At 46.4% G+C, this 444115-nt stretch overlaps 4 protein-coding genes, 1 long non-coding RNA gene and 1 other non-coding gene across 12 annotated transcripts; 5 read left to right on the top strand and 1 right to left on the bottom strand.

Annotated features, from left to right (window-relative positions):
- Positions 1-25712: 25712 nt before the first annotated feature.
- Positions 25713-29484, top strand: LOC135383995 (beta-1,3-galactosyltransferase 5-like). 2 transcript variants are annotated; one of them, XM_064613265.1, is made up of 3 exons: positions 25713-25776; positions 25844-26042; positions 27893-29484. In XM_064613265.1, exon 3 carries the CDS (start codon positions 27902-27904, stop codon positions 28976-28978), a length of 1077 nt encoding a protein of 358 aa, XP_064469335.1. In that variant the 5' UTR covers positions 25713-25776; positions 25844-26042; positions 27893-27901; the 3' UTR covers positions 28979-29484. The 2 variants fall into 2 exon arrangements, with proteins under 2 accessions (XP_064469335.1, XP_064469334.1); XM_064613264.1 differs by lacking the exon at positions 25713-25776 and having other exon boundaries at positions 25785-26042.
- A 98374-nt stretch (positions 29485-127858) lies between these two features.
- On the bottom strand, positions 127859-429433 carry LOC135386012 (protein timeless homolog). 2 transcript variants are annotated; one of them, XM_064615702.1, is made up of 28 exons: positions 429207-429431; positions 427923-428076; positions 427648-427828; positions 427411-427553; positions 425271-425385; positions 425150-425214; positions 423606-423674; positions 420429-420693; positions 419059-419276; positions 418785-418888; positions 417115-417193; positions 416838-416980; positions 415518-415659; positions 415214-415294; positions 414825-414922; positions 317190-317310; positions 174110-174332; positions 171968-172110; positions 168608-168696; positions 168354-168480; positions 153289-153362; positions 153006-153221; positions 148659-148793; positions 148470-148538; positions 148277-148395; positions 147939-148186; positions 130698-131251; positions 127859-128169 (listed from the first exon to the last, which is right to left on the bottom strand). In XM_064615702.1, exons 1-28 carry the CDS (start codon positions 429310-429312, stop codon positions 128084-128086), a joined length of 4167 nt encoding a protein of 1388 aa, XP_064471772.1. In that variant the 5' UTR covers positions 429313-429431; the 3' UTR covers positions 127859-128083. The 2 variants fall into 2 exon arrangements, with proteins under 2 accessions (XP_064471772.1, XP_064471773.1); XM_064615703.1 differs by lacking the exons at positions 147939-148186; positions 148277-148395; positions 148470-148538; positions 148659-148793 and having other exon boundaries at positions 128081-128169; positions 429207-429433.
- Positions 249646-252817, top strand: LOC135383996 (uncharacterized). Its single transcript, XR_010420195.1, has 2 exons — positions 249646-250228; positions 252677-252817. It is a non-coding gene; the product is annotated as an uncharacterized LOC135383996 (long non-coding RNA).
- Positions 260323-406738, top strand: LOC135386013 (insulin-like growth factor-binding protein complex acid labile subunit). Of its 5 annotated transcripts, none has more exons than XM_064615705.1 (5): positions 260323-260645; positions 319055-319079; positions 364778-364825; positions 400902-401824; positions 403740-406738. In XM_064615705.1, the coding sequence occupies exons 4-5, from the start codon at positions 401345-401347 to the stop codon at positions 406050-406052; spliced, it is 2793 nt and encodes a 930-aa protein (XP_064471775.1). In that variant the 5' UTR covers positions 260323-260645; positions 319055-319079; positions 364778-364825; positions 400902-401344; the 3' UTR covers positions 406053-406738. The 5 variants fall into 5 exon arrangements, 4 of the variants coding, with proteins under 4 accessions (XP_064471775.1, XP_064471777.1, XP_064471774.1 ...); XR_010420559.1 differs by lacking the exons at positions 260323-260645; positions 400902-401824; positions 403740-406738 and adding exons at positions 269365-269567; positions 365806-365917; positions 365980-366389; XM_064615704.1 differs by lacking the exon at positions 260323-260645 and adding an exon at positions 269365-269567.
- Positions 421824-421896, top strand: Trnaa-ggc (transfer RNA alanine (anticodon GGC)). Its single transcript has one exon. It is a non-coding gene; the product is annotated as a tRNA-Ala (tRNA).
- A 6091-nt stretch (positions 429434-435524) lies between the features above and the next one.
- LOC135385004 (uncharacterized) lies at positions 435525-441745 on the top strand. Its single transcript, XM_064614181.1, has 12 exons — positions 435525-435542; positions 439394-439472; positions 440821-440856; positions 440915-440938; positions 440991-441020; positions 441077-441109; positions 441163-441189; positions 441263-441286; positions 441337-441360; positions 441431-441454; positions 441509-441527; positions 441584-441745. Exons 1-12 carry the CDS (start codon positions 435525-435527, stop codon positions 441588-441590), a joined length of 345 nt encoding a protein of 114 aa, XP_064470251.1. The 3' UTR covers positions 441591-441745.
- The last annotated feature ends 2370 nt before the right edge of the window (positions 441746-444115 follow it).

Consider the following 444115-nt stretch of genomic DNA (forward strand, 5'->3'; position numbering starts at 1 on the left):
TTAAAAAGAGTTCAAAAAGCCAAGAAATAAAAAAATCTTCTACTGGAGAGTGTTTTGAAGCAGAATATGGTACATTTGTTTTATGAAAAAAAAATTAGATAATAGTTCGGTTTCGTTAGAAAGTATACCCATATAGTTCTTAATTTATTTAACATATTGTTCGTCGACTACAAGAAATACATAAATTCCCGAGTCTGAATTATTTCCATAAAGCTAAAGCAACAATCAAAAGCAAGACCATATTACTTTTAAACTTGTAATGTAACAGTTCCAGCCCGAACACTTTCAGTCCAGAGCAATGTTAACAAAGAAACAACAAAACACCCGTCGGTCAATGAGGCTTTCAGCGGACTCCGGAGGCGCTAATTTGAAAAAGAAACGAGCAAACATGGTCGGTGGATTCGAAAGATTCGATTCGCCGTTGTGGGCACTGGGATTCGGATTCCCGAATCTCGAATCCCTGTCTGGGATTCGTGGATTCGAGGATTCGCGAATTCGGTTGGCACATCCCTAAATTTTTCTCACATAAAACATCGCTCATACTGGTGAACATGTAAATCGAAAAAAGATCTGCCTTACAAGAAGGAACACTAGACATCCTCGCCTATTATCTACGCATGAAACAGCATAAGGAGCATAAGGAGGGTAGTACCCCCCCCCCCCCCTTGTCCCCAACTTCCGACGCCCCTGGCCACGTCCGGTAGGTTGTTACTATACGATGCTACAGAAATGCACCGTTCAGTGCTGGGCACAAGTTTACGGAACACGCTCCGGCGCATCCCTTCCCCAGAGTAACACGCTAGCAGCGAGTGGGATCGTACGGACTTGCAAACAGGTGACCGGCTTACCCAGGCACAGGTGTGTCAGTCCCATTTGCTCATAGCGTGTCACTCTGTGGAAAGAATGCGCCGGAGAGTGTTCTGTAATGTTTAGTCCAGCATTGTACGACCGGATAACTAAAGGTTGACGATGACGCTATGTAAGGAGGTCAGCTGTCTGCGCAGCTCCTCAGTTTCCCTCTCTCCCCTATTGCCTATTTGGTTGGAACATTACTGGTTCCTGTACCAGATTCGGGAGTAATATCTCAAGGTTGAGGCGCACGTAGTTTCTTATGTGGACCCATCCATAAGGGGGTGGTGAATATCCCTTTATTGCTGCCCTGTGAGTAGACAGACACTTCGTCACGTGGTTTCACCAAACTTAACGCGCTCTACTGCGCAGAGACAGGCTGTCATAGCATATAATAGCCGCTGAATGAACAACTGGAATGTTGCTTGACGCTTCTCAAATAAGATTATTCTTTTGCAAGGACTTTATAAATCAGTTTTCCTGTCTTCTTATGGGACGTGTACTCCAAACACGAAGAAGAAATGCTGTATAGCCCTCCTCCTGAAGGTAATAATGCTATACGCTCTTCGAACTAACTCAGCCATCACATCAGTACACCATGATGGTGTATGCCCACTTTTGGAGCTACAAATTTTACTTCCTTTCTTTTCGCAGCATTTTCGCAAAATTGGATTGGGTATTCTAAAGGAACTTTTTGGATCTGTTCGACTATTACGGGACACATCCGATACACTCTTCTACATCTTGTACATTAGTGAAGAAAATGCTGTTAGAACAATAGTTCAGAAGGACATGTATGCGACATAAGTATTACTTATACTTACAAAGCAGCGTGGCACAACAACGATAGAAACCAGACCTGTAAAGAAAGGTTTTGACATAATTATTATGGTGAACTGCTACGCTCATACGAAGGCAATGCCCTGGATATATTACAAAGAACACATTTATTGCAACCGTATCTTGCGCTCCGCACTCCAAAAATAAAAAAAATAAAAATAAAAAAGCCAACAATCGCCCATAGAAATCATGAGGAGAGAGGCTAGAAGAAAAGCTGGGAGAGAGAGTGAAGGGGGAGAGCAAGGGAGTTGTACGGAGGAAAGACCCTCTCCCAAGTCCGGGGGCCGCCATGATCGATATTCTGGATTCGGCCGGATTCTGCCACAGCCTTTCCACGTGTGAAGACCAGGTGCGTTCGGCGCAATGGTATCCAATTCAATGCAAGTCGCTTCCGCTTCCGTTTTGCTCCGTGTGCCATGCCGTGTGCGAAGTGTGTTTGTTTTGTCTGGAATCACCTGTGCGCTTGGATTCCTTAGAGAACGAGTATCGTACGGTTTAAACCTTGTGCTGCGATATGAAACACCGGCGCATGGAACTCGTACGAGACACTGTTCGTAACGCGCTAGGCATACCGTATCGATCATGGCGGCACACGTGTTGGGATGCCCCCCTTCGATGGCTTCGTTTCTAGTTATTATGGGAGTTCTATGCAATCCCCATGCAAAACTTCCTTTTCTTCCGCTCTCCGAGCGCCACCGCTCCTGTGATTGTTTAGTTTCAACATACCCCCCCCCTCCTCGCGTTCCCCAAAAAGGAGCTTTACTCATATCGTTCGACAGGTCTAAATGGTAAAATACTCTACTGGTCGTCGTTGTGTCGTCTCGTACGGTGGCAACACGTTGCAAGCTTTGACGTTTTGGTCTCTTACATGAATTCATCTTTCTATTCTATACAACTTCTAAAGCTGCCGTGACTGGCCTTCCGGTTTGAGCTGCGTGTATTTCACGGCCTTCGATGCATGATTTGACGGAAGCTCCGCTAAGCACTCCTTGCGTCACAGTTTCCAGGAGTAGGCGAAGTTCTTTTGGCGACTGGTTCAGAGCTCGTGCAATGAACATCGAGTTGGTGTAACCTAGTGGGCAATAGAGTAAGGCGCGTACCAACGACAAAGTTCTATGGAGACAAAGGATTTTCCTGCTTGCTGACGTTGTAGAGGAACGTTTGTACAGGAAAGCTTCTACTTTAGTTATTACCGTGTGCATTTCGTCTTTGTCCAGAAGCCTCCTTCCCAACACCTTTCTTAGTGAAGTCTACACAGTCCTTACCAATCGTTCGTAAAACCCGCAACAGCGCCCGTTCTACAATGAACTTCCACGCAATCTTGTAACTGGAGAAACGATTCTTTACTTCGGTATCCCCGAGTATGTGCCACAGTTCCTTCAATTCAGTTCTACTTCTCTTATACCCCTGTCACCCGGCAAACTGAATGACATTCCCAGCGAATGACACTCGCACCGAATCTCATAATTCATCGCACCGTTTGCATTGCATCGAGCTACACGAAGAAACAGAATGTCATTCACAAATGATACCACTGTCAATAATTAATACACCAGGGTTGAACCTACGAAGCATTATACGGTGCGTTAGTTAATTTTTATTTCTTTTTCTCAAAAATAGCGAAGCATTATATCATTTTACACAGTCGTTGAGTTTTCGACGACGCTTAGTTGGCTAGGTATCACAAATAAAGACAATTAAGAAGCCTATCTGCACCACAGTTGGCAACATGGCAACTGGGAACGAGGGTAGTTCTCGAAAAAACAGTGTTAAGCATTCCTTCGTCCGTGTCATAAGTTATTAAATTCGTGATAAGATATTGGATTACAACTTTTAATTCGTGTTTGATTTCTGCAAACGGTTTATCGTTGTTCCTTTTGCTACCTCTCAACTGCGAGGGTACGCAATCGGTGCGTGAGGGAAAAGCGAATGAGTTCCCCGAACTCATTCACTGGGCGAATGCCATTCGCATTTATTGCCATTTGGTTTCACCGTGTGACCCGGAATGAATGCCATTCGCATATATTGCCATTTGGGTTCACCGTGTGACACGGAACCAATGCCATTCGCATATATTGCAATTTGGTTTCACCGTGTGACACGCACCGAATGTCATTCGCATATATTGCCATTTGGTTTTACCGTGTAACACGGAACGAATGTCAGTCAGTGCGAATGTCATTCACATATATTGCCATTTCGTTTCACCGTGTGCCACGGAACGAATGGAATTCGCATGTATTCCCATTTTGTTTCACCGTGTGACACGGAAAATGCCATTCGGATGTATTGCCATTTGGTTTCGCCGTGTGACACGGAACGAATGCCATTCACGAATTTGGTCTCACCGTGTGACACTGAACGAATGCCATTCGAATATATATTGCAATTTGGTTTCACCGTGTGAGACGGAACCAATGCCATTCGCATATATTGCAATTTGGTTTCACCGTGTGACACGCACCGAATGCCATTCGCATATATTGCCATTTGGTTTGACCGTGTAACACGGAACGAATGTCAGTCAGTGCGAATGTCATTCGCATATATTGCCATTTGGTTTCACCGTGTGACACGGAACGAATGCCATTCGCATGTATTCCCATTTGGTTTCACCGTGTGACACGGAAAATGCCATTCAGATGTATTGCCATTTGGTTTCACCGTGTGACACGGAACGAATGCCATTCGCATGTATTCCCATTTGGTTTCACCGTGTGACACGGAAAATGCCATTCGGATGTATTGCCATTTGGTTTCGCCGTGTGACACGGAACGAATGCCATTGACGAATTTGGTCTCACCGTGTGACACTGAACGAATGCCATTCGCATATATTGCAATTTGGTTTCACCGTGTGAGACGGAAGCAATGCCATTCGCATATATTGCAATTTGGTTTCACCGTGTGACACGCACCGAATGCCATTCGCATATATTGCCATTTGGTTTGACCGTGTAACACGGAACGAATGTCAGTCAGTGCGAATGTCATTCGCATATATTGCCATTTGGTTTCACCGTGTGACACGGAACGAATGCCATTCGCATGTATTGCCATTTGGTTTCACCGTGTGACACGGAACGAATGCCATTCGCATATATTGCCATTTGGTTTCACCGTGTGACACGGAACGAATGCCATTCGCATATATTGCCATTTGGTTTCACCGTGTGACACGGAACGAATGTCATTCGCATATATCGCCATTTGGTTTCACCGTGTGACACGGAACGAATGTCAGTCAGTGTGAATGTCATTCGTATATACTGCCATTTAGTTTCACCGTGTGACACGGAACGAATGCCATTCGCATGTGTTGCCATTTGGTTTCACCGTGTGACACGGAACGAATGTCAGTCAGTGTGAATGTCATTCGTATATACTGCCATTTAGTTTCACCGTGTGACACGGAACGAATGCCATTCGCATGTGTTGCCATTTGGTTTCACCGTGTGACACGGAACGAATGCCATTCGCATATATCGCCATTTGGTTTTACCGTATGACACGGAACGAATGTCAGTCAGTGCGAATGTCATTCGCTGGCAATGACATTCAATTTGCCGTGTCACAGGGGTATTAACTGTATGGAAATTGTCTGAATAGACGACACCGCACAGTGCTCTTCGGGAGGCGTATCTTCGCAAAGTCTTAAGAAGCTCTTTGTAGTTGGATCATTCGCCAATCCTAGATGTACCGCCCTCGTGAACGCACATATCAGCACCACCACCACCACCGCACGTACAAACAGGACTGTGTTGCCCTTTTTAGTACTTCCGGCAGACTTCACCCTCAGAAGACCCACAAAATCAATCCCCACCACTTCAAACGGTTGGCATTCCGATACTCGGTCCATCGGACCGAAGCGGGGCAGCCGTTTCGGTCGCAGCTCTAGTGTTCACCATTTTACCTATGATTTAGTCGGTGACGACATCCTTTACCACTTGAAGTGCCCCTACAATCCGAAATATCACGTAGTTGCATGAGTGCTGGGTGTTGTTTCCAATGCAGCCCCCAATACACGGATTATCTCCGATGAATAGAAGGATTAGCCATTGTGTAGGGTACACCACTAGAGGGCGCTACGAGCGACGCCTCACCACTAGGGGCCGCTGCTGTCGCATTCCGCGGATGACGTCATTGCTCCTTCGGGGAGCATGGTGAGAGATAGCGGGAGGCATTGGATGGCGATGCGAAATAGAGCGCCCCCTTGTGCAAGGCTGTGGTGGCGCTGCGGGCGACATGACAGACGCTCTCGGTGGCGGCTCTCCACGGCGGTGTCATGGTCTCGTGACCGCGATACGCGGCGTCGGCGGCAAAAGGGTTTTGGGTCCAGCGTTGTGTACGAGTCTTTGAGCGAGTTTATATTAATCTCACTCCGTTTATTGTTCAACTGATGGTTGTTGTTTGAGAGCTCAATTGCTATGCTGTGAGATTGGGGTGTACGGCACGCATACGGCATACGACAATATAAATAAATAAATATAAACAAAAGGACGTGCACGATAAATTACGCCACATTATTATGGCTTCCCGTGTTGCTACACTTTGCATTATAAAGGCGCTTTCGCTAACCAGTCCGTTCACAAACAGCCGTGTGCATCCCTGGGTGTATTTATTAGACTTGGATACTTTCCTTTTAATTGCCTAATAACGCTTTTGTGACTCGAGCGCGTATATTAGAAGGCTCCAGACTCGCGCAATATTATTTTGGTGATGGCGCATATGTTCAGACAAGAGCGGAGGAAAGTTGTTCCCCCCCATTTGCTTTATGTATTTATTCACCTCAGTATGTCATTCTCACATACTAGTTTAAATTTAATTAGCGATTAGTAATACTGCAGTATATGCAATTTAGCACACTACAGTGCTGTAAGATATATTGTACAAGCGCCTTGGCTGCAGAATCACTGGGTGGATATCTGTAAAATTTTAGTGCCTTCTTTTCTGTGGTGGTCACTGTCACTAGTAGGGATTCAGTTAAGTGTTGTGGCAATTCCAATGTAAACAGTCATCTGCTATATTGGAAAGTGAGTGATTATGGTCAAACAAGTCAATTAACATGATACCTTCTACAATACCATCTGTGATTCCTAAATGTCAGTATACAACAAGTCAGTATATGACAAGGTATGAAGAAATGTTAACGTAGTGCATGCTATTCAAAGCAAGTTCTTCCACCCCACCCCCCCATCTACAAACACCCAGAAAACAAAAACAAAAAAACTGGTCTTGGGTTTGCCTCTGGAAACATAATTTAACTACACAAATGCAGATATGTGCAGCCAAACACATTTGCCATAAGGAAAGCGTGAAGATTATTGCAGTTGCAACGGTCATGTCAGTAGGTCATGTACATCTTGGTATTTTCGAAATTTCCCAAACATTTCCATGTCTTTTATATTCAACATGCTGGACATCTAGTGTGCAACACCTGATATCGAATCAAAATCTGAGCCAGTATTCTCTATTGGGTCATGAACACACCGGTGTAACATGAGCAACAAAAAGGCAGACCACATGTCAACAAGTTGCAAACCGTTGTTTCATCTTGCACATTTGTCATGCTCATCTAGGTATTTTTGAAATTTCTCAAACATTTCCATATCTTTTATATTCAACGTGCTGGACATCTAGTGTGCAACACCTGATATCGAATCAAAATCTGAGCCAGTATGGGGTCATGAACACACCGGTGTATCCTGAGCAACAATAAGGTAGACGGCATGTCAACAAGTTGCAAACTGCTGTTCCATGTTGCACATTTGTCATGCTCATCTAGGTATAAAAGATACGGAAATGTTTGAGAAATTTTAAAAATACCTAGATGAGCATGACAAATGTGCAACATGGAACATCGGTTTGCAACTTGTTGACATGCCGTCTACCTTATTGTTGCTCAGGATACACCGGTGTGTTCATGACCCCATACTGGCTCAGATTTTGATTCGATATCAGGTGTAGCACACTAGATGTCCAGCACGTTGAATATAAAAGATATGGAAATGTTTGAGAAATTTTAAAAATACCTAGATGAGCATGACAAATGTGCAAGATGAAACAACGGTTTGCAACTTGTTGACATGTGGTCTGCCTTTTTGTTGCTCATGTTACACCGGTGTGTTCATGACCCAATACTGGCTCAGATTTTGATTCGATATCAGGTGTTGCACACTAGATGTCCAGCACGTTGAATATAAAAGATATGGAAATGTTTGAGAAATTTCAAAAATACCTAGATGAGCATGACAAATGTGCAAGATGAAACAACGGTTTGCAACTTGTTGACATGTGGTCTGCCTTTTTGTTGCTCATGTTACACCGGTGTGTTCATGACCCAATAGAGAATACTGGCTCAGATTTTGATTCGATATCAGGTGTTGCACACTAGATGTCCAGCATGTTGAATATAAAAGACATGGAAATGTTTGGGAAATTTCGAAAATACCAAGATGTACATGACCTACTGACATGACCGTTGCAACTGCAATAATCTTCACGCTTTCCTTATGGCAAATGTGTTTGGCTGCACATATCTGCATTTGTGTAGTTAAATTATGTTTCCAGAGGCAAACCCAAGACCAGTTTTTTTGTTTTTGTTTTCTGGGTGTTTGTAGATGGGGGGGGGTGGAATAACTTGCTTTGAATAGCATGCACTACGTTAACATTTCTTCATACCTTGTCATATACTGACTTGTTGTATACTGACATTTAGGAATCACAGATGGTATTGTAGAAGGTATCATGTTAATTGACTTGTTTGACCATAATCACTCACTTTCCAATATAGCAGATGACTGTTTACATTGGAATTGCCACAACACTTAACTGAATCCCTACTAGTGACAGTGACCACCACAGAAAAGAAGGCACTAAAATTTTACAGATATCCACCCAGTGATTCTGCAGCCAAGGCGCTTGTACAATATATCTTACAGCACTGTAGTGTGCTAAATTGCATATACTGCAGTATTACTAATCGCTAATTAATTTTAAACTAGTATGTGAGAATGACATACTGAGGTGAATAAATACATAAAGCAAATGGGGGGGAACAACTTTCCTCCGCTCTTGTCTGAACATATGCGCCATCACCAAAATAATATTGCGCGAGTCTGGAGCCTTCTAATATACGCGCTCGAGTCACAAAAGCGTTATTAGGCAATTAAAAGGAAAGTATCCAAGTCTAATAAATACACCAAGGGATGCACACGGCTGTTTGTGAACGGACTGGTTAGCGAAAGCGCCTTTATAATGCAAAGTGTAGCAACACGGGAAGCCATAATAATGTGGCGTAATTTATCGTGCACGTCCTTTTGTTTATATTTATTTATTTATATTGTCGTATGCCGTATGCGTGCCGTACACCCCAATCTCACAGCATAGCAATTGAGCTCTCAAACAACAACCATCAGTTGAACAATAAACGGAGTGAGATTAATATAAACTCGCTCAAAGACTCGTACACAACGCTGGACCCAAAACCCTTTTGCCGCCGACGCCGCGTATCGCGGTCACGAGACCATGACACCGCCGTGGAGAGCCGCCACCGAGAGCGTCTGTCATGTCGCCCGCAGCGCCACCACAGCCTTGCACAAGGGGGCGCTCTATTTCGCATCGCCATCCAATGCCTCCCGCTATCTCTCACCATGCTCCCCGAAGGAGCAATGACGTCATCCGCGGAATGCGACAGCAGCGGCCCCTAGTGGTGAGGCGTCGCTCGTAGCGCCCTCTAGTGGTGTACCCTACACAATGGCTAATCCTTCTATTCATCGGAGATAATCCGTCTATTGGGGGCTGCATTGGAAACAACACCCGAATGGGGGTGTAAAGTACATCAGTGGTGAACCCTTTGGCAGTTTGGAATACTTTCAGGTGTGACTAAATTCCCGCTGAAAACTGCTAAACCTTTCCAGAAGGTAGACCTCTGCGTCCTCAATCTCTGCCTTGGAGAGGGGATCCCTCCTCTTCTCGGACATTTTAGTTTGTATGTTTGTTCGTTTGTAAGGAAAAAAAAAGAGAGAGGAGAAATTGAACTCGTGTGTTCATCCCACAGCTCTGAACAAATTTCATGAACGTATATGCTGTATAGTCCTATATGAAGTCTTCATGTCGTGCTGTACTTGCCTATTTCGAGAAGAGCATTTACGGCGGCTGCAGTTCTAGTTGTGCTCAACACTTCGATTTTCGTTTCTTCAAGCTCCGCAAGTGGAAACAGTGTCGCTGGCTTGTCCCGTGACCAGAAGCTCTGTTTGGTTGCCAGCCAGCTTGGTGTATTCCACTACAGGTGACTACCTCAAAGTCTATGTGCTGCTACTCCCCATGTCATAAGGTCTGCAGGGTTTTGCTTGTTCGAACTGTAGATTGAAGGGCGGGAATCCGTGTATTTCGGCTCCCCGTTTCTGTACTAACAGTTTCCACCTTTCCGCGTTGCTCCATAATCCAATGCAGGGTAATCATGCTCTCACTCCAGAAGTGTTCTCCGTCAATCTCTAACTTGAGATAACTCTTGACATACTTGAATAGTCGTCATGCTACGAACCTTGCCATTAGCTCGAGCCAGGGCAGTGTGGTCTTTTTCACGAGAGCAATCCGTGGCTTTGCCCAGAACAACGTGCTGTCGACTTTCCCGGTCGCACCCCTCACACGCACATATGCCACTGCGCCATATACGCTGTTGTGCTAGCATCAGCGAAAATGTGCAGTGTTCTGTTAACAGTGATGTCGTCTGCGCCATGTTCATAAAAGAACCGTCGGTGTGTATGTGCTGCCAGCAGTGAAATGTAGACTAGGTAGCGTCATTGTCATATTACCAGAGTCCTTCATTCGTTACCATCCTCGAAGCGTAGCTGGGGTCACACATTAAGGATGTCGCCCGTAGATTCCTTGCAACGTAAGTTGCTCTTACGTGCACGTGGACTCGTGATTTAGCCAGGTGCGCCGGTAGTACCTTCCACCTTGAACGTAGTATCTTTCTTCTCCGCTAACCAAATATCAGAGTCACAGTACTGGCTTCGGTGGCCTTTCGGTGAACAGAAAACGCAGCATGCTTTCCTCGACATATGCTACAATGCCGCTACTGCAGCTGTGGCCTGCCTTATAGATTTCCGGTTGCTTGTTATCCCGGACTGTACCCGGTCATCGACTTTCTGCACAGTTGCTACCCGTTCCCTGCTCTCAACTTCGACTCTAAGCATTTGCAGGAGGTCAGAAACTTTCTTCTGGAATTTCTTTACCACAGTGTCAGGAATTCTTCAAGGTTGCATGTTATCCCCAGCATCGGCGTTGGGCGAATTATTCGTCCCTCTATGCGTATCCCAAAACGCACATTTCCGGTTGTACTGTAGCTCAGGGTAGAGCACTGCACGGGCCGACTTTTCCGGGCCCGACCCGGCCCGGGCGAATCGAAAAATGGCCCGGCCCGACCCGGGCCCGGACCTTCATATTTTTATGCGGCCCGGCCCGGCCCGGCCCGGTGACCCAGTGACTAGAGCCCGGCCCGGCCCGGCCCGGCGTCTAAGCAAATAGAGCCCGGCCCGGCCCGGCCCGGTGACCCGGCGAGTAGATCCCGGCCTAGTATTTCCAGCCGCGAGGTACGCGTTTCTGGCGATTATCAAACAAATTTATAAGTAAATTTATAAGGAGAGAAGACAAGCATACAAGTGATGGCGCTTTAACACCGTAACCGCACGAGACCAAATTAAATCCAGAACGCACGGGGCGTTATCGTTACACTGTCAAGATTTTGCGGAGATAGAGCATGCTGTCGACAAACTGCTTCTCCCAGTCCCTATCCCTCTCACCAAGCTTTGCCAAAGTGATTGTGAAATATGTGAGGAGCAATGTAAAGTGGCTTGGAGAATGTTCTAGAGGGTCGAATCATATGCATAATGCAGTACCCTTTGCTTGTCTTTGCAAAATATGCACAGGAATGACGCAAGCGCATGAAGATATGAACTAATGCATCTCCAATGTGTGGAATTAGCTGCGTGGCCCGGCCGGGCCTGACTCTCGGGAACATATTTGTCGGCCCGGGCCCGGCCCGGCCCGCGGTGCTGGCGTATTTTGTCGGCCCGGGCTCGGCCCGGCCCGGAGCACACAGCCAATAACAAGCCCGGCCCGGCCCGCGGGCCGGGTCGGGGGCCCGTGCCCGTGCAGTGCTCTAGCTCAGGGTCTCTCGGCAATGAGCGTAGCAACACGGGATGGGGAAGCGAACAGTACGAATCTTCACTCACTTGCAGGTCATTCAGTCTACATGTATGCGCTTGAAGACGGTCGTAAAGCCGACGTGGAAACACAAGTGATGCTGATTAAAACAAAGGGGTGAAGTAGGTGACCAGCACAACTAAATACACCGGCTGACTCTCACCAAATTTTGTGGCATTATACTTTTGAAGTAAGTAGTATGCTGCGGTGCACTATTCATGCAAAGGCTCTTTTCTCTTTCGTCCCCTGTAACCTAAAACTATTTGGTCTTCAGTATCACCAGCCTTAGTTGCCGAGCATGCCGTTATTTACGTTGAGTGCTGTTGTTTCGTATTTCTTTCTGGTTGCAAACAAGGCCGGGCTTCCCCATTTTGGTAAGATTCTTGCAGCATCGACAGAGCATTTGTGGACCAGGAGAATACGTAATCTTTGTTCTGCTACGAAGTGCGCCGTACAAGGCAGAGGAGAGCCTAAACCATTCCAACGGGGTTACTAGGTTTGTGACAAATAATACCCTCTGTCACTGGCGAATTTGGGGATATGGTTGCTTTTATGAGAGTTGTGCAGTTTTGAGTACATGCACTAATAAAAAGAATGAAGGGATAGATAAGTGCTGCCAGGTTGAACATGTTGGAGAACACAGCACAGTGTCAAGTTTCTTATTCTGGCAATAATGTTTAGATATTCTTATCTGCTTATCTGCATGACAAATTTCCCCGGTTCAAGAAGTGAGAAATGTGGCACTACCCTCTATTACATCTGCGGCCCAGCAAACAATGTGAAGGTACTATGCCTGACGACGCAAAAGCAGTATCTGGTAGAACCCTATGCATTTATTTGCGAAACCATTGTGAATGGAATATTGCTTGTGTGGGTTGAGACATGCGAGACATGCAAAAACAACATATAAGGGCTCTCCATTACTCTCCATCAACAGAGCACGACACACTCTACAAGATAAGCACTTGTGGGGAGCAACTCCAAATATCACTTTCATGAATAGACAATGCTCTCCGAATGCTGGTGGTGGTACGATGGATCAAAGGAAGAGGAGTGAGGTCACGATACATGCGTACGCCGTTGATTGTGGGCGCGCTATGATGCTGCAGAATATATACACGCTATGTCGTGTAACAAGTCTGCAATCGCAAGCTTTGCACACGGACACAAAGTACGTCTTCTTTCTCTACGGTCGTGTGCTCACACGACCACCATTGCTCAATCGCTCCCACACTTGCAACTTATAGCAAATTCAACAAACGGGTTGACGGGAATGCCAGTTGAAGTGCGAACTTCTCGAGCACATAATCACAATTTCGCGTGTTTCATCGTACAATACCTCTGTGGGTTACCTAGATCGGACGGAACCTCATAGCCGACCGCCATAACTGGATTTTCTCGCAAACGGGAGAAGCCGCCAGGAAAGTCGGAGAAAGCCTCAGCTTTCATCCAATCAGAAGCACGATACCCCATCTAGGTAGATGGGGCAGGTTTTCCACATCTGCGTCACAAAAATGGCTCCCTTTGTTTTTTATTAATTAATTTTAATTTTAATAATCTTAATTTTCGTAATAGGAAGACAAAATTGAGAAACGAAGGTGCCTTTTGGGGGCAGTTGGATGTGCTCGCTACGAATATCACAACCGTTTCAACACATCGGGAAATCGGCGTAGCTGACCTTTAAACTGTTCCCACAGTGCCTGCCAGATCAGGTGCTTCCCATTGAAGCATAGCAGCTGCAGTTTAGGAAGACAGCCCGTGTCATTCGATGTGACACGTAGCCTTCTTCTGGCCATTCAACTTTGCGGTGCAGGATATAGCCTGGTCGTTGTATTCACAGGTACGCGCGAAGAAGCTCTCCTCTTGCTCTACTATACGTCTTGGATTTGAGCATCCACTTCGTTGATTTGCTTACGGAACATCTGAAGGCGTTCGAGCGATACTTCAGCAGCATCAGTTGCGATCTCATCTGCCTCGCACAGTAAAGTACTGGCTTTGGTAATGATACTGAAATCGGAGTGCTTGCCGTTATTTCAAGAGGTGAGACATGGTGACCTTGTTTTTCGATGCAGTTCGGCGTGAAGTTCGTTTCGTCGTATCCATTAGTCGGAGTCGTCGATTTCCTCCAAATGCTTCTGACCACGCTTCGCTTAAGAAGACAAGGCCCTCGATATATTACAAAGAACGCGTTTATTTAAACCGTGTCTCGCTCTCCGCATTCCAAAAAGCCCCTCCCCCCCCCCAAAAAAAAAGGAAAGAAACACAGACACACACACACACATTGGATGATGATGAGGTGGGCGATTCACCGCCGCTGAGGTGGTACACTGCCCTATTGCACATTGGGAACGGATGAGGGGATGATGATGGGGAAGCACTTTCAGAGATCCGTCACCAGACCGGTGGAGCGCAAGTACTCCGCAAGAAGACGAAGGCCTTGCATCTACTGGGCAGCGTTCAGCCACGGTTCGAGCATCTTCGCGAGATTGGACGGTCGTTTGTCAATACGTTGCATAGAAACTTCCATCAGTGCACGCTCGTGGTGATATTTCCCACAAGCCAGGATCGCGTGGCAAGGGTCGCCGTGCACTCCACAAGTGGGGCAGGCGGAAGATGAGGTGGAGTCGAGACGGTGTTTAAAGGCAGGTATAAAAGCAACGTTGAGCGTTATGCGATGGAATAGTGCGGTAAAGGTGCGCGGGAGTCGCGGAGGAATTTCGAGAGAAAGCGTGGGGTCTACATCCGAGAGAAGGGAGTGGGCTATGTCGTGTTGTCATTGAGCCTACATCTTGGGGCCGGTGAGTATCGAAAGGAGGTGTCTTCGATCGCCCGGAGACATCATTATCGGGGGAAAAGTTGCGTGCTGATGGGTGCTCAAGGCGGCTCTGTCTGCTACTGCATTACCGCTGATGCCGACATGTCCGGGGATCCACTGCAATGCAAACCAATACAAACCAAATTCCCAACGATCCGTGTGCAAAACTCCTCCTCACAACACAGATAACCACCGCTCCTGTCCAGTGCCGGATCTAGGGGAGGGCAGACGGGGCACTTGCCCCGGGGCCCCCACCACAAAGGGGCCCCCACCAGTAAAGGTCTTGTCCAAGGGAAATCTGTTTTGCATGCCTGAAACGCGTCTTCGAAACGGAAACTTGGTAAGAATATGTCCTGCGTCCACGCATATCGACCCCGAATATCACATTGGATAGACGTAGCATACACGAGGGAGCCCCCACAGCACAGTGCCCCGGGGCCCCCACCACTGTAAATCCGGCACTGCTCCTGTCATTGTTCAACAAGGACAACTGTTAGGCTCGTGTTGTGTTTGTCTGTTAATATCTCCCAGGCTCAGAACAATTACTTCCCATCAATTATACTGGGTCGTAAACATGAATATGCACGACTTTTCCAAAAAGACGACAATGATTCTGACACGTTTCAAAGGTATGTACATGCTTAGACGTTACACGAAAAATGAGAAACATGCAGCGACACTGCTAGTAGCGTAGTCCTCCTATCGAAAAGCAGCCATGACCACCGTCTCTATCTTCAATCTTCGGCAGCTTTCTGAGTGTAAGAGGAAAAAAGGAACCACCGCCTAAGGCGACGAGATTCCGGCTTTCCGACCATTACATGTTAAGTGTCGAGCAAGCAACCGTAAGAAAAACGGAAACTTTTGTTTTTATCTCCCTGTCGATCAATACCGCTCCCCTCCGCGTACACCTGCAAAGTAGCGCAAATACTCAACAGGGCACGAAAGCGAAGACCGAAGAATAATTTGAAAAGGTTGAGATTTCCGGCCCGTAGCCGACAAGCCCGCGGGGCTGACGAACGGGCAACTTCGTTTGTAGTGAAGTCAGAATGGCTTTTTGTGTAGTATGTCCGACTCTGTAGAGCAGAATTGGATTCGAGAACGTTTTGTTCCTCCAACATTTCTCTCCAGCTCCAAACGAATTTCCCCTTTACGGTAGTCAGAGTGGATAGAAGAGGAGCAAAATGCATCTCCAGCAACGGATGAGTGAACGAGATTCGTGGGCACTCCGTAGAATACCAGGACGGAGCATAAAGAGCATATAACAGCAGGAAAATTGGGAGAGGCTCGAACAACTTGCGCATGTGATGGAACGGGTTTCGAAGTACGGGTTTTCAGGGCTCAGGCCGTGCTCACGCACCTACAGGTTTCAATAGAAAGACTATAAAACATCAGATGTATGCTGTTCTCATACTTCGACCTGCTTGTTTGTTTGAAGATGAGTTCGTTAACTATGGCATGGTACCTTGTGCGCCGAAATCACGGTATTATTTGTTTTCTCATATTCTATAACGAATAAAGTGCATGATTATACATCGAAATCTTTGGGAAAACGTTCATACGGCGGTGCATGGCCGCCACATTAAAGTTTATGATGGTACTAATATTTTATTCATTTCGAAATTGAAGTATGTACATGAAATATATTGTGAAATGACGTTTTCAGTCCTTCCATCAACGAACGGAAGGAGTAGCAATGTTCTCGAGATTATAACAAAACCATGTGCAATACATGAATATTTGTGTGGAGAGATGTTAGAAAGAAAAGCACTTACTCCACTATGTATATAGTGCTGCGGAGTATTGTCTGATCAATGTAGAAAGAGTACACGCTTGTAGAAAACACGATTAAAGAGGAAGCAAGCGGAACATTTCATTGTGTAAGACGTCTTCTCTGTTTAACTGTGGGACACGTGCATATATTGCAGACGAAATATCTAACGTTGAGACGGACGACAAGAATAGCGAATTCCACTGGTCGTTGTAATGCAGAAAGGCTCGCTTAATATCAGGGAAAGGCAACGGAATCTTTTTTTTGTTTCCGTTACGGCCTCCATTACTGACCCATGTTTGTCTCCGTTTGGGTTTCCGTTACCACCACTGTTGTTTGCATTTCAGTTTTAGTTTTAAGCCCCGCCCTTTGTTGCTTTCCTCCTTAGTTTTTAGTAAGCTTTGATACCGAGACAAAACAAAACAAAACAAAAACGCTTTCTTTCCTAAAAATATGCATACGTGGTTTCTTTAAACAGCTAATATGAACACGGCTTTCATGATGTTACTCACGCTTGCAAGTTGCAAGTCACCATCCCTGGAAAGATTTTTCCTAATTTTTGGTTCGCTTTGTTCAGCTTATTCATAAATTGATCTATACGATACGGCGAAGTATTCGAGTAATATGAACACGGTATTCACGAACGTTACTCACGCTTGGAACCTGCAAGTCACCACGAGAACTATGATTCCTCTATTTACTATATATTATTTACCTATATGCTCTAGTTCAGGGGTCTCCAACAGGCGGCCCGCGAGCCTCCGTTGTGCAGCCAGCGGGGCTCCCGCAGCGGAAGAGAGAGAGAGAAAAGAAGTTATAGTAGACGCTACGGGCAATTGTGGGCCTGCGGAAAGCCCTTTAGTTCTTGGATAACGTCGAATCACAACATCACACAAGGGAGCTCTCTTCGCTACATTACACGGGAGCTCAGCCGCGGCCACCCAACGCTTCCTCGGAAGGACCCAGCCGTCACAAGGTCGTCCTATACTTTCGGAATTCGCAGGCGTCAAAACGTCTCTTCCATAATCGCGTTCTGAACTATCAAGCCTCCGGTGGACGTCGGGGTGCGCTCTGCAGTGTTTGGTGTTTCCATATCTTTGCGACCGACTACAAAAAAGCACAGGGAGTATGACCTGCTCGAAGCCACATCTGAAGCGGACGGTAGAAGAGGAGAAGCGTACCTTCAAAGAGTATTGGGAGGTGAAGTACCTGTTCGCGGATATAAATAACGTCCCGAATGTCTGGTGTGCCAAAAAAACTGCTGCTGTTCCGAAGGAGTACAATCTCTTACGTCATTACGAAGCGCTTCACAAAGGATATAGTACGGGGAATTTACTGGAAAGACCCGTGAAGAAAAGGTGATGCGGCTGAAATTGACAGCCACAAGTAGTGTTGCAAACCCATTAAACATATCCCCCCTCCCCCATCCCCATTATAAAAAAACTTTTTTTTTTCGTAAAAAACGGTGTCTCTACCGTCTTACCGTTCCTGAAGAACGGTACAACGGTATGTCGCTTAACCCGCCGCCAACTGTAGATTCAGCATCCCATAACCTCGCATCGATAACCCCTGTGGATTCAGACACCGAGACTATGTCCATTGACCGTCAGTCGGAGAAGCGCCCTGGACCTTCATCTTCTTTTATAGGAAGCGCAAGAAGGACAAAAATCGTACAGATCAGGTATTGAAGGATGTATTATCTCAACTAGTCAAATCAACCGTCGTTAATGACCCTCAACCTTAGTGTTATACAGTGGAACTGCCGTAGTGTGCTTTCATCTCTCGTTGACCAGCATCTCAGGACTCATTTCTTCGTATTAATCTGATATCATATTATTACAAGAGTTCTGGCTTCGCCCTGCGGATATTTTTTCTTGATGACGTTAACATTGCCTTGAGTTTGGTCTAATGCACGTGACCAGAAGAACACACGATATACTCACGATTATCTCACGAAGGCTCACTTTCGTGAGACTGTCGTGTGTTCCTCTCGTTCTATGTTTTACCACAAACTCAAGGCAATGTTAACGTCATCAAGCCAACTCCAGCTAGCCTGCCTACTCATATTACGAGGGTGGTTGCAGAAGTTTCCGGCCCGAGGTAGAAAATGCGCGCGAATTTGAAAATGCGATTAAGGACGCGTGGCGGCATCTGTTGGAGGGCCGGAGCACCACCCTCAACCCTCTCCATGCTTTTGTCGGTTGGAGAGCGGCATTTCAAACAGCCAGTGTGCACTCTTCAGTTAAAATGGAAAAAATCGAGTACCGCGTTGTGATAAAATTCTTGACAAAAGAGGGACTTTCGCCTAAAGAAATTAAAGCGCGACTGGACAACGTGTACACGGAAGCCTCTCCGTCGTACACAACGGCAAAAGACTGGGCTAAGCAGTTTCTACTGCAGCGAGAGTCCATTGAAGATGATCCACGCGATGGTCGTCCAGTGGAAGTGGTGAGACAAGAAAATTTGTCTCTTGTAGAGGAGGAAGTGCTGAGTGGCAGGCGTCTGAAGGTGAAGGAAATCTCAGAAAGGCTAGGGCTTTCCAAAACAACCGTTTTTCGCATCATCGGCGAGGGCCTTCACATGGAAAAGGTCAGTGCGAGATGGGTGCCACGACATCTCTCGTCAGTTCAAAAGCAACAGCGCGTCGTCTGTGCCAAAGAGTTCTTGGAGCTCTGTCAAGACAACGAAGAAGAAATATTGAAGTCAATTGTCACAGGGATGAGACTATGGTGCTCTACTATGATTCCCTTTCGAAAAAGGAGTCGAAGGAATGGCGCAAACCAGGAGAAGCACCCCCAAGAAAAGCCAAGGTCACACAATCCACAAAGGAGATCATGGCAACAATATTTTGGGATTGTCACGGGATCCTCCTCATCGACTTCAAAGAGAGGAACACCACAGCGAATGCGACTTCTTATGCTTTACTCCTGCACCAACTGCGAGACGCCATCAAGGAAAAGAGGCGCGGCAGGTTTTGTCGAGGTGTCTGGTTGCTCCAGGACAATGCCCCTGTCCACACGGCTTCTGTTGCCAAGGTTGCACTGTAGGAGTGCGGCTTCGAAGAAATCCACCACCCACCCTACAGTCCAGACTTGGCACCGAGTGACTACTTCCTGTTCTCAAACTTGAAGAGGGATCTCAGAGGACGGAGATTTCAAAACGATAGTGAGGAGCAAGAGGCAGTTTTCTAGCATTTTGCGGACAAAACTTCGGACTATTTTGTCAAGGGTATAAGAATGCTGGTTGAAAGGTGTCAAAAGTGCATCGAAGGTAAGGGTGACTATATCGAAAAGTGATACACTTGTTTCGTCTTTATGACTATTAAACGTTGGTCGGGCCGGAAACTTATGGAACCACCCTCGTATGTTCATAATTTTTCTCTCCGGGGCGTTCATGTCTTCCGTCTCGATCTCTGCTTCGGCACTTCACGTGGTGATGGCTTGATTACTCTTGTTCGCAGCTCTCTTCCTGCTCTCCTTCTGGGTTGCTAATTATATCTCTCGCGGGTTTGCAGGGTCGAACTGTGCATATCGCAAATATTTATCTACCTCAAAGTTTTGTGCATGCTGCAGCTGCTGCCCTCGAGGCTGGGATGCTCTACTGTTCGCGTGATTATCTACTTGCCGGGGACTTGAATTCCCATCACTCCTCTTGGGGCAGTCGTATAGTCACTTCCGTGGAAGTCGACTTGCTGCGTGGTTCGAGGCCAGGTCTATTTCCATTGCTAACTCTGGCTCTCTGACATTTCTTAGGGGCAGTCACCAGTCTGTTATTGACCTCTCGTTGCCCTAAGGGAAATGCTGTATATCCACCTGCTCTTCACTCAGCAATGGTTATGGGAGAGACCATTCCTCTCCATTTCCTTTCCACTTTTTGTTAAATACTACAATTCCATGCCTGGTCCACTTTTTCATCTTCTGTTTTGATCAACCACTCTAGACAGGCCTCGTTCTTGGCCGACCGTCTTGGCACCTTCAATACAGACTCTGCACCTACTGGTCTTGAGTTCCTTGCAGCTATTGCCGACTTAATTGAGGTGTCCTCTTCCATTAAGGCGGTGCATCAGAGCCGGCACTTCGTCGTCTACAATCGATTCCCATAGAGCGTCGGTGGTGATGCACCGCCTTAATAAGCACACCCATGCTCTATCGCACTGGTGGAGTCCGGAGTGCACCCGCGCTCTTCGACTAAGGAAGGCCGCGTGTAAGCTCTCCTTTTGAAAGTGCTCCTTTTAAGCGAACTGTTGCTAAAGCAACACGTGACTTTGCTACATACCGTTATGTCTCTCCCCGCTCGTCGACTACTCACATACAGTGTACTCCGTTCCACACGCATAACCCGGCGGTCATTTCACTCCTTATCGCTTCCATCTGTATATCCTCTGTCTCCTGGACCAGTGTGCCCGCGGATTTGTGGCGCGTTTTATGAATGTTCTACCTCTTTGCCGTCCACTCAGTCCTATCTCGGAGCCTCAATTTAATGCACCAGTTACTTTGACGAGCTAGATGCGCATATTCATGGGCTATCCCCTCCGTCAGCACTTGGTTTGATGGATGCTATCCGTCCCTTTATTGAAATCCTTACGGGCGTCTCGCTCATCTCTCTTGGTACCTGTTGTAGACACATATCTTGATGGCACTCTCTGTAGACTCTCTGAGACTCCGTAGACTCATCCCTTTGGATCCCCGACATCTGGAAACTATCGAGGATAACACTTGTGCCAAGGATCCGAGGAAAGGCTGTTCGCTTGACAATTTAACGAACATTGCACTCACCTCCTTATTTGCTAAGATGGTGGAGCGTGTTGTCTTTGACCCGATTGTCTCACGTCCTCGTGCTGCATGATTGGATCTTCCCTGTCCAAATTGGATTTCGTACACACAGCTCCATCTGGATGGATCATGTGTCCATAGACAATCATGTCTGTATGGCAAAGCTGCTGTCTGAGCACGTTGTCGTCGTTACTTCGGATAAAGCCCTAGACTCTATCGAATCCTGCCTTCTATTCCTGTCGTTAGCGTTACTACCCACCACTTCATATACTATTTCGTGGCTTAGGCACTTTCTCTCACACCGCATGTTCTACTGTACCTATTGTACTTAATTACTCTTCTGGTCACTATCGTCAGCGCCATGGGGTTCCTCAGGGTTGTATCTTATGTCGTCTTCTGTTCAACCATCCATCCCTCTTCATCCAGATGTCTTAACTCTCGTATATGCGGACGATATTGCCTTGATGGCTTCCTCAACCTCCCCATGAGTCCTGCAATCCCTCCTCCAGCATTACCTGGACACCCTGCATGCCTGACTGTGGTTCCTTGTGCTCTTCATCAACCTTGGAAAGTGCGCTGTCGTAGCGTTCATCTGTTCCCCTTCTACCTCGTATGAATTAACAATTGGCTGCTCTCCCCCCCCCCCCTCCGCCCAAGTCCCAAGACTTAATTACCTCGGTCTGAGGTGTGACATGTCTTTGTCGGTTCACGACTATCTTTCGACGCTGGCCTTTCGTGCACGGAATCTACGAGCCTCCCTCGGTAGCCAGCGGACTGGTTTGTGCCGCCCCTCTCTCCTACATGTCTACAAGATGTATGTTCGTTCAATACTGGAATTTGGTTCTATCACGTCCTCTGGCCGGCCACAGTTTCTCCTCAATCGAATGCTGCTCCTTGAACGGAAAGCGCTCCGTCTGTGCTTGGGTGTCCCTTTATCTACACCTATACATGTCCTTTACGCTGAAAGCGAACTTGTTGAAAGCCGACGCAAAGCCCTTTCATCGAGATTGCGGATAGCAGCCATCCGGGACTTTCCTGACTCTCCACTCCAGTGAACTTTTTTTCTGCGTCGCCTTTCGAGTCACCGACGTTCCACACGCTTCCATGGAATGCCGGGATTCGTCCTCAGCTAACCTTTGCGAAGCGTTTATGTCTTCAAATCTACCAAGCGCCCGTCTCCTTTTTTGGCTACTTATTTTGCCAGCATGCTTCGTCCCTTGTTGTACCCTTCGTGCACCTCTTCTGTTCACTCAAGGGCGCACCCAGCTTTCGCCTGCTTCCGTTCTCACTGTGCTTTGTGCATTGTGCACTTGGGCTTTCATCCCAACGGATTCCGTTCACATATCACAGTTTTTACTGATGGCGCTGCACAGGATGAAAAAGCAGTGGTAAGTATTCATTCCACACTTTGTCATATGCTCTAGTATCCTTCTCCCTTATTACATGCCGACCCATTTTGCTGAGCTACTTGCAATTTTACTTGTCCTTCAGGCCGTACCATCCTCTTGCTGCCGGATATTCCTTTTTACGGACTGCCTTTCCCTAATTTCGAATCTGGAACGCGGCCCTGATTCTTAAGAGCATTAGTATCCACTTTTTCCCGGTCGACCTCCTTCACTGACGAGATATTACTGTCCTGCGTTCCAGGTCAAACTGGCATTCGCGCGAATGAAACTGCTGACGCACTTTCGAGCACAGCTCTTTCTTGCAGTAGGCTGGCAATTCTGCCTTTCATACAAAATCCTCTATTTCATTTCCCCAGGGCGTCAGTCGTGACGTTGCCCACATAGGTGAGGCCGACAACGGCAAGCCCTTTCACCATCACCACCACCACCACCTCTATTTCATGTTCCCAACAGTTGATATCATCACAGGTGCTCTATGGCATCCACCCTGCCTTCTAGGCAAGAATTTGAACTTTATTTCGCTGCCATATTTGCTTCATTTCTTCCCCTCGTTGTCCTCATTGTCATTTGGATCACTTTTTTCTCATCTTCCCTCACTATTCATCTTACCGTAACACCTTCTTGGCCGTACCCTTTCATGCAGAAGGCATTCTTCTCACGCTTTCTGCCATCCTCTCGTTTGGTCAGCGTTAGTGGCGCTGCTTATCTCACACGATCCTTTTCTCAATAATTTCCTAGATGTCCATCTACTCAGCGTTTTTCATCGTCTGCTAAATTTGAAAAAATGAATCACAGTGTTCTGTGGCCAATTGCCAATGGGCTATGTGCCACTGCTTTGAAGTAGAAGAAGGTGGATAAATTTGGTCCGGTTTCTGTTCTTGTGTAACATTTTGCGGCAGTGGTGGGATGAACCGTGAACAGCCCGCGGAAAGGGGTCCGACGATGTGGTTCCGGTCTCGACTGCACGAAATTGCTTCGGTCACAGCGGAAGCATCGGCAAGAGAGCAAGGTTCATTAAGGGCCTCTGTCTCAGCGTTATACGTACTCAGCCGCTGGTAGCGCGGCGATTGTCGGTAGAGCGGTCCAATCGCAAGGGACCACCGCTTGTAAGCTCACGGCCTTCGACGGCAGTGGGCCTCTTGACGCTTATTTGGCGCAATTCGGCATGGTGACGCAGGCTAATAGTCAAAGCGACCAGACTAAGACCACAGGCAACCCACCTTCGAGGGTCAGCTTCCGAAGTCGTCTTCACAGCTACCAAAAATCCAAACGAGCTGACCTTCAAAACATTGGTGGATGCATTGGACCACAGGTTCGGTCATAGACACCACCAGCAGGTTCACCATGCTCAACTTCGCCACCGCAGACTGCAGCCCGAAGCATCCCCTGCTGCCCTTCTTGCTGACGTCTACCGCTTGTCTCGGATGGCCTTCCGGTCTTGAAAAGATGACTAAGAAGAAAGCGAGCTGGTGAAGTTGATGCATAATGTAAAACCCAGAGACTATAAGGAACACGAAGGGACAGACACAACACGTCCCATCATGTCCGACAGACAGCATTCAGCTGATAACTGTCACCTCGTTCACTGAAGCACTCTGCGGTTCGGACACAGCACCTTTTCCGCCTCGCACGACCACAGACACTACGTGAAACCCAGGTACAGACTTTGGAAATAGACGCGGCTCAACGGGCGACCGAATCTGTTGTGTCCCGTCCGCGCTTCGAGAGTGTCATAAACGGTTAATGGACAATGCAAGAAAGCTGCGGCTCCAGCCAACGCTGCTCTCGGCAGCCGGTGCAGTGCTATAGGTGCAGGGACACGGTCACTACGTCCCTCATTGTGCAGTGTCTTCTGCGGGAAACAAAAACGGCGGGCAAAACAGGGTGCAAGCCCGACGCTAGACATTCAGGACCCCCTTATAATCGGTACATCGACCTCATCTGCAAACGACGGTGTACCACATGTTTCAGCATATTTGCAAGGAATTGACGAAGAGCTCACGGCGGTTGTCGATAGTGGAGATGTATATTGAAATCTCGAATCGAATTGATCATAAAAGAAAATCTATTCGAATAGTTCCGAATGTGCACGTAAGCACGAAAACGCCACACAACAATATGAGCGTTACGTACTTCATACCAAGATCCGTGTCCCCATGCACATGTCAGGCATTCACTATACCTTGCAGTGTTCTCAGCACAGTGAACTTCTCCCACCGTTTCCTTCACTCTTCGAAGGGGCACTGCCTGTTTCACGTGCTTTGCAGTGCTTTCGTTTGCTGCTATTTTGCATCCTGCAAATAGCGTTAAGTGGACGTTCGTTGCAGAGTTATGCCACAGATCGCTCATACTATTTGTAGCTCTTAATGCTGAACGTGTACACAACATGCAAAACCTGTTTTATGGCTACATTTTCCTGCGCTAGCAAGGTTACAAGGTTGGGAGGTTCATTCAACGAAGCGAAGGCACTTCGAAATGTGTCGTATGCGGTAAGGTTGGCGCCGAATACCACAACTAGTCACCTGAAACTATTCTACTAGTCGCCGTTCGCCGACTATTCGTTTTCCCTTCGCTTTCGCTGCTCCTGAATGTGTATTCAGTTCGATTATGTAAATCGCTTCGTATTCGCTGCGGTTTTCAAATAACTCAGCCCTAAGCACACGCACTAATCTTTTTCCACTCCTTGCTTGCGTCTCCGCGCGTCAGCACATCGATCGCTGCAACCACCGCCGTCTTGAAAAAAAAAAAATCTAGCTTTATGCGAAGCGTTCATGAACTGTCTCCATGGTCAGTAAACGACGCCTTCATCCGCGAAAGAATAAAGGAAACATGTCACACGCTGTAGATTTTACTATTGGCTTTTCCACATAGGCCCAAAGCTGAACAGAAACTTGGGCATAAGAGATTGCATAACGCCAAACGTGACTCATACAATAAAATTATATTTCAATAAAGGTGTGTTATGCTCTTTACTACCGCCATTGCTTTTCAAGTGGCTGTTCATGAACTTGAAAGCAGAGACAGAAGACGAAGTTGTTTGCATTCTATTTTCTCCAGAAGAAGGAAATCTTTTGAGAGGACGACGAAGAAGGCACTTTAACCTCTCGTCTTTTAGAGGTATTATCACAGCGCAACATGAGGCTGCTGTTCATCGGATGAGAAAATGCTTTCACGTTGTTTGCAGGTAGAGTTACAGTGTGGCCGTCGGCATCTACCAGTGCAGGTTATCCTATCAGCACTGTAGGAAACAGTGCACTCAATGTTGGGTGTACTGTCGTTCTACTGCGCGAAGTCCGAGAGCAATATCTCTGGCCTACTGCGAGGGGGTACTCGGTGCCGCTGCTGTACGAAGCAAGGATTTCGTCCGCCAGTACCAATTAAGCGTAAGTGTTCTGATGAAGACCACTGCGACTCAGCTACGCCAACGGCACTACGAGCGGCAACTCCCGTGATGATGCGGAATGTCGGGTTACGTGAAGTGGTTAGTTTGGTCGGTTTAGTTAGGTTAGATCAAGATAGGTTTTTCTCTATGGCCTATTGGGGGAGGGGGAACCCCTCCCCCTACGCTTGCTGTAGGCGTTCACGGAATGAAACCGTACCGCCCAGGTGTGGCTGCCGTAGCTTACGAATGACGAAGGATAGCAGTCGTCCTTGTTTCCATTCTTCGTGCGTGTCTTTTTGCTGCCTGTACGAGACATTGCTAGCGGACCACCATCGAAGGAGTGTGCCAGCGGTGCGGGTACGCAACACGTAATCTCTGTTATGATAGTGATAGTAACTATTGTTGCAGCCAACGCAGGCGTAAAACGCGACGCACAACGTGACTCACACTCCCTTCATGGCGCCTGTGGAAAGCCTCGGATTGTCACGTCTACACCGTTTTCCAACCAGCCTCACACCCAGCGCTTTCGCAGCCAGTGTTTATCGCACAAGCCAGAAAGGAGCAAAGCGGAACCAGGGAAGAAGCACACGACACGAGTGCTTTTCCCATGTCTGGCTTGAGCGGTAAACAGTTTTCAACGTGCTCCCCCGGCTAAACGGTGCTGCGCTTTCAATATGGCGGTGTCCACCGGGAAAACGCATACGCAACGAGCATGCTCTTAAAGATGAACTTCACCACATAGCTCGCTCCTAGCCAACCACCATCCCAAGTGACATCATTCTTCCCCCTGATTTGCTGAAAACGGGGCGTACACCACCTTTGTGGCATTATGCAGTTCGTGATTGCCACACAAATAGCGTACATCCCCCGTTTTCATCAAATCAAGGGAGAGAACGTTGTCATTCGAGACGCCCCTAGCCAACCTGAATCGCTAAATCGCTTCGTCGGCTAAATGGGGGGCTAAATCGCTTCGTCGTCGTTACGGTCGTTACAAGCTAACGAGTGGCGGGAAATTCAAAAAGGCGGGCGGGAAATTTAAAAAGGTGGGCACGTGATAAAACACGTGTACGGCGCTCTTCGCGCGATACGTGAAGGCCGTGGTACCGTCACACGCAATGTGTCACGTGTCCACCTTTTTGAATTTCCCACCACTTGTTATCTTGTAACGACCGTAACGACGATGAAGCGATTAAGCCCCCTGGCTAGGAGCGGGCTATGTGGCGAAGCTCTGTTTTTAGAGTGTAGAAGGCACGCTTCCTATGTTTTTCTTTCTTTTTTTTTCTGCCTGCAGATAAATTCAGCACTATTTTACACTTTTCTCAAAAGATCCTGTTGAAGTCAGCCAGCTTGAGTCACGAGACATGTACACGCGGATTTTTTCATTTGTTTAATTTTCATTACGGCTGTGGTCTCATGCTGAAGTGGAACCAATTGTCCCACAGAAAAACACAAGCCCGAGCTCCAAACGCAAACAAAGAGACCTGGACGGACGTTGAGGAAATTGCTCAGTGGTATCCTCATAGCTACTGCCCCGAACGCTGCTCTTTCATAGAGAGCACTGGCAAAGCAACTGAAGACTGCACCAAGAAATTCCCTCAACGCTCGTGCAAGCGGGTCCAGGTCTCTCCAGGCAGTCCTGTAGGTAGGGCACTGCCGATGCTAATTGAAGAATATTGTACGTTTTCACATCCCACGGTATGATTTACTGCTAGGCTAACAAATGCCATTAGTGTTTTAACGATTAGGCTCGGCGTTGCAGAGAAAATTGTTTGGAGCAAACACTGCGACTTTATTCACATGAATAAAAGACATACATGCATGAAAACAACATACTCCCCTTCTACATTTCAGGTACAGTAAATGAGGCCCTTCAAGAGAAAGCGTCTGCGCGAAGTGATGATAACTGTTGCACTCTGCTCAATGGCGTGGTTCTTTGTCACGAGAGTAAGCGAAACACACTGCGGAGGCGCAATTGTCTTTTACCTTCCTACGAAGAGCCCACAGAGGTATATAAAAGAAGAGGCTACACAAACACTTTCGAAGCGCAAGTTGATCAGCACCCGCCACTACTCGCAGCCGCATCCGTACGTTCTGGGGTGCAAAGACCTCTGTTACAGCAAAGCTTCGGGGGACGCCACTAGAGAAGACATAGACTACCTCTTCCTTGTTTCTTCAGCTGTTCGGAATTTTTACCATCGCAATGCTATCCGCAGCTCGTGGGGAAGAGACGTGGCAGCTTTCGGGAATAATAGACTCGCTTTCTTGCTCGGTATTTCCAACGACAGAGTTCTGCAGTCCACAGTTGAAAGTGAATCGGCTCTCTACTCGGACATTATACAGGGGAATTTTAGTGACACCTACCGAAACCTCACCCTCAAGTCTGTTATGATGCTGCACTGGACTACGAAATACTGTCGCGGTATCCGCTTTCTGGTTAAGGTGGATGATGACACGTACCTGAACATACCCAATCTGATCGAGGCACTTCACACGCAGCGTGGTGATGCCATATACGGCACGCATTATCATTCGGCAGTACCGTTTCGATCAATGGAAAACAAGTGGTATGTATCATTTGAAGAATATTCTGAAGATACATATCCGGACTATGTGGGAGGACCTGCGTACATAATAAGTGGAGGAGTGCTGCAATTGCTGTATAACGCGACGGGTGTAGTGAAACCATTCTCAATGGAGGACACGTATATCACCGGTACATGTGCCGAACGGGTCGGCATCCCACGGATTGCTTTGATGGGTGTTGCCACGCTCAGGTTGCCTTTCTCCTGTGAGCACAAGAAGGCTATCGCTGGCCACTATGTCACTCCTCGTAAGATGACGTCTCTCTGGAACATCTCGCAACGGACCACCCTCTCGTGCCTTCACTTTATGTTCAACTGGACTTTTTGTTATTGCTTCGTTTCGCTACCTGACTGACATAGAGTAACTAATATGATCCCGTATTTGATATGTATTCGATCAGACGACAAGTTTGAGTTTCGTTATCAAGACATCAAGGTTGATACGAGTGCCTAGATAATCGTATATGTATCCGCGTTACATATTGTCAGATGGTCATCCCAGCCTGAGTTTTTCAGATGGCATTAGAGCTACAACCCGCTATTTTATGTTAATTCGAACCGGAATTAAATGTCCTACTGCTCAACCGAACCCGAACTGGACCGTAGTAAGCGGTATTGGTTCGCGAAAAGATTGAGCCGGAATATGGTAGTGGTGATGTAACAGCTCGCTGTAGTCTGCCACGCTCATGCGGGCGACGTCACGGCTATGGCTGGGGAGGATCGTGCCTCCTGGGCCGACTTCAGAAGGAACATTAACAGGAATATTGACAAGGAATATTAACGAGGCAGTTCTGTAAACCATCTCTTGTATGAGCGGTAGAAGTTCCGGCTCCGGTTGAGAATTATTTTTATTAATTTGTGGCTCTGGCGTTCGTTTGATTTCTTCTCCGCGCACGTTGAGGGTAAAATTATTCAGCTTCTTTTTGGCGAATGGAATATTATACCGTTATTATATACCGTTTTCTCTGGGGAGAGTTCCATAGTGTGCTCTTCAAAGAAGCTTGCGATTACTTCTGACGCACGTTCTAAGGTATTTTTGATAAAACTGATGTAACGTCCATTTACCCAGATGCATACGTCATGTACGTAATTTTAACTCGTTTTGGTAGAAGCTTTGTCAGTTTGAACATGACAATATCAAAAGTAGTGTCAAAAAACGTAGTTGAACTGAAGATGCAATCGGAATAGTGGGTTCCTGCAATACATCTAACCGGAATATTTCGTTTTCAAACAGTCGGAAACATTAGAAAATGAATTTAACCGGATTGTCCAGCCGGCTACATGCTCCTGGCTGAACTCAGGCAACAGTGTACGGACCGACATCACTGAAGTCGGTTATCAAAAAATAATGGTAGATCCATTGGTAGATCCGACGGAAATGCGTTAGCATTAAAGTTTGAACACCTTTGGGAACTCCCCTTCACAACCCTTCACACAACCCTACACAACGCTAACGCAAGACAGCATCCGCAGCCAAACGAGCCTTTCGGGCATCCTCCGGTTCAGCTTGGCGGCGCCGTCTTGCAGCCTCAGCCTTCATTCGCCGCCGCTCCTCCGCACAACTTTCATAACCCATGGCACGCCCGCGCAGATACGTCTGAACCTGTCGACCACCACAGCTTCACTGCCGACGCATCGCGTCGCACCCTCCAGTTCTCTCATACACATCGCGCATACACACCACGCGGTGGCTACAGACAGACCACACCGCGATTCTTTCGTAGCGATGACTCTAATGCTAACGCAATAAAAAATGTTGCCCGTCACAAAATGCGGTCTTCCTACTCGCAATCTACTGCCGAACGGTCGCTAGAAACATGCGTTCGTGTTTTCGTTGGTATTGGACTGCAACCAGCCTGATCAGCCGTCAGCTGATCCAGTCACCGGAAGATTTGTTTTCCCGTCTGCGGTCGTCATCTCCATACTTCTGTGTTTTAGGTAGTCTGAGATTCAGTTATACATGCACTCCCCGATATCGGCATTGAGGAGTCCTCGATGCAGTCCTTGAAGAGTCCTTGACGCGAGTATGGCTCACTGTATCAAAAGCTCGCTTGATGTCTAGAAAGACTGCTACTGTGATGTAAGCTGTTGTGTTCAATGTCTGACACCAGATCCATTACGGAGTCTGAGGAGCAACGTGCCTTACGGAAACCTGTGAGTTCATCTGGGACGAGCTTCTGGCTTTTGCATGCACCACTGCAGTCGATTGAGAATCGTGCGCTCCATCAGTTTCCCTATACAGCTGGTGAGGCATATGGGGCGGTATGAGGTGATGTCTGTCGACGGTTTGTGCGGTTTAAGGGTAGGGATTACTTCAGCAATCGTTCATTCATTAGGGACATGCCCTGATCGCCATATATTGTTGAAGATATCCAATAAGTATTTGGTGGCTGTGGGACCGAGGTTGGCTAAAGCTTTGTTGGTGATTTTGTCAGATCCAGGTATCCTTTTATTTTTGGAGGCTTTGGACAGCGCTTGTAATAAACCGGATGTCGCCTGCCTTGCGTTTGGCAGAGCAGCGACCTTTAGTGCTGCCAGAAGGAAGGGAATTATGTGAAGCACAAGTGAACCTTCTTTATGGGTGCGTCTTGCTGACCGATCGATAGGACATCTTGGCGGCGTTTGGGGGGGGGGGGGGCAGTGGAGGGTGTACTACAGGTGGGGTCGGTTGTTTAGTTGCTCGGTGGGGTTGGTGTGTTGCTCGACGTTCCACACACTTGGTGGTGAAGCGGCAGTCTTTTGTGGTGTCGGTGTCTTGCGTGTCCATTGTGTCCCGTGGGGATACTGCGGGCCAGCGGCGTAGCGTGGGTACCCAGCGCCCTGGGCAAAACGATTATCGAGCCCCCAAACAGGAATGCTTCAGAATGGACTTTGCGCTTCGGTTGCTGCACTTTGAGAATATGCGCCGCTGTCTCATCGCACACAGTCTATTGCCGAAGCACGCAGGATGCAATTTTATGCCGTGTGTTATATGATATACCACGCCGGTCTAAAATTGCATCCCGCATATCGAATCATATACCGGATATTGACCCTCGCTTCAATCGCCTCCGTATGTGAGGCGCCCAGAAGATCGTTCAAACAGCGCCCAATGTTAAAATTTTTTTATGTGATAAAATTTGTGAGTGATAAACAGTTTCACTCATTTTGTTTCGAACTTCGTTCTCTTTGTCGGTAATTTGCGCCCCAAAAAATCTTGCTGCCCCTACGGCCCCCCTCAGCCGGTTGGCACGTGTTGGCATTTGCTATTTATACTTCTCGTTTTGTGAGTGCTTCACCAGTTCATTTGCTCTGACGGCTTTGATGGCAGCTTGGCGGCGGGGGCGTCTTCCATGGGATGCCGCATGAGGGCCAGGGCTGTTTGCATATTTGCGTTCTCTCTTGGAGGTTCACTCGCGATGATTGTGCGGACCAACACACACCTTGCATCGTGCCATTCCTCTACAGTTGTTTCCGAGATGGCCGAACCTCATGCAGTTGTCAAACCAAGCACAACGCTGTCTGGCACCTTGATGCCCGGTTTGAAGGTGATAATCATACTAGACGAAGCCTTAACCTGTATATCTCCGTCATCTTGTTGTCTGAACGCTCTCTGTCGATATACTTCGATTGCTCTAATGGGGCACAAAATTTCCAGGTCGAGTTGCTTGTCCGAAAACTAGTGATTTTCCCGATATTCCGGGCATAGTATTTTGGCACACGAGTTGTCACAGCGACTTTGGCTAGGCTCAGCGCCAGTAGGGATTTGGCTGCGGGCAGTGAGGCCATAACAATAGTGCCGTCCTTCTCAATACGCTACTCAAGTAGCAAGGACAGCCTTTGGCGCAGCCACTCAGCTTTTCCCTTTTCCCTCGTGCATGTAGAACGGTCTGATTGGATCGCTTTCAAATAAGGTACCACAACAACTCCACGTGAGGTCTTTAGAAGTCGGCCCAGGACGCACATTCCCCAGGGCGTCAGTCGTGACGTTGCCCACCTCTGTGAGGCCGACAACGGCGAGCCCTTTCACCAGCACCATGTTGCTTCAGCTTTTGAACCATAGTGTTGTTACTTGTAACCTTTGTTGTACTTGTAACCGATGCAACAACTTGTAACCCGTCAGCCCGTCTCCGAATGCCCCTTGTTGCTGCTTTCTGAGTGGACAGACGCTTTAATTGTCACGTGCTGTCTCCAACTTTTTCTTTCGCTCGTGCGCAGAGACGCACTGTCGTAGCGTTGGGATTTACACTGATGAAAAACTCGTTCATCGAACTGGCCGGACAGGTATCCCAGCCAGGTTCTTCTTGTGCACCACTGTGACGAAGCCATCATCGTCTTCCATGTTTTCATTGTACAGGTCAGGTTCATTGTCGTCACGATTCCGACGCGCACCGTTGTCAGTATTCACTTTGAAGAGACCCAAGATCGCTCATTTGTGCCTCCGATATTTCCGAACGGGGACGCTTAGAATGAGGGAGGTTACCAGTCCCCTATTCGACCTAAGGCTAAGCTTAGGCCTAACGCCGTCCAACACAATGCACAATGTGAAAAAAGGTGAGCCCCGAGGAGGGCTGTTCCTAGGAGCACACTAGCTCCTTACTGTTCAACCAGTTACACGAGCAACTTAAGCTGCAGAAAAGCCTACTAGCGGAGGAACGTTGTTCTTCTTGCCAATGTGAATGTGAACAAACATTGTGAATGTTCTTCTTCTTCCTGGCATAAGATTTCCACGTAGATATCAAATACTCTTCGGACCCTGTTTGCCCGAAGCCTTCGTCGCTGCCTTGGAGTTCCCAGAATGGCTGAAACACGGCAAGTCCTGGCTGAAGCTGGTGAACTCCAAGCGGAGGTTCTCCGTGAGCGTGAAACTGCTCGGCACTTCCTACGTTTGCATGCGCACATTCCCGTCACCCACTCCTCAGGAAAATTCGATACCGTCCTGAAAGTGATTTCCATCGAGTAGCGCAGAGGACACGCCAGACTCTCTCTGGCTTCATAGCTAAGGACGTCTCACCACCGGACGCCCCCTGGTCTCTGCCTGCGCCACCCACCTTTGTACGTCTTCCGGACCTCCTGGAACGAAGAGCCAAGGCTCCCCCCTCAAGTCAATTGATCCCATTTTTATGCTCTGGTAGACTCAAGGTTTGCTGCCTCTAAATCTGTGCTGCAAGCAATTGAAAATTCTGGCATCCGAGGCTCATTCGCACCGTTGGTGATGAATGTGTTAATGGCTTACAACCTTGTGTACGAAGCAGGGCACAGGCTGGTTCTCCAGTGGGTTCCAGCCCATTGCGGTGTCGAAGGCCGACTGGCGACATTAGGCCGACAGCGCCACAGAAACAGATCTCCCGTCTCGGAGACGGACGCGTATTGCGCTGCTTGAGGAGGTCGTCGTTCCGTACTTCCACGCATCGTGACTCCCCTGGCTTCCCGCCAATGGACCGCTGACATCCCCCCCCCCCAGCTATGCTGAGTATAGTTGACCAGCGCTCACTTTCCGCATGCCTCAACATACCTCTCGTCAAGATACCGCACTATTTCATCGAATGCGCCTCGATGTGGCTTTTATAGCCTTTTACAGCGCAGTGGCGTTACCGCTTCTGATAAGTTGACTCTCCGAAATGCTGTCACTGCGGTGCTGTAGAAGATGTAGAGCACATTCTTCTCTATTGCCGACGCTACCAACCTTTCCGAGCCGTACTCTCCGGATCTCTTAACGAGCTGAACTCTCGCCCCCTCTTTCTCACAAAATTTCTTGGTCCCTGGCCACATCCAGCCCACCAACGCTCTGCCCTCAAAGCCCGCCTGACCTTTCTGGATACCATAGGTCTTCGAACCTTATTGTGAAGGTGCTCATTATTTCATTCCCCGCATCAATGCCACCAGCAATAGGGGTGGATATCGTCCCTGGCGATGAAACTCCCCATTCATCATCTCACAATAAAATTGTTGTTCTTCTTCTTCTTCCACCTCAGACACTGGTCGTTATCCACCAAGGGAGATTGGCCAGGGCTAAACTAGTAGTTAAACAACGTTCCTTAAAACTTTATGTTAAACTATATTGTTGGCATGATAGTTAAACGAAATCAGAATCTTCTTCCTCTGCCCCGTGGAGAATGGCCATTAGCCACAAGGGAGATTGACCAGGGCTATCGAGTTGACTACCTAGACTGACTCTGACTCTCATGAAGATCGCAGCATCGTAACGCCATCATTGCTCGTGCCCGCGGCGTTACGATTCTGCGATCTTCAGACGCTACCAGCAATCTTTCCCACTTCAATCAATCCCACTTCGTTGTCGTCTTTCCTCATTTCGTCCTTATGGGGTTTGAGTACAGAAAAAAAAAAACGGAAGATATTGAACCTTTTGGGGTTCATCCACTAACTTGCATGTGTCTATGCTGTTTTACGTGCGCTAATGAATGCTGCTTCAATTCTATGCCACGCTCTCTCAGCCTCTTCTTCTACACATCACATAAATTTGGTCAATATTGGTGCTCGTCGTGCGTGAATTCTCAGAAATTGTCAAGCCACAAGGCATACATTATAGAGCTGCACTCACTTATTTGCATTACAAAGCGACGAGAAAGCGAAGGAGGGACGAAACGCACAAAGACAGTCATCCTCGCTTCATAAAGGGAATGTACAGGTCCCGACAAACGTGTACGGACCACCATAGCGACGTATTTCGTGATCAGAGCTACACCCTACCAGAGAACTGGAGTGGACACACCTACTGAGAGGTGCACGGAATACCCAGTCGCCTGTCTGTATATGTCTATCTGCTCCCGTTTGCTGCAACCATGTCGATCCGATGAAGATATATGCCACTCCGGTGCTCCGTGAACTTTTGTCGGGATCTGGACAACTGCGCGAATGTTCGCTGGCGCTAGCAAGCACTGGCGTTAGAGAGTGGTGTAAAACATTTATTGTGAACATTTTTTTTTCCTATTATGAGAACGTTACCTTTAGTGCTTAGGGAGGCCACTCCGAGACTACTCTCGGAACAACCCATTCCTTTTTATTAATATTCTACCTTGGCTGCACAAAAGTAAGAAAGCTAAAAAAGGTCACTTCTGAAGTGCCACTCTGCCTTGTTTGCACCCACGAGTTGGAAAGGTTGGGGGTCGATGGTGAATGGGTATCAAATGGGGGATAAGAATGGGAAAGTAGTAATTTCCACGGATATTCAAATATCATATGCACCTTCGTCCATCTTCCAATGACATCATACAAAATACCGATTCTACAGCTCATACAGAGCACTATCATCACACTCCTACGGGTGTCGCAAATTCCAAAGCAAAAAGAACAAAAAAATAGAAAGAAAACTGTCATACATACCATTGGTTTCAGTTTGAGCTCGTGTCCAATGTTTGGCTTCAACACGAATGGGTCTGATCATGCCTATTGAAGGACATGGGTGAGCCTTAAGCTCTGCTAGCGACTTTTCTATTAGTACATATCGACATCCTTGAACAAAACGATATATTTCTGAAGCGACGTTGCGACATTCTATGTTCTAACTGCTATGTTCTATATTCCAACTACTTCGTCTTACGCGAAGTTCCATTTCGTGAAACGCAATGAAACCAAGTGAAAGTTGATATGTTCTGACCGGTGTCTGCTTCAAGTTGCAGTGGGAATGACGGAACATGACTTTTTTGTGGATCATTGAAACCGCAGTCAGTGTGCGTATAGCTCCGTATTTATACTGTGATCACCTGTATAAAATCAAACTTACGAAGATGGCAAGGTCCTTCCTTCCTTATCTTAATCTTAATCCCCAGGTTATACAGATTAGCCGTTTTGCCAAACAACAACAACTTTATTTGAATGGTGATGAGTGGGCAGTGCGTTTTGCCATAGCAACACCAAGCGGTACAGGGATCGCAGCATTCCTACTAGCTATTGAACTTATCAATGCCTGTCCTTAGCCCAGTACGAGACAGGAGATGTCTCCCGAGGTGCAATGTGCGCCTCATTAACGCTCATGGTCTTGTGAGACGCAAGTGAGAATCAGTTCTTGTACCTCTACAGGTTGCACGATAAGGCCTTTCCCGTTGACAAGACGTTGCAATTTCTCGTAGGGGAAGGCGTAATCTATAGACTGTTGGAACTATAGGACTATAACTTTACCTGGTGACCTTACTTATTATAGCTACATTTAATGATTACTATCGCCGTATTGCGCAGACAGACGGTAATGTTGGAAATTCAGGATCGAACCCTCGCGTCAGCTCTCATCAGCGTCTTCCTTGTTCATCGATGCATGCTGCGTATCTGATAAACGCGAGCTGCTTCACTTTAGAATTTGTTTACAATCCGTTTGCTCCAAGAATGTTCCTCATATATACAGGGTGTCCACGCTAAGTGTGAACAGATTTTTTAAAAATATATATAACACGTTTTCCAAGATGAAATCAATTGCAATATAGCATATGCTGAAGGGCACTCCCTAGCAGGGCATTAGCAAAGTCCAAAGGCAATGTCTTAATTAACTTTCATTAATTAACTTTTTAATTATAAAAGCTACAAAGTTGTCCCAATGAGAACATCTGTTCCTTTCGGTCACCTGATATCGTAGCCGTTCTCAGAACAAAAATCCGTCCGATAGATCGCCCGCAAAAAATTCGTAAAGGAACGCCATTTTTTTTCTTTATTTTGTTCATTGCGCTTCTTAGAAGACGCGTATTTCCTTCATCCCCAACGCGAGAGGGGGAAGGAGCACAGTGCCGCCTCATGCGTCGAAGATGAGCTTTAACTTGCGGAAACAAAACAAAAACAAATGTATCTGGTGACTCTATCGGAACTGGCCTTATCTTGGGTTCCATTTTCTGTTTCCTTTTAATGTTTTTCCAGGACACGAGAGGCGATAGTGTGCTCTTTCTCTCTCTCACATTGGGGGTGAAAGAAAGATGCGTCTTCTAAGAAGCGCAATGAACAAAATAAAGAAAAAAATGGCGTTCCTTCACGAATTTTTTGCGGGCGATCTATCGAACGGATTTTTGTTCTGAAAACGGCTACGATATCAGGTGACCGAAAGGAACAGATGTTCTCTTTGGGACAACTTTGTAGCTTTTATAATTCTAAAAGTTAATGAATGAAAGTTAATTAAGACATTGCCTTTAGACTTCGCTAATGCTCTGCTAGGGAGTGCCCTTCAGCATATGCTATATTGCAATTGATTTCATCTTGGAAAAAGTGTTATATATATTTTTAAAAAGTCTGTTCACACTTAGCGTCGACACCCTGTATATATATATATACCCACATATGTGCATGGGTAATGCAAACATTCCAAGTACATACTAGAAAGCGAAACGACCGGTGGTTCCATTATTGAGAGTATCATATTCCATAAACCATACAACAAACCAACGTTGTTTTCAACGCACGTTGATAGCTTCGAAGAATATGCAACCCAACCACCTGCTCCCCTAGTGAATCCACGCTGTTTTTCACGCTTTCCGCGAAACCCAGGATGGTGGAGTAAACCGCTTTTAAACTGCACGAAAACTTCTGATTGAATCGTCTACACACACAATGGAGAGCAGATAATATTCAGACGTGCGATTAGAAAATATCTCTACTATACTATGCGACGAAATTCACACTTTTCCGATCTACAATACATGTTTACTGCAACACAATGCCCGTATTTCTCCACAGTTTTTCTGTCCCAACCGAGCATTGTGCCGCGGCTCCCTTGTGCAATCTTTTTAGGCCGTGTTACATTTCGCTTGAAGCTTCCCATATCCCACAATGGCCAGTAGCACATCTTCCGTTCCTGGACAGACACATTTCGATGTCAGTCACAGTCGCGTATTTCGATAGGCTCGCTTCTTCTTGTCCCCTTTCCGGCCTAGATTTGCGTCATTTTCTTTCCAGGACAGAAGCAAGAATTTATGCTTGGCGTGATGCTTATCCTAGCGTGCTTTTTCTCGTCTTTGTCAGACGGCTTCACTTCTTTTTTCCTCTTCTTGCCGGAAGCCTTCCCAACACGAACTTTGACGAGGTGGTAGAAAATAAAAGTATCGTGAGAGACTCAATTCGAGAGAGATAATCTATTTCTTTCATGCAGCCGGAAAGTGACAGCTCTGTCCAACTACACGGTTCGTGTGGCCTTGGTAGGAACAAGAAACGAGACAGATATGGAAGAGAAAGAGTACGTTTCGGGAGCCTGAATTCCATGGCGTATATGTAGTTGAGACGGAATGGTGAGTCGAAGGCGTTTCATGCGTAAACTGACACTAACGTTTAGGAATAATGACACGTGCAAGGAAGTAAAGAAGGAAACGGGATGCCCGGGTTTGGTTTGGTTGAATCGCGCTTTGAAACATATCTGCGTAGTTACCGAGATAGACTCGAAATCCTGGAACTTGACGTCGACTCCTTCGCTTAATTTGATCAAGCCGCTGATCTCCGATAAGTTTATACCATTTCGCGGGCCACGGGCCACGATCAGCACGCCCTTCTACCCGTCGCGCCTCGCTTACTTGGTTCAAAAAAGTGACTCCTCGTACACGTATAACATTCCATTCAATACAACAGACTTCCATTAGCTATACATATAACATGGTGAAACCTCCAGCACTTTCCACGCTCCAGAATCATTAACTATCATCTCTCGACACGATCGCCACCATCTGTCAAATTGGAAATCCCTTCCACGGTCTACAGCCATCTGCTGCAACACCCCCAGGTCGTGTACTACGCCAAATCACGGCCACGCGTTCTCTGGAAGACGAAGGGAAACGGGGGTGTGAAAACGAGGCAACATCATTAACCAGAGGGTCGAACGTGACTCCTTGATTCCAAACGACGGTTCTCGAATTACGCGGAAGAAAGATCAAGATCGACGTAAAAAGATCAATCGTGAGCATCGGTAGGCAATAAGCCAACTGCTGGAACTCTCGTGCCAGCAACAGAAGAGAGAGAGAGAGACAAAAGAAATGAGTGCAGCCATGTTCCGTTCCATTCGCGTAAACAGCCCAACGGGATTCGCCAAGACTTCCCTTAATTAGCTGCATAAAGGTGAAGCCGATCCCTCTGGAAATTAGGAAAAGCCCTAGAGATATTTCGTGGGGCTTCTGCTGCGAAACGATGTCACTCCGAATTCTGGAGAAGAATACAGGGGTGATACGTGGAAGGCAGTCGGCGGTGCGCCAAAGAACGCGGAAAGAATAAAGGAAGGGTTGCTGATAAACTTGTGCTGCACATGCAGGCGCAGGAACTGTCAGTGTGTGTGTTGATGAACGAGGTTTAGTTACTCAGAAATGCGTGGGTTGCCTGCACTACAGGTTGTTCATTTATGTATTACTGAGGGTAGCATTATGCAAGGTACGAATTTGCAGCTTGACAGGATGATACGCAGAACGTTGATGAACGATTTTTGAGCCGATTTGGCCAAGAAGCTTTCATTTTCACCTTACAGCTGCTTAGGCGTGTTAGGACACACACACACATACATTGGATGTTGATGGGGTGGGCGATTCACAGCCGCTGAGGCGGTACACTGCCCTATTTCGCGTTCGGGGAGGATGAAGGGATGATGATGGGGCTTCCAAAGAGCCGTCGCCAGACCGGTGGAGCACAAGTACTCCGCCAGAAGACGAAGGCCCTGCGTCTGGTGGGCAGCGTTCGACCACGGACCGAGGATCTTCGCTATAGTTTGAACGGCCGCTTGTCAATGCGTTGCATAGAGAGTTCCATTAGGGCACACTCGTGGTGGTATTGCCCACAAGCCAGGATGGCGTGGCTGAGGTCGCCGTGCACTCCACAAATGGGGCAGGGAAGACGAGGCGGAGCCGAGACGTGTTAGAACGGCCGGCATGAAAGTGCGACTAAACTCGTAGAATATTTGATCACGCCGGGTTTTCTGCTGCTGCTGACATCATTCCAGTCTAAGGCATTCTAAGCACAGTCAAGTAAAGAAAGCCGTGAATTGTAAGAAAAATGAAATCTGTGGTGACGTTTGCGCCTTTCCCATCATAAAATGATTACACACACAATTATAAAATTTTAACCTTCTTCCTAACAAAAAAAGAAAAAAGGACCAAACATACGAGTAAGTCGTGGAAAGAGACACCCAAACAGGTAGGTGGGTAATTACTACTTATCTGCCTATACCTCTGACTTAACTACTAATTAATTCATCCAGTAGTTACGTACATTCTTGCACAGTATGTCCGTCCTGTAGCGTAACCCAGCTGCGAAATCTGCTGAATGATTGATTGATTAGAAAAACAAAACTATGTGGGACGTGAGTTCATACAGCCGGAACACTGAAAGTACGGACAGGTCATCCCATCCAGTGCACGTCAAAAGAAGAGAAAACGGTATTTGTGCCGGTCTCAGATATTTTTTAAATGCAAAAATGTGTATCGTCGAAGAAAAAAAAAGCGTGTATCTTACTATGTATATTGGATAGTCACAGTCCGCAAGTATTGCAAGTCAACCACCGCCTCCCAGAACAACACATGCAACGGAAACACACGCAGTTCTGGAGCGTTCAGGTGTCGCAATCACGTCCGAAAACGCTTTGTTACCCATCCCGGAAGATATAAAGGAGCCCCCTCCCCCCCTCCTCTTAGTAACCGCTGTCTCTTCCAACGTGCACTTCATCAATTTGGTTTGAGAGATGGCACAACGGTGGACGACGGGAAAAGGATCCAAGAGCTAACGACGCCGAATCACGCACGGACAACCACAGATGGAACGGTTGCAGTGGAGCCGTTCCTCCAATAGGCAGTCACGTATATAGTTCTTGTTCCAATATGACCTGCACTCATGTCCACGTTGGTTAAGCCCGATAAAAGCCCAATTCGTGGGAGACGCCTCAGCTTCTGGCGACATACATAACAAACGTTTTAAGGGTGGTATTGCGCATCAGTGTCGGCAGTTTGTTGACGCTGAACACGGAGCTGATAAATATATCGCAGCAGTGTTTATAGCGAAAGTATGATGCTGCCAAACAATCGATGCGCTATAACTGAGCATTATTGCCGGTGCTGGACGCAGAACGGAAAACAAAGGACGTCGATTATGGGGAGCATCGTACATTAAAATACCGGTAAGTATCTGGATCTGAAAACAACAGCCACACAGCGAAAACACGAGTGCTAAGAATTAGCGGTCTCCCTGCTGATGCAACGAGGGGTAATGCGATAACAATCGTTGAAATTCTAAGAAAATGCAGGGATAATTTTAAGTTGCTCGTAATGGTTTCCAGCTATGGTTCAAATGTATAGGAGCACAGCTGCAGTGGGTTGTGATGTAATGCAAGGGATGATAACGTGCTGTGGGATTTGGCCTGAAGAAAACTTTTTTTGTCGCACCATGAGTACGGAATACTTTAGGTGGCACGCATAACCATCTCGCAACGTAGTTGCCCGACGTGAAAGTGAAAGAACCTGGAGCCCGCGGTTTGTCCTTCAACGAGTTTGAAGGACGCACAACACGGCAGCCGTCCACTTTCCAAATATAGCTAAAAACTGGGCTGTTCGGTTATCCATTGTAAAACCGATAAAACCCCAGTGCCACTTTCCGCCTGCATATCCTTTTAGGGGCCATAAACGAGCTTCCTGAGCGGGACCAGTGAACGCCATGCGACTCACTGAAGTTTTTTTCTTTTTTTCCCTACAGCGGCCATAAGGACCTGTGCTCGTACCAGAGTAATATTACTAGAGTAGCTTATTATTTCTGATATGCTTTACAGAATCGGTACGTTTCAGGGTGTCAAGTTCACGATCAACCTCAAAGTCGATTGTCGTGACGTTGCCGGCGGGAAGCATTCCGAGTGAATGATGCGCGCCATTTTATTTTTTTATTTTTTTTTTTTGCCGTGTAGTTCGAAAGCCATTGATTTTAATGACCTGAAGGATGACGACAGACTTAAATAGATTTACTGCAACGCGTAGACAAAGGCCACGAACATGGGAAGTCCGAGAACAACCGTTTGTTCATGTTGGCATGCGCGCGCCCCGACGAAGCATTACGTCACCCTCCCGCCTTGGCAGTCTCACTTGCAAGATGCGATATAACGTAGCATTCCAATGCCGGCAGCTGCCTCGTAATAACCTCACCTAGCAGACACGCCCGGTGCTATGCTATGCTTTACTATACGCCAGCGTTGCCAACCTACGAGGAGTGTTCAAGTCAAACCGGGACATTTAATTTTTCGCAAAAGTAAGATGAACTTACGGGGGAGAAATTAGTTTTATTTTTCAACGTAATCTCCAGCTGCACTAATGCACTTGTCCCAGCGTTTCACGAGGGCTTGGATGCCAGCGGCCTAGAAATCCTTACCGCCGCGTAACAGCCATGATCGGATCGCATTCTGGACCTCGCCGTCGCAGCTGAAGTGGCGGCCCCCAATGAACGCCTTCAGTGGCACGAAGAGATGGAAATCGCTGGGGGCGAGGTCTTGAGTGTAAGAGGGATGTGGCAGCAACTCCCAGCCAAGTTCCTGTAAGGTGCGTGTCTTGAAGTGCGCGGTATGCGGGCGTGCATTGTCCTGTAGGAGGAGGACCCCTTTGGTGATGAGGCCCGGCCGCTTTTGCTTCAGCGCCTTATGCACATCCCTGAGAACCTGGCAGTGTTATGCACTATTGATGGTGGCACCGCTGGGCAGAAAATCAACATGAACAACGCCAGCATTGTCCCAGAAAACCGTGGCTATGACCTTACCGCAGACGGGGCGCTTCGCAACTTCTTGGGAGCTGGCGAGCCCGGATGCTTCCACTGTTTTGATGCGCGTTTCGGCTCAGGAGAGAAATGGTACACCAACGTTTCATCGCACGTGATGATCCGATCAAGGAACGGATGTCCTTCAGTGTGGAAATAGTACCTTAGCTCTCGGGAGATTTCCAGTCTTCTCTGCCGGTCAAACACGGAGAGCTGCCTCGGGACCCAACGGGCGCTAACTTTCCGAGACTGGAGGTGTTCATGAATGATAGTGTTCAACGTTCCCACAGAAAGGTCCGTCTTTCGAGCCAGTTCGAGACATGTTATCCCTCGGTCCTTGAGTATCAGGCGCTCCACAAGTTGGATGCTCTCAGGAACTCTGACACTGGGCTCTGAGCCGCCCCGGACGGGATCGTCCTGCACTGATGTACGGCCGTCTCGGAACCGTTTGCACCACTCAAACGCTTTGCTGCGGCGAAGTGTATCGTGGCCATAGGGAGCCTGAAGTCATCTGTGAATTTCAGATGACTTTACGCCTTCATTCACGAGAAACTTCATGACAATTCGCTGTTCGATGTGCGCGTTCACCTCGTTGTCGGTCATTTTGTCCAGCACGTGTCTTCTGTTTTGCACAAACTTGGGACCACCACGTGGTGAACGCGCAGGCCTGTCGCGTGTGAAAACGACGAAAAAGAAGTAGCGCGAGTCATTTGTACACTCAGGAGGCAGAAAGTCCCGGTTTGACTTGAACACCCCTCGTACATCCGCATTTTACCCCCGGATTGGACGGTCAAATTCCCCAGATTTCCCTAGACTGCGAGTCTCTCCGGCGGCAGCTCATACTTATTGAACTACCGGCGACGTTAGCGTCGAGAGCAAATATGAGTGAACGATATCACCGGCGCGCAACGTTCTCCTGTGGTGACAAGCCACTCGAAGAATACGAATAAATGTGTGAGAAAGTTATACTTGCGTCGTGATTTCATAGTGCCCTCAACATTTCTTAACAGTTTCTCTCCCATAACTAACAAACATGAAATGCCAAGGGCGACTTGGTGAGAGGCGGCAAGCGGAAAGGAAAACAAAACCGTGGCTGCCTGTCCGACGTGTGGGGCACATGGCCCCGCCGGTTTTGAAACACCTGCCGTCGGTGCTTGGAAAAATTTCGGCACGGAGTACATCAGCGATCCACCGAAGTCATTCTGTGATTACGTTTTTCCTTTGCCTGAGCCAGGGAAAATTGTATACCACAAAATTATAGGTACAAGTGTCACGGCAGTGAAATTCCTTAGATTTCAAAGGAATTATTTTCTCCCCAGGCAGACTTCAAATTCCCTAGATCTAGAGAAATTTCCCTTGAGTTGGCAACACTGTACTACGCACTCCTCGCTGCCAGTCAGCTGTGTGCGGTGAAAGGGGAGGAGCCATAAACTTGTCCGCACCCACGGTTCCTGTGGCGCCACCTATCGTCCGAACTGAGTTTTCGACGCAGAGACACAGAAATTTCTTAGGAGTGAGCCCAATAATGCTATCGTATTATTATTGGGCTAAATAATTTGTAATATGTACTCTAACGGCTCACATCATGAAGGCACTACTAAAAGAAAAACCAAAAAGTCAGAAGAAACGAGTTGTGGATGACAAATTAAGAATCGCTATGATTGTTAATTTTCTCCAACCTCCACAGCAACTCCGTCCCAATCCAGTTCTGACTTGTGAGGTTGTGTGCATATGTACAAATTTCAGAGGAAGATTGTTGAGGACATAACAGCCAGATCACGCCTCACAGCCGCTCTCTCCACCCATGAGCATTTACCAGGAAAAAATTATTTTCCGCAGTGTCACGGAAAGCTGGTGCGTTCCCGGGATGCTGTACCACTGGGACCTACTCGCGGTCGCACCAGGTGAGATATCCTCCCTCCTTAACCCCTGGATAAAGGTGAGACGAATTTACCAGCGAAAGTTTTCCAGCCGCAAAGCGGATACTTAGCAACACCGTTCCGGACAAATAAATGAAGAAGAGTGCTCGGGCTGCCCTATGTGAAACGACACACGTCCCCATGCGCCACACAATGAGACAAAGGAGAGATGCTAGTAACGTTAACAACAACTAATTTAATTAACGCAACACTTTCTATCTAGAATTACGAGAACACTATCAACAGCATGATAACATTTGTTCAAAGGGAAAAACAGGCAACGGTAACATCGAAATCACAGGTCGGTTAGAGTCCTGGTACGTATAAGGAAGGAAATGGAATCAAAGTTTTAGCTGATTGGTGATTTATGATGGCAGACTTCAGATGGTCCTCCTGGTGTGGCTGGCAGACAAAGTCCGAATCGATGATCACAACACACACTTTACTTCACCAAACGATATTGACGAACCATCGCAGAGGGAATAACTGTTTTGAAACTGAAGTTTGGGGGGCTGGTGCTGAGACGTCCGATTTCTGGTCACATGTTTTACCGACTGTCCCGAAACAGTGGTCCTCAAGAGTTTTATTCGGTATCGCACGGCTTTAAAGTCTCTGTGAGTCGCCGACGCCGCATACCTGTGGCGCCTAACACACACTTGCTACAATGCACTTTAATTGACCACAAAAGTGCAGAGGCACAACTGGTAAACAACGGAGGAGGAGGAAACCCCTAAGGTCCACCGCAGACATTGGCTCTTAACTAGTTGCGGGTGTCCAAAGGGACGCCGCTACATGTGTTTTTCATACAGCTATGAGACTTCCGCAATCTCTTATCACACAGGTATCGGGGTTGATTACCCCGCCTACGTGCATGCCTAAGTGCTTGTCCCCAAGACTGAGAATAATACTTCTATTGCACACAACCCTTCTCCGAGCAAACGGAACCACGTGTAGGCGACAATTTTCGCCACTTTGGCTCTAGCGACGCCGGTCCGGCTCCCCGGGTGTCGTTAGAACATGAGAGAAATGCCGCCGAAAGAGGACAAAATTGCCCGATTCCGCGACACGCAGCTTCATGCAGAACCAACAAATCCCAGGCAGCCCTCTCGTATATCGATATTGTTCTCTGAGAGTCCGAAGTGTAGTGGCATGCTCTTCATGCGCCCTGGTGAAAATTTCTCAGAGAACTGTGCCGACACGCAAGCGCGTGCTGCCGACGCACGATCTGAAGTGGTTAGTAAGGCCGTAAGGACACCGTCGTCCGCTGGGTAGGCGAGCCTCGCCAGCGCGAGGAGCAATGACGCTACTCTCGATGCAAGCAAAAAGCCTAAATTTGACGACATTAACTTACTTTGTATTTACCTCTAAGGAATATAAATTTTGTTACCGCGTGGAGAGAAACCTTCTCGCACACACTTCGCTAGATGAGCACGTAAGACACGAACCAGCCAATGCGAATGCAGTGCAGTGTCGTCTGCTGCCGTCATCGGCTCGAAGAGAATCCTTCGGTGCTCGGAGGTGTCTGTTTTTCTTTTCACGCGAAACATGTGTTGATGATTAATTGCGTGTTTTATTTTAGCATTACAGTCGTAGAAGACGAGGACGGTGATCTGTGCACTATACGCCGCGTGGAAGATTGCTATACTGACGAGGATAAAGTTATTTGGTGGACTTACGGTGTGCTTGCTGAGCTTTTCGAGTGACCCCCTCCTCCTTTTTAGTTGTACAACTAAACTAAGCAGTTATTCGAGTAAGAGCTTACGGCGACACACAACCTGCTGAGGCTACCAGACAGTTGCCGGCTACAGCAAGCAGCGAAGCTTAACATCTGCGAAGCGGAGGCAGATGTCGACGGACGATGAGGCAGGTGCCACCATCAATATCGCACCAACTCCTTGAAGAACGAAGGAGAATGGTGGAACAACAACGGCGGACCGCAGGAAGCATTGACCGCCTATATACCAGGTATGCCAATCAGAGTTACTAACAATACTGACAATAAAATATGTGCTGGCTCATTCCCGTAGGAACTGGTTCCAATATCATAATATTTTGCGCACAAGCTTCTGCAGAAAAAGCATACAAATTAATAGCGCAAGTATTGCTAGTTTTTCTTTATTGCAGTGTCCAAATATTTCATAAATAAAGGAACGTCATGTTTGTGCAAGACGAAGTTAACTTCGCAATGGTGGGTTACAAACACACTAACTCAGCTTATGCAGGTGATAACATTCCTTACATGGGAAACACTCGATATCACGTCCATGTTTCCATATACATCCTGTATGTGTATACACGAGGCTTTGGATAGTCGGAAAAAGGAAACAAACTGCTCTTCCGACAACCACGTGAAGACATCCTTGTGAACACGAAATAACCTCGTCGACTTCACTGAAGCGGCTCCTTGTTCCACTAGAAACGCGTACACAAGTGCCATTTTCAACAACCAACATCGCAGCGTTCTGCGTCGGCTGACCTCCTCGCCCAATGGCTACGAACGCCACACGCCCGGCGACGGTGGCAGGCTGCGAGTATGGTCACTTCTTCCTTCTGACGACGAAGCGGGTCACGTGCAGCACGCGTTACTATGGAGACGACGCTGCGCTACGCACCGACAAGTGGCCAGTAATCCGCCCCAGGTCTCTGACAGAATGTTCTTGTGGTTGGCGGATTTTCTGCGCGACAGAGCACTCTCTGTTCGCATGCATATGGGGCCCACGCCGAAGATTGGTTTAGCTCATGGGGTACCACAAGGGAGTGCCTTAAGCCCGATGCTCTTCAATCTGGTAATGGCAGGCCTAAAGTAGACGAAGAGATAAAATTTCCATCTCTGCCGACGACAACAACAACAGATATATTCTGATGATGAAGTGGGGAGGTTTTCCACTCTAGGAGTGGAACGCTACCCCATAGCTAGGGGGTCTAATATGAGTGGTGACAATGATGAGTGATGACGATGATGAGCGATGACGATGAGATATGACGGGAATGATCGGAGCGGCGATAGCGATCCTGATCGTGATCGTGCTGGTGGGAATGTCCGAGAGCGCTGTTGGGGTCACAATGAGTCCTTTAGGCCTGTCGCCTCAAAAAAGCCAACTACATGACGTAAGGCCGCCCTGGAGTTGGCCGCGGTGTCCCAAGGGTCGATGATGCTCGACAGGTTGAAGGGGCGGCAGCCAAGGGTGGCAAGCTGTGACTGCAGTGTAGGCCTCTCGTTGATATAGGTCCGACAGCGGAGGAGTATGTCCTCTACGTTGGCAAGTACACCACACTCGTTGCACATAGGGCTAGCCTCACAGCCTACCTGGTAGCGATAGAACGGAGTGAAGGCCACATTCAGACGTAGCCTGGGGATGAGCGACTTCAGGGGACGAGGAAGCTTTGCAGGCAGCCGGTATGACAGCGTTGAGTCTACACTTCCCAAAGATGACCTAGTTGGAATCGTGTTGCCACTGTAGGGTAGACCAGGAATCGACAAATGCCTGAGGAGGGATCTTCTGTCTCCTCTCGAGAGTATAATGGGCATAGAAGGCCGTTGTTGATGTGCAGGGGCAGCGGCAGCGTCGGCGTCGGCCTCGTGGTTCCCAGTTATTCCGCAATGCCCTGGAACCCACTGAAAGGCAACCGAGCGGGAGCGATCTTGCAGGGACCTCAGGGCGCTCAGGATGTCCATCACCACTGAGGAAAGGGAACCGCGGATGCCCATGTTTTTAATGCAGAGGAGAGCTTCTTTGGAGTCGGTGTAAATTACCCAGTGCCGCGGTTCACAGTCCTCCGCATATGTCAAGAATAACAAGATAGCATAAAGTTCAGCGGATGTCGATGAGGTGCGGTGAGACAGACGACACTCACGTGTAACGGATGGAATGGCAAAGGCTGAAGAAACGACATTTGTATTTGGACTATTGGGAAATCAAGGTCAGCCATAGGCCGTCGTCTTCAGCATTCGCTGGATAGGATTTGGCGGTATCTCACTGAAGCAGGCATGGATATCTCAGCTCTAAAAACAGCAGCGCTGGCCTTTACTAAGAAGGATATGCGCCAGTGTCCAGCTTTCCATTTGAAATACGCCGCTCAGACAAGTTAAACACCACACATTTCTGTGCGTCATCCTGGATTCCAACCTGTCCTGGAAGAAGCATATGGACTACTTAGACATCAAGGCCCGCCGGTGGATATCTGTCATCCGTCATTTTGCCGGAGGCCCCTTTCCCTTCTGGCCCTCCACTACGCTTTAGTTCTTGGCACACTTGTGTACAGCCTCCCTGTCCTGCATGGCGTCTCCCAGACTCCAGAACAGCGACTTCGGTGTATACTTGCGCGGAGCCTGAGGATATGTCTTGGTGATATGAGAGCCGCGGAGACTCGAATGGCGATAGCCGAAGTTCGTAGGTTACCGATAGAAATCCTATACGGCAGAAACCATTCGCCATTACATGCGCCTCAGAACGCACCACCGTCGTCATCCCCTTCTAGCAAAAATCTATCGGCGACGCCGAGGTACTGTCTTCAAGTGTCTCATGGAAGTCAGGTCCAAGTTTCCTCCGTTCGTAATCCGCCCAAGACTTCCCACAACACCTCCGTGGTCGCTACGGCTCCAATCACTCTCCGGATATGTTTCTGGCCTCAAGGTTCCAAAGCATCAAGTGCCGCCTTAAGCTCTTCAACAGTTGGCAGCGGACATTATGCACCGTAAATATCCTGATCACAATGCCGTCTTCACTGATGGATCTACCACACGCTAGTGTTCGTAGTGTGCGTTTGTTGTCCCATCTGATGCTCCATTGCCCCTATCCATTCTACTCTTTCTACAGCAGATATCCCAAGTTCATCCGCGTGTCTAGGTGGTCTACATCGATTCACGGTCTGCTATGCAATATGTGGCAACCATGGGGGTTCGTGGGTCGCTAGCCTCCATCGTAGTAGACATTCCCCAGCGTCTACATGATGAAGGGCATCATATATCCCTGCAGTGGAGTCCTGGTCACTGCGGTTTAAGAGGCAATGAGGAAGCTGACAGAGCAGCAACGGCTGCCCATGAGTCCCCGACAGCCGTGCCCATTGTGCTGTCGAGAGGTGACAGAAGGGCCCTGCTAACTGCGTGGTTTCAATCTTTGCCTCTGCAGCAATGGCGCCGGAACGTCACGGCTCAATCTCTCGTGTATTCGGTAGACCCAAATGTCTCGTTTTCTTTCCCTGCCCGTTTATTACGCCATTTTACCTCCCTCTTGCATTGACTCCGCCTCAATATGGCTTTTACCCCACAATTCAAGTGCATGATCAGATGCTGTGACACAAGCCTCGGTTCCACCTTCGGTGTCGTGGCGAACACCCAGCATATTCTTATGGAATATGCACTCTACTATCCGCAAAGGCCTCTTCCGTGTGATGAGCTTGCCCGTATCAGCAAGAGGCCGCTGAATTTAGCTGCACTCATTGACCCCTATGAAGATCCTGTGCTTCATCGCCGGGTTGTTCACCTGTTCATGGACTTCCAGTCATCCACTAGATTGTTCCAGACGCTTTAATTCGTTCTCGTATTTTCATCCTTCCTTCATCATCTTCATATAATGTTCCACGTGCAATGGGGTAGGGTACCGCACCACCGCCTCCAAGACGTGTCTTGCGCAGTCTGCGCACCTTAGAAAAACGTAGCCTTAGCAACAGGCAAAAAAGGCGAAAACTAGCAAGCTTCAGCAATGATTTTTTAATGCTTTTTTATGTTGATGATGTTCGATGTTGATGTTGGCGAAAAAAAAAACGCAAGTGGGAGATTGAATTCATCACTCGACGAATTTGACTACTCTCTGAAAAACGGACTCCCACCCCCCGAAAAAAAAGGACGTGGAACAAAAGGAACACCACTTTCGCCCGTCCTACGTGGAGGCGACGAAACAAACACAGACCAAATCAGCGGTTAGCGCAGTGCAATGAAGCACACACTCCTAGCAGACTGCTCCCAATGTACAGCTTGGGACAAAAGTTTACGGAACATGGCAGAAGTGTATTTCTTCACAGGAACGGCTCTGTGCTAGCTATCAGAGAGACGTTGAATAAGAAGCTGGTGAATGGCTATTCTATCCATCTCTAAGTATCTCTGTCCGTTCCTGTTTCCTGCTAGGGTGTCGCACCGATGGAGAAATGCGACATTCCGGTGTTCCCTGAACTTTTGTCCCAAGCCGTGCTACCCCGGATATACTTCAAAAGCGCAAACAAGGCAGCGTCCCTCTTGTAAGGTGGCCGAGGACCACCACTTCTACAAGGTCAAAGTTTCGGTTGTCCAGTCGGTCGAGAGCAGATTTCATGGTGGCCCTTTGAGATGCATATCTAACAGTGCAGGAGAATGTGCTCAGTGTCTTCCACAAAGTTCGCTGAATCAGCCCCAACTTTATGGAGGAACTGGCGGCAGTACGAGACGTTCAAACGGAACCTGTGCAAAAGCGTCTGAACAGATCGAGGTAAATGGACGGAACACTGAATTTCAGTTCCCGGTCTACTAGATGTAGCCGCAAGCAGTGCCCGTCGTTTTGTAGCCATTGCCGTCAACATACGAGGGGCGTTCAAGTCAAACCGGGACTTTCTGTCTCCTGAGTGTACAAATGGCTCCCGCTACTTCTTTTGCACCATTTTCACACGCGACAGGCCTCCGCGTTCACCACTTAGTGGTCCAAAGTTTGTGCAAAACAGAAGACACGTGCTAGACAAGATGGCCGACAACGAGGTGAGCGCGCACATCGAACAGCGAATTGTCATGAAGTTTCTCGTGAATGAAGGCGTAAAGTCATCTGAAATTCACAGAAGACTTCAGGCTCAGTATGGCCACGATACACTTAGCCGCAGCAAAGCGTTTGTGTGGTGCAAACGGTTCCGAGACGGCCGTACATCAGTGCAGGACGATCGCGGCCAGGGCGGCTCAGAAGCCGGCCTTCCAGGCCGGGGTGTCAGTGTTCCAGAGAACATCCAACTTGTGGAGCGCCTGATCCTCAAGGACCGACGGATAACATGTCTCGAACTGGCTCGAAAGACGGACCTTTCTGTGGGAACGTTGAACACTACCATTCATGAACACATCCAGTTTCGAAAAGCCGGGCCTCATCACCAAAGGAGTCCTCCTCCTACAGGACAATGCACGTCCGCATACCGCGCATCTCACGACACGCACCTTACAGGAACTTGGCTGGGAGTTGCTGCCACATCCCCCTTACAGTCCAGACCTCGCCCCCAGCGATTTCCATCTCTTCGGGCCACTGAAGGCGTTCTTTGGGGGCCGCCACTTCAGCTGCGACGACGAGGTCAAGAATGCGGTCCTATCATGGCTGCTACGCGTCGGTAAGGATTTCTACGCTGCTCGCATCCAAGCCCTCGTGAAACGCTGGGACAAGTGCATTAGTGCAGCTGGAGATTACGTTGAAAAATAAAACTAATTTCTAGCCTGTAAGTTCATTTTACTTTTGCGAAAAATGAAAAGTCCCGGTTTGACTTGAACGCCCCTCGTATATTCTGCGTAAGAGACCTCAATAGGTCTTACACATCCGCTTTGGCGTACGGCACTACAAGATTTCATGAGGTCAGACGTGCAAGGTCCGCTACTTCATACGCCGCTTCCTTCCCTCATACGCCCGCGTGTCCAGGAATCCATTGTAGTTTGATGTCCTGGCCGGCAACATTGGATTGCTTGTACAGTCAGAATGTCGTGGACTACTATTACCATACATCCATTACGTTGGAGGCAAATTGCCGTTGGATTTGCTTTATGTTAGAAAACGACAAAGGGGGGCAACCAATGGGACCGTTTCGGTAACGAGAAGTTTGCTACCTTCTTTCGCTGTAACAAAATTGCGAACATTGCGCCCGTGCGAATTCAATTTCCAGCAATGCGAAACATCTGTCTTGCGCCCTAAACGCGCTTCATTCATCATTTTATATTGCCTCGTATTGTCACCGCCGGTGCACGCACAAAATATTACAAAAGTGGAAAGGGAGAGACTACTCACTCGTGCGCTTTCTCTTTTTTTTTCTTTTTTTTTCTCTTCTCGTGTGCTTCCGCTTTTGTAGTTGGTCCTGCCGTTTTATATGTATCTGCCAGGGAGCCCTGAACTGCAAGGCCGCCGCCACAATTTTACCGTTGTTTACGTGCGGTAGCAGAGAACAACATGCATAACTCCGAAATGCATCTCGCACTTGTTGGTTCACGTTCTAGAGTTTTTTTTTTTTTTTCATTTTACAACCCCATTATCAGCAGTTCATATTTCGGAACTTACAATATCACTGGAATGAACATACAGCCGGATAATCTGGTACGAATGCTTCCGCCGTGAAGCAGTACGAGTCGTCAACTGAAAGGGGTCACACAGCAGAGATTAAATGGTCCAAAACTTTTAGACGTTCCTTCGTTTCCGCGAGATTATAAACTAACTTCAGCAGCCGGCCACGTTTGCCAGCGCCCGACGATGACTGTGCTGATTGGGAATTGTGCGGGGCCGACGGTAGCGACAGTCGTGACAATACACACATCTCGGCGTCCTGCATTACAAATTACGCTTTCCTGCACATTCGAGAATATCTTTGCCGAAGCTGACCTGCTGCTCCGTAATACAAATACATATCACTCAACACACAATTTCTAATCGTTCTGGCTTGTCAGCAAGCTATGCGCTGACAACGTTTCAGAGGGCGACACTAAAGTTCGCATAGTACTTGATGCGTTCCCCGAAGGCGATGATGATGACAATGATTGGAGTTCTTTTTACAGCGTCAGCTGTATAGTGGAGACTTTCCCGATATCGCGTCGGCGTCGTCGGCATTCGCTCGTCCGCACAAAACTCTTATCGCATGTGCGCTTAACGTTGGGAGTAAGCGGGAGAATCCCAGCAGTTTACAACCGCTAGGGTGGTGGTGACTGTGTCACAGGCTCACAGGCATACAACGGGCTCGTGGTGACTGTGTGCTACTTCCTGCCTCGCTCCTCGCCGGAACGCATCCGCGACTTTATCGTGTATGTACTCGCGCCTTACCGCACACACAAGTTTCTCGTCGTCGGAGACTTCAACGTGGACGTTTCGCTGGCCAAGAACACAACTTTCGTAAGTGATATGTCCGAACAACTAGACCTTATACGCTGCGCACCGACATCCGCGACCCGACAAGTGGACATGGCTTATGCACAGATTGATGTCCCAGAACAGCTCCCTCGTTCAGGACACCACTCACCTCGCCAACCATTCAACGACCACAAATCGATACTCATCACGCTTAAATAACTTTGTCTACACACTTTCATCAGGCCTCATTTCACCACGCGCACAGCTGACGCTGAATTTTGCGTTACATCAGTCGTAATCCGTCCTGCAATTTTTTGAACCAGTAAAACATTCAAGCTCAAGGATCAATGCCGTACACATTTTTATCGTAAAAATGCAGACCCACTAGCTGCCTGAAACGAATATGGTATACTCACTTCCTGCAAAAGCTCCGTATACCGTACGTGTACCCGTTTCCTACCAAACTTTACTGTCGGGAAGGGACATTCACTAATAGAAGCGGGGAAGGACAAATGAAACTTTAATGGGAAGCAACAAGCTGTGGAATTATGCGCCGCCCTAACATAAAACTGCGTCTAAGCTCGCAGCCTCGAAAGCGACGTTTAATGAATGCGACTACACGGTAGCAGCGCCGTATTTTAAACAACTTCGCTTCTTTGCATCACGTAATCTCAGAAATTTATACTGCAGCTAAGAAAGCATGTAACAGTGCGTTGTCCGTGTCCCCGTAAAATTCCTTCAATCTTTCATAGCGTGGCTACACCCGTGCAGAGCCGAAAAAGGCCATTTTAATTAAATTTCTCTCCTCTCCTCGACTCACAAGAATTTCTCAAGAATGCTTTTAAAGGCCAGTGAGCACCGAATAAATAAGTATTAGTCACGAGTGGGAGCACAATGCGAGCTAGCTAGGATTAATTATAAGTGCGCAATGTGCTTCTTGATCCACAGTTGTCGCGATTTTGTATCCAACTTCAATGCTTGCGAATGTGATTCTTTTTAACACGACGGAAACATAATAACATCAACAACAACAAACAGATAAATTGATTATGATGATGATGATGATGAAATTCGCCACGGAAAGGTAAGCAACTAGATCGTGTTATGTAATGTTCAGTGTAATTGCGCCAGAGCTTTGCTATAACAGCAAAAAGCGAGAGAATCGCCCTAGCATAAGGAAACGAAGTTTCGACAACCGGACCCTTTCACCGCGTGATATGAAGAAACTGCCGTCAGGAACCGTTAAGCAAAATTGTCACAAGATACGGATGCCCGCTTTATGTGACGGCAATACTATGTCTTGTTTCTCCAAATCTCCGAGGTCTGGAAATACTTCCCAGCAGGCTCGGGGTCAAAACACGTGGTACCGTATTACGGTGAACGGTGGGAGTGGTCGGGAAATGGCATCCATGTTTCTGTCGCGGGTGGTAGAGAGCAACCTGGAGTATGTAAACACATTCGCGTCGGGGTGTTGGTTGTTTTCAACTCGGGCTCTTCCTTCTCATGCTCCTGAGACAAACAGCGAGAAAGAAATAAGTTTGGGGGAATCTTGAAAATATCGTGGCTGACCGAGCCAATGCTTCTGGTTATGTGTTCTTATTTTGTCTGATTCAAATCGCGGAAATGCAAACCTTGTAGGGGGAGTTTATCGTTGCGGGCGAAGAAACAACGCAAGGAGTCCGAGAGTCGTGCGAGATATTTGGTCAGGGAACTTAGCCTATTGGAATCGGTCTGCAGTGACTGGCGCAAACTGGGACTTTGGTGGTTCTTGAAGGCTCGAAGGGGTGGTCAGTAGCGGCCGTTAATGGCGGTTGATTGTATGCATGGGTGACAACGACGGGTGTCACGGCGACGAGGTCACCACGCTACATCGCAAGTGCCATCAGGGCCTTCGTGAGTGTGCGCGTGCGCATCATCCACCGGCGGGGCGCCGGCTACAACAGGGACCCGACCCCATCGAGCTTCAAGACCAGCACGTCATGAGCTATGACCTTGTTTTCCCCCTAATTGAACTTTGACAAACTTTCTCTTCAAAGCGATCGAATAGATTTTACATAACTGTTTCTTTGCCTGTGTTGAGGGTGGTTTTAAAACATTTTTCTTCTTTCGTAAATATTTGTTTTGTTTAAAGTTACACTGTCTCTGTGACTCCCCTCATTTCACAGTCTCGTGTTCACACGTGTCGTAAGGTACGCATTGGCGGTCCAACCTCTTTCTTCTGTGTTCTTGCTTACGAGGTAGGGTGTGCTTCGGGGAACCGCACACGTTGACGTTCATATCGTGGAACTGGCCCCCTTTTAACCTGTGAGATTCACCTGGCTAATTGGGTGCCTCAATACTAGCTCCTTCCGAATAGGGTGAAGACAACCACGTCGCCTGCTACGAATTTCCGCCATATTGACTCCTACGCACAGCTCGAGATGCGCTCACAAAAGTGTAGCTATACGCTTAGCGACATACTACATTTTAGAGTTAAGAAAAATACGTATCAGAGGGGGTTGAAAAAGTTGGTGAAATCGGTACACAGCATTCATGCATGGTAAGCGTGGGAGTCAATATGGCGGCTTTGAGGCATTCGCTTCTACAAAGGATGACTCCACCCAACACAGAGGGACCTAGTATTTATGTACCCTACTGGCTAACCAATCGGAGCGCTCCCAACGGGCCTCGTGACAAACATACGTATTGCCTTTGAAACAACAACTTCATGTTGATGAATGGGAAGTTTCATCGCTTATTGCATTTGAGAAGTGCGAATTTCCTGAGAAAATTACTTTACAAGGATGCGCGCAGCGGCGGCCATCTCCTCCTGCTACTACTTGCGTGTTGTTACGTCAGGTAAGTCGAACACTTTTTATTGGTTGCCGAGAATCGTCTGCTAGCGACGCAACCGGTCGACTGCACTGTTTCGGACGCGGGACTTGTGGCGCCAATACCCAATACAACGGTAAAAAGAAAGAAAGACGGCACTCCTTTGATGCACGAGATTAAAATAGGGTTGCCACCCGGCCGGTATTTTACTCATAAGGCGTTCTTTCAAGAAGTATGTTTAAGACTAAGTAATTTGTGGCACTACTTTTTCCTTTTTAGTCCTCAGTACTAGTATTTAGTCCTAAGTGGTAGTCATGTCTTCAATGTACTTATATTGTAAAACGAACTGTCAAACGGAACAAACAGCACGTTTTTGATACGCTGCTCAATAAGGGCCCTTTCTCTCTTGATACACGGCTTCTTTCACCGATGGACAGCGTCATAACTCTAATCAGTAAGACACAACAGGCAAGGGCTGAAGGCTTATTGACAGCCGCTGTCTTCCTCGACATCAAGAAAGCGTACGATAATGTCCTTCATAGCGCAATCATGGCGATGCTTTCAGAAGCTGAAGTCTGGGGATGCCCGTGGTCATGGATCAAAGACTTTTTTTTGGCTGACCGCTCCCTGTTCGTGCGCACTGCTGACGGGGATACTGCGACGTTCCGCGTGCATCGTGGTGTTCCACAAGGGAGCGTCCTCAGTCCCCTCTTATTCAATATTGTCATGGCTTCTTTTCCTGTGCAGCTTCCTAATCATATTCACATTACACTATATGCTGACGACATCTGTATCTGGACTTCCGCCGTTCGGCGTGACACGATCCAACGCCAACTACGATGTTCATTCAACATCATTTCAAGATGCCTCCTTGAGCGCGGCTTGTCTCACCTAGCAAGACTGTAGCAATGGCATTCTCACGAGGATCATTCGATAGGTACCCGCTTTTCATTTATTGCTCACCCCTGACCTTTGTCACGACTTGTCGATACCTGCGTATTACAATTGACCGTGGCCTGACCGTGGTCCCACTATATGAAGCTGCTTGCTACCAAGGCAAACTGTTTGGTAAATATGCTCAGGCGTATTGCTGGCGCATCCTGGGGCCTACCACGCTCTGACCTCTATCGTGTCGATCAGGCTTCGGTGTTGGGGACACTGCGGTATAGCTTACCCATTCCGCATTCTCTGAGTCAAACCCAAGAACAGGAACTACTCAGCATCCAAGCCCGTAGTCTCCGCGTCTGTTTGGGCGTCCCCAGGACAACGGAGACGTACTCTGTCTTGGCAGAGGCGCGATAGCAGCCTCTTCACACTCTGTGGGACGGTGATACCCTTCGCGCTTATACACGCTACACTAGACGGCACCCGCTCCACGCTCCACTACCTTCGTCGCATTGATGGGGACAGCTCAGCGTCTGCGTTTGGCAGTGCGACTGCCCGTCTGAAAGGGAGCATTGCATCTCCCGCGTCTACGCCATCCAATGTACCGGCGACGTGGGCTCTTGAAAGACCCCGTGTTTACTCTACCATCCTTGGTCTCCAACGAAAGAAAGACGTCCCCATAGTCCTGGCACACCAGCTCACACTGGAACATCTCGCCTTACCAGACCGACTGTAAGTCCCCACATATACACTGATGGCTCAGTTACACATGATAGTTCAAGCGCGACCTTCTACATCCCGAATGAAGTCCTATAGGGCATGATTTCAAACTCCCCTATGTAGTGTCCTCGACAGAAGCCGAACTTTTCGGTATCCTGGCAGCACTGGAGCATATTATCGGATCAGGGCACGAAACGTGGGCCATTCTTACCGACAGCATGGCATCATTAGATATATCGTCGTCATCTCGCCCCATCATAATAAGCTATTTGCGCAGCATGACACTTCAGAAATTCAATCAACTCTTAGCTACTGGTTATAACATTACGTTTCAATTATTGACAGAATGGCGTAAATGCAGGCTAGCTGGTGGATAAATTCCATGATAGGCAAGCCTGAGCGATTGGGCAAGACATGTAAACAAACACGAACACGAAGCCTTCGTGTTTGTGTTTGTTTCAGTTCTTCTTGGTTGGTTGGTTCTTGGCCACATAGGCCTGTATGGAAACACCGCAGTACGAAACCGAAACTACGACATATAACCCATTCCTACGGTCTATCGACCCATTGACGTTGGAGTTAGTCGTCGCTTGCCACCGCAGTCGTAAAGGAGAATCCCTTCTCCACCACTTATGACTCAATGTTGCCCGTACACCCAAGAGAGGATGTACGGTCTTCAAAATAGGTCGGTTAAATTCACCAAACTGCACTGTCTGTGGCCTGGAAGCTGATATCCCACACCAGCTCCTGTACTGTCAGCAGCACCCTCCGTTGCCGTCTGCTCCAGATAGGCTGTAACGACTTTTCGTTGGCCCTCTCCTTGGCCCCGTCCTGAGACCCAACCAGTGGCTGCCACTGCTGCTCTCCTCAGTTTTCTCCGAGTCTCATGACTCGTGAACTGCATGTGACGTTGTTATAGTGTGTCTTTTCTTTTCCGTTTTTTCTTTTTCCTTTCTTGCCTTTTTTTTTTCAATAGCAGGCCGGCTCTTTGCGTAGCTAACCTTTCCTTTCTTTTTTCTTAATAAACCTATCCCCCCACACCGTTTCTATTCTCTTTCTCCTATTTTTCTTTCAGTATTTCCCGCGCCCAATCAACCGCTCCTCCTCTTCCACTCCCTTTTGGTCTCACTCACTCAGCCGTATTTTTCGTGGCCGAAACAGTTTTTTTTTTATTATGTGTTAGCACCGCGAAGCAACTGTGACTATGAGCGACGTACAGGCGTGGACAGATGGAGAGAGGACAGCAGGAAGGAGTGGAGGACAGCGGGGTTAGTATGCGTCCTGAGACGACTTCAGGGGGAACTGTGCCGACACTCGTCTGGAAAGTCTCCGGACACCCCAGGGAAAACCTCAGACAGCATATAGCCGGGGGTAGGATTCGAACCCACCACCTCCCAGTCTTCAACACGACCCTGGCTACCACCAACGAACGGGACGCCTTAACCCACTCGGTCATGCCGCTAGTCGTGGCGGAAGCTGGCGATCGTACTCGTACATCAGGATTGCGTGCTGTACTCCCACTTGTCTGCGAATGTGTCTCCCCGTGCTCGTAATCCATATTTTCAACTTGTTCTGTCCTGCGATGTTAAGGTGTCTTATTCACCTCCACTTTCAGTGCATTTTGCAGGTTGAGCTCATACACAGCGTCACGTCTCACGACGTTCAGTATTGACATTTTTCCCGTGTGCCACCGAGAAAAATGAGTATAGCGTGAAATTTTTGTTTGAAAACTTAACAATCTTGCGTCTACGACGTGCTCTCGTAAATATGAACACTGCTAGACAATATCGCGTAGTTGTAACTGCAGCACTAGAACACAGAAACACATCCCAAAGAAAAATGACCTCCATTGTTTGGTAAAACAACTAATTATTCACTTAGTGAGCTTGCATGAGGTCCATTGTTTCCCCTGCGGTCTCGTATCGCGAAAGAAATGGGTGCCAACGCGTTAAACTCTACGACCTGTGAAATTTCTTTCGTCCTAGGTTCATTACAAATGAGCTGCTGCCTCGCTTTAGAAGTAAGAGAAACACCCAAAGGGCAGATCTGCCATGTAATTTTGCGCTAATGCGAAGCCCGTCCAATAAAAAAAAGGAAGGGAGAAAAAGAAACATTTTTACCCACGCGCTTAGCTTCACCAGATATACTGTGTCGCAAGATGCGATCCTGTTCTAGTTAATATCATGCAGTTAAGCTGACCAAAAGGGGGGGGATATGTTTAATAATAACAAAGAAGAGGAACGAGGGAAAGGTCAGCCAGACAGGGTGTCGGCTTGCTATTCCCAAAATAAATAAATAAACCAGAGAGGGAGTACCCAGGCGGGCACAGTCCGGTTCACAGGGCGACCAGTAGGTCGGTTGCAGAGAGGTAACGGAGGAGCAGTCTGGTGACTACGCACTGTCGGGCGCGCTGCACGGGGCCGAGTAAGGTCCGCAGCGTGAGGTGCAGGCCGAGGTGTGTGAGCTGTTGCTCAGTTGCGGCTCTGGCTGAGGAGTAATGGCAGGACCAAAAGGGTCCTGCACCATGTAATCCTTCAACTGTCTGTTGCTTTTCTTGTTCCCTATCCCGTTCTCAAATTTAGAGAGGTGCTCCGTGCAAACACTATTCACTCGGTGAATTAAGCTTGACAACAAAACAAAAAAGGAAAAAGGAAAGAAAGAGAGAACTAAAAAAAAAATAAGTAAACGGTTCTGTACCGACCATGACGGAATATGAATTTAGTGCGGCTATTCAGGTGCAGATTGTACGCTATGAGACGTGCTGCGCGACCTAGCCTGTTGAGAAGATGAGGAAACTGGCGAGTGATGAAGAGGAAGTAAGATAAAAGGAACGCAGGTTTGACTTAGGCCGATTCGTGAGAACATTATAGGTGAGGAATAAGGAGTACTACAAAACAAAGTTGAATGGTTTGTTCAGAGTATTGCTGTTACTCTTAATTGTTCACCTATTATCTTACACTTACCTCTACCCGTAGCCTGGAGGTCGCCTGTCTAGACTGTTTTCTCCGGAAGCTTGAGAAAAATACTGCCTCGTCTTTGACTGAATCCTGTGATGTTCCATTGATCCTTTCTACAGTAGATAAATATTAACTGCCCTATAATAATAACAATAACAATAATGGTACCGTGATGTTACACGCAAGGTTTGTCTGCGCAGTATGGCGACATGTTGCACGTGCCGCAGGGTAGGACTGGGGATAATTTCGACCACCTGGGGTTCTTTTGACGTGCGCCGGAAATCTCCGACACACGGTGCTGGACACGGTCCTATCGCTCTCGGCCGGGATCGAACCCGCGATCTTAAGCTGCCCTACGCAAATCTTTACTTTGCGACCATCGTAAAGAAGCTGGAGGTGACGGTGGCATTCGTGGAGTACTCTATTACAGCGAGAGGTGGGCAAATACCCTCACGGTCTTTGCCCTCACCTCAATTTTTGTCTCAGATGTTTTTCCTCACCCCACCTCAATTTTTGCTCATTTTTAAACTATTTTCTTCCTCACCTCACCTCAATTTTTTTCTGAACAATATTCCTCGCCTCACCTCAGCATTTCGCAGAACGCTTTTCCTCACCTCGTTTCATTTTTGCGGGAAAAAGTTCCTCACCTCACGTCACCATTTTTCAGAAAAAAATTCCTCTCCTTTTCTCAACCTTCTTTTAGAGTATCTTCTTCACCTCACCTCACCTTCTTTCTACAGTACCTTCGATCGTTGGTGGTAGCCAAGGTCATGCTGAAGACTCTGAAGTGGTGGTAGAATCCCACCACCGACTGTGCTGTCTGAGGGTTTCCCTGCGTTTTCTGAAGACTTTCCAGACGAACGCCAGCAGAGTTCCTCCTGAAGTCGGCCCAGGATACATACTAACCCCCTGTCCCCCACTCCTTTCTGCTGCCCTCTCTCCATCTGTCCACGTCTGTACGCCGCTCATAGCCACAGTTGCTTCGCTGCGCTAACATGGAATCTTAGAAAAAAAAACGTCATGCGGGAACGGCTACAACGGTCTAAGCACACAGAAAGGGCCTCCAGAACCGAAGTGTGTGCGTAGCTTCTTCCACGCTGCAGTACGAAGAAAGTTTCGTAGCAAAGAACCAGCCAAAATAAATTTTATGCTGTAATGGGAAGGGGATGAAAAGGGCCAGCCCTGGGTTTCCCCGGCAATTTGGGAAACGGCGTGTTTTTTGTGAAAACCGATGAGTCCATAAAGTTTATAGCATTTTTCTTTTTTTGGTTTACACCAAACACTGAACAGATACACTAAACACTGTGCATACGGTTCGCGAAAAAATATTTGTCGTTGGGGTCTTTAGCTCCATTTACTTTTCATTAGAGCTACTTGTCAACGTCAGCTAGAATGTTCAGCCCGTAACCCCGCAAGTCACAACATATTGTGTTTTTACGGCAACATCTCTTGTGGTTCCGCCACAACGACGGCGAATCGCCTATCTCATCCAGAGATGGGAAAGTTGCTCGACGAAAGGAACTCGTTACCAGTTAAGTTACTGTGCAAAAAATGTAACGAAGTTACTAACGACGTTACAGGTAACGAAAATAACGAAATGAAGTTGCTATGCTACTCTGATGTCACGGAAGAAGCATACCTTTACGTGCTGACGTGTTCAGCGAAGCATTTGATGGTTTTGATCTCGTAATAAGGTAAGGCGTAGTGCAAGGACGACGCCTTTCACATTCAACCTCATCAACAGCCACGGAACTCTATGCCATCCTTTTCTTTCTACAGGACATCGTTGATTTTACCCCGCGGGAATGGGCAGTCTACAGTGACTCCAAATCTGCACTGTAAGCTATTGAAAATTCTGGCACATGAGGCTCATCCGCACCCCTAGTCACTGATGTTTTAAAGGGACGGTCACGTACCCCCTGTCCCTCTCATAAAGTGTACCATTCGATTGCCCTTTGTTGAAAATGGAATACTGCTAATTTACCCGACAAAACACGCCACAGTTATTAAATAACCGAATTAAATTGATAAAGACTGCAGAGCTAGCCACGATCTGTGTTGGCAACAATAAGAACGGCCACGGCCAAGTCCGTGACAGGATACAGAAATCGTCTGCTTTTGCGCGCGCTAGTGCATCGGCATGAGCAGGCGACTTTCAGAAGTTACTGGGCATCGCGGCAACTCTCGTACATTCTTTTTCAGTTCTCAGGTGTAAAACGCGCATTCTAAGTAGTGGCAAGCATGGTGGTTCAGAACAACTATGTTAATCCTCAGAGACAAGTTAAAAGTCGCAGGACAACCCCATCCACAATCACAAATCTGAAGTCGCTGGCAATCGGCGCGCGCGGTCGCATTACAGTTCCGACCAAAAATATATTACGCGCGCTTCCATTACACTCACCGTTGTACACTGATCATGCTTCGAAATGAAGTGTCGCTGACGACGTCCATGGAGAAGAAGTGCGTGTTTATTTAAAAGCCGCATTAAATACTCGCGGAAAGAAAACACGTGACTTAGCTTCCACGTATCCGATTGTGCGCTACATTATGGGAGACCCCACAGTCAATGCTGGGACTACATTATCCGCTCGCGGAGGTATATGCCTGAGTGTCCCCATTTCGAGAGCAAAGGGGATTACTCAACCCAAGGTGCTTCTGCAAGTTACAATTATCATGACAACGACGACGCACCCGCAGGGCGACGTCATACGTGACGTATGCATGAGAGAAGCGCACATTTCGTAGTCTGCTCTTACGGCTCGTTTTGACAAATTCCTCGAAAACGACTCGGTTATTCCGAATGAAACTTTGACGGTTCTATGTGTACAGTACTCGTGAAACTAGTTTTGGCTAAGTTTCGGAATCGACCCGGCTGTACGAGACCGTCCCTTTAATGGCGTTCCGCCATGTGTACGAAGCAGGCCACAGGCTGGTTCTGCGGTGGGTTCCGGCCCATTGTGGTGTCGTGGGGAACGAGCAGGCCGACAGCACCGCAGAAGCAGCTCTCTGTCGTAACGGAAGCGGACGAGTATTGCACTGCTGAGAGGAGACCAGCGTTCCATTCTTTGACGCCTCCTGACACCCCTGGCTTCCCGCCTATGGGCAACCGACATTCTCCAAGGTATATCTAAACAGGTAGCGCAACTCCCATAGGCTCCTGTGTCTTCAGAATGACGCCATGATAGAGACGGTCAGCGCCATCCATCCGTTGCGCGGACTACTACGATTGTAAATAAATGGCGTCAGAGGTGACGTCGCAGTATGAATAATAAGTAGTGCATAATTGGCTATGGCACCTTTTCGTTAGCGCACTTCGTTTGCGTTGTATTCCCTTTTCCTCACCCGTGCAACAGTACCAGAGGAGAACACCGAAAAAATAAATCGTATCAGGTTTAATGAAACATATCAATACGAAATACATATAGTTATCACATATCTTGACAACTCCGAACAGAAGGGCACCGTGATATCACACAGAAACGAGGAAGGTTCAGTTAAGCTCCTTTTCTCACCTAGAGCGATACGCACACGCAGTGATTAGACGTTTGCATTTATTCAATGAGTGGTCATTGCAACAAAACATGACATCGTTGGTGCACGGATGATTCCTGCTAACACTCACGCTATCATGGCCACTCGTCCCGTGAATTTTTTTTTCGCGGGGCCAGCAACAGGGGATGCATTGTATTAATCAGTTCACACATGTTAATCTTGGCCTACAGCTCCGAGATGTCAACGTCGCTACCTGTTTAACCCAAAACGTACACGAACTCCGCATTACATTGCACGGATACACAGATGCACGGATAAACACGCCCACTGTGACACATGCGCAAAGGAGCAGGATACGGAAACATACTCGGGTGGTAGATGATTTCGTATATGTGCACGAGTGGGGCAACAGAAAGTTTTTTCTACATTGAAATTATGGATAACCTATTAGTACGCACACAACCCATGCCCACGTTCTAAAGTTTTTGTGTTTACGATCGTACCTCTACTGTCAACACCCAGGATCGCTCGCGCCTCATGATGGTAGCCTTGCCGATGGGTCTGATTTCGTATTCTCGCTCGTTTTCGCTACCAGTTTAGATATACCTTGCATTCTCTCCCCATCTGTACTGAGCAGAGTTGATTCCACGCTCGCTTTCCGCATGCCACGAAACACATCTCGTCAAGTTCAGGTCCTGCATTCAACAGCTAAAGCCTCACCTGCCACGTTTTCAAGTTGATCCCCAGGCGCGGTCAACTTCACCTTGGACACTCCCTCTGACACCTGCTTCACTATCCGTTCCTGGGCTGCAGAGAAAGGATGATGTCGCTGCAGGTGTGTCCAAAGCGCTCACACTGGATATGATGAGCGAGCTGTATGCAGGCTTTACTCCTGCTTTTACGGATGGCTCGTCCACAAAATCCAGCTCTGCATGCGCCTATATTATTCCGTCCGAAGACATAACTGGTATCTTCCGTCTCTCGCATCTGACGTCGTCAACATGTGCTGAGCTACATGCTTTGCTCTTTGCCATGCGCAAGATCTTGCAGTGTTCAGCTCGGCCATGGGTCTTCTACACAGACTCGAAAGCTGCTATCCAATGCGCAACAATGGGCATTCGAGGTCCTCTCATGTCCATTGTTGCTGACGTGCTTGAAACTTACAAGGAGCTGCTGGACCTGGGCCACTGCATAGTATTACAGTGGGTACCTGGTCATGTCGGCGTACCCGGCAATGAAGAGGCCGACCGGGCGGCCCTGCGGGGTCATCATATAGCTTCAGCCCACTCTATCATCTTGCCCAAAGGTGATCGTCAGGCTCTCGTCCGTGCTCTCTCTGCAGACAAGACAAGATCACAGTGGCTGCATGACATTACACCCTACTCTCTGCTCCACGCAGTGGATCCTTCTCATTCACTGTCGCTTCCTCATCGCCTTCCGCGACACTACGCATCCCTGCTTCACCGCATGCGGCTGAATGTTGCATTTACACCAGTTATGAGGCAGCGTCTCCGCCGTGCGCCCTCGGACCTTTGTGCAGCATGCAGTGTGCGTGCAGACCTGCACCACCTACTTATGGACTTACCGGACTACCAGCGGGAGCGTGCGATCTTGCAGCACGAACTGCATGCGATCGATCATAGCCCATTTACCATAGGCAAGGTGCTGGGCCCATGGTCCAGTCCTGCTCATACACGCCAAGGTCTGCGTCACCTTTGGGACTTCTTGTCATCAACAGGCCTCTCCACCCTGCTTTGATTACCGGACCCCTTATCATATCCATCATCATCTCTCATCACGTACAAGTGGCACTGGGGCAGCGCCCAGCCTGCTGGCCGGCATCAGCCCCATCTCATCATCGTATCTCTATTTGTGTGTGTGTGTGTCGTCAAGATGCTGCATTAATTCATCGAATGCAACTCTGTGGCTTCTACAGCTCAGTGGCGTTACCACTTGAGACAAGTTGACTCTCCCAGATTCTGTCACTGTGGTGCTCTAGAGGACCTGGAACACATTCTTTTTCATTGCCCACACTACCAACCTTCCCGGACAGCACTCTCCGGGTCTCTTAGTCAGCTGAACTCTCGCACATTCCCTCTATATCAAAATTGCTTGGTCCGACCAAATTCAGCCCATCAACGCTCTGCCCTCAAAGCTCTTTTCACCTTTCTGGACACAATAAGACTTCGATCCTTATTGTGAAGGGGCTCATTATTTCATTCCCCACATCACCACCAAGGATGGGGTAGAGTATCGCCCCTGACGATGAAAACTCCCCATTCCAGATCTTCAAAATAAAGTTGCTGTTGCGTGGAAAAAAATTTAAACACATCTATGGGGTGCTGAAAGGCACACTATTCAGAAAGTGCGCTCTTCGCAGTGGAGAACCTCCTGCAAAATTGAAGTATATCGTGTCATTTGAATTGATCTTAAATTACATTGACAATTAAATGAAGGAACTTCAGCCTTTCAAAAGCTCCACGCTTACTAACCGTCATTAAATTTGTAGCGTTTACCGCGCAACACCAGAAAGCGGAATCAGACGCGTCTTGCACGTACGACGGCGCACACGTGGCTGTCGTCTGACTAGAGAGACAGGACGCAGCTTGCGATATTTGAATACTAGAATCGAACAAAAGGAATTTGGAACTTACTCCAAGTTACTCTGACAAAGTTGCCGAAAAAAGGAACGAGTTCGTCGAGAAGTTACTGGAGCTGAAAGGCAGTGAGCTAAAAGAGTACAGCGGTCCATCAAAAAGAAAATTCAGATTAAGACGTCTGATTAAAGTGTGTGTCAATTTACCGAATAGCACGAAAGGTATTGATGTGTGTAATTTGTTTCCCACAAAGAAAAACAAAACAAAAACAAATATAGCTCTCACTGCACGTGAGTTCAACTGCATTGTTTGTCCGCGTGTAGCCACTTGGATCTTTTGCCTGCATTTTTACGAAAAGAGCGTTCGATGACCAAATGCTCAGCAGTGCGATAATTATTATTAAAACGCGCATTTTCTACAAGAAAAAGCTGCGTATGTGCACAAAATTCACAAAGTAATTCGAGCTTGAAGCTAGAACTGCAGTAGACTGCAGAAAACATGGAAGCTGAATAGACCAGACGGGCCCTCATTCCCCATCTGGGATGTTTGCTACCCGACGCACCGTATCCAACGAAGATTGATTACTAGCAGAAGACTTAATGTAGACCGCAGTGTAGCAGCCGTGAACCCGACGGTTCATAAATGTTTCACAAACATACCGAAATGACTGAAGGGAAGAAGAAAAAGTGCTGTTTCAAAGTCTCCAACTTCCTTCCGCGAGATCATCGATTTCCCATAAGTTTCTCTTTTTTTAGTTTAACTCTCCACGGGTGTAGGATATTACAGTTGTAATCGTTCCGCTTCCCGACAAAATAAAAAATAGTTCGGAGTAGCTATACGGTATGTGGCAAGAAATCAATACGCCTAAACGGCAAAAAAGTAGAACGACGCTTGTCAGTGAGGAGCAGAGTATGTTGCAGTACGCCATGGGGAAGGATAGAACAGTTAGACTCTGACAAAGACACCATTGTGCGGGAAATCGTGATGATAGGTATACTGCGCATGCGCGTCTTGAACCTGCAGACATACTGATGCTTCACACGAAGCCTCTGATATCTGCAATGATTCCTCTCTAGATTTAAAAGATATCTCTGCGCCCTAACGAGCACATTATTTTGGGACATATTTCAGTACAAAACAGTAATACAGTCATTGGAGAAGTTCGGTTCGCACTATTAGGACCATCATATTTTGACGAAATCACCGCGAACAATGGGGAAAGTATTGCTTGTCCTGATTAAACATTCCAATGATCATCGTCATCAAGCCAACTAACTAGCTTTCAACATTATAGTCGGCTAGGTCCGCGCAAGAAACGAGTATCACGTTTAGTTCATTATATAAAACAGTAGAGTCAGGTACTATCAATTGCTCATTGCAATTAAACACGCACACTTCCTGACGCTGCTACCACATGAATAAACTAAATACTAACAACTGAATTACAGATGTACAACAACTTCAGCACTATGGCGTAATAGAAACTCGTTCGAATACAGTGGCGTTTCCTTCGCATAGGACCCCTGACAAGCACATTAAAGGGGCACTAAAATGCACAAACAAGTTTACTTCAACACACTGTACACACACGGCACACGCTGTGTTGATTTCGTACTTGTTATCATAATTCAATACTTCGATTCCGTTACGAATCTACAATCAAAATTATACCGGATTCTTCCTTGCTTCTGCGCTAAGCAGTGAACGTCGTTTCAGCTCGTGCATCAGTGTTTTTAGTCCATGCTGCACGTGCACGCGCGTGCCACGCCATGGAACAGTCCCGGCGAAAAACATAGTGCGCGTTGCGAAGCGGACCGGCGTCGCTGTGCGAAGGACATGAAGATAAATGTTGTCAGTGGAGCATTCGCGTGAACTGTTGTGGGCTATCATTCGGTGAATCGGTATTGAAAAATGCAGCAGGCCGCGCATATATGGAACTCTACGATCGGACCCGTTCCAAATTCACACGCGCACGATAGGTATGCGCACGCTTCTCCTCCTGTCTCATTGGATGCCGCCAATCTTTACCTCTCGGGGATCGCATTCGTTGCCGCCAAAGACAGCTCTGTTTTCTTGGCGTTTTTCTTCTAAACTGTAGCGTTGTGTGAAGTAACTTTGTTTGAATTGTACGAATTGAAACGCGGACTTACATTTGAGAGCAAGTTGTTTTTTTGCATTTTAGTGCCCCTTTAAGAAAGTAACAGTAAGTGAATTACGCGCAACACGTCGTACAGGTAAACACGTCGTACAGCCATCAAACAAAACGTGAGCCGTAGAAGTGGAGCGCGTTTCAACAATCCCGTGTCCCCCCCCCCCCCCACACACACACACGCATTTGGGCTCCTACGAGTTTCCCGCAACATCAACATATTGGAAGGCTAGAAGCTGATGTGGGATCAGCTTTCGCTGGACGAAGAGCGCATACGGAAATCGCACGGAAATGGAATCTCCGCTTCTGCTGAAAACTCTATCATGTTCGGCCGTGCATTAGGCTGAGACTTGCGCTGCTGCCGGTGCCGCATGGCAACAGCGCCCGTCCACGTTGGCTCCACTTTGCTTTTAAACAAGATGAGCAGATACGAAGGTTATGTGCAGACTTATGGCCATGCTCACTGTCACTACGTTTATTCGTTGTCGTCGTTGTTAAAAGTATACAAGTGTATGAAAGTGAGGCGAACGGAATACGTAAAAGTAAAAACATATTAAACATATATGTATACAGGGTGTCCCAGACAAATGCGAACAGATTCTTTAAATATATATATATATATATATATATATATATATATATCACTTTTTCCGAGATGAAATCAATTGCAATATAGCATATGCCGAAGGGCACTCCTTAGGAGGGCATTAGCAAACTCCTAAGGCAATGTCTTAATTAACTTTTAATAATTAACTTCTTAATTACCTACTTACGTACCTTACCTTTAATTAACCTACTTACTCCTTAAAAATTAGAAAAGTTGTGATATCTACGAGCTACAGATGACACCAATTACATATGTTATAGACTTGATTGCGCCTGCTCTAGTACACATTTATAATTTATCCCTCCAAACAGGAACTGTCCCCGCGGAATTGAAAAAAGCTGAGGTCTCAGTTATTTATAAAAGTGGGCATAAAAACGATCTATCAAATTATGGACCAATGTCAATTCTTCCTGTATTTTCAAAAGGACTTGGGAGGCTTATTCACACCCGACTACAGAAATTTTTAGACAAACATCATATAATAACTGACGAGCAGTTTGGTTTTCAAAAGAATAAGTCTACAGAGACGGCTCTATCGAGACTAAAGGAAATTATAATGATTTCGAAGAAAAGCCCCTAACGTCAGCGATCTTCGTAGATTATCGTAAAGCATTTGACTGCTTAAACCATCAAATACTGACTAACAAATTAGAATGGTATGGAATTCGCAGAGCTGCACTAGACCTAATGCGATCTTATTTATCATTCAGAGAGCAAGCTGTCGTTATAGATAATGTTACACCTGATTTTCCCTGTGTGAAATCAGGTGTTCCCCAGGGCCGTATTTTAGGACTTTTACTTTTCAACTGGTACATAATGACATGGTAAATATTTCTCCAATAGCTTCTAGCACAGCAAAATCCAACTTTATCATATATGCGGACGACACTACGCTGCTTTTGTCTGGACCATCAGTTATAGAACTTGAAAGACTAGCAAACCATACTTTAAAAAACTTAAAAATGTGGTCAGATTGTAACTGCTTAAGCATTAATATTAAGAAAACGAAAACAATGTTGTTTCGTCCTAGAAATAAGTCTATTCAAAATAATGCTAAACTTTATTATGACTGCCAGGAACTCGAGGCCGTTTCTTTTAGGACATTAGGCGTTATATTTTCGGAACATTTAACATGGAATTTGCATTGCAGTTTTATTGCCAAAAAGTTAGCAATGGTGACTGGAATGTTATGTAGTCATCGTTATCTACTGCTAGAAAATGTAAAGTTGCAAATATATAATTCACTGTTTGTTTCTAGATATAGTTATTGTTTTATGGTGTGGGGTACTACCGCTGACAGAAACATAAATGTACTATCTGTCCTGCAGAGAAGAGCCTTGGAAATTATTGCTGGCTCGCGTTCTCTTATGCATTCCAGAGACCTTTTTAAGTGCTGTAACACTGTGCCAATTCCACAGTTTTTTAGTTATAAATTGACATTAACGTATTCTCTAAGTGTTCGTAACAATCGTGCCGAATTCTAGGATTTGTGTAATCTTCGGAGACTGTCCTGTTCCTATCAACTTAGAGCTGTACAATTTGATGTACCGATATGTAGAACCAACTACAAGAAACAGCCCTACAGCACATGTCGGCGTCTTTGTTTAATCAGTTTATGGGTGCTTCAGTAGACCCTTCCTTGTTTTCTAAACGGGAATTGTGCCATTTCTTTATATCCAGGCATTAAGCGAATTTCTATTGTTTATGTGCTTCTTGTGTATAATTTCTCTGTAATGCTGCTGTACGATGTATTCTTGGGAGCAGAGTCTTCGTCAAGCCTTCTGGCTTTTTTACTTTCTCCCATCCGAAAGAAAAATAAAATTGAAATTGAAATTGTAAAAGCTACCAAGTTGTCCCAATGAGAACATCTGGTCCGTTCGGTCACCTGATACCGGAGCCGTTTTCAGAACAAAAAACCGTTCGATAGATCGTCCGCAAAAAAATTCATGAAGGAACACCCTTTTTTCTCTTTATTTTGTTCATTGCGCATCTTCGGAGACGCGATTTTCCTTCGCCCACAATGTGAGAGGGTGAAAGAGCACACTATCGCCTCTTGCGTTCTGGAAAAAGATTAAAAGACAACAGAAAATGCAACCCAAGATAAGGGCAGTTCCGATAGAATCACCCGATACATTTGTTCTTGTTTTGTTTCAGCAAGTTAAAGCTCATCTTCGACGCGAGAGGCGATAGTGTGCTGTTTCTCCCTCTCACATTGGGGGTGAAGGAAAGACGCGTCTCGGAAGATGCGTAATGAACAAAATAAAGAAAAGAATGGTGTTCCTTTACGAATTTTTTGCGGACGATCTATCGAACTGATTTTTGTTATGAAAACGGCTCCGGTATCAGGTGACCGAAGGGACCAGATGTTCTCACTGGAACAACTTCGTAGCTTTTATAATTAAAAGTTTATTAAGACATTGCCTTAGGAGTTTGCTAATGCCCTCCTAAGGAGTGTCCTTCAACATATGCTATATTCCAATTGATTTCATCTCGGAAAAAGTGATATATATATTTTTAAGAAACGTGTTGGCATTTAGCTGGGCTGGGACACCCTGTATGCAGGGTGTCCCAGCTGAATGCCAACAATGGAAAACGTGTCATTGAATTCTAATGAAAAAAAAACTACGCCACCTAGAATCATGCGGTCAACGGCATTTGTTCTTACTACGTTTCTGTCACCTCGTGATGTGCATGTCATGTAACCTAAGTTTAATTATGTAAATTTTTACGAAGTGAACTCGGAAATTTGTCAAGTAAAGGTCACTTTTTTACCCCACCGACATGAAGAGCGTGCCGAATTCACTCAAATTCATGATAATTGACAGTGATATTCGGGATCTATCCTATCGGGAAAAATAGCCGAACATCATGCTCCTCGGGGCAGTTGAGTATGACCACTGATCTCTATGTATAAAGGCTGGATCGCGCATAGGAGAGGGGCTCGTGGGAGAGAGGTGCGGCACTCGACCGCCATGTTGGAGGGCCCAATGGCGCAGGCTTCTCCCATAGGAAACAATAGGAAGCGATTTGATTTGGAGCATTTGTTGCGCTTTAAACGCTCCTCATTGTTGATTAGCACGCATCTTTCTTAGGAATCAGTGTGCTGATGTATTCCAAACGTGCTTCAGCGGTGTTTCTGTAGTTTTTAATGGTAACTGCCTTCTTTTTCTTCTCCGCTGCCTGTACTCCGCAAGGGGAGCATACATATGAAGGTGAATTCGGTGAATGTCAACCTATAAAATCAATTCTTTTTTCTCAGAAAGGGTTCACACTGGGGTTATTGTAAGGTAGTTTCGTTTGTTGTTCGGTTTTCGTGTGGTGTTTGGTTTTCCTGTGGTGTTCTGGTGGTTTTCGTTCGTTATTGTGTCGTTTGGTGTTGTATGGTTCTCGTTTGACTTTTTCCACTATCATATTATGTTCTACGAGTGTGTGTGTGTGTTCTACAATAAGACCTCGTTGCTTATTGTGAAAGGGCTCATTATTTTATTCACCACATCACCACCAGCAATGGGGTGGAGTATCGCACCTGGCAATGAAACTCCCAATTCCTCATCTTAAAATAACGTTGCTGTTACCAGTGTGTTGCAGCTGTTCAGCTGTCAGCGCACACGTCTCCACAGGTACCCCTGCAAATTCTAATGTGCTACTATTGTGTTACGTTTAGGAAGTGTTGCGGAAAAGCAAACTTTGTAGGTACAGCATCACTCTAAAGTCGTACAGTTTGCCCTCTACGATCGAAACAGGTCTCCTCAAGGTGTCTGCTGCAAGGTGTCTGCAAGGTGCTGCTGTTAGATGGGGCCCCAATTTTCGCGACCCATGTTCTGCACCCGCTTCTCCGGCACAGCGGGGCGTCTGTGAGGGATCCTGTATAGCACAAGCACATTGTTTATAGAAAATACATGGTTTTCAGATCTATAAGAGCAGCCAAACATAATTTCTCAGTACTTAATGCACCAGCGAAGTAGCAGTGCAAGCAAGTCCGAGTTGTCAGATGCTTGCGATACGAATAAACACGATTTTTCCTCAAAATGAAGAGCTTACCCGTGAAGAGTTATCCCCCTTTCTTTGTCCGTGTGTGAAGTGCACCCAAAACTGCAACAAGCTAGCATGGCATGCCCTCTAATTCAAAGGAAATGAAAAAAACGCGGGCAGCCTCGCTTGAACTAAATGCAGACCACAGGATGCGTTGGGCCCAGTAATATGACCACGCTCTGGCGCACCCTATGCGCGATAAAGCCATATACTATAGAGATCAGTGAGTATGACGCGCGAGGACTTTTTGAGCGCAATCACTGTCAGTCCGACGAAAAGAGTTTGGAAACCCAGCCCACAGAGTGATACTAGAAAAAGTGACAGTTCCTGAAATTGGTATAGGGAAGGTATGGTCCCAGCCGAAGCCGGACGCGATAAGCTATGTCTGTGTTATGTCTTTCTACCATGCCGATGTGGGCTGGGTTTCCAACCTCCTTTCGTCGGACTGACAATGATTTCGCTGAAAAAGTCGACGTTGCGGCGGATGCTCCGCCGTCGTCAGCACTAAGGGGTGACAATGATTGCTTGGAAATTTTACACGTGTCTTACGTGTGTACGTCATTATAGACACGTGTAAAAGCTCAAAGCAATCATTGTCACCCCTTAGTCCTGACGAAGGCGGAGCTTCCGCCGCAATGTGGGCGTACCTCCATAACTATCCGCCTATAAATAAATAACTTCCCCCTTTTTTTCCTTACTTCATACACCTTCGTTGTCTGCCTCTATTTTTTTCCATCTATATAATATATAAATATATACATATTATTCTCAAAAATTTTATTTAAACATATATATATTAAAAAACACCAAGGCGATAAACGATGTGGTAATTTAGGAATTGGCTCAAATGTATTATCCACTTTCAGATTTTACCCATCCTTACGCGGCTGCAGTGTGGGACACACCGCACGTACAGTTATCAAACTTATATCATCCGGAAAACACATTTCACGACGAACACAATGATATATATTGCTCATCAGAAAAGTGCGATAAAGGTCAATTCTACGTGTCTTCACGCTTTTTTTTTCTCTCTCTCTCTCTCGGCAACGAATGAACATAGAGCCTTGAAACCTAGAGATATCGGCCAACAACATATAACATAATTCTTCTAGTGAAATCTGAGACCACGCCCGGCCCAGCCTGCCTGATCTTATGTGGAATCACCTTCTAACGGAGATAGGCGCTCCCACTTGTCTGCGTTGGTGTCATCTAGGCCCGCCAGCAATGGTATCATGACATCACTGAATGGTCACTCCACCAGACATTATCATTCAATATGCCAGGTGGCTTCCACCGGAGCATCTCTACACTTGTGCGTTGCTTACGACTCAACGTCGCCATACCCTAGCTACGATTTAGCACATCACCGACGTGTACGACCAGTAGAAGTACGAACGGGTGCTTAGACGCCAAATTGAACTCATGGACCAGAGACCGTTCAGCTTGTCCAAAGCCTCCGGCCTACGTAGCCCCCCTGAGCATCAGTAGCAGGTTCTTTACATACCCCAATCCCCCAAGCCGTAGCGATGGGGGGCGAGAGGGGCAGCCGCCCCGCGCGCCCTCGCCAGAGAGGGCGCCGAACGGAAGGCCCTGGGAGGTTGTACAGTATAAAGCGGGAATGACGATAATTTGAGTTTACGATCTCTGCAGTGCGAATGAGCGTTTTATTTACTTTGTTTACAGAGTTTCTGACGGCAATGAGAGATGGGGTGGGGGGGGGGGTGCCCCCTGCGCAAACTCGCCTCGCGACGGCTCAAGCCCCTCCCCCTTTGCCTTCCTTCAGGCCTTATCCAAGTACCCGCCATCTCTTTGTATTCCCCTTTTATTAATACTTGCATACGAACCTCTTTGAAGGGTACTGCGAACACTGCGGGGAAGCCTCCTATGTCGTCATCATTATTCATTCATTTGTTGTTCTTGTTGTAGTTGTGATGTTGATATCTCCTTGTATCCTGAAAATTTTGAGTAGTGGGCTTGAGCATCCTCTCGTTTTCTGAGAATATATGCTTATAAGACAACCTGTCCGTCAATTCTAATTATAATTGATTCTTTGTGTGTGTGTGTAATAGAGGTGACGTTCAACTTTACGCCATTTTCGGCATTGTTTTGCAACACCCCGTACAATTCCAACACCACTTTGAGAGCTCAGCACAACATTTCTTATAATCCCAGAGTATTTCGCGATCCGGCATTTCTCTGCTCTTGTTTCTAACAGAAGACATTCTCGTGTGTGTCGTTCCGACGAGGACACGGCAAAGAAAAAGAGAAAAACTGTCGGCCTCCCGTTCTCAATGCCGCTCTTGAAAACGGCATCTTTCAGGAAAGAACGCAACAGTGATTTACTGCTTTCTAACGGTCCATGAGCTCAGGCGAGGCAGAAAGGTTTGCGAAACTTTATGGACGCACCACAGTTTCGCAACTGCAGTAATGTGCCACTTTTTTCGCGAGTCGCTGCACACATGAAGCGACAGCCGCAGTGACAGAAAATATACCCAGTTTCAGCGGTGGCTTATAGGCCATTTACAGCCTGCGCCACAGTGAACGATGCGGCCATTGCTAGCGCTGATGGCAGCAACCTAAGGAGAGACCTGAGGAAAGGGAACGGTAACAGAAAACTACATTCTCGCACGGAAATAGCCGGAAAGGAAGGCGATAACCCGTACTGAAGGCTTTAGTAAACCACTGATAGGGTAGTCTTCGAAGCACTGCATCCACCGCAAGCAGCACAATGTACTGAAAGTGCCGGTGTATTGGTGTGGATGGATATGGTACCTTTCGTGGCCAGATTTGTGAAATGAAGCACTCCACTGCTAGGGCACCTACTGGTCATCCCATGTACCTGGGACTTTCAGTGCATTGTGCTGTTTGGAAAAGGATAATATTCTGACTCACGCAACGCTGATATACGCAGACGCACCACAGAAGCACGTGGAAGAGTGCGCACCCCTGGCAATCAAATCTGGCATACGATCAGCTCCGGCTCGTACTGGCTGTGACTGGATTGTGGATAGGCCAACCAGTGTTGAGAGCACTACCCGGAATGCCTCGACGGCCGCGGCAGATGAGCGCGTCAACGGCATTCAACAGCTGCCACTGGCAAGGGGTTTCTACCCCGCCACGGAGGTGAAGCAACGAAAAAAGAATATTGGTGTATACAGCGAAATGTACAATGTACTTGAAGTACTTTCACGGAAAGTACCACAGAACGTACTTGTAGTCAAGTACAAAGAACTTCAAGTAGTACTTAAGCACCGAGTACATCAAGTACTGCCCATCACTGTCTCGGGTAGGTACGATACCTTCACGTTGACGTAACCCACGGTATGATAAAACTGCCTATAGGCAGTCTCCTCTACGTGTTGGCACCTTTCTATGCACGAATCAGTATACTGATTCGTGCATAGAAAGGTGCCAACACGTAGAGGAATGCGAAGGACGAGAGTCGCTTATATTTCGAACAGGTACTGTTCTTCTGGGCTCGACTGGTTCGTGCGTGATCGAACGTGTCTAATATGCCCTTCGTTTTTGTCTTGGTCAAGGCACTACAACACGTGGAGCCTTGCCTTCCCCAGTGACGATCTTTTGCTGCCCGTCTCGAAGGCTGCACTTGAATGCATTTCCCGACTTGGGCAGCGATCTCCTAGCCTTCCGGCTGCTAGAAATACACACAACCATGTAGTGTTTGCTGGACAATATGCCAACTTTCAACGGGTTCCTGGCAGTGTTGTACCCGCTACCAAAACAAAGTAACGGAATACCGCTACCCACTACGCCACAAAAAAGATGCAGCAAAGTGCGATATCATCCGGTGAGAAAGAAGATGTGGACTGACTTGCGCACATGTACTCTGTGTGTTCTTTTGGGCTTAGAACTGGTGTGTTGTAATAAAGTGTAATTCGTGGTTTGGACGCAAACACAGTGGATTTCCTCATTGTCATCAATGCCAGGGCTGAGGTGTGACAAAAGTAGCGCAATACTAGGGTCGCTACAAATTTGAAAATGTAACGCGATATAGCTGCCAAATAAAAGTAACGTAATTACTATGGCGCTACCTCTACGCTACCGTACCGTTCTCTGGGCAACTCCTTACCGCAGGCATCTCGTTGCCATGTGTGTCTAAAGACGGTGTAATATTTGTTTCCTCACATGGCCAGCATGCAGCATAAAGTATAACACTGCTTACAGCCAAGAGACATTATTTCACATTGATCTTGACCTTCAGATGACGCGCACTGAAGACATAATTTAATGCGCATAGCGAAAGGTGCATGTAAGAATTTTTCCGTCAGAATGTTCGGGATACAAGACTGCTTTTCTGCAATAACAGTATTTTGTTGGATATATTCGCGAATCCCAAACTCAATCTTTTTTCCCTCTGCTTACTACTCTCGACACATTGATCAGTTTACCGGGTGGTGCAAGTGGCCATTATAAGCGACCACTCATCGAGTCATCTATAAGTAGTTACCAGGTGGTAAAAATTGCACCACATTTTGGCAAAATGTGGTCTTGAGGCACTGGCCTCTATATGTTTGTTGCGGGATCTCTCGAACCTGTGGTGCAAGATGCACTGCGCATGCATTAGATTGAGGTCTCAGAGGGGCATGACATACAGCTCCAATGCATCCCTAGACACTGTGGTATCGCAGGAAACGAGACTGGATGCTGCTGCCCACCGAGCTGCTCCCAACGGTCGCGGCCAGCTGAAGCTCGTTTACTTCACCAAGAGTGACGCCAGCATTATTATTCACGGGCTCAGACAACAAATTTTCACCAGTTCTTGGGTGTGTACATCTGCACAGTCTTCCTTGTTATACAGGATTGACCGTTAGCTCCGATTCTGAGCTCCTTCATTCCAGGTGCTTGCAGGACCTATGGCGGTTCCATCTGTTGCGTCAAGCGGTTGTGCTCGGGGATGGGGACACGATTGGGCAATCGGTTGTGGTGTATCCTGAGGCCAGTGTTGTACATAGCGGCGCTACTAGTAGCGCAGCTACCGTATTCGCTACTTTTTTCAGTAGCGCAGTAGCGATGCGCTACATTTTACATTGGTAACGTAAAAAGTATTTCCGCTACAAATACGGGTAGCGGTGGATTCTTTCTCCGCTACCGCTACTTTTGGAAGACGTCGAACACAGAGAGGCGGAAAAAAAGTGATATAACGATGAAGCAATTTGTTTTTCTTGTCATTCCTTTTAGTTACTTGTTAATCACGCAGACTGATACGTGACGATCTTCCTCAATTTCACTAACTTTTATAAGCTAAGCGCAATTGAATAGTTAGGAATATAATTTGCGTTATTCTGCAAATGTTCTAAATTTTTAGCTTACATTAGCGAAACACACACAGGTGTGTACAATATAATGCGTAATATAGGCTACGAAGCTCGTTTCCGTCATACAATCAGTTGCAGAACTAATGTGACCGTGTTGATAGCGCATTTCGAACTGTGTTTCACAGCTTGATTGTATGGTTCAGGTAAACAGGCTGTAGGTAGTGGTATACTTTATACTGCATGCCAGCTATGTGAGGGAAGTTGCACCGTCTTTAGACACATTCGACAACGATGTGCCTACGGTAAGACGGTAAGGTGTTGCATAGAGAAGGGTACGGTAGCGGATAAGTAGCGGCATAGCATTTACGTTACTTTTATTTTGTAGCGATAGCAGTATCTCGTTACTTTTCAGATTTGTAGCGACGCTAGTATTGCGTTACCTAGTTTTAGTAGCGGGTACAACACTACCTGAGACGGATCGCCGGGGTGCCGGGATCGCACCAAGCAAGGGGTGGCGGTGGTGGGGAGTTGCCAACCTCATGTAGTGATGTATAGACTGGCTCATCCAAACGAGCTATCGGTGGCCTCCGCCAACACAAGAACTGTAATCGTAGACCTGTGGACTTCACCGCCCATCTTGGTTCTCTTTGCTAGGATGTGGTTTCCAATGTCTGTACTGAAGTGACGCCTAAGTAGTACAAAACGGGAATATTATTGCCACCACTGACGTATAAGAGATCGACATATAAATGGAAAGGTGCCCATGCAGTGAGCCAGCAGCGGGAGCCGCAGAGGTATCGTGGAAAGAGGCCTGGTAAGGCGGCTCTGACTATGTTGAACAGGAGCGGGCTAAAAACACCACCCTGCAGGACACCTGCTCTTGCATGATGGCGGTACGTTTCGCCATCTGACGTCTTCATGTATACTGACCTGTCATATAAATAGTCAGCTGTCCACATGAGAGCTCTTCCCGTTACACCCGCTGAAAACAAGCCATGCAGTACGTGGCTGTGGCGTGTGGTGTCATAGGCTCGCTTGACGTCTAAAAATACCGTTACAGTGAGCAGATTGTTCTAGCCTGTTCTACGTGGGTTACATCATTTAACACATACCCCATTGCGCAACGTACTCTTATAAAGCTCGCCAGTGTCTGAGGCAATAGGTTTCCAGACTCTAGATACTACTTAATGCGGCCCAGGATTAGCCTTGTCGGAACTGCCGCTTGTGGACACTAAGCGGCCGCGGGATGCATCTCCAAGGTCTTGTGGCGCCGGTTTCTATCCGGCGTTCCAAGACATCCGACAAACCTGGCTTCTCTGTGACCATCCGAGAAAAGGGTAGCAATGCTTGTTCAATCATTCGTTGCTCGTTCGCGATACCTAGAAATCCTCGCGGACCTCTCTCCAAGGCAGCAGCTGCAACTACAGTAGCTTGGTATTCTACTACATGATGCCCTGCCTTGGACATACATTTATCGCTTGAGCTCGAACCTGCGCTGAAGAGTTCCCCCCAGCACACTTCACCTGGAGCTTACCACGTGACGTACAAAGCCCTCCGAAATCTTACTTTTATGTGGGCGTCGGTTGTCTTGAGGCCCTTTAACAGAACATTGCGTATAGGTGAAATTCTACGCGGATGGAAAACTGCAATGGCTGTTCCTCTTATCAAACTATTGATTCCTTTCGCCCGATTGCCCTCACAAGCTGCGTTGCAAAGACAATGGAACGCATGGTTTTCCGCCGCTTGTACCGGTACATGGAAAGTGCGCAATTTTTTCCTGAGGTCATGGCAGGCTTTCGTCAGGGACGTTCAGCAATTGACAACGTACTCGATCTCATCGCTGAAGTGCAACAAGCGAAAGCTGAAGGCAAACTCACCGGCGCAGTTTTTCTCGACATAGAGAAAGCGTATGACAACGTGTTGCACAGTGCCATCGTCGCGACGCTACAAGAAGCTGAAGTCTCATCTGAAGTCTGAAGGCTGCGCCAGTGTCATGGATTCAAGACTTTCTCTCTCTCTTCTTCGTGCGCACCACGGAAGGTGACAGCGCTCTCCATCCCGTCCGTCGTGGTGTTCCACAGAGAAGCGTATTGAGCCCTCTCCTCTTTAATGTTATAATGGCTTCGCTTCACGCCCAGCTTCGTGATCATACCCGAGTCACTCTGTACGCAGACGACATCTGCATATGGAACCTTGCTACCCGTCGAGCACTGTCCAACGCCGGTTACAATGCGCCTTGGATTCTATTGTAGAATACCTTGCCGTGGCATTCACCCGACGCTGATTCCAAAAGTATCCATTGTTCGTTAGTGGGGCACCGCTGGACTTCTTGCCTCATTGCAAAGTACCTTTGCGTGACACTAGACAGAGTCACGACGCGGTCCCGTGACGTAAAAACAATAGCCACCAAGACAAGCGGTTTTGTACATGCTCTACGTTGCATTGCTTGATCGTCGTGGGTCTCTTCATGCGCTGACATCCGTCACATGCACACAGCGTTTATTCTGGCACACTGCGGTATGGCTTGCCTATTCTACACGGCCTCAGCTATCCGGAGAGAGTGAGCTTCTCAATATTCAGGCCCGAAACCTCCGCGTCTGCTTGGGAGTTCCCAGAACGACAGAGACCTACTCTGTCCCGGCAGTGGCACGGGAAACGCCAGCAGGCGTCCTACAGGACGTGGAAATACTCCGGATTTATGCGCGGTACCTCACACAGCACCCCTACCATTATCTTCGGCTAATCGATATTGACTGTCTGGACTCTAGCTTTGGCAGCTCTGTTGACCGTCTGAAACTGTGCTTTCCCACCACACCATCAGTGCGTTCCTATGCCCCGTCAATGTGGACTCTTCGCAAGCCTCCTGTATGTGACCACATTCCTGGTCTTCTGAAGAAAAACTCTGTGTCCCCCGTTGTTGCTCTTCAACTTACGTCTGAAGCACCTCAGCTCAGCTTATTCTCAACGACTCCTTGTGTACACCGATCGATCAATGTCTCAAGGCGCTTCAACAGCGGCCTTTTACATTCCGCATGAAAACCTTGCAGTGGCACAGAAACTCCCCTACAAAACGTCATCTACCGAGTCCGAGCTCTCCGCCATACAGACCACGTTGAACCACATTGCGGTATCAGCGCCTGACGCGTGGACTGTGTTCATGGACAGTAAAGCGGCGCTAGAACTATTGTACTAGAACAATGGGCGGCCTTGACACCATGATAGTCGCAACATACAACCGACTTCTATCCTCGGGTCATAGCCTGTGTTTCCAATGGGTACCCAGTCACACCGGCCTACACGGAAACACCCGCAAAGACGCCTTAGCACGGCGGGAACATGGGGACCATCCCCGTCAATAACTGTCCACTACCACTTTCAGCCTCGGCATGTCGATTACAGATACGCCGAATCCGCGACAGCGGCACCGGGCAGTTTCTCGCTCCCTCATACGCATCTCTTTTTTTTAAAGTCATCTCTGTCTTTCATCTATCTCATCTTGCTTTCACCTTGCGTTAGTTTTATCCTTTATTTCCCAATGATTTGCTTTTTATTATACTTTTATTTAATTTTCTTTTGTTCTTTACTTTCTTTTTTGCGGCAAGCAGACATGCCGTTTGGCTGATCTTTCCTCCTTTTTTTGTTCTAATAAATATATCCCTCACCCCCCATGATGTTATCCAACGGCCAGTGATTGCCCCACGCCGAGAGATCCACTCCAACGGCCTGCTGCGTCGGGTCATCTCTGTTACCAGCCGGTTCCCGGTCTCGTCATGAGCAGACGTTCTGGTTTCCTTCACCAGTCCGTTTCTGCTCTGTATCAGAGGTTATGCACTCGATGAATCGATAAAAGGTGGTACTGTAAGCATTCTGGTAGCCTCCGCGGCGTAACTCCACACAAGTGCCATCCGGATAATGAAGTCGCGTACCAGGATCACTGTCCCTGCTAGAGACAGCTGCACCGGTATCCACCTGCGACGTCCCTGCCTAGAACGCGCATCACAATAAAGGGTCCGATGTTGCAGATGTCATCTTGCAATTGGCACGCGAGCGGGACAGAGTCCACTTTTACCCACCCATCTAACACTGTGCTCTCCCCGACGAACTCATGCACCCTCTACGCATCTTCACTCTTCATCCTCTATCCTCCATCCGTCTTTCTTTTTGTTTTCTTTTGGCTACAGTCGTGACGACGCCCACTTCAGTGTGGCCAACAACGGCGAGCCGATCCTGCCATTACCCCCTCCCCCCCTTCTCAGAAAAGACAGCACAGTTAGAAGTAACTTGCCTCTTATCGATGTTCGCTCCAGTCGACGATGAAAGTGCGTAATTACCGATTACCGTCGCCGGCGTTTCGAGTTTCCCTGGAGGGTTTGCCCAGGGGTGGCCAAAGTACTGGTGCGGGCACTCCCGATTGATGTGTCCGTGCTGGCCGCACCCGTAGCAACGCAGTGGTCTCCCGATCGACGTTCATTCCATTTGCCTCGACGACCCTCAGACCGAATGTTACGTCGGTTTTCCGGCGTTCTACGATGGGCATTACCGGTTTATCTTGAGCCAGAAAGTCTCCTCAACAAGCCTCGATCGGTTTCTTCGCTCTTACGCAAAAAGGTCCATTGCGGAATACAAAAGACATGGGGATGCTCCGCTACTTGGGTCTGTAGGCTACAGGGGCTGCAGTTCCGGGGCCTGTACCGGTCTCGGCCTGTCCCGCGCGCAGCTAAGCTCGACAGCTAGTTTCCTCTGGCCTCGGTGGGAGGCAGTACCGTAATTCAGCCAAGAGGTCCGCCTGGATGCTGCGAGCTTCCTTGGCTTTAGAGAGGAAAGAAAAACTTCGACCCGTAAATGTGGCTTAAACGGAGGTTGGCATTGTCGGAGAACACGTGCCACCTTCTCGTTTTCGTCCGCGAGGGGGTCAGCTCTCGGGTACAGCTCAGTGCCGTGTGGCCATCAGTGGGACCTGGGTACACCTTGAGGCTCCGCCCACTTTTTGAGGTATCTAGCCAGTCACAGGTCGAAATACAGACCCCTATTATTATAGGCCATCCGGTATACATATACCTCACCCTTATTTACTGGGTGCCACCATCAGAAACTGGATTGGTTGGGATTGAAACGGATATCACTGGTGACAGACCAAGACGACGGATTTTGTTCCCGCTTTTATCAACGCCATCTGAATGAAGAGAGGCATGTTGGGAAGACTTAGAACTGCAGAAATGGTTGCTAGCAGAAGTGATTGGCCAGGAGAGCGCCAGAATCGCTTCTTCGTAACAGACGGCTGCCGGCATGAACTTTTAATGACGTAGATGGAAGTAGATGCAAGTAGATGGAATCAAAAATGAGCAAACATGTGTGTATAAATGAAATTCAATAATATAATGTACAATCTTAAGCATCAGTGGCGTCTTTCGTGCCATTTTCTTGAGATCGCGGTCTTCACTAGGCGGTAGCGACGAAACATGTCATTTACACGAAAATAACGATGACGGAGCGAAAGTTGACGATTTTTCACTAAATAAAATTAGAGTAGTTTATGAAAAAAAATTGTCACGGAGTCTCCGCTTCGCCGTTCCAAGTACTATCCTCCATTTTCGAGAAATTTTGGTGTCATGGCGGCCCCCGTGGAAAACGGCAACCAATGAACTGTTTGATTGACAGGTCTAGCCTCTTTTTTAGGCTCCTTCTAATGGCCAAACTACCCTCGTAATAGAAGGCGCTGGTAATGTGATGTGATGTGATAAAGAAAAAAATGGGGATGTGACTTTCGACGACGTCGAACTGGCTACCCCAGCACACTTACACAAACAGATGATGAGATGATGAAAAAACAGAGGTGATGTCCAGAGCGAACAGAGATGGTAATGGAGTTCAACATGTAGTGAGACCAAGTGAGAGTAAAATGTCGGAATCGCTGGGGGCCCACACAGGACACTTCACACATTCAGCGTGTCATAGGATGTCCATAAGCCCGACTGCATGCAGAAACTCTTCAAGTGCCCTTGGCGCCTTGTCGGACGACGGAGGACCTAACAGCTGGCTGGGAAGGCGCTGGTACAACTCTTGGATTGCCCGAATGTATTGCAGAAGCTGAATGTATTGACGATGCTGCGTTCGGACTGCAAGCTCTTCGCGCATACGCATTACGTAGTCTGGGGGAAGGAGCTCCTCCCAAAACAGCTGCTTGAATTATCTCATAGAAACAAGGGGCTGAGGCCTATGCCATAACGCAGGACGCATAAACAGCCATTTGGTAAGCGCCCAAATCGGTGAGGAAGTCTTCCGCTGGCCTGCAGTCGCTGTAGCTCGAAGAGGTCGGTATCGGCAAGTTCATGGTGCAGCCGGGTGTCTGGGGACAGCATTTCGGCGGGCGGGCTGCTACCAAGCTGCTGCGACGGTAGCCTACAGAGGGATGACATCTGCTGAAGCAAATCCTCTGCCACTGGCGCAGGTTCGTCACTTTGGGGGTAAGAATGACCGCTAACAAAACGGTTCGCTACAAATGGAAATGGCAAAAGCAAAAAGAAACTGGCGAAACAACGGTAGCGCTTAAGGCCGTGTCCCCGGGCGATCGGCATAGCAGGTCGAGACCGCCACGTTGGGCGCCAATTGTGGGAACTGCCACCAACGAGTCCCGTGTGGTTATAATTCCAGCCCACCGACTCTAAAGTCACTTATATTTGCCGCGGCGATCTTGGAGCACCAATACATGCTACGTCCACCATTGTTGCTCTAAGGTCGAGGCGGGACGGGAAAGTATTGCTTTACTTTTCCCAGTCCAGTGATTTTAGCCGACTCGACCACACACACATCAGCGTGGCTAACAGGCATCAACAAAAGGTTTATTGACTCACATGAGCAGCAGACACACGACTATCCACGGCGATAATTTAAAGCCCTGGGAATGCACAAAACACAATAATAGCACGGGCAAATCCTGGCGCTATGTCCTAAAAGACGTCCGCCCGACACAAGAGCTGAGCTCTTACGGCAACCCCTATAACAACCGGCCAGCCACCTACACTCACTCAACGCCCCTGTTATCCCAGCCTAACGAGGTAAAATAAGGAAAGGAACAAAACGTGACGGGGACGTGCCCCTGTCTCAAGTCAGGCATGTCAGTCCTTTAGGTCAGTCAAGATCTTTGTCAGAAGTAGCTTCCAATGAACCCACGGCCTTTGCACGATTTTGGAGAGACAGCTCATGAGACGGAACGACGCCAACTCTCTTCGTGATTTTCCCGGTTTTAAGATTGGTATAACCCGTGCGGTCTTCCATATATCTGCACGGTGCAGCATTTTCGTGAACGCGTGCTGCACTACCACTGCACTTTTTCCACTCGACTCGTTGAGTGTAGTGTAAAGGCCGCACTTCCGCTGATGCGGGAACTTGCACCCTTTGCACTAGTTCAGAAAGTGCAACCCAATCGAAGACAGCTTGTAATTCCTTGTAGATGAAGTCGATGTCCATGTTGGGGACCCCCGGGCCCCGCTGTGGAAACCAACCTCTTTATGGGATTCATGAGCTGACGTCTTTGGGTATCTGACAAGGACGAAGATGATGAGCGAGTAAGGAGGCGAGGGCCTGCTTTGGACAGAAACTGTACCAAATTATCTGTTCAAAGTTCTTTTGACGTGAGGGGCAACGGCTTCTCTGAGGAATAATTAGGACCTTACATAATAAGTGACATCACAAAAAACGTTTGGGCCATGGAAAGCTGTCAAAAGAAGGAACTCTTCGGTGTCTTCAAGAGACAAACTTTGCGCAAGGTGTAAAACAAAGTGACTTTTGAATGAAACTTCAAACTTTATTTATTTTATTTTTATTTATTACGTGTTAGCGCCACGAGGCAACCGTGGAAACGGGCTGCGTACAGATGTGGACCAGATGGAGAAAGGACAGCAGGAAGGAGTGGAGGACAGGGGGGTTAGTATGCGTCCTGGGCCGACTTCAGGGGAAATTATGCCGACATTCGTCTGGAAAGTCTTCGGAAAACCGGGGGAAAACCTTAGACAGCACAGTCGATGGTAGGATTCAAACTCACCGCCTCCCAGTCTTCAGCACGACTCTGGCCATGCCGCTGGTGAAACTACTTTTTGTCACATATGATTTTCGTTGAGGACTTGAAAGGCATACCTGGTCTGTGATTCTCAAGCAACACCTTATCAGAAAAGAAACAAACTGCCCTTCGCTGTCAATTACCAGGGAATGTATTTCGTTTTCATTCAGTAAGTCCAGAACATTATGCTTTAGCCCCCTGATGTTGCCGACGTAATTTCTGCACAGCATCTGCACGTATCTTGAGAAGCCCATCTCGTGAAGGTACTCCAAATAAACCCGATTTATTCTTCTGTGACAACTCCGGTCTCTTTTCGTACAGTTCCTCTTGAGATTCCGAGATGAATCACGGAACTGTATAGATAACCGAAAGCCTATCCAGCGACACCTTTTAGGACCAGACACGTCAACGAACGAATGTTTTGCGGAGGTGGAAGAAACACTTAACGCGAATCATCAGATCCAAATCAGCAAGAAGATCTAAATTGTATGGTTTGACAACAACAACAAATACATTAATGATAATGAATGGGGATGTATGGCATAACATTCAAACAGAACCTCTGCGTTTTTGACAACAATGCATGCAGTGACAGCCGCAGAGACATATCAGCAGAGATGACAGGAGCTGTCGAACAGTCCATTGGCAGGATATCACCTGTTTTTGGTTTCGCCGGTACCGTGGTACCGTATCACGAATGACTGACCAGATTCTACTGTAATCTCTGCTCCCAAAGGAAACGTCGTGAAAACCCAATTGTGAACCTCTTTGGGCTGAAACATCCATTATGCCACATCAACAGGGCACAAGAAAGAGTATACTCAAAGAAACTTTGGTCATTGAGTTCACGACGCACCCGCGTGTGTGATATCTCATTTGCGTGTGTCATGTGTGTGTGTGTGTGCGAGTGTGTATGCCTCATCTTTTTTATCGTCATCCCACTCATATGTTCACCCACATGCACTGACGTATGGTACCGCAATTGCTACGGTGAATCACCTCTTCCGATCGTCATTCATGTAGTAGTAGTTGTTTTATCCCCTCTCCCTTGATACAAAAATTTTCGGTGCTATTGTTTTCAGGGCGTCTGAGTGCTACGTGCGGGGTATCTCATTAAATTGTTTTAGCTGGTTTGAGCTCCTCGTGTGTGTTTGTTCCAACGCGTGTGCCAGAGGTGTTGCGACTCCGGGTGTGGTAGCAGGCCGAAGGAGACTCAGCGAGGGAAGATAGAGACGTAGCAGTTTATTCACATGATGTCAGAGTAGGAATGAGAGAGATGGGCTGTAGTGCCCAATGCTATATAAAGTCTTTGGCGCGCAAGGTCGACGTAGTTCTCACGCACCGCACAGTTCGGTTCCTTTCATCTTCAACTGGCGGCAAACAATTGATCTTTGACGGCGAAGGTACTGGTGGATCTCTGGTTTCGCCGCAGCGTGTTTTCGCGTATGCAGCTGACCTGGTGTCGTCCGGTATGGCGCCAGTCGCCAAGTCATAACAGCACCCCCCCGCTGGGGAGCAAAAGGGGGAGCAATTCCTGAAGTTGCTCTGCTGAATTGATGAGTCAGGATTTCAGGAGCACATTTCCTTCGAAGATGACCATGCTTCAAGAAGTCGAGCTGTGAAGCTGAAGATCTGAAGCTCTCTTGCGCGAAAAAGCTCTGCCGTGCTGCGCCTGGTCTTCAGTAATACCCTCGCTGGTGTTGATGAGACCTCTGCCAGGCAAATGGCCCTGTCTTCTAATCTGTGGCTCAACGTGATAACAAAGGAAGCACAGTGACAGAACAAACAACCCCGAGACACAACCCCGGCACAGACAAGTGCTGGCTCTCCCATATAGTGTGCCAGACTTCCATTCTATAGGGCAATTCTTGTTTCCGCCCGAGCTATCCCGAAATCAGTAATTAGCCCCTTTTGTATGGGTTCTAGCCAACTCTTCAAGTGAGGTATTTCACCTTCGTGGTTGCTTGAGCCAGACCCTTATACAACAAAACAAACGTAGCTAAAAAAAATCAAGGAGTTGATTACAGTACTGCTATTTACAAGTATAGAAGTATCTGAAGAGCTCATTTATGCAACTAGAAACAACGGCTGAGCCCATCAGCATTCCCATTTTCGCTTCCCTTTTTATACCTAATTTCAAAGTTAAAGGGCTGTAATGCTAGGCTCCAACGGAGCAGACGTCCGTTCTTTGATGACATGTTTTGCAGCCAAGTTAATGGGCAGTGGTCGGTTTCAATTACGAATCTTGATCCCGAAAGGTAACACGACAGCTTCTGCACTGCCCAAATCAAACATGCACATTCTTTTTCGGACGCACAATAAGCCTCTTCCCGGCCAGTAAGTTTTCGACTTATGTACAAGATCGGCCGTTCTCGTCCTCCTTCGTCTAGTTGACAAAGAACTGCTCCGATTCCCCGGTCGCTGGCGTCGCACTGGACAATGAATGTACGATTATAGTCAGGTGCTTTTAGCACGGGCTTATGAGTAAGCGCATCTTTGAGTGTTCTGAAGGCTTTTTCTTTCGAGTCATTCCAATTGACTACACTCGGTTCTGTCTTTCGGAGTGCATCGGTGAGAGGACTGGCTATGTTCGAGTAGTTCTTAATGTAGTGGTGATAATATCCAGCGAGACCCAGAAACGCTCTTAACTCCGTTTTTGTGGTGGGTTCTGGAAAATCTGGTACTGCAGCAATCTTTACATCAGCCGGGCGGCGATACCCTTGCCCAACTATGTACCCCAGGTAGCCCACTTCAGCCTTCCCTATTTGGCATTTTTCGGCTCGCACTGTCAGCCCTGCTTCACGAAGCCTTTTTAGAACGACCCGCAAATGGCGGATGTGATCTTCCCAACTGTCTGAGAAAATGGCGATGTCGTCCAAGTATGGGAGTGCGAATTCTCCCAGTCCGTTTAGGACGCGATCCATGAGACTCGAAAAACAAAACGGGGCGTTCTTGAGCCCAAAACTGAGCATTCGTGGGCGAAATGTCCCCACTGGGGAAACGAAAGCGGCCAACCGACTAGCGCGCTCCGTTACAGGCACCTGCCAGTAGCCTCGAACTAGATCCAAAGTTGAAATAAACTTTGCTTTACTTATACTCTCCACCCTTTCTTCGATGTTCGGTATAGGATACATCTGATCGCGAGTAATAGCGTTCAGCTTCCTATAATCTATGCAGGGTCTAGGGTCCTTCCCTGGCACTTCTACCAGTATTAGTGGCGAAGTATAGTCACTCTCTCCAGGTTCGATTATCCCCAGATCTAACATGCGTTTGATTTCCGCCTCCATAATTTGTCTTTGTCGGGGGGATACCCTGTATGGTTTGGAACGGATCGGCTCGTCACTAATGAGCTCGATGTCATGCTCCACCAATGTAGTTTTACCCAGTGTGCTCGAGAAAACATCCCGAAATTCCTCAAGCGCCTCCTTCACATCGGACAACTGATGTTGGGGTAAAGAGTTAAAATCTTCCATCTTGGTGAGCAGTTCGTCAATTGTGAACTCTGGGTTATCCCCCACCGTAAGTATATCCTGGGACATCTCTTCCGGTACGTTTAGGGTTAGGTTCACGATAGCCTCTCGTTCCCTGTAAGGTTTCATGAGATTGCAATGACATATCGTAACCTCTTTGCGCCTGCCTTCCATTTTGACGGCATAGTTTGTTTCCGAAAACTTATGTACAACTCGCGCGGGACCCTCCCAGCGCACCTCTAGCTTGTTCTGCTTGGAACACTTTAAGAGCATGACTCTACCACCTGCTTTAAATGTCCTTGTTTTTGCCGTTTTGTCGTAGTAGGATTTACCTTTCTCTTGGGCGGCCTTCATGTTACTTTCCACTATTTCCCTAGCGTTATGTAGACGGTTAAGGAGATCCAGGACGTATTGCACCACCGTGGGATCCTCTCCTTGCCCTTCCCAAGATTCTTTTAACATGCGCAAGGGTGTACGCAACGTACGCCCATACACTAGTTCGGCGGGACTAAAACCTGTAGTCTCGTGGGCAACCGAACGAAGAGCAAACATCGCGGCTGGGAGACAAGACTCCCAATTGGTCTTGTGTTCAAAGCACAAAGCTCTTAATATCCGCTTTAGGACTGAGTGCATTCTGTCCACACTGTTTGACTGAGGATGGTAGATAGAGCTGTGAATTATTTTCATCCCACACTTTTCTAGAAAAGTAGTTGTAAGATTGCTTGTGAACACGCTGCCGTTGTCACTCTGTATTTCCGAGGGAAAACCCACCCTGGCAAAGATCGAAAGTAGTGCGTCGACTACTTGAGCTGAACTGAGTTCCTTGAGTGGCACCGCTTCTGGGAATTTTGTTGCCGGACACAGCGCTGTTAACACATTACGATGTCCTTGCTCTGTCGCGGGTAACGGCCCAACAATATCTATCACCAGCCTTCGAAAGGGCTCAGTGATGATTGGTACTAGACACATCGGTGCTTTGAGTTTGTCATTCGGCTTCCCTACACGCTGGCAAGTGTCGCAAGACATCACCCAATTTTTGACGTCTTTCCAGCAACCCGGCCAGTAGTACTCGGTCGTCAAACGAGCCTTCGTTTTTCGAACCCCGAGGTGTCCTGACCACGAGCTACCGTGTGACAAATGCAAAAGGTCCTCTCTGTACCTTTTTGGAACAACAAGCTGCGTATGCACGCTACCCTTCTTGTCCCTGTACTGCCGATACAACAAACCGGACTTTTCATAGAACGTGACATTATCCTTGGAGATGCCCTCTCTAATACTGTCGCAGAGATTTATCAGTGACGGATCCCTTCTCTGCTCCGCTATGAGTGTTGGGCGATCAACTTTTGCTAAAGTTTGGAAGCTGCTCGATACCGGCGTTAAAATCGCACAACCCTCGTCCGGATCATCAGCACTTCCTGTGCCTGACCACAAAGCGGTATCATCATCAGCACGGTTACTTTCTTCTCTTTCGCTCTGATCACTTGTACCCTTTTGATCTAATCCGCCTGACGCCACAGAATCGCTATCTGGCTCAGCGGTATTTTCCTTACGGTCAAGCCTCACCTGTACAGCAAGTTCGCGCGCCTTCGAGCGTGTCAGCGCCTGTACCGTTTCTACTGAAAAAGATTGCCCCCTTTCACGCAGAAGCTGATCCGACTTATTCGAAAACAGATATGGATAGTGTAACGGAAGATTCGCGGAAACCGCCGCTTCTGTAATGAGTATGCCGAAAGGTCCTTCTATTGACACTTTGGCCACTGGAAGACAAACACTGTTTTCTTCTACGACTTGCCTAATCCAGGAACAGTCACCTGTGAGGTCTCCGGGCCTAACGTACGAGGGGTGAACTACGTCCATCGTCGCTGCCGAGTCACGGAGTACCCTACACTCTTTTCCATTCACTTTTAGGTTTGTCATTTATGGCTCCAAGAGCTTCCGGTTATCTCGCATTGTGCCGCAATGTGACCTGGCTTATTACAATTGTAGCAAACCGTTGGCTTTTTAGCCTCGAATGCCCTAGCGTTCGCCCTGCTTGGCACGTCCGCACTTTCCTTTTTCGGGGTCGTCACCCCATCTGCCAACCCTTCTTTGCTTGATGCCCTTCATGGCTCTTCTTTACCTCGTTCTGCTTTCGTTACAAATTCTGCCCGGGCGTCCCTGCTAGTTTTTGGCCTACCGACTTGGTCTTCTCTTAGACCTCTCCGTGTTGAGTACTCTTCTGCTAACTCTGCCGCCTTTTGAATATCAGGTTTCTCTAACCTGTCCTGAATCCAAAATTTGGCCTGTTCGGGAATGCATCGGTAAAACTGTTCTACCGCGAAGCATTCAATGACTTTCCCGCGATCCTCGTAAGCTCCGGCGCTTTTAAGCCACTCAACTAAGTTAGCTTTCAGCTGGTACGCAAACTCAGGATGCGACTTGTTTGCTTTTTTCGATGCGCTACGGAATCTTTGTCTGAAAGCTTCCGTAGACAAGCGATACTTCTTTAAGAGTGCAGACTTGGCCTTGTCATAATCTTCTGCGTCCTCCTTGTTCAGCCTGGCAATTACATCAGCTGCCTCACAAGGGAGAAGTGTCAACAACTTTTGTGACCAAGATTCTTTCGAAAATCCGACCTTCTCACATGTCCTTTCAAAATTCACGAGAAAGAGACCTATGTCCTCTCCTATCTTAAAAGGCTGCATAAGATCCTCCATTTTGAAAGTTTCAGTCCCCCTCTCATTAGGCGGGACCGAAGCACGATTGGAACGTTCAACCTCTAGTCGTTTTATCTCTAACTCTAGCCTTTTGACTTCCAATTCATGTGCTTTCTGTTTTTCCTCACGTTCAATCAACTGTCTCTCTTCCCGTTCCTTCTTCTCTGCATCACACTTTTCCACAATCAGTTCCCAGCATTCTAGTAGCTCACTATCTTCCGTGTCTGTTTCACGAATGAGCTCTATGATATGTGGCTTTCTTTTCGCCTTCCCTACGCTGATTCCCAATTCCTCACACAGAGCAAAAAGATCTGGCACGCGCAACTTACTTAGATCCATGACGCTCATTTAGTGCCGGCTATACTCCAAACTGTACTGTTTTTCCTGAAGTTGACACTTATACGCTTCAAAGAAATCAACAGGTCTCCAACTATCGCTACAGTTTCACTAAGCGCTGTGAAGCTAATAGTCCGGCAAACCAATGGAGAAAACCAAACACTCACCCGCACCAAAAGTCATGACCCGACGAAGTTCATCCCGACGCTGCCAACCAGTTGTTGCGACTCCGGGTGTGGTAGCAGGCCGAAGGAGACTCAGCGAGGGAAGATAGAGACGTAGCAGTTTATTCACATGATGTCAGAGTAGGAATGAGAGAGATGGGCTGTAGTGCCCAATGCTATGTAAAGTCTTTGGCGCGCAAGGTCGACGTAGTTCTCACGCACCGCACAGTTCGGTTCCTTTCATCTTCAACTGGCGGCAAACAATTGATCTTTGACGGCGAAGGTACTGGTGCATCTCAAGTGGATCTCTGGTTTCGCCGCAGCGTGTTTTCGCGTATGCAGCTGATCTGGTGTCGTCCGGTATGGCGCCAGTCGCTAAGTCATAACAGAGGTCAGACTCCCCCCCCCCCCCCCCCCCCATTATGGGCATGACGCACTAGCTAGCTCGTCCGTATGCAATTTTATCTACATTTCCATGTTTTTCTTTCTACCAATACAACGTTGCTACGGTTTCCATCCCAGGCGTAAAAGATCAGGGAAAATGAATGCCAACATTGAGATGTATAATACGTCACGTACACGTCTTGTTGCATTGACCACAAATCAAAACGGTTACGAATTCCCCTCATTCTCAAAGGTGCTGCTTCCAAATAAGCAAATACTATTCCAAAGCATTCGAAACAACAACATCTGTGAGTATAGGAAAATACGCGGCACCATGCGCGGGGTCGTAAACACGAAAAACAAAACTGGCTTCATGCTGCTTTCACAATGGGGGGCGAATAGAGAGATTTTCCCTGTGACATGAAGACGAGAAAAGAAAAGACCGTGTCTACGAAACAATGCCTCGTATACTCCTTTCACTTCATGTGAGAACGTTGAAGGAGAGAACGCCAAACAACGAAGCGAAGGAAAGTGCTTTGCCTCATGCATGCAAAATAGTGGCAGGTTCTCCCAACCGAAAGGACGTGTCCGGAAAGCGAACGCATTGTTTACTCGTCGTGGCAGCAGGCAAGGAAAAGAAAGAGGCTCGTCAAAAAGCGTTCGGTGTAAGAAAGCCATCTATCGGACGCAGGCGTAGATTGATGCAAACGATTTGCATGGACTCCTCGCGCTCTCGTGGCACAGCCTTTGTATGGGAGAGAGCGGCACGAGAATGCTCCGGACCTGAGAGACTTCTGGAGCGTGAATTGTCGAATTCTATCCGTCGTAAACGATTGTTTCGAGGTTCTGTTGACGAAGTCCTAACGAGCAGTGACGATATTGTGTCTCTAAGCTGGTTGATACATTAAGGTGGGACAAAACGAGACGCCAAGCAAAACGCGACATTTTTTTCCTTTACGCCATGTATGTTAAATGCGCTCGGCTTGATGAACTTCAGGCTTTACTGAATGGTGTCTCTACGTGGCTGCTTCATTTGAGGTTGGTTCGTTTGTTGCACGGAAAAATAAGATGGAGATTATTTGACTTGGGGAATTGTCGTCTTTGGTGCATCCGTTACACAGATAAAAGATTGTCTCTTCACGCCTAAACGGTGAAGACACGCCACAATTGCGCGAATTCCTGTAGTTCTTTTTTCTTTTCATGAGTGCAGGAGCGATTTACAAGTCTAATATGTCAAGGCACGATCGCATTCTATTTGCTTATTTGTCTAGCTGGATTTATACAAAGTGTAGGCGTGCTTGCCTGCTTTCGAGGGGAAAAAAATATAAGGAATCGTACCGGGCATAATGTGACCATTTTTCATTTCGGAAGGCATAGTCCCAAGCAGCACGACAATATTGGACCCACATGGGCTGCCAATACGGGACCAATATGGGGAGTGCAACCAGGCTAAATATTTGGACCAATATAAGCTACCCGTATTGGCAAGCCCATTTTGCCCATCTTGCGCCAATATTTCCGTGATAACGCCAACGGGGAGTCCGTGTAATAATAAAGCACTATCCGGTATAATATTCACCACCGATATTACTTCTCTCTTCTTTTTGGTTTTTCATTTCTGCAGATCATCTTATTGATCCATGTTGCATAGCATTACAAAAGCAACACCGCACCGCCCAAAAAACGAAAAACAGGTGCTAAGTCCGTCTTGCTGAAGGACCCAGGCAGTCGTATTGCCAACTGTAGTATGGGACAAGCGAAAGCTGTCCTATGGAACGACCATTGCCAAACAGGCCTCAGTAGCCTTCATTGGGATCGCCATAGTACACGCATCACAATTTTTCACTTTCGTGACGGTGACGGACTTACGCTTCAGCAACTTACACTGCCTGCAGTAACTTGAAAGCACTTAGCTTTACAGAAGAGCCATTCCTTCCTATCAAACATTGTGTTTTTCACTTGACCAGCCACAATTCCGTTATCATTAGAGGAACCAGCGACATTTTAGCCCGTATGAAACGCCCGATCCGACTGTCGCGCATGTGCATTCGTTGTAGGACGCGTGATTTCGCTCAAACGGCCACGCTCCCAGTCGTTTCGACCGATTGGCATTGGCATGGCGGTAAGATGGCGGCTGCTTCCACCAAGTGGAAAGTTGAGTTGTTGAGTTCTAATAAATGTTATAATGGGATTGCCACGTATGTTGACTGTTTCGAAGAATGTGTATCATCTGCGGGTAGTTGTAGGATGTAACGACGTATTGAATTGGGCATTTTACACGCTTCAACGTCCAATCTTGCCGTGCTGCTTGGACATTTGTGCAACACGGGTACGTACCATTTTCTGCGTTTTCAGTCAATATGGGATGTACACGGACAATATGAGGCCCATATTGCCAGGATTTTCCCCATATTGGCGAAACAGGTCCCACATTGGACCCGTATCGCCAATGACCAGCCAATATGGGCCCAGTGGTGCAACCATTAAGTAGCTTCCTGCTTGTTTTCACTCGTTGTCTGTAACGCTTCGAACATACGAAAAACAACGAGATCTTGCAAGGCGAAACATGACAAAGCAAAACTATGGTACAACAAAAGCGCGCAGAAAAGCGAGCCACGTGCATCATAACAGATTGGAAGTGCTTTATTTACAAAGGACTAGTGCCTCGCATGCGGGAATTGCGCAGATCCAACGCCACCTAGATACATAAGACCTGCTTTTGCCTCCTCTCCCTCCTCCGCTATGTGGACATATAAAGTCGGAATTCGTCTGCTACTACGATTCGCCGTTCTGCAAATTCAATAAGACGGAAATGATTCCACTTAACTTAGAACCTGTAGACATGAATCTGTGGACAAAAAGTGCAACACGCTTTCCAGAAAATCAGTCTTGAGCAAGATATGGGACCGTTTTGCGTATTATTTTAAAGTTTTCCCATTTAGTACGCGGGGACGTGCAATCACTACTCGCAGACGACGGTGGTTCGTCTCCATGGTTACGACCGCTGAAAGCATGTCCGTGATTGGCTACGGCCGCTGAAAACACGATCCCGATTGGCTGACTCTTAGTTGTTGCGTCACGTCGACGAGTAAGCATGCTCTCTGTATCTAGGTGGTGTTAGCTCATCAAGATTGCCTTGGGGATAGGTAATTAGAGTGTTGGCCTAAGTAGCCCTTGCGCCAAAAAACCTCGAACTACATGTATACATACAGGTAATTGGAGTCAATTTACGCGTACGGTGTGTCAGTCTACCTCTGGGACGACATGCCGCAAGTGTCGCAGGGTTCTTTTGACGTGCACCGGAAATCTCCGACACACGGTGCTGGAAGCAATGTTTAGCCATGCTTGGAACCCTTAGAAATCATGAAGTTCGCTTCGTTTACTTCAATCCGCCATTTCATAAAATGTTAACGGAGCATGCGCAAGACGGTGGCGTATCCTATCGGGACGTTGGCGAAACGCTTTGGTTGTCATTCGTCGTCTGCCATTGCGTATGCACATGGTATCGGGTTGCACATTTTTGCGGTAAGAGCCAACATTTCGTGAACCTATGGAGCGGAAGTCTGTTTGATAAAGGTGGTAGTAGCATGTTCGTTCAGCAGTTGCAAAGCAAAGTACAACAAGGAGGATATTTTGGCTTTCTTCGGTTTCCGTGCAAACGATGGAACCCACAGCAGAAGAAGTCCAATATTTTCTCGCTGCTCGGGAACAAAACACCGGTACCAGTAATAACCTTGTTCCAGCCTGTGATGACAGCTAAGTACCCCAGGTACGATGTTGCGTCCCGGACGCTCCATGAACTTCAGATTGTGTCCAATGTGTCCAAACGGAGACAGCACGCACATTGTTTTAGTACACGCCATTATTGACAACCACTCCATTTCGCCAGCTAGCCGCGCTGTGGCGCCAACTCTTTCTGAAAAGGCGGATTGCAAAGACTAACTGGTACAGTTAATTTTGTTAGGACTTCTAAATTTCACAGTATGTCCTAGTCTACAGCTTTTAAGCGTTTTAAAGTTCGGGACCCCCCAAGAACGCTGTGATTATTATTATTATTATTTCAAAACACAAGCCCAAATACACAACTGAAAAATTTTGTCTCATTTTGCCCCACCTTACCCCATACGAGTGCATGCGTTTTTCAAAGGCTAATAAGTAACACTAAGAACATACGCTGCTCTTAAAAGTTTAGACAATTCTTGTTGGTACTTCAGTGCCTTTATTCTCGAAAGGACACATTTCCAGTTCCATTTCGGGTACTCTACGTCTTGTGCTTGTCATCAACGCGTGGCATAGTCTGTGAAGCGATTGTTAAAAAATTACGAGGACGGTTATGAGTCCTGTAACGCGAATTCCAGTGTCAGCTGTGTGTGTGTGGTAGAGTGAGGACGCATTAAAGTTTTTACACACAGTGTGTATTTCAGTGTGATGACCTTTGCTTTGTGGTCGTTCAAACGGGTTGGCGAGATAAGTGGTGTCTTGAAAGAAGTGGGTGTTTTCAAAGACCATGTCTATGCACGATCCATGCCTGGTGGTGGGTTGGCGGATGTCGGTGCGTAGCGTGAGGTCTAGTTGATCGGACATGTCTTCTAGGAACGCGATGTTCTCGTCCGCTGAACCGTCCACGTTGAAGTCCCGGACGGCGTGATGGCCTCCTCTCCACGCGCAACACCCAATCCGGTTATTGTCACCCTCTCTGTCGCGGCGCAGCGCTTTCGCCCTCACTCGTGGTGAATGACGCGGCGCCGCGCATTAAACCGTCGCTTCTTGCCTCCTTGCCCTTCAACTAAACATCTGTACGTCACTACCTCACACTTTTTCTGTGCGGAGCTACGCGGACCACGCGATCAGCGGTGGGTCTACACAGAACAGCATACGCTGTAAAACCATACTGCGGTTCGTAAAGCTAGACCAGTTCAGGCGCATTGTCCTTCGGCATTGCCTAGAGATCGCTGAAGGAAAAGGGGGAACAATAATGAGATATTGTTACGCAACCGAACCCATTACAATATCGGAACGAAAACCCGAACTGCCATATGTGGCAAGTAGCTCTGGAAAAATTGCTCCCTTCATAGAAAGAACGGGTTTTACAGCTATGTTTTCGTCACACCGTGCTTTCATGGTTCTTCAGAATCTCAGCGTTTTAGACTGGAAATGACGCAGTGGCCCGCCTTATATAGACATGGAGGGCCTAAGCTCATTGTCATACATTCGCGTATTGTGCCACCCCAGATCTCTTTGCTCAAAAGCTTCAAAATGTTGTCAACGAAGAATCGAGAAGGTACATCTGTATTGCGCGTTCTTGATGCTGAACGTCAAACTACAGACACTCAAACGTTTCTGGCAATTACTTCCCGATTATTATTTCCTTCTGTGGAAGCACCATTATGTGCGGAAGATGAAGCATCATAAAGAACACAGGAAGCTCTCCAGATACTTTCATAGTCACTATAGCATGACCTCTTTGGGTACGGCTACATTCCTACGAGCATGTCTGACATCCAAATACCGACCCGTGCTCCAACAGAGCTAATGCTTCTTCGTAAACAGGGGCTAAGAGCAAGACCGTCGTCCAGAGACAGCTAAATGAATCCCAAGGCGACCGTTTATAGGAGAGCTCAGTCGGCATTCCGCAGACGGGGAACAGTACAGGGTAAAAGCGAGAGCCAGGAAACTTCCCAGAAGATTAAGAGTTGTGCAGGGGCCCCAAGAGACCGACTGCAATGCCAATAACAACCACTTTGGGTCGTAACTCCCGCTCTGCCACTGGCTCGCATTAATTTTAATGGCATCTGCGGTCAATGCAGTACATCGTCGTCATGCACCTTCATTTCAGGCAGACGCATATCGTTCTGCGTTAAAGGTACAGCAAAGCAGGACATAAGCAGCTTAATATGTTGCCAGCATAGTTTAACAGTTTATTGCTTGTAAACACAAAGTAAAAAGTTATACATATAACAGAGCACTCTTAATAGTATTTCTAATTCGCTAGCGAAACTGCCGTAAAAGGGTTCGTGCTACCGGTCTGGCGGGAAATAATCCCCAGTTCGTGAAGCAAGCGTGATCTATGTGGCCGAGAATGCCGGGAATGACACGCCACGTGGCGGCTACGTAGCCGACATCTAGCCGACTTTTTCCGTTTCAGATCCAGTGTTATGTGCATGCAATGTAGTTTAACAACCACACTTGACGAGCAATGCGAAGTTGGTGGCCACTTCGACACAGCGTTGACCATAGTTTTCCATTTTAATTTTCTAAAAACAAAAGGCTATGCGTGCAATTGGGACGAAAATTGCGACGTAAGTGTACTGACGGCTCAGGCTATCGAAAAGATAAAAAGTGTACTTACACTGCTCAACGACTGCTTTACGGTAGGCAGTAGATGAAGCATTGCACATCTACTGCTTTAGGTGTACTAAAAAAAATTACACAACAAATATCTTTTTGATGCCTCAATGAAATGGCCGAAATAGGGAAAGAAGAAGTGAAAATATTCGTAAGGACATCCTAATCCGCATCTGCATCACTTGTTGCGCTCCCGAGTGCCCTGGAACAGGCGAAGACGACGACGACTAAGCTAAAGACGCCTGCGAGGGAAGCAGCGGGAAGTACAATATACTCAATTTTTTTATGAGTCAAGTAGTTTATGGGCGTGATGAGAATTTCGCATGTTATTTATGAAACATTATGCTCACTGTAAAAGTATCGCCCCAGTGTATGCATCGGATATGGCACATCCAGGTATATGTGTACTAGATTTAGTACATCAGGGCCCAGCGCCTGTCATTCCTTGGAAGTTGGGCTCAGGAAGTACTCCTTCGCTACAGTGTTTCCTTTGCTTTCTTAATATTTTATTATATGAATATTTATTATATATATGAATTGCGCCTAGTAGGTTTTATTTTGCGACGAAGAATTATCCCTTCATATGCCCATGTTTCCTTACTTGGTAATTCAAAGGCATCTGACCGAGAAGATGATACAGGTAAGGAGGAAGACGCAGAATTTGCTTCACGAGGTGCGGCAGACGACAGGCATCATGTATTACATGAGATAACTGACGAGTTTGAAGAAGAGCAAATCACAGGGAATGTATAATGGCGAAATAAACCAATGAAGAAGCCGTACGGCTAATTTTTTTGGCTAAAAATAAATAAATGTTCATCTTCCAGAAGGATTTCAACATGCGCTGCAGTATTTTTGACAGCTGTTAGCTCAAGATCGTGTACATTTTCGCGTTTCTGTACAGGGTCCAAAATAAATTATTGCGTCAAACATATTTACCTTTTTCACAACCACGGAGCCCTTATGTACTATACTGAGTACATGACGCCGTCTTCTATAGCCAAGAGATAGTAACCTCGTGTTTTGTATTTTTGGGTTCCTTGAACGGTATAGAAACCAAATCTGGTCGAGCAAAAAATTCAACTGAATATTTAAAAAATCCGGGGCCGAAAGGGTAAAGGGTTTCTCACGGCTGGACAGATATGTCGTTCATTACATCATATCCAAGCATTGTACTACGCGGCAGACAAGTGAGGAAAAGAAAAAAACTATTTCCACGTACAACGCTTGGCGAGATATTTTTTATCCGTGTTAGCGCCACGAAGCAACTGTGGCTATGAGCGGCGTACAGATGTGGACCGATGGTGAGACAGGACAGCAGGAAGGAGTGGGGGACAGGGGGGTTAGTATGCGTCCTGGGAAGACTTCATGGGGAACTGTGCCGACATTAGTCTGGAAAGCCTTCGGAAAACCCAGGGAAAGCCTCAGACAGCACAGCCGGTGGTAGGATTCGAACCCACCACCTTCCAGTCTCGAGCACGATCTTGGCCATGCCGCTGGTAGGTATTATCCGTTTGAGAGACGTAGGCGTCAGGATGTGGCGTCAGATGAGAGAGCGCTACGGCCATTTCAATTGGTAGCCGAAGGCACGTGACCTTTCTCGCGCTGCCGCACTGGCGGAGACGCCTGCAGCGATGTCAGAGCCAGATCAGTTTCGGTACGAAACTAGAAAAGTATTCGCGGTGCCCATTTTCTACGCGTCTAGTTACCCCTTTGCTGTAAAACTTGGCATGCAGGTTCACAGCAATGCAAATAATTGTATCTCAAATTTATCCCGCATAACGTGGGACGACGAGTCGCAACCCTCTGTAAGATGCCGACGACGACATGTATTCACTCAGGAAAACGGCAATGCAGCACAAATCGATTTCGAAGTACATTACTGGTGCGGGGTACATTTCAACGCAGCATAAGCCGTAGTCGTAGCGTTATAATATGCCAATATAGATGCAGAAAATCACGGACGTATCAATCGTCTGAGAGGTTCCACAATAAAACACAGACTATATGTGCATAAGCAAACTATCCCCAGTAATAAGGTACGCGAAGTCGTTCAATTTTAAATTTAATAGACGGGATCGACTGTGGAAAGCTGAAAGAGTTGGGTATACATACCTAGTGCCCAACTGCATAAAATCGTGCAGATGGAAACTCGTATCCTTTGGCACTGTTTCTTTTCTCCCTCCTTTTTTGAGTCATTCGGACTAAGTGCGTGCAAACAATGTTTCAAAGAGAAAAAAACTCCTTCTGAGCCGCGACTACGCGAACAATGCTCAGAAATTTATCGCTAATGCATTATTTTGGTCGGCTCTACCAAATGGTCCATTGAACCCGAAATTAATAAACTGTGGATTCCATGTATCGACTCTACTGATTCGTCCATTGAACCTGAATAAACGGTGGCTTCCATTGTGAACTCCCTTTGTCTTTCCAGCTCTATTATATCCCCAAATAAAGATCTTGGACACTCGTCAGTAAACAGTCTTGAACGAGGAACACGAAATCACGTAGACCGCGTCAGCGAGCGCTAGACTTTCAGCACCTTTATGTTCATTACATAACTACTTTTAAACAAAAAGCAGCACTTTTCCCTTCCAGTTTTGTCGCAGATACCGCAGTGCAGGACCTGCCCCCTCCTATCTCCCCAAACAGGATAGGTTTCAATCACCCAAACTATCTGCATCAGTGTTCTCTCCCTATTGCTTATGTTTTCTTGTGTGTTCGTTAATAACGGAAGAGTACTATCGCATCGCAACATATCAAGTGGCGTGATTTTGAGGGTTTGAGAACATGAAATCAGAGCAAGATTGGAAACGGATAAAATAGAATAAAGACTATGCTTCCACTTTTAAAATTAACCATGTAAGGCAGTAAGAATAAGGAACTGGGATAGTTGGCATTGATTCAGATTGATGTAGAGAGCACAGGAACGAGGACTGAAGAACTAGACAGGACAAAGCGCTACTCGCAACTGAAAACTAAAATTTCTTCAGTTGCGAGTAGCGTTGCGTCCTGTCTAGTCCTTCAGTCCTCATTTCTGTGCGCTCTACATCAACATGTAATGTAGGCATGCACGTTCAAAGTCTATAGCACTCGGTGGTGATTCGTCCGTTTATTTATCGTCCTTAGTTCGTTTATCGTCGCGTTCGTTCGTCGTTAGTGACCTTATACACCCTCATGCCCGCGAGGTCATCGCGTGGGGAACGCCTGCGACTCAACATGCATTGCAACAGGTTGCCGGTTATGCGACTGTGAGCCGGGCTCATTGGTGATTACAGGGCTCTGACAGCGCAGCGCTAGTCGAAGGCGATTTGGCCTTGACAAGACGCAGTTCTTTTCTGTTTGTGTGGCGAGACACCACTGCTACAACCAGACATAACTTTCGCAACAGCACCGTCTAAAGCATGCAAAAATGGTACATTCAACGTACCGACTGTCCAGCTGGTTTCTGTTGTCACTTCTTTGGCGTTGTCCCAGCGGGCAGATGTCCGTGGCCTCACGCTAGGGCGGTGGCGGTAGAACTGACGAGCCAGAGCGGTAGCGCGTGGCAACAAGGCTACGTCGAGCTAGAGGCATAGAGGAGACGGTCTTCCTGTACAGCATTGTACTACTATGGTATACGCGTTTGCTTGTCCGCTGGGGCGTCTGGCCCTCACCCACTTCTGATAAGCAGAAACGCACATGTGGAATGATAATCTTCAACGGTGTACACCGTTGAAGCCACCCAACGCCAGCTAGATAACAAAAGGCCTCATCACTCTTTGGATAACGTCACGCACCGGCTGCCATACGTTTTCGATGAGGGAGCTTTTCTCTTCTTCGCTCCTTCGGTGACGTCACAGCTATCTATCGCAAACAGCGATAGCACAGCCAAGTGCGTGATGTCAATTGAAAGAGTGCTCAGGCCTTCTGTTATCTACGTGACATTGCCTACGCACACTAAAAAAAGTTAGCGATCTCCCTGCTGATGCGACGAGAAGTAAAGTGATAGTAATCGTTGAACTACTAAGAAAATGCGGATATTATTTTTATTGCGCGTAATGGTTTGCAGATATGGGTCCAATGCAGGAGCAGGGAGGCTAAGTTCGTTCAGTGTAGAGATAACTTGATGCGTCAAGAAAAATAATTGAAACCCGTCTATTGGAGAGCGGGCAGCGCTGTCCAATATAGGCGCGTTCCGATTACTTATCTCGACGCATCAAGTTATCTCCACACCAGCGGCGTCGCTAGGGTACGCGTCACCCGGTGCGGGGGCTCTTTGCGTCACCCCCACCCCCACCCCATGCCCCCATTAACGGATCCCTCCCTTCCCGTATCAGGCGATTCACGATAAATAAACATATTGCACCACACTCAGCAAGAAAAAATAATAATAATTTTCCTCGTAGAAGACTCCTCATATCGTTTTTGGCGTCATCGTGCCGCAGAGAACGCGAGGAAGCGGTAGTATTGGTGCGGCACGTCACCCCTTCCGTCGCTTCACCCGGTGCGGATCGCACCCCCCGCACCCCCCTTGTGACGCCACTGCTCTACACTGAACGAACTTAACCTCCTTGATCTGCAACGAGTTATGATGTAACGCCTGAGACGATAACGAGCTGTGGGGTGTTGCGCGAAGTAGTAAGATCCACTGAGCCGAATTAGAGGATATCTTTTTTATTGGAGCTGATCTTGTTTGTTTCTGCTTCGTTGTGTACTCCGGTACGCCCGCCTTGGCAGTCTCGTTTGCAAGATGTAATATAACGTAGCAATCCAATGCCCGCAGCTGCCTGGTGATAACCTCACCTAGCAAACACGCCCGGTGCTGTGCCTTACGAGGCACTCCTCGTCTCAAAGTTGCGCAGCCACATGATCTGAAAATACTCTTTCTCCATTTTCACTCCCTCTTTCTTCCTGCATTTGCCATGTAACTCCACCACTGCAAGTAGCTACTCCCTCTTGCCATTCAAATTTTCATGAGTGAGATCTACCTCCTTCTCGTACGTTGACTTTCGAGCTATAAATTTGTGTACTACAGTGCAGCCATTGATATGTTGCATCGTTCTTGTTATACATTCCTTGGTTTTGCATTAAGACTCTCAGTTGGTGAAGTTCTCACCCTTACATGAGGACATATCGTGACATGTTACCTTCTGGCACACTAACAAGTAATGGACCTTGTCCGAGTAACCATATGCGCATGCTCAGCCACGGCTGCCATGTTTCGGGGTAAGTAATCGCTGTCAAGGTTGCCAGACGTTCGAGGCCGACACTTGACGACGCTTTGTACTCGTAATCAGTACAATACGCTTTTACTCTTTCCGCATTCTTTTTGCAGTCTTCTCTTGCTACTTTCCCACTCGACGTGCCAGTCCGAAAAGCGCCCCTTACCCATTTGGGGTCAAAATACGAGATTTTTCATTATGACGCCAGTGCGACACGCACATGGAAAAAGGTCCATTACGTCGAATACTGATTCTGGAGTTTACCGCGTTCGAGGGAGCTTCCCAATGAAGGTTACCCAGGGAAGCTGGGATGTTGTTTCTTGTGAGTAGTTCCGTGGGACTACCTGAATCTCACACAAGAAGGTACCGCACCCCCACCTCCTTGTACACCAGCCACGACCATCTCTATAATACACGACCATAACACTCGCCCGTTCGCCTATGGGACTTCCATCCGCGCCTCGAGGAGCGGAAGTGCCGTATTTACGCGCGGAGCGCCCGCCAGGGGCGCCACTTGCGGGACCCAGAAGAGCGCCTGTAGTAGCTCAGCTGTGTGCAATATGAGTGGTCCTTGTGGTTAATTCTTCGTGCGTACATGTTTGTGTATTGTCGCAGGTTCTCTGTTCATGTAGAGCTAAGGGTTCTGAAACTAAATACTCAGAAATAGGCTGTGCTCTGAAGCGTAGGTGGCATGTAAAACTGTGAAACTCGCGCACTATGTGCTGTACATCGTACACATAAACTGGACAGCAGCACCTTGTGTATTGGGCCACAGTTATCATGCGTTTATGATTGTCAGACGCAAGCGCGTTCAGACTTTACGTTTCACGTGAGAGGCGTTCCGTGTTAACATACAGGGCAGTTACAGAGAATGGGTATTGCGACCGTAAGAAGAAACTGTTCCTGGCAAAGAGATGACTGACACCTGTTACCACGTCCAACAGAATTTGTTGTATAAGCAAGCACTTCAGTTTTAAAACAGCAGTTGCTTGTTTTGTTTTCCTACTTATTGGTCCCTTTTTATTTTACTTTTACACATTTTTTTTCTTCGTTTGCGGTTTGCCATTACAATGCTCTGCTAACCTTTATTATGCTGTTCGGATGGAAGCCACTCTGAGAATTTTTCTTGATGGTGGCTTTTCTGCGACGCTACCTTTTGGTGCCTTTTTTGTGTTCGTTTTGCACTCCTGGGAGATGTAAGGCTAACGTAGGTACCGTAGCCACGGTGCCACGTCTGAGAATTTTGCGCTTTGCGCCGATGCTAAAGTCTTCGGCCTTGAAATGCCGAGAACACGCAGAGTTCGAGCTAGCATGCAGGCGAAGAACGATTTTAGATGGAGAGTTTTTCGCTGTTGTTGCAGACAATGGTCGCGGCTGATTACTTTGTTGTACGAAGCATCTTCATCAAATTTAATGCAAGCATTTGCTCATCGGCACCAGTGAAGATGCTGTTCTCCTTTGCGAATCTGATTGTACGGCCAAACACAAGAATCCTAAGTGATGCAGTCAAAACCTTCTAATATTAAAATTACTGTGATAATCTAACAAATAAATGCTATTTTTCCTTGCTGACTTGTTGTTATGTTCATCGTTATTTCTGTAATTCCAGATGACATCTTCATCACAGTATTTATGGTACTAGTACAGCATTTAAATACTCCTATGGAAAAGTATTTATGAAGAGTATTTAAACACCCCTTTCAACGAAGTATTTTGTATTTATATTTAAACACTCAAAAAATGCATTTATGTCCACCACTTGTCGGAGGCCACGGTTCATTATTCGTTTTTTTTTTTTCAGAGAGAGATGTGTAAAAGGTACTAAGCTATATTAGATAAAACTATTTATGGTACACACTGCCATCCAAAAAGTGCACCCTATATGAAATGAAACAATCGCAATTCGCAATGAAGTTACTGGTGTCAAGACGCCGCGATATATTTCGAGCCACTTCTCCCGTAAGACAGCATTTGAGCGCGGAACTCCTGGAATGAAATACTTGTGCTCGACACTGCTTTCTTCGGCTTGCAAAGCGGGACGGTGCAGTACACCATCACGTCTGCACCATGCACAAACCATGTACTGGAGACAAACACTGCCCACCGCGTGAAAAACAGCAAAAACCAAACGCGAATGACGGCAGCAACGGTATCCGCATAGAATGCGTCGTCTGCCGGAGGGTCCCGTATTCAGCGCCACAAACGCGCGGCGGCCGCTTGGCGAGACTACATCAGTGGCGCTGGGGCTAGGTGCGAGTGTGATGGTCGTGTATTATAGAGATGGTCGTGACACCAGCATAACTCTTCCCTTTCTCTTTCACGCACAACTTTTCCTATCCCCATCGAGTATGTACTACGACGCAGCAATTGAGCTTGGCTTCGACTTGCTTATATGCTGAGACACAGATGCATACTAAATTCAGCAATTTCATAAAGTATTCCAAAGCAGCTGCAGAGGCACTGGCATAAATGCGTTTCATGGTGTCAGGATGACACCTATAACTGGTGTAAGTTTTACTACAAAAAGGGAGGGTTCTTAGGGACAAGCTATACTTACTTTTCTAAAGCAGTTGTGGCGGCACCTATTTTTTCCGGTGAGTGTGGGGTGCCTACAGGCAGCAGTCAGCGGGATCTCAAGTGAACAACCGCAGGCAGAGCTGCATATACGGGAGAAGAGGAGGAGCTGCGTTGAACACCCTGCTCGCCGACGTAGCTTACTGTCGATAGTCTTTACTGTAAGCGAAGCTTATATAGTGACTGCATGTAACCCTGCCATAAACGCTCCCCCGCCCACGGTTCTCGTGGCGCCATCTATCGTCAGAGCTGAGTTTTCGACACGTACCAAAAGTGTGTGTGTGAGGGGGGGGGGGCACTAGTGTTAAAATACCGCGGACGGTGACCACAACGCGGCGCGGAGACCACAGGAACTTCCGAGGGGGTAGCCCAATAATGCTGTCTCATTAAAAATCTCTTGCAGTCAAGCTGGCGCTGCTGATCCACAACACAGTGTTCAACCTCATCTCCCCTGCTACAGCGTACATCTGTGCTAATTAGGAGCTTCAGCACTACGTACGGAAGCACACACAAATAGCGTTCATGACGCTGCGCATGTGTCCAGCGCAACGCAATTTGTGCGCCAAGGATACGTACGCTATATCACGAATTTAGCATGCGTACGGAGGGCCCCTTGCCTGGCATAAGACATAAGTTTTGTACAGTTGCCCACGAAGAACCATACAAGTACACTACTAAAGTATAACTAATACAAAACAATAGTGCAAAACGCAGTGATATTACAGTATGGGTACAAGTATCGCAAGGTGTAGCAGGTCACAAATCTAGGACAGCACAACGCTAAGCAGAAAACTCAAGGGTGCAAAATTATCGATATCATGGTCCTGTGAGAGGTTATTCAACAAAAACAATGCGCGGTTCATAGGGCATAAACGAGTAAACGAGAAAAACGGAGTATCAGCTTCTAGTCCGCTAGATTGCAATTACTTCCCTTTTTGTTCCCCTAACCCTGAAATTTAGTTAACCAGGACTACAAATAGACACTGAACTTCGCCAATGGTCTCCTGAATGCAACAGTCTACATAATTGTGGGCTGCGGAATGTGATGGAATAAGGCTATATAATTCAGCTAACTTGGCAATTTTCACGCACACTGCTGGACGCGTTCACGGCACGGCACATCACACGTTGCACGAAACAGTCGTTGAGGCTTGCGGGAGATGAGCGGTGAAGTCGTCGGGCGTCGGAGTCGTGTGCAGGAGCCGTGACCTGGGGTGCAGCAACCGGCACGGGAGCGAGAGCTCGTATGGTCAATCCCAGGAAGAGCGAGGCTGCGTTAGCCGTGCTGACTGCCGAAACGCCGGCTGAAAACTTGCCGTGGCGTCGACTGTCGCGACTGCCGAAACCGGCAGGCGAGAACGTTGCTCTGGTGTGGAGGCCGGCAGCGGATGAGCGTCGAGGTCTGGGATGCATGGAATGAAGCGGTGGGTCGTCAGCGTGCCGGAGGCCGTGGATAGCGCAGCTGGTTACCAGCCGGTCGGTCAATGGAAGCCGTGAAGCGATGGTCGATGGGCGGATGGGATGATGAGTGAGCGGTCGGGTCGTTGCATGGTCGGTCGGATCGGTAGCGTGGACGGAAGCGGGACGGGAGCGGACGGCGTGTCAGTCGACAGGCGAAGGGCGGTCGTGATGAGTCGAGTAATGGGGGTGGCTTCCAGGCAGACTTGTACACGTTACTAAAAAAAAAAGTAATCGATTACCGTTAGCCTGTAAGAAAATATTTTTTTATCGTTACAAATTACTCGCCGGAAAAAGTAATGAGGTAACGTCTAGAAAAGTAACGCGTTACTTTCGCCGATTACTTTCTATATCTGAGAGAAAAAGTATACAAACAGAAGTGTCTGAACGTCGTCGTGCTTAATCACGAGCGCACTGCAAGCCATCGAGAAATTGCCTGAGTTAAAGCTATACCAGCGGCATCGCCGAGCGGGGTAAGGCGTCCCGCTTGTTGGTGGTAGCCAAGGACGTGCTGAAGACTGTGAGGTGGTGGGTTCGAATCCCGTCACCGGCTGTGCTGTCTGAGGTTTACCCTGGGGTTTCCGAAGACTTTCCAGACGAATGTAGGCACAGTTCCCGTTGAAGTTGGCCCAGGACGCGTACTGACCCCCACCCACCCCTGTCCCCACTCTTTCCTGCTGTCCTCCCTCCTTCTGTCCACAACTGTGCGCCGCTCACAGCCACAGTTGTTTCGCGGCGCTAACACGGAATAAAAAAAAAAGCAAAAGGTTAAAGCTGTCAGGAATTTTTCTTGAAGGAGGCACAGCAGGAATTTGAACAAGATGTTCCTGTTATTTCTCTCCACCGCTCTGAACATGCCAGATAGCTGAGGCCACGGCGACAAGTCGCTGCAAATCGTCGCCATTGTTGTGACATGGACAGCATTCCGCACAAAACTGACAGGAGCTGATGAATGCAGAAGAGTCGCAATAGGTTGTCGGGGTCGAGAATTCTGCGTTCTCTGTGCATCTCGCACAAAAAGACAAGAGAGTCCCAACTAGGGCTCCAACAAATGACTCATCATGTTTCTGGTACAACTCCTACAGTCAAACCTACTGTACGTAGGACGGATTATGGAAAGATAGTCTACATGAATGGGGAGAGGACAGTGGACTCAAAAATACACTACACGTGCGGAACACTGTGGGTGGCAATTGCCGTCGGGTATGAAATTGTTGAAAAAAATCCTAGAGATAAGACGGCTGTCTTGGAATATGCAGAGGGAAGTTGGTTTTGTCTTCCCGAACAATGTGGATTCCTTAGTCCCAAAGTAATCGATTACTTGGTAATTGATTACTCAAAAATTACTTTGCCAGAAAACTAACCAATTACGTTACAAATTACTCAAAAAGTAATTGATTACTAGAAACGCAATTACCCGTTACGTACAAGTCTGCTTCCAGGGATACCTTGCCTTGGCGCTCGTCGATGGTGTCGTCATAAACTTGCTATGGTGAAGGGCCTAATTGCGCCGAACTTGAAGTTCATCGTCCGGGTCACCAAATGTAGAGGAGGTGGAGTTCCTCTACATGAGTCCCGACCGGCGATGATGGTATGCCACGGAGAGGCGATGACAGTGGCCTATCTCCATGGTCGCGCCGGTGGAAATGAAGCCGGTGCTCCAGGCGCGTGGCTATCGTCGTCGTTGTCCATGGCCCACAACAGAAGTATGTCGGATCTCCAAAATTCCTGGTGATACGTGAAATATTGCTTAGTTTACGCATTGCAGAATTGGCCATGTTCGTTAAGTGCATATGCAAGGTCAGGTAGTTGTCGAGAAGAAGGCCCAAGTCCCTAGCAGATGACTCCCGTCACATACTGACCGAGGCCCGGGAGTATATGTCTCCAGTTTTCTTGTGAACGAGATAACGGGGATGTTTTGGTCACATTAACATTGAACATATTGTTCAAGCACCGACTGTAGACACGCCAGATGTCATCTTGTAGAGCAATGCAGTCAAGTATGGTCTCAATGAGTCGAAAAATCTTGATGTCGTCCGCGTATTGAATCACTTGACAATACTGCACACAACCGGATAAATCATTAGCATAAATGTTGAAAAGCAGCGGACCTAGAATCGAGCCCTCGGGCACACCAGATGTCATAATGTAAGGTGAGGAGCATTCACCTTTGTATCGGAATTTGTTATAACGCTCACATAGATAGGAAGAAAACCATTTAGAGAGATCGTCCGAGATACCGTAGTGTGATAATTTAGTAGTTAACAAAGAATGATTTATCGAATCGAAAGCCTTAGATAAGTCTAGACTACAAGGATCCACTTGCTTACGGTTTACAATCTGCAGGTAACAAGATTTGTTTCAACAGACCTACCGGGTGTGAAACCATGCTGTGCACCAGACAGGAAAGAGTAGAAAGATAGATGTTTGAACACCACTCTTTCAAATATTTTAGAGAAAACAAACATCAAGGAGACAGGCCTATGGCTACTCACTTCGTCGTAAGGACCACCTTTGTGTGCAGGTATAACAAGAGCTCTTTTCCACTCTGTAGTAAAGATTCGTTAAAGAGCGCAGTAAGCACCGGAGTAAACGCCGGCTCACAACTTTTGTCAATGAAATTAGGAGCCCTATCGAAGCCAGCTGAAGTACTGTATTTCAGACTGAAAATGGCATGTTGAATATCTGACTCCTCAAACTGAGACTGGGATTGGTCAGAGACCCAGTATGCGCACAGCTGCTATACTTGTTGTAGCTGTAGGACTGAAAACAGAGGCGAAGAAATCAGACTTTTGAGCAACGGCAGAAGGTACCGTGATAAAGTCCGTCCTGTTTCAGTGCTGTACAATTTGTTTTCGGGGAGGTCCAGTCTCTAGCATACTTCCAAAAAATTCTCGGATTACGGAATCAAGAAATTTTAAGAAAATGTTCCTAATTTTTGTGGTCTCGCAAGTACAACAGTTTGATTGACTTACGTGTCTCTTTCAACTTTAAGTACCACACATTACTTTGAGTAGCTTTGTACTTCTGGTGAAAGTGAAGCTTTTCTCGCAATAGGGATTTCAGTTCGTGTGAAAACCAGACAGGTACAGGCGTCGCCACCCCTAACCGTAGCGCGGGAGCGCGTGGCCTGCTTGCATGTCAGCGCCGCCTTGCGTCGATGCTGGGGTGGAGGCTCTAAGACCATGGTACAGAAGCGCCCCCTCTCGATCGGTTGAGCTCAGGGTAATCGGCATGGTACAAATAGATCACCTGCTGTATAGTACATACCACCTTACGCCCCCGCAAAACAGGCACAATAACCGCGCGTGTGCGTTATCTACCACACTTTATCTAAATGCCGGTTTGCGGAAGGGCGAGCTTGAGGGGCACAATATTCTGAGATGAGTTGAGACATATGCACTGTAGGCTCACCCATGTTTGCTCTGAGCGTTCTGTTCACTATGATATGTGTTATCAAAGATTTTTGTTGTTGTTGTTGTTTCATGGTGCTGAGGAAAGATTTGGTAACGTGTTCGTGTGAATGCAAATATGCCAAAGAAACACTGATATTTTTGCTCGTATACTGATTTTCTTATCGCTGAAGTGTCTGGCGGGGGCGCTTGTGCACCAGGGCCCCCAGAGTCTCCACCCCAGCACGCCCCATCATCGACACAAGGCGGCGCTGGCATGCAAGCAGGCCACGCGCTCCCACGCTACGGTTAAGGGTGGCGACGCCTGTACTTGGATGGGATAGCTCGAGACCAGCATTTCGCAACACACACACAAAGAAGGACACCAATGGCGCTGGACTGGAAGTACTGTCTTGGATGCACTTGGGTTGCTCCGTTCTTCAAAGTATGGGCATATACAGCTTTCACTAGATGGAGCCAGAATGATTTGCGCGACTGTGTGCTGCGTGTTACTAAAACTGTGCGTGCGCCACAAAGTGCGGCGTCCTGCTACCTGCTAACGTGTAGCGTACGCAAGCGTCTACCTGTTGTACTAAGACTCCCATTTGTTTGGATTCGGAGTCCGCACATTAGCATATCGGGAGGAGCCCTTCCACTGTTTTCGGGGGACAATCTGTATCACCACACCATGCTATATCCCCAAGTAAATTACAAAAGCACCTTTGACGTGTAACGTCATATCCGGTGTCATGTTCAATGTGGACACGTGTGCGTAATATTCCCCCGCTAAAATCTATAGCTTTGTGGTTCTGCTTGGCCTTTGTTGGGGCTGTTTGCGTGGCTTTCTGGCACGGCGATGGCCCGCGGCTACGAAGCAGCAATTCCAGGAAGAGCGACGGTCACAAAGAGGCACGTTGAAGGTCGCCACCGGATTTCGTCCAGTTGGGAAACAAAGCCCAAAGTAATCCCCCTCTGGACAGAAAAGCGAAAGGGCTGAAATCGAGGGCAGCTGGCCTTGGAAAGTGGAACGGAGACACCGTGAATAGAGAGGACTGCGTGGGAGCGTCGTCGCTTCTCACGTAGGGAAAAAGGGACGCATCCTTTAAAAGCGGCGCGTGACCTGGATAAGGGAGAGCGTCTGGAGGAGTGAAAGTCGACGGTTCTGCGACAGGGGAGACGGACAGCGGTGACCAAGCCTCACCCTGCAGCCCAGCCTCGGAGACCGACCGGCAGCTCCCGCATCCTGAACCTCCCGAGCCCGACCAGACAGTGTACCTGAATCAGCGTACCACCGGCAGCGGACCCACCTCAGTGAAAGCAGCGTGCGGAACGGCCCCGACACAGTTCAAGAGCCACTCTACGATCACCATCGTGGGACGTCGCCCGCTGGATGTAAGTCCAAACGCACGCAGTTCCCAACATAAGGTTAGGTAGTACCGTAAGGCTAGACAGTGTTTGTAGAAATAAATTGTTGTCAACCCTGTACCTCTCGTCTGGACTCTTCGTCTCACTCAAAAGCGAACCCGATTTTGTGCGACTACCTCTCCGGAGGCCGCGGTCGTCACATTGGTGGCAGCGGTGGGATCCTCGCTTTTGAGTAGTGGTAGAGACAACTATTTCCCTCTACTGCGAGAGACGGGAGTAAGGCGTGCGGCCCTCGGTGACGAGCTTAGCGACTGAGCGAAACAGTGTACCAGACATGGCAGAGTCTAGCGGGCCTCCCCCTCAGGGAGCGAGCCACAGTATTTTGGCACTGAGCAACCTAATCCCGCAGTTCTCCGGTGATGGACAGGGCCCTAAGATCGGTGATGTTCTAGAAATGATAGAACAGGTCTCCAAAATGGGGGGTTGGAAAGACACAGAAGTACTGTGCATGACAAAATTTAAAATGGCAGGCGCTGCGCAGGAATTTGTGTGGCATGATGAGACGGCGAAGGCAGCCGACACCTTTGCGAGACTGAAGGAAATACTTCTGAAGCGGTTTGACGTTGAGCCGTTCAGCTCAAAAATGCAAAAATTCATGAATGCTAGGCAAAACGCTGATGAAGATGTGCGATCATACGCAACGAGAGTGCAGATGTTGGCGCACGCAACACTTAGTGACATTAATGGCGACACGAGTGTAGAAAAACAGGCAATGAGGAAAGAGCTACTACAGGATCAGATGTGCTCACAATTCATAAATGGCTTGAGAGATCCTGTTCGCAGATTCGTCTTGTCCCGCTGCCCTAAAGACTTTGCCGGAGCGGTTGATGTCGCCGCGCAAGAAGAAGCCAACGAGGCTTTGAGCTCGGCCGTAGCCCGCGTCAGAATCGTTGAGGATCGCAGAGTAAACGAGGTCAATGAAATAGAAGGTCTAAAAGCGAGGCTGGTCGAGCTAGAAAGGCTATTGGTAGCGCAAGAGCGACCGACACAGTATCGTCCGCGTAGGTATCGAGAATCAGACAGCCGGAGATGCTTCAGGTGTGGGCGGGTCGGCCATATAGCTCGGAACTGTGTGGTTCGTGAAGAAACCGAGAATACAGGAGCAAACGTGTTTCCAAAAAACGCGTAAAGCCCCCCTCGGGCGCTTTGCGAGAGGGGGAGGAACAAGTGGGAAGGCAAAAAGGGAAGCATCGAAAGAGACGCCGTAGGCGGAGGACCCAAAAAGAGGCCATGCCGGGAGACAGTGGTATTGCCATTATCCGTTATTCGACAGAGAGTAGCCCTGTTGTACCTGCGAAAATTGAGGGACACTGCTTTAAACTTTTAGTGGACACAGGATCTAGAGTCAGTTTGTTGCGAGAAAGTGCACTAGGCCAAATGAAAGATGCTGAGGGCAACATTACCCTGCAGTCGGGAAAGCCAAAGTATCACAAATTTGTTGGCGTGACGGGGCATGACATAGATGTAAGAGGGTGTTTTGTGATGACTGTTTCGTTGGGGTCATTTAGATTTCGACACCCTTTCTACGTCGTTGCGGATAATCAGTACCTCCCCGTCGACGGAATTCTAGGTCAGGATATCCTTTCGAGCAAGAATATAGATGTTCTGACGACAAAGGGTATTCTCAGGGCAGACAATGAGGATATCCCGATCCTAAATTGGAGTAATCGTCAAGTCACTGAGTCGCAAAATGAAGCTGGAGAGGAAACCGTTATCGCGACCGTGCGGCTGGATGCGATGTGCAAGATTCCGCCCTTGTCGCAAGCAGTTTGCTGGGCTAAATTAACAACGCCAGTTAAGGAAGGAGACATGGGTGTAATCGAAACATCAAATCTTAGTGTGCACGGCCTCCACGGTGTTGATGTTTTGGTCAGGGTTTCTGCAAATTCCCGTGTGCCCGTCTGCTTTGCAAACTTCACGTTACAAGAGTTAACGTTACCTCGGAACAAGAACGTGGCTACCTTCACGAAGGCGCGAGATGACATAGCTGCGGAGGTCAGGACGGTGGGAGAAAGTCCACCGTGTATGACAGATGAAACGATAGATTCCTTGTTCTCAATGTCCCACATTTCCGGCCAGGAACTAGTGCGCCTGCGTGAACTGATCCGAAAACATAGCTCAGCCTTTGCAAAGCACGGCCTCGACTTGGGAAAATGCGATACCATCAAGCATAGGATAGATACCAGTAGCGCCTCCCCAATATACCAACGAGCTTATAGAATTCCATATTCCCAGCGTGGAGAAATGGACAAACAAGTGAACGAGATGTTGAAGAACGGCATCATAGAGAATTCAAAGTCGCCATGGGGAGCGCCTGCTCTTTTAGTTGAAAAGCCTGACGGATCATTTCGATTTGTTGTTGATTACCGTAAGTTAAACAGCGCGACCAAAATAGATCCCTATCCACTGCCGAATATACAGGAAACCTTATCGCAGCTCGGAGCAGCTAAGTATTTCTCGGTAGTGGATATGGCATCGGGGTTCTGGCAAATCGAAATGGATCCACGCGATAAAGAAAAGACGGCGTTCAATACCACGAGTGGACACTACCAATGGACTCGCATGCCTATGGGCCTGGTGAACAGCCCATCCGTATGGCAGCGGACAGCCGATGTCGTATTGGATGGGTTAATTGGCCAACTTTGCCATGTGTACATGGATGACATTATTATCTACAGTCCTACTTTCGAACAGCACTTAGAAGACGTCGAGCGGGTATTGCGACGGCTATCGGGTGCCGGTCTAAAACTGAAGCCAAAGAAGTGCCAGTTCCTAAAAGCGGAGGTTAAATATCTGGGACACGTCGTTTCCGCCGACGGCGTACGCCCAGATCCCGAGAAAGAGAAAGCAGTAAACGAGTTTCCGGTGCCCCAGAGTATTAGGGAAGTGAGAGAATTTTTGGGCCTGATTGGATATTACCGTAGGCACATTGAAAACTTTGCTAAAATTGCTAAGCCGCTCACTCGGCTTACATCGAAAAACACGAAATTCGAGTGGAGCAAAGAGGCTCAATCTGCATTTGAGGATCTAAAGGAACGACTCGTTCTTGCACCATTGCTAAAATATCCAGACTTTACGAAGCCGTTCATTCTTGCAACAGATGCTTCTCAGTATGCGTTAGGAGCAGTGCTCTCTCAGCGACACGGCAATATGGAACACCCAGTAGCATTCGCGAGTCGCCAGCTAAATAAAGCAGAGCAGAACTACAGCGCCACTGAAAAAGAGTGTTTGGCTGCGATTTGGGGAGTGAAACATTTCAGGTGTTATCTGTACGGGAGAAAGTTCAAAATAGTTACAGATTGTCGGCCATTGAACTGGTTAATGAATATTCGTGATCCAAACTCGCGGTTGGCAAGGTGGAATCTACAAATGCAGGAGTACGATTTTGAAATAGAACATAAGTCAGGAAAATTGCACTGTAACGCTGATGCCCTAAGTCGTGCCCATACGGCTAATGTGAATTTAGTGAACGATTATGTACCTGTGATTGAATCATTTAGGGTCAAGGAGGAACAAAGGAAGGATACCAGTCTTAACGACATCATTCGTGAACTTGAGCGCGACCCTTCCCTGTCCGAAAATTACTTGATTGATGACAGCGGTTTGCTACATAGAAAAGGGAGGCAAAACGGGACGTTCTATCGGAAGAGAGATGAATGCCAGATAGTGGTCCCCAGCGCTATGGTGCCAGACGTACTAAAGGCTTTTCACAGTGCACCATATTCAGGGCACTTTGGAACAAAGAAAACGCGCCAAAGAATCGAGCGGAGATATTGGTGGGCGGGTATGAGAAAAGACATTGGAAATTATTGTTCTACTTGCCAGGAGTGTCAACTCAGGAAAACACCGAAGAATCGAAAAAAGGCTCCCCTTCAGATCTTTGGGGAGGTCAGTAAGCCATTTGAAAGAAGTGGAATGGATATTGTGGGACCACTACCCGTGACCACTGAAGGGAACCGGTACATTTTGGTCTTCGTTGACCATCTGACGAGGTTCGCAGAGGCTTACCCAATGAGGGACCAGAAGGCACCTACAGTAGCTAGGATATTCGTAGAGAATATCGTTATGAGGCATGGCACCCCGCGACAGCTTTTGACAGATCAAGGAACCAATTTCACGTCCAAATTACTCAATGAGGTGTACCGTTTACTTAAAATTGAGAAGCTACAAACAACTGCATACCATCCAGAAACGAACGGTGCTGTTGAACGTCTCAATCAAACGATTAAGGGGCTTTTAACTCAAATGGTATCGCATGACCAACGTGATTGGGATCTATGGCTCCCGTACGCCATTTTTGCGTACAACACCGCGGTTCACGAAACCACGAACGAGACCCCCTTTTTCCTGTTGTATGGCCGAGACCCTGATTTACCCCACGAATTGTTAGCATCTCCCCCAGTCTCCCATTATGGAGTTCTGGATGACTATAGGACTGAGCTAGCGCTTCGTATGCAGAAGTCTCATGAGATTGCCAAAGAAGCCCTCGCAAAATCCGCTAAGACACAAAAGAAAACGTTCGACAGAAAGGCTTCCAGTTGCGCATTCAAAGTAGGAGATCGTGTGTACCTACAAGTAGCAAGTGCAACACCCGGCCTTTCGCGAAAGCTACAACCTCGTTGGAAGGGACCATACCGAGTTGTGGAAGCCTTGTCACCCGTCACCTTCCGAATACGCGAGCTCTGCAACGGTAGCATGCAAGTAGTGCACGCAAACAGGTTAAAAATTGGTCAGCAGGAAGACCCGTATCCTGTTTGCAGTGGCTCCGACATCCGCAGCCAGAGCAACGTCATGCCAAATCCACCAGTGTCGTTGTCGCGAGTAGTTACTGATTCTCAGCGGAGAAGTCGATCAGCTTCAGACTTTGTCGCGTGGGAGGAGGCTGAGCGCCTTCGATCATGCCACATGAGCTGCGCGAGCACAAGCACAGCGGCTGCTTCAGAGATAGCGGCTATACCGACCGCTAGCAATGACATACCTGAGGAAGTAGCTAATAACTGCGAAGTTATTGAATCTTCGTCATCAGAACCGATTGAGGGTGTCTCGTCTCGATATCCGCTGAGAAGCAGAGGGATTAAGGTTGACGGCGACGTGTGGAAATTCTCGTACCCAGAGAATGGGACAAAATCTAATACCCCCAGGTAAATCGGCCTGGCGTATTATGGATTCCACGTGATGTAAAAAGAGAGATGTTATAGCGTTGATTCTGTACATAGACTTCGTTATGGGATGGTACCTGTTTCTACAAACAGCTAGCATATTGAGGCCGTTTTGGCATTGTACATACTTACGTGCGTTTGGACTGAAAGTTTGTGATGTGTATATAGAATTACGACGGACCTCATCGAAGTGACGTGTTATTGTGAAAGAGAACTACTGAACGAAACTTTTGTCTAGCAGCGACAAAACCTCCGCTGGACCCGGACTTCGTTGAACAGAACATGATTGTAAGATAGAATAGGTTTTGTTTTTTTCTTTGTTAAAGCAAAAACAAAAAAAAAAATGGTTGGCGAATGTCATGTTCAATGTGGACACGTGTGCGTAATATTCCCCCGCTAAAATCTATAGCTTTGTGGTTCTGCTTGGCCTTTGTTGGGGCTGTTTGCGTGGCTTTCTGGCACGGCGATGGCCCGCGGCTACGAAGCAGCAATTCCAGGAAGAGCGACGGTCACAAAGAGGCACGTTGAAGGTCGCCACCGGATTTCGTCCAGTTGGGAAACAAAGCCCAAAGTAATCCCCCTCTGGACAGAAAAGCGAAAGGGCTGAAATCGAGGGCAGCTGGCCTTGGAAAGTGGAACGGAGACACCGTGAATAGAGAGGACTGCGTGGGAGCGTCGTCGCTTCTCACGTAGGGAAAAAGGGACGCATCCTTTAAAAGCGGCGCGTGACCTGGATAAGGGAGAGCGTCTGGAGGAGTGAAAGTCGACGGTTCTGCGACAGGGGAGACGGACAGCGGTGACCAAGCCTCACCCTGCAGCCCAGCCTCGGAGACCGACCGGCAGCTCCCGCATCCTGAACCTCCCGAGCCCGACCAGACAGTGTACCTGAATCAGCGTACCACCGGCAGCGGACCCACCTCAGTGAAAGCAGCGTGCGGAACGGCCCCGACACAGTTCAAGAGCCACTCTACGATCACCATCGTGGGACGTCGCCCGCTGGATGTAAGTCCAAACGCACGCAGTTCCCAACATAAGGTTAGGTAGTACCGTAAGGCTAGACAGTGTTTGTAGAAATAAATTGTTGTCAACCCTGTACCTCTCGTCTGGACTCTTCGTCTCACTCAAAAGCGAACCCGATTTTGTGCGACTACCTCTCCGGAGGCCGCGGTCGTCACACCGGTACTCGGCCCAAAGAAAGTGATGCATTTCTTTTTTTCTTTTTTCGCGTGGAAAGAATATATACCTATAAAGACAAGAGAAAAACATCTCCTGTGCACGATAACGAGATGTTACGACTTACCCGTAAATTTCATTTCATTTATTTATTCGGTTTACAACAGTAAACGGAGGAAAAAAGCCGTACATTGGGAGTTTTAGTACAAAAGGCGATAAAAACCGGGCTGTTTGGTGGTACATCCTTCGAATTCTGGTTCCTGGGAGGCGTTTACTTGGTGCTCTTGTTTGCGTGATAACTTTGTGATTACAGCATGATGGCCTTGGCTGCCACTGGGGGTCGGGTGTGTGCAGTCGGTGTATTTAAGCTGTGTCTCTGCCATGAAAGTTGTTTGTCAATCAGTGCTTCATCTATTTTGTCTCTCTGTGTCCCCTGCACCGGGGTTTTATAGCTTTTAGTTTTAGTACATCGGAAGGAGTTCACGTTAACAGTTCCGGAAACATGAAAAGCGAATCACCCTCTTTCTTTGGAGCCAATGACAAAACATTGCTTAGCTTGGATTTGATAACTTCTTTTATCGTATCGTTTTCGTACAATTCTTCCGATGCACTAAACCTCGCAATAGACGACTTCAGAAAATCCCAGTGCTCTTTGCGCACGCGTTGCATCCTGGGCGCTTGCTGAGCGGGGGAACGAAGGATAATCCTTCACATTTCGCTTTCGCTGACATTGACACGTCGTGGGCAATGGACCGGTAGGGGAGAAATCGAAACAGTTTGGATGCCACCCGTTTCTTTCGTATTAGTAAACTCCCACAGTTCACAGCGGGGCTAAGCACTCTGGGATTTTCTGAACTCGTCTATTGGTGCTTGACGAGTCCCATCCCTGCCGATGAAAGCCAAGCGATACTACCAAATGACCGACTAACGGCAATACGCGCCGTTTTTTGTATTTCCCCAATGATAATGGTGACGTGTCTCACTCAAACATTCCTATAAAGCAGAATATACCCAATCACCCCAGCAACAGAGAAATACTTACAATCGGAAGAGCCGTAGGAGTGTCATCCACCCAATTCACCACATAGTGGCGAGGTACTCCGTACATAACACTGCACAGCGTCAACTGTGTTCCCTACCGAAAGGGCAACCCTGCACTTTCACGGGATGCCCTTCCAGTCGAACCCTAATTAGGCATGTCCTTTTGGAGTAGGCAGCCTCTCGTGACCCTTTTCCAAGTGCTTAAGTGCCTCCTCTTTCCGAGGCACAGCTTGTAGTGAAGGCAGTTTGAATTGCACTATCGCCCCTTCAGTGTCGGAGCAATAAACTACACGCTTCCTTCGCGTTGGTTTCAGTACAGTGGAGCACGTCACAAAGTCAGGCAACATGCGAATGGCAATGCACTAATGATTTTGTGTCCATACCTGAAATAGGGAGTAGGTACTGAGGCGGAAGGAAAGTTTTCGGTTTTCGGCCCGCGCCCTTAAAACGGGACCCAAGCCTGGCGCTGCCCCCGCTGCCATTGAAACACCAGGCCCGCCCGTTACCCAGTTCAACCGAAATCAGTTACACCTTAGTGTGCAATAATGGACTAACAATTGCGTTTTATTTCAACCTCGCTCAAAACAGGCTTGTACAAGATATTAACAGAAAGTATTTAAGTTAATTTACTGATTACCGGGCAAAAAAGTAACTGAGTATAGTACTAAATACCCAATCTTGAAAAGTATTTAAGATAGAGTTTTAGATACTCTTAAAAGTAACTCATTGCTTTCAAATACTTTGACGTCACAGTTGCAATTCGTTATCAAAGAAATACGATACCGTGAAATTCAAAATAGCCTTACCAAAGAGCTTCATTAGCTCGCAGACACAACTTCTTTTCAAAATTACTATCCGATAGCCTGTCCCACTTTTAACTTTAAAAACAAATTCAAGCACATTACCCCCAATACCAAATAGGCGCTCCACAGATCCGAACGAATGTTCTACAGAAACGGAAGAATTTACTTGTCGTGTTCCTCCTTATCACTGCTTTAACCTCACAAAGAATAATTAACATTTTACGTGCCGTCTCTCGCTGCGGGTTTCCGCACGGGTCTTCTATCCTGCATGATAGGGGTCTCAACGGTTTACACGCATACCCTTCAGGACAACAAATCGCCTCATGCATGTTCCCAAACCCAAGGCGCTGCACGGTACCCTTTCCCAAGAGGGACATGGATGCCTCGAATATCTTTGACGCTAAAGCATATGCACCGTAAGGAAGAAAGGAGTAAATGGAGTGCAAGAAATATGACTTTTACTCTCTTGCCGCTCTTTTCTGCTCGTCTTTATATACCCCGATCACCCCGCCTTAAAGCCTGTTCCGACATATAGCGATTTGCTATATAGCGCTAGAAAATAGCGCAATATTTTCTTCCTCGCAATGCTCCAAATCGCTAAACATTAGCGCTTGCCGGAGTTGAGCTTGCCGGAGGTGTCAACTTTTTCGGCGCTAATATTAGCACTACATTCGTGTTCGCCAATGAGGAGGCCCTTCAGCGATGACGTCGCGGAAGTCGTGGAGTTGTTTTGCTTCCGCATTTCACGGCGCGGCGACCGCACTGGAACCGGCCAGTCTGTCATCTAAAATGTCTGGTAATTTTTCGTTTAGTCAGTTGATCGAACTTGTTCTTACGCAAGCTGTCGAACTCCGGAGGTCCCATGATGGGAGAAACCGGAAACGACCACCGAACTTCCGCTAGATGATAGCGCTAGCTTTGCAAGTGTGAACCATCCGATAACAGTGAGCGCTGGTTTGTAGCGCTATATTGGCGCGCTGCTATATGTCGGAACAGGCCTTTCTGTTGGCCTTGCAACGATGTAAAAGATGCATAGGATTTTACTTCAAAGACTGTTTTCGAAAGGTGTCTGGTCTAGCACATGATCTACGTTGTTGGAGCCACAGGAGGGGTCGGTGTGCTGACTCTTACGATCACAAGGCACCCCGGTACCCAGAGCAGGTTTCCCTTCAAATCCGCGTCCTAATCGTTCGCTGGTGAGGGGGACCTGCAGGGTTGCGCCATTTAAATCAGGAATAATCACCTCCCCTTTTTTTATGTTCTGTCATGGCAGACACTCCTTCTGCAGACCCTGGAACAGTACAGCTGGGGTAAACATTTGCTAGTCCCTGTTTGCCCTGCCCCACAGCACAATACTGCTTACCCGATGAAACACATTAGTCACGTTCGAGCGTGCTGACGTCAAGTTCTGTGTGGCACTTTGAAAGATGTTTCTTGATACTGACAACACGGCCCTGCATTTCTTTGCCTCATGCCCTACACACGGCGCGCATACCGTGCTTGACTAACGGCGCAGCGCCTTCGTCGAAAAACTTCCATGCTGCGTCCCTTTTCCTACCAGACATTGCAGCACGAACACGGGTGTGCAATACCACACTTCACCGAGAAGCCGACGTAAATGAAGGTGGTCAAGGGCCCTTAGGCCACAGAGAATAGGTCAGTGCGGGCCGCGTGTTTCAGACTCCTGGGTTAAAAGATGCTCTGGTCTCCCTTCAAATCCGCGTACGCGCTGGATGGAAGCAAAGGGGAGCCGGTCCTTTTACGATTTGGGAAGAGCCCCTTGATAACGCGGTCTGCCCGCGGGTGGACCGTGTCTTTGATTGCGTGTCGTCGGGGCAGTACCCTTTGCAGTGCTGTTCCCGGGAATATTTTTTCGTAAAAAATAAAAATAAAAATATGAACGCACCGCTGACGCCCATCTCCGTCACAACTTTATTTATTCTTTTCACGTCGCTCTTCATGCCACTACGAGCGCGAGAGAGCTCGCGACAGTGGCTTCAGAATGCGTCAACCTGTCCTTTCTATTTTCTTTTGACACACAACACAGTTTTACGCAAAGAAAGGGGAATAAACGCCGACTTCCACACGACAGGCCACAAGTGCCGATGATGAACCTGACAGCAAAGCACTCTCTCTTTCATTTTGTTTTTTAATAGAGGAGAAATTCTGATTTGGCCAGCCTTTATCGTGTCTCCCGAAACAAAACAAAAAAAAATAATAATTCAGTCTGTTCGGCGCGACTAACCCACCTGTCAGAATCACTTCCACTCAGCATTTTATCGCCTTTCAGACTTTCATGCACACTTAAAAGTTGAATGTGTCCAATCAGTTCGTGATTTAACGCGCAAGCGCATTTGCCTTGCTTGACGAGGCGCATTAAAAGAAAATCGCGGAGAATACGCTGGAAGAAAATCGGGGAAGCCAAGATAAAAGTGCTAAGAAGTCGAGAGTCATTAGTGCAGCAAGCTTCTTATCTCCCCTTCGGAAATTGAATGCTAATTGACGCCCAGTCGTGTAGCAAGCAATAAGCTCGGGGCCTAAAAGAACCATTAAGAACAGCCCTCATTCAAAGCTGCTTAGGGCACATGCAGGGTGGGTCTCTTCTTTATTGTAAGAGACAGTGCAACAATTACGGCAAGGGTTTTGTGGCACTGTCATTGTCGCGTACACCCACGACAACTGTCGGTTCAATCAGCGAATAGAGGGGGGCGTAGGAGGGGGGGGGGGCGATGGAAGGGTATGACGCCACACCGATGGGTTATAAAACGTGTAACAACAATGGAAACAAAATTTCTGCTGCCTCAAGGAATAACGCGAGAAGAGCACTTTTTACATCCAACGTAGGACTACGTGCGTTTTCAGCAGTTACAGCGCTTAGCAACCGCAATTGCATGTTTTGTCTTAACGTGCGCCTTCAGGCTGAAGAGATACTCAATGTCGTCGTTTGCAGTGCAATAGACATTCTGACGACTTTACCTGGTGAAGTCGTTCGAAGTTCACCATGATTTATGCTGCCATTTCTTCGTGCGGCTAGCCACTGCTTTGGGCTTTGTCCCAGCATATTGGACGTAATAGTTAATGCGAGTGACAGACGCGGCACCTATGACGCGATTCTCGGACGGCTGTCAGCCGTTTGATGCCGGAAGGCTTAGAGAAGTGCCGAAGTGGCGGCCTGCGCGGCTCCCGAACGAAAAAAAAAGAAAGAAAGAAAAGAAAATCCACCCAAGGGCATCATGAACGGGCGTGGCGTTATCATTGGGCTCTGTACTCGTGCAGTTTATCTTGCGTTGATGATAGAAAACTGTTGCCACTGGCCTGTAACAGCCGATCACTCTCCAACTAAGAGGCCAGCGGGGCCGGTACCCACATGATAACAGCGAAGATGACAAAAGTAACGCCAAAGACAGCCTGCGAACGTCGAACTTTCAACTTTTAATCATATGATAGAAGGTTGAAAGTTCGATGTTCCCCGTCTGTCTGTGGGTGTTGCTTCCGTCGTCTTCGCTGATGACTCTGCGAACCTGTCCGCGCGTTTGATTTTTACTTGATTAATATTACTATTGCATTTCTATCAAATTTCTGAGCAAACCCTACACGCCAATTTGAAATGCTGGTATCTTCAACGTCACCAGAAACGGACCGGTTCAGTCGCAGGCTTGGTGATCTCCCGAGCAAATTCGAGCAAAGATTCTTCGAGTGCAGGAGACTTGGAACGGAGCTTATTGGCTCGCCGTTTTCCGCAGTTGTTGACAATGTTCCTGATGATTAACCAATGGCACAGATTGACCTGCAGTGCGACGCACTGCTAAGTACAAATTCGTTTAAGTTGGTGCAGCTTCGTTTTATTATTACGTTGGACGACAGTATCTGAAGATACGTATCTTGTCGTGGACAAACCTGTCCATGTTCGGTAGAACATACGTCTAATAATAATTCGTGGCTTTAGGTCGCGAGACAACTGTGTCAACATACCTCTGCGAGCAAGTGTTTTTTTGTGATGAACCTGAATCAGTCAAAGTTACGCTCACAACTAACAAACGAACACCTCAACGCAGCCCTTAAGACTGCAATTGTGCAATCACTTTCTCACGATGTTGACCCATTAGTTAAAATCAAGATGTACAAAGTTTCCTCATGACACAGCAAATAAAAATGATTGTTGACCCAGTGATTGAGCAATGCTAAGAAACTCAAATACATGCGCTATATGCCGTTCTAAGTTCTACGCTGTATCATCTATATAGGAAACAGGCTACCCAAAGCCGTCGTATGCAACCTGCGTAGTCCCTCCATGGCTCAATGCGGCCCGCGTACCCGAATGAGTTCGGCACCCCTGGTATAGAGTTTTGTATACTCATCGTCTCATGGAATAACATTGTGAACTGTTTCAAAGAAATCCCTTCTCATATTTTATTTCGTGTTCTGTAAAAAAAGCATATACTACAAGAACGAAGTGCAAGAAGAACAGAAAACAATTAAACTGCGTATTACAAACAGCTGATAGGATGAATTGTCCATTACCAGCCCATATGCGATGGTCGCTTCTAGCCACACAAAACACAACGTGCGTACAATATGTATCCGCACTGAAAGAAGGCACTATGGGGGCAGCACAAGTTTCCTATTCTTCCTCATCGCTACTGATCACAGTAGCCTTGTGCCGCTTGGGTTTCATATCTACGGCTTCCTCTTGATTTTGGCTCGTGCCTGAAGAAAAAAAAATACAAACAAAAAATGAATGCGAGATTTACGTTTCTGGCAAGGTACATATAAGAATGAGAAATACATCAATAAGCCGAGATAAACGCTCTGCAGCGGTAGTAAACTTCGCACGCGAAGATAATTAGCCGTCACTGCTGCTACAAAACCTCATCTCGTAAGATCGTACGATATTCATACTTGATGAGAGAGCCAGAAAATTATGTCAGGCGGGGGGGGACTTCAACAACAGTCCACGGATTTAAAGGACTACGGGAGTTTTTAATTAAAAATGGCGACGTCTCCTCCGCACCTCGTAGGAACCGCGTAATTACTTCCGATTCAGATACGTCAAAATCTTCGCAGTGTTCTTTAAGCATCTGAAGAGCTCGACACTCGCAGAGGGCAAACAGCATAGTGTCTTTAGTGGACCTAAGGGTTTCATACGACGGAGCGCATCGCTTGTCACGATCGAAAGCACGAATGTGCTGCGGTTCTATCGAGGGGCTTTATCATCGCAGTGCACCTTGCGGCCTTTCCTGATGTAATGGGAATGTTTCTTTATGAGCCCACCGCCAAATGAAAGCTCGCCTAGTCCCGCTACTTCCGTCACAATACAGCGCTGCGGTGAAACACGTCTCACGGCATGTACATAGATGGCCCTTGCGTGTTGACTTCCAAGTATGCGTGATACATAATCGTTACACTTATGCGCCTTGGTTAGACTACAAAAGCCTCGCAACTGTAGACAGCTGTACTCGGAACGGCTATATTGACCGAAACGCACAAGTACTCTCCATTTGGCTCCACCGAACACAAGCAGCTCTGCATATCAGCCTTCGATCTTGGGTGCACTTCACCGTTAGGCTGGCTAATGAAGCCTACATATAGCGCTTGGTCGTAAATGGCGCCAATGCGCCATGGGCCGCGCACGTCTGTGGTAAAGACACGTCACTGCCCTGTCGATTTCCGATGCCTCGCACTCCGAAAGACTTCGCGGACTGCGTTGTTTACATACCCGTGGCCTTTCGGGACATCGAAAATCAACAGTTGCGAGTTCTTCATGCGGATGCCATGGGGAATGCGTGTGACCGAAAGAGGAACTAATATAATGCCAGTTTTATCGTTAATCGCGTTGTTTCGTTATTACCGTATATGGCTAATTTAGGCAAGCGTGCAAATGGAGTATTTGCAGACTGACAACCAGCTAAAGGCTTTCAAGGGATAGTGCGGTATTTTTGCGCGCTGCGCGAAGTTCGCTTTATGTTTCGTGCGTGCGCAGAACCACCAGCGCTGTCTCTAGAGATAGCGTTGGTTATATAAGGGTTACGTATATATATGTATGTCTTATGTATAAGGGTTACGTATATGCAAAGGCGATAGCGTACGATATGCATTAATGAACTACAACTCACTAATGTCTCATTTCGGTGCCGCCCAGCAACACCCGAAACGAACAAAAGATGACAGGGCGACAGCGTGAATGACTCGAAAGAGAGCTACTATATGAAAACAAAAATAAAACATCGATCGCGCAACTGAAGTGCGAAGCATTTTCTTTCGAGAGACGCTACCACGACCTGCAATCGGCTAAAAACGAAACCGAGATAATATATAGACCCGTCTCGACTTAAAGATAGTCCGATGTTCAGCACAAATACACCATCTTTCTTTTACTTGAAGGTAGAAAAGAAGCCTCAGAAGCAGCGTTAATTTCGCGGTGGGGTGACGAAGAGTCGATATAGGTCGATCTACTCTCGGGCCACTTTCAATCTCGGAGAGCCCTGAAAATTTTCGATAGATTCGCTTCCGCAGATTGCCTATGTTGCAATTCCAGAGAACGCTCGCCACCAAACTTGTCTTTTTACCGTTTCAGTCGTAGTTAACAAGTTTGCTCATCGTAAAGGAGCCTCTTACGTGCGCGCAGGGTGCAATGCATTTTCTGGAGAATATAAATGAAAGCATGGCGAAAAACTTCTTAAAGCGGACATAAATAAACTATACGGTGCACTTGATTATTAATTTCCCCTAGTACTCGTGATTGCTTGATAAAGGCCAGTCGTGTAAGCTTTTTGCTGCACTCTTTATACTACACAATTGTACTTTAACATCAACGCGTAAGTGAATAAGGGCCGGTTTCACCAACGCTGGTTACCTTTGAACCAAGATCAAGAATTGATAAAACTTGAACTTTACACTCAATTATTTGTTTAAAAACTTCAGTTGGAGACGTGATGAATGCTTCAGTGACAAGAACTTCCTTTAGTGAAGCAGAATCGAGCGTTAAATTTAAGTAAGGGACCGGTGATCTCGGTTCAAATGTTAATCGGCGTTGGTGAAACCGGGCTAAGAAAGCGTGTGACCGTTTAAAACATGCGCGCACAAAAAAACAAAACAACAAACACGTTTCAAATGTACAATATAAACACCTTCCGTAATCCCACGACCGCTGCAAATATGTGCTTTTGACGACTCCCTAATCCGCGAAAGCTTACACTCAACTGTTGTCAAAAGTTGTCGCAAGCAAGGTATCTTACCATTGGAAATCTTTACCACCTCTGACTCTTCATCGCTGTCCTCGATCACCAAGGAACGCTTCGTAGTCCTCTCACCCGCAGCTGCCGCCGGGTCCAGAGACGCCGTCGTGTCGCTATCAATCCAAATTGGTCCCTTACCGTCGTTGCGTTGAACGCTATTGGAGATGCTGCAAAGAGCTTCATCATCATCGCTGTCGTCAAAAACGACAAGGCGCTTCTTGGACGGCTTTCCACTGGCGATGGCGTCCGTTTTCCTTTCATTCTGCTCCAGACGTTTGTTGCCAGCTGAAGCAGACGACAGGAGCACATCGTCTTCGCTGTCATCCGGGGACTTTTGGGCAGCAGGTGTTTCTTCGTCGTCATTTTCGTCAAAAAGAATGGGTCGTTTGCGCTTCTTTCCGGACGGCGACCGTTGAGATTGCGATGCCGTATCGTCCGCATCGAGTGACGCCACGTCCACTTCTTCATCGGAAGTTTGCGCTCCGTCTTCGTCGTCTGGTTCCGGTACCCGCTGGCGGCGACGTCTGCTCCCGCGTCCACTACTGTTCGGTGAACTGTAAATGACGATAACAAAGGGTATACTGCTCCACAAGTCGCACAAATGAAAGAAGAGTAACGTAGTTATCACACGAGGATGCTCTATTAGCGCACCAATATGGCTGAAATACCTGCATCATAATAAGTCTTCGCAGAATAGACCTTCACAGGTTAGATTTGTTATTCCAGAGTTCATTAAAGTTGTTAAGGACGTGTGCAGCCTCACATCAAGAAAATCACACGGGAGCTATACACAATTGCGTAACAGACGATGACTTCCTAAGCACAGGCCGGTCAAAATTATTAAAAAAGAAACCGTTATCAAATAGGGTATAGGAACGACGAACTGCAACAACGACACCAAGATCATAATACAAGCGTCTTCCGGCTAGAAGCGACATACGCTAAGCATGACCCTGTACAAGCGTAAACGTAGCAGTAATCACTAAACATCAACCACAGCTCAAGCAGCACAGGAGGAGAGAGTTATGTTAATCGAGGCATCTCATCACTGCCATAATACCTCTGAATGTCCAACCCTTGCAAAGCTCCCAATAATGAACACAAATTTGTTTCATAGAGGAAGCTCGGGTCTCCCCTCCCTTTATCGGAAGCATAGGCGAATGTCCTGCCGAGTGATGAATGAGCTCAGAGCAGCAGGCACCATGACAGGGTCAACTGCACTGCATTCACTCATTCAAGCAACTGGGCAGATTATACGCCGGCTAGAACGCTAATTTTCGGTTGTCAACCTTCCTTTAGCGAACGCGATGATCCATTACATTTAAATCCCTGTCTATAGGCTTCCCTCTGAAAATATGGTTTCGACGTCATAAATGATATCAGGGTAGTACGATGCGGCCATTTGAACTCTGAATATTTAGCTCTGCTGCTTAAAGGTGGTGTGCGCGAGGAATCCGGAATTCTGAAGTTAACGTAATATCCTATTGGAGATGCCTTCCAATGAGGAAACACGAAAAAAGATTCGCAAAATTCTTTCGTGTTTTTTTCATAAAGCACCAAAAACATCGAATTCGAAACCAACTGCCAGCTTCCGGTTTAGACGACCCTTCCCTGCTTCCCCTCTTCCGGTGACGTAATTGGCATTACCGGCGAGTTTCAAATCCCTCAGATGTCGCAAGGCTGGTTGCAATCCGATACCACCGAAAGCACGAACGCAGATGTTTGTATCGGCTGCTGGGCAGCAGATTGCAATATACGGCATTCAAAAATCAAAATGCACGGGCTCCAACATTCTTCTGCTCTTATCTCCTAACATGTTGGCCGTATAATTCGAAGATAGTGTTTCTTTGTTTTTGTTTTTTTTACAAAGCTACAGTGGTGTGCCAAATTTCACTCTTATTGGGCATGTATGCTTTATTTAATGCTTTTTTTTCAAATTTGTCCAAAGATCTTGCCCCAACTTCTACACATGTCAATCAAAATGACTGTCATAACTCATTTTCTTCCATTTTGTACGCGACACTTCATATTGAAAAAACTAACGAAGGTTTTCTTATTTTTTTCCCTAAAATCAGAAGTTTCAGTTTTACTTACCGTCGTCACGTGTCGCGCCCATCGATTTATTTCGTTGTTTCATTTATTTCATGTTGGTCGCGCCCAGGGCCGGCCTTAGGGGTGGCCGACGTGTGCGGCCGCCATCGACAAAAGGACGTCGATCTTCCTAATGTCTGTCTCCTATAGTGAGAACGGACGTCCTTCGGAACCGCCAATTTATAATCCCACAAAGTGTGCGCGCTCGCGGGACCACTAGTATCTATGCGGATCCACACTAAGTGAGGAATCAAAATTGCGATTGACGAAGACTGTCGCGGCAAGGACTATGATCAGGTCCCCCAAACTCACCTCGGAAAAGCGTGCAACGAAGAAGGCCGCCACTAGATACCCCCACTGTTGCCGTTCCGGATCACTTCAGCGCGCTAAGTTTAGCGGCAAAATGTTTTTGTTGTTTCTGCGAATGAATCTAGTCTTTATATGTCCAAATAAAACGCGTATAACAACTTTCTGTGTCGTGTTTCATTTTTTGGTCCCGTTTTTAAACGTGTTGAGCGATCGGAAGGATCTAGTGCACGGCTGCGTGCATCACATAGCGTACCTGTCGTACCAGGCGCCGCAGGCGCAGTCGTCCATTTCTCCTTCGGTGACTTGGCCTGGCTTGGATTGTGCTTCAACTGGATCTTTAGCGCGCTACAATCCAACGCAAGCCAACGTCTGGTAACAATGGGGTATCTAAGGGCGGCCTCCGGCATTGCACGCATCGGGATAGGAACAAATACATGGGAAAATGGCGACGTTGGGAGACCTGACTATGATAACGGCGCGAACATCAAAGGAAAAAGTGGGGGTCTGCAAGCAAGGAAGAATTCTTGAGCTAGTATATCTAGGGTTCCGCGTTTTCGGGTTTTATTTTTGGGCGGATTCGGCGTATGTTTTTCGGTGTTTATTGATTTTCACGAAATCGACGTTTTTCGGTGTTTTTCCTGGCGTGTACATGGTTTACACGATAATTATCGGCGAATAGGAATCCCAATGTAATTTCCGCACGACGCTCATTCAACATGACGTCGTTCGCTGCAGTGGCGTTTTACCGCTAACGAAAAAGCAAATGGCCATTTTTCACAGCCATCGTATTTCTCTATGGTTTCCTGATCTGCATCAACAACTTGTCGGGCATGTGTAGCAATATATCTCTGTCATCGTTCCTGGAATGTCTCTCTGTATTCGGTGTTTTTCGATTAAAACCGAAAAAGAGGAACCCTAGCTCTATCCTGCAGATTTTTTTTATAGTTTGATTATAGAGAGATTTTTTTTTTTTTGTTACATGCCGTTGTCATCCGCTTATTGTGGCTGGGGATGCTGCAGCGTCTTCAACAGAATCTGTCACCATTTTTGACATAACCCGTCGAATGGGCGCAGCAATGCATGAAGTTCTGGTGCGTGTGCCACAGCCGTTAGCAGTCGATACGCGCTCACCCGCACCGCGCAAGAAAGGAAATATTCTATTAGGATGGTTGAGGCAGCTGACGTCAAAGAACTGTAGATCATTCGAGTCAGTGTTAGAAATTAAACAACTCCTAATTATTCAAAATTGCACCGACAGTAGATTTGCAGTATTCCCCACGAGCCCCGAAATCACAGGATTTTCTCGGAAGAATCCTCGGATTTTGGGACGGGAAAAACAGACGGGATAACCCGGATCCCAACACTAAACCCAAGCACACAAGACACCTCACACAAGGAGTCCAGACGGAAAACTGTACTTGGATTGGATTGGATTGGATTGGATACCAGGAATGTCGAGGCGCAGCGGCGCCGAAGTGCCTTCACCGTATGTAGCATGGCGGCTCCCGGACTTGGATGGTCGAACAGTTCTTCGCTTCCTAACAAATCATCCGCTTCCCCCCCCCCCCCCCATTTCTCTCTCTTCCAGCTTCTCCTCTATTGTCTCTCTTTGTGATTTGTATATGGTGTGACGAGGACAAAAACTGAAGTGGTTGCCGAACGTGGTAAGCGCCTGAGGACATTGCATAAATAAACAACACCTTCGAGGACAACCAGTACTAAAGGTGAAGAAGAAATGTTTGTCAGCATGAGTGAGAGCACAGCCGTGCAAGAATCGAAAGTCGGAGAAGAACACGGTGTTGCAGGACGTAGAGGTGGCCATTAATGATAGTGCAGATGCTACACACAGAATTTTATTGAGCAAAAGTCCCACAATTTTCGTGGTGCTCACGCGGTTCCGGATTTGAACAGACGTAAACACTGTCAAGTACACCTTTACCAGTACAAAAGACATTCCCATGCAGGGACCCACCAAAATGGCGACCAAGGTGGTGGTGTGCTGTTTCCCAGCGCTCTGCCTGCCGGCATGTTGGTGGGGGGAGGGGGGGGGCATGCCTTCTGGGCGACTTCGCAGGGAACTGGGCCGACATTTGTCTCAAAGCGTCTAGGGAAAACCCATTGACAACACCCCGAAAGCACAGCCGGCGACCGAGGGCTGTTCTGGAAAATTGCTGAAACGTAATTAATTGCTTTTTCCTCGACACTGTTTGCTTTGGTAATCTGCAGGGCGAAAAACAATTACGTCAAGGGAAAGGAACCGCCGGCAAAACAGTTCAATGGTAGTTAATTGACAGCGAATGTTAGTGAAATCTTTTGTGCGAAGATTTCAAACGTGCAGGGAAGTGACGTTTACGACAACCCGAAACCCTGTTTCATTCATGTAGCGGTCTGTGAGGTCGTTGTACTGTCACTAAAATTCACAAAAAAGAAAAGAAAAACTGTCAGATATGATGCAAGTTACAGTGGCATCAGATCAACGACAGCGACAGAGCTGTTTATTGGAGATCGCCTCTCGCTACGTGCATGGTTCGCCCTGTCGGTTGTGGTCCGCAGCAAGATCATCTTTCATAGGTACACTTCCTAAGACGACCCGTAATCTGTGTTGTACCAGCTACCAAAACGAATTAACGAAATACCGCTACTCGCTACCGCACAAAAACATGCCCCTTTCGCTTACAAAAACTTAAAGCGTGCTTCGCCTGCATTGCACCCGTAGACGCAATGCATAAGAAACGTATAATTTTATTTTGGCGGAAAACGTCGACACTTTTCACTGGTTCCACACTGGATCCTGCTAGATCTATATTCAAGAAATTATGCCGAAAAAGAATGATCTGTATATCTATAAAGGCTTTTGTTCCCCCGGCGTTTGAAACCTTACACATTGTACTCAATGGGACAGAAGAAGATTTCGCGCTCCATCGTGATTTCACAGTCTTATACATCAAAAGCTATCCGCTTTAGGTAATTTTCCACTGCAGTTTCACAATTAGGGGGACGATGTTTGAAACCTAAGTGAATGTCTTGGTTATGTAGCGAGCCAATTTTGTTCCCGAGGGTATGAAAGTGCGACTAAAAAGTGCGAGACATCACACTTAAAGAGGACTTAGCCTAACGACACTTCCGCATGTAGGAAAGCCGACTGCGCGCTTGAGCACGTGCAAGTGTGAGGGGGAATGAAACTCGAAAGGGAAGGGGAATTATCAGAGTTCAGCGCATATTCTCCTGTGATACACTCTTAAAAATGAACTTCACCGCATAGCACGCTCCTAGCCAACCATAATCGCAAATGATATCGTACGCCTTTTTTGTGACAATTATGAACCGCATAAGTGTCACAAAAAAGGCGTACGCCTCCCGTTTTTAGCTAATCAGGGCAGATAACGATATCATTCGAGATAGTGGTTGGCTAGGAGCGTGCTATGAGGTGAAGTTCATTTTTAAGAGTGTAACCGGCACCCCAATACGGGTTTGATAACATCTGCAAAATAAAGGTGTGCTTTCACGGCCAAAGGGACTGAAGAACATTTCTGGTGGACATCTGCTTTAAAAACAGAAAAGACAACGCTGCAGATACTGCGTTCCCCCGAGGTTCGCGTTTTGGAATCGAACACTCTCTTCTTCTTAGTATCAATTTCTTTAACTCTTTCTGACATTGTACTTATGGCGGTAAAAAGATATACAAAAATTCTTATGGCTGTAGTGCACTGTTATTGCTATGTGATCTGTCCGCCGATGCTTCCCTTTTAATCTTTACCTTATTTGTGACCGTCATGTGTTTTGCATGTATATAATGTATGCTTATTTTAATGTTTTTTCTCAATTTTTCCTCGTAGCACCACGGGGAAGCTTGGTTGCCACCAGTATGAAATTTGATGGGTACCTTAATGGCTGTGAGCTCGTATATTTTGTCTAACGACGTTATATCCGTCTATTTAGAAGAAGCGGACGCAAGGCAATATTTTTTTTTCTTTTCTTCATGCGTACACTTGTCTCATGCGATACATACGCATGCGACAGCATGCTTAAATTATGCATGGCCGAGCCGTTGCGCATGCGCTGTCCGTCAGCGTCATTCACGAACAAAATGTAAATGTCATCTAAGTAAGACATCTAAGTAAGACGCCTCAATGTTCAACTCCCTTAAGCGCATCGAATACAACTGGGACCTGGCGCATATAATCGTGTTGTGTCAATGTTTTCTTGACTTCAAGCCGATCATGGCGTCGTACCTGTGCAGAAACTTGACAATACATTGCCTGGACAATACGTCCTTTAAGCAAATGATCGCACATATGCATCGTTCTGTGCAACTGCCTGCTTGTTTTAGCAGCATGCTTTGCGCGTGAAATAGTGCACCCTCGGCGATTTTTGCAAACACTCGAGGTGACGTTCTACCTCACCTTCGACAAAGTACTCTCAATAGCCTAAGATAACGTTACCCATTATTCCCATCACCATGGCGATATCCGATCGTCATTTCTTTCTTTTTTTTTTTTTTTTTAGTGTACACCAGGGCGCCGAGCTCATTCGTGCCCGCGGGCCGCATTGAGCCATGGAGGAACTACGCGGGCCGCATACGACTGCTTTGGGGTAGCCTGCTTCTGATAAATGCTCGAATTCACTCGGGAGATCACCAAGCCCACCGGTCCGTTTCTGGTACCTTTGAAGGCACTAATATTACAAATCGGCCATGTAGAGTTTGCTCAGAAATTTGGTATGAATGCACTAGTAAAAATCTGACGCAGAGACAGGTTTAGAGAGTCATCAGCCAAAGCAACGAAAGTCATCGAAAGCAACACAGAGGCAAACAGGAAATGTCGAACTTCAACTTTTTATCATATGATTAGAGGTTGAAATCACCGTTATGTCTCGTAATAAAGTTGCTGTTTGAAATCACATTTCATAAGATTCTGCGCAACGCACAACGAAGAAATCGTTTGACTGTGAATCGTTTTTGTGTGTTGGAATTGTTTTGATCAGGCGAACGGAAAGATTCCCTGACATCGCATTTGTGAGATTCCCTCACGATACCTGCATATAAATAAACGACGCTAACATGAACCGGTGCACCCTAGCAAATCAGCGCTGTTTTCAGAAACGCCCCAATCAAAAGTACAGCTCGTCTAAGTTGAAGTAATAGGCCATCGGTAATTTCGTGCAGAAATGACGTCAGTGTCCTCGCTTCCGTGTCAAGCGCTTCACAGATTCCGATAGGCAACGTGCTTTGTGATCGCTGTTTCCCAGTCGCTTCTCAAGCAGTATAGGTGGCTGTCGCGCTGTTGTGAAGGGCTGACAATTCCCTTCAGGACTACAATGCCAGGTATTGTCACAGCGACAGTAATGCTGCGTACTTCTCCTACATATGAATGTACGGAAGAATATGAAATCCACAACATCAAAAACGAATTTTTGGCATTTCGATTTTAACACATTTTTTATTTTCAGCTGCTGCTGAAAACCGCTGCTTAAACACGTGACGCACGCTTCAAGTTTGCTTGTTGCAGCCGTTATACTCAGTGTTACATTACGCGCGTGCTTACCGTCGGTAAATTAGTTTATGTACACACACAGTGAAACACAGTCGATTAGTCAGGTTCTGGCAGTCCCACTTTACCACTTTCTAAAGGCGTTTCTAGAACCAGGCACCTCCACCTCCACCACCCATAGCGTGCTGCGTGCATGGTCTGCAAGCGTAGGCACGGAAGTCGACCCTTTTCCCATGATTCTTAGAAAGTACCGGTCACCTATTGTGTGCTTCCGGTGACTTGTACGCTTGCACAATATCAACAGTGAACTGGCTCGGCAAAAATATTAGATAAGCTACAATGCGATTGTCATCGGCGGCATGTTTTGTGGCTGGGCTGTCCAGTTGTCGATGTGTAGCGCAAAGAGATCGTCATGGTGTATACCAAACAACTTGGTCTTGTAGCGACACTTGTCCGATTCCTTCATAGCTCTAAATTATTCGGGTATTGCGGAAGGAGACAGTCTAGAGCGGTGTAGCAGTGCAACGCAATCGGTCGCACTTGCGGCATGGCAGCGTTCAGTTTTGTCCCCACCAACTCCTCGCATGCGCAGATGGCGCCTCTTGTTTGTAAGCAGTAAAGTGGTCTATACATTTTGAACGAACGAAGAGATCACTTCTTTCCGTGCGCGTTTGTGCTGCTGTCGGGCAGTATTTCGGAACTTCAGGCGCGCTTTTTCCGAAACCGTGAACCGTGAAAAAAGAAAAGAAAAAGAACTGAGAGGAGGTACTATAGGGGACACGGTTGTCTAAAATAAGCACTCCGTGGTTTATTGCATCTCAAATTTCCATGTTTTGTAAGACTATTTCTTTCGAGTAGTAAACACGTGCTGCACCTGGTCCACCTTCAAATACAATATTGGCACAGCACTTTCAAGCGCAACCGAGCTAATACGGGACGGCGAAGTACTGACAGGCGATTTTAGCTAACCGTGTCCCCAACAGTACATAACCACGAATAAAAGAATCGAAGACCCCCTTCCCCTCTACAACTCCGCCATTGCCGGTTTTGCTATTGTCCCTGCACTTCGAAAAAAGGGGGAATGGCAAAAAGAGCCAGGTAGTGCCTGCAGTTAAAAGGATCACCAATTAATTTCAATTAACGAATTAATTAATTAACGAGGAAACGAAAAATCGACTGAGTATTTCTGGACCCTTACTAACATTACGCACTAAGTCTCGTTCAGGTGCAATGCACAATTTTTATACAAAAAAGTATGACTCATTTTAAACGAGACGCCTTGCAATAATACCGAAAGTGTCGGAGGTATGATGGCGTTGAGAATGCCATTCGTATACCAGGGATACTTGTCTAAAAAGAAGTCTGGCATTTGAAAGCGATGAAACGGTTTGAAGAATCCTTATCAAGCTCGTCACGAAGTGACCGTTATCACCAATCAAAAGGAAGTGACCCGTGATAAGCTCTCTCCTGTCCTCCTCCTTCCTTTCGGGTTTCATGCCTCCTCTCACCCAAGCAGCACAATGTACTGAAAGTCGAGTGCAATAGGGGTGGACCGTACGTGTCTTATCGATGTTCTTTCGTTGCATGAGCGCTTTCAAGGCCTTGCTCTTGCCCGTCCACCCCTATTGCACTCGACTTTCAGTACATTGTGCTGCTTGGGCACCTATACACGTGTACAAACGTAAAGTTGTCTTACTTACACAACACATGCTATTAGGCTAAACGCACTTTAGGGAGGCGTGTCCGCGAATCTTGGGCATGAGTAGCGCAATACTAGCGTCACTACAAATTTGAAAAAGTAACGCGGTACCGCTCCCGCTACCAGGTAACGGAGATACTAGTGACTTTTAGTATACCGTTGATAAGGGTACCGTGCCTATCGGAACCAATCGCAGTGGTGCGTGAATTAGAATCTTATCCACTGTTTGGTTCCGGTTGATACGGTTCGACGCAAGCCACGCTATCAACGGTCTGCTAAGACTCTCTACTATGCCGCTGCCTTTCCGTTACCATACCCTTCTCTAGGCAACACAGTACCGGTCCCAGGCGGAAAAACAGCGTGGAATCCCAAGTGGGTGGTTCCACTTGGGATCCTATTTTGTTTGTTTGTTTTTACCTGGGGTTGCATCTCGTTTGCGAATGAGTCTAAAGGCATGCAGTATTTACGTTAGCCAGCATGCAGCGTAATGTATGCCACTATTTACAGCAAAGATATGTTACTTCATATTGATCTTGACATGACGCGCATTTAAAACATAATTTAATGCATTTCATAATTTATACCCGCCGGTGTATCGAACACAACACTGTTTTCTGCAGCGACAGCATTTTGTTCGAGATATTCGCGAATCCCAACCTCAAACTTTTTCGTCTGCGTACTGTCGACGGATTAATCAGTTTTCCCTCTGATCAAGCGCGCAACTGCTATCATAAGCGACCAGTCAGCAAGTCATCAGTAAGGAGCAAGAATAAAAAGGTCAAACGAATGGTATAATATTTGCTAATGCTTTCGCTAGGGCCAACGCCCCCAAGAAAAATAGACAACCTTCTGAGTGCTGTTGACATACTGCGCCAAAACTTAGGTCTCACAGGAATTCGGAGTTACTCTTGTTGCCTATCTCCACACTCGCACGACGGCTTCTCTTACAGCTTAGAGTTTGACTATACAAGAAAATGTGCCTAATACGCCATTTCCTGACTTCCTCAGGAAGAGTCTACCCATGTCAAATTACCTCCGTAGTGAAGCATTTACAACAACAAAAAAGAAAGAATATCATATAGACCAGTTTCCATGGGTGACGTCACAAGGCCGGTGTGGGCAAAACAAATTAACAGAGAGTCCGGGACAATGAGAATAATGTGACACAGTTTGCCAGAAATTACCATTCGACAGCACCTGAATCAATCCGCAATTACATACGGCAATCGGGAGTCGCGTTCTTGTGGTTGCTCACACAACAATGGCGTCTTTTGTTTGTAAACGGAAAGAGACCCTAAACATGTCAAAGGCTGTCAATTGCTATAAATTTAATCGCCTGTGTACCTCTCAAGCAAGTGTGCAAAGAACATTAATAAGCATACTGACTCCCGAACAATATTATTAGGTCTTCATTTTTGTGCGGCTCACGTAGCTACGGTGTCAGGTACTCAATGTGAGAAGAGAACTAGATCGCTTTCGGCAACTTGTGTAACTTGTGTACCTTGCCATTCACCTGCTGCGGCACAAACACCTTGAAGCAAACATGTTTGGAGTGCAATGTGCCTATTGCGATATTTCATTGCTTTTCGTATATATTTTCGTGTTCCTGTTCACGTACTCCTATTTCGTATACCAGTTCACGATGCTTTGCTTATCAGTTCCGAACGACAGAGTTGCAAAACACAGTTACAAATGTTCACGAACGCTCACACTTCCAGTTTTGCAGCTGGTTCTATACGGCAGAAACTAAATATTATATTAGAATTTTCTTAACTTATTCTGGATAGCGAAATTGAGGAAGATCGTCACATCAGTCTGCCAGATTAACGAGTAGCTAAAAGAAAACACAGCTTCGCCATTATCTAGCTTTTTTTCCATGTTCCACGTCCCCCAAATTATGAACAGTAGCGGCAGTGGTAGCTGAGAAAGACTCCACCCCTACCTATATTTCTAGCGGCAATACTTTTTCCGTTACCAATTTAAAATGTAGCTGGACCGCTACTCCGCTACTGAAAAAGGTAGTGAATACGGTAGCGGCGCTATGTACAACACTGCCCGTAATGCCGACATTCACCTCCGCACAGATACGCAATACGGTCTCTGCTGCTGCGGCTGCTACTGCTGCGCAGGGATCCTGTAATTTTTCTACTTTATCTGCTCCTCTATAGTTTTTCTATACTACCGATAGTTCGATTTTCACACGACGATTTCCTCAGAATGTGTAAAGATGAGAGGCCTCTCTCGCGAGCTCGGTGAGGTGCATGAGCTGCTCCCGTCGTTCCTTCGGAAGAGCTCGTGTTATTTGTTGCACAACACGGCGCTTTCAAAAACAAAAAAATTACGAAGGGGCGTTCCAGTGCTCCTAAGCATGACAGAGAATCTCTCATCTTTCGCTTTCCGCTGGGGAGTCAGGACTGTCGTTTTGAAGAGCATTGAAATCTTAGCAGGCGTCCTTCGTGAGACGCGCTTTTTACGACACCTCCTGTCACCGCAAAGAACAGGCTGAAACGTAAAAGTAGCGTCAACGGCCAAAGAAATCGCGAAAACAGAAACAGAAAGAAAAAGAGACAGCGTGTGACGGTAGGTGGAAGAGCATCCTTTACATCCCCCAGCGCGCACATTCTGAAAGACGAATGGTTATTAACGAGGACACTCGTTAGAGTCAAAAAGCACCAACGAAAGATGCGCTCGGAAAGTGGAGAACGTGCGCGGAACCCATGAAACTAAAAACTTCCACGTCGACATGACTTGACCCTTATCGTTGTCCCAAAACTTTGAACCAAACAACTAATCAATCATAATAAAGAAAGAAGACCGACTCAAGCGTGTACCTTATAAGAAAAGTATTCGGGAGATCAATCATGAGAGCGACTGGTGGCAGCGATCGCCAACGACACTTTTTGACGTCGAGCTCTTCGTCTGTCGACAGGGAGAAGCAACATGATATATATATATATATAAATGCAAATTCATGCAAATGATTGTGCCCTATCGCAGCGCCACAACACTTGCGATAGGGCACTCAAAGCTGACCTCGCAAAAAGGACACCCGATGACAAAAGAGGCACCTTATGGCCAATGACAACAACGACGCAATACCCAGGAGGCAAGTTCAAACTGCGCACGATATCGATAAGCGATATGAAATGAAACAAACAAACAAACAAACAAACAAACAAACAAACAAACAAACAAACAACGGGTACAGTGTTTTATATCCGATATAACACGCAGCTGCACTGCGACATCTTCGGAACTTGTTGAGAAGCGACAACTGCTGATGTGCATTGACACTTGTTCGCCAATGTTCTTACAGGGGACAAGAAGAGAAGAAAACGTGATTGAATATCGACGCCGTGATCAGCTGTCGCATCGATCTTCCTGCGGTGTGACGCTTCCGTACCCATTTCTGCTGGAAATGCGCACGTGGAAAGTGGATCAAAACCACCAAATAGCGCCAGCAAGGCTGAAACCACACCAGAGGTCTCCGCGGAACCGATACATCGAAAGTGCCAGAAGGCGAAAAGCATGTTGGTTGGAGTTCCACAGGGTAAAAGAACACACAGGGACGAAGCAGACCAAAAGAACGAAAACAGCTCTCCTTGCGAACATAGAAAAGAGCAAACAACTCAAGTGAAGCTCAGAAGTATAGTTTATGCACCTGCATTTCATGGGACGAGAGTTGAAATGCTGCAGTTTGGATCATTCGTTCTAAATGTTATCGAAGACTTTGCTGTTAGAACTTTACGACGTTTCTCTCCTGGCACCAGTTCTCTTGTTGATGCACGTAGACGTAGAATACGTTTTTAGTGTGCACTTACCTAAATGAAGCAGAGCAAATTGATCTTAAATCGCTTCGCGCGTGCGTGTGCGTGCGTGAACGGGCAGCTGTGCGCAGCTTGAATCAGGGCCCTGGGGTTTTCAAACCAGATGCCTCACAATCAGGATTAGCACATTTCGCCATGAAAAATACCGGCCAAACCAGTGAGACCAAAATCGAGAGGAGGAGTGTGTGAAAGGGAGACGCATCAAGAGTGAAAGCGTTCGTTCAGCAGCGTCTATAAAACACATGTTTGTTTCGCTTGGATTGCTCAAATTTATTCGAGGGGCTCACGGAATCTGCGGTAACTTCTCCATAAAACGCCTTCTGCTTTAAATAAAACCCATATCCAAGAAACGTCACTGTGACGTAATAATGACGTTGGTAGACATACTGAAACCGAAACAACGCGGGCGGACGGGGGTTTTACTGTAATCTATAGCATTTTCGGTTCACTGCGTGCCCTCTATTATGCGCCCACCTCCATGTCGTAGACACACTAGTGCGTATTTGCGGATAAAGTGCGAGTATCCACGCGTGCCGCAGTGAACCGCGGATTTATCCGCACCTTATCCGCGCGGTTTCAGAACGTTACATTTCTATCCGCAAACCAAGATATAGCGCGGATCCGCGGGTATAACCGCTAGAGCCGTAGCGATGAGGGGTAGGGGAGGCAGCCACCCCTGCCGCCATCGCCAGAGAGGGCGCCGAACGGCGCGCCCTGGCAGGTTGTTTGTACAGTATAAAGCGGGAACGAAGATAATTTGAAATTACGATCTCGGCAGTGCGAGTGAGCGTTTTCTTTTCTTTATTTACAGAACTTCTGACGGCAGTGAGAGAGAGAGAGAGGGGGGGGGGGGGGGGGCTTCACGTTTACCCTGCCCCGGGCGCAGACTCGCCTCGCGATGGCTCTGATAACCGCACCCGCCTCTAGATATGTGCTACTTACGATATTTGCAAAAGGACTGAACACGCTGAAGCGCACGCATTATATAAGGTATTTCAGCACTCATGGGACTTTACTACGCTTCCTTACTGTCAGCACGAAGCTGTATGTCAAGGACTTTGGCAGGACAAACCCCTTCTTGGGGTCCACTGACCCAACGATGGAGTACACTCTCTGCAGTCGGATCTCTACTCTCTAGGAGGGAAAAATTTGTCCTTCATCGGCTCCGCCCTAACATCGGTCGTACTCTATCCCTACTGTGCAAAATGGGATAGCAAGCCACCCCCTATGTTCTACCTCCAACGTTGAGGCAGACATTCGACACCTTCTCGACTGCCGCCGTTTCGGAACCTTCCGCGATAAGCTCAAGCCTCGCCTGACAAGGGGATACCTGAGACCCTACTGGCTTGCCTTTCCTGCCAAAATGAATAGATCCCCCCTTCATATACTGTGCCTACACTAAACCCATGTAGACAACGATGAAGAAACAAGCAAGATCGGCTTTAATAAAAAAGTTATCCTCTCACTCGGGTCAATGGATCTTAATTCTTCACGCAAAACCCCAAAGCGCGTTATTCGCTCTTAGCATTACATTATAACTCATTGCAGTTCTGCTTTTACATTTGGCTCATATATGCAAACCATTACGGGCAACAACAACAGCATAGTCATGATGAGAAAGTCAATGAGCTGGTGCAGTGGCTTACCCCATTGCATGCGCAATTTAAATTTATCCCCACATTTTCTTAGCAGTTCAACCATTGCTATCGCTTTACTCTTCGTTGCACCAGCAGGGACGCCGCCATTTCTTTCTTTCTTTCTTTTTTTTTTTAATGTGGCTTTCGTGTCACTTATTGATTTTTACGATAGTGGTTCCAGCCTGCCAAGTTGGCGGCGCTGTTGTACCATCTGACGTCATTTGTTTTGTAAATATTGAGAGTTCTATTACCCGTAAAACGGTGCCAGTATTGCCTTTTAACCGGTCGTGCCAATTAGATACAGGCCGGGTGGCGACACTACTCAAAACAGAGCCATGAATCAGCTGCTGTGGGTAGACTGCATGTGCGCTCACTACACCACTGCAGATGGGGTAACTTCGCCAATAATCCTGGCGGCTACCGTGGCACAGGAAGCATCCCAGTGAAGGCTACTGAGGGATTCTCGGATGTTTTCTGTGGTAGATAGTTCTCTTGGACTTCCCAATTCCAGAGCAAGAGGGTTAGCACACCCCACCCTCTCCTTAGCCACCATCACCTCTCCCCTCCCTCTTTTACCCCTCCCTGCGTGCACAGAGCCGCCTCTACAGAGCAGGCTGACCGCACCACACCACCCACACCACTGCAGCGAGACACAGATCATGCGCATTGTAGCAAAATGTAACAATTTTGACAGCGATGTCAGAAGCAGGAGATGAAGCCCCTCGCCAAGGGGGGATTGTATTTCTAGGAAGTCATAAAGCGCTCAACAAAATTACGTTAACAAGCCTTTCGACCTTTACAACAACAAACAACAAACTTTAACAAACAAACAGTTAACAAACTTTCGAGGACCGCATTGCAGGAAAAGGTGTACAAAAGCAACCATATCACTATGCACAAAATTATTCCACATATCACATGTTCAGCTCGAAGAAACTTAAATTCCACCACGCGTCAATGCTGCTCGATATCTCCGGCCCCACCACTATGCCCAATGACAGGGAGTGAAATCGGTCGAACACCATAAGCCATTTTTACCTGGCTAGGGCGACGTAAAAGGCACGAAACCCATCTTCAATCCTTTGGAAGCTCCAAGCGTCCAAAATGTCACGCTATACCAGCAGAAAAAAAGAATAAGAAGAAAGAAAAAAGAATAAGAAGAAAGAAGAAAATAATAAGAAAAAAAAAAAACAGTGTGCACAAGGAGGAAAACAAGCCTCCAAATGGTGTCGCCCAGAGCAGCTAGGTAAAGATGGCTCGAAAGCTGAGGCCCTTATAAAGAGTTACCATTATCCATCACGAAACCGTCAACATCGAAGCCGTTTCTTGCCTCCGGGGAGGTATCCATTATGATCTTGCAGAGAGATAGAAAAATAAATAAAAAATCATTGGCCGATAAGGGACTCGCCGCCTTTAAAAAGCCGTGTGCGGAGAACGCTACCCTCGTCGCTTGCCTGCTCCGGCCCATCGCAGTTAACAGCTACGGCAGACGGCAAACAAACCCTAACCGCGTGCAAACGATAGCGTTCTGAAAGCTGGTTGACGGTTCACGTAAGAGACAGCATATGTATTGCTTGGATTTGTAGTTTGCATTGTTCGGTGTTTGAAACGATACCGACTGAGCGGTGACTGCATTTAGATGCATCAGTGTTATGGGATATCTTACACATGAAAACCGAAGCGTGACGAACGCTGACGTAACAACATTGTGTGTGCATGGGGAACGTGTTAGCTCGTAACAAATCTTATGGTGTCCTCGACTCCTGACCGAAAGAACACAAGGTAGCAGGTTGGAAAGAGGTCCCTATGGTTGTCTGGGGGCTCCTCAAGTTGCAGTCCAAAAGCCATATAAGATTACAGAACATAACAGCAACAAGGGCGGATACATGCGAGGAAATTACCTCGCAATCTCTGGGTATCGAACATTTGAACTGGTAGCAGACGTCCTTGCGTTTAACTGACCTTAACTTTTTTTTTCATAAGAACAAAGAACGCATCCCCCCACCCCCACCCCACCCGCCCCACCCCCTGCTAGCACTGCTCGTTGGACACTCTAATTACAGTCGTAGGGCAACACGGTGGTCACGTCACGAAGTAATCTGCGCGTACATCCACGCCGTACAAAGATAACAGCACTTCATGCATCGCTGCAAGACACGGGTAAGGAACAACCCCCTAAATGGGCTTACCTTTCTCCAGTCTGTTTCTTGCTCAGAGCCTGCCTCAGGGCCTCTAAATGCTCCACCTTTTTCTTCGTGTTTCTTTGGACTTCGTGAGAAGTAGTAGCATGGAGCTCCTTGTCCAGGGCGTCGTCAGTAGGAGCAGACATAACTACAATAGGCGTGCTGTAATCTCCTTCTTGGGCTTTCCTGAGTACTTGAATCCTGGAGTTAATCATCGTTGTTGTCATAGACGCCGGTATGCGCCAGTAAGCTTCCTGTATCATTAAGAGAGACGAAAGCATGCATGGTCAGACTATACATCAAAGGCTATCGACGTAGTTTGTTGAGGAAAAACGAGGAGCTACCTGCTCATTGGCAGGCGGATCGATCCCGATAGTCTTGAGCAAGCTGCAGAAATCTGAATCTTGCAATGCAAAGTGGTGATGCTCCAGGAAAGGCACGAGTGGCACGGATGTAGGCCCATCTGCACAAATATCGGTTGCCAGTAAATATTCACTCCAGCAAATATTTGCGCAACAATGTCCTCCTGGAACGTACCACCATCATCCCAGTCTTCGACAGCGTCTTCAAGAGACTGGACCAGCCATTCCAGCCAGGAAGCATTACCTGACAGAGCAAAGTGAACGATAATGCAAAATGTCGTCGTTCGAATCATTGCAAGACTACCAGGCACAGAAAGAAAACAGAAGCTCGATCATAAACACTGAACATAAAAGATCTACCTACCAGCCGCGACCAATCTGGTGAGGATTTCCTTGAGCTCTTCCGATGTTGTTGCCACCTCCACTCTGGGCGTTGTTCGGAACTTCTCTCCACTGCCTGAGCTTCGAACTCGCGGCGCACCTTCTTCTGTTCCTACAGCTGTATTCCAGAATGTGTGTGAAACAAAGTGCGCGCCACAGATGTCATGCTATTGCTGAGTTGCGCGGCATTACAAACACGATTGCATTTTGTGTCAGGCATAAGAACGCTAACAAGTATATCGGCGAGCGTTCCGGAAGCCACTCTCGAACATCAATGACGCCTCGAATGTATTTCCACACTGTGATGATGATTACAGCAACGGAGACATCTAGCGGTTAATTTGCAGAACGCGAAATTCTCTTCGGGAGTTACACGAAGACAGCGCGCTTCAGTGGGTAGAGACAAGGATGGGTGTGTTCTAAATTACACTGATGTGACCTCGTGAGCAAACATAACAAAAACTCCAGGGATTAGTAGAGCCTTACAAACTCGTTTTGAACAGCATTATCCACCCAATATCTGCAGCACGTAGCGAGAGGCGGGGCAAGAACAGGGCCACTAAAAACGCCAAGATTACACTTCGTTAATTACGGCCTCAGTTGCCTCGCGACGTAAACCCCCAATTATTATTATTATTAATTACGGCGCTAGTTCGCGCGTGTCCGAAATGAAGCCGGGCAATTTTCTCAAACCCGTTGAATAAAGTAACGAAAGCAACGGGGTATCTAGTTCAGAACGGTTAGAAGGAACAACAACAACAAAGTACATCGACTAATCCCCATCCGTCGTCAACGCAAATTCAGCACGGATACCCGAAGCTGAGACAACGGTACCGATAGAAGCGAGTAGGAAGCGGGTCAACACAAAAACCAAACAGTTGGAAGTACTGAACCCGCCAAATTGAGGTACAGCAGGGGGGAGATCGCGTCGCACAGTAATGAGACGCTAATTCCGATTAATTAAGGCGGGACACGGGCAACCGATTTGCCTATGCAACGATTCGAAACGTTCGAGGCATTTCACTGAAGCACACCGACGCGAACGGGGGACCAAACGCGGTGACAAGTGACTCCAAATAAGTGAGGGAGACTTTCGAAATCAGACTCGATTGTGAATGCTTGGACGCGCTCGCACGCCGATTATTTGGAGCTCGCGGGCGATCGAATGCGTTCGGGCTCTACCGATTCGTAGGTCGATGGGATCCTTTTTTCTCCCTTCCAGTGAAGCTTTCAGCGGCATCTCTCCACCTCAATGGAAGCGCGTTCCTTGACAGTCGTTAGACCCAGTATGGCGCGTTGTCACAGGCAGTTCGGTTGGACAGTATTAACTCGTTGAAGCGCGACCAAAGCAGCTTGTTCAAGCTGTTTTCGTCGTCCGCGCTGTACTTTTATGCGACGTGAGAGTAATAACCCAGACAGACGAGCACGATAGATGCCATTTTAATGCACGGTGAATCCTACGGGAAAGGACATTTACCGTAGCATTCACCGTGCATTGAAATGGCATTTATCGTGCCCGTCTGAAGGAGGTGTTATACCCCTGACATACAGACGCTCTAAAGGTCTTTCCAGAGGAGAAGACTTACCGGAACGGCGTTTGTGCCCATTGACACACTATAACGGAGATTCTCCTTTTAGATAAAGGGCCTTTTAGAAAAAGGAGATCGACTATCTCAATTGCGACCGAAAAGGCGTAGCCTCGATAGCAGCATCCGCCGATGATTAGCAGATCCCGATTATTTAGCACACAAATCCCTATGTTCAACATTTTTATGAGTCGTTAAAATAGTTTTCCAAACTTACAGGTGCCTTATATCTTTTTCGAGTGATAATAAATTCAATAACCTCACGCTCCAAAAGCCGCATGTTCAGTGGCAAGAAAGGGAAACCTGGGCTGTAATAAAGTTATGGGAAGACAATTCAGGTGACCTGCGTGGACAGGAACACAATGGTGAAGTCTACACCCGTATCGCCGAGGCATTGAGCAATTCCGGTGTGCGCTAAAAGATACAATAATGCGAGACCGCCATTGTCGTGTGTTAGCAGTGCGAACTCCTTTCCCTAAGGGTTCCCGCAAAGCTGTAAAGGACCCCTGCTTCAAAGCAATTCTCGCCTGCACGTGTGTCAAGGGTATTAAAAGGCGATTTTTCCTCTTCTGCGCTATCGCACGTGTTGCAGGATAGAATGGTAAGCTGGGCAGCAAAACTCTCAGTTCGAACAATCTCACGAACACAAGCGCGCTCGCCGAAAAGGAAAAGGAGTTGAATAGAATTCGTCGCTCCTCCAGTACGTTTTCTGTTGTCACGCCGCTATCATTCCTGGGAAAAGATCTGTGCTCGGATCATATTGGTGCTGTAACGTTATTTCTTTGTCATTGCAATGTTTTGAGAGCCCCAAGCGCATAGGGGAGATTTGCAGGTGCCCTACTATCCGCGCGGTGCTACGTTTCCCAGAGATGTCTACGAAGACAACAACCTTGATCTTTACCTCTTCATATATGCACTCAACTTTCAATGCATTGTGCTGCTTGAGTCAGCTCACCACTGCCCTTATAGTGTCTCGTTTTATATACCGCAGGTCAGTAATATGCTTTACATTACCCGGTCGGAAACGTTATACGAATAAATATAATTAACAGTGTCGAGAATCGAGGGGTCGACTCAGTGCTCCCTTATATGTCCGCACTAAAAGCTTAACTACAAAACAAAAGTTCATCTACCCATCTCCATCAACTCTTCAACATTATCACGTCCGACGCCTCAGGTTCCCAACGGCGCATGCATGAAAAACATAATCTGATGAACGACGAAGAGCGCTATCCATCAATAGCCGGGGAGTTTTTCATCAAGAGAGGATTCTTCATATTTGCGGGAAACGCAACGAGGTAGAAACGAAAAAAAAAAAAAGAAAAAAAAGAAAGGAAATCCCGAAGGAGGAAAGAATCGGGGTCTTCGCCTCAAAATCCGTCAGAAGCATGGCAAGGCACGAAATGAGCTGGAAGGCAGAGCACATTTTTCTCCTTCAGCCGCCGCCGTCTCGATACCCAGTCATATTGAACAACGTAACACCGCTGCCACATCCGGAAAAAGAACGTTGGCGAAATGAAGTCGGGGGAAGCAGATAGTGACGGATGCCGTTAATGAAAGCCACGCCCTGAGTGGCACCCGCAGACGTAAAATGGTAAGATGTGGCCCCCTAGCGAGTCTCGAAAATGGGGGCCAATACAGCATTAGCATAATATGTATTGATCCGGCCGTGAGAGAGTTTTGGCTTCATTTATCGTAAGGCGCTGTTCCTCTGTGTTCCCTGAAGGAAGGTTTGATTAGCAACGGGAGCGGATAGGTTTTGCGTCGCGTTACGTGGTTTGCCCTGTGCCGAGGTCTATGTCCCGTTTGTCCTTCAGATGACCTGGCCGTGATCGACCCCGTGAGACAAGTGTATTGCCGCCCTCGGACGTGGTGTTTCGAAACCGGGGAGTGACTTCCACGCGTGTGCGAGTGAAACGTCTTCTGCGAACGCTATGCATGCCCTGCTCTCATATTTCAAGCAGAGGAAAAAAAAGAAAGAAAGGAAATTATATCGTGTTTACCGACTACAACAGTTTTATATATTATTTATTTCACAATACTATATATATACAATATATATATATATATATTTCTATTTGCGTATCGGTTCTCCGCGAATTTTCTAGCAGAAAGCTTATTCGATTAGTGTCATGGGGCAGCACATTTTATGCTCGCACGCATATACCTGTGAGCGAGAGGCGACAATGTTCGCGCGTGCTTGAGTGCCATCGAAAGGGATCGAACGAGAAGTATAAAACATCGAGCTGTGCCCGGCCTGAAAGAGATACACGATTGGAAAAACACTTTCCGGTAAATCCGCGATTTCTTGCATGTTTTACACGCAAGGATGGAGGCCGTTGCGAGGCATGTCCACAAACTTATGCCTGGTAGATAATACACATGCATTTGATCATGAAAGGTGAATGTGTCTAAATCTGACATAGTTCGTTCTTTCTTCTTGTTGCTGGACGCTCAGGGAAGTTTTCCAGGAAGCCTTTCTACCCATCATAATGGCTACCACTGAATACCGTAAACGACAGTGAGTTAAGACCCATGTTTGTCCTCCTCCTTCCTCGCTCGTGTTTCTCAGAACATTCAAACTGGTAAGCCAATTCGCCCAGCACTTCGACTTCATGAACTATTGAAGACGGTGGTTGGTACAAAGCCCTTATAAACAGAAGGGCTAACCATACGTAACTATACCGTAACTCATTTTACGGTTTCACAAGGTGAGTTGTTTGTACGCTCAAGTTGAAACTCACCATGCACCCTGTCCTGATCGTCATCATCACTGCTCGATGTGTCGATTTCAGATACGGAACCACCATGACCTCGCCAATTATCAAAGTCGTTCTTGCGGGACCTCTTCTTCCTCAGCTCTTTTTTGTCGCTAACAAGGCCGAGCTCAAGAAGTTTGTCCACAATACGGTGCCTGGGCCTCTTGACCGACATGTGCTCCGTGATCATCCCCATTATGTCTAAAAAGAAAGAATTCAGGAAAACGACACACACAAACTTTCTTTCAGTGGCGCATAAGTATACTACCTGTAGACTCCTTATATTTCTCGAAGAGTTCCTGTAGTTCGTTCACCTCATCTTCTTTCCACTGCCTCTGCACACTGAAGAAAAACGAACGAACTCATGACGTTTCTATACGACCTGGATACTACAACGAGCAAACAAGGTACCTATGGCTTGAGACAAAAGTCTACGGAACACGGGCGTATTTCTTTCATCGCAGCGGCCCCCAGATATCAAGAAGAAGAGATCGAAAAAGAAACGGGTGACTGGTTATTCTGTCCACCTCTCAGTATGCATGTCCGGCCCTGTTTGCTGCATGGAAGGGTGTCGCCCCAATGGAGAAATGCTACACCCCTGTGTTCCGTAAACTTTTGTCCCAAGTTGTACACACAAGAATACACGCATGACCAGACTACGTTCACGGACTACCATTCGCGCACAACTCCACCGAACCCGCTGCTGCTCTTATTCGAGGGCGTGACCTTAGAGTAACATCCACGCCAGCTTGTTTCAGCTGGTAGTGCTCACTGCAAACTATACTTATTGCAGAAGCTTGCTTACTTCAGAATATAGAGGGCTTTTTTTTAAAGCTGTCGGAGCAGCAGTGATGTCATTTTTGCAAGCAAGTTATGGGGCTACGCGAATATCAGGTGGGACAGCCTTATGTCACTACCGGACGACTGATTACCTAAATTGATTAATCGGCGTTTTCATTACATGTTCCCCTGAAAATGCGAGACAGCAGAATTGAAGGCAATCATTATTGGAATTCACCATCTTTAAAAAAAAAATCCTGGAACAAGCACGTACTTCATATAAATCACAAAATTTGTATGTGCAGATAAGCCGGAACCAGAACTACGCATCCCAAGCAGCACAATGTACTGAAAGTCGAGTGCAATAGGGGTGGACAGGTAGGTGGAAGGCCTTGAACAGACCGTGAAACTAAAGAACATTGATGAGACACATACCGTACACCCCTACTGCACTCGACTTTCAGTACATTGTGCTGCTGGGGCACTTCTCGAGCGCACAAAACGACATGACCTTTGGCTTATCTGGGCTGGAATGCGCATCTGTATCTGGTCATCAGATCAGCGCCGGCTTCTATCAGTTCCATCGCTACAAAACATGTGGCTCTCCGATGCGAACTCCCGTTTCCCCTCTCGCGCTCGAGAAGTGCGTGGTATCGGTCCATTTGCATAGCACAATTTAGAGATTCATATCTCAAAGTCTTTGCTCGTCTCAGTATATTTAAAAAGATTTAAATAATGAGTGGCTCCAATCCTGCTATATCGCATTTCCCCCAAAACGCCTAATTAGTAAGTTAATTAATGAATTCCTGGTATTTAGACATCCACAGTAAGTCCATACCCTTTCCGACAGGATGTCCGCCGCACCTCATAACCCACTGTGAAAACCGCATCTGGTAGCTCTCAGACTTATTAGAACAATCCTGCAATTGATTTCCTTTAAAAAAGTGCCATAAATAAAGGAAAGTGCAAACTCGTAAAAAAGGGATGTACGTTGTGGGGAACTTCCCACCCTCTGTGCGAAGCCCGTCCGCTTCGTCGCCAGGGAAGAAACGACACAGCCAAATCAATGAAAGAACAATGGTTTATTTACCTGAGAACAAAGTTCCGCCACTCACTCCTATATACAGTGAACAATCGTGCAACGCGAAAAATTCCAGGACGGTTACGACTCCTGTAACCCGAATTCCAGCGTCGGCTGTGTGTGGTTCAGTGGAGACGTATTACAGTTTGTACACATAACCTGTACTTCAGTGTGATAAGGATAACTATTGCTTGGTGCTCGTTGAAACGGTGCGATATTGTCAGAGATTGAAACGCTTCCGCATTCTCCCCAGAATGTTTTGAATATTGATTTCGACGGATGTGCCATTCTGGGTTTGGTCGACACTGGTGCTGCTCTCTCCCTTGTATGCCTTGATTTGTGCAAGTAGTTACACAATGTGACTACTCCTTTCAGCGGTCCCTTATAATGAGTAGTTATGTTACGCCAAAGTTAGACGTCGACTGTCGTCGACTTAATGCAGTAATCGTAAAGGAGTCTTTTCCCTTTCATATATATATATATATATATTCCCTCGGCAATGCTACGATCTTTTCAGCGCTTGAGCGTAGCAGGGGGTTCTTGCAGATCCAAACTGCCTCGGAAGATGTCCCGAAGACAGCCTTTGCCTGTCAGAGGGGTGTGTTTGAGTTTGTACGGACGCCAGCGAACCTTTTTTGCCTGTCGCACTCTCACAACTGGGATTACAACTGAAGGCGTCTGTTAACCGGATGAATACCTAGTTCTTCCTATGTTTTGTTAAATTCTCGGTTGGTACTTTCAATGTGATAACTCCGCCATCACGGACTGTGCCACGAGACGCTTTTTCATTTGTTACGCTGACCTTCAAAGATTTGCACAGCCTCCTGCATAGCGAAACTCTGCGCGATCGGTAACGCGCCGTACCCAATCCGGTTATTTCCGGAGGGTCGTTTTGTGCGGAGCACGCGGACCATGGAAAGACCATTAGGACTGCACGTAGAAAGAACCCCCGGTGCTTCTCGCGTCATGCCCCGCACGCAGCCCCCCTCACAGCCCGCTTGACAATGAGTACCGATCCCACCATCTCTCGGCGACGAGTGTTAACGATACGATTCCCCCACATCCCCCCCCCCGGCCACACATCCCGGACTTCTACAGGCCCTCCATGTTGACGTCCTTCTTAGTGCTGACACCCAATCTACATGGGCAGACCTGATGAACGCACCCCAGCTTCATGCTTTCCACGAGACTAGGCATCCATGTAGCTGGATTACAGAAGCACGCCACAACTCCCGGCCTTTATAGACGCTGCCCTAGACGAAATGCTTCAAGCCGGTGCCCCTGGACGCCCCTGGACGTTTCCTGTCGTCCTGGCTCCAAAACGTTATGCTACGGCAAAGTTAGACGTCGACTGTCGTCCACTTAATGCAGTAATCGTAAAGGAGTCTTTTCCCTTTCATATATATATATATATATATTCCCTCGGCAATGCTACGGTCTTTTCAGCGCTTGAGCGTAGCAGGGGGTTCTTGCAGATCCAAACTGCCTCGGAAGATGTCCCGAAGACAGCCTTTGCCTGTCAGAGGGGTGTGTTTGAGTTTGTACGGATGCCCTATGGTCTGTCTAACTCACGTACCAGTTGACAGTGGTGGATGGATACCGTCTTGGGAGATGCGAAATATAATTTCGCGATTGCGTACATAGATGATGTCGTAGTGCTTTCCAGAATTTTTCAGGAACACTTGGATCACCTGTCAATCGTCCTCTCAAAGGTGAAGCAGGTGGAGTTAACCAACCAGCAGGGTGCAGCTGGCACTGTCTAGGATCAGCCTTCTCGGCTTCGTGGTGAACGGAAGTACCATTCCTCGCGATGACAAGCTGAAGGCGATCATGGAGTTTCCGGTTGCCGGCAACATAAAAGTCTTGCAGCGCTTTTTCGGTATGGTTGACTTTTAAAGACAATTCATTCATAATTGTGCCGAGTTAGCGCAGCCGCCTACCTCGTGTTGCGCAACGACACACGGTGGTATTCGGGAGAAGAGCAGAAACCATCCTTTCGAGCTTTATCTCAGGCAATCGCTAATACCGCCATACCATATCCCACACATGGCATCGGAGCGGAAGACCAGTCACGCAGACATCCTTATATCTGCCCGACATAATCAAACGATTTGTTATGTAAATAGATGCACGCGATTATGGTGTTGGCGCAGTTCACTTACAGGAACATGACGGTACTCTTTGTAGGGTGGCTTTTGCAAGTCGTACGCTCAAAATGGCAGAACGGAATTATTCTGCCACGGAAAAAGAGTGTCTGGCGATCATCTTCGCTTTCATCTTCTCTACCTGGGTGGCAGTACTTTCACCGTCCTGACTGGCCACCTAGCACTCTACTGGCTGCATAGCTCCACAACCCATCTGGACCCTGAAGCTACAAGGTTACTTCTTCAAGGTGGATTACAGGCGGGGCTCCACGAATGTGGTAGCAGACGCGCTATCCCGCGGGCCCCTACCGGAGGGGGGAGAGGAAGGCACGGACGCGGCTTCTCAACTCCTGGCAGCAGCACAAGTGGCACGGGACGTGTATTCGTCCTGGGGCACGGTCGGGAGCAGCTTCTAGACGCTCTGTGGGCGGACGGCCTTTGCAGCGGGTGTCTTAATGGCCAGCTGAGCAGGACCCGGCAGACACCGGAACGTCTGATGGTCGGCACGACCCCTATCTGCTGGACGAGGATGACATCCTGTTCAGGTACATGCGACAGGCCGATGAGGACGACGGCTCCTTCCCATTCGGAGCTGTGGCGCAACGGGAGTTGCGTAAGCAGGATGTTAACCAAATTGCAGCCTTCAAATTCGCTGACGTTTCCACGTTTTCACTGACTATTTCAAGCGAATTCCCTGACCAAAACGAAAAGGAACCTGGTGCCTCCTTCTGCGTTTTGAGACAGATCCCTCATAAAACATATTGAGTACTCTATAGGTGGTTTAATTCGCGGGCTCAATAATTCGTGAATTTGGGAGGAGCCAGGATCAGGCAATAACCTTGTGTCCGAATGTGTCATCATTCTTGTGTCCGCATCGCCACTGTAAACATCGCGACAGCTTCATACTCTTCGATTCGTTGCTCCCTTGCTCCCGTCATTTTAGAAATTCCATTCTGCGTGGCTGCGTGCCTAAGTCCACACACGCTGGTTGGATGATCCAACTGGAACTGCAATCATGGGACGCCGACATTCGCGTGGGATTCACAAAGCTGTCTACTATCTCCACTTGCAACGGAGAAGAACTGAACACTTCATGAGGGATTGCATGCAGTGTAATAGTCGAGGTGTCTACCAAATTGCAGCCTTCAAATGCTCTGACTTTTCCAGGTTTTCACAGACTATTTCAAGCTAATTATCTGGCCAAAACAAAAGTGAACTTGGTGCCTGCTGCTTTATCTAGATACAGACCGCTCATAAAAGAGATGATTTATTGAGGCTGCCCATCTTTTCTGCTTCTGAGCTTGACATATTGGCGAACGTTACTGCGGCCTGGCCGCTCAACCACTCATTGGCAATGGAATTCAGCGCGCATCGTCCATGCATGTCTGCGATTTTCCCTGACTTCAGCTGCTCTTTGGCAAATTCCTTGACAATCCCCTGGCTTTTCCAGTCGCATCCAAATTCCCTAACAATTCCCTGTTTTCCAGGTTGATAGACACCCTGAATAGTGCAATAAACCGCGTACAGAAGTTGTTTCAGCGTCCTGGACCTTATTTCTTACCTATTTCGTTCTCGTACTTTTGTATCATTCGTTGGAATATTTCGCGGATTCCAAGTTCATGAAGAAAAGAGCGCTCGCGAATTTCGCGAAAATTACTACTCACACAGTATTTGCGAGGCTGCCCTACTTTTCTGCCTTTGGGTTCGTCGTATTGGCGAACTGTTAGTCGAGGCAACGTTGCTGCAGTATGGCCGTTCAACCACTGGTCGGCACTCGCGATTCTCTGCGTATCGGAACGGCACTTGTCAACGATTTTCCTGACTTTTCCTTTTCCTGACTTCCGCTGCAACCTGGTAAGTCTTTCATACGTTACTTTCATGTCTCGGCCTGGGCAGGTGACAGCACAGTCAGGAAAACTCGTCCAAAGTTATGTCGTGTTGCGATATGGCCAGGAATGAGGCAGGATGTAACAAAAGTAAGCTCGTACTTTTCGATATGCCGGAGACCAAAACCTCGTGATGGATTACCTTCTGGGCGCTTACATCCCGTTTAGAGCAATAGGCCCTGGTAAATAGTAGCCTCGTGGTCCGAGAGGTAACCAGTACTTGTTTGTGTTTACCGATCATTTCACAAAGTGTGTTGAGCTGTTTCGTCTCAGGACGCCAACTTTCGAGAGAGTGTGGGAAAGACTACCCGACACCTTTAGCCGGTTGGGGTTTCCTGCTCAGCTCATCACAGATAACGAAACACAAGTAAGGTGTTTGCAGATTTTTGCACTGTCTTAGGCATTCAGCACAAGAAGACTTCCTCAATATCACCCTCAGACCGACATTACCGAACGTGTTAATCGGTGAGCGAAGTGAAAGGATGGCGTTGGTGGGTACCTATCGGAACTCGCGGGAGCACGAGCGGTCCAACTGTATTACGCATTTTGCTTTCCGACTACTTTTTCGATATCTGTCTCGCCCCCCCCTTTTTTCCCCCTCTTTTTTCCTTTTAATGGCTACACGTTCCTGATATAGTCGCCAAAAATTACCCAAGTTTCGAAAGGAACTTTGAGTGAGTTAGGAGTACGCTCTTCAGTATTCACTGGCGATGAGGATAGCCGCGAAAGAAGGGCGCTAATCTGACATCTTTCCTACGTTCCCACTTTGAAAATGTGGGTAGACGGACACCCTCATGCACTACCTTGATGGGATATTAATGAGCGAATAATTAGCTGAGCGTAGATCATGCAGAAAAGGGGAGGTGGTGTATAATCGATCCTATATAGTGTACCATCCTGATGACCACTTAAGTACCGCATTATTATTGCAACGTTGGGGGTAATAACAATAATTTACCGCAATGCAACGCCAACCGTGTCGTTGCACTGTGATGCTTGCAACGAATGTGGTGCTACAGGTGGCACGGAGTTAAAGGCGTGTTCGCGAATGCGCTCAGCGCTGCGTAAGGCGCCCATACCGTCCTATAAGTAACAGTCCCCACTCTATACTGCCCAAGTGCTGCCATATATGACCACATGCGGCGTCGTCAAGTTATTCTTGCACAACGGTATACGAGGACATCCTAACCGTGAAATGCGTAAATGCCTGGAAATGACATCCGAGCGGTACAACAGCTCGGTGAAAGCTCACATAAAAGCCTATACCACAAGACATAACCACCATGACATTGCACGAACGTCCCAGGTTGGTGCAAGAGGGGGCGAAGGCAAGGGACATGCGCCGCGTGCCTCCGTCGCCGGGAGCCAAGGCGCATTTGAACGACGCATTTGGCAGCAAAGTGATTTTTGTGACGACCTTATATGCGTCTAATAAACGTGTTGTTCATTTGAACTTTCCAAGTATGTGTTCTCTAGGCTGCGGCTGGGACATTGGACAGGTCGGGCGCTGAACTGCCGTGGGATTCGGGTGAGAGATCCTACTTCTTGAGGGCCAAATATGTAACATACTTGTAAGTCACAAACTTACAACAAAAGTTTTACATCCAGCAACGCAATGCTCTTGACTTTGTAAGCGTGAAATGCTGGGCGTGCATAATGCTGCGTACGTGTGCCATGTACATAATGCATTCAAAAACTATCTGGGTATATTTCAGTATTAGGCTATGCAACATGCAACAACAGATATGCAACATCAGGAAATAGAGGGTTAACCCTCTATTTCCTGATGTTGCATATCTGATACATACGGCTTCCACCCACCATACGGTTTCATATCTATAAGTGTCAGAGCCTAATTTTGCTAACTGTGCCATATTCCTATTAAAGTCATACGACACTCTGCAAAGATACAGCTACCTGTTGTGCCATTTGTGAAGCAAGGAATTCGGAGAAGACGAAGAAGTAGCACGTGAGACAGCATAACTGATATTGGACTTGAAAAACTATTTCTTTTCTTGTGATGTGATGTGATAGAAAAAAAAATTTAAGAAATGGGGATTTAAGTCACGACAAAGTCAGACTGGCTACCCCAGACCACTTAGTCGCACTTAGTTGAAATCAATAAAAAGAAGTAGAAGGAGAAGAGCGCGTCTTCCTTTGTATCTGCATTGGAATTGTATTGCATTGGAACTCTGTATTTGTACGTCTCACAACCTACTAGATTGTAACGACCACGTCATAATCAGAAACCCCTGTGAGGAGCCCGTCCGTACGATCCCCTGGGGCGCTACTCATCGGCCCGCGATATCTACGTCATGATTGGACAATAGAAATTTGAACTCTGAACGCGCAGAAGCGGACATACGACTACCGTAGGAGACGACAGCAACAGCTCCTATGAAAACGTGTAGAATGATGATGATAATCAACTTAAGAAAGAAGCATCTCCTGTGGGACATCCAGCGCTTGTACAAAAAATACTAAGGTAAGCTGAAGTAAAAACTATTGCAGAAATTGAGGAAGCAATAACTGGGCCGATGAGTAGCGCCAGCGCTAGCTTCCAAATGCGGCGCTGGGAAGGGGTCCATATGAGATGGTAGTTATAATTAAGGTTCCGTGTTTTCGGTTTTAATCGAAAAACACCGAATACAAAGGGACATTCCAGAATAACAACAGAGATCAATTGCTGCATACGCCCAGCAAGCTGTTGATCCAGATCGGAAAACCATATACAGAAATGCGATGGTTGTGAAAACGCCACCGCAGCGAACAACGCCATGTTAATGAGCGTCGTGCGGAAATTACATTGGGATTTCTATTCGCCAATAACTGTCGGGTGAACCATGAACACGCCAGGAAAAACATCGAAAAACGCCGATTTCGTGAAAATCAATAAACATCGAAAAACAGACGCCGAATCTGCCCTAAAATAAAAACCGAAAACTCGGAACCCTAGTTATAATCTGATAGGTCGTGGTTGTTCTACATGTCTTTTGGAGTATATCAAGTTTCAGTTTTATTTTTGGCATTGTTCCTTCTGTTATTATCTGTCACTTTCCGGTATGTATCGCAGATGATACTCAATGCGGTTATGGGTGGTTCTTTGATGGAATTCCCCAGTGTTTCGGTATTTTTCTTCTTTTTTTTTACGTTTTGTGCAGTATTTTCCATGCGGATTATAAGTACGGTAAATGCGAACTGGTATTTTTGCCGGATCATCCACCATCGCTGCTTTCTTTTTTTCTTTACTCTTTCTTTTTTTTTTTTCATTTTGCCCTTTCTCTTCCCGTTTTTACTGTGAGCATTGCTCTTCTCGAATTACTTTCCTCTACCATCAGCAGTCTGCGAGGAGATATACAAATGAGAAATGCGGCGTATTTTGGTTCCAGATGTTCCCGGGTCACAACCTTGCACTTTTGTTTCACCAAAGAGAGAAACTGCTGTCAAATTTTCACTTGGAATGGTTTTCATTGTAAATTCTAATGTTTCAGCATACTTAGATGTATAAAATACGTTCTGTTTTTGCAACTCCCCCCTCGTCATTGTAGATAACTATTTTTACCCTCCACTGTATTATGTAGCATATATGACACATACACAAATTTGGTTCACGCTCGCCTGAAAACCTCGCAGATTTCGTTGAAATTCGAATATTCTTATCCCAATGGTACTACTGCATTAAGAGAAACAGACAGAAAAAGAAAAGAAATATAGGGTTCAGCTACGACGGCCGCGGAGCCGGGCTTGCACAGATTCGATTAGGTTTCTGTTCGTTGCATTGTGCCATCTGCAGGAAACTCTGAGGTATATGCAGTGGCTGATCCTAATTAAATATTAGGTTTCCTCTTTTCCCCTTCCCCGCTACGCGCTTCGACAAAGAAACCGCCTCCTCCCCCCCCCCAAAAAAAAAGAAAAGAAAAACAAATAAATAAAATAGATAAATGAGGGTCTGGATTTGCGTGCCCCTGGGGAGAAGTAACAATCGACGCATAAGTTGCTCGTGTAAAATAATTTTGGCGCTGATCAGGTGCTGCTGACCAAACGTATCGTATGCTGAATAAGTATGTACACCAGCTCCCGTGGCGTTGTGGTTAGGATGATCGCTTTTCTCACCCCGACACTGCATGGGAGGTGACGCGGGTTCGAATCCCCGCACCTGCTCTGTTGCCTGAGGTTTTCCCTGGGTTTTCCGGCAGACTTTCCAGACGCATATCGGCGCAGTTCCCTCTGAAGTCGGTGAAGGACGCATACTAACCACGTCCCCCACTCCTTCCTGCTGTCCACATCTGTACGCCGTTAATAGTCGCGGTTGCTTCGAGGCGTTAACTCGGAATTACAAAAGAAAAAATATGTATGCGCGTCGGCTTTCGGTCCTTCCTATGTCATCTGAAGCCGCTGCAACAAACAACGCTACGGCGCTGTAGTTTAATCTGATCTTCCGAAGTGAGCGTACTTGACGCTCCCGCAAGGAACGAATGCAGGCTCCACAATAAGGAAGAAAGCACGCACGCACGCACGCACATTGGATGATGATGAGGTGGGCGATTCACCGCCGCTGTGGCGGTACACTGCCCTCATTGCTACGCGGTGCACTGCTCACTGGGAACGGATGATGGGATGGTGAAAGGGGAGCACCTTTAGAGATGCGTCGCCAGACCGGTGGAGCGCAAGAACTCCGCAAAAAGACGAAGGGGGTTGCATCTGGTGTGCAGCGTTCGACCACGGTCCAAGAATCTTCTCGAGGCTGAACGGCGGTTTGTTAATACATACGCAGCATAGCAATTTCCATGGGTGCACGCTCTTGGTAATATTGCGCACAAGCGAGGATTAATTGGCAGAGGTCGCCGTGCACTCCACAAGTGGGGCAGAAGGAAGACGAGGTGGAGCCGAGACGGTGTTTAAAGGCAGGTGTAAAGGCACGTTCAGCCTCATGCGGTGGGAGAGTGCAGTAAGAGGGCGCGGAAGTTGCGGAGGAGTTTGAAAAGAAAGTGTGGGGTCTACAGCAGAGAGAAGGGAGTGGGCTATGTCGTGTCGCCATTGAGCCTGCACCTTGGGCAAGGTGAGTATCGAAAGGAGGTAACGACGGTCGCCCGGAAACATCAATCGTTATCCTGTATAGAGCTGCGTGCTAATGGGCGCTCAATGTGGCTCTGCTTCTTCATTACCGCTGATGCCGACATGTCCGGGGATCCACTGCAATGCGACAGTGTGCCCTGCAACGGCCACCTTCTTATAAACTTGCAAGATGTCAAAGACATCAGGACTGAGGAAGCCGCATATCACCAAGGTGGCCACACACTGCAGCGCGGGTCTTGAGTCTGTGAAGGCGACCCAGGACTATGCAGGGCTGGCTGATATTTTTTTGCACAGCAAAGAGAATGGCGCAGAGCGCGACACACGTAGACGATCTTCTGTGCGAAAGATGGTAACCACAGGAGACTAACTAAGATGGAATGACAAACGCTGAGGACGAGTCATCCCAAGTAGATGAGCCGTCAGTGGAAACCGATGTTGACGGCGTGTACCTGTCATTCATCATGCCCAAGGGTAAGTTGCTTGGCGACACAGGGGGTAGAACGCGCGCACTAAATAAGGTCCGCGCACCCCGTGAGCCGCGACGTCTCAGAACATCTGACCAGTGATATTAGCACATCAAGAGCGCGAGCACAAGTGGAAGCGGGACTGGGAAATTGATATAGCACGTGCAAAGGGAAGTCAGAGCGGGAACGCCTGCGCTGTAGGAGAGGGCACACAATGTGCTTGGTGTAAGGAAGGGACTTCCCCACGCGACCTCCAAGTCACTCCTATCATTACAATGCACCGTGCATGTATAGTCAAACGCATCTGTTAAACAATACCATCAACAGTGCCGACTATGCATTAACAAAATGGCGGCAGAGCACGACTAAGATTGTTTTTACAGTTGTTATTTGTAGACCTATTGCTAGTTCCGTGACCTGTGTCCTCCGCACAAAGTAGCGGAAGGTGCGACGCAAAAGAAGACGGATTGGGTGAAGGCGCGTGAAGAGGAGGCAATGACGCCACCGCGCGGAAGCTGGAATTCGCGTTACAGGTGTCGTAGCGGTCGTCGTAAAGCCCATTGCGCTGTGCATCGTTCTTCGGTGAGCGCTGGGACCGCTACATATCACTCGAGTCTATGAAGATGACATCGGAGACATTTGTGTAGTGCAGATGCCCAGTGGACTCGTGATCGCCGTGTGTTACCTCTCGCCTCGCGCCACGACGGAATGGATGCGCGACTATATAGTCTACTTACTCACACCTTATCGTTCTAACAAGCTCCTCCTCGTCGGTGACTTCAACGTGGACGTTTGAGCGGGCAAAAACACAGCGTTCCTAGAAAACATGTCCCATCAACTAGACCTCACGCTACGCACCGATGTCCGCCAACGCAGCACCAGGCATGGACCGTGCATAGACATGGTCTTTGAAAACACCTACTTCTTTCAAAACACCACTTACGTCGCCAACCCATTTCAACGACCACAAAGCAGTGGTCGTCACACTGAACTAAACACGTTCTGTAGAAACTTTAACGCGTCCTCACTCAGCCACACACAGCTGACGCTGGAATTCGCGTTACAAGAATCGTAACCGTCCTTGAATTTTTTTTATTACCACAGGCACACACTATTTATTAAATTCGCGCAATTCTCCGCTCATTCACTGAGTATTTGAAGGTGCAACGCTTCAAAGCTAAATAAATGGCATAAGCAAACCAATTTCACACAATACCTATAGTCAATTAGGCTATTATATTGCATAATGACCTTGAATTCTGTATTTGCAAGCGTCACTTTTGGGGGAAATGTTTATGGACTATGCATCGCGGTGGATTCCACACGATTCGTCTACGTAATTTTTATGCATTGCTAGTCACTATATGCACGTTACCAGAAGCCAAAGTAGCCTTGTCAACAAGGCTATTCACTGAGGGTCTACTGTGATATTGCCCTCTACGACGGCATTTGTCAAACCACCTAGATATACAAAGCCTGATTGCTTGAGCGACGTGACGTAACAATTGAAAGTCAGCAAATTACAACCGTTTACAGCGGCCGTAGCGGCCGTGGAAACGATCCGCCATCAGCCGCATGAGCGGACACTGGTAGCCACAGAAAGCCTGTGTTTTAAAATCGTCTGCGGGGATTGGCTGACCTTATATGTCTACGCGCGAAGGAGTGACAGGAGGCACTAAGCAGGCCTTCTGTACCTAAGGTGGTGTTTCACTTGCCGACCAGCAATAATGTTCTATTGGGCTGTAATTGTCTCTTCCGCGAATATATGCGGCTCTATCGGCACGTAACATTGACAAGAGCACGTGATACCGCGACCGTTACGTATTTCCTCTGCGCCTAGTTGACTGCTCCCATTTTTTATACTATAGTCGCACACACGACAAACACGTACCATGAAACACACTTACGAAACGAATGTCCATTGTTACGAAACGAAACGAAAAGAAAAACATAATGGAAGAAACCTTTTGTTGCACCCTTCCTCCCTATCGCAAAAATAGCAGAACTATTTGCGGCTGCAGCACCCTTATTGCATCCAGCAGCATTACGCCTGTTCGCTTGTGGAAAGAACAACCACTCGACCGCACCATAGTATAGGTATTTCGGTAAGCCCCCAAACAAATTCGCACGTGGCTTGCTAGCACTGTTTCTGTAACAGACGCTATAAGCTAAACAAAAGTGCCCCAGCAGCTAACTAAACCCCAGCCATGCTTCAATTGCTTCGCTTCTGGCTTTCGATTCCTTGCTTTAGTCGGATTTGTTCAGTGCGTTGTTGTTTCATTTTCACGGACATGTGCTGTTCAGGAAGGTTCGAGCCAGCACAAAAACAAGTCCTTACTATCTTTTTCCTTCGGAATGAATAAAAGCTATTCCACCCTGTGATGCCGGTAATGCATCGAGCGCCATCAATTTGTTTGCACATGCAACGAGAGAAGGGATTTCTGCCAGCAGAGCGGTCGGCAAATATTGCATTGCTTGCAGAAGGGAGTTTTGCTGGCCATCCATCAAGAGCAGATTACTGTGCCGCATGGCAAAGTAGTGTTTAAAGAAGACTTTCCTTGTGTGACTACGCAATCCCAGGATCGCAAAATGTTCGGAAGTTGTGTGCTTTTGGCGTAGGGAATAAAAGATAATCTAGAGTAAGTGTCTGTTCCAAGTCCTTAGAAACACGCACAGCTCATACCACTATGGTACAGCTAAACATACCTAGTGCCGCCATGTCAAGACGTGCAAAAATATCTTCTCGCAAACCAGTGCTTGAACCATCAAAGCTCCAACTATAGGCAAGTTTGAGATCTAGTGGTGTGAGCTTCAGTATTCAGTGATTTACCTAACTAGCTGTAACACCCTACTACAAGCCAAAATATTTTAAGCCACATAAGTTGTTAGTACACACGTACGCCTACTCTTCGTAAAACGCCCTCTTGCACCGATGGACAGCGCAAAGATCGAGACTCAACGAAACGTAGATGGTCAAGCAGCGCATATGATAGTAGTGCTGATTTCGAGAGGCCTTCGTGATACGACGATATGCCAAGGCTTTTGTGTCTCGCGAGTAACGCCCACCTTTTCCTGTTTCTTTGCCATTAAATTAGTTGCAACATACAGTTTTAAGAAAGAAAAAGGATTACAGGTGCTTCACACATGGAGAACACTTGTCGTGACTCCAGTCGTGGACTGCTTCGCAGGCTTGACACGCGTGTCCTTCTCATGTTTAAGTGCGTGCATCATTTGTGCATACAATCTTATATTTAATGCACTGCAACGCACACAATGCACACACGAAAGCGTCGTTGGGCCGATTTCAAGGGATTGTGACAATCCAGTCCCGATTCTATTAGACATAATTAAGGAGCAGTTATTTGCATCGATATACGAACCTGTGATGCAGCAGGTCTTACAGTCAAAATGAGCAAATAGTGCGTAGAAAGTCGGTAAAGCGAATACCGAAACTGTGACACGGCAGGCATCTCCGCCAGTTAAGCTGCTGCATCCCGCGGTCAGATGCATTGGGAGAAGTCACGTGCTTCTGAAAAACTAATGGGTATGATGGAATCTTTCGCTCCTCTGTGGCCACTATACGCTACGTACGCTGTATGTCCTGAAGTACGTCACCCAGGAAAATGATCGTCTTTTACCCCTTATTCCGATATGCGGTACGATGCGTACACGAATCCATAGGCACTAATACGAACGTGTGATAGCCCCTCTAATATTACAAGGCAATTCAGTCTTCGTGGCGTGCACATCTTTTAAGAATGTCACTAAAATAGCACTAATGGTATGAAAGGTGGGCGAGCTGGACGAGGTTCGCTTTAGAAGACCTGCGATGATGCGACGGCAACGCATTTTGCATGTTAGGATCTCGGGTGGTATTGCGTGTATAAAGCTGTTACGCTCACCTGACTTTCTTCTTGAATGCCTTGTTTTTGTCAACCAGTCCCAGATTCTTGAGATGCAAAATGATGGCGCGCCTCGTTTTCTTCTGGTCTATAATGTTCTCCATAATGTAATCCACGACGTCCTTTTCTGTGAAAGTCAACATAGGCCATAAAATGCACGACAAGTAACGGACGTTGTGTCACAACTCGCAACAAATGTCCTATTCCTGGCCTTCATTATTACTACCAGCTTAAGGCAGCCGTACTCATCTTACCAGGAGTCGCCTGTTCATTGAAACGGTCGTAAAGGGCCTTAAGCTCTAATTCTTCCTCTTCTGTCCAGGACACTTTAGATGTTTTTTTCCTGTTGGAAACAAAAATCATCATTCCGTATGGCACCCTTCAAAAATGTAGACTGCGTAGACATAAAATGTAAACAACAATCTCAAATAGCGGTTTCGTTGAGAATGATCAACTCCCTGGTTTTCTATAAGTCTCCAATTACTCCAGAGTCACAATAACCAGGCGTGCGCTTGCATTGAAGAGCGACTTTAGGAGGAGCGACTTTAGTTGTCTGTGATCAGTAAATGACATGCAAAAATTGCTCATCCAGTTGTGCTGACAAAGTTCGAGATGCAGAGGGTGCCATACCGTTGAACAGCACGTACGGTACGCTAGCGAACGCTACTTTACGCCGTGCCTCCCATCGCTATGAAAGGCACAAGAGAGTCCTAGTAGATTGGAAGCATTCTACGGAACCGATACCGTAAACCAAGCTGTCGGAACAAAGCCAAGGAATGCGATGCACCCACTTCAAAGGTACCACGCGATTGGATTGTCACGTTTTCGGAACCGTTATCGTGAACACCTTCCGATCTACTGAAACTCCTTACAGATGCAGAATGTCTTTCTGGTCACGCACTCGCATATAACAGGTAATACTGGAAAGACACCTTCCTTCAATTCGACACATATCAAAATTCTGCAGGCTTTAATATATTCAACAAATTTAATTATATTTATTTAAAAAATCCATCAGCTTCACTTGTTCGAATTTTCTGCCACCCGTTCTCTGTACCGACTGCCTAAATTTACAAATTTCCAATTAGGATAGCGCAACCGTAAAGGTGCATGATCTCGGGATATTTTTTTCTTTTTTAATTCCGTGTTAGCGCCGCGAAGCAACTGTGGCTATGAGCGGCGTACAGACGTGGACAGATGGAGAGAGGACAACAGGAACGAGTGGGGGACAGGGGGGGTTAGTATGCGTCCTGGGCCGACTTCATGGGGAACTGTGCCGACATTCGTCTGGAAAGTCTTCCGAAAACCCAGGGAAAACCTCAGACAGCACAGCCGGTGATAGGATTCGAACCCGTGTCACCTCCCAGTCTCGGCGTGGAAAGTGATCTCGGGATAATTGTGAATAGTGGACTTCTAGTGAACATGTGAACAGCGGATAATTGTGAATTGTGGACTGCTCGTGAACATGTGAATAGTGGACTTTTGAATAGCGACCATGTGCATAGTGAATAGCGAGCTTGCGAGTAGAGCACATGAGAAGTATTTTTGGGGAGTGGGGGGGGGGGGGGGTCAGAATTTATGTTAGGAGTAGCTGAACAAGTCGGGAGACGAGTTCAATTTATCCTCTTTTTTTTTTCCTTACAAACAAACAAACAACAAACGTAGAGGTAAACAATCATGAAGCTCTCGGATACCAATCTCGCCAACCATGACAATCTCAAAATAGATATTATGAAGTCAACTTTTAAATGCATCCATTATCTGTTCTGAAGAAAGACAAAAATGATCTGATTGAAAACACATTTTGATTTTAGTACATCGCGCAATAGCGCACGCGCTATTCGAAATTAGACATATTAGACAAGAATTGAGAAGAACCTTGCGACACTGTTGCAGCCTCTTATATAGTGCACGTCCTCAACCGCTTATGCAAGCGACTGAAGTCCTCGCAGCTGATGGTCTCCACGCTGCTCCAAGAAGAACCCGTCTACAAAATCGCTTGCCCTGAAAAACTGCTTCTCTCAACTCTTTCTGCGAATCTAATCTGGCGAAAATGCAAGTCTGCGACAGTGCAGCCTTGCGCCATGCAACCCTCCTCTGTACTTCTCTTCCTTCTCCACGATCCTTTACCTCATTTCTGTCTAGTTCATTGGGAGACCTTCCATGAAACTAAAAATCTCGCCAGGTACTCACGGAAAAGATAAAATACGCATGAAAGGCAGGAGGAACTTGGCGATATAAATACAAGTTCAAGAGACTCGCTCCCGTAGGAAATATTCCGTTATTAAAAGAAGGAAATAAAATAAAACGCTTTAAGCAAGCGTTTATTTAAAGGACGCCTCAGAGATTGACGCCATTGAGTTCTTCATTTCACGCCATTCACAAAAAGCGACGTTTAAAGGAGGAGAGAGAAGAAAAAAAACGAGCTCGTGAAAGAAGGCATTATAAATGAAAATGGTAGGCAAGAGAGCGGAAGAGATGGCGTGGTACAAAAGCTTTCTTTAATATAGATTTCCATTTAAATGGAAATGAGAATGAGAGCAGAAAAGGAGGTAAGAGAGGGAAGGCAAGAAGGAACGAGAAATATTAAAAGGCCGGCAGGGTAAGAATTAAGGCCTGTAGGACAATGTTCCAAAATAAGACGTCAAGCTGACAGCCGTGAATGGTCATAGACCAGTTAACTTAATTCGCGCTGACGTACTGCGAGTATCAACGACAGAGGCAAGGGCGGAATTCCGTTCAGTACCGCGTGGGCAAATAAAGAAAATAAAAGTGGACAATAAACGGAGGTTTGTAGCGAAGACGACTTTTCGGCCATAAACCTCATGAGAGAGACTAGTGAACGGACTAACAAAAAAACCACGACAAAATAGCGTTCTTTTTTTCATGCCGCGAAGAAAACGAACGCCTAAACTTTTTCCTTGGGCCGTTCTATGTCACATAAACCTGTTCTGAGGACACGTACCACCGCAAGCATCAAGCTCAGTGGTTTATCCAGAGTCCCAAGCATGGAGGGGTGTTGGAAAAAATGGGGGGGGGGGGGACGGTCATTATTATAGTTACGTCGTTACAGCTTAAAATATCATTACCGACATATGTCTTACGCTGAAATCGCAAGGGTCACCCCCTGTAGGGGGTACGCAGGTGCAAATGTTAGGGGGATGTCGCTGAACATTTGAGGGGTGTTTGGGGGTATGGATAAATCATAAATCACGGAGGGGTGTTAGGGGGTATAGGGGGTCTGGATATATCACATATCACATAAATCACGCTCTTCTGGTTTTACATCATCATGACCCGAGGACACCACACAGCAAGCATCAGGCTTTTTAGTGTTACATCAGGAATCCTGATGCTTACCCTAAACCGTTCTGATGTCGTTTTCGTTCGTGTAGTTTTCGTCGTATCCTTCCGCATGTAGAAAGTGAAAAATCAAACAACATAAAAATAACTGTCAAGGATATGCAGGGGAGGCAGGTTGAGGTTGATGGAAGTATATGCACGGCGCAATCTCGCAAGGGAACTGCATTTAGCCATATTTATCAACCTCATAAACCAACCGCTTCGGATTATGGCGTTCATCCTTCGCGCAAGACAAATAATTTGTAACTCACGTTGCACTCGAACCGTATCCAAACTGCAGTTCATATGCATCCTTTGAGTTCTTCCAGAAAAGAAGCTCCATCATGGCGAGGTTGTTCTTTGACGCGTGTTCGACAAAACATCGAACCACGTACGTGGCCAAGCGATTCAAGTCCTGAAAAGAAAGATAAGTTGCGCGAGAACCGCAGATAATGCAGCAAAGAGAACTATTTCCGAATACTCCCGCACTATTGTTCTAAAATGCAAACTATGTTTCGAGAATGTAATTTAAAGATGGACGACGGGTACGTGGTTACCACAAGTGCAGCGGCTGCGATTAAAGTTTAATTTCATTGTATAGTGTATGCGATGAGCAAACGCTTACATCTTAAATACATACGATATTACCTCTAAACAAATACATGTCGCTCTTTCATCTTTGTCGGCGTGTCCTTTATGCGGCTACGATTAGCCTATATACCTCATTTCTTTATTTATTTTTTATTTTTTCAAGCTCTCGTGCTCACGGTACAAATACAATAGAAACCTCAGAAACGCACTGCCGCACACCGCGTTATATGAATGTTAAAAAACGATAGAGAGAGAGAGAGAGACAGAGAGAGAGAAAGTCAGGTTTGCAGCGTAGCAGCATGTAGCGGGCCATGCATTTCGGTGCGGTCGATATCACAGAGTTCACCGGGACTGCTACGCACATTGTTGTTGATGGGCTTTTTATTATTTTTTATTTTTTCCAATTGAACATCCACACGAACTATACGTTAATCGCCACGAGAGGAGAAAACACGGGTATTGGCAGCGAGTGTACGGTACAACTTCCACGCAGGCGCCGCTGCGGATGTGTTTCCAGAAATAGGCCAAGCAGCACAGCATGTAGGCCCAATATTTCACTGGATAGCTGTCCAGTATTGGGCGATATTGCCAATATCCATCCAATATTGTGCCAAGATAATGTGCTGGTTGGGAGAGGACCACATCGATGCAGACAGGGACGGTGCAGGCATTGGCTTCAGATTTTGCCACCCGCCATTTCATAAAATGCTAACGAAGCGTGCGCAAGACGGTGGCCTATCCTATCGGAACTTTGGCGAAACAGTTTTGTTGTCATTCGTCGTCTGCCATAAACGTATCCATATGGTACCGGGTTGCACATTTTTGCGGTGAGAGGCGGCATTTCGTGAACCCATGGAGCGGAAGACCTCTTAGAAGTATGTCCGTTCAGCAGTTGCAAAGCAAAGTATAGCAAGGGAGTGGGCGGAGTTTGGCTCTTTCGGTTTCCGTGCAAACGACTGAACCCACAGCAGAAGTAGTTCAGTATTTAATAATAATAATTGGGATTAGATTTACACTATTTGCTCGCTGCTCGGGCACAGAACACCGGTAATAACCTTGTTCCAGCCTGCGATGACAGATGAGTATACCTCCCAGGTATGATATTGCATCCCAGACTCTCCACGGTTATGTGCAGTTAACTCTTTATGACTAACGGAGGCAGCACGCACATGGGTTTAGTTCACGCCATGCTTGACAACCATTTTACTTTGCCAGTTAGCCGCAGGGTCGCGCTAGCTTTTTCTAGAAAGGCGGATTGTTACCCGACACATATGATACCTCCTTTCTAAACTGTACGCCCGTGCAGTAGAGACTGATATTGCAAGCCCGCAAAGAACGCATTCCAAATTCTAAAAGAGTGGCCTTCTGGAAACAGAAAGCGAACTACTTCCGCATTGATTGTGAATATGCAGGCTCAGGCTGTCATGTCGAAATCTAAACGCCAAGCACGGCACACACCAAGTCCATTTGGAGTCGTATGGTGTGATTGCAACTGCTTGTGCGAGTTTGGTATATATACCTGTATACAGGCTGTATACCTCACACAATTGGTAGTTTTGCAGGGTGTCGCTCAAAAAACTGTTCTCCGATGGTCAACGGTATGTTTTCCTTTTCCTTTTTTCTCTCTCTCTCTCTTTAGCGTTCACCCCCTACATCTGATCTCTTACGTTTTCAACTGAATTGAAATTGGCGAATATAGAGAGAGAGCCAAGCCAAGAATATTATCTGTGCGAGAATCTCCTCCGCTGTACCAACATATTCAATAAATACTGTATGCTCAAGGAATATTTATTCGTTGCCAGACACTGGCAGATGCCACATACCTTGAGTCCGGTATCAGCTGAACTTTTGGACAGGCGAGAGTAATCTGCCATGACCTCCTGGAATACTCGAAAGACAGAGGCCTGGAACATCATTGGCTCAAGCTTCAGGTCCCAGGCCAGGCGATGAAACATACGCGCCGTACAGTGATTCACAGTTGGCGAATTCTCACGGAAGTTGCTAAGCAGCTTGCTGTATGCGATAATCACCTTCGGGTTAGCAAACCTGAAAGAAACACTCACATATGTTAGCGGAGCACAAGCAAACCTGAGCGACAATGTAAACGAAAACATAGATATCACCTATGCACGGGACACAAGCGGCTGGTTATTTCATTCATAAGTAAATAAGAAAAATAACAACGTAAATATATTTATTTATGTTTTATGTATAGTCAGCATTGAAATACGTCGCATGTTTGATAGAGCCGGGTAACCAGAAAAATGTCATCCTGTGCGTATTTGTCATCGGGTATGGTTTCTGCTATTTGAAGCAAAAGCATTCCGAACCAGTCGCTGACGCAACCTAAACGACTTTTCACTAACACAGCGCGAGTTCGATAAAACATAATTTTTGTACCTAGTTTCGCGGCTCTAATAATTCAGTCCTTCTCTCGTTGCGCTATGACGTCTTTGACTGATGCCATTTACGATTCGTCCAATAATTCAATAACGAATCCCACTTGTGGGCGTCAAACCAGAAAGGAGTTCCTTCTGCATTTGTGGCATGACTAAAAGTTTGTCGAGAAACAAACAGAAAATGCAAATTATAAGAAGTAAGTCGTGCCTTTCGAGTCGGAAAACCACCACGGGCCAACAAAATGGGTCGCATCACGCATCCCTAGACATTAGCGTATGTTGCTGGATCGGAATTTCAATTTGGAGCCGAAATTCGAGAAAAGACGGCATTGGTGTGAAAAAATCTCTTTACGGCGGCTGCACACCACAGGAGGCCGCTCACCGAGAGGAAGAAAGATGGGGCAATGAAGTCTCTAAACTATCGTCTAGAAAGCTGGAAGGATTTCCCTTTCGCGTTTTTCAGGCCCGGCCGTCCGGAACGCTTCTGTTTTTGTCCAACCACCTCTGCAATTGAGGCCGCTCTTTGATATCGATAGAGACGGTACAGGATATGCCTCAACGCCTAGAAGAAATGGAAACACGGAAATGTTGTCAGGCAGGCTGGCTGTTGCTACACGAGTATCACCTTGTAGCTATAGCGATCCGGCTTACACGAACATGCACATCTATTGTTTCGTTCTGCGATGCAATTCAGCAAGCAGTAATGTTATGTCGTGCCCGGTCTTCTTCTGTGTTGTGTCTCTGGTTGAAGTGCTGCGATATGTCATACCGCGTAACGTTATCTAGCCTACTGCATGAACGTACTCCGTTCTGCTCCCCATAGGTCTCTGGTTGGTTGGTGGCGGCCTCCCTCTGCCGGTGTGTCAGCTAGCGCCCTCAGCACATCTGAGCTGCAGCACTTGTTTGCCAACGCAGGACGACACCGACAGGCAAATGGCCGTTCAGCCGCTTGTTGAACTGCGCCACCCTGGGATACGGGACATCATGCACTATAATCGACCCCTTCTTCCTGTGGAAGAACTCCCTCGAGAGTCGAGACATACAGACCATGCTCCATAGGCTACGCACTGGATCTACGTTCACCAACTCTCGACTATTTATGATCAGCTCAAGGGGTGAGCCTGCTGCGGCCACTCTCAACAACCTGAAACAATCGAGGACATCCTGCGAGAATGCCGAGCATACCATTCTGCGCGCGAGGCCCGCCTCCCTCACTCCAGCTCTGGCACGCTAGCGGACGTCCTCTACATCCGGTGGTTCTTATGCCGAACGCTCTCCTAAAGCAAGAAACCTTGTTCTGTTTCTGCAGGACGCGGGTCTTGCCCAATGACCCCTCTAGCCCTTTGCACTTCATGACGGATGACGGACTCACGTACCGTCTACGCATCTCCACCATTCACCGTTTTTTTTCCTTTGTTTCTTTCTTTCTTTCTTTGGCGATAGTCGTGACGATGCCCACTTCTGTGTGGCCAGCAACGGCTGTGGCGACATGTTGCTCGGGGGAGGGGATTGTAAAACTACGCCGACATTTGCTTTACAGTGTCTGAGGAAAACCCAGCGGAAACACCCACAGACAACACAGCCGGGGTTCCAACCCAGGTCACCTCCCAGTCACTAAGCCACGGGAGCTGGCACATGGGTACGCGCTTCGCTTTTCGTAGGCTGCTTCCGTCTCTTTAAAAACCAAGCTTTAGTACTCAACGAGCAGACATTATGTGGGCGACATAATACAGCTCACATCATACACTCAGAATAAAGGACTACGGAACATATTTAATTCAGAATTTATCGATACTTCTTTCAACCTGGTGCGCAAATACGGTATTAGCAGATGATGTTCCTTCCCCCTCTTCGTCATGCAACAATTCAACTGTTCTCGTGTGCTAGACCCACTTCAGTTTGTAAACAAGACGGCGCATCGGCGCATGCGCACGGAGCAGACGTTCGCTGGTGGCCAAAGGGAGTACGGAACCGCATGGTGTCTACGGCGTATTTGGCCTTTCTCTCCCGCGTATAGCACGTCCAATAGCTACACCACTTTGCCGCATGCCTTTAATAATGACCGAAAACACTCAGTGACTCAATGATCGCGCGATTGTTGCCCATCAAACAGGATAGCAGCGCCGCCGCATCGCTATGACGTCACGCACTGAAGTGAGTCTCTGCGTCATCTTGATCACTTGGATTCTTGTTAACCTTTTTAACCGGTGTTTGTAACGTTTTCCTTCGTCTTATTCTTTTTTTTGTCTCCTTTTCGGGAAAATATAAAATGCTTGATAGTAGCTAGCATGTATTTGAGAGTATAGTAATTGGCCCGCGGCTATGGCACACAATTATAAATTCTGAAATCAAGAAACTCTATTAAACTACAGGTAGTTCTTTTTCTTAGGTTAAAAAAATAAAATCGATACATCGCAATATCTGGAGAAAAGGTACGTAAATATAGTATATTATACTGTGCATGCTAGAGTTGTTTAAACAATACATGTACGAGATCATTATTGACGACACCAGTTTCAGAGTATCAGACATTGAACTTGCGGGTAGCTCAGGGACTTTTCTTTGGACTCACATTTTCTTCACTCTACATAAATGATTCCCCCACATGCGTGCAATTAATCCAAAGTTAATCATGTACACCGATGGCTGTGCTCTATTTTATTCGAACAGCTCTTTAGTGTCTGCCACGCAAAATGTATACAGCTGATACCACAACACTGCTTCAGATATGTGAACACCAACTTCTCCTCTTTTTTTTCCCGACAAACAAACAAACATACAGATATGTTAACAGTGATACACACACACGCACACACACAAAACGAAAAAGGCAGCCAAAAAGTCGTGTGCACCAAGATACAAAATATGCCGCCATATAATGACTGAAGTTGACACCATAGGGCTTGTGAACCTATTGAACAATCCCAACATATAATATTTACGCGATGGAATATATATTTGTATTCCATCGATATAATATTTAGCTCGTGGCTTTGACATACATGTAGGTAAGCAAGCCACCTACTTCCTGAAGTACAAAAATCCATATTACGGTAAACATGTACCAAGTTTACCAAGTTTTGGGGCATCTTTAAAGCTATCCCATGTGTTGCCGTGTGCAGTGTAGGTTGAAATGTAAGTGTGAGATGGGTGTCCCCGCACAATACACCCTTCCCCCTTGAGTATAGGGTGTACTATAGGGACTGTGCGACAAACTGGTGGCGCCGCGATGCGGCCTCCGGAGAAAGTACCTTGCGTGATAGCCGCCGGGTAGCCAGCTTTGTTTACATGTGAAGTGCGGGCACCTTTTTTTGCCACAGCATCGCTAACTGTGCCAGCACCTAAAAGAACTCTTCATTAGGGACCAGATGCTTCATTTCTCGGGATTTCTACGCTTCCAATACCACCGAGGTCACTAGACTCGCAGCGAATAGCGTTTGTGACGCGCGTTCGGCCATTGCATGAGGTGTGCACAACATGAGCGAATATGTTCTATTTCTTTTGTTCTAGTTTCAATGAAACTGAATGAGGACCTGCAAAATGATCAATGATTTACAGTTGCCACTTTCGTGACGGTGAAACGCCGCTGGATACTGTATCACCGTCAAATGCACCGACCAAACGGCAACCTATTTCGAGATAATGATTGAGGTGTTTCATCGCCAGTGCCCAGAGCCAATATTGCTCCCGGTATGACGAGTCTCACAGTGAGAACAGAAGTTCAACGTTGTCCAAAAGGTTTAGTATTTACTCACCGACCATTTCACAGCTGTCGTCCCGCAAGCCTACGGCGGTAGCCGAGGTAAAAACTCATATACTTTCTTCTTTGAGGATCTCTTTAGCGTCATTGTATCTGAAGATACTGGAAAAACTGCAGTACAAGTTCAGGCAATAAGTTGTGACCCCACGTGTTTATTTGTATGGATGAAACGGACGCGCGATGTAAATTTCAGTGACGAAGCTATCTGTGTGCAAAGACGACGAAAGGAATGCAAGACTCAGTCAAAAACATGATATTACAAATGGCTGGAGTCAGAGGAATACACGTATATAGCCTTCGCTAGCAAGCCAGGATTTTGTGAGGAGTCAAATAACCATCCTCTCGACGTCAGGTATTTTGACCGGACAGACGCGAATGGCTGTTCTCCTTCCGTACTGTTAGATGCATTATAAATACGGTGGTTGCTTCTGTGCAGTTTGTCTCCATTCTCTTCGTTCGCGCCCCAGAAAGGTTCCACATTATTTGCAAAATAATAAATACCAAACAATAAATTGCATGCAAACAATAAATTAGCATTCGAAAATTTGCCCTTCTAATTACGGCGGTCGTCACGCAAGCTACGGTTCCACTTGATAATGCATAGAACGGGCGGCGTGGTATCACGTCGGATACGTCCAAGACCGCCACTGGCGGCGCTGTCGCGACGGAGCAGCGCGCCCCCTTCTTCTTCTTCTTCTTACATGTACTCTGGGTGTATTCGCGCAATTACACCCTTTTTATTCTGATATGGGTGTGAAACTTTTTGCTGTGCATGACATCATCCGTTACTTGTTGCTGTTATTCGTTAACGATAGTACCGTACACTTATCAATAGAGTCAGAACGCGCATAATTCACTAAATGAATAGGTAGCCTCCACTTATTGATCTCTTATAATTAGTTCAATATGTTTCATTAACCTAGACGCGCCCAATCGGTTGAGCGCCTGTTGCCCGCCAACCTTGTGAAGGTACTACTACGAAACCAGCAACATTACCTGGATGCCTTAACAGGACCTGCTACGTATATAAAGCAATTTGTGTCAACGAAAATAAGGGTAACGAGACGCTCGGTCGCCCTCCAACTGCGTTGTTCAGAACCCCCCCCCCCCCCTCCATGACATTCACGCGAGCCTAACTAACGAGTACACGCAGGGCTGAGGCAGGCCTACAGCTTCACGCGACATAGATGAGAATTGGTGTTCAGTGTAACAAAATTCTTCAGCCGTATCTCATTACCGGGTCTTGCATTATGGAACGTGCAGTAATGTATGCATACGGACAGGTAGGCGGAGAGAAAAACGAAGTAAATGCCAATAATTTTTATGCAGGAAGTGAATATTTCGCCTCTTCACCTGCCAAGCTGTGATGTGCAAAAAAGGGCCCGACTTATTTAATTACTCCGCATGCTTTTATTATCTGGCTCGACATTGTTGGCCGCTTTGTTGGCGCTGTCTAAAAAGATTTATTGCTGGGTCCTTGGGAGCCCCGCATAATATCCGAGTGCAGGGTGTGGATGGAATATTTAATTTATAGGAGTGACGGGAAGCAGATCAGGCAGGTATACAAAAAAATATCCAAAGCACGACATTGGGGACGGTATAGCGAAGGAAACAATGTGCCTGCTGAGAATATCTAAAGACAATCACGGGCTAAACTGGAAAAAAAAAATCAGAAAATCAACACGAGAAAACAGGTGACGAGGGACAAAGTAAAGACAAAAAAAATAATAATAAGAGGGGAGGGAAACATATGGGACCTATGTTGACTCTACATGTTGCTGATTACTTTTCGTTCCATCCGTGGAATTGTTGAACGTAACGGCTAGGTTCGATGATTAAAAGCAGAGTTCGAGGTAACTCGTTACTGTAATTGAGTTTCCTTTTTTTGTAGCTTGTAACTTAACTCTGTACTTTTGCGCCGTGGTAACTTTCACAGGAACTCGTTTCTTTTTCAGGTAACTTTGCCAAAGTAACTTAAGCTAAGCTCCAAGTTACTTTTAATTGGCTTTTCAGTCACGACCACATATTTTCTCGCTTTCTCTCCGGTTCTTTCATGGCATTTTATGCCACAAAATGTGATATTCAACCAATGACAGTATTCTATTCAGGAAGTAAGAACCGCTGCCACTGAAATGAAGCTGAACTATTTTGCGGCAACAGGGAGTAAGATGCAAAGCGTTTGAATTGTTGGACATAAACGAAAGCGATCTCAGCGTGTTGCACTGCCCCGCAAGCAACTCAAGGTCGAACTCAACTGCTCACACGCGCTGCACCTGTGTAGTGCTCTTTTGTGTCCGAAGTAACTTGGAAGTAACTCGTTCTTCTTGTTAAGTAACTCCGTAACTGCGAGTTATATTTCAGGCTGAAGAACTTCGTTATTAACTTAGTGAACAATTTTCACACGGTAACTTAACTCGTAACGAGTTCTTTTTGACGGGTAACTTCTCGATCTATGACTAAAAGTACTAAGTATCAACGTATAATACTGAAAGTGCATTTTCGAAATATATCGCGCAGTTTCAATTAATTTCCAGTCCCGGTCGGTAACGGTGGCAACTTACACCAAGTTACGTCGAATAGCGACGTGGCCAAGCATGAGGCGCGGCATACTCGCAGTTGTCCCGTACCGGTATGCCAAAAGTGCGGACCGCGTGGCGGACGGCCACCCGGCGCGTGTTGCAACCGTTTGTCAACCAGGAACCTTGTCAGATGGTCGCACGTGGCGGAATGGGTCCTTTCTCCCAGGAGTCCCCGCTGCCGAACAATGTCTCTTGTGGCGAAATTCGACTGGTCGATTTGGAACGGCTTTTTGAGCTCCGTGGCGGAGAAAGCGTGTTTCACTGGTTAGTTCGGACTGGATTCGCGTGTTCCACTGGTCGTTTCAGATCAACTAGCTTCGCGACGGAGAACTCCTTGTTGCCCGCCAAAAAAAGCTCGGATTCGGCCAGAACTCCAACGAAAGCATTTTCTTTTCGCAACTTCCGCATCTTCAAGGCCGAGCAGGAGCAAGTGTTGGGCAGACTGGCCGAGTTTGCCGGATGTAGCCGACGACTTTCGTCATGATTTCGGCTGGAGCGCGATTGGTTTTCGATTCTGGATTCGGATTTGGTCCTACGTGCCGGATTTTGCTGCTCCGTAGCCGATTTGGGTGCTTGATCGACCAGTCGAATTAGCCACTGGTGATTACATATCGCCTCACGAAGTGCGTTGAGCAGTGTCCACTACGGAAGCTGGTGTCAGCTAGCATCTGGGATCGACTGCAGGACGTCTTTTCCCGGATCAGGTCTCGGTACCATCTAATCACGGAAAATTATTTCTATAACATGTAAGGTATTTGCCGAATCTTGCTCTGCACTGCGCATTCCCCACGAAATGGCGTCACCCTATCATCACCAGTCAAATATTACTGGGTTGGTCAGCAGGAATACCAAAATGATGTTGCTATCACATACCCCACAGGCATACGGATTTCGATGCCCGTCTCACGGATGTTGGATCCGCCAGTTGTACGTTCGTACGACGGCCAAAAGTCGCGCCTATTTGAATCTCTTTAGGGCGATTGCCGTCCCCCTTGAGAAGAAGGCATGGACGCTAAGCCGTATGCACAATATCCGAAAGACCTGCGCAATCGTTTTTCGATAGCGCGGTCCACTCTACATGAGAGGTCTTGGTCACAGGTTGCACTAGCGCGTAGGAGACAGTCCTGAAGCGAACGCATCACCTAGCGACGCAGCGAAGGGCTTTGGCCATTCTGCTCACTCCGGCTACAAACTGGAATGTCGCAACAGCCATGATGAGTCACGTCTGGTAGACATGACAGGCCTCAAGGTGTATGTTGAGCCCATTGGATCAAGGGCGGTCGAAGGACGACCCCGACTCGGGTGCGTCGCGAGGCTGCTCTCCCAACCATTCTCGAAGCACGAGCGAGGATGGTTGGGTTGGTTGAAGTTGGTTACAAGATGCCAGCGAGGGTGCTGGCCCGGGCGGGTTTCCGTGGTCCCTCTGGTAAAACCTACGCCCTCATAATCACTCCAGACGACGGTTTGTCTTGTGTTTCATTTCTTTTGCCTTCTCCTAGGACCCGTGGGAGGCGTTCCACGAGACGACCCGCCTCTTCGGACACGCTCGTAGTGGACCCAACCTCGGAAAAATATCCGAGAACCGTGCAATGCCCCCTCCAATGGACTCTGAGGCCGATGCAATGCCGTTGTTTTACGATATTGGTGGGCGAGGTATCAATACAGGCTGCTGTCCCGAGCCCGGTGGTGAAACCAATCAAGAACTTTGTTCGCGAGCCATTCCGATGCTTTTTCTTTGGAGGACCGACACTCTTCTTATCTTCCTGCGCTCCACACGCCGAAAAAGCGGAGCACACTATGCCCTGTTTGCAATGCGCAACGTAACCAACGGCAGCAGTCAGGTGACGCTTTTACAGATAGCGTCACCCTATCGTCCATCTTCCAGAAATCCTGTCATCTTTCGCGGGAATATATGAAAAGTGTATATGTGGTGATAAGGAGCCATTATTGCTATACGGCAGCAAAAACACATAGTCACGTCGGTCATCCCTCGTTTCTGCGGGGGCAGCGAATCGTTAACTAGTTGCGCAGGAAGCGCTGTGGCAGTCAGCGCCAAAAGGAAGCGAGCTGCGCAAGGCATCACCCAGGCACGGTAGACACATGGTTCTCACTGAATTTTTGAACAAAAATTCGAGGATTTTTTCAATGACCTTTTGAGGCTTAGACGTAATTTTGTTCGGGATGTAAGACACAGTTTACTACCAGGGCTTCAATATTTTACATAAATATTTATAAGCTACAGGTATCACATGAGAGAATACAAGGGGACTGCACAATATCAGCTCACAGATGTGTCTGATAACTACTGAGTTTTAAAGAGCATAGTATATAAAGAAAAATGTATCAAGAGAATAGAGGGTGCCGTACATTTCTTGCTGCTGATTCCTGGTTGATTGGTCGGTATTAAAAAAAAGAAAAATATGGAGATGTTGGCCCAACTCTACATTCGGCCGGCTACTCCGGTACGCTTATGTTAACGAGGTCTGGCTACCGAGGAGTCTAAAAGGATGTTTGTTCACCAAAAATCCTAAGAAAGGAGATCACAGAGTGTGAAACATGGCGATGTGCTGCTGGCCAGTCACCGAGTAGCTCCTTGAGGTCGAGAGGGCCGTTGTTGTGTCTGACCAAGGTATCCCGGAGAACTTCACGACTTGTTGCGAATCGCTCGCAGCTGTGCAGTATGTGTGCAGCGTCCTCTTGCACTCCGCATTGGATGCAGTCGCGTGAGGGAGCTATCCCAATACGGTGTATAGAAACGCGCGGCCGTAGGGAACATTCAGCCGGAATCAGTGGAGTAACGATTCCAGTGGTCTGGGCGTGCTTGACGCTAGTCGATATGCGAGGTGAGGATCAACCTTGTGGGGCAGTTACGTCGGTACTCTTACGTTCCAAGAGTGCTAACTCCTGTGGTCTAAATAAATCGGGGCTTTACGTCGCGAGACAACTGTGATCGTGAGCGACGCGACAGTGTGGATTAATTTTGCCCACCTGAGGGTTCTTCAACGTGGACCGAAACCTCGACACACGGCACAGCACATCTAATGTCCCTCGCGGAAGACGGCATGTCTGAGCAACTTGTACCCTTCCACCAAGTTACCACAGTCCTCGGATAGGGTTGGATGCTGTTTGAACTTGGGGTCAGCAGGCGGACACGCTGCCGACTGAGCCACCCAGGCCAGCCCCTGTGGTTTCAAAGCTACAGTTCTCACTCCTCAAAAGCGTAACTTGCACAAGATCCCATCAGAGAACTTGCCATCAGAACAAGAAAAAGATGCAAAATCAAGGGTTTCCAAGGACTATAAGTCGAGCTACGAGTTATGTGTCGCAATCTTGAGACGGCTGCCAGTGAGGCTAATGCTTCCTACCCCATACTAAAAAAAAAGCCTGATTGTGGGCACAGGGAAAAAATGACGACATGATACAAAAAAACTCAAACCACCAAAATCCTCAGTTCACACAAGACTCAAGAAATATACAGAACGATGCATCAGAAAGGAGAAAAAGCACTAGAGGAATGACGTAACTAAAAGGTGAATAAGAAACAAAGTCAACAAAAGTAATAATCAAAGAACGCGTTTCAATGCAGCGCGAATGGAAACAGAGGCGGCATTAACACAATTCGCCATGCATGTTCACGTCGAGACTGGGAGATACCAGGGCTCGAATCCCGGTGCCAGCTGTGCTGTCTGGGGTTTTTCCTGGGTTTTCCTGTCAGACGCTGTCAGACATATGTCGGCACAGTTCCCTTAAAAGGCGGCCCAGGGCGCACCTTCCCCCAGAGCGTAAGTCGTGACGTTGCCCACCTCTGTGGCGAAGACAACGGCGAGCCCTTTCAACACTACCACCGAAAAATATGAAAAATGGCGAATCATCGGGGAAACACAAAGCTGAAACGAATAAAGTTATTGAAGGTATGGGATATAGGAATATCATACTCTCTGCGTTTTTCGGCTGTGTTCCATAGTTTAAAACACAGACGTCAAATTAATCCGATCAGGCCCACAAGGTTCTCAGAAAGTCGCAGAGACTTGCATCGAACAAAGTTTCAAGGAAACGTGGACGCAAGTCTATGACAGATCAAAACAAGCAGGACTTGCAGCTCTCCAAACTGAAAGAGAGGCTCGCAACGAAACGAAAAGTATCTAGAAATATCAAACATCCTGTTTTGGCAGCTTCACTTGATAACACGATTTTCTGCCCTAACCAGATCCAATAGCTGAAGCTGGATTCAGCAAGAGCTTACTCCCTCCCTCACTGAGCTCATTCTCTCCCTCCAGCTTTCTTTCGAGTTATGAAATGGACACGAGGAAAAGCTTTAACGCCCAAAACAGGATTAAGAATCGATTTCCTTCCAGTTTTCAAGTCTGAGGTCAGCAGAACTTTCCGAACTTGCTGTACAGGTAGCAAAGTCGTTCGTTGACGTAAAGAAAGAAAAAAAAAAGTGAAAGATGTGCGCCGAAGCAATATAGCATACAATGGTAAGGCAACAAATCGAAACGCTGAACGGCATGCGTGGACCCCTCGAACTCCTTTGAACTTTACATAGGAACGAATCATGAAAGAACGAGAGAACCACCAAGCACGGTCCTTTCGGTGTGGATGCACGCGGACAGCGTTGCAAAAGGTTCCTGTTACATCACGTCATTTTCTGCAGTCTCATACATTAAAACCCAGGGCAGTTGCAAAGCTTTGTAATCCAAAGCAGGACATAAATATTACTCCGGCGTCGTCTGAATTCACAGACAGCTTTTGAAATCTCGGGAACCGTTGATAAAATCTTTTCACTGCAGGGTGTTTTCACTTTCACATCGATTCCCTGCGGTATACAACGGCGACTGCCAACATACTGCTTTCATTGTGGCACGAGAAATCGACGAAAGAACGTGACATGCTGCCTACAACTTCCATACATGAAGCTTTGCAATTTAGAATTCACAAAATAGTTCGTGGATGAATAGTTTCCAGCTATCGTAGACCTCTATAGTATCTTGCACAACACTGGTGCTAACAGTACTGTAAAGCAACGAGAAAGTAACTTACAAGAAAGTAACTTTGTGAATTTTATGAACACTTTTATGCTTATTATGATCATGCTTATCTCGCAACACAGCACAGACGTGAAATATCGCTCTATTTTTTGTTCTTCTAATTTGTTGTCAAAATTGCGATAAACTCGGTCGAGGCGACGCCTTGTGTGAGATACCTCTTACTTGAACTGAACTGAATTGGCTGTTTATTCAAAAAAAAAAAAAAAAAGAACATGTATAAATACCGAACACGTGCAGACCCACAGCAATCTGCTAGTAATGGGTCTGCTACCATAACTTAAACAATTTCACTTGCAACAGCACAAAAATGCGAAGACAGGAACTGCGAAGCAACTCGAAATCAATACAAACAGCACTAAAACACTTATTCACCCTTGTGAGGAATGCGTTAAATGATTTGGACACGCTCTTTTTGTGTCGAAAGGAAGATAATTCCATATCTCAACACCTTGAAATGCTACAGACCTACTACCATATGTATTATTGACCTTCCTATAGAATTAAGGTTCTCTAAATCATTTTCCATGGTCGATCTCAATTTGGGATGTAACAAGTGAACCGAAAACGGAAAATTACGATTAACAATACTATGCATAAGTAAAGCTGTACGTCGTTTAACAACGTGATCAAAAGGAAGAGCTTTTAGGTTAGAAATAATGTCAATGAGGGGCTGTAGCAGTTACTAAATGCCGTGATCCGTAGACATCTTTTCTGTAGCCAAAGAATTGGTTCAACATAGGACTGGTAGCTGTGGTCCCGTATGGTTCTGAACAGTAAAAATATGGATGACTTAGTGTGAAATAGATACAGAAACGTACACTAATCGGAAACAGTTCTCTAGCAAGTAAGAGCAGGGAGCAGACTTTGGAACGGTTTTGACAAATGTGCTGAATGGGAGATCTCCACTGAAGATGTTCGTCCATAATAAGCATTCCCAGCTTTTGTGGACAGCGACGCCTTGCGTCCTCTCGCAGCCGTTGAGTGAAACTTGCCGCCAAAACAATAGAAAAGTGCTGTAGCAGCTGTTCTATCGAAGGTATCGTAATATTCCCGAGGACACATGTTCTGACACCTATTCTAAGCTTATACAAACGAAAAATGTCATACATGAAATGCCTTTGGTTCCCCGACATCCCGCTTTTCGGACCGCGAATACATGGGAGGTATGGATATTTTCATACAGGAGACGATTTCATCGCTTAATATCTCTGGTACTGTATGATGCACTGTAATATTCCCGTGGATATGCGTTGTAGGGTACCTTCAGATTCAACATTTATAAGAAGTGCTAGACTCACTCAATTGTATGCGGTTCCCTTGTGCGGCAAACTTGGCCCGGATGCCAAATTTTGGAAAAAGTAAAGTGGCTTCTCTGCGTTGCAGCGGTGAGCAGCAGAGAAGATACTTCTACGCGCCTGTTCATTATAAAAGTAATCAACGGTTGCACTAATTAGTGATACACCACCACCATTGAGTACGCCCCGTCTGGAATATACTTTTTGGAAAGAAAAACCACGAATTTAATGAAATTCTGGTCAGTCTCAAGTGGCGCCCCCAGTACATATATGCTAGTATATCACTCACTAGTTTCGGACGTTGCTATACATGTCGTCATTGGAAGCGCTGCGGATTACACTCGCCATATAAACAGATTTTTACGTGATTCTGATATTTCAATCATTTGAAGGGTTGCACGACACACCTTCCTCAAATTGACTTGACCGGCGTACACGCTGCCCATCATTGAAGCTATGCATTTCACCTGAAATATTCGTAGGCCCTGAGTGTTAGAAAGACGTGTCAACACTTAGGTACTTCTATGACAGGTCCCACGATGGTGTACAACTGGTATGGAAGCGCAAGTGCGTCAAGTTTTTTTTTTTTTTTTTTCCTATGGTAATGCAGAGGAGGTGGTGACCCTCTACGTGAGTCATGACCGGCGATGATGGAATGTCCCAGCGGGCAGATGGTCATGGCCTCACGCTGGGACGGTGCCGGTAGTACTGGCTGGCAGGCGCAGTGGCGCGAACCCGCAGAGGCACGTCTTCATCTTCGCCCACGGGCCGCCATATCACTCCCCCCCTCAGACTCGGAGCGGTGTAGAGCTAGCGGTTGACGTCCGCGTCGATACGTGAAGAGGAGAAAGAAGGGCGACACGTGGAACAGGGACGGCTTGGCTTGACTTGACGGGATGAATGGTGCGGACAAGAGCTGGCCGGGAGGGTTCCAGGGGCGGGCCGAAGCGGAGAGCAGGCAGGAAGGCCGATGTGATCCAGAGAGAGCGGCGACCGGTTCGTGAGCAGTCAGCTAATGTTGTCGACAAGGAGAGCGCCGGGGAGGACCATCGTGAGGCCGGGAGTAAAACTCACTGTGGCCTCCGTGTGTGTCCCCGGCCTCCCCAGCGGGCAGATGGTCGTGGCCTCACGTTAGGACGGTGCCCGTAGAACTGGCTGGCAGGCGCAGTGGCGCGAGCCAGCAGAGGCACGTCTTCATCTTCGCCCACGGACCGCCACGGTACCAATTTTCGCCGTTTCAAACGCATTGGCGTGCCTTTTTACTTGCATTTATTTTATTTATTTATTTTCAAATACAGTTGGCCTCTGCTCAGGGGCCGTTACAGGAATTGTCACAACATAGGAGGTTCACACACACTATCACTCAAAATATAACCAGAAAAAGCATGGATATGAAGAGCAGAAAATACTCATACATGAGGTCACGCATGGCACAAAATGACTCAGCTAATGAACATATGTCATTAGTACGCTGACAAAACTCGTCATAAGTAGCAGAGGTGACGCATTCCTCGGGTAACTGATTCCAATCATGGATAGTCCTGGGGAGAAATTAATACTTAAAAGAATTGATTTTGATGCGGTACGGCCGCAAGTGCTTGGAGTGCTTATGTCTGGAAGGGCGCGTTTCGCTTTTGTTGATATATATATCAATTTCGAATTTCAGTTTGCCGCTGAGTAAGAGAAACAAGAATCTCAATCGTTTCGCTTTCCTGCGATTAGATAAAGCACAAAGCCCCGCTGAGCGACAAAGAAGCGAGGGAGAATCAGTTCGCCTGTACTTATTGTAAATAAAACGAACGGCGCCGTTCGTTTTATTTACAAAAGGTACAAAAACAGGCGCCTGTTTTTGTAGCTTTTCAATTTTATCTATGGCAGCAGAAGAATACGGATCCCAAACCTCATAACCATACTCTAAGATTGGTCTAACGAGGGTATTGTAGGCAGTTAGTTTGGTTTGTTGAGTAGAACTTTTGAGCTTTCTTTTTAAAAGACCTAGTTTCATTTTCGCTTTATTGCATTGCTTATCAATGTGGACATTAGAAGATAGAGACTCGGTAATATGAATACCTAAGTATTTATAATTATCCACCCTAGGGATGTTAAAATTGTTCACGTTACAGCTATACTTCATCACCTTTTTCTTATTTGAAACACTCATTATTTGAAACAGTCTTTTTGAGATTTAGAGACATTTGCATCTCTTCAGTCCATTTATTAACAATATGCAAGTTACGATTTAGTTTTATTTGCTCCGCAGCCGAAAGTACCTCAGTATAGAGAATGCAGTCATCTGCAAATAGTTTAATATTGACATTTAGTAGATCAACTAAATCATTAATAACGATAATAAATAATAACGGACCCAGGACGGATCCCTGAGGAAACTCCAGACCCAACATCAACTGCAGTTGAACTATGAGAGCCTATAGGGACTGTGCGACAAACTGGTGGCTCCGCGATTCGGCCTCCGGAGAAAGTACCTGGCGTGATAGCCGCCGGGTAGCAGCTTTGTTTACATGTGAAGTGCTGGCGTCTTTTTTTGCCACACTGGAACTTTTGCATCGCTAACTGTGTCAGCACCTAAAAGAACTCTTCATTAGGGACCAGATGTTTCATTTCTCGTTTTTTCTATGCTTCCAATACCACCGAGGTCACTAGACGACTCGCAGCGAATAGCGTTTGTGACGCGCGTTCGGCCATTGCATGAGGTGTGCACAACATGAGCGAATATGTTCTATTTCTTTTGTTCTAGTTTCAATGAAACTGAATGAGGACCTGCAAAATGATTAATGATTTACAGTTGCCACTTTCGTGACGGTGAAACGCCGCTGGATACTGTATCACCGTCAAATGCACCGACCAAACGGCAACCTATTTCGAGATAATGATTGAGGTGTTTCATCGCCAGTTGCCAGAGCCAATATTGCTCCCGGTATGATGAGTCTCACAGTGAGAACGGGAGTTCTACGTTGTCCAAAAGGTTTAGTATTTATACGCACCGACCATTTCACAGCCGTCGTGCCGCAAGCCTACGGCGGTAGCCGAGGTAAAAACTCATAGAATTTCTTCTTTGAGGATCTCTTTAGCGTTATCTGAAGATACTGGAAAAACTGCAGTACAAGTTCAGACAATAAGTTGTGACCTTACGTGTTTATTTGTATGGATAAAACGGACGCACGATGTAGATTTCAGTGACGAAGGTATGTGTGTGGAAAGGAATACAAGACTCTGTCAACAACATGATATTACAAATGTCTGGAGTCAGAGAAATACACGTATATAACCTTCGCTAGCAAGCCAGGATTTTGTGAGCCCTCAAATAACCATTCTCTCGACGTATCACTTACAGGTGTTTTGACCGGACAGACGCCAGTGGCTGTTCCTTCCGCGTTGTTGGATACATTATAAATACGGTGGTTGCTTCTGTGCAGTTTGGCTCCATTCTCTTCGTTCGCGCCCCAGAAAGGTTCCACATTATTTGCACTTCGAAAATTAGCCCTTCTAATTACGGCGGTCGCCACGCAAGCTACGGTTCCACTTGAGGATGCATAGAACGGGCGGCGTGGTATCACGTCGGATACGTACAAGACCGCCACTGGCGGCGCTGTCGCGACGGAGCAGCGCGCCCCCTTTAGGTGTCGCACGGCCCCTATACTTACAAACTGTTTTCTCCCTATTAGGTAACTTTCAATTAATTATTAATTTGATTAAAGAAGGATTCTTCAGTATAGAATTAAGTTTTGACAGCAATTTCTGGTGGCTCACAGTATCCAACGCTCGCCTAAAATCACTAAAAATTATATCTGATTGCCCTTTGTCATTCAAGACTTTGGACAGGTCATGGATAACTTCAACGAGTTGGGTTACGGTAGACAGCCCTTTGCGGAAACCATGCTGAAATTTGGAAAGGTAAATAGTAGCTTCAAAGAAATTTGATATATGAACAAGAATTACATGTTCCAGTAATTTAAAAGAATTACAAGTAAGCGAGATCGGTCTGTAATTCGCAACCTCGTATTTATTCCCTGATTTAAAAACTGGAAGCACCTTTGGGGTTTTCCAGTCACCTGGAATAGCTGCTGCCTGTATAACCTTAGAAAAAAGCAAAAGTAGACATTTTGCAACCCAAACGGAATATCTCTTTAGGAAGGCATTCGGCACCTGGTTCGGACCGGGCGTCTTTTTTGAGTTAATTTTAAGCAAGAGGGAAAGGATACCCGACTCTGTGATTCAGCTGAATCAGCTTTTGGGGGAACATTATCGTAATGCGACAGATGGGATATACCCTGTCCATTAACTCTTGTGAAGACTGTGGAAAAGTAATTGCTGAACTCGGCAACGATGGTATTCATGTCGGAAACGAGGTAACCGTTTACATACAGTTTATCAGCGGAAGCCTTTCGATCAGACAGGAGGAGGAAGGAGTTGCCTCAGGACAGAAGCCGCCGATATTTCGAACAGAGACTGTTCTTCTTCTTCCCAGAAGAAGAACAGTCTCTGTTCGAAATATCGGCGGCTTCTGTCCTGAGGCAACTCCTTCCTACATTCTACCGGTTCGCTGGATTTCTACCCATCTACTTTCGATCAGACAGGTATCTCCAAAACTTATGCGGGTTTGTTGTCAGGAAATTATTTAGTGTCGAACCGAAATTTTTTTGTCTTCCAAGTGATATCTGTGTTTGTAATAAACCACCAAGAACACTTATATCAGCACGTTCCACGTCTTTATCGCGCGATCTCTTTAGCGCTTTTCTTTTGCGCATAATATTTCTTTTTAAGTGGATCACGTCACGTGTTATCCAAGGGTTATATTTCGAGAAATTTGTTCCCCAGAAAGTGTCGTCCTCTTCGAAAGTGTTCATGTCAGGCATGAAAGAAGAACCTGTATTCTACAGTTCTTTTCGTGGAACTGTAGTGTGCTCCAGCTTTTTTTCATTTGTTTTTCTTCTTCTTCTTTTTCGTTTTTTACACGACGGAAGAAGTAACGGCTGCTGAGTGTGCGTTCCGACAAGCATGATAACTTATCGTGCTTGTCGGTGCCAATTTGCAGTTATGTAAGACTCAGAATCTATCCACTGGTTGGTTCAGGCAAGCCATGTACGTAATGAACGGTTTGCTAAAATTTTCTATCATGTTCACCCCATTTCACAATAAAGCGAATTAGACGCCCGCAAAAATGCCAGAAGAATGGCGATTATCTGCGGGAAACGTCACTGACGTTTGCGTGACTCTACTTTTGGTGCGATGAAAGAAAACTTTGATATGACGTCCGTTACTCCCTGCCATCATGCGACTGCACCTTTCTTTCTTTTTCTCGGTTTCTCAGACTTATTGGAGCAGAGTTTACCCAACACCTCCAACATAAAAAGAAGGCCCGCGCCCTGCGTCATACAGGAAGGCCCGCTGTTACTATTGTGGATGCTGCTATGAAGTAAACGAAAAAGGGAACGAGAAGAAAGCTCAAAGCAGATCGCAAAGCAGGACAGGCCTCCATAGGTGACGTAAGCGCGGAGGCCCGACGTGTTGGTTTACCAAGCACTTTTTGTGTCGAACGTGATTCTGCTAATGAAAAAGACGGCTAGGAAGCAAGCGAGCTGGTGAAGATGATGCATAGTGTAAAACCCCGAGACTAGGGAACACGAAAGGACAGACACAAACACGAAGTCTCAAACACAGCTGAAAATTTTACTTCACATACAAGAATTATATACAACCAGAGGGAAGGGAACAACCAGTTGAGGACAAAAAGGGTCAGTTCGGGGGAACAAGAAGTGCTCCATGCGGTTGCCGCCTAATGCTGACACAGTTCCCACAAGAGGTTATGCATAGGGTCTCTCTCAAAAGTCTTCTGTGGGGGTCCAATTCAGAAGCCTTTACAATTGTTTCATCCAGGGTGTCGAACCGAAACGTTTTTCGTTCCGGTTTTCGTTCCGGTTACATCATAAACGATCCGGTACCGGTTCTGCTCCGGAGCAAAAAAATAACGGTTCATACCGGTTTTAAACCGGTTCCGCTTCTGCTGGGAATATTCATCCCCACAAAAAAAAATCAATGTTACAAAATGTAAACCCGTTTATTCCGCATACATGGTATTTAATATTAATAAACAGATGTGAAATTGGTATCTCCTGGTTCCTGTAGGTTACTGTCTGTTCAAATGGGTTTTCTCCTTTCTTGAAGCACATGCTCCAAACAGACTTGTATGTCGTGATGTCATACGTAAAGTACTTTCTTGCTGGATTGGAGCGATCGCGTCCCATTCGAATGTCTGTTGCTACTGCCTAGCCAGCAAGCACCACCGCACGAGTACGACGCAAATCGAGGAACACCTTCACTCACAAACGCGCTCGACGGCTCCGTTTTATTTGCTTCGTGTCCTGTCCACAAAAGAGTTGCCACTTCGCACGGGCTTGCCCTCGCGTATACGTAAATGTATTCAACTTAGCTGCTCTCAAACAAGGGACGCGTAGCGCGACATTACCGATAAACAAGCCGTTATGCAGCCCCTTTGGGTCGCTGTTTAGTTGAGGAGAGTTTGGGTGGATCAAATTGAAACGAACTCTACGGCACATTGCTAGAGAGTCACATGTACCTCTAAGCCAGTGTGCGTGCGCGCACGATAAACAAAGAGAGCCTAAGGGTCATAGTATACCGACATACATTCCACAGTAACCATAACCCTCGTATAGTATCCATGACATGACTTCAGTGCACATGACGTCTGTTTCATTCGCTTATCCGTAGTCCAAACCGGCTAAGTTTTTTCTTAGACCGAAAACCGTTAAATATATTTTTCGGTTTCCCTCCTGAGCGAAAAAAAACGTATACGGTTTCGATTCCGTTCCGGTTCGCACCAAAATAGCGTGTTTTTTTTCGGTTTTCGGTTCCGGTTTCCGGTTCGCTCCGACACCCTGGTTTCATCCCATAGAGGGAAGCAATCTGAGCATTCTTCCAAATGCTTGGCAATTTCGGAGTTTGAGGCTTTATTTTTTACTTTTAATGAATGCTCTCTCAAACGATCATTTAAGCAACGCTTTGTTTGGCCAATATAACAGAAACCACAAGCTAGGGGGATCTGATAAACAACATTTGAACAACAGGGGACGAATTTGTTCCAGTGATTCTTACAGGTAACTTCAGGTTTCGCGAAAGGCGTTAGGCGATCAAGACGGAAGTTGTTCTTGAAAACAAGGCTGACTTGAAATTTCTTCGCGACGGCCAACAAGTTGTGAGACACTTTGTGGAAGTAAGGTAATACAACACGTTTGGAAACAGAAGGCTTAGTTTCAGGCGAACGAGGAAGCAAGGTGTTTAACAAAACATTTAAAGAACCAAGTAACGTGTCTTGTGGGTAACCAGCATCATTCAAACGGAGAAGCTGACTCTCCGCAGAGAGAAGAATCTGATGACAAGAAGATTTTTTTAGCGCATTCGATAGAATACCTGTGATCAAACCCGCCCCGATCTCTTAGAGGCAAAAACACCTTCAGGTAAAACAGCGAATTTTGCAGACTTGTCAGTTTGCAACAGACATAAGTTCTTCTCAGACAATTCATTACGCACTAACTTAACAGGAGAGAGATTACGGTTTAAGGGACGGTTTTTGGAACCCAGAGTGTGCGAAATGTGGTGTACTGCATGAGTAATGAAAGACGAGGATAAGGTAGGATCAGTTATGACTGACGAGACCTTATAAATGCAAGCAGTTACATCTAAACAAGAAGGGGTTAAGTTTAAACAAAACTTAGGGCCCTTTGACAAGATCGCAGTTGTACGGGCAGACACGGGAGCAGTAGTAGGGTTTACAAAGCAAGAAGGCGGCGACTTTTTCGGACTTGGCTGACGTGCAGGCGTACGGAGAGAAGATCTCAAAGCAGAAAACTTGTAAGAGAAGGCCGAACTGCATAGGGCGGTCCACTGAGCAAACTCCACGGTGTGACGAAAGTTTGGCCCCAGAAGCAGTGCCCATAGGGTATCCGCCGATGAAACAAGGAACTTAAACTGCTCACTCACAACAGTTCTGTGTGACGTCAGAAGCTTCTTCTTCCTTTGCCAAGGTAGGTCCTGGGGTTCAAGATGGCCACAAATGGACGAAACCCAACGTCTTTTCGGAGCTGGAGGCCCAGGAAGCAGAATTCAGCTTGGGTGGTAGCAATGCAATGTCCAAGTTTACAAAGCGTAAACAAGGGTTGGAGACGTAGAGTATGAAGACTAGAGGACGATGAAGAACCAAGAAGCAGATGTGGGGTATATGGGACGAAGCTTGCATGAGGCTATGACAATGAAAAAACGGCTAAAAACGGCTTGTGATTCTGCTGCCACCTATAGATGTTCTGAAAATATGCACTCTTCCGCTTGTTTGTTTGTTTATTTTTATTTTTTTAGGGGAGGGTGTTGGTAACCGACAAACCTTCTTGATGGTGGCGGGAAGAGACTGTAACACGCAAAATTTTGAATTAAGCATTGAAATGTCCTCATGACAAGGGCAATAACAAACTGAAGTGTATGATACAGTGATAACGCAGTAACAAGGTGCAAGTAACAAAGTGAAGTGCAGTTACTGAATTCGTCTTCGTAGCTTATAGATTTTTTTTTCATCATAATGTAGGGTAATTTCTGAGGTTTTCCTCCTACGCTGTCACACATACACCGGCACAGTTCCCTTAGAAGTCGCCCCAGGACGCACATTTCTCATCGTCGACGGCATCCCCATTCCTCACAGAAAGAACAAAAATGGATATTGACCACCCTTACGAGTGCCAGTCATCCCGTTCGACACGCTACGAGTAGCAACCCAGAATTCTGAGCAGCAATACAGCAAAGAAAAGCTAGGCAAAAGTTATCAGAGCTCATTCATCACATTTTCATTCTGCGTTGGGCGATTGTTGCTGATAGCCGGGCTCCGCGCGCGATATCTGATGTACAAATTCCATTTCTCGTCTGCCCACGCCTCTTTCCATCTTCCTTCCTCCTCACCTCATACTTTTCTTTGAAGTTGGCTTTCTTACATGTTCTTCTGCTATCAGGCAGAACCTGCATCAGAGGAGGTGTCCCTGAATTCTGGTCATGTTGCTACCCAATTACCTTCGTATGGGTTATTCGTGTCCAGGACCTATTACGTACCCATTAAAGTATATCACATGATCCATTCCCATCGTAGCTGATGATGTACCATGATGCAAAAAGTTCGTTGTATGACACCTTATTACCTCACATCATCATTACTTTGTGTTTTTATGTTTATTTTTCTGTACTAAACGTTATGCACACTCGCGATGCAATACACTATTGCTGTAACCCACACCCTCATGTAATGTCTCTCAAGGGACCTTTTGAGGTATATTGAAATAAATAAATAAATACACCAAGGTATCCAACTTTATCAACTTGCTGCATAAGTTTGCCGTGAATAGTAAGATTAAACTAACTACTTGAGCGGGCAACACTGGTGCTCATGTATTGTGATTGTGTTTTGTGATTTGTCGTCTTGTCTCGGGTCTTACTTCACGGTCATGCACCACCAGCTTGTCAGCGCCACTTCGCTTTTGTGATTTGTTGTTGTGCTTTTTGCTTGCACGTCGCTGCGTTCCGCATGCAACGCTGCTTTGCCGCCGCGTACTTGACGGGATATGTGAAGTGGGAGTCTACTTCGGCACAGTGTTTGCCCGCAATTTTTAATTTTGATTTTCTAAAAAAAACATCAATGTGATATTGCAACGAAACTTTTGACGTTTGAGACCTAAGGGCTTAGGTTATTGTATAAACGTATTCTGTGATTACGTCTCACCTGCTTTGTACCTCTAAATCGAGCGCAAACACAACAACGCCCTATGTTCTATTGAACGGAGAGTTCAGGCAGCGGAAGAACGACGGCAACAACAAATTCTCGGCATACTCGCACATTGTGACGCGCGGAATGTCGACATCGCCGCACGTAATCTTGCTCCAGTCTTGCGGCTGTCACAGAAGCTCACACGGGAATGCGACACCGAAGCATGACAACTACTGCTGCGTAAGCTTTCGAGCAGAAACAGGAAACGGAATATGTTTCTCCTACGGAAGCACTCAGGCATCAAATATCTCAACTTGTTCTACGTGTTTTGACAGGCGAGGAGCTTTCCCCGTCTGCAAGACAGTGCAACGGGGTTAGACAATCCCTGCCAAGGGTCCTGACGAGCTGAGAAAGAGGCCCTAATTGGACAGCCATGGGCTACAAATAATAATAGGCATCAAAGTCGAAAGAAAACAAACGGGGTCTAATAAAGGTGCCTGCAATCACCCAGGTGATCGCCGCTTGCTGGCATTTGTGTCGGCGCCAACTGGCATATCGGTGACTGTCAAGGGAAGGCGGACGAGTCAATATCGCCCAATATATATTGGACGGATGCTGTAATTCTCAGTTCACCTAATAGCGAGGTAGAGTGGCAGGCTGTTTGTCTTCGTGTGCAGCTCAAGGACCTCTCGCTCCGCTGCCGTTAGGTGTGAATGATACCAAGTGAGGCCAGCGGGCATCATTCTGTGTGAGCTTCTTACGGAACCTGCGCCATAATTACGTTAGAAGATTCACGTTCCGCCCGTGACAGACGGTTGCGGATCTTTTATCTCAGATGTGCCAGACTAACGGATGGAAGATCAAGCTTTACTGCAAGGCATAAAATTGAAGCACTTTTTATTAGCATCGTTACTTTTATATTAAAAGTATGCACACACCGAACAGCAATGTGATGAGAAAGGTATTCCACCAAAGGTCGTTAAAGACTGTACTGCTTACCCAGCTTTCTGCCAGCATTACTCGGCTCCTGCTACTGGAAGAACTTGATCACTAAATGCCTGTCCACGAAGAATAAATATTACCGAGTACATTGTTGCGTATACAACTATTAATTAAATGTTCCATTTTTTTTTCGAATAAATATTGTGAGGGCACAATCAGTATCATGACCAGCATCAGCATCTTCAACTCTCGTGCATTCAAGCTCGCGAGAGCGGTGTTTTCCGTTGCCACGTTTTAAACCATAAATGTATATCTCGCAACATCTCCTATATTCTCATTATTTCATGCTTAACAATATATTTACGTAAGGGAACGTGAGGTACAGTGAGGCATGGGGCAGAGTGTTGCATTGCAGATATCTGCCTCATTCGGGAACCTTAGAAATGCGAAACTGTAACTATGTCCGTCAAACAGTGCGACATCGTCATCAGTTCACGCAAATCGGCAAGCAATCAAATAGGTAGGCAAATCGTACTGGCGGATGTATTTCGACGGGGAAAAATCTTTTGATGACATTTCTTTGTGGTATATAACAACAGTGACTTCAATCCTAGGCGTATGACTGTAGACCTTTTAGCTCTTGCGCGCAAGGGTTCATAGGAACTTATAGCGCCTCAGAGCATTACGAGCCGGCCAGAGGCGGAGGTAGAATACAACAACATTCCCTGTAAGCGCAGCAGCGGCGTCAGCCGGGGTAAACGATAACCAAAGCAGACGACGGAGCAGTGTCGCTCAAAGTTCCCATGCTGGTGCGCATCTTTGTAAAATCGTCTATTAGAATCAAAAGATGGCATGCTGTTTTTTCGCGCTCAGCCACGTGCTGATATGCGCATCTCAATAGCTGTGTGATGGCGCACGGTGTTACGGGAGCACATGGGGCACCCTGAAGCGGTGTACTCCAGGGTGGTGAATAGTACGGCTTCTACATAAAGTCTGGTTTCTGAGAGGAGAGAATGCCGCGGGGAATGCGAAGTTAGCTTTCTGAGGCAGTGCAAAAAGAAACGATAGAGAATTCGTTTGTCGATCCTGACGTTCCTGATATGGCACTGCTAAATGAGAGCGATATTGTTGACGTCTTGCCTACCCTACGTTGCGGTCCCTCCAGCAGGTGCCTCAAGCCCTGCTACACACGTTCGAAGTTGGTTTTGCATCAATTAATTTGTTGTATGCTCTTGGTATCATACTCCCCCACTGGCTGTAACCACGGCTGTAACACTATGCCCGAGCCTGGGGCACATAGTCACAAGAGATACCTGTCGATATTTTCGCAATTTGTCGGAGTATCTCTTCAAGAATAACGTTTGTTTTGTATGACCAGTATAAAACAAGATTTGTTCTAGTCAGTGGAGTTTAAAATACAAAGTTTTCTTTCCTGTACAAAAATACAAAAATCGACGACTTTTTCATCTCACTGTGCCTCAGGTTCCCATACAGGATATAATGCCAGTTTTCTTTTCTTTTTTTTTCTTCTTTTTTTACATTAGGAGCCCACGCTGTATACCGAGGTCTGGAATGCTAATGCCCTGTCTTTCCGTCTGTCTATCTGCCCGCGTGGACTGCGCTCCATATGCGTGCAAAAGCAGCAGGAACAACCTTACTTCGACATACACAGAGCATCACGAAACGGTATCGTCCTTTAAAACATGCTCAAAATTTATATTTGAATTTATACTGCCTTCGTCCTGTAACCGCGCTGCGAAGAGTCCCTGCGTTGTAAAGATGCCCTAAAGTTCTACTCGCACATTAGTTGGGAACCTGAGCAGCGGAACACGAGGAAGAGCTGCTCATCATTACGTAATTGCCTCCTGGGGACCCTGTCTTCCCTATACAACCGCTCGTTGGGGCACCCGAGAAAGCAAACCCCTCATCAAACAAGTTCATTCCCCCACGGACCAAGCGAGGAGAGATTTACGTTTAATGATACAGTAGGCCGTGACTGTGATGTAATAAGCGGATGAGATGCAGTAATTGAGGGGAAAACAGCAAACTCCGAGGGAAGATCAACACAACGTGGAAACAGACGTATAGCCCAGGCTCGACAGCAATGCAAGATTGCTGTCAGAACCGAAGGTGCCAATAACGTTACTTGCGCCAGGATAACAAGACGAGTGCATTACGAGACGGAAGGTTCGTTCACCTCCTGAGACGGAAGAGAGAAAATCAAAGACGTCAAAAGCAATTCACGAAAGAGAGAGAGAGAGAGAGGGAAGCTGAAGTTCGCAGGATTGGTACGTTGGTTACAAACATGTGTATCGGGAAAATTTTGACAGTAAAAACAAACCAACAAAACAAACGTGTTAGACGAAGGATTTCTCGAAGTATGCTAAATCAGCTTCGCCTCACTGCATTCAGCTAATTAGGCAATGACCAGTCATTACTATGTAAATCGGATATAGCTATATTTAGGTTTGAATGTCCCCTCCCACTGTCCCCCCTCCCACTGCTGTCCTCTCTCCATCTGTCCACGTCTGTACGCCGCTCATGGTCACAGTTGCTTCGCTGCGCTATCACGAAACGAAAAAAAAAAGTTTGAATGTGGTGATGGCAGTGAGGTAGAGCACGACCTGACTTTGTCGGAAGTGACATCGCCATATTTGTTTCAAATTTTTCCATAAATCATCCTGGCTCGCAGCGCTCTACACATTACCACACAACACCGCAATATTAGCATTCTGACTCAGCATATTCAAAAGGTAAGCGCTACAGTAAGAAGAACCCTACGAAACTAGCCAAGTTAAGCGTAGACCGATACTAACGAGATACTAAGAAAACTGAAGAAAAAGCTCGATTCTCATCGAAAGTATGCCCGCAACAGAGTGAAGATCGGGATGAAACATGCTCCGTCAGCCATAGAGCAAGAGGCCGGTCTTCCATGATGAAGGAGACTCAATAAATAGGGCGCAGCAAATGAATACAAGGCAAAGACAGTTCTTGCTGACAAGGCCCGGGAAAGTCACCGAGGCACAGGGTACACGAGATATTGCCGAGTCACTCAACTTCGGAACAGCGGAACAAACGAGGAAGAGTAGTGCATCTCCCGAAGCAATAACCGCGGTCCCGTCTCATTCTGATTTGATTATCGACGTCGTATTCGCGCACAGAACATCTACCACAGGCGGTTACTAATGGCACCAGGAAGCTGCACACGATGAGTTCGTAGTATTATCAGACTGGCTGCATTGATCTTCATTAGAATAAAGTGTACAGGACGTGATTGGACGGGAGTTTCACTGTTGGTTCGCAAGATGATGTGATAACGGTGGCTTCGAAGCCACACGTTTCAGATGCCGACAACGGAGTGCTTCCTGTTCTGCTTGTTACATACTGACGGACATGTGGGTAAGAAATGTGTACCTATCTGGAAACGCGCTCATTGGCAACAGAACGTCTGCACGGATAAGCTTTGCGGAGGATGCATGTGCGCTTAAACTTAACGAGCATACGACACGGTCGTCCCATCTACGTCCCTCATGCACTTATTCGTGTCAGTTTACCACATAAGGCAGTGCGATGCAGTACAGATTTCCCTCGCGAGACGAAGCTGTTTGTTCACACCTCTGAGAGGGAGACAGCGCAGTGGCATCTACCTGCAGGGTGCAACAGGGTTGCGTACTTCGCTGACTTTTAGGTATGAAGGAATGAATTGGCAAGAAGACATCGACTTGTTACTATGCCGACGACATCTGTCTACGTGCACCAGCTCTGAAATGCAATGGTGCGTACAACTTACTCTCAATGCCGGCCAACGATGCTGAACCACGGCAGGCTTGGACATCTCGTGCTAGAAAACGATGGATCTGCCTTTTACACAGAGGGATATGCGACCGTGCAGCCTCATCGCAGGGGGAAAACAGCTGCAATACGTCTTGATCCTCTGACGCATACCTGAAGGTAACGTTGGATACTTCGCCCTCATGACGAAAGCACATTGCGGGGCTGGAAACGACATTATCTGGGTCACCGACTTAAGCTCTTTGCAGAATGCAAACCAATCACCGGACGCTGGTACGAAATCACAGCTCTTCTTGAGGATCTAGCGAGATAATCTTCAGAACCATCTTCATGCACGTAGTCTTCGACTCGGCGTGCCCGGCCACATGATTGGTTACTGTAGAAGCTAGACAGAGGAGCCGCTCGATATCCTCCCACACAATGAGGCGTGCCGGTATTCCTCCGTGTAGCACGTCCATCATCGGTGACACCCGCTGCACCTCAAGCGTTCCCGTAACACGCACGGCAAGGTACGACCCTAAATTGAACAGTGGAAAATCCACCTGCCGAAGTTGGGGGTCGCGTCGACGTTCGGAACCACTCCGCCTTGAGTGCTTCCTGTATATCCCGTATCTCGCTTTCAGTCCACTGGCTGAAGAGAAAAATGTGACAAGGAGGAGGCAGACAGGAGAGCATTACCTATACGGTCACCAAATTTCACCCTCCCATCCCATCATACTATCCAGAGGGGATTGCCGATCCCTCATTTCGGCTCGGGATCATTTCGGGGTCCTTCACTCTCCCTGCCGCTTCCCCGACAGTTGCCACGGAACCATCCTGTACGTATGCGGCTAATCGTCACGTTGGCTCATGTATAACGAAACAGCACGTTGGCCTTGGAGTCAGACCTCTGCTCAACATGTGACGTATGGTACGACACACAACGGATGCTGTTGGTGGGCGTTCGATACCATGCAGCAAGAGACCGAGACCGTGGTGAACGGTATGCAGCAAATTAATCATAATCGACCGTTCACCCTTTCACACCACCGCGTATCAGCTGCACGTCCGCGCCTGGACTGCCTGCGGCAGCCTGATGCCGGCAGGCTGCCCCAGTGCCAATTTTATAGAGAATGAAAGATCAAAGCACGGTGGAGAGAATGGTGTGGGACGATGCAGCAGCAAAACACGGATGATGGGGCGAAAACAAGGAACATAACGGGACAGCTGCAAACTCTCAACTGCATGGTTCTATTGGCACTAGGACAGGTAAAGATGTACATGAAGTAGAATTACATCACACAAGAATACACACCGGGGTAAACACGTCAACATTATCAAGAATGATCGTAACAACAACAAAATGCCAACACGTGACGAACAGGGGGAATAATTCGGTCTCCAACGGTGGCAGAGATAATCCCGTTCACAGTCGGTGAGCGCGACTGATGGTGTGCTAACACATGTGCCTGCATAGTCCATCATAAAGAAAGCTTCCACAATGCTTCTTACCCTTTGATAAGTGTACATATACCAAACTTGTGTACCGTCAAACACGCGTGCAGACACGCGTGAGAGGACGGTTGATGAAAAGTTCCCAAAAGGGTTGGGGTGACGGACACTCGAACCCGCCTGGTATTTTCCGACGACAACCTGCTTCTCAAGCGAACTGCGATCGACCATTGCAATAGGAAAATTTATTAACATACAAAAGAGCAATAGGACCTAGTATAATATACTGTATAAGTTTTCTTTTTTTTTTTTTTTCGCGTAGAAAATATTTTCGCGTTTTGATAGGCCACTGGCGCGAAAAGTATTTCGCGGGCACTTAAATTCGCGATCCCGTCAATCAGATCATCCAAATTCGCGATCCCGTCAGATCAACTGCGACCCCGTGAACGGCATACAATCTATTATGGTCCAAAGTGGGAAGAAGACACTTCTAGGTCAAACGCTACTCTCTCCGCAAGGACGCTAGCCAAATAGCCTCGACCTCTAGATAGCCTCGGACGGTTATCCTTCTGGTCCCCGTTGTGAGGCCATGGGTTCTGCTTTGCTTCGTACACGGCGCTGGTACGCAAGCGTCGTCCAAAGCTCCAACAAAGCTGGACATGCGGGCTAGTTCCCTGAAGTAGCTGCATGCTTCGTGGCTCATGGAAGTGTACAAATCGCTCAAGCAGCGCCCAGCTCTGATGCGATCTGGATTTGAAAAAGTTGGAATTGATCCCGATAGTATGTAGGTCTGCACAATAATTTGTCAGTGTGATTTAACGTGCACACAAACTACATGTCAAATATCCTGAAATAAAGAGGTACTACACCACTATCGTTCTTCTTACTTGTTTTCACTTGCAAATTTTCTGAGCGTCATATCGGTTGTCATGTCCGCGGGAACTTAAATTCGCGATTTTGGGGGTACACGCGAAAACTAGTTCCACGCGAAAAAAAAAACAAAAAAACACTTATACAGTATTGGACTAATGTAATCTAACCACAGTAGCGTCACTATTAGAGCACTGCACGGGCCCGGGCTTCCCCCAAAAAAGCCCGGCCCGCGGGCCGGGCCGGGATTTGCATTTTTTATGCGGGCCTGGGCCGGGTACGGGCTTGACAACGCCGGCCATGGTCGGGCATGTACGCGAACATATTTTACGAGACTGGACAGCTGAATTTTCATGTGACTTTTTTTCCCGTTGGGCATGGGATATCAAGGTATTCCTATCTGGGAACTATCACTTTTTTATATGTGATTATGCTTATTTCGTGTAATGGGGCTGGATTTCGATCACACGTGCACTCACACACATTTGGGGACAATTGATGTGGCGGGCGCGCTGAGAGTCCGGCACGGGGGTCAATTAGGTGCTCTGACATATTTCGTTCGCGTGAGGGTTCGAGAAAAGGGAACTAACACCGGTGCATGCGCAATAGAGCGGAGATGAATCTCACTTGAACCGCAAGATCTCAGTTGTCTCGCGACGTAAACCCCCAATTATTAAATTATCTTGAACCGCAAGATACATATATATCGCCCACGCGCCGCTACGCGCTGCTTTCCCAAGCAAGCAAGCACCAAACACAGAGCGGTGTGCCGTTACAGAAACACAGCCGATCCGTTCGAGTGTACCTCCTCACTCTCTACCAATTAGCTGCGTCCTCTTCCTCGCTGCGCTGTGCTCTTTAGTAAATCTACATACGCCTCCGTACCTCGAGAACAGATAGAGCAGAGGGCGGCGACCTGGGACCGGGCCTGAGTATGGAAACAGTCGGGTACGGGCTGGGCCCGGGCCGGCGGAGTCGGGCCTGGGTCGGGCCCGGGCTTGAAATCTGTAGAACACGTCGGGCCCGGGCCGGGTGCGGGCCGTAGCAGCCGGGCCTGAAAATTAGGCCCGTGCAGTGCTCTAGTCACTATAGGGTATGCGTCACCACCCTGTGCGGGAGCTCTTTCCGTCACCCCCTCCCCCAATAATGGATTTCCGTACCGGGCGATACGCGATAAACACAATATAGTGTTCGTATAGATCGTTGATGACGTCACCGTGAAGTTACCGTACATACCGGAACCAGTGGCAGAATGGACAGCTAGAATCTTATCCCTTGATTGGTTGCCGATGGAAGCCACTTCGGAAGCCACTTTATCAACCACGTTATCGGACCAGCTCGCGTGGCCGAGTGGTTAGCGTGCTGGTCATGTCACGTCGAGACTGGGAGGTAGACGGGTTCGAGTCCCGGTGCCGGCTGTGCTCTCTGGGGTTTTTTCCTGGGTTTTCCTCAGGCGCCGTCTGACATATGTCGGCACAGTTCCATTAGAAGCCCCGTACGGACATTCCCCCAGAGCGTTAGTCGTGACGTTGCCCACTTCTGTGAGGCCGACAACGACGAGGTCTTTCAGCAGTACCACCACCACGTTATCAACAGCATACCAACATTCTCTAACATCATACCAGACGCAGAAAAAGAAAAAAAAATCACGGGCTCGCCGAGGGCTCCCCACGTCGTTTTTGGTGTCTCGCAAAGAGAGGAAGCGGCGGTACTACCAGTACCCCCGCTTCCTTTCTTTCCCTTCACCCCCTTCCGCACGTCGCATGGTGCAGACCGCACGCCTCGCACCCATAGCTGGGCGAATTCACTCATGAGGGGCCTCATGAGTGCCCTTCAAGCTCACCTCACAAGGTGAGTGAAGGGAAGCTCGCGGTGAGGCCTACCGTGAGTGCAGTCACTGTGGATGCCTTTGAAGGCTGTCAGGTTTGCTATGAGGCTACTCACCAATGAGGCCTTGAGGGGCATGAGGCCTGTGAGGCCACTCGCTATGAGGCCATTGAGGGGTGTGAGGCCTGCAATCGCGCATTTAGATAGTTCCTCTGCTTTGAGCACATCGGAGCAATGAACTTGGATTACTGTATGCCGCTTTGGTGGTAGTAACACGGCCACCGCTAGTGGCACTTTAAAGGTGCAGTGTACACGATTTTGGCAACTTCGTTTAATTTTAGTCAACTTCTGCGGGTCGCGCCACCCTGGTGACGCCACTGCATAATCATAGGTCATGTCAATTGCTTTAGACGGCAAAGGGGCAGAGCCAAGTGATGGCTGTCAACAGTCCCACATCATCATCATCTTTTGTGTAACTGTGTGTGTGTGTGTGTAAGTGTAAAGTTCATACTATAGGCTTACCGCCTGACTTACAACTACTTATTCTCCAAAAAGCTTAATACGTGATCTTTAATGTGCTACGAAGGACTAAAAATTGCGCTCGTTTTATTTCGTATTCTAAATCAACCTGGCTCAAACACGCAAAAGCGAGCAAATAACTTGGGCGAGCACAAAGGGGATGCGAGCACCCCGATTGTTTGGAAGTCTAACAACAATCTTATTTTGGCGGGATGTTTCACTGCTCTATTTTGTTTCTGGCGTTTCTTATTCAGAATACATGTAACGGAAACGCCAGTAGAAAACCTGTGTCCTACATCCATTGCTCACACTCATTGTAGCCTCAAGCCCTCTCCATTTTCGCCCATCCATGAACGACATCCTATATCGCAAACCAGCACTGGACACTTTCCCGATAACACCGTCGTCTTTCCTGTTGAGCAAAACCGTAACACACCACGCACAAAAAAAAAACTTGGGACCCAGCCTGCACATGGTGCGATAGCCCTACCCGCATCACAGCGCGCGAATTCGCTTCTCTGTGGGGCCGAATTCCGCGCTCGCAAACACTGCAAATGCACAAACAAACTTCAAGGACGCAGCAAAGCGGATTACCGGCCCAATAATCCCGGTCCGCCACTAACCGTTCGCTGGATTCCTAGCGAATGTGTCATCCCAAAAGCTCCTTCGTTTATGCGCACACATATACCCAAAGCGTTTTCCGTTCCCGGATATTTATCGCTTCCGCGCAGGACTACACAGCTTTTTCGAAAGCGGTACATGACGCATGACTTGTCGAGGCAATGCTACAATCAGACCTGCAGTGCTGTTTATACGAGCATGCACGACAGACGATCGCGTATGGAATACCTTAGCGTACACATCGCCGGTGTGTTGGGACGTGTCGCGCTCAGACGTGCAATGGATCCGTCAGGGTAAATAAAAGTGCGGGACGTTAAAAAGAAAACGCGCGGGCGTTTTTCGTGTCTTATCACCTGCTCGCAATGCATGGCGGAGAACTCGTTCGGGGCGCGGAAAGTTTTCGGAAAGGACAGCGACAGCTCGACAGCTGCAAGTACGATAGCGATGTCGTTAATTTGTGCCACAAAGATTGGACGAGGGAAAGAAGGCAATGTGTGGCTAGTGGAAAAGGAAGTGTCGGCGACTGCTAGCATGGAATGAAGTACGAATAATGCGTTTCTAGAACGGTTGAAAAAAGACACTGTTTGTGAAAGTAATGGGACATAAATTGGGGATTCATAAACAGAGGTTAGCAGTGAGCGGAAGGGCGTGAAAGCGCTAGGAAACGATAGTAAATCCATTTTTGACCTCGGTGTAGCTTTGTTTTCGAAAATATTTGTAACAGCGCTCTGCACTCATCGTTTCTGCAGCATCAATTAATCAAATGCTTCACTGATGGTTTTTGCCATCGAAGTTCTGTATCCTGTAAAGTAATCAATAACAAACAATAGGTAATAAAGTATACAATTAAAGTAAGAGCATTACAGTTAAAGTATTGAAGTAAACGATAAGTAATAAAGTAATCAATAAAATACGCACGCACATGTGAAAATTACCAGCGTCGCATTGTCGTGTTATCAACTGCTCTAACATTATCCACAGAGAGGCCCCATAAGAGAAAGATGAACGAGCAAGAGCAGCAACAGAAGGAATCAAGAACAAGAGCATTGCATGGGACCTGCACATAAGGGATCTATCGCGCTTAGACTAAAGTGACCCAAAGGGCAGTCTATACTGACCCAAAGGCGGGACATCTACGGTGACGGTTTGGCGCTTCTAGTCAACACACTAAACTCTTTTTACTCCACGTATAGCCAGTACCGTTATTTTGGTTATTCATATTCACCTTTATATACATTTGATTGATTTATGTTTTCTTCTGCCTTTTTTTTTTGTGTGTGTGCGTTTTACGTACTGCCTATTGAGTGTGTCTTCATAGAATTGTTGTCGCTGAAAAGGTTGAAGCCGTTCTCGCACAAAACACACACGCCGGACCGTTTGGTCAACCAGAAAGCAGGACAATCTAGTCAACCTCATTTCACTGCGCCGAAAGAGATTGCCACGCCGCATCGGTGTTTTCACGTGGGATCCCAAATACAGGTACTGTGCACCTTTGCACTCCATTAATGTGTATTTCTGCACACGGGAGTACTTGCGAGCAGTAGCTCACGCGAGATGTAAATACGGTATATGCTATACACGCACTGCATTGAATATGAGAAAATTCAAAGTATTCTAGGAAGACACCGTGTGGCGTAGGCGACACAAACGAGAAGTCCAGGAATGGCCCTGAGCCTAAGCAACGGTTAATCTTAATCCCAAAATATTTGGCAATTTGCGTAGACCAAGACAGGTTTACCAGAAAGCAGAGCACAGAATTCCACGGCCCTTCCCGCGCTCATGTGGGCGCCGCATGCATTACAATTTCTCCGCTCGTGACAATATTGCACGACGGTTGCCACCAACCGTTCCGTGGAGTAACGTTATACGTCATCCGCATACGCAAGGACCTCAACTTTGAAAACCGGGAAGAGACGGATTTCCCTGGACTGACCGACACAGCGACTCTATGTAAAGTACAAAAAGAAGAGGTGAAAGTTGGCACCCTTGTCGCACTGAAGACTTGACGAACATAACATGCGCAAGGCCGCTATACCGCTAATTTGGAATCGTGGGGAGAAAATCCGGTAGCACGTATGCGTGCCTACTTTAACACGGCATATCCTACGTTGACGCGAAAATACAGGAATATGAAAGCATGGCTCACTTTATCGAAAGCCTTTTCGAGACAGAGCTGAATCAACCCAGCTGAAAGTCCGAAGGGTCCGCAACATGCACGTTTCTAAATGTCGCACGCCCTTTAATATCACTCTGACCACATTAACTTATGAAACGGGCTAATGGGTATAATAGTGAATATTTTTATTATACACATTCACCGGTGACATGGGATCCCTTCTATGTTGTTCCAGCCTCAGAAGATCAGTTTTCTCATGGGAGGGCAGTTCGTATATAAAGCGCGCTTCCTGCGTGTGATATGACAGTATGTGCATATTTCACGGGACCTGAGCTGGTCCGTCATCTCTGAAAATGAGTGTGCAACGACGAAGTGATTCTGGAATGAGTGTACGGTTCAATCACTGAAAGCCTAGCTGCAGGCTGTGCTAAAAGGATAAATTGCACCCTGTACTCTTCGACTTCGTTGACACTCGTCCGCTGCAAATTATAGTGCCTGCACTTTCCTGTCATCGTTACCAATGTTCCGCGGGGAAAAAAGACGATCACGGAATTCGCACAAATTACTAAAAGTGTTGTTGATGTTATATTTGAAATCTTGACATGCAGTCCGCATTTGAAGGAACTGAAGATGCTGTCCGTCGACCAACACGTCTGGCGCCAACGAACAGTCATAGCGGACGACGATAGTTGCCGTCGTCGTACTACCTCGATTATACGATCATATGAAAATATACGCGTGTTACAGTTATTGCTTGAACTGAATTGAATGAGATGCGAAAAAAATACAAGCACAGCCATGTTTCTAAGGTGCATGAAACACGCACTTCTTCGGGTTACAAACAGAATACAACGATGGAAGTATACTGTGTGTGCGCGTGTGGGTGTGTTTATCAGGTCATATTTAATATAAAGGCTATTAGAGCAACGTGAATTTCGTTTTCGCAGGTGGGTTATACGTCATGTAGGACAGCCTACGTAACTACCGGACGACTAATTAGCTAAAATTAATTCATTAACCGATTAATTATGTGTGTTCTGGGAAATACGAGACACCAGAATTGGAGCCAGTCATTATTCGAATCCACCGTCCTTATTAAACACCCTGTGAAGCGAACGTATTTTGAGATATGAAGTGTCAAATTTCGCTATGCAAATGAGCCGAATCTAGAACTACGCGCAACTTTTCGAGCGCAGAAACGACGCGACCTTCACCTTATCTCGGTAGGAGATCGGTCTATCTGGTGCACCGATTAACGCTTACTCCAATCAGCTCTATCGCTCCAAAGCACGTGGCCCTCTCACGTGGATTGCCTCTCGCTCTTTCTGCGCTCGAGTAGTGCGTAGTTCTGGTTTCGGCCCATTTGCCTAGCGTAATTTGGCAATTTATATCTCGAAGTACGTTCGCTTGACAGGGTGTTTAATAACGTCGATGGGTTTGAATAATGACTGGCCCCTATTCTGGTATCTCGCATTTCCCAGAAAACATCTAATTATAATAAGTTAATTAAGAAATTTTAGCTCATTAGTCGTCCAGTACTAGGATACACAGCGCTACAGGATGTCCGCCTGCCCGTATAACCCACCTGCGAAAACGGCATTCACGTTGCTCTAATAGCCTTCTTGTTAAAAAATATGTGCTGATTTTAAAAAAAAACTGTATATAGTGACAGAGAAAAAAAAAGAAGGGAGCGGGAGAAGGATTTCCTTCTCCCTCTCATGTATTATATGTTTCTGTCGTTATATTCTCTTTGTAATGTGAGGCCTCGTACGAAAGCTTGTTCTACTATGTTTCGTTCAGTGTAATTTAAATAGTGCATAAACAGTGCATTTTAAATATTTCATACTAGAATTGAATTAAGTAGTCGGAATAATATTCAAATGGTTAGTTTTAATGACGAGCTTTCGTGCAGAATCTGCAGTTGATCATGTGAAAAAAATAACCACGCAGTGGAATATACAGCGTGCCCAGAAAACGTGTCATTCAATTATAATAAAAAGCTACGCCACCTAGAATGAAGCGGTCAACTGCATTTGTTCTTACTAGGTTTTTGCCACCTCCTGATGCGACTGTCATCTAATCAAAGTTTTATTATGTCAGTATTTACCAACTGAACTCGGAAATTTGCCAAGTAAAAGTCGCTTTTTTACCCCACCAATGTCAAGCGCGTGCCGAATTTACTCAGGTTCATGATAATTGACACGATTATTGAGGAGCTATCCCATGGTAAAAAATAGTCGAACATCATGCGTTTCGCAGCGCTCACAGCAGACCGCTTGGTCACTTTTTGCGCGCCTTCGTTCTTTCCTCGACGAAAGGAGATTGCTAAGCTAGCTATAAGCCCAGCCCACGCAGGGATAGTAGAAAAACTGATCCCGAGATCGCGGGTTCGAACCCGGCCGAGGACGCCAGCAACTTGGTGGCAGGGTACAAGTTGCTTAGACACGCCGTCTTCCGCGAGGGACGTTAAATACGGGGAGCCGTGTGATGAGCTTTCATCGCACGTTAAAGAACCCTCAGGTGGGCAAAAGCAATCCACAGACCGACTGCTGTGGCGTCGCTCATGATCTCAGTTGTCTCGCGACGTAAACACCCAATTATTATTATTATTATTATTATAGTAGAAAAAGTGAGCCGAAACGTGCCGTAAATGAATGCTTTTATTTTCTTGCTTCGTACCAGATAAGACAGGCATGGCTTATCGCATCCGGCTACTGCTGGGATCATGCCTTCCCTCTCCCCATTTCAAGAACTCTCACTTTTTCTACTATCCCTGTGTGGGCTGGGTTTAACAACCTCCTTTCGTCGGGCGCGCAAAACGTGGTCAAGCGCTTCGCTGTGAGCGCTTCGAAACGCTCGCTCACTTCTTGCTCAGTTCGCCGTTTGCTCACTCATGCTCAACTCATTCGACACACTGAGCAGTGGATTTTGCGAGTTTCTGCGACTTTTTACGAGTGTGAATTTCGCCAGGTAAGCCACGTTCAGCCGTGTAACAGCTGCAGGCGCTTTCGCGATGAGATCACCTTCTTGTTCTGACATTGTAACCGTTCAGAATATCGAGACTGACTCAATGGGCTATCATGATGATTAGGATGATAGGGGAGAGCGAGACACTTAGTGGCGCCTCACTGGATCGGGAATACATAGATATATTCAACGACTTTTCCGAAAGAAAAACAAATCGCGATTTTAATAAAATTCTTGTCAGTCTTACGTGGCGCTCCCTGTATATATTACGTCCATCAACCATTCAGGTACGCATTCTGGTTCACACGCGCGTGCGGACATTATTTATCTACGCTTTCTACTGTTTCGATGAGCTGGAGTGTGGGGAGAATTCAGTACGCTGTACGCTCAAAAAAAAAAAAAAAAGTTGACTTCCGGTCTCAACAGAGATGCTGCCAAAGACGCAGAAAGGCTCTTCGGAAAAGTTCTTCACAAACGCTCGAAGAAGAGGCAACTCCTCAAGGACTCCCGTGCGGTTGAAGTGCTTCGTGAGGCATGCCCGAGATGAGGGCTACATAATACATTGCACAGAAGAAACATACTTAGCGTAGCATCTTCGCCATTCAGCGGAATGACAAAAAAAAAAGAAAGACACGAAAAAAGTTGTAGAAGTAGTAGAAAGAAAGTAAAAGTAGTAGAAGAAAGAAAAAATAAAGTAGTTGTAAAGACGGCTAGGATTGGCCGAGTGCGCCTTTCTTTCCCGAGAACTCGAGACACGATGCAGCGGCCTTACATTTCATACAGGGGATGGGCATGGAATACAGGCGATAGGCAATGCTATGAAACAGATGCATGAAGCAAACAGAAGCAGTGGATCGTGTACGAAAGTCTTTTCGATACGTGTCACGATCGTGCGAGTTAGGATACAGCAAGTATACCTGTATTCACCGCGAGCGCTGTACCAGACCGCGTGATACTAATAGTGCACAACCTCCTTTAAAGACGTTACACACTTGAAGAACTTTTCACCGAAGGGTAACATGACCCCATCAATAAGACCTTTACCCGTTCGCGAACACGGTGCTAAATCCTAGAATGGTTCGCTTCATTTTATTTGCTCGGTTCTCGCTCGATTTACGGCAACAGCACAGCCTCAAACTGTTGCCCGTCCAACTTTTCCACCCTGTTACTGGAGGAGCACTCAAAGTGTCGACGCCTCCATAAATTTTACGTTCGCTGGCAACATGCCTCGCGGCGGACGCTGCCTTCTCGTAAATAACGCGGACCAAAGAGTAATGCTAGCTTGCGTCTAATATTAAAGTCCTCGGTCAACACGCACACACAAAAAAAGGAATGTGGGTTAATGAATATCGAAAAAGTAACGCGACAGTGACAAAGAGCAAAGCAAATATAATCTAGCAACCAGGAAGAGCGCTCAGTATTCAGTTTTGTAAACAAAGTGCACGAACTTTATCTGGAAGTGGCTGCTGCACATAGAAGATACGGGGGGTAACTTTTAGCACGTTAAAAATATATTGTTCAACATATACGTTTTAAAATAAATTTTCACAAACAACTCGCATGAAAATAACAGACACCCATTAACCCGCTTCAAACATGGGATACGGCAGATGAACACGTGCCAGTGTATGTCTACGCGACGGATAACGTATGCTGATAACGGATAGCTCGTGTACGTTACGTGTACACTGTACAGCCATCCGCGTTGTTTGATGCATCCGAGCAGCATCCGTGCAGCACAAAAATGTGTCGATACTATCTGAACTCGTCAAAAATAACCGTTTAAAAATAAACCGTGAAAAATATACTGACAAAAATATATTGCCTAAAATATACGGCTACACATCTCCGTTAAAAAATAATGGCTCAAAAATCTCCGTTGAAAAATAAACGTTGTTGTTGACGTCCGAACGAAACGGATACCTTCCCGGCTTTGCTTTCTTTTTTGTTGGTTTCACTGTTGTGCCCCGGTGGGATTCTTTCTAAAACCCTGATTTCAACTGGTTCAACGAGCGGAGATGTAATGCGCATTGAACATTATCCATGAACAAAAAGCGCGAACGGTCTGACTAGAGTCACTAAATAAGCTTTAGTGACTCTAGGTCTGACGTAAACACAGAACCCACGTCCGGGCAACCTACGTTTAGACACCCGCAACGCATAGCTACCATTTACCCCACGTGACCGAGGCGCCAATCCCCGGTGACAGATTTTGAAACATAGTTTTAAAGTAGCACAGAAGTCATTTTTAACACCCAGTTTTCTTCCTATAAAACTGTTAAGTAGGTCAGTAAGATGCACCGTGCGAAGTAATTTACACCACAGAGTCATAATTATCGCAGGAACTGAATTTAAAATACGCCGCAAAAAGCGACCGTGCGCAACGGTGGTGAAGAGCAGTACCAGCCTGTGATCTGCTTGGGACCTCCCGCTGACGCTATAAGGAGAACGCTCGCTGATTGGCCTAGAGAAATGTTGTCTGCTACTCCGCTGTCGTCTGCTACTCGGCTGTTCGGGGTTCTAATAAAGCCTTTCTCCTTGCTCGGTAATGCTTCCGCCGCTCCTTCTGTCCCCAATTCTCCGGGAGAACTGGCAAAACAGGTTTACGGCGGCAAAGGGACAAGGCGCTGACCCCCACTGACTGGCGAACCAGAACGAGTCCCTTATACCGTCATCGGTGACGTGGCATCATACCTCCTCATCCTCGTTATAGCTGGAGTGGCGAGTTAAGGGTGAACGCGCGGAGCTACGTTTATGTGAGTTTTTTTCTGGGAAACAGATTGCACACATCGAAACCTTTCGCGCTATTCGGTATAATGACACACATACTTTTATCAGATGTCTTAATCTGAATTTTTTTTGGATGGCCCTCTGTACTCATTTAAAGCTACATTTTTGACAGTATATTTCTCAACGTTTATTTTTCAACCTAGATTTTCGAGCGATTATTTTTTAGCGGATATTTGTAACCGTATATTTTAGGAGATATTTTGCACGTGTTATTTTTAAACGGTTATTTTAAACTGTTTATTTCTTACAACTACTCTCACTACGATCTCAGGGCATGTCAGGCGTATAGCCGTGCTTCAATGGAACGTGCCTCGTCAGATGTTAGTCTGGTGCAAATATCGAGGCCTACAATGAAGCAGACTTGTGCAGCTCTCATCATGCTTAATAATAACACTGGAAAAAACGTGATCTCGTTCCCAAGCGGGATTACAGCAACGCTTGGGGCCAAGAGGAAATCTTAGTTGAACAAAATTATTCTGTTAGTTTAACTAACGCAAGGTTTTTGTTCATTTAACATTCCCCCAGTGCTCCCAGGGTGGATGTTGTCGTCGCGCTTAGAAAGGAGACCGAATTTTTTCCTGTGTTATTATTAACGTTGAGGGGAGCTGTACAAGGAACTCAATTAGTTTCGGTTTACATATTTTGTCGCGGCTGGTCGCGGTGAAGCGCAAAAGGACGTAATTCATTGGTGTAAGGACATAATTCACTGGTGGATAAGGGGGTGGAAGAGCTTGCAGGCGCACTGGGCCTGCAAGTTCTGGTGCAAGCCCCCGCCACCGTTTCGCTTCAAGACGCACCAGGGGATCGCACCGAATACGTTACGGGTGGCGCGGCTCCTACCGCTCCTACTGTTCACGAGAATCCTGCGCCTGGGAAGGTCCCACGACCCTCGACGATGCGCGTTGCCCTTCCGGAGTTGCAGGTGCCCGTTTTCTCCGGTGCCCCCCGCACCCGGCTGGAGACCCTTCAGAAATGTGGACGAGGCTCGACGCAATTGGCATTTCAGACCCCGGGGAACAGCCCATCGACGAGCCAACTGCGATGGTGCAGTTCCGTGATGCTGACAACAAGGATAAAGGGCGTTATGTCGTGCCCATCATGCTAAAGTCTCAAGGCCACTTGCCAAGCACGAATCGGACAGCTGCCGAAACGCGGCTAATGCGTCAGCTGCAACGCTTCCTTACCCAACCCGAAGGAGTACGACAGCGTCATCAGGGAGTGCCCGAAACAAGGTCATGCAGAGGAAGTGCCAGCGAACGACGATTCAAAGATGGTATACTATCTTCCACATCACGCAGTCGTACTTCGAGAAGCCGTCACCACGAAAGTTTGGGACGTATTCGATGCGTCTTCTCATGAGCTAGGGAGTCCTTCGCTCAACGACGTGCTGGACAAAGGAGTGAAACTCTGGGCAGAGTTGTTGCAGCTTCTGTTGCAGTTCAGAAGCGGCTGAATAGTCCTCACCGCCGACATCTGCATCAGGCCGGAAGAGCGGGATCTTCTGCTCTTTCTCTGGCTTCACCAGTTACCTGCAGCGTCAGGACCTGGTCCTCCTTCTGTGTCCTCGTTCCGAGTGGACAGCGGATTCGACGCCCGTTACAGCGACTATACCCTTTGGAGGCAGACTCAACCAGCGCCGCGGGGGAGGATGTTGAAGATCGGTTGATTAGAGGAGGAGGAAGACGGGGGGACGAACCGAGCTCGCGCTGAGCAATAAACGAGGCATTCGATGTCTGTCTCTCAACCAGAACTGAGGCTAGTTCTTCTTACTCAACACAGGCTTCAGAGGAGGAGGAGGAGGAGGAGGAGGAGGAGAGGGAGCGAAGCAACTGTGACAATGAGCAGCGTACAGACGTGGATAAGAAGGTGTAGAGGAACTCCACCTCTACATTTGGTAATGAATTTGGTAAATGTAGAGGACGATGGTGTTCCCTTACATGAGTCCCGACCGGCGATGATGGTATGCCACGGAGAGGCGATGATGGTGGCCTATCTCCATGGGCGCGCCGGTGGAACTTAGAAGTGGGTGCTCCAGGCGCGTGTCCATCGTCGTCGTTGTCCACAGGCCGACACATCACTCCCCCCTCAGACGCGGAGCGGCGATAAAGCAGATGCACACTACTTCACTATAGAGGAGGGCAGCGAAGGCGAGCGTGGTTGACATGCATGGTTGAACAGGTTGACGGCACGGCACACGTTGGCGAAGCATCACAGCTGATGAGTCATCACGATCCTTTACTCCGAGAAGAGCGGGGAAGAAAGTGAGGCGAGGCGCTGTCGAAGTGGTGGTCCTGGGGTGCCGGTACCGGCACGGGAACCAAAGCTATCCAAGGGTCCCAGGGAAGGAGACGGTGATGCTGTGCGAGCCGTGGAGAGATGCCGAGACGCCGGCTGAAGCGTGCCGTGGCGTCGGCTGCCGCGACCGGCAGGTGAGCGCGTGGCTCGAGTGTCACGGCCGGCAGTGAAAGAGCGCCGGGTTGCGGTGAACATCGGGTAGAAGTGATGGTTGATGAAGCTGTGGGGCGCGTGTGTGCCGGTTGGTAGTGCGTTGTGACCTATGACTGTGGCCTATCTCCATGGGCGCGCCGGTGATACAGTGGTTCCATCACTAGGTACAGTAGCCACAAGCCACACAGGGCGATTGGCCAGGGTTTCGTGCAGAGTAATCTCTAAAGACTCATAAGACCCACGACTTCAAGGGACAAGGAGGATGGTAGGATCGCATGATAGCAAAAAGAAGCAATAGCAGAGAGAAGGAAGGAGGCGGAAGGTGCATGATGTTTCAGAAGCGGCCGCAGATGGTAAGAAAGGCGGCGGCTCTCGACGCTATTTCAAACCGCCATTTCTCGGTGTGGGAGGCTCCAAACGACAGGATGGCGCCCAGGGACAAGGGAACTCCAGCCAGCGGCTGGGCAAGGTAGCTAAGGCGGGAGCGATCGCAGAGGGGGCAGTGCAGGAGAAAGTGCTCCACAGTTTCCTCTTGACCGCAGTGGACGCACGCAGGAGAGCGGCTGACACCCGCGCGGTGTAGATAAAAGTTCAGTGGAAGGGCTAGACAGCTAGACAGCGCAGTCAAGTCAGCAAAACTTCAACATGACGGGAACGCAGCGGTCAGCCTGCCAAGCGTGGGAAAGGTGGGTGTACCGGGCTGGCAGTGAGCGGAGAGCGGTCAGCTCCAGCAGCCGTCTATACCTGGCCCGCGTGATAGAGGGCAGGGGCGGAAGGACGTCGATGAGAGGGCCAGAGAGGGAAATTTTTGCAAGGCTGTCCGCCAACTCGTTGGGAGATAGGCCACAGTGACCAGGAATCCATGTCAGGACCACTTCCGTGATGTGGCTAGGACTCAGGGCCTGCAACTTCTTATTCTTCTTCCTCCAGCTCAGGCCAGAGCAATGGCCGTTAGCCACTAAGGGCGATTGGCCAGAGCTAGTCGTGACGTAACACGCGGAGCGCGCTCAGACCAACACCCTAACGAATCCTACCTAAAACGAACTGATCCTACTGTCTACGCTAGCTCAGAGGGCCTGCAACTTAGAAGCGGATGCTGCAGGCGCGTGTCCATCCTCGTCGTTGTCCACAGGCCGCCAGAAAGGACTGAGTAGGTGACAGGGTGGTTAGTATGCGTCCTGAGAAGACTTGAGGGTGAGCTGTGCTGGCATTCGTCTGGAAAGTCTGCCGCAAAGCCCAGGGAAAACCTCAGACAACCACAGCTGTGGCTAGCGTATACGAAGCTACCACCTCCCAGTCTTCAGCACGACCTTTGAGTATATCCACCAACGGTAACTTTTACACCTAATGTAACTTTTTTACCTATGCACCCGCTAGTGTGTGTGTGGGGGGGGGGGCGCTCTTTCAGCTTCAGACACATATCGGTAACGATACGTTAAGCTGTTACGAAGCAACTATAATAATGACCCCCCCCCCCCATTATTTGTAACCCCACCCCTCCCCGTGCTTTGGGTTTCTGGATAAACCACTGGTCACGTCTCAATCCTTCATAGCTTCAATACTAACGAATCTCAAAGACTGATAATTTCTCCATCGCAGCGTCCACAGACGTCCGCCACGGGAAACTTCCATAGACGCCCCGGATTGGCTGACAGGTATCACGTGATATTGAATTAATACTACGTAACGCATTTGAGATCCTATTCATTACTGCTAGACCTATATTGAAGAACAACAGCACCTCTTGAGAGGTTCGTTTTAAACCGCTGTAACCTGTGCCATCTGTTGGCTTTTTCGCGTATCCATGTCATCTGCTGTTCAGCAATTAATTACTCACGGACCAGGCGTAAGTAGAGTGATCAGAAGATGAAAGCTGTGAAAGTCGCTTTGGTATCGCTGTTGTGTACAAAACCTCGAATTCAAGCGATTTCTACGGATGTCTGGTCGGATGTCTACGGTTGTACGGTCTGGATGTAGTGTTCCAGGATGCACCATCGACGAAGAAGCGCACATTGCAGCTGGCTAGCGTAGTTGCTGGCGTTCCCAATAGATGGCGAGCGAGTCTCCTCAGGGTTGACGCGTATTGGACTCCGCAAGTTTTGCTTGGCGCAGCAAAATGCGCAATGTACAGCGGAGCTATTGCGCATCTGAAGCGTCCAAGTTACAAGCTTACAGAAAAGCACATGCTTTTTGTATAGGTGTACTATACGCATTACAGTCTCCGCCAGCCAGCTAGGAAGCTACTGTTCATTTATGCACTAACATAGGTACCCAACGATGTACGAAGAACTTTTCTGTACACGGTACATAGCTGATAGTCAGCTCTAATTAGGCAGTTCTTTCACGGGAGAAGCGAAAGGACCGATGGTTCATTAAGCAGAGCGATTTTCGTTTCGAAACGGGGAACACAAAATACGACTAGGAATACCTACCGAGAGGACGCCAGTCCATAAATACCCCACCGCGATAGAAATGACAAGTGTAGACCTTTGCCGCCCTGTTTCGTGAGTGTGCAAATCATGCGCCCTCACACACGGTATAGTGTCAGGGTGTGAAACATTCTCATTTACCGTAGGCGTGTATTGCTGCGACGTTCCGTCAGATTATGATGCTAAACTTATCTTCTAGTGCACGTGAATTTCATAAAACATTGTGTTCCGGCTATTTCTCATGGTTATTCCGATAATAGCATAGGACGTTTTGCCAATTCTTACCCTTAAAATAAAGTTGCACTTAAAATAAACTTGTTGTTGTTGTTGTTACCCCTTTCTTTGAACTGTTGATCCAGAACGTACACGAAGCATCTCGCGTCTTTATGTAATCTGCTCTTTTGTACTGTTGGAGACACGGTTCGCTAAAATCGGCTATCAGTACTTCGCCGCCTTGTATTACCTCTGTTGCGCTTGGAAGTATTGTGCCAATATTGTATTTAAAGGCGGATCATGTAATGCACGTGTTTACTACTCGAAAGGAATAGTTTTGCAACGCCTGGAGAATTGAGATGAGATAAACCACGGACTGCTGATTTTAGACAACCGTGTCCCCTACACTACAATGGTCATCTCTGCCGTGGGGGTCCTCATGGGTTACCTTGGGTTTGGAGTGTGTCACCAGATTTTGAGTATCTTCGCGTGTGCTTTGTGCTTTCGTATTTGTAAGTTTCGTGTTTGTAGTGGGGAAATTGTTTGTGTACCGTAATTATTGCATGCACTGTTGTAGTTTGGTTTGGGCGCAACAAATGGTACACAGAGGGATGAACGCGAGCTAGCTGGAGAACATACGGAGAAAACATAGGGTGGCGAGGACCACACGGAACTGAGCGGTTAGGCAGAGAAAAAGCTCTTTGAGGAGAGGCTTGTCAAAGGTAGAGAGCCGACTGCTATGAAAGCTGTAAATGTGCCGGAGGAGTTGTGACGCGCGACTGTCACCAAGTTCTGCGGAACTCGGCAGCTGCCAGTGTTGTAACGAATACGGTAGCGTCGCTACTTCTAGTGCCGCTACCGCATTCGCTACGTTTTTTTCAGTAGTGGTGTAGTAAAAGTATTTCCGCTACAAATACGGGTAGCGGCGGACTCTTTCCCCGCTACCGCTGCCGCTACTTTTCATAGTATGGAAGACGCAGAACACAGAGAGAAAAAGTGAGATAACGATGAAGCAGAATTTCTTTCATTTTAGTTCGGGCAAACTGATGTGACAATCTTCCTCAATTTCACTACCTTTTATAAGCTAAGCGCAACTGAATAGTTATGAATATGGTTTGTGTTATTGTGTGCGTTTTCTAAGATTTTAGCTCACATTTGCGAAACACACACAAGTATGTATAACATACTGTATAATATTGGCTACGAAGCTAGTTTCCGCCATACAATCCGTTGCAAAACTAGTTTGAGCGTGCTGATAGCACATTTAAAACTGTGTTTTGCAGCTTTTGTTCGGAGCAAATAAACAAAGCCACGTGCTTTTTAGAACAGGAATACGAAAATATATCGGAAACACGATGAGATATCGCTATAGTCATTCAGTGCACACCAAATGTACCGCCGACTTTGCTTTGAGGTGTTGTGACTCAGGTGAAGCATTTCTAGCAAGATAGAATTACCTGACAGATTGCCGAACGTTGTCTATAGTTATTTTTTCACATTACATACGTTACACTGTGGGTATATGAGCCTCACAAAATGAATAAATAATATTATTATCCGGGAGTCAGTGTACGCCAACCTGCTTATTAATGCTCTTTGCACGCTTGCTTGGTGGCGGTACACAGGCAATTAACCTTAGAGCAATTGATTATTGACAGCGTTTGACACATTCGACAACGAGATGCCTACGGTAAGGTTTTGCATACAGAAGGGTACGGTAGTGGATAAATAGCGGCATACTATTTACGTTACTTTTATTTGGTAGCGGTATGCGGTACGTCGTTGCATTTTCAAATGGGTAGCGACGCTAATATTGCGTTACTTTTCTGCGGAGTAGCGAGTAGAGGTATTTCGTTACTTAGTTTTGGTAGGGGGTACAACGCTGCACCTGTCCCAAGCGCTCGCGCTCCGAGAGCATGATTGGGTCGGTAATCGCCTTCCGTATATACATAAATAACGACTAGATGCAAGCAGAGTGCAAAAGATGTCCAGAACTTCCACTGCGATCTCAGGAGGAAAGTTGCTGACAACGTAGCGAGACTTCGTGGTCTGTTGCCTGACACCAGCCAAGGCAAACTGGCTTTCAGCTATTTAAAACCACATATCAGGACGAGCGGCGTAGAAAGGTGGGAGCTTGATAGCAACTCGACTGATCGAAGGAGGAGGAGCGTCTTGGGTCTGAGAATACCTTCGTTCGAGTCATCACCACTTGCAGTGACTATGTCTATGTCTAGGAAATGACTAGCCACTACAGGACTCGGAACTAGAATGACGTTTATTCGCACGCGCTGATGATGACGATAGAAGTTGGTCCAGCGTTATAGGATCCTGGTGGCGTCGGGGGGCCAGTCAGTTCTTGTCGGGCCTGGGTCAGTGTTTTGGTCTGTGGCACTGGTCGAACGTCTTAGCGCGTTTCATCTTTGTTATTGGTTTAGTGTCAACCAGGGATAACTTGGATTGGGTTGTGTGTGTGTGTGTGTGCGTGTATAGGTGGTGGTGGTGATGTGACTAATTGCTGTAGTCGGCAACGCTTAGGCGGTCAACGTCAGGACTATCGCAGGGAGACCGTGCGTCCTGGGCCGACTTCACAGGGAACTGAACCGATATTTGTCGTAAAGCGTTTGAGAAAAACACACAGACAGCACAGCCGGAGCCCGGATTCGAACAAGGTCAACTCCCAGTCTCAGCGTGGAATGCCATTACCGTAACCACTCGTCCACGGAAGTTGGTGTGCGTACACATAAATTATGCACACCAGACCGAGCATTTGTTAGTTGGTTGTCTTGCGATAACAAAGCATGATTGATATGCACGCACGCACGCACGCACACACACAAATTATGCTTTGTTATCGCAAGATAACAACCAGCCAACCAACAAAGGCTCGGTCTGACTCTTTCTTACCTCTGCGGGTGCTCACGCGATGTGTGCTTTATCTTTCCCTTCAGTCCCGTTTTTCCCGCGCTCCCTCCATTCACTTCTGACATGTACCACCCCCTTTGCCTTAGCTCAGTTGAAAAGGATATACTTTGCATTATTCTCCACAGGCTCAACACTTTTTTCTAATGTTTTCTAAACTTTTTTCTAACGCTTAGGGCCAAGTACATTGTGGCTTCTCGAAGCATTTGTGATCATATGCCTGCTTCACGAAACAATAACACCTGCGCACGTACAGTGAAGTTTCTACGCACTGCGCGCCTGCTTGAAACACTGACAACGGCCAATTACGTCTTTCAGTTTCCGAGGTACGGCCTCTATACACACCTGTGTTCTCTATGCTAGCTGAAGATACTGGTCAGATTAATCATTCAGAAGCACAACTAAGCAAGAAGTGTTTCAGAATTACCATCACTAAAAGAACACAACTATTTTTTTTTTTTTTTTTTTACGTCTGGGTCTAATCAGGAAGATTTTCGTATACTTACGGTCCCGTGGAGTCACGTATTATTTAGTCCTACAAACTACCATGCTGCAGAGAAAACAAGTATCTAAAATAATCCTCTTCTTCCACTTCCACTTTCTCAACGGGCACGATAGCGTACTTCGCGAACTTTCTGCGAAAGGTGAACATATTACTGAACCGCACAGTCATTAGCATTAGACGATGGCTTCTCTAGGTCCCGTAATGTCGTGTTTCCATTTGCGGTCTCACACCCGTGCTATGTGGGAAAGCCTGGAAGACGTTGGACAAATGTAAACCTTTATCACCGGCCAGAAAGAAGCAGAGAGATTTAAAAGATGCCGTAAGCTGAGCAACAATAAATGTGCACAACATGAGGTGCAATATGGAGGCTATGATGGCTGTGGCGTTATGACGCAGACCACGACGAGAGCTAACAGAGCGGCAGACACGTTACAGTGTGGCAGCAAAGATGGTATATATTTTTACTTTAAGATATTAGCGTAGGACAGAGACGAAAAAAATAGTAAAAAATGGGAATGGACCGGTGCTTTTGCTTACAATAAATGTTATGAGCTTACACGAAACGATGCTTACCTTACGATCATTTGGTTCAGTAATGTTGGAAGAGACAAACGAGCAGGTGTAACATTAAGGAAGGTAGACAGGCACGTCTTCACCGTGGTCGCCATTGCGGGAATCGATTTCTGAGTCACCATTGCACGAGTCAAGGGTATTTTATTATTTCATGCTTCGTCCGCGGAACTTCTCAAATGTTGCTATATGTACGTAAAGTGTAATGCGGCTCTTCGTTGTCGATGCGCCAGCAGAACGTAAACACGTGCATCAAGTAAATGTGGCACATGCTTTCTTCATCTGAGAAATCTGACGTGAGCTAATACATAAGGTGCGGTTAGTCTGCAAATTTAAAAATCCGGAATGCCGCCATCTGCTGCAACCGACATGAACAGTGCTGGACACTACGGAACATGCTCTGGTGCGTTTCTTCCTCAGAGCGCCACGCTAGCACCGAATGGTACCTACGGACTTGCAAACAGGTGACTGGGTTACCTAAGCACATGTCTATACGCCCGTATAGAGCTCCATTCGCTGCTAGAGTGCCACAATGAGGAAGGAATGCGCTGGAGCGTGTTCCGTAAACTTTTGTCCAGCACTGTATACGAGGACGAGCACTGCTCTGTACTTCAAATGAAGAAGAGGAAACGCAATTGCATTTACATGTTTGGCAGCCGCACTTCTGAGCGCGCTCTTAGCATTCGCTTGCCAAGAGAAATGGGTGTTCCTGCTGCTGTCGGCAGAGTAATTTTTCGCCCGATGTCCTTGATGAGCTGTACTCAAGCTGCTTCGGAGCCCCAGTTAGCTAGAAAGAACGTTTCTTCTTCGCGTGCGCAGAAGACGGTATCTCCTCTGAAGGATTCCTTCCTTAGACGACGTAGTGATTAAAGGGCAACCAACTGATGGGGCCATCCCAGAAGAGGATCAGCCGTTTTAGCCAAAATGACAATCAGAAGGATCGAAAAGAGCTTCCTGGTTTCGCGCAAGACGGTAATGCCGAGGGAAGAGGAGGAGGCGGCGATGTGCGGCTTAAAAGCCACGGGAGCCTGATCACATCATCCGTTCTCTAGAGTAGCAATTTACGTTTTCGAGCTGTCCAACGACTGTTACGGATTAAGAGCAAGTTTTGAAAGCATCCTCGAAGATAGACCTCTTCACAATGTCCTACCTTAATTACACCACCGAGATTATTTTGGCAGGAGTGCAGAAGTAGCAAAATTACGTAGTATCGATGTCATCGTTTCGCTGGCACCTTTGCACTGCTGTTTCGTTATCATTTCAAAGAAATACAAAGAAAAATAAGGGGAGTTACGCTCTTATTTACAGCATGCAATACGGGTGGCATCTGTTCTGCGAGCGTCCGTTTTGGTGCTGCGGAAGAAATTACGCAAGAGAAGGTTTATAGCAAGTGCAAGAGTTCCGTAAGGGGCTAAACAATTAACGCACCTTTCCAAGAAAGAGCTTCTATACACGTTGCAACCTTGCAAAATCTACAGGAAACGGCCTGACCTCCATTGCCAACGACATAACAAGATATTCGATACACACTTCACATGGACCAATATGAAGCGAGTTCTTAAATCAGAGACCCGGCGGGAAAGACGTACCGCGCTGTCGGTTGCATTTGAAGGTATGGTCTGTTGCTCTGGTTCTGTAGTCATCAACAATAACACCCGACTACTTCGTCAGCAATAACAGCACCGAGGCCCTACACTGAAATTTCTTCGTAAACACACTTGCAAGGAAGCATTAGGATCACACAGGGGCCGGATTAGAAATAATGGTATCACACATATACAGGGTGTCCCAGAAAACGTGTCACTGAATTATAATAAAAAAACTACGCCACCTAGAATCACGCGGTCAATGGCATTTGTTCTTACTATGTTTTTGCCACCTCTCGATGTGAATGCCATGTAACGTAAGTTTAATTACGCAAATTTTTGCGATCTGAACTCAGAAATTTGCCAAGTACTGTGTGTCACTTTTTTACCCCACCAATATGAAGAGCGTGCTGAATTTACTCATGTTCATGATAATTGATAGTGATATTCAGGAGCTATCCCATCGGAAAAAAATAGCCGAACATCTTGCTTTTCGGAGCACCCGAGCATAACGGGAGACGACTTTCTCAGTGCAACTGCTGTCAGTCTGACGACAGGAGGTCGCGGAGGTCGCAAACCCAGCCCATAGAATGATAGTAGAAAACGTGGCAGTTCCAGAAATTGGGAGATGGATGGCATGATCTCAGCGGAAGCCGGACGTGATCAGCCATGCCTGTGTTATCTCTTTCTACGATGCCGGTGTGGGCTGGGTTTCCAACCTCCTTTTTTCGGACTAACAACGACTGCGCTGAAAAATTGGTGGCGCGCTATCCTCTGGGAGCTCCGTAGAGCATGATGTTCGGCTATTTTTTTTCGATGGGATCGCTCCTCAGTGTTCCTGCAAAATTATCATTAATCTGCGTAAATTCGGCACGCTCTTCACATTGATGGGGTAAAAAAAGTGACCTTTACTTTGCAAATTTCCGAGTTCAGTTTGCACAAGTTTACATCATTAAACTGACGTTATATGACATTCACATCAGGAGGTAGCAAAAACCTAGTAAGAACTAATGCCGTTGAGTGCATGATTCTAGGTCGTGTAGTTTTTTTTATTATAAATCAGTGACGTTTTGTGGAACACCCTGTGTATTCAATATCGAAAAGGGAAATCTAACAGATTTTCACAATAAATGTGTAGACGGGTACATATATTGAAATCACGAAGTCGCTGTAAAAATGCATCCACAGTAGGGCCCTGCACGGGTCGACTTTTCCGGGCCCGACCCGGCCCGGGCGCATCGAAAAATGGCCCGACCGAAGCCCGGACCTTCATATTTTTATGCGGCCCGACCTGGCCCGGCCCGGTGACCCAGTGACTAGAGCCCGGCCCGGCCCGGTGATCCGGCGAGTAGATCCCGGCATAGTATTTCCAGCAGCGACGTACGCGTTTCTGGCGATTATCAAACAAATTTATCAGTAAATTTATAAGGAGAGAAGACAAACATACAAGTGATGGCGGTTTAACACCATAACCGCATCAGACCGAATTAAATCCAGACGCGTACGCGGGCATGGGCGTTATCGTTACACTGTCAAGATTTTGCGGAGGTAGAGGATGCTGTCGACAAACTCCTTCTCCCAGTCCATACCCCTCTCACCAAGGGCTAGATCTTGAACTTTTCGCTATCCCGTAACGCTTGCTAAACGCTCGTGCTCCCCAGTTGACGACCAATGCGCGTGACGGAATGAGCGCGCAAATTTTGAAAAATAGCTATAACGATCGCTATGTGCAGATCAAGATTGATCCCCAAGCTTTGCCAAGTGATTGTGAAATACGTGAGGAGTGAGGAGCAGTGTAAAGTGGCTTTCAGAATGTTCTAGAGGGTTGAATCATATGCCTAATGCAGTATCCCTTGCTTGTCTTTGCAAAATATGCACAGGAATGACGCAAGCGCATGATGATATGAACTAATGCATCTCCATTGTGTGGAATTAGCTGCGTGGCCCGGCCGGGCCTGACTCTCGGAAACATATTTGTCGGCCCGGGCCCGGCCCGGCCAGCGGTGGTGGCGTATTTTAACGGCCCGGGCCCGGGCCGGCCCGCGGTGCTAGCGTATTTTGTCGGCCCGGGCTCGGCCCGGCCCGGAGCACACCGCCAATAACAAGCCCGGCTCGGCCCGCGGGCCGGGTCGGGGGCCCGGCCCCGTGCAGGGCTCTAATCCACACTGCTCCGCACGTTATCATTTGCTGCCTGATAAACTATAGGCTCGTGTCTCATCGCTATAATATAATGGCAACCACATGCCGTCTATAACCTTCTGCGCAGTGAACGAACTGCAGTGCATTAACCCTTCCGTTTGCACAGTCTGCTCCTTGTTTTGAATAGACGCCTCGTGTGAACAGGTCCAGGTGACGACGACTCTGTCCAAGGAAGAGGAAGCCCATTCGGAAGGAAGTGGATGACCGGAAGTGAAGGACAGCCGACCCCAGTACCAACGCTCAGAGGGGAGGAAACTATTAGCGCGCGTCGTCAGCCTGCGAAGTGATCGATTAATCGCTTTTTTTTTCTGCTTATTTGGAAACTGCGTATTTTTCTCGTCGGGTCCGTCATTAGAAATGTGTGTGTGTGTGTGAAGGCGTTAATGAGAAATCGTTAAAGCGAACACGCAGCCTGGCCTCCGGCGTTGGTCACTTATTACCACTACTTTATAGATAGCCCATCAACGGCGTGATAAAGAGGAAGCAAAAAGCTAGTGATTATCTGAACTCCGCTGCCGAGCAGTAGCGGAAGAGTTTCCATTGTTGTCTGTGATCTGGGCTATAGCTAACGAACGAGAAGTGCAAAAAGACAATTGATTAGGAAGTGCGGTGCATATGAATGGATCAGGGTAGCCTATTCTGAATGAGGAATGACGACGGAATCAATCATAGCAGGGCGACTCTAACTGTTATTGGGCTTATCGGGAAAAAAATGTGAGACAAAGTTCGTGGGAGCGCAAATGTCAATCGCCAAAAAGTCATAATTTGAAGATCAAGAAGCGATGCCCGATTAATACGCGCAACTGGAGGGCGATCAGTAGTATGTAAGCACGAAATGCACGCTTGGTCTTCCTGGCGCGATAATTGCGTCGAGATAATGAGTCTGGCCTTCACATGTCACGAAAATGTCAAACTGTAACTCGCTGCAAAGCTCCCCAAAGTGTACAAAGAAAATGTCGTAGCCAACACCCTTTAACAGTCGGCCCGGTTACATCAGTTGAAAGCAGACCTTTCTGTGTATCCTACAACATCGCGCTGGTACCAAGGTCAGTGGAAATTAGTTTCCGAATTCTGATATTAAATTCAATAAGGCAAACCTGATGGATACTACACAGATGTCTACATCTGCGGCTCGGTAACTGATTGCTCGAAACGCAATTTAATACCCGTCCCATAAGGCAAATGTAGAGAGCTATCGAAGGCGAGAGAAAATACGCAATCTCAACCAGCCACCCTGTGTGCTTCGTTGCCCGAACAAACCTCGGTGTTGGCAGCACAAGTGCGAAACGTAAATACATTTGTATTCCACGAAACACATAGCTGACGAGTACTACACTACTGATCCATTTAGTGCTTCAAAACAAGAAAAGAGACCAGTTCCGTAAGCCAGTAAGACTAAGCTAAGATTAACATGCAGGAACAGAGGGAATGGAACATATCTCCTGTTGCAGATGCGAAAAAAAGTTTTCGCCATGGCTTGATTGCACGCCACGATGGCTACAGCTGGAAAATTGCAACATTGGCTAATAATTACACGGCTATTTCTGGGTGCTCACCGGAGTGCACATGTAGCTCTTGGTGAGAAACGGAACTCAAAGTGAGCTGTTGTGTATTGGTCTGGGTTGCCAGCCCAAGCAAGGCAATATGAGACGGAAGAAACGCGAGGATCGCCGTTTCCTGTCTTTGAACTCTGAATGGACTTTTCGCCGGCACTTACCGGCGACGTAACGTTTCAGAGCTACGGGCATCTAACGAAAACGTTCTTTATGCGGGCGGCAAGAACACCCGCCAAGAAGCCACATACAAGTTCAGACAAAGTGAAATGACTCAAAGAAAGTGCATCAGCTGCGGGGAGAAGCATGACAGGGTGACTTGCAGGTTCCGCAATGTCACATGCAACTTCTGCCAGAAAATGGGTCATATCGAGAGAGCATGTTTCAAGAACCAACATTCACTCAGGAAGGACGACCAGCAGTCCACTTCAGAGCTACACAACGTCAGACAGCGCATTCAAAACCGAAGATGTTTATGATATGTTTCATTTGGAAGCGCCAGTACACTTCTGACGGACTGAACCTTTTGGAGTCGAGCTCAAACTCGACGGCAACCCTGTAACAATGGAAGTCGACTCGGGTTCCAACCCATCAATCATAAACGAAACTGTGTACAAGCGACTGTGGCCATACAACCCGTCTCTCACGCCAGAGGACGTTGTTCTTCGTACGTGGTCTTATGACCAGCTCCCTGCTTGGTTCCCGAAGTGTGCAAGTCCGCGATAAAACGGCCAAAAAGCCTCTGCTCGTCGTACAAGGTTCGGGACCTTGTCTCCTTGGCACATCTTGGTTTGACGACTTGGGAATCGGAACCCAAGGCATTCACTCGTTGCCGGACTCTGCGACAAAGTGGCTAAACCACAAGGTTTTCCAAGAATGACTAGGGCAGTTCACAGGACCTCCAGTGTCGGTTGACATCTCTCCAGATGCCATTCCCATTTTCAAGAAGTGCCGGCCTGTACCGTTCACACTTAAAGAAAAAGTGGATGTAGCGATTGACAAAATGGCACAGGACGGAGTTTTGGAGCCGGTTGCATACTCAAAATGGGCAACACCGATTGTGGCTGTGTGCAAGCGGGATGGAACTATTCGGATCCGCGGTGATTATAAATGCACGGTCAACACCGTGAGTTCGCGGGATACGTATCCGTTACCTACAGCCACAGAAATCTTCGCCATATTATCAAACGGCAAGCTGTTCACGAGGCTGGACCTTAACCAGGCTTACCTGCAACTGCCCCTAGACGAGAACTCATCAAATATCCTGACACTCAATACGCCTCGAGGTCTGTTCAGAGTAAAGCGTCTGCCTTTCGGCGTTTCGGCAGCAGCCGGAATTTTTCAACGCTTGATGGACACGATGCTGAAAGGGATTCCCGGCGTAGCAGCACTTTTGGACGACGTCATAATCTCCGGTTCGACACCCCAGGAACATGACCAACGTGTTCAAGCAGTGCTCGACAAGCTGGGTCAAGCAGGCTTCAGAGTAAAACACCGCAAGACGCTGTTTGCTAAAATTGAGCTAGAATTTCTCGGTTTCCACATCAATGCTAAAGGGATCCAGCCTTCGAAAAGCAAAGTTGCGGCGATTCACAACTCCAAGCTTTCTTGGGGCTGGTGAATTTTTATGAATGGTTCCTACAGAACAAGGCACAGCTACTCGAACCACTGCACCGACTTCTCGACAAAAATGCTAAATGGGAGTGGACCAGCCAGCATGCAGTGACATTCAACAAGATCAAGAGTGCTCTGTCCGAAAATCTACTTCTGACGCACTACGATCCAACTAAGCCGATTAGTCTTGTTTGGGGTGCTTCTCCTTATGGCGTGGGTGCTGTGATTTCCCACGTTCAGCCCAACGGACAAGAAGCACCCATTTCTTTCAATTCAAGGACGCTCCACACCAGCGAAAGGAACTATGCACAACTGGACAGAGAAGCTCTAGCTATCATTTTTGGCATTACCAAGTCCCGGCAATACCTTATGGGAAGGAGGTTCGTAATATACACGGATCACAAGCCGTTGCTTGGCATACTGGGACAAGGTCGACAAACGCCTGCAGTCCTCTCACCAAGAATGCTACGCTGGACTCTGATGTTAGGATCCTATGACTATATGTTTCAATACCGAAGGGGAGCACAAATGGGGAATGCTGATGCCATAAGCAGACTACCCCTCGAGGCAGGATCGAATGACAATCCTTACCCGAATCCGCCTGACGTCCTGCTGCTAGAGGCGGTACAGGACGCACCTATCCGTGCGGAACAGATTGCAATGGAAACAGAAAAAGACGCCATTCTCGGCAAGGTACTCAACTGGACAGAGAAAGGATGGCCGGAGTCAGCAATAAAGGACCAACCCTTTCAACCGTTTCAAGTTCGGAGGAACGAGCTGTCACTCCTGAAAGGTTGCATCCTCTGGGGGAACAGAGTAGTTATACCACCGACACTGCAGGCAAGCGTTATGAGTACGCTTCAAGCAGGGCATGCCGGAATAGTGAGAACGAAGGCTTTGGCAAGGAGTTACGTGTGGTATCCAGGTATTGACAGCGATATTGAAAACACGGTCAGCAGTTGTCGGTCCTCCCAGATGACGCGCACCATGCCGCCACGAGAAGCTCCGCACCCATGGATTCCGCCGTCCAGACCTTGGTCACGGGTTCTTCTCGACTACGCAGGACCTTTCTATGGACGAAACTTCCTGGTGAGAGTGGACACTTACTCACGTTGGCCGGAGGTCACAGAGGTGTCATCGCTCTCCGCAACAGAGCTCAAACATTTGCGACGGATGTTCGCTTCTCACGGACTTCCGGAAGTGATTGTCACAGACAATGGCACAAGGTTCGCGTCAGCCGAGATGCGAGAATTCACGAAACTAAATGGGATTCAACACGTCTTCACGCCAGTCTACCATCCAGCTTCTAACGGCTCCGCAGAACGCATGGTACAGACCGTCAAATCTGGTCTTTCAAGACTGCAAGGGAGCGACTGGGAATGTAGACTGTCAAGTCTGCTATTTTCCTTGCGGTCCACCCCGAATGCCCCAACCGGAAAGACACCAGCAGAGATCATGTTCGGGCGTCGCCCTCGAGTTCGACTTGACCTGCTGCGACCTGCTAATGACAGACAACAGGACTTAAAGTTGCCTATGGTGGCGCGAAGGTTTAACACAGGTGACGCGGTGTTCGTACGAAGTTACAGAGGGGCAGACAAATGGTGTTCCGCGACGATTACGGCGACAGAGGGCAGCTGTATGTACAGAGTGCGACGCAGCGATGGATTAGAACACCGCGTACACGTGAATCAGATACGCCGCCGTCAAACGAGCGGAGTTGAACCTCATCAAACAGATTCTGCGGACGACTTCCTATCGCAGCCCTCTTCACATGCGGGTTCTCTGAGAACGTCGACAACTACAATTGAAGACGCACCGCCACCGCTACTCCGGTCAAGCACAGAGCGTCATCCAACATTCTTTTACGGATGCCCCATTCCTCACTACGGCGGGAAGGGATTGTTGTGTATTGGTCTGGGTTGCCAGCCCAAGCAAGGCAATATGAGACAGAAGAAACGTGAGGATCGCCGTTTCCCGTCTTTGAACTCTGAATGGACTTTGCGTCGGCACTTACCGGCGACTTGGAGTCAGTCGGTTCGAGCGTCTCGAACGGAGACGTTCTTTGTTATAGCATGAGTGTTGTAACGAACCCAACTGGACATTAAATGAACCTTCCTCATTTTTATGTGGTCACCGTGATGGTGGTCGCGCTTACAGCTGCCAATGCTGTATGCATTTCGAATTGCCACGTGTCCCCAAGCAGCACATCATCTTGGTCCAATACTGGTCCAATATTGGCAATAGAGGGCCAATATTGGGCCGGTATTGCCACTATTGGGCCAACATTGCGCCAATCTTGAGCCGGTAATGCCACTATTGGGCCAATATTGGGTCAAGATGTTGTGCTGCTTGGGTCATTAAACCAGTTGCTGATACTATCTTACCTGGACGAGTATTACCTGTTTGCTACTGCTACTGTTGACCTGGGTGATTGGTATGGTTGGGTTAGCAAAAGGAAAAGTCTGTCCTGGTCGGGTGTGCGCGTGCAAATGATTATGCATTGCTTATTACTCGTGCCGTTGACATCATATCTGATGTCATTTACTTACAGGCGTAGTAGTCCGTGAAACGGATGGAAGAAGCTGACGGTCCTTATCACGGCGTCCTTCTGAAGGCGCAGTGGACCATGGCAGTTTTGCTGCCTGCCTACATGTGCCTTTTCCGTCCCTCAAGTCATGAACCTACTAAGCATGCTCCACGATTAGCATCCCATAACGTCAGGTCTGGACATCCCAACCCCTCCAATGAGCAATACATATCCACCACAGATGACATTGCTTGACCACGACCATAACGAGTCATTGTGACGGCACTAGAAAATTCCCTCCAACAATCCCTCAGCACATCATAAAACTTACTTAGGGCGACGTATTTATGACCGCGCCCATTATGGCCCATCATCGCGACCTCCATAGCGCGGGGACCGTCCTTTTTTATTATGCCATCAGTAACCGTGACTCATCTTTGAACGAAGCTCATTTTGCTGGCCCCACTCATTTGTGGTTAGACACCCGTAGCCGGCAATTTGACGGTCCTCTTACGTGACCTGAACGTGCAGTAGAACTTGTGTGATTGGCACTACACATCAACGGTTTCTTATCAACACGACGATTAGTTTTTTGTCCGAGTTGCCAGAGCCAAATACCAGACGAGACACGCGTGGGAAGCTCTTGAGAATTTCTCAGCACAGAGACCAACACATGCAGAATCCAAGGGTATATAAATAAATAATATATATATATAATATAAAATAACTGCTTTTAATTCATACATTTATCTGGGTATTGTACATTTCATTTTGCTCTGTATTTAAGCACGTGCTGTGTATTGTTTGTTTTGTCTTCACTCCTGTAACGACCTCTTAGGCGAACAGTATTCTAACTAAATAAAAATAAATAAATAAATATAAGGGTACACGCTGGATAAGACCGATATAGCGAGCACCAGTAAACGACGCAAAGCAGCTCGCGAAATGCGTTAGAAAAACTGGAAGTAACGAAGAAAGCACATAGAAGCACAACACCTATACAGACCAAAAAACCGACGCAATGCCCAAGTACATACGAAAAAGGTTTGCAAGTTTTAGGGGTAGAAGTCCTATCGGTACATTTGTGATTTCCCGTCAGGTACTCTAGATGTGCACCACCCCGAACGCCGCACGGATGTCAGCGAAAATGTTGTTCATGGGGTTATGTGCATGCACCGGCTATCCATTCAAATGATGCGTTAGCTGACTGGTGTGTGTGATGCCTACAGGGGAAAGTGGAAGACAATCTTGGGGATGTCCCGACACTCTCACGTCAGGCGAGTCGTGGTGGTTTAAAGAAAGCGCTGGCGTGCGGCGGGCCTCCATTTCTGATGACGATCGCTGACACAGAGCACATGCGTTGTTCTGTTGCTTTTAGGCGTCCTTTCTGAAAGTTCTTTCGCAGGAGAGCATATTATCCCTGCCGTTCTCACGACGGCATTCTCTATAGCTCGCATGTGCGAACGCACGTCTGCTCCGCAATCTTTCGGGATCTTGCGGTGAAACGCGAACGACCTCTACAGTAGGTAGCTCGCATCCCACTTAGTGCACTGTGGACGACCCACAAAGCGTGCCCCTCGTCACGCATGTAGGGACTAGGATCGACATTAGAGCGATTTGAGCCGAAAGGAGAAACAAGGAACCCGCCCTTTCCTTGTCCGTGCCTATGTTCGATCACCCCAAAACGACATCCGATCTGACTCGGAATTAATAGCATACCGGCAAACTCGAATTGCCTTTTGTATGTGGGTGTAAACGGTTTGTTTTTATGTTTCTTCTCCGCTTCTGCCTTTTTGTTTGTGCGTGTGTTCGCTGTGTGCTCTCTCTCTCTCTCTTGTCTGCATTTCACTTCAGAGCTGCTGGTCGTTTTTAATCACAGTCACAGGCAAAACAACAATATTACACATCAAAGCCATTCCACGGCTCCACCAGGGCGTAGCAAGCCGCTCTAGGTCTGGCTGACCTCTCCCTGCGTGGACGCCACCTCCTGTTCATTGAACTTATATACACCCCCCTCCCATTCCACGGGGACAGGGGAAGAATATGTAACAAAAAAAAGTGAAAAAGAAAGCGGGATTGGTCACAAAAAAGAAAAAAAGAAAGTGAGCTGCTACGCCGCATTCATAGGTTGCACTTTTACGGGACCACACATTTGCATTTTTGCGTGATGCAGTATTAACTACTCTTAGCGACGTTACCTGAACTGGCATCTGGGAAAATAGGCAGTTCCAGTACTGTGTACGCAATCGCTTTGCATAACAACAACAACATAGATGAATGGATATATGATGTGGGATGTTTCCCTGCGTTGAGTGCAGGGCCCTACCCCATTCCAAAAAGGTTCACATGAAAGGATGACGAGGGAAGGAGATCCCTACAGTTCTTGGGCCGGTGGCCCTCAGAAAGGAAAGAAAAGCGCAAAGTGCACGGCACTGATGTGCAGGGTTACTCCATGGGCCGAGAACTTTGCAGATGTTGAATGGCCTCTGATCCAGCATTTAAAGGCCCTTCGCTCGCATGCGTACTGGCCTTTGCATAAGCAGAGGAACACAGTAATCACAATCTGCATTTCCGTACACCCGTGGAGCGCCAAGCGTAGCTTTCCGTCGCTATTTCCTTTGCGTACCCGACAATGAAAACGCTCTAATAATTGACGCTGTTTTGTAGGCATCGACGATTGATTCATAGAATGGGGCAGAGCCTGTGAACACCAAAAGCGAATAACGGCTTTTGCGTTTTCAACACTGTGATCAGTACCTTCGAATTAAATACATATACAGTATATGACGACAAGCATGCAGCAGTGGCCGCCTCTCGCCAATATAGATGGAATCCCACCGACAGAGACCGTCGACACGCATACAAATCACACACTATTTAAGCAAAATCTTTTCTTCGCACTTTCAGTATTTTTTTTCCCCGCCTGGCTTCTCGGATATATCGAGAGGGAAACGAAAGAACGTCGCCCACTTTTACGACTACTGACCCTGGCAGATCCACTTCCGATGAAAATGAGCACTGTTGGACGCGGCATTGAGCATTCAATCGAGTAAAGAGGAGTCCGCTTGTCCGTCCTTTACTCTCGCTCGGGTGCACTGCGGGGAGGCCGAAAAAGTTGGTGGCACAATTTTCCGTGCGCGTCCCCTGGGTGAAATGTTCCATCGCCCAGGAGGAATGAAGGGAATCGCAACCCCGACGCAGGTTTCTCCTCATCCGTTACGAAGCCTTAGGCCGCGTATAAATTTGGCAAACACGTCAGCGCTTTCATGCCAGGGAAAAGAATAGGAAGAAAGAGAGAGCGCTCAGAGAGAATTCGCTGTAGCGGCAAAGCGCACTCGGCTCGCCGGCTGTCACATCTACTCGAGGAAGCTGAAATTTGAAGCGAAAATTCTCCGCTCGGTTTATATATTTTGTACATGCAACGTGACTGAAAGAGAAAAGGGAAGGAGGTCCAACGAGAATGTTCAACGTCTAGGCGAAAAGAACGCGAAAAGTATTGGGTCGCGCACGGATTTCTCCGTCGCGTTGCAAAGTGAATAAATGAAGCATGGGACTACGTTTCAGAAGCTGCAACGCGTGCGTTTACCTAACGCACGCGTACTAGAGGCGAAGGATGCCATCTGACAGAGAAAAGTGGAGTGGGTTGAGCGCTTTTTAAGAGTGATTAGTTCCGAGTCCCGTTTGTAAAAATGCAAGACCAACGTGGTGGAGCTTTAAATAGACGCATGACTGACTTTCCTGGTGCGTAACTGAAACGGAAGGAAGAAAGAAGAACTGAAAGGAATATTCATGGAGGACAAAGGCGTAGACTTCACGCACCACAACGAATCGGTGAGTAATAAGCGTAACTGTTCGCATGAGTCAGACAATATTCGTAGGAAATAATACAAAAGCCCGCTACGGTGCCGCTGTTAGCTGAATTTTTTCACAGGTCGTGCCTTCCAGAACACAACAAAAACTACAAAGCAGACGAGCAAAAACGTGCGAACGTGCGCATCCCATTAACGCCGGCACAGTAACTGATTCCCGGTGTGATACTCGTTGGTAAAGAGAGGTACGCGACTGTTTTTATTTCCGTAGGACCACTACAAAGTGAAGAGACGTGCGCAGAAGTGCACACCTATGACTACATCCTGCAGCAGGAATAAAGACACACGGTACACGTACAGGACAACCCTTCTCCCGAGCAATCAGCGGGTTCTCTGGGAGCCATTCCATCCGACCGTTGCCAATGTCAACACACCTATGGCCAAAGGACCCTTCTCGTCGATTCAAGTGGCATCCGCTGATCATCGGGGAACCGGTAAACCGCCGCAAGGCAGAAGCTAATGCCTTCCTTTCGGGCACCGCCAAATGCTACCGCACTGAAAGCATTCGTAACGTAAACAGAAATATAATATGTTACGTGTTAGTCTCATTGGTCATGTATCTTTGCTATAATTGCTTCAAGTGCTGCGTCTCAAAAATGTGTCCTTAAATCTTCATCCTGGCGAAATGAACCTTTGATAACCTGCACGTTACGCGCCACCCAAAACGCGCCTGTCGCAAAAGAAACCCTCGTAGAATTTGCTGCTCTTATGGCTAACGTTGTTTGCGATAAGCGTCAGTATAATTGTCATAGATACTCTTCTCACAAACTTCTAAAAACGACGTAGCACTTCTACAGTTCAGAAAACACAGGCATTCGAAACACGCGAAATAAGCAATCAAATGTAACTCATTTGTACAGCCACCATGCAATCGCCTTCAACCACCGAGGCCTACCACCTTTCCCCCAATGCATGATTTCAATAGCCTGTTTACTGTATGCTTTAAGACTCAAAGCAAAAATTACGCGCGGTAATGGGATATCGCTACGACGCATTGACAGAACATCACTTGAGGCTGTTGCGCGTAATAATACTACACCTTCCCTAATCCATCGGCACAGGAACCGTTATAGAAACGCCGTTGTGATGGAAGAAAATCCCGCGCTGTTCGTTTTACAAAGGCAAAAATATATGCTGCCAAGGAAACTAATGGAACAATCAAATAGCCTTAGGCAAGGATAAACGCTATATAATAAGCTCGCTTTCGCAAAAGGCTCCGACCATTTCTTTCAGGATAGTGATATCTTTATTCTCATGGCTTCAAAGACAGTTCGTCGTGGCGGGGAAAAGTTTAATAATCATCTCGCTCATCCTATTATAGTAAGCCCTCGGCACGTATACTTGTGATGGACATTATCTGCGACGACGAACTAAAAGCTACTGGTAGTACGCTGCAGGCGGATTATAAGGCATCCTTTTCCAAAAACTACAAATAGCTGCTTATGTAACCTAATGGCATCAGCTCTGAAATCGTGTGTCCGATTAGCATTCATCAAGCTCCCTTAATCCATTCACGACTGAATGGTAACGAGGCTCCGAAGCACACAGGTGGAAACGGTGTCTAGACGCTTTAGCTGAGAAACGTTTCCTGCTACGCGAAACAGAGTATTATGCTGGTTTTCCTAACATCAGCACTTTGAAGATCGTGCGAGGGTGTTCCTAACGTAAAAACAACGACTTTGCCATCGAGCCAGTTTTGTCCCAATATTTAAAAAAAAAGAAAAAAAAACAGCATATGCCGTGAAGCAGCGGAAAAATGAATCACCATTAGAAACTTTACTTGCCGCATTAAACATAACGAGCAGAGTGAATGACGGTTTAATGGAATTGCTGCTCTGCCGTTTCGCTAATAGCAATTACGAAATGTCTGAAAGATAATGAGAAGTAAAGATTAAACGCGCTAATTTTAGGAACCAGGAAAGAGAGATAATCGAAACACGTTACCCCTGGAAGTCGTTATGTACTGCTGGTTCCATGGAAATCGTCGTTGGACGGACAGAGAAGCCAGCTACCCGGAACTCTGATAGATGGGAAACGGCAGAGCGTGCTAGTTGAACACTGACTAACAGAAATATATGATGTAGACGTCATCTTTTATCGGAGTTAAAACGACACCAGCTATTGCACCAATACCAAGTACATGATAAAAAAAGCAGCTTTTATGTTAGGTATGATATCACTTATCATGTTGTGGTTTCCATGATAACAAAAAATACGTGTTTGTAACAGGGGTCGGCATGTGCTATAATACAAAGTTTTGTAATACAAATATTATTACTTTGTATTATAGGACAAAGTATAATAATTGCATTATAATTATTATAAAGTGCTATAATAGTATTACTGTCATACATTTTTTATTAGTATTACGTATTATATAATACGCAAAAATGTGTATTACTTGTATTATTGTATTACTCATAAGACAGTGATACTCTTTGGCCCTCAAACTGATCATTGCGCCTGTATGAAGCGGATCTGGTATGCACTGAGAACAAAGGCAGCCTGGGCCTTCAAACCAGATCCATGTGGCCATTACACCCTTGTACTGTTCCAATTTTTTCCCACTGGCTTGGTCACTATCATGCCTGGTGACTAAGACGTCATGACACATATGTTTGGGGCCATATTTTGGTCTGAAGAAGGCTATGGCTTTCGTTAAAATATCTCACCTGTGATTTGAACCACTTAAAAAGGAGGTAGAAGGCCTCATTCATCCCACCACAGAAAGGCGCACGATCATAAACAGTAATTTTTTTGTGGTGGTTCGCAGTGAAATCTGTATTTTTAAGGTTAACCAGCAAAACTTGTAAACAACAAGAAATTAGCCGAGGCAGGCGAAAAACATGGACGACAAATAACACGTAAGCTTCCAACGCCCAAAACTTGTGTGCATCTACTCTTGTGGAACAACTTTCCCTTCCAAAGTGTGCTCAGACCGAACAGACGAGCACTTCAAGAGTCCTTTTTTGGAGAAAATGCTGTTGAGGTCAAATCGTGTGTAGGCGCCTATCGTGTAATAGCTTAGGAAATTTGCGTACCGAAATAAATGTTGCATGTCCGTCGGTGTTTTCTAAAGCCAATTTCTCCAGGAATATGTATTTCTCGTATTACCAGTGCATTATAATACAGTATTAGTATTATATTCCGCGGCTTCAAAACCATTGCCCTATTAGTATTATAAATTTATCATACGGATCTTCATCCAGTATCATGTATTAGTATTATAATACAAAAAAAAAAGGTATTACTGCCCACCTCTGGTTTGTAATGTATTTCTAAATGTTTGTAATGTTTGTAACTTCCTAAACCTCTCCCCTGCGTCTCCATCTCCAGGCGAATGTGCTAGGCGGTCCCCCACCCTCACCGCAACCCCGACCGTGCAAACCAATAAGTAGTCGGTGGCGTCAGCGAGTAATTCTCTCTTAATTGATTCAATTTATTTTTCATTTATCGAGCATTTGACTCCATGCTGCACTTCTCGTTACAGACGTGTCAGATGAGACCGCCGCTCAAATTAATGTTTCATTCGCAAAGTTCCAACGCAGAGTAAAGCAGGAAGTGCGCTTCCCCGCACAAAGAGTTACAATGTGGCAGAGCACGCTTTAAAGGGGTATTACGAGCGGAGCTGTACACATTATACTCGGAAGAGGTAACTACCACACAAATAGGCTGATTCACCTTACGTGTAAATCACTTCCAAATTGAAAATACAGCTACATGACTCGGAAAGTAATTTCTTTACAGGAAAAGTTACTGAAACCAAACCAAATGTAGTTAAGGTGCGAAAATGTAACACAGTTGTAGTTAGTTACTCGCAGAATGTAGGAGCACTTCAAGGGACGTTCGCATCCGTTGCAGTCGATTTCGAAACTATAGTGTCATTTTATTCCTCCTGGACGACTGACCACGGTATCGAAAATCCCACGCGAACTAGTGGCGCCGTGTGACTGTTATTCGACGAAATACATGACAAGAGCAGACGCCGGATGTTGAGAGTATGCCGGAAGCCCCTTTCTGGAAAAACGAGAAAACGTCACTTCCTAAGAACCAATGAGAGTACGCCTTTGAGAAAAGGAATGCCGCGGCCGTCTCATGAGTGCGGGGCGTCTGGACGGCGCCTTTCCTCCTCAAACGCGACGCGCTCTCCCTCCTCCGCTTAGGGAGTGACGTCACGCCGCCGAAGCTTCTGCAGCCGCGGAAGCGGCGCTAGCCTTTAAAGCTCCTTTAGTTAATATCTACGCACTTTTCGTACAAAAAAATAAGCCGGGTAGATTATCGGTGGATGTCGAAGACAGTGGTATCGCTTCCATACACAGGTTTCTTGATGCCCTTCAACTTGTCGTGCATATTCGGCCCACTCCAGGGCGGCCTTACGTCAGGTAATTGGTTTTTTTAGGCGACTGTCCTAAAGGACTCATTGTGACCCCGACAGCGCCCTCGGACATTCCCACCATCACGATCAGGATCGCCATCGCCGCTCCGATCATCACCGCCATCTCTCATCATCGTCATCACTTATATTAGACACCCTAGCTATGGGTTAGCATTCCACTCCTAGAGTGGAAAACCTCCCCACTCAATCGTCAGAATATAATTGTTGTTGACGTGACCGTCGCTTTAAGTTACCGTGCGTTACCTTTGGCGGCGCCAGTTTGAAGTGGCCAGATATTATGTATCCCAAAACATGGTATTTAAAAATAGCGTTGTCCGCGCCAGAAGTTCATAATTTACACAACGAACTGGACGCAAACATTTGTATGAACAACAAACAGATCTTTAGAAAACAACACATTTAAACAGAGGCAAGAAAGCACGTCCGAGATCGATGTTAATTACTCGCTATGTGACCCTAGACGTTGTACTGGTCATTAGAACGGTGCATACGAGGGGCGTTCAATAACTGCTAAGCCCAAGTACGATGCAATAGACTGACGGTATTGCAATGTTGCATGCACATTGCATCACCCTTCTAGGAAATAGTTACGAGACATGGTGCTTTACTCTCTAATTCGATCTCGCGTCGCGCCGCGTTGAAAATCGCCACGTGGCGATGGCTGAAGTGAAGGATGGCATCGATCGACGGATGGTATCGTGCCGTCACCAAATTTTAAATGCGATATCATTTCTCCAACGGACTTTTGGGGCCCCGGTGTAGCCGCGTCGCGTCACGCTGCTTGGAGACGAAGAGGGGCCACTCACTCTCGTGATGCGCACTCTCCCCATCGTTTGTTTTCCTATTGCGGCACCGGTTCAGTAGGGAGATATAGCAGATTGGAAGGTCTTTACGATAAAGGTCCTGAAAACATGATAAGCCAAGTACCTGGCATCTTTGGACACTGACATAACGTTGCTGATCTTTGAAAACATCCTTTACCGTATAGTTTTCGTAGAGCGCTTGACCATCCACTAATCGAAGTGTTACAGTGGGAAAATTTTCTCCGAACTAAAGGCTAGCAGTTCCGCTAGGCGGTATTCCCCGCATTGTACCAGGACACGAGGTGAAGGAAAAACGAAAACGTGATGGCCCAGAGGACGAGAGAGAGAGAGAGAAATACATGATGACGATGATATGGGGATGACTTCCGCTCATTGGGACGAAGAAGCGCAATCGGGTACTGGAATTTTCGGGATACCGAATTTAATATATATATATATATATATATTTGGTTATATAATACTATTGGGTGTCTTTTCGCAAATGTCGGGAACACGGAAACCTAGTGATGTGTGAATGATACAGCGCAGTGCCATTGGTCTCTATCAATTGGTGCTCCCTCCGGAAGTCTCTGAGTAACACATTCCTGTTAACTTGGTGTGCTATTAGTTTTGGCTTGTTAGCCTCTGTTAGGTTTGTGCTCTCTGTGGTTAAGCTTTGATAGAGATGCCTCGTCCCATCGTAATGCATGTAGCTGCTGTTGTTGTCGACGATAGAGATGAGCATTAAAGTCCCTGAATTGGGGACTTCAATGAGCACACCGCTCATGTGCCCCGTCCTAGTTTCGTGTAACGTTAGGTTGCAGAATTGCTCGTAGCTCTTTTTGTAGTGAAGGTAACGAGAGATCTGTACCACCGTCTAAAGGGTTCAGGACCCTCGGGGATCAGCCCGCTGTCCTGTAGTCACCTACAGTGAGAACGCACCGCTTGGCTTTGCGTTGTAGTCAGTAGAAGTACGTAACTAAGTTACTGTAATTAATTGCTTTTAAAGTAATTTATTACTGTACCTAAATACTTTCAAAAATGAGCAACTGTAACTCTAATTTAAATACACGTTGCCTGTGCTGTGTGTTTGGCATTTCGCAGGTTCAAGTGCACGTGGAACCCTCCAACAAAGGAAGGGACATTCTGTGCGTTCTCAAAGTCCTCCTACCAAGTTGCTCACCCTCCATAGTCCTTCTCCCTAGTCATTATAGCTGCAGATTTGTGGCGTAAACGCTTTGAAACGCCGAAAACATCAGAATTTGACGAAACGTATAAATATCGAAAAACGCCCGCCGAATCTCTCTGGGAAGAAACGCCGAAAACGCGGAACCATCATAACTAGGCGACGAGAATCATTTTATTCAAATTTACGCGAAAGTACCGATTGACTAAAGAGAAAGGTGGGCTGTCTGTGTCCCAAACTTTCCACAGTCCACGTAACCAGCTATTACTTTGTTGCTAACAAGAATAGAACCACGCATTCATTGCAAATACTAAGAAAATATCAATAAACCATTACAATTTACGACGACTGATGGAGTAGGCCAAACAGAATCCTCTTTCGCGGAAGTTGTCGGCAATGTAGTAGAGATGCCCATCAACGCACAGCAGGGGGAGAAGGCCTCCAATTGGGCTGCAATCCGATCAGCTATTGAGGGGGTGGAGAGCTCTTAGGGTTCGGAAGACCGATCGCCGGAATAAATCACTCAGGAAAGTATACGCTTCACTCTCAAGTTTTCATTCGAATATGCACTGCGTAGGATCCTGTGACCGGGCGAAGTTTCGTATGGGGTTCGGCGCCGTGCTCTGCAGTAATGTAGGACCCAATGAATATCGATTTTCTTGTTATTCCAGTCGGCTTGTCTTACAACAGCGCCGTACGAGCCAATACGGTGAGAACACATATTTTAAGAACTACAACACCCCCGACAATGGTGTTTTCACTGCTGTCCTTGCCCACGATGGAACAACGTAGCGAACAAATGTGGCAGCCACGCGATTCTTTGAGTGGGTTAAGTCACATGGGTTGGATGACATTGTTAATGTTGGCGCACGTTACATTAGATGAAGCCGTATTCACAGATTGAATGAAACATCAGCGTTAAAAAACAGGGACAGATGCGAGTTTTCTTACCGCTGGTGTTCAGCCATGTACGAACAGGCCCAACTTTAGACCCTTCAAGTATTCACGAAAGTGTTTTCTCTCAAATGGTCAATCACGCCAGGGCCTAGAACCATAAGCCGTCTTAGTGGAAGTCCGTGTTCCCGAAATTCTGTTGTAGCAGCTCATATCCTCCAAACGCCCATTTCTACCGACGTCTCAAACCAACCAAAAGCTCATTTCCTCCGAAAAAATATTCGGAGGTTCTGGGCTTTCGGTTGATCTGGGCACGCGGGTGGCATTGACCCATATCCCCCAAATGCTCTTTTCATCCGAGCGCCCAGAACCACCGAAACCGGGATACTTGAAAGGACACGCTTCCCTTGTTTAACAGGGAAAGGAGGAAGGGTGAGCGGTTCCTAAGTGCGCGGGAATCCTATGTACAGCTCGAAGCAGAGTTAACTGGAACGCCACTTCGACTGGCGCAGCTGAAATCGAGCAGAGAGCAACCCTAGCAGCTCTTACGCGAAATAAAGGCAAATAGTGTTTGACTCTCCCACTGTTGCTGCGGAAGCGTCGGCCTTGCCATGAGCTGTTGACTCGGCATTACCCTCAGCTGTGGTTATCATCGCGATGTTTGTTTGTGTTTGCGGCGATTATGTGAAGGTGTATGCCGGCTGATACCGCACGGATGCGATTACTTTATGTCATTGATACACGCAAAGGTGGTCGCGTTCGCTCAGTGGGGCATTTTCAGAATTGTGATGAAACAAATGGGGATGCACGAAGTCTAGTGGCAAATTTATTGGATTTGGTGTCCACCTTTGTGTGTTAATGAGATAACAGCATCGCATCCGTGTGATATCGGTCAGCATACATATTTACATAACCACCTCAAACCCAAACAAACTTCGCGATGACAACCACAGTTGAGCGTAATGCCGAGCCAACAAGTCATTCCAAGGCGGACACCCTCGCAGCATAATGGCGAATTCGGATTGTCATTTCGTGGCAACTTTTTTTCCAGATCACGAGCAGTCATGTTCGCTTAGTCGAAGCAGAGTAATCTCGCATGTTCGCGTGGCGCTTTCCGAGCGCCCAGAATTTGCCAGCTAGCACTTTTTTCGCGCGGTGTCGAAACGATCGAGCAGTGGGTTGCGCAACTATATCCGGTGTCGTCAAATCCGCACTGCAGCTGTGACGAGTGCCCTCATTGGCCCGCACGCCGAAGTTCACGTAACTTAGCAGACGACGGAACCCGAAGACGGGCGACAGCGATGCTTCTAGCTTGATCTAAGTGTACGAACTCTACCCTGATTCAAAAGGGATGAGGCGAGCCTGATCCTGATCCTAAAACCGCGAGATCCCTGGCAAATGTCATGTGATCCAGCTCGGGAGCCGACCTAGCAATTTCCGAGCGCTAGGCCGTGTTGCCATAAAATGACCACCCGAATTCGCCATAAGCAGGGCAGTCGAAACATTATTTCCTGGTATTTTTCTTAAGCACCGTTAGGGTGGCTCTCTTCCCGATTCGGCGGTTGAAGACGCGTTCCAGTTAACTCTGCCTCGAACTGTACTTCCTGCAATTCACCAGAGGGTCACGTGACCCTAGCCGTCACGTGGTCCCTGGGTGCTGCTCATCCGGTGCTCGAAATGTTCTGTAACGTGATGTATGCGGTCCGCTGACTTCTACAGCTTCTTTTGTTCCCGTGCTTAATAATTCTCCTTAGAGATCTAGTATCTGGATCTCCGCTAGATGTAACAGATATGATTGATATAAAAATGAGAGCTGATGCATGGAATCTATATTAAAGAAGCCTGAGCTTGGGTGAGTAGAAATTACACGACACTCGGTGTGTACAAATGCGGTCGTGCTCAAGAAGTGATCCGAACAGAGAGATATTTAGAAAATGAATTTTATTCGTATGCACGTTGGATGACGGGAGAAGCACTATCTTCGGAAGCTCATGGAGGTGCGCGTCATTAGGCATGGAAAAAGAACACGGTGGGAATGGTATGTTCTGTGGCTGGAACACATAGCGGGACGGGGGGAAACACAGAAACCTCAAGCGCCTTCTGAGGAGATTGACAGTTCAGACGATATGTGGGTTTCATGCATTCATACTGCTTGCAAGCTTTTTGTAGGGGTTGTTTCAGCCGGTTAATAGAGTGTTTTATGAACGTCTGAACTGTATTAACAGAAGGCATTAAAGAAAAGTAAAGGAGGGGGTCCTTTTTGTAACCTGTTTCGGGACCTGTGCCGTGGGCACTTTGTTACTATTCGTTTCCCACCATGATGACCTACACAGTGCCTGGACTCCAGTCGCTCACATAGAAAATATCGCTCTATTCGGATCGGATCACTTCTTGAACGCGATCGACATCAATAATACCTCTCCTTGGCAAATTTCACTTGAGGGTCAGTTGCAGGAAGTACATTGGATTCCCGCACACCCAAGAGCCGCTCACCCTTCCTCTTCTCCCTGACAAACAGGGGTAGCGTGTCCTTTCAAGTATCCCGCTTTCGGTGGTTCTGAGCGCTCGGATGAAAAGAGCATTTGGGGGATATGGGTCGCTGCCACCCGCGTGCCCAGATCAACCGAAAGCCTAGGACCTCCGAACATTTTTTCGGATGAAATGAGATTTTGGTTGATTTGGGACGTCGGTGGAAATGGGCATTTGGAGGGTGTGGGGCCTAACCATTCTGTACTTAACAGAACAGTGAAAACGAGCGCACATGAATGATGGCTGACTCTCACGGTCTTCTATGAACACTGAAACCGCAGGGGTATCAACTCGGTTAGGCCTCATATCTTCCAAATGCCCATTTCCACCGACGTCCCAAATCAACCAAAAGCTCATTTCATCCAAAAAAATGTTCGGAGGTTCTGGGCTTTCGGTTGATCTGGGCACGCGGGTGGCAGTGACCCATATCCCCCAAAAGCTCTTTTCATCCGAGCGCCCAGAACCACCGATAGCGGGATACTTGAAAGGACACGATTCCTCTATTTGTCAAGGAGAGGAGGAAGGCTGAGCTGTTTTTGGGTGTGCGGGAATCCAATCTTGCAACTGAGTCAGAAGTGAAGTTTGCAAAGGAAAGGTATTATACTTCGGCCCCCGTCGACACTTACTATCATGGTTTACGATTGCTTTTCCTCTCGGTCAGCGTAACTTAGCGGCAAACTTCAAAGAAAACTTGTAGACTCTCTCCATAGATGGTGCTGCCCGTCCCCGTAGTCCGCGTGCTCGTCTCCAGCAACTTCATCTTCCCTCGTTTGCGTGGCTAAGCGGCAACGTGGTTTTCGTTCGCTAATTCGAACATCTCTCTCTCTCCTTGTTTTGTTAGTTCAGGTAAGTTGTCCCTTCCTACCCTTAGTAGGTTTAATCTCTACATTAATCTAGGACTGCTTTTGGTGGGCTATCATACTTAAGCCGTTGGGACCTGGAACCTTAGGTCCGGCGTGGACTAAAACCGTTAGGTCCGTCGTGGCCTAAAACCCTCAGGTCCGTTATGACCTAGAACACTCAAGTCCGTTGTGACCCGCAACCCTTAGGTCCGTTGCGACCTAGAACGCTAGGTGCGTCGTGGCCTTAGGTCCGTCGTGACCTAGAACTCACAGGTCCATCGTGACCTACAACCCACAGGTCCATCGTGACCTAAAACTCTCAGGTCCGTCGTGGCCTAGAACCCATAGGTCCGCCGTGGCCTAGAACCCATAGGTCCATCGTGGCCTAGAACCCATAGGTCCGCCGTGGCCTAGAACCCATAGGTCCGCCGTGGCCTAAAATCCTCAGGTCCGTTGTGACCTTGAACACTCAGGTCCGCTGTGACCCGCAACCCTTAGGTCCGTTGCGACCTAGAACGCTAGGTCCGTCGTGGCCTTAGGTCCGTCGTGACCTAGAGCTCACAGGTCCATCGTGACCTACAACCAACAGGTCCATCGTGACCTAAAACTCTCAGGTCCATCGTGACCTAAAACTCTCAGGTCCGTCGTGGCCTAGAACCCATAGGTCCGCCGTGGCCTAGAACCCATAGGTCCGTCGTGGCCTAGAACCCATAGGCCCGTCGTGGCCTAGAACCCATAGGCCCGTCGTGGCCTAGAACCCATAGGTCCGTCGTGGCCTAGAACCCATAGGTCCGCCGTGGCCTAGAACCCATAGGTCCGCAGTGGCCTAGAACCCATAGGTCCGCCGTGGCCTAAAATCCTCAGGTCCGTTTTGACCTAGAACACTCAGGTCCGCTGTGACCCGCAACCCTTAGGTCCGTTGCGACCTAGAACGCTAGGTCCGTCGTGGCCTTAGGTCCGTCGGGACCAGTCAATGCTTACTAATCTAATTCTTCATTGCTCCTTGCGGTTACCTTTAGGTTGCGTCCTCTCCACGCAATGGCACTTGAGGAACGACTCACTGCATTAGAAGCCATCCTGGCCGGACTCACCCCAGCTGTAAATCACATCCTGGAACAATTCCCTCCGAGGGCGGAGACGGAAGTCACTCTCTCTGAACAAGGCAGACCAGATCCATCTGGGGACTATCCCTCTGAATGGGATCCCCGCTTTGAGGATGAGCGATCGGCTCAGGAGGAGGAGCCCAACCCCTTGACTTCGGAAGGCCCTCACTCGGGGCTCTCCGTCCCTGCGGCTACAATACCGCTGGGGAACCAGGTGACTACAGAGTCAGCTCCTGTCGCCTACATGGCAGATGACACATCTACACCAAGTTGGTTGGGTGCATCTTCGGATTCTACTCAGCGGCAGTGTTCCCGAGCAATCGAAGAATTCATCCACAGTAACTGGGCCGGGGAGTCTAGAGTCGAACGTCGAAGACGAGCCAGAGAATTGTTCAAATTGCCAGACTTGGCATGTCTCCGAGTGCCCAAACTTAACTCGGAGCTAATAAATACGGGCTTAGTTTCGTCGGGACACTGCTCTCAGGGATGTCCAAGGCACCTTATCCTGGGTAATGGCTCCACTCATCGACATTTTAGATCTATGTTTTCGGGGAGTCATTTCGGGCCCTCCGTGATTGGAAGTTTCGTCCGGTGTACCAGTTGTTGATGCAAGAAAGGAAGTAGCCGATCGGGTGGCAGCAGCAGTCGTACATCTCGGACATACCTTTGACCTCCTGTCCGAAGAACGCCGACGCTTCCTCGTCTCTCAACTACCTGCCCGCTTGCGGTCTGTAATACCTCAGGAGCCGGACGACGGTGCTGTATTCGGGCGGCGTTTCCTGTTCGCTGATGGCGTTTTCGACAGAATTCTAAAGCAAGCGAAAGCCGTGGAAGCTCTTAAATCGAGTTCTACGCCATTCAGCCGGTCCTTCGACGAACCACCATCGAAGGTGCCTCGTTGGGAACAGCCAACCAGCCGTTCTGGTGGAAGAGGTCGGGCCCCTTCCGCAGCCGGGCCACAGCCCTTTCGACAACGCCCCTCACTTCGCAGCTCGGGAGCGAGGGGTGCGGCAGCAGAGCCTGGCTGTAAGTACATTTTTTCCCTTTCACCGTGGTGCAGGGAAATTAGCAGCATGTGTCCCGTTTTGGAAAAGCATCACTTCGGACCCATGGGTGTTACAGGCAGTGCAGGGGTACCGATTAGAATTCGAAACGCCACCCGAGCCCATGATTCAACCTCTCGCGTTTTTCCCGTCGACCTCTCCCCAGGGAGAGAAGGCAGTGGAAGCATTGTTGCAGAAAAGTGGTGTCGCACCCATTCATCGGGGCCAGGTGAAGTGTCTGTCCCCTTTCTTCACTATCCTCAAGAAGGACGGAGGGGTACGACCGATAATAAATCTGAAAGCCCTGAATCGATACGTCCGCCACGAGCACTTCAAGATGGAGGGCTTGTTTTCACTCCGCCCTCTCATACAGCCGAAGGATTACATGGTGAGGATAGACCTGGCGGATGCATACCTCGCTGTACCGATTCACCCGCTGGACCGGCCGTGGCTGTGTTTCAACTGGAAGTCCAGTCTTTTTCAGTGGACTGCTCTACCGTTCGGCCTCAGATCGGCTCCCAGAGTTTTCACCAAATTGCTGAAACCGGTTGTGGCTTTTCTGAGAGCCCAGGGAATTCGTATGGTCATATATCTGGACAACATTTTGCTACTGCATCAGGAGCCCCAAACACTCCTGGCTCAGCTTCACTTGACTGTCTCGACCCTCGAAAATCTGGGATTTCCAGCGATTGCAGCCATAAACAGACAAGGCAGTCTACGGTCAAGGCATCTATGTGCAGTAGCGAAGAGTCTGTGGGACTGGTGTCTGAAGCAGGGCATCTCGGTTCACGCAAGGCACCTTCCAGGAGCTCGGAATGTTCAGGCGGACTGGGCGTCACGGACGTTCCGGGATTCCAGCAGTTGGAAACTCCTGCCGGAAGTATTCGAGAATATATCACACCTATCGGGCCCCTTTACAACGCACCTGTTCGCAGGTTGTTCCAACTTCCAGGTTCCTCATTACATCAGTTTGAAACCCGACCCTTATTCGGCGGGGATCGACGCTCTGACTCAGACATGGGACAAACAAGGTCTATACGCGTTCCCGCCGTTCTGTTTGGTAGGGAAGTGCCTTCTCAAACTACGCGAAGTACCATCGACTTTGGTCATAATAGCCCCAGTGTGGCCGACACAGCCATGGTATCCCCTTCTGCTACAACACGCTTGCGACCACCCTCGCCTCCTACCGGCGTCAACAGGCCTTCTCCAAGATCAGGACCTCCATCCCCACCCGCTCACGAAAACAGGGAGCCTAACTCTAGCAGCCTGGAAGGTGACAAGCCACCCGAAGCTGTTGACGCGCTTTCGGAAGACACAACTCGCCTCCTCAGGGCTTCCTGGAGGAAGCAGACACAATCAGCGTATGCTTCCTGCTGGAGAAAATGGATGCGCTGGTGTGGCGAACGGCACATTGATCCATTTTCTCCGTCTTTAGCTCAAGTTCTGAATTTCTTAGCTTCCCTTCATTCCCAGAATGGCTTAGCTTATCGCACTGTGTGCTGTTATAGATCCACCCTATCGCAGTTTCTTCCACCGGTTCAAGGAGTTTCGATCGGTGAACATCCAGCAGTTTCTCGCCTTCTGCGTGGCATTTTTAACTCGTGCCCTCCAACGCCCCGATATTCTTTCACTTGGTCTGTTGACCGAGTCACGTCCTTCCTGACTCAATTAGGCCCAAATTCTGACATTTCGCTGCGACAGCTAAGTTATAAGCTGGCGACACTTTTTGCCCTGGTTTCTGCTTCGAGGTCTTCAGACCTCAGCCTGCTGCCGATCTCTGGCATCAAACGAGCTCCCGATGGTTGGGAATGGGCTTTAGAGGGCTTGAGGAAGACATCAAGGCCGGGTAACTCCCGTCCTAGTCTGTTCATCCCCTCCTTTCCTGATAACGATGTTATATGTCCAATCCAGTGTGCAGTGACTTACCTCCAAAAAACTGCCCCCCTTCGATCAAATACGTCTCGTTTGTTCATCACGACCCAGAAGCCGTTCCGAGGGGCATCCAAAAACACAATTGCTAATTGGATTAAACGCACCTTGGCACAGGCGGGCATTGACACTACCTACTTCTCAGCGCACTCGACTCGAGGTGCCTCCACATCAAAAGCGGCTCAACTGGGCGTCACAGACGACCAAATTCTTGAAGCCGCGGACTGGACATCCACCTCCACATTTAATCGGTTTTATAATAGACCGTCTAACCCACGGGCCGACTTTGGACGGAAGGTTCTGGCTTTGAACAAGCAATCGTAAACCATGATAGTAAGTGTCGACGGGGGCCGAAGTATAATTACCAGTTTCACAGAACGGTACTTACCTGATTGGGAAGCTGGAATTATACGAGGCACACGGAGACACTTACTATCATGGTCCCACCCACCCTCCCCACATTTGGCTATCATATTAACCACGTCTCTTTTGTCCGTTGCAGACCGCAACAGATAAATAATGATGCACCTCCCAGCATATGGACGCTGTGGGCAAGTTGAATGGTTGAACGTGGTTGAACGTTTTGGACTTTGAGGAGTTTTCTGGATAGTATCTCGGGTGACAAATAAATGTTGGCTCAGTACTTATGTGACCTTTTAACTGATATCCGCTTGGCATACGTCCTTGGGGACGTGTGGGCTGCCCCCTTTTTCCGACAACACACTCGGGAAGATGAAGTTGCTGGAGACGAGCACGCGGACTACGGGGACGGGCAGCACCATCTATGGAGAGAGTCTACAAGTTTTCTTTGAAGTTTGCCGCTAAGTTACGCTGACCGAGAGGAAAAGCAATCGTAAACCATGATAGTAAGTGTCTCCGTGTGCCTCGTATAATTCCAGCTTCCCAATCAGGTAAGTACCGTTCTGTGAAACTGGTAATTATTGATGTCGATCGCATTCAAAAAATGATCCGATCCGAACAGAGAGATATTTTTCCGTGTGAGTGACCGGGCTCCAGGCACTGTGTAGGTCATCATAGTGGAAAGCAAATATAGTAACAAAGCGCCCACTTCACAGGTCTCGAAGAAGGTTACAAAAAGGACCTCCTCCTTTACTTTTTTTTATGCGTTCTGTTAATGCAGTTCAGACGTCCAGAAAACACTCTATTAACCGGCTGAAACAACCCCTAGGAAAAGCTGCAAACAGTACGAATGCATGAAACCAACATATCGCCTGAACTGTCGATCTCCTCTGAAGGCGCTTGAGTTTTGTTTGTTTTCCGCCGTCCCGCAAAATGTTCCAGCCACAGAACATACCACTCCCACCATGTTCTTTTTCCGTGAATCATCACGCGGACTTCCATGACCTTCCGAAGATAGTGCTTCTCCCGTCAGCAACGTGCATACCAATAAAATTCATTTTCGGGATACCTCTTCGTTCAGATCACTTCTTGAACGCGATCTCATTTGTACACACCGAGTGTCGTGTCATTTCTATCCAACTACGATCAAGCTTCTTTAATATAGATCTCGTGCATCAGCTCTCATATTTATATTAGTCATATATGTTACATCTCTAAGGAGAATTATTAGTAAGCAGGGGAACAAGAGAAGCTGTGCAAATCAACGGACCGCATACCTCATGCTACAGAACATTTTGAGCACCGGATGAGCAGCAGTCAGGAACCCACGTGACCCTTTCTGGCGAGTTGAAGGAAGTACAGCTCGAAGCAGAGTTAACTGGAACGCCACTTCGACCGCTGAATCGGGAAGAGAATCACCCTAGCGGCGCTTAGGAGAAATAAAGGGAAATAATGTTTCCACTGTCCTACTTATGGCGAATTGTGGTGGTCATTTAATTACAACACTGCCTGGCGCTCGAAAATTGCTAGGTCGGCTCCGGAGCTGGATCATGTGACAGTAGCCACCCGAACATGAGTGGAAGGGATCTGGCGGTTTTAGGATCAGGCTCGCCTCATCCTTTTTGAATCAGGGCAGAATTCGTACACTTGGATCACGCTAGGGCCATCGCGGTCGCCTGTCTTCGGGTTCTGTCGTCTGCTAAATAACGTGAACTTCGACGTGCGGTCCAATGAGATCCACCGTTGCAGTGCGGATTTGACGACACCGTTATAGTTGGGCGACCCGCTGCTCGATCGTTTCGAGACCGGACGAAAAAAGTAATAGCTGGGAAATTCCGGGCGCACGGAAAGTGCCACGCGAACATGCAATATTGCTTGACTGCTCGGAATCTGGCAAAAAAAAAGGTTGCCACCAAATGACCACCACTCGCCACGATGCTGCGAGGGTGTCCGCCTTGGCATGAGTTGTTGACTCGGCATTACTCTCAACGGTGGTTATCATCGCGATGTTTGTTTGGGTTTGAGACGATTATGTAAAGGTGTATGCTGGCCGATATCACGCTGATACGATGCTGTTATCTCTTTAATACGCGCAAAGGTAGACAGTAACTCCAATAAATTTTCCACTAGACCCCGTGCATCATTTGTTTTATCACAAATCTGAAAATGCCCCACTGAGCGAACGCGACCACTTTCGCGTGTATCAATGAGATAAAGGCATCGTATCCGTGCGATATCAGCCGGCATACACCTTCGCATAATCGCCGCAAACACAAACAAACATCGCGATGATAACCACAGCTAAGGCCAATGCCGAGTCAATAGCTCATGGCAAGGCTTACACCTCCACAGCAACACAGCAACAGTGGGACAGTCGGAACACTATTTGCCTTTATTTCTCGTAAGAGCCGCTAGGGTTGCTCTCTCCCCGAGTTTAGCTCTGACAGTCGAAGTGGCGTTCCAGTTAACTCTGTCTCGAGCTGTACATCGAATTCCCGCATACTTGGGAACCGCTCACCCTTCCTCCTCTCCCTATTAAACGGTGGACGCGTGTCCTTTGAAGTATCCCGCTTTCGGTGGTTCTGGGCGCTTGGATGAAAATATCATTTGGGGGATATGGGTCACTGCCACCCGCATGCCCAGATCAACCGAAAGCCCAGAACCTCCGAATATTTTTTTGGAGGAAAAGAGCTTTTGGTTGAATTGGGATGTCGGTGGAAATGGGCGTTTGGAGGATATGATGAACTACCGTAAACTCGACTTTTGCAACTTCCTGGTACATACGATCGAACCTGACAGAGTATTTATATCGACTTCGTATATATATATATATATATATATATATATATATATATATATATATATCGACTTTGACTTCAGTGGGAACGGCAGCGGCGGTTCCGGCAGTATGCCTCATCCGTTCTTCATTGCATTACAGCTGCTGATAGCCCCAGTGCTCGGCAACCCTCATGTGCCTCGATCCAACAGCGTGTGGTTACCGGTTCTACTATCTGGTGATGTCGAAACAAATCCTGGCCAGATGACAAAGGCTCAGGAAGAACAACTAGCCACTGCGTTGGAAGTACTGTCTAGACTAGATACCAATGTAACCACATTAATGTCCGATGTGAAATCACTCCAACAAAGACAGCAATCCACCGATGAAGCCCTATCTGCCCTATCCTCTAAGCTGAACTCAGTTGAGAAAGACTTGTCAGAGTTTAAGAGCACTCAATCAGACATTCTGAACAGCATTCAAACGGACATTTCTGAGAGTCGGCTATCCCACAGTGCCACCTCAACACGCGTGAGGGACCTTGAGGATCGTTCTCGAAGATCTAACCTTATTTTTTATGGGCTATCTGACGTAGCTGGAGAAACACGGTCTCAGTCCGAATTGAAGGTCATCGATCTGTGTAACAGTAAACTTGGTATCCAGTGTTCACCGTCGGATTTTGAACGTGTACATCGCATAGGTTCTTATCATGCCAATAAGGTCCGCCCCATTGTTGCAAAGTTTTGTTCTTTTAAACTCAAAGACAAGGTACTCGTATCCAGTCATGCTCTTAAGGGAACGAACCTAAGAATTTCCAATGATTTTTCTGCCGCTACTCGACTCGTCCGGCAGAAACCGGTCGAGTTTGGCAACAGCTAGGCTGTTCCATTCAAACTGAGGTACGACAAGCTAGTCATCGAATCCAGGAGCTACTATTATAACCAGGAAGAATCTTGTGTTAAAGAAACTCCATCGTAGCAAAATAATGTTCATGTTGTTCCACCCGTTGTCATCACTGAAACAGTGCCATCGCTCTCTGTGCTCTATACGAACATTAGAAGCGTCATGCCCAAACTTGACGCCCTGTGTAGCCTATTGTATGACTGCTCCTCGGACATTGTTATTTTAACTGAGACGTGGTTATCGTCTGATGTCTGTAATGCTGAGCTTAACCCATGTTTTGCCGATTACCATATATTTAAATGTCATAGAGAAGGAAGGAGAGGAGGTGGTGTACTAATTGCAGTAAAAGAAAACACTGTCGCCCACCCATATTGAAGTTAGCGTTGAAATAGAATCTGTATGGGTGTCATTGTCACAAGTGTATCCTAATCTTCTTATTGGCGTGTGCTACAGACCACCTGGTACCCCTGACTCATTTGTACAGTCCCTATACACGATTCCTTATCGTATATTGTCAGCAAGTTTTCATGTCATCACTTAATTCTGCTCGGTGATTTCAATTATCCTCATGTAGATTGGATCAGTGTGAGAGCTCGCTCATCTGCTAGTGGTGCCGCATTGGTTGACCTGTCTCTAACGTTCAACTTAGAGCAACTTGTGTCTGTTGCTACGCGAATTACATCTTCTTCGGAAGCTGTACTTGATTTAGTTTTTGCTTCGCATCCTGATGACGTGCCATCGCTTTCTGTTTTTGATGGGTTGAGTGACCACAAGCTCATACATTTCTTGTTAAAATCGAGCACTCCTACCCGTCATAGGGGCACTTCAACGAAGGTAATCAGAGATTACAAACGCGCAAACTTTGACGCGATTAACGATGGTCTACGTATGTTCCATGATGCTTTTGTTTTGGGTTTCTATGAGAGGTCTGTTAACGATAACTGGTGCCTTTTCCGTGACACCCTCAACCGCCTTACAAAATTACATGTTCCTAGATTACGTATAAGACGCCATCCAAAATCGGCCTGGTTTGATAACGAAGTCAGGGCACTGCGTAATAAGAAAAAGCGACTATTTAGGAAGGCTAAGAGCTCTAACTGTTCTAATTCTTGGAGGGAGTACAATTTGTGCACTAGTTCTTATAAATCTGCGCTGAGGAAAGCTAAGAACAAATATTTCAATCGTGACTTACCTCTCTGCTAATCAATAACCCAAGAAGGTTCTGGCAGGAGATATCCCCCCGAAAAGATAACATAATCCGTATAGCTGACTCCAGTGGGAACCTGGTATCTTCTAACATGGCCGCTTTCTTATTTTTGCAACTTATTGCAACTTTGCAACTCTGCAACTCTTATTTTTTCGCAACACATTTTGCATCGGTTTTCGCTACTAGTCACGAAGACCATTGCGAGTATACTCCCCTTCATTTTTGTGCAGACCTAGGCAGCATCAGTGCCCCGGGCATTTGTAAATTAATTGAATCTTTGAAGCCATCCACGAGTTCAGGGCCTGATGACGTCAATACTAAAGTTCTACGCATGACAAAGGAAATTTCGAGTGTCTTCCTTTCCTACATATTCTCCCAATCCATACAGGAGTCTGTGCTGCCGAATGATTGGAAAGTAGGGAAGATTGTTCCAGTCTTTAAGTCAGGCGACAGCTTAGTTGCCAGTAACTACCGGTCGATCTCGCTGACCAGTGCCTGTTGTAAATTATTGGAGCACATTATTTACTCTCACGTTGCGCAGTTTTTAGAGGAGAGCAACTTTTTTTTTACCCGCTACAACATGGCTTCCGCAGACAACGGTCGTGCGAGAAACAGCTTGCATGCTTTCTTCACGACCTCTTCATGAATGCGGATACCCGCTCACAAACTGACGCCATTTTTCTAGAGTTTTGCAAGGTGTTTGACAAGGTACCTCACCATTACCTTCTCGAAAAGATCACCGCGACACATATTGACCCTTAGTTTTACAACTGGATCCACGAGTTTCTCACTAACCGTTCCTCATTTGTAATGTGCAACGACTGTCCTTCTTCCTCCTTTGCTGTGACGTCTGGTATCCCTCAGGGCTCGGTACTTGGTCCCCTTTTTTCCTAATCTTCATCAATGATCTCCCTAAGAACATTTCCTCCACTATACGTCTTTTCACCAATGACTGTGTAATCTATAGGAAAATCTCATCACCTGCTGACCAGATTGCATTACAATATGACATCTAATTCACTCCTGGTGCCTGACTTGGGACATGCCTCTTAATCTTGATAAATGTAACCTCATTTCTTTTCTTCGTCACAGTCCTAACCAAATGTTTTCATTTCCTTATTCGCTTGACAGCTACGTTCTTGTCAGGGTCGACTCTTACAAATATCTCGGTATTCATCTTTCCCAGGATTTAACTTGGAACAAACACATCGAATCAATAATTAAGAATGCTAATCGCTTCCTGGGGTACATTAGAGGTCACCTTAAGTCGGCCCCACAAGGTATCCGAAAATTAGCATGCGTTCTCTAGTTAGATCCAAATTGGAGTATGGTTCAGCTATCTGGGATCCCCCTCAGCGGTACTTGTGCTCTGCTTTAGAGGCTGTCCAGAACAGAGCAGCTCGTTTCATTGTCAGCGACTACTCCCGAAGTTCTTCGGTAACGGCAATTAAACAGCTACTTGAGCTCCCTAGCCTGGCCGGTCGCCGAACCGTCGCCAGGTTGTCACTTTATCACAGGTTCGTCCACAGTATCCCACAGCAACATTTCTCCGCTTACCCGCTCTACAGTTATATTCCCACGTTTCGACCATCGTTGCAAAGTAAATCGTTTTCAATGTCGAACAGACACCTTTGCGAAATCATTTTTTTTTGTCGAACCGCAATTAACTGGAACGACCTTCCCTCTGACCTAGCTGAGCTCGTTGACTAGGATAATTTCCGTGGCCAACTTTCCGTTTGATGTCTGTATTCCTTTTATAATGTACTATTATGGTTTTCTATTGTATGCTCTACTTTTCGTGCCAGCCAGGCAATATGACTGGTTCAGTGTTTTGTACTTTTTTTCATCGTCTTTGTGTTGTTGACATGCTTGTATCATCCTACTCCCCCATGTAGCGCTCTTATGAGCCTTTGGGGTACTTTAAATAAATAAAAAATAAATAAATAAATATATATATCAATTTTCCTGGTTTGAATTTCTCTACAGTTTCCATAAACGACGTTAATTAGAGTTCACTGCATATCAATATCTACACAAATGCTGTAGCTGTATTTAAACGCAATCGGCGAAAACTAAGCTTAACCACGCAAGCGTTGAATGTATCTGTGTGCTGGGCCCGTGCGCCAGTGCGGAAGAAGACCGCCCATGGGTTGCACGGGAGAGGCTACTAATTGGTTGGGCAGGACCTGTTGACTTCGTTGCATTGCGGTTAGCTAGTCGCCAAATCTGAATATTTTTCATCAAACGAAACGTACAGCAATAGCAGCAGCACCAAGTCCAAGTTAACAGCGTTGCTATGGGAAGAAAGAAAAACAGACATATAAAAAATCACGCCAATGTGTCTTCATGGTTTCCAATGTTTTCCCGTGACTAAACATTTCTAGCAGGCTGTGAAAGACAGTAAAAAAGAGATAATGCAGCGTAAGTGTAGGCAAGCTGGCGCATGAATTCCATAGATGAGGAAACCTGAGCTTGTGTCTGTCGTTCTTCCTAGTGCCCAAGCTCAGGTTTCTTATGGAGACTGGGATATGTTGATGTTGGCAAAAAAATATGAAATAAAAGGGAGGGATTGAATTAATCACATTGAGTGAGTTTCGAACGAGTTCCGGACAAATCGGCTCTTTCCACTCGGCATTGTACAGCCAACGATTCAAATTTTTAAGATAGCGCCACCCTTCCAATCTCACCCTTGAGTGCTTTCTCCTGGCAGCCGACCTTGAACTGTGCTCGCCATGACAGTTCTATAGGATGACGTTATCCCACGGAAAGCAATCTAACCTGATATTTTCTACACGTTCCAGACCCATCATGTGACAACTGTAATGTGGGTTTTAAAATGTATCTAAGTTAGAGAAAGGCGAAGACGTGCAACGTGTCAAGCACGCGCTTTGTTGTCTTCAGAGCGAAGTCTCACGCCATTTCCGTGTGAGGAGGAAGAAGATGAAGTCAGTGAAGAAATCACGCAGGCAGATCGCTCGGAAATACCACCCACAACCACGTTCACCCACTCGTGATATGGTGGCAGCGTTGCTGTCTGAAGCTTCGAACGCTAGGTTCAAGCAGTAAAGATTTGAACGCAAAGCAAGCAATGGAATCTACCGAATGACACCGGGCCGACGACTAGCAGTTGGGTACCAGCTTCGATGACAAGTATACCAAATCCACCCAAGCCCACCCAATTCGGTGTTTTCGGCGACCTCTGGAAAGTTTTGTAATTGTGGAAAAGTGAGTTAAAACTTTTTCTACTGCGACGAATCTAAAGACGCAGCCCGAAGAAATCCAAGCCGCAACCTTCTTGGTAACGTCGGGTTAATTAAGAAGGGAGGAACACACTACAATTATGTAACACGCTACAATTCGCAAACGAAGCGGATCGCGCCGACGCCACAAAATTTGCTGAGAAGCTTCAGGGGCATTCCAAGCGAATCTGATGTACAAGGAATTTCTCTTTGGGTGACGGAACCAAAACGAAGGGGAACGCTTTGAAGAATCCTTGACAGAGCTTAGGATACTAGAGACCACTTGCCAATTGTGTTGTCTGCATACAAAACTCTGAAGGGCATTCGATCCCAGTAAATTTCGGAGAACATCGCAGCGCAAAGTTATAACGCGAAACCTGCGATTCCCGTAATCGAAGTGCGTTATAATCAAGATGGCGATGCTGCGAAGGGCAGCTGAGACGTTGCAGACGGCGACGTGCCGCACATGCCGCCAGCAGGATGGGAATGCGATGGTTCAGAAGTTATTTGTGGTTTACATTTCCGTTTCGCGGAACTGTCGCATCTCGCTCGCGAAATGAACAACTTGAGAAATGAAATTGCCTATGTAATTAGCAGACGACAGTCGAAACGGATATCGTCTGCTTACTGAAAGACACGGAAATCACGAAGACGTCTCTGCCAAAACGACACGTCGCCATCTGTGGAGCAGGGTCTCATTTGCCCTTCGCAACCCCGCCATCTTGATTGCTTTGATACGGCAATCGCGCGTTTCGGATTATAACTTTGTGCTGCGCTGCACAATTACTTCGAAATTTATCAGGATTGAATGTCCTAAGAGCTTTATATGTAGACAACACGGCCTTCCACTTGCATCGAGTAATTGCGGGAAGAAGGCACGCCGGCGCGGGTGTACTTGTATAGGGTAACACCCCGTACATCCCTCCAAGTGGATGCAACTGATTTTTCTCCCGATATCAACCCGGCGTTCGATCCCTTGGGACGTTTATCACGCATCATGCTTATTCGGGATTCTCAATACCCTTACTCACCGTAATCATGCAAATAGCGTTACGTCTCATGGGAGCCGAGGACACAAACTCCGTCAACTGATAATGGAAAACCGTGCATATATCATCAGCGGTAAGTTTAAGGCATCTCGTTGAGCTCCGGCGATCCTCGCGAGCCTCTCCCCGGGAGATGTGCTTAAAAACAAGACAGGCACCGCGGGACGGCTCCAAATGAGGCTTAATTGCTTTTCCAATCAAGCTTTCGGAATGCCAACATTCAGAGACAAGTTTCTTTTGGGGAGAAGGTAGGGTGCTGAGAACAAGCCACGGGGGCTTTGTAGAACAATGCAGTTTTCGGCGCTAAGCCTGGTAGTCCTGCAAAGTGGATGAGGGGGATGGGGGATGCTTTTTCACGTCCAGTGACTTTATGCTTTCCTTATTGAGCTCAGCCTGAGGAGTGGTGTTATTGTTACGCGGTGCAAGCTATTCACGCTGTGTCATAGTCAATTCATAAAGTAAGCGTACAGGTAGGTCAGCATACATATAAATAGCACGCCGTAGCGGGCAGGTTTGAAGAAAGGCCCAACGCCATTAACCTCATGCTTTCTTTTTAAAGTCATCTTCTGTGATTCATCTCATCATTCTTTCACCGTTTGTTAGTCATCTTTTTTTTGTCATCTTTGTCTTTAATCTACCTCATCCTTCTTTCATCATCTGGTAGTTTTTCGTTTTTTCCCCCCTACTTCTTTTTCTTCATTTCTTATTTCTTAATTTTATTTATTTATTTATTTATTTCTTATTCCTTCCTATTTATTTCTTTCTTTAATTCTCAGCTTTTCTTTTTATTTATTTATTATTATTTCTTATTTCTGGAATAGCAAGCCGACGTCCCGTTTGGCTGACCTTTCCGCGTTTTTTTCCGTTTTCGTCTAATAAACATATCCCCCCCTCCCCCCAACGCATGTGTATACCTCAAAATCAATTAACGGCTACGGGCGACAGCAGGCGCCACGAGGCGGAAGAAAAACGATTCACGCGGTAAGTGAAATGACTTTGTGTATTAGGTTTCGCTATTTCAGCTGCATATTTTCACTCATTCGCTGCGTACTACCTTTCGTACGGTTTCTGCGTTTGTCCCCTGCCGTGTATTCACACGGACGACGTCCTCACGGAATATTCGAGTGGAAGAAAAACCATAAAACAGCTCACGAGACAGAACTTCCGCCCCGCGTTATGCTGAACACGCACACTGTATACCGGATATAGGGAGGGCACCTAGTAGGCGTCGCAGTCTGCTACGGCATATCTTGTGGCTGCTCCGCAGGACATTGTTCACGGCTAGCAGTGCACGAAAAGACACGATTATTTGTTTGTCTGCTTGTACAAACAAGGATTGATGTTAAGCGCCCACCTTTAGGTTGCAGAAGAAAGCTAGGAAGCAGCAGTTTATTCGGGTCTTCCGCTGTAGTTTTCCGGAAATTTATTTTATTTATTTATTTATTTCCACAAAGTGGAGGAGGCGGGACAAACACCTATCAATGTAGCTTGGCAAGGCCCCGACTCTAAAGCAGTACAGCAGCAACCCTCACAATCCATCAAATGTATACACCATAGGAGGAAACAAAGATATCAAATGTTTGCATAATACAAATTGTACACCTGAACACAACTTTATACAATTTTATGCAAAGAGTGCAGGCTTGCACCACGCGAAATTCCCGTTTCATAAAAATAACTTTTTCAGTTCTTTGTTTGTAGGTATGGTAGCATTTGTATCAAAACCAAACTCGTTTAACTCTGTGAATACCGTGCTGTAGCCTACTGATTGAAAGACGCAGAATCGGAGCGTCGAAGTGATACGCGGTAAGTAAAATTAACTTATGTGAATGAAAGGTATCGGCCGATACGGATTTATTAGGTATATAAGGTGGAATATAAGGTGGATTACAAGGTGGAATAAACGGTTGTGTATTCATTCACATCCAAACGAGGGGCGGATTTCAAACTTGGCGCACGATATGTTTTGTTTTTTCATGTCACAGGGGGTTTGTCTAACAAATTGAATAGCTTAGCGTCTGCGGAGAACTTGTGACGACCTACTCCGGTATTACCACTCCAAGCAGGTCACGTGATCACTTCTTACGGGTCACGTGAGGAGCTGAAGCACCGTCCATGGTTCACAGTGTACTGCCCAAAAGTGGTCACATGAGCTGCGAAGCGCTACATAGTGCAATAAAATGGAGAGAGTATGGCTTTTCTTCCTTGCAGCACGGCAGTTCCTAACCACGAAACATCCTGCCATAAACCATTTAAGTTAATCGGACGCACTTTACCGCTACTTCGCAAGCATGTCTCAATTTTCTTCCAACGCACCAGAAGGAATCCCAGACCTCCTCCATTGTTCAACCACCTCCTGTGCATACTCCAGCCGTCTAGAATACGAGGCAACTAGTTCGGGAGAGGAGACTTTAAATGTTTGCGCAATAAAATCTTGGAGCATTTCTCGGAATGGCCGTCGCAATAAATCTCCCTATAAGCCTCGACAATGGACGTAAATGCGAACATAGGGGAACTCAGTCTCTGCATACGGCTCCTATTTCCGACAGCACTACGATGCAATTCGTCATTTTAATGGTCCACTACCCTTATTCCAACTTTGCCTAGGCTTTCCTGTTGCTCTCAACCACCTACATCCAGAAAGAAGAAAAAAGAGAAGGTGCGTGGAGAGCGAGATTTCAGTATCATATACGACGAGAGACATATACCTGAGAGAGAGAGAGAGAGTCCCCGTTGCGTGTATCGTCGAGCTTCGTTTATATGACACTGGCTAATCTTTTGCCATTTTGCTCTGCAACCATTCCCTCCCATTGTAGATCCTCCTCGTTAATATAATTCGCTTATCCGACAATGACAGAGATTTGTTGCACTAATAGAGGCGGACACGTGCATTTCTCCCTCGATATTACGACCGCCGGCGGTTGAACAAGTGTCTTCCTTACCTAAAAGCGTCCCGTGGTTTCAAATGACGCCTCTGGAAACCACACGCAGGGTATCAGGATGACTGGTGACGCTGTTTTTGGAACGCAAATAAGCATAAAAGAGCGGTACACACCAAGTCCTACTGACCCGCTGCAGTCGTACGGGAGCAACAGAAAGTCACGCAGAATGTGTTGTGTACCATTCAATGAATGTGCGATTGGAGAAAACTACATCTAAGTAGACGCTTCTGCAAATAAACTGTAACATGTTGTTCAACAATACCTCCTATTTTGTAGTAAACAGTAGCGCAGCATTGTGTTACGTCGATGAGTTTGCTTGGTCCATCTCATATATACTGCCCGTTAAAATGACAATTCACTTTATGACCAATTAAGTAATTATCACTTTATGAACAATCAATTAATTTCGTTCACGCGTCGGTTCTTTGCCGAAATTACGAAGCACGACACAGGAAGCAGAAGACGGCGTAGCTAAGGAAAAGAAAGAAGAAAAAAAAGGTAAAAACTTGCAGTGCCCAACAAAGTGGTCGCGTCTTTGGCGTCATTCAGCACGCATTCACCCCCCCCACCATCCCCCACTCCTTCCTGCTGTCCTCTCTCCATCTGTCCACGTCTGTACGCCACTCATAGTCACAGTTGCATCGCGGCGCTAACACGGAATACAAAAAAAAAAACACATTCATCCCTGATGCCTCCGAATCCCATTAACGATACTTGGAGCATATCCTTAACTCAGACGAAATCTGAATTTGTCTCCCTTACTTTCCAAGAAACGCTGCGTTTGCAAATACAATTTCCTCCGCTAGATGTAAAGCAACTCTCCAGATCTGTTTGCAGAAAGGTTCTTCCGCTATCACGGTTCAGGAGAAATGTTAGGGGGTTTCAGGGACAGTACGCGATATCGTATATAAGTCGGTGTGTTGGCGTTGCTTTTTTCGTTCTCCCCTATGCGAGACTGGTGGGCAGCAAATTGCCAGCATCGGGGCTTCTAGCCAAAGGAAGCTATTTGCCGCCATTTCCGGCCATCCGCTTCCTGACATGGCGCCCCCATTACGTCCAATGCAGGAGTCACCAATGTCAGTCAACGAGTAAAGAAAAGAAACAGAAAAGAGCAAATGACGCCATACCTGCAGCCGCGTTTCCTATACTAGAATGACGATGACTTCGTCCGTGGAAACAACCGTACCGACCCAACAGCCTGTGCAAGAGACTTGGTCGCATTCATGAACCGGATAACAAAAGCTCAATCTTGGTCGGTATCCGGGTTGAGTTACAATCGTTTTCGATTCCTCGCGCACCAACTATTCGAACTACGAAAATATATGCGCATTATGTAAAGTAATATCAAGGTTACGTGAAGCTGGCTTTTACGGTGGGGCAAAGATACACGTCTTTTACCCCCATATTTTAAATGCAGCATACTCTGTTTTCTAGCAAGTTACGTTACGTAAAATAGGACTAGTCGCATAAAAAAGTCGTCTGCTATACAGATCCGAGGCTAGTCCCTCGAGATTCCAACTGTCCCGGGCTGTATTCCCATTATCCCACCACCGACACGATAATAAGGACTGAGACTGAAAGAGGGACGGCAGTTCCATTTGACATTTTCTTCCAACAAACAAAGCCAAACCAAACTAGAGACAGCGTTTTCGGACCGTGCATGTAATCTCGCGTAAGACGTAAAAGTGTGCGGGATATGGAATGATGACGATGATGATGATGATAGTAGAGGAAAATACGAAGAAGTAGGTCCTGCTTTGCATCAGGCTGGTCACTACAAAATGTTTATGTAAAAGCACATGGCGATAGTGATATGGAATGGTTGCATATCTTCATTGGAAGGGATGAGAAAGTGATGATGATGGAAAGGTGTCCGGTTAGAGTTCGTCCATTTGTCCTGTGCTGGAGAAGAACTCAGCATCCCAATGCAGAGAGAAGAGAGGAAGCTGATTTTATGGACACTGCATGGTTCCTGGTCTGTTATATTATCTCTTGTAAACGAGTTAAAATTCAATTACTCTTGTACATAAGTGTTCCTATCTAATTTGTCACGGACGACACATAGAAAGGCCTCTATAAGCTTGCAAACTCTAGTGTTAGTTTTCCAAAGCTGTCATGCGTGGTTGCGCTCGAACAGCAATTATTGGTGTGACCGAAACTTCAGGTTCATGAATCAATATAAGTGCTCACTCACGTAGTTGCTGCCTAACACGGACAGGAGCAGCAGTGAAATGCAGGGTAATACAACTCCTCTTGAAGCGCTTGAAGGTCTGGTTTCATTCCTATAGTTACTCATTGAATTTCTGAGAGGGCATCTACTTCCTCTTCGGTGATTAAAGGCCCTCGGGCCGCACAAGAGGTGATTGCGAGCTGCGTGTTTGGGATCCCTCTTCTACAGAATATTACGAGAACATTTTGGAAATAGTTGCGCGTCTGGATCGACGATCCTTGTAGCCCGCGTACATTAGCTGTGGAAAGGAACCAGTGTCGTAATGCGAAGTCCACAGACGTCGTAATATTTCGAGGGGATATACTGGTTCACTATAAACATGGGGTAAGAGGATTGGAATCGTTACAGCGCGCCACTCGTGGAATGAATCAAAAGCACGGTTCCTTACGTCGTCCTGCGCCGTCACCATCTGTTACCTGCGAGCGTAGGGTTGCGTTCTGGGATGACGTCACAAGGAACTGCGCAGATTTTTCCAAAACTTGCTCCCTAATCGCGCGAGCATTTGTGGAGAGTCTAGTAGATCCTCTTAAAAGTACGAACCTCGCACAGAAAAATCGTTGTTCAGCTAACACGTATGGTACAAGTGCAAGTACGCGCAGCAAAAAGGGACGCAAACACAAGGGAGAAGTGACAAACAACGGAAACTACGCACTCTCACTGAAGGTTTATTGTTGACACACACACACACTTCAAGTACCAGAGAGACATAACACGAACCACGAAACCACGAAACGGTTTTCCCGACGTTTCGGAGCCAACCTGGCTCTTTCTTCAGGGGTGAACCAATTAAACCTTAAGTGTGTGTTAGCACATCTACGCGTTTGCTCCACAAACGATTTGCCGCACGACAACGGGATACATTAGGCTATGTAGAAGGACTCCGAAGAGTCTAAAATAGGGAAGGGAAGAGAGTAGACAGCAACCTTGTTTGCGACCTATCCATGCTTAATATGCTTATTATGCTTAATATGCTTAATATGCTTATTATGCTTAATAGTGCATCCTGCTTTTTTTTCTTCACCTTGTTAATCGCCGAGCAGAGGGTAACTAGGTTATTGGGGGCTGTGATGACTACAGGAACCCCATGTCTGAGACCAACTTCTTTGGTGTTATGTGTCATGGTATGCACATATGGCAGAGATACGAGGCTTGAGTTACGTCTTTCCTTTTCCTTTTTTTTTTTTTTCCTGCCAGCCTTTTTATTGTTTCTTTAGCAGACAATCAGCCACTTCAACGAGGATGGTTTCCGGATAACCGCTTTTATTTTTATTTTTTTATCTACTGATTTGCTGTAGAAAACTGTGTTGGACAGTATGCTCGCATGATATCTCAAGGCCAGTGGAGAAGGCAATCATAGCGATTGACCTTTTCACTATTTTGTGTGCGCGGAACAGTGCGGTAGTAATGCTCTTTTCGAGCGCGGGTTAAACATCCAACAAATGTGATTATCAGTCGGAGTCATGTTGAGGTCCAAGAATCGAAGTTTTCCTTGTACAGCTCTTTCATACGTAAATTTCATTCCACTGGCACACGCGTGGAATATGTTCAGAGCGTTCCGAACCCCATTTCCGTCGTTGACTCCCCCAGCTTTGTGTGGTATCAAAAAAAAAAAATAATAATAATAATAATAAATCATCAACGTAGCGGAAAATTTTCCACTCACTTTGGTCTTGCAGTGCCGTGAAAACGAGAGTGTTAGAGTGTTTACGGCTTGCATAGCGGTGTTTTGGGGAAAGAGTAGAACATGTCTTCGATGTCAATGGAGAACATTTCCCAACATTCTTTTTTTTTTTTTTTCATTCTTCCTGGAAAGACTTGATCGAAGTAGAATTGTTGACCTTGAAAGGAAATGCTTACGTTGAAGGAAGACAGGGACAGCCTTTAGCCACGAACCTTTTTCTGTTATGATGACTCTGAAGGGGATTCCTTGTTCTGTTTCGGCGGTGTAAAAGGCTTCTAAATCTTGTTTGTGAGCCCTCTTAGTGGTAGAGCTTAAGACTGTGAAGATCGTCTCTTTTGCAAATCGCCATAATAGTAATGTACGCTAGTACACGATAGTGCGCTAGCATTATACCGCAAGCGTTTTCTTCCACTAGCATGAACTACCAACTTCCCCGCTTCTGTACTTTAGTCAACGTATAGTACAAGCGGCTGTCACCAGGATACTCCATTTGTGGCTGAGGCCCGCGGCTAACTTGCATTAACATATCCGAGCCCTCTAAAGTCATTCACTATGATGATAACAACCAGTCGACTTAGTGGAACGCTCTTGCCCACCAGGAGTGTCTTCCGTATTTTCCTAATGTGCATTTACAGCAGCAAAGAAAAAGATAACCAAGCGCCGTCCAACATATTTCTGGCGCTGGCGAGAGCCACGAGACGGCGCTGCGGTAAGCTTCGTTCCGCGCAGGCGTCTCCCGTCCAGCATCCGAATAAAACGGCGCCAGCGGTCGTAGCCCACTTTCAAACGCAGAACCCGGTGCGCCTTCCAATGGGCGTGGGCTCCTTCTGGTCGCAACCTCTCTTCAACGTTCATGCTAGTTTCACGAGTGGACCATAGCGCGTCTAGTTCCGTGCAGTGAAGTGTTTGCAAAGCAGTGGTTGTTCCGGCTTGTGTGGGCCAGTTCCCACTGACGTGGGGAAGGACAATTCTACCACGCAAGAGCATGCGGAATTGAGCACGGAAGAAGGTGAGCGACCCGAAGTTTCAGTTTCGCGATAATAAACCTCGGGCCACGTACCTCCCTATCTAACGCCACCTATTGGATTAATATGCAGGGAGAATGGCGGAAATCGAGTACTAATCACCAATTAGAAAGCGAGATTCGGAGCTTCGAAACGCATTGGAACTGAGCTTCGCAGGTCGAAAGGTGTTCCGAGGTATATGTAACTCGGTTGTGATGGAGAAAGGGGATGACATGTTCGTTTCCCCGCGCTACGCATAATCGTTAGCGACGGCTGGGTTGAAACGCGGGATAAAATGTCACTCTTTGCACCGGTAGAATAAAAACCGTACGAAATTGCGCTCACACCTTCCCGAGCATCAAATTCTGGGCAAAACATCCGCGCTTTATTATGCCTTTTGGAGAATGAAAAAAAAAAAGAGTCAAGAGCGTACATTCGCAAGGAACTTCACTGCTGCATCGTGCGTTACATTTCGAGACACGGTGCGCTGCTGCCAGAGAAACTCCTATCCTGTGACGAATTCAATTTATCCCCTTTTTATTGTTTATTTTTTACATTCAAACTCAAACTCCTATCCTCAAACGCTCCTATCCTTGTTTTAACAAAGTGGGGCATGACTGATACACGTGTCGTCCAATAATCGCATAAGTAAGAGCAGCAACAGAAGGTACAACGGTCAATACGTCGCCACCGTGTTTCGCCGCATGTCACGCCAAGTGTCCTTCCCTCCGTCTACACGCACGCAGTTCTTCGTCCGCAAAATATTCCGCGCACTGAACAGAAAAACGCATATACACGAGAAATGCATTAGGCCCCGTCCCTGGAAGCAAACGTATTCCGCACGAAAAGTGTAAGCGAGGGGTGACCCGATATTCTCCATTTGGGTCGTGCATCATATGAGCCCGCATCCTCCATAAGCATTATCGAGCGGGCCGGAGCCCAGTCTGAGGTGTCGCCGTTGACACGCCATGTATTCAGGAAGGATCTCTCGATACAATGCATCGAAGACAGGCGCCTTTTGGGCCGTTCGGAATGACTGCCTGACTCCGGAGTCCCAGAGAGTGTACTACAAAACACCGCATTACTGCTGCGCGGGGGCAAGGGTAGAGGTATATTAACAGTGACTGCGAGTAGCATTCACGGCGAGTAGCATGGCGTTGCAGTACAAGAGCATATCTGTGTTGTTACCTAGAAGCGGATAAGCTTTAAGAAAAGAAAAAGAAAGAGTGGAGATGTCACGCGACAGCGAGTACGTACGCGCAGCTTGATGCTGAATGACTTCGAGCGAGGTGATGACACGTTGTTGCCGATGCGCATTACTTTGCTTGTACTCTACTACTGGCGTAACAAAAGTGCACGGACGAACGACAGTAGAGCAATCTATCAGTTTGCACTTTAGGCAGCACGAAGTCCGTGTCCCTTCCGAAAGTATGCTAGTATAGGTATCGCAGTTTGTTTTAGATACGGGAGAGCAAGAAATACTTACCGCTATGAGAAGGAACAACTAAGTTGAATAACTGTACATGATGACGACTAGCAGCAAGAGGACAATGACATGGTAGAAGTAGACGGGACAACTGCACTTCTACCCTGTCCTTGTCTTCTTGCTGCTATTCGTCATCATCAACCTATACCAACTACCACGGATTGCTCCTATTGTTGAATAACTGCGGTGTGAAATATTATGCTACCTTGGAAGCTGCACTATTTTACGCTTCGTTAATAGTGAGTGGCGATGAAACTCGGTCCGCAAGCATCTTCATCAAACAAAGTCGTTGTTGTTATTAGTGAGTCTTAGTATAACGTACGCTGTCGCCTCTGCGTACATAAATATACTGTGGTAGTTCTGCGCAGAATCACCAACGCTATCTCTTACGTACGCAAAAGGGACAGCGTACGATGCACCGAAACTCACAATTATCTACTGCGTTATATGTGCTGCGCAGAAAGACAATTCGAGCTATATCTAACAAGTCCTGTTGGAGCGAGCGCTACCGCCTCTCCATCTACATTACGTTTCCGTCATGTAACACTCTTAGATGCAGAAGGACGCACTGTGAGTTTGATGAGGGTGAATGGCAGTTTATGCAGTGGGGGAAGGACAGAAGAACCAAATGTCGTTCTTTATGGCACGCCGAAGGTCGTATCAGCAAGAAGTGAGAAAACGATGAAAACACCCCGATCGTCACTAAAATGAAGTTGTCGTATTAACGGAGTGGAACAGAACACGATAGGTAAGGAGGAATCTAACACGCTGGCATGCGATGCGTACAATGGATTACGTAGCAGGACACACTGTGAAGCGGACGGAAGAATGGTACACGACAGAAAACGTTTGGAAAGCCGAGGAAAATACCCTGGGTTTGTCAGTCGTATTCGACAGGCGTGTCGTTATTGAAGTGCACGGCTAGGGTTTCCCACGATAATTCGTTTTCGTACGCGCTTTATGTGTTCCAATATTATAGAAAACGGTTTTGAGCTTAATGGCGGAAGGATACTATAGAAAATCATCTGACACTCTAATTTTCTACTTGATGAGTGACATGCAGCCAAACGGACTAGAATAAGTTTTAACGCCCTTCAGTAGAAAACTTAATGCGTGTTCGAACACATGTACAAAGCGAACTGAAGACTGTGGGAGTCACGAAAGCAACAGGTTCCTTTATTTTCTTCTAGACCTTTGAAATATATTAAACAAACGGACAGTTGCCGATGCGGATATTGCAAATGTTTCACATTATGACGGCGTGCATGCCCTCAGTAATTATTGATCCCATGGCCGGTTCCACGTTGCTGAAAAGGGATAGAAACTGAAGGATAGTTTATGCTTTCGTCCGTAAAACCGAAATTTATTGGACGAAGGGTCACTATATCACTCAGACATGACGTCGTAGCTAAACATGATTATCGCTTGAGACAGCAGGTAAAATGATTAGCAAGAACCTATACCCCGCCGAGATGAAAGCGGCGGAAAGGCTCAACGAATGCGAAACATGCGGCTGCTTGTGGTGTGTAAATTTCTGTCCAAGTTACATCACTGTTTCAATATACCGGCTGAATGTACGCTTCGTTCCTAACTTTACGTGAAAGCGAGAACATCGTCTATGCGTGCAGTGTTACGTAATATAACCAATAACGCTCTACTAAACTTGAGACTACAACATCGTGCAGCTGGATGAAGGAGGTCGATGGCACGATGTCGTGCTCGGAAGCTCCCGAACGTCTTACAGACCCTACAAGCCCAACAAATTAAAAACGTGGTGATTCGCGTAGCATCTGAACAGTTTTACATTTTCCCCTGCGACAAGCTGTTCTCACAGCTTTCCCCTCCTTCCCCTCTCTATTGTTATTTGTATCTATGAGTATAAATACATGTAATGTCGTTGAGTCATCGAAACTTGCGACAAAAGAAAAAAAAATAGTTCAACAACAACTTGATTTTCAGAAGGAGAGTGGGGAGGTTCATCGCCAGAGGCGATACTCTACCCCATTGCTGGTGGGGATGTGGGGTACAAAATACAGAGCCCCCTCACAATAACGATCGGAGTCCGATGGTGTCCAGAAATGTCAAAAGGGCTTTGAGCGCTGATCGTTGCTGGGCTGGATTGGGCCAGGGACCAAGCAATTTCGAGAGGGAGAAGGGGCGAGAGTCCAGCTGACGAAGAGACTCGGACAGTGAGGTCCGGGAAGGTTGGTAGTGAGGGCAATGAAGAAGAATGTGCGCCAGATCCTCTAGAGCACCACAGTGGCAGCAGTTGGGAGAGTCAACTTGTCTCAAGCGGTAACGCCACTGAGCTGTAAAGGCCACATCGAGTCGCATTCGTTGGATTAATGCAGCATCTTGACGAGAGGTGTTTCGTGGCATGCGGAAAGCGAGCGTTGGATCAACTCTGCTCAACATAGATGAGTTCAGCACTTCATTTAAGTCGGCATTCTAGCTAGGACAAGAAAAAAAAATTGGCCAAGTTCACCGAATATGGCATATGCAGGCAAATGGATTGCATCTCATTACGGCCGAAGTCTCATTACGGCCGATGTCTCAATACGGCCGAAAGTCTCAATACGGCCGATAATCCTTTAATCCCCAAGTGTCTCATTACGGCCAAAGTCTCAATACGGCTGAAGGCAGTCTCATTACGGCCGAAGATGTCTCATAACGGCCAAGTGTGAAAATGTGTATTGTAACCTGCATTGATATGCAATGTCGCAGCCAGGTATGGATATATATTCAGCAGGGTATAAGGCATGCACTGTGCCCTTCGGGCCCTTATCATATTTATATACACATATTGCGAGACAAACGGTATGTTATCATACCACAGCACAATGCAACATATTGTGTAATGTGTACTCCCACAAGGTAGTGTTGATGTTGCTGTGAAGCAGGCTACTATGTGGAGTTAGCTACTTGTAGAGAGCTAGATGAATATTGGCTTTGTTGTGACGCTTTTGGAGCCATCCTACAGTCACTGGCCAAGACGGAACACCTATCTCAGTCGATGTCAATTTATTTCCATTCGCCTTACAATTGTACAATTCTTGCTTCTGGAATGAGTAAACCTGCAAGAAGCGAAGAGCAACCATGAATAGGCTAGAATATTAAAAAAACAAAAAAAAAACACAAGCATTTGTCTCTACATGGCTGGTTTTAATGTGCACAAGCTGCACATGTGTTGATACGTGTCTGTTATTTCATACAAGGTTAACATAAATCTTCATCTAGACAAAAGAATGACAAGCCTTAAAAATGTGACTTCCAGGTAAACACAGAGCATGACCATGATATGAATATAGGTTCAGTAGTTCATTCCTTTAATGGAAACATGTGAATATCAAATAGTGATACATTACAATTCATGAAATGATGCATGCATAACTTTCCATTTCTGGTTTCTTTTTTATAAAGGTAGTGCACTAATTAACATTCGTGCACTACTACAAAATTTCTCACTTCACAACAGAACCTTATGATGATCTTAACAGCTCACCTCTTCGGCCAGGACTCCCTGGGCAGCAAGATCCTATTAGCCATGTTGTTGTTTTTCTTTTTCGGAATCCTCCGTGCAGCCACATACCATGCCTGGAATGGAAAACCAGCTATAAATAACAATGTATTTGAATGACTTCCTCTTGAAGTATTTATTATAATCAGATATGCTTTTGTGCCTAGTATGGTGCGCGAAGGCACATAAGTACAACATTTGCAGACGTTCGACGTAAGCAGTTCAAGGAGATCAATTCAAGTACGCCGACTTGCGCTTTTATTTTTGAAGAAATACGACGACAACTTTTAACAAATTAAATATGGCTCACAATGATACGAGTAAATGCTGCTGTACGGTGATGCATTGTCGGTATCTTATCGTCTTCGAATAAATTTGTTGTTCCTAAACGCGCAACCAACTAGAAACGGCGCAAACCTACGAACGGATACCGAGTTACATCTATTACAGGCACTTCAGCTGTTTTGATTAATTTAAATTACTCTTATGAGAATCCAACTATGTGTGGACAGCACACTACTAAGACAGGCAATCTACGAAAGCATTACTCACCAGAATTCCTGCTTGACTTGGTCTTGGTCAACACTGCGCGATATACGTTGGGGCTGTGGCGATTCATTCAACTCGATTTTTACCGGAACAACAGGCGCTGCTCGAAAGACAACGACGGAAAATAGAGAGCCGCTATAAAGTCCGCTAATTTGCACATTACAGCACTACAAAGCGATATATGAACACATCGTAAACAGCAACCACTCGCTCACACACACAAGAAACGAGGTACCCAACGTTGCTAGACACCATCCGAACTCCGAAGTGAGAGTAGCAAAACAACAAGATATCAAAACACGAAAGGAAGAGTATTGATCCCCCCTCCTTCTATAGCATGCAAAACGTGATTTGCGCTGAGATGAACATATATGTTCATGACGCGAGTAATTTTCACTTTTCACTGATCCAAAGGAGGTCACGTGGGATTGCTCGACGCTTGCGAAATCAACAATGAAAATGGCGAAACGAAACTTGTGAATCGTGCATTTGCTCTTCATGGTAGCTGCCAAAAAATCGAATCAAACTTATGGGACACTGGATTACAGGTATGTTGGCATCTTTTTCATTCCTGCATATCATTACACTATACGTGAATACATGGTGTCATGTCATGGGTGTCATGTCTCACGATGCTGGGGAAGTAGTTGCATGGGGAAGTGTGCATGGTTCTAGACTTTTAATTTTTGATCGCGTAATCGAAATATCGGCACCTCTCGCATTGTGGCTTGCATGTGACCAACCAAGTGCTGTTCCCTTACTAGCGCTTCCTACAAACGACAAAACGAAACATGTGGGAATGTATATTTTTGATTACTCATATGTAACAAGAAAATGTATCGTTTTCAGGTTGCTGCCACTACTCCATGTGCCCGCAGTTGTCTTGCGTGTATGATTACACTAACGGCGTCGCCCACCACGGCGGAAGTGTTTTGCGTACACGCGTTTCAGCATGAAGCCTGCCGGTAACATCTGATGTTTACCCTTCGGATATTCTGAATTTACATATTGTAGCTTAGAGGAATTCCGAATGCCCAGAGTGACACACACTCTTTAACATTGTGACATCAGTGCAGTGGCATAAGCTCTAATGTAGTGCCCCACGAAAATGAACAAGGGGTAGTGGTTTATCCAGAATCCCAAGCACGAGAAGGGTGTTGGAAAAAATTGTTGGAATAGTTACGTCATTACAGCTTAACATATCATTACAGACGTATCTGAAGCTGAAATCGCAAGGGCACCCCCTGTAGGGGGTGCACAGGCAAAAAAGTTAGGGGGGGTCTGGATAAAGCACTGACGAGGGGGACTCTTCCACCCCATGTCAAGCCTCATAAAACACCTCCTGAAATAGTTTCCTGGCTATGCAGCTGCATTATTATGACGTAATTGCCATTGTTGTCCATAATTCTTGAATATGTTTCGAATATATGAAAAAAAAAGTCTGCTTGACAGCATATGTCTTATAGTCATCATCAAACAAGAGCATATGTCATTTTGTTCAGTGGCTTATGTACTTTTTTTGTAAATTTCAGGTGGACGTAAATTGTAGAAGGCAGCTAGTGGGGGAGAAGATCATGGTCATAGGTCATGTGACTCCTGGAGCTCCCAGTGGGCTCCCTTGTGGAGTACTTTTCAGAACACACACACACACAGTTTGCTCACAGAACCAACGAGTAGGATGTTGCTTGAATACTGAGAGAAAATGGCGTAACACATACAAATATCGTGTGACACATATGACAATAAAAACATTTTTCACGAGGGATGCATGAAACACTGTCGCAATATTGTGTGCATGAACCATTGTGTGTGACACAAGCCCTGGGGGCACACCGCCTCGGACACATTTTGGGAAGCATAAAACACAGTATATACAGAGCTACTATGGTGGATGCTTCTTTTTTCTTTTTGGCCGTTATGAGACATCTTCGGCCGTAATGAGACTACCTTCGGCCGTATTGAGACTTTGGCCGTAACGAGACACTTGGGGATTAAAGGATTTTCGGCCGTAATGAGACTTTCGGCCGTAATGAGACTTCGGCCGTAATGAGACTCGGGCCGTAATGAGATGTTACCGGCAAATGCCCTGTATAGTGAGGAGCGAGTCACAGCACGGAGAGATACATGCACTAAAGCGACGGACGAAGAGAATAACGTGGAGATTGTTTACCTCTGCAAAGAGCGCTAGTAATGTGGGGGAGGGAAACATTGCTTGCAGCTAGAACCGTCCCCAGGGAGTTGAACTTATTGAACAGCGAACAAGTGCTCGTTCGTGGAACCCAGCCCTCTCCTTCCGATTTGTTTCGGTTTCAGTCTGTCTACCAACGTCATGATGACGTTTCTCTGGTAGAGGTCTATTCAAACGCTTTGCATCTTACTCCCTGTGGTCGCACAATGGTTCAGCTTCATTTCAATGGCAGCGGTTCTTACTTCCTGAATAAAGTACGGTCATTGAGTGAATATCACGTTTTATGGCAAAAAATGCCAAGAAGGAACCGGAGCAAGAAAATATGTGGACGCGAGTGAAAAGCGAGTGAAAAGTAACTTGGAACTTAAGTTACTTTGGCAAAGTTACCTGAAAAAGGAACGAGTTACTCTGAAAGTTGCCATGGCGCAAAATAGCGAGTTAAGTTACAAGTTTAAAAAAAACGAACTTAGTTACAGTAACGAGTTACCTCGAACTCTGTTTCAAATACGCGGTCTCGAGTTGTTCGCACTTGGTAAGATGCACCGTTTTTTCTGTGGATTTCCTACATGTTTTCGAGCTTTCCTTGGCGCCACACCGCTTGAAACACCAAGCGGAACAAGCTCAAGAAACTACGTACTGTTGGATCCGTGGCCGCTTGGGGCCGAAATGGCGCTGTGCAAACTTCGCCGCAACAGCTCTATAGGCAGCTGTTAGCGCGGGTAAACTCCGTTTCAAAGGAAATGAATTGCTGTATGTCTCCAAACTGCAAAGGTACATCTTCGCGTTTCCATCTTCCTTTTTTTTTTTTTCTGCTGTACAACAGATCAACAAAACGCATCTCTTGACAAATCTTCAGGCGCACCTACAGCCGCATTCTGGAAAGTAGCCTCTGGTGTGTGCATCCCTCGCCATTAAATCTAATGAGGAATAGAAAGCAAGAAAGCGCATAAGCTATGTGTCAGCTAAGTTCTAATTTTCAGGAAAGCTGTCCCTTCCGGCCCCTATCAACTCTTTGAGAGTAAGACAGTCACTATACAATGCATTTAAAAAAAAAGCCACAATCTATATTCCCAGCGACACATGCTTGGAACGCGCCAAGCGCAACCCGATTAGCGATTGACACGGGCCGGGTTCGGGTCACCCATATTTGTTCAGCTCCGGGCACGACCCGGGCCCGGATTGCTCTATGCATTGTGAATATTCTTTATTTCTAAAATAAGAGGTACACCGGCAGCGCAACAAATAAAACAGGCCGCAAACAGTAAAAAAAAGCACACACACAGATGACATTTCGGGACCCATGAGGGACCCATCATTAGAAATGAAAAAGCCACGAATCCGCAGTTCGTTATTTATTAAAGAGAAGGGCGTAGCAGACCGGAGCGTAACAATGTTGTAGCAATGTTGTAACTTTTTACACTGTTTTTATTCGTTGTGGTGCCGGTGTGCCTCATGATTTCGGAATGATGAATGTCCACCCCCAGCGTTTGGACTATTTCCAGCACTGTGAATATTGAAAAGCACGGACGACATCCTTCTCTTGCGCAATAATATTTAAACAGCCAATAAAGGTCGTTGTGCGTTGGTCTGCGCTTGGATGGCGCCCCTGGATATTCCGGAGTGATTTTGTAGGCAGCTCCTAGAGGGCGGGTGGGCTTGGTCATTCTTCGACGGACACATACCTGGGCCGGCTGGGCCGAAAAATAGCGGCGCGTGTTCATCTCTAAGAATTGTGTAACTAGAACTGCTCAATTTTTCTCGCAAGCGATATTTGGGAAAGCGATTCTTTTAAAGATGAAATTAAACTCTCCAATCATGATCATCATCAATAAAGTTGTTATTGTTTTAAAGATCAACCTGTGTGCACGCCATTCGTATATATTAACTAGCTAATTGTTTTCATCTTCACACTTCCTGCTGGCATGACCACTCAGCAGAGGAGAAATTGAAATATCCAAATACAAGCTGGCACGAGTGCTACGGGAGCCCTCCACTCTCGTGACCATTGTCCCGTCCCGTCAGATACTATGTACAGCAACAGCCATACACACGTGTATTTGACACCTCAGCTGTGCCCTATTTTCCGCCCTCTGCTCGCTTTCGTCCAGGCACTTCTTCAATCAATGGTCAATGTAAATGGTGCCACTCCCTGGAGATTTTTATTGCCCTTTCTCTCGAAGCACGTCACCCACTCTTGCACGAACAACTTCTCATCACTTGTTGGCGGCCAAGAGAAGAAGAGAGGGGTGGGAGCCGCCTTTGCCTGGGAAAGACTTTCGATTTTCCGCAAATATCGCGTTTCTTAATAGAGCCTCCTTGCGACTCACTAAATATGGGTCCCAGGGATCGATACCCGTAAATGTTTTATGTGCAACAAAGCAGCGGTAGCAGGAGGAAACCCATTAACGAAGGCACGACGACTAACAAGGATCGATTGGTCCGAGACTCAAGATACACTGCCGATCGAACGGCTTCTCCTACAGTACCCCACGTTAGGAAGCCCCTCACTTGAAATAGGTCGCCTTGAGCTCATGGGACAACTCCCTTATTCTGTCATGGTGGCTGAAATACCACGTCGTCTTGTTTTCGCTTCACATACATTTACAACGCTGTTGTTATTGGTTACTGCCAGTTATTGCACAGTTGGCCGTTTGACTTTTGCGGCTTGACTTTCCGATTTCGCTTTTCCAGCTGCCTGCTTTCGGAATTTCGCGTAGGTGCGATCAGAGCTGCCCAAAGCGGTCGAGTGCAAAGCTGCTTCCAGTACCTCTTGTTTCTTGGAACCATCCAGATCGGTAATTATGGGTCCAAAGCATGATGTTCCTTCTGCTTTTCAAAATACCCCGAAGAGGCAAAATATAGTGAAGACCTCAGATGAAACGGCTGAATCGTTAGATGTGCTGCGTCGAGAGCAGTCGACCCTATGTAGTTGCTATGGCATCCACGAGTCAACAGTACAGTTTCACGTTATTCGCGAATCTTGACTTTCACGGGGGTACTCCGCCCTAACTCTCGCCAATGTCAAGGGCCAACTGTAACTAGCGTTTTCCAAACGGATCAATAGTCCCACTTGGACAGCTTCCGGAAGAAACCATTACGAAAGCTATTGGTTGGGTCGCAAAACTACACGGGTTTCATGTTTGGCATTCATGTGTGTGTACCAGCCTGATGTGCTCACGTGATCGTTAATCGATATTTCACCATTTTTGAGTAAGTCCGGTCGCGTTCCGGAATGGTCCCTAACAGAGAAGTACAGTGCCGAGTAGAGTTTCTGAGAATATTCCTCAATATCGTCTCTACGCCCACGTAATCTGCAAGCGTTGAGGCGAGACACGCGATAGACATAGATAGCCAATACCACTAAGAACAACCCTACCGATATCATTATAAAGTACAAAAATAAAAAATAAAATTGAAGAGCTCGAATCAAAGCCTTTAAGAAGACGTTTCGGAACCTCATCGGTTTCTTCTCAGATGAGATGCGCACCAAGGCACCTTCGTCCCTTTCTCGCTCCCTCTTATGTTGATGAATGTATTTTCTCGAATAGCATTATCGTGGTTTCACTTCCTCTGACCACATCTATGGCATCTACCAGAGAGAAGTTGCGCTTTGCAAACAGCGTAACGACCACCAGAAAATTTGACGCAGTCAATACCAGCTGCTTTGGGTGTGACTTGCAATTTATTCGTCCCACATTGTCGTCGCACTCGGACCGCTGCCAGCGCCCTTGGCGATACAGTCAAAAAAGGAAGTGAAACGTCGCGGTTCACGCGCCACAAGACGAAAATCATTTAGGTTCACGAAAAGTGTCACTGGGCGTGAGAATCCAGACCGCTGCGACACAAAACGATCACTCCCACCTGACACGCCAGTCATTAGCATCGGCTGCGCTTGAGAGAAAAGCGGTACTGGGAAATCTTCCTGTACCGGAAATTAATTTTGAGAAACGTGATACTTCTCTCCAACTCTCGTTTCTGTCTGACGCGCCGCATAACCTGCAGCACTCATCGCTAAGCTTTGATAGCCGCAGAACGATATGACGCGAAATTAATTTCGCCCGGCAGAAAAATGTCTCTCAAAAATGGCGCGCAAAAAAAAAAAAGAAAGAAGGAAAGCGCGGGAGAAATAATTTGGACAGGTAATACTCCCGCGTACTTCCCGGAAGCTGTGGTGTCGGTAGCGAGATACGGCGCTACGAGGGAAACGACCGACGTTAAGTTATTTTAGGTTAGATTAGACTTATGTTACGCAAAATCCGTTGGGATGGGAAAAATATGGAGATGTTGGTTTCTCATACAACCGAGGAGCCGACTACTCCAAATCAATTTTATGTGAAAGGAAATAAGCGCGCATGTGCGTGTAAGAAGAAGCGAAAAGGTAGCCATCAGTATGTGGAAGGCGCCGCGATAACGATAATGTAGTATTTGGCAAGGGATCCGAGCTGTCGTCGCCTCAGCTCAATCGGCAGCTTCCTCAGCAGCAGCATTAGACTTGAGGAATCAGGAGCTTCGTCAAGGCTAATGGAAGAGGGTCTAGTCGGGTCAGGAAAAGGTGTAGTCAAGGTCTAGTCCGAGCAGTAAAGCAAGGTGCGTCCGGTGTTCTTTGCTTCACCGCAAGTACAGCAATTGGGCGCAACCGAAAGGTACCGAAGGGGACACGGCTATTCAAAATCTGCACTCCGTTGTTTATCTCATCCCAAGTCTTGCGAGATTATTTCTCTCGAGTAATAAACATGTGCAGCACATGGTCCAAGCATTTTCAAGCGCAACAGAGGTAATATGGGACGGCGAAGTACTGATACGAAGTAGACAATTTTAGCTAACCGTGTCTCCAACAGTACGTCCAGTCCGACATCGACAGTTGTCGCGATGTCTTCAGTCTCTAGAAAACATCATGCAGGCACGTATTTCATGCAATTCTTGAACTTTCGGTTTAACAAAACAGAGAGAGAAAGAGAAGGGGGGGGGGGGGGGGGGGGTAACGTTCTGTTACTGTTCGAAAGTTTGATTTGATTTGATTTGATTGTAAGTTTAATGGCGCAGCGACAACTGAGATCATAGTGCGCCAAATACGATGATGATACATGAATGGGTTATGTTAAGAGCATAGTGATTTAATTAAAAGGACAGTTGTGTAACTACACTTCTGTGTAAATTGGAAGGTAAAACTGGTAAACTAAAACTTCACAACTGGTTGATTACATTCACCTCTCTAAAAAAATTTAAAACATTTTCAAAGGGAACGAGAGCGTCATCACCCAGCAAAAGTGATGGGTGAAGAGGCAAATAGTGGTCATAAAAGAAAGGGAAACACTGCTTACGATGTTTCTCAAACAAAGGGCAAGTGATGAGCAGGTGTAAAACGGAAAGGTCAGCTCCGCACCTTGTGCACACGGGTGCTTCCTCTCCCCGTAAAAGATGTGCATGAGTGAGAAAGGTGTGTCCTAGCCTCAGTCGACTCCATAGGACCTCATGATGTCGCTTTGGAAAAAGTTGAACACATGCGCATGTTCGAAAGTAGTGTATGATAATGATTGTACGCGATATAATGAAACCAAAATTGGAAATGAAGACAGGAAAGCTCAGCATGCCTCCTTGATATGAGTTCGCCAACGGGGTGACAGTGGAGAACCACTGACCTCTTCAGCCTGCTAAAGCTTTCGCCTTGCATCGCTGACCCTTGGCGCTTGAGCCTCTTGAAGGCCGCTAACCCTCAAGGGCGGGCCTTTCTACACAGCTTCGGATAGAGTTACTAAACAGAGAGCGGAGTAGCGACACTGAGCCATGTCGGCGAGCGAGCCCGCCATCTTGAGTCATGCGCGGCTGTGTCGCCTAGCAACGGGATGCCAATCTCCCCCTTCTCCGGTGTAGAACAACGCGCGGTCGAGCCAGCTCGCAACCGAAGAAACCGCTTTTGGACGGAGGTGGTCCAACATGGATGGCGAGTGCTCGGAAGAAGAGAGAAACCACGGAGAAACCACGTGACACGATCGGCCCAATCGCGGACACCGAACGGCGGCTCAGCCGCGGAAAAGGAATACGATACGCTGTACCCCTATTCAGTGACTCTAGTTTCGGAAGCCTTTCTCAACGCGACCTCTTTTCGTCCGAGTAGCGGAGCGCAGGTCTAGGCGGGCAAATCGCTCGACTACTCTAACATAACTTGTTCAACACTCACGTCGTTTGAGTACTCTCGGCCTCAACGTTATGCAACCGACTACAGGAAATGGCTGCAGTGCATAATTGTGGAGCCCCAGAGATATCAAGTTATTTAAGAAACTGGTCGGCAGAGATGTTTCGTTGAAAATAGAACGGTGAGGGAACGTTTCAAGTACTTTTCAGTCTAGTGGGCAGTGAGCTACAGTTGAATGCTCGCGCGGAATTATAGGAAGAAAGAGAAGAAGCGGGAGAGCGTACAGCTTTCGGCATTACGCCCTTGCAAGCCAGTGGATGATAGAGAAGAGATATCCACCAGTATATGGGAAACACGTAGAGCACACGGTGCCGCGAAAAGCAATAGAGGAAGTCACGGGGCATCAGCAGAAGGGGCAGGTGGGGCATAGAAAGAGAACGGCTAAGCGAGCCAATCGGATCTGCGTGGGATTAGCTCCAAATCTCCCGGCTGTCGAGGCAAGCTGCCCGATGGGCAGGAGTACGTCTAGGGAGCAAAAAGCCCAATGGGCTCACTGCCAAATCCCACGTCGGGAATACTGTTTCACCCTTCTTAAAGGCTAGGTAGTCAGGGAACGGCAAAATCGCTGGACGTGAAAGTACTGAAAGTTTGACCGAAAGTCTTACACGCTGTATGGATCTATGTTTCTCAGACATATAAACTTTACTTTCTGGCCAGTAGTCCGATATGCACAGACACTTTGGAGAAGTGCACACGGACTGAAGGTCGACTCACACCATGCAACTTTAGCTGCGCGCAACTGGGTTGCGCAACCTGGTTGCAAGAGTTGCAGTGCAGAGCGAATCGCCCCACGAGAGATGGCGCAACCTGTCACTCACTTGGCTCCTCCTCCTCCGAAGACATCCAATCGCAGTGGCTGGCTGCCGGGGCGTCACTTCCGAGACGTAAATTCCGCAGCCTATACAAGGACACGCTATAGCAGCATGGAAGCTGCCCTGGCGGTTCACGTAGAACATTTTACGAGAATGTGTTCTTGAATACGTCATTGCTCACTGTCAATCGTATTTTTTTAGTTCTCGCTCTAGTACAATTGGATGAACATGATTATGACATTTTCTCGCGCCATCTCACGAGTTCGTTCAACACTACGATGCAGCGAGTTGCTCACCGTGCGAAAGGAGCCTACTCTCTACAACTTGAATTGCGCGCAACCGTTCCTGGAACGAAGTTGCGGCAAAATCTTCATCGTGTGAATCGACCCTGAGATAATAAATGTTCACTTTGCTGGTTGAGTTGTTCATTCGTGTCATTTTTTCGTGTGCTTCCTCATCCTCAAGGAAATATTATTGCCAACTTCAAGTACTGTAACCTACACCAGCTCGCTTGCCTTCTACCCCTCTGTTCGATATGAACAATGTCTGCATACGATTCAGATTATTTCTCTAAATATATCCCACTGAAAACCATAGCCGCCTTTTGTGATACGTTTGACTGTCTAACGGCACCTGCATTAACCAACCACCGAGTACCTTTGTTACCAACAACCATGATGGAACAACAACTACACGGTCCATATTGTCTATTATTATGCAATATCGAATCAGAATCAACACCATCAAGAGAATCAACATATGTACATGAGAATACAACCATGTACAAAAAAATAAAGTCACAGGACGGTTACAGTTGCGTAACGCAAATTTCATCGACAGCGCCACCGGCATTGGGCCGTCATTTTAACCGTCCAGCTCTAGTCGAAGCAGTGCATGGCAAGTCAACGGCATTCCGTGAGATCATTCTTGAACCACAAGCGATCGCACACCGAGCACACCGAGCGGAGCACCCAAATGGGTTCACCATGCTTTGCCTAGTGAAGCCCTTTGTGGCTCCTTCGGCTTACGCTTGCCTCTGGAGCCTCTCTGCCTCTGCTTCGGCGGCCCGCACTGCAGGGTCCTCGCGCCTACGTTATTGTGCCTCAGCTTCGGCGGGACGCACGTTGGGTCCCGACGTCGCACCCTCTTGTTTGCGGCCTCGGCTGCACGACGAGCTGGGCCTTCGCGAGCGCTGCGCTTCCGTTCGCGTTCTCGTGCCCGCCGCAAAGCTTGTGCGACAGCAGGACCCGGTATATCCTTGGCATCTGAAGCAGAATCATCAAGGGTGTTTTTTTACTCCTCCGCGCTCCTCGTCGTCGTCAGTAATACAAGCGCCATACGAACATTGATCTCGTCGTCGTCTTTTTTCCTTTTGTGGACGACGCTGATGCCGCGATCTCGGGAAACGAGGCGCTAACAGGTGTCGCTGCAAAAAAAGAAAAGAAGGAGAAGGAGAATCTTTCACGCACGACGAAATGCTTTTCAAGAGAAGCCATCACCACGGAATCTCTACCACCAACATTCGCAAACAAGCAAAAGAATTCCTCTGGGTAAGTCCCTGCCTCGTATAGCGCGCATAGTTATCGCCCCCCAGTTCGCGGTCCACCGAACGTAACGCTATCCCCAAGGAAGGCGAAACCTGCGATGCAGGCGCTCCGCTGACGAGCCGATGAATCGGCGCTTCTCCCAGAGCGCATCTATGGTGCCCGCATATCCCACGGGAAAGCGATTCTCCCCTTTCGTCGTGCGCAGGCTTCTACGGCAGGTTCGATTGCATGGATATACATCACACACATAAGACGACAAACTGAGGAAAGCAACCACTTGCGACATCTGGTGCCGCAATTCTTATTGTGGGTCCCTCAGACAGCGTCACAGTCGAGCACGACGAGGTAGAAGCAATGCCAACCGAGATGGGGCGTTCGCCTGTCAACGTGTATATCTTTACTATCATTATTATTATTTATTTTATAATGACGTTTTGGCCAACTTTGTTATGCAATTGGAATGGCACATAAATAGCCGCGTTTCGTGTGAACGCGACAGAAGCACATTTTACAAATACAGTCACATCTTCTCGTAGCGTTCCTTACCAGCGGATTGAATGACGTGGCCGATGTGCGGCCATCTTTAAAGCGTTTGCCACTCTTTTATTTAGGAAACGCTCATGGCATCGTCCCAGAAAGCCTGTTGAATTTTGCGAGTTTGTTGCATGTATTTTCAGGTTTCAGGTATTTGCAATTTTCTACCAACACTTGATGCAGTATCGCTGCTCTACGCGTCGCTGCTGCGATGACAGCTCTTCACACACTGACCCAGGCTGTCAACGAAGACCCTCGCGGCGCATCTGGCAAAAATCTCCCATGCGCAAGAATGTTGCCCCAACCCCTGTGCGCGATTTCATCTCCCTAACATCATTGCTCTTTGCGGAAAAAAAAGTGCATTTGGATATTCTTTTTTTAACAGTCCTTGTACAAAGGAGAATTCTGAAAATTGAAGCAAAACACTCGGGATCGTGGCCGCCGATATTTCGAAGAAGGACCGTTCTTGTAGTGGTCCTGTAGGTAGATAGAGTTGAAAGAAAGAAAAAAAGTAGACGTAGATCACGCCGGTGCGACCAGCTGCTCCAACACGTTTGGTGCATGAACAACAATAATGAATGACAATGGGATGAGTTGTTTCATGAGAGCAGTAAGCTCGTCTTGAAAGATTACTTCAGCCTGTATGTCGCTGAGGTAGCTCGCTAAGGCACACGGCGCGGGTCGTCGGTGCTGCTTTAGCGCTCCCCTAGTATCTTCTCAGCGCTGAAGTGTCGATGGAGTAATAATTCATCGAGGGCATTCTTCAATGTTAGCCGACTGGAGTCGAAGTTTGCTCCAGGTTCCGCGTGTTGAACAATTCGGCGAGCCAACGACACTTATCTGGTGCAGGAATGCTGCTGTTAGCGAGACATTGAGTCGCAGGCGATGGCTTACGGAGACTGGACTACCGTCGCATTCGATGGGATGCAATAGGTGCAGTTGGGATCGATTCGTGCGAGGAACGAGTATCAGTCTCTGTTAGATATATCGGCGGCTCACGACATGTGGCTTGTGCTTCAATCCATCTTCACCGGATCGATGGATTCTCAAATTTTCGGGGAACCCTGCAGCACTGTTAATGCAACGTGAAGTGCAAGCGTATGCAAGCAGAAATAACGAGGAGCCTCTGAAACAAAATAACGTGCATCCATGCACTTCAGCTCACTAAACTGAATTCATAAGCTATGTCTTCGAAACAGCGAGCCTTTCGTCCTTTCGTACGCACTTCTCGCTACAAAGACATCTTCGCGAACGTAATCCCACCATATTAAGTATTAAGCGCCTATATTGACACATGCAACCAATAAGGAAAGCTGCACGCCTCTTGATTGATGAGGCCCAAACCGACCGACATTCATTACAACGACTTCCTCGCACCGGACGGCGGTATAATTCTCCTTCCAGCCTAGAATTTCTCGACACACTTTTAGAATCCCGCACGCCCAGGACCATAAGCAGAAATGCTTATTCGTACGGCTATCGCGGAGTAATTTATCAAAGGGTCTGGAACAACGTACCAGTCAAGTATAACGTTAAACAATAAGGTTCTCGCAAATATTCCTTTCGCGAGGCCGAAAATTAATGATGGCGTGACATTTTTGTGCAGCGGGCTTAGCGCTCCAGTTGAAAGCCGGACCGCTCTGCTTATTTATGTGCGTTTTTAGGATATGTCCGCTCGTATAATTACAGTTCGCACTGTCACGACTGCGGTATAAAGGCTGAAATATGACTCCCTCCCCAAACAGCGCCCGCATACGATAGTGCGCAACTACTAACACTTAAATTACGGCGCGCTCTCGGTGCCAGCATGAAGTTCTTGCGTCACTTCTTGACTTTTATTTTGTGCTCAACACAACAGATCAGTTGAATTCTAATGAAAATGTACCAGATACGAAACCGCAGAGTAAGTACAACGAGGTAACAATGGTAACGCGTGAGTAATGATTGAATGTTTACTCCGAGGTCCGCTTACGACAGCCACTGCTTAGCATCTTCTGTCCAACCATGGCGTCTGAAAAGGTATCTGGTCTGGTCTAGCTTTAAGTCCGCGTATTAATCTCTCGCCGGAGAGGGGGACCATCGCAATGAGCACCTGCTCTTCGCTTTTAGGGCGGGGACAGTAACATTTTTGGATCGCGTGCACTCGTGAAAGTTGCTATGCAACGTATTGGCAAACGGCCGTTCAACTTCGCGAAGATTCTTGGACAGTGGTCGAACGCTGCCCACCAGATGCAGGGCCTTCGTCCTCTTGCGGAATTCTTGTGCTCAACCGGTTTGGCGACGGACCTCTGAAAATCCCGCCCCCCCTCCGTCCCCATCACCATCCCCTCATCCGTTCCCACTGAGCAATAGGGCAGTTTACCGCCACAGCGGCGGTGAATCGCCCACTTTATCATCATCCTATGTATCTATGTGTGTGTTCGTAACGCGTAACGTAAGCATTGCGACCTGTCGCATCCCTCCCAGGTAGCAATACAAAATTACACACACGCAGCACACACCAGACCACATTACATCTTATCTCATTCATGGGGGAGAAGACAGAGTCACCTAGGAAGACATTCAAACGTGTACTTTCCGCTCCGTATCTTTATTATTGCGCGTTTTTCGAAAACACCCGCCCTGAACTTTGTCAAAATTCTCGTGACGACAGGGAGCACAAATAAACCGCCGGCAGTTATTTTTCTCAAAATCGTGCTGCGAGTCATTATTTCGGAACTCCTTCCCTTCTCTTCTCAAGCACAAGTAAGGAAGGATGGGAGGTGCATAGGGGGTTTCGGCGCCACCTCCGAAATGTTATTTTATGCTATATCTTCGGCGGCCGATTCATATATGGGAATTCGCCGAAGCAGCAGATCAGATTATCAGTCGCTAACAGAGCTGGGCATTTCGACCCGAAAGAACTCACGATCATCTGATAAGGCGAGCGTGAGACTGAAGCCGACCCACGCTCACGCTCAAGCTGATATGGCGCGTGATCGCTGTGCACCACGAGCGCGATACTGGATCGCCCTCATCCTCGCGCCACTGTTTATCGCGATCACAACGTCGAACAAATGAGTTGATCGCGCATGCTGCGATCACCATGAGTCAGTCTGACACGAACTTTGTACGTGGACGGATGTAGGCCGATCTAACTGCACGTATGTATCTACACGCCTACAGCGTAGAGATTGACACGGGCTGCTATTTTTCCGCGATTCTTGAGTCCGTCAGAAAATGACCTGGCCCGCCCGTTGCCCACCTGCCTCTAGGAGCTGCCGAAAAAAATATCACTCCAAAATATCCAGAGACTCTGCTCTCGAATAATAATAATAATAATAATAATAATAATAATAATAATAATAATAATAATAATATAATAATAATAATAATAATAATATTATAATAATAATAATAATAATAATAATAATAATAAAAGCCATAAATAAAAATAAAAATAAAGAAATAAAAACAACAATAATAATTACAAAAACACGCACATCCGACATATCGTATAGATCTATACATGGGAGCAGGATATTGTGTATTCTATTCGTAAACGAGGGGAGGGGGGAGGATGAAAGCGAGATAAGATAACTGAATACACTGTTTTGTAAGTGCACAAAAGTAAACAGATTTCCCAATGGTGCTCATCTGATTCCCTAACGAAGGCACGGAAGCGCACAAGAAGAGAAACGCGTTCCACGCCTCCGACGAAAAAAAAAAAGCCCAAATGACAACTATAGCCGAAGCAACACTTGCGGCCCAACTTGTTCGCGTCGCATAATAAGGTTCGTCAGCCGTGATTGAGACGCAACCTCCTTTGATAGAAAGATTGCGCCCAAGGTTTGATGAACGGAGTAAAAGGAAGTGGGCATCCTCGCGAGGCTCTGATGTAATTAGTGGAAAAGGCCACGTGATAAACACCGAAAGAAGAAGGAAAAAAAAAAAAGAGTAAAGAAAAGGTCCAATCGCTGGGTGGTAATGATGGCATCCCCGCCACTCACCCTAGTATTTATCTGGTTCGCTCCCTCAATTTTTGGTAATATCCAGTTGTATGTGAGGGATGGGAGATTTCTGTTTGTACCTTCGTTACCTCAATCGCGCAGGAAAACCGCAACTTTAATATCAATAATTGCATTAACGTCTCATCGCTGTCAGGGGTTGTTAGAGTACGGGCGAGACGAGGCGCCGGTGGGTGCCGAACACAATTTCCAAGTGTAGAGTTTACGTAGTCAGGGGCAATCCGCCTCGTTCCGTAAGTGAAATTAATGCGTAAGGAGAGGTGTACCCTGGGAAGGGTTGCGTAGCCGAGAATTTTCCTCGGCTGGGGGATGTTACCCCTAGCGTGCAGAACTCGACGAAATCACGCATGATCGCGATAACCCACAATAACCGCCATCACGATCACCAAAGGGATGAGTGTGTCTTTGCAATCGTCATTGAAGTGCCCTTGCAATGATCGCGGCGCGTTGAAATAACTCACGAAAACCTGCGGTGATCGCGACCAAAAAGCACGGCAGGCATCTGTATTTCGTGATTCCTGTATTGCGATCACGATGCCGCGCCTCTGCAGGCACTCATGGGAATTACAATGTGATTGCGATCAGGCTGTTTTCCCTGAGCGCGATTATTGCGTGATCGCGCTCATCACCGCGATCATGTTGTTCTGCAAAAGCGCAAAGTACAGGGAAGCGCGCATTTTCTGGGAGCGTTCGCAATGCCGTGTTTCTTTGTTTGTGAGGAGAAAGAAAAAAAAGAGAGGAGAAATTGAACTCGCCTTCCGACTTGTCCCGCTACTGCTAACATAAATTCTCACCCCCACCCCCACCCCCCACCCCCGAAAAATACTTGTCATGCGCTCTATTCGCCTGTTCGCTATTCACTATGCACACGTTCGCTATTCAGAAGTCCAATGTTCACATGTTCACGCAACGCCGTGTGTTCCGTCCCATTCTGATTAGTTTTATATTATGGTTGTTGCTCTTGCTTCACTGCTGTCTACCCTCAACATGCCCCTGCCCATAAAATTCAAATATAAGATGCGAAATTTGCATAACGCTTGTCTTTGGATGCTTTCTTAACTATTGCTATCATGCTCCGACGCAGTCTCTAATTTTTCGTATCTAGTCTTCGCCGATCACTGTGTCGTTGTGAACCTGTTGCCGGGTGACCAAACGTCTGTTGTGACGATACTAGAATTCTGCAATGTCGGCTTGTGGTGGTGGTGTGTCGTTTTCTGCTTGCCGGAGTTTGCGTCGCGGACCGGCATGTAGACATACTGGCGACGAGAGGGCCAATGGCGACGTCAGAATCTGTCATAATCGGTAGCCTACACTGTGCTTCTAACACCAATTATTTATTCAGCGCGCGGAAATACATGAAGGAACAAACATCCTAACATTGACATTGAGAAATACGTGTAGGGTAGTGAGTTTTTAATTTCTACGTCGCGGAATTTCTCCGGCTTCCTGTCGTTTTACCCCTTCACGCTCCGACACAAGGATGAGTTTTTCCACTGTAGTCGGGAGAAGTGAGCCGTTTGTATTGCACTGGCCACCGAAAAAAGGCGTTCGACGCCACCGGAAGTGGCCGGTATGCCAAAGCCAGACTTGTACAAAATACTGCGCAAAAGTATTTAAAATAAGATACTAAATACTCCATGGAAAAAGCATTTAAAATAGAGTACAAAATACTCAAAACTGAAAGTAATTTGAGTAGAGTACTAAATACTCTAAGAAGTATTTAAGATACTCTTTAAAGTACTTTAGTATTAGCAGGAAGTGAAACGCGTATTCTGAACGTGGCCTTACAAATGAAGGGAATAAACTTCATCAGCCATGCATATCTTTCATTTGCAACGTCTTGGTGTCAAGTAATGTTTGGTGAATTTTGGTGAACCCAAGTAAACTTTGTTGATATGTTCTGACCCAAAACTTCGTAATCCCTCCTGTATGTCGGTTCGGGTCTTTCAACCTCTGGCACATGTTTATTGCTTTGATGACCAAGGAAATAAATGCCGGGATTATCTTGTCCCTAATCCCCTGGTGATTCACCTGGCAATATGAATAGGAACGGTTTTCTGACGAAGTTTGCTATTCATAAGCAAGGCCAGGCTTGGGACCAGCCTATTGTACAAGAGGACAGATTCGCGCATTCCCGAAAAAAAGAAAAAGAAGAAAAGGGGGGTTAAATTCCAGTGAGCTGAAAATCTCTGCACGGCGGGAAGCGTGCTGGATATGGCTTGACGAGGAAGGAAAGTATTTTGAGTACTGAGTAGCAAATACCGAAAAAAGTATTTTAAATACATTAAAAATACTTGTCGCAAAAAAGTATTGAGTAGAGTACCAAAATACCGGAAAAAGTATTTAAAATACTGTATTTTGAGTACGTATTCAAGATACGTACAAGTCTGGCCAAAGCAGACCTCCGCTAGACGACCCAGCTTAGGATATCGACTGGTGTCGTGTTTCCAAAAGGTACAGACATCATGCTTGTCATAGTCCTCCGCAAGATACTCGTCAAGCTCAGACGTCTGCCGAACTTCAGGCACCGGCAGCGCCGTATCAAGGACACCAGATGCCGAGGGCTGTGGAAAGATCCACAGCGCGCTCGGACCATGCTGGAAATTTCCCACTGCTCTTCTTTTTCCAATCTTTCGCGTTTTCGCGGCACAGCATAAATGTTTTCTAGCCGTCACTAGAGCTGCCGATATATTTGAAGTGGTCCTGCAGTCAATCGGGGACAGCGAAGTCACCCATAGTGTAGGGCATAGACGGAGAGTTTGAATTTCTGCCGGAGGGGGCGTGACACAACGCCCCCCCCCCCCCCTTCATGCACAGAGGTCGGGAAGGGTGTCTGGAATTTCATGTTGCGACGTTGTGAGGCAAATTTTTACAGGATTTTCATGATCACTCGCGTGGAACACGCGATTCTTAGGATATCCCTCGAAACTTTTCATCTTGAGTGGCAGCTGGGTAGACTTCCCGGAGTAGGCCTGGAGCCCCTGGGAAAGTTCCGTGGGGGCTCAGGCCCCCAAGACCCCTTGCAGTCGGCGCCTATGGTGTGGGGCTCGTCAACGCGATCAGACATGATTCTTCGCTGCAGCAACGGCGCAACACTTGCACGCACAACCAGTGCCCAAACGACCCACACCCGGGCTCGAACAGCTTTTTATTGCCACTGCAATATTTGATTTGCCTATTTTTGGCCCAAAAGCACAATCACAAGAGAAAATTCACCCTTCCCTGGCTTTGCTGTGTGCAAGGTGCTATGTGCCAACAGCGCAACTACATGGTGATCGCGAGTGCGATAATTCCTAGATATCACATGAACGGCCTTTACCTGATATCGTGATCGCATTCGTGTAATCACCCACGTGTAAACAATAGCTAGGCTACTGTCGTGAATGTTTCAATAAAAAAAACATACGAATCTGGACGTGACAACTTTTGTGACAGCGATGTCATATTACTGTACGTCTAACCGTGCTTCACAATCTCTACAAATCTTGCTGACATACGCGATGTCTTCCCCGATCATACATTTTGAGTAATCATAATATGCGTGTATAATGCATGTAATTCTTACGTATCCCTACAGTAGGCAACCCAGCCAGTGAAACAAACTACCACACCATTATGCGCGAGATCTTCCCTTATTAATCTAAATGCAGACTGAAATTCTGCAAGTTTCCTAAGTTTAGACCATAAAATGTAAGTTGGCGCGTTTAACTGTGAAACGCCCCCCGCAGTAACGGCGGTCTCCCGGCTACCCATCGGCATAATGACCTACGGCGTCACACGTTCCACAGGGACTGACCTGTTGTCCATGGAAATCATTAACGTCCCCCGAGGAAGTCAGTCAACGTAATGCGGACGAAGATTACCGCCAGGAACCCGCTTCACGCGGACAACACCAGTTTGGAATGCAATGAGGGGCAAAAGTGTTTCGATTAAAGGGGCAAGGCGGTGCGGTGCGGCTACCTGGCCATGTATGCGAGAAGTACGACGCCGTGTGGTACGTGAGGTGATGTGTTGAAGACAGCTAGAAGTCCAAGGAGGTGTAAACTGGCAAAAAGACGTGTGTCGCTCACTGCAATCCATTTAGGATAGGATGTCGAAGAAGCACAACAATCGAGTAGAGGAAAAAATGAATTTCTCCCATTCCCCTTCGATGCACGCATGACGATCGTGACAGTGGACACTACGTGTCAGCTCTCACAATACCATCATTTCGTCTGCCATACACACTTGCGCTTTTGTTCTTGGCTACCCAGAATGTTACCTCTTTCTGTGTGTTGCAATATTATCTCGTCAAGCAAAGCGGTATACAACAGCACGCATCACAGCACACTCGAAGAAAAAAGGGTGTGGAAAGGTGATAACTTTTATGGTTACCACCTAGGTCAAAATAGCGTCTGATAAAGGGTGTAAAAGGGTGGTAAAAGAAATTATCATATATCGTAATTGCTAGAAAAAGGCGTACGCCCCCCTCGCTCACCGAATTAGAACCGGTAACTCTATCATTCGAAGGTAAGAGGTAGAACTTTGCAACCTTTTAGGCACAACGCATGCGACAACTATTACCTCCTGAAAGGTGTAACTTGCTCCACCCTTTTTTCTAAGAGTGCACTGTTGGAGTGCGAAGAAATGCGGGCGATATTTACCCACGTGCTAACGCTATAACCACGTGCTATTTACCACCCGAGTGCTAACGTAATGGGAGTGTATCTTTCTGTTTTCCATTTAAACGATCTGACCCAGCCCAAATCGTCAAAGCGTAGCATATGCGTGCTTTGAAGAACAGGCACCGCGACAGCTACGTCGCATTGTAAAACTGTAGCGAATGAGGTGATAGGCGAACGGTAACTCATTTCTGGATGGGCCTTTCCCGCAACACTCATCTCCGAGGTGCTCAAACTGCTTCATGGTGGAAAACCATTTCCTCCGGGGGAAAGTGGACCAGCACGCTCGATTAGCCAGCTCCCTTCAAACAGTTTCCGTGAGCAGAGAGGGGGAAAATCGCTCTCGGCCGCCCGAACTCTATTTCGAAAAAAAAATATATATATATACATATATATCTATACGTCCATTAACGTTACTTAGTGCGCTCGCACGTTCTTTGCTCGCATTCCCCCTCAAACTTCGTAGTGTCTTCCATAAGGCATATTATTATTGTAGTTTCATCCCGCAGTCTGTATAGAGTCTAGAGCTGCGTTCATATACTTCAAAGCAGGCGCCCTAGAAATTACTGGCCGATGGAGACCGCATCATTCAAGCAAACGAGGTGTACATCTGAGTGAAGTCGTAGTAACGTATTAAAGCTGATATTCGACATCCATCACTGAAGCTTTGTACTAAACAGTTAATCACGAAACCTAAAAATCATCTACAAATACGTGTCTGTACTCAGGAGTGGCACTACGGTCATACTGGTGCAGGGCGCATTTATTGTGACGGGATTGCGCTGCACTCCTAATGTTTGCACATAGCCAGCTAAATGAACACCGAACAATATTCAAACATCGTAAGTAACGCATGAGGATACAGACGCGGACGGACAATAAAGGACAAGCGTCCGATGCATCGCCACCGCGAGTTATGTACAGAAGAAGAAAAACACTGTAATCGATAAAATCGGTGGATAAAAGCTAAAAGCGTAAGTTATGTAATCGTAATGTGGTAAAATTGGCAGGCGGTGGAACACAACCATAGCATCGCCACCATGTATTTGTTGTTGTTGGCAAGCATGCTTCCGCGTTTCGTTACATAAAGTGCTTTCAAGCCGTTAATCGAGTGCGAAACAACACATCGACATTTCTAAAAACCTTCCGTAAAGAGTGCTCCGCCGCATGGTGCACCCTTCGCAGGAGCAGCCCACATTACAGGAGAAAGAGTTCGTGCGCAGGAGCATTACCGCAGTGCATTACCGGAATCTACCAACTTCTCCATTGCACATTAGTTTCCTTCCCGTTTCTCTCTCTCTTTCGGCTCCCATCAGACATCTGCTTGGCCGCTTCACAGTTTTTGTTTTTTTTCTTTTCCCTTCTCCCTCGTGTTACATGGCTAATTTTGGTGATGTTTATCTTCCTGTATAGCACCACCGAGACAAGTAAAAAAACGCATTAAGGCACTTGGACGTTGAAAAAAAAAAAGGAAGGGGGCGCATGTTGGCTGTACATGTTTCTGCTCGACGAAGCGCACACTCCCAGATGCCCCGCAAAAACTGTGTCCACTCGGAGGATATCAAAAATTGTGTCGGAAAAGGCGACGGCAGGGAAGATCGAATGAACATTGCTCTTTGCGGTGGCACGGAAGACAACGCCGCAGGCCCCCAAGCACACAAAAACAAAACCAGTTTATGAGCGTGTCATAAAGACAGGAGCCTAGAAGAGCAGCTTCAGGATCGGATCAATGCTCTTCCTCTCCGCAGTTTTATTTCGAGAGGACAATAAATGCGACTTGCTCCGTACCAAGTAAGACACAAGAAGAGCAACTGGAGGATAATTTTTCGGGAATAAAGTCAGATAGACGCGATGAATACCGATGTCTCCGAACCCTGCATGCGTGGCTGCAGATATGCTTGGAACGGAAACGTAGAACGTGAATCTCATATCGAATCACTTTCTTTGTCAGAGCGTATAACAGAAGTATGTAATCGGATCGCTTACAGGGAATGCCAACGACGAACAGGCACGTGAACGGTCAAAAGTTAAGGGATGATGCATCCTAGGAATTATGCTGCCACGGATGGTTTCACGTACACCTCACGCACCACCGGTGTATGAGAAGGAAATATCCACTCGTTTTAAAACGTTGAAACGGGAGAAATGAAGCATCTAAACCCAACAAAGATAACGTGCTTCGCCGTTTTATTTTGAGCATACTGAGCTACCATGCCGGCACTTTGCAAATTAAACAGGAGCGTTTTGAGCAGCGTTTTTGTATCTGCAATTCTCCCAGCGGTCGCTCATCCGTAATTGCAAATTACTACGCACTAAGCTGACGAAAGAAAGCATCGCGCAAGTTGGCACATTGCAAAAAAGGAAGGCTACAGGGAGTGAATTAACACTCTAAACTTTGCCTAACCTAACACATGACCAATACCCCTGTCACACGCGCAGGCTTCAATGATCCTTTAAACCAATGGCCATTGAACATGCGCGTAGGGCCACCTAGCGTGTAACGTGTCAACTTCTCAAAGATCATTGAATCCAATGCTTCCCTCGCAGGTTGACACGTTAGACGCTCGGTGGCACCACGCGCACGTTTAATGTAAAGTCCCTGGATCACTCTAATCTCGGATCTTTACTTTAATGGTGGTTCATTTCCTTTTTTTTAATTGCGTGTTAGCGCCGCGAAGCAACTGTGGCTATGAGCGGCGTACAGATGTGGACAGATGGAGAGAGGACAGCAGGAAGGAGTGGGGGGACAGGGGGACAGTTCATTTCAATTACCACTGAAGACTGCCCGACTGACTGGGGTAAAGAGTCAGCTAAGTTAACAGTATCATGTCGGTATACACAGTGAAAAAGAAAGAGGCACAGTAGTGACACCGAAAATTCACTAGGTCAGAAAGCTGCAGCGCTTCCAAGCCTCAAAGCAATACAAGCTCAACCCGTCTATCCAGACAGCCACGACTTGCACCAGAAAGAAAGAGCTCAGCTGAAGGTAAAACGTACGACGGCAACCTCCAAACGAGCAACAGATCAGTGGAGACCTCCCGTCGACTGCTTCACCGATCAGCCGGAACACATGTCTGGAATGCCACAGACACCGCGAACGGGCGCTTTCTCGACTGTTTCTACCAGCGATAGCATTTGTGGTGCGTGTTCCCAACTTCCGAGACGAGAAACGGACAGAGAACGATGCGATGTGCACAAAGCAAAAGGACGCGAGAAATGCAGGCAATTTAACGCGCCGTAAGACAAAGCACGTAAGGGTGACGTTGAGCCCGCTTCTGTTGTGCGGGGGAATGCGGTTGATCTTCTTATTGTTACTACTCATTATTTTCTGGGCGACTGGAATGGGCGCCACAAAATAGCAATAAATGTTTAGCCACAGTTGCGTCGGTGGAACGCACCGTCGCGAATGAGGACATTCCAGCTGTCACGTTCGCTACCGTCCGTGCCTAAGCTGCCTCATCGTCGTCTTCGAAACAGCACAGAAATTTTCCCCAATAGCCAAATCTACCCGCCTCCAATTCTACTGTTTTTTTATTTGTTATTTTATTTTTTGTTTTCAAATTCGTGCCAACACCGCGAAGCGACAATGGCTATGAGCAGGTGATAGTGAGAATACAATGGGTTAATATGCATACTGGGTCGACTTCATCGTGAACTGTGACAACATCTGTCTGCAACACCTGCCGGAAACTTTCCCACAGCACAAACGATCATTGGATTCAAACGCACCACCGTCTTCAGCATGACCAAATTATACGAGTTCTCGCTCATATAAGCGTAACTGATTTATTTTTATGGCCGTTTCCAAAAGATGCCTCTGCGAATTCGCGCGAGGGGGGGGATGTTCTTTCTACATTCGCTCGATAATAGAACATGAGGGTGCGACATGATCATGGCTGGAACGAGTGGTCATGCAGTGGGAACAGACAATAGAGTGCAACAATGCGTGCCAAGCTTGGCTTCATATAAACGCCTAGTGAACTACCTATACCACCAGCCTTGAATCCTTCGAGCGTCTATGTCAAACCACGGAAAAGTGGACGTGGTTGTGGACTACAAGCACGAAACGGATGGAAAGGCAATTTCGCTGCAGACGAACAGCATTAGTCAATTTTTTATAGCTCTCGCTTTTTTATGGCTTGAGCTGTTGGCGTAATATTAGGGAGTTCTGGTGCAGTACGGAAGTATACGCCAAAGCCTTGCGTACGCACGGTAAGACACCGTTCCCTGCACGGCACATGCGCCGTACGCAACGTGATTTTTGCGTAAAGCGCAAGACGGACAGCGGGGACCGCTTGCATACCGCTGCCATAGTAACGCGAGACCATGAGACCTGGCTCGTACTTTCATAACGTGGACACGTAAGGTTTTTATTCTACTCGCCAGGGTGCGCTACAAATCCTCGCGTAACGCACGCGTAGGGTGAACTAAAACTATACTTGTCGAAGTGTCCCCAAAGCTCTAACGCCGAGAACCCTGTAATAAAACTCGGGTGTCTTGGGAAAGGTCATCCAAGCGCTTCGGGGCCCCGAAGGAACTGCGCAGTGCGCGAGACACTGCGCTCTGGGCATGCAGGGTCCTCTGGGGCTTCAAGGCGCATGCGAGCCATATTCTGAAACTGTCAATTATTGGAATAGCGCGCGTTATAAACCACAACAGGGTTCCTCCACGATCTGTTCTTCCCACTTCCCCCCTTTCCCTCAGCACGAAGCTCGTGCCCTATTCAGTAACCACTACCTCACTCACCCCTTTGAGCTCCGAACAGAAACTTCATAACGCTTTCAGCACAACGAAGATCGAGAGAGCCCCCTCTCCAAGAGAAGCTACAGTCCAATCATACAGCATTGCAGATGTCCTGACATTCACTGCGTTGTCCGAAGTCAGGTTCCGCGGTTACATTTCGGATGAGGCCACGACGAACATGCGCGCAACATCTATTATGCAACATTCACAGGGGGGCTCCAAATACCAGCGCATAGCTGCCCGACACAAACTAAATGAAGACCGAGAGAGGCGTCTCCCATCTCGAGGGCGTGTACAGCTCACTACTGGCGCATTGTCGGGAACAAAGCCATATTTCCTTCGGGTGACACACACACACAGCCACCACGTGTGTGCATGTGAATATGTTACTAGCACTAGCCCTCGTCGACGCCGGAGTGCGCCATTTATTATTTCACTGTTGCGGTATGCGAATATGTACAGTTGTTTCACCTGATGGCCGCTTTTTTATAGGACGCTGTAGGTGGACAGAGCGTCTGTCTCAGGGCGTAGCATTACTGGGTGAGCGTCCGCATGCCGTGAAAAATGTGCACGGAGGCTCGTTGAAGGCGTGCTCTTGGAAGCTTTGAGTGGTATTTATTTATTTATTTACCTCAAATGCCCGAGGGCTTTACATGAAGGGTGGGAAAGTAAACCAACACATAATTACATAAAAGAGTATCGTAGTGCTTTGTAGTAAGAGCGGAGCACAGTTAGAGCATGGCGTTTTGCGTCCATATGATTAGGATATGACTTTCTCTGGTTCGTAATTATTACTTCAGCTGATGAGAAACTAGTTAGCAGCTATCGCTATCAGTAGTGATAATTAAGTCACCCGTCATTAACTGCACTTTCTGGGAGAGTACACGCTGGTGCGTACGGAACTACAACAGTCTACACACTATATGGAAAAGGCATCGACGAATGAGATCCATCTTTCCTCGTCGAATCTTTTTTTTTTAATTCCGTGTTAGCGCCGCGAAGCAACTATGGCTATGGGCGACGTACAGATCTGGAGAGATGGAGAGGGGACAGCAGGAATTAATTGGTGACGGGGGGGTTAGTATGCGTCCTGGGCAGACTTCAGAAGGAACTGTGCAGACATTCGCCTGGAAAGTCTTCGGAAAACCCAGGGAAAACCTCAGACAGCACAGCCAGTGGTTGAATTCGAACCCACCGCCTCTTGGTCTTCAGCACGTCGGTCATGCCGCTGGGCCTCATCGCATCTACTCCCATACCATTTCCAACAGGTTATCGCTACTGTAATAACCTTCAGATGGCGTGTAATGTCTGAAGTTTGTTATGTTATCGAGTTTATACAGAACTTTGCAGGTATTATATCAAATGCTAGCACGTGCAATATGAACTGAGGTTGACGCTTCCCTCTTCCGATGTCAGTGTGCTGCTCAGATATCGAATTTTTTTAAGCAACACAGTCTATCGCGTGCAGGCTCCGAACAGTTATCGCCGAACAGTCAATTCGCTCGAATGGCAATCACGAATTCCCTTGGCATTCGGAATGGACAGGAACGCGGCATTGAATTGGCCCAACTAAAAGCCCTCAGGATAGCAATCGGATCAAATTCGCCCATTTAACTCCTCTCGGGGGCGTTGTTCTCGTTAAGCACCGTGGCAAACTGCCAAGCCTAGCAGAAGCTAGCCGAGTCAGGACATGCATGCAAGTTGCCAAAGCCGATTACAGTTCCACGATTTCCCTGGAGCTCGCTAAAAGGAATACGACGCCCGAAAAGCGACATACGTCGAAGAGACGAAACGCTATATAACTGTACAAAATCTGGAACGAGGATACTTCAAAAACGAATACGCGCTTAGAAAGCGAAAAAGAAAAAAATCGGTAAGCCTAAAAGCTCTCGTTTCGTGTAAACGGCAAACTTACCACGCAGCTAGTACAGCAACCTGACCGTGCTTCAACGTCAGCGATTGTTCTTAAAGGTATTACCGTAAAGCAGTTGTGGTGCAATCTCAATGGACGTTTTTCACACTGGTGTTTCACTGAGGTTTTTCACACATCCTAGCGGCTGTCCAGCGAAACACGATCGGCGCGCGCCAAAGCACAGCCGGCGCCATATTGGCGCAATCTATTGAATATGTAGGAAACCCTCTTCGGCGCCGTCAGGGTCACAGAGCATGCGCAGAAGAGTTATGAAAAAAGACCATTCGAGAGCCTGAGCCTTGAGTACTCTTACGTCACATATTTGATCCCAATTGCACTCATAGCTTTCTAGAAAATTAAAACTGAAAATTACGGGCAACACTGCATCGGAGGTGGTCACCAACTGCGCATTGCTCGTCAAGTATTGCGGCAAAACTACATTGCATGCAGACAACACTGATTCTAAAACGAAATAACTTGGCTACGTGTCAGCTACGTAGCCACCTGAAGCAGCAAATCAGACGGGAAGAACATAGATCACTGTTGGTTGACGAATTGGGCATTATTTCACACCACACGTCGCACCGAGCCGTTAAAAATTTGTGTCGATGAGAACCTGCATTCCAGGTTTTACCGCAAAGAGTGTATCGAAGTTCATCCAGTGCTGACGTCACCGCCAGTGAAGCAGCGTGAAAGAGGTCACGTGATTACGAGTACCAGTGGCCGTGCTTCTCGCTCCTCTGACGTCAAAGCTTGACACGCACGTGCGATAAACCCGCTACTCAATCGGATGACCTAGGACCACAAAACGAAAAGTAACTGAGATTACAGAAAAGCTGTACATTTGACACTCTTCCATTCACACAAGCCTGATTGCCGAATATTGGAGTTGAAGCGTAGTACAATGCATGAATCCAGTCGACACAGAAACTTCCCAAATGTCCTGTTATTTTCCGCCAACATCAACATGAACAACTATGCACAAGGAAACATGAACAAAATAAAAAAAACATGAACAAGTAACTGGACAAGACGTAGCATCAAAATGGACAGCACGCAGCGACCTTAGTAATGAAAAACATAAGCCACTTTCTGAACGTTTCCGCTGTTCGTGCCACTAAAAATGTCTATGGATACGGGTCGTAGGAACACGCGTCCCACATTCAAAAGCACAGTACCAGGCCCCAGAAGATAAATACAGATAAGGAATTTTGCCGATATATTTCAAGTGTCACACTCTAAGCGAGTACACGTCGTAAGTTCTGCATTCAGGGATGGCAGTGAAGCGGTTCCACAACGACGCGGTCTACGCAGAGTGAAAAACGAACGAGCCGGCGTTAGGCCCAGACCTAAATGCTTCGCCAAGTCATAGAAAGCCGCTCTTTTGTGAACTTAATCGTTCCAAAGTGCCTTCCCCGAGGAGCGGGAGCGTACGCCCAGAGGAAGTGGTTGGCGGCAGCGGCGTCTTTCTTTTCAAACCACAGACCACTCCTATACATGCAGGGTTGCCAACATGTGTAACGGAACTTTCAACCATCACGACGAAGAGACAGAGAGAAAAAAGGAAGACAGCCTGGATTTAAAAAAAAAAGAAAAAGAAAAAGCTTCAGAGCGCGTCCACGCTAAGAAATTTATCGTGGTTCACTTTGAGAGATCGGCGGAATGGTTCGAATGAACGCACTTTCATTTCCACGTACCTTCACGTCAAAATAGTGGTTCTTAGTTATGTTTAGGAAAGCACTTATATGTGCTGATGTCCAAATTACGGCAACATAAGCAGACAAACAGACTATTAGGTCACAGTTACACACCACGGTCACTCACAGCAGAACGCAGACTGATTGATTGATTGATTTGTAAAAGAAAAAAAAATGAAGATGTTAGTCCCGGGCCACTCAGGACTGGCTACTCCAGGACGCTTTATTCAGAAAAGAAGAAAGGGAAACTACACAAATCTATACACTTTGAAATCGAATAAATGAAAACATCACAACAAAAACTTGACACCAAAGACAACAGTGTAGGAGAGTTCACGTGTGAAAATCTCAATGCACAAAAAACAAAGAACGTCACAGAGTGTCAAAGAGGTCCGTCGAGACGAGGAATGGCAGACGACGTGTATGGCAAGTATGAGCCTATTTCCCGGCCAGCACCCAAGAACCTTTCCGGTGGAAAACGCGGACTAATCGCAATTACGTACTACGCATGAAAGTTGGATTGTTCGTAAGTTCACTGCTACTCAAAAAGTTGTCATTCGTCATGAACAAGTATTGGCACGTCGTTCAGTGACGCCACCCTCAAAAGGTAACTTGCTGTCATTTTTAGAGCAACATCATTTGGTTTTCCTGGAGCACTTTGGGGCATGCAAACGTGCGATTTTGGAGCTGTCTGGAGGACACAGCCACAAAATTTTGGGTACCAAAATTTCGTGCACGAAATTTAAATGATGGGGTGCATCCACATGGTATCCTTTCAAGCATAAAGGTACGCTCGCTTATGTTGGCCTCCAAAGAAAAAAAAGAATCTGAGTAAAAAGACTGAAGTAAACACTACGTTCGCAGCATCACTATGAAAACACATTGAGCAGCATATTGAACAACAATAAAACGACGACAGCATTCAAAGACTTCATCAAGTCAAAAACACACACACAGTAACTACAGAGCTTTTGAAGGCGTTCGTTAATTTCTGTCAGCCTACCGACAGCTCCCAGCTGACAGAGATAGCTTTTGAAAGCAGAACATGGCCACTTTCGATGTCTTCTATGATCTTAGTGGCAAGGCCCGTTTTAATAAAATCACGGGCACGTTGGAGCATAGCTTGAACTCCGTTCAAGGCATTATTTTTGTTCACTGAGCTTCGACGTTCCGAGAAGACTCTTCGAACGCAAAGTTCGTGTGAACGCGGTAGGGATGTTGCGCCTGCAGCGATCTTCTACCTTCTGCTTTAATATGCGACCGAGATCGCGGCCAGAAATTTCAAATAACCGCTGCTGGTACAATTCGACTCGACGGGGCGGTCCTGCGATCGACACCCGTTGGAGCGAGTTCGTGTAAACGCAGTCCGGTCGAGTGCGTATTTCCAACTGTAGGATGGCACAAGCAAACAGAGTTGACATTCAAATCGACCCACTCGTGCAAGCAGGGCTATCGAAATATGGTAAAAGGCAAAAAGAGGGAGAGAGCGCAACGCGGGTGTCGTCCCCATCTCATTAGAAATATGAAACTATTCAAATCTACGGGCCTTTTCGAAAATGTGCACAATGATCATTGAGTCATCCAATTCTCCATGCCGAGCACTTCAGTGTGGTTGATTGATATACAAGATTGTGTAAATTACATTCTCTGTGCCTTACATACATTCACCAACAAAATAGGTCCGCGTGGCATGTACGGAATACATTACAAACAAGGGTGGTGCCGCTTTTCATTGCGCGTACACAGCTCGAAGAGTTTCAACTCGGAAATGTGTTCTTTGACACTTCGTAGCATTCCAGGATAACAAAACAATATAGGCGGCGATACCAGGCACGAATAATATAGTTGCGCAGCCGCGTGCAAACAAGTACAGTAGGAGTAGGCTTACACAAGAAAAAGGGAAAGGTCAACGCACGTGAAAAGGGGGAATATCTCACGCTGGAATATCGCTGACCGGGGGAAAGCCCCAGTCAGCGTTCCAGCCACTGCTACCAGTCACCCGTGACCAAGGTGGGAGAAGATGGTATGTTCCGTTTGGAGTATTTTGGCGCAAAATTCGAGATTTTTATCAGGATGGCGCAAAAAACACAACTTGGGGCAAAATTGCGCAGGAGTGGAATCAATTGCAACTATGAGTAACACTCGGGACACCACGCCAACTTCCACCTACGTTAGAGAAGCCCTCGAGATGATGCGAAGATCAGATCACGAAGGGATCCCCTTATAAATGAGGCTTGTGCAGCGACGTCACGTTTGGTCACGTGACATGGGAAACATATTGGCGCTCCGAAGTCACAGCAGCTGGGCATGCCGCGAGTTGTTGCGGTATGCGTGCAATTACGAGAGCAAATTGTAAAAACACCCGCTGCTACCTCATTCGGCCCGCAGTATGAGGCCTGTGACGCATCCCATTAGGGTGTCTCAATACTAGCTCCCTCTGCATAGGGTGAAGACAACCACGTCGTCTGTTACGAATTTCCGCCACCTTTACAGCCCACTCACAGCTTGCGATGCGCTCACAAAAGTGTAGCTATACGCCTAGCTACACGCTACATTTTGGAATTGAGCAAATAAATAGCAGAGGAGGTTTCGAAAAGTGGGTGAAATCGGTACACAGCGTGGGACTAAAAAAGCGGCTTTGCGGCATTCGCTCTACGAAGGGTGACTCCACCCTACGCAGAGGGAGCTAGTATTCAGGCACCCCAATCCCCACGTTTTCCCATGTCACGTGGCTCAAAGGCTGCGCGTGACGTCATGTGCAGGAGCCTCATTGGTTCTCCTTGTCGCATAACCTGCCCGCTCAGACACAATTGATCACCAGTACCCCAGCATTTTATGCTTTCTCGGCGACAAAAACGACGACTCAGATATCACCTAGCATGTTATCAAGTAACAACATACCTTGGTCCGGTTACAAACGTCACCCAGTCAGGCGCGGCAACAGCTCGTTCACGTATGCACTGGCGCTTGGACGGGTGCACATTTTTCGGTCCGACTGCTTTCCAATTTCCGCTCGCTCTTCTACGATAACGCGATGGCACGCGCGAGCCACGAGAGCGTGCGAGCATTTGTCCCTCGTAAATGTGTCCGCCGGACGAAACGACTTTCGGAGAAAGCTGATATGACGGGCGCCGGCAGCGGAGAAAACCATTCCTCGAACGACATCTCGGCTTCATTGCAGCGGACAGATGGGGCGCTGCACATGGGGACACGTCCATATCGCTCGGGGAGTTGACGAGAAGCGCTCGAGCTGCAGTCCCGTTATTGCACGACCTTATGACACTTGAGGAAGTTCCAGGATGGTTCCAGACAAATTAAGAGGAGGTTAGAGGTCGGCTGTGCACTCGCTTGCAAGGAGGGAGATATTTAACGGCAGGTGAAGTTCAGATGCCGCACTGACCTGTAGGCAGGGACAAGATTGACAGACTGCTCTTCAGGCTCACCAGGCAAACGGTGCATTCGATGTTACAAATAACAGTGAAGTGTCGATTTACCCGTGGCTGTATTTTTCACGTTTCTTGCAGCCGAGTGAATTCTAGGGAATAGCAGTCATACAAGCTAAACTACTTCCGTTGCAGATCGTGCCCGTCACTGGAGCACACCTTGTGATTGGTTATGGTTCCGTTCTCTTTTCTTTTCTTTTCTTTTTACTTTTACTTACTTGAAATAATGTACCGGCGCGTTGTTCGTGCTAAACAACATGTCCGTGCTAAAGTCAACATGTCCGTGCTAAAGTCAACTTATCAGCGTATAAAACCAAACAGTGTTTCTGGTGAAAGAGAAACGCGTATGGTCTCATTCTCCGCAGATCAATTTAAAAGAAACTATCACTCCAATATGTACTACAATGCAACGTTGTCCATGTGCATCTGCGGGGCGAAAGTCGAAGGTGGAGGGCCCTGCAAAAGCATCGTTTGTTTTCCGCTCTCTAATCTCTTAGCATGTGTAACATCGATATGGTTAGAAAGGTTGCGTGGCAGCAAACAAGTGAAAAAGTTCTCGTCACTATCGGACGCGGTCGTTTTCAGGAATCGGCTTACAAACTTCGCGCATTCTCTAGAGTGAGCGGTCCTAATTAGCACACCTCCTGCACTGAATCATCTACAGCCCCGCAAAAGGCTCCTTTGAAAAGCCTCTTTCCGTTAAATGCAAAAATCATTTCCGTTTTATGTGTATCTTTCCTCAAACGAGGCTGGGAATTTGAAGCAAGCTTGCCTTCGCGAGCGTTTTTTTTTTTTTTTTTTCAGTTTTGTATAAATAATATGGTGCGGAGCACCTAGTCATTTGTGCGATCAAGTTGCAGTCCTGTAGGCGACGCGTAGTATGAATTCAAGAAATTGTTGCATCCGTTACTTGCACGCAGAGCGAACGAGTCGGGGCTCACGCGGTGCGCGTTTTCTTTTCCTTTTTGTTCTCGGAAACCATTTCTGAGTCGAAGACCAGTGATATTGTTCATCACAGAGGTGCTACTTTCACATAAAAAAAAATAAAATAAATAAGCGCGAATATCAAAGAACAGGAGGGGTCATGCTTGCATGAAATCGCCCATCCAGTCGTAATCACCACACAGCTAACGTCAAAAGTAATTTACTTAGTAGTTCAGCAGGATGTAGTTGAACTACTCCCGTCACTCACTCTAAGAAGAAAAAAAAAAGGTGGGCAAAACCGGGAGGCAATTACAATTTGTAACCCCCTAGATTGCAGTTGCTCCCCATTTTATTCCCCAGACCCTAAAATTTACACCGGAGGAGTGCAAACAACTTTGCAAGAACTTCCGCACATTTGGTCGCGAAAGGAAATAATGATTGTTGCAATGCATTTAGTCTCCAAAAGGACCAAATTTACTCCTCTCTTTTTTCTTCTTAGAGTGCTGGTCTTCTCAATTGGCCCAAGTAGTAAGACGCTGGCATTCTGAAAGGCCCCGAAAACGGAACATTTAGAGTAACTGAGCGTAACTGCCAGAATAACGTTCGCCCCCTTCACGAGGTATCAGACTGACAGCGCTAGAAGGAAGGTACAGGGCTTCCGGGACACGATAAGCGAGGCACCCGTAAGCAGCAGGTTCATTTTTACGATCACCTCATTTCCTTCGTATTGTTACTGCAAGATGCACGTACATGGAACATTCACGTTTTCGTCGCTGAATTGTAAAGGTGACCCAAATCCGGATACTACGATCCCCTTTTTCCTGATAAAAAAGCAATCATCCATCATGTTGGGTTAAAAAGGCACCAGTCCCTCATGTAAAAAGATGCCTGCACGGCGCCATTTTCTTCTGGCATTGACGACATGAGCATTAGGAGACAGTCGATTACTTTTATCCCGGGTTCCCAGCCGGATGCTCCTCGTTGCGATTCTCCGCCATTTTTATAGATTCAGCAGAAGAACAGCGCCCCTTTTCTTCCCTATCTTTTCCTTTTTACAAAGCAGAGATGGCCCCGATAGTCGTATCGATCCGTCAAAAATGATTAAAAAAAAACGATAAACACAAACTGGTGTGCATACACCATAAATCAAGATGCAAGAAAAACCTTTCTCCCTGTCGCCAGATAGGATCATTTCTCATGAGACGGACGATCTCGTGGTCGCATGTACTGTTGCCGATACGAAGGATACAGGTTCAGTTAGTTACCCCACACTCTCTTTTCTTCACATAGCGATATTGTGTGGGTATGTTTTATGTGACGCGTCAACGATAAGACCCGTACCGAAAGCACCGTTAAAGACGCGGCTCAAGATCAGAGCTTTTCGAAGTTGCAGACAGTAATACTGTGGTACATTTCCGTGAATACAGGCAGCATAGGCGTCGTTTGGTTTGGGCTCTTCACAGGAATATCTTCCTTCTCCTATTTCACCAGCAACGATATATGCTCGCGCGTGAGCACGCTCGCCATGTACACAGTAATGTTGAATTCCAATGGCAGATTCGGAACGCTTCCGGACCAAGTTTTGTAGCTCCTCCGGGAGCAAGTCTGTTCTATTGGCAGATTGGGAACAGTGCCGGAGTCTTCCAATGGGAGCTTTGGAGCGGCATGCAAGCCAAGGTCGTTCCAAGGAGCAACCCAGACTGCTCCGCCAAAATGAGCGGATTCAATGGGAACTCTCCGTGACGTATCACTTGTCGTTCGCGCTTCCTATTTTCCTGTCTCTGCTTCGCTAACATGGCCGCTTCGCAATGCGTCTTCGCCGTCACTGGTATTTCGCGTCGTACGTTGGCGATTTTGTTTCTTGAAGAAAGCGATGAGTCAGACATTACCTCGGCAACGTTAGGAGATTGGGAGGACCCTCATTTTGCGAAACATGGTGTTGCGGTGGAACATGAGTACCTTCTTCTTCTTCCTCCTCCGTCTCTGGCCGCCATCCACCCAGGGAGGTTGGCCAGGGACCAGGGCTAAACTCCAAGTTGGGCGCAAGCGTTGCAGATTCGGATCACTCGCTCTAGGCCAGATCAAGCCGCTCCATTGCGGAGTCTGCCACTTGCTCCGACTCTGCCATTATAATTCAACATGAGGTTCCCGGTTTTTCTTTTGCTCTTCCACTCTTTGTATTCTCAGGCCATGTCCCGTTACATCATCCCCTATGTGTGGTTCGGTTTCCTTGGGAATAAAGGTCTGGATATGTGCGTCCCATTTTTCTTTAAACAAATCGCAGCGCCCCCTCACATATTAGTAAGACAATAAACGCTACCGTATACCTTCCACAGAGCAAACACTTATTGTTTAGGGGCGAGGCAGTAGACCGGAACGTTTGCAGCAGCGCTCAGCGAGGCCAATGCTTATGCCACCGGATGGGCGGGCTCGTCAGCTAACAAATTATCGCAAACATTCATAAATAATACCACGAGGAATAAGGAAAGTAAAAACTATTTTCACTACCCGGGAAACAAAGCCCACTCAACACCGCAGAAAGTAGTAGAGAAGCAAAGAGAAGCCCTTATCAAAACAGCGGGTGCAGTTTTATTATTGTGACTGGCGCATCCTTTTATGCCCGAGATCGATTAATGAATTCCCGTGAGCGGAACGGCGTTGTTCTTTCATCACCGTGCCAGCGCTGATAAATCAACGAAAAATTTTGGCGCTGTCTTCGTTACGGACTTCTTGTCTTTTGCGTACCGACAGAGCAAGCGATGGAATTTTTTAAAATGCTTTTCCGAAACTGAGGCTGGCTATGGCGAAAGACGTGTTCGCGTTCACTGGCGATAAATTATTATCGAGTTTGTGGAGCAAATTACTTTTCGAACATTGTGAGCTGTCAAAATTAAGGGAACGGACTTGTTTTGTTGGGCTTAATTATCGATGCAATCCGTCGATGGGTGGCTGAAAAAGGAAATATCGCCTGGCAAGGGCTTCCTTTCTCGTGTATGTGCTATAAATATGGCGACATTTGACCCGGAGTCGGTAATTTGTGTGCACTTTGCGCACCAGAAGCGCACTTTCTCATTTCCCATTAAATGCGAGGGAGAACAACGACTGCTGCGTTTGCTCCCTCCAATTTAAGGGCGAGGGAGAAAGCGCGCTCTAGGCGGAGCGAGTGAAAGCACCTCCAAATCTGCCGTTTTTCAGGAGCCATTTCCTAGAGCTACATTGGAGTGACCCTTTTCTTTTAAACGGCATCGGCGCAAAAAAAGGAACAGATATTTCCATTGAGCCGAACTTCTATCTTTCGTAATTAATAAGTTCATTAGTCAAAATTAATTACGACAACGCCCCATGAAGTCGTTGCTAGTGCGGCCGTAAGGTGCCACCTCTTGGCCAAAAACATATGTTCATTGTAAGTGACATAAAGGAATTTCCCGATTTAAAAAAATATATATTGTCAACGTTAACGCAAGCACCCTGCATACTATATGCATGGGTATTTCACTCTACAGAGCAGGAATCACGGTTTCATATCGTATCGGAGGAGTTAGGGTGTTCAAACAAACTAATTTACGGCGTACCGCTTTTGTGCAGCTCCACCAATCACGCCTTTCTGCCGCAACCAGACAGAAAAAAAAAATACAAAAATTCCGACGACCTTATCCTCCGAAACTACGTAAAGTCCGTATACTCATCTCTTCAGCCATAGCGCAGACTTTTCATGCGAGAAAGATAAGCTGCACGAGACCCGCTCGCACAAAGGAACCATCCACACACACAAACCTCCCACTCCGCTCGTCTAACTCCCTTTCATTTATTAAAGAACAAACCAGAAAGACAGGGAGACAAAAGCCGGGAACCGCTTTATGAATCAACCAGGCCCCGTCGTCATCCCCACAAAGGCGACGCAGATGCGGTCGAAATGAATAATCAAATAATGAATCTCTACCCACCCCCAAGAGCACCGCCGACAACAGCATTCGCAAACGTCGGGACGATCCACCCACCCCATCCGAACGCATCTCTTATAGATATCATCCGATCCATATTAGGATCGCAGATATAGACCATCGACGCCCCAAAAGAAATCTTCCGAACAATGCACGCCATTCGCAACTCTACAACCCCGAACGAAGAATGTGAACGACATCTATCGATTGGAAGGGACAACGTAGATAGAGCCGTCGTCAACGGGCGTATAATTAATAAAATGATAATGAAGACGCCGTAGATTTAGATTTAAGCCGAGTCGTGTAAGAATTCCATTGCGGATGATCAAAACGAGGTGGTGGGGGCAATTGCCGGCCTCATCATTATGGTAATCGTCATCGCCGTCCGAGTGCGCCAATGGATGTCTGGAAGCAAAATCAGATTCAAAAGGGGTCATTCGCGCTCACATAAGTACTCCCCCGGATGCGATTGTCTAAAATGGCGGTCATAAAGCGGATACTATTTTTTTCTTCCTCCGCAATCTTTTCAGGATAAAGTTTCCGTACGCTGGAGATGGTGGCATATTACTGAAGAAATGTTCGCTCGCATTCGTAATGAAGATAATCCTGCGTGTGCGTGTGTGTATTTCTTTTCTCTCTTTTTTTTTTTATAAGCGTCGTTTCAGTTTCTTTTGTGCTCCAGGCGCTGCTCTCTTAAAAACAGCAGCATGGCTTACGGCAGAAACACGGCACCAGAAGTCCTTCATGTGTGCTACAGTCTGTTTCGCGTGATTAAAGTGGTCGTGACACTTTAAATGTCTTTCACCTTTCATCGTCAACTTTAAATGTGGTTCGTTACATCACACACACCAGCTCCCGTGGCATAGTGGTTAGGATGGTCGCTTTCCACGCCGAGACTGGGAGGCGACACGGGTTCGAATCTGTCTGAGCATTTTCCCTGGGTTTTCCGAAGACTTTCCAGACGAATGTCGGCACAGTTCCCCCTGAAGTCGGCCCAGGACGCATACTAACCCCCCTGTCCCCCACTCCTTCCTGCTGTCGTCTCTCCATCTGTCCACGTCTGTACGCCGCTCATAGCCACAGTTGCTTCGCGGCGCTAACACGGAATTAAAAAAAAGGTAACATCACACACACAGGGATGTGATTGACCAAAGTCGTTTTGGGGCATCCTTGGGAGCAACCAAAATCGTGCTTGGAAGCAGAAACAGTACATTTCGGAGCAGACACGGTTGTCCGCGTGCCCGTAAAGTACGAATATTGCGAAGCCAATGTGGTATTTTAAGCTAAGCTGTGTATATAAGAAGGAGCATGATCAACTGTAGGCAGCTCTTGAACGGTGGTATTAGACTCCATTTTCAACGCAGTTCTGAGTTCGTTCGGAGCAATTTAAGCCCAAAAGGAAAATGTAAAGAAACAAGCCTGTTGATTGCAATATGACCAGCTCTTCAAATTATGCAAGAGAATAAATATATTGGCACATTGAGATGGTTCAGCTGCCACCCACTTTGACTAGACACGTATGAGCTCCTGAGGAGTCCAACAGGTAAACAGATTATCACGAACTGGCATTTTTCTTCTTGTTCGATGCCATTTTCTCTAAGGCAACAGCAAGCCTCACTTTGCCTTCCGTCAGTAGCGTCTGACCACTTTCAACATTCCCGAAGTTTCTTGACCTAATGCCATGGTCAATGAGCAACTCAACATTAGTTTGCATTTTTTTTAGCACAGAGCACTTCGTTCTGCAGAGCATCCTGCCCTCCACTGCCTGGCTCCGTCTGGGCCGTATCAGTACGCTGTCGTTTCTTCGCCAGCTCTTCTTCAGCAGCGACACGCTCCCCGTACACATTGTATGAGCCCCTCACCGCCTTAATCACAGGGGGCGCACACATTGTACTACTACACTGAAGATTATGGAGGGGAGGGAATAATTTTGTTTCTACGTGCCGTAATTGGCGATATAGAAACCTTCGTCAGCGTCAAGCTGTGACGTCAGAGAAGCGAGATCCTCAGCCGTTCCCGTTGGTTCTTGAGAGCTTCTGTGAGGCGGATGGGTTTCGGTATTTGCGGTGCCGATTTGCTACGCGCCTGTTGCCCCGTTTGCTGTAGCACTAAGAGTGAAGGTTGTATGCATTGTATGAATGCAAATAGTTGCCTTTCACATTTATCCGACATAACTTGGAGCGATGACCCCTTTAATACTTTTTGCAGCTTGTTTACCGATCAAGTGTTTTCGACGGTGCGCATCGGCAAACACCTACTCACATTTCGCGTGACTCTCGAACCACTGAGTCGTCGCAACAAACTGTGTGATGCGAAACGTCAACCGGGGTGTTCTTTAAAGAATACAGTTTCCACGAAATATCACCGTTCCTGGTCCGAGTAAATACATAGCACGCAAATGCAGTTACTGCCACGTGAACAAAAATGATAGCTCTTAATACGTCGTTCTGAAGGCGGGTGCGCATGATGGTGCTTAAGGAACCTGAATCTTCACAAAGCAAACGTGTCTTCGAAGGAACTTCGCTTGGGAAAATACCAGATGATCGCATTTAATCCCCACAGCAGGGGAAACCAGAACTGTCGCTCCTTTAATGTTTCTCGTGAGATGAACACCATCATTCAAAGCCACGCCAGCAAGGGGGAGCCCAGCTAGGAGTGCATTGTGCGAGGCACAACCCCGCCTCCTGTCAGAATGGCTGTGGTATGAAACAGCACACGCACATGGTTAATAGAAAAGGGCTCAGGAAAATGAAACGTGCATCCAGCGCTCAAACCTCTTCTGTTCCTGTCGGAACTACGAGGAACATATTTCGTAGTTGAACGGTTTTGCGATTTCACAGAGGTACTAGCATAGTGCTTCCGATATAACGTGCTCTCGGTTATGCAGTGTCAACTCAGGAAGTTCTATCTCGCTGCCTCAATGATTAAGTCAGTCATTCTGAAAGCTCCGTGCAGACGCGAGGAAGAAGTAATGACCACTTGAAAGACATGCATATGAAGGAGAGAGTGAAAGGTGTGTTGCGATCCTTAAGATTGGCGTTGCTAGGCAGGATCTGTATTTCGCTAATAATGTCGAACGTGTGTAGTATATACACTTTCATCTAATATCATACGAGTACACACAAGCAATCTTACAGTGGTTGTTAGTATCGCTCCACTTATGTGCGATACGTTTTCTTGACCCCTACAGCAGAACGCCACGCAAGTACACAGTATATCAAGCAGTATGTGTAGGTATTTTGACACAGAGTAGAGAACCGTGCGAAATATGCGATAAATCAGTTGGAGCCGATTCCAGAGGTGTGCCGAGGAACCTAACAGCAAGCTCAAATAATACCGGCACCTTTTACTGCTCCAGATCTAAACAAAAATAAGATACGGTAAAGCTCCTAGTGCACCGCTCAACATGTTTTTCAACATGCTCAACCCGCGTTGTTTTCCCATTCCGATTACTGTACGTCATCTTCGCCTCATCGCTTCCGTGTCGGACAGGCAAAGCACGCTTTACAGTAGCATTCCACGACCCATTTTACTCGTCATCGGCCTTCCATTCCTTACTCCTTTGCAATAAACCATGCGACACGAAGCTAGTTGAATGAGCGATAGTATTATAATACATGTGAAAATAGTGCACTATAAAGTACCGCACAGTGCTACGTATAACAATACGATGCTTCAATTCCAGACCACACCTGAATAGAGCTGTTCTGCAGGAACCATCGATATGAGAACCGCCACTCCCTACATCATTTACGTCACGACACACGGAGTTTTTGCAACATAAAATTCCGCCAGTTGTTTCACTTATGCATGGAACGCGCTCTCTGGCCATTCGCTCCGCAAGTACTCGCTGCCTCGTGCTATAGAAATTATTCACCGTTCAATTTCGCCTGCGATGCGTTGGATACGCGTGCACCGACGCGCTGATACAGATATATGTCCAGTAATGCATATTACTTCCATGCCGAGCACGCAAGCCGCTGCACATATGATATAACAACGAACATAACCTTGGAGTCGCGAGACCCAATATGCAGTCATTTCCGCTGCGAAAGGTGGGTATACACAAAACATGCAGCTAGGAGAGCCTCGGATTGGCACAGCACTGCGAATGTAGTTGGCTAGCAAATGAGCACAACATAAATGTAGTGACTGCAGCTCAAATGCACTGGAATGAGAATATATTTCTCCTGTTTCGGAACTGCAACGGCCTGGATTTAGAGCTAGAACAAAATTGAAACTACTACTACGGCGCTTAAGCGAGGCGTGTTCTCCAACGAGTCACAGGCGAATTGTCTCTCTTATGTATAGCTTAAACAGGGCACTACAATGTGCGTAGTACATACGACGAAAGCTCGATTTGAATGCTTGCTGCGTGCACGTGGTATAATGTTACAAGTAAGACAGTGTAGCACAATCCCAAAAGCAATTATAATGCCCGGAGTCGATACCACACGAACCACGGCTTTGTGAACCACGTGAACCGATTAAAGGCACAATGATAAGCAATCTTGCAATCAATGCCGTATGGTGGCTCTTTCTGAAATTGCGTTTCTTTTTTTTTTCTATTTCGCTGACAAAAAAAAAAAAAAAAACTACACGTCAGTCTAAAGAGTGTCAAAAACTCTGTTCCCTTCGTTCGCGTCCATTCATAAAGGGAGATTAAAAAAGTAACGAAAAAAAAAACGCAAAGATAATCAAGGCAACACAACAGACACTGGGAGTAATGTCCTTTTCCTTCGGAGCAGAAAATAAAAATAAATACTCTGCTTCGCCTGCTCTCCGAAAAAGAATTCAATATCGACAGCTTCTTCTTTACTTTTTGTATCACTTTTCAAACGAAACTAGGCGTCTCGAAGAGACGCGCCGCACAAATCACAGCCGCCTGTGCCAGTTCCATTGAGCCTCGGGGCCGATCTTTAAGGCAGTGTCCTTTTTTTTTTTTACGTCATTTTTACTGCTTCTTTCTTTAGAACAGACACGATTTAGATAGATGAAACTATGGTCAGACAGAAGACGCTTTGCTATATACATTATGCCTGAAACATTGCTGGTCTCCTAACTGTGAGCTTTCAACCTGAAACGCACCGCTCTGCGTCCCCAGCGAGCACAAGCCCAGTTACGTTTGCCGGGACTGAGACAACTTTCGTACACTTTGGTCCCTTCCTCGTAAGAACTTCTTATACTACGTACCAAACTAAATGCACTCAAAAATCGCTTCTTCTCGCCGCGAGAGAGCGCTAAAGCATAAAAGACGTGGGAATACGAACTGCCACATGGTAGCACCCGCTACTAGAACGAAGGCATTTTACGAGGGCCTCTACATTCACAAGTTCTGCCTTTCGCAGTCGGAAACACTCCAGGCTTCAGATTCTCACACCTGGTCCATTAAAAAACATATCTGAGAATCCTAACACGTCGCAAAATGAAGTGCAACGTAACGTAAAACGAAGTTGCTTGCATCGCCGCTCACCTTTTGATGAAAGCTAAGAAGCTGAATTCTTTTTCCGCAGCTGTTTCCCCTTCTCCTTCACTCTCGTCCTCCTCTTCGTCCTCCTCCTCATTGTTCTGGTCCTTATCCCGTTCCTCCGATGCTACGTGGAAGAAAGTAAAAACGATAGTGTCATCAGCGATGAGCATTCCTCCACTCGCAAAACATGAAGAACAGAAACACTTTCTTTGGTTTTAGCAGGGGAAAACAGCGCCGTTTTCAATTCATTCTTTTTCTTCTTCTTCTTTTTTTGTCCCTCTCTCGAAATTCTGTGCCCAAGGAGGAAACCAATGAGACGAAAAAAAATAGTGGCGCAGAGCATATTGTTTCGAAACGTTCAGTGTAGCGTCCTCGTTGCTTTTTTCTTTTTTTTTTTCCCCGAAGATGTAACAAATGATTATCTCATGGATCTTATGCGAAGGCACGTTCCTGCACTCGTTCCCCCTTCGAAGCGAATATGGGAGAACATTACGCGCAGTTCCATTTTCTTTTCTCGGAACACTGACGACAGGTATTTCTCTACTGTGTTTATAGACAAATGAAACACCGCAGCCGTGTACCCATCCGGTTCTCCAATTTCAACACGTGATAAACGGAAGAGGAAAAGTATCAGTAACCGCTCTTCGTTTACAGAAATTAATACCAAAATGCGAAGCGCACGGCTGATTGCTTTTGAACATTTGCGTAAGAATACTTAGCCCACCTTATTAAGTAACTTATTTGCTGCTCAAACCGCCAACTTTTACGAGTAAGGAACTTCTAATTGTGACGCTAAGGAGGTAAACTGTCGTGTTCTTTCGTTCTTCGATACACTTGCGTGTCCGGTGTGATTTATATACAGGGACTAAAAACGAAGCCGTAACTCAGACTAGGCGGAGATAGCGCCTGCACATCGAACGCGTGTAACGGAAGGGGGTTTTGCTTGCACTGTCCAGCTTTCATTCCCAAGTCACCGCTATGCAGTTTAGTCTAAGTCATGTTTTCCTGACAAGTACTGCGCAGCAAGCCTACTCCATGCTAAATGCACCTTCTCTAGCTGTACTTCTCCCAGTTGCTCCTTGTTCTCCTTTCTAATTTAAAAAATCCGGGCGGGTTTGCAATGTAATCCCTGCGCAAATTATCTCTTTCCATTTCACGTTAGCACAGCGGTGCGTCTACGGCTATATGCAGTAAGCAGAAGCGAACCAAAGGAGGGAAAAAAACGGAAAGACAAACTGAGTGAAGGGTTAAGACGGGCCAAGTTCAGTGAGAACTGTGCCAACATTTGTCTGAAATGTCTGCCCGGGAAACGCAGAGAGATCATCAGACAGCGCTGCTTGCGGTGGAATTCGATCCCAGCACCATTCGGCCTCTAACATACCTTTGGACCTTGGTTATGATAACTGGTGGCTTTTGATTTGTTTGGTGATAACAACGTTGATCATAACCGATGCCACAGTGGTCGGTCTCTGGATTAATTTTGTCCATCTGAGGGTTCTTTAAGGTGCGCCGAGACCTCAGCACACCGTATTTAACGTTCCTCGCAGGAGACGCCGTATCTAAGCAACTTGCACCCTGCCACCAATTTGTTGGCGTCCTTGGCCGGGATCGAACCCGCAACCTTGGGATCGGCAGGAGGAAACGCTACCAAATGATACTCCGAGGCCGGTGTCATGCCGCAGGTCCATCAAAAATTAGTAATGGCAGTCTTAAGGCAATTCACGTGTTCACATCTGGCCAGTGAAATGTGTTTATGTACTTCAAGTACAGTGTCATGTCGCTTACTGCTCAAAGCCAAAATTCTTTGCGCGTTATAAATACGCAAAATGACTAGTTTCTAAAATGCGTATTTTTGCTTCTTTTTACAGGTTAACAAAGAACGGCAAAGAAACGGTAAGCAGCTGCCACATTTACAACGCAACGTGTTGAGGTACTCACAAAATCCCGATTCCACAAATGTACGCCGAAGCCTAACACCCTCTGTACACTCGTAAAACGCACCGCCCCCGATTACACGTCAACCAGCCCACACGCAACAGCCCTCGACGTCGCACTACATGAAGATGCACTTTAGGCTGATATACTGTGGCGAGAAAAGCGTCAACAAGCTAAACACTTGCCTCGACTAGATCCCCTCGGCAGCTAATATCCAGCCGTGGTTACAGTACTTTTGACCCTTTGGAAACATGGTTCGCTCGCCCTAGCAACGGCAGCTACGGCGCGACAGCCATCAAAGCGAGGAAAAATTGGGTGTCGTTAAAAGCTCGTTACCCAGGCGCGCAGAGGGTGCTACAATAAAGGGGGGAATGGCAATATTCCCGTCGAAGGCGAGTTGGATTCACACCGCAGACAAATGTCGGCTTTATGACGAGCGAAGGACGTGACGACAGTGAACGAATAAACTTCGTGCCAACGGTAAATAGCTACCAGAATGTAAGAATTTTGACTGGTCACTTGGCGAGACAGCGTTTCGCTCTGCTCACCAACGTTGCGATGTCGTCTGTCCCTGGTCATTAATCAAACGCTGGGCGTCGACCATTGAGGCAATGAGGTGAAAAACGAGGTTGTGTCCCTCTCTGCAAATGAGAATCAGAGTGCCACGCGAGAGGAACTTCCTTTTCTGCCCCCCAGCGAGGTCAACTTGACGTAAAGATAACCATCTCTGATAATGACATGAGTAAATTATAATGAATATCATAATCATAATGAGTAAACTGAGGAGCAATTACAGCTTCTAGCCCGTATTTTAGCCTACTTAACTTTACACGCCATCAGAAATGTAAATAGTCCCCAAACTTCGAAACTTCCACGCATTCACTTTCGAAAGGGACTAATGGTACTTCCCAAAATAACTGAAATTACTTTTTTTCGTTCTTTGTCTTCTTAGAGGTCAAAGCGCACGAGAATTTCCGTGCCCGAGTACTTGTCTCTTATTCCGCGCAAAGCAGTTCAAATGCTTCCGCATTAACGCAGGCCCCGGAGAAGTGTTTCAAATAGGTTTATTTATCGCTCGACAATATATTTCTATACGGTGCTTAGTCTGCACATTTCTGTTTTCTTGACTGGAAAGGTAGACGTGGGAGCAGCCAGACAAAAACCCGACACGCCGCGGGACCCTCAATAGAGAGGCGTTCTCAAAGAAAGGCGGCCAAGCCATATGGTTTCAAGCGTCTACATTATCTCCTCATGCACGTTCAACATTTCCGAGCGGCTGCCTCGGCCCCGCTGCACATTCACGTATACTTTATCGAGAGCTTGGATTTGCCGCCGAGTATTTCGGCGCACTGAGGAGGGAAGTTTTCATCTCGGGAACTTTCTTCTCTTTTCGAGACTGTTCTTATAAAAGCGGCTGTAACAAGAAATTCCACTATCTTTCCGTCTGTTTTCCTTTCTTCTCTTTTTGGAATAGCAAGCCGGCAGCCTGGACAACCTTTCAGTTACCTTTCTTTAATACCCCCCCCCCCCACACACACACACTATCAATTTTCTTCTCTTTTTTTTTTTTTTTTTCGCGTTCGATGCGCCACTGTGATGACGTCGCATATTTGATAAGTGAGACACTTCATTAAGAGTGGATACGGTACACAAGCCAAGCGCCCTGCATGTAATCTGTACTTATGGTACTCTCTTCGCGAGAACTCCGGTGATGAGCCGAAAACATGTCAAAAACTCTCGTTCCATCCTGTATATCTTTTGCTTTGCCAATGAATGAAGCAACGCCGAGCACTGTGTTTCCATGCTTTATATCTTGCGTATAAATACAGTCGCATACATCATCTCCATCTATGAGTGCAGTGCTGCCAGCTTTCCCCGTCTGGTTGTCTGTCTATAGTAGCCTTCCTGCTGCCGTTGCGAATAAGAAGATCCGAATACAGTCTCATTTGGTAACGAAATGCGACAGACAGACGAAAAGAAGAACTGGCTATGTGGCATACAGCATGTGAACAGAAAGAAAACCGTACATTTTCTTTCTTGCGCCATCACAACTCGTTTATCTTTACAGACGATGCGTCTTTCTTTACTATGATTGAGGTGTGCGCGAGTGGGGTTACATCCGCGGGTACGCGCGACATCCTGATTTGCGGATGGAAATCGAGCGTCTTCAAATCCGCGCGGATAAAGTGTGGGTACAACCACAAGCACTATCCGCAAGTAAGCCTTGCTGTTTCTGCTGAGGTCCCCATGGTAGAGTCACAATTGAGAGTACCCGGTAAATTCAAAATGGCGTCTCCAATTCTGTTATCCGTCATGTTCCCAAACAGTGCGCATACTCAGAAGTAGAAAGGTTTAAACTTAACATTGTTGTCATGCAGATTTTTTGTCCGCGAATGTTATGGTCGCGGATGTGCACATGTACTCAATACCGCTCGGATGCGGCTACTGATGTGGTTGGAGAGCTTACAAACGCGGGTACCGTACTGATGCGAACCCGCACTCACCTGCACCAATGATACCCGACGATAAAAGCTCCAAACAATTCTATTGAATAAGTTCACACACGACAGCGTTACACCAACGACGTTATCCAGCACCACCACATTTTTTCCCCTTTGTTCGGTTCCCCCTTCCTTGTTGGCGCGAAAGCTTTCTTCTGTTCCCTTCGAACACAACACGGAGAAGCAAAATAGGATGAAGGACAGCGTGAAAGCGTCGAAGTCGAGGCGATCCCACAGGGAAAGAAAGTCAAGGCAAAAGTTTATCCACGCAAACAGACAAGTACGCGATCGATACAAGGTTTTCCGCGTGCATGCACTGCAGCACTGGTAGATGCGCGAAGAAAAAGGAGAGAGAAACTCCAGCACAGATATCCGAAACAAACACCGAAGAACTTCCTGACCTCCCGCTACACTTAGCTGACTGATCAATACGACAGCCTCTTGTGCTTCTTCCAAAAGTCGAGGTAACATAGTCTTGCTTGTCGAGCTTGAAGGAGCAGTACAGTTGTTAGTACCATATGCAACACCGTGCTCGCTAGTTTTGTTTCTTTTATTCCAGGCGCGAGAGAAAGTAACTTTTGCGTATGCGTAATTTAGCTGACGGCACAGTTAAAGGGGTTGCGACAGGTCATCCCAGGTTATCCCAGATACACTTATAAACGCGGCTCTTTACATCGATGTGAACCTGCATTGAAAGTTTCACAGCGAAGAGGGTAATAGAAGAAGGGAGAAAATGGGCGCCGCGGATACCGAAACTCATGCGGCTCTGACATCACAGCCCTCGCCGACGCCAGTGAGGCAGCGCACGAGATTTCACGTGGTTACGGTTGCCAATGGGAATGGACGCAGTTCTGAGCGCTGTGACGTCTGCGCTTTGCTCGGGAGGGTGTTCGAGGGCTTGTATCTCGCTAAGTACGACACGTAGAAGAAAAATTCTTCTTCCCCAGTATGCTGGCGTGCTGTACAATGCGTCCATGTTGTAATGAACCACATCTGTGAAAGTGTCCCAACCCCTTTAACAGTACCGTAGCGTGAGCCGTTGTTTACAAGGAATGCAAGGAAGTCCATGCCGTAAAATGCTAGCTATTTCCAACGGTGAAAAAGTCCATACATGGAACGCAAGACTGTGTTTTTTCTTTTCTCTCTTTTTTTTTTTATGGTTGTAGTTTTTCAATTATCAAGCGTAAAAACTTTTTCTGACCTCTTGCAATTGTCGAACATAATAGAAAGAGGTGCTCCAATGTGCATATTAGAAGATTTGGTTTTCAAGCACACTGGTGAGTTTCATTTCTGAACTACGGATAATACCGCTAGATTTGCCAGGCATAGCACTGCATTGGTGCACTTCTTCGAACTCGTCCGAGAGCAAAGTACGTCCCAGTAATTTTTCAGTGATGAAGCAGAGGGGAGAATCAGCGTCTGTTCTGTCTCTGTCCTGCATGAATTATTTTTTGTTCCTGTACGGAATCGATAATGATAAAAAAATCGAGGCGCAAGGGCGATGGAAATAAACGAATTGAATTGAATAAGATTGATTTCAGAACATCTTGCATACGAAGAAAAAAAAAAAAGGAAAGGTGGTCTACCTCCGAGAGAAAGGTCCGCGAGGGTTTGCGCAGAATTTACTTTTGTCAGTTTCAAATAATTTTTTAAGTATAATTAAAAAAAGTTTTATCTGATACATTAATCATTAGTTAAATATTACATTAATTGCATTAATTCGGCCGATATAACCCTACACCAAAACGACGTAAAATTATGTCATTAAAGAAACAAGAATAAGGAAACGGCGCTCGCACTTTGAACAGTTTGAACGTCCACTTGGTGTGCGTCATGAACGGGAAGATGTGGTCACCTGCATTAGTGTACAGTCTATCAAGCTCAAAACAGACGCTCTCCGGCGACTGGTGTAATGTCCTCATGGCTGGAAAGCGTCTTCGACGGTTCCTGAAGTCACATTTTATGTTGTGCGAATCGTAAACTGTCTCGGTCGGTACAGACCAGAGAAGACGAAGGAAACAAAACGTTCTCCACGGGACAAGTGTGTGAGACTTGCGGGCACCGGAATGCCGTAATCGCGTTAGCAGTCCTCCAGGACCACAGCCAGGGTGATAAGCAGTGATGAAACACAGCGCTCTGACCATTCCAGACCAGTGCTTTCTTTTCTTAGACAGGAGTGGAGAGCTACTTGTGGCAGAATGGGGCGCCAGCATTATGAGGTACAAAGCAAAACTTGTTTACACTTGGAAGTAATGCAATGCGGGGCTTTTCTGTGCTATTGCGGCATCAATTTTAGCTTTAACGTTAAAGACTTAAATTGTTTCGTATGATATACGAAACAAAGAAAATTGCGTGTATTCATGGATATTGTACGACGTGCAACATTTGTCACGGAATGTCGAGTGAGCTTTACCAATGAGGTCTGAAAATGCTAGAAGTGTTGCGGGATTTGTACGCAAGAGAAATACTGCGATGTTACATAAACGTACTTGGGTATTTCTATATACTTTACGAAGTATGCAAAAGAATATTAAGTTTTCGCTTTTATACAAATGTAACAAAATGTGCAGCAATCTCAGAGAGTTTGACGCCAGCAACCATTATTATGAATTGATATAAAGACATCCGCACATCCGCAACCTCGAAAGTTGTATTTAAATCAATATGGGATTGCGTCAATGCGTTTTAGCAGCGTCAATGTGAACGTTCCGTAACAGACGGGACACAATTACGCGTGACTCCCCTTTAACCAGCATGGAGGGCGCCTCACGAGCCCTTGCTGAGCTCTGTGAGTGAGGCTCGCAACCAAATCGAAGCACAAAATCGGTTCGTGCGTGATAACAGTAATTACTCGATCGACTTTAACCGGAACTGTAGCAGTCTTTGCGGAAATTCCATATAGTGGAAGCCTTCGAATCAGGCATGTTCTAGACATTCTATTTGCAACGCAACAGGTTCCCATAGTCCTTTGTGGTCGATTCATAGGTACGACAAACAAGCAAACTCAGTTCCTCATCCCCTCAACGTACCAGGGACTATGGTAAAAGAAACAATACAATGTGGACACGTGCTAGCCTTTCGGAAGCCTGGCAATGAATAATGCAAAGGGACAAAGAACACAACTTACGCAAGAGGCGTCCAAAACAAAGACGGTGGACACGATTAAGAACTTTGAAATTTCCCCCGGGAAAGTGCCAGCCGCGAGACAGCAAAACACTTCCACTCCAAGGATGAGAAAACATTTAAGAAAACAGGAGCGGTCCACGAGCCAATTTCGCTGCTGCACCGACAACGAAGGCAAAAGAATAGAAAAGACAATCAATTTGCTGCGTGCGCACAAGATAGGAAGGGCGACGTCGCCAGAGCTGTAACGTCACACGACAGCTAGGGCACGCAGCTTAGCGTGCTACTTGTTGGTTCATTTCATGCGGTTTCCATCGACCTGGAGTACTGCACGGTGTTCACTGTCGCGCGAGGGAAAAAATAAACATGAAGACAAGCAACGTCAGTCACTTGGTGGATGTTACACCACAGGCAGCAACCCACGAGAGCGCCGAGGTTACACGTTAGGGTAGTTGCCATTACCTATATTACTTCCAATTTGACTTTTTTTTTTCTCGCCTCTCTTTTCACCACTATTTTGTACTTTCTTCTTCCCTCCACACAGGTGAGGACATTCGCGCCGATTCCCCTTTCTCTAGATGTTGTTTCGCATCCTGTAAGACTTGGTTTCCGCCAATATTTCGAGTAGTGCCTCGCATGCACGCGTGCGTTGCTACTTCGGTGTGCACCGTGTGTTCACATTCGTAGGGACAAGAGAGGATTGTAGGTTATAACGACAAGCACATTTCGGGCATATCATAGCTCAGTACACGAGCAGTGCGCATTGACTGACCCGACTGTTTTATTGCGTGCCCCACATAGGACACACCAGAAAATGCCGAAACTGGTGCATATAGTGTGAAACAAGAAGGGGGCAAACGAACAAAGTAGTGTGCGGAAGTTGTCGCTAATATCACCTTGAGTTTGAGGCCGGACACGAACTCGCACACAAGAGAGAGAGAGAAAGAGAGACACACACAAAAAAAAATGTCAAGAAGAGTTGATCCAACGTTCGCTTTCCGGATGCCGCGAAGCACCTCTTGTCAAGACGCTGCATTAATTCATCGGATGCGACTCAATGTGGCTTTTACAGCTCAGTACCGTTACCGCTCGAGACAAGTTGACTCTCCCAGATGCCGCCACTGCGGCGACCTGGAAGATGTAGAGCACATTCTTCTTCACTGCCCACGCTACCAACCTTAACCACACTTTCCGGGTCTTTCAGTCAGCTGGACTCTCGCCCCTTCTCTTTGTCAAAATTGCTTGGTCCATGACCGCATCCAGCCCACCAACACTCTGCCCTCAAAGCTCTTCTGACCTTATTGGACACCGTAGGACTTGGGTCCTTACTGTGAAGCGACTCATTATTCTATTACATCACCAGCAGCAATGTGGTAGGGTATCGCCCCCTGACGATGAAACTCTGAAACCGTCATAATCATCAAATAAAGTAGTTGTTGTTGCCAGGATGAGGCTCAGAATTGCATCGGCAGCTATCGCGTCAAGTCAGGACGTCTAAAATTATAACGCATCATCACGTGTGTATTACCTGTACTTGTCTACATGCTTGTCCAACATTACGAAAATGTCTCGAAATTACTTTAGAAAGGCTGCCCCGTGCCACTAAGACTGAACTAAGACTAAGGAACAGGAACAGGAAACAGGAACTAAGACTGAAATCGCTCGCGAATATAAGACATCATTATATCGACTACCCTGGGAACAGCTCCGAGCTTCATATTGCTAGACAGGCTGCTGTATCGCTCGCCGGCTTGGGCACGACGCCATAAACGTCGTCTAACCTTTCCTCCCCTGTTTCCATAGAGATGGTCTCCTAAAAGTCATAATTAAACGTGTGGCAATGGCTGCAGCGTCCTCCCTCTATCACTCTAATTATTGTAAAGAAATCTAACCCCTTCCGCAGCAGATATTCAGTACGACGTGAAGTCATCGGAGCGGGGTCAGCACTGGAGATAGCAGACTGCTCCGCAGTTAGGCAACATTTCTTCTACATAATAGTGATATTGTTTGCTTCTTTTCTCTCTTTTCTTTTTTTTTTTTTTTTTCGCCGTGCTGTATTTACACAATTCGTGTTAGATATCAGAACCTTTGGTTTCACGAACATTTTCCAGCTATGCGAAAATGAATTGTAATCCGTGGAGAATCTAGTCTTTCTAGAGAATGCTTGTCTTTCTCTTTGTCGGTCTGTGTGTCCTTTTTTTTTACCTTTTGTGGTTCGGTTCAGAGTTTCGTAAGACGTGAGACAGACATGTCTGTCGATGCTCTGTATGTCGTCCAATACGTCATGGAGCTTGGCAGTTCATCACTGTACTTTCCTTTATTCATTTATCTAAGTCGTGTCGAGAAAATGAAAGGGCGTTGGAGAGACCACTTTATTTTGACCTCGACGGAGCCACTACAAACGAGAGTTATCCTATCCCCACGTCTCATGCTGTACAGCGGCTTTTTGCATGATTTGTAAGACTATACGGCGTTTCCAAATATCCCGTAGCTTTTGTCTGTTTTCAACGGCACAGCAAGTCTACCTTGCGTGTCTTATTTCTGGTTTAGTTCTTCAAATAAACACGTATCCCCTCCCCACCGTAGCCTTTAACGAACCAGAATGCCATCACGTGTTTAGAAATGCACAAATACAGTAAGCAATTGAAAATTCGCCGAAAGCTAATAGGACACGCGTCAGTCTTAGCACGGCAATTGCTGCCTCAATGGGAGCGATGTAATAGAGGAAACTTTAACGAGTTGGATTCCCACGAGAGCTCTGTACGATAGATTGTTTTTGGGAAAGAATGCGAAGGATGGAACAGCGTCACGAAAAACAGCGTCTTCTTAAAGAAGGAAGAGGAGCGCAAGATTCACCGTGCAACACACTGCAGACAAATTGCCAGGTTTTATGTGAAGGGCGGAAAAAGGTGGTTTCACTACATGCGGTTGAACACACCTATAGCGCTCGCGATAATGTTATGTTATTCCGTTCACTTAGATGCATTTGCCTTCCGACCATCCATAGCGTACGTAAGCGTCAAACTCTATTAGTTAACGCAACGTAAAGCTCATTGGTGAAGTTGCGTACGCCATGTACCGTTGCATTATGCGCGTCAAGTTTCCCAAATGTGAGAGGCCGGGTTTAATGTCGGTTTCAAGAAACGTAAGTAAAAACCGTCCAAGAAAATAGAGAGTTTTAGCAGACCGTTGATAACGTGGCTTGCGTCAAACCGTATCAACCGGATCCAATCAGTGGATAAGATTCTGAGTCACGCGCGACTAGGATTGGTTCCGATAGACACGATAATCTTATCAACGGTATACTAAAACTCACTAATATTATTGCGTACGAAACACAATAACGCACCGTACGTGGAGTTCTGACGAAGATTGCGCTTTCTTTCTTTTCTTTTTTTTTTTCTTTTGGTAAGCACGCAAAAAAAGTGTTCAACCCGCTTCCTCAATTTGGCGTTCGACCGTATTAAAACGGAAACGCGAGTGTCCAATTATGTGGTGCAAGTGTGTGTATAATACCAGGCATGAAAAGAGAAAATAGACTCATCCCAAGACGGGAGTCGGTCTGCAGGGCACTAGCAATTAGGAAATTACGGCCCACCGGCGCAGGCGCGTTTAATTAAACCGGCCTGTGAAGGGCAAAATGCCCTGGTGAATGGGCGAGGGTCTATGCCAGAGTTTAGCCAGGCAGGAGTAAATTTCAAAAAGGATAGCAGAGGGGGAAAAACAAGACACGCCTCTCTAATCCGATTACCCAGGTGCTTCCAAATTTCCTGCCCGCAAACACAGCTTGAAGCCGGAACCGGCGACCGCTAGTTCGATAAAGGAGGATTTCAATTTCGCTTCGCGTTCGGCTTAAAAAATTGCTTTGACAGAATCATGTCCTTGCGGGCGGCAGCTAGGAATCAGGAGTGTTGGCGGCAGCAGAGGGCAGTAATACCCATATTTTGTATTATAATACTAATACATAATACTTCCTAGAAATTGGTATTATAATACTAATACGTAATCCTTTTATTCTGAGGTATTATAATACATAATACTTGTGTGTATTACACAAGTAATACTAGTACTACATTGATACGTAACTTTAAGAGAAAGAAAGGAGAAGAAAAGCAGTAATATATTCGTATACAATCTCAGCAGTACTTATCGAGACAGTCATTCTCCAATCACATTTATTTCAGGTGCTTACATTTTTAGCATGTTCTCAAAGGGAAGTCCTCTATAGTGCATCGCCTCTCCGGGTATGATGAGATAGCGCTGATCAATACGATCACAGTGAACAGCTTGCTCTCAGTGTAACAGAGTCTTGATTTCGTCCAATCTGAACGATAAAATGTGGGCCGTTCAAAAGTGTGTGACCGTCCATAGTGCAACCGCCTACAGGGGTGACTGGACTGGAGGCACTCTTTCATACGACAAAGAACTTGCCATGGGATGACTCATTCTTATGGACGCTGAACTGCAAGGAATGCGGGGAAGCCACCCGTAACCTCAGGCACCGAGGTTACTCCTATTGGGATAATTTAGGACAGGGGAATAATAGGAGCCTTGTTCGTACACAAATGTTTTCGGGACAGGAAAAATTACAGATAAAGGACACTCAGCAGGTCGGACTACGACCTCTGGAAAAGTATTACACCTTCAAAAGTATTATAATCCGTGTAATACATCGATTTTGTGTATTATAATACAGATACAAATACATTTCGAAAATGAGTGTTATAATACATAATACAAATACCCAAAGAAATTACAGTAATAGTATTACAATACAAAGTAGCAGCAGCACGACAAGCAGCCAATGGAGGATAAACGTAGAACAGAATTCTCTACGCGTTCTCGTGCAGCACGACTGTTGGCGACGGCGATTGAGCTTCTACAAATAAATGGTCTTTTATTTTTTTCACTCGCACCATGGCCATTGGATGATCTCTGGCATAGCACTAACGCGTACTTGCATAGCCAAGAGGTTGCGAGGAACGCGCTCCTGGGCTAGAGTTCCGTTTGGGCGGAAGAGCGTGGTCACTTTCTTCCCAATCCAAGTGTTTGTGTTTCACACCCAAACGGACTGGTTCTTCTACGCCAATGAGCAATGTCCTACTCTCGTGCCACCTGGACTTTCTCAATCTCTCCTTGCCTGGGTTGCTCCTGACCACTGCCGTTTTCTGCTGGATTCCGCTTTCATGGACATTCTTCGACACTGACCCTTTGGGCACCTTTCGCTAGAGATAGCCAGAGGCGTTTAATGAGGCCAAGACTGAGAGGCACTTTGCAAGCTCGATTTTTTATTTTTCGTTTAGTGTGCAACCCGCTTATAAAGCCGCTTTTTTATATTGATATATTACGTCATCTACTGCGCATATTTATATACACGTTCCATGTATACGTTCATATTCGACTCGGCAACATAGACAGCGCTCTGAGAACTTTTTTGAAACACGTTCTTCGGGTGGATGAACGATGTTTCGAACGAACTCGGCGGAGGTCTAGCCAAGATGCGCACCTTCTTGATGCACGTAGTTCTTTGAGCAAGCATTACTGGAGTGCGTATCATCAAGAGTCATCTTCGACGCTATGAAGGCGATGCCACTAAAGTGCCTCTCATCCTCGACCTCATCAAAAGCGTCAGGCAATCTCGACTGACAACGCGTGCGCAGAGGAGGAGCACCGAGGAAGGTACCAGTAAGCGGAAGCCATCGGAAGAAGGCAGCGGGCAGGAGCAACCCATGATACCGGAGGGAGAGAATGCCTAAGAAGAAACACTGGTGCAAAATAACTAACTGGTTGTCGGTGTGAAATACAAAGACAGGGTAAAAAGTAAAACACGTGCCACCAGCGAAAAGAAACTGCAGCCTCAAACACACGATCGGAAAGTTTCGGGGACTGAACAATGTTTAAAGAGTATCGCCCCTTTATTTTTTTACGAAGTTTTTTCGATCTTGTTTCTGGTTATATTCAGCACTGTTCGTTCGACACAGAATGTCATCAATGCTCGTCATGTGGAAGGGCGTGTCGGTCTAAAAGTCCCCTGAAAAGCCATTACGGTATATAGCACCCTGGCAAAAGAAGAAAACTCTACGAGCATCCCGAATGCCTCGAGCACGCCAAATATGTCACCACGGCTTCCCTCGAAGGATCGGTTCATGCACTTGAAGCACGTATTCGCAGTAGTGCGGCAGAAACAACGACAGAAGACACACACAGGACGAGCCGCAGGCTTTAAACCGTTACTGAACACGACGTAACGTTACATTGAATTGAGCGTAACAACCGGTCCAGCTTCTACTTCGAGCTACCAGCATGTGTTTTACAATGAAAGCTCTCAAAGCGCCGTCCGATTGGGTGAGCCGAATTCCAATAGAAATGTATCAAACTTGCGTGCATCAATGACTCTCAAAAGCAGTGTCATAAAAGGGCGCAAAATACAAACATAGCAACAACTCGCGTTTACTCACCTTGAGCGCAGATTTTACAAAGCACCAGTACAAAAGCCTTGACAACACACTGCGGCAGTCTTCAAATCGAGCGGCGGCTTGTGCCACCAGGTTGCCATTCGAACTTCACTGCCCCTTGAAACTAGCGTCACAACAATTTTTCGTAGACTTCAAGGTATTTGGACGCAGTTTAACGAGTAATACGAGTGACTGCTAAATCAATGGCTTCGAAAAACGATGGCAAACAGCATCCGTACAGTGGATGCATGCGAGAACGCCAGACACAGGTTGCCCTGTAAAGGGTGCTCCCCTGCACATTGAGAGTAGATGGGGCAGAGCACACTTTACAGGAAAGTACAAAAAAAAAAAAAACGTAACTTATGCCCACATGCTCTATAAACTCCTCCTTTCAGGTTCGTGGCAACAACAGCCGTGAGCCCAAAGCGTGCGAACGTGATGTCATGGAAGAAAATGGCAAAACCTTGAATTCGCGCCGAGTAATACCCCTGTCACACGGGGAAACTGAATGTCATTCCCAACGAACGACATTCGTATGAATGACATTCGCAAAGGCTAGCCGTAGCTACACGGCAAAGAGAAATGACATTCCGTGCTGATGATAATGGCGATTCGTGAAACAGTTGGACAGCTTCATACGAGTGTGCATGCACTCAATCTTTATATACTTTTGCGTGCTTCTGAAAACTGCGTTCAACATCGCGCCTTCGAACCTGCGGTTTGCTTTGAGTCCGTGCTTTGCATGTCGTACAAGGCCGAAGCCAAGTCGGGTACGCTTCTGGACGGAGGTGGTCACCAAACAAAATGGCTGATCGCGCCGCGAACGATTTTGCGGCCGACTATGAACAATGCCACGCGCAACAGCTGATCTGTCTCGTGATCTGTCCACTGGGTCCGTTCTTTTTCCTCACGCGCAACAGCTGATACGGCTGGAACTACAGTGGGTGTAGGCGAAACTCCTGCCATTATGTCCGCCATAGCGCTGAGCATGGCGTCAGTGTTGACAGCGGACGAGAGTAGTTGGGTAGTATCGTGTCAACATTACTTTACCCCTGCTTTCCTCATCGCAGATGTCACCATTTTAACAAAAATTAATGACTGTAAATTTTTCGGTCGCATTTCTGTCGTTGTGAATGCTTGACGTTGTTGTTTCTCACTGCCTCACTACCGTCCAGGGTATGCAGTTCGTGCGAGGAGGAAGAGTGAATGAGTTCCTCGAACACATTCGCTAGGCGAATGTCAGTCGCGTGTAATGTCATTCTGCGTACCCGTGTAGCACTGAACAAATTTCATTCTTTCGAGTGCCGTTCATTGGGAATGACATTCAGTTTCCCCGTGTGACAGGGGTATAACGTGTATTTTGCTCGAGCCGTACTAATGCCGTCCAAGAGCGTGTTCGTTTGCTCCAGAAATAGAAATGCTGTATGCGTAGAACAGCTCTTTCGGACACTTGGAGCAGAGAAAAGTGTGCACGAGATAAACAATGAATACGAAGATATACAACGAATAAAACCTCGATTGGGCTCAATACGACGGTACAACAAAAGACACCGGACACCTGCATTAGGGCATATTTATGTTATCTACTCCTTTCAAGGACTACCTAATCAATGAGCTCAAACTCTCACTTTGGCAAGAAATCATTGAATGATCCGATATTATATATTCACTAGCTATTAGTCAGTGTCAATGGTATAAACGTTAACTGCGTCAGTTCTTTCTTCATCCGTGCACGTATACCCGAGCAACAATAACGTGACCAGAAATAATTTATGTTCCAGGGCTTTGTGTTCTGAACAAGTTGACAACGAGATATTTGACTTGCTCCCTCAACACGCTTGTGAAAAAATTAATTAATTTGAAATTTACTTTTGGGCCGGGATTGCAATGCAAGATCACTTGGCGGTCCCAGTTGTAAGCGGCTACTACTGCTTTTGTGTCGATAAAAACTATTCTCCCCCCCCCCCCCTCTCTCTCAGCAGCTTGTATAACAAAATCATGAGAAGGAAGACTGATAAAAATTCCGATAAAGAAACCCGCTTTATATTCCCGTCGTGTCCATTATGATATCCCCATCCGTCACAACTTTGAGAGAAACGATCAACTCTGTTCCATCGGTCAGACCATGTTACTCAGCATGCGGCAGATGTCGCTACAAGTGTTTCCTTTCAACAATACAGTACGAATTACGCAGCTCGCCATGACTTTTTTTTTCCTCCTTCTTCTTCTGGCAATATAAAGGATAGAGTTTCTCTTCCTCAAATGACTCTATAATGGAGGCCGTCATCGTGTCGCATTAGGAAAGACGTCAAAAGTGTGCGAAGAAGGGGAAAAAAATGCCGGAGTGGTCGTCAAAGTTTCGACTCACGTGACCGTCTATGACACCTCGCTAAGCATGATGAACTGGGATGGGGACATCGTTGCAGTCGACGAGGTTGGAATTGCTATGTGGGAAAACGGTGGGGAGAAAAAAGAAAAGTCTATTTACGCGCTCCATGGCTGTCGTTGATGGGACGTCGCCTGACTGCGGTCCCGTGTCTCGGATTTCAAAGTGCAGATCTCGCTGCCTTCCCTACTGCGTCGCTCCCCCCCCCCTCCCATCATAAAGTATCGCTATTTACCAAAATTGGAAAAGTAGGGAGCAGAAAACCTTTTTTTCTCTTCTTCTCCTTCTTCTTTTTTCCCGCTACCGGAACGATTCTCTGAATTGTGAAGCGACGCTCTTTAAACATCCTTTTGGCTTGGCGTCTTCCAACGTTCTATAGCCTACTGTAGGCTTGCAGCCGCAGTGTGTGTACTATGACAGCGGTGAAGAGATTTATACTTTGGCTGTAGGCTGACTCGGAAACTAAGGAAACCGTCGCGAACTCCGGGACGTTGATAAAGACCTGGGTGGCAAACCACACAAGAGACCCCAAATTCATATAGTACCTCAGATTTGTCTTCACGATCGTCGTCGTTCTATGATTTTCTGTTCGAGTGCATAGAGAAGTCGCAATGAATTTCGGACGCCTTTGTAGACGTCATTTCGTTATGAAGTATTATACATGCTTGCCATTTCCAAGTATCATTCAGGTGTGACCACAAGCGCCCGTAACTAATTTCCAACAACAACTAAGCAACAAAAGCGTGAATACCTAAGACTTACGAAACAGACTTTCTATCAACGACAGAATGAGAACCTCTCTCTAGCAACAAAAACGCTTCTCTCGCCAGCGCATCGTTCAAAAAGTATTGTAATGCTGCATTAGATTTGGCTGTTCTTTCGAGATGCGGGAATATTACTATTCAGGTCCCTAGCGCAAACGCTCAAAGGAAAATGGTTATCGAATGTGGGCTTTCCATAAAAGGAACCAGCAAGCTACACGCCGCAGTGGGAAACACGTTCCTCAGATTGAACTTTTCTTCTTAACGGACAAAGGAAGATAGAGGCAATCAACTCGCATTCAAATATCATTCGTGCGAGAGGGCATAGGAAAAGGTATTATGAGAATTAGAAGATTCATCACACCGGTCGCTGGGGAACGTCGGCAAACAGTTGTGGGAGCGCGCACAGATTATGTATTCGTTGGGAGAGGTCTTCGGGCAATGAGCAGATTCACAGTACAAATGGACCAAAGACTGTTTGTAGTGACGAGATTGATGCGACTGACAAAAGGAAATCAGGCCAACGTGTATGTCTCTCGAGGACGTATAATAAGGTTATCTATTCAAAGAAGAAGATGAGAAGAAAGGTCTGTCACGTGATCAGTAATTTTTATAAGCAAGATACGTTGCTAAAGAAATGCCGGCACGGGCGGTCATGCTTTGGATTGGATTGGAAAAAGAAAAATATGAAGCGGTTAGTCCCGACCCAGTCAGAACTGGCTACTCCAAAACGCGTTTGTGAGTGACGGTCATGCTTTCTTCGCGAATGTTTCCGTTTGCTGCGTTCATTTCCTGTGCTAAGTTTTATGGGCATGTTTTTATTATGGTACTTTCAATACAGGCGTATTACACTACCACATATGGTTACGGCAGTTCCTCGATAACAATGAATTCCTTCGCGCTTTAAAATGTACCACGCTTTTTTCTGTCTGTGGGCTTGAGAATGTTTATCGCGAAGAAAATACACGAATACAGTCACGGTAATTTTATTTATTTATTTTTATTAGAATCCACAGTTTTATACTACATACACGTCTCCAACAGCTAAGCTAAGGAAAAATTATCGACAGTACGCAAACAATATACCATCTGTGCCGACAGAATTAAGAGTGACTGCATGATTTTGCTTTATGTGCATGTCCTGCAGCTCGAATAGCTGAACGGTTGGAACGCAATTTCGGCTACACCTACCAAAGTAGTCTGGGATTACACCTCTGGGAGTCACGGACAACAGACTGTAAACATCATCTCTTTACTATTCGCGAGCCAGTGGCACAGAACTTACTGTCTCGAAGGAACACTTGAGCTGTGAAAAAGCCGCAGAGGTAATGGAACCTACCAACGTCTTTCGAAAGCAACTCCGAACACGCAACGCAAGTTCGCAGCCATTTTTCAGCAGCCTCATTAGCGGTCTGCCAACTTCAAATGAAACACGGCTAACTTCGTCGACGCCCGCGCAAATTATAGTCCGAGCTGCCGTTCGTACGCATGCAGGCACCAGTCCAACTGCTATGTTTCAACCCGATCGCAACAGGCGGCCAGAGACCATCTTAATCACCTTCCTTGTTAACGATGGGTTTTTCCCCTAACGATCGCGGCCATCCACGGTGGTCGAGGAGGTCGCGGCAAAGTTCCCGGCCCTCGTTAAGGCGCCGGTTAAGAAAACACTCCGCCAACGACGACGACTTCTAAAAAGCTGCTCGTTAATACTGGGTAAATATATCCAACCGATGCTCGCTGATCGGAAATGTCGTGTGCTGTAACGTAATGCAAGAAGTGCATGAAGATAACCAAAAGTCATAAGATATGTTTTCGTATTGATAAAATATACTGTACTGACATAACTTAAGAAAACAAAATTAAGTTGTTTTTTTATTCTATGTTAGCGCCGCGAAGCAACTATGTGGGTACTACGTGGCTATGAGCGGCGTACAGACGTGGACAGATGGAGAGAGGACAGCAGGAGGAAGTGGGGGGACAGGGGGGTCAGTATGAGTCCTGGGCAGACTTCAGGGGGAACTGTGCCGGCATGCGTGTGGAAAGTCTTCGGAAAACCCAGGGAAAACCTCAGACAGCACAGCCAGTGACAGGATTCGAACCCGTGTTACTTCCCAGTCTCGGCGTGGAAAGCGATCATCTTAACCACTATGCCACGGGAGCTGGTAAATTAAAAGTTATGCATCATTAATAGCGTACGAATAGAACGCTGCCCGAGTTCTGCCCAAACTGTATCTGTACACAGTTTTGTCCATGTGCTGATGACGATGACCGCGTAGGCATCGGAACATCCAATTTATAATCTCGTCTTCTCAAGTTAAATCCGGTGCGTTTTATCAATACAAGAAGCAGTGCATACACGTAGTGGTGGCTAGATGTTCAAGCTCCAACCTGATTCCTCTTCGCCTATACTCGTCTTCTTCGCCCAATAGATCCGGAGTTGAAGTTCAGTGTCCCACAAAGCCTTACTCCAGAGTGCAGTCACTTCTTCACCCATTTCGATTAAACGTGCCGTACGGGCGTCAGTTTCTTCGCAAAATTGGGAGGGCCAACGTGCGCTGTTGCGGAGGACACAGAACACATCATTATCCATTGTAATAGACATGCCTCCCAACGTTCATCATTGAAGGCCGCTCTCGAACGACTGGACGGCAGACCTTTCGACATTGTAAAGGTGTTCCGCGTCTGGCCCTCCAAGCTCTAACTGCGCTTGTGAATTTTCTTGAGCAGTGTTCTTTGGAATCCATCTTATTAGGTTCTGTGCGCTGTCGGTGTAAATGTTGTGAGAGAAAAAGGACAAAGAAAAAGACAAAGAAGGGGAGAAAGAGGTTATCTGGAGGTGATGTCGAAAGAATGAAGTGACGAAGAAGAAGAAGAAGTTTACTTAACAGCTCAAAAAACGAAAACTGTTGTAATGAACAAAAGCAAATACATTGTGACGATGATTTTGTGTGTTTCATTCGCTGGAGCAGCAGAACAACATGTCATTACTCATGGGCCATTGTGTAAGCGGGGATGATTGTTTGTTTGTTTGTTTGTTTGTTTTCAGTGCCTGCGGATGACATCTTCGCGCTTCGATGTTCGTTTTCCATTTTTCAATCGCAAATCGGACAAACTGAAATTAATGACACTCTTATGCACATCATTTGTTAATGCCAGAAAAGAAATGGAAATACGGCATCCAACCGAAGCAACGCTGAATCGCTAATTTCAGCGAGACGAGCTTTAGAGAAACAAAAGAAACGGAGCGCAATGACGTGCTCGAGTTATACTGTGAAGCTTCGGCCGGCCCAGGTTAACAGGAGCGCAACAATGAATCAATATTGGCAGTCGAAAATCGACCGATCCGGCTTCATCTCGGCACGAGAGACATCCTTCTGCTCGAAATCCCGAGCTGTGGCTCACTATGATCGAATACTTGCAGATGAAAAACTTGGTTACATTTTTTCGTAGTGCGCCAAACGCATTGAAATGTGGTAGCTTCATAGAGTGGCACGCCGTGGTTTGCGCTTCTATATCGCAAGAATCAGGCTGCAGAAATGACAAGCCAGTGATAAAACGGAGTGAACGGGCGCGTTAAGTAGCGACTCCGCAGAGCGCGCTCCGTCCACCGCTCCGGAGCCTCTGCCAAACGGGTTTTTAAGTCAAAAGAGCATTGCGTGTGCAAAGCGCCTCTAGGGCTCTGGGTGTTGCTGAATGTTATTTGCTGGTAGAGCCGTCTTCGAATCCGGCCCTACCTGCAGTCTCAAAAATATTAATCAAGGTGCAGGAGTGTCCAATCGGAGAGGAGGGTGGAGCGCGCGAGAAGCACTCTGAATTGTGGGTAGGAGCGCGCTCCATGCGCTCTGGAGCCGCTACTTAATGTGCCCAACGTCTTCAATGTTTTGGAGCCACCGTGGTTGCTGCTTGGCCACCAACTCAATATCCTTGGAATGGCCAGCACACTCCAAACCGATCGCGCACGAGTGGCGCGCTGCGTAGCAGTTGGAAACTTTGTTGTCGCCCGGCTGCTGCCACAAGGCTACAGACCATCCTGCTTTTCTGCACTAATTGTTGTTGTTCGTGCACCAGTTGTTGCAGCTGTGTCGGTGTCAGCAAAGACGACAGAGAAGCGATCAAAGAGCGACAACTTTGAAAATGGTTCCGGTCCTTCGTTTCTCTCGTCCCTCGAAACTTTTCTCCACAGCTTTATGCGCGCTGCTCTAAATTCCTGTCGGACACTCGGCGGGATTAACATGGCAGCGCACCTGCATGCGAGCCTAAGCAGGGTGAAGGCGATATACCAAAATGTTACTGTTCGTACTCTAAGGGATCTGAGTCGCTAAGGGAAAGATACCTCGCTTTCCGAAGTAGAGATGGATGTAGAGAGACATTAACGCAATGTAAAAGAATGTCCCGTAAATTGTACACGAGCGGTTAGACCGCGTCGAACTTCGCGTGAAAAATTCAGCGAACTAATGCCCCATTCCTGTTTTAAGTGTTTCCAGAAGTAAATCGATTTCTCAAGTGCACTAAACTATTTCGGCGCCGGAACTGCTCATAGCTTTCCGATTTATCTATGAACATTTTCCATAGCGTTATTTGAGTAGAAGTCTCGCGTAAGAGGTTCATTTACGCATTTATTTATTTACTTTTTGGCGAAACATCTCTAAGGGTACGTCGAACAAGTGCAGTTTGCCGCGCAAAAATTTTCGAGGCGGAATGCTCGCTATATGACGCATGATCACATGCACCGCTCTCATGTCCTGTCCGTAAAGAGCGATAGTAGATATACACGTAAGGTAGGGCTGGCTACACTTGCATGGCTATATGCTACTCGTGCCGCAGTGTATAGGACTGCGGCCATTTTCGACCACCTAGGTTTCTTCAACATGCACCGCAAATATTCCACACGCGGTGCTGTTTAGGAGGTGCAGTGAAGGAAGAGCTGTCCGGCGTTTTTCGCGTCCCAAATCCTCGTACTAATTGGACACGAAAAATGCACCGCAGTTTTTCCTGCAGCGCCTGACATGGCCAACATGGCGGCATGCTGGTCGAGGTATCGTACACCCTGGGCCGTCTTCGAAGGGAATTGTGTCGATATTTGCCTTCGTCTGAATAAAAACCCAGGGAAGACACCCAGACGGGACAACCGGTGCCGGCGATTGCAACCCCGGGTCGCCTCCCGTGGCATTCAGCACGCAATCACCCCGTGGATATTTTATGCCCAATTACAGTGTTCCATTACATAAATGGATAACTAAACGCCCGGAAAGAAAAACGGCACTAAAACAAACAACGCTGTCCCCTGCAGGGAGCCGCAGCCAATTTCAGCCAAGTTTCGGCGAGATGGGGTTTATTACACCGATACTTCCCCTTTTTTTTCTGCAGCACGTGGGCCATAAATGCACCACCGCCGCGGTCATTCACATAAAACATCCATGCTTTAGCTATCCGAAAACGCGAGCGCACAATCTCCCTGTTTACAACCCTGCAATGAGATAAGGCAGGCGCGCTTGGGGACGCATCGCAAGACGTAATTCAATTTTTGCGTAGAAATGGATTCACAGTTGCGAATAAACGTCTCGCACGTACCGCGCTCACGTTTCTTTACGCGGGTGGTTGCAAACCGTATTTATATACGGCGACCTCCAGCAGCGAGAGTTCATCCCATGTGTCTCATTTCGCAATTAGAGAGAAAGCAGCGCCATCTAGGCTGGATTTGGACCTCGGTATGTCATTGGGATCTGTCGCTTGCAAGCGTGCGTAAGCTGATACTGATAAAGCAGGACACGGGGGATTAACGAGGCTTAGCGCATCGCGAAACGAGCTCTTCCGCGACGATGCGCGGCGTGGGCTTTAAAATTCGCGGCTGTCGAAGATGATTTACTCGGCGTCATCAGGGATGTTGCGCAAGAGGGATCGCTAAGAAAAGATGTAGTCATCCGAACGTTTTAATGGGCAAAGTTTTGTGCGTGCTGTTTGACGACGTATGCGGATAACTATAAACAATAGACTCAGAGAGCAACGAAGGTCCGTAGAGGTTAGCTTGCCTAGCTTAGAGGTTAGGCTCAAAGAACATGTTTTGGTATGTGGCTGCCACCCTGACTCGGAAAATTGTCCAGTGTTGTATAAACCAAAAGATACGATCAGGAGTTGTTGAAGCCCCTCTTATCAGAAGAATAGATAACTGCATCAGCAACGAGTTCATTGTTATCGCTGAAAAGGAATGTGTACTAGTTCAGACCAGGGAGGCGAAGTTTATTCAGTGTCGAAATAACTTGATGCGTCGAGAAAAATAATGGGAACGCGTCCATTGGACAGTAGGCATCACCGTGTGCAGCGCTGTCCAGTAGGCGCGATCCAATTACTTACCTCGTCGCATCAAGTTATCTCTACACTGAACGAACATAGTCTCCCTGTTTGAATGTACAAGACGCGCGGTCTGCATGAATGGGCGTTGCGTTGGAATTAACCCAAGCAGCACAATGTACTGAAAGTCGAGTGCAATGGGGGTGGACGGGTAGGTGAAGGCCTTGAAGATACCTGTGAAACTAAGGAACATTGATAAGACACATACCGTCCACCCCCATTGCACTCGAATTTCAGTGCAGTGTGCTGCTTGGGAAACGTCAGTTAGAAATGAGTGCGTGTTCTGTGTCGTGTTGTACCAGCTCCCGTGGCATAGTGGTTAAGATCGCTTTCCACGCAGAGACTTGGAGGTGACATGGGTTCGAATCCTGTCACCGGTTGTGTTGTCTGAGGTTTACCCTGGGTTTTCCGAAGGCTTTCCGGACGAATGTCGGCACAGTTCCCCTTGAAGTCGGCCCAGGACGCACACTAACCCCCTATCCCCCACTCCTTCCTGCTGTCCTCTCTCCATCTGTCCACGTCTGTACGCCGTTCATAGCCACAGTTGCTTCACTTCGCTAACACGAAAAAAGAAAGAAAAGATGTGTCGTGTTGTCCTGTCTTCGTTGCACTCGTTCATCATGCATTGTAACTATATATACCAAAAAGCCGAGTCTGTTGCTATTTTGATTCAACTTTTTTGTACAAGCCTAAAACCCCTGTGCCGGGAGTATTTAGTATGAAGTACCAAACGGCCCACATCTTTACCCTGTTCAACCTACTACTTTGCCTGCTAAACTTATGATGTGCCTATGACAGGTTCCCGCTTATTAACGGTTGAGTCCGCAAAACCACTACACTGAATTCAGTTATGCCTTACATGGCATGGGAAAGAATTCGCGAAAAACGTACAATTACTGACCTGACAAAATTTTCAAGGTACTATGCGCCACTGATACTGTCAACTGGAGATTAAGCGCACTTCAAAACTTGTATCGTTATTTCGTTTCGATCCATCTTGCTATCACATTTCGGCGAATTATCAGACAGAGACGGTTGCCAACGCCCTTCCACTGCAACGTGAAACTAAGTGTGGCTCTTTTAAGAAAGAATGTTACAAACGACGGTGTAGGTAATTTTCGAGTAGAGCAGCGCGACCAATAGTCTACGAACTTGAGCAAACGGTGCAAACCAACAAACGGAATGGATGAAAGACCGGTTCGCCAACTGCCCGTTCGCAATCCCCAGTGTAAACAGGAGCTTCCGTGTCAATACAGCCCATTGCTTCTAGCGACCATCTCGGAAACAACACGGTCAACAATGCTTGGAAGCAGCAGCAGAAATTGCCTCTGGCCTGCGAAAACAATCCGCGCTTCTCGGACTTACGGGATTGGAAGCGAACGCCCCACATTGGACGCCAATCCGCTGCCACTAAAGTACTGCTGCGAAGAAAAATTGGTAGCAACGGAAGAGCGTCTGCCGATTCGAAAAGGATCCTCGTTTTCGCCTGCATCACCCTCGCAGATGAAGGCGTTAAGAGCATAGATTGAGAAGTTACCCGTCAAAAAGAACTCGTTACAAGTTAAGTTACCTTGTGAAAAATGTAACTAAGTTAATAACGAAGTTCTTCAGCCTGAAACGTAACTCGCAGTTACTGAGTTACTTAAAGAAAAGAACGAGTTACTTCCAAGTTACTTCGGAGCATAGATAGATTAAGAGATTAAGATAAGATTAAATAGATTAGAAAGAGGATTTGATAAGAAGATTTTGATAAGAAAGATTTAATAGATTAAGATAGCTTAAGAGCATAGATTGAGAAGTTACCCGTCAAAAAGAACTCGTTACAAGTTAAGTTACCTTGTAAAAAATGTAACTAAGTTAATAACGAAGTTCTTCAGCCTGAAACGTAACTCGCAGTTACTGAGTTACTTAAAGAAAAGAACGAGTTACTTCCAAGTTACTTCGGACACAAAATAGCATTACGCAGGTGCAGCGCGCATGAGCAGTTGAGTTAGACCTTGAGTTGCCTGCGGAGGAGTGCAACACGCTTAGATCGTTTTCGTTTATGTCCGACAATAGACCTCTCCCTGTTTGTAAACAAACGATGTCAAAGTGTTCGACAACGCCACAAATTTGATAGAATTGAACTACGCTCGAAGCTAAAGGTGAACAAGGTCGCGCCCGAAAGCCACGGTCTTGAGGGGATTACGATATGGTCCCTTAAAGGGAAGCGACCCTTGGTCCTGCTTTTCGTTCAATGGGAGGCAGAGAACAAGTGCCCGTTCGTGGAACCCAGCCCTCTCCTTCCGATTTCTTTCGGTTTCAGTCTGTCTACCAATGTCATGATGACGTTTCGCTCGTAGAGGTCTATTCGAACGCTTTGCATGTTATACTCCCTGTGGGTGCACAATGGTTCAGCTTCATTTCAATGGCAGCGGTTCTTACTTCCTGAATAAAATACTGTCATTGATTGAATATCACGTTTCATGGCAAAAAATGCCAATGGCAAATGCAAAGGGCAAAAAATGACATGAAGGAACCGGAGAGAACGTAAGAAAATATGTGGACGAGAGTGAAAAGCGAGTTAGAAGTAACTGGGAACTTAACTTCAGTTACTTTGGCAAAGTTACCTGAAAAAGGAACGAGTTCCTCTGAATGTTACCACGGCGCAAAAGTACCGAGTTAAGTTACAAGTTACCAAAAAAAGGAACTTAGTTACAGTAACGAGTCACTTGTAACGAGTTACCTCGAATTCTGGTTAAGAGGGCATACCAGCTCTCCGTCCCAATGTATTTCCTTTGGAACACGTTTTATGCTTTTCCTCGGTAACCATCGCGCAGATTTTAACGCGGGTGGTTTCACTATAAAGAGGAACACGAGATGAATTAGATAACGGGACAGAATTCTGATACATGTCGTATGTATTTTACGGCGACATCACAAATGTGAAAAAAATACATATTTTTTCTCATTCTAAAAATTCTATAGCCGCTGCGAAAGTGTTGTCCTGTTATTTTTTCTCGAAATATTTCAGAAATCGATAGACACCAAATTTATATGTCTACCACTTTTCGTTTTTATATGAAAACATGAAATATGAGTACACATACACACCGACTGAAAGCCCAGTGAGCCATGTCATATGTGTCGCCATCTGTTGTGGCACAGGAAAAACCGCGCGGAACATTTTGACGGCATCCATCCGCCGTGCAAGCGAGGAGGTTGCAGGTGGCTGGTTCCGTCATCCTATCTCTCTCCCCTTTACTTTCATGGCTCACGGACTTACGGCATGGCCTTGGAGACCAGTACAAAGGTTTCTTATCTGCTCGTAAAGGGATTATCCTCTGAGCCTGCATACTCGTGGTCTGCGTAATGTAAAGAGAAAGAAAACCGAGACCAACAACCCTCTTATTTTTTCTCTTTCTCTCTGCGCACGGTGCGCGTAAAGAGAAGTGAGACGGATATGTGAGCCTCACATGAAACGTCAATTTGCCCGATTATGCCGGTTCGAGTTTGCGCGCACTCAGTGAAATGTTTGAACTGTCTCATAAGGCTGACGAGAATCTCTCGTATTTCCTGTTAGTGCAAGCCGAGCTTTACAGTCGTTCCAGTAACGTTCCACAGGATGGTCCTGTAATGTTCGTAATGCTGAAACAATGCTTAGAAATTCTACCTTCGCCTCCCATAATAATAATTCGCCGTTATCTTTTGTTTTCGCTGCACGCCTCCGTCAGCCGAACTCGTGAAGTTTTCAGGAGGACCTCGATGGGCTAGGGTGAACAACCCGGCCCTTGGACGGCTTTTTGAATGCAAAAGAGTGGGTTAGCATAAGGAATGTGTTTACGATTTATTTGTTGTTGTTGTTTATGATCAAGAGGATTACACTGAGATAAATGTTCCTTAGGATAACGGAATTTAGAACTGCAGCTTTCTTTCATGTTCCCTTTCTTTTTTCTTTCTTTTTTTTTTCTTTTTCATCAGCGCTACAGGTGAACCGATAAGAAAAATCGATCAAACGACCGCTGCCATTTCGATCAAGCGGCTTTGGATCAAATCCCTTTCGACCAAATGTCCCGCGTTCAATCAAACGGTTCGTGTCATAGTCAAGATTTATTTGTTGTTGGAGAATTGCTTCCTACTCTTGCCGCGTTGTCTGTACTCAGCAAAATACGATAGAGGGAGAGAAGAACAGAAAGAACAGATGCAGTCCGCACAAGACAAGCAGTGCAGCGGAAGTAACCGCTTTTATGTTCCTCGTTCAATGACTTGCAGCTTTTATTGATCATTAAAATCAACGTTAATTTAAAAAGCCTGTGTCCCAATTTCAACAAATAATGAAGGCGAATGATAGCACTTGATCGGCTATGATCCGCTTCTTCAGTTGTTCACAATGATGATCCTGTATTTTTCTCCGCACGGAACTCCGCGGGACCATTTTTTCACGTTCTCGAAACAAGGAAAATCAAAGTTTCGCTAAAGTTTGAGGAGAGTGACTGCAGCGCCACTCTGACCCCTACCGTCGAAATGCTACGACACGCGGCCACTCCCGCCTCGTATGCGCAACTGATACCAACTGGTAGGACGTGTGGGTCGAAGAGTTCGCCGTTTTATTTTTGTTTTTTTCTAAATGGAACGCAAAGAACGAAAGCGTAAGCCTGAGGCAAATTACTATTGTGTCGTACGGTGCCATAACAGCGGGAAGCTGGCTAAGGCAATGACTTCTTCGTCGAATTTTGGGAATCATGAACAGCGTCCGCCGGTATGCTTCTACCATTTCTCCGCAACAAGGTACGAAAAGAGTAGGCGCGAAGGGTGTAAGAAAGAATGTCAGTCCCCAGAAAAGATGCCCCCGCCTAGCAGCGCTATTCAGGCTGCCGGCGGTATGCAGGGAGCAACTGTTCGGGTGTTGAGCCATAAAACAGCCTGTCGTTTCTTTTAGATGTACCGGTATTATTGTTCACCCATCTTCAAGTATAACGGCGAACGTTTTCGTTGAGTCCCCCATTTAATCCATCCCCCCTTTGTATTTTCATCCTTCCTTCATCACCTTCACAATGTTCCACGTGCAATGCGGTAGGACACCACACCACCGCGCTGAAACACCCTATCGCATCGTCATCATTTATTGCTGTTGTTGTTGTTGTTCGATAAGCACCCTGCGAATACATCTTTGCCTCGTTCTTGTTAGGCCTGATTTTTCTCATAATTAAATTTGTACTTTGGAACGCACAGTGCACCAGAGGAGCACACTAAACACTCTAACAAAGAGCGTCATTCGCGACATACACGCGTGCTGCATACATACATCGTCGTCGTGCTGCACATTCTACCCGTGTTTCGGCAACTTTTTTCGATGGAATTTGCCGATCCATTCGACTTTTTTGCACCCGTAAAACAGGCTATAAACGATAACTCCACACCAACTTTGCCAGCATGAAATGAGTGCCGTCTGCTAGGGACCGGCCGCGTGTTGAAAAGGTCGCCACTAGTGGCGCTGACACACAGGGTTTGCAGCGCCACCTGGCCCAGCGCAACAGGCTTGGTTATATGCCGTGCTTAAAAATTCAATATCACTATTTACCGCACAAATTCACGAAATTTCGATGTCTGTTCAAGTCATTTTGGCGAACGAGAGCCACATTTTAGCGGCTTAGGCTTAGCAGGGCGGACACGACGGAACAGCACGTTGGTTAGTTTATTATTAGGTTAGTACAAGTTCGGTGCATAATGTAAAACCCCGGGACTAGGGAACACGAAAGGACAGACACAACACGAAGTTCTCGGGGTTTTACATTATGCATCATCTTCACCAGCTCGCTTGCTTCCTAGCCATTTTTTTATTGACAAGTTCGGTGTTTGCATTTTCATGTTCAAGTTAGTCAAAGTGCCCCGTTGGCAGTTTCCCGCGCACAACTGCTTCACCTGTCTTTCTTTGCACGGCGGACAACCCACCACCTTCCAGTCTTCAGCACGACCATGGCTAGGTGGTGGTGATGGTGAAAGGGCTCGCCGCTGTCGGCCTCACAGATGTGGGCAACGTCACGACCGACGCCCTGGGGAATGTGCATCCTGGGCCGACTTCTAAGGGAACTGTGCCGACATAAGTCTGAAAGCGTCTGAGGCAAACCCAGGAAAAACCCCAGACAGCACAGCCGGCACCGGGACTCGAACCCGGGTACCCAGTCCCGACGTGACATGGCCAGCACGCTAACCACCGAGCCACGCGAGCTGGTACGACCATGGCTACCACGAGCGAGACGCCTTAACCCGCTCGGCCATGTCGCTGGTTCAGTTATATGCGTGATTGCTGTCAGTAAGCACTACCGCGGAATAGGAGCGGTGTTTGACGAAGAGCAGCATTCTTCACGAACAACATCACCTCGCATTTGGGTCACGCAGCGCTTAAAAAAAATCTAAAAATAGAAATCTCGAAAACGTTTCGGAACTTCTGTATCATTGACATGTCCATTTCCTGGTACCCTTCAAAAAGGGAACGACGTTCAGCTAGTTGGTGAAATGCAAACGTATAGTCGTGGAGTGTAAATACACATTCACAAACAAAGGCACGTTGCGGGATTTGCCACCGTCGTCGGTGAGTGTGTGTTTGCTCTCAACGATTATGATTATCCTAAAGTACTACGACCCAATCAGCGTGCGCTACTACAGCGCAATGAGAGTAATCCCGGTAACCTAAACCCTTCTTACACAAGCGCAAGCCGCTCTATTGTACGAGAACTAACGTATCAGATTCTGTCGCTCCACTTCAACCGAGGAACGTAATGTAATGCGCCCGAACATCCCCGTGGAGCACAGGCAAAAGAGCAAACGACGTCGACATTCGGGACGGTGGCACGAACTCTGCCGACGGCTCTCACACAAAACAGGATGGGCAGGGTTGCGTGCAAGCGAGCCACGTCGCGGTGTCGGAATCTCGTTACGCGAAATAAATTGATCCTGCGATAGAGACCTCTCTGCCTTCCGTGGCTTCCAGCTACGACAAATCTGCCGTCATTTACTCTTGGCCTCTGATGAAAGGAAGGCCTCCAGCGATAGCATCGTTAAAGGGGAAGTCGTGACTTTGGATATGGGACGCTCTACAGGTCAGGCAACGGTCAACGGTGAAGGCGCCATATATAGGTAACTACGCTCTTTCTTTGTTACGATCACGGGCTCTCTGTGGTGGTCGGAGCTCATGATGGTGGAGAAGTGAAAAAGAACTGCATATGGACGGGATAAAAAGGCACACCCATAACATAGCCCAAGACGTGTTTTTGTTTTTGGCTGCGGCGCATTCTGCAACGATTAAAATGGGGTCCTGCGAAAGAACCACGGGCGCAAGTGACCCGCAGCGCGAGGCCTCTGTCCGCCACGTGCCGCTTTAAAAAATCCTCCGCTCTCTGAAAAAGCGCACCGTAGAATGAGGGAGCGTCGTGACGTAGCGTATTCCCCTGGCATGTGGACTCGTGACGTATACCGACGCGGCTCGAGCGGACACAAGCAACACCGGCTAGATACAGAAAGCCCGCTTACTCGTCGACGTGACGTAACAACTAAGAGTCAGCCAATGGGTATCGTATTTTCGACGTACATAGAAATAGTGCAGCGCCACCATGCGCCATCAGTAGGGGACTGCACTTTCGTTGCAGTATAGTGTCACGTAACCAATATCAAAGCCAATACGAAAGCAGAGTGAATATGATAGATTACATTATCTGGCGCAGGGCGAGAGCGTGATCTCCCTGCGTCCAGCCATCCTATGTGCGGCGCACTAATATTTTGAGAGCTGACGGACTAGATTTCTCTTCCATCTTCAGTTGAAAGGGTCAGCCAATCGGGATCGTATTTTCAACGGCCGTCGCCAATCACGAACGTGCTTTCAGCGGTCGTACCCATGGGGACCAACCACCATCGTCTGCGAGTAGCGATTGAGCGTCCCCGCGTACTAAATGGGAACTTTACTTTCACTATTACTTCACTTTAAAATAGAGCGGAAAAAATTCCCATATCTTACTCAAGACTGATTTTCTGGAAAGTGTGTTGCACTTTCTCGTGCACAGGTGCGAAGGAGGGAGAGGAGGCATTAATCAAGGCCTTCTGTATCTATGTAGCATTGGTATAAGCAGCGCGTGAGGTGAGAAAGGGCACGGGAACTTCTCGACGTCACGCGAAGATCGTGTCCGCGGCTGCTTTCTCCGACGGTTTTTGTAAGATGAGAGCGGCAACATTTCCTTGAGTCTGGAGAAGGACAAAGAAACCCAGAAGGGAACACGGAACGAAGCGGACGACACGGGTTCCGTGTTCCCTTGTGTGTTTTTTGCCCTTCCTCAGACTCAAGGCAGTGTTGCCGCTCTCATCGTTCCACTTGCGCCCTCCTGATTTGTTCTTGTTTGTTGTTTTTGTAAATCTGATAGCGCGGTGACAATACACCGGGCAGCGAAATTATTTTTCATTGTGGACGGCTTGGATTTCGAGCAACGTTAAATGACACGGCGTTGCTCCTCTAATTTTTTTGCGTCAATGCCGAGCCAACATTCCTTTCCACGACTCTTGGAAGTTAAACAGGGATGCCGCGTTAAGACGACCAGCCACTTTGCTGTTATCAATGAAAGTTTCTGCGGAAACGCAACTACAAACAACGTAGTATGCGGCTTATACATTATTAAAATAAAACCCTCAAAGTGGGACACAAGAAAGAAGTACCTATTGCACCGTGTGCTCGCTGTTCAGCCCCGTCAATTTACCAATGTCGAGGAGAGGAACCCCCCCTCCCCCCCACAATTCTAATCTCCATTAAATATAGCCTCGTACGACGGCATTTCAAAAATAGCCGTATCTATAATAAAACACCCCTGCTTTTCGAAAGAAGGATGATCCGGCCTTATGACACGATGCTAGCGACGTGCGTTCCCTTGCGCGCCCCTGCGCTTTCAGAGATTTCACGTTCGCTGAAATACGAGTCCCACGCTGAATGTTCATCACTGCCGCGTGGGTTGAGCAGTCGTCAGAACAAAAACTGCACGTACACAAAGAAGCGCGCGTAATGGTTCTCTAAGGAGGCGATTCCACACCAATAAACTTGCATCTTCAGCTCTCGTTTTGAAGACAAGTTTGCCTTAATTCTACGCAGACTTTATCCAAGGGGAAAAAAATAAAAAATAAACGGCACAAAAGCAGAAGAGTGGCCACATCGATTAGGGTAAACTTTTCTTACGTTTAACGTGCGAGGTGCGAGTACAAAGTTGGGCTTTCTACATGCCACACACTACTTTCTACTTTACTTTTACCACTACTTTTTACTACTTTCTACAGGCCACTAATGGCCGTGGCCCAAAGTGGCCTCCGGGAGTGCACAATGAAAAGCGTTCTCGAACATAAGTGTGTCCAATAAAAAGCAAATATAACCTCCGCGACCCCTTTGTTCACTTTGGCCAATCAATCAAAGCGCGATGGCAAAATTAGCGAGAGAAGCAAAAATCTCCTACTCGCTCATCAATCATTTGCGAGCTGAGACGGAGGTCAAGGCGACAGCTTCAAAGGCCAGTCTTTTTTCTTTTTTATCCGCTTTCGTTGCAAAAAATTGCCGTACGCGGAACCATGTTAAGCCGCTGCTGTTTCCTGTTCAGACGTCTAACTATACTTCTGTCTGTGGCAGGAAGAAAGACATTTGCGGGAGAAAGTTGCAAGAAAAGACAGCGGCGTTGGAACACCGTATACCTCTCCATTCGCGCTCCTTTCCCTTCAATAAAGAGCGCTCTTTTACTCGTAGTAGACATTCAATACATTCCGTATGTCATTAGAGGACCTTACAAGAGGGAAGAGGGGCGGGTAATTTAACGAAACAGCTCAAATAAAAAGAAGCGCCTCGTAAAAGGTTGATTCTAGAATATCTCGAAGGCACAGATGACGAGTGTGCTAGCAAGCTGGTGGGCATCTGATGAAGGCAACATTGAGGGAGATACAGAAGACAGACACAACACGTACGAGATTCTCGCAGGTGTTGTGTCTGTCTTCTGTATCTTCCCCAAACTCAAAGAAATGTTGCCTTCATAGAATTTCTCCTGGTTTTGTTACGACTTGGAAGTTCGTGCGTTGAGTACCCCATGAATTTCTTCGTGCACATTTGGTGCATCGCAATTCTTTACTCGCTAGGCAAAGTATAGTTCATTCATCCGTGTCTGTCGCTTATTTTTTCGCGAAATAGATGAACAGTAAATTTTGTTTTGCCTCATTTCACACTCTGCGCGAACACAACATATCCCGCGCAAGATTTCCTGAAGACAGAATGGCACTCTAGCAGACAACGAATGCACAAACACGCGTATACAGTCCAAGTGCGTCGTTGCGAAAAAGTAACTTCTAGTGAGCCGAGGATTATCCTGGATAAGCATTCTGCGGGCAAAGCTACGTGCACGACGCGGTAAAAGCTGACTGGCGAAAGAGAGTGCAGGTGCTCAAAATGAAGCTGCCGCAGTCGGGACTAGAGAATGTTAAGAATCCTCCGAAGGCGCAAAACTTTCGGGACAAGGAGGAAGAGCACAATAAGCCAGCATAATTAATTGCAGACAGTTATGCGGAATACTTCACTGGAGGGGCGTCACGCGAACCCTCCGGAGGGAAGAGAAGGAAAATGCGCCAAGATGGAATATGAGACTTCCACCGAGTCTGGCGGAGTTGACGAAAGCTTAATTGAGTTACTCGGCATGCTCGACGACGAAGCGCACTACTGAGCTAACGTCCAAGAAAATATGTTGGGATAGAGGGAAAGCTTCCGACACCTTCTGTTTTCCATCTTCTGCGCGGGGTTAAATGAGGGATGGAGCTAATGAGATAAGGAAAAAAAAGGAAGATGGAAGCAAGGAGCCAATTTTTCATTAGGATGCATGTGAAGCACGGCAGACGAAAAGGACCGTCGAGTGCACGACGTAACATGCAACAGAAACAGCTGGGTGCACTACAGAAGTTACATAGGGGCTTACAAGGAGGCTCAAATGATAGTTTCGCGCATTATAGGCGCAAGGATACTCATGAAAGTATTGAATTGCCAAGCAGGGTGGTAGCAGTTTCAGCTCTAGGCGTCGTATTCCTCGTCTGTTGCGCTTCTACGTGTTACGTAGTCGATACAACTTTTGATGCATGAGCCTATACAGGGTGGTCCACCAACCCTGATAGAAATTCACGGTAAAAAACGGAAAGGGAAAGGGTTACAAGCCATCGGGTGACGTCATTTTTGCTAAGATAGCTCTGATTCCCGCACTCACCGCGCATGTTTGTTCCGTGGGTAAGGCTTGTAACCCTTTCGCCCCTCGTGTGGCGTGTCAATGTAACCTCCTTTCTTGGCAGCTTTCCGCTCAAACTACGAGCCGTCAAAAAAGAGGCGGAGCCAAGCGCTCATTTCCACGGATTTTCGGCGAATCTATTTCGGCAATTGCCATTGCATTATGAGTGGGATTATGTGATATACTGAGTAAAATGGCCACGGGAACCCATTTCCGCAAAGAAAACGTTAGGTTGCCTTGGGAAATTTCGGAGTTCAATTGAAGAAATTAACTTTCTGTCAACTGAAATTAAATAAAAATGTTATCAATATGTGGCAAAAGTTATTGGCAGAAAATAATCCCTTGACCGCATGTCTCTCCGGGGCCTACGTTTTTTACTATGAATTTCTATCATGGTTGGTGGACCACCCTGTATATACGCAGATATAAAAATGTAAAACAAAAGAAGAGAAGAGAAATCTCGGATTGACGCAATAATTTTGTTTCAGCCACCAATGACCTTACCCTTTTATATTCCTGTACTGACTAATAGTCAGAAGCTACGCGTGTCTCCAGCGTGTGCTACTGCAGCGTGACGCAAATATGCCGTGCACTATAAACCTTCGCCAGCATAATCAAGAAAGCCATCTCACGTAAAGTTTTCCGTCCGGTACGCAGCGATACGCTATCAGCCAACGGGCAGACCCCAAGCGAATATGCCTCATAGCGAATGCAAGTTTGATAGAAAGTTCATCGAACCGCCGCGTAAAAAGAAAAAGAACGGGGGAAGTAAGGTGTCACGTACACGTAGCAAGTTACGGTTGCATCGTCATCAATTCTTCCAATCCCACCGATGGTCTGCACCTAGCCCCTCAACGAGGTTAGCACCACCCAGCCTTTGTGCAATCTCGCGGCCACATCAAAGTCACCACCCAGCACCATCCCCTCACCGGATCCAGCCACTGCTTCATGAAATATTCATCTCGTATATTTAAGCTAATGCTCTTTCCCCGCCACCAACACCACTTAAAGAGGAACAATGATTGAAAAAAAAAAGAAGAAGGAGGAGGAGGGATATAAGAAACGGGAGACCATACCTCAAGACCGCTCGCTTCCAAGAAATGTTAATGTATGATACAGAGATACCCCTTCTTTCCCTATATTTCTACGTTCGTCGTTACTTTTTCCTTTTCTTTTCTCTTTTTTTCAAAAAGTAAGGGGGAAAAGAATAGCGCTGCACGTATGCAGTAACCGTGCACGCAAGCACGCACCGCCGGGCACCAGCAAACGGCCATGGCTCGAACGTGCAGACGGGAAGAGAATCTCATTTCCGACATTCTCGTAGCATTATACATGGCCCGCCGCCAGAGCGAAGGTGGTGAAAAATCTGCGCCGGAAGTGAAAGCGCGCAGCGAAAGTGGAGAAAACGAAAATCAGTTGAGAGAGAGCCACACAGTTTCGTCGGACAGATGCGAATGGTAATAAAAATTCAGTAACATCACTTAAGAAACATTACGTTTAGTTAAAATCCACGCTTGAATCGTCGGAGTTTTTTTTTCTTTTTTCTTTTTTTTTTTGCGGCACGTGGCAGATTCAATAATAGTTTTGCAAATCTGCGAAAGGTAAAAAAAAAAAAAAACAAGGTAAGAGCACAACATAAATTCAGATATTAGACGGAAATTACCTTGATGTGAACCTGAGAAGGCGTTCTGATAAGTCAGTGCGCAGTGCAAGGAACACAACGAAAGGACTAAGGTACAGCTCCGGTCAACCTTAATAATAACACCGGAAAAAGTTCGGTCTGATTTCCGAGCGCGATAACAGCCACCCTTGGGGCACTGGGGGAATGTTAAGTGAACAAAATACTCGCGTTAAGCTAACAGAATAATTTTGTTCAATTAAGATTTACTCATGGCCCCAAGTGTTGCTGTGATCGCGCTCGGGAACGAGACCACATTTTTTTCGGGTGTTATTATTAAAGTTGACCGGAGCTGTACCAAGGAGGGGGAGAACAGCTTGAGGGCAAAGAAAAAAAACGGAGAAGTGCTTAAAAAATATGGTTAACGTTTCGAGCTCTTGCTCTTCATCGGAACCGTGGGAAAAAATGAAGAACGGGAAGGCGAGGATGCCAAACATGCCGACCAGCCACTAGGTGGCTACACAACACGTGCTAAGGGAACGGCATGCGTGACACACTTCGATTAAAAACCGAAAACGGTGTTGTTTCCCTTCCCCTTGTTGCCTTCCAGTTTTCCATTTTTTCCACGGTTCCGATGAAGAGCAAGTGCTGGTAACGTTAACCCTATTTTTTAACCACTTTCCCGTTCTTTTTTGTTTTTCTTTTTTTTTTTTGCCCTCAAGCTGTAGTCCCCCCCCTTCCCCCTTGGTACCTTAGTCCCTTCGTTGTGTTCCTTTCGGTTCATGTGCAAGGCAGCTCGTCAACTCCTCCTCAGTGCGTAGTCACACGATATTAGTTTCAATGAGTCCCCCACACACACACACACGGTTATTCTTAACTATATACGTAAACCTGCAATCGGAAAAGCCATAGACAAATACTACAAAAACTATCACCATTGCAGAAACCTTTCATTCTTCCTCTGTACTCCAGCCAGTGACAGCCAGCCACTATCGTATCATTACTTCGCTTTGTCGTAAGCGCACTAGCGCTCAAGTAGACTACTTCGATTACATCCTCCGTGTTTCTATGTCACCCTCACAAAGGGTTCCTTCCGCATCACCGTAACACTGGTGATCAGGAAGTCGCCACTCGACGTTCCCCTCGCTTCATTATGTGATTCCAGAGGCTGAAAGCAAACGCTTCAGTATAATCCAATGGGTCATCAGTCGGACACAAGGAATCGTATATTCATCAAGCGCCAGCTCCAGTACATCTCCAAGATGCCTTTGGATCATTCATTTGGGCCGCGTCTTCTGCTTGACCTGCGCGACGTGGTAACGTCTCCTTGGGGTCCAGAAGAATGCAATAGATCGGCCGAGCACTTTGCCTCTTTAGCTCGCCGCCGCAGCAACCGAAGCTGTACAAAGAGCGATATAGCAACCGGTGTGTAGCAACCGACATATGGCAACGTATTCGGAGAAGCAGTTACTGCACGCGTGACTGCAGCTCGGAGAGAGGAGAAAAAAAAATATCTGTACGGTGAGCTGGTCGGGGCCAAGAACGGCAGACAAAGGGATAAAGCTGTTTTTGATTGGTGACTTTTTTGTAACATGCATCGTTTGTAAGATCGATCGGTGGATGAGGCTTGGAATGTCACTTGGATGCATGGGAGGAGGAGTACTACATGTACTTCTTTACAAATACTTTTTGACGTCTTCGATTATCAAATTACAACTATAGACAATGTATGCTCGCGCGTATATTTCGTGGTAATACATTTCGCTTTCTTCCGGAAAACGACGCGGCTGCTCCTGTAAAGCGTACTCTCCCGCAGACACATGCTTTGCGAGGTGAAGCTACCTCAAAGTAACATCGGGCGGGTAAGTGGTCGCGTATAATGAAGGAGATCGTAAAAATTTGTGGAGAGAAGCGCATGAATTTTCAAGTTACGGGCTATTTTCATTTTCGATGTTTCTTTTTTCGCCGGTGAGCTTCAGGCACGCAATTATTATTTCTACTATCTTTTCGATACACCAGCGTCCTGAACCGAAGCTCCAGATCATCAGTGTTGCCGCGTAGACAAAAAAATATATATAGTGCGGTGTTTCGACTATAAAAACGTTTCCGTCTAGCTGTAGACAAGACGACAGAGCTCCTCGAAATATTACACTCCACTACCACAAATTTTAACTCTACCACCCACGAGCACGTTTTATAGGCCTCGGCGACTTTTGCGTGGTAGCTGGACGAACTCCGTGTTATCTACGAGAATTTAGCGCAAGAGGTACGGGGCTTGACACGTAAGCGAGCGCCACAGCAGACACGGATAATTTCTAACGGCGCCTGCTTGACACGCGTGCACTTAACGAAAACATGCATCACCAGGGACGCGAGGTACCGCCTTCTTGCAGGACTGTGATAAGACGTCAAACGGTACAGAAGTGACGCGTTGCTCGTGCAAGCCGTTTGTAAGCTTCGTAATTTTGAGAAAGGAGCGCTAGTGTTGAGGCATTTTCTCTTCTTCTTTTTCTCGCGTTATGGGAACAAATATGCGTCGCATGGAAGACAGAGACACTTGAGACACAGAGCAGAAGAGACAGTTTTGTGTGCTTTTTTTTTTCTTGTTCTTTTTTTTTATACTTCTTATGCTTTCTGTAAAGGCAGCTAAAGGGAAGCCTTCACCGTGAGATAAATGGAAGTACATACCATATACCGAGACAACTGTCACTCATAAACTTATATCCAGTCTAGAGAGGAACGTAGGCCGCAGATTGAAAGTGGGGTACGCGCAGACGGGGACTCACGTGTTTTGCCAACGTGCAAGATTTTATATCACTGGATATATGACGATTGACGGTTTGATTCCAAGTATTTTCACGAATGCACACGAATTATATACCTGGGGCTCTTAGAAGTTAGAACAGAGCATGAAATGCAGTCTCCACTCTGTGACATTCATTTACTCCCGTGCATTTACTCACGAAATGGACAAATTTTTCTGGCAATGCATTTAGTCCCGAAAAGGAGTTAAATTACTCCTTTTTTTCTTAGAGGATGTCTGCTCTAAGAGCACGCAAATGAGGTCTATGTACGTCGTCTTCGTCGAGTGTTTCCGCAACAAGATCAGTGCACAAGCAACAGCTCGAAGCCTTCGGGCGTACTACGTTGTGACTCGGAGGCGAGATGCGCCAGCCAAAGCCAATCACAGGTGTCTTGAGAATTGTGAGCGTATAGTTGACTTGTTCCGAAGTACAGGGTGTCTTAGGGAATCACAAACGCTTCCCGGCTCTGAGACACGGCAACCATGACACAAGTTCCTGTTTCCAACTCCTCCTTCGATTGTAATGGCGGCTGTCAATAACGAACGGTTCCGGGAATGAGCGACATCGCGCGAGAGATTCACAAGCGACGACGTCCTCGTACGTGAAGTACTGTACGAAAATCGTATTGAAAACATTGCAGAACGGTCGTCAATCGCGAAATTTATAAATCCGAAATACTAGGGTTTCATTTTTATTTTTTCCTATCAGATGGGGCGTTCATAGTATGCTGACAACAACTGTCCATTAATAATTCAGAATTTTCTATATCAACTCTACCAAACATGAGCGATGGTGCAATACAATGCTAATGCTGTTACAATAACACAGCTCTACATATTCTTAAGACTTGAATGGTTCAAAAATGCAACGCGCCAATTTTGCTGAAATTGCTGAAATAAGAAAATTTAAATAGTCAATTCCCTTCAGTCTCTATGGCATTGAAGAGTTCTTCCTGTTACTCGTTAAAACACCAGTGCAGGGGAAGGCATAAACGAGACAACAGGTAAACACGAAACAACAGACGCACTGTACACGCAGTCTCGAGTTTGTGCTTTATTGTCCTCCCTTGCACTGGGGTTTGAACGACTTTAGAATGTATCACCAACCCACCTGGCTTTTCCCCTTGTTTCAGTATCTTCCTATTACTACTACGTAATGTTGCGCAGATGATGCACAGAAATTTGAACTTTATTATTTCTGCAAACATAAAGCTGCACATAGTCTGTAAATTTTTCAAACTTTTTTTTTCAGGAAACATAGCGCTTAACCAATTTACTATACAATGACAAAACACTATTAAGAATCAGTTCACAACGCAGTGTTCTCATTCACTGGCTGCTTGGCTCTTCTTTGTCTCTGTCCTGCACTAGTCTGCAAGCGTTGATAGATTCCCCTTACCCTGATACAGACATGTAGAATATACTACAAAAACGTATTTAAAATACATTACTAAACACTGATCGCAAAATATATTTAAAATACAGTAAATGCAGTTAGAAATAAAATTACTTAGAGTAGAGTAGTAAATAATATGAGAAGTATTTAAGATACTTATAAGATACTCACAAAATGAACAGCCACAGAAGTGTCAAAATATGCCTGCAAATTAGATATATGCTTTATTTGCACGTTGCGTTGCACGTTGCTAGTTGCATTTCAAAGTGCTCATCGGACAACAGTCCTCTCTTTCATTGAAAAACGTGGTGTTTCAAGCCAAATGATAACAGCGTGGACTTCTTTTGAAACAGCCTGGAAAGGTCAACTGTTGTCAGGTGCGGGAAAAAAAAAAGAAAAGAAGAAGAATGCCCATCTGAATATTCGACAAAAATGAAAGAGTAATTAAAGTACTGAGTACTAAATACTGAAAAGAAGTATTTTAATTACAGTACACACTTTTCCCGAAGCGCACTCAGTACGATACTAAGACATCAACAAAAGTATTTAAGATACAGTATTTAGAGAACGGTACTCAAGATACCTCCAAGCCTGCCCTGATACCTTTTTCTGTTCATAGTCGCCAAATCGCTCCCCATTCTCATCGCTTCCTGCTCGTGGCATCTGGTGGATGCTATAGCCTTAGTAATTCGGTTTCAGTTTCATTCTAGGCATTTTCCTGCGGTAGTGGCTTCTAAAGCCAACTTTGCGGCAATGAGGCGGAATGAAGATATTTTCTTTTCGGACGTCGCGCGGTGGCCCTGCGATGCATTTCTTTCGGAAGTGCGCAACGCTTACACCTCCGCATCTTGACAATTAGATCCGATTAGAAATTTTGCATCATTTTGCGTTTTGAGAACCACATAATTAGCTCTATTTCAGATGATTTTATGTCTGAACCAGTTTGGCCGTAGACACGTGTAAGCGGGCCGTTATATTACTTCAGGCCACGTTTCAATTGTTGGAGAAGTACCCGCAAGGCGCGGTACAAAAGAAAACAACATGGCTGACCTGCTCACGCAGGAGCAATCCGTCATAAAAGGCGCACGGTAGGCGAACGTTCGTCTTCTTCTGATGGAACTGAACGCACCTAGCTTATTGCAGTCGACTTCCAACAGCGAAAAGAACGACAGCAAGCCAGTAACAGCACAAAAGCCCCGTTGTCAGCCGCCTAATACTAAGACTCTTGCGCGTATTAACCTCCCACAATTGCTCATGCACTGGCGAATACATTAGGCAGACGCTGCGCTATGTCCTGGTCAATAACGGAATAAAGTTCTTATCGCAGGAACTAATCGCCCGACATGGGATGGAAGAGGACAGCGGCGGCGGCTTTATGAATGACGGGTCGAGACAAAGATGGTAGTATGGTGGCTGCATCATGTCTCGTCAACGTCCTGCCCGTCATACTGAAGCAATAAGGGAAGCTAGTCCATAAAGCACCATGTGGCAGAAAGCAGAAATAGCGCGCAATTATCGAGCTGACAGATCGTGCCAGCACCGTAATGCGAGCGGTACGTCTGTGATCCATCCTTACAGCGTTCTTCTTGCAGTTCAGTGTTAGCGCCGCGAAGCCGCTGTGGCCACGAAAGCATACCTGCAAGGACCTATAGGCGTACTGGTTGTCTTCCATTCTTACTCGCGCTGCACTTTCTAGTCCCCATCTTGAGGCGCGCAGAAATTACCATTCCATGCAGGTTCATCAATCTGTGGCCGCGTTCTAACAAATCCCTGGGTACTTAACGGGGCTTCGAAAGGAGGAATGCACAAGTAGACCGAAAGTGTGCACGCACTACAGAGAAGGTTGCGAGGGAAACAGCGCTCGGCGAAATACCGCGCAAAGTTCGCCGATGATAAGGCGGAGCGATCGAGCAAATCAACATTTTTTTATGCATCTTATCTATATATGCTTCCATCCATCGTCCCGGATGAAACACAGCATCAAAATGCGCGTTCCACATTACACCATGTCAACCGTGCATGCAATGGCTATCCACTCAAGTCCGAAATCCATTTCCAGGCGACAGCTGTATAGTTGTTCCCGCGAATTCAATTTGGAGCGCTCGGCCTTTTATCTCAAGAAGTTGCCGCTCGTCATCAGGGGTGGAACACGAAAAGCAGCGTGTTTCTCGGGCGTTGCGATGCTTCTTTTCCTACAGCCTGTGTCATCAGCAGACGCCACTGACGACACATAGCGCCTCTGACAGCGGAGGGCGACGATAAGGAATCCACATCCACACGGCGCTGCGTGGAACTCCATCGTCCCTTCCTGCTTCAAATCGACCTCTCATCTTTACGTCAAAAGCGTCTGTGTCTGCAAGGAGGAGTGTGGTCGTGGAAGCTCCGAGTACAGGCATGCAGCATGTTATGACTGTCTGAATTAAGGCGGTTGTCGAGTGATTCGATAAACGCGTAGATATGACGTGCTTAAATGGGCGTAGCTCGTATAAATAGCAGCAACAATGTTCCGGGAGTTTTCAGTTATTTCCATACTGAGAAATGATGTTCAATGATACGCTAGAAATGTGTATGTGTTCACCTTAGGGACAGAGATGGAAGAAAATGAATGTTATCTACGCTCCAATTAATCTTACAGAGAGTTGCTCATTTAGATTATACGTATTGCTCTCATCTCTCACGAAATCGTTCGTGAGTTGCGATTTTGCAAAAATCGTAATTACTGTCACCGGTACTCTGCAACAAAGCAAGAAAGTAATCACGTCCCTTTTCAGTGCGCACCTCAAACACCACAGAGGACTGTAAAATGTAATGCCGAAGTAATGTCATTACTTGATGAAAGTAATTACATTAGTAATGCGTTACAATGCATGGAGAGGTAATGAGGAATGCATTACAAAGCAAAAGTAATTTCGCAACTGCTTATAAGTAGCATATAGTGATAATTATGGAGGCACCGCGGTACAAACTAATCTAACACCCGTTCTGTTTACGCGTAGTCTCCTCTTGCGGCTGCGAGCGAACACAAAACCTTGCTGTACACCTTATTTTTATTCGCGATGTATTAATTTCCGCGAATCTCGCGACCGCTAAAAGATCGCGAAAAATTGTACTCGCGAATACAGCCTGACGATTATCTCGAAAAAGGAAACAGGCCCTGGTATGGCGAAATGAGATACTTGCGAATAACTTCGCAAATAATTGAATGCGCGATTCGGGAAAATTAATACATCGCGAATAAAAATACGTTTACAGTATTTACAGGGTTACAAAAGGGATACAGTAAGGCGTACATTTGGGACAGCTGTCCAGACACGTATATTCTGATGTATTAGAGTGTTCCAAGACACAGACTTTCGTATCTACAAGATCGAATAAGAGTAACAAAATTTGGAGTTTGAAAGAAAATAATATGGAGATTGCGGTTCCTCGATGTGGAGTCGGCTACGCCGGAACGCTTACTGTTGACTGCACAACGACCACAGGGGATTGGTGGGGTTAATGACGAAGTCAGAGGAAAGGAACGGACGTGAAGGTAAATTTGTTTTTTTTAGTATGTTTCTGATTCGGTGTTAGCGCCGCGAAGCAACTGTGGCTATGAGCGGCGTACAGGTGTGGACAGATGGAGGGAGGACAGCAGGAAGGAGTGGGGGGGGGGGGGGGGTTAGTATGCGTCATGGGCCGACCTCAGAAGAAACTGTGGCGACAATCGTCTGAAAAGTATTGGGAAAACCTAAAGGAAACCTCAGACAGCACAGCCGCTGACAGGATTCGAACCCACCACCTCCCAGTCTTCAGCACGGCCTTGGCTACCACCAACGATCGGGACGCCTTAACCCGCTCGGCCATGGTGCTGGTTTTTTTTCTACAGTCTGTCCTCATGAATGGCACAGTCTAGGTTGAGCTAGCCTATCCATATTTTTCTCCCTTTTCAAATCAAACCGAAGCAACTTCTCCGACTTGGAGTTCATCCAAGTCGGAGAAGTTGCTTCGGTTGCAGTTTCGGAGTAATAAGAAAAGTCTCCAGGCATCGAACGCGCGAATTCTCGCACGTCTTTCCGTTTCACACTTTAATGAATATGTTCCGACAACAATGCGGGAATGGATGGCGCACCTTTTTTCGCGTACCTGAAAGAACAGTTTGAGGTTAGACAAAACACATTTACGAAGTCGTTACCTATTCTAGAAGGAGCACGGCCTGCGCGTCTGGTGAATAAGTTTTACAACAGCACCTGCTCAGCCACCCATGATGTACCGCGACCGCGCGCTATCACACTCGTGCGCGTGAAATATGCATACGAGACTCGTTAACTTTGTTCTAGATGTAGCCATGTGTACACAGAGAAAGCTCCACCGTAAGTTCCAACGCGAACGCGTAACCGTAGATAAACATTTCGCCCGACTTTTGTGCTCTCCATAATATTCGAGTCTGTGGCGGTAGCACCTATACAGCGACGTGGCTTTAAAGTCAGCCTCCGCGAAAACTGTAAATGCGTAAGGAAAGCGAGCTGCATAAACTCGGCTGCCGACGGAGCTTTTGTGATTGGGTGGGCGGCCGTTAACATCAACAGCGACCGAGCTATTTGTTTGTGTTCCGTATATTCCGTGGATTCCATACAATATGAAGAATGAGACGAAGGAGCGGTGCATACCGCGACAGAGAACGCCTGCTTCTGACAGTGCGCTTTGGTCGCGAGACGTCGAAGGGTAAGAGTGCACTTTCGTTGTTGCTTCGCGACGCAAATAGGAAGTCGCATGAAAGAACTACCTTCGCTTTGATTCGTGCTTACTTTGACAGAAGATTATAAAGGAAACATTGTCATCGTTATAGCGACTGTGAAGAACGAGCGTGGAACATGGGAGATAGTTCCAGAAATTCTTGTTGTTTACGTTAGATCCGTCGATTAAGAAACGTGGATATGTCGCTTAGAAACACGGCTTAAAAATGTAGTCGTTTGACACGCTTTCGAAAGCAAAGGAAACTGCGTGATTGTGAACGTTAACCCACTACCCCTCAATCAGTGGCTGAGAGCTTTCCACTGTCTACTGAGCGGTGCATATGCCCGGTATGCCGCATACATTGCACACGAATAAGTGAATGAGATACGATCTATGTTGCCTTTAGATATGTCTGCCCTTCAAACAGCTCAATAGCACCAGAAGAAGAAAAAAAGTTCTTTATACACATAAATCCGTCCGAAGATCCGACGAGAATAAAACGGCAACGTTACTGCAAGTATTCTTGGATGGTGCGAAGGAGAACATAAACAAACAAACAAACAAATTCACACATCCGGCTTTGTCGTGTCAGACACAAATTTTATGCGCAGTCACTTTCGACAAGGCTCTCCAGTGAACACGAAGTGTAATACCCAACAGGCGGAAGCAGTGCGAAAACAAGCTGCCTTCAAACCTTTCCATAAAAAAGTCTCACGCTATACGTAAACCCCAATTCCAAATTGACGCTACGCGCGCACGCAGAGAGCCTTGGAAAAACTCCAAAAGCAGAAGCATCTGCACTGAACTCTCTTCTCCACAAGAGACAGATACCCCTGACAAGGGAAGCTCATCAGTAAAGTCCCGAGCACAAGGAGCACGAGAAAGGGAACCCCGAAACCGAAGCCAGAAAAAGCAAAGTGCGGGACTAAAGTTGTAAGAGATGCGCTTCGAAGAGAAACTTTCGACTCTAAACAAGAAATAAGCCGCCGGAGCGGAAAGAAAAAAAAAGAAAAAAAGACGACAGCTTCTCTCGTTTTGAAACACGCTTGGGTCTCTATAAGCCTTGGGAGCCGTCATGTTTCTGACGGGCGATACATATTGGTCCGCGTCGGACGGATTTGAAGCGGACGTCTGTAGGACATCTCCAAGAGCAGACCGGGTCGATCGCTCCAGGATGCTCGAGAATTCATCAGCTGGTCCGTTTCGAGCTTTGCTCAGCGAGGGATGTTTTCGTTCGGGCGTGTACTATATAGCGGTCGTTTTGACGTCACGTATAGGTTACGATTCAAACGATTTCAGATATTTACAAAGACGTCGGCCTCCCTTTTACTTTCCAAAAAAAGTTGAGAAGAAGTCAACACAAGTTGAGAAGTACAAGTAGCAAAGGCTTTTGTGTGGAAGTTAGAGCGGGGACATTGTATTTGGTCAAGATTGCCGAATTTGTCGAGTTTTTCGATGCTGCAGGCTCTATCCGGATCCTCTGTGTGACTTGAAGAACAACGTATTGTCCTGCGTGAGGCATCGATGAGTAGACTTATTTGCTACAGGAACGAAAAGGTAGAGAACAAGGTACATCAACAGGAGTCCCTTTTTCGCTTTTTCCTTTTTTTTTTTCGAACTGATGAAAGGAGTCAAGGGTATGACAACCTGACGGACGTCTCGGTTCCAGATACCGGTTCTAAGATGAAAGGACAAACGTAGGATGTCATCGGGAATAATTATTATAATAATACCCATCGGGAATACCCGCGTTTCTCGCATACAAAACGAGGAGATGTGCGCATTTCAGCTGTAAAAGCACTGAGTCTCTAACCGCGAATGGCAAACTCGAGCGGGCAGTGTGTGCATTTGCAATCCGAAGCGATGGTTGAACAAACGCTGCAGAATAGAGCACTGTCGGGTGCGTTCTCAATGGAGCGTTGAATTATCGAAAATTACATTTCAAAATTAGGCAATGTTGGAGCCACGTTTACGGCCCCCAGTAGACGACCGCACAAAGAGGAACAAAATTACTCTAGCACTCTTTCCGCGGTACATGCTATGTGTTTGAATGCAGTTTTCTTTAGTCAATGTTTTTTTGCATCTATGTATTGACCCGTTTGCACCCGTAGCTCAGGCCGATGTCATGTGACCAGATCGGCATTTGCTTGTAGCTCCGTCGATCCGTGGTTGTAGCGAAAACAAATACGATACCAACCAATATAAGGATACGGGTGGTACCCACCGCAGCATCATTATGTTCTTCAACAGGCAATATCCCTTATAGTGGGCTACATGTTCTATTTCGTTTGCAGGCAGACCACGGAATGCACGTTGGGTACACTGAGTGAAGAAAGCGCAAGGTGAGTTAATAAAATACAAGACAGAAATAATTCAGCTCCTTATCGATTTCGCCGAAGAAACATGCAAGACCGAGTAAAACCAACGCCACCTAAATCAGGAAGGCCTCCTCAATGCCTCCCCTGCCTCCCTCGCCGGGCCGTATTCTTGAACGATCCTCCACTAGACCCTCCGCTTGAGCTGGTCCTCGAAACAGGTTTTGTGCTTCAAAAATCTTGAACTTCACTCAAAACCCATCCCAAGCGGAGGAAGTAGTTCGCGGTTTCCCCGAGTACTGCAGGGTAGCCGTCGGTGTTTCCTTCCTCCACTAACAGGAGTCGAGGCGGGGTGTTGAGTCGAGTGTCGGCTGATATAGAGTCCGGATGCCGTCCGCTGCAGACGAATTCAAACATAGGCTCTCTGTAACTGCAGGTCACTTACCCATGCGGCTCATGGGTAAGTCACCATTTTCGTTTACAGATCGTCTAGCTGGGGGAGCGGGGAGGGGGATGACGCTTCACGTAATCGTGCGGGCGTCTCTGCCAACACTACCTAGATACAGAACGCCTGCTTAGTCGTCGACGTGACGTAACAACTAAGATCAGCCAATTAGGATCGTGTTTTCAACGGCCGCAGCCAATCACGTACGCGCTTTCGGCGGTCGTCACCGTGAAGACGAGCCACCGTCAGCTTCATGGGCACCGACTGTCGTCTGCGAGTTGTGAATGTCCCCCGTACAAAATACGAAAACAAAATAAAGCGCAACATGGTCCCATATCGTTCTCGAGACTTTCTGGAAAGCGTGTTGCACTTTTTAGTGTACAGGTTCAAATTTGCGAGTTTCGCAGAACGTGCGAATCGCAGTAGCGGACGAATTCTCACTTTATATGTCGACGTAGCGAAGGAGGGAGAGGAGGCAATATGCAGGCCTCCTGTGGCTCTGCCTCCCAGGTGCGCAAATAGCAGAGGGTTAGTGCTCATTATCGAAGGACTTTCCACGCAGAAACTGAAGAAATGTGGAAAATGCGGATATGCAGGACATACGCGCGCAATGATCACTCCTACACGACGACAAGGACTATAACGTTGCTCCACTACGCAATTCTACTTTCCTCGTGAGTTCTCGCTTGCTGATCCATGTGAATTGATTGATGAGGGCAGCAAACGCATCCATTAGCTTCTTTCAGAAGCATACGCCCACTACAAATGATCACTCAACCAGTGGCTGTCACACGTACAGACAGCAACAACAAAGGGCAGACGGCGCTTCTCCAAAACACAGCACGATAGAAGAGCAACCATTCGGAAGGCGGGGACCTAAAACAGCGTGTCGTGGAAACTCGGAGACGAGGAAACTATAAATGAAGTCAACAAGCCGGGAATTCTGTGCAGCGAGAATACAGAGTAGCCCTCCTTGTCCTGATTATGGGAGCCACACAAAAGGAAGACACTGAAAAGGAGGCAGGCCGTCGATATCCAACGCTTGATTGCGCAAATCCAATTTGTGATTCCTTTCTTTACCTCTTGCTGATGCTGTGATTGGCCATGAATGACTAACGATTATCGCGGTTAGAGAACACTGTTACATTGATGAGGAAACAGCACTAATAAATGTGTAACAGACCTGCACACAAGCGTAATATCTACGTGTAACGATTGCTGATCGAATCTATACCGGCCAGTTCGGTCCACGTGGAGGACATCATTGCTGGAATGGTGCCAAATAATGAACCTGTTCTGGCTTGACGTGATTGGCATCACGTGCACAAAATTGAGCTGCCTATAGTCAGTGACAACTTAAGTCCTAAAACTGGGACCGCCCACTCATCCGTGGAAGGCTCCTGCGATTGGCTACCAGCCTTTGCACGACGTCCCCGCTTCGCGATGTAGTGCCGGCTCTCTCTCTCCTACCAGTCCCCACTTGGCCGCACGCCGCACTACATTCGCGCGCGCGGAGCGGTTCTTGTGTGGAGGCGAGGTCAAGTGTATGACATATGTTGTCACTGACTATAAATTGCGGTAACGAACCACAAGGTACGCAAGAAAAGGTGCACACAATTGGTTTCTGGCTTCGATGTATTGAAAGACAGGCGTAGCTCACAAACATGGCAATTGCAACCCCTACACGCAAAAAGCGGGATCGCTTTAACCGGTTATGCCTCCTGTGCGATTAACGCACCCGCACCGCAGCAGCGACATTTGTCTAATATATTTATTTCTTTAATTTCCGCTGTGTTCCGTGTCACTTTATACAGTGCACAGATCGCTCAACGATGGACACAAGACTTGTCGTTCAAATTTCCATCGCCGTAACACTGCCATCGAATCACAGAAACCAAGCAGGTACGCAAAGAATACTCCCATTAGCACTTCGAACGAACACAAAAAAGCCGGTGGTAATTAATTCCCGTTAGCCGCCCTGGGCGATATCAAACACGCCCGGAAAGAAACACGAAATTTACGTCTTCTTGTCACTTATTCGTAACTATAAAAAACGATGCATACGTCCTTGTTTACGCCTGGCACAACAGATGCACGTTGCTCCACTACACGTTGCTCACCTATCTTGCATAGCTGGCTGCACATGTCTCGAAATTAGGTTCGCGTAACGCTGTTGACAGCCAGGATCATAAATATTCGTGATAGTGCATTTTCCAGCGAAAACGAGGAAGCAGCAGCGGAGAAAGAGTGCACGCGCATTTATAAACAACGTTCTACTTTCGAACGCAGGGAAGCCCTTAAACACGGGTTACCTTGTGTTACTACCACAATGTAGAAAAAAAAAAGGAAAACGAAAGAACTGGGGAAAAAAAGGAGAATGCCGTTTTCCTCTCGAGCCCCCTTAGGCTTATCTCAACGCTTTCTTTTTTTTTTTCTTCCTTTTCCTTTTTATCCTAGAAAGGACACGGAAGCTTCGCTCTTGCTCGTCGTGCTGCAACCAGATGTGTGCGTGAGTAATTTCATCTTATACACAGATCCCCGACTGAAAATTTAATTCTCCTTATTTTAGATGAGTCCTCGGCAACGAGATTTGTACGCATCTTTCCGTGCGTGCTCGTCGTCTATTTACATAAGCAACTAGAGGAAGTGCGCGAAAATTCAATTTCTCGCCGGCGAAATGTTATTAGAAAAAATATTTCCGACACTTCGGACGGCGCAAATCGCGCGGGAGGTGCCAACAAATCCATAAAGCCTGCGTTTGTCCTTTTGTTCGTTCTTCTTTTTTTCTTCTTTTTTTCGCTTTTTGTACGTCTAAGTAATGCAACGGGTTATTCGAAGACGTCTAGTCAGCATTTTGAAGACGCATCTGCATTGCCTGTCGAGGCAGACAAGGTAAACATTTGTACTCAGAGGCTCGTTCCTCGTAGCATCGCTTCGTATATAGGCTTTTTCGAACAAAGTACTTTTTAAGCTCATTCTTCCGGCAACAGTGGATATCAACAGCTTAGATCTGATCGAGATCACAACGATGAAGTGGAAGGGTCTTCCTGTCAGGGACAATGACTGAATAACGGACATTACATCAGCCAATAGAGTTGGATCATCATACCCCGGCTAAAAATCAATAGCCAACGCGGCAGTCGCATTTCTTCCTCCCATCCTCCAACTGGTACATACATAAACATACATTCGTTTGTGGCACCGCGAAAGGTGTGAGGCCATGCGCAAGTACTAGCGTGGACTCAAGGTGAGGAAGTAACCTATTTACCACAGAAAAAGCTTGAGTATTGCCCTCCGTGTCGCCCAAGCTCAGAGTTTTCTTTCGATGAATTTCGTCCATCAGTGCGCGTGCTTGTATGCTATTTTAACCGCAACGTATTTACGATTGAAAACTGATAAAAATATGTGCTATGACTTTGATATAGCAAGGAACAATAGGGAAGAAAACGATAGTAGTAATGCGTTAACATTCAAATTTAGAAGGATAAATAAAAACACAGTATAAATAATATGAAAAGTAACACGGGACATTAAAAACGTAATTTAGGGGGCTCTCCCCGTTGGTAAGGTTCACGAGGCTTTGGGCGTAGAATTTACTTTGGCCACTTTTAATTGAATTTTATTGATAATCTTACTTTACTAGTTAAATTGTTAACTAGATTTAAATTGATTACGCTAATGTAATTAATGTAGCCCCATACACCAAGCCGTAACGCCAAAACGTTACACTTCGCCCAAGTTTCTTAGGTTCCTTTAGTTAAATCTAAAAATTCAAAAACGCGACGAAGACAGTCGGATCATTCGACAAGCGAGACTTGGGAAGCAATCCGCAGTAAACTGGGGCATTTGTACTTTATTCTAAGATAAGAGGGTTGTTAGCTGCACCGTCCTAACGATACGGAAAGTGATATGAATAAATTTTAAAAAAAAATAAACTAATATTCGTAGACACGTACGTGCAAAACGACGTCGTGAGGCTTAAAGTTCCGCCACAGACTTAAGTCTATATTTATTTTATTTCGTATTACCTCGCTCAGAGACTCCGCGCGCCTTATATCTAAATGTCACCAGTGAACATTATGCGCTTCCACGTATTTTCGAAGCAAGCCGCAAAGCTCCATTGATTCGGATTCTCCAGGAGCAGGTAACGTCATCGAGAGTAACCGTCTCTCCGTGTATTCACAGCCGCGACATTCCACAGAATACTCCAGCGGAGGATGCGAAAAACGTCATAGCTTTCTGCTGTCAGGTGAGCGCGAGAACTGCAGCGTGTGAAGTGAAGCAACGCGTGGATGGTCAGCATAACACGGGGAGGAACTTCAGCTCTTTGAGTAGCTTTTTCCCTTTCTTTCTCCTTTTTTTTTTTTTTTTTTGCTTTTTCTTCCACTAGAATCTTCCGTGAGGATGCCGCTCGTACGAACACACAGTCTCTCTCCCAGCAACAGCGCGTGTTTCTCCCATCTTCATTCAACAATGTAAATTCGGCAGCAGCTGTGGTGAGGATGCAGGAGCCAGAAATCAACATTCGGGGAGCAAGGTTGCCAGACGCATTGTAGACGCCACCGTATGACGTCATACTTCTCAAACTTAAAAATTAATATTTTGGTGCTTCCGCTTTGCAGAGAGAAACAATATTTTGGAAGAACACAGTCTGTTGTGTGAATCACATGGGCTCAAATACTTTTCGCTAATAATAACAAAAGAAACTGCGTTTCGGCGATACCTTCGTCTTCCTTCTGTTGTGAAAACCTAAACTTCCACTCAGAAAAAGAATGACTGGCAGCACTGGTCTGAAGACCAGCTTTAATGCGCTCCGTCGAACATCGAAAAAAAGAACGAAATCTGAACAGTAAGCAAGCGCACAGAAAGACGAATAAGCTCACGTCGTTTTCCTCATCAAATCTTACTCCACAAACCAAATACAACCATAAAACCTTCTACCAAAACGTCTTCCTTGAATCTTCTATTTTCGGTGTCCCTAGGATTGCATAACTAACAAACACCCTTGCCTTACGTTAGTTCCAGTTAACCCGACACTTCTGTCCCAGTGTCTGTCATTCTGTCCATTTATACCTGCACGTATATACGCTGCACAATCTTGTTTTAGGAATAATGTAAACCAGAACCTGCAGTCTGCAGGGTCATCCATACATTTCATCCACACATTAGGACAGGAGCTTCATTTCAGGATGGGATCCTACGACACTCTAAAGGTGAAGATACATGACACAAATCGGCCAAACAGTAACAATGAAAAAGCGGCGAATCGTGCCAATATTTCAGGGTTTACAGAACCAATCGTTATTTTTCGCGTCGAAAAGCGGAAGTAAAAGGCGAAGCTGAAAGTTAACAGAAAACGGAACGGCTGCACAGAGAAAAATAGCGTCATTCCCAGATCCCGAAAATTGCTCTAAAGAGAACAGGCCGTGGAAATAGACCTCGGGCCTCTTTATTGCTCTTCCGGGAGATGGACAGTGCATAATGACGAACGCTAACACTGAGTTACTGTTCGGATTACAAGTGAACCGCTTAATTCAAATTGATGGCGGAGTCCTGGCAGTGGAACAGATGAGTCGCCCAAAATAAGACCCTCCCGTTACGAGTCCGAGAATCGTGTTCATCCTGCCGTTTAACTGCCACTGACTAAAAATCGGCTCCATATTACATTTGGCTTCCTGTCCGTGGGGAATGATCGCTTTCATCAATACCGGCCAAGATGGTCAAAGCAAGATCTACGGGATTATAACGACCATATCATAGGCACCCCTTCCCAGCGCCGCGTTTGGAAGCTAGCGGTGGCGCTACTCATCGACCCAGTTATTGCTTCCTCAATTTCTGCAATACTTTGTACTTCAGCTTACCTTAATATTTTTGTACAAGCGCTGAATGTCCCACGGAAGATGTTTCATTCTAAAGTTGATTATCATCATCGTTCTACGCGTTTTCATAGGAGCTGTAGCACTCTCGTCTGCTACCGCGGTAGCCGTACGTCCGCTTCTTTCATTTCGTTCAAAATTCAAATTTTCATTGTCCAATCATGATTTAGATCTCGCGGGCCGATGAGTAGCGCCCCTAGCGATCGTGCGGACGGGCTCCTCATAGGGGTTGCCGATTTTGACATGGTCGTTATAATCTAGTAGGTGGTGGGTCAAAGTCCCAATATTACCAACAGAACGCAATGTACACTGAATTGGATGAAACAGCCGTGCAGTTTATGAACGTACCTCCAGCAAGATGCATAAAATAACATTATACGTAAAGTAGTATTATTAATTAACTGCTAAAAAAAGGGGGAAAGACTTGGAGCAGGGTGGCTGCCCTAAGGGCGCCTGCAGCTCCATCTCATTTAGGTGGTTTTGAGGTGGTTAGGTGGTACAAACATTACAGGCTGATGCACTTTGACGAAAAGTATTGTTTGCACGTGTCTTTCTGCACGCAAGTATAGCGACTCTGCGAAATTATAAACGTTGCACTAGGTAATAAGTAACGAATTAAGTATGCAACTGGACGTAGTCAGGCTTGTGTTGTGTTTGTCCTTTCTATGTCTAATCGCCTGATCCACAAGACATACTAAGATTTGATGATAACTGGTAAGAAGTTGTTCTAGCCACCTCGTCTGCTGAGAATACTTGGTGACTGGCAAGTGCAGTGTCAGTGATTTGCAAAGTTATCTACTTAAAGTAAAGTACGCTGCATGATTGGTACTTTATGTACGGTACAAAATAATACATTTCAAATGTACTTCAAGTAGGTGCGAGGCAAAGTACAGGGTGATTCACCTAAAGTGATAAAAAATTATAATTCGCGACGTGCTCGCCGAAGGATTGTGGGACTTTCGGCAATTACTTTCTGGGAACTTTTGCCATCATTGAGGAGGGCTTTGGACAATTTTTAATTGCGGGAAATTTATTTTTGTCAATGGAACTTTGAAAGCGAACCTCACTTTTTTTCTTTACAGAAATATGAGGTCCTCCACGGATAACCGTAGTCCCAACAAAAACTATACACAGTATTGCAACAGAAATAGTAGAAAAAATTCGTAAAAATCACTTTAGCCCCGCCAGCTTGATTTTCGCAAAGAAGCGCGCTCGAAATGTGCGTCTAGAGGAGGAAGTGTCCCCGCCTTCATTTGTTTTGCCTTCTTTGTGATAAGACGACTGTTTGGTTTTCTTTGTGATAAAACGGTTGTCCCCAGCATCAAGGTCGAAGCGGGGGAAAGGAAAGTAAAACAAGAGGCGGGAATACTTCCTCCTCTCCACGCATCTTCAGTGCGCACCTCTTTGTGACAATCGAGCAGTCGGGGCTAAACCGTAATTTTTACTAATTTTTTTCGACTATTTCAGTTGCGATACTGTGCATAGTTTTTGTTGGGTCTGTGGTTATCCGCGGAGGAGTTAATATTCCTGTAAAAAAAAAAAGTGATGCTCGCTTGGCAATTTTCAAAGTTCAATTAAAAAAATAAATTTCCCGCAATTAAAAATTGTCCAAAGCCTTCCTCAACGGTGGAAAAAGTTCATAGAACGTAATTGCCGAAAGTCCCACAATCCTACGGCGAGTACGTCGCTAATTAGAATTTTTTATCACGTTAGGTGCAACACCCTGTATTTTAGTGTACTCAAGTACATTGCCTATATAGTTTTTATGCAAATGCATGAAAAAAAATCATTTTCTATGTGGCTCTGTTGCCTGCAGAAAGGTACTCCATGTGACCATTTAAAATGGTACAAGGCATAAATATATCAATCAATAAATAATAAATCAATAATCACGTCTTGGGGAAACGAAGAGACAAGCCAAAGTCATCTTGCTAACTATCGCAATCTCAAATTAGTGTGTCTGTCTATATTCCCAACTTATAACTGTAGAACAGCATGAAAGTGTCGTTGGTAATAACTTGGCAACATTTCCAGCCTATCAACAATGAAGTTTCTGTAAAATTGCCCCTTTCAAGACACGAATATTTCTTCCATTTCCCGATTTTCGGGGAAGTACACAATTTGAAGTATACTTGGGGTAAAGTACTCAGGAACGTACTATATGCTTGAGCTTGGGTACTCCCCATCACTGTGCAGGGTGAATGAGGCTTTTAATTTTTACAGTATTCATGCAGCTAAGTTACGCGTGCGTGTGCATCATCCTATTTCACAATCGATTATTTAGGGATGTGCGAACCGAATCCGCCAATCCTCGAATGCTAGGCAGGGATTCGGAATTCGCGAATCCGAATCCCATTGCACAAAACAGCGAATCAAATCTTTCGAATCCACCAACCACGTTTGTTTGTTTCTTTTTAAAATCGGAACCTCCAAGCCTGCTTGGCCGGCGACCCCCCCGAGACCACAACATAAAGCTCCGATATTAGAAGTTTAAAAGTAACACTGTTTTGCTTTGATTGTTTCTTAGTTTTATGGAGGGAATTCAGACTCCTCAGTTTATGTATTTCCTGTAGTCGATGAACAACATGTTGAACAAGTTACACTCTGGAGAGAAGCATGTCTTCTCCCGAAATTTGTTTTTTATTATTATTATTATTAAACAAATATATCAAATTCTGCTTCAAAACACTTTTCAGTAGAAGAGTTTTTTCCCTTGGCTTTTTAAACTCTTTTCGAAGAAAGGATTCGTAAGATTCGTGGATTCGCAGAACCTTCCTTGGATTCGGAGTCGAGAAATCCTGGATTCGTCCCATCTCTAATTTATAGCTTTGCGGGTGCCTCCATCTCTTTTCTTGCCGAACTCACTGTACCTTGAGTGCGCCCGCCTTGCTTCAAAACTTTCAACACAACACAGCTGCACAAAGTCACTCGCTCACCAGCGCTTACTTGATAAATTTAAAACAGACTGCGACACTTTGTCGACTAGCGCTTCAATATCGCATACGTATCTTGAGAACCCTCGTCGGACAAGGAAGCTCCTCCTTGCACACTACAAGATACGCCCCTTGGGGATAAAGCACAGTTCGAAAGGCGAAGCTGAGAATTAAGTTCAAGCAGCTTCAACACCAGTTAACAAGCTCGATAAAGCATGTACCACAAAACACGCGCAAGTACAAAGGAAACGAAGCGAGCCAGCGGCTTGCATGCGGCTCTCTCTCGCGATGGGGCTCGAACAGAAGCTGCCCCCGGAACAAGTGTTTCCTTCATTTACATGCAAATAGAGGCAATCAAACAGAAGAAAGAAAGTGACGTCCAAGCACGTTAATTACGGGGCTGCCATAAGATTTCCCTCTTTACGGGAGTTTTCTCGGGGAGAGAGGCCCAGTTCTTAAGCCGGGGGCGCTTGTAAAAGTCCTCCCCGTCCACAAACCCTGCAATTTATGTTGCGCCCAAAGAGCTGCATGCCTAATGAAGAAACCTGGAGGGTCTTCAACTTTACTATGTGTACCACCATTTTGGGAGGACGTCAAATGAATACGGAGGGGGAAGTGGTTCGTTCTCGAGAAAGACCCAAATAAAAGGAGGTAAGAGGATTACACTGGAGTGCGTGATGCAAAACGGGGATTTCGGGCAAAGTCAAAGTATAACACCCGGTCATTACGGGCTAAGTATGAGACAACGGTACGCGGGAAAAGTCAGAGTGGAGCGAACGTTACGACGAGCTGACGCAGCATCGTATAAGTTGATTTCAAATTCCATTACATATGTTTTCCTTCCTGTTTCCTTTACTGCCTTGTGACTCCGTGCTTTCCTCCAAGCACAGCTCACACACATGCATATATCTTTCGAATACGAAAAAAAAAAAATTCTCGGATATTTTACACCTGTGAGCTGGACTTCTACAGCCATTTTTATGAACTCATATTGTCAGATTCCGCCCGGCATCAACCTCGTGGGGGACCCCCTTTTTCTTTCATTGATTCAAACGAATCACAGGGAGACCTATGGCACCACAATCTCTCAACATGCTCTACACAACCGACCACCTTCACACGCCTCAGTTCAACAACCGCTGATCTGACACATGCTTTGCGCGCGCTGCGTCAACAACGTGCAAACTGCGCGTAATTTTATTGCGGAGCGGGGCAACGCGCACGCGCAAGAAAGCCCAGCGCTATTAGAGGCACCGTATTTATGACGACGTATGGACACCCCCTTGACAGCAGTTAAGGCTACGCAAGGATGTGAGCGCGAAAGTACGGGGGCTACACAATTCATTACCACGAAGATGCTCCTGAGGAGGTCGTCTTATGCAAAGAAGGCACTTTCGCCAACCTGCCTCCTTTTACGAGCCAGGGCAGCGGAGGGCGCGGGATAGCTTTATAGAGACATTATGAAGATTCCTTTCCAAATTACGGTCGTATATTCATTAGGTGCTCCCGCAGCGTTGCTATATACCAGCGCCGTTCTGGGACCTGTTCATTTCGCCGGGAACGTCGCTGGTACTATACACAGCTGTAAGGATGTTCAGTCATATGAGAAACAGTAGTGAGAGACGCGTCGAGAGATTATTTCGTGAGAATGTCGACTGCTGTACTGGGACAATTATTGTTATTGTTAGGAAATTCATGTGTGGATGAAATAGTACAAATAACTACGTGAAGTAAAAGCAAAAACAGAAAAGTGAAATATAAGCGATTCAACGTGAACATAACGCGAACACAGAATAGTACAAATAACTACGTGAAGTACAGGCAAAAGCAGATAACACAAAATAACTCAAATGACTACGTGAAATACAAACCGAAACCGAAATACAACACGAACAACAAAACTAGAATAAGTACAGTTCATTATACATTTCTTTAAAAGAACTTAGGTTATCGGAGAAAAAAAACAAAATGAACTGGCAACGAGTTCCAATCATTAATACATGTTGATAAAGGAGAATTTCTAAAATATTCATTATGATTTAAAGGAACATATAACATGTTGGGGTGATGGGAGGGTTCAGAGACGTAATAAGGTGCACGCAGGTAACGACTGTGTGGCGAATAAAGTTTGGGCATTAATTGCAATCGCTGTATCTTACGTCTTGCTTCTAACAGGGCAATTCCACAGTCTTTTGAAAATTTAGTTATGCTACAATCCCGATCATATATATTGAAAATAAAGCCCACAGACTGTTTGCGCGGATTCTAATTTCTGAACGAGAGACTTCCCCCAGGGATCCCATATGACTGAAACATATTCCAATTTTGGGCGGGTGAATGTATTAAAGGCAAGTAATTTCACGCCGGAGGATCAAAAAAAAAAAAAAAAAACAAGGAAGGAAGAAATTCACAGTGTTTACTCTTGTCCTTTCAATTTTGTAGTACAAAACTACACGTATGACAGGTACACCGTGTTAATTCGGACGCATGTTCACATGATTAGTGTGCACTGGGACGCGCAAAGATATGAGTAGAGTAATGTGGACATTGTGTGTATACTCACGAAGGATGTCCACTCTTTGCGATTGCATTATACTACACGTTGTGGCATTATTGAAATACTTTTTCTTTATTCCGTGTTAGCGAAGCGAAGAACTCTGGCTATGAGTAGCACCGAAGTAATACCGAAGTAAAACACAGCTAGACCAGACGCATTCTATACATATATTATTTGCCCTGTATAAAACAATGAAATCGATTTGCGAAGTTATAGAGAGATAAATTCACTACATTACAGGATACCGCAGCCCTCCCGCATTCTCTCTCTCTCTCTCAAACCAGCTTCTCGTAACGTATGTTGAGTACAGTACTCAAGATGCAGTATTTTAGATACTTTGGTTAGCGTTTTATTATCTTATTATGTTTTCCTAAATGTATTTGTACACTGTGTCAAATACTTTTTCAGTTTTCTTTATCTGTTTGTCTTCACATCACGTTCAGTTTCACAACAAGGTACCATAGCTCACCACTGTGGCGCCCCACGCTTCCATTGTCTTTCTTGTTTCTAATACATTGCAGAGAAGGACAACAACTTATTCGTCAAGTAGATTATTTTTCAGAGAAAGAGAGGAAGATTGACAGACGAAAACTGTGGTGATGAGTAGTGATGGTCGATACTATCGAAACGTTCGATACTATCGATTGTCCAACTATCGAGTGAACCGGAATATCGATAGTATCGCGATAGTTTTTCGGACTATCCATAGTATCGTGACTGGTGCACTTGGTGCGTCGGTGGTACGCTTCATCGAGCTTCACGTCGCTTAAGCCAAGCCAATCCAGCACTTCGCTCCTGCCTCCAAATTATCCATACTTTATTCACTCCGAATTTAAAGTATTAGCTTGTCCCTTTCGAAAACGAAACCTTCTGAATTAGCGTTTCGCTCCTGCAAACTATCAGCAGTTTGCTCAATCCGAAGTTATATTTTAGTTTTGCTCTAGCAAACTATCAACAGTTTCTTTACTTCTTGTTTAAAATTTGAGCAGGCAACGAAACTTTCTGAATTTGCGTTTCGCTCCTGCAAATTATCCATTAGTTTATTTATTCCTAATTTAAAATTTGAGCGGTTTCTTTTGAGAAGGAAACCTTCTGAATTCGCTTTTGCTCCTGGAAACTCTCAATAGTTTGTTGACTACGAATTTAAAAATGTACTGATGTTTCTTTAAACAAACGCAGAGTTCGCGTTTCACTCATGTAAACTATCCTTTAGTCACTCGCAATTTGAAAGTGAACATATTTCCATTGGATACAAAAGCTTCTGAATTCTCGATTTTCGCATGCGGTTCGACGATCGCGTTTCGCTCGTGATTGATAGTTACCTCTCGGAAAAAAAAAAAAAGCATGACCATAGAAATAAAATACAAAGTTCATGAAATATGACCAATCGGACTATACATCTACCCACTGCTATAAAGTTTGCATTTCTGCAGAGGAATTAGTGGCCCTTAAGTGCCACAAACCCATATTACTGTGACAGTGACATAAACTAGTTAGTTTGACAGCGTATACGGCTGCTCTGAATAATATAAACCATGCGCATAGCGCACAACAATCCACGAATCTCTTTTTCTGCTTTGTTGGCTTAAGCAGAACAGAAGTTCCCGTCCGTTTTTCGGCTCCTTTGTTTTATGCCATCGATTTTTTTTTTCATGCTAACAATGCGAAACTATTTGAAAGATATCTACCGTGCAACTATAAATAAAGGTACTTGATTAGATTGATAAACAACTCGGAGCAGTGACTTCTACATTTTTGCAGCAAGCGGGTTTGGTCTGTGTCCAGCTTACTATCGATAGGTGAAACTATCGAGTGTTTTGAACAAAAATATTGATACTTAAATGAGTAGTCATCTCAACCATCGATAGTACTATTGATAGAGTTTTGATTACTATCGCCCATCACTATCTCACTCAACCACTCCCTCACTGTGAGTGAGTGAATGAGTGAGTGAGTGGTTGAGTGAGTGAAAAAGAATTGAGAAAATTGGCACCACCAACGTGGAAGCCGTGGAAGCGTGGTGGTGATGGTGGTGGTGACAAGTGGAGCACTGCAAAGGGCCGGCAAAGCTTTGACCACGGGCATGGGCCGGGCTTTCTCCAAAATTTTTCGGGCCTGGGTCGGGCTCGAGGTTCAGTAAGTTGCTCTTTTGAAAAGAAATTGAGTGCCGGCGCACCCCTACACGTCCCTTCTAAACTGCGGAGAAGTCAGAACGCAGAAGCTCACTTCCGTGCCCTTCACTGCACGCGCAGACAAGCGCGTGGGAATGGCGCCGATGCGTCGGTGCAAGTTGACGCGAGAAATAAGTGCTCTTTATTCGGCCGAAACGTGGCAAGTGGCGGCGCAGATAAGAAGCTGCGTGAAAAACTTGGTGCTGGACTGCTGAAGCTTGTGGAGTAGAACAGCAAAAAAAAAAAAAAAAAAAATGTGTGCTGTGGGAGAGTTCCTTCCTCGTAGTTGATAGCGACACCAACGAACCGAACGGACATGCGCAGAGCGGTTTATGCAAAGCTTTCTTGGCGTACAGCTCAACAACAAAATGCAATCTCCACTCCGGTTAAGGAAAGCCTGACACTAGCTTGTGTGCACTTCTGTGCAAAAGACATTCGGCCCTTTGACGTGGTTAATGAAGTTTGTTTTATGTAAGTTGCAAATGCGCTGATTTCGGTTGGGGCCCCGCTATGGTGAAATAGATGCACGCGATGTTCAACCATCCCCAACCACACTGTCGAGAAACATCGCCGATATAGCCAACCTTATAAAACAGAGCACGTTTCCTGAAGTACGTCGGGCTTGCGCCAGGTAACAGCGGGCCTGGGGTACAGGTCGGGTCGGGCTCAACCTTTAACTACTCGGACGGGCTCGGGTCGGGTGCCCCTTTGTGGCCACGGGTACGAGCCGGACCGGGCCGATAAATTTAGGCCCGTGCCGTGCTCTAGTGACAAGATCTACCTGCCGTTATTGGCATCACTCATGTGTGCAGCGTCACGACTGCATCTGTTATGCAACGAGCCAATAATGTCTATGCTGAGTTTTAAAAAAAAGTATTTACTTTAGTGACTAATACTCAAGCATCTTAAATACTTTGCGATGTATTGACTACTCTACACTAATTACTCGATTTTATATGTAAGAATTTGTACTCTATCTTAAGTATACGTTCTCTCTTCAGTATTTAGCAACGTATTTCAAGTGGCTTTTTATAGTAGTCTTGTATAAGTATGTCTGCGGTACGCTCCAAGCGAAAAAACCGGGACAGTGTTTTTACGGAAAACGAGCCGTTTTCTTTCTACGGCGCCTTTCCGTTCATCCAGGGAAAAAAAAAGTACCTTTCCCGCATGTATGCAGGCAACAGATATGGGCGGTGTGACACATGCTTTCAAATCTCTCGCTGTAATCAGTTTTCTGGAGCTCCACCCTCGGAGTTCTGCATAACAGCGCTGGACCGAATCCACACGCATACGAGGTGCCCGGCTTGATAAGCTGTGACCCGACGCCCCTGAAGGTCTCATGAGACAAAATGAGTTATGGCGGCAGGATGGTTAACACCGCATGAGGGAGCTACAATTAATCACCCAATCGTTAATTAAGCTCCCTGCTTTCAGCAGACCAAAACAACGTCCCGCATGCGTTACAAATTAATAGCTTTGGGACGTCTCCAAACAACGACAAGCCTGCAATAAACTTTGTGACAATGATGAACGACAATGCTTCTCTTTCCCATTCACGGCGCTTCCGGCTTTGCCAATCACTCGCCCGGATCAACTAATCGAAATAATGGAAGCCGGCGAAGTGCGGCGGCTAAGTTTATCGACAGTGACATAGTCGCTGAGAAACTCCATTATTATATCGCTCGACGACATTGTTATCATTCCCAGTTATTAGCCTCGCAATCGGGTATTTTCAATCGATGCGGGTACGACCCTCCTGAATCCCCGCACGACATGATAAAGTGTTCCAGCGAATAAGTGTGACTGGCAAGAGTCTTATAACGGCCGCAATTCAATTCCCAGTACTAAGCATAAGAAAACCCATATCAGATGTCTTCATTCTGAGCGCATAGTACTTCTTGTGTACAGAGCTGCTACGGTGCCGGTCTTGTGAACCAAGTCGTGGAAGAGGACAAATGAGAAAGGGAGAGAGATAAAAGAGTACAATGAATGGTATTCTATGCCAAATTTGTCATTTATATGCGCACTTCCGGTCGAGACAAAAGAAGGACGTGCACACACACACAGACACACACATAAGTGGGATGATGATGTGGTGGGTCATTCACCGCCGTTATGGCGGTACACTGCACCATTGCTCTTGCGGAAGGGATGAGAAAGTGATGGTGATGGTAAGGTGTCCTATTAGAGTTCGTCCATTAGTCCAGTGCTGGAGAGGAACTCGGCAACAACTCGTAGGCCTTGCAGCTGATGTGAGGGGTCCGACCATGGCCCGAGAATTTTGATTAAGTCGAACTGGCGTTGATCGACGCGCCCAGAGCAGTTCCCATTAGGGCACGCTCGCGATCGTACTGTCCCACAGGAGGATGTGATGGAGGTCACCGCGCACACCACGCGTGGAACAGAGGCTGGACGCGCCGACACCGAGGAAGTGTTTGAAAGTCTGTGTAAAAGCCACATTAAGTCTCATGCGGCGGAAGACTGTGGTAAAGGAACGCGGCATTCGGCGGGGGAGAGTAAGGGACAATGTGGGGACGTGTAAAAACGAAAGGTAAACAGCCGACCCTGGGGCGGCTTCCATTCTCACTTCTGGCATCGCCGTCAAAATGGTTACGCGTCAAATACGTTTTTAAGTCCGTTCGAAAATTGAATTTGGCAGTAAGTCTCAAAGCTGGAGTAACTGGTGGAGGCGGAGCACCTTGAATGGCATCCCTAGTATAACTTTTCGAGTTCAAAATGTTAATTTGTTTGCTGATTTTCCGATTTTTGCTGTCCATATATGCAGCTCATTTACATACATACACACACACACACACTTCCCTTGCCTCGCTACATCTCCGACCAAGAGCGAGGAGCGATCATAACTATACATATGGGTACCCACGGACACACAGGAGATTTTGCAGTTTTTCTGGCAAAAATATTCCGTGCTAGCCAGCCACTGATAAAAACGAGCTATGCAGCGAGGAAACACGCGAAGCTTGTGGCGAATTCCGCTAGTCGTTTTCGTGCAGTGTAGTGCGTCGGTATATAGGTTCAGTGTATATAAGAACTATGCCACAGCAGATCACATCGGTACACCCAGCCTTGCATGCTATATGCCGTGCCGAGTATTGACCTAAAATAGAAAACCGAAACCAGTTCGGAGCTACCCGTACATCCGGCGCCGTCCGTCGTTTGCCTTATGCAACTTTCGCTGAAACTTCGTTCCGGGAGCGGTTGCACGCAATTCAAGCTGCAGAGTAGGCTCCTTTCACACGGTGAGCATCTCGCATTTTTGGTGTTGAACGGACTCGTGAGAGGGCGAGAAAAAATGTCATCATCACCACGTTCGTTCAGTCGCACCAGAGCCACAACTGAAAACACATTCTCGTGAACTATTCTACATGAACCACCGGGGAAGATTTCATGTTGCTAGCATCACTTTCGAAACTCGCGCCGGTTGGGCTGCGGTACTTACGTCTGGGAAGCCAGCCATTGCGGTTGGATGTCTTCGGAGGAGGAGCCAAGTAATAGACAGGTTGCGCCTGAAAGTTGCGAGAAGAATCGCTCATGGGGCGATCTGCATCGTGCGAATCGACCGTTCGAAAATCGCGTGTGGAACACTTCTTACGTCCGCTAGTCATGTTATTATAACCACTTATCACAAGTGGACAGGTATTTGTAATATGCGATTTTCATCACGACTTCTATCTCTCGGGCATTTTGTGTTTGTATTTATTTTATTTCATTTCTCTTGGAAATTGGGGCTAAGCACAACAGGGAAGAATCCATGACAAGAGTTGGTTTGCCAATACGTATACGCACGTTCTGCTAAAACCATGCTCGATACTGGTGTACACAGCAACGTTCCCTTACACGCATATGAAATCGCGCAGCGTCGGGCTTCGTGCTTGCCCTCGTCGGGCCGTGGATCGATAAAGTGCTTTCGTTGCACGTAGTTTATCCACATCCTTAACTTCGCCACAAGTGGCACAGGTGCGCAAATTTTTAAAACTTGTATATGGACTTGTGCTTCAGGAACGCGAGATATGCCATCTCTTAATGCTGAACACAAATACAACAATGAAAACCGTCAATCAGCTCCGGGGGGGGGGGGGGATATATATATATATATATATATATATATATCAGAAGAAAGAAAGAAAATAAGGAGGAAAGGTCATCTAAACGGTATGTCGGCTTGCTATTCCAAAAAAAAAGGTATCCAGGAGTTTTCGTTCGGTAATGTTCAGAATTTTAGTTGTTACTTTTAAACAGTACATTTCCGCAAACAAAGTTGCACCTCGTCAGCCACGACATACATAAACACGTAAGCACACTGACACCACAGGCGTCTAGTCACCCGCATCCATAAGACAGGAGCAAGACGCGAAGTATACGCAAGGAAATAAGGTAGCGACGCCAAATGACGCCAGTTTGAGCCTGTGTGTTTGTCAGTCTTCGTTTCCGCGCTCGTTTTTTAAAGGGGCACTAAAATACAAAACCAAGTTTACTTCAAATTACGTTACACACTATGTTTTCATTTCATTTCACTTCATTTATTGGAACATTTGTAAAAACCTGTACATCACAGGGTGGCCAAAAAGCAGCAAAAAAGCTGCTTGACTAGGGCACGACCCTTTATCACTCATCATTGATAGTTATATCAAAATCTAGCCGTAGAAAAACATATAAAGGGACATATACCCGAAATGCATGCACTGCACATTGGAAACAAATCAGCATAATCAGCTACACAATGCACCACGTATGCTTAGTGTCCTTAGGAAGGACAATGACACATCATTAACGTGCAAATTCAGTGCGGAAAACCTGTTCAGTATATGTGGAAGGCTATAGGTTAGCGACTGGCGTCCGTAATCTGTCCTCAACTTAGGAATCTTCCATCTTGCAGTGTGGCGCGTACGCTCGGTGAAAGATTGAAGTGAAAAAAGCGATAGAAAAAAGGTATTATTTTGTTAGGTAGGTGTTTGTAAGGTAGGTGTTGTAAAGGTATTATTGTTATGTTGATTTCGTATACTTGTTATCATAATTCAAGACTTCGATTCCGTTACGAAGCTTCAATCAAAATTATACCGGACTCTTTCTTGCTTCGGCATTAAGCAGTGAACGACGCTTCAGCTCGTGCATCGGTGTTTTTAGTCCATGCTGCACGTGTACGCGCGTGCCACGCCATGGAGCAGTCCCGGCGAAAAACATAGTGCGCGTTACGAAGCGGACCGGCGTGGCTGTCCGAAGGACGTGAAGATAAATGTTGTCAGTGGAGCATTCGCGTGAACTGTTGTGGGCTATAGTTCAGTGAACCGGTATTGAAAAATGCAGCAGGCCGCGCATATACGCAAATCTACGATCGGACCCGTTCCAAATCCACACAGCCACGATAGGTATGCGCGCTCTTCTCCTGCTGGCTCATTGGATGCCGCCAATCTTTGCCTTCTGGGGATCCCATTCGTTGCCGCCAAAGACGGCTCTGCTTCCTTTTGCGTTTTTCTTCTAAACTCTAGCATTGTGTGAAGGAATTTAGTTTGAAATATTCGGATTGAAACACGGACTTTCATTTGAGAGCAAGTTATTTTTGCATTTGAGTGCCCCTTTAACATAGACTCCGACCAACTTGCGAGACTTTCCACACTTGCCAAATGTATAGTTGACACTCAATGTTATGAATTAGCAAAAAAAAAAAGAAAGATTTACGGCAATTTATGGAAATTAAATATGAAACAGCTCGGCCTCATAAGGAGATAAAAACTACAAATTGGTCATGCACTTTTTCCGAGGCTTTGATAAAAAAAAATAAGAAGTCGACGTTCTCTCCCCGCAAGCTCTGGGGCTACCATTCATTAATGAGGCCTAATCACGAGTTCGTTAGATAATCGCTTTACGACTAATGAGCCAAGAGAAGCAGCTACGCGCCACTTCGGAAATCAAGTAGACAACACACACGATGTTTGCATAAACGTTGGCACCATTTATGTTCAATACACGCAAATGTACTGCTCTTTCGAACGTATAAGAGCATTTCCATGCATCAAGCCGTGCTCTCTCCAAATGGATGGCCTCCAAAGCGGCGACAAATCGTCCTGTCGCGCTGGCGCGGGGACGACGGCAAGACGCCACTTTTCCAACGTCTTCTCATTTACGGCGGGTGGCCATTACGTAGGCTGATCGTAAACTAGGCTCCTAAATTACGCAGGATATAACGTTCAGCGAAGCGAACAGAACAACCATGCGCGTATAGTCGCTCTTTCCTGATGTCGTCAACAGCTACATGGTGGAAGCCGGAAAGACTCGCACTTGCTGGAAACTAGTATAACCTTGCTCCTGTAGAGAGCATACATATGTAAATGCACATCATGCATAAGTGATACTTGTGACAATGTAGAAGGGGTGTTCAAGAAGAGACCGAACTTTTCAGAAAGCGCGATATTCGGATCAGAGAAGTCAGCATGTCTATGTCTCGACAATACATGTTGGGGGGACGGGCACAACAAAGACAAAAACAAGCGAGAGGCTGTATATTGAACTGTACTTTTGTACTGGATAAACCTGCAGCTGCTAGTGGCGCTCTGTCTCGTCCCCATCTCTCGCTTGTTTTTCTCTTTGTTCTTGTTTCGATGTTTCGACAATAAACTGCCTTTCGGTTTTCTAACGGTCAACAGTTGTGAAATTACTGACGGTGAACTCAACGCGCGTGCAAGCTGTTATTAGTCGGACCAGTGAGAAAGTGGCAAAGTAATTCGAAGAACAAGGGGCGTATAAGAAGGGCAATAGATTCGGCGCGTGGACGGATGTTATACTCATGACCTTGGGTATACTATATCCTAGTTGCTTGTAATTAAACTATACTGGTGGAAGTGAGAGCTGTTCGTATCGTTCTTCCTGAGTGGCTTAAGCCCCTCGAGGAGGGCAGGACACTGTGGTCGGTGAAGATCCGAGGCCTGGACGACTCTCCACATCAACAGACGATGATCATGTGGAAAGAATGAGTGCAGTGATTCGCGGAAATCCCACGGATGAAGTGGCAATCAGCATGGAATCCTGCCATCAAGTTTCGTCCGAGAAAATTCGTCGCAAATGGCTGTTGCATCGCCCCGGCTCACGCATCGATATACTCATCACACATCCTCTGTGCCCCCCCCCCCCCTGACACACACACAGAGTCTATTATCCGATGTTGACCCTTGCAGACTCGTTCCTGTTCCCAAACTGAAGACCACGTTTAAGGGACGTCGTTTCCTGACCATAGACCACAGAGGTGAGTCCTGACCGTAGAGGCAAATGAGACAGGTGAACTGCGCGCTGCGGCAAAGAGTACATTGTAAGAAGCATTTCAGCAATGGAAGAAATGCTGGGAACGATATATTGCAGGTAGGGGGGAGGGGCTTTAAGGCAACTTAAGTTGATGCAAAACCAGCCAGGCCAGGAGATGCCCCCCCCCCCCTCCCTTTGGCGAAGATTCCTGAATGGCATTTGAAGTGTTTTATTTATTTATTGGTAGAAGTCGTGGTTCTGTCGCGGTTAGAAATGGTAATGGTGGCGTTGAACGTGGATGTCGCGTTAGGAATGTTGAAGCTTCTGAACCGCTTTACTCAGTACCCGCAGTCTCTTCTTCAGTTTGCCTCCGCTGCGTCCTCTGCCTGCGGACCTCCCTTCCACCATTCCGATCTGCTGTCCCTGTTCCAGACTCTCTGCCCTATTTCCAGTTTGGTAGCTGACTTGTAGCGCTCAGGTGAGAGAAATAGAGGAATGATAGTTCTCATAATTTTGGGGAGTACCTATAGATTCAGTGCCCTAACCGTTAGTCACCTTCACAACTAAATGCGTGGATGTTTCTGCAAAGTGAAGCGACTATATTTGCACTGCTTAAGGCTTCGTGGCAAAAGTTCGGTCTTTTTTCTTTAACACGCCCGTGAACGTGTGAAGAAAACTCGGGTTAAACAGACACTAAAGTATCTCTTCGCGGGATGAGAGGCGCCGTTACCTCGACATTATATAAAAGGAACGGGATTTATCCGTGGCGTCGTTCGCGAAGGAACCTCTTTCCTTCTCTCCCTCTCAAGAGGTGCTGATAGGGTACCCAATCATGGCGGGAAATAGTTTGCGGAGACCAATGGGATGCCGCTCCGCATTGTCTCGAAAAAGAGAGAGAGAAGGAAAACGTAAAATGCTGCTTCCTTCAGCGCTGAAATCAAGAACGGCGAAACGGATTAATCCCGTCCCTTTCGTGTTGCTATCGAGGTAATGGCGTGTTTCATTGTGCGAGGAGAAAGTTCTGCACTTCAGTGCCCTTTAAGCACGTTACGCAAGATTGTCGCCGGATACCATTTTTCCTCTACGACTCGCGTGACCTTAGACTTCTTTTTGAGTCGCTACAGAGTAATCCATCCTCACAAATTCGCGTACAATGAGATCCAGAAAACAAATCCGCGTTCCAGCACAACTTGGAAGCGCGTAAGTGACGATGGCCAAACAGAAAGCTTTTAGCGTCGTGTATTTGTTGGCGGTTTGTGTTCCTTCCTCCAATACTCCTCCTCTCCCCCCGCACTCCACACAGACACACCCAGAAGCGGAAGATTAGAGGCCAGTATCAAAAACCACCACCAACATTTTATTCTTTCTCTGCTTCTTTTCGCACCAGTTATTCCCCTACAGCGGAAGGAAGATGATGCACAAATCAAGAAAGCTTGCAGCGTGGCTTTTCAATGGCTGCAAGCGGAAGGAGAACCGAACGATTAGGAATGAAAGAGCAAAGTTTCTTTCGCAGAAAGCGGGCACACGTCCAACGTATCGTGGATCGCGTTTTAGAGTGGGTCAGCTCTTTTGTAGCAAAAATTACATCAAGTTCGAAATAGGGCACGCTCCTGTAGGAGAGGAACAAAATGGTGAAACATGCTCTTCTTTCGTCCTTGTATGGTACCTAAAAGCAAACGAAGGAGCTCCATTATATTTGGAGTCAGTGGCGGATCCAGGGAGGAGGGGGGGGGGGGGGGGGGGGTACAAATCATTAGGTTGAACAGCTCCCACCTCCCTTCCCCGCTTTGACAACGAAACCGCCCCCTCCCCCCAAAGTGAGGGTCTGGAACCGCCCCTGTATCTTTACCACGAGACGTACAGATTATTTGCCATAATTCCGTCATCCCCGGCGTCAGTAATGAGAAATCGAGGGCCGATTAGAATCGCCCGAGCAATATTCTCGAGAGAGCGTTATCGAAGGATTCGACCGTAGAAAACCCTACCACCACCCACAGGACCGTGAACGAAATGTAACCTATTGAAGTTTTTTTTTTTTTCTCTCTCTCTCTCTCTCGTCTTCGACATAGGCTTTTCTCATATCGTAGCCAGTCGAGGGGTTTTCCTTCTTCACTTTTGTAACGGCTTCTCTGTGCCCTATTAAAGGCAGGATTTCGTGCCAGAGTGGCACAATTCAATAGCCACCCCAAGCTTGATCCACAAGTACTCTCTCCTTCGAGACAGACGCCGATATGTTAGCGGTAAAACCAGGGGAAACTACCTGTGGCATACGGTCTCCCTGTATAAGGACCTCACCCTAATACCCATGTCACACGATCAGCGCTAACCACGATTAAGACAACCGCGGTTACACGTAAATGCGGTTTGCCTCAGTAACACGGCCGACCAAACGGAAATTACGCCACTAACCGCGGTTATGGGAAACCGAGCGTGGCTACCTCGGTTTCGCGAGGCAACCGAGGATATATGGACGGTTGCCTTAACCACGCTTAGCGCAGCCGTGCGACATTTCCCGCAAATAATCATGTGCGTGCCGTATATTTAATGATCGTTAAGCTTTTTAATTACCATTATGCCCTTTTCTTTTCATGATATACAGCGTAATCAGAATATACCTGGCGCTTGTGTCGCAATCACGTGGTCACTGCTAGCATGTCGCAAACTGCCGTGTGATAACAACAAACCGTGGTTCACTATAATATACCGTGGTTCCAGTCATGGAAACTTGAACGGATAGTTGGCAGACTCCGAAACGACTACATCGTGCAGGAATCAGAATCGCCCTTGATCTACTCGAAAACACAAGGCACCCTCTGCACGAAAGAAGTATAGCCGAAAGCCTAACATCAGTCATCGACTCAAACACCCGTTGAACAAAATGCAAGTGAGCTGAGTGTAAGGAAGTTGATGGTAGCAGTTCCTTGATCTGGGGACCACTGTCCTGTGCACTTTTCCGTGCACCGCTGTACTCCCGTCATCCTCAAGTTCAAGGAAATGGTACCATCAACTCCAAAACAAAACACGATTTAATATAAGGCAGCCCTCCACTTCAATCTAGAAGTTACTCCAAGACTACAGTCACACTGCATGCTCCACAACATACGAACGAACTCGGTACGCACAACCCGCATAGTCCGCCATCAGGCGACGCAAGACTCAATCTCCCCCGAATGTCCCTATAATATTACTACATGGTGTATCCTGTTGCACTGTTCCTTCATTCACCATCGCAAATACCCGCTCCTCCGCTGCTCCCTAGTCATGCACCTCTTCCCCTCTGCTTTATTTCTCCACGCTCTACCTCCTTCCACCTCTCTCACTTTCTGGACCTCCATCACTCGTAGCGTTGCACGCCCACCTAGGCTCTACGAACAACCATCTGAGCACCAAAGACAATTTACGAACCATAATGCCACCGTCCGGCTCAACGTGACTCGTGCATGTAACGTGTTGCCCCAATGACTTCGCATATACAACGCGAATGTCACTGCATCCGCTTCGATGCTTCGCAAATCGCACTATCCACTAACGTTCTTCCTCCGGCCACATTACAGTAGGCCGGTTAATTCCCTAGGAAATTTTCCCCTATCTGACAGCTAAATAAGTACAAAGAGGCATTATTACAGCTATCGGTGTCGCGCAGCAGAATCAGAGAATGAATCGTAGGGCTCCATAGCGCCACTGCCAATTTCACTCTCCTGACAAGATTCATCTGAAAGACACCCACGGCCAAGCAAAGCACCGATAATGAAAAGAAGCGACACTGATGAAACAAAAAGACAATCAAAATTTCGTTCCATCTTCCGTGTTGTCGTCATTATGCGCTTCGAAGGGCTGGCAAATTACATCTCCTTTTTCTCTCTCTCTCTCTCTCTCTCTCGTTCTTTCTATACCGCCGTGCCTATACAGCAGCCACCACGTATTGTGAAAGATCAGCCGGTCAATGCAGCGATTCGCTTACTGTATCAACGCCTACACAGACCAAACGCGCACCTTTGGCAAGCATGAACCACTACTTGTGTGGACATGTTCCATTAAGCTACAATTGCATTTGCATTGTCGAGCAAACAATTATCCTTCCATATTACGCTTGCTCGGGCCTCGGGCCGCGTATGCATTTGCAGTCCACGCGTACTGAAAAAATTCGATAACCTAATTGAATACTTGATAATTATTTCTATTCCGCTACGCGTGGAATACTACAGAAAGGTACCATGTGAAAGCAAACAAGAACTAAAATATTGGTTTATTAGTAACGATGAAAGTACAGGAAAACCACGCCTGCGCAAGATTTTTGCGTATGCACAGACGGCGGAAGGGCCAGCCTCACCAGTTTCCCATGTGTGTGTGTGTGTGTGACCTAAATAATAATCAGCTTATATACGGGCATATACCCTATCCAGCAGTTTAAGACCCGCTTCGGCCCTGTGGACAGAGTCAGTTTGTACAGGGTGTCTACTAAGCTGCCCTGACTTTTCCAGTCACGTCAAAATTCCCTGATAATTCCCTGTTTTCCTGGTTTTCCAGGTTGGCAGACACCCTGGTTTATACCAGAGGGCATTCGGTTACGGAGCGGTCACGCTCATGTGAGTCCCCGTCAAGTAGCATCGAAGTTTCGCAATAGACGCGACCTTTGCGTTCACTTTTCTAGCGTGGTGTTTGTCGTGTGATGCCGTCACGACAGCAGCAACTTTCCAGGTAACACAATGATACTCGGTAGTTCGGTGCTTACTATGCCTTGCGACTAGATGTAGGCCAATAAAGTTCATGTTGTGGATCTACACCCTTTTCTGCAACATGGGCGTTGACTTTGTTTTCGCATGCCTTTTAGCTGGCTGTGTGTCTTTCATTTATTTTTATTAGTTTTTTTTATTCGTGATGGGGAGATTCACCGACTCTCCTTGTAACCACAGCCTTGCAGCTCGTAGCCCGGATCTCCACATTGGCTGCACTGCAGCATGCTGTGCCTACTTTTTTGCCTGCTTTGCAGTCACCTTCTTTCGCATAGAATTGACTTCGATATTTGATGTGGAGCCTGCACTGCATGGACCATGCTTTCGGCTTGGTTAACGGTATAGAGCGCTACACGCAGTGTAGTAAACGGCAGCCATGGCTTGCCGAATTCGCGCTTATAGGCCAGAGTGGAAAGAGAGTGCAGGTAGTAGCTCCTTCGTCAGCTATACCATCCAAATCTACCAGCACATCATCCGCACTCCTCGAAATAAATAACTATGTCATACGGCTATGAAGCAACTGTGACCATAGCCATCGTTAGAAGTCTTAGCATATTACCTAGTGCGAAAGTAGGAGGACCGATTATGCATCAAGAGCATCAGAACGCATCACAAGAGCATCAGAAGACATCGAAAAGTCACATGGCCCCAACCCCCCAAAAAGGAAGTTCTTAACGCTAGAATAAACCCTCGTCGGTGCCCCGTGTGAGAGAGCGCCACCGCCACACTGGACCCGCAGGCACACGACTGCTCGAGGTACAGACAAAAAGAGAGAAATTTAACGGTACAGACGAACCCACTTCAATAGCGAGTTTTAGTGCATCGTACGCTATCACCTTTGCGTACGTAACGGATACCGTTGGTGGTTCTGCGCACGCGCAAAAAATAAAGAGCTTCGCACAGTGCGCAGAACCATCTACGCTATCCGTTAAGTTCACAAAGGCGATAGCGTACGATGCGCTAAAACTCACTAGTGTCTCTTCCTTCCTTTCCAGAAAACCACAACGTGATCCAACGTCCTATCGTGTATCATCGTCGTAGAAAGAAAACCAGAGCACCACAAGCCATGCATACCATATATTAGGCTTCCGACTTTTCGGATTTATCCGATAGACTCCGATAAACTTCCTCCGATGTTTTTTTTTTTTTTTTTGCAAAACATCTGAATTATCCGATAAACTCAGGTTTTTTTCCAACGCCCACGGGGCGGCCTTAAGATTTTTCCCGTTTCCCTCTTCCTTTGTCTTCTTCCACACCTAGTTTTCGAATTCAAACTGATTCACAACTTCAGGACTGGTAGCCTCCTTTAGGGTCGCTGGACGCATGAATGGCCCAAAAGGAGGATACTACACACACTTGTCCCATCTGTTCTATGTATCCTCGACCCTAGTGACTTTACTTGACCACGGGTACTGGGCTAGTTTGGCACAGAACACTTACGTGTTCGTTACAGCTGCTACTCATTTTGAGTCTGGGCACCATTCACAATTTGTGCAAATACGCTTGTTTGTACTTCAATAGCTCTGGGTATTAAAACATTCGTGCGTTACATCGTGTGGTCCCAGTCACTTTTGCACATCTTTCCTTGCATTGTCTCTGCGATGACTGATCCGCAATACTCCGAAATCGGCGCCGTTCATTTTTCAGACTTTTTAATGCACCGAGAAACTCCGAATTTCCGAAAAGTTGAAAACTCCGATAAACACCCTCCGGATTTTCCAAAATGAAAAACTCCGAAAACTCGGAACCCTACATATAGTGCATGCATTACAGCAACGGCTATTTTCCAGTGTCGTTTACCTTCAGCCAGCCACCATATCCAATGCACATTAAATCCATCCTCGAGCTCTTTTATTTTTTTTTCTACCCCCATATTCCTCCGCAACGGATTTTCCTCCGCCGCAGAGCACCGATCGCTACGGCCAAAGCCTCATCAAACGCGATACCTCCATTTTGATCGAAACGGCTCGGAGTCAGCCAAACATCAAACTCTCTCGCAAACAGCCCGGCAAACTAAAAAATTGACGATCCAGCCGCCTTGTCTTTCCTTCCTTCACTTTATTTTTCTCGCGCGCCGAGGCAACAAAAGCTCGGCGCGGACGTGATCCGCTTAGAACTTCTTCCCATTTGCAATCCGACGTGGGCTGTGCAGAAAGAACCGGGAGGCCAACGGGACCAGTCAACGTCCAATCAACTGGGCTCCTTGCTTTATTCCGCTAACAAGTGGCTGGCCCTTCTTTTCCCAGTGTTTCGTTTTCTCCACATCCTGGCGTCATTTCGACACAACACACGGACACGCGTCACGACAGCTAGGCGGGGGAAAAGAATTAAAATAGTGCAGCTAGGAGGTAATCGCAAACACGGTCCCCCCCCCCCCCCCCCCCTCAAGACTGAGGTTGCTGGACGACGGATCCTTAGTTTGACCCCACATCACCCTTTTCAGTAAGAGACATCCTACAAATGGTGGAGGCAAGATGAGAATTTCTAGATGGTTCGATTCGGAAGGAAGGTTTCTCTTTCTTTTTTTTTTCTTTTTTTTTTTCGCGCCTTCGCTATAGTGTGGACATGAATTGGAAGAAAGAATGGAGGAATGCTACTTAACTAAATGAGCTGGCACTGCGGGAACAGGTGGGGAAGAAAAAGAGAGGAATGTTGGGAACGAGACTGGTCGATGGCTGAAGAATGTATTGTGGCACAAAGTGGTTCCTGTCACGAAAGGATTCTTTTAAGGTCCGCCCTCTGATTAGGAGTGCGTCCAAAAGGGGAGAAAATTAGCAATATTTTACCTATCGTCCTTGTTTTTCTCTTCTTCTATTCGTTCTGCATACAAATGTTTGTATGCAATCTTGTATGTAGAATGTTCGGGGCACTTACTAGGCACTGCCATTATTTTGGCTAGAGTGTAAGCTTGTGATACCGTTACCGTCATGTACAGGTACAGCTTTCGTTCATGCGTATCCCGTTCTAGGCTTCATAACACTTATGGGCAAGTTGCTGAAAAAGGTAATCAAGTTTACAGATAGAGTTAATCAGCAAAAATGGTCACTGAGGTACAGTTACTCTTTTCAAAATGTAGTAGTTACAGCTACAGTTACCACGTTAAGGTAAATTAGTTACTTTTCAGGTACCTTTTAAGAAAAAAAAAGTCGAATAAAGGTAACTTTGTTTTAGGTCTTGCACTGCCCAAGCATAGCTATACCGTGTTATAAACAGGATTTCCCATGTGCCCTGGCACCACGGTGGGAGTTGGTCTAAGGCCGTCCTGTCTATGTGTATGAGATGGCAAAAGTCGTGGAACGTTATGGTTGGGAAAAACGACAGGGTATTTGAAGACAGAGCGACGTTAAGTAATTGAGGTGCGGAAAATATTGCAATACGTGAGTAACTTTTGTTACACTAACATTTTCAGTTACTTTAACCAAAAGCGGTGACTAGTTACAATTTGTTAATTTTGTAGAAAAGTAACTACAGGTTTTCCCGTCCGTTTTAGTTCATGTGCCATACAAATTAATTATCCTACCATCTAATTTAATCCAGGCACCATCTGAAATAATCCAAGTGCCATTCGATTTAATCAGGATGCCATCCGAATTAATCCATAGTGTTCCAAGTACTTCCTAAGTTCCTCGTACTCAAAGAATATGTGTCCGTTACACTTACGTTATGTTTCCACCCAATAATTCGCACTGCGGACATTCGCAAGGCCTATCAAATCTCCATTAGTCCTGAAGACCGCGACGCGCTCCGCTTTCTGTGGATTTCCGACCTACCGTCTGCGGAAAACCCGTACCCACAACTAAAGGAGTGGCACATGACCCGTGTTCCGTTTGGGTCACCCTCCAGCCCGTTCCTCCTTGCAGCAACCTTGCTGCACCACTTCAACGCTATAAGCCACACCTACGCGTCCTCCGCAGCACGGCTGCGTTCAAGCTTTTACGTGGACGACCTGGTAATAGGGTGTAAAGACACCACAGGAGCAAAAACCGACGACGACACCAAAGACATACTTCAAGAGGCGGGAACGGAAATCCGAAAATGGGCCTCAAAATTACCGGTCCTGCAAGACCATTTATCCCACGACAAAACTGCATACACGACACCGGCGCGGGAAGTGTATTACGGATTCTAAACGTGCCATAGAACAGACAGTTGGACGACATATCGATACCCGCCGAGTCGATCCATTCCAAGGTCTCTCCACACGCCAGACATGTAATGCTACAAGCCTTTGCGCGGCTCTATGACCCGTTTGGCATCGTTCTTCCCGTCTTGGTGACTGCTGTTCCAGACACTGTAGAGGCAGAACCAATCTTGGGACACTCCTATGGAGTCACACATGCAAGATTCTTAGAACAAATGGCTCACTCATTCTCTCACAGATACATCTACCAAGGTTGGCAATCGGACCACGAGACAAAGTCCTAGACCTTCACTTCTTTACGGATGACAGCCCACATGCATATGGCGTCGCTGTGTACGCACCCGGACCAGCGATCATCGCAAGAGGTTATGTCTGCTAATCGCCAAGGGTCGCATTGTTCCGCTGAAACCAGTCACCCTTCCGCGTCTTGAGCTTTTGGGATGCCTACTGGCCGCCACGCATTTCTCATCGCATCCGCAAATCCCTACACGTTACAGCCGAATCCCGCTGGTCGCTTTAGTGCAGAAAAAGTTGCACTGATGCGAGCGTGCAATGTTTCACTGGTCGTCCAAGTGCAATGTGCGCCGTGTTTCGTTGGTCGTCCCAGTGTGGCCCACACTGACGATTGTAACAGCAGTGCAGCTTTCGCCACACCGTGGATATCGGCAGTGTGGACTGGAACACGGCGCTCACTTCCGCCTCCCTCCTGCTCCGCCACCGGCCAACGCCACCTAGATACAGAAGGTCTGCTTATTGCCTCCTCTCCCTCCTTGGCTACGTGGACATATATAGTCAGAACTCGTCTGCTACTGCGTGTCGCCGTTCTGCGAATTAAATAACTCGCAAATGATTGCAGCTAACTTGGAATCTGTAGACAAAAAGTGTGACACGCTTTCCCGAAAATCAGTCTTGAGAAAGATATGGGACCGTTTGCGCTTCATTTTAAACTTTTCCCATTTAGTATGCGCAGCGACGTTCAATCACAGCTCGCAGACGACGGTGGTTAGTCTCCATGGCTGCGACCGCTGAAAGCTCGTTCATGATTGGCTACTGCCGTTGAAAACACGATCCCGATTGGCTGACTCTTAGTTGTTACGTCACCTCGACGAGTAAGCAGGTTTTGTTCTAGGTGGTGTTGCACCGGCCACCATCCTTTCACAGGCATTCCGAGCGGTCGACAAAGATGGCTACTGCGGAATCGTTCGAGTCTCTGCAGGTGTTCAACGATAAACTGTCGACACTCACACCGCCTATCATGTTCGGCTGGGCGAACGAGGTGTAAGCTGCACAGACACGATTTTGCTACACCGAGCCTACACCAGCACGCTACATCATGCTACACTAAAACGACCAGCGGAATTCGCCATAAGATCGTCCTACACTGGGGGCAGAGCGAGTCCCGCAAATGGCCAATTAATGGCGGAACGAGCACGAGAAATTAGATCCTTCACAGGCCCAGAGCAATGGAACCACTGCAATGACAAGGACAACTCCGCGGATCTGCTCACGCGAGGAGTGTCCGATGAGGGTCTCATCGACAACGATCTGTGGTGGAGAGGTCCACCACGGCTGAATATTGCAGAACAGAGCACATCAACTCCCCAGACTGCCGACAATGCGATACTCGACGTAGAGAAGGCTTGCTGTGTAGTCAATACAGACAGCTACTACCCACTACTTCAGCTGGCAGACTACAGCTTGCTTAAGCGTCCTCTACGCTTAACTGCATACATACTGAGGTACAGCCATAACCTGCTCCACCAGCAAGCGAAATACACACGACCGCTCATCGTGGAAGAACTCACGTCAGCGGAACGTTTATGCATGCTTCACACGCAAAGCGAAGCGTTCCATAAGGAAGTGACAGAAGTCAAGTCCTCAGTTCCCGTGTCTCGTACATCGTCGATACTGGTCTTCCGGCCATTCTTGGACCACAACTTCCTTCTGCGAGTGGGAGGACAACTACAGCAAATGGATGACTGTGATGATATTAAACATCCCGTCCTTTTACCATCTAAGCATCGCTTCACAGATCTGCTCAGCTTGCACCAACGTTTGCACCACGCGGGAATCTCAGACACCGTCAGTAAGCTACGGCAAAGATACTGGGTGCCCACAGGTCGCCAAAGTGTTCGCCGCGTGTTGCATACATGCCTGCAATGCCGACGTGCTCAGCTTTCGCCAGAAACGGCGCCTGTTACACCCCCCCCCCCCCAAGAGAAAGGATCACGCGAACATCCCCCTTTGATGTGGTCGGAGTCGATTTCGAAGGACCTCTATACGTATCAAATGCTGGACCCACTATGTAGAAGGCATAAATCGTTCGCTCTTTTTGTTTTCTAGGAAGCTTTGAGAAGATACCACGGAAGATTGTGTTTGAACTTAGAGGATTTTACAGCCGCACACTCTGTGAGGTCGAATACATCATCAATTGTCGGCCATTAACGTACCTCTCTCCAGAAGTGTGCAATCTTGACCCTCTGACACCTTCGCATCGGGAGAAGATCAATTCTTCCGAACCAGTCGAAGGTCACTGCACCACACAACGCGCTGGAACTTTAGCTGTACTTCAGAGGGCTGGAGCAGATGCGCGTACGGTTCTGGTCAAGATGGTGCAAAGGATTCGGCAGCTTCGAAACGCTCATCTTGCCCAGAACAAAATACCTTAGACACAGCTGAAGCTGGATGACGTTATCGTGTTCAACGAGAGGCGGGTATCCAGGATGCTCTGACCCTAGGAGGCGACAGCGTAACACGTGCCTGCGAGCTAGGGATAGCCAGTACAACCTGTTGCACAGCGTAGAAGCAGACATCGTGTGACTGGCGGCCTGGGAGGATGTTGAGAAGACGAGGGGTAAAGTAGGGCACTGCCACCGGCACGAGGGGAGGTGCGAGCTTCACGATGGATTAATTCGGATGGCACCCGAATTCAATTGAATGGTACTTCGATTATTTCAGATGGCACCTGGATTAAATTTGATGGCACTTGATTAAAATGGGCTGGAAAAACTGTAGCTGCTTGAACTACAGTCGACCCGCGTTTATCCGGACTTCATTTATCCGGATCCTGCGCTATCCGGACAAAAAAGCATGGGGACGGATTTCTACCCATGTATTTCGCCCTCGTTTATCCGGACTTCAGAGGAGGAGGAGTGTCGTTGGGAGGAACCCGAGAGGTCTGCCTGCCTGATTAGGCGGCATGTTTCTCGGGAAGGGAAAGGTGGTGGAGAGGAGGAGAGGAAAGGGTGAGTGGAAGACCGAGCGGAATCCGCTCGGGGGGAGGATAGCTGCGTCCATGGGCCGACTTCAGGGGAACTGTGCCGGCATACGCCTATTACACATCTGAGGGAAACCCAGGAAAAACCCCAGACGGCACAGCCGGCCTGCGGATTCGAACCGCGGACCTCCCAGTCTCCAAGCGCACGTGTTACCGCTGCGCCACTGGAGCTGGTCCGGACTTCAGCTTCCGGACTCGGACGAGAATTCCAGGGAACAGAAGTGACTAATACCCAACAATCGGCTTCAGTTATCCGGTCATTGTCCAAGAATGACAATTGGCCCACACCTAGTCAATCGAGGTCGAGAACCCTGGTCGTGGCCTTCTTTTTACTGACACAAAGACGGTGTTGCTAGGAAGAATTTTCTCCCTTTCCGACTTTGAACGTTACACAAAAGTAGTCCACCCCCCCTGAGCAGTCTGGTCATTTCACACTAAGAAGGTCCGCAACGAGGACCCCTGCCCTGCAATCATAGATGACGACATCGTCAGTGTCGTCGCTTCCGATAGTGTTCAAGGAGAATCGGATGATGAAAGCGTGGATGGCACTAGCTGTGACGGTAGAAAATGCGCGGGCGGCACTGAGAACAGCGCTATTATTTTTCGAGCAACAGAACAATATTTCGCAAGTCAATGTCATTCGCAAAGGTTTGCAAGAACTGCGTGCGTATATTAGAATGAAACAGATGACAATGGATAGTTTTCTGTGTAATGGTCAATAAAGATGTCCTTTTAGGATCACTCTGGATTTTCGTGTTTCACTTATCCGGTTCCCCCGCTATCCGGACATTTTCACAGGAAACGAAGCCGTCCGGATAAACGCGGGTCGACTGTACTACAAAAAGTACCTGAGTTAATGAAGACTGGTTACTAGACACAAGTACACAGCGGTTTCTATATATTGTGAGGACAAAAAAGGCTTGTGTGGTTGACTGTCGGGCTTGAGGAATCTGGAAGGAAGTCCCAGTGATCGACAAGCACGCATATGTTTTCAGTACGTGTATGTGCCTTCCCTCAGGAAATGGTCTGCATCTCTGGAGCAGTCTTTCGGAACCACGAGATATCCGGCAATAGGATCGTAACGGCAGCAGCGGATAATGTCAGAAGGGAGGAGATGAGGGAACAATTAAAAGTTCATCCGTTCCCTTTAAAGCAATAGTTCTTCTGACAGAAAGTGTCATTCCGCACGGTTTGCGACGTTGATTTGACACGGTTTGCGAAGGACGCGTGTCGCTGATGAAATTCCAAAACGTGGAGCAGAGGCGCATGATTACAACTTCAACCTCATGCCCCTCGACGAGGGGCATGAGAGGAAAGGGACATGTCTGTAGCTTCGCTGGAACAGATAGCGTAGACTGTCGGAATTGTGGAACAATACGTACTAAAGGGTCAGTGGCATCCAGAAATCCAATTACGAAACCGATACCACTTAGTTCGGCATTGGCAGACGGTCTACTCAGCAAATTTTGCTGTCCAAAAAGTGCTTAGATATTAAATAAACGAATTTTGAAGATCAGCACTGCTTCTGCAGAACGACTGGCGGCACGACGTCACTCCCTAAGCGGAGGAGTGGAGCGTGGCGCCAGGAGGAAAGGTGCCGTCCAGACGCCTCGTAACTCTACGAGAGCGCCGCAGCATTCCTTTTCTCAAGGTCGCGCCCTCATTGGTTCTCAGGGAGTGGAGTTTTCTCGTTTTTTCAGAGAGGGAATTCCGAAATACTCTCACCATTCAGCGTCTGCTCTTGCCGTGTATTCCGTCGGTCGAATAACAGTCAAACTACGCCACTATTTCGCGTGGGATTTTTGATACCCACTTGGGAGGACTAAAATGACACTATAGTTTCGAAGTCGATCGACTGGAATGGATGTGACCAGGGTCACCAGACCCAGACTGAGCAAAGATCATGGATGTACATTCTTTTTCAAATAATATATGCGCTTCTATATTTCGCCCAGCGGTGCAGGACTTCGCCCTTAGTAGCGTGTTGCTACACGTTCGCTTCGAATAAAAGCCGCCAAAAAACAGAGGGACAAAGAGAAAAATGATACAGCAACTACGCACAACTGAAATGTACAAAAAATGGCTCTAAGTACCAGGACCTCTACACAAGTTTGACCGAAGTCACCTGTGGTTAGACAAGCCGCCGTCAGGTGCATTAGCAGCCATTCGCAGTCACAGGACTTCCATGTTTCAAATTTTTTGAGCCAATTGGCTGAAGCCGACGCCGTGGCAAACAAGGGAGAGGTGCATCAAACAGGCGCTTTTTAAATGTTTGTGAAATATTTGCTCTGAGGTAAAGAACTACTTCAGTCATTCTACACAAACGTCACTGAACAGGTAACCAAAATCAGAGTGTCGAACAGGAATTTTAGCAGCTGAAGATGTTGTGTGCAGTGGGGAATGCATAAACTAGCAACAGGAAGCTTTAACAAGGCCTGACAATCGTTAATGCAGAGAAATGAAATAAGAGAGAATGAAAATAAGAGAACTTTTCTGCGTCGATCAGACGAAGGCAACGGGATCCTATAAATCCACTAATCTCCTTTTTAATGTCCCTGAGCCGAAAGAGCGACCGGAATGAAAACGAGGATGGCTCGAAAGGGTTTGCTTTCGTTGCAGGTGCATTTTGCATTAGTATTTGATTCGGTACAGAGTACAGATATTCAACGGGGCCCTGGATGACATAATTCTAAAGAAATTAATTTTTCTTTTGCAGGTTTTCACTTGGGAAGGACCTGTAGCAGTGGTGTCAACAGCTCAAAGACAACAGCGGGAGCATCTGCCTAGTGTCTACATCTGTGAAGGTAACCGTTAATAAAGCACACGAGGCAACGATGTATCCCACGCAAGCAATGAAAGAACTCTGGGACTCCTCAATGTACACCGTAAGATCTCGTGCACAACGGTGACCACCAACAGCATCCAGCCTCTACTACTAGCGCCTTCTTGTGAAGGCACAAAACCCGCCATGTTGCACTTGACCCAAATATGTACTCCGCATCATCACTATACAGTAATGGTCTGCGCAAGACCAAGCCAGTGTTGCTGAAGAACATACCTCTTCAGGATCAAACAAAATAACTGCGGATACGAGAACTGCCCCAACAAAACTTGAGGCATGACTTAGTGAGGACCCGGAACACTACCACGGTGCATGCAATGGCATACAACTCAAGCCGTTGTCGCAAAGGACTCGTCGCCACGCGGACCAGCTGGGTGATGTACCTCCTGGCGTGCTGCAGTTCTTGGAACTCCTGGTGCAGTGCATCCGAGTGCCCGAGTGCCTGTTTTTGTGACACAGACAGCCAGTATGTTAGTTGTGTCGGAGACAGCACGTGGAAGGTTCCTCAGACATTGCCAGCTCCCAGCGAAAGACTGGAACTACGAAACTTTGCGGTGGATACACTCACGAAGGATATCTTCAATGGACTGGTGGCACTGCGCGAGCTCAAACTTCAACAGAGTCAAACCCGCAGTATCGACGACGGTGCTCTGATGGGCCTCGCTATGCTACAGAGATTAGACCTCAGTCAGAACCTACTGGAGAACTTGACATCTGGCACATTCAGGGGTCTGCAGCAGATGAAGTACCTCGATTTGTCATCCAACCAGCTCGTCCACATAGACGGAGCATTTTCGGTGAGTGAAATACGAGACTACTCAATCAGTGTGAGCATGTGATTTGAAATCTGTTACCTTTACGCTTAATTTCGGGAAAACAAGAAAAGGTCGTAGGGAGCAAAAGTCTGATGAATTAGGGGGAAAAGAGACAATGGTCATGTTGCGGGAGTTGTACGTAATGCGTTACTCGTAACTCGTTACTTTGTAATGAGTTACTTTTTTTTTTTTTTGGAACGAAGTAATGACTTGGTTGCTTTCAAGAAAACTGTAACTAGTAACATATTTCGTTGAAAAAGTTGTTAACCCGTTACTTCAAGTTACGCGTTACTTTTTTCCCGCCGTTCCCCTTTCGCCTCAGTGTGGACGACATTCTGAAATGTGTCGCCCTCCCTCCACTTCACACATGGTGCTCTGGCCTGGTTGTTGAGTCAGCAGGTTCCCGGTATCTACTTCACTGACCGATATACAGCCTTCTGGAAAAACGACCTCGTGGTCTTCCTTCCTGACCCTCTGCTAACATAGAACAATGAGCTTATGGGGACATTCTATGCCTTTGTAAAACATGCGCCAGGTGACACACCTGCTGAAAAAGGAGATCTCATATGTAACCGCACCGCCAGTGGGACAGGCACAGAGCACAATTTGTGAACCCTACATGCACCAAAGATTTTTCCCCTTTGCGTGCAAGGGCTCCGCAAGTATACCGCAGTCTGCGATGACCAGGAGCAGACGGAATTTCTTCAAATTACGAAGGATTATGCCCTTTCTGCAATAAAGGCCTACTTCCCTCGTGTGCATGAACATTTTGAGGGTGAACACGCCTGTTCCTTCGAGTGCTTCCATTGAGCGCCTGTTCAGTTTTGCCGCTGATGCATTCTAGGGAAAAATACAAAGAACGGATGGGCATTTTGAGCAGCAACTGCTACTGAAAGCCAACTCAGTATGAATGAAAATAAAAGCATGTTGATTTGATAAGTTGGTGTTCTGCAACATCATATGTAATGGAAAAGTAACTCGTTAGTAAGGTGTAACGGTAACGCATTACTTTTTGTATTTCAGTAACGAGTAGCATATTTCGTTCCATTTTTTCGATGTAATGAGTAACGGTATTTAGTTACTTTCTTTTGCTAACTTGTACAAGTCTGCATGTTGCCGATACTGATCAGCAGCGCGTAAGCTGATACATTGTGGTGTTGTTGGAGTACACAGTTGGCCGATCGCCATTTACATTAAATATTACCCTCTTTTTCCCACAGCAGCTCGAGAAGAAGTGAATGTGGTACACGGAATCAGTGGTTTATCCAGAATATTTTGGGAGGGGTTTTGTCAAACATTTGGGGGGTGTAGCGGAGGTCTGGATATATCACTGCACAGAATTCATGGCGCGATATGGTACAAGAACGACAAATACAACACAACCGTATGTGTCGCCTTTGCCCCCCATCGCGACATGAATTCAGTGGATCGTGTCGAACTAGCTCGCACCATCATGTGGTACACGGGCATGCTTCGCAGGTCACATTATTCGCAGGGGCGTCACTAGAGTATGCATCACCCATTTTGGGAGCTCTTTGCATCACCCCCCCCCCCTCCAATAATGGGTCCCTTTCCGTATACCAGGCACAATAAACAACAAATCGTACCACATGCAGAAATAAAAAATTGCATGCTCGCTGAGGGCTCATGTTCTTGCATCAACGCGCAACAGAGGGAGGGAGGCAACAGCGATAGTGGTGTGAAACGTTAGCCTCCTTCAGTCACGTCACCTGGTGCGAACAGTACCCCTCACGCCGTCCTAGTGACGCCACAGGTTATTTGTATGCATATCAATCAGTCACCATTAGACATCTATTCGCAATAACGTTGCTGTCTTATGTCCCTTATCTTGAACCATTTAGTACTAAGTTCCTAACAGATTTTGTTCTTCTTCCAGGACTTAGGAAACCTAGAACAGGTCAATCTTCGTGGGAACTGCCTCACTCAACTGTCAACCTACACCTTCACTGGTCTGCTTCGAGCACAGTACCTCAATCTCGACTCGAATCTGATATCGAGCATCGAAGTGGATGCCTTCCAGGACCTTACAAACCTCGCCCACCTGATACTCAGCAACAATCCGCTTACAACGCTTTCACGACTCGATTTCTTCGGTTCCCGCCTCCAGTACATAGACGCTTCCCATGTAGGGCTAACACGTGTACCTCAGAGCCTCACACGCTTTGTTCGTGACCTGCGACTAAGTCGTAATAACATCACGAAGATTACCCTCGGAGATTTGGACAGCTATCCACATCTTGGTCTCCTTGTGCTCGATGACAATGCAATAGAGGACGTTGAGGATGATGCATTGGGACGGCAGGAGTACTTGGCTCGCTTGTGGCTAAATGGAAATAAGCTACGGAAGATACCACTACACCTCCCATCAACACTAATAGCCTTGTATATCGAAGAGAATTCTATAAGTGCAATAGCGTCCTATAGCTTTCGAGGCCTCACCCACCTCGAACAACTGTTCTTACAAAGGAATCAGATCAAGACCTTGGGAAGTTGTGCCTTCTGTGACCTCATCAACTTACGAACGTTAGACCTCCAGGCAAACCTGATAGAGTCTATTGAGGATGAAACGTTTACAAACCTCACCAATCTTCAAGTGTTGGATATCTCTCAAAATCCTATCAAAGTTATACAGCCCTACTGCTTCAGCCACCTTGAAAGGCTGCACACACTGCAGATGTCTAGGCTGTCCGAAACAATTCGGTTTGAAGACTTCGTTTTCGACTCCTTGAAGAATTTGACCATACTAGAAATGTATGACAGTAGTGTGATCGCTGAAAGAATTGTAAATTCGACCAGGGCACTGCATGGATTAAGGAACGTACAAGAGCTGAGTCTGGTGCATAACAAGCTGTCATATTTGAGGTCAGACTTCCCTTCCTTCCTTCCAAAGTTGAAGGTTCTTAAGATCAGTGGAAACAGTTTTCACTGCGACCGAAAGATTCGATGGCTCACTAGATGGATGCAAACATCAAGTGTACAGTTCTACAGCAGTTACAGCATTCGCTGTGCCACACCACCGGCATTGCAATACAAGCCAGTTATGCTATTAACAGAGAACGATTTTTCTGAAGCATCTACAGCTCAACACGCCGTTCCTACTGTGGTCTTTCATTTATCTACAGAAGTTGCACGTAATGTGAATGAAGCGACAGAAGCGGCAAATATTCCTACGGTTCCCATTCCGCAGCCACTCCGTGACAGCAAAGCAGAAACTGCTCCTATTCATCCACCCTCTGCTCAACCCAAAACAAGTACCAGGAGCCCAATTAATACAACAGAAGAAGCACAGCCACCATCTTTGGTGAAAACTACAGCACAACCAATTCAAGTCGGAGCAACAACAGCAAGAATAGCAGCAGCATCCACTGTCGATCGTGACACAACTGGTTCAGAAAACGCAGGTGTTGACCAACTGACTGGTCATGAAGAAACATCGACACATGGGGACATGACAACATTGACAGTCCAGTTGCCATCAACACAAAGACTTGAGAGTACCAAACCACAAGAGAGCTTTGCTTCCTCATCTACTGAAAATCCAGTACATTCATCATCTGTGCAGACAATATATGTAAGCAAGATGAAACCAACAGAAGAACTACAGAACAGTGCGCCACTTATGGCTTCAACAACCTCACCATTGTCTACCACTGAACAAGCAAGCACACAAGAAACACAACGAACATGGTCAGGACAGGGTGCAGCTCTTGTTCATCTATGGACCGAAAACCCAAAAGCATTCAACCACACAAACAACGGGGCTGTCCCTATGGTCAGTGGCTTCTTTGTCAGCAAAGCACATGCACACGTGTCTGATGTGAGCCCAATAGCACTGGCTTCAACCGCTACAGCAGTTTGCTGCTTCCTCCTTATTGGTGTACTGGCAGCAGCGACCATCACGGTTCAGATGCGACATCGCTGTTTCTGGTGCCGTAAGCATTATTCGCGAATGCGCAGAAGCAGCAGCATTTCTTACAGACCTCAGAGGGACGAGGTGAATATCCTCACTGTATCTGAAGGAACAGTTGGTGTAAGGACTAGCACACATACAGAAATAGGCAACAAACTGTACTATGTTATGGAGAACAGGGATGGCGTGCTTGATGCAATGCTTGAACCACACCTTCAAGAACTTATTCCACAACCCCTTACAGAAAACCAGTGGCGAAGTAATCATGTGGCAATATAAGGTGAATCTCGCATGTTACGCTCTAATATTAACAGTGCAAGAGGGAGTAAGATGCACCGCATGACCATCGAATTGCTTCTATATCTGTGCATAGTGCTGAACTGAATACAACTGAGCATGCACTGGAGCAATGTGAACTAACATGAAAATGTGTACAGCATTGTACAGTGTCTGCCCCAGGGCAATTATGGACAAGAAATGTGGACAATTCTGTAGCTGGATTGCTAAGGAATCTGGGTCAATGTACGCTTACATACGACTCCTTTAACATGCATGCTGCATATAATGTTTATGTCTGCTAGGCATCACTGACAAAAATGCTTGATGTACAAAAGGAAATACTTGTGGCATGTCATAAACAAATTGCGATTGGGAAAGGCCACTTTCATCACGCTGAATAAGACTGGCTATATCATTAAGCTGTTGTAAAACAGAAACTGTGACGCTGCTCAGGTGAATGGTTACAGGCAAATCTTACGACTGATCAACAAAACAAGCCCTGATCAAACAGAGGTTTGTCTTTGATCTTCCAAGTGAACAAAACTTACTACAGCCACAGAACAGTTTGTGCCAGAACAATTATTTTTATATGAGAAAAAAAATCCCAACCTTAAGAATTACAGACTCAGTTTATTGAGCTTCCATATATTCATGGGTTTATACAACGGAAATAAAGGCTACTCCATCACGTAACAGTATAAGTGTCATTCCTGCTCCAAAGTACATGAATAGTGTCAAAGGCAAAGTTGTTCGACAAACACCAACCAGAAACGCAATTATATTATGCACCACTTTGACCAATAAAGTGCCATCCCGACGCACCCAAAAGGTATGTCCCGACTCCGTTTGAGCGAAGTACAGCTTGGGACAAAAGTTGACAGAACACGGCACTGGTGTATTACTCCATCGGAGCAGCCCCCTGCTAGCTATCAGGAAGAGATCGAATAAGAAACAGGTGTCCAGCTATTCTATCCATCTCTCAGTATGTGTATCTGCTCCTGTTTGCTCATGGAATTTCACTCAAATGCGATACCCCGGTGTTCTGTAAACTTCTGTCCCAAGCTGTACTACAGGGACATGAACACTGCATCCTGCATTATAACCAAAAATTACTTAGCTCAGCTGTTCACCCGAACATCTCCAGAATTTCCACTTGAAAATGACTGCCAAAAACGTGCTGAAATCTTTAGAGTATTCATGTTTGTACTGTAATTTAAAAAACTACATCATTTTTTACGGGTATTATATGTTATAGTAAGTGTGGAGCACGTGTGTTCAATTTCTTTCTCAAGTGCACAGAATGATTGCATGTGTGCCATTCCGGTACATTACTGTACCCATGATGCTAACTGAGCTTTCATAGATTGCAGCTGCGCAACTGCAATGTGCACAGCCAGGTTTATGCACTCCAGCCATTGGAATATACCTCTATTTGTATATGTTGCCAGCAAGTGAATGCAGTATCAAAGATGCAGCTTAGAAATGTCCAGTTAAAGAGAGAAAAAAAATACAACATTTTTATCCTAAAAAATATCCACATTATTCCTGACACTTGCACTAACTAAATTATTGTTTTGCTGATAGTCAAAGTAATGGACAATATAAGTATTGAACGAACAAACAAACAAGTTAGCCAGTATGCAGTCCAATACATGTGAGAACACATGTGGGAGTACTACAATCCAGTGCTTTATGAAAGGGTGTTCAATAGACCTCCGTCCAAGAAACGTCACTGTGACGCAATCATGACGTTGGTAGACGTAGTGAAAGCGAAACAACGCGCACGGAGAACATTGCCGTCTCACTAGCCGAATTCCTTCTCATAGATTATGGGTCACTTGTTTGTATGGACGGTCCACACAAATCGGTTCATGTTTGTAGTCACTTTGGTGTCTTTGTGAGCATGCGCTTCACGTTTCTAGCCCACCACGGAAAGAAAACACTGCTCCCACCCAAGAGTTGCATCATCTCTGAAGTCACTGTCGTGATTCTGTGTGGAATGTGGTTTGTGAGCACGACCTAGTTCGCACTATCCTTGTGGAGAAACACCACATGTATAACTCATGATCATGATCATGATCATGATCATGGAAGTTCCAGTAGCAATCTTTAGAACAAGCATCGGAAAAGATATGGCTACCGGTAGACTGGAGCAGACGAAGGCCATCCAACTAATAATATGTAAAATTCTTCTATCGATTACACAAAATTCTTAAAATATGAAATGCTGTAATTTATTGAGTCCTTCTTGATACTGTGTTTTTTACTCTATTAGTTCCAGTCTACCAAGTTGGAGGTGCTGTTGTACCATCTGACGTCTTGTTTGTGAACAGTGAGAGGTCTATACGCTATGAGAGTAGGTCAGCCTTTCGCGTAGTCCCTCAGCTTTTCCCTTTCCCCTCGTGCATGTAGAACGGTCTCATTGGATCGCTCTCAAATAAGGTACCACTACAACTGCACGTGAGGTCCACGGTGCTTTATATTTTCACCATAGTGTTGTGGCCCATCTGCGAATACCCCCTTATTGCTGCTTTCTGAGTGGACAGACACATTGTCACGTGCTTTCTCCAACCTTTCCTTTCTCTCATGAGCAGAGACGTACTGTCATAGCGTATTACCAAGAAGCTCTGATATGTGCATTAAGCCCAGCAAAACTTATCTCTGTGAGGTGGAGAGACAGGAGGATGATTGACACCAGACACCCCTGAGACAAAAAGTAGGGATGGTAACTAACAGGCTCCTGATAGGGCTGTGTGAATAGTAAAAATGTTGAATACCAATATTGAAAATATTTGACTTCAAATATTGAATCAATTAATCACTTCAAACAACCTTGTTTACTAGAATGTGCACATACAGTGCATGCAACCACATTTTGATAATTGCAGAAATGTGTAGGGAAGCATCAACTATGAAAGGATGAGGAAAAGGTTGCTACTCTCATAAAATAATTTACACTGCTACGGTTTCAGGTGTACCCCACTCATTGTGAAGTCCCTCAAGGGCAGACGGTGTATTTGACGCAGGTAGCTGACTCTAAGTCATGTACCACAATGCTTAGCCGCAACATCTTGAGCTCCATGGTGGATGTAAGAAGGTGACAGGTCAGACTCAAAAAGCATCGTCGAATAGAATCGTCGGATCAGATACGAATACTGAAAATATTCCATTCCTATTCGAAATGTTGAAAATTCACGCAGCCCTATTTCCTGTGGTGCTTCTGTGTAGGGGTGTGGGATGATTCTTTGCAAAAATCCTGCATGGTACAACACCAGACACATGCTTTCCATGCACACCTACGTATTACAACATGTCCTAACGCAGGGGTTATGAAAATGAGTTCTGCAGGATCCAGGGGTTCCACAGTGTCTCACAAGGGGCTACTCGACAGGTCTTGCGGAATGGTGATGCCAACCAAAGGAATACTGAACTGTCAAATTGCCTTCTGTTTCAGCAGTTGCAGGTCATCCTGATACAAACCATGGTTAGCGCTAACTACTTTTGTCAACTTGGTTAGTGGAATAGGGAATGAAGAATTTTTTTTTTCCCCAGCAACATGGCCTCTTCTACCCTACCAGAAGGACTATTGTTGTATGAGGTTGGAAGTCAAGGTAGCTTGTACTTTTAGCGAGCCAGCTGCGAGACATCCAACCTTCTGAGGACGTTCTGCTTCAACAATAAATTTGTTTCAACTCCGATCTTCAACAACTTCTGATGAAAAGTAAAGGAAGAGAAATCGTTGGGTGCTTCAGCGTGTGGGGGAATTTTCCAAATCTCATAAGGTCTAGTACCATGAACACAGGTGGGTCAGACCTCTGCGAGCAAGGTTTCTAAGGGTGTCGTTTCGCAGGATCATTGTAGAGGATGATCATGAGCATCACTCGCTCTTTGCGGGTCGGGGTGGAGTGAGCGCCGTTAAGCAACCACCACTTTTGTTACGCTGCCCATCCCAAGGTATTTAGAGAAATGTATACATGACACAGGTTGCGTCCCACTGAAATGCTCCACCTATCGCTCGACCCCTCCTCCAACAAGAAATGAATAAAAAAAAGTCACTACGTCATTTATTGACATTTATTCAAAAACTTTGTGGTGTTTCTGAGAGACAACGTTCCTGTCCAGAAGGCAACTTAAAGAGGGTGCATATGCCGTAATTTCACGCATATTAGCCGCGGCTTATGCACAATTTTTTTTCTCACAGGCACTCTGTGGCTTATCCCCCGGTGCGGCTTATCTCATGACTATTTGTCATGTTGTTTTTTTTATATGTAGTTGGTGGAACCAGTTCCTGTTTTTTTTCAGCTGGGGCTGCACAGTTTCTGTCACCTCTTTGAGTGGCAAGTATCCATTCATTGTACTAATAGAGGTCACTTGTGCCTTCTGCTACGACTCAGAAGTCGGAACTAGCGAGATAGACATGTCCATTAGGACACAGCACCGGCGACATGTATGATGAATGGATGAGTTGTTTCCCCTCCACTTCCATTAGGACAGTACATCCCTTTTCTCCCCCCACAAAAGGGGCAAACATATGTTCTTAGGCAAGAACACTTTCAGAGAAACGGTACATGTCAGGTGAAGTGAGGAAATGTTTATAGAAGGCAGACGTGAAGAACAGAAGGATGAGGCGAGAGAAATTTTCTTAAGCCGAGGGCAAGGTGAGGAAATCTTTTAAAGGGTTGAGAAGTTGAGGTGAAAATTTTAGAAAAAGGTGGAGGTGTGTGACATGACCAAGATCAACAAAAGGGCAAAGAGAACATTTGAAGAAAAAGTTGAGGTGAGGACAAACATTTGCAGAAAAGGGTGAGGTGAGATGAGGAAAATGTTTACAAAACAGCATGAGGTTAGGAACAATTTCCAGGAAAGGAGGTCAAGGTGAGGTGAGACGAGGAAAATATTTTCAGAAAAGGATGAGGTGAGGAAAAATTAACCTAAAGAGAAGTTGTGGTGAGGTGAGGAAAAAATTAGTGAGGAAAGTGACATGTTGTGAAAAGAGTGTCTTTTTTCTATTTTTCTAGCTCAGATAATCACATTAGTTCACTTGACGCGTGACATTAGCACAATCTGCCGCAGCATATGGAAAAGGCTTTGTGACTAAGTCAACGGTCTCACATTCTTGCGTGGTGGAGACTTTTCTCAAAAGTTAAACTACCACCTCTAGATATAAGTGCAATCTTCCTTTCTGAGAGACCCAATCAAGTTCGAGCGCCACGAAACAGCACCATCCAATTGTATTGTTATCGCAAATACTATATTAATACTAATGTTTCCAATCAATATCAATGGGAAGGGAAACTAAAGAGCCTTTCTAGCTTTTGTAATAATACCGAATCTCTTAATGAGTGTGCCCACCAACCTGGAAATAATTAAAGTGAACCCAGCAATCAGGATATTCAAAAAAAATACAGGATTGTTGTTGAAAAAGAATCAAGTTCTCACAGGTTCAGGAGTTTCGACAAATGGAGGAACATCGGTCGAGCTGCAACCCACTGCTTGTCAAGCTACTGAGGCGGTTTGCCTAAATGCCAACTACAACATGTAAGTCATGTGGTAAAAATTACACACATTTTACCCTTACAAAGAAGCACCTGCTCGAAAACTGGACACACTATATCTAATATGAAGCAATCCTATGAGAACGCTTGCAAGAAACATGAATGCAAATGGGCGCAGCGTCGTCTGCTAGCGCTGAATGCCTCCTGAAGCATTTGCACAGTTTCTCCGCCAGGGGAACAAGCAGCAGTGCCCCTATAGGCGTTGCACACCGCCTATATGGGACCAATTGTGACGGCACTCCTTGGTGAGGCCTGGGCCACGTTTTCCGGATTTTGTGTTACCACTGTTGCAGGAGCTGTGAATGCTGTATAGAGTGCCCCCTACTATTTGACACTTTGGTAGCAGTTGGACACACGTTGGTACAGCACATTTTAAAGGGGGAATGTGCTGTTCGTTAGGAGTCATACTACATTTGCTACGATCGCAGCGGAGCATTATCAAATTCGTCATTTGTCACTTATTATTATTCCGTGCTAGCGCCGTGAAGCAACTGTTGCTATGAGCAGCACACAGATGTGGGCAGATGGAGATATGGGGTTATTATGCGTCCTGGGCAGACTTCAAGGGGAACTCTGCCGACGTTCGTCTGGAAAGTCTTTGGAAAACCCAGGGAAAACCTCAGGCAGCAAAGCCGGTGGTAGGATTCGAACCCACCATCTCCCAGTCTTCAGCAGAACCTTGGCTACCACCAACGAGCGGGACTCCTTAACCCACTTGGCCATGATGCTGGTATTTGTCACTTTTATGGGACTGTTACAACCAGAAAAGCGGCACACCTCACACGTATCTCTGCCTCGTTTTCGTGACTTCATGTTACTGCTATTGGGGGAGCTGTGAATGCTGTGAAGTGTGCTCCTACACTTTAGCACTTTGGTAGCAGTAGAAGCATGGGTGTTTTGAGAGATGGGCAGAGGGGGACAAAATTTTGAAAGCATGGCACCACACCCCTTTAAAATTCACTAATGCCATTTGCCTTTAAAACCCCCAAGTGCTCCTCTTGCTTTCGCTTCGCATTTTCTGCGTTCATGCAGTGTTTGAAGCTTGATATGTGCTTGACGATGAACAATTTTCGTCGATGAGCAACAGACTTTGTGCCATGCACATCAGAAAATAAACCCCTCCAACTTCATAGAAGCCTGTGGAGTCATTCCATAGGAGCCCATTTGTGACCGCGGCCCTATGCAGTCTTTTTGCTTAAATCTGATATGTACCACAGCCTCAGACTGACTTGCATCTGCAGGGTCTACCGCCAACACCAACAACACTCCCAACACCAAACCAACACGTCTAGAAGCCGCGCTGGAGGCACTGCACACGTGTCCGCAAGAAATGCATTCTGCATTATGATTGGCTCACAATCATCACATGACACATAGTGTTCGAGAGTATTCAAGTAGCTGCGAGGTTCCACAACGTTGCACAATCGAAATGCAAACCCCTGTGCCGCTTGCGTGCACATTTTGTAGGGTATCAAGGGTCCTGCAAGTACAAGCTTGTAACAGTTCGATCGAGTCCCTATTTGGAACTCACTACTGTATTAATGCTACCACTTCTACTGGCATTCTTTCACTTTGAAAATACCATACTCAAAAGCTTTTGCGTGCAAATCTGTAGTAATTCTAATCTCAGAATTAAGAGTAATGACTAGGGCCCGGATTTGTAGGCATTTGCCTGAAAACGCCTATAAATGCCTAAATGAGACATTTTCAGGCTTATTTGCCTTTTTGCCAGCTTTGTCCCATAACTGCCTTTTTTCCGCTTGTTGTGTTTTGTAACTGCCTTTTTTTGCCCATGTGGGCAACCTGCAGGCGTGAGTCACACTACAGTCGCATCACAAAAGCAAAAGGAATGCATTAGCTCGATTTCCGTGACCTCTTGACTCATCGCCTGACTCAGAGCACGCGACCTTTATAGGTCGAAACAGTGACCTACTAGTTTTGGACTGCAGTTACATTGTCACTACAGGACAATTGCCCCCTTTTGGTAGCCTCTCTCAAGGCACGGGTCGCTCAAAGAGAGGCTACTAAGACGACCTGCCATTGGACTGTTCACCTCACTGCTATGCGAGGCTATCTTGTCTTTTGGTAGTCCACAGTAGTGTGGTCCAGACATAGTCATTGCGAAGATGAGCGGTCATCGGAATTCCATCGCCAAACCGAGCATGCCGAAGGGAAAAGCAGCACCAGCAGTCATTCGTCGACCTGAAGTCATTCGCTATTCCTTCCCTGAAGTGGACGCTCTAATTTCCAACACGAAGAAGGTTTTTTTGAAGGCTCCATCCAGAGTTGCAGCTTTCCGAGAGTTTGCACCGAGTATTCCACTGCCACCGCAACCGGTTCTTATACGATGGGGTACATGACTAAGTGCAGCCATGTACTATTCTGAGCACTTTCGCGCTGTGAAAGCGCTTCTGCAGGAGCTTCAAGAAGATGCTGTATCCGTAAGTGCAGCGAGAAAAACTCTCCGGCAACCCAGAAATTGAGATGGACCTGGCTTAGATTAGTGCCCACTTTAGCTCGCTCACAGCTAGTATGACGAAGTTGGAGACTATAGGACTTCCCCTAACTGAAGCATTTAAAACCCTACAGCATGTGCAAATGGCGCTTCGTGTACTGGAAGGGAAGGGGTCCACAGCCGCTGCAAAGATGGAATTGTTGATTGGAAAGAATTCGGGGCTCTCAACGATGTTCCAGATTGGGATGATCCTGAGAGGGGAGGAAGCAGATCTTGAAGCTGAAGACCTGAGCACATGGGAAATATCTTCTTTCAAGTTCGCGCCTGTGACATCCTGTGACGTCGAGCGAAGTTTCTCAAGATACAAGGCACTCCTGCGGGCGAGCAGGATGAGCTTTAAGTTTGAGAATTTAAATATGTCATTTATTGTCCCTTGTTACTGCAGAAATGTATAGCAAAAATGAACAGATGTGCAAATAAACGGTTTAAATTTATTTTACCTATATTTGCCTATTTTGTGATTTTTAGGGCCTAGATGCCTGCCTAGTTCGTACTTTTGTAGCGCCTATAATTCCGGGCCCTAGTAATGACGAATACGTTTAAAAAATTTCATAATGATAAGAAACCACCAGAGAGTGCTGCCAATTGAATTCATTGTGTGATGACAGCATGAATGCAGCGTAACGACTTCAAGCATGTTTTCAATCGGATTGTTACCTTGCAGTTCATCGGTTCAAATGGGTGAAAGCAAATGGTACTCACTATCCAATTTTGCAAAGAACATCTCTCGTAGCATCATGAATTCATCATCGGGTGATATATCATCAGAGCCAAATGCTTGCTTCTCAGGCCACAGTTGTCTGGAGAATGACAGTGTAAGAAACAATTTTGTAACCATGTAACCAAGGTAATGTTGTAACCATGGTCAGGTGCTTTAAATTTGTACTATGTACTGCTTCATGTAATACATGTACATGTATGTACATACATTTATGTTATTCAAGAAAGCTTCAAGCAATGGGCTATTCAAGCAGGCTTTTGCAATAAACATATGTAGGGTTCTAGCAATTTTACGTATTTAGCAATGTCATAGCAATTTACATAGCGTTCAGATGATTTGTGCATTATTAACAACAGCTCGGAAAGATTACCTTGCACTCCTTAGTATAGCGAGGGCTTCTGCTGGCTTCTTGGACTTTAAAGCTCTTTCAATTCGACGAGTTGCATCGAGCCTGTGAAATCAGAAATGAGCCACTGCAATGCATGAATCTACAGGTGGTAGGCAGTACAATACTATACCTAGCATCTAAGTGACAGTAAGAGAGGGGGGAGGGAAGGACAAAACTGATGTATCGTTTACATGCACAGCTTGTGTGTGTGTGTGTGTGGCATCAATTGTGCAAGGATGCTGGGCCAATTGATACATTAGGAGCATGCAACAAAGTAGAGGCTCACATGTGTTCCTCCTCGGAGGTGCCCAGTGTGGGGTCAAAGACAACAATATCACTAGGAAGCTCTTCTTTTCTTTGTATGGTCTTTGAAAGGTCAGGGGCAACCTCAAGCCAGAGCAGTTGCTCGTCTTCTTCTCTTTGGATGGCTGTAAAGTAAGAGGCCCTATCACTTACTGGTCCTGAAGAGCAGATGGACATATCATAACAAATAGAAAACCCCAGGAGTACCAGCTAGCTTTCAACTACTCTTAGGCCTCAGAGTGCACACAGCCTAGATGGGGGATGGATTCCCTTTTGCAGGATACACAAATAAACAAAGCAAGCAGTTCATCTCTTTAAGATAATTAATATGGGTGTGACACTGAAGGCACAGCCTTGTTCTAAAAGTATTTCAGGTATAAATATAAAGCACATCCAAAAAACATTAAAAGGCTCAACATCTTGATGACTTGCACTGCCTGGACACATTAGAAGGCAAGATTCAAATGCACTCGAGTGAAGCCGTCTGTACGATGAGACAACACCATAGAAGGGGATGCAGTGAACCAGAGAGAGGAGTGATAGATTTAGATCATGGATGGACTAATGCTATGAGGGCACGATGCGCTCCCCGCTTCCGACTAACAGAATAAGTCCCGTGGTTCCCCTGTTCAGACAACTTGTACAGACATTCTAAAAGCAGGTAAGACGTTTCCTCCAAAGAAAACAAAATTGAAGCTCTCTATGCAATAAGGGGCTCAGTTGAAAAATTGCAAACCGAGGAAACTTCAAGTGAATATTTGGTAAAGTAATTGCAGCTGCGTGTCCTTGAATAACACAAATGCAAAATGTGTAACATATATGCATGTCCTGTTTGCATCGTTTTTGAGTTGAGTTTTGAAGTTCATTTCCGCATCATAGCAAAACTTAAGCTACACCATTTGTACGCGGGTGTAGAAAAAGTGCCGGATCTGATTGTCCATCCCATTGACACACATGCATTTCCTATTTCTTACCCTCCTGTTGCGGGTCAATAAATTGCAATACGGTCCTAAATTTTCTTTGGCAGGTACATACTGGTATGTAGCTGTCATTGCAACAAAAACACTAAAAAGGGGGTAAGTCAACTTATCCCCTTATTGCATACAGAAGTTCAATTGTAGGAAAACAAAGAAAGATGCAGAAGACACACATGTCTAGATTTGTATCCTTGCAGTGCTTTTCCTTTACAAGCGAGCCTAGGACATTTCAGTAAAAGAAGGCGGCTCAAGATGGCCGGAGAAGTTTGACAGATGCCATATGGACGTTTATTACCACACCAAATGGGGTCATTCCTTGTACTTACCAGGACGTTGAGATTTTTTTGGCTTTGCCTTCTTTTTCGATTTCTTTTTTTCTTGCACAATTACGTGACGGGTCTGCTTCGCAAACTGCTCCAGCATTTTCAGGTAGACATGAACCGTTTCAGCAAGGTCTCGCAAATACGATCTGAAACGCATGGACATGGGTCATAAGCTTGGCATTACAGGAGAGACTTCAGAAGGTATTTTGTAAGTTTGCATTATCAGAAACACTTCTGAGAAACTTTTCTGAAGGCATGTGGAAGACAACATTTTACATACATAGGCTGGACACAGTCATTGAAGTTCAGCAGCAGGTAGAGCACAACTTCCCTGTACTCAGGCATATAAAAAATGGTACCTAATGAAAATGGAAAGGCAAATACAAAATATGAGACGACTGATTTCATCATTAAATACAAAATACTTGTCAAATGCATTGTGTGCAGACATCCGTGATATATACGTAGTGATAACAGCCTATCCTAATGTTGTATCATGATAGCGGCCTGTCTTTTGGCAACCTGTAGGCTCTGTTATCTTGTTCCGGAAGCCCTTTTTGAGCCAGACAAATAAATGGCTCAGGTTCATTCCTTGGGCACGACAGTATGAGCGTCACGTCTTCCTTCCTGCGGGCTCCTTGGATCCCCGCACGAACGGAATACAACAATCCCGATTTAGGTGGGGCATGTACCACTTCTACGGTGGTAGTCCCCCTGTCCCATTAAACTACTTGTGAGAAAGCATTTTGTCCCGCTTTGGCTGCATGAACCCAAATGGTAAAATGATGTGGCTAAAAAGCGGAAGCGCTTTCGGCTTTTACATGGCCCTCTACTGGATTGCATCTTTCCTTCATCTAGCCGACGGAACAATAATACTACATATGGTTGGCTGATCAGCCATTCGTATATAGTCCAAACTTTATTGAAAGGTGAGCTCGCTTGTTACAACTTTGTTCATCAAGCTGCTTTGGAGGGAGCGTGGTCTCGCTTTAAATGGTCACTGATCGTGGTGCCGACAACAATGACAAAACCGAGGTGCAAGTTCTGTGGAGAGGTGTGGAGAGAGAGAGAGAGAGAGAGAGAGAGGTGTCGCTCGATATCCAGAAAATATGAAGATATACCTAAGTAAATACAGTCTAGTCAATTATTTGGTATGCACACACCTATAAGGCAGTGCGTAAGACACAAACAGAACAAACAGAAGATAACAGTGAACGACAACGAGAAATAAAAAAAAATCGTGATTTCCTGACTGTCAGTACACCCCACCATCTCCCCCGAATGTCCCTCCCTTGGGATCCAAGGAATATGGTCACTTTAATGTCTAGGCCCCTGTTTGTTTTTAGAAATTTGAGGTGAACTACTGGGCCTTATTTTTGGGAGCTGTAAAATATGGTGAAATTTAGCAATATCTGGTGGAAAATAGCTACCTGTCAGGCAGCTATGTTACCTTTCGCCTGCAGCTTCCTTGCTATGCATGTAGTAAAACAATGAACAAACAAACAAATTAAAAAGGAAGTTTCTCATATTTCAGGTGGACATAACATGCCAAGTGGCTGTGTTGAATGCGCAGTGCTTAGCGTTCTCCACTGCCCGTATTGGTGGATGAATTTTGCGCATTGAGAAGTTATTTTCTGGATTTTACCCGAAGTGACGGTAATGCAAATAATGGGGAACAATAACGTGTGTTACAGAGTATAACTCTAAAATGCAAGGCTAACAACAACTACTACTTTATTTCAAGATGATGAATGGGGAGTTTCATCGCCAAGGGCGATACTCTACTCCACTGCTGTGATGTGGGGAATGAAATAATGAGCTCCTTCACTGTAATACCCCTTCACAGGCTATAATTACACACCATGCACTGAAAAGCACATAACGAGGAACATTCAAATAATATCGGCAAGAGAATTAGTCACACAGAGAAAATATGCAAGCTACACGCACCTTTCAAAACTCTCGAAGCTTCCTTAACTCGTTCGTCTTGGCTGCTGTCCATAGCTGCAAGGCTCTTTACAAGCTCCCTGTAGGCTTTCAGTGCTACGTGAAGCCTGTTGATGGCAGGAAAGTCAATATGAACACTTCAATGTGGCAACGCTGACCATTACTCGGGCAGCCCCAATGAAGGAAGACTAAGGCCCCCCTCCAGCTACAAGCACCCTCTTAAGATGATACCAAAAGAAGCACAAAAATCAGGCACAATCGCCAGCCGTGAACTCACCGTTTGGCCCAGAGCCTAATCTTTCGCTTCTCTGTGACCATCATTTCATAGTACTGCTCCATTTGTGTTTGAATGTAATGGAAAGTCTCTTTGGAGAGTGTCTCACTCACAAGAGAAATATCCGAATGGCTTTGCCGGCAGAACTCCATAAAAAACTGTACTGACCAGAAATAGTAGCTTTCATCGTTGGACTGTGCTTTGTTACGCTGCAAGTGCCTCTAGAACAAAGAATAATCACGTTCTTGCATGCATCCACTGCAAAACATATGATCAGTCTCTAAATGCAAATTATAATAATATACTTATGATACATGATACAGGCCCTTCCTTTTCTGTGATTCCGCGATTCCGCAAAAATTCGTGCTGCTGCGGAATATGAGGTTTTGCGCAGAATTTTGCAGAAACAGTGCGCTTACAGATAAAATAGTTAAAAAGTTGGGTAAAAATGGGTAAAAATGGTTCTTAGCGCGCTTAACTCAGTTTATGCGCGAGATGAACGGACTTTGCTTGCACTGGGTCGGCATGCGTTACAGCGTAGATGTGCGAACTGGATAAGGCCACCAGGCCGTGATGTGGGCCCATCTGTGCGCTGGAACAACCCTCTAACATATTGGGCTTCTGGAGCGGAATGCAAATGCTGACCCCTGTTTTGGTGTCCATAGCTGTCAAGTACCTCTGTGTGACAGTAAACTCTGTATATGCAGAGAGGTCACTTACCAAGTACAACTTGATAGCCAGTGAAACGTCACTCTCTCTCAGAAGTAAGTACAATGTTCCTTGTTATGCTAAGTCACAAAAGTTTTTGGAGTTGTAACCGTGTTCCTCCACACTACGAGCTACGGTAATAGAGAGTATTTTCTGTCTGAATTAGAGCAATTTGCCTTTTACCGTGGAAAAATGCAGAATTCATAGTTACCTGCTGCAGAATTCAGGACTTGCCGCAGCAGAAAAAGAAGGGCCTTAATGATGTGTTATATTTCGGGAGCGTATGAACACTTCTCCGGGTCGCTATGAATGATATGAGACACTGCCACCGGTTGCCTTCACTGTTATTATAGGAAGACAATTTGGTCATTTCAACATATGTGATTTGCAATTTTTTTAAATTATAATGATTAGAGCCAAAAATGTCAATGAGAAAGTTGTAGCAGGCGATACAACGACACAAAACCTGTTGATTACAACTTTGTACCTCTAATGGATCCTCCCCCCCCCCCCCCCCCTTTTGGTGTGCAATGAACTTTTTTTTAAAACTTTGGCTCATTTTTCGTGAAACGCCCTCTATAACACTGCACAAAAACTACTCAAAAGAAAGGATCTGCCTCATCTATTTGTTCTATCTGCCACTGTGCTACAAAAGCAGAACTAACCTTTACTGTCTTCATCATTGGATTATAAGCAAGCTTTAGGAAGTCCTCACAAAGGCTCTTCAAGAAAAGCCTGATGTTTAGTGTCGACCTTCGCATTATTTTTCCATCTTCTGTAGGTCGCTTATTCTTTGGTTTAGCATGGAAAGACTTGGTTTGATCAAAGTCAATTTCACAGAGCTTGTTCAGAGGACTGTGAGCAATCAGCTTGTTGTCTCCAATGGCCTGCATATTTTGCACAGTAAAAGTTCCACCAAACCGAGGATGCCTGGAAGAGCACAAAATATTGAAGGGTGTTTTGAATGCCATGATGGAAAAATAAACCTTCAAGTGATGCACAACTAAATGCATAGCTTACACAAAATGGATCAGCCACCTTTAGAAAAAAAAATGACAATATAGCTGGGAGGATATTGACTTTCAAAATAAATGCAGAAACAATGGTTACTTAAGCGACGCAACAATGTGCTCTGCAAGCACAAACTTCAGTTGATCATTTTATTCTGCCCAGCATCTCTCAAACTGTGTTGCACGTAAGTGCATCAAATCTATCCGGATATACGCAATATCTACAAGGGTCGTTCAAGGTTTACGGAGACTTTTATTTCTTTAAATACAATGAAGAATTCTGAAAGCACCAAACTACGTCAGTTTTTCAAAATATTCACCGTGCGCATCGAGGCACCGCCGCAATCACTGTGGCAACCTGGGCTATACGGGGCATGGGGCAAAACCTCCCAGCACATTTCAGCCAGCGTTGCTACTGTCAAATTCGCCATGTGAGGCCGGGTATTGCCATAAAGAATGATCCTCCTGGACAATGAAAGATGAAAGTCACTGAAAAGGTTAGCCAGCTGTAGGACACGAACCCACATCCTCTGGATTGCCGGTCCAGGGCTCTACCAATTGAGCTAAGCTAACACGCCTTCCCAGCGACTTCCAGGGCGCGTCATCTGAAGGGACAAGCCAGCCACTCTCTCTCACTCATCCTCCTTTCACTCTTACATTTTTGCTCACGCGCACACACATTCATACGACGGGATCGACGCACGCGGCAACTGATGAACATGAAAAAACTCAAGTTCTGAGGCTGGAACCACATAGAAGGGACAAATACATACAAGGCTTCAATTTGTCTAAGAAATTAATGTGAAAGATGAAAGTCACTGAAAAGGTTAGCCAGCTGTAGGACTCGAACCCACATCTTCTGGATTGCCGGTCCAGGGCTCTACCAGAGCTTCAGTTCTTTCATGTTCATCAGTTGCCACCTGTGTCGATCCCGTCGTATGAATGTGTGTGTGCGTGAGCAAAAATGTAAGAGTGAAAGGAGGATGAGTGAGAGAGAGTGGCTGGTTTGTCCCTTCAGATGACGCACCCTGGAAGTCGCTGGGAAGGCGTGTTAGCTTAGCTCAATTGGTAGAGCCCTGGACCGGCAATCCAGAAGACGTGGGTTCGAGCCCTACAGCTGGCTAACCTTTTCAGTGACTTTCATCTTTCATCGTTAATTTCTTAGGCAATTTGAGGCTTTGTATGTATTTGTCCCTTCTATGTTGTTCCAGCCTCAGAACTTTAGTTCTTTCATGCTCCTGGACAACATCGCAGGCCTTTTCTCGCAAATTGTGTTTCACACAGCTCCCTTTATAAAAGTGTAGTAGTACTGGGCATTAATCATGTTCATGACCCCTTGCTCCATGAAGCCCACAAGGACGACAACTCACATGTCCCAAAAGACAGTTCCCATGGACTTCCCAGCAGACGACTGCATCTTGCTTTTCTTTAGTGCCTGGGAAGCCTTATGTCGCCATTGCATGCTGCTTCTTTTCGTCTCTCGGGTGAAATGATGCATCCAGGGACCCTATTCTTCTCAAAGTAATCGATTACTTTGTAAGAATTACCAAATTGCAAATTACCTTGATTGCAAAGTAATCAAGGTCAATTACTTTGACGAGAATAGGGCCCCAGGTTTCATCACATGTGACTGCAAAAATTCGTTTCCTAGGATTGAAACTGGTTCAGCAGCTGCTCAGAGACTGCCATGCATGCTCACTTCTTGACACAAGTGAGGTGTCGAGGAACCCATCTTTCCCAGACTTTGCCGAACAGTAAACACTCGTGAATGATTGTATCGACACAGCTAACACTAATATTACACTGGCTGCAATGTCCAAAAACTGTTACTCGCCGGTTCTTGAGGATGGCCTGCTCAATGCCTGCTATATTCACTGGCATGACAGCAGTCTGAGGCGCACAAAACGACTACCTCATGAGTCAGGGTCGAACTGATTTATTTTCTGTCGGCAGCTAGCCACGAAAACGAATTCAAAAAGCGCGCCTCGAGGGGGCACCCGACTTCCTCGTTATGCCTGCGGCTTGGGCGCCACATTCGACAGAACATGTACTACATGTGTTTCATTCGTCGCTATATCCTATCCTTTGCCAAAACTGCACCATTGGAGCATCAGCACCATCTGCACACTCTTCCCTGCATCTGCACCATTTGCACACTCTTCCCCTTGACATTGTTTTTTCCCCATACTGTGCCGGTAAGCTTTGACAATCTCAGCTGGTTTGACATTCTCCTTCACAAGGAACTTGATTATGATGCATCACTGTTCCAGATCTGCAGACACACTGCTCCCCGCCCTGCCCGCTGCCGCACGTGTCGCTGATCTGAGATGGATAGCACCTTGCCCTCCAAACGTATTATTCGATTACATTAGCTCACTGATTTTTTTTAGCAAAAGTATTGAGCAACCTTGAACGACCCTTTTATATTAAATGTCTTATTAAACCATACAACAAACTTACATCGAAGCAAGAGCCATTAGTAAAAAATAAGTTGGCCTGTTGTCTTTTCTAGTATTATTCTTAATATTACCATTTGTTAGCAGCGCAAACCAACTGTGGCTGTGACTTTGTGGATAGATGGGGTGTGGAAGTCACATTGGCTGCACACATTTCCCAACTTCAGAGTGGAAATGCTTCAACCTCTGTTTCGAAAGCTTTGCTGGAAATCCAAAAAGGAAAAGAAGAAGTGCAAAAAGCACAGAAAGATGCTAGGTAAGTTTTACAGTGCTTTTTTCTTGCATGAATCCCATATGTTGCTGTCAGGGTTTGGACTCTGAAACCCCCTTCATATATACGGTCACAGCCATGGCTACCAACACAGGTGACACTCACCTGCCCATACGTGCTTGCATTTGCTTCTTTTTCTGGCTCAACTCCATTTCCCTCATCTTCAGGAGCTCACTGCAAGCAAACAAAAATGTTGAGGCATTGAGGCACAAAACTAAACATTATGAAGCAAGTCCTCAAATAGTTGACATAAAGTGACCACAGACAACCTAATTGGCATGACAGCTAGTGATTTCTTTGTCATTGTACCGCTCTCCCACAAACTGCTTATGGGACAGTGTTTCTCCCATTTCACCTGCTATGAACCCTGAATGAAAAAACATATGGCTAAACAGTGGAGCTGTTCTAGCCCCAACGTGGCCCTGTCCCAGCTCCCACCTTTCCTCGTTCTAGCCAACAGAAATTCTTAATGTGAGGAGTAAAAATTCAAAATTGGAGGTACAAGTTTAACAAAGAATTCAGGTACGTCAAAAGAGGAAAACAAACAAAAGAACACCGTCATGGAGCCCGCAATGAGGGAATCAGAAACATAATGCTAAACAGTTACACAGTTATTCAGGTTACACAATACATTTGCGATTATTGTAACTCCGCCGTTTGGGTAGCGTGAAGACGGACTCCAACAAACTATGCAGGGAAATGGAGACAGACGCCGGTAGGCAGAATACGGGGAAAGGCGACACAGTATATATTTACATCACTTGTACACACTGGTGACGGACATACGTCCAAAGTACAGAAAGGCGATGAGCACCCGATGTCGGATGCTTTTAAAACCAACGAAGGCGAGAGTGTCCCACTTTCTCCATTCCAGGAATACATCCCCTGCTTTGTTCGACCTCTTCGCTGCGTCCCAGCTTTATTGTCAGAAGGAGACCGCAGGTCTGTTTTCGGGATGGTTCCTTTTCTTCCCTGGCGTAGCTACTCCCAAAAGACTTCTCAACTAGGTCGTCCCACGATGCCAATTCTCGGAACTTGACCTTGAGTCATAACGCGATATAGGTACATATAACAGACCAAAGAAAGGTACAATAAACAGGTTCCCAGAATCAAGTCAACAGAGAAAGCAGACAGGAGTACAAAGAACCACATAAGCAACCATCACATGAAAGGCCAGAAGGACAAATGGGGCAGGAAAATGAAACATTTGGGGTATCTGGGTTTAAAAGATTTGGTGGTGAGAAACGAGGGCACCTAACACAGCCACTCGTATCGTGCAGTCAACAAGAAGGAGCTCCTGGCACGAGAGTGATGAACAACGAACGCAACAGATGACAATTTAATGTGAGAGAATCACGACGTTCGATTCCGCAGAGATCGCCGCGGAAATCTCGGAATTCAGGACATTCTAGTCAAAACTATCTTACATGTGCACTAGGTAATACATAAAATGCAAAAAATACAATAAACTATAATAATAATGGCACAGGGTGCAGGCAAAACAAAGAGCATGGTTTGTTTATTTCAATCACCCCCTACTTGGCATGTCCTGCCTTGGGGTCAGAGGAACATGGTCACTTTACGTTAACAGCACTAAATGTCATAGGACGATCAATCCTATTGTGTTACAGAAATATTTATATACTCACAGCTCGTCCTCCATTTTCTCCGTGTTGCTTCGACCTTGTCCTGCACTAGCTAGTACTTGAGGTGACTGAAACAGACAAATAGCACGTTACACTGGGCCTTGGCTGATTTTGACCATCACACCTGTTCACGGAGCATGAGAGAAAGGATTTCTAGGGCATGAAAGCAGTAGTCTTGATCCACATCACTGGTGCAGATGTACAAGAGAAGGTCCTCCATTTTTGCTAAATGCATTGCCCTGCACCATAAATGAAGGTAATAACGTGAGATTGTATACTAATTCTGCACATACATCTACATTCCATATGAAGGGACCCAATCGCGTGGCTCGTCCACCACAGATCTTTCTCTATTTTTTTACTGGTTGATACCGCAGACCACCGTTTCACAACCAGGGTTCCGCGACCTTCTTCGGTGCCCATGACTGCAACTTGACCGTCTACCAAGGCTCACTTCTGACAGCCTTGTTATGGGACCGTGCTCGACATTTGATCTTTAGCATTGGGATTGACACAGAGATTGCAGGATCAGGTCCCAGCAGGTGATGGTCATTACAAAGACGAACATTGGCTGAACAAGCAGCTCAACCCTACAATTTCTCCACGCTTTTGCTTTTCTCTTGTGTTTTGAAAACATTACGTGCACTTAGAAAGTGGGAGCTACTTCAAAGAAACTTCGGAGCTACTCTCCTGCCTACGTATACTTGGGATGTACAAGCAGCAGTGGCAACCCAGAACACATTATGCGGGGATACTATTATTATCTGCGGGGTGTTGTGAAACAGTCGAATGAGTCCCGCAAACCTCAAGCAACATCTTGCGATGAAAGAATAAACAAATAAATAAATTATACCTAAACAATTAAATAATTCTTAAATAAGAAGTATTAAGTAGAGTAAATATAAGTAATAAATAATAAGTCTTAATTATTTAGATAAATACATAATTAAATATTTAGTTAAATTTGAACAATACACAAATTTGCTGCTTGAACAACATCTAGTTTGCTCAGCCACCTCTATACAGTTGCCCCAGTATAATAGGTTCCTCAAGGTTGTGCTGGCACGATCATGGGTTCCCTCAAGTACCCATCCAACAAACTCCCCAAAGCAGTTGCCGAACACTTTAATGTTCCTGGTCACAATTTTGACAACATTAAATTATATATTCTAGAAACCGGGTTCAGATCCACATGTGACAGACGTGACAGGGAGTCTTATCCCATATAAAAGTTCAACACCCTTCACCCGTTCGGTATCAACAAATCACAAGGCTCCCTAGAAACATCGCACAAAAAAAATACACCCAGACCTTTTTCCTTATATTTTATCACCTTCATCATCTGTTATGTTCCACATGGCCACTACTTTTTACTTTCTTTATTGCATGCCTCAACCGCGTATTACGAATATATGTCATATAAAAAAAAAACTAGCTTGCTCTGAAAATTTCCTCTCCCCACGTAACCACTAAACTCTTTATTTTCCAGAACACTCGCCCATTCCTGCCTGTTGTCCAGTTTCGTCTCCTTGTTCGTGAACCTCCCATTTCTGTAACCGGTCTTGAGCCAAGATCACTTCACTCACATAATCCCCTCTACACTCTAACAAAGCGGCCATTCACTCCGGCCATAAAAGCCTGTACGGACCCTTTCTTCCCCCCGGGCTGTTGACCCACAATTCGCATGAACCTTTAACACGTCATGCCTAAACCTTTAAATACCATGTCAATACCAGGATGATGCCCAGAGAAAGAACAGACTCTGTTCAAAATATTGACGCCGCTGACGCAACTCCCTTCATTCTCATGTTGATGTGTCTTTTCTACCGTACTATAGATCTAGACATCCACACTTTCACTTTATGTTTGCTTCCTTTTTTTTTTCAGAATCACTGCCTGCACCCTGGCCAGAACTATGCACCCTTTTAGTCAAAGTCCTTTAGAGCATAGTCCTACAGGAAGAACAGAGAGCGAGGTACTCCTTTGGAGTAATTCTGCTACATCCTCAATCACAGTTGTGTGCAACGCACAAGCTGTGCTATGTGACAGCTATGCTTGTAGTTATTTTGCAGGTGCTGAAGTACTGCTGATAAAGAACCATCAGGTGGCCAAAATTAATCCATGGGCTGTGGACTATGGAGTCGTTCAAAAAATCACTACCTTGCGATGCACGGTCAAAAATTCTTAAATCTTTGTCCTTTATGCAGTGCCAACTACTATCAGCTGTGGTGCTACCACATGTGGGCAGTGAAACGTTTTCATACCAGAGCACTTGATCGTGCACGCTGACGTCATCGTCTGTCCTTTTCTCCTCAGTTGGGTTTGCAGGGACATGTACCACATTGCGCACCATGACAAGCATTCTTTCTATGGTGTCGTTCTCTTCATCTCCTCGTTCTTGAGGGCTCTGCAAAAATCACATCTTCGTTAGCAGCCGCTACTAAAATGCAGTGTATACACATGAACTGCACTGAAGATGGCACTATGGTTAAAGCCCTCACCATGTACAGTAGAGACTCAAGTTTTTTTACGATGGCCTCCCACACTTTGGAGTCTGTGAATGCTTTCTTGTATGACTGCAAGTGTGCCACTATTTCCATGTAATCATTTCTAGCGGATTTCTCCTGAGGGAGCTCTTCCTTGTAGAGCAAGATCGCTGGGTTTGTCAAATTGACCAGAAGCCTGTCAGGAAGCAAATATGTATGTTGTATTGTTGTTTTGGAGCACACCCTAAGCACACTCTATCTGTGCACACTCTGAGCATGCTTGCACTTACCGTAGCAAGAGTTCAAAAAGCAATGAATCGTCATGATAAAACTTGAGCAAGGGTAGCAAATCGGTGTTGAGAACTTGTATTCGCCCAAGTAGCCTGCGAACTTCATGAGACCCGCTGTCACGCTTTAGGTATCTGAGGATATCTTTCAGACTTTCTGTATGGGATGAGAAAATAAATTGAAATCGCATTAAGAATGGCTGCTCGCTGGAGCCATGGGAACTTTATGATGGTGAAAGTGCAAAGTATGCAGCAAAAGGTATTTTCTTTTATCAAACCTTATCAGTTGCTGAAGCCACTGGTAAAGTGGGGAAAAGGGAAGGCTACTCCTGAACTCATGCTGCATTGAGATAATGCAGAAGGTCTGGTATTGTTTCTTCTGACGAAGATTTTTACTGGATCTGCACGTTACCTTGTGTGGCTTTTGCTTGTGTGCAGTTATCATTTTTTCTCATAAGAAAAGTCCTGTTACTGCCACCCTTCTGGCACAAAACACACTCAAAACCTAGGTTTAGGGGAAAGGCTAGCCATCGCCTATTTAACACAGAAAGCTGACACTGCTTAGCATATTTGGAGTTGCATTGCGAGTAGCATGTGTCATTATGCACTTTCTTTTAAGTTACCAACGCTTCGAACTTCAGCTCGACGAGCAGTGGCGCGGGACTTCCTACACAGCTGGAGCAATCTACTTACCACTATCCATTGTGGGTTAGATGTTCATACCTGGGTGGCATGGTCAACATGACATAGTCCCTTAGACTTGAGACACTGCCCACAAACCCACAAACAATGGAGTAAAGACAGCAGCACCGGCACTGAGCTTCGCGATATATTTATGTACTACCTCCTTAGTTTCACACTATGACCGCACGAAGCGGCTAAACACATGGCAAGATTACGACCGTGTTATGATCTCGTTTTTTTTCTTTCGTTTGTTTTATGCTTATCCTTTGGAACTGCCACATGGTAACTATGGTGCATAAATAGGTGCGAATGCGTACACCTACAAAGGAACAGAATGTACGCTTACTTCGAGTTCAAAACACTTTGTACTGATCTGCAGGAATTCCAGTGCAAACAACAGGCAAACGATGAATCATGAGTAATTTACATTGAATTTAGAGCCTGAGCAGCATAACTTTGCTTACTGAGGATGTTAACTTGCACGAGAGGACAAAGGTACAGTGAAGTGTGATTTCGCAAATGTATAAACGTCAGCTGTCAATTTCGGTGAATGGTATATCGCATCAGCTGACACCAGTGCAAACACGAACAATATCTGCTTACCAATACAGTCTGGATCCTTAGTGTAGCCTTTTGATGTCCAGCTTCCTAGGCTGCTGCAGGCACCCTGAATATCCGCTTCAATTAAGGATGTTGCTGAATAGTCCATTTTGAAATATCAAACCGAACCTGTACTTCAGAATGCCATGTGCGAGCATGAGTGCGAGCCACAAATTTGGCGCGACATGTGGAGATTGTGGCCAATCATGACGAGCCTGACGACCTGACTTCCCGAGGCGGCACGAAACGGCAAATTTTGGGTAGTGGGCATTTACAATAAAAGTTCCGCTCGCAGTTTCTAACAACTAATGCTCAGCTATTTTACCTTTTGGTTCAATATCAAAATAACCACTTCTATGGTACTTCACTGCACTGCAGCTACGCGAAATCTACGTATATATTTCCACCTCCTCCACAATTTCCACTGACCCAAGATATGATCTTTGGGCGGCAAATTCGAAATTGAGTTAAGCAATGTGCGCGATCATCTGAAGTGCTGCAGAAGTACAAGTGCATGGATGTTCATTTTTGTGTCCGGTACGCAAGCGTCAGAATCAAAATCGAGGTTGAGGGCGTTGAGGACGTCGAGAATGCACCACTGACGGTCACAGTTTTAGTGAGGGGGAACTGGGGGGACGTCAAACGAACGCGTTTGGCCGCCATCCCAGGTGAAAAATGTCTGCAATCTGGTTTATGAAAGGATTTCCACTTGAAACCACTTACGTACAAAGTGGTTTCAAGTGGAAATCCTTTTATGAACCACTTGGGATTGCAGACATTTTTCGCCTGGGATGGTGTGACACCATTTCGGCGCAGCTGCCAGGATTATCTAGCGTTTGCTCGAAAACTAAGCCTAGAATGGTGTTTTTCAATCCTGTCGCGTCCATACCCTTTTTCTATCTCGAAGACACTTCGTCATTGTCGTTTTCACGTTTTCTCTTATGAAAACTGTCGTTGCCGCATTGAAAAATCGCGCAGCGTGTCATCTTTCAATGCCGCTACCATAGGTGACCATCAGTGGGAGGAGCTTGCGCCACTCTTACATGGATGGTACAGAAGTTCAACCCCCCCCCCCCCCCCGAAATGAACCATTGGTAGTGTACTGCCAGGGAAACGAGGGTGAAATCCTCTTCCCCCGTGAAGAGCCCGCTCTCGAAATTTCTAGCTACGCCAGGTCCCAAACCAAAATTCAAAACCAAACATACCTCAATCGCCTTTATCTTTGTAACACACGCCTGCAGCGGGTGCTCCTTGCTGGTGCAGTTTTGTAAATGATATGAAAAGCTAGGAGATTACGGCAACAACTCAGCCGAAAGAGCAGTACATTGCGAAAAGACCGAAGAATACACGACAAAGGGAAACGCATTACCTGCAACCGGAGGTTTACTGACAAAGATATCCTCGAACAGGTTGAGGCGCCGACGGAAAAGATTAACCCTGACGAGGCGGCAGGAGGTTGTTATTCTTCTCAAAGAGTGACAGTGGGTTGGCTGACGCAAGTATCACCCACGTATCACCCATTCCCAGATTACGGAATGTTTCCAATTGATTTCTCGTTCACAACGCGCTTTGTGATGTCCAATGACGGAAGAAAGTGTACCACGCTCGTAAAGTCCACGGAATGGGCTTCGTGTGCAGACCACCAGACACCAGACTTCGTGCAGACCAGAGATCGTGACACCAGACTTCGATATAAGCCACCTTCATGCTCTCTGATGGAAGACTGAAGGTAGTACCGAAGGTATCTACAGACATCCCTGGAGAGTTTTGGAGAGAAACAATTAACGTTGCTGGCAAGAATGGAACTCTTCGACAATTGTCAGAAATGTATCATTGTCCAGGTTGTAGTATAGGCCCACGATGTCCATCGAAAGGCAGGAAAGATCTTTCCTCCCATGCAGCTTCCTCAGGGCCTCAATGACCGCTTGGCTCTTTTTGCAATGCACTTGTCAAACAAAGTAACCGTCCGTAACTGTCGTATCCGTTGCGGTCAGTAGTAATAGGTCTGGTCCATTTGACGGCAACCCCGCCAGGGCAGCGCCACCGTCGCGTCTGGGCCGACTTCACTCGCGTATTTTTCCCTGCGCCGCGCGTGTGCGGAGGGTTGTCCGCGCGATTATAACATGCAGAGACATGCAAAGAAGGGTCATACACAAAAAGTACAAGTGAAAATATATTTATTAATGCCAATTGTAATGCCAATCAAGTTGCCAATTGTAAAGCCAATAGTGCTGGGAATTCTGCCAATTGTGATGCCAATCAGGTGAAGGAGAAAAACACAGCCGAAAAACCTTCACCACCTGTAATAGAAGAAACAAAAACACAAGACAGTATATGGGAATAATATACAAATTTATTATATCCAGTCCTTAGATTCTGGAAGAAAACATAAAATCAACATTCGTCAAACTGCTTACCAATTGATCACTTACAGACCCCCACACCAGCGACCTGAAAGACGACTTATCTTTATATGACACTATATTCGCACTGAATAATACATACAATATTGTGGCAACACAGGATAATCTGGAAAACATACATTTCATCATCACATTGCCATTATAGCAACAATAATATCAACTCCACTAATACATACATGATGCTGGTGGACCCCAAGCGTCTAAAAGAGAATCTCATTTAATATCATATTCTATTTTCAATAATACATACAATATTGTGGCCATATGGGATAATCTGGAAAATATACAATTCAATATCATCACAATGACGTTATAGCAACAATAATATCAACTGCAATAATACATACACTGTGGTGGTGGTGGATCCCAACCATCTGAAAGAGAATCTCATTTATTATCATAATCGTATCCTGTAACTTTTACTCACATTCCTGGTGATGTGCTCGTTCTTCTCTAGTGGCTAAAAAGATACATGCAATTAGTAATAACTAACTTAGTCATATGTTAGTACATACAAGACCAACCGGTAGCTCCAGCAAAATCGTCTGAAATGGAAGTCATATATTAAAGTCAAAATTAAACAAATTTATTACATACATCTTGTTGGAGGTGATTCATGATCTGAAACAAGAAATAAAATTTGAATACTTTTTTTTTCATATTCATTATAATTCCTTACCGTTTTCAAAGAAAAACAGGGGGCTTATGCTGAACCCTGAGAAAAGACAATATTCATGAGCAAAAAACAACAACACCACAAGCGATGCTGCCCCGACGACCGTTTTTACGGGCCGCGCATTCTAAGACACGGAAAGGACAGCCATACACAAAAGTACAAGTGAAAATATATTTATTAAAATCATTAGTGTCAGGAATTATGTTATGACTCTGCGTGAATGGGAAAAACTTAGCCAAAAATCTGAAATAGAAGGAACACAGTATACGTAACAAAGAATATACTTATTACAGGTATGATACATTAGCATTGAATAGGTATCACAAATCAAACACAATATTTTTATTAACAGTAATCACAAGTTTTCAATGAATCAGAAATGATAGCGCATTTAATCAAAGAAGATATTCTTAATCAATACGATTACAATCAAAATTGCAAGTGCTATTATAAAAAGTCTGAGATGTTAGAATCTGATAGGTGTAAGTAATTTCGAGCACAATAGCTAAGTTTAATATTCCAATATGACACAAATTTAATTTCTTATAGTGAATAGCGCAGACATAAGGCAATAATTCGAATCAACACATAGCATTAATATAGAACCAATCATCCAACATGTAGGGAAATAATAGCTACACCATATCAAAACGAGAAACGATCACCACATTTAATCAAAGAAGATATTCTTAATCAATATGATTATAAACAAAATTATAAGTTGTATTATAAAAAGTCTAATATTCCTATACGTGAGTACCATCAGTGCAATAGCTGGAAGTTCTGATAGTTGTATGTAATTAACTGTGAACAGCAGAGACCCTGGAAGACTATGGGACACGAACACAAGACGAAATAAAATCTATACCACTACATTGGTTAATCGAAACAACATAGTAATCTATCATTCAGAAAATCAGAAGAAAAAATCAAACTCATCAGAAAATAGACATGATAAAAACTTCACCACATAGCACGATCCTACAATCAAATTACAAATTGTATTAGAAAAAGTCTGAGACATGAGAACCATCATTGCAATAGCGTGAATATCTGTCATAACATCTCGAGCGCAATAGGGAATCTCAGTTTCATATTCCAACATTACTCAATTTTTAATTTCTTATTAAGTGAACAGCATAGACGTAAGGAAATAACGAGAAACAACACAATCAACAGCTACACACAGAGCCAAACCTGCGCACCATCCAACACATAGAGAAATAATAGCTAATCAATCTATCAAAAGCGAAATAGCACAGACTTAACGCTGAAGAACAGAGGAACACGCGGCGACACGTAAATAACAACAGAGGAAAATAATCTATCATTGAACCATCATAAAATCGACCAATATACAATTTTCATTCTAACAAACACTACGAACCTTGATGGAGGTATCCAAGACGTAGAAAATATGCACTGTTTTCACTCTTTTCCTCAAAGCCAGGAGACTTTGTCTCTATCTAGGTGACCATAGCACCAGCAATGCTTTATCACTCAAAGGGTTAGGGGCTATATTACTTCGTCCAGGAAACGGGGCGCTCTAGAGGTCAGATAAGAGAGTTCAAAGGCGATATATTTTATTGTGCAGCGCAAATAGATGTCGATATCACTCGCGGGGGTCACTATCTTTTCGCATCCTTTCCCTGAAACGGAAAGCTTTAGTCAAAGTGGTTGACAAGTCGGCTAAGTTTGTAGAGATGCGATATTGTTATTGAAGATGTAGAGAAAGTCCAAATTATTAATTGGTAGCAACGATACTCAATCAAAAACGAGAAACAAATTTAATTACATCAATTTTTGTAGTATCTTGCAACAGAAATTTCTATTGAACCACACAGAAATATCAAATGTGAAATGCAACTCAGAGTTATGAGGCATTCCCATCTTAGAGATACTTACTTATGTCAATCGAGTGAACAATTGAAACAAATGCAAGACAATAATTATTTCAGGCAGTAAGTTCACAACTCATAGAATATCAGACGAGTGAATACTTGAAACAAAGTCAAAACAATAATTCCCATGACAGGTGGAGATTATAGCATTCTAAACCAGATAATAAAATTTTAATCAATAAAATAAACATAGATATGCTTTTAATTAAGTGTAGATCTGCACTTGAAAACAGAAGAGACAATTGCTCTACATTGAAAAGATGGACAGATTTTGTACTCGATACCATAAGTCATGGGAAGATGTGATAAAAAACTGCTTCGAAAAGGAGGAGCCCCGAAACGATTTCATCATCGCTGCATTTCAATACGTCCTAGACATGGTCGTATTCGGAGAAATGGTACAAACTACTGAATTGAAGGTGCAAGAATTTATATGCCGAATCTACAATACTTATAAAAATATCTGCACATCAACGTCGGAAGGGCCACTGGGATTGATGGCGGAGTTTTTGAGATTTGCCAACGAAGAATTGAAATACACTAGACCAGATGTAATTGTAATCATTGCAATGGGCATTGCGTTCATCAAGAAAGCAGTCGGATCAAATTATCATATACAAGCGGTCTATATCGCACGATTCATTACGGATTTGTTGAAATTACACATATCTGAGAGGGAAAGTACATAAAATCTTATCACGTGATATATTCCACTACCACGGCAACACAATTATTTTCTTCTACCAGTCTCTGCAACGATGTCGAATCAACAGAAGTTCAATATTTTCGTGCAAGGTCTGATGTATTATCACCTGTTGAAACTCAACAAACATATCAACTGCGGTGGACCACCGGACGATTTTCATCTAATACCCTCTCGTACGCCATTCAAGAATCTTCATACAAAGAAAGGAAACATCAATAAGAGACTATGCAAGTTCATCGCAACAAAGTGCAAGTTGTTGAAGCAATACAAACACGGCGACAACATAGCGCCTGCGTTAATCAACGCTGGATTCAAGCGCCCAATAATCAGAATAAACTATTTAATGTCTTCGGAATTCATCAATGAAGACAACAAACGAAAACTTCAGAGTTTGAAATAGAACTGTAATTTACCGAAATAAACAAGTGTATAACTGAAACAATAAATGTAATCTTTGTCATCATTATAATGAATTCTTCGCATCACAATGAAAAACACCTTACATTTAGCATGGCTAGACTGAGAACAGTGATCGCTAAGGAAACGAATATTCCACAATTTGTGTAAGAATGGGTAATTGGGTAATGGGTAATTGGGTAATTGTGTAAGTATGGAATGGGACCTGATCACCAAGTAGGTTTTACTTTACTACACTCTGTACAAGTTCAACACCCGAAGGATAGAATTGCCGGAGAAGGATCAGTCATTGAAATTTAGTGACATGATACATCAGTCTATGATTACAAAAAGGATCACTAATCTCATGTGAAAACTTGTCATATTTCATGAATTAAATTCCACAGTGCATGTATATTTCTCAATCAGTTGCACTAGCCCAGACATAGTAAAAGAAGAAGAAAAGGCGTCTTTGACAAACAACCAATTGGAGTGCGGAACAAATAAATAAATATTTTTGTCAACACAGTTGTCCGTTTGTATGACTGGATAGGAAAAATGAGCCGTCCAAGATAGGGCAAAACGGGAAATAGGGCAAGAAAACTGATTGCGGCGGGATAAGTCAAAGCGTTCGCGACACAGTGTCATCGACTTTTACAATCGCATTGGGGTTCACTGCCTGGGAGATAATACGAAGCCCTAGCGAAAAGCGAATCTATTATCAGATGCCACAATGCGAACGAAAGATTTTACGAGCACGACGTGCAGGCCAAGTCTACATTTCTAATCACATAGTCTTCGTAACACACGGCACACAAACGTATATGAAATAATTTCAAGGGTCACCAGCGTCCTCGAAGACGTTTCGACAACACGCCGGGCCGCGTTTCCCCAATGCCGTACCCGAAACCGAACGCGATTCTGCGCCCGACGCGTTAACGCGGTACCGCACGCGAGCGTGTTGCTTTTTCCGGAAATGGATTCGTGGATGCGGGTGACCCTTTCTTCGAGTTTTAAGTAAATTTTCGTTCGAAAAAATATTCGTAACTTTTAATATCCACGACATAAAGAATTCGCGTTATGTTATAGTGTATACAGAAAATATCAATCCATTCGAATAACTTCTCTGACATCGTGAAAGAGTGCTCGTCAAAGTGAGCGACCTAAAGCTTGCGTATTGTGAAATTACACATTCTACAACACTGATCATAAATCGCAATACCTGTTCAAATTGTAATTAAACTCTTACTAATGTGTGGTAGTCACCACTTCTCCTGAATGTGAATCGATAAATTTTAGCAATTAATCCACAATCAAATATATTGTATAGTATGTGTGAGTATATGCACAACTTTTTAATCTATATCTTTAGAAAAATGCAAGAAATAGCGTGCAGTTTTGACTTTGAAAATTTAAAGAAGAAAATGATCTTTAGTGTGGAATTTGCGTTTTACAACGTTATGAGCTAAAGACTTATAAAATTAAAGTATGGCCTTTCCATATGTAGTGCCCGGATGCTATGACACTAAAATAAAGTGATAGTTTTTCTGTATGGTTACGGGAAATCTCGAGTATATTTTGAGAATTTGATCTACGTTTATGTGTGACCTGCGCTGACCTGGTTATTATAATTAATATAATATATCTTCCATTGTGTTCATGTATAACGCTCATCTTCATTGTATATTGGTTGAGCACTTTTGATGGCGGTTGTGTGATCCGCTTCTCCCAAAATCTGATCGCCACTTGGAAATTATTTCATATACGTTTGTGTGCCGTGTGTTACGAAGACTATGTGATTAGAAATGTAGACTTGGCCTGCACGTCGTGCTCGTAAAATCTTTCGTTCGCATTGTGGCATCTGATAATAGATTCGCTTTTCGCGAGGGCTTCGTATTATCTCCCAGGCAGTGAACCCCAATGCGATTGTAAAAGTCGATGACACTGTGTCGCGAACGCTTTGACTTATCCCGCCGCAATCAGTTTTCTTGCCCTATTTCCCGTTTTGCCCTATCTTGGACGGCTCATTTTTCCTATCCAGTCATACAAACGGACAACTGTGTTGACAAAAATATTTATTTATTTGTTCCGCACTCCAATTGGTTGTTTGTCAAAGACGCCTTTTCTTCTTCTTTTACTATGTCTGGGCTAGTGCAACTGATTGAGAAATATACATGCACTGTGAAATTTAATTCATGAAATATGATAAGTTTTCACATGAGATTAGTGATCCTTTTTGTAATCATAGATTGATGTATCATGTCACTAAATTTCAATGACCGATCCTTCTCCGGCAATTCTATCCTTCGGGTGTTGAACTTGTAGAGAGTGTAGTCGAGTAAAACCTATTTGGTGATCAGGTCTCATTCCATATAAGAATTCTTACACAAATTGTGGAATATTCGTTTCCTTAGCGATCACTGTTATCAGTCTAGCCATGCTAAATGTAAGGTGTTTTTCATTGTGATGCGAAGAATTCATTATAATGATGACAGATTACATTTATTGTTTCAGTTATACACTTGTTTATTTCGATAAATTACAGTTCTATTTCAAACTCTGAAGTTTTTGTTTGTTGTCTTCATTGATGAATTCCGAAGACATTAAATAGTTTATTCTGATTATTGGGCGCTTGAATCCAGCGTTGATTAACGCAGGCGCTATGTTGCCGCCGCGCTTGTATTGCTTCAACAACTTGCACTTTGTCGCGATGAACTTGCATAGTCTCTTATTGATGTTTCCTTTCTTTGTATGAAGATTCTTGAATGGCGTACGAGAGAGTATTAGATGAAAATCGTCCGGTGGTCCACCGCAATTGATATGTTTGTTGAGTTTCAACAGGTGATAATACATCAGACCTTGCACGAAAATATTGAACTTCTGTTGATTCGACATCGTTGCAGAGACTGGTAGAAGAAAATAATTGCGTTGCCGTGGTAGTGGAATATATCACGTGATAAGATTTTATGTACTTTCCCTCTCAGATATGTGTAATTTCAACAAATCCGTAATGAATCGTGCGATATAGACCGCTTGTATATGATAATTTGATCCGACTGCTTTCTTGATGAACGCAATGCCCATTGCAATGATTACAATTACATCTGGTCTAGTGTATTTCAATTCTTCGTTGGCAAATCTCAAAAACTCCGCCATCAATCCCAGTGGCCCTTCCGACGTTGATGTGCAGATATTTTTATAAGTATTGTAGATTCGGCATATAAATTCTTGTACCTTCAATTCAGTAGTTTGTACCATTTCTCCGAATACGACCATGTCTAGGACGTATTGAAATGCAGCGATGATGAAATCGTTTCGCGGCTCCTCCTTTTCGAAGCAGTTTTTTATCACATCTTCCCATGACTTATGGTATCGAGTACAAAATCTGTCCATCTTTTCAATGTAGAGCAATTGTCTCTTCTGTTTTCAAGTGCAGATCTACACTTAATTAAAAGCATATCTATGTTTATTTTATTGATTAAAATTTTATTATCTGGTTTAGAATGCTATAATCTCCACCTGTCATGGGAATTATTGTTTTGACTTTGTTTCAAGTATTCACTCGTCTGATATTCTATGAGTTGTGAACTTACTGCCTGAAATAATTATTGTCTTGCATTTGTTTCAATTGTTCACTCGATTGACATAAGTAAGTATCTCTAAGATGGGAATGCCTCATAACTCTGAGTTGCATTTCACATTTGATATTTCTGTGTGGTTCAATAGAAATTTCTGTTGCAAGATACTACAAAAATTGATGTAATTAAATTTGTTTCTCGTTTTTGATTGAGTATCGTTGCTACCAATTAATAATTTGGACTTTCTCTACATCTTCAATAACAATATCGCATCTCTACAAACTTAGCCGACTTGTCAACCACTTTGACTAAAGCTTTCCGTTTCAGGGAAAGGATGCGAAAAGATAGTGACCCCCGCGAGTGATATCGACATCTATTTGCGCTGCACAATAAAATATATCGCCTTTGAACTCTCTTATCTGACCTCTAGAGCGCCCCGTTTCCTGGACGAAGTAATATAGCCCCTAACCCTTTGAGTGATAAAGCATTGCTGGTGCTATGGTCACCTAGATAGAGACAAAGTCTCCTGGCTTTGAGGAAAAGAGTGAAAACAGTGCATATTTTCTACGTCTTGGATACCTCCATCAAGGTTCGTAGTGTTTGTTAGAATGAAAATTGTATATTGGTCGATTTTATGATGGTTCAATGATAGATTATTTTCCTCTGTTGTTATTTACGTGTCGCCGCGTGTTCCTCTGTTCTTCAGCGTTAAGTCTGTGCTATTTCGCTTTTGATAGATTGATTAGCTATTATTTCTCTATGTGTTGGATGGTGCGCAGGTTTGGCTCTGTGTGTAGCTGTTGATTGTGTTGTTTCTCGTTATTTCCTTACGTCTATGCTGTTCACTTAATAAGAAATTAAAAATTGAGTAATGTTGGAATATGAAACTGAGATTCCCTATTGCGCTCGAGATGTTATGACAGATATTCACGCTATTGCAATGATGGTTCTCACGTCTCAGACTTTTTCTAATACAATTTGTAATTTGATTGTAGGATCGTGCTATGTGGTGAAGTTTTTATCATGTCTATTTTCTGATGAGTTTGATTTTTTCTTCTGATTTTCTGAATGATAGATTACTATGTTGTTTCGATTAACCAATGTAGTGGTATAGATTTTATTTCGTCTTGTGTTCGTGTCCCATAGTCTTCCAGGGTCTCTGCTGTTCACAGTTAATTACATACAACTATCAGAACTTCCAGCTATTGCACTGATGGTACTCACGTATAGGAATATTAGACTTTTTATAATACAACTTATAATTTTGTTTATAATCATATTGATTAAGAATATCTTCTTTGATTAAATGTGGTGATCGTTTCTCGTTTTGATATGGTGTAGCTATTATTTCCCTACATGTTGGATGATTGGTTCTATATTAATGCTATGTGTTGATTCGAATTATTGCCTTATGTCTGCGCTATTCACTATAAGAAATTAAATTTGTGTCATATTGGAATATTAAACTTAGCTATTGTGCTCGAAATTACTTACACCTATCAGATTCTAACATCTCAGACTTTTTATAATAGCACTTGCAATTTTGATTGTAATCGTATTGATTAAGAATATCTTCTTTGATTAAATGCGCTATCATTTCTGATTCATTGAAAACTTGTGATTACTGTTAATAAAAATATTGTGTTTGATTTGTGATACCTATTCAATGCTAATGTATCATACCTGTAATAAGTATATTCTTTGTTACGTATACTGTGTTCCTTCTATTTCAGATTTTTGGCTAAGTTTTTCCCATTCACGCAGAGTCATAACATAATTCCTGACACTAATGATTTTAATAAATATATTTTCACTTGTACTTTTGTGTATGGCTATCCTTTCCGTGTCTTAGAATGCGCGGCCCGTAAAAACGGTCGTCGGGGCAGCATCGCTTGTGGTGTTGTTGTTTTTTGCTCATGAATATTGTCTTTTCTCAGGGTTCAGCATAAGCCCCCTGTTTTTCTTTGAAAACGGTAAGGAATTATAATGAATATGAAAAAAAAAGTATTCAAATTTTATTTCTTGTTTCAGATCATGAATCACCTCCAACAAGATGTATGTAATAAATTTGTTTAATTTTGACTTTAATATATGACTTCCATTTCAGACGATTTTGCTGGAGCTACCGATTGGTCTTGTATGTACTAACATATGACTAAGTTTAGTTATTACTAATTGCATGTATCTTTTTAGCCACTAGAGAAGAACGAGCACATCACCAGGAATGTGAGTAAAAGTTACTGGATACGATTATGATAATAAATGAGATTCTCTTTCAGATGGTTGGGGTCCACCACCACCACAGTGTATGTATTATTGGAGTTGATATTATTGTTGCTATAACGTCATTGTGATGATATTGAATTGTATATTTTCCAGATTATCCCAGATGGCCACAATATTGTATGTATTATTGAAAATAGAATATGATATTAAATGAGATTCTCTTTCAGACGCTTGGGGTCCACCAGCATCATGTATGTATTAGCGGAGTTGATATTATTGTTGCTATAATGGCAATGTGATGATGAAATGTATGTTTTCCAGATTATCCTGTTTGGCCACAATATTGTATGTATTATTCAGTGCGAATATAGTTTCATATAAAGGTAAGTCCTCTTTCAGGTCGCTGGTGTGGGGGTCTGTAAGTGATCAATTGGTAAGCAGTTTGACGAATGTTGATTTTATGTTTTCTTCCAGAATCTAGGGACTGGATATAATAAATTTGTATATTATTCCCATATACTGTCTTGTGTTTTTGTTTCTTCTATTACAGGTGGTGAAGGTTTTTCGGCTGGGTTTTTCTCCTTCACCTGATTGGCATCACAATTGGCAGAATTCCCAGCACTATTGGCTTTACAATTGGCAACTTGATTGGCATAACAATTGGCTTTAATAAATAAATTTTACTCTTGTACTTTTTGTGTATGACCCCTCTTTGCATGTCTCTGCATGTTATAATCGCGCGGACAACCCTCCGCACACGCGCCGCGCAGGGAAAAATACGCGAGTGAAGTCGGCCCAGACGCGACGGTGGCGCTGCCCTGGCGGGGTTGCCGTCAAATGGACCAGACCTATTACTACTGCGGTCGATTCCGAAACTATAGTTCTGTTTTAGTCCTCGTTCATCACCGATAATAACGCCGAAAATCCGACACGAATTAATGGAGTAGTTTTTGTGCAATTTGATGTAATGCATGCCAAGAGAAGAGCAGACAGCGGATGTTGGAGAGTACGTCGGAATTCCCTCTCTGAAAATCGGAGAAAACGTCACACGGACAAGGCCAATAAGGGAGCGCCCTTTGGCTGCCTTGGCGACAGATCGGCGGGCGCGTGGAACAGCGTCTGCAGGTCGCGGAGAGTCTGTGATCGGCTTGTGGGTATGTTGTTTCTGGTTAGCGGCGGAACGGCTCAGGATTCCGAACCCTAAATATGACACTCCTGTGTGAGATGAAGGGAATTGCCTCAGGACGAGAGCCGCTGATGTTTCGAACAGAGACTGTTCTTCTCCTGGGCCCAGAAGAAAAACAGTCTCTGTTCGAAATGGCCAAGGATGCAGGCCAGCTGGTACATAGTGAAAAAAACGGAACCCGAGAAAGGGAAAGAGGAGGGAGAACGTATCGTGTCCTCCCTGCAAATGTGTGTGGACCCGTGCAAATACAAAATGCTATCGATAGACGTACAAGACCTTTTCTATTCCATACCACAGGTCCCACTTCTAAGCGCCGTTCAAGACCTCATCCCGGGTATGAGCGCTCCGTCGTTCATTGAGCTTCTACGAGCTTATCTTAGCTCCACCGTAATCGCAGATAACAAACAGCTATATCTGCAGAAGACAGGCACCCCAATAGGATCCAAAGTGTCGCCTGCCCTGTGCGTTATTTTTTTTTCGGTGCAGTTGACATTCGCATTCAGCAAACCCTCAACGCGGGTTCCTGTAAGTTCAGGATATTCCGCTATGTTGACGATTTTTTTTTTTTTTTTCAAGACTGTGACCCCAGTAAGGAGACTACAGTGGATAGCCTGATACAGGTTTTTCGAGACTCCTCCCACGGACTAAACTTCACGCTTGAACTCCCTCAGAACAGATCATTACAATTCCTCGACCTGAACATCAGGAGCTCCCCTACGCACGTGTGCTGGCTCTACAGCTCAAGATCCAAGAAAGGGGTTTTGCCGTACCGTTCTGCCCACACCAAGATAGTGAAAAGAGGCGCCCCGGCTACCTTAGAAATGTCCCTGGTCCGATCCTGCGAGCATTTAGTACAAATCAGTTTTCAATCGTGAATTGACAAATTGCAAGAAGCAGGATATCCCGTATATAGACGTTGCCGAAAAACTGCTACGGAAGTTGAGAGGCAACAACAAAAACACACGCGAAAAATTACCAGGGAGGCCTGTTTCGGTTCCATATGTACACAGGCTTTCTTATAACCTCAAAAAAGTAGGGGGGAGACACGGAATCCCAATAGTCATCTCAGCACCGATCAAACCGCAAAGCGTGTGTCGGCGGGTAAATAAACCACGGGAACCAATTGAATGCAAGCTAAAGCATAGGTTCCAGGCTATAGAATGTCAGGAACAGGTCGTTTACTCGATTCCATTGTCGTGCGGCAGGAAATACGTCGGGCAAACGGGCAGGTGCCTGAATACCAGGCTCAATGAGCACAAAACGTTGGTGTCCAACGGAACCCCATCGGGCCATCTTGCACTACATTGCCGGAATTGCGGATGCCATCCCCTCTTCCAACAGACTTCAGTTGTGGCGAGGGCAAAAGACAAGACTCGAGAAATTATAGAAGCCTCCCTCATTACCGAGCTTGGAATAGAACGCTGCATAAGCTGTCCGTCCATTGCCCTGACAGTCCCCGAATTGGAGTATTTGGGACACTGCGGACGCTGACCCTTAAAACCGAGAGACCAGTTTTCCCCCCTTAAACCTACTCTCCTCCCCCTCCCCTAACCCTTCACGTTGTTAGCCTCTGTGAATAAATCTTCAGTTGAGAGTTTGCAGTCATCGTGTTGTGTCTTCCTCTATGTGTGTCCCTCTCTTTTTGCTGCATAATATCTACAATCTCCTCTGTCCCTTTCTCCGGTTCCGTTTTTTCACTGTGTTCGAAATATCGGCGGCTCTCATCCCGAGGCAATAACCCTTCATACTTCCTTACCGGTTCGCTGGATTTCTACCCGTCTCTGTTCAGTGATGTTGCTTATACTGATCTAAAAGCATTA

The sequence above is a fragment of the Ornithodoros turicata genome, chromosome 2 (genome assembly GCF_037126465.1).
Source record: "Ornithodoros turicata isolate Travis chromosome 2, ASM3712646v1, whole genome shotgun sequence".
NCBI classification, from domain to species: Eukaryota; Metazoa; Arthropoda; class Arachnida; order Ixodida; family Argasidae; genus Ornithodoros; species Ornithodoros turicata.

Excerpts from the sequence above, each read along its gene's own strand:
- LOC135383995 (XM_064613265.1), top strand. The coding sequence starts at position 27,902 with ATGAGGCCCTTCAAGAGAAAGCGTCTGCGCGAAGTGATGATAACTGTT.
- LOC135386013 (XM_064615705.1), top strand. The coding sequence starts at position 401,345 with ATGGCATACAACTCAAGCCGTTGTCGCAAAGGACTCGTCGCCACGCGG. Across the intron at positions 401,825-403,739 it reads ACATAGACGGAGCATTTTCG|GACTTAGGAAACCTAGAACA; the intron begins GTGAGTGAAATA and ends TTCTTCTTCCAG.
- LOC135386012 (XM_064615702.1), bottom strand. The coding sequence starts at position 429,312 with ATGGACTATTCAGCAACATCCTTAATTGAAGCGGATATTCAGGGTGCC. Across the intron at positions 414,923-415,213 it reads GCTATACTAAGGAGTGCAAG|ACAACTGTGGCCTGAGAAGC; the intron begins GTAATCTTTCCG and ends GTCATTCTCCAG. Across the intron at positions 148,396-148,469 it reads CGAAGACTGGGATGATGGTG|ATGGGCCTACATCCGTGCCA; the intron begins GTACGTTCCAGG and ends ATATTTGTGCAG.
- LOC135385004 (XM_064614181.1), top strand. Across the intron at positions 441,110-441,162 it reads ACGAGCACATCACCAGGAAT|ATGGTTGGGGTCCACCACCA; the intron begins GTGAGTAAAAGT and ends ATTCTCTTTCAG. Across the intron at positions 441,287-441,336 it reads TCCCAGATGGCCACAATATT|ACGCTTGGGGTCCACCAGCA; the intron begins GTATGTATTATT and ends ATTCTCTTTCAG.